Below are 539,731 nucleotides of genomic sequence, written 5' to 3'. Positions count from 1 at the left end.
CAGGCCTCCTGGATGAAACTAAGCAGCCCTTGATGCCTGCAGACAGTCTCCACTGAGCTTTCCGAGTTTATCTTTAGGTCCTATCCGAAGAGGTTTGTCAGTCTCTGTCAAATAAGACACGTTGCTCACATTGAGACCTTGTTCTTATCCAGGCACAAATAAACTATTTTCCATGATGCTTGGACTTCATTCTTGTTAACTTATTAGAGGCCCTAAGGGCCCAGAAGGACAAGTTCTATTGTCATCTGCATTTAGTGAATGCAGTGTGTGGATGTCACATGGCAGAGCCAAGACCCATCACCATCTTCAGGCTACATCACCCTGCTCACCACATGGCTCATGGCAGGTGGCAGGTGAGGGTGACAGTGGAGGCACACTTTCCCTAGGATGCTGTTAACAGAGCTCAGGGGATGTGGAAAGGCATCACTTTGGAAGTGTTCCTCACCCATTAAAGGTACCTATTCCTGAAGATTCTTACAAATGTTCAACCACTTTGGAGGGATGTATGCATTGCCTCTTATAAAGAAGGTTTTTAAATTTATCCCAAATCCCCTTCCTCTCAAAAGTCTTCTCATTAGAGAACTCCGGGATTTGAGCAGACATATCCACATGCTTGTTTTCAAGGTCCCTCATGATATCAGAGACCTGGAGCCATAATCACTGACTGTCACCAGCCACACCCGTCTCACCTGCAGCCTCTCTAGAAGCAAGGAAGCCAAGCTTCACCTGCCTGTGTGCTGAAGCTGCCTTTACCCTTCTTGATTTGTGTTCTAGTGTTTTATTCACAAAGTCTTTCCCTACCAAGGATCTTTTTAAAAATTCATATTTTCTTTTTATAGTTTTAAAGTTTTGCTTCACAGAATGAGAAATGCCCCTGGACATTTTTCTAGATATTGTGAGGTCGGTATGTAATTTTATTGTTTTTCATTTGGAAAGCAAATTGTCCTAGCTCTATTGTTTGGCTACTCCATCTTTTTTCCGACTTCCCTGCTAGTTTTTAATGGTCACTCTTTCATATAATCACTTATTTATTTAATCTATTGGATGCGTCTAGTATACCAGGTGCTGTTCTAAATGCTGCTGTTATGATACAAAGGCAGAAAACAGCCTTGCTTTCATGGAGTGCAGATTTTAGTGGACCTGGAGGATTTTCCAGGCAGAGAAAACACCAAGTACAGGGACAAGAAGCAGAAGTTCTGTGTGTTTGAGACACACTTGAGAAGCCAGTGTGTTGGGAAAATAAGTAAGGTAGGAAAAGGATAGAAGACAAGATCAGAAAGGCAGCACCTAGAGCCCAAGCTAAAAGTTTGAGATGCATTTAAGTGTGATGAAAATCCACTAACAGTAAAATCAGGGAGGCTGATAAGAAAGCTCTTTACACAGTTTAGACAGTAGATAATGGTGGCAGCTTAGATGCATGTGCAATGTATGTAGTGCCCTAGGAAGAGTGATTGGATTTTAGATATAACTAGAAGGTCAAGCTGATGAATTTGTGTATAGTCGGAGGGAAAGGGAGAAGGTTTTTTTTTTTTATTGGAGCAATTATGTAAAATAGTGGTGTCATTTTATTGAAATAGAAATCCTGCAGAAGCAGGCTCAAGGGCAGGAGTAGAAAGTGAAGACAAGAGTTCCATTTCTAAAATGTAAGCTTTACACACTTGTTAGACATGGAGATGTCTTGCAGACAGTTACGAATGCATTCCAGGAGCTCTGGAGTTAGGGTTGTAGATATAAATGTGGTTGTCTTTAGCATATAGGTGAGAACTAAAGCCATAGCATGAGATGAGGTCACCCAGCACATGAGCATAATTAGAGAAGATGGCTTTTTTTTTTTTTGTAGGCTGCAGTGGGAAAGTCATTGGCCTCTTTCTAGACTTAATTCTGTTTCATCAATCTACTGTTTATCCATGTGCTAAAAAACACATTGATTTATTTATTGTAACTTTATCATGCCTTAATTTCCATAGGGTTTGCCCACCTATAATGTTTCTATGCTGATAAGAAAAAGTCAATCAAAAGAGATAATTTGATAATGAAGATAAATAGTTGCAAGATTAAAGTCCATGAGTAGATGAGAGATGATGAGACCCCTTGCCTTTGCCAGTGTAAAGAGTGACTCTAGATAAGGAAGGTATTCATCCCTGTAATAGATAAGAAAGAAGAATGCTTGAGTCTGTATTTCTGTTATATCCCATTGATCTATTTTGACAGAAATTACACTGAATTTATAAATTAATTCAAAACAAATGGACATGACATTATGCTTGTTTTTCCATGAATAAGGTTTACCTTTACTTTCTCTTTTTCTTATCTTATTGCATTGGCTAGAAATGTCAATGTCTTTTTTGGGGCTTTATTGAGGGTATTTGGTGGGGATATGCTCAGTAATTTTAACATTTGTTATAGATTTCAGGTTAGGAAAATTGCTTCTATGCTTGGTTTGATAAGAACTTTTTATAATGTGTTAATGTTGAATTGTAATAAATGCTTTTCTGCATTTAATGACATGGTCATATTTTCCCCTTTACTCTATAATCTTTTCACAAGAATAGATTTTCTTACCCTGAACTGTGCTTGTCTCCTCTACTTACACATTGTAGTATTATTACTTTTAGAAATGGCTAAGTTTATTTTATTAACATTTTATACTTGATTTTTGCATCTATGTTTATAAGTGAGATTGAAATTTTAACCTACAGATTTATTTTGAGTTGAAGATTCTCTCTCTCTCTCTCTGTCTCTCTCTCTCTCTCTGTCTTTTTCCTTCTTTTTCTCTCTCTCCAGCACCCCTCTTTGTGTGGCAATAATACAGTTGCTTCTGCCCAGCTCCCCTCTCTCATATTCTGTAGCCACATTTTCTAATGGTGTTGGGGGGCTTCTATTCATCACTACTACAGGGGAGAGATCAGTTATAGACAATAAGGAGCTTGGCTCAGTTTCCAAGTATGAGGCTGTATATTCACCATTTCACTTCCTTAGACACATACTTTCATAAAAGACATACCTGGGTCAACAGCACTTCTTATTTCCAGCCTCCCTTATTGAGCTGGCTGGCCTCATGCCCTTCCCTGACTCCATGCAGGAGGCTTGGCTGGTGCTCCCAGTCCCCGCTCAGTCCAGCAGGAGGGACACTCTCCTCCAGCCTGTGGGAGGGGGGCTCCTAGCCTTCATTGGCTTCTGCACCTGGATTCAGCAGGCCAGCTCACCACAAGAGTGTCAGTTCCATTGCTGATCCATAAAGATGTCTGTCTTGCTTTTCCGCCAGACTATTTCTTTTTAGCTTCCTCTTCTTTGTGTTTTATATATCATTGCTCCATGTAATGCAGAAAGGATGTATCAAAGTGTAAACTCGTAGCACTCTCTGCCTAAATGGCACAACACACTCTTTAGAGAGAAAACTATGTAAAGCTTTGTTCAAACCAAAGCTTGCCTGAATTCATTAGCCAATGCATTCATTGCCTACTCTATCCACAGTATAACATAGTATGAACAGGAAATGTTTCATCTTTAACTTTCCCAATATCTTCCCAAGAGAAATTTCCTAGTGTCTTACATTTCTATATTGGGTGGAAACTTTTCTGTGAAGTTCTCTCTCATTGGCAACTCATGATTACAGAAATGTGTAGACAGCCCATAATTTCAGATACACATAGAAAATCCCAGAAAGTTAAGTGACTTACCCATGGTGTATCAATGAGTTAATGGCAAAGATCAACCTAGATGTAGGCTCCTTGGCTCTGCTTGAAGCTTCCATGAACTCTGGTTTGTAGACCTTAGCTTGGAGAAGAAAAGGCTGGGGAGGACCAATGAAACTGGGGAGTGAAGGAGCTGTTGCAGAATCCCGCCTGGTTGTCATATCTCCATCATATCAGCCCTCATTACACCCCTGTCCTCCAGATTTGCCCTTGACCCCACTTGACCGTGAAGCTCAGGTCCTTGTTAAGCTCTCCCACCTGGACTGACCCCAGTCTTGACCACATGCACCTCTGGACCCATGTTTCATTGAACTCTCAATCTTGGCTCCTAGGGGACAGTCCTACTTTCTCATCACACAGTTTATATCACAAAATATTGTTTCAACCTTAGAAACAAAGGGAGGGGGATTTTCTTCCTTCTCCCTAGGAGGAAGATTTTCTGTTATGCTCCAGTCTGGTTTCAATAAATATTTATCCAAATTTGATAGCCATTTATCTAGAAAGCTAGAAATAATCACAACAGATTTTCCACCCAGCCCCTCACCGCTGACTTCTTTTCCCTGGGGTTATCCTGCCTTCCAGCTGCTGACTTTTCACTAACTGCTTTTGACTTATCCTCTGATAACTCTATGATAAGCTGTTCAAAGTCAGCGCCCCACTGTCTCTGACCTTAAACCATCCCTGCCCCTACATCTTCCGAAACCCCAATCTAAATAAAATTCTAAAAACAAATGGAAATCCAGCAGTGCAGTGTGACTATGCATAGGAGCTCCCACTCTCTAACACTTTCCTGACAGCTCTAACCTCAGGCCTCATGGTTATTTTTCCCTCCAGAAGACGGTGACACTCACTGCACATGGACCTGATTTTTCCGTCCAGAAGATGGTGAGACTCACTGCACGTGGACCTGTGTTCAGATCTTTTTCCATTCCCCCCAAGAAAGATGAGGGGAAGGAATGACCATTCCTGTGCGTCTATAATATGCCCAGCACTGCTCTCCGAGCATAACGATTATGGTCTGTTTGTTGGCCTCATTGCATAGATCAGGTACATCAATCTTTGAGGAGCTGCCATTCAGCTACTGAGTGACAGACCCACAATCTGGCCAGGTTTGTTGGATGCAAAGGCTAGGCTGTCTCAGAACAGAACAGAATGATCTTCACTCTGTGTGAGAATATGTGTCTTGCTTGGAGACAGCAACAACATGCAAAGAAACTGCAAAGCAATGCTCTGCAGCGGCTCAACTGGGAAATGCAAATGGGAAGGCTGTGGAGGAGTCCACTCGGCTCTCCCACTCCCCATCTGTGGACTCACAGCCACCTCCTGTCTTCTCCAGTCTGAAATCTCCTGGTAAGGGTTTCTGTTGCTCCCAAAGAAAAGGACAGGACCAGAGGGCAGAAATCCCAGCATACCAGGCTCAAAGTGGAAGCTGCTGGCAGCCTAGTGGGCAAACTTTGGATGAGGTGATGCCCAAGTGGAGACAGGATGACTGGGCAGAGGGAGGCCGAGCATCCTTTCAGAGGTGGGACCAGCCCAGGCCTCCCAAAGCCTGGGCTCCACACTGGGGGCAGTTTACAGGGCCTGGGGTCACCATGGAGCCCTGCACAGACCTTGGCTGGCTACCTCAGTCCACCTTCAGTCAGCTCATCCTAGCTCCAGTGCGATGTGCACATCTTGCTTTCTCTGCATGCCATGATGTGAAAGAAACTATGAAGCAGCAGGCCAGACACTGTTTAGACTGTCCCCGATCCTGAGTGTTGATGGTTCTCCCACACTCACAGGATGGGGCTCTTGTGAGACCCAGTGAGATGACTCACTGACAATTCCCCTGAAAAGCCTGGGAGAGACAAATCCATCTCAACTCCCATTCCATCTCCAAGCTATGCCAAGTGCTGTCTGGAGCTCTGCAGAACCTGTGGGTCAGCCAATCTCCACTCCCTTATGCTGACCCCACACACACCCACACTAACTGCTGCCTGTGGCCTCGGGCCACCTCCCTTGCTGCCTAGGGTCCCCTCTTGTCACCACCCATGGAACACCTCGTATCTGTGGGTTTCAGTCTACTTTTCTTGCCCTGGCCCTGCTCCACCACGGCTCCTCTCTCTGCAACCCCTGGCCTGCTGCGATCGCTGGAGCAGAGATGAAGCATCATCTGGCTCTGCCCCTCCCCAACAACACTGGCACTTTGCTGTGGGCATTTCAGGCGCCTCAGCCAGAGAGGGAGACTTTGCCGAGTCTGCCAGTGCCGCTGCAGGCCCTGCAGAGCCCTGACTACCAGGCATTCTTCCTGGGCTTGGGAATCTCTCACCTTAAGCCCAGCAGGCTCTTTACTTCTGTGTCTGCCCCTCTCTTTGCTTCAGGCTGAGTTTATGCCAGGCAGCCTCTCATCCATTATCTGCTGTAGTCCTCCAGTCCTCATGCCACAGCTCTAGATGAAAATATTATGCCCGTTTTACTGATGAGGAAATGGAGGACCACAGCATTCCGTGGCTGGGGGCAGGCAGCCATTTCAGTCCTAGGGCAGGAGTGCTAGGACCACATCCCAGTTCCACAGCTTCTGGATGGAGAGCTGGAGCACTCCTTCCTCACCTGTAACAGGATGGTAACAATAACAGTGTCCTCCTTCCTGAGTAGCTGTGAGGATGAAATGAGTCAATACACGCTGAGTGTTTAGAAAGCACTGCACATGTGGTACTCAAGTGATGATGACAATGTGGGCGACGATGAGGAGCACTCCATAAGTGAGGAAGAGGAGAAGAAGGGGCAGGATGATGATGCTGATGACAACGATGAATGATGATGATGAGCACTCCGTAAGTGAGGAAGAGGAGGAGGAGGAGGGGTACCATGCTGCTGATGATAAGAGCAGTGATGATGAGGAGGAGCACTATGCAAGTCAGCATGATGAGGAGAAGGAGGGAGAGGAGTAGGAGCACTACACAAGCGATGAGGAGGAGGAGGACTATACAGTGATGATGAGGAAGAGGAGGACTACACAGTGATGATGAGGAAGAGGAGGACTACACAGTGATGATGATGAGGAGGAGGACTATACAGTGATGATGAGGAGGAGGACTACACAAGTGATGATGAGGAGGAGGACTACACAGTGATGATGAGGAAGAGGAGGACTACACAGTGATGATGATGATGATGAGAGGGAGGAGGACTACACAGTGATGATGAGGAGGAGGACTACACAGTGATGAGGAAGAGGAGGACTACACAGTGATGATGATGATGAGAGGGAGGAGGACTACACAGTGATGATGAGGAGGAGGAGGACTACACAGTGATGATGAGGAAGAGGAGGACTACATAGTGATGATGATGATGATGAGAGGGAGGAGGACTACACAGTGATGAGGAAGAGGAGGACTACACAGTGATGATGATGATGAGGAGGAGGACTACACAGTGATGATGAGGAGGAGGACTACACAGTGATGATGAGGAAGAGGAGGACTACATAGTGATGATGATGATGATGAGAGGGAGGAGGGCTACACAGTGATGATGAGGAGGAGGAGGACTACACAGTGATGAGGAGGAGGACTACACAGTGATGATGAGGAGGAGGACTACACAGTGATGATGAGGAAGAGGAGGACTGCACAGTGATGATGAGGAGGAGGACTATACAGTGATGATGATGAGGAAGAGGAGGACTGCACAGTGATGATGATGAGGGGGAGGACTACACAGTGATGATGATGAGGGGGAGGACTGCACAGTGATGATGACGAGGAAGAGGAGGACTACACAGTGATGATGATGAGGGGGAGGACTACACAGTGATGATGATGAGGGGGAGGACTACACAGTGATGATGATGAGGAGGACTACACAGTGATGATGATGAGGGGGAGGACTACACAGTGATGATGATGAGGGGGAGGACTACACAGTGATGATGATGAGGAGGACTACACAGTGATGATGATGAGGAGGACTACACAGTGATGGTGAGGAGGTGGCAATGATGATGGTGATAATGATGATGATGATGGTGATGATGGTGATGATGACGATGGCAATTAGCACTACAGCAGTAGTCACAGCAATGATCATCGCCATCATTTGCCCAGGTCAAATAAAGAGGAAATGGCAGTACCAAGAGTTTAGCTCAACCCTTTTGGATTCTCATCCAAGGCATCACAGGAAGAGCCACTGGACATTCTGGTAAAAGGAAACTATCTGGTATTGGCTTGTTGCCTTTTATACTTGGCTGAAAATATTAAGGGTGGTAATTCATAGGCCTTGAACAGATTCTGACATGGGCCACTGATTTGAGTTCAGCTCCTGAAGCCAAATACACTGGATGTGGCAGCCTCGTTTCCAATAAACTCTTCCAAAAAGGAAAGCCCAAAGTCATTGAGCCCAAACGATCTTGAAATCCACATGAAGAAAGGCCCCCTGAATGGAGATCGTGCCCTGCTTTTTCACCCCTGCCCTGACGAGTCACTTTGCCGTGTTGTTGGGAAAGTTCAAACTGGCATTTTCCTGGTATTTTCCAGGAAAGGCCACAGCCCCTGACACCTAAGATGCCTAAGAGAGGACAAGGCCTTCTTCTACACCACCCAGAAGAGGTGAGGCTAAAGTGCAAACTTCAGAGACCCACGTGCACACACATGCACACACATACACACATGCACATACACACAGGCACACATGCACACACATACACATATGCACACATATACACATGCACACATACACACATGCACACACACGTGCACACACATACATGCACACATGCACACACACATACATGCACACACACATGCACACAATACACACATGCAGACACATATGGACATACACACATGCACATATGCAACACATGCACATACATGCACACAATACACACATGCACACACGTACACATATACACACATGCACACACGTACACACATGCACACACATACACATACATGCACAGACATACACACACACACATGCACACAATCACACATGCACACGTGCACACACATACATGCACACACATCCACACACATGCACACACACATACACACATGCACACATACACATACACACATGCACACACATGCACACATACACACATGCACACACATGCACACATACACACATGCATGCCCACACACGTGCATGCCCACACACACACACATTCTTCCTAAAGATTCAATGACTGGCCGGGTGTGGTGGCTCACGCCTGTAATCCCAGCACTTGGGGAGGCCAAGGCAGGCGGATTACCTGAGGTCAGGAGTTTGAGGCCAGCCTGGCCAACATGGTGAAACCCCGTCTCCACTAAAAATACAAAAAATTCGCTGGGTGAGGTGGCAGACGCCTGTAATCCCAGCTACTCGGGAGGCTGAGGCAGGAGAATCACTTGAACCCAGGGGTCAGAGGTTGCAGTGAGCCAAGATCGTGCCATTGCACTCCAGCCTGGGTGACAGAGCAAGAGTCTGTCTCAAAAAATAAAAAAAAAATTAAAAAAGACTCATTGACTCATTGACTGAATCCTCAGGCTTCCTGGGAATAGGGTTTAGAGTGGGGAGCATGCACTGAAGATGGAGGGGTCCCCTCAGGCAGGAGGCATGGAAAGGGGGTGCAGGGATACAACCCCAAAACTGAATGCTTCACAGGCTGACAACAGCTTGCTGTGCTAGTGAAGGACGCAGCACGACACTCACATTTGCTAAGCCTCTGAGGCAGATGGACCCAGGCTGCATTTCCTTCTAAGGGGATGTCTTCATTGTGGCAGGACAGTTGACAGTGCTTCAGCACAGAAGCACCCGGGGACGAAACTCTGGGTCCTACTTTCCCACCTTGATCCTCTGATCCTCTTTGGCTGCCAGATCACAGAGCATCAGGTGATTTTCCAGCTCCACTGATCCCTTTATATGTTCCAGGGCCACAGTCACAGCCATCACATTCTGATCCAGCCCCTCAGACCCCAAAGACAAAAACGAGAGCTGGCAGGGGACTCCTGGCTGTCCTCCAAGGCTGACAGACGGGTCAGACTTCGGAGAAACGTTTCAGGCTGCCATGTGTGCGGCCAGATTCTCCCCAGGATCCGCAACTCGCTTGGGTCAGAAAATGGAGAAGGAAAAGCAGCCAACGTCCAGCCAATGTGCGAGAGAAGGGGAGGCAGAGTCTCGGTGTAGGCTGACCTGTGCTCAGCGGCAGTGTGACTGTGGTTTGTTTGACGACTTCATCTTTCATTGCCCTGATTTACTCCTCTGCAAAATGGGGTTATTAATAGTATCCTCGTCACAGCGTTTTTTATAATGATTAAGTGAAACAATACATGTAAATAAAATGTGTTTCACGGTGGTTTGCATGTAGAAGAAACTCCACAAGTGTCAGCTATTGTTATTATGGACTTCACTAATATTAAATAATTAATTTTAATCATTTTAACAAACCCTGCCCTTCTGACCATCTAATCTTTTCTGTGTAAGTACCGCATGCTAGCCGATTGTGCCACAGGGGCGCCAGACCATCTAATCTTTTCTGATCTAGGAATGGATTAATCGTAGAGATGGAAGAATTCCAGAGATGACCACAGTTAAGTTTTAACAGGGGTACAGCAAAGAAACAGCACGAGGTGAGCCGGAAGGACGCTGGGCTCAGGAGTGCACGTGAGACACGGATGGGGAAGATGAGGGGAAAGAGATGGTCAGTGAAAGTGCCAATATTTGCTGGAGCCAGCTGGCCTGGGAGGCAGGTCTTCATGGCTGGTGAGCAGGACCACAGGATCCTCAGCTGTAAAGAGAGGAGCAGAGTGGTTCCCACTTCATAGAGCCCCTGTGAGCATGGAAGGATCTCTCGTGTGCATGGCATGTTGAGAAGAGTGAGGGACACATGGAAGCTGTCCATCCAAGGCTGGCTCTCATTCCAACAGGGCTGACATGCCTGACGGACAGTTCTAGTCAGTTCTCAAAAGCACTCTGCATTTTTCTTTCAAATAAATCTTTCCTGTGACTACAGTAACCAGATAAAATTCAAGATGCCAGGTAATTTCAGAGAAACAACGAATGTTTTTTAGTATAAGTATGTCCCATGCAATATTTAGGAGGTGCTTATACCAAAAAAAAATTATTGTATATCTGAAATTTGAATTTAACTGGGCATCTTGTATTTTTCATTTATTATTTTTGCTAAATAAGGCAATCTTATCTATGATGGGAATTGGCGTGTGCTGTCAACAGTAGAAATGTGCCACAGGAAATGGAGCCTGATGGAAACCGACAGCCAGCAGCAAGGACCTTTAATGGAAATGGTGACTGTGACTTGTTCTGGTCCTCAGAAACTTCAGCTGTGTGAGGCAGATGTGAGATCCTCCTTCCTGAATGTGATTGCATGAAACACACAAACCTGCCGGCACCGTGGCTGGGAGGTGCATCAGCTTTCAGAGACAGAACCTAAGGAAATGATCGTGAGTATATACAAAGAGTTTGCCAAAATGTTAGTCCTGGTAATATTTTTACAACAATGAAGAAGCATAAACAATTTAATTATCCAATAATAGGAGACAGGTTCAATTCACTGCTGAGCTTTCTACAAAGGAATGAGAGATAGTCATTGACACCCACGGCAATGCTACTTAGTGGTAGAGAAAGATGCTCCTGATTAAAAAAAAAAAAAAAGGTAATAAAACAGAATGTCTTGTGTGGTTCAAGTTGTTGGCAGATTAGAAGCGTCTGGAAAGATTAAACCAAATGTTAGTGGTGATTTCTTAGGCAGGTAAAATTATGAGTGTTTTTGCTTTCTTTTTTTGTCACTCTGGATTTTCTGATGTTTTTACATCAGGAAGGTTGAAAAAGCATCTATGCTTAGTGTAATAAGAGGAAAGTGGATTGACAAATAAAGTCATCCGCTCGGCTCTGCCTTCCCGGGTTGGAGCCCCGAGGCTGCTCCTTGCTGTGTGGAGCTCGCCTTCCCCTCCCTCCCTCCCTCCTCATCCAGTGTTGTTGACATCAACAGCCTTCTGCAGCTAAACCCACTCCTGCTTTTCCAGGCTGCGTTTCTCATAGTTCCCAGCATGGCACTTCACAAAAGGAAAAAATCATGATAATATGTAAGTTCTCAAATTATTTTGCAGAAAAAAAAGGGTGAATGCATATATGCCAGGCACTGAGCTCAGTGCTTTCATGTGCAATGTCTTGCTCTTTAGCCATGGAAAAAGAGTACTAGCACAGAGCTTGTTGTCAGCTTTCAGGGATGGATATTCATAAGTTTCACATGAAGCTTCTTGAAGATGGAGACCAAATCTCATTTTGCCCAATGATGTATTTAGTCACTCCCTGGTTCAACAAGTGGTCACTGGGCACGTCCTTCATGCCAAAGCCCACACTGTGTCTTGGAGATCCAAGAAGCAGGGAATAGGAGCAAATGCTCCTGTTCTCACTGAGGGTATCACTCCGCTGGAGAGACAGGCAAGTCAGGAATGTCGCAGTGCCAGAATTGTGGATGTGCAGACTCCCGGCACCTCTGAGCACACAGGAGGCAGCCTTGGATGCCTTGCCTCTGTGCCTTCATTGAGTCCTTATGTAGTAAGAATTGCCTGAAGCTGGGCTCCTCTCCAGGTCCAAGGCAAGCAAAAGCAACTTTGCATGAGATGGCTGAGTGACAGCTGGGCTGAGAGGGGACAATTGAGCTGAGGCAATGACACCTGAGCTAAGACTTGGATGATGAATAGAGTCTGTCCAGGCAAGAGCTGGAGGATGACTGTGGACAAAGGTAAGCGCATGTGCAAAGGCCCCCGGGTGGGACTTGGGCGTGGCTTGCTTGTGGAACAGAAGGAAGATCAACAGAGCAGGGGCAGGGCAAGGCAAGAGCAGTGCAAGACGCAGAAACTGGATCTCCTGGAGCTCAGCAGAGCCAGGTCATGAACTCGCCTTGTAGCCTAAGTGCGAGGAAATGCCAGAGGAAGACTTGGCCAAGTGGGTGGCATGACTCCATTCGTATTTTCATCGGGTCACTCTCTCTGCTGGTGAGAAAAACATATCACGTGGGAAGAGGGACAAGAATAAAAAGACCAATCAGGAAGTATTAGGATAACCCAGGAAGGGAAAGCAGAGAATGTGGACTAGAGTAGTAGTGGTTGAGGGAGGGAGAGGTGTGACCAGCTTCAAGGTGTCATTTAGAGGTAGCCAGGAAGAGTGACAGCTCCCGTGACATGGAGCTCCCAGGGATCCCAACACTTCATGCATGCTAACCCCATGGAAGCCGCATGACCCTGTGAGTCAGGCGTACTTGCATCTCCATTCTACAGAGGACATGGAAGTCTGAGATTATGTTTGTGGTGCTCACTAACACATTTGCTGTGAGAATTAAGAAAAACATTGGACAGGGAAGGGGGAGATGTTGGCTAAAGGGTGTAAAGTTTTAGTTATACAGGAGAAATAAGTTCTGGGGATCTATTGCACAGAATAATGACCGTAGTTAATAATAATGTATCATATACTTGATAATTGCTAAGATAGTAGGTTTTAAATCTTCTCACCACAAAAAATAAGGACATGAGGCAATAGATATGCTAATTAGCTTAATGTAATCATTCCACAATAAACACATATATCAAAATGTCACATTGCACAACATAAATATATATGCTTTTCCACTTTTCAATTTTAAAACAAATACATTATAAAATAAAATGATAAAAATAAATAAACATTTTAAAAAAAGAAAAAGGCTTGACGTTGCAGGTTGACCTTTGTGTCAGTCAGGATGATCCAGATTGTGCTGCATAAGAAACAGCCCCCACATCTCACTGACTTAAGACATTTCATTTCCTCCTTGCACTACATCTGTCACAGGTCCGTGTGGCCACAGGGTGCAGGAGTAGGAGTCAGCCAGGTCTTCAGGCTGCCCAGACAGTCGCCACCTTGAATGTCAAAGGGTCTGGACCAGAGGGAGAGAGAACTCTCGATTTTCCTAAACTCACAAGTAAGTGATTTGACCCCCAAATGACACCAGTGATATCCACTTATGACTCATCAGCCAGAGCTAATTTCATGAGAATGGGGTCTGGAAAGCATAACCTAGCAACCAATATGGCACTCATTGCTGCATGAGTTAAAGTTCCTTGGTTGCAAGCAACTGAAATTAGCTCTTCTTGATGTAAACATTAAAGGCGGGGAGAGTTCAGAGGAACACAAGCCAAACATCTGTGCCTCAGGGAGGACAAGAATCCAGGAGGCTCCCAGGGTCCCTGCAGGAGGAACCAATGGACAGCTCAGGACAAGTACCACCAGGAGAAACAGCTCCACGGCCTTCATCCTTGAGTAGCTCTTCCCATGGAGAGAAAGCATAGTCAGCTCAGCTCAGATCACACACCAGCTCTGTGGCCAGGGAAGGCATGACACCTTGATGAACCCACCGATGGCAGCACTAAAGGAAATGCACGAAAACGGGAGTGTAGTGCTGAGATGCAAAAACAACAAATGTGCACCTGGTGGCCTGAATGTCCTCGTCCATCACATCCATGTGGTCTGTGATCTTCATCAGGGCCTCCTTTGTTTATCAGTGGGTTTGATCAGCAAGCATTTAGTGTGTGCCTCCAAAGCCACACGCACCCACAGCCACTCCGTGCACCCGCGGATCTTCCCACACATCACGTGTCCTTCAGGGAGCAGCTGTGCCCACCTTCATGATGCTCGGCGTTACTGTCGAGCACAGATGCCCCACGTAAGATGCCACCTTTCTTACCTGTGTCCCCAGAAGCCACATGCTTCCATGTGGAGGAGGCTGTTTTGGGAGGGAGTCCTGTCTGCATGCTTGAGCGAGAGGGTCCTCAGGTCAGAAGCTATTCAGCCAGGACTGCCCACGACTGACTCCCAGACACAGAGGACTTGCCAGTGGGTGACTGAGGGCCCCACAGGATCACCTGGGCCAGGGGTTCCCAAACAGTCATCTTTGGACCAGGTCAAGATTTCATGGAGGAAATGAGCACAGTAAGTACAGTAGAGGTGAATGTTTCCATAAACCCAAATTATTAAATTTAAAGGACTGTCTTCATTCTGAAGGTTTCCTTTTTGATACTAAAATGTTCTATTGTTTATAAAGCAATTAAACTAGCCGGCCATGGTGCCTCATAACCGTAATCCCAGGACTTTGGGAGGCCGAGGCAGGTGGATCACCTGAGGTCAGAATTTCAAGACTACCCTGGCCAACATGGTGAAACCCTGTCTCTACTAAAAATACAATAATTATCTGGGTGTGGTGGCAGGCGCCTGTAATCCCAGCTACTCAGGAGGGTGAGGCAGGAGAATCGCTTGAACCCGGGAAGCAGAGGTTGCAGTAACCCGAGATCCCACCATTGCACTCCGATGTGGGTAACAAGAGTGAAACTCCGTCTCAAAAAAACAGACAACAAATAAACAAACAACAAAAACAATTAAGCTAAAAAAACAATGACAACAACAACAAAAAAACAGATCTTTCTAATGTCCTTGGCAATAAAAGAGAAAGAAGAGGCCAGCTTGTTAGTCAGCAAATTTATTTGTTCATTTGTTTTGAATGTCCCAGTAGATGGTATCCAAGCCTGGGAATCACTAACAGAATCTAACTGCTTACTGATCCGACGAGGAAGTCAAAGCCTAGTAGGTGGAGATGCCCAGGCTCACATGCTCCCAACAGGCCTGGCTCTTCCACTCAGCGAGTGTGACGCCCTCTCCCAGCTCTCCTCCTGCCTGGGTCCTTGCCACCTCCTGTGGGTCCTTCTTTGACCTGAGACTCACAGGAGCAGCACTCCCAGCTGGCCGCTGCATGTTCCTGTCCCCAGACAGAAGAGAACAGACCACCTGCCACCTTGTCCAGTCATCTCAGTGCAGGGAGCCGCTCTGCTCTGACCACATGCCTCCTTCCAAGCCAACATGGTTTTCAGTGGAAGGTTAAATTATAGGTGCTGCCTTCTTAATGTTATCAAAAGTAACTATAGTCATTTAAAAAGCCAAGAAGTCAAACTTCCACCAATTAGTTAGGTAATTTGTTTCTTTAAGAGCCCCCACCATGAATTACCCATTAAATAAATATCTGGTGCATTTACTGTTTCCTGCACCATCAAGCTGAAAAGGCAAATGAATGATAATTACACATAAATACACTCCAGTTCCATAGTACTCATTCCCAGGGTCAGATATAATTCACAAACCCCACTGAGATTAACTCAGTAACACAAGGCTCTCACCCATTTTCATGACAGGAAAGCTGAATAGAATCAACAAGGAAATATTTAGGTAGAAAACATGCTTTTTGGACTGCTAAGAATCCCCAGATATCTCATTTATTTATTTTGAATCATTAATGCATGCTTACCATGCACCAGGGTTTCAGTTCACAGCCCAGGGTTTTGACTTTCAATTACCATTTGTCTTGGGCTATCGGGTTTATAGAGGATGAGGCTGTTCAGGAAAATAACTTGGGAAATAAATGCTTGGTTAGATGCCAACAGCCCTCCTGAACTTCTATGACATGAGTGTTCATCAAGAGCCATTTTAGGATGTTGTATTAGGCCACTCTTGCATTGCTATAAAACAACACCTGGGCCGGGCGCGGTGGCTCACACCTGTAATCCCAGCACTTTGGGAGGCCGAGGCGGGTGGATCACGAGGTCAAGAGATCGAGACCATCCTGGACAACATGGTGAAACCGCATCTCTACTAAGAATACAAATATTAGCTGGGCGTGGTGGCATGCCTGTAGTCCCAGCTAATTGGGAGGCTGAGGCAGGAGAATTGCTTGAACCCGGGAAGCGGAGGTTGCAGTGAGCTGAGATTGTGCCACTGCACAATCTTGACAACAGAGTGAGATTCCAGAAAAAAAAAAAAAAAAAGCCTGAGACTGAGTGATTTATAAGAAAAGAGGTTTAATTGGCTCACAGTTCTGCAGGTGGTACGGGAACCATGGGGGCTTCTGCTTCTAGAGCGGCCTCAAGGAGCTCTTATTCATGGCAGAGGGGAAGGGGGAGCAGGCATCTTACATGGCAAATGCAGGAGCGAGAGAGAAGAGGGGAGAGTGCTACACACTCTTAAACAAACAGATCTCACGAGAACTCACTATCACAAGAACCGCACCAAGAAGGAAATCCACCCCCATGACCCACTCACCCCCACTAGGCCCACCTCCAACACTGGAGATTACAATTTGACATGACACTTGGGGCAGGAACACAGATTCAAACCACATCAGATGTGGACAGTTGACCGTGTATGTCTGTGGTCCCTGCCACTCAGGAGGTTGAGGCAGGAGGATTGCTTGAGCCCAGGAGGTCAAGGCTGTAGTGAACCGTGATCATGCAGCTACACTCCAGCCTGGGCAACAAAGCGAAAAAAAACAAAAAACAAAACAAAGTGGAAGAAATTCAAGAATATTCGCAAGAACAAAGACCCTAGTAATTTTTTTAACTAAGCTGGAATGTTTCATGAAAATGAAAACCTTTATTCTGCCTAATGTCCTGTCTTATTAACTTGACAGAAAATGTTTCACTTTTTCAGAAGACAAAGCTCTTCTCTAAATGAGTTGATGTTTGCATGTTTTCTAATTAATTTAAACCTCAGAGCCCTTCTCTTCTTAGAAGCTGCCTGGGACTTGGGGTCCACCAGACAAGCACGCCCTCATCGTTCCACTGCCTGCCTCGTGTTTCCAGCCTGTGCTGTCTGATCTGTAGAATGGGGAGCATTGCAGCTGCCCCACGGGGTTTGTTATGAGGAGTGAAGATGGTGAGTATGAACACACAAACCCTCAAGAAATGAGGCCTAAACGCTCCCAGTGACACTCATCTCCAGGAGGAGCTCAGGGATTGGTCTGGATATCTGTGAGCACCAGCCTGCCCGGGCATTGCAGCCGCCATCCACAAACACGAGCACAGCACAGACGCACAGCAAATGTGCTTGTGAGTGATCCAAGCCCACACTGCCCATCTGCCACCACTGGATTAGGACATTTAAAGAATTGCTTCTCTTTGGAACTACAGTTTTCTCTTAGAACTCAAATGCAAAGAAAAACCTCTCAGCATGGGGGTGGCACAGAAAATCTGCAGTCCCGATTATTCTACGATGTACAATTTTATTTCTACTGATGTTCATGTGAGCTTGGGAAACAAGATTTTAGCTTCAGTTCTCGAATAATTAGAAGATGTCAGCCAGGCACGGTGGCTCACGCCTATAATCCCAACACTTTAGGAGCCCAAGGTGGGCGGATTGCCTGAGGTCAGGAGTTTGAGACCAGCCTGGCCAACATGGTGAAACCCCATCTCTACTAAAAGTACAAAGATTAGCTGGGTGTGGTGGTGCCTGCCTGTAATCCCAGCTACTCAGGAGGCTGAGGCAGGAGAATCACTTGAACCCCCACTAGGCAGAGGTTGTAGTGAGCTGAGATTGAGCCACCACACTCTAGGCTGGGGGACAAGAGTGAGACTCCATCTCAAAAAAAAAAAAGGAAAAAAGAAGATGTCCTCTCCAGGTGGAAATGGCAAAGAACTTGCCTTCTTGCCTTTGCAGCATAGTGAAGAACGGGATGTTCAACTTGTCCCTTAATCACTTCAGGTTGGGGCTTTTAATCTATTAAATAGGGATATTCACAGAACTGTTGCAAAGGATTAATGACATAATATTTGTAAAGCGATTGGAGATAATATGATGAAAAGCACATATAAATACACAGTATTACTATTAAGTCTCTAAGGAATAATAAGATGCGTAATGACACGTCTGTGGTAATCTATACTTAATTATGTAATTTTCTAATACCCAGAAGGTATGCACAACCCTAGATGAGTAAATGGCATTGCATGGCATTCATTTCATGAGGTCACTGGCCATTAAAGTTTAATCATGTCCCATTAAAAAATAAAGACTTGTTTTTACTCTTTCCCAATACTTACTAATACGTGAATGTGGTGAGGTATGAAGTCATATCGATTTTTTAAAGAGAGAGAAGTTTCATATCAGGCTTAGTCAACTCTCTCCACCCATTCCCCATAAGCACATGCCAGGCCATCACAAATGCCAGAGGCGTGGTCCCGGTCTTCTCTGGCTGGTGCTCTAGCTGAGCAGCGAAGACCGGCCTATGTGAAGGATGGTGACAGACAGGCACTGCACAACGCCCTGCTGGGCTGCAGAGCGCATCTTTCAGAGGTGGGATCGGGAAGCAGCAGAAGCAGCCTCGTGAGGTCGGAGACTTGATTCCTGTCCTGTGCCCAGAGCCTCAACGCTGGTATGGAGGGAGCACCCCACAGGCATTTTTGGACACACAGCTGAGTGACTGGATGAATGAGGCCCCACTGAACCCAGGAATGCTGCCGGAGGAAAGGGCCTGGGAGCCCCTGCAGGAGGGCTGAGCTGGCCAGGGAGGGCCCCCTCACCAGGAGCAAGGCCCAGAGGGAGTCAGCGTGGTGCGGCCAGGGAAGAAAACCGGTTTGGCTGCTTCACACAGGGCCAGGAAGACGCTGGTGAATCACAGAGGGAGGCCCACCTAGCGGCCTTGCAAGCCTGGCTGTTCTTAGCTCGAACGCCTCTAAGAGTCCTTTTGCCCAAATTTCAGACCCAAGAAAGAACAAAACTGCATAGATCCCCCATCTCACCATATCTTCTGCTTCCACGGCTTCTGGCCACTGCAGTGCACACAGATACAAGGTGTCGGGCCTAGAAAATACCAAGTGCTTCCAAATGGAGCCCATGGGGCCTGCAGGACCCCTAGATGGCAGCCGCAGCGACGACAGGCAGACTCACCGTGAGACAAACAGCCCTAGCCAGCAAAACAACCGGAGGGGGCCTACCTGGGCACTGCAATGATCACAGGCTTTCCGGGTTTCTCCGGAGGACCTCTGGGTCCAGCTGAGGGTACCCGACATCCTGTAGCTAGCTGGTGAATTCAACAGGTGGTGAGCCCGACCATCTGGAGTCAGACCCTGAGTCTGACCCTCACCCACCAGGGACCTGAGACAAATCGTGAAATGGACGAGGCCTCTAAACACCAGCTTCATCTACTCAATGGCCTCTCACAATGCCCAGGCCGTGTATGTGGAAACTCAAAGCTGCCCCAAGTGGCACTGGCCACAAGGATTAAGGGGCGGTGGACAGAGCACACACAGGGCAGGCAGTATTTGGGTGCACAGCTTTGGACAAATCACTCAACTGCACCAAGCCCCAGCTTTTCCCCGCATGAGATGAGATTGTTGGATGAGTTTAGTGGCTCCCCAAGTCCCAGTCCGTGAACCAACTGCATCACGATCGCCCAGGACTCCCGTTTCTAATGCTGATGGCCAGGCCCCACTTCAGACGGGCAGGGCCCAGAATCAGCAGCTGGAACGCTGTTCCCAGTTCCTGGTGACAGATGCACAGGCAGCTGGGTTTGGAAGCCAATGAGCCAGGTCCCTCCCTGCTCTGAACCCAAGGTCTCACTCACCATAACAGGTGCGGCTGAGGTGTAGAGCTCAGTGGGGTGGGGGGGTGGGGGGGGTGGGGGGCGGTGGGGGCAGGGGGGGCTACAGGCAGCTATCCACCACCCTAAAAGCCGCAGCTGGCTCAGTGGGTCCCCACCACCCTAAAAGCTGCCCCTTGCAGGGCTATCTGTTAGCTTCTGCCTTGACACAATTGGCTGTTGGTACCATCCATGCTGTTCATGCCACGCTGCACACAGGGTCCTTCAGGGGCCCCAGGTCCGAGCTGTGCTGGGGCCACTGCAGCCTCAGATCCCGGGAAGAGGTGTGGGGTCTGCCCCTACCCAGCATCAGCTCCTTCTGTGTGCCACTATCAGCTTGGGTCTGTGCTCTGGAAGGAAGTCCAGCAACTGGAGCGAGGCCTGGTCTTTTCTCTGAGGACAGGTGCCCCACCTCCCAGCCCCTTCAGCTTCCACCTACCCCCGCCCCGCCAAAGCTCTGCTCACCCTTCTTTCCAGACCTCATTGTTGATGCCCCACTCTATACAAGGCCCGGGCAGGCATGGGGGCAGACACCAAAGCTCCATGAAGCTGAGTGAGCTGCATCTCCACATATCCTGGTTTCTAAAAAGCTGATGTGATTGAAGCAGGCAAACTTACACGCTTAGCTCTCCTAAAGAATGCAGTAGAGCTCCTGGAGCTTCCCAGGTGGAGGGGGCACCTGCTGATATGGCCAGGGCATCTTTCGACCATGAGGGCATTCTACGTGATATGACCTGGTGATGGGGCGCACCTGGTGATATGACCCAGGCATCTTTTGACCATGAAGTCATCCTATGTGGACAATGCCCCTGGGGAGGGCGGCTTCTCCACACGCACTGCGGCAGGACCACACTGGGCCATCAGGGCACTGGGTCCCCCCCAGCAGCCCTGGCCCACACCGCGGCTCCCCCGGCTGAACCCCGACGGCCACACATCTCTGTGGCCCCTCAGTCCTGAACAAGCAAAGCATCCCCCAGCCCCGCCTGGGCGTTTGTCTTCTCTCAGGCAGGTGGAGCAAGCCGCGGACAGCACAGTGCAGCCTTCACAAGATGAAGCGCAATTTTGAAGAGAAAGGGAAACTAGGTCTGGACGACACCCCACCAGGAAATTTTTCTCTCAAGGGTCTCAGATCCTCAGACAAAAATAAGCAGCGTGAGATCAAAGTTAGGGGAGTTCTTCCACCCCCACCTCAGGCCTGGATTCAGGATGTTTTGTTACATTCTGGTTCATTTTTATTGCAATGCATCCCTGAAAAGTCACCACCAAATAAAGAATGACACAGACCCCACACCCATGGACGGAGCAGGACGGCGGGGGAGGCCTGAGCAACGCTTCTGGGACCGTCTCGGTTTCTAGGAATCCTTTTCAAGGGGGTTTTAGCCAAAGCCCTGATGCCCACCCGTGCGGCCGCCTCCTGGCTGGGAGCTGCTGCCCCCTCTAAGGTGATACCCCAGTCTGCAAGGGAGAGGCCTGCTCTCCAGCCTCGCTTGCCCCGAGCCTGCACCCAGGCCCTCCAGCTGCTGTGTGGGGCTGGCCACTGGGGACACAGGCAGGACCCTGAGGGTGGAGAGGCCACGATCACAGCGGCCCTGTGGCGGTGGCTGCAGCCCTCAGCAGCACAGCCCCACATCCATCACTGCCCTCGCCAAGCCCTGTGACCCCGTCCTTGCCAGGCCCTATGACCCTGATAACCCTGTCCAGACTTGGCTCCTGCACTCCATCCTGCCGCTCCCGCATCCCACAGGGGCTTGGAGGGTCCCATGCTGGCCTCTGCAGGGACCCCCTCCCTAAACTCTTAGCACTGAGTGACACTCCATCTCCCGCGGGACCCTGCCCAAGGCAGTCAGTGGTCACTGGCACCTTTGACTCCCTCCCACAAAGCTTTCCTGGAACATGCCAAGCCGTGGCGACCTTTCTCCTCTAAAGCCTCGTGTGTTTATCTTGGAACTCAGAGCCACTGCGTGCTGCTGTCTGGTGCATGACTGCACACCCCGGGGCCCAGTGATCTCACCAGCTCCTCTGAGATCACGTTTGCATCCTCAATGCATAGTTTAGTATCTGGCGTGGCCGGTGCTACACACACACACACACACATGCACACACACACACACCAAAAAAAACACAATGCATACACAAACACACACACCACACACACAATGCATACACAAACACACACACCACACACACAATGCACACACACACCACACACCGTGCACACACACAAACACACCACAAACACACATGCAAAATACACACACAAACACACCACACACAGACACACACAAAATGCACACACAAACACACACAAAATGTACACACAAACACACAAAATCACACACAAAATGCACACACAAACACACCACACACACAAAATGCACACAAAAATACACCACACATATATCCACACACCACTCACAGAAATGTACAAACACACCACACACACATACACACATGCACACAAAATACACACACACAAACACACCACCCAAAAACATACCACACACATATATTCACACACATCACACATACATATACACACACAAACCACACACATATACATACAACACATAGGTGCACAGAATGTGCACACAACACACCACACACACATATACAAACACAGATATAAGCTCCACACACACAGTTACACGCACAACACAAAAGCACGTGCTGGTCATATTTATTTAGTTCTGCAGTGGTTCTAAAAGATGTCCACGAACAATTCTCCATTGAGGAGGGGAAGCTTAGACCCTCCCATTGAGTGTAAGCACGACTTAATGACTCCCTTCTAACAGACAGATGTGATGGAAGTCATCCTGGGCCACTTCCAAAACCAGGTCACAAAGGCACTGCAGCTTTCTCCTCACCCTCTCCAATCCCTCGCTCTGGAGAAGCCAGCTGCCTTATCAAAGGCACCAGGCAGCCTGTCATGGGTGCCTGCGGGGAGGAGCTGAGGCTTCCCCCCAGTAGTCCTGAGAGTGAGACTCAGAAGTGGGTCTTCTGGCCTCGGTCAAGCCTTCGGGTGAGCATGGCCCTGGTCAACGTTCTTGACTGCGGTCTCCTGAGACCCAGAACAAAACTACCAGCCAGGCTGGGCGTGGTGGCTCATGCTTGTAATCTCAGCACTTTGGGAGGCCGAGGCGGGCGGATCACGAGGTCAGGAGATCGAGACCATGGTGAAACCCCATCTCTACTAAAAATCCAAAAAATTAGCCGGGCGTGGTGGCGGGCGCCTGTAGTCCCAGCTACTTGGAGAGGCTGAGGCAGGAGAATGGCGTGAACCCGGGAGGCGGAGCTTGCAGTGAGCCGAGATCGTGCCACTGCACTCCAGCCTGGGCGACAGAACGAGACTCCATCTCAAAAAAAAAAAAAAAAAAAACTACCAGCTAAGCTGTTTCCAAATTCCTGACTCACAGAAATAGTGTGAGGTGTTAAACGTTTGTTGTTTTAAGCTGCTAGGTTTTGAGTTAATCTGCTACACAGAAACTGATCACAATTACAGGCTCTGACACATCAAAGCTATATAGCAAATCCATATTTTTTCTGATAACTGGAAATAGAAAAAAAGAAATAATCTCTGGTTGCAAAATCAGTTGCCTCCTGCAGCACCTCTCCCTACTGGTGCCGTTGTTGTGTATGAGGGACGCTTTTCAGAGCAAAAGTTGAGATCTGCTTGCCTACCTGCCACTACCCACGTGCTGGCAGGGGCCAGGAGAAAGTGATGTGGCCCAAAGTAGGAAAACTGGGGATATGAACAGAGAGGAAGAGAAAAGTGGAAGAGGCTGTCTGCCTGGGGCCGTGGAGAGTGGCCCCACTGCACCTCCTGCTTCTACCTCTCTAGTACACAGAGATCTGCCCTCAAATAAGTGAGGAATCTGTGTCTTTGCCAAAGGTTGCAGCCACAAGCACCTTCCACCAAGCCCTTACCAAACACACAATCGAGATAAGTGTTCATGATGGATCACTGAAGGCTCATCACTTGGTCACCTTCTAGATCAGGGTGAGCAAATGCTTTCTGTAAACAATCAGAGAATAAATACTTCCAGCTTTGCAGGCTATGTGGCCTGGGCCTCAAACTACTCAACACTTGGAGATATTGCAAAGTGATATTTAGGTGGCAAGTGGTATCACTGGTAAAGAAAGAAGAAAAGGCACAGAAGACCATGGAGACAGAAGTGTCTCCCCTGAGCTGAGCCTCAAAGGCTGCAAGGAACCAGGCAGATGGAGGGGACAGTGAGAGAGGGGAAAGGACACTAGGAAGGTGGAGGTAAGAGCAGTGGCGCCAATAGAGGATGGCGTTGAGGGTCCCCCAGAGTGGTGAGATGGGCCCAGTTGGAACCGGAGGTCCCACAGAGGAGCAGTGGACACCAGGGTTCTGGAGCTGGGAGGATATCAGCTGCTGTGGGCCAGAGAGGGCAGCAGGAAGTGTGGAGTTAGCTCTTGAGAAAATGAGGGACCTACTGAAGGTTTAAATGGAGGGGCGCAATGTTCAAATCTGCATTGGATTGAGAAAAGAGATGAAAGGGACCTTGGCGGTCAGCAGAGGATACTGCTGAAGACTTTCCATGAGCCCTAATAAAATGGAGTAGATGACCACGGGTCAGAACTTCCCGTGGAGCTCCCGGGCAAGCTTTGCAGATATTAATATCCAGAAGGCCACCTATCTCTGCCAGAAATGCCACAGCCTTGCATTCAAGGTCCCCAACCTCCATCTTCCAGGTGAAGGTGGCATGCTTACAAGAAGACTGGCGATGTTGGTGTGCCATCCCACTTAATCTTCACAACCACTAGGCTAAGTGAGCTTCACCCTCCCCACCAGATCTGTGGGTAATGGTGGGAGGACACGGCCAGGATCACACACCTCCCGTTGGACAGCGTCATCTTTCCATCTTTTGTTGGACGAACATTTGCTAAGCGTCTTAGGCCAGCCACGCAGTGGGCTGGGCACCAGGCACTCCTCAATAAGCACAGTCCCTCCCCAAGGTCAGCCCCATTCTTGTGGGAGAAATCAATTGAATAAATAAGCAGATGGTGGTGGCCGCCATGGAGGAAGAGCAAGGAGAGAAGACGCGATGGAGTGGGGGCTCTGAGAAAAGACCGCAGGTAAGTGAAGAAACAGCCACAGAAAGGTGTCTGGGAAAGAACATTCCAAGCAGATAAGCCAGTCAGCCAACCCTACCTACATGTTCAAGGGAGAGAAAGAACGTCTGTATGGCTGCAGAAGGGTGGGACGGTGGGGAGAGGGTAGTGAAAAGTGGTGTCAGGGCAACGAGCCAATGGGACCCTGTGTCGGTCAGCTCAGGCCACCATGACAAGCCTTGAGGATGGGAGGGATGGGGAGTGGGACTTAAACAACAGAAGCTTATGTCTCCCAGATCTGGAAGCTGGATCTCTAAGACCAAGGTACCAGCAGGGCTCCCTCTTCCTGAGCCCTCTCTCCGAGGGTCCTCACATGGTCATCCCTCTGTGTGTCTGTGTCCTCATCTCTTCTTCTTATGAGGATACCAAGCAGGTTGAATTAGAACCAATCCTACTGACTTCAGTATGACTTAATGACCTCGTTAAAGACCCCATCTCTAAATACAGTCACATTCTAAGGCACTGGGGGTGTAAGACTTCAATTTATGAATGTGGAAGAGACACAGTTCAGCCCATCATTGATTTATAAGCCATCGCAAGCCTCTTTCCAGAAATGAGGCACCCACAGATCACTTTCCCTCATCGAGCTTCACATCATGCCCCTCGCACTTCCATAGGGGGAATGATGTCTGCTTGACAGAGCCATTATCCCAGAAACCAGCTGCTACCAGGAGCAGCCAAGAGTGGGACCAGGGCAGTGCTGGGAACACAAAGCCCTTTACCAGGTAAGATGCCTCACGCGAACCATTTCAGTGGGTCCGTGCTGGAGGCTGAGACACGCAGAATCCTCCGCACCATGGGGCAGGTGCATCTCTCCTTCATTGCTATCTCCTGGTGTGTGACACAGTTGGGGCTCCAACATCTGCTGCATAAATTGTGCCTCTTACACACACACACACACACACACACTCACACACACACAGAGGGCTTCGCCTTAGGAGCCAGAGGCAGACCCCTTCACAGCCCTTCCTTTTGAACAATGAGATCTACAGCATCAGTGAATACGCTAGTGATGCTCATTATAGCAAGTGCTAGTCATCAGCCAATTCCTTAATAACTGACCTACAATGGGTGGCAACTCGTTGGGGTCTTTCATACTGTTTAGAAACTCCAGCCTGTTGAGGCAGTCAGTAAGTTCAGAAGCCCCAGGGCTTCTGGCTGATGATGGCAGCCTCCTCACACTTCACTTTCACGTGTAGAAATTGATGCATGCTTCCTCCGGCATAACCTGCTCCAAGATCCTACTTGGTAAGATTCCAGAAGCAGATGTGGTTCCCCATTTAAACTACTAGTTATTAATATATACCATGAGGCACAACTGACCAAAATATTGGACGAATCTCTGTTTGGGGAAACTAGATGTTTTGGTTACTTGGAAGAGCCAGCAAAAATAATCTACTTCCATCAGCACAGTGGGTTTACGGATTACAGTCAGCTGCATGCAGTCACAAAGACCTCTCAATGCATATGGGGCCAAACACACCAGAAGCTCACTTCTTGCTCAAGCAGGAGTGCAAGGAGTGCAGTTCCTGCTGCAGGAGGTGGCGACTCTGGGACCTGGGTGAATCCCATTGTCTGCCCCATGCGGTGGACTCACTCGTGTGCTTCCAGGGCAAGAAAGGGGGAAGAGTGTGGTGAGGCCCAGTGCTTCTTAAGGACTTAGTTCCCAAAGCAAAACATGTCCACTCTGCCAATTTTCCATGATGCAGCCACGTCTAACCATAAAGGAGCTGGGACATGTGGCCCAGCAGTGTGCCGGGAACAGGGGTCCATGCATGAGTGACTGGCTCCATGTGACCCAGCAGTGTGCTGGGGAGAGGGGTCCATGGATGAGTGACCAGCTCCATGTGACCCAGCAGTGTGCCGGGGAGAGGGGTCAATGTGTGAGTGACCAGCTCCGTGTGGCCCAGCAGTGTGCTGGGGAGAGGGGGTCAATGCATGAGTGCCAGCTCACGCCCCTGCACACAAAGCTCCCTTGGCATTGTGGCTTCTCTCCGGCCTTCACCTGAAGGGCCCAGAAGGGAAGCGGTTTGTTGAACCCGAGTCATTATTGTCAACGTTCCCCCAGCTCAGGACAGGAGGCAGATGCAAAGGTGGAGGGATCGAACCTGCCTTTGTGCTGGCTCTGGGGAAGCCCCTCTCACTCACGTCATTCTGGACTGGATGGGAAACCCCATGCCCGCAGAGCCCCCGCTCCAGGCCCTGCCCATGCATGACCGAGGCAGAGGCATCCCTCAAACCGCGGCCTTCCCATCGTGGACCAGCCCTGCCTTCACAGGCGCCTGCCCCAGTCAGACAGTGCAGACCCCGCATGTGGGCTGCAGGGCGCCCTGCAGGTGTTGGGGCTCCCACCCTTTCAAGCATCACATGGGGAGGGAACCTACTCATCTCTGAAAAACAAACTTCTGAAAGACTTTGGTGCCCTTTTTGTAAGACGTCCTTCTCTTGCCATTCCCATGGAGCTAAGTACCCCCCAAATGTAAAAGCCCTGCTCAGGTGCCCCAGAGCCCTGTGAACATGGGTACCGTGGAAATAGGCCACTTTCTCTACCCTCTCTCCCAGACTCCTCTGCCCTCTTCCAATCCCCTTTCAAAGACGACAGTTACATAAGTGGATTCCTTCTAGCAAATAACAGCTGGTGATGTGCTGGCAAGGAACGTCCAGAAATAAAATTTCAGCCGAAAAGAATGCTGAGAAGTTCCAGCCGATGAGCTGGGAAAGGAAATGTTTGGGGTAAGAGAGACTGCCGATGTTGCTGGCCCGGCTTCTTCTCCCCGTGAGGGCACCTCAGTGACTCTCCTCTGTCTTGGGCTGGGACCTGGCATCTGCTGCTCCTCCCCATCCCTCCCCATCAGATGCTAAGAGCTGGGGCTTGTTGAGCCTTGTCCCTGTGCCAGGCATAATGTTCAGTATTTTGTACTCATGAGCTCATTTAATTCCTCACAATGACTGTGTAAGCAAAGTGTGCCCATCTACAACTAAGGAGAGTGAAGCACAAATAAATTTAGGAGGCTCCCCAAGGGGAACAGGAAGTGCCACCCTGGTGCTTGAACCGAGGCAACCTGGCTGCAGGGCTCACAGCCAGTGAGCCCAATCCTGTACTGCTAGTCTGTGTCCTGTCAGTTCCCCAAATAGAAACTCACAGCTGAGCCTTCCTTTCTAGCCTCCGCTCTCCACTCATGGACTGTCACGAAGATCTCATGACTGAGGGTTCTCTCTCCAGCCTCTACCCACTGTCATCCATAGACCATGTCCTTGAGAATTGTCCAGCCCCTGGAAAGATTCGAATAAGCACTCATGTAATTATCAGTGCAGAATGTGGAAAGTCATAAAGAAAGCTGGTCCAAACCAAGCCTGGTCCAAACCGAGCCCAGTCCACATGTTCATCATACAGAGTAGTTATGCCATAAACAGAAAATCAGCAGCTGAACCTCAGTTCCTAGGAGAAATACAAGGCTAGGTTCCTACAGGCCTCTGGTCACGTTCTCATCAGCAATCAGTACATGACCTTGTTTCATCTGTGTTTCTTTTTAGAGATGCCTTGTTTAATATATACTATTATTTATATTATGTATACTATTGATAACACTCATAGCCAGTAGCACCAGAACACAGCCTGCTTAAAGCTTCTCTGAGACACATATTTTCTCTTAAGGCACATCATGGCCTTCCTGCACTTGGGAACACAGCACATCAGCACTGAGCTTGTGGGCCATTCTAAACAGCAAAAGCACCAACAAAAAGCATTAAAATGTGGAAAAAGTAGCACTAAATAGACCTTAAAACAACACATTTGTTTACAGCATGGGCTGGCGTGAGAAGGCAGGCAGAGCTTTGTTCCACCTGAGCTGGGAGCTCAAATCTCTCACCCCTCTGCAAGTCTGTAGATGACTGTGAGAGTGCTGCCAGGGTTGATTTGGGGGTTAGAGGTGGATTTTCAAGAGTAGGTGAATTCACAACTGTGGAATCCATGAATGATAGGGATCGACAGTGCTTCATTCTAAGCAGGAGAGTGGGGGAAAGTAAGGACTCACAATGGGAGTTAAAGGTAGAAGGAGGACGTGGTACTGGAGCAGGAGGATGTGGTGCTGGTGCAGGAGGGCATGGTGCTGGTGCAGGATGGCATGGTGCTGGAGCAGGAGGGCATGGTGCTGCAGCAGGAAGATGTGGTTCTGGAGCAGGAGGATGTGGTGCTGGTGCAGGAAGACATGGTGCTTGTGGAGGAGGAAGTGGAGATGGTGCAGGAGGGTGTGGTGCTGGTGTAGAAGGACATAGTGCTGGTGCAGGATGGCATGGTGCTGGAGCAGGAGGGCATGGTGCTGGAGCAGGAAGATGTGGTTCTGGAGCAGGAGGATGTGGTGCTGGTGCAGGAAGACATGGTGCTTGTGGAGGAGGAAGTGGAGATGGTGCAGGAGGGTGTGGTGCTGGTGTAGAAGGACGTGGTGCTGGTGCAGGAAGACGTGGTGCTGGAGCAGGAAGATGTGGTTCTGGAGCAGAAGGATGTGGTGCTTGTGCAGTAGGACGTGGTGCTTGTGCAGGAGGGCATGGTGCTTGTGCAGGAGGGTGTGGTGCTGGTGCAGGAGGAAGTGGTGCTGGAGCAGGAGGACGTGGTGCTATAGCAGGAGGGCATGGTGCTGGTGGCAGGTTAAGCACACTCAGAGCTTCTGCTGGGAGAGCGTATGGAGCACATGGAGACACAATGAAGTCAAACCACGCACCTTCCAAAGCCTGCACTCCCGTGGCTTAGCCTGAGTATTCCCAGTGTGGTCCACACCTGCCACTCCTGCCTCCACGCTTGTTCTTGGCTCCTCCACTCCGATCCCAGGTTCCTCTGCCTCCCTCCCACGCTTTACTGCCCATCGCAGAGCTTAGCCCCGGCCTCCCTGTGGTGATCTAGGCCCTGCTCACAGCTGGGTGGGAGGCTTCACAGGTCATCGCCCCCGCCCTCCTGCCAGGCCACACCCAAACTACCCCTGACTTATAGGGCTGCGGCATGTCAGGTGGCAGACACATGAGAAATTAGCCACTGCCCCCCTCCCTTGAAGCACAACTCCCTTCCACCACACACGTCACCCTGTACTGGAAAGCTCCATGGTGGAGAATTAACTACTTCATAAGACACCCCTTCTACTTCCATGTCTTTTAGGATTGCCTTAGTCAGTCCAGGCTATCACAAAATGCCTTAGACTGAGTGGCTCATAAACAACAGGAACTCATTTCTCACAGTTCTGCAGCCTGGGAAGTCCAAGATCAAGGTGCTGGCAGTTCAGTGTGGTGAGGGCCACGTCCTTCTCCCTATAACCCTATGCCCTGGAAGAGAGGCAAAGCTTCTCTGAAGTGTCTTTCATTAGGGCACTGACAAGGTTTGGCTGTGTCCCCACCCAAGTCTCATCTTGAATTGTAGCTCCCATAATACCCAGATGTCATGGGAGGGACTGGTGGGGGTTAACTGAATCATGGGGGTGGTCTTTCCTGTGCAGTTCTCCTGGTAGTGAATAAGTCTCACAAGATCTGATGGTTTTATAAAGGGCAGTTCCCCTGCACATGCTCTCTTGCCTGCTGCCATGGAAGAAGTGCCTTTGCTTCTCCTTTGCCTTCCACCATGATTGTGAGGCCTCCCCAGCCATGTGGAACTGTGAGTCCATTAAACCTCTTTCCTTTAGCAATTACCCAGTCTTGGGTATGTATTTATTAGCAGCCTAAGACAGACTAATACAGGCACTAACCCTATTCATGAAGCTTCTCCCTCATGACCTAATCACCTCCCAGGGACTGCGCCTCCTAACACCATCCCATCAGGTGTTAGGATTTTAACACAGAACTATGGGTGGGGATGCAACATTTGGTTACCCCCCCCCATAATAGCGTTGATATTTAAGGAAGAGAGAGAATCAAATTCCCTCTAACTTCCACCCATCGATCCTAATGGCTCTCTCAATGGACACCAAGAAATGGGATTTGGGAACAGCCACCATGTTCCTTCATGGCTCTCACACCTCCCACCACACAGAGCACTTCTGCATCCTCCCTACCTCACTGATCTGGTTTTGAGTCCAGACCTTTAACCATTCTTGTCACGTTTCTCTGCTAGACCCAGAACAGAATCACAACAAATCGAGTGTGGTCAGCACAAAACAAAAACATGGCCTCTGCAGGTCTGGGTCCAAGTCTTCCTGCTTTCCCAGCATGTGCTTAGGAAGCTGAAGTCGGCACCCATGCTCAGCACCTTACATTCATTCCCTTAAAATTTGGTCCTCATCATGGAGTGAAGTACCAGAGGAAGCATCATCTGAATAATCAGCTGGACCCAGGCAGGCAGAGGAGGAGGAGCAGGGACTCAGGCTGGGGCAGATGGACGGGCAAAAACTCAGCAGTGGCAAGATTCAGGAATTGCAGAGTCCGAATGGAACATTAGGAACATTCTCTAATGTTCCTTGTGGCACATTAGGAAACTCCTAAAGAGCTTTTCTCCATAAAGAAAAGATGGGAGAGAAATATATAAGTAGCAAGCCTTGAGCATGAGCCTAGCGACCTGGGATCATAAGCATCATCAATGTCTCTTGGCAGATGGTCCAGAACTCCTAATCTCCACAGCCAATAACGTCCTTACTTTGGGTTTACTCCATAAAAACGAGTGGGATCTCAGCAGCACGGCTAATTCTTGGAGCAGCTCCTGGACAGAATGACTTGAGTGAGCCACTTCAGGTGTCAGCCCCAAGTGCTAACAGAACAGGCTCAGTGTCCCTGCACCCACCAAAAGGCAATGCACCATCTGACCCCGAAGGTCCATAGGATGGCCTTCTGTGAGAAGCCCAGAGAGGAACACAGCAGATGCGAGGCCTCAGGACAGGGAGCACTGCTGCGACACCTGTGCTCCAGCCCCACACGCACCGAGCTCAAGAGATGTTGTGCTCTGTTAATGCCCTCCCCTTCTGAATGTGCTCCCGTTCATTCCACATTCCACCCCATAATCTGGAAAGAGATCTTGGGCTAATTTGATTGTTAAACTGAGGCCCAGAGAGCTGGAGCAGCTGCCCGATATCACCCAGTTAATGAGTGATGCTTGGGGCTGCAATACTTGGGATGTGGCTTGCTCGTCCCACCCCAGTGTGGGGTGTTGAGACGTGGGCCAGTAGGAGAGGTTTAGTTGTGGAGGCAGATTCCTCCCCAATGGCTTAGTGCAGTTCTCCCATAGTGCCTGAGTTCCCCCCTCTAGAGACTGGATTCGTTCTGGCCGACTTAGATTCATTTGTTCAAAAGCCAGGACACCCCTTGAGTTTCGCTTGCTGAAGGCATCTGCTTCCCCTTTGTCCTTCCCCACCATGTTATGAGGAAGCACAAGAGGTCTCCCCAGAAACCTGGGCCATGCCCTTGAACTTCTCAGACTGGAGAACCGTGAGCAAAATATACCTTTTTTCTTTATAAATTACCCAGTCTGAGGTATTATTTTATAGCAACACAGAGTGGACTGAGACAGGGGCTACAGCATAAGGCCCCCAGAGCCTGGCCTGGCCCCCTGTGTGCAATGCCAGCTGACCAAGTGGCCCCATTGGCCAAGCTAACAGCATAGAGCCCAGTGCTTTCTCCCACTCAAACTGTGATCCTGTTTGGCATCTTTGAGCCTCATGCACACCCTGAAAAGCAGCCTGGGCAGGAGTGTTTTTCTCATTGGACAACTGAGGAAACTGAGGTCAAGGGAAGGTGAATGACATTCCCAAGATCACACAGCAAGTCGTGGCAGAACCAAGAGTAGTCCCAGATCCCTCTGTGGCAGCCCAAGGAGCCAGCGTGGCCTCCTGTTCCAACGCCAGAGCCCCCTTATCCTCCCACCCTCTGCATTCGGCCTCTGCTGTCACACGGGATTGGGGGCCCAATCACTCAGCTGTGGCCAGGTAAACCGTGATGCAGCTGAGAGGGTGGCCAGGCTGACAAGCACAGTTACAAAAAGGCCCCTTCGCCATCAGTCCTCCCCGCTGACTCACCACACTGCCCTCCTACTCAGGGACCCTGCCTCGGGCCTGGAGAAATCTGGGGCTCCTGGATTCATCTTGAACAAGGCAGTCTAGGCTGGAAACAAAAGCCAGGCCAATGCCAGATTCCCGAACGTGGGAGGGAGAGAGAAGCAGAGGAGGTTAGAAAAGCGGGGAAGGAAATGAGGAGAGGAGAACTGAGGGCAGGGAGGAGAGGGGGATTCATGAGGGTGTGGTGGGAAGGATGCCTGCACTCACTGCCAGGGTCAGAGGCTCCAGAGGGCCGGGCAGAGCACACACATGAAGCTGGGCTCAGAGAAGGGGCTTCACCAGGTACCCGGCAGGCCATTGAAGACCTGGAGACGAAGCAGGAAGTCTGAATAAAAAGCTTTATCTCTTTTCCCCACCTCTCCCCGCTCCCCCTTCTCCCTACCTCTCCCTCCTCTTCCTTCCCACCTTCCTTCCTCTCCCCCTACCTCTCCATCTCCCCTCTCCCTTTCTCTCTAAAACACTTTAGCTCAAGGTAAACAGAACAAGTGAACACCTTAGGTGAACTGTTCAGATGAGAGCAAGGAGTTAATTTTTCAAAATCCAGGAGCTGCAAAGCAGAGGGGAGGAAATGTGCTCTCAGAATACACCACACACTTCAAGGTCAAAGTCAGCAATGGTCATTAAAGAAAGTATTAATCTTGGTGCTGCTGCTTGACATCTTGTGGCACATTAGGAAACTTCTAAAGAGCTATAATTGTACAATCCAATACTGCAAGAACAGGGCAAGAGCAAGCTTCGGTTCCTGAATACGCCCCATGCCAATTCTGGATATTTTTATAACTGACCAAATCCTGGGGCGGGTGGGAGGGCTCATGATTCATGTCTCCAGACCTGAGGGCACTGAGTGATGCCCCCCGCACTCCCCTGCCCCAGGACGGACCCTACAGAAACAGGTGCCAGCAGAGCCCAGCACACGCACGTCAGGACACTCCAGACCAAAGCATGGACAGTGACCTGTGGGTGGCAGGAATAGGGCTGGGATATCACCCTTCCTGCAGAGAGCCACATCCCAACACGGCTCTTCAAGACCTGGAGCAGAAAGTGCGTGAGGTTGGTTCCCTGGCAGGAGGTGAAGAACCTGCAATCTGCCCACAGACAGACCTGGCTCCCGCCCAGCTTTGTCATTGTTTTTATTTCATTGTTATTCCTGTTACCTTAGCCTTAGTTTCCCCCCCTCTGTAGAACAGAAGTAAACACACCTACTCCCAGTGTTATGAGAAAGAAGCAACCCACACGTGTCCAGCCTGCTGTCTGGCACTGGCCACATGCTCGGTGGATAAGAGCTCCTATGGATAATCCTCCTGGGATCATTTGCCCTACAGGGCCGCTCACCTGGACCCATCCTCAACACTCATTGTCACTGGCATTTTGGATCTCCAGGCAGCACGACGGCTTGCCCCCCACTTCTTACCACATCTTCGGCCATTCACTGTCCCTGGGTCCACCCACACAGGGTGCCCATTGCTCCGACAGTGCATCCCACAGCCTGTGCTCCACGGGTCCTCGGGCCCTAGACACACAAAACATCTTACCTAAGCACAAAACATCTTCTAATTCAAGCCCCAGGCCACACTCTCTTCCCCTAGTCTTGCCCATGGTCTTCCTTTCTTGGACTGATGACTTCTTTCTTCCTTGGACTCGGAGAATGACTCAGCCTTGCCTCTCCCTTGAAGCCTTTCCCAGGCCCCACTGCTCCATCCTTCCCTGGGATCCCAGGGAGAACCAGAATCCAGGGTGCAAGGAGCAACTGCTTCCCTTAAGACGTGCACCATTGCTGCCTGGATCGCCGTGCCATCTGCCACCAGCAGGCCCACACTCCAGGCTTCATCCACAACCACTCCTCCACCCACCTGCTAAAGCTGTCTCTAAAACACACCCGTATCTTGTCCCTTCCCCCATCGCCAGCCCCAGGACAATGTCCAAAGCCTCAGTGTGGCATCTGGGGCTGACCCAGGAGGACCATCACCCATCGCCCATGGGCTCAGTGTCCCGCTGTTCCAGACCACACAACACATCTTCACGCACTGTTTTTGTGCCTCCACCTCCTGGCTCAGGCAAACCCCTTTTCTGCTTCCTGTTTCCTGCCTGGCTGCCCCTTAGGGTCGCTTGCCTGGACCCACCCTCAACACCCATCCCCTTTGCCTGCCTGTACTGAAGATGTCTTGATGTAACTGCTTACTCTTTCACCTGCCAGGGCAGCTAAAGGTGGCCCTGTGGCACCATTCCAGCAATGAGACTGAACTAGAAGTCTGCGGGTGTGCTCCCTCCCCTTCCTCTCTTTAATATAAGTTGATCCTGGAACTGTGGCAGCCATCCTGTGACAATGAGGAGATGAAGAAGGGAAAGTCCAAGCAAACCCCAGAGACATGGGTCCCAGTATCCTGAAACCTCTGAGCCAACATCAGAAGTCAGCGCCTCCAAGCTTCTTAAGGGAAGAGAAACCTCCATTTCTACCTGGCACACCTGGTAGGCTTAGGTCAAATGCTCTTCTTTCTAAGCACTTTCTGAGTCTTCCAGCCCTAACTGTAACACAGCATATTGTTCCATCCTCAGCAGTCCTATACACGTGGCATTTTGCTGTTCACTGCCTGACACTGGGCTATTTGACCTGACTGTCCTCCAATCAGGTTCCAAGCACTGCTGTGTACCTAGAACCAGGGTGGGTGCTGGGTCAACAGTGAGGAACCAAACCTATGTTGTCCCTTTTCTCAAGAAGCTGAATTCCAGAGGGGGGCTGCTGACATGTTGCAAGCACAAGGATGGCAGAATAAGAGGCCCTCCAGTGACGTCTGCATCTTGAAACCTGTGAATATTCGGGGTGACGGGGCAAAGGAGGCCAAGGTTTCAGATGGAATTAGGGTTGTAATCAGACAATCTTGAGACGGGAGATTGTTCTAGTTTATCTGGGTGGACCCAATGTCCAATGTCACAGGAGTGGTATTATAAGCCAGAGGGGGATGCAGAAGAGCGAGTCGGTGTCAGAAAGACATTGCAAGAGGCCAAGCTGCTGTCTTTGAAGAGGAGGAAGAGCTACAAGATGCAGAATGCAGGCGGTCTCAAGGAGTGAGGGCAGGAAGGCCATGAAACAGATCATCTCCCAGGAGCTCCTGGAGGAGTGAGGCCTTTGCAATGCCCACATTTTAGTCCATGCAGGATTTATAATTATGGAATGGTGAGATCACATAGTTGCATTGTTTTAGGCCACTAAGTTTGTGGGAATTTATTATAGCAGCAATAAGACACCAATGCACCCAGAGATCATGTGTAATGATAAGTGGACTTGGTGCAGGTGGGCCTGTTGGGTCTCAGTGTCACCTTCTCTACTGCACTTAGCTTCTTTGTCAAATAGGGAGATGATATGGTTTGGCTGTGTCCCCACCCAAAACTCGTCTTGAATTTTAATCCCCATAATCTCCACCTTGGATGGAGGGTCCTGGTGGGAGGTGATTGGATCATGGAGGTGGTTTCTCCCATGCTGTTCTCCTGATAGCGAGTGAGTTCTCACAAGACCAAGATGGTTTTATAAGTGTTTGAAAGTTCCTCCTTCACATGCTAACACTCTCCTGCCGCCTTGTGAAGAAGGACGTTTGCTTCCACTTCCACCATGATTGTAAGTTCCCTGAGGCCTCTCTAGCCATGAGGAACTGTGAGTCAATTAAATCTCTTTCCTTTGTAAATCACCCAGTCTTCGGTATTTCTTTATAGCAGAGCGAGAACAGACTAATACGAGGTAATAATAACAGACTTGCAAGATTGCTGTGAGGACTAAATTATATCTCCGAATCGTAATGCTCTTATGATAGTATGTAAAACACAACTCCAAAAAAGGGTGTATAACACTTCTGGTATTAGTAGCATTCGTGTAGTTTTTATTAATGTATGTAAATAATGTCTCCCTATCTTTATTGATTGGAGTACTGTCCAAGCTTCTATAGCAAAATTATCCCAAATACCATGGTTTAAACAAGATTGGACTTTGTTTTTTCTTATGTAACAGTTCAGACATAGGTGACTGGGGACCCTAAGGACAGCTGTGCCAACCTCAACACAGACCTTCCATTCTTGGCCAATGGTGGCTAATTCAGCCTAAAACCCAGTGGCGGCAGGTAAAAGCAAGGAAAGTGCACAGCCATTCCTTGTAAGAACGCAACCCAGAACAGACACACACCATACCCCATGGGCCAGGACGTGGCGGCAGAGCTGTGCCCAGCTGCAAGGGGAGCTACAGACGCTGCAGTGACAGCAAAGCAGCAGAGGAAGCAGGGAGCAGGTGTGTTCATGGGCCACCGGCCAAGCCTGCCGCATGGTACCCACTGCTGGTCTCTAAACGTCCCGTGACTGCTGGGCTCCAGGAGGCCCAGTGCTGGCGGTGGGGGAGACACTGGAGCCCTGCTCTGCTCTGTCCCTTCTCAGCCTCCATGGGGCGTGGGGTCCTGCCCATCCCTCTGTGGCATCCTCTGGTGTTCCCCATCCCTCCCCTGGTGTCCCTGCAGACCTCAGCACACATCATGGCCGGAGTTCTGTCTCCCTCTTTACGTCGCTGGTGAGAGAGAACCCTGGGTTTCTGAGGACTGTCAAACCCATGACACCTGGCACTGGACAGATGTGATCAGTTTCTCAGCCACATAGACGGGCAGCCGGGAGGCCACATGAGGCTCTGTTGGGGAGCAGAGTGCACAGGGCTGTGGGAGGTAGGCTTGGTAGTGACATAGTGAAGGCGGGGGGAGGGGGGCTGGTTCCCGCGGGAGATGGTGAATGGCTTCAGTGAGTGGTTCCAGGGGCAGACAGGAAGGTAGAACCAGGCTGTGGGCCTGGTGGGATGTAACCCGTGCAGCTGACAGGCAGGAGCCTTTCCCACTTGGTCGCAGGGAGGGGATGGTAGGGGGCATGTCTGGGGAGAGCAGGGGAGCTCAAAGGTTAGAGTTTGGGGACCTGGAGGCTCCAAGATGTCAAGGCAGTGCTGGACATTGTGTGCCCTCTGATGCAGCATGCACACAGCAGTCTACACAAGGCCCATCCCTGTGTAAAGCCAGCCCCCTCCAGGATTGGGCAGCCTGGCTGAGAGACGGCTGGCCTGGGGCTCCTGCACTCAGAACCACTGTGTTCTCTTCAGAGCTACACTCCCTGTTCCACTCTTTGGGCACACTCAGGCTCTCCTTGCTGTCTGTCTTTGTGCTCAGCTTTCCGACCAATGCAGATGGTTTAAATGGCAGCTTTCACTCCACTCCAGCATCCTTCATCCCCAGCCTGCTTTTTATTTCCACAGTAGCATCACCTTCAACATGACATGTTTTTATTTACATCTGTTTACCATTTCTCTCCCTTCACCACACATAAGCTCCTTGAGGGAAATACTTTTTGTCTCCTTTACCTGAGTCCTGATCCCCCCACCTGGAACCGTGCCTGGAACATGGAAGGTGCTCATGAACACCACACGAATGAATGAGCAGATCCATCAACCATCAAAGAGACCAGCCAAAGTCCACTTCCCCGTCCCTCTATCTGAAACAAGAGGCTTCTGACCATCCTAGCTGCCAGGCTAACACCCAGTAACCTACTCACCCCTTCTTGCCACCCGATACCAGCCTCAGCTCCGTCCACTCTGCAGAGGGCTCAAGTCTAGTGCTGGTCAGGCCCAGGTGTGGGTCCTCAGCCAGCCCTCCCCAGCTACTACGGGTCACCATACCCTTGTGGCTGCTCTGCTCCTGCCTCCCTGTGGGCCAGCCCTCCTGCCACCTTCCCAAGGTACCCAGTCCTCCCTTCCCTCCCTAGAACCTGGGCTCAGAACTGAGCTCACAGCAGAAGCCCTGCTCAGACTTAGGACAGCCGGGACCTCACCTCCACTCTGCCACTAACAAGCTGTGTGGAAAGTCACGTTTTCTCCATTTCTTTCTCAGGAAAATGGGATGCCAACACCTGCCGTGACTCACAGAGTGGTACCGGGAGCAAGTGGAATCATGACCATCTGTCCAAGAGGGTCTCCAGCTTGTCATGGTCATCACCCCCGTTGCTTCTCTCCCTAGAGTCATGGACAGGTCACACGAGAGTTTAATCAATGCAAATGCCTGGAAAGGGGGCCTCTTGATGCCACCCTTTCCAGGGAATTCTGAACTTGATCCAAGCTCAAACCTCTTGGGAGGAAGCAGCAATTTTGCAGGGGTGGCCTGGGGACTGCTGAGCACTGAGAGGGAAACAACGACAGCCACCTTGATGGAGCCCACGGCTCTGTGAGGTTGGCTGTGTGCACCCCACTCTGCAGACAAGGAAACACAAGCTCAGGAGCTGAAATAACAGCCCCTGAAATCATGGCGGTGCTGGAATTTAAATCCAAGTGTCCACGTGCTGTTTTGTCCCAGAACCCTGGAAATGACAGCAGGTGCTTCGGTAACCCATGAGCGGAGGCCCTGCTCGGAGCCGTCACCTGCCTGGTGGTCACTGAGGACACAGGTGCAGGTGCCTCGGTAACCCATGAGTGGAGGCCCTGCTAGGAGCCATCACCTTCCTGGTGGTCACTGAGGACAAAGGTGGGAAGTGCTTGCTTTGGCGACAAGGAGGCAGAGCATTTTATTACTTCTTTATAGGGGAGTGGAGCCCTTGTTATCACCCGGTGCAGTCCCACTGTCCCTCGGAGGGGCCCGTCCTGTGGTCTGCGGCCTCCGTGCTTCTGGTCCGTGTGTGTGGGGAATCTGCCACATTCTCCCCAACCTTGTGACATTCCACCAGCCTCAGCACTGTGGCATTGCACCAGCCTCAGCACTGTCCTCAGCACCGTGGCATTGCACAGGGGTGACGTTTTACTCACCCTCCTGCCACTGACTTAGGGACTTCCGCAAACAGCAGCAGGAGCCGCCACAGCCAGGAAAGGTCAGACACTGACATCTTCCAGGGCTCCCAGAAACTCTGCCGCAAGCTGCTGGGGCACTGTCATCCGGGGGCAGGAGTGGGATTAGGCCCAGCCGCCACCCCTCCCCAAGTCCCCACGCCCTCACCCTCTCCCTTCTTGACACATCAGTGAGAAAGCTGGGCTGGGGCCTGGCGGGGTCGCAGAGCCAGCCTGGCCAGTGGCCCGAGCCGCTGCCATTAGCTGTGGGCTGGGGCCATTCACTGCTTTATGTGCTATCTCATCACAACACAGGCGTTTTCAGTAGCGGTTTAAAGGCCCACTTGTTACCATACATTGTATTTCAGACTCCTACAGGTTTTGAACGAGACAGATAGCAAAGCCGGGTATTGAGAAAAGCTGGCACTTGGGGTTTTCATTGTCCTGGATAAAAGTAGGCTTTCGTGCCCAGACCTTCCAAACAGTCCCCAGCCTGAAGGTCACAAAGCAATGGACCGAGCCAAGGCAAGCATGGGGTGAGCAGTAAGTCTCTGGGAAATCAAAATCCTTTTGTTGTCCAGCTGGAAGGTCAAAAATTGCCATTTGAGATTGCCTAGACAAGCAGGGAGTCCGCCCCCGTGAAGGTGACTGCATCTGGGACAGAAGTCAGCATCGCCACCATTGGCCAATAATGTCACATTGAGCAAAGGCCCCATGATCCACTCGCAAACAAATGCCATTGTCATCTAGAAATTTTCCAAAATAAAGAGGTACTTGTTCAAAAGGCCACCAACTCAGCGAAGCCTGGAAGGAGAGGTGGCCCCCGGGCAGCACCAGGCACCCAACTTCAGGACAGCTGCCCACCCCACCCAGACTCAGGAGTAGCTAAGATGCTGTCAGCACCTGTGCATAGCAGTCATGTTCTGTAACGTCTCCATGAACATGGAATTAGCGGGTACTGAATGGTGGTTCCTAGGGGAAACTCGGGGTTAGGTTCCTGTGAGCTTCTGGTCACTTCAGTTTCATCTGTCAAGAAATACATGAACTTATCTGATGCGTCTTTCTGTTTAAAGGCACCTTATTTAATGTGTATTGTCAGCTTATTAACACTGAACTCAAGGCCAGCAGCGCCGTCACTCAGCCTGAACAAAGCTTCTCTGACATGCATATTTTCTCCATAAGGTGCATCACAGTCTTCCTGTGCTCAGGAACACAGACGCCACCTCGGCACTGTACTTGGGGCCATTTCAAACATGAAAATGACCAAGAAAGAACAAAATTGCAACATGTCTGGAACTAAATGGAGCACATGGAGGGGAGGTCACACTGCTGCCCGAGCTGGGGCAAGAAGGCAGTGCACCCAGTTCCACCTCCCCAGGAGCCTGTGCGATGGGGTTTGCCCTTTCCACCATTCAGAATATGTCCAAAAATGACCACCAATGTTCTGCAAGTACTGAGTTTGAGGCTGCAAACATACTTTCGCAAGCAGACAAACTCACAATACAGAATCTGTGAGCAATGAGGATTATGGTCTAAAGGCCATTTCTCGGCAGAAGCACCCAGGTCTCCTCAGGACACATCACCTCAAGTCATCACTACCCAACAATCACCAAGGGCTTAAACACAGCCTCTCCCATCTAGCACCACCTTGAGAGGGTCCTCTCCACCTGAGCCACACCCTGAGCCCACTGCCAAGCCTGGCACCCTACTGGGACCCCCAGTGCTGGGGTCACTGAGGTTGGACAAGGAAGACCAGGTCTCTGCAGAAGACAGCCAGCTCCCTCAGCCTCAGAAACAGCTGGCCGCTCTTGAGAAACTCTATTTTTTTCTTATAAACATTTTCAGCTACATGGTTGATAGTATTTCCCTCTTACAGGGAAGCATGAAAACCTCAGAGCGAAATTGGTGGTCCACCCCTTGCAAGCTGGCAGGACCCCACTGAGTGGTTTGTGAGAAAATCTCCCATCGGGTTTTGCCCCTTTGTCTCCATTCTTGCTTTCCTTTTATTTCTTCTTCTCTTGGTTGTTATATTAATTTTAGCCTCAAGTCTTTTCTGAAAAAACATGGGGAGAGAGAGTATACAAATGACCACAGCATGAGAATTCTCTGCTAGGCCTCCCGTGGAGAGCCTGGGGCTGAGACTCCTGCAGGGAAGGCTGGGGCTGAACTTCCAGAGGCTGGACACCAGAGAAAAGGCTGGAACACAGGGCTCCACCTTCTAACTCATCTTCATCATTTGTTGACATCTTTGCAAGCGACAGCAGAAATGAGACAGAGACAAGGTCCCTGGACATGAGGAGCGAGAGTCAGAAGTGGGGTTGGGTACCAGAAAGGAGAAGTGGAGCATAGATTGGGAAGGTAGAAATAGGCCAGAAGCAAGTTTTACCAGCATCACATTGTTCCTAGGACAGACCACAGTGCACAAGCATCTCAGCAGCACCTTGTGGACCATGCCATTCAAAATCATGTCACAGGCTCACTGAGAAAGGAACCAGGAGTTCTAAAACCCCAGACCTCGGGCACCATGTCTGAAATCATCACAATTGGGCAGAAGCTTTGCCAAGGATCCCTTGAGAGTGATTATGTCTACCAACCCCAAATATGATTAAAATTTTTGCCATTCTAGGCTGGGCATGGTGGCTCATGCCTGTAATCCCAGCACTTTGGGAGGCTGAGGCAGGCCGATCACCTGAGGTTGGGAGTTTGAGACCAGCCTGGCCAACATGGCAAAACCCTGTCTCTACTAAAAATACAAAAATTAGCTGGGCTGTGGTAGCACGCACCTGTAATCCCAGCTACTCAGGAGGCTGAGGAGAGAGAATCACTTGAACCTGGGAAGTGGAGGTTACAGTGAGCCCAGATCACACCACTGCACTGCAGCATGGGTGACAGAAGGAGACCTGTCTCAAAAACAAACAAACAAACAAAACCTTGCCATTCTGGACGAAAATGTGATGGCCATTCCAGCAAAAGTTTGATTCAGTTCAACATTTCTTGAGTGGCTACTATGTGCCTGGAATCATGATAGTCACTGGTGCTACACAGGAGGTAGTTTCTATGCTTGAATCTACTAGAAGATAAAAACTTCACTAACACTTTTCAGAAGGAAAGCAGGTATCATATTTGACACTGAGAATTTTCTGGCATTTTGAAAAAAATTTAATTGCCCAGATTGAAATTCTCTTAAGAACCAAAATACTGAAATAATTGTGGGTGTGAAACTGTCAAGGGTTGGTGAGAGAAGAACCGGGCACGGTGACCCATAAACAAGTCATCTGAATCTCAGGGTTTTTTAACCCACAGATCACAACCCAAAGGTTAAAAGCCACTTCAAATGCTCGATATCTGGCCTCATCTCTCCCCGCTAATCCCTCACCAGGAAGGTTCACGAATTCATCTCCTACTTCAAATGCTGACCTGTTTCTGCCTGGGAGATCAGGCTTCGCCCTCTGTGATTTTCCCCAGGAGCAGCTGAAAGCACAGCAAGGGCTCCTGTTTGCAGCACAGGATCCCAGAGGCTCCCTGCGGCTGGCCCCCGGCCCTCTGTCCGGTGTCCACCAATCCCTGGCCCCACAGCACTGACTTTGCCCTGCATGTTTCCTGGGGCTCAGCGTGCCTGCCTGGCTCTGGGAAGCAGCCTTCTCTGGCCTCCAGCAACCCGGCAGTCCCGAGCTCTGCTGCCCTCAGCTCTCCCCCTACCTGGGTCCCAGTCCATGGTGTGGCAGGTGGCTATGTTTCATCAGCCTTACAGCTTTTCCTTCAGGAACAGCCTCTTTCCAGCCTCATGAGACTCTAAGGAGGCTGTCACCCAAGGGCCTTGCTTCCCCTCCTTCAGGGATGTATCAGTGTTGACCCAGTCTGGGGCAACACAAGTCCTTCTCTGCAGGGTTTCAGATGTGGAAGGCAGAGCCTCCCTGACCCCCTGGAATTGCAAGCTTTGAGCACCATGGAAGTCTGCAGCTGCTATGGCCATCTTTGCTGAAAGGTGGTGAAGCCACAGCTTAGAATGAAGCCGAATACTTCTGGGAGGCCTGGAGAGGGACAGTCTTCGGGTCTGCATCCCTGGATTCAGCAATATCAAAAACACCAGCCCCCAAACTTCCCACCTACCTGAACCAATAAACTTCTTCTTGTGTTTAAACTAATTTCAGTTGGGTTTCTACCGCTTGGAAGCAAGACTCCTATTAATCCACATAGCCTCGGCACAGGAACGGCCATTCTGTTCATAGACAAAGTTAATTTATTCACTGCGTTGCGGAAACTAACAGACTGACACCCACAATACAGAGGACATGGGCAGAGTAGCTGTTCAGGAAATATTAACTAAATGAACAAAGCCACCTTGGGAGCACCTGCCCCTGCCTGACCAGCTGAGGTGAAGGTTCCTTCCTCCCTGGAGTGAGGTCAGCAAACCTCGTCTCTAAAGGGCCAAAGAGCTCAAAGCTGAGACTTTGAGGGTCACCCAATCCCATGTGAAACACACAAGGGAAAGTCAGGCAAATCTGCAAGAAGAAAAGCCCATTCTGGAGCCAAATGCAAACTCTTCTCTTCATCGTCATAGCTAACACTTTGCATCCGCTCCTTAGCAAGAGACGTTTATGTTGTAAACACACAGGCAGACCTCAGAGATATTGCAGGTTGAACTGAACCTGCACTATCAGAGATCAACCTGCAATATCATCTCCGAGGTCTGCCTGTATATTTATAACATAAACTTCTGCCCGCTCTACTGCACCGCAATAAAGCAAACATCACGATAAAATGAGTCACACAAACTTTCTGGTTTCCCAGTGCATATAAAAAAGTTATGTTTTCACTGTATTGTAGTCCATTAAGTGGTCAACAGCATTGTGTCTGAAAAACCAGTGTTCATACCTTAAGCATCTCAGCCTTCAGTGAGTCATCATCTTTTTGCTGGACAAGGGTCGTGCCTCAATGTTGACAGCTGCTGACCGACCATGGTGGTGGTTGCTGAAGGTTGGGGGGCCTGTGGCAATTTCTTCAAATAAGACAATGAAGTTTGCCACATCAGTGGACTCTTCCTTCCACGAAAGATTTCTCCGTAGCATATGATGCTGTCTGATAGCATTTCACCCCCAGCAGAACTTCTTTCACAATTGGAGTCAGTCCTCTCAAACCCTGCCACTGCTTTATCAACTAAGATTTTGTAATATTCTAAATCCTTGCTGACGTTTCAACAGTGTTCACAGCATCTTTGCCAGGAATAGACCTGATCTCAAGAAACTACTTTCTTTGCCCATCCTTAAGAAGCCACTCCTCATCCGTTCAAGTGTTATCCTGAGATTGTAGCAACTCAGTCCCATCTTCAGGCTCCACCTCTAGTTCTAGTTCTCTTGCTATTTCCACCACATCTGTAGTAACTTTTTCTGCTGAAGTCCTGAACCCCTCAAAGTCATCCACGAGAGTTGGAATCCACATTGTCCAAACTCCTGTGAATGTTGAGATTTTTACCTCCTCCAGTAAATCTCAAATGTTCTTCGTGGCACCTAGGATGGTGAATATTTTCTAGAGGGTTTTCGGTTGAGTTTGCCTAGATCCATCAGAGGAATCACTGTCTATGGCAGCTATAACCTTATGAAATGTATTTCCAAAATATAAGACTTGAAGGTCAGAATTACTCCTTGATCCATGGGCTGCGGAATGGATGTGGTGTTAGCAGGCATGAAAACATTAACTTCCTTGCACATTGATGTCAGAGCTCTTCGATGACCCGGTGCATTGTCAATGAGCAGTCATATTTTGAAAGGAATCTTCTTCTCTGAATACTAGGTCTCAGTCATGAACTTAAAATATCCAGTAAACTAGGCTGTTAACAGATGTGCTGTCATCCAGGCTTTGTAGGTCCATTTATAGGGCACAGGTAGAATAGATTTAGCATAATTTTTAAGGTCCCTAGGACTTTGGGAATGCTAAAGGAGCACTGGATACAACTTAAAGTCACTTAAATTGCATTCACCCCTCACAAGAGAGTCAGCCTGTCCCTTGAGGCTTTGAAGCCAGGCACTGACTTCTCCTCTCCAGCTTTGAAAGTCCTAAGTGGCATCTTCTTCCAATAGAAGGCTGTTTCATCTACACTGAAAAACTGTTGTTTAGTGTAGACATCCTCATCCCTGATCTCAGCTGGACCTTCTGGAGAACTGGTTTCTTCACCTGGCACTTTCATGTTATGGAGATGGCTTCTTTCCCTACGGCTCACGAAGCAACCTCTGCCAGCTTCAAGCTTTTCTTCTGCAGCTTCCTCACCTTTCTCAGCCTTCATAGAATTGAAGAGGCTTAGGGCCTTCTCTGTGGCTGTGGCTTCAGGGAATGTTGCGGCTGGTTTGATCTTCTATCCAGATCACTCAAACTTTTTTCATATCAGCAATAAGTCCGTGCCACTTTTTTATCTTTCAGAAAAGGCCCAGCTTTTGGACTACCTTGGCTTTTGAAATGGCGGCCCCACTAAGCTTAATCATTTCTAGATTTTGATTAAAAATGACAGGTATAGCTGGGCGCAGTGGCTTATGCCTGTAATCCCAGCACTTTAGGATGCCGAGGCAGAAGGATCTCTTGGGCCCAGGAGTTGAAGGCTGCAGTGAGCTACAATCGCACCACTGCATTTTATCCTCAGTGACAGTGTACGACCTCCATCTCTTAAAAAGAAATGAAAGTGAGAGATGTGAGACTCTTCCTTTCACTTGAACACTTACAGGCCATTGTAGAGTGATTAACCGGCCTAATTTCAATATTGTTGTATCTCATGGACTAGCAAGGCCTAAGGAGATGGAGAGGGACAAGGAGTGGCCAGTTGGAGGAGAAGTCAGAACACATACAACATTTATCGATTAAGTTTGCTGTCTTCGAATGGGTGCAGTCATGGCACCCCAAAACAATTACAATAGGGACGTCAAGAATCACTGACCACAGAGCACCATAACAGATACAATAATGAAAACATTTGAAATATTGTGAGAATTACCAAAACGTGACGTGGAGACACAAAGAGAGCACATGCAGTTGTGGAAATGGTGCCAGTAGCCTGGCTCGATGCAGGGTTGCCACAAACCTTCAGTTTCTAGAAAACATAGTATCTGCAGAGCCCGTAAAGCAAAGTGCAATAAAGCCAGGTATGCCTGTATTTTGTGTCTTTTGCACTCATATATATTCACACTCACATTAAGAAAGGGGAAAACATAGTTCTTTAAAAACAAAATGTCTTCCAGTTGACATTTGGGAATGTCTAATGAAGTTCTTTTCCACAGAGAATTAAATATTGAATTCCTTCATCAACAGATAGGATCTCTTAGTGGGCAGTAACAGTTTTCTCAGCATACTGGTGTTTTAACTACCAAATAAGAAAGAAGACCCGGCAGCTAACAATGGTGATAATGATGGTTACCAAGGCTCCTGAACCCCTGCCATGATCCAGCCACTGGAGAACCATTTGCCAGCATCATCTCACATGGACAGTATTTGGTAAGCAGTAGTTCCATTTTATTAGAAAACAAGACAAGGACCTCACTTTAATGACTCCATCTCTGTAATTTCTCATTAAGTAGCATGGCTGGGATTGTATCTGGCCCTGGGAGGGTGGCATGGCCAGATGCAGAGGGGAGGAGGCAGCAGCAGGAGCCGGGCCAGGCATGGACGGTGGATCCCGCAGGACACTGGGCTCAGGGTCACGAGGCCTTCAGACCCGGCTCAGCCACAAACCACCTATGTGGCTTCCAACAAGTCTTCAAGCCTCAATGATTAGATTTGTTCCTCTCTAAATTGGAGAGGTCAAGGGTTGCTAGACTGTGAGAATTTTACAGCCTCTGCCAATTCTGTGAATAAGTTGACAAATTGAAAAAATGCCTCTCAGTGGCAGCAGACAGGGTTTCAGACAACTGACTGCTCCCTTTTAACACCCTGGTGACAGCTTGACCCTGGAGCAGAGATTCTCCTGCAGAAACAGAGAAGCCCCACAGCCACACAGTGCTGCCTCCCCACCGGCACACGGAGTGTCTGCCCTGTCTGCAGCCTTCCCAGGTGATGGCCAGGGCACAGCCTGACAGCAACTCATGGCAACGTCGCCTCCCCACACCAGGGAAGAGCCGCTGCCTGCTGAGCACGCCTGCCAGATTCCCCTCCTGTTCCCTCTCCTTGCCCAGCCTTATTCTCTGATGAACCTCCCTGCACCTGGGTGGGGAAGGACCGTGAGTGTTGAGGGAGCCAGGCCAGCAGTTCCGCACTTCCGTCTGCAGTCCCGAAGAGAAGCAGCTGCGGGGCTCATTCAGGGGTTCATTCAGGGGCTCATGTTCCTGCAAAATGCCATGGGGGACTCAGGTGCTCTGGAATCCAGCGTGGATTTTCTCTCTCATTATTCATGGAGCCCTAGGCAGGCTGCTTAATGTCACCAGGTGGGGTGGGATAAGGGATCCCTGAGGTTCCTTCAAGCTCTCCTGGCTGCTCACCTCCCTTGCCCTCTCCATCACCACTACATCCACCATCTCCAGCACCTCCATCACCCCCACCACCACAACAGCCACCACCTCCACCTCCACCACCTTCACCACCTCCATCACCACAACCACCTCTATCATCCCATCAACTCCACCGCAACAGCCACCATCTCCACCTCCACCACCACCACCTCCACACCACAACCACAACAGCCACCACCTCCACCACCACCACCTTCACCACCTCCATCACCACCACCTTCACCACCTCCATCACCACAACCACCTCTAGCATCCCATCAACTCCACCACAACAGCCACCATCTCCACCTCCACCACCTCCATCACCACCACCTCCACCACCACCTTCACCACCATCTCTACCTCCACTTCCACCACCATCTTCACCACTTCCACACCACAACCACCTCTATCACCTATAACCGCCTCTATCACCTCCATCACCTCCACCACCATAACCACCTCTATCACCTCCACCACCACCCAGTACCTCCACCTTCATCACCTCCCCCATCTCTGCCCCCATACCCCCATCCCCTTCACCATCACCTCTATCATCACCAACAACATCATCACATCCACCACCAACCCACCTCCATCACCTCCACTGCCTCCATCATCTCCACCACTTCCACCACCATCACCACCTCCACCACCACCATCTTTACGACTTTCACCACCATCACCACCTCACCACCACAACCACCACAACCACCGCCACCACCACCTCCACACCTCCACCACTTCCACCACCATTACCACCTCTATCACCACCTCTACCGCTATCACCACTACTTCCACCACTTCCATCACCTCCACCAACATCATCACCTCCATGACCTTTATCACCTGCGGTGCCTCTACTATATTTATCTCCAACACCACCCACACCACCTCCACACCTCCAATACCTCCACCACCACCAACACCACCAGGTGCGTTACCTTTCTCATTCCCACCACAACCACCATCACCACCACCATTACCTCTACCACCATCACCACCTCCATCACCTCCATCAAATCCACCACCTCCACCAGTGTCACCACTTTAACCACCATCACCACCTCCACCACACCCACCAACACCAGCTCCACCACCTTCCTAATCCCCAGCAAAATTACCTCCACCATCTGCACTGCAGCACCCACAGCACCACCACTTCCATCACCTCCATGACTTCCCCACCATTACCACCTCCAGCACTTCCACCACCCACAGCTCCATCACCTCCCACATCACCACCAAAACCGTGACTTTCATCACCTCCAGTCATGACCTCCATCACCTCCACCACCTGCACCACCTCACCTCCACCAACATCAACACCTCCTCCACCACTCCCTCTACCAACTCCACAGCCTCCATCTCCTCCACCACCATCACCACTTCCACCATCTTCACACTGTCACCACCTTCACCACCTCCATGACCTCTAGCACCTCCACCACCACCAACTTCATCACCTCCTCCATCTCCACCACAACCACCTCCACAACCTCCACTTCCACCAACATCACTGCCTCCATCACCAACAATACCTCCAGCACCACCACCTCCACCACCTCCACCACCATTTCTACCATCTCACCACATTCACCACCTCCACCACCACCATCACCTCCATCACCCCTACCATCTCCCTAACAGCTATGCCCCTTCCGGTGAAGCAGGGCTAAATGCCACTGTCTTCTGGTCTCTCTAGAGAAAGCTCTATGGGAGAGGAAAGGCTTCCGCAATCCAAAACGCTCTATTTAGAGGCCACAGATCGTTTTCAGACCTCTTTGCTTATGATCCCATTTTGGGGGGCCCAACAAAGCCAGCTGGAGGAGAATCCATGGCCAGCACCCCTCTCTTGGGGAAATCATTTAGAAGAGCCCAGCCATGTCCCAGGCCACAGGATGCCACTCAGGTCTCGGGGCCCTGGGCAACTCTCGTCTAGAGAGGCTGCTCTTGGAATGCATCAACAGCTCCGTCTTGGAATCTGTCCTTTCCGAGGGGTGTCCTCATGGCCAGCACCCCTCTCAGCCCAGCTGGAGTCTCATGGGTCTTGCCTTGTGCACTCTGCAGTGTCTGCCTTGGCATCAAGGCCCTCCTCACCCCTTGGCTGTGTCTTAAGGGTGTGTAGAAGTTTAGGCTTCCCAAGTCTGCTCCTTCTCCACCACCTCTCAGAAGGTAGTGGAAGGTAGAAAGAAAACCTTCCATTTACTGAGCAGTAGGAGCTGGTAAACTCCCTTCTGTGCTAGAACAGCTGCAAGGGCAAATAACGGAGGGCGTTGTCCCCCAAACACAGCTGCTGCGAGTGAGCAGACCTGCGGAAGGGTGCGCCGAGGCCAGTGACCTTGGCTTCCCTTGCAGTTGCTTAGGGAGAAGTTGAGATGGAGTTGAGTGAGGCCCAGGCTGGGGCCTGCACTCTTTGCACCACATAGAGCTCCTCTGTGTCCGGCTGCCAGGCCCTGGGACATCCCCTGTATTGAAGGTGGGGCTGGGAAAAATGTCCTTCGGCCAAAAAGTAAACCACTAGTGTGTGCCCAGGCTTTGGCGATTTTATAAGAAGTAGATTTATTTCCTTCTTACCTCCAAAGAGGGCAGGGCAGAGCGTATGTGGATGCAGCAGGCAGGTGCTGAGCACCTGACTCCACGGAGAAGGCCTTGCCAGGCAAATTTGCAGGAGCCGAATGCAGACCAAGAATTAAGGAGCAAGTCAAGTGAGAAGAGGCATCTGTCCCCGAGCCTAGTGCATTCAGCTGCACAACATCCTGGTGAGGAGTGTGACCTGGATGCCAGGGGGCTGGAGCTGGGGTGCTGGGGGCTGTTGAGTCCCCCAGAGGTCATGGCCAGCCCTGGGCAGCCTGTTTCATGCCTCTGAGGAGAGACTTGAGCACTGGAATTGACGAGGGTGTTCAGGTTCATTCAGAGCCACTCCTAGGACGGGGGCCAATGCAGGACACGTGACTTGGGGACGTGGTGACAACGGCAGGCACTGGCTTTCCACTCACTTCCCCATTGCCCTGGATTGGTTCGGGGCAGGAGCAGCCCTGAGCTGCCATCATCTGCCTCCCACCTGTAATTGGAGCAGTGAAGGCCACGTGCGTTCAAGCCAGAGCTTTGGAGTCAGGGCGGAGCTCAAACCTTGCCTCTCCTGGCTGCGTGAGTGAGCTATCCATCATTACAAGCCTCAGGCCCTCTCCCATTAAATGGAAATGGCAAGACTTCCTTCTCCTAGGGACGTGGTAAGGGTTGAAAATGTAATTACAAACAAAGAAAAACAGGGGGTTAGCACCAAAAGCGACTCCCAGGCAGCCCTCAGTGAACAGTTCCGAGTACAGAGGCGGAGGTGCTATAGTGAAAACGTCTGAAGTCCAAGGCCCAGCCTATCACTAAGTAGTCTGTGACCCGTGAGCCGGGACTCAGAGGCTTCCCAGTATGCGAGACACTCCTTGCTAAAACTCAGAAAGTCCAGGCAAACTGGGGTGAGCTGGTCACTCTAGTTGGGAAAGTCATTTCACCCTTATAAAGTCGCGATGATGCCATACAGTTCGGAGGGCCCTCAGCAAGACGTGTGTGAAAGTCCTTCCTGTTCACCAAGTGCTGCACTAAGGAGGGGCAGGCTGTCTTCATCACTGTTGTCACTGACACTCCCCTGATCAAGTCCCCTTGCCTGTACAGCCCACACACCCCAGGGCCTTCAGCAATGACACCCTGGGGCAGCAAGCATGCCATCAACTGTGCGTTCCCCTCACCACCATCAAATGTGGCCACACTTCAGCCTGAAAGGACCTGACAAGGAAAATCCCTCCACCACTTGCATTGTCTGGGTCCCAAACAGAAGAGCAACAAGATCAGAGTTGCTGGGTGACAATCAATAAATAACAATGACCAGTAATGTGATATGGGTTTATTATGTGCATGGAAATTCAGTTTCACATAGTTAAAAAGTTGTCCTCAAAGAAAGAAGCAAAACCTAGGCTCTTCATGGTAGTCTCTGGCAAAGCGAGTTTCCTAAGCTTCCAGCTTAACTAAGTTAGCTGAATGGCAGGCCTGGTTTTATAAAACAAAGAAAGCAAAAGCTCCATGTACTTCTAAGGTTTAGGGGGCTGGGGTTAGTATAGAAAGCTAGATTTATAGGGTGACTAGGCATTGACTGATGGGACCCACAAGAGACAGAGATGACCCCAAGGGAGGGGACGAGGCCATTGTGTGGATGGGGCCACCAGCTGACACGCTGGACACTGCCAGGCTGGCATGGTTTGAGATACAGTAAGGGTGAGGTTTCCCAGGCTCACACCTGTAATCCCAGCACTTTGGGAGGCCAAGGCGGGCAGATCACCTGAGGTTGGGAGTTCGAGACCAGCCTGACCAATATGGAGAAACCCTGTCTCTACTAAAAATACAAAATTAGCCGGGGGTGGTGGCGCATGCCTGTAATTCCAACTGCTCTGGAGGCTGAGGCAGGAGAACTGCTTGAACCCGGGAGGCAGAGGTTGCGGTGAGCCAAGATAGTGCCACTGCACTCCAGCCTGGGCAACAAGAGCGAAACTCTGTCTCAAAAAATAAAATAATTAACCATAACGTTAATTATGACCCAGCAATTCCACTCCCAGCAATGCACCCAGGAGACAAGAAACTGACATTCATACGAACAACCTGCACATGAACGTTCACAGCAGCATTACTCACAACCCCCAAAACAAGGATGCAACCCACATGTCCACCCACAGATAAGTGCATCAATAAAATAGAGATAAGTGCATCAATAAAATAGGGTCTATTCACGCACTGGACTATTACTCCACCATGGGAAGGAATGAAGGTCCAATGCACGCTGCCACATGGATGAACCGTGAGAACATGCTAAGTCAAACAGGCTGGTCATGTTGTGTGATCCCACCTGAAAATATGAAGTGTTCAGAATAGGGACCCCTCAGAGACAGAAGTTGGATTTGCGGGTGCCACGGCCTGGGGAAAGGAGGATAGAGGAGTGACGGCTACTGCACACAAGGTTTCTTTCGTGGTGATAAAAGTGTTTGGGAATTACTAAAATGATGATGACTGCACAACTCTGAAATATGCTAAAACACACAAATTGCACACTTCTAAATGGTGAATTTTATAATAAGTGAATCATAGCTCAATTTTTAAAATTAAATTAAAAAATAATAAAACAGCAAGGGCCAAAGCAGCCCAGCCCTGGAAGGGCGGTTGGTAGGTTGGCCTGGCCCCCAGTCCTCACACCCCACCACGGTCGCCTCTGCCCAGCCCCCTCAAGACCGAGGGCCCAGGCCGACACTCCTCCACACCGGGGAGCCACAGCCAAGCGCAGAAGCTCCATCCCCGGCCCCGCACAGCCTCCTGTCCGATCTGGCCATGCAGCTCTCTCCTGCACAGTCGGAATTCCTTCCACCCCCAGCCCACAGTGCAGCCGTGGCTGGACAGGGGAAGACTGGGGTGAACCATCTGGGCTGCCCTTGAGGGAGAAGAGACCCAGAGAGAAGAGGTCAAAAGAACGCTCTCAGGTAGAAACCAAGCGGCTTCCTGGGCCTGGGGACTCCAGTCCCTGGAGGAGACACCAGGCCAGGGACGAGGACCACGTGCTTAACTGCGAGCTGCCTGAGTGATTGTGCAGTCCCTGAGCGGGTCTGGCAGCTTCAAAGTGCTTCTCAAAATCAGGACGGCCGGGGTACTGGAGTCACACTCAGCGCTCTCTGCCAAGCTGGGTCAAGCCCTTTCCAATCCCTGCAGGGGCACAGCCAGTCGGCAGGTCTCAGCTCCCATGTCTCACCGGGAAGAAACAGACGCAGAGATGATTCCAGGGAGGCTCCCTGCGGCCACCCTCGGCTGTACGTGGCGGCAGGGCACCCATACCAGGCGCACACCCTCAGCGGAGCTGCACGGGTCTGCCCATGGTGCGGAGCCTGGAAGAAGCCGACGTGCTGCAAGTCTTGGATGGGAAAATCATGAAGGATGCAGGCGTCCCTCTGAGCCCCCTCTCACCCCCAGCCCCACCCCAGGCTCCCAGCCTGCCATCCGAGTCTGCCTTGTCAGGGAAAGGAGCCAGCAGACTCCCTCTCGCTCAGGTGAACAGGACCACCTCCAGGCCTAGCCTTCCACTGCAGTCTGTCCTCCCTGTGATCGCACCCGTAAAACCACATTCTGCTCCCCCACACCCTCTCCACGGCTGCGCACGCTTACCCATGTCACCCACGGGGGTGCGCTTCCCTCACCAGGCTGCACGCTCTGTGACACAGGGAAGTGTTGCCCACTCTACATCCGGTGCCCAGCACAGGGCCTGATAAATATCGAGAGTGAATGAATGAGTGAATGAATGAATGCAGACTCATGGATTTCTGCTACTCACCTCCCTGAGAGGATCTTCACCATGAAATGAGCAAAGCGGCACAACTCCCCAGGACCCTCAGTGGCTGAGGAAGGGAAGGAAGCTTCAAGGCCACCCAACCCAACCTCCTTCCCAGAACTGAAACCCCCAAGCCTGCTTCCCAGGACGTCTGTCCCTTCTGCCCGGCGTGCACTCACAGGCCCCACTCTGACTCTGTAGGATCGGGGGGCTGTTTTCAGGTGCCTTGCTCACTTCCCTAACACCTCATCCCCCCGCCCCCGGCCCCCACCCATGCCAAAGGAAGAAGGAAAACGACGGGGGAGGAGGAGAGAAGAGAAAAGAAGAGAATCAAAAGAGAAACACAAGTCTAATCATCGAATAGCCCAGGGTGTGCAGAGAGGAAAGGGGAGGCGGGATGAGCTCACAGCCCTGGGAAGGGAAGGGCAGGAGGCCGGCCAGGCAGTGGTGACTCAGGGCTGTGCTTTTGTGACTTGTCCACAATGGTGGGGCGGTGCACGGGCTCCATGCAGAACAAAGCAGTTCTATGGAGCAGCTACCAAACCCAGGGCAGAGCCGGGAGCAAACACTCGGGGAAGAAAGGCAGCTCCTGGGTGTGGGCTGGGGGCTGCAGGAAGTGCAGGATCATTCATGGGTCTTCCAGGAAGCAGCGTGCTCACAGGGCACCCAGGACGGAGGAGGGGGCACAGAGGCCCACGCTGAGAAGACTCAGCCACAGGATGAACTGCTAGACTAGGCTGGAAAATATTTGAGGCCAAAGAGCGACCTCACCCTACCTCCTTTCCAGGACTCCAGGCAGCATCCACAGGCTCTGTGTCCGACCCAGCTCCTCAGGCTCTGGCCAAAGCCTGTGGCATCGGCCTGGCCCTGCTAGGCGTCCCTAGGCCTGCCTGGCCCCTCTGGTTTGTACCAACTTTAAGCACAGGATGGCTGCTGCCTCCATCCGCATCCTTCCTAGGACACCCCCTCCTTGCACAAGCTTTGAGGCACCTGAAGGTCCACAGCATCTCCCCATCACTGCAATCCCCGTGACACTTCTGCCACCGCAGGCGCACCCAGCAACAAGGCGTTTGCAGGAACCAAGGGCGAACACAGGCACAGCAGGTGCCCAACAGCTGTGTGGCCTCTGAAGCCCCAAGCAGTCCAGAGCTGAAGTCAACACAAGAGAATGCCACCAGCCTCTATGACAGGCTCCAGGGGCCCTACAAGGGGCCTGCCCCTTCCCGACCCACGGCCGCCCTCTGGGGCTCAGCCCAGGCTCCTGTTGCTCTAGCTGTGTGGTATGACCTCTGCATCTCACCTCCTGTACCATACAGTGCCACTACATCAGGGGTCTTCACACCGGTGCATAAAGGGCACAACCCCATTTAGAAACCCTCTCCCAGCAAGTGTGCTTTTTGCTACTGGGCTCCCGGCTCCGGGGAACAGGCCTGAAGGGGCCAGGCCTTAGGACAGCTGCTCTTGATAGAGACAGTTTTATTTGTTCCTTGTCGAAAGTGTCTCTGGCACCTGTTCATCCACGAGGGCTGAGAAGGTGGTGAATGGGTGCAGGCACAGGTGCCTGGGAAGGGCTGTCCCCCACACTCTCCCGCAAACCAACATCACAGCAAGGGTAGAACCAGGAGCTACCCTGTGGGTGGCCGAGAGCCCCGTGTGCTGAGCAAGCTGACATTTCCCTGTCTGTCCTTGCTGTCAGCCACTTGCTGCCCTGCTGAATGCCAGCTCTGCCTCCGGACGCCCGGAGTGGATGGCCAGGCCTCTGCTCCAGCAGCAGAGGAGCACAGCGCAGGGCTGGGGGGCTGGAAAGCAGTCTTCCTTAACAAATACAAAACCCCCTGAGTAAGCTTCCCAGACCAGTCAAACCAAACCCACCCACCCCCGGAAAACCCCTCTCCCTCATAGCACCTTCAGGGCTACCCAACCTCTAAGAACCTGCTGTTGAGATCCAATTCTTTAGACGTTTTCCTAATCGGATAGGATTTCCAGCAGGAACAGAAATGAATGGGGCACCTCATGAAGTCAGGTGAGCCCTGCGGGGACTGAGGGGCTGTCCTCCTCCAGGCCCAGCAGAAGGCTCTTTGACTCCCTTTCTTGAAAGCACCTCCCTTACACCCTCCAGCCTATGTCTCGGATCACGCCAGTCATTCCTCGGACGGACGGGCCACCCATGGCATCACCTGGAATACAGCACAGGGCACCACCATTAGGATTCCGGGGCCTGATGCAATCACAGGGCAGGAAAGTGAAAGGCAAATAGGAAAGGAAGCAAGAAGGAAGGAGAAACACCAACAGGACACCCCAGCCTACTGTCTGGGGGGCAGCTCATACCAAGAACAGGAAGAGGAGCTGCAGAGGCCATACAGGAGCCTGGAAACCACGTGGGAAGTAGCACCGAGGGAACACCCCAGCCCTGGCCTAGGCGTGCGGGTGGGTTGGGGCAGGACTGGTCCAGCAGCCCCTTCTGTCCCGGCTCACTCTGCCTGGCCACCATGGCAGATGGGAGCTCTGCTCAGGGACCCAGGGCGGGAGCCTGCCCATCTCTGCATATGCTTTCAGGATCACGGGGGCGAGGAAAAGAGTGTGTGATGTACTGGCTCTTGGAGCTTCTGCCCCAAAGTGACACAGGCCACTGCCGCACATATTTCATTGACTCAGGCAAGTCACACAGCTACTCTCGGGTCCAACAAGGTGGATATGTGTAATCCTTTCGCAGGAGGGGCACCAGGTATTTTTAAACCATAATGCAGACCATAGCAGAGGGAAAATTGGCACAAGCATCTTAGAGAACAGTTGATTGTCTAGGGGAGCTGAGGAAATACACGTCCTAGGGTCCAGCAATTCCACTGCTGAGAACACAGCCTAAAGACACTTAGGCCCATACGCAGGCCACGCAGACCAGTGATGCTCCTAAGAGCTGGAAACGACTCAAATAGCCATCAGACGCAGAATGAGTACAAGATTATGGCACATTTAGAAAGACAGACCCATATACAGCAATCGAATGAACAAGTTAGAACTGCAGGCAGCAACATGGACGAATCTTAAAAACATCATGTTTAGCAAAATCAATGACTCAAAAGAACATCAACAGTGGAATTCCACTTTACAATCTTTTAAAAACAGCAACACTAAATCCTATTAAGACACACGCGTAGTTCAAAACTACAGGGCGGTCAAGGAAGGGCTCCACATAGAAGTCAGCACTGGGGCTCCTCTCAAGGAGGGAGGAGAACTTCCGGGGACACAGCAAGGTCCTGCTTCGTGAGTCAACCAGAGAATCACACTGTTGTTTACAATTACTCACTACGCCGTCTGTGAATTTTATGCATTTTTTGTATGCTTTCTATTTCACAATTAAAGGTTTTCATAAGTTGAAGCACGATGAATAATGCATTTGGTATTATTACACACGCAGTGAAGTCAGCGTGGGCCAGAGGGCGGGAGCCAGGAGACCCGCTGTGTTCCCTACATCCCCAAGAGGCCCCGGGGGGAGATGCTCAGCCTCCTGGGCCCTGAGTTTCCTGGGTGGCTACAGAAGTGTGCCAGAACAATTGGGTTTGAAGTCTCTCCCCTGTCTTTTTTATTTTTTTGGTGGGGGGGTGTCAGGGTCTTTCTCTGTCACCCAGGCTGGAGTGCAGTGGTGCTATAGCAGCTCACTGCAGCCTTGACCTCTTGGGCTCAGGCGACCCTCCCGCCTCAGCCTCCTGAGTAGCTGGGACCACAGGCACACTCCCCAAGCCAGGCTGTCTCCCGCCGTTCTATTATAGATCCTGATTCATAATAGGATAGCAAATCCTCTCACTGTGATCCTGTGAAGAGTCTTTCATCCGAGACACCATGGACCTTCCAACCAGAAACACCTCCATTCCGTCCCAGAGGCGAGAGGACGTGAAGAAAGCCCTTCCTTCAGGGCCTGCGTGGCTGCCGTGGGCTCCGCCTCTGCCCCGCCTCGGGAGGGAGTGCTGTCATGGGAGAGCTTTCTGTTTCAGGTCAGCTGACTGCGTCCAGGAGACTGGAGGGAGCCCATCACCACTTGCCCTGGAATCACCGATTGGGAAGAATCCTCGGAGGGAGCCCATCACCACCTGCCCTGGAATCACCGATTGGGAAGAATCCTCGGAGGGAGCCTCATCTGACACCTCCATTTTTGACTGACAGTAGTGTAGCCACCATTGCGGTCATGTTTGCTGTATTTCTCCTTGCCTCGTCTACCTTAGTGACAACGAGGTGAGGCAGGTACTGTCACAACCTTCATTTCACAGACGATGAAAAGGAGGCTTTGGGACGTTCACGGTCATGTGGCCGGTCAGTGGTGCGTATAGAGCGACATTAGCCCTAGAGAGGGTTGGTGGTGACCTGCTCAGGGCACATCTTGTGCTGGTGAAAATTAAGACTGAACTGAACTTTCAGTTAAAATTAAGGCTGACCCTAGGGTACAGGTGTCCAGGACTTTCAGGCTCAGGAGCACCGTAAACTACTTCGCGTCCCCCTCCAGGATGCCCTGCCTAACCCAGCTCCCCTCAGCCGAGCTCCCAGCTCCCCAGCACCTGGTACCAACCATGACAGCTCTGGGTGGTCACCTTCTCATGTGTCAGCCCCCCACAAAGAAACACGAAAGGAGACCACCACACCAGGCCTGGACTGCAGCTACAGCAGAGTAGCTTCTCTGTAAGGACTGTGGATAGCCTGAGTCAGCTTCCAAACGAAAGGCCGGAGGACTCTTTCTCTGGTGTGTGGCCAGCACCAATGACACAGCCAGAAATGGTCTGTGGCCTTTCTGCAGGGTTCTGGGGAGAAAACACTGTGATAATGACAAGGCTGATTTTTTTTAATGTATTTGGATCTGATTCTGAATGAATTTGTAATTCCCGCAATGATGCTTTCCCTAAGGAGAGACAGAAATGTTGTTTCGTTGAAGAGGGTTTGGCAAAAGCCAGTGTGCGACATTGGTGGGGTGTTCGGGGGCCGAGGGACAACTGGAGTGTCCCTCCTGAAATTGTAGGTGCTGGGGGCCACTCATGCAGTGCTCAGCATGGGTGGACATCTTAAGTAACTGTGAAGGATTTCTCTTTTTACAATACTTCCTTACTTTGGAATTGAGAGGGTAATGGCGGATGTAAGATGAGAGAGAGAGCCACCTGTTTTCTGGATGCCTTGGCAGTGGGATGTGGCTAGGACCCTCCCAGGTGCACACCTCTCAGAAAACTGTACAGCGTCTTAAGTGCTTTAGCCAGGGTGACCTGTGTGCGGAGCTTGGACCACACTGACTCCCCCAGTGGCCTGACAGTACCAGAAGCCCATCATCAGCACTCCCAGACACAGTACACGGCGGCGGCTCCTTCCTGCCTGTCTTCATATCCCGGATGGTGGCATTGTTTCCAAGGAATGAAAGTCAAATACACTTTCAGAGTCAGAGCGGACAGCAAGGGTTCGAGCTAGCCAAGACCAGTGCAATTCCCACTCTCACATTTATCTGCCCAGGCTGTCCACCCCATGAGTGTCGCTGGCATCTCTGCTTTCCACTATGCTATGACACAATTGGGACCCACCTTCCTGGGTCCGGAGACCTCTGAGAAGTTGCGGTTAAGTGGGGGCTTGGGAAGAACAATGTGAATGTGAAGTTAAATTCTAAGGCAACCTGGTTCCTAAAAAGTTCAAATTTTAGATTTTCCAGCTGCCCTGCTTTGAGTTTCTAGAACTGAGCTTCTAGAGATTGGGAAGACAGAGGGCCACTAATGGACCCCATCATTTTACTGAGTACTTAAAATGCAATCTTTTTTAAATTTTATCTTTCAGTTGCTCTTTAGAAGTTATCCCAATATATAATTTTTGACACAGGATAAACTTAAATACATAGGACACCTCACTGTAAAATTATGGAGACGGGTTTTGCATGTGGCTCATGGAACCCATCTTACTGCCTTCTGCCTTACGGTCAAGCCACAGGCATATTACTGCAAGATGCTTAATTTGCACTTGAAGTATGTGGGTCTGTTGGTGTGAAGAACAAAGTGGAATCCAAGCCGTGTCTGCAAAGCGACACGGTCTACTTAGAGACTGGATATTATCCTTATCATACATCAGATGTCTGTGGTGAGCCTGCAGGGGACAGAAAGCACCAACAGAATGGTAAGCAAATTGAGAAAGCCACGGGAACTCCCAGAGTGGTGAGGGTGGTGGCCTTGAGCATCCACTAAGTAGACCTTTGGTCCAGGAGGAAGTGTAACAGTTCAAATTGCTACTGCCACAAAACTCACTAACCAAAGGCTTAGGTGATACCCTGTCTTCATCCTACTCTGATGAGAAGTTGAGAAACATCATTTAAACAGACTCGCATGGTGGACTGAGCTACAACAGCGCCACTTCCAGGATAACCACAGACACAGCCCCAGTCTTGGGACATTTCAGAAGACAGAATGAGGACACGTGCAGGAGAGGAAAGGGCCGCAGGATGGAACCGGGTGCTGGTCATGGACTCGTGTCCCTTGGAGGAGGCCTTGGTGTGGCTGGTCCCATCCTCCAAGCATCACTCCTCAATATCTTACCAATGTCAAAGATGTCAACCCATTCCTAAAATGTAAGGTTGATCAAAGGCTTAAGATACAGCTCATATTCAAATGACCAGATCAAAAATGTTAAGGAAGCATGCAAATAGATGAGATCTACAGAAGAACTTAAAAGATGGAATTTATCTAGCACAAATACAACATCCTGAACTCAACTGTAAGCTGGAGAAGAGCCGAGATGATTTAGGACATGTGAAGAAGACCCAGGGAACCTGATGGCAGGTGTGAGAGGTCTGCAAAATAGAATGCAATGTTTAAAACACAAGTTTGGGCTACATCAATAGAATTTAACATTCAGACTACAGCTGGTCAAACCAAATTCCGCATACTGGGTTCAGCCCCGGACCCTTTGAAGACTAACTCTTAAGAACACTAGGTGACCCCCAAAGAGAATGCCTAGGCTAAACAAAAACGCTCATCTCAGTGAAGGATGTACTGAGGCATGTGGTCAGCAGGTGGGGTTTGCAGCCCATTCTCCAATCTGCCATTTAACCTTGTGACTTTAAACAGCTACTGAACCTCTCTGAACCTCTGCTTTCTCATCTGTACAATATAAACTTTCTCTAAATGAGGTAATTATGTAAATCACAATGCCTGTCCCTAAGTAAGCACTCAACAAATCTGCTAAATTATTGTTATTAGTATCATTGTGCTAAAAAAAAAAAAGACTTCCTGCTGCGCTGAGGCTAGCAGGGGGGAGCTGTGGGCCAGGTGTCCTGGGATAAGGTGAAAAGCCTCCAGAGAGGTACATGCCCCCAGCTCCAGAGAGTTGGGCTGCAATGCAGAATTTCTGGATACTAAGCTTGAGAAGCACTCCTCTCAAAGTGCTACACTACTACTCGAAGTGTGCAGTCAGCTCAAGGTGTCCCGGAACAAATGCCGGCTCTGAATGGGAACGGAGTGAGCTGGGTAATTCCCACTCCTCTCCCAGCTCTAAGATGCTGCAGCTCTTTCTCTTACACCTTCTTCAACTTTAGTATTAAATAACATAAATACGTATTGGACCTTCCCAATACCCAAGATAATAAAAATATTCCCCAAGGAAGCCTTTTGCTCTCTGGAGGAACTAGCTCACCTAAGCTCAAACCTGTCCACAGCCACGTCCCAGGGCTAAGAACAGAAAATAGAGGGAGCGGGAGTCCCCTCCCAACCTCCCACACACTCAGAGCCCCTCTTCCACCGAGAGGCTGACTCCACCCCCACCCCGCACCTCCTGGTGAGAGGCGAGGAGTGATGCTCAGCCGGTTCCAGTCTTCTGGGGTGCTGCTGGTCCCCGCGCCAAGGGCTCCCCACAGCAGGGTGAGAACACATTTGAACAGTTCTTCTCCAGCCTGGGCGTGCGTCATGTAGGCCTAAAGAACGAAGGCGTCTCGCATGTCCTGCTGTCCTCTTAGACAATTCACTGTCTCCACTGCAGTCCACAGAGTTCCTCGGTGACTCTCATGATGCTCCTTTCTCCCCACTGATTATAAAAGTAATACAAGCTCACTAGACAAAGTTTGGAAGACACAGAGGTCACTTTTTTTTTTTTTTTTTTGAGACGGAGTCTTGCTCTGTCGCCCAGGCTGGAGTGCAGTGGCACAATCTCGGCTCACTGCAACCTCCACCTCCCGGGTTCAAGCGATTATCCTGCCTCAGCCTCCCGAGTAGCTGGGATTATAGGCACCTGCCACCACGCTCAGCTAATTTTTGTATTTTTAGTAGAGACGGGGTTTCACTATATTGGCCAGGATGGTCTCGATCTCTTGACCTTGTGATCCACCCACCTTGGCCTCCCAAGGTGCTGAGATTACAGGCATGAGCCACCGTGCCTAGCCAGAAAGGTCACTTTTAATCACCCTTTACCTCATCATCTAGAGCTAACTAATGACTATGTTATGGATTTGACATATATATGAAAGATTTATCTTACAACATGGGGTTTGCACAATTTCTTATGAGCTGCATCCTTCTTTCCCGTATCAACACATTATGCAAATTTTCCAACTCATCTTCAAAATTATGGCTGTGGCATTCCACCCACGAATAGGGCTTTCCTTACTGGACAGTTTCCTATTTTAGCTGTTTGTGTTGTCTCCATCTTTTGGTATTATATAGAGCGTTGCGGTTAAAAAAAAAAATTCTACTATGTAACTTTTTATTATTTCTTTAGGATAAATTCCTAGGACAAGTTTATTGCCGGGTCAAATGGTTTAAACATTAAGAATCTTGATAAAAAGTCATAAAATTACTTCCAGAAAATTATACCAATTTACTCATAGCTGTATAGGAGAATGTTTGTATTATTCAACCTTTGTCAAACCTGACTGACTGCTATCTCATTGTTCTATCTCTGCCAATTTGAGCATTGAAAAATTTCTTTTAATTTTACTGTAAATTATTTAATCACTAGTGGGGTTCAACATTTCACTTATTTTTATTGGCCATTTGTCTTACTTTTGGTAATTGTCTGTTGACACTGTTTGCTAATTTTTCTCCCTGGATGTTCAACACTTTTTTATTGATCCTTAAGCGCACTTTTATATTTAAGGTTTTTAACTCTTAGTCTGCCATACTGGAATATTCTTCCAGTACATTTTGTTTGCATTTTAACTTGAAATCTTATTTTTAATGTGCAAATATTTAATTTTAATACAGTCAAACCTAATAATCTGTGCATTGGTAGGTTTTCTTTGTTATGTTTTGAAAGGTCTTTCCCATTCTAAGATCAGATAAAAATTGCTCTGGTTTTTTCGCTGTGATTTGTGTATGGTTTTTTAAACATGGTGGTGTCTGATGGGAAGTAGACTATAATTCTTCTTTTCCAAATACTAACCTAGTGTCCAGCACCCTTCACTCAATAGCCCATGTGAAATGTATGTTCTATCATATACTAAAATAGTATAAAACATTTTAACATTATAAATTAATCAACGTGAAATCAATTTTTTCTAAAATATTTTGTTTGTCCATTTTTCGTTATGTTGATCTACCTTTCTTGCACTGTTTGATTTAATATTTATTTATACTACCTGTGGTTTGGTAGAGCAAATACAACAACCAAATTTTATTTTACAAAAATTTTCATCTATTTTCACTCATTTGTTGTTTCTCCAATTTAGAATCACCTGGTCAAGTTCCAAAATTGTCCTGAAATGATTTTGGTTGGAATTACATTATATTTTAAATTAACTATAGGAAAAGTATCGCCTTGATAATACTGAGCCTTCACATTTGAGAATATGGCAAATCTTTTCATTTAATTAAATTTTAAAACACTGTTTTGTTATACAAGTTCTTCACATTTCTAAAATTGATTCCAAGATATTTTATGTACTATAATAAATACAGTCTTTTCTCCCCTATGTTTTCAAATCTTTTATTGCCAACGTATAGAACATCAATTGGCTAATATTTTTGGGCTATGACTAGCCAATTTAGTACAAACTCTTTCAATGGTAGCACTAGTGTTTTCAATTTATTCTCTTGAATTTTTTAGGTAGAAAAGAAAAAGGTCTACAAATTAAAATAAATTTTATCTTCTTTGTGGCAGTATATCTATTACTTCTTATGTTTTTCTTATCTTACTGCATTGTTTAAAACTTATAGATCAGGGTTAAGATGGCGAAATGGGCTCTGCTGCCTTATTCTTCAGTTTAATAGGCTTCTTCTGATTGTTTTATCCTAATGTCTGATGTTAGGTTTTAGTTTAAAAGACAGAATATTTACCAAGCTAAAAAGTAATCATTTTATTCCTAATCCACTAAAAAGATTTTATCAGCATCTCCTAGAAGTTTGTCAAGATGAATATTTTTTCCTGTTCCTGAACCTATTGATGTGACAAATTATATTAACAGTATCCTATATTAAGCCAGGATCTCATTTCTGACATAAATCTTTATTAAAATTAAGATGTAATAGTCTTTCAATATTCTGCACGATTTGATTAGGTAGTATTTTATTTACAATGTAATGCATTGATAGGTATAAATGAGGATGGTTTATAATTTTTTATACTATTTCAGCCAGGATTTATATAAGAATTTTGCTATATTTGAAAAATGAATTCAGGATGCTTTTCATTTCACGGCTGGATATTTATATAGCACAAAAAAACTTGCCAATAAAATGGTCTGTGTCATGGAGCTATGTATTCTTGTTTTTGCAATAATTCTTTGACAACATTTAAAATGTATTCCAATGTCATCAATCTATCCATGTTTTAAACCTCTTATTAACCCAGTTTTGCCCATCTTTATTTTCCCAATAATCAAATTTATCAAAACCTAAAAATTTATAAGCAGAATTTTATAATCATGTTTATTCTCATATTTACTCTCTAAAGCTTCATATTATGTTCATATCTCCTTTTCCATTTCTAATTTTATGCGTTTATATTTTCTCTTTATTATTTTACTTTTGGATGTCTTTTTCCGGCAAATAACCAATTGATAGATTTATAACCCATATGGATTTTCTTCTGTTTTCTAACATAATAATTTTCACATATATCATTTTATTTTCTCTGCTTTTCTTCTTTTGTGTTTCTGCTTATTTTTTGTCTTTTTTTCCACTTCTTGAATACCTAGCATATCTATCTATATTTTTTTGTTTATGGTAATAAGGAATAATATGGTAATAATATGAATGAATAATATGGTAATGAATGAATAATAAATGTTAACTTCATATATTTTCACGAATACTGTTTTGACCACTCCTGTAAGAGCTCATAAGCAGGAGTCCATCAATACTAACTAAACGGCGAGTGCCATTTTGATTCTCTCTTTAATGCCACTTATTTTGTTGAATGATTCTTAATTTCTAAAAAGTTTAGGGTTGGGGCTAAAACTTTTGGTCAAGGCTGACATAGCATATGAGCAGATCCGGATCTCAATACATGGAGGTAGATGGGAAGGCAGAGGGAATGTGAACAGAGACACAGACATGCACAGCCAGAGTGGCCAGTCACCAGAGTCCTGTAGTCCCAGCTCAGGAGGGTGACACAGCCAGGACCATGAAGCCAACGAACCTTTCAGGGTCTGGGCCTCCAGACCAGTCCTAGGACACTGACTTGCACCAGGGAGGGGTGCACTCCTTCACTTTCTCTCTCTCTCCCTCCTTTCTCTTTCTTTTTCTCTTCCTCTTTCTCTCTCTCTCCATCCCCATCTCTATCTCTCTCTATTTCTACATCAACCTCTTCTGAAAAAAATAAAAACTTTCTTTCAAAAAGGCGCTATTTTAAAATCTTGGTAATGCTCTCAAACCATGAAGTCTCCAATAGAAATCTCATCACCATCGCCATAAACAAACATACTTGAGTGTGTCAGAGCCGTTTTCTCTGCCCACATGCTGGCAGAAAGCACAGGCTCCATGGTTGAGGGCTGAAACTCACGAACAGCTCTTGCCATCAGAAAATGGGGGCCTCTAAGCAAGTATCTGTCTCACTGGTCTGCCACCGCCGCTGCCTGCTTGCCACGATTCACCGCTGACAAGCAGGCACTGTGCACGAAAGTCACCCTAGGGACTAAGACCTGTTTGAAAACAAAGTGCGTCTCCATGTGCCTTTTTGGACTAATTTCAAGCCCCATAGACTTGTCCTTACCAAATCCAAAGTAACTTTTACTTTTGAATGTGGGTTTGTGTTGTTCTTTCTACCTTTCACCATCTCCAACATGATCAACGATGGCCACGCACGTCCATGATCTAAGAAGAGAGAGAAGTGGAATAAGAGGCATCACTCACAGCCAGGCACAGTAGCATGTACCTGTGGTCCCAGATACTAGAGAGGCTGAGGCAGGAGGATTACTTGAGCTCAGGAGTTCAAGGCTGCAGTGAGCTGTGATCACACCACTGCACTCCAGCCAAGGCAACAGGGCAAGACTCTGTCTCAGAAAGACAGAAAGGAAAGAGGAAGGAAGGAAGGAAGGAAGGAAGGAAGGAAGGAAGGAAGGAAGGAAGGAAGGAGAAAGAAAGAAAGAAAGAAAGAAAGAAAGAAAGAAAGAAAGAAAGAAAGAAGAAGAAGAAAAAGAAAGAAAGAAAGAAAAAGAAAGAAAGAAGAAAGAAGAAAAAGAAAAAAAGAAAGAAAGAAAGAAAGAAAGAAAGAAAGAAAGAAAGAAAGAAAGAAAGAAAGAAAGAAAGGGAAGGAAGCAAGGAAGGAAGGAAGGAAGGAAGGAAGGAAGGAAGGGAGGGAGGGAGGGAGGGAGGGGAGCATCACCCATGCATGAAGCCAGTGCCACCCTCATGGCTGAGCAGGAAGAAGCTCCTTTGAGGCCTGACTCCCACCAGCATGGTAGCTGGGACCCCAAGGTTAGCGCCAGCATCGTAGCTGGGACCCCAAGGTTAGCGCCAGCATCGTAGCTGGGACCCCATGGAGTTTTCACATGGCATTATGCACTCCTCATCATGCTATCCACCAAGGCCCCACCCGAGTCAGTGTAATCATTTCTTAAAAACAATGCAAATGGAAGACAAAGTTATTTTGACGAGCTTAGAGGCCGAAAGGCCTTGGCTGCCTCATGGCAGACAATAGAAGAAAAGACTGCAAACAGATAGGAAAGAAAACATGATTACATCACAGAGGTGACATTAAATCAATAGAAGCAGCGCGAGATCGATGCGCCTTTGCTCATGGTAGCAGCAGTGGGCTCGTGCATATTTTCAGATTGTGCCAAGATTGTTTCCTACTGGAGTTGTACAAAGGAAGACCTTGGGGGACGACATGGGCGGGGCTGCTGTTTTCTTAAACGTCTCATTTGATTCTTCAAGTATGGCTCTATTTTTCTTCCTTAATTCCTCAATACAGTCAATCAGTTCCAGCCCCGCGCACATATGAGACGCCAATACCAATACTAGCACAGGCAGCCGGGTAATTACCAAAGAGAAGTTACTCGGAGTTAACCAGTGGAAATTGAGGCGCTGTGATTCGCCACTGCAATGACCAGACTGAAGGAAATCAGGTCATGCAAACAATTCGCTTTCAAGGTCCTGCCTTTGCATCACTTAGCCTTGGACCACGGGCCAGGGCCACAGAACAGCCCTCAAAGTGAGAGAGCAGCAAACCCGGTGAGTCCATGTTTTAGCTGAGGCAGTGTCAGCAAAGAGGAAATTTCATACTGAGAAAGCGTCCTTGGGTTCTAGCACTGATTCTGCTGCTAACTAGCAGGTGAACTTAAGCTCTTTAAGCTCTCTGGGCCTCAGTTCTTTTTATCTCTACGATGAGGCTGTGGGAGCAGATGATCTTAACGTCTTTTTTTTTATTATTATACTTTGAGTTTTAGGGTACATGTGCACAACGTGCAGGTTTGTTACATATGTATCCATGTGCCATGTTGGTGTGCTGCACCCGTTAACTCTTCGTTTAACATTAGGTGTATCTCCTCATGCTATCCCTTCCCCCTCCCCCCACCCCACAACAAGATCTTTTTTAACCTCCAAAATTTTTATTCTATAAAAATTGGACTAAAATTCCCCTGGATCATGTTTGCACAGTGGTAACCAAGCAAAGAGGCTAAAAAATATTGGGACATTTTTTGGCCACTCTGGACACATCACAACTAAACAATATTAAACATCCCTAAATGGAATGTTTCATCAGTAAAGAAAATACACATATAGCTCAAGCTATATCCTGCCATCGATCTGAGCACGGAACAGAGGCAGGATATGGCCATGGGTTTGCATTTGTTATTAATAGGAAGGCTGAATTTTTCAGGACAAAAATAACATTATCCTCTGAACTAAGAAAAAGTGAAGCTGTAAATAAAAATATTAGGTTGGTGCAAAAGTAATCGCAGTTTTTGCTGTTACTTTTAATGGCAAAAACGGCACTTACTTTTGCACTAAGCTAATAGGTGTGCTTGCCAGCTGAGAGGACAGTATACCTGGTATTGCTCTTCAGAATCTCATCCTTGGGACTCAGTGACTGTTCTGGGCAAAAATGTTCTTGGATTCCAGTCCGAGGAATTATAATTCAGCAACATGAACCCTGGGCCAATTATCTAGAAATGGTGAAGACAGATGAACAGCGACCGGCGGCTCTGAGGGCTGGAAGCAATGCATAACCTGGTGCCGTGCCTGTGTCTTCCCTGGTAGCAACAGACAGGTCCCAAGGAGGCCTCAAGGACAAAGCAGTCAGGCCTCTCCTGCCTGAGAAATCTACCACATTTGGAGAAGAAGGAGAAACAGGATTCCAAATCTCATCAATACTGCAGCTGCCATCGTCCAAGCAAAAGGATGCGATGGTTTGAGAAGAATGATAGGCCTGTGTTCTGCAGCCGGAGCCAGAATTCCTGTTATCCATGCCCATCTCTGGACCTGCCTCCTCCCTTGTGAAACAGGAGTGACCCCCTTCCTGCCGCTGAGCTCAGAGAGCCCAGACGGGGACCTGGGAGGCTCACTCACCCGAGACCTGTTGGCCTCACACAGTTTTTCCATCTATTCTGAAAAGCTTCCGGTCCTTTTTCTTATTTTCCAGAATGTTTCTTTACATAACAGTTTCAATATGGTTCTTCTTTTTTTTTTTTTTTTTTTTTTTTGAGACAGAGTCCGGCTCTGTCGCCCAGGCTGGGTATAGTGGCACCATCTCAGCTCACTGCAAGCTCCACCTCTCAGGTTCACGCCATTCTCCTGCCTCAGCCTCCCAAGTAGCTGGGACTACAGGCACCCGCCACCACACCCTGCTAATTTTTTTGTATTTTTAGTAGAGACAGTGTTTCACCATGTTGGCCAGGATGCTCTCAAACTCCTGACCTCGTGATCCGCCCACCTCAGCCTCCCAAAGTGCTAGGATTACAGGCTTGAGCCACCGCGCCCGGCAATATGGTTCTTCTTTTTAGGGTGTTTTGTCCTGTACTATGTTCCCCCAAAGTTTATATCTTGAACTCCTTATCCCAAGGACTTCGGAATGTGACCATATTTGAGAAAGGGCCCTTGAAGAGGGAATCAAGTTAAAATGAGACAGTTGGCTGGACCTTAATTCAATCCGACTAGCATCCTCATAAGAAGACACAGACACACACACAGAGACGGCCATGTGAGGACGCAGGGAGAAGACGGCCATCTGCAAGCCAAGGAGAGAGGCCTCAGGAGCAACCAACCCTGCTCACATCTTGATCTTGGACTTCTAGCCTCCAGGACTGTAAGACAATACATTTCTGTTGCTGAAGCCTCCTGTCTGCAGTGCTTTCTTATGGCAGCCCTAGCAAATTAACACAGGGCAAGTGAACACAGTAAAGAAAAATTCCTGCAAGGCAAATGGTTGTTAAGAGAAATAGTCCATTGGGTGAAGTGGTGGCAGGCAAGAGCTCAGATTTAGTACAGGAGTTTGGGGGCCCTGTCCTGCCCCGCCCCACCGGCAGACAGCCTCAACTGCCCACAGCAAAGGGGAAGAGACCAGGGGAGGCAGGTTCTGGCCACACTTGGGTCTGGGGAGCTCGTCCTCAGGTGCTATGTGGTGTTTCAGGAGCTCCCAGGAGGGGACAGCAGGCCGGCTGCGAACAGTGGCTAAAGGTGGGGCATTTGTGCCTGGCTTGGAGGATCAGAGGGAGGAGGAGAGGAGACGGCATTCCAGGCCTGAGACAGGATGAGCTCAACCCGAGTGGCAAAGAAGACGCACGTTTGGGGTGTTTGAGGCAAAGGGAGTGCCCAGAACAGCCACCGGGAGCAGTGGGTGGAGTTAGAAAGGGTAAGCAGAGATACCACGGGGAACTCAGGGCTGGGGCTCCTATGGAGGGCTCTGAACGCCTTGCTCAGGGGTCAACTTTGGACAAAATGAAGCTGTCTACATCTGAAAAACACTCCTCTCCCCTTCACCACCACCCCCTAAGAGAAGACAAGCTGAATCAATGCACATTTTTTATTAATTTTAAAAATATGTTTTATTGATCTTCAAAACTCTTTTAAGGAAAGGGGAGAAGTTGGAAATGTTCCAGTTTGGGAAGGTTGGTGCCCACACACGGCGACCCTGGCCCATGCAGTTTGGGAAGGTTGGTGCCCACACACAGCGACCCTGGCCCATGCAGTTTGGGAAGGTGTGTGCCCACGCACGGCGACCCTGGCCCATGAGGAGGATCACCAACGGGGTGGACGAGGAGATTGTGAAATCCCCTCCCCAGAGGAGTGAGGCAGGTCTGAGCCCCCAAGAAGACCCGTGTGTGGCAGCCGGATGCCTCTGTTCCCCGTTCCCTCCATCCCTGCCACGAGCATGTGAGCTCACCCAATCCCGATAAGATCACAGCCCTCAGGGTGCGCGGTTGCAGGTCCATTCCCTGCAAAATCAGAGTTAATTAATACAAGGCCATGGACAGAGCCCGACAATGGGGGCCTATTCTCCCCGAGCTGTGCGTGAACACCTCCATGTAATATTTATAAACCAAGTTATGCCTGTGCATTGAAGAGAGGCTGGGCCCTCAGGACTATGTTGCTGGACGTATTTCATGAGTTCAGGAGCTCCATAGGGAGGTGACAGGCAGACCAGGACCCTTGAGGCATACTCCACACAGCAAACTCTGGGCTCCTTAGACCTTTAGAGGAAACTTCTATCCCACTCCACCCTAGGGCTGATGCCTGCCTTTGAGAAAGGCCTAATATCAAACTGAATTTACTCTACAGATCCAAACGGACAGCTACAGGACCCTCTTGCAGTGGGGAAGAGCCCCTGACTTTCGTCTGCAGAGTGGGACTTGAATGTGACTTGTACTTACTGTCCTTGAGGATGGGAAACACACCTTTCTGACCTTCATATCCTCAGCAGCCCTCGGGGACATATTCTCTCGCTAGGTAAGTGCTAATCGAACATTTGCTAAGTGCATGAATGAATGAATGAGTGACTCCAGATGTGAATGGAACCACAGAGCAGATCCTAACTTCTAAAACGCATCTAGGTCAAGGATGGGTGAACTTTTTCTGTAAAGAGACAGACAGGAATATTTTAGGCTTTCTGGGCCACGTGGTTCCTGTTGTGGCCATTCACCTTTGCCACAGACAACGTGGAAAGGGGTGAGCTTAGCTATGTTCCAATCAAACTTTATTTGTGAACACTGACATTTGATTTTCACATACTTTTCACATGTCATGAAATATCCTTCCTCATCTGATTTTTTTCAACCACTTAAAAATGCAAAAACCATTCTTAGGCCATATTTGTCCCTCCAGCCAGAGTTTGCAGAGCCACCTCCATTGGTGGCCAGGGTATGGCTGGCCAAGATGCCAAAGAATCCAAGGAGTCATGTAGAAGAAGGGAGACCAAGTCATACCCTCTGTTCCTGGATTTCTGCCAAGGCCCCAAACCTCCTACTTGAGCAGCTGGGATCCTAAATGCAGCTGAAGCTGCTTCCTGCGGCTCTCTTGAAGCCAGAAACCACTGCCAGGGCCAGCACCACCACCCACCCCCACCCCCAGGCCTGGGGTCACTGTCCCACCATTAACAGGAGCTAGAAATATGCTTCATTGTATTGCTAGTCTTCCCCCTAGTTGCTTAGTCTTGCTCTGTGGCTAAGACTTTGGAGGCTGTTTGTTACACAGCAGAAGCTTGTCTGTCCTGTTCAGTACAAGCCCTATGTCTCCGCTTTAGAAACTCTCTGTTGACTGCAGGTTAGGAAGCTGAAGCTTTCCTCACTTACACACTTCTCACTACCCCTTGAACAACAGGTGCCAGCTGTGTTTTTTGTTGTTGTTGTTTTTCTATTGCTTACCTTTGCAAGTTTAGATGATATTTTTCATTTCTTCCACCGACATTGAAGGTATTTCTTGGCTTTCCACCATGTACACAGGGTGGCAGTAAAGCAGTCTTCCTCTGCCCTCCTGGCTCTCCTTCTCCCACCCTACTTCCATCAGTTATCACTTCACCTTTTCATTGTGGGGAATTGTAACAACAGCATTCTATCTTGAAGCCAGAACCAAGTCTTCCTGGCTTTATTCCTAGGTTGATTCTAAAAGAAAAATAATTTTTTTTAAAGAATGAATGCATTTATGTGATTATGACTGTATAAAACTGTTCCTTCCAGGGCCAAGTAGTACAGTAAAATTTTATTCTCTATAGGTCCAATGTTAAGATCTCCTGCCACTCGAGGGAGAAGGTTCCCAGCATCAGCGTTGAACGGATTCCCCCTTCTTGTGCTCCACCAATTTCTCAGTATCGTCTTCCTACCTGGAACATGGCTTTTTTGTACTATTTTTGGGCTTTTCGTAGACATTATTATTAGTCCTGCCTAGCTGGTATGCCCTCCCTCTTCCTTCTGGCTAAACAGAACTTGACTTGTTCAGGTGACAATATGCCAGCCTCAGGAGTCACAAATAGTCCAGTCAGTGGGTCTCAAATCTACCGATTAGCATCACCCAGGAAACTTTTTACAACCACACATGCCCAAGTGCCACTCCATGCCAGCTGGACAAGATGTCCTGGGGTGGGGCCTCATCACCCATTCATTTTAAGTTGAAGCCAGTCATAACCATTCTGCTTCATTTTGCCAGATACGCACCTTCCCATCCCATCTGGCAGCCGGAGGTGCACATAGGACTCTCCTGTGGCCAAACAGACATAAGAAAGGGTCTGCTGGAAAGTTCTGGAAGTTTTTCCTTTGTGACAAGAGGAAAGACCTTCTCCACCCACCCTCATTGCTCCTTTCTTGCCTTTGAATGCAGTGTAGGTGCACTGTGCCTGAAAATATGAGAGCCACCTCCTCATCATGAGCTGACAAGCTGGAGAACAAAAGGTCCTCATGCTGAGAATGGCCAAACAGTGCAGTGGAAATAGCCAGGTCCTTGATGATGTCTTTGAGCTTCTGAGCCAACTCAGAGATGACCCGTCTCTGGAGTTCTGTTAAGTGAATAATAAATGTGCTCATGTATTAAGCCACTCTCAGGCAGATGATGTGTTACTTGCAGCCAAAAGCTCCCCAGCTGACAGACCTTACTATGTTAGAGAAGAAGCATTTCTTCTTCCACATGCCACTACTATCTCCCAGCTCCTTTTTCAATCTATGACATCATCCAGTTTTGTTTTATGGGGTCTTGTTAATGCCCACTGACTTCTTGTGCTGACTGGGCTCTGTTGCTCTCTGAGGCTACAGTATAACATTATTCTTGAAGACATTTTCACCGGACTCCCAGGGTAGTGCCTCTGTTTCTTGTTTGCCTTACCTTATTTTTATTGACTTTCTGGAATAGATCCTCAGGTAGCATTTTCAGCAAAGGCCTATCAGAAACAAAATGCATTCACCTTGCCCTTGTGCTGAATCATACTTGACCTTGATGCAGCTGCTTATGAAAACACTGGCTCTAATCTGAATTTCATCCCTTTGTGGATGGCCTGATTCCCCCTCCCTGCAAGGTCCTCCATGCTTTTCTTTATCTTTAGTTTTCTAAAATTTCATCAAGACATGCAGGTCTTTTTTCACTTATCATGCTGGTCACTCACTTAGTTCCTGTTATTTTGAAAATTTGTGTCCCTGTTCAGGTCTTGAAATTTTCATGTATTACTTCTTTGATAATTTTCTTGTCCATTTTTTCTCTGTACTTTTCAAGAAATATTGCAGTCCGATATTTTTCTTTAGTGAATTGATCTTTTATGTTTTTTGTCATTTTTCTCATAGTTCCTATTTTACTCTGTGTTCTGGAAATTTCCTCAACTTACCTCCCAACTCCTCTTTGATTTGTTTTACAATCCTTTTGTTTTTATTTCTGAATATTCTTTCTCAAGATTTCATAATATCTGTTCTTGTTTTTAAATGCAGTATGTGCTTGAAGAATACTTCAAAAGGTTTCATTTTGAAATTAATTTATGATCCCAGAATTGTTTCTTTTCTATCTGGGGTAATTATCCTTATTTATTCTGATCTTCCTCTTTCGTGCTGCTAGTAGGTCTTCTTTATGCATTAAAGATTCTATGATTCTATGTCATTAATACTTAAGACAGATAACTAGGTGGACTTCCAGGAAGGCAAATGGGGGTTTTATCTGGACACAGACCTGTTTTCCTGCCGTTTGTCCCCTGAACGGGATGGTTGGTTAACCAGGTACTTTGTGTGCAAGCGTGGTGCTTAATGACTGGCCCACAGGACCTCACCATGAAACTGGGGTCCCAAAAATGCCAGGCTGGGAAAGGCATCCTGAAGTTCCGCAGGAAGTCTGTCCAGGTCTATGGTAAAAATCCTGTTCCTGCCAACCTGCCACCTGCATTCCACATGGGGCTGGCAGTGGGCTGGGGATGGAAGGCAGACCCACAGGCCAGGGGAAGAGCCATGAGCATCCCCAAGACAGACTGGCGATTCCTCCATTTCCACCCGCCGCTCCTGCCACACCTGGGACCACACCTGTGGCAGCTCAGATCTGCTCCACCTGGGAAGCAGCCATGCCCAGTCTCCCATTCCATCCAAGGCTGTGCTTCCCCTACTCTACCACCTGGACCAGCTTCCATCCATGTCAGCTCCTGCAGAAATCTGTTGAACCATCTCGCCCCCTGCCACCCGCTGTGACCTGCACTGTTACGGGTGTGTTTCTGCATTCCCCTTCGCTGGGCTCTCAGCAGGATCTGATGCTGCAGGGGACGAGCAAACAGGGGTTGGCAACTTCTAAACATCAACTTCTCTCATTAAAAGAATCATATTCAGCTCAATTACTACAATAAGTCACGCTGGGCACCTCTGATTCCACGAGGCTGTGCTGGATGGCACCAGGCCGCTCACCCTCCACCAGGTCTGCTGGGCCCTCTCTGCTCTTTTGCCTGAAGCAAGCCACACACGAAAACAAGACGAAACTAACACGCAGAGGTTCCCCTCTACCTAAAGAAGAGGGTAGCTGTGGGTCAGTGCCCCTGCCTCCCTTCCTTCTGGAGGCAGTTCTGGGAATCATTCCTGGCTTCTCCAAGCAAAGCCTCGACTGCCTTCAGCAGGAATCCTAGTGACCTCCCCAGCTCTTCCTCCCAAGTCTCATGCTCCTCCACCCTCGCTCCTGATTTCTGGGGTCACCTCCCCCATAAATATGTTCCCCAAACCCTCATCTTGGGCTCTGCTCTCAGTGGGGCTGGACCTAAGGCAGGCGTAGCATCCTCCCCAGGGGACGTGAAGAGTTTCTGTTTATTGAAACATGCTGACATTCTTAGAATGGTGATGGCTGGAGGCAGACGGCCCAGGGAGCTGGACAGATGAACAGGTGCAACCAGGGGCTCTCGGGACATTTGCTCACAGGGCCATGACAGGTCCCAGAGGGAGAATAGGGAAGGGAACAATGATGAGGAGGGCCTCATGGGGGGGACTCTAAAGCAGAAGTCAGCCAAGGCCTGGGTGGCGTCCAGCTCAGGACGCTTGCTAGATCTAGCCACAGTCAGCAGCTTCCAAGCATCTGCAGCAAGGTCCAAGAGAGCACCAGCTGCACCTCCTCTGGGCCATGGGCAACCAGGGAGCCGTGCTACAGACAGGGCCACCCAAGGGGAGCTCCCACCCACCCCAGCAGAAGCAGATCTAACCGCTAGCCGGTTAGCCTGTCCAGGAGAAAGGACGGTGGAGCCAGTTTTTCTTTTGGAGAGAGAGGAAAGCCTCATGGTGCATCCTGAAACCCCAGGACACGTTCTCATGCTCTCACCCTCTGTGCAATAGTGTACTGAGCAGGAACCACTCAGGGTCGTGGAGCAGGGGCTGTGTATGGTCCTCAATATCCACCTGCCTTTCCTTTTAATAATAGCATTTCCCTCATGATCTCCAGTCTTAGCTGAGGACATGGCTGCCTAACCAGAGACTGCATTCCCAGCCTGCTGGGTAGCTAGGTTTGGCCATGCAACTTGCACCAATGGGCTATGAGAGGAAGGAAAATGGCAACCTTTGTATCACTAACTTAATAGGCCACTGTTTGTTTTCGGGGTTCCTTTGTGTGTCCCCTTCTTCTCTTGCCCCCTTTCCTGTGGCCGGGAAATTGTTAGGAATAAGCATGCTGGAGCCGGGACAGAAGCCACATGTTGGAGATCCCAGGGCCCTGCCGGTCCTGAAGGAGCAGAGCCTCCGTAGTGTGATGTGGAAGAGAGATGACGGCACTTTCACTTGCGCAGCCACATGTGAAGGTTTCTGTGGCAGCATCTTAGTCTCCATCCCAATAAATAAAAGGCTAGCGTTACTGGGGGATCATTCAGGTAGGCCTTCCTGAAGAGGTGGTGCTGAAGCTGGAACTGAACAGAAGAGAAAGGAGAGAGAATGGCAGCACGGTGAGGGCAGGGCTGCACCCAGAGAATGATGCTTACCAAGGACAAGCTGTTGCCTCAGGATCGGGAACGAAGAAGGAAGAAGACGCAGTGAAGGGATTTGGAGCTACACAACCAAGAGAGCTCCCTTCCTTAGAGTGGACCCCACAGGAGACAGCTTTTGAAGAAAGTAGACACAACTCTAAATATGTCAACTTGTAGGTTCATATTCTTGCCTGCTTGTGTGAAATGTGCGCTTCTGCCACACACACAAAAAACCACAGCCACAAGTATGAGGGGGGCATGGGCCTGGACTAGAAGGTCCACACCGACTCTGCGAGGAGACAGAGTGGCCACTATGCATGCAGCAGACTGGGGAAGTGTCAGGGAATTCACAGCACAGAATTGCTCTTAGAAAGGAGCTGTACTGTCTACGGCCATACCACCCTGAACGCGCCCGATCTCGTCTGATCTCGGAAGCTAAGCAGGGTCGGGCCTGGTTAGTACTTGGATGGGAGAAAGGAGCTGTACTTGCTTCCCCAAAAATCCTTGGCGAGTGCCTGGGGTCGAGGATGCAGTCAGCGCCGCACTGTGGAGAGCACGATGGAAGGAGATCACAGGTGAAGCTAATGAGCCCCGGAAGCCTCCTCCGCTGTGTCTTTCTGAAGTCTGCAAGCTCCTGGGGTAACCTGTGTGCATGGTTTTCCCAGGGGCCTGTGAACAGGGCCGGATCCTGTCTCAGGATGGCAGGCAGCTCTGGACACCCAAGGGTGCAGAGTGCAGAGAGCAGAGGAGGCCACCACTGAGATGTGTACGTGGGCAGAAGGTGCAGCTCAGGCCAGACGGGGCCACCAGCTGCCCTCACAGGGCGGCGCTGCCGGGAGTTTGTGCCAGGCAGGTCCCCTCCAAGCTGAAGGAGTCCAGGGACCATGGCAGTCCTAGATAAGGATAAAAAGCTAAGGATGGGCCAGGTGCGGTGGCTCACACCTGTAATAGCAGCACTTTGGGAGGCCGAGGCAGGCAGATCATGAGGTCAAGAGATCAAGACCATTCTGGCCAACATGATGAAACCCCATCTCTACCAACAATACAAAAATTAGCCAGGCGTGGTGGCACGTGCCTGTAGTCCCAGCTATTCGGGAGGCTGAGGCAGGAGAATCACTTGATCCTGGGAGGCGGAGGTTGCAGGGAGCCAAGATCACGCCACTGCACTCCAGCCTGGGTGACAGAGCGAGACTCTGTCAAAAAAAAGAAAAAAAAAAAAAGCTAAGGATGGACCTTGATCTATTTTGAGTTGTTTACTCTGAAAAGCTTTGGGAAATTGCATCCTCTCCTCACAAAGCCCCAGGGTACAAAAGTCAAGGCAGTGATGAAGGTATTGGAAGGAGTGACAACCTCAGAAAAGGAAAGTGACTCTGAGCATGAGGGAGGCAGCACTCAGAAGGTGGGCCTGGCCCCCTTGCCCAGAGGCCGGCAAACTCCCCGAGGGACAGGCCTCTGTGGGTGGAGCAGGTGAGGGGTGGCGGGGAGGTCCGAGGTTCCGAGGGGGATGGAGGACAATCTACCAGCAGCCCCCACACACTGGGAGCACCTCTTGTCTGCTGGGCAGCCCTGACCACGGGTGTTCCTGCCTGGTGTCATGCACATGTCGGAGTGACCCTGCAAGGTCCTTGCTGGGAATCCCATTTTACAGATGTGGAAATGGATGTATCTGAGCTGGAATTCAAGCAGGTTGGTCTGGGGCCATAGCTCATTTCCCTGTGGGTTTTCTTGTGTCATTCTGAGTGCAAGGACTTGTGCAGCGCCATCAGAGGACAGAAGGCCATAACATGAAGAGCCTCTGTTAGCTGAATGGGGAAAAACCATGTCCCCACGGCTTACCAGGGCTGGCCTCCCAGGTGCAGCCACCAGAGGCCCCAGCGAGCTGCACCAGGCAGCTTGTTCAGGAAGGATCACCTGTGAGCGCTGAGGATGGCACCGTCCAGACAACAGATAAGGGTCAGCCCTGGGGAGCAGAGACAACAATCCCCGTCTGCCAGGAAGCCTTGCAGGTCTCTGATAGCCTCTGGAAGGGCAGGCAGCACCGTTTGCACTTTATCATCATGCTAAACCTAAGTAAGAGTCATTTCCAAGTTGAAGTTTGCATTTAACTTTTTTTAAATTGCAAACAGAAGTTTATGGTCCAACAACATGTAACCCTGTAAATCATCATTAAAATGCCTCCTGTTGTGAAATAATGACAAGAATAATAATCGATGGGCATATATTAAGAGTGAGAGGTTTATGCAGGGCTGAGACAATAGCACAACAAAGCAAATGTTTGCATTCTTTAAGAATAGCATTCTCATTTATAAAGTATGAGTAATAAAATCAATACTGCTGAAATTGAGCCACAGCAGGCTGGAGCATGTTTTCTTAATCTTATGACAGGTGACTGGATAAGAATATTCTATATTCTTTTCGCTAAATAAAAATATGACCCAAAGCTTTCAACATTCTACATATGGTCATGGTGAATTTTTTTTCCCAAACAGATTCTAAATGAAGATGAGACATACAATTGCAAATATGTGAGAATAAGGCACCCTTATTAATTAGCCACTATCTTAGCTATTCAACACTCAGTAAATACGTGCTGATGTCTGCAAGCTCCTGGGGTTACTTGATCGTTGTCTTTGAGAACACCTCCTCTTCAACGTGTCGACTGAAGTGGGCGATGATGCCCATCTTAGGTGGAGTAAGGAAGAGATGTGGTGAAGTGTCCCTTGTCTGGAATGGGAAGGACAGTGCCTCCAATAAAAAGAAAGATGACTGTGACGACGTCATTGCTGTGGTGACAGTGATAGAGAAAACTGGAGAGTGAATTCTGACACCGGGCAGCTCCAGGAAGGTGTGTGGCTGACCCTTCTTCACTGCATGCCTGTGTCAGCAGCAGGGACCTGTGCGACAGAGCAGAGTGACATGCTTAACAACTCACTATTTATAGGGCATGCAGAGGGAGCCAGCCTGCAGGAGAAATGCACTTACAAAATTGGAACTATTACTCAGAATGTGAATTCCACTGTAATTCCTGTCAGCAGCCACACGCGACTATCGTTACGACCTTGCAAAGCTGCCTGGCTCCTGTGCGATGCCACCATTTCGGTGTGCATCTCTACCTCACCCCTCCTGGACAGAGGACCCAGACCTCTGCAGTCTCCTGAGGATCAGAGCTCTGCCATGCCACCCTGGTGCCAGCCCTGGGGCCTTTCCTGTTCCCGTCCCTGCCCTGCCTCCCTCCCCATTTCGTGCCAGGGCATATCTGCTCAGTGGGCATGACCGTGATTTTCACTTATCTACAGAGACAAGCCTGGTAGTGATCTCCCTGAGAGCCCTTTTCATGACTGGACAGGGGCCAGCTCTTTGCTGCTTCTGCAGTGTTTGCAGAGCTGCACCAGGTGCCCTCGTCTCTGACATCGTCTCCTCACCCAGGACTGGAGGAGGCACCTCAAGAGGCACCTAGTGTACTGGAATTACCCCCAGGGAGGCACTCATGAGGAGCCACTCCCTCGCTGCCCCCTCGCTGGGCACTGAGAAATACTCTCAATGATGAAACTGTGCCTTGGCAAGCCCGCAGCGGGCTGCCTGCCAAATGCTCTCCCAGCAGAAGGGGCCGTTTTGCAAGAAAGAGGAAAAATGATTGCAAATATGAGCAGACGTCAGCTTTCTCTTTGGAGGCTAAAGGTTGGTAGCAGGATGAGGTCATTCAGAATACACTCTCTCCTTCATCCCCATTCATTTGGACCAAAGGAGCCCTAACTCCCAGGTACAGCTGTGTTCAGATCTCCCATGCAGAAATCACTGCCCAGGCCACTTGGGGTCTCAGATGGCCAGGAGCTCAGCGCTGATGGTTTTAGACCTCACAGGCAGTAGCTGCCTAAAAATAGAAGCCTTCAAAGCATCAGTGCTCCTGGAGCCAGACACTGTCCCAATACACAGAGAAGACACCTGAAAGCCTGATGACATTCTTCATCATGGGCTCAGCACTATTCATCTTACATTGCTTTGTTGTTGATGCCCGGTTACCATTTGATGACCCAGGGACCAGTCCCTGTGATTCTGCCCCAGTTAACCCCCAAGGAAACGGAGGCAGGTACAGAAGAAGAGACCCACTCTTGGGATCAGCAACAAAGACGTCATCCCTGGGGACAGCCAAGGGTAGCCAAGTTTCGGGGAGATAGGGACAAGGAGAAGCAGATGATTCTGCTGTTGGGCGCTTAGGAAGAGAAGCTGGGATACAGATGCAGATACAGTGATAGATACGGATATAGAGATAGATGCAAATGCAGATGCAGATACAGATACAGATAGATATAGATACAGAGACAGACGCAAATACAGATGATGCACATGCAGATACAGAGACAGATACAGATACAAAGATAGATGCAGATGCAGATACAGAGATAGATGCAAGTACAGATGCAGATGCAAATATAGATACAGATGCAGACATAGATACAGAGAAAGATACAGATACAGATTCAGATGCAGATACAGAGATAGATGCAAATACAGATGCAGATACAGATACAGATGCAAACATAGATACAGAGATAGATGCAAATACAGATGCAGATACAGATACAGATGCAAACATAGATACAGAGATAGATGCAAATACAGATGCAGATGCAGACACAGATACAGATACAGATGCAGACAGAGATACAGAGATAGATATGGATACAGATACAGATGCAGATGCAGAGATAGATGCAAATACAGATGCAGATACAGATACAGATGCAAACATAGATACAGAGATAGATGCAAATACAGATGCAGATGCAGACACAGATACAAATACAGATGCAGACATAGATACACAGATAGATACAGATACAGATGCAGATGCAGATACAGAGATAGATGCAAATACAGATGCAGATACAGATACAGATGCATATACAGATACAGAGATAGATACAGATATAGAGATAGATGCAAATACAGATGCAGATACAGAGACAGATACAGATGCAGACATAGATACAGATACAGACACAAAGATAGATACAGCTACATATGCAGATACAGATACAGAGATAGATACAGATACATATGCAGATGCAGATACAATTACAGAGACAGAGATATATACAGATGCAGATACAGATGTATACAGTAGAGACGCAGCTACAGACAGATACAGATACAGTTACAGATACAGTTACAGACATAGATACAGATACAGAGATTACAGATACAGATGAAGATACAGATGCAGAGATAGACCTCCACAGAGAAGTATGGAAGGACTATAGCTTTACAGTCACATGGACTGAGTTCAAATCCCCACTCCTCCTCATCCTAGCTGTGTGGCTTTGGGTAAAGTTACTTAGTCTCTATAAGCCTCCTTTTCCTCAACTATGAAATAAAGATAACAATAACCACTTCAGGGTTTCTTTAGGAATTGAAAAATTATAGCACCTATTGGAGACTTAAAATGTGAGGCTCTTAGCTAAGGGGTTTTTATGGATTAATTCATTTAATCCTCACAAGAACCCTCTGCTACTGGTATGGGAAAAATTTGGGCAGTGTGGCTAAGTGATTGCCCCAAGGCAAAGTCCAGCACTGTCCACTAACTCACACAGTCACTCCACTGACCGGGAAAAAGGAATAAGACAGCGACTCATGCTAAGTGCTTGGCTTGGTGGCTGGCTGGCAGTGATTCTCAACACATGGTAACTACTCATTATTACTAGTTCCATTGCCCCACCCTTATGCCCCTGCCACTCACACACACACTCACACATGCACACTCATATGCACACACACATTTGCACAAGTCACACATGCACACTCACATATTCACATGCATACACACATGCACACAAATGCACACATCCTCACACATATATACACATGCACGCTCACACTCACACACATGCACACACATTCACATGGACATGCACATTCACATACACATGCACACTTCCACATTCACATTCACACTCACATGCACACAAGCTCACATATGCACACCCCCACACACGTACACACACATACATTCACACATGAACTTATGCACACACAATCTCACACTAACACACACAGCTATACCACACAAATTCCCACACATATTAGCACACATATACACTCACAGTCACATGCCCATACACTCACACATATACATGCTTACATTCACATGTGCACACACTCATGGCATACACTTACATATTTACACTCACACAGTGTACACTCACATGCTTGCACTCACAAGTACACACACATGCTCTTACACACTCAGACATACAATCATGTTCACACATGTATGTTCACATGGTCACACTCATAACACATATGCATGTGTTCCTACACACACGTATGCACTCACATGAACATATGCTCATGCTCATACATGCACACCCTCACATACACATGGTCAGATACATTCACATATACACTCATACATGCACATAACACATACTCAGACACACTCGCACAAGTGTACCATCACACATCCATATGCAGACTCACACACACACTCATACACACTGGCGATCGCACAGTGTTTGTTGGGACATCTTACTCCATTTCCTTCTCCCTTAGACTGCCCTCCACAATCCCTTCTCCCCTGACTTCCCGTGAATGAACACCTGCAAGGGAAGGAGCACAGTCACTTTCTCCTTCATGTAGGCTGAAGCTCCAGCTTTGGGCTCAAACCACAGTAACAGCGGCAGCAAAGATCGAAGATGTACAGACAAGTGATAGAAAAATAAAGTTCTCATCTGTGACCTTCCTTGGGGGTTAGTGTGCACACAAACCACCTGGGGTGTGGTTTAACTGCAGATTCTGATGCAGGAGGTCCGGGTGGGACCAAGATTCTGCATTTCCGAGAAGTTCCCAATGATGCTGCTGCTTCTCAGACCACACTTTGAGGAGCAGGTTATAGAATATTTCGGGGTTTGATCCAGATCCAAAAGAGTGGAAATTTTTAGAGCACTTTGGGGTGTTGGAGCACTATGTACAGCTTTCAAGACTAAAGTGCTTTCAATGCTCACATGATTACTTGCCAAAATCCTAAGCAACAGCAATCACAAACATTATAGCAAAAAGGGACCTTGAAGGTCCTCAAATCTTTTACCCTCACTTAACAGATGGGGGGACTGAGGCCAAGAAAGGCTACAGGAGTTCCTCAAGGTCACACAGACACTCAGCAGCCACGCCAGTCTCTAGTGCCCATTCCACTGTTGCCCACTGAGGCAGGAGCACCCTCACCCTGCTGTGGATTATCCAGGCATACGTACTGTGGGCAACCCAACGGCACTCCTGGGCATAAAGCCTTGTGAGCAATGGAAATTCACACCATTTCTTCTAGCCAATATCCCCTGTTCTTACTTTTCATCAAGATTACCCTCCTGTATTGTGTGACTCTTGACCAGAAGATGACCCAGCACTAAGCAATATGTGCACTCCTCTTATAAGTGGAACTTTCCAGACCGAACTAGAAAATGCTGCCAAGAATCAATAACACAAGGAGCCTCAGACATTTCTGTGCCTCCCAGTGTTTGTACAGTATCTGGAGCACATGCATGTTGAACTCCTTGTCAAGAATGCAAGATAAGTAAGTAAGACCTCTAAGAGCTTTGGTCAGGTGGGGGCGCAGCCAGAGGCATGTTTAGAGAGCCCTGCAACATACAGGAGGGACTTTGGCCCAGCAGGAAGGCAAGGGGCAGTTCGCAGAGGGAGCCAGGAGGTGGAGATGGCCTTGGAGGATGACCAGAAGCCCTCCAGACATGATAGCAGGGACACCAAGAACAAAGACCAGAAAGCCTGATGTCACATGGTGAAGGCAGTCATGCAGCACCCTGCAGCTGGCTCAGAGTGGGAAGGAATGACTGGCCAGGGACACCATTTCAAGATAGGCTTGGGCCAGCTTGCCAGAGATCTTGATGCCCTACAAGGCTCTAGGTTTGTTCTGATGGGGGCTCCCACAATTCCCAGTTCTCCCAGGTTATCACTCAGCAAAGTCACGGACTTCTGTGAGAAGATCCAGGTCTAAAGCAAGCAAAAAGTGGCTATTCCTCCTTGGCAGTTTTTTAACTCCCTCTCCAAGAAAAGTAGATGATCTTTACCTTGGAACTGAATGCTCCTAGGAAATATGTTCCTTTTCCTTTTGTTTTCCCAATTCACTCCGTACTAGGGAAGCCCATAATTAGAAGCATGGCACAAGTCTTAGCCTAGGCATAAGCCATGCTGGATTTCAGTCCTGGCTGTGCTGAGCCATGCTGATGGGACAGGGACATAGCCAATGACATAGTTGGCTACCTTCAGGCATCAGGTGCCCTGAGTGGTTTTTGAGTGCCCCTCACTCTAGTGATACACAAATGCCTTGCACAGATCGTACAGAAAATCGAGTAAAAGAGTGTGGAAGGATGGTGAGGATCCAGCTTCAACCGGAAAAGGATACACAAACTATGTTCTTTCCTAAGAAGATTCAATGGTGTCATTTATATGAGCAACACGGTTAATACATAAATTTAAATAAGCCCTATATTTGAATTTACACAAAGTATAAATCTGGGGATGATTTTCTTTTTTCAGCCTTATTGAGGTATAATTGACTAATAAAAATTGTATATATTTAAGGCATATAACACAATGTTTGATATACATATACATTGTAAAATGACACCACAATTAACATATCCATCACCTCATATAGTTTCTATTGTATGTATGTGTGTGATAACACACACATATATGAAACCCACAGCTAACATCATACTCAACAATGAAAAGTTGAAAGCTTTTTCTATAAAGGAACAAGATAAGGAGGCCTACACTTACCACCTCCATTTAACATAGCACTGGAGGTCCTCGCCAGAGCAATTAGGTAATAAAAAGAAATAATCTAAATCAGAAAGGAAGAAGTTAAGTTGTCTCTGTTTGCAGATGACATAATCTTGTATAATGAAAACCCTAAAGACTCTGCCAAAAACAAAACCTGTTACAACTAGAAAACTAATTCAGTAAAGTTGCAGAATACAAACTAGCATATGAAACTTAGTAGGTTGGATGAAATCTTCTGAATAGGTGTGTCAGGTCCATTTGGTCTATGGTGTTGTTCAGATCAACTGTTTCCTGATTTATGTTCTGTCTGGATGATTTAGCCATTGTTGAAAGTGTATTAAAGTCCCACTACTGTAATTATAGTGCTGTTTATTTCTCCTTCCAGTTCTGTTGACATTTACTCTATATATTTAGGTGTTCCAAAATTTGGTGCATAAATATTTACTGTTGTTATAGCTCCTTGATGAAGTGACTTTTTCATCATTATATAATGACCTTCTTTGTCCCTCCTTTGGTTGCCATTTGCATGGGATTTTTTTCCCATCCCTTCACTGCCAGCCAATGCATATTCTTAAAGCTAACATGAGTTTCTTGTAGGCGACATACAGTTAGATCTTATATTTTTATTTATTCAGCCACTGAATGTCTTTTGATGAGAAAATTTAACCCATTTACATTTAAAGTAATTATTAATAGGTAAGAACTCCGGGGAGGGGGGAGGGGTAGCGTTTGGAGATATACCTAATGTTAAATGACAAGTTGCTGGGTGCAGCACACCAACATGGCACATGTATACATATGTAACTAACCTGCATGTTGTGCACATGTACCCTAAAACTTAAAGTATAATAAATAAATAAATAAATAAATAAATAAATAAATAAATAAATAAAAAGAAAAAAAAGAACTCACTATTGCCACTTTGTTAATTGTTCTCTGTTTGGTACTTCCTTTTTCCTTTGTTCTTCTCTCGCTTCTTCCTTTGTGATTTAATAAATTTTTGTAGTGGTTTGCTGTTACTTTTCTCTGTCTGTTGAGTATCTACTATAGGTTTTTGCTTTGTGGTTACTGTGAGTCTTACAGAAAACCTAATTATGCAAATCTATATGGAACTGATAATAGCTTATCTTCAGTCACATACAAAAACTACACTTTCTTTTTTGTTTGTTTGTTTGTTTGAGATGGAGTCTTGCTGTCTCCCAAGCTGGAGTGCAGTGGCGCGATCTCAGCTCACTGCAAGCTCTGCCTCTTGGGTTCACACCATTCTCCTGCCTCAGCCTCCCGAGTAGCTGGGACTACAGGCGCCCGCCACCACGCCTGGCTCATTTTTTGTGTTTTTAGTAGAGACGGGGTTTCACCATGTTAGCCAGGATGGTCTCGATCTCCCGACCTCGTGATCTGCCCGCCTCGGCCTCCCAAAGGGCTGAGATTACAGGCGTGAGCCACCGCGCCCGGCCAGCAATTATTTTTTAAAATAAGCTTTCTGTTTCTTTCTCTCCATCTTCTTTTTCTGAGAGTCCAATAATGCACATATTAGGTCATTTAATGGTGTCCCATAAGTCCCATAGGCTTTCTTTATTCTTTTTTTTTTTTTTTTTGACAGAGTCTCGCTCTGTTGCCCAAGCTGGAGCACAGTGGCACAATCGAGGCTCACTGCAACCTCCTCCTCCCTGGTTCAAGCAATTCTACCACCTCAGCCTCTGGAGTAGCTGAGACCACAGGCATGCAGCATCATACCCAGCTAATTTTTGTATTTTTTGGTAGAGATGGATTTTCACCATGTTGGCCAGGCTGATCTTGAGTATTCCCCCCACCTCAGCCTCCCAAAGTGCTGGGATTACAGGCGTGTGCCACTGCACCCGGCCAGTTTTCTTTACTATTTTTTATTCATTTTTTCTTTCACCTCCAACTGGACATTTCCAAAGACACTTCTTCATGTTCACAGATTCTTTCTTCCACTCTGTTGGGAAGGTTGAAACTCCATTGCATTTTTCATTTTATTCATTATATTTTTCAGCCCCAGAATTTGTTTGGTTCTTTTTTATGATTTTTATCTCTTTGTTGAATTTCTTGTTTTATTCATATGTTGTTTCCTGATTTCATTGAGTGTTTATCTATGTTCTCCTGTATCTTACTAAGCTTCCTTAAAATAATAATTTTGAATTTCTTTCCAGATAATTCCTAGATCTCCATTTCTTTGTAATCAGTTACTGGAGAATTATTTCTTCTTTTGGTGATGTCCTGTTTTCCTTAATTTTCCATGTTTTTTGCAGCCTTGTGTTGATGTCTGAGCACTTGAAGAAGCAGTCACCTCTTCCAGACTTTACAGAATAGCTTTGATGAGGAAAGACTTGCACCAGCAGGTAAGCATAAGGTGCCCAGTCGGGTGGGGTGTGGCAGCTCTAGCTCCAAGGAATGCAGTGTGCAGTCTCTAGTTACCTCCATCAGCCTCAAGGCTAGAGGAGGTAAAGACTGTGGGGATCCTTGGTGACCAAGGCTGCAAGTGTTTGAAGTGGTGGTGGTGACAGCAAGGGCTGTTGGGATCTTTGGTGACAAAAGCTGCTAGTGTCCTCTTGGGGCACAATATCTTGGGCCTGGGGAGATGGGGTGTGGCAGTGGCTCAGGCCCCAAGGGGTAGGGTAAGCAGCAGCTGGGGATGAAGGTGCATCTCGGTCAGTGGCATCTCAATGTCATGTCAGTGGACCCAGCCCCAGGAAGAGGGGCACCACAGTGACTTGTGTCTTAAGGATGTCAAGGCACAGTGGGCAACTGAGGCCCCTGGGGTGGTGCAGCACTGTTATGGCTCAGGCCCTAGGAGGGCCTTTCCCCTGCAGGAGATTCATCTTGGTTCTGGGCCTGGCATAGTCCGTGGGCAGCCATAGCAGTGCCAGATTTCAGGATACAGATGCTCAGAACAGCTACAGAGCCAAGTATGGGACTCAGGGGATTACAGAACTGCTGTGCATCCATGGGTCCTATGGCTCTGGTGCACCTGCTAAGGCATGGTCATGTGCAGACTGCTCACAGAGCTGGGGTCGATGATTCTAGGATGCACCTCAATAGCTTGGGCCTGGGGAGATGAGGCATGGCAGTGGCTCAGGCCCCAGGGAGTAGGGTAAGCAGCAGCTCAGCCCTGGGGATGAAGGTGTCAGTGGATGTTAGTGGCATGCCAGTGGCTGCAACCCCAAGAGGAGGGGTGTCACAGCGACTTGGATCCTAAGGCTGTCAGGGCACAGTGGCAATGGAAGCCCCTGGGGTAGCGCAGTGCTGTTGTGGCTCAGGCCTAGGAGGGAGAGGGCTGCTGCCACTCATGTCCAGGCATGTCAGAACACCATGGCGGTAAGGCTCCAGGGACAGCAGGGTGCAGCCATGACTAGGGCCCCAGGGGCAGGGTACAGCACTGGTGACTTCAGTTCCTGGGACGGCTGGGCCTGCAGCAGCCTAGAGCTCAGAGCTCTTTACATGATTTCAGAGGGTCCTAGCGACTCTGATGTGGTTCCTCAAGAACACAGATCTCATCAGCTCCATTCCAGGATCTGTCTGAAAAGATGATAATGTTTCAGCCTGTGTTCTGCCCTCCTGTTCTTTGCTGAGCTGTGCTGCATAGGAGGAATAATGATTTTTAGTAGGAAAAGTTTGCCCCTTCATTGAAGATTCACACTTTGGGATTTTCTGCCTCAAACTGTTAATACATTTTCCCTGCTGCAGCAGCTTAGCATTTAATCTCGTCATTTTATGATGATATCGTCCATACCTCCATCAGACCCGGAGCCCCAGAAGGACGCTCCCAGTTCTGCAAGCCGAGAAGACCCTTTCCAGGTAGCCCCGTGACCTGTTCATGCCAAGGAGGATGCATCTCCCTGCTGCCCTTTGGCGTGGAAGTCGGGGCAGGTGTGTTCCCCACGTTTACCATGGGGGAGCATAGGCACGGTGGGGTGCTTGGTTCCCTATGATGCTTTTCCTTTACAGAGAACCTTGTAGAAGTGATTGGATTTCATGTGTAGACAGAGAGGAGTTTACAGGAAGTAATGATGGAAGCAGGATTCCAGTGAGGTTTCTAAAAACCTGGTGGCACTCTCCCAGACATCGGTCTGGCACTTCCAAGCACCGCAGTGAGAGGCTGGACACAGTCCAGATGCCCAGGAAGGCTCTGCCTTGTGTGAGCATGAGCCCTGTCCTGAATCCCAGAGCCTAATTCTGGACTGTCTTACTTCAGGGACCCTTTCTGAGGTGCCCGCACTCTGTATAGCTCACCGTATAGCCATACGAGTGACTTACCGTTTCTCACAGCAGCTATGTGGAGCCAGTCTCTGTAGTTTCTGCCTCCGGCCCGTCATTCTCTCCTCCCGTCTCCGTGGGACTTCGCTCACAATTCCATGCTGGACAGAGCATATGTTCCTGTTTCCTACCAGGCTGCAGGCTACTCGAGGCCAGGGACTTTGCTTTAAACACCTGCCTGTTATTCTAGTGCTTTGGAGCCTTGATAAAGCAGATGCTAAATCCAGGCGTGTTCTATCGGCTTCCTGAGAACATCGTAGAGGCCGGGGTGAGACCCTCAAAGTAACAAGTGATACAGGCACCCTTACTCAACTGCACACTTACTCAACTGGGGCCTGTGGAAGACACATCAGAGGTATAGTAATACACTTTGGAAGCAAGTACTAAAGGGGGAACCCCACAGCTACAATATGCCTCCCTTAGCAAGGTATCAGCTTCCTGCAAAGTCATACACAAGGCACTCTGAAATCAATCAAGCGTTAGTTTGAATACAAGTTGGGGCCCTTGTTATTAAAATCCACCCTGTGGACTGTCCCTTGGTAAAGTATAAAACCATTCCTGAGGCGACATCAGCAAGACGGTGGACTAGGAAATCTCAGTGCTTTTACCCCCACGAAACAACAAAACAACACAAAGACACTACACACCATGAAAACCATGCCGGGAGAGCTCCAAGACAGCAGAGAAGCCGCAGAAACCTTGTGGAGAGCAGAAACCAGAGATGCCACTCGGCTCTGCCACCCCATACCCCGTGAAGAGCAGCTTGGAGCCGAGGAGGGTCCTCTCAGAGAGATTTCTCCCTGCAAGGAAAAGGGGAGCAGGATCCTGGTGGTCCCCATCACCCCTGCAGAACCCACAGCCTGCACCACAGGCACCTCTGCACTCGTCAGCGAGGCTCTGCACAATGAAGAGGGCTGCTCAGAGTCCACACCGCTGCGCTTCCCTGAAAGAAGGGGCTGCCGTCATGCCCCACGCCTGGGGCCTGAGTAGCTGCTGCACCTGCCCCACCATTCCCCAGAGCCTGGGCTGCTGTGACACCCCCAGCCCTGGGCCTAAGTTACCTCTACCCCCAACTCTTGGGTCAAAGTTACCTCCACCCCCCACCCCTGGGTCCAAGTTACCTCCACCCCCCACCCCTGGGTCCAAGTTACCTCCACCTCCCGCCCCTGGGTCCAAGTTACCTCCACCCCCCCCCCCTGGGTCCAAGTTACCTCCACCTCCCGCCCCTGGGTCCAAGTTACCTCCACCCCCCGCCCCTGGGTCCAAGTTACCTCCACCCCCCACCCCTGGGTCCAAGTTACCTCCACCCCCCACCACTGAGCCTAAGTTACCTCCACCCCCCACCCCCAGTTCCAAGTTATCTCCGCCCCCCACCCCCGGTTCCAAGTTACCTCCACCCCCACCCTGGTCCTAGGTTTCCTTGCCCCCTGCCCCTGGGGCCAAGCTGCTACAGGGCTATGTGCACCCCAGGGCTAAGTCACGCTGTGCACCGCCATCCCCAGGGTCTCACTGCTGCTGGACCCACCCCAGAGTGACCTAAGACGGGAGCTGTGGAGACACCAAGGTGCCCAACAGATTAGACAAAAGGCAGATGAGGAAACAGACAGCACCAACTCCCTCTTGAGGGAGGATAGAAAGCAAGCATTGCTGCTACACCCAATCCCTGGAGCTGGGTGTGTGGACACAGTGCTCAGGCTGGCTTTCGGTAAGCAGCAGGTGGCTCCCTGTCAGCGTGTGAGAGCCACCATCTTCTCCCCACCTGTCTTTAAGTCTTGAGAGCAGTAACCCCACAGGTGTTCTTCACGGTCCACTGGCAGACTCCAGGCGACAGCTGGAGTTAAGATTCTGGGGCCAGAGGAGTGGGGCCTGTTACAGACACACTTTTCTGAATGTGCAAAACCGCACGAGCAGAATCACTCCTGCGGAGGAAGCCACCTGGAAAATCCCTTCTCAGAGTAGGAGGGAGGCCAGTGGGACAGCCCCACACCTCCAAGAGGGTCTTTAGGCGGATAACTGCCTTTTTTTACCAGATTGATGAGGCACAGTGGGCATTAAGAGTGAACTACGTACCTGTTAAAGGAAGCATATGCCCTCCCAGCCCCTGGGAACAGCTGTGGGACTTGCGACATATCTCCTCCCCTTTAGCTACATCCATGTCACACTCTGTCCCTTCACCCCTACACCCATAAATCCTTCTGACGGACAGCAAAGAGCCCTGGGCTCGGAGTGATGGTGGGAGAGCCAGGACCCCAGGACCGTGGTTGACACGCGAGCGCTGTCACATGGGCAGAGGAAGAGAAGACGGGGACTGGACACTGAGGGACGTGGCAGGAACTTCTGGGGCAACCCTGGTCTTCTGAGCCAAGCAGAAGAGGGGTGGGTCAATGAAAGCGGAGACCCAGGCTGGGCGCAGTGGCTCACACCTGTAATCCCAGCACTTTGGGAGGCCAAGGCAGGCGGATCACCTAAAGTCAGGAGTTTGAGACCAGCCTGGCCAACATGGCAAAACCCCATCTCTACTAAAAACACAAAAATAAGCCGGGCATGGTGGCGGGTGCCTGTAATCCCAGCTACTTGGGAGGCTGAGACAGGAGAATCACTTGAACCCAGGAGGCGGAGGTTGCAGTGAGCCGAGATCACATCACTGAACTCCAGCCTGGGCAACAGAGCAAGACTCTCAAAAAGAGAAAGAAAGGGAAGGGGAGGGGAGGGGAGTGGAGGGGAGGGGAGGGGAGGGGAGGGACACCCTGAGAGCCCCAGGCCTGGGGGCACCAGAGAATAGGAGACAGGAGACTAGAGAGCGGGCAGGGAAGGAGGGAGGTGCAGGTCCCCTGCACCCCCAATGTTGAGGGAGGGACTTGTGCCTGTGCAGGCAGCAGGAAAGCTCCAGGCACCTCCTGTTCTTCCCTGAGGCCTCAGGGCCTCCTGCCAGGGCCTTCTTCCCGCAGGCCCTTGCGGAGACTCCCTGCAGGACTGCAGAAGCTTGTCCCACACACCTGCCTCCTACCTGAGAAACACCCTCTGTTCCTGAATGCAGAGCCTCACCAGCGGGTAATCTATCCACGCTTCCCTGAACACTCTCCGTTTTTCCATTCCTGTGGCTTTAAAGCCTTTCCAGTGCTCCGAGCAGCAGCATCCTCAGCAGCCGAGGCAGGGAAACAACCCAGGTGTCCATCCAGGGACCCATGGGCGAAGAATGTGGCCACACACAGAGGAATGTCATTCTGCCTTCAACAGGAAGGAAATCCTGACATCCTGCCACAACACCCCCAACACGGGTGAGTCTTGAGGACCTTATGCTCCGTGAAGAAAGCCACTCACCAAAGAACAAACGCTGCACAATCACACTCAGATGAAATATCGAAAATCCAGAGACGGAAGGCGGGCTCGAGGTTCTCACGGCTGCGGGGAGGAAGGTGTGGGGAGGTCTTCCCTAATAGGTACAGAGCTGCTGTTTGGGGTGATGAAAAAGGTTTGGAAGTTAAATAGTGGGTTCCACAACGTTGTGACTGCAATTAATGCCACGGATTTGTACACTTAAAAATGGTCTTAAAGGGCAAATTTTTTATCCATATTTTGCTAAACGTTTCGTAAGTTAGTAAAATGATGTAACAAAAACCATTGAATTGTACACATTAAATGGGGGAATTGTATAGTATTGTGAATTACATCTCCATAAAGCTGTTTAAAGGTGAGCACTCCTTCCCAGCCTGCAAAGATCCACGTGGTCCCGATTCCCACCCTCGCCCTCAGCCCCGCAGTCACGGCTCTCCCCGCAGTCACGGCTGTCCCCGGGACCTGGGCTCCGTCTCACAGTCTCTTCAGCATATCTCTGATTGCTCTGCTACATTATGATCGACTCCTTGACATTCGAGACAGTGTTTCCTTCCCCTTTGAGCCCCCACATCACCCCCCATAATGTGTCCTTCTTCCCAAGTAAAGATGCATCAGCCCCTGTGTCAGCAGATGGTGCCCTGACAGCCAATGGCCAGCCTTGTGTTCTTGTGAAGAGCAAATCCCCCGGTCTCCCGCCTCACAACGTCTCCACCTCACAACGTCTCCACCTCACAACGTCTCCACCTCACAACCTCTCCACCTCACAACCTCTTCACCTCACAACATCTCTACCTCACAACCTCTCCACCTCACAACCTCTCCACCTCACAACCTCTCCACCTTACAACCTCTCCACCTCACAACCTCTCCACCTCACAACCTCTCCACCTCACAACCTCTTCACCTCACAACGTCTCCACCTCACAACCTCTCCACCTTACAACATCTCTACCTCACAACCTCTCCACCTCACAACCTCTCCACCTCACAACCTCTCCACCTCACAACCTCTTCACCTCACAACGTCTCCACCTCACAACCTCTCCACCTTACAACGTCTCTACCTCACAACCTCTCCACCTCACAACCTCTCCACCTTACAACGTCTCTACCTCACAACCTCTCCACCTCACAACGTCTCCACCTCACAACCTCTTCACCTCACAACGTCTCCACCTCACAACGTCTCCACCTCACAACCTCTCCACCTCACAACCTCTTCACCTCACAACCTCTCCACCTCACAACCTCTTCACCTCACAACGTCTCCACCTCACAACCTCTCCACCTCATAACCTCTTCACCTCACAACGTCTCCACCTCACAACCTCTCCACCTCACAAAGTCTCTACCTCACAACGTCTCCACCTCACAACATCTCCACCTCACAACGTCTCCATCTCACGTCTCCACCTCACAACGTCTCCACCTCACAACGTCTCCACCTCACAACGTCTCCATCTCACAATGTCTCCATTTCACAACGTCTCCACGACCAGACACTCTGATCTTCTCTATCCCATCTCACAATGTCTCCATCTCACAACATCTCCACCTCACAACATCTCCACTTCACAACGTCTCCACCTCACAACATCTCCACTTCACAACATCTCCACATCACATCTCCCACCTCACAAGGTCTCCACTTCACAACATCCCCCATCTCACGACGTCTCCCACCTCAGAAGGTCTCCCACCTCACAATGTCTCCACCTTACAACATCTCCATTTCACAACGTCTCCACCTCACAACATCTCCACCTCACAATGTCTCCATTTCACAACGTCTCCATGACCAGACACTCTGATCTTCTCCATCCCATCCACCTAGTCCACCCAGGTCCAAGACATCTTTCCATGCTTTACTGGTCTCCCTGCTTTCATCCAAGCTCCTGGAATCTGTTCTCAACACAGCTCCAGACTGATCCTGTTAAAGCATAAGTCAGATCATTCTTCTGCCAAAGCCTCCAAGGACCCCACTTCTCTTAGCATCAGAGCAGAAGTCCCAGAGTGGACTCCAGGGTCCCATCACTTCTCCAACCTCATCTCCCACAGCCCACCCCCACCAAGCCCATGCTGCCACAGGCCTTTGCATGAACCACCCCTCCTCCCAGAATGCTCCCCCCGAATTCTGCCAGGCTCACTATACACACCCTGACTTCCCCTTCTGCTCAGTCAGCGTCTTCTCAAAGGTCCCATCCGGATGCCCCACGTAGCTTGCATTGTCTCACTACCCCAAACGTACCCAGGTCCTTACCTGGCTCTACTTTTTCTAAAAATACATATTACCTTTGTTGATTAAAGAAAAAACATAAGTTTTTAAAGATTTAAAGTTAGGTTTTTTTGTTTTTGTTTTTTTGTTTCTTTTTTTTACAGAGTCTCACTGTCGCCCAGGCTGGAGTGCAGTGGCGCGATCTCGGCTCACTGCAAGCTCTGCCTTCTGGGTTCTCGCCATCCTCCTGCCTCAGCCTCCTGAGTAGCTGGGACTACAGGCGCCCGCCACCATGCCCGGCTAATTTTTTGTATTTTTAGTAGAGACGGGGTTTCACCACGTTAGCCAGGATGGTCTCGATCTCCTGACCTTGTGATCCGCCCACCTCGGCCTCCCAAAGTGCTGGGATTACAGGCAGGAGCCACCGCACCTGGCCAAAGATTTAAAGTTCGTTTTATTAGAAGTCTTATTGAGAACTACAGCCTGAGGCCTCCAGCCTGGGAGTCCGGGAGTGGTCTTTTAGATGGGTTTTAGGGGACTACTTGAATCTAGTCTTTCAGTTTATGGTTCATATGCAGGTGGTAAAGATTGAATATAGGTAAAATTATGTTGAAGTTCAGGTGTGAGAGCATATCTGGTTGTAGTTACAGAAGGAAAGTTATTAATTTTGTTGGACATTTTTATCTATTGAGGGACAGGGCTACAGTCCCTGGACAAATGGAGGGTATCAGGGAAAAGAATAGAGAATGTCCGACGAGCCCCACACTGCATGTGAGGGCGACTGTTCTGAAATGCGGGAAAATCAGGGGTGCCGGGGAGCTGTGCCCCTAGTTGAGAGTTGGGAGCCTTCGTCCCCAGGGGGCTGGGCTGCCAGGCCCGATAAGAGATGCTGCAGGGCCCATCGGGCGCCATCACCCTCCTGGGAAAGAGCCAGTCCTGCTGAGCAGGAAGGCCGGGTCTACCCCCGGGAGCTCACGGTGAGGGACCTGGGCAAGTGCGGGGACCCCTGAGCCCCAGATTCCCGCTCACAGAAGAAATCTACTAGTAACGACCAAATAGGGGCGTGGTGAAGACAACTAACCCACGCAAAGCCACGTGGAATGGCCTTTCCCTTCCCAGACCTGTGGACTATCGACAGCCTGCATTTGCTTCCAGGTTTCTAGCGGGGAAAACCCAAAAACTGGAAAACCTGGACCCCTCTCTCTCTCCGTGACCACAGATAGAAATCGGGAGGTGAGGAGGGGAAGCAGGTGTCTGGACCCGGGACCCTCACCTGGCTTAGATGCAGGTGTGCATCTGCCTTACCCAGGAGGGGCTTCCTCTGAGACACGGGCTCCAGACGCTGCCTTGGGGACAGGCAGGTCCCCACCAGAAAGAAAGGCCTCCAAGTCCAGGGAGAGAAATTCCTGCGCAGAGAGCCCCAAAGGTAACCTGACCATTCTATCCAGGGTTCAGGAGACTTGCATTACCCAAGGGTCTGTCCCAGGCCGTGGGCGGAGAGGGGCAAGGAGGGGACGGGGAGTGATGTGCTTGGGCCAGGGTATGGGGAGGACGGGCTGCTAGGAGGAGAAGAATGGCGACCTCAGAGGGGAAACATTCCCAGTGCCCATAGAGAGATAGGAAAAGGCCCAAACAGGTTCCATGAGTCGTGGAGCTCAGGGGCGCTGGAGTCCCAGCTGCCCGGGATCTTCCGTAGAAACATGTCTGGAGGTTTGCCCGAACTCTTGGTGCATGTTCTGAGTCTCCACCGCTGTCAGGTCCCTGGATCTTAGACACAGACCCATGTAAGTGCAGCTTTGGTTTAGTAACTTCCTCCACAGATTCTCAGAGTCAGAAAGTGGAGAAACTGGAATTGGGCCCCATTCATGTTCTTCCAAGCCATGCCGCCTCCCAACGCCCTTCTGGCTCCAGTTCAAGAGCGGGGGAGGGGGACCCGGGAGGGAACACCCAGGAACGCTGTGGTTAATCATTGCTGGGCTCCTGGGGCCGTCCAGAGCTCTTAAGGAAGTGGCCTGAGGACGCCGCCAGCTCGAGGGAGGCCCCTAGCTGGACATCAGAGACATTTTTCATCCCTCCCCATGCAAACAGCCACAGGTGGGCGGCGGGGGTGCAGTCCTCATGCCGGCCAGGGATCAGGCCGCAGGGTAAGGAGGGCAAGGCCTGTGGGGTGAGGGGGCGATGGCCTGCCCAGGACCCCAGCTACACAGGGCCTGCCTGCCAGAAGCCAGGGCCAGCCACTCTTCATGGAGTCCCCCACCCAGCACCCCAAAAGTCACCTGAGAGTCCCCATAAGGTGGCCAGCACCACTCAGCAGGGCTAAGCCCACCACATGAGTGCTGGGCTCATGTCCCCCAGGCTTTCCGAGTTGAGGAGTAAGCACTGGCCACATGCAGGGGCAGCCCGTCCCCCACGTCCTTCTGTGGACCCGACCCCTTGCCAGCTGGCCTGGGTGCGGTGTGGGTTGGCCGGGGCCACTCGTCCACACTCTGACCCCAGGGGATGCTTGCCCCATTCTGGACGCTTTCTCTCGTCCCTTCCCGGTCTCCTTTCTTGGGAGAATGTCCAGCAGGTGCTGAGGGAGCACATAGGTTGAGTTTGTCCTACTCACGTCCCCACCAGGAACCCCATAGCCCTGGCCTAGGCCAGCAGGCCCCGCAGACAGCAGGCCCCACGGACACCAGGCCCTGCAGATACCAGGCCCCGCGGACACCCGGCCCTGCCAGGTGACAGCCTCTCCATGCCCCCACACCACAGGCCTCAGGTCCACAGACAGTTACCGAGAAGTGAAACTTCCCTAACCTGAAAATCTGAAATCTGAAATGCTCAAAAATCTGAAATTTTTTGAGCACAGACACAATGCCACGAGCAGAAAATTCCATGCACAGCTCAAAACTCAGGCGCACAACACACAGTTGCTGCAGCGTCCCTGAGGGGCAACAGTGTTACTTTCAGGCTGTGTATAGACAGCGCATATGAAACATAAATGAATTTTGTGTTTAGATTTGGGTGCCATCCCCAAGATATCCCTTATGCAAATATGCCAAAATCCAAAACAGTCGGAAATCCAAATCACTGCAGCCCCAAGCATTTGGATAAGGGAGACTCAACCTGTGCTAAGTGGCTGAGTTCCAAGCATGACGGCCTTGCCAGGGGGCAGGCCTGGCCCCTGCCCGTAAGAACAGGGGCGTCTCGCGGGCTTTCAGTCCGTTAGCGTGAAACACAGCCTATGCAAAACAAAACAAAACAACTCACAGATGCACCCCTGAACGCTGACGACACCAATGCAGCTCCTACCCTGCCCTGACCTGCTGTGTCTGCAGCTCTCAGACCTGAGACGTGGATGAGGGTAACCTGGGCCCAGCCCCTTCTTGGGGTCTCTGTGAAGATTTCCTCTGGGGAATCTTGAACAGTTTCACTTCAAGGACATCTCATGTGTGTCACTGTTGTCTCCTGTATACATTTGTAGGCAATGGCTCCATAAGGGACAGAGGGTCCTGGCCTGGCATCCTCGGTCCTCCCTGGTCAGTGAGTCTGGGACGTGTTTGTTTGGCCCGCTCTGCATGGAAAGGAGCCATCACCTGAGGCCCTAAACTCCCTCCTCACTCCCTGCTTCTGGCATCTCCTTCGTCCTGGCCTCCTCCCATCTCAGTGCTGACCACCCTTCCATGAAGTTCCTGTCCCAGCCACCGCAGGATGTCACTCCTCCCGCCCTGGGCCCCGATAGACCTTGCACCTGTTGTTGATGTTACACAAATCAGCATTTGGTGCACGCAGTCTTTACTCTTGAAGGAGGAGCTAAGCTCTGTGTGGGCCAAAACAAAGAAATAACTTTTTTTTTTTCTTTTTGAGGTAGGGTCTCACTCTGTCAACCAGGCTGGAGTGCAGTGGCACCTCCCAGGTTCAAGCAATTATCCAGCCTCAGCCTCCTGAGTAGCTGGGATTACAGGCACACGCCACCACGCCAGGCTAATTTTTATATTTTTAATAGAGATGGGTTTCACGATGTTGGTCAGGCTGGTCTCAAATTCCTGACCTCGTAATCTGCCCACCTCAGCCTCCCAAAGTGCTAGGATTACAGGTGTGAGCCACCACGCCCAGCCCTACTATTTGTTTTTTATATATCCTCCACTTCCATCACCAACACAATGTAGACAGTTGGTAAACACCTGTGGTTGGGGAAGAAGGAAATAGCTCTAAGGGGAAAGGTGCTGGTTTCCTGCTACCCTGACATGTCATCGGGGAGAAGAAGGACATCATTCCAAGATATCTGTAACACAGGAGGATGAGGGAGAAAGGAAAGGTCCGCCCACCGTAGCTTCTCTCATCTTACTGCAGATGATTTAATATCAAACGAGGTAGAAACGATGCTAGCAACTTACTTCTGGCCCACATCCTCACACCCAGGACAGAGCATGGTACTGAGGACACAGGTAGGATCTGTGGGCTATGATCAGAATTCACTCTTCCACTTCCAAGGTGAAGTTCTTCCGAGAATAAAAATGAATTATTTTTCTCAAAAATAGAAGGGGCTGCTGGGCACAGTAGCTCACGCTTGTAATCCCAGCACTTTGGGGGTCCGAGGCAGGAGGATCATCTGAGGTCAGGAGTTCGAGACCAGCCTGGCCAAGATGGCAAAACTCTGTCTCTACTAAAAATACAAAATTTAGCCAGGCATGATGGCATGCACCTGTAGTCCCAGCTACTTGGGAGGCTGAGACAGAAGAATTGCTTGAACCCAGAAGGTGGAGGTTATGGTGAGCTGAGATCATGCCACTACACTCCAGCCTGGGCGACAGAGGGAGACTGTCTCAAGAAAAAAAAAAATTGAAGGGACTGAGGAAAGTACAGGTGAAGACACATCAGAGGGTGAGCACCTGCCAAGCTAACATCCCAGGGATATGACCTCCACCCTCCTGTTTCTCAGCCGCTACAGCCCTGGGGGCTGCCACTGAACCAAAGGGGTAGCAAAACATTAGCAGTCGGCCTTAAGAGACAAAACCGTAAAAACCAGGACAGTTTAACTGCCAGCCCATGCAAACCAAACGGAATGCTGTTTAGTGACAAACTGGTTGCTACTGAAGATGGGCAACAGCACCCAGGGTGCACAGAAACACAGGCACACCGTGGGTGAGGAATAAAAGCATCAACACAGGCGCAGGCTATTATCTGCACATATTGGTCAGCACGTGGACCTTCACCCTGACACACATGTGCCCATGGGATTGCATCGTCCTCCCTTTGGGGCAGGCAAGGAAGGAAAGAATGGGATGTCACTCACCTTGCAGGGAGGAATAGGGCCTGGCCCACAAAGCCAAGAACTGGTCTTCGATGAAACCAGGCCAAGCAGGCAGCACTCCAGTGCCATGTAACCCAGAAGCCAGCTTGCCAGCGATGACATAAGAAAACCTAAAAGTGAGATAATTTTTCAAGGGTCACTTGTCAAGAAGGGCAGAAAAATCCACGCAAGGGCGGTCCAGAAGGCACCGAGGTACCTGGAGACGACTGAGCAGCTAAGTGACTGTGTGAGTTACGTTCCATCTCTGAGGCTCCGGCCCTTCGTATCAATGGGGACAGGTGCCCACGTGGAACAAACACTCAGTTCTGACAACAGTACAGACTTGGACTTTCTCTACACAGGCAGGGCCACTCCTCCTGAAGAGGTTTGTCCCTCCACACAGGCTCCCGTTCCAGTCATGCAGCCGACAACACCTGGGTTCAGAATCTGAAGGACACTTTTCAGATATCCTCAGAAGGGACCGAGAGTTGTCCTTTAAGGATGAATTTCATCTTCTGAAGCAACCAGAGCTATCAGAAGCCAAATGCAGTGACTGCAATGGGCTGTCCAGCACAGTCAAACTACAGAAGAGCTCGGCTTCCCGAGGTGAGGACTTTGAAGGAAAAAGCACTCATGGGGATGTGTGTGGTCAAGTGTATTGGATAAAGAAAAACCGGTGTTCTTTCCTTGCTAGGGGTGTGTGTGTGTGTGTGTGTGTGTGTGTGTATGTGTCCGCTCACTGGCACATCTCACACTTTGTTTTGAAGCCTCGGAGAGCTAACAGACTCACAAGTAAATGCACTGGGGAACCTACTATTAAAAGGTGCCTACTAGCCCATCCCTTTTGAAAGCAAATATACCTTCGAATAGATATGTTTTGTTTTGATTATATCTCAGATCTGTTTAAAATAGGACCTAGCTGAATTTGGCTGAAATGCACATGCATACAAAATACACTTTGAGAGTCTGTGAACTCTACGTGGAAAACTGCTCACAAATTCCAATAAACTCTTCCGGTTTTCTATGACATGAAGGGAAACAGGTACTGGAAGCTTCCAGGACAGGGAACCGGTGGTGGTGCTGACTTCTGGAAGGAACATCTACCCAAGACTCCTTGGTCATTTCCACCACAGACCTCTGATTCTCCTCACCAAATTCTCTACACGACAAACGTCCTCCCGGCTGAGAGCAGAGCTTAGTATACCAGCATTAAATCACGCTGGGAGTTAGAAGTTTGGTCTGTCTCTGCACATAGCTGCAAATGAACTTTATCAGAGTTCAGGGGAAAACAGTCTTCAGGTAAACAGGAACATGCGCCAAGTGGAAATCCCAGCCCTTTGTATTCTGAGTAACGAGAGAAGATAAGATTTCTTCTTTGACAGCATGACGGATACCATCATAAAACAGTCCTGCGATCGCAGCAGGGAATCTGTCTGAAGAGCAAACCCAGTGCTGCACCTGCACATCGAACAGGTCCTGCCCTCCTGAGATGCGTGGTACCTGAAAGCCAGCCTCCCTCGCCAGGAACTGGGTAATAGTTCCCAGAGGTAATGGTTCTGAGATGGCCACAGCCCTCCAGAGCGCCAAAATTAATGACTTAGCTTAGCATATTTGCATAGCTTCATCCAGATTACCATCATCAAGATACAGTAAGTAAAGAACTGCTGACTTCAGAGAAGTCTGATTCACACTCTTCATTTCCCATATCTCTGCTGTAACTTTATAATAAGCCATCTGCACTATGACTTGGAGCTTGGCTTCCAGCATCCCAGTGAAACGAGCTCATGTGTCGGACCCTAAATCCTTAACCACCGAAGAACAGGAGAGCTACTGGGCTTCGTGGTGACCCTGGAATTCAGTGCCGAGTCCTCCCACTTTCATGCCCTCCCCACAAAAGAGCTGTCATAGACGAAGCAGTTTTTAAGACTACCATGACAAATGTACTGATCTAATGCAGTTATAGGAGTTAAAATGGTTTTCTCATTGAAAGGTTCGCTTTATAAGTTTGTATACAATCAGTCATAGCCACAAGGACATGTGTCCACCAAAAATAAGTCACCTAACTTAGGTTAAAAACCTAACATAATTGTTTCTGGAAAGATTCTCACCTAGTACTTAGCACACTTCATGTGTTCCCTTATTTTTGTCATCTGATAACACTTGATAAGAGATGCCACAGTTTAAGAAAATTCCATGGGTCATAAGCTTAGCATGGAGGGAATTACATCCATTAACTTATATTTCTAATTCAGTTCATTGAGCTTTAAACCTTTATTATCACAACTGATTCCAGAAAACAACCAAAGCCACTCTATTTTCTCTAGGAATCTCTCAGTTCAGTCACAGAGCTACAGTGCTTTCCAGAACCATCATTTTAAGACATCCTGAACCACAACTTTCTGTCTCACCTCCCAAAAATCTGAAGCACTTAATACTGCTTTGAAAGAAGATCCACACAATCATGAACAACATAAGAAAGGCCGGGCGCGGTGGCTCACGCCTGTAATTCCAGCACTTTGGGAGGCCGAGGAGGGCAGATCACCTGAGGTCAGGAGTTCAACACCGGCCTGACCAACATGGTAAAACCCCATCTCTACTAAAAAAAATACAAAATTAGCCGGGCGTGGAGGTGCATGCCTGTAATCCCAGCTACTCAGGAGGCTGAGGCAGGAAAATCGCTTGAACCTGGGAAGCAGAAGTTGCAGTGAGCGGATATCGTGCCATTGCACTCCAGCCTGGGCAACAAGATTGAAACTCCATCAAAAAAAAAAAAAGAAAAAGAAAACAGAAAAGAGCAAATTCCGACTGTATTTGTTTGTGCTCCAAGACAACCTGCATCAAAAAACAAGTAAGCAGGTCCCACAGCCATCCACAGTAATCATGAGCATGGCATTAGTTCTATTTCTCTGTACTGGTCACTTCTCTTCTATACTGATTATCTCACTCTTACACCCAGTGTATGCATTCCTTGAGCCACATGCAAACCTGTGGGATAGTAAAGGGACACTCTCCCCCTTTACAATTAGAGCATGTAGCTGAGAAGTGGCTTTCCCAAGGTCACTGATATCAGGGGAGAACACACCGGATCTCCCTCCTGAGCCCCATCCCAGCATCACAGGGAAAGAAATGGGATGGCAATGCAGGGGCCCCAGTGCCCGAAAGGTCAGCATGTTTGAAGAGTCTTGGCCTCTGTCACCCTTTATGAAAAGCAAAGTCAGCCAGGCGCGGTGGCTCAAGCCTATAATCCCAGCACTTTGGGAGGTCGAGGCAGGTGGATCACTTGAGGCCAGGAGTTCGAGAACAGCCAGGCCAACACGGTGAAACCTTGTCTCTACCAAAAATACAAAATTAGCCTGGTGTGATGGCAGGCACCTGTAATCCCAGCTACTCAGGAGGCTGAGGCAGGAGAATCACTTGAACCCTGAAGGTGGAGGTTGCAGTGAGCCAAGATCACACCACTGCACTCCAGCCTGGGCAACAGAGTGAGACTCCATCTCAAAAATATAAAAAATAAGTAAAAATAAAATTTTTAAAAAAGAAAAACAAAGTTGAGAAGAGTCATTATCTGAACAATTAGCTGACAAAGACTCCAGCAAAAAGCTGGCTCTGTGATTGGGTTTCTCTTAGTTGAAATGGGCATTGTCACGTACACACTGTGACTCAAAGCCCATCTCTGCCAGCAAGGCCCAGGTGGCCAACGTGAAGAAGAAAATGTGTTCTCCCAGGCTAAACAGTCAATGCAACCCCAGTGTCCCGGACCGCCCTGCTAAAAACACGTAGAGACAGATGAATCACTCACATTGTGTTCCAGCGATGTATTCATTGGTGAGGTTTGGGGACATCACTTAAAATTCGTCAAGCACTTGACAAGCATTTATTACATCCCCTTTGTATGCCTACACCAGGGCTAGGAGCTGGGCTGAGGGGACAAGGTGGGATCTGGGAGGCATGTTAAACAGAGGCTCCTCCCCATTCCACAGCAGCCTCCACAGGCCCCTCCAGCCCGCTGTGCTGCAGCGTCCCCTCCCTAGACGGAGGAGAGACAGCCCAGGAGACCACAGCCTCACACCAGCCCTAAGCTGCACAGCCAGAGGCCCGTGTCCAGCTACCAAGGGCCAGAGCCTGCTGGCATCCCCTGGCCGCTGCCGGCCCCTCAGCAGACACCAGCCCTGTTGCGCCCTCTACAGCCCGGGCCATGCACCAGTGGGCATCAAGGCTGGCAGGGGGTTTTGCTGGCCAGTCCCACACGCAGGGCCTTCACCCTGCCCTGTGTAGCTGAGAGACGTCTGATCCAAGCTGAGCCTCCAACTGGATGATAAAGTGCAAGGACTGTTCTTCATAGGAGGAAACTCAAACCCACCAGAGACGTCAGGTGCCCACCTGAGGTCAGGACCCCGGGCTCGCAGCTCAGGGCCGCCCTGCCCAAGTCACTTCCTGCCGTCTGGGGATGGAGAGGGGCACGTGTGAGTTCTGCCCTGACAGATTTCCTCCCTGTCCAAGTTCATCTTGTGCAGCTGCCCTGTGTTTCCGTGTGAGTCCGTGGGGCTCAAGGAGGACAGCTTGCTCCACCCCAGGTGACAGTCACCGACAGAGCGGCGCTCACACCTTGTCTCCACCCATTGATGTTTGTGCCGAGCGCTGTGTGTGTTCATGGATAAACAGGCCTCCCTTACCTGACTCAACCACAAAGGGCAAGAAGAATCGGTCTCCACAACAACAGATCAGAGAGGCCCGGGGCCGGGGCAGGAACAGCCAAGGGAAGTTTATTCAGCTGCAATCACCCCAAACCCCTGCTGTCCAGGAGCAACAAAAGGCAAGGAGGGATTTTTAAAGGAATCCTTGTCTCAACTCAGTCTCCTAAGACAGGGATTTCAGAGCAAGCAGTTGTGGGGAGGTGACCCCAGGAGTCGATGCAGGGTGACTGACAGGCAGGTCCCTGGCACAGACAGCGGGTCTCTGTCCCGCCAGGAGCTCTGGCGGTCAGCACAGGACACAGCTGGGTCAGCCCACCAGGGACTGGGGGCAACTGAGGGGCTTATCCTCCAGCATCTGTCTGCCCTGGGCCAAGGGCTGCTCCCAGAAACTGAGCCAGTGACCTGCCTATCCATAGGTGGAGTCACAGGTGCCTGGGGAAGGTGCCCTGGGCATGGCTGGAACTAGGGATGTTGAGGAGGTATGGGCAGGTGCTGGCAGTGAGGACCTGAGAGATGTGAAGATACACACTCGTCAAATGGCAATGGGTGTGCTGTTTCAAGCCTAGGGAAACTGAGGCCTACAGACACAAGGAGCACTGGCAGGTTTCCTAGGAGCCCAGACCAGGAGCCTGGACTGGAAGTCACTGGGCCCAGGGTGGCCTGAGCTCAGGGAGCGAGGGCAGCCGCCCAGGTCGGGCCCCATGCCATCCCCCTTGGGCCTCGCCTGTGTCATCACCATCTGCAGGCACCAAGGCCTTCCCGGTGGCTCAGAAGTCTGTCCTCAGAGTGTGTTTTTGTCCATCATTTCAGAAGATAAACTAAAGGAGTTATGAGAATTCCAAGAAATTATATATAGGAGTCATTTCCTACGTATAATCTCTAAACATATCACTTTGTAAATAATTTTTATTATATATAGGAATTGTAAGAATTATAGGAAGGAGCCAGGTACAGTGGCTCATGCCCATAATCCCATTTCTTTAGGAGGCCAAGGCAGGAGGATCGCTTGAGCTCAGGAGTGCAAGACCACCCTAGGTAACATAGTGAAACCCCATCTCTGCAAAACATAAAATTAAAAAAAAAAAAATTAACCAGGCCTAGTGTGTGCACCTGTGGTCCCAGTACTTTGGGAGGCTGAGGTGGGAGGATCACTTGAGCCCAGGAGGTTAAGGCTGCAGTGAGCCAGGACTGCACCACTGCATTCCAGCCTGGGCAACAGAGCAAGACCTGACTGCTCCTTCCCACCAAAAAAAATTATAGGAATGAACTCAGAGACCCTTACTAAGGCAGGGGCTCAGAGACAGTCACTGTCTTCACAGAACCACATGGTAAAGGGCTGGCTCTGCGGAGGGAAACTCTGAGAACGGCCACTGGCCCAGGTCCTTCCCCTCTCGCCACCTAGCCCCTGAGGGAGGCCTCACCCCTCACTCTGCCTCCGCTGCTGACCTGGCTCCTGCAAAGCGAATGCAGATTCCAGTGGAGGAATACACACCTAGACACACACCCAGGAGAGCTGCACACATCACAGCCACAGTAGCACGGCTCACAACGGCCAAAAGTGGAGAAAACACAAATGTCCATTGTGGACAAACGGACACACAAAACGCACCTCCGTACCCTGTGGTGTCGCTCAGCCACAAAGTGACAAGGAGCCCCATCATACACCACAACACAGGCGAGCCTGGAAGCATCGTGCTGTGTGACTATTCTAAAGAAGCTGCCACAGGGACCTCACATTGTGCCATTTCATTCATGCCAAATGTCCAGACGAGGGAAACCTGCAGAGTTGGAGAGTGCATCTGCAGGGAGAGGCCGGGGGAAGGAAGGGTTAGAGCTCAAGGTTACTTCTGAGGTCATGAATAGCTCCGAACTGTGGTGATGGCTGCGTGTATCTGTGAATATGCTAAAAACCACTGGATTATACAATTCAAATGGGTCAATGTATGATGAGCAAATTACATCTTGAAAAATCTTTTTTTCTTTTAGGTGACAGCTCATGGACCCAGAAAACCACCAACCAGTTCCCGCCATGGGCTTAAGGAGTGGCCTAGCAGGCTATCAATGGGGCTTGGCCCACTGGGCAGCCCCTGCCCTCCCATCCCCCCAGGTCCCTCCAGAGCACTCCCCACTGAACCACAGTGAGCCTCATCTAGCAAATGGCACTTTTTTGAGAACCAAGCTCTCCTTAAAGAACAGAGCAGGAAACTCACAGTGTACTTGCAAACCTCTGGCCTTTAGGATGCCAGCTGCCAGAGAGCTCTGTCACCCCAGATGTGTCAGCTGGCCCCCAGCTGCGTGCTCCCCACTCGGCCCCAAAGAGGACAGGGTGGAGGTGTGGCTGGACTTCCCAGGCAGCAGAACCAAAGACCGTTTGGTTTTTTCAGGAGGAAGCGGGTGTCCCCAGGCTTTGGCACCCTCTATCAGAAATGATACTGCATGTCTGAAGCCGCAGGCTGTCTTAGGAGCAGCTTTCCGTGATGGGAGGGACAACCCACCAGCTGTCACCACTCAGCGCAGGGCAGGCAGGTTCCCAGGGAACTGCCTGGGAATTCCGATGGGGGTGGTGCAGACTCGGCCTCAGGTTCCCAGCAGGTGCGGCTGGACAACCAAAGAGCCCCCAAAGAGCAGCCTCGCTGCGGCCGTGCCCACAAAGGGTCCCCAGCACGCCGAAATGCCATGACACATCATTGTACAACTAGCCAAGATTTCAAATGTCTCCAGAGCTTAAGCCAAGTCCCATTTTGCTGTTAGTTTCTGCTGAGATGCACAGAAGTTTGTATAATGTTTTCAGGATTCACTGAAGAAATTGGGGTACCCTAAATGCCTGCAAGATCCAGAATTGCTATTTTTGAAAATTACTTTATAGCCTAAACCCGCAGCCTCTGAGGAGCAAGCCGTGGCGGGCAAGGGCGTGAGGCCATCAGAGGCCTGCGCTGCAGCCCCCTCCTCCAACTCACTTCCCCACTCTGAGCCACACAGCTTTGGGATCCGTGAAACTCAACCCTGGCTACACATCAGAATCACCTGGAAGATAATTCCTGGGCTTCATCCCAAACAAATTAAACCATGGCTTCTGGCAGTGAGGCTAGACAGAGGCATTTTTCTAGAACTTTCCAGATGATTCTAATGTGCAGCTGAAGTTGAAAACCTGGTGACGCTGGCTGGGGCCTCGGTTCCTTCCAGCTCCAACATCCTTTGGCCCTTCTCTGTCACTCTGGAAGATTCTCCTCCCCCGGAAACTGAAGCGAACGCAGGGTCAGAGCAGCATTTGACCCAAGGATATGCCAAGCCCATCTCAGCAAAGTCACAGAGCAGGACTGACCTGCTGGGCTGAAGACAGCAGCATGGGTCACACCGGGGCAGCAACTGCTCTCACTCCTTGTCAGGACCACCGGGGCTACTCATCCAACTGCAGGGAGCACCGAGGCAGGAGATCCATGTGGGAAGGTCTCAGGGCCAGGGCCAGGGTGGGGACTGGAAGGTGAGTAGATGCACAGAAAATGTCTGGGCCCACAGACCAGCAGATCCCAGCTCTCCAGGGTCACTCGAGACTGGCTGAGCCTTGACCCAGTCCCGTTTCTCCTTGACATCTAGAAGCTTTGCCTCACCTGCCCCCTCCCTGCCCCCTCACAGGCACCCTCCCTGCCCCCAGCTCTCCTCCCAGCCCAGCTCCTGCGGGGAAGCAAGGGGGCAGGGAACTTCTGGCTCCAACTCACTCCTTCTGCAACCTCGGGGTTGGGAAAGGGGCTGGTCGTCACCTCGTGTTCCTGAAGAGCTCTGAGATGTGAGCTCCCGCCGTTCTTAGGAGGATACTGGAAACTTGGAACTAACCTTCCTCTAAATGTTAAAATGTCTTGTATGTCAACCATTTTGCATGCAAATGTTTCTCAAGAAGGATTACAACATTTCTCTGCATCACTGAAGCCCGCGTTGGACAAAGCTGCCTTCCTCGCGTGCCTGTTCCTTGCTTTACACAACCGCAAAGCCTCGCGGGACTGAAGGCAGGAGCGAGCTGAGCACCCTGAATGGTCGGGTGTCCCCAGCCTGCTAGCCGGGAGTCCCTTCACTCAGCTTGTATCATTTTTCCATCTCTTCCCTTCATGAAGCCAACCTCTAACAATCCCTCCCCTTTCTGTCATTTTATTTCTGAAACTGCTGGTGGTTTGCAGCCAGATAACCAAGTTAGAAATCTTTCTAGAGCAAGCAGCATCCAAGTGGGGGTTACTGGTGCGTTCTGAGTACATGACGCCCCTGCAGAGATGGGGTCTGTGGGGCTAAACAGTTTGTGTGTTTGCAGAAGGCCTGGTGGAATTTTCCCACCAGAATGGTATGGATTGCACCAGCTGATTCCAGCCAACAGAGGAGGAAAGTCCACGCAGAACCAGCGCTGAAATGGCCGGCTCACCGCTTTCGGAACAGTCTGCCCTGGTGTCCTTATCTACTCGTCTCTGTGTGTCACTGGCCAGGGGCTTGAAGAGCTGCCCTGGTTTTACATTTGGAAAAACTGAGGCCCCAAGAGGCAAAGAGGCCCCCAGGCGCACTCTGGGAAGCAGAGCATCCCGACCCCCGCGCTCCTCCCACTGGACTCCGGCTCTCTCCCGGATGAGCACAGGCCTCCTGCACAGCCCCCGAGCCGCGCAGGATCTGAAGAAAGGAGAGGCGTGCTCGATCAGCCCATCCTCTTCCTCGAGCGTCTCCTCCAGGCTCCAGGCTGAGGAGTGGGGACCACCGTCTGACCTCTCTGTGGCTCAAGGGTTTCAGGCTGGTGACCACACCGGTATCTATGGCAATAGCCCCACCACGTTCGCATTCCAGAATCAGACCTCCTGGCCCAGGCCGGGGTCTTCTGAGGACTCAGCCAGAAGATGCAGAAGACATTGCTGCTGGGAAACCCGCCGGCCTCTACCCAGCTCCACAGGCTTCTGCCCGGCTCCACCGCCTTCCCTCTCCCTCCCTGAGGCTTGGTGTCTTCCTCTATAAAATGGTAAGAGCCCTGGCTGCCCAGCCTCCCTCACTAAATTGCCAGGACGAAGGAGGTGCTTTGAGAAGTGACAGGCCCCGTGCACTGCCCTCTCACTCACAGGGCACCCGGTCCGCAGAGCCTCACCTCCTCGGGTGCATCCGGGGGTGCTGTTCGGGCAACGACTCAGCAGAACTAGCAGCCAAAGCGGCTGAAGGCAGAGTCCCTGGCCCCCCGACAACCCGGCCAGAACTCACTCGCCCTTGGTGCCCGGAACGCAGAGGCGCTTCGGAAACAAGATTTCTCATCTGGGTAATTTCGGGATGACTCCTTCGCCTCGGAACCTGGCTTCACTGCGGGGATCCGCCTCTCACCCCATCCCTGTCTGCCCCCTGAACGCTCAGCCCATTCCTCCCTCCCAAATGTCCCCAACTCTCTCAGGTCCTCCAGCTTGACTCAGAATTCCAGATTTACAGCCTGGGCAACGTGGCAAAACCTCATCTCTACAAAAAATACAAAAATTAGCCTGCCACCTAATTAACCAGGCATGTGCCTGTAATCCCAGCTACCTGGGAGGCTGAGGTGGGAGGACGGCTGGAGCCCAGGTGGTCAGGGTTGCGGTGAGTCAAGATCATACCCTGCCCTCCAGTCTGGATGACAGACTACGACCCTATCTCAAAAAAAAAAAAAAGAGAATTCCAGATTTCGGTCCCACTCATGTAATTCCCAATTTCACTTGGCAAACGTGGCCTCCCCCTGACTATCCTCCAACTTAGCATCAGTGAGGCCCAGAAACGGCAGCACAGGGCAGCCAGCAGGGCCTGGTCATGGAGCTGTTGCTTTAAGGCACGTGGATACGTTAATGCCAGAGGTCACGTCCCCCCCGCCCACCCCTCCCAAGGAGGACGTGCAGGGCTGGACTGGGTGAGAGCCTCACTGATCCAGGGCCTTGGACTCCTCCCCTGGCATGCACAGTGGGTGGTGTTTTACCCATCCTCCTACGAGTTGTTCCTTTCCAAGTGCCACATCCCCAGAGGATGTGCCAGGTGCGGCTGCTGACTGTGCTGGGGCCCCATTAAGGCATCTGTCTGCCTGACTGCCCAGCTTAGGTCATCGTTGGACGGGGTAGGGCCCCGTGGACCCGGCTTCCTTTACATCTCTCAGCTCTTCTGGGAAAGAGCCCACCTCCAGCACTAGCCCAGGAGACGAGTCAGTTAGTGGCGTCAGAAGGGAAGGCCCACCAGAGAGAAAGAGAGAGCAGGCCCCTTCTCACTGGAAGGAGGGGACAGCCATTGGGCAGCACTGGGGTGTGCACCTGCTGGCACCTGGCCTGGCATGTGCTTCAGGCGCGGGAGTGACTTGGGGTGCAAGGCAAGGCTCTATGCTGAAGGCTTCATGTGAGCACTCTGTGTTCCAGCTTTATGGAAGAAAGACTGAAATATAAAAATCGGAGGTATTTAGTGTGTGCAACATAGTCTTTTGTATAAGTACACACTGTGAAATGGCCATGACAATCACGCTGACTAGCACATCCAATAGCTCACATGCTTTCCATTTTCTTGTCTTAAGAACACTTGAGATCTACCATCTTTGCGAATTTCAGATATACGTTATTACTGACGATAGTCACCCTGCTGCCCGTTGACCCTCCAGTAATAACTGAAGTTTTGTACCTTCTGAGCAACAGTGCCCCATTCCCCCAGCTCCCAGCCCCCGTAACCACCATTCTACAGCCCCCAGTAACCACCATTCTACAGCCCCCAGTCCCCAGTAACCACCATTCCACAGCCCCCAGCCCCCAGTAACCACCATTCTACTCTCTGATACTATGAACTCCATGTTTTCTTGGACTCCACATAGAGGTGAAATCATGTATATTTGACTTTCTGTGTCTGACTTATTTATTTCACTTAGTATAAGGTTCACTAGTTCCATCCACATTGCTGCAAATGAGAGGATTTCACTGATTTTTATGGCTGAATAGTACTCCATTGTGTACATACACTGCATTTTCTTTATCCATTCATCTGCCAATGGACACTTAGGGTGATTCCAAACGTTGGCTATTGTGGACAGTGTTGCAATGGACATGGGTGTGGACAGCCCTTGAGGGCATTGATGGCATTTCCTTTGGGTACATGCCCAGGAGTGGAATCACTGGTGATATGATTTTGATTTGTGTCCCTGCCCCAATCTCACGTCTACTTGTAATTCCTAATGTTGGAAGAGGGGCCTGGCGGGAGCTGATTGGATCATGGGGGTGGAGCTCCCCCTTGCTGTTCTCGTGATAGTGAATGAGTGCTCACAAGGTCTGGTTGTTTAAACGTGCATAGCACCTCCCCATTTGCTCTCTTCCTCCTTCTCCAGCCATGGAAGAAGTGCCTCCTTCCCCTTTGCCTTCCACCATGATTTTAAGTTTCCTGAGGCCTCCCCAGCTAGGCTTCCTATACAGCCTGTGGAACCATGAGCCAAGTAAAGCTCTTTTCTGTATACATTCCCCAGTCTCAGGTAGTAGTTTTTTTGTTTTTTGTTTTTTTGTTTTTGTTTTTTTTTGAGACAGAATCTCACTCTGTTGCCAGGCTGGAGTGCAGTGGCGCGATCTCGGCTCACTGCAACCTTCCAACTCCCTGGTTCAAGTGATTCTGTTGCCTCAGCCTCCCGAGTAGCTGGGATTACAGGCACACACCACCACACCCAGCTAATTTTTTGCATTTTTTTTAGTAGAGATGGGGTTTCACCATGTTCGCCAGGATGGTCTCGATCTCCTGACCTTGTCATCCACCTGCCTTAGCCTCCCAAAGTGCTGGGATTACAGGTGTAAGCCACCACACCTGGCTCAGGTAGTCCTTTATAGCAATGTTGAGAACAGACTAGTACCACTGGATCATATGGTAGATCTATTTTTGGATTTTCAAGAAACCCTATACTGTTCTCCACAGTGGTTATACAGTCTTGATAAGTCAAAATAACTACAATGTTGAATAAATGAAGCAAAGCGTGGCAGCCTGTCCACATTGTCACCTCCTTCTTCTGGTTACAAAGTCTCTCTTTGGACTTTGCGCCCACCTGGCAGGGCTTTCCACCGGAAGTCTCCTCCTGGAGAAGCACTCTGCCCCAGCCGGAAGAGTGAGAACCCCACACTGTGCACACAGTAACCTGCCCAAAGGAAGCACGTGAACCAAGAAGGCCAAATCCAAGCCTCTTAGGGAAATTACTATGGATGCTAAGGACCCCAGAGCCAGGCGCTGCCAAGAGCCATCTCTGCCACTAAATGGAGAGCTGCCTGAAAATGAAATCAACAGAGACCCAGGTGCAACAATATGGCAGACTGAGCTAAGCCAGGACCACATCCCTCCTGCACAAACAAGAGATGATGGGTAACATGTCATTAATATGTACCTGGAGAGGAAATAAAGAGATATCCTATGGTGACTACAAATTAAAAAAAAAAAAAAACTTAAAGCCAAATCCTTAAGCTTGTGAACTGTCATTGCAACAACTCAAGGGGTCATCGGACCAGCCATGGTTTCTTGGGTGCCGGGATTTTATGACAGCAGCAGTGGCGGACTTGGCCTTTGCTCATTTGAGGCAGGGACGTCACTCTCACCCTGAACATGGAGGGGCTTCTGTCACAGGGAAGGGACTGACAAGGGAATGGAAAAATGCTAACCTTTCACTCAAAAAAGCAAAAAAGAAACATGACTCTGCCCAGGACTCTTCATCAGAAACAAACAGAAGCCAAAACAGAAAGTCCTCTGCCAGGAGGACCTGGAGATCCCAACAGTGCCACAGAAGGACGTGGTCTCCAGGTTTGTGCCCACTGCACGGTGCACGGCACCCCAGCCAAGAAAAGCACACGACCCCTGAGGCACAGAAGCAAGCGTGAAAACTCCATGCTTTCCTCTCCAGGGACTCAGAGCCCGTTTGGTGTGGTTCGTTACAGGACTCGCCGCCTTGAGTTACTTCAACCACAGGGCTGGGTCTTACATTTGGACCAAAAGACAGTCTTGGTATGGTCTTAGCACAATAGGAGCTGAATAAATGCTTGTGAAATAAACGGAAGTAGGAATAAATGATGGTACATGAACCAGAAAACACGCTTCTTCCGGATGTCTCCGGCCTCTGGAAAATACCGGGTTGCACAGTCCCTTGAATTTTAGGGCTGGTTCACGGGCGGGACTTTGAACCCACCAGAGAAGCCCAAGTGGAGAGAGACCTCACACTGTGATCTGAGGGTCAGGATCTGTTTTCTAGTTCTGCCCACGCAACCCCCTCAACCCTTGACATGAGCAAGGCACCTGCGTTAGACAAGCTTCGGTTTCCTCATCTAGAACACTAGAGGGTTGGATCTGATTCCTTGCTTGCATTTTACTTCTAAATTTTGATGACGGCCTCCTGAGATGATACCACACTTGCTTTTCCTTTCCCTTTTCCTTTTCTGGTTGTTTTTGGGGTTTTTTTTTTTTTGTTTGGTTGGGTTTTTTTTTTTTTTTTTTTTTTTTTGATGAGTCAGAAACTCAAAGGTTTCCTGGGATGTCTGTGGACTGTGCCCTGCTCAGAGGCAAGGAGCATTTTCTAGACCACATTCTGTTCCCTGTTTCATGGTCGGCTTCTGAGCACTTTGTATTTGTTTTGATTTTCCTCTTTGCTCTCTGAATGATGATTTATCTGGCTTTTGGAATAGAGGCTGAAAGGCCTAATTGTGTGTGTGGCTTCTGAGGTTGTTTCAATTTATAAATATTTTAATAAGACTTTTATTCCTTCATAACAAATATCTTAAAAACCTTTGTACTCAGAGAAAATGCCTTGGTTTTTCCTATTAAAAAAAAAAAAGAAAAATTTTTTTCTTCCCCTACCTTAAAAGAGAGAAAAAAGGAAAAAGTCAGGAAAACTGTCACAGTGTGAGGCATCCCTAAGGAGCCTGTGGTAGTCATACCTGATTTAAAGCAGCTCTCCAAAGCCCCGATGGCATTAATTTTCCATTATTCCTTATAGAGATCCCAAACCTAAGACAACAGTCAAGAACAGATATCCCTCATTTTAATTAAACTTCTTAAGGACTGTATTATTGAGTAAATAAGACATACAAGATATTTCAAACTCCAATTTGAGAAATCATAAAACCAAATGAGACCACAGAAAGCTCTGTAGTTCAGGAACACAGCAGCCCAGACCTATCCGGATAACACACTGAGATGAGAGAAGGACAGAGCAGCCCAGTTCTTTTTTTTGTTTTGTTTTGTGGTTTTTTGAGACGAAGTCTTGCTCTGTCACCAGACTGGAGTGCAGTGGCGCGATCTCAGCTCACTGCAACCTCCGCCTCCCAGGTTCAAGCCATTCTTCTGCCTCAGCCTCCTGAGTAGCTGGGACTGCAGACGTGTGCTACCACACCCAGCCAATTTTTGTATTTTTAGTAGAGACGGGGTTTCACCATGTTGGCCAGGATGGTCTTGATCTCTTGACCTTGTGATCCTCCCGCCTCGACCTCCCAAAGTGCTGGGATTACAGGTATGAGCCAGCGTGCCCGGCCCCAGAACAGCCCAGTTCTAAGAGAGGGCAAAAGCCGAGTAAAGGCAGGGAAAGGAAGGGAGGGACCACGTCCTTGCAAAGATTGTCCCTCGCGTCCACGCCTATTTGCGCTGGCCTTTTCCCTTCCAATGTGCTGCTTAGCCATGTAGACACGGGTTTAGGTTTGAAAACTCTGCATAAGATTCTTGGTTCACCTCTGACCTAATGCTTTTTTTTTCTCAATCAATCCTTCCTCTTGTGCTGAATGCAAGACCTTACAGAATATTCCCAAAAACAATCACTTCAATAATCTCAGGTTGTGTCTACCTGCCACCAAACATGTCTCTGAAAACTCAGAAAGACGACTCATTTCAGGGACTCAGATGTCTGACATTCTGAAGACACAGACTCCCACGCACACTTCCTCCCTGTACTGGGGGATTGAGAATAAAGTGTGGAAACATGCACTATGTATTAACCTAATGGTTAAGCCCAGGAACAAATACTGTCTGGGCTTGGATATCGTCACAGTAAAATGTATTATTGCCCTTAGAGCTACTCAGATGATGTGATGATGCTGGAAGCCAAAAGATGACAGCAGGATTGAACTATTGCCCAAAAGCAATTACTGATTGGAATTGATTATTTCTACAAAGAAAGGTGACCGATGGATTAGTTGTCACGTCACAGCAGGTTTGGGAAAAACTGTCATAACTGAAAGGGACTGAGCTACCAAAAGACCATAATGCTTCAAGGATTCCTCTGGACGCAGCTCTATAAACCTGAAGTTAAGAGAACGCTGATGCAACCCCTGGATTTTCCAGGGCTGCCCTTGAAAGATCCCATCCTTGTTCTTCCCCTTCCGCCAGATGAAATGATCCCATCACTGTCATAACACCTTGCAGCGTGAGGAAGTCGTGTTTAAAAGCACACCACGCTTCTGCCATGCCTCTGAGTTTTACAGGGGATTATAAAAATGCAGACCTCATTTAAGCCCACAGTAAATTAATGGGAAATGATATGTGACTAAATATTTGAAAGCTGTTGCCGTGCCTTATTTGATTTGCCTAATTACATGTTTTACTGCCTCCTTTATGGAACTGTTGCCTAAGGTATCTGAAGTCTTTACACTTACTTCTTCCTTAATAGCTGAATCAAAATGCCACATGATCACGTTGGCATGCAGCTTTGAAATTGCGTCCAAGCCCATTGACGCGTGTGTCCTGGAGGGAGATGGCTCTCCTAGCCCTTGGTGGTAGAATGTTAGGAACCATAGGTCGGCCTTCTTAACCAATCTGATACAAAGGCTCTCCCAGCCACTCCATCACCCCCTAACCCCATGGCTCCTCCACTGAGCAAAATAAAACAAAACAAAACTAAACTAGGGTATAAATATGTCAGGATAAGAAAGAAAACATGTACACAACATTCAAACACCGTCTGCCACTGGAAGAGATTCCGGGACAATCATGCACATACTTGGCCTGCTACCATGGCCCGGCGAATTCAGCGGTTACCATGGCGGGGTGGAGCCTGGAGGAGGACTCCAGAGGGCAGGCTTTGTGTGGGCACTGCTCAAACAGAGAGCTGCGATTCAGTCTGTTGGTTTGTGTACTTTGGTGTGAGCCATCCTCACGCTGAAAAGGCCAAGAGGAGAAGTGTTGAGTTTGACTTGATCTCATGCCTTTAGGTTGCTCTTGACATCCCGCCCGCTGCCCCCCTACCCCAGCCCGACCTCCTTCAGGACCCTCCAACTCCCCATCTGGGGAAACAGATGACACTGAGCACTGTCCAGGGAAGATGACACTTAGGGGTCTTCCCTCTCTGTGGACAAACTGCTCTAAAAACAGCCCAGACCCCACCAACAAGTCTGTGCAGAAACCACAGGAACCATCTTCACGAGGACAAAGAAACGTCTTGAGAGTGCACTTCGAGGCCCGCGCCCTGAGACACCACGGCAGCTCGAGCGTTAGGCTTAGGAGAGGTGAGTTCTGGGTAACCCCACAGCAGCACACTCAGCTCCTGAGTTGAAAGACAGAGAAGTGGAAAGAAGCGTGGAGCACGGGTGGAAGACGCTGCTCAGTGACTGTAGGCAAAGTCATTTAGTCTCTCTTCAGACCTAATTTCCTCATCTGTCAAATTGAGTTCATAATACGTGGTCTGTCTCTCCCCCACAGCATCATGGCGAGGACTAGGCGCCCCCTGAAAACACATCATTATTAGTTGCGCCTCACCCTCGGGCTGCCTTGCACTGCTGCAGAGAATCCTTACGTGTAAAGAGCCAGAAAGCCGTGGAGAGTTTCCACCCTAAATAAAAGAATTCACGAGGTGATTTTTAAGAGTGTAGACGCTCCGTGAGTGACATGCACACACTAATGGGACAGGTCCCATCAGGATTCCCACGTGACGCCTTCACGGTCGCTCATCCCATTCGCTGCTCAGGAGGGGCACGGGGAATACGGCCCCGGCAGAAAGAAACATTATTTAAATTAACTCAGTCTGATTGAACGTCCTCTTTTGTCAAACGAAAGAAGTGATCCCTGTTATGTGCCCTGCTCTGTTTGAAAACAGTTGAATATTTTGCGTTGAATTACCTTTGGCCTTAAGTGTATTTGTGCCAACTTAAGTGGCAAGTCCCAGAAAGAGAATTTGCAAGCGACGTCACTTGGTCTAGGTGTGAAGCCACTTGCAGAGCACACCCTGGGCTCCAGGCTCTAGCTGTGCACCACACACTCACTGCCACACCTCAGTGGATCGTATGACACCCACGAAGCAAACATTTGTCCCCATTTTGCTGATAGGGAACTATGTTCAGAGAGGTGAAAAGATTTGTCCAAAGTCATGCAGATAGTGGACTTCAATGAGGGTTCCGAGACAGTTCAAACCCACTGGCTCCAGAGAAATGACCCTGATTCCAGCCCCAGCACACAGTCATGTCCTGAAGCCCTGTGGTTCCTCCGAGTAGTGCTGTGGGCCCGTTGGCCAAAGGCGCAACACATTGAAATAGGAAGAAAACACCGACCTTCCCTCCAGGCCCTCTCTGATCAACGCTATCATCGAAACAACTGAAAACCAAGTTTGCAGCTTCTGCTTAGGAAGAAAAGAAGCTACGTGGATTCTGAATTTGATATTTCAGTTACCATGGTTTGTTGTTGTTATTTGTTGTTGTTGTTGTTTGCTTGTTTTGGTGTGTTAGTTTACTTTTTAAATAGCAACCACTGAAACTCGTTTCACAACATGCCTCTAGCTTAACTGGCTAATTAGTAAGAAACTTCTGGTAACTGACAAATATTTGTTGAGCATCTTCTGAGCTGGGAGCTGTGTGATCTACAGAGATGAGTAAGACGGATACTCTGAAGGCTTTTTACTGGAAAGTAGCAAATATGTTGAGGATACTAATAACTACTCCTAAGTCAAAGGTCAAACAACAACCCCCAAAGTGAAATATGAATATAAGCAATGATCCAGAGGTCACATCAGCCAAACGCCTACAACATGATAAGCCAGAAGTCCCCAAGCCACAGGTAGAGAAAGTGGGAAAGGCACAGAGGAGGGGGAGAGGCTGCCGCTGGACCAGGGGGCAGAAGTGAGACAGAGTCGAAAGGCATGGTGTGGACTGAGTCATTGGTTCAGAGACATGGGGATCTGCAGGCTTGAAATGGGAGATCCGAGTTCAAGGGACAGAAATGCAGGGAGAGGAACACATCTGAGCTCTCCCCTCTCTGGATTCATGAAGAGTTTATGAATAAAGATCCCGGAACCATGGGCTGCAGTTACACCTCTGCTCCCCACCCTCCAACAGGGCGTCCCGTGGGAGAACACTTAACCCTCTGAGCCTCCATCTTCCGGTCTGTGAATGTAGGGGTGCCCCCACCACCTCAATGACCGCACAGGGATGCTGGGGGTCCCGTGAGATCATGGGTGGAAACAAGCTTTGACAACTTTCAAGTCCTGCCCGATTATAAAGCTTCCTCCTACACCTCAGACTCAGAGTCACACACCCTCTCAGCCACCCTGGAAGACACAAAAGAAATCAGGCACCCAGCCTTCACCCTTCAAACAAACAACAACAATAACAAAAGACGGACTTCTAAGCTCCTGAAATGGTGAGAGAAGAACTTTGTTGTTTTCAGCCTCTGTCTGTGGCAGGTTGTCACGGCAGACCTAGAGAACACACACACGCCCAGCAGTGAGACGCCCAAGGCAGGAGGGACGCTGGTACTAACCTCCCCACACTCCAGGCTAAAGGCTGCAAGACAATCAGCCAGACTTCGTGGTGGTCACTCCCATCTGAAATGATGAAAAAGGGGTTTCCTGATAGCCAGGCATGGTGGCTCATGCCTATAATCCCAGCACTTTGGGAGGCCAAGGTGGGCGGATCACCTGATGTCAGGAGTTCAAGACCTCCCTGGCTAACACAGTGAAACCCCATCTCTACTATAAAAACAAAAATTAGCCAGGGACAGCGCTGGAAACCTGTAGTCCCAGCTACTTGGGAGGCTGAGGCAGGAGAACTGTTTGAACCTGGGAGGCGGAGGCTGCAGTGAGCCGAGATTGCGCCACTGCACTCCAGCCTGGGCAACAGAGTGAGACTCTATCTCAATTAAAAAAAAAAAAAGAAAGAAAGAAGGAAGGAAGGAAGGAAAGAAGGAAGGAAGGAAGGAAGGAAGGAAGGAAGGAAGGAAGGAAGGAAGGAAGGAAAGAGGAAGGAAGGAAGGAAAGAAGGAAAGAAGAAGGAAGGAAGGAAGGAAGGAAGGAAGGAAGGAAGGAAAGAAAGAAAGAAAGGAAAAGAGAAAAGAAAGGAAAAGAGAAAAGAAAAGAGAAAAGAGAAAGAAAGAAAGAGAGAGAGAAAGTGAAAAAGAAAAAGGGCCTCCTGGGAGATAGAGGCAAATGGAAGAGCCAAGGCTGGAGTGAGCCCTGGAATCACATCGTCTGCTTAGATTCTTGTATCACAGCCACTGCTTGCACCAGTCGTCTGTCAGGAAAATAAAATCAAAACCAGCAAAACAGCCATCTGCCCAGAGGAGAGAACAGGCATCTCAGCCTCTGTGAGCACTAGCTAGTGTGCCCGCCACCTCTGTTCTCCCATGAGAACACGTGCTCTTCACGTGACACATGAAGGCTTGAGACGCGCTAATCGCGGGCATGGTGCTGTGCACAGAGATTGCTGAGTGACGGCAGCAGAGGACCTGAGGGTGAGGCAGCTGTGTCGCACAATCTCCATCCTTTCTGGAGCTGCAGTGCCCCGTGTAGGCCTCCACTGTGGGAGTGTCCGAAGCTGCAAAACAGAGCCTCTCGCTGAGGATGGCCGGGGAAAGGCTGTTCTGCATAAAAGTGCTTCCCCGCTGGGCCTTGTTCCTTCCCACGGTGGCCTGAAGAACCCAAAGAGCTAGAAGCCCATGACCTTGACCATGACTAACCGTGAGGCCTGAATTTGTGTCCACCGCCTGGTGACACCACAGCTTGCCTGGAAACATGGCCCTGCTGGGCTGGAGTGTGGTGCTTGCCGCTTGGAGCCTGCGGTCAGCCCTGGCCCCACACTGACCACTCACGGCTGAGTGGTCCTGGGCGAAGGCACCTGAGCGTCCCGTGTGCAGGCACCAGCTCCGCCCTGACACTGCACACGCCTCCATGGCCAGCACCTTCTCTGACACGCTCCTGGGACGTCTTCCACAGGCACCCAGTGGAGCCGTGGACTGCAGAGGAGCATCCGTGGAACTAGATGGCTCCTCGCGTGTGTGCAGTGCTTCTCCTGACCTGGCTTTTCTAGGCCTGTTCCCTCCCAGTGGCCCTGTGAGTAGACAGTGAGGTCTCGGCGGGAGCCTCAGCCTCCTCCTCCAGAAAGTGGGGAAAAGGGGGAGGTCGGCCGCTCTGCAGCAAGGGAGCATGGGCGCTAAAGGCCCTGCACAAATTCAGCCCCGCTCGGCAGTGCAGGCTGCTGCTGTCCAGGGGACGGGGCCTCTAAACTGTGCAAGGAGTCGTGGGGCAGGGCAGGGCGGGAACACTACTCTCAGGCACCCCTGATCCTCGCTCTTCCCAGAACCTCGGGACTACTTCCTGCCTGGCCCAAAATGCATGGCCCCGGGTACTGTGGTGTCTCTTCCAGGTCATCTCCTATTTCCGTATGTCCAAGTGGGGCTCCCTACTCTGTATTCCTGGTGGAGGGGGCCCTCCTTCTACCTTCCTCCCTCCCCTCACCCAATGACACACCGAAACAGAAAAGTGCTGAGCGCCACATGGAAGCTTCCGGAAGCATCACTGCCCACAGAGAGAGTCAGAGGGCAAGCTGTCAGCCAGGTCATCTGAATTTGATTTAAGGCCCTGCCACAAATCCAGCATGTGATCCCAGAGGAGATATTTAACCTCCCTGTGCCTCAGCTTTCCCATCTGTGCAATGGTCCCCCCTTGAAAGGGTTGCTTGTATTAACACATTAAAATTTAATCCAAGAGCAATTCCAAGACATGACCAACACTGAATAAGTATTACTATTACTATTACCCAAAGTCACGAGTTCAACTTCCCTTCTCGCTGAGCGCAGCTGCCTGGTGAGATGGTCGATGCGTAAAGCCCACCCGTCCGCCTGCCAGAGAAAGCTGGGATCTCTTTGCTGTGTTCCTTGACTGCAAGTCAGTGGTGTGGCTGGGAGAGGAGCCGCAGAGCCGCCCCGATAGAAGCATCACCCCTTTGTCTGAGCACACATCTCACAGCGCTGTGCCGCTGCCAGGCCAGGCCCCGGGAGCCCAGAGCCCCGCACGGTCTGTGGACTCCGCTCCCACTGGGGTTCTGTGTGTGATCCCAGAAGTGCCCTGCACAGCCTCCCTCTGGAATGCTGCTTCTGTCCTCGTACAGGGAATTCCTCCACAGGAAACACAGGTCCTTCTCTATGCACCCCACAGCCCCAGAGAAAGAAACAAGCCACCAGCAACACAGTCAGGAGTGTCTGTCAAAAATTCCCTAAACATGAGAATAACATCAAAATTACAAGCACAAAACCTGGCAAATTATTCCGGTTCTAGCAGCTTTTTTCAAAGCCCAAATGTGTGTTCGGCCCTCAGTTTCTCTTTCTGTGCCCTTCTCCCACCTCTGGATGGACCCAGCCCCTGCCCCACACATTCTCCCTGCACCTGCAGTGCCCGGACCTCAGCCCCTAAAGCTGCCTCTGTGCATCTGCTACCAAAACAGCCTTGGCCACTGATGCCCCCGGCTCTTCATTTTGCACATTAAGAGGGAAGTGGGCTGGATCCCCTCTCAAGAAAGCAGAGAAGGGAAATACTCCTTGGAGAGATGAGGTTGGGGGGCCTTCCGTGCCCCTCAAGCCCCTGGGGCAGCATTGCCCTGTCCCCCCGGGAAGCCGACCCAGCAGGTCCCTGTGGTGATACCTGGGTCCCCCCAGGGAGCACGCTGGCTGGCACTCACTCGAGTGAAGGACAGATCCAAGGCCCTAGGGCAGGAACGGCTGCTGGAACCAGGCTGACCTCCAGTGTGGGCGGGGCCATGACTCAATGGATGCCACCGGAAGGGGCAAGAAGGGGGTCACTCTTGGGTCCCGTCTTGTAGACACAACAAGAACTGGGGTGCGATGAGGGTTGATTCTTAGTTTTCTTCACTCTGAAGAGGGACTGTTGCATGAGTTCTCCTGAGGCTAAGACCAGGGGCTTATAGAACCCAGGGCTGGAAGGGCTTCTGGCGTTGGCACTGTTGATTTTGGCATCGTCGACTTCAGACTCCCACATTGCAGATAAAGAAACAGACGTCTCGAGGGGCTGCGTGGCTTGCCCGGGAGCTTGTGGGTGGAGCCCTGAGGATCTCCTTAGTCCACACAGCCCACAACCCTCCTTCAGCACAGCCCAGTGCATGGGGGCATCTCCAGACAGTCTCTGACCCTACAGGGATGTTCAAGTCTCTAGAAAATACAGCCCTGAAGGGCCTCGGGGACCAGGCGCTCTGACTGTGGAGATCCCAGGCGACATGGGAGCCCACTGCTCTCAGGCTGAGTCATGACAGTTCTGTGGCCCAAGGCAGCGTGGAAGTGGGTAGAGCAGAAGCGGGACGGGTTCGGGGCACAGGGCACAGGAGCGGCCTCGATGACGCTGGTTCTCTCAGTGGAACTTGTGGCATCAGCTGCCGGCCCTGCGTGGAGGATCTCAGCTTAACTCTGCTCCTGTCAGGAAACAGCCTTCGTGCAGGAAGTGGGTAAGAACAGGCTCCGTGGCTTCACTCGTCGAAGAAGAGCAGGTATGGAGCCAACCAGGGAGCCCCCCTCCAATGGGAGTGGCTGAGCTGGCTCCGGGCGGTTCTGGGAAAACGCTGCTCGCAGCAGTACTACCCCAGCACGCCCCAACACACAGCTTCATCCTCACTCCTCCGAGGCACCCCAGCCTCCAGGCACTGCATGTGTCCCAGTCACATTCACCCCTCACCGTACCCCCTCCACGCGCTCTCCAGAAAGAATCTAAAGCTCACACACGCACACCCCACAGGCCTCTGACCACTGCTGTCTGAAGCTCTGCGTGCAGCTCCGTGCCAGGCCCAGCTGGGCAGACGGGGCCCAAGGCACACAGGCATCAAGCAGGACTGGGGAGCATCCGGGGGCTGGGGGGCCAAGCAGATGGAGCATCCGGAGGCTGGGGAGTGTCCAGGGGCTGGGGGAGCAGCAGGGGGCTTGGAGCTGGCAGTTGCACCCACATCTCCCCCTCCCACGCTTGCTCCTGGGTTCTGGGGATTGCCATCAGGGAAGTCAGCAAAGGAGAAATTCTGATTTGAGTGCTCGGGACTGAGGCCTCAGCACTGCCTGTTGGCTTTTGTTCAGCCCCCAGGTGATTCTCATGTGCGCAAGGGTTTGATGCATTAACTATCTGGGGCACCTGTGTCTTAACTAGGCTCCAAGATGGAAGGAATGATGGTCTCGTGGAAGGATCTCTAGGTAGCTGGGGTGCAAGGAGCAGCATGCAGACTCAGGGTCCCCTTCCTCCCTGGGCACGAGGCCACCTGCCCACACTGTGCCTCCCTTTCCAACTCCTAAACGTAGCTTCAGGCTCCCCTGACAACGGTGCTAGACCACTTTGAAACTGTACAGAGGCACACACCTGAGGCATTATTTAGACCTAAGAAGAAGTGCCCATTACTTCAAATGAAGACGAAGTGACTCAACAAAGGCAGGAAATGGTCTAAAGAGAGAAAATCAGCTCAAAGTCACACAGCAACATAGTTCAGGCTGCACGTTCACATCTCAGCTGATTGCCTGCCTTAGGAGGTCTACTTCGACAGAACTGGCTGTGTGATCTTTCCAGTGTCCCCAGAAACTGCAGGGTCCTCATCTCTCAGAGCCTGCAGCCTTCATGCATGTGAGCCGGGTCTCCACGGGGCTCCACGGGGCTCCACGGAGCTCCATGGGGCTCCACGGGTCTTGGTGTGCAGGCGGACAGGCATGAGGGCGGGAATCCCAGTCACCAAAGTGTCTCCTGCACCCTGCTTCACAGAGTAGCCCAGGCCGGGAAGAAGCCAGGCTGCACCCACAGTCATGGGGCCTGTGGGCGGCTTGGGGGTGGCCTGGTGCCTGCTGCACAGCACTGCTGAGAAGCGCTGCACAGTGGGCACCCAGCACAGCTGCCTCCACAAGCCGGCCATGGCCCCCCGAGGCCTTGTGTGTCTTGGCAGCTGCCTCCCAGCTGGCCTGCCCTCAGCGCTGCTGTCATGAGGATGTGGCTGCAGGAGTCCAGAGAGCCCTGCAGCCACCCCAAAGCTCCTGGGCTTTGGCACGGAGAGGACAGCGTCTCCTCAATCCACCTGCAGCCAGGCCACAGTCAGGGTGCTGTGCAGAGTGTGGCTGGGTTTCCTGGACTATCCAGAGCCTGAGCCCTCCAGGAAGCTGGAGACTCACATCCCCAGGGCCCGGGGATGGGGAGGACCATGGAGTTAGGGAAAGGGGGCTAAGGTGCAGCATCCCTCCCAAATTCAAAAGGCCCTGGATGCAATCACAAGAGAACTGGAGTGCAGAAGTTCCATTGGCCAAAACCGGGAAAATCCAGAAAGAAGTGGAGACTGGATGGCTGGATGGAAAGAGATTGCGTGGAATTACTATAAGGAAGAAAAGTCAAAGGGGAAGAGGACATGAAAGATTAGGGCCAACCCCAGAGACTAGAAACAGAGGCAGCATCTGGAGACGCTCGGCAGGCGGCCTCCAGAACTGCAGGGCCCAGCGGGTACAAATCTGGAAAGGAAAGGGGAGATGAGGGGGGCGCAGCAACTGCTGACGGGGCCAGGGGAGGATGCAGCAAGGAGGCTGCCTGGCTTCCGGGCCTCCCGACCTGGGACTGCGGGGATTTCCCAAACCGGCCAAGCCCGAGCCGAAGGCAGAGTGAGGAGGCCATCTAGCGGCAGGGGCCGGAAGGAGGGGCAGGGGCAGTGCCCAGGAGGGAGCCTGGGGGCTGGGGCAGAAGAGGAGGCAGCTTCTGTCCTCAGCAGGGATGCTGGGCAAGGGGTGGAGGTGGGGGAGTGTGGGGGAGGGAAAACTGGAGGAAGGAGCGAGGGAGGGATGCGCATGACCCCAAGGAAGAGAGGCAGAGCCCAGGTAGGTGAATAATGGAGCCCCAGCAGGTCCGGATGTCTGGCCTTGTCCGGCAGGCTGGGGTTTGGAGCCTCTGCTGGTGCGGGGAGGGGGCCAAATGGTCTAGGGGCAGGGAAAGGCAAAGAGATAGAGCCACCTGGCTTCTGGAGGGGAAGGCAGTGCTGGGCGGTGGGGAGCGGGTGGGATGGAAGGACAGGGAGTAAGGGGCGGGAGGGCAGAGCAGCAGCTTCTCTGGGGGGCTCAGTCAGCAGCCTGGTTCTAAGACAATACACATAACTGGGATTGCTTTCTGTGCCAAGCTCCCCTCAACCCATGCAGGGGGCAGGCCCTCTGAACTTAGGCGTGGGGGCAGGCTTTCTGCCCCATCATTATTTCACTCTGGAGGATCGGCCAGTCCACAAGGGGGGCGGCCCCTGACGTGCTCTCCAGGGTGTCCAGGGCTGTCTGGAGATGGAGGAGGAGGAGGGGGCCTCACGCCATCCCTTAGGGCAGGGAGGTTTCAGGAAATGCCCTGAGTCACCCAAGCTCAATGCCAAGCCACGTCTTCTCCCTGCGCTCTGCCACGAGGGAGCTGACCACACCTGGGGGCACCCCACGTCCAGCTGTGCCCACGTGGAACTCTGTGCAGCTCAGGCTTTTGCTTCCAAAGCACACCCCACCCACCCTGCCCCTCGTGGAGGTGAGCTGTGTGCACAGGCCACCTCCCGGCGGGGCTGCACACCCAATCTCTCAGGCCCCAGGGTGGCAACCCCTGTGGGGGACCTTCTGCCTGCATTTGTAAGGGAGTAAGTAGCAGGGAAAGACAGGGGGAGGAGGAGGGACTGGGGCAAGAGGAGATGCCAAGGGTGGAGGGCAGGGCAGTCAAAAGGTTTGCAAGTGTCCCACTGGGCCAGGTCGCTGGTCCAGCCCAGGCACCACCCAGTGATGTGACATCCACATGCTGGGCAGGTAGAGGCATCAAACAGGCTGGCCTCCTCTGGAGAAGACACGGGTCCTGTTTTGTGTCTGTTTTTACTGGGAACAGGACAGGCAGCGCAGACACACTGCCTGGAGAATCCCTGGGCTCAGCTGATCTCCGGCTCCGCTCAGTGGAGACTGCCGGGGCCTGGTCAAGTGGACACTACCCCTGCCCCCCGCCGCCCCCCGGCGCTCTCCTCCGGGGATCATGATTCTTCACAAACCGTGGAAAGGAACAAGAAAGAGAGGTGGGATGGGGAGCCTGAGTCAACCTCCCCGAAGGGACCCAGACCACCGAGTCTTGTTAACGCTCAGCCTTTTATGCCCAAGACAGATGTGTCTTAAGATGCTCCTGTCCTTCTCTCCCCCACCACACACACAAAAAGTTGATCTGCAAAGGGAACTTCTGGAAACTTCCATTGTTTGAGGGCTGAGCTTCACACGGGGCCTCTCCCCCTCCACTCCAAGGGCCCGGGGTCAAGGGAGAGTGTTTAAGTTCACAGGGCCACATCTGAAGCATCTGATGACTCCTGGGGTCGACATTTCCCCTCCACGTAAATAACCCTCACTCTCTCATCCTATGCTAGAGGAATCACTGTACATGAGTGGGATGGGGGTTGAGGAAGGGAAGGCCATGATCTGTTAAAAAAAAAAAAAAGCAGGGTTGGCGGGGAGCTTCGAATTTTATTTTCCTGGTTTACTTAGGACTTTTGAGATTTTTTCCTTTTTCTGCGAAAAGGGAGGTGATTATAGACTCAAAGATTGCCAACTCCTGGGCACCATGCCCTCTTTCTAGGAAGCCCCTCATTAACCAGAACACTGTTCCCCCAGGGCCCCTGACCCCTTGGGCTGCAGCCCCTAGCACCTGGTGGCTCCTGTGCCTGGAGACTGGTGGCCTGCTGAGCCCCCACACAAGGCCAGCTTTGCAAGGAGCCTGCATTCCACATTCAGCTCATCCCTGGCTCTGCACTTTGCTCTGATCGATCGTGGGGGTTGTGTGAGCACAGCTTCACCCACTCGCCTGCCCCCCCACACCCTGCAATGGCCTCCACACACCCAGCGCACACACTGGCCCCCACTCTCTGCCCTGTGCTGGGGTGCAGCCCCCAGACCTACTTTGCCCATCCACTCTGACGCCTGCAGTTCACTCTGTACCTGCCCTCGAGCACGCCTCCATCCCATTTGCAGAGCTCTACAAAAAAAAAATGTATTAATTGAAGCACAATAAAAGAGCAGTATTTTTACATTTTCCTAAGGCGCTTAAAGCATTTCAAATACCAGTGTTTTAAGTTATGGTCACTCATAATTATCCTGGGTCCACAGAGGCTCAGTCTTCAGGAGGGCTCAGTCCTCTTTCTTCAAAATGCAGGGAGACCCAGCCTGCACTATCAAGTCCCTGGGGAAGAAAAATTAAATAACAGCTGGGCAGCTGTGCCCCTCAAATGTGTGAGCGACTCTGTGCTTGACGACTGAAGCTTGGGGGGGTTAAACTGTCCTTTAAAAACTTAAGTTGGTTTTAACTGAAGCACCTACCATTCCAGGGAAAGTCAGGGGGAAACACAGGGATGTACACAAAGCCGGGAGTGACTGCTGTTACCACAAGACATGTGCTCCTCCCTCCCGCCCACCTTTATCTTAGGAAAGATTTTTTTTTTTTTTTTAACTCGAAGCCTTCAGGTGAAAATAAAGCAACGGCAGCAACAGAAAAAAAAATGTAGTCTTCTTCAGGGTTAACATCAGAAGACAAGCTTGTGCGGCTTTGGCCAATCAGATGCGCCCCTGGCAGCTATAATATAGTGCTAAAGGCAGCCTCTCTCACAAGCTCTCCAGGCTTGCTACCATTTAAAATCAGACTCTTTTTGTCTTTTGATTGCTGTCTCGCCACCCAACTCCGATGTGTTCCGTTATCAGCGGCCGGCAGCCTGCCATTCCAGCCCCTGTCTGGGTGGGGAGCGGTGGAGAGTCCCCCGCAGCCGCGGCGGGCAAGGTTATATAGGAAGAGAAAGAGCGAGGCAGCCAGCGAGGGAGCGAGCGAGCGGGCGAGCCGGAGCGAGGAAGGGAGAGCGCAAGAGAGAGCGCACACGCACACACCCGCCGCGCGCACTCGCGCACGGACCCGCACGGGGACAGCTCGGAAGTCATCAGTTCCATGGGCGAGATGCTGCTGCTGGCGAGATGTCTGCTGCTAGTCCTCGTCTCCTCGCTGCTGGTGTGCTCGGGACTGGCGTGCGGACCGGGCAGGGGGTTCGGGAAGAGGAGGCACCCCAAAAAGCTGACCCCTTTAGCCTACAAGCAGTTTATCCCCAATGTGGCCGAGAAGACCCTAGGCGCCAGCGGAAGGTATGAAGGGAAGATCTCCAGAAACTCCGAGCGATTTAAGGAACTCACCCCCAATTACAACCCCGACATCATATTTAAGGATGAAGAAAACACCGGAGCGGACAGGCTGATGACTCAGGTAGGAACCCAGCGCCGGGGCGTGGAATGTGTGGCTTTCCAGGGGGTTACGAGAAGCCGAACACTTCCAGACTTAACTCTGTTTGCTGTTCGGGCAGATAGGAAGGTGATTTCACCGGCTCCTTCCCCACCCACCTGCCCGCCTCCCATCTCTTCCTCTTCCTGGAAGAGAATGGAGGTCAAGGGTCCAGCTGGAGAAGTTTAGGGTGTGGTGGGGGTGAGGACGGTAACAGACGTGGTTCATTATGGCCCTGATTTGATGAGTCTTGCTACAATGGCCTTCCCCATCCTACCTCTGCCCTGGCTTGTAACTTGGGGAGACCTTCACTTTGGGGGCGTCGGCCCTTTCCAAGTCAGGAGTGGAAATGGAAGAAGAGGGTGGGAATCCCCCTCCCACAAACATGAAGTGGCCTCCGGGCACTGTACGAACGAACGAACGTAGCCTTGGGCATTGGAGCTCAGAGCCCCCACTTCTCCCGTTGCCTCTGTGGTTTGCTTTCCCACTACTACCCCCACCCTACACCTCCCCACCAAAGAATTCTCAACTGGAAAAGCCAGGAGGCGGTTCTGACAAAAGGCAGGGGCTCCAGAGCAGACTCCGCCCGTCCCCGGGTGCCTGGCTGTATCGCAGAGCTGGCTTTGCGATTGCATGTCCGCAATTGTGCCCATCAGAGTGTGAATGTATTGATATTTCTTTAAGGATGCTCTTTCGTTCTTCCAAGCCCGAGGTACCTTAGGGGAGGGACTTAGAACTTATTGGCATTGCATCACTTTAGTTTTCAACCTGCTTGCATAAGAATTAAGAGCGAATAAATATTAGTGTGGGGGGAGGGGAAGCTAAGCAAAATATGAATTCCTCTCTCTCTCCCCAACTCCTTTGAGATTTCTGAGCTGCCAATCTCCCAGCCAATTCTAGACTTTCTGAAACTCCATGCACGTATAACTGAAGCCAGAAATGGGTTTCCTTGCAAATATAGGTCAACATCCTTTTTATTGCCCTATTAAAATATTCAAGTCCTACCTTTAGGGCTAGGTGCGCACAGCGGCTGATGGAGTGGCGCTGGTGGGGCGCAAGTGCAGGGGGAGGGTACTGACGGCAGGGAGACAGGAGCTACCTCCGGGCCGCCCTGCTTCCCGACCCGATTCCCAGGCTTGCTTGAGGCCGAGAAAGGCGAGGGGCAGGCAGGGTAGCCTGCTCCAGCTGTTGGAAAGGAGAGGAATGGGAAATGCTCCTGATTTCCTTGCTCTCCCGCATCTGCTCCCGACCACCTTAAATCTGGACCGCGAGTGTGGACGCGCGCGCCAGTGCCAGAAAGCAGCGCGATCCACAATTAACTCTGCACGGGCCACGGGGTGCCCGGTGCGTGCAGCTGGCTGGAGGGAGTTCTCCGGCTAGCCCGGGGCGCCCATCCTCTCGTCACCCTCGCTCCCCGCGGAGGAGGGACCTTGCCAGGGTCCCTCGGAACCCGAGAGGAGGCAGGCGCTGCGGAGAGAGCGGCGGGGGCGTGGACACCCGAGGTCCCAGAGCCAGACTGGGTCAGCTTCTGCCCTGCTCTGCGGGAGGCCAATACCGCAGAAGGGGTCCTGGACTCGCACGCCTTCCCAGGGCTTGGGCCTTGCAGCCCTGCTGCAAAGCTGCAAGCGCACAGAGCCGCGCAGCGAGGCAGACGCATGCAGCCCCACTTACTCCCGGGTTATCGATCCCCCGCGGCTAGGGTTTCAGTGCGCGCGGGGCTGGGCTGGAGCCGCCGGGCTCTGCCGCTCCACGCGCGGGAGCGCAGGCACCGCAGGAGCTAACAGCAGCGCCGGGCTCGCTGTAGTGACCCCGGCGGCGGGGGCGCGGAGATGGGGGCGCCCGCGCAGGGGCCGGGGCGCAGCGCGGGCTCCGCCGGCCTGCCCTGGGACGCGCCCCCCTCCCCAGTCCGCCGCCTGCCCGGCCTCTGGGCCTCCGTGTCCCAGCCGGAGCCCCCAGCCTGGGGGCCTCCCTCCGACCCCCGTCCGCCCTGCCCGGGGACGCAGAGCCCAGCGGCCCCGCGCCCGGCCACTCTCGCCGCCGCGCGCACAGGCAGCATTTGAACTTCTGACCTTCTGTCAACTTCCCTCAGACGAACGAAACGAAAACAAATACTTTTTTCCTTGGGCAGTGGCTATTCCCGTTCCCAACACAAAAGGAGGGGGAAGGACGGCCCAAGTGGGGGTTGGGTGAGGAGAGCCAGGCCGGGATTATCAGGCGGTCGACCCCACAAAGGTCCCCTAAAACCGAGGGGGGTAGGGGCTGGCAGTCTGTGAGGTATCCCCGGTTGATCCCTCCCCTACCTTCCTTCTCCCGATTCCAGGAGTTAAGGGTGGGGGAGGAAGGGATGGGGAAGGCGGAGGCTCGGGTGCTGAGGGCAGGGGTGGGGTGAAGGAGGCGGCAGGGGAGCCCCAGGCCCGCGGGAGGTTTGGGGAGCCTGCTCGGCCGCCCTCATTTTAAATAACCACCTAGGCTCTGCCCCAGGTGCGTGACCCTCTTCTGTCTCCCTCCCTGTCTCTGGGTCTCTAATGTGACTGCCGTCCAAGTCCCTCAACCATGGCGAGATCGTCCCCAGTGGAACTTTCAGAGCAGTTCTGGAACGCAGGAGCTGCCAGTTAATATTAACCCGGGAGAGGAAAGCGCAGACAGACACGCTCTCCCCGCGCGGGCCTAGGGTGCCAGGCGAAGGTGCTGGCGGCCAGGGGGCTCTTAAGGGGCAGGAGGCCAGAGGGCCGGATCTGAAGCCTGGAGTGGGGTCCCGAGCTGCTACACTGAATAGATTTAATGTGCGCTCTGGGTCCGCCAGGAAAGACGCTCAGGTGTGGGTTTGGGGAGGGGCTGCTCCACCAAGCGTGGGGGAAAGGACAGTGGAGAGAGGTGCGTTTAGGGGCTGGGGCTGTCTCGAAGTTGGGACGCCCCCGCCCCCGCGCTGAGGGAAGCCCACCGGCTGCTGGCGGTGACAGTCGCCGGCGCTGCTCGCAGATCAGGGAGGTAGGCAGGAGCTCAGGCGTGGGGAACAACTTGGCCTCCGCCGACACAAAGCCCGGCCCCGGCGGCCCTGCTGGGCTTCACGGTGGCTGCACAGAGTCGGGCTTGATTCGCGGCACACGACCCAATGAATTAATAACCGGCCTGGGCTTCCCGGCTTTGCCTGCGACAATCCCGCCCAGAGTGGGCGGAGGAGAGGCCGCCAGCCGAGGCCGCGCGGAGCCCGGGCCGGGGAAGGGCGCGAGGGATGGGGGCGCCAACTCCGGCAACCCTGGGCCTCCGCCCCTCACTCGCGCAGCCACCTCCCGTCGCAGCCCGGCTCGGCCCGGGTCTCCCTGCCCGGGGTCCTCCATGCCTGCCCAAGTGGCGCAGCTCACAGAGCTGGGGGCCCGGTCCTCCTCACCCTGCCGCCCTCTCCCTGGCTGCCCTCCTGGGGAGCTGTTTAAAGCTTCTTCGGCGCAGCCCCAGGGGAGGGAGCTGCGGTGGGGTGGGGGTCTTGCATGGGGGTCCGTGTGCGTGTTGGTGGTGTGCGCCTGCGCGCAACAGGCCTCACATCATAGCTCTACACTGACCCTGGTTTACTGATTGATTTTCATGTAAAACGCGTTCAATCCTCAAGATGACCTCACTCAAACTCTGCCCTTCCGACTTTTTTTTTTTTAACTGCTGGCAGGCCCACAAACATGCAGGCACTGACCTGTTACCAGGGCGGCCCCCAGCCCTACCCCACCCCCAGTTGTTGCACGTTTAACTCTACAACCATATTACTGGTTTTTATTGCTGCCAGATACACAGGACTTTTCCTGTTGCGCAATTTGTCACGTCCCCTTAAAGCGCGGCAGCAGTGGGGCCAGCGTCCTCGCCCCACCCTCTCGAAAGAGTCTCCCCACCTACGCTACAGTTAGGGCCCTGGATAGAAGCTGTCCTTCCATCGCGACAACCAGACTCCAAGCAGAGCATCCTTCCAGACTAGAGGAGGTTAGAGGTCAGCCCCGCCCTCTGCAGAAGTCACCTTGAAATTGCCCCTCGGCCTCCACTTAGCGCAGCTTCTTGGGGGATGCCACCATCGTCATCTGTGTCAGTTCCCCCTCTTTAAATCCCGTGTCCCACCAGCAGCAGCAGGGTAAACATCCAGGAAGCAAGTCAGTGCCCCCCCCCACACACACAGTGGATTCAACTGCTTTCTGTCGCATCCTTATCTGAGAGTGACCCAAGAATTCCAGGGGAACCCCCACAATCCGAATCCCAGGTAACCCCGTCTGCATCTGCCTAGTCAGTGTTTCCTGCCTCCTACCAGGCAACTTCCTGGGAGACTCCGCAGGCGGAGGACCCGGAGACCTCAGGCCTTCCTGTCTCCCCTCCCCCTCCTCTCAAACCCCTCCCCCTCCTCCACCTCTTCAGTTTGCTCTTCAAACTTGCTGGACACCATTCTAAGCTGGGGCCAAGAAAACAAGAGGGGAGGAAGAGAACAGGTTAAAGAAAACAAGAAACGCAATCAGACCACAGAAAAGCCAGGCAGAAAAGAGTTCGACGGGCAAAAAGAATGTGGCTGTCCAGATAAAGAATGTCTGTCCCGGCCCCGGCCTGTGCTGCAAGTGGTAACTCACCTAGCCGCCTGCCACCCAGGCTCCCGCCCACCCCGCAGCCCCGCCAGCGGCTTCTCGCCTCCCCTCTGCCTCGGATAGGGTTAGGGCCTGAGGCAAATAAATGCAAGGCCTTCAATTCTGGAGGAAGTGCGCAGTGCATTTTTCTTTATTTCTGGGAACTTGCACCCAGGTCTCTGCCAGGCCTGCTGTGAGGGATTCTACGCGGGGAGAAGGTGGAGGCTGCGCAGGTGGAGAAAGGGGCCCCAGAAGGGGGGCTAGAAGTGGAGGGCAACGTGCGGGCGGGGCGGGTATCCCAGAGGGTGCCCCTGGAGGGTCCCGTAGTTGATGTCTTAAACATGCAGGTCACTTGTTTCAGAGAAACTTTATTTGCTTCTTAGGCCTCGCTAGGAGCATCGGCTGTTTCAGGACCTGGAGAAAGGCCCCCAGCTCTACCCTGAGAGGACGTGCTCCTCCACGCTCCTCCGCAAATGCTGCCCCTCTTCCCCAGCCCAGGGCCCGGCTCTTCGGTGTGTCTGGGCCATTCCAACCCCCGTCTCCCCACCTCTCCGCATGGCCCTCGCGCCTTGAGACTGGGCAGGGCAGGCTGATGGAGGGGCCGGGAGGGGTGGCGGCCACCCAGGCTAACGTGTCCGTCGGTGGGGGGTCCCCTTGTCTTCGCAGAGGTGTAAGGACAAGTTGAACGCTTTGGCCATCTCGGTGATGAACCAGTGGCCAGGAGTGAAACTGCGGGTGACCGAGGGCTGGGACGAAGATGGCCACCACTCAGAGGAGTCTCTGCACTACGAGGGCCGCGCAGTGGACATCACCACGTCCGACCGCGACCGCAGCAAGTACGGCATGCTGGCCCGCCTGGCCGTGGAGGCCGGCTTCGACTGGGTGTACTACGAGTCCAAGGCGCACATCCACTGCTCGGTGAAAGCAGGTAAGCTGGCCCTGGCCCCCCGGATCCGCCTCACGGAAGGCCATTGGTGGACCGCCGGCTTGATTCAAGGGAAAAAGAAACCTGGCGGGAGGCTGAGGGCCAGGATCAGGGGCGCTGGGCGATGACTGCGTTTCCGCGGTGGGAACCTGCCCTGTGAGGTGCCGGCCCCTCGAAATCACCCCTACCTTTGAGGCCACAGAGCCCAAGGTTCTCCATGCCCCGAGGTGGGGTCCTGTGGCTTCCTGCCCGCTTCTGAAGCCCCCACTGCAGGGGGTGGGAAAGCGTGACTGGGGGAGGGGCGCCAGGCCCTTCCAGGCGAGGGAAGGCAGCCCTGCGCGGTTAGCCAGTCTGGGCGAGCTCCTTCCTCTCGTTTAGGGCCTAAGAACCAACCGCCCCCACCCGCTATCCCAAGCGCAGGGGCGTCTGTCCTGCCCCGGAGCCCGTGTCCTGGCTCCTCCCCGCCGGGCGCCCGTGGATCCTAAGCTGCCTTCGCTCACTCGCTCAGCCTTTGGGGAGAGGCCCGGTGGGCGGCAGTAAACCCAGGGGTAACCACCTCCAGCAGCTGGAGGCCGCGCGCCCGGAGCCTGCGTTCCTACTGGGAGCCGGGCTGGGACGCCCTGGGCGGCGGACAGGCCCCGAAAAGCCGGCCCGAGTCGGCGCGAGGCTGCCTTCCCTGGGCCTGCAACGCCACACGCTGTTGCTAGCGAGGAACAGCCGTGGAGGAGGCGCCATGGCGCGCACGCAAACCTCCGGCCTGAGGCTGTGTGCACAGCGCTCTTCTCGGCCCGCATAAATTGGCGCGTTTAGCAAAGCCGCTCACGGTGAATTTCGGGGAAACTCTGCCTTCCTCAACCCCCTTCCAAGTTTCCCTACTTGTCTCCTAAATTCCATGTTAATGGCAATATGATAGTAGGAAAACACTTTTAAGCTGTCAAGGCACACTTGTAGGTAAAGGCTAGAGTGGCTTCTATATTCTCTATCTATAAAGTCCCCACAGAAAGCAAAGGCGTGGAGCGGGGGGCGGCAGGGGCGGGTGTGCGGCCCGGAGAGCTCCCGGCTGCAGGGAGGCAGGAGGCGGCGCCCCCACCTCGCGGGCTCGGCGGCGGCCCCTGGGCCCAGGGCGCGCCCTGCGCAAAACCTCCTCCCCGGCTCCCTGCCCGCGGGGTCCCCCTAGCGGGGGTCCCCGGAGGCCTCCTCCCAAGTGAGCAGCGCTAATCCATCCCCCCGGATCGCGCCGGGAGAGCAGAGCCCCGGCGCGGGAGCCGCTCATTGGCATTCTGCGCACACGGGCGGGGGCGCGGGGCGCAGCGTGTCAAGCCGGGCCGTGCGACTCGACGACTCGGGCTCGCCAGCGCCCGGGGTCGCATTCCGGGGGGCTACGGAGGGCCTCCAACGGCCAGCCCCGCACTTCATGCCAGAGAAACCGATGAGAAGATTAAAAGCCCCCTGTAATTCCAGCAGGAAGATTCTTTCTGGCAATCTCTATTTGCAAAAAGCATGATCCCGGAGATTGGAATGCAAAGAAGACGGCCCTCCCCGCCCTCCTCCCCGGCCCCCTGCGCTCCGCCCCAACTTCAATTATTGTCCTCGGGACAGTGAGCCTCAGAGAGCGACAGAGGGCTCGAGAAAGCGGGTAGTCAAGGGGCCTTGAGACGCGGCGCTTCCAGCGCTCCGAACAGGCCCCGCCATTTAAAATTCAAATACACATCTTGAGTGCTTGGAAGAGAGGCCTGGCTGTGCAAATAGTGCTTGCGAATTGCACACGGGGGGGGAGGGGTTTGCACCTGAGCAAATAGGGAGGGGGAGGCCCGCGAGCTGGGGACAGAGTGAGCTGAGAAAAGGGAGGGGAGAAAATGGAAGTGTCCCCTTCCAAGAGTGTCTCCTGTTTATCCCAGAAATCACAATGACAATGCTGGGCCCTTTATTGGATTTTAATTAGAAAATCCACACAAGCCTCGGATTTTCACACCTCGGCCAATCTCTGGAATGTTTGTCCAGTTGCTACAACTACTGCAGCTATTTTGCACTCCCCGCCCCCGCCCCTCCGCAGGCCCACGCCGAGGCGCCGCAGGGTGCTGCGGGCAGGCGGGCAGGCGGGCAGGCGAGCCAGGGGTTTCCGCCGCGCAGCCCGGGTGCTGAGCGCGAAAGCAGGCGCCGCGCCCCGCGCCGGGGCAGGAGGGAAGGAGGGTGCGCCCGGCGCCCGCGGGAGCTCAAGGAGGCTTCCTGAGGAATCCAAGTGCAGAGCAAACACCCTCTGGATGGATTCGCGGCGAGGCCGGGTGTGTGCGGAGCTGGGGGTGGGGTTGGAGGAAGGCAGAAGGAAGGAGTGTCATCGGCCTCTGCAGGAAACGCCAGCCAACCTCTGTCACCGCCAGCCCAGACTTAGAGAGTCGTTAAGGAATGTGCCTGCGTCGGAATCCTGTCCCTGCGGCGGTGGAGTTGGGGGAGGGAGGTCTGTGCGGGACCCGCCTGGAATCAATCGCCCCGCCCCGCGCCTTGGGCACCCCTGGCCTAGGCGCGCGGGCACCAAGCGTGCGCCCTCCTCCCCGAGACGCGCCTCCCTCTCGGAACTCAATGCCCTGTCCTCTCTTCTTTCCCTTCTCCTCACCCGCAGAGAACTCGGTGGCGGCCAAATCCGGAGGCTGCTTCCCGGGCTCGGCCACGGTGCACCTGGAGCAGGGCGGCACCAAGCTGGTGAAGGACCTGCGCCCCGGGGACCGCGTGCTGGCGGCGGACGACCAGGGCCGGCTGCTCTACAGCGACTTCCTCACTTTCCTGGACCGCGACGACGGCGCCAAGAAGGTCTTCTACGTGATCGAGACGCGGGAGCCGCGCGAGCGCCTGCTGCTCACCGCCGCGCACCTGCTGTTTGTGGCGCCGCACAACGACTCGGCCGCCGGGGAGCCCGAGGCGTCCTCAGGCTCTGGGCCGCCCTCCGGGGGCGCACTGGGGCCTCGAGCGCTGTTCGCCAGCCGCGTGCGCCCGGGCCAGCGCGTGTACGTGGTGGCCGAGCGCGACGGGGACCGCCGGCTCCTGCCCGCCGCTGTGCACAGCGTGACCCTACGCGAGGAGGCCGCGGGCGCCTACGCGCCGCTCACGGCCCAGGGCACCATCCTCATCAACCGGGTGCTGGCCTCGTGCTACGCCGTCATCGAGGAGCACAGCTGGGCGCACCGCGCCTTCGCGCCCTTCCGCCTGGCGCACGCGCTCCTGGCTGCACTGGCGCCCGCGCGCACGGACCGCGGCGGGGACAGCGGCGGCGGGGACCGCGGGGGCGGCGGCGGCAGAGTACCCCTGCCCGCGCCTGGTGCGGCCGACGCTCCGGGTGCGGGGGCCACCGCGGGCATCCACTGGTACTCGCAGCTGCTCTACCAAATAGGCACCTGGCTCCTGGACAGCGAGGCCCTGCACCCGCTGGGCATGGCGGTCAAGTCCAGCTGAAGCCGGGGGGCCGGGGGAGGGGCGCGGGAGGGGGCGGGGCGGGGCAGCAACAGCAACGCAAAGCAAAAAGACACTCGGAAAAGGCGCACGAACCAGACTGAGTTATAATAAGAATAAGAATAAGAATAATAAAGTAGGACAGTCCAAAGTAGACTCTAAGGAAACAAGGACCCCGGGAAGTTTTGTTGTTGTGTTTAGTTGATATATATTTTTTGAATTTTTTTGGTTGTTGTTTTATTTTGGTTATTTTTTCCTCCTCTCCTGGCTATTTATTTGTTTGGTATGAATAGATGTTTTAAATAATATGAACCGGACCTTCAAGAGCCTTAAATAGTTTGTTTCTTGGATAATTTATTATGATCATGTGAACTGTACTCACGGGGGAAAGATTATTTTGTGAGGCCAAGCAACCTGCTCAGAGTCTATTTTTCTACATGTCCCTCGCCCCGGCTGTCAGAAAGCAAACTTCTGTCCCCGCCATCCCTCCCTTCCATCTCCTGCTTCTCAGCAAGTGCAAACTCAAACGTGCTTCATGGGGGTCCACAAATTATATTTTTATACACAGAATTGTAAATTAGATTTTTTGAGAGATCAATACTTAACTGAATTACATTTCATTTTTGAAATAGTGTAAAATATGAAAATATATTATTTTAATTTAACTAGTTTCCGATGTAACAGCCATCTCCTCTCTTTATGGTTTCATATTCCCTTTGTATTCACCATTTTGCCACATTCTTGGAAGCCAAGACTGTTACACACACAACATACACACACACTTTTTCTTTTTCTTTTTTTTTTTTTTTTTTTTTTTTTGGACAAACTGGAAGAACTCTGTTATTTTTAACTTCAAAGAATTTATTAGAAAATAATATTTTTTAAAAGCGCACATAGTGACGAGCCCACGAGGATGGAGCCTGCAGTTTGTACAGAGAAAACAAAGGATGTTTTTGCATTAATAAATTGAGAAATAACTGCTGTAAATTTACTAAAATGTATTTTTGAATATTTTGTAATAGTTTTATAGAAATAAAATGTGCCATGCACAGACCGCTTAGTATCTAATAACGAAGAATTCCTGTTGCAGCCCTTTTTCGTTTAGTTTTTGGCTTCTTTGTTTGGGAAACCTAGCGCTGACAGGAGCTCTCAATATTCTATTTAGATGTGTTGCTTATACTGTGAACTCAGACTGACTGACTTAGGTAACCAAAGTAGGCACACAAACCAACTTGTTTCTTCTCATGGCTGGAGAAACCTCAGCTCTGTTTGTGCTTCTCTGATCTGTAGGGAGGAGGCTCATTGCTGCTTTCTGAGGTCCTGTTGTGTCCCTTCCAGAAAGCATCCTTAGAAGAGGGGACGTGGTTTGGTCTTCTCTTAAGCTCCTATCCTCTTTTCTTGAGTGTCCCCTTAAATCCGAGTGGCAAGCCCACAGTGGCGAGGGCCAGTCGCTGGAATGTCGGGGCTGCTGTTGAGGTCCTCAGGCTACGCTGGTTGTCTGTGTCACATGGCGGTCAGGCGTGGACTTTGATCCCTGTTGAGTGAGCATGCTGCTGTGGGCACTGGGCTGGGGAAGGTCCTGCCATGCTTCATGCTGCCTTGGAGGTTTGGCCAAGAGGGTCTCTGCCCTTGGCAGTTGTCAGGGTCCCAGGTGGAAGACTACTCCCAGTTCTTCGGCTTACGGAAGGTGTCTGCCATGCTTTGTGCTTTGGGCCGAATCATCTGAGCAGGCTGGGCCTTGGAAGGGTTGCGCTGCGTGAGCTCGGGGCCTCCTAGCAGCTGGAGCCTGTGTGGCAGTCCAGGCTTAGGGAACAGGAGTGAACAGGAGTGAACAGACTTCAGCCCCACCTGGCAGGGGCTGGCTCCCGAGGCTGGGCCCAGTCCCTGAGGGTCTGCTCTGCTGAGGGTCTGCCCTTGAGTGGCCTTTCGCAGAGGGTGTGTGACCAGATGGGTGGCCCAGGGCCTCTGGAGCCTCCACGGGGCCGGGCCCTCTGCTCAGGAGCATCCTCAGCCTTTTTCTGCAAAAGACTTTTCTTTGGTGTTCTAGGTGGTCAGCAGGTTCCAGGCTGGTGTTTACAATCTTGGAGGAAGTGCGATGGTTTCTGTTCTTTTGACAGTTCAGTCTGATTTCAAGTCAGTCAAAAGTGAACCAGAAGCACTGGGCACAGCAGCTCCTCTGGCTGTGTTGACAGACCCGGCAATGTGGCCGTGCAGCCCAGACGATCAGAGAGAAGCCGGGCGTTGACCAAGCCCCAAGGTGCCTGAGGCCATGATGCAACTCTGCTGGTGACCGGGGCACCTTGGAGCAGAGCTTCACCCACATGGGAAATCCTGACTCTTGGGTGGCACTCCCTCCTGGACAGGCCCGGTGGCAGAGTGTCTGTGCTGCTGGGTGCTGTCCCCAGCCCTCCTGGTCCATCTTCTTAAGATCCGTCCACTGCTTTATATTTAAAATTCTCTTTTTCACAGGCAAGGAAAGGAAACCACTGCTTAGAGAAACTAGGTACAGGGCATCGAGAGGGTGCAGCCCAGCCCCGCCAGGACGAGGCGCCGACTTCTCATTCAGGGTTGACGGAGCCAAGAGTTTGTGCAAAATGTACGCATGGTGGTTGCTGCCAGCCTCCCTCATGACTAAATGCATATCTATTCCTGTCAAAACGTGTATCAGAATGTACTTGAAACTGTTATCTTTGTGCTCTATTGTTTGAATAATTAAAGAAATTACAGAGACTCTCTTCAGTGTCTGTTATGTGGCAGAACCCCGCTCCTGAACTGTCATCTGTGTTTCTCATCGTCTTCCACGAGGTAGTGCTGGGACCGTGAAGGAAATTCTCATTGAGAGTGCAGACTCCATTCTCTCAATGGGTGGGTTTGGTCAGGCTTTGGGAATTTTTACTGGTGCCAGGAGGCAGGCACCTGACTCCCCTGTCTGAGGGAGTTGACAGAGCTGTCAGCATCACACCCGCATGGGAAATATGGGGCAGACACGCAGGGAATGCCGGTCAGTTACAAGATTTGGCAAGAAAGCAGCAGAGTGCCTGCCCGGGAGGCGGGCGGGCCTGCGGGGAGCCAGCTCATCCTCGGCGCAGGTGCTCCATCCTTCCAGAGGGTGATCCACTCTAGGAGGCCGAGAAGCCCAGGAAGTGGCTTCCGTATAACTTCCCACAAATGAGGCACAAAACCCTTCGTGAGCCCTGCCGTTTCCGGGCACTCCCTGGGATTTATGTTCCAGGACAGAGCTGGGCAAATTTTGGCCTCCAGGACAAATCTGGTCCAAGGCCTGTTTTCACACAGCCCCTGAGCTGAGACTGTTTCTACATTCTTAAAATGTTTAAAAACAAAAAATCTAAAGAAGACTGCTATTCCCTGACATGGGACAATTCTGTGAAACTCAAATTTCAGTGTCCATCCATAAAGTTTTATTGAAACACACCCACACTCACTCACGTGTTGTCTGGAGCAGCCTCTCCGCCAGCCCAGAGGAAAGCCACAGAAACCACCCGGCCCGCACAGCCTGGTATTTACTCTCTGGCTCTCTGCCCAAGTTTGCCAACCCTCTTTCTAGGATTTTGGATTGAAATCAAGCTTGGTGTTAGGGGCTGGGGGCTGAGGGCAGGAGCTGGAACACAGTGCCCTGTCTACCATCGCAGCGTATTTCTCAATTAGAATTGCCCACTCACTCCTGCTTCTTCCTGAGAGCCATAGGGGCCTCAGGAGGTTAACAAGTCCAGGAAGACCCCGGAGGCAGCCACGTCTGCCTGGTAGGGCAACAGCACCCTTCGATGCTGATCAGGTGTGAGCTAAACTGCGAGACACACCCTTCACAGGCACACCTTGTGCAGGAGAGGCGGGGCCCAGACACAGCCCTTGGAGTCCCCAGAGCAGTTAGCAGAAGCCGCACCGTGTTACTCTTCTCATCTGTGCAGTTCACCCCACAGTGAGAAAACAGGAAGTCTGGATTTGGAGATGACTTTCTTTTCTTTTTTTGGCTGAGCTTAATTTTCTCAAATTAAGACCAAAAAATTTGTAATTCACATTTCACTCTATAAACAAGCGCTGGGTCCTCCTGCAGGGAGGCATGAGGGTGGGTATGGAGGGTTGCATTTTAACGGCTGTCTCTGGTTTTCAAGATGAAGGCAGCTGTGTTTTCAGATGGGGCAAAGAGGTTGAAACAAGAGGGTTGAAACATCAGAAAACTGAAGATATAGTAGAAGAGAGATTATGCCAGGAATCAAACGAAAAAACTCTCCCCCACACAGAATTGATTCCTGGATGGAATCCTCCACCCCAGGTGAGGGCCCAAGCGTTTGCTTCCAGGGGAAGTGGACAGCAACGCCCGTTCCACTTGCGAAAGTTCCTGCCTCCAGATCTGAGGTTAGCGTGAGGATGTGCCTCAGAACCCCGCAACCTAAAGCCAGCAAAACAAACCCACTGCCTCTGCGAGGAGCGTCAAGGCCCCCACCCTTGAGAGTCTGTTCAGCCCATGGCTTAGGTCTCAGAATCCCAGCTGAAGGCCTCTGGCCAGAACTCTGCAGCTCTCATGGCCCAGGCGGCCCACCTAGCAGGCAGGCCCCACCGGCCAGGAGCCTCCGCAGAGGAATGGGGCTGTGGAGAGGACAATGTGGTCCCTGCCATTTCAGAAAGAGGGTGGGAGCCTCCGGGCAGCCCGGGAAGCCAAGGCACGCTTGAGCCTGCCCGTGTTTACTCCACTCCACGGCGCGCCATTCTAACGGCTGCTGTTCTTCTTACTGCTCTGTGAGTGGCAGGGGACAGCACAATCTTCCCTCCCGTGCCTGGGGCCTCGGAGGGTGGAGTGAGCCTCGGCCCAGTGTCCAGGTTCCTACCTCCCAAAGATTCCGGCTGGGGCACTATCCTGGGCCTGGTTCCCCCAGCGCCAAGCTGCAGAGCGCCGGGCACCACCCGTGAGAGAAGCAGCCTCGCGTGCCCTGGAGCCCATCCACAGTTTGGATCCGCACCGAACACCAGCAGACTGCAGCAGGAGGCTCCTTCTGCGGTTCCAACTCGGCTTCCGAGGGATGCAGGCCAGTGCTCTCCTCCTCTCCAGCCCTGGTCAAGCCAGGGCTCCCGGTGGTCTTTCAGCCCCCACAGCCTCCGCGTGTAAAAGGCACTGGCAGCACAGGGTGGGCGTTTGGCTACTTTACCTACCCACGTCCGGGCTCTCTCCTCTCCCTGCACCTCCATGCTCTCCCCAGAATTGCAGGGTGCTGGGTGCAGGTGACACCTGCCATTGTACCAGCTCCCGGCGTCTTCTCCAGAAGTGTCCAGGGACCGGGGGAAGCTGGGGTCCCAGTGCTGTGAGGAGCTGCCGACTTGGGGCCCGGGGCTGTGAGGAGCCATGGGTCCCGGAGCTGTGGGGAGCCGAGGACTTGGGGCCTGGGACTGGGGGGAGCTGTGGACCCGGGGCTGGAGGGAGCCGGGGTCCTGGGGCTGGAAGGAGCCGAGACTTGGGGCCCAGGGCTGGAGAGAGCCATGGACTTGGGGCCTGGGGCTAGGGGGAGCCGCAGGTCGGGGGTGGGGGGAGCTGGGGTCCGGGGGCTGGAAGGAGCCATGGACTTGGGGCCTGGGGCTGAGGGGAGCCGAGGGTCAGGGGTTGGGGGGAGCCGGGGTCCGGGGACTGAGGGGAGCTGGGGTCCCAGGGCTGGGGGGAGCCGGGGTCCCGGGGCTGGTAGGAGCCATGGACTTGGGGCCCGGGGCTGGAGGAAGCCATGGACCCGGGGCTGGGGGGAACCGGGGTCCCGGGGCTGGAGGGAGCCATGCACTTGGGGCCTGGGGCTGGGGGGAGCCGGGTCGGGGGCTGGGGGGAGCCGGGATCCCGGGGCTGGAGGGAGCCTTGCAGTTGGGGCCCGGGGCTGGAGGGAGCGGTGGCTGGAGGGAGCCGTCCCCGCGCTGCCCTGGTGGAGTCCGCGCGCCCTCTGGTGGTCGCCTCGGGGAAACGCCGCGGGGCCGCAGCCGGCGGTCCGACAGCCCAGGTGAGCCCCTAAGGATTCAAGCGTCAGAGTCCCTTCAAACCGAGGGCAGATGACTACAGGCCACCTCCATCCCCGGGAGCGTCAAGGAGGGGCAGCGATATGAGAGCCTTCCTCTCCAGAGGGGTCAGTTCAGCCTCGTGGTGCTGGGGCCGGCCCGGAGAGGCCGCCCTGAGTCCGGGACCCGCAGGAGGCCTCAGCCAAAAACACAGAGGAAGGGGCGTGGGAGAGTGAGGGGATGGTGCCGGCCGTCAGCACAAGAGAGGAAAGAAATAGAAAAATCTGGAAATCAGGAAAAGTATTGGCTGAGGGCAGAGGGCAAAGGCCACCTCTGACATCTGACCCTGATAGCGACCGAGTCCCGAGCGTCCAGAGCTGTCCTGAGGGTTCCACGGGAAACCTCGTCCTGTCACCACGACTCCCTCTGTGCAGATGGAAGAGCGGGTCTCAGAGGGGGCGCAAGGTCTCGCGGGGAGCAGGGAGCGGCACAGACTTGGCCGGGGCCACCCACCCACTGCAGCAGCCCCTTCCCTCCAGCCCATCTTCTCTAGCTCCAGAAGCAGGTCTCAGGATGAACTAACAGATGTGCCAGGCGGGGAAGGCCAGGGCTCTGGGAGTGCGGAGGAGGGGATGGGGACAGCCAGGCCCAGGGTCGCCGAGCCCTGGACAGAGGTGCATGGGCAGAAACAGTGTTCGCTCTGAAACAGGGACAGGTGGTGTCCTCTCGTAGTCAAAGCCTGAGTGGAAAGCGTTCTAGGACATATGAGAACCCAGGTGAAGAGATGGAGCGTTTCTGCTAACCCTAAGGAACACTCCTCTGGAATCCAGGTTGGTGAAACACAAAGGCTGCCCCACCACTAGCAAGTGCTTAGAGCCTGGGTCCCAGCCAGGCAGGCGGCAACGCAAGGCCAGCATCAGAAGGACCCAGGGGCCGGACCGAGGCTGGCCGTCCTGGGATAGGAGACCCTCCCCAGCGCCACAGAAGGCCCCACTCTCTGGGTGGTGACCAGCTGCCCCAGGGATGCCCTGCCTTGAGGTTGGATCTAAAAAACCACCTCTTTCAGCTTTTTCTCCTTTGTCACAAAAAAAGTTTCAGAAATAAAACTCGCTGGAAGATTGTTATGACATGCACAGAAGCCGTGTCAGGCTGAGTGTGCAGCAACCATGTGGGATGACGGGCCACACACACCCGGGAGCACACCCTCACCGCAGCACCTGCACACGTGGGTCACACCAAAGCCAGAGTTTGCTAAGAATATCTACCCTACACCGCAGTATCGTCTCTTTATTCAAGCCGGCAACTAATTGATTTCAGGACCCACTAGTGGGTTGTGGGAGCAATTTTAAAGTCCCTGCTCTGTGTCCAGGGCCACATCAAGAATGAAAGAAGGGAGTAGTGAGGGAGCCCCAGCCCTGGATGCCCCTCCCTGGGGAATGCCTGCCCTGAACACCCGACCAGCCAGGCAGAGTGGGGCAGAGGCGCAGCCCACCCTTCCACGGCAGGCGAGCCATAGGCACCTCTCCCAAGACCCCTCAGCGAATGTGCCAACCCTGCCAACCTCTCCTCTGGTCACAGCTCACCCTCTGTTCCAGACACTGGAAGTTTCCTTGCTCCATTGGGAGGGCTGTGAGCATACATGAGGGAAAGACCCCAGGAGAAGAGAAAAGAGAAGGAAAGAGAAGTGGCTGAGATGTGCCCAGGACTTCCACGAGGTGTATTGGAAGAATTCTGCCCAGAGAATTGACCTCAGCCAAAAAAAAAAAAAAAAGCTTAGAATCATCAAGCAATTATTACAACTGTGGAAAAAGATAAATGAATGTACAAAGCTCCCAGGCAATGCATCAAATCGTCCAAGGCAGAGACAGATCGTATGCAGCCCGTAGAGATTTCAGCTGTTGCTAAGATGAAGCATTGGCTGGAATTAGGCAGCACACCAACACGTGGTGGAGTTTCAGTAACTTTATTTATTTATTTATTTATTTTTATTTTTATTTTTTTGTTTGAGTTGGAGTCTCGCTCTGTTGCCCAGGCTGGAGTGCAGTGGCATGATCTCAGCTCACTGCAACCTCTGCCTCCCAGGTTCAAACAATTCTCCTGCTTCAGCCTCCCAAATAAGTGAGATGACAGTCATGTGCCACCATGCCCAGCTAATTTTTGTATTTTTAGTAGAGACAGGGTTTCGCCATGTTGGCCAGGCTGGTCTCGAACTCCTGACCTCAGATGATCCACCCGCCTCGGCCTCCCAAAGTGCTGGGATTACAGGTGTGAGCCACCGTGCCCAGCCGGATTTCAGTAACTTGAAAAAATACAGGCAGATTTGTTCTATTTGCTATACTTTCCTAGTTCAATGCAAGGAACGCACTTCCAGAACACAAGACGATGAACTAATTTTAAAATGCACAGACCGAGGATCCCATCCAAGGCATCATAGGCCACTGTGGGCCTCTGGTCCTGCCCACACCCCCCCTCCTGAGCCCCTCTCTCTCCCACAGCCCATCACATCCCGGGCTGAGGTGCCCAGGCAGCCTTGGTGAACACCAACCAGGGCGAGGGCAAGGAGGCAGCTGTGAGATGGGGGGGTCTCAGCCACCTGCCTGGGCATGGTCGACAGAATGCCAGCTGACATGCCCCAACCCTGGCACCTCTTCCCAGTTCTGTAATTTAAAATAACTCCATGTGATCCCCCACGCTGGGGCCACAGGCAGGGCAGGAGGTGGCCCTAGGTCCCCAGACACCTGCAGAGGCCCAAGCTGTCCCTGAACACCACAGCAGCCACAGCGACCCTCCCAGCAGGCGAGCGAAGCTATTTATAGGCAGAGTGCTGGTGTCAGTCCTCAAAGACTAGGTGTTCAGTCAAAAAAGACCCTTTTTAGGTCAGGGAAATAAGTTTAAAAATACTTCTGTCTGCAAGTGTGCCAGACGGAGGGTGGAGGCTTTCACCGTCTTGAGCAGCCCAGGGGAGCTTCCTCCAGTGGGACCTGCTAGACCAGGGCAGGCCTACCTACCTCCCACACCTGCCCCGGGCCCTGGCTGGGCACACCCAGCAGCTCTCCCTGTCACGTCGTGTCCCACTGCCCAGCCCTACCAGCCTCTGGGGTGGGATTTCACCGCTGCTCCTCCCACCCCTCCTGCAGCCTGTGACCTTGGCCTCCACCAAGGAGCATGTGGGGCCCTGGGGCCTGCAGGAGATACTGGGCTCTGGCCCCTCTGTGTCCGTGCCACAGAGACACAGATCTGCTGGCTGCCACCGGAGCCACTGGGGTGTCCAAGGGGATGGCTGTGTATGAGTGTGTATTTGTCCATGTATGAGTATGAGTTTGTGTCTCTGTCTGCATATGTGTGTCTGCGTGTGCATGCATGCATGTGTGTGTGAATGTGCATATGTGTGTGGGCATGTGAAGTGCGTGTGTGTGTGTCTGAGTGTGCATGTGAATGGTGTATATGAGTGTGTGAATGTGTATATGTCAGTGTATGAGTGTGTGTGAATGGTGTATGTGTGTATCTGTGTATGTGTGTGAATGTGCATGTGTCTGTGTGTGTGTCTGTATGAATGTGTGAATGTGCATGTGTGAATGTATGAGTGTGTGTTAATGTGCACGTGTGTGTGAATGTGCATGTGTGTGTGAATGTGCACATGTGTGAATGTGCATGTGTGTCTATATGTGAATGTGCATGTGTGTGTGTGAATGTGCATATGTGAGTGTGAATGTGCGTGTGTGAATGTGAATTTGTGTGTGTGTATGAGTGTGTGTGAATGTGCATGTGCGAGTGTGAGTGTGCATATGTCTGAGTGTGAGTGTGCATCCTGTGCACGAGTGCGTGAGAAAGAGGCACAGAGGGGCAGGGGATGAGGCATGAGGGGAGAAGGGCTGGGTACTGTTTTCAGGGCCAGCCTCACACTGGGTTGGAATTAGCATTCCCGACCACACCTCAATTCAGGGGCATCTAAACCACTGAGCAGGAGAGCGACAGCTTGGAATAGAATCCTCTAGCCTAGGGGAGGAGAACATCTAAGGCACAGCTTAAACACCAAATCCCTCTCCGAGAAGAGGGGAGGGCCCCTGGGACAGGGCCCGTGAGGCAAGTAGGGCACAGGAACTTGTGGGCTGGGTGTGGACACTCCTTCCCCAGGGCAAGAGGCAGAGCCGGGGAGCTTGGGTGAACGGTGTCTCATCAGCTCCAGCGGGAGTGTCGGAGGACACAGGCCATGAAGAGAAGGGGGATCACGGAGAGAATGAGAGTGGGGCCACAGAGGGAGACAGAGAGAGAGGCCAATGAAGAGAGAGAGAGTGGGGCCATGGGGGGAGGGGGAGGGGAGGGAGAGAGAGAGAGAGCAAGGCCTTGGAGAGAGGGAGAGAGAGCAGGGCCAAGAGGGCCACTGAGAGAGAGAGAGAGAGGGAGAGAGAGAGTGGGGCCACGAAGAGAGGGAAGGACTATGGAGAGAGGGAGGGATTATGGAGAGGGGGGGGGATTATGGAGAGGGGGAGGGATTATGGAGGGGGGATTATGGAGAGAGGGAGGGATTATGGAGAGAGGGAGGGATTATGGAGAGAGGGGGGATTATGGAGAGAGGGGGGATTATGGAGAGAGGGAGGGATTATGGAGGGAGGGAGGGATTATGGAGAGAGGGGGGATTATGGAGGGAGGGATTATGGAGAGAGGGAGGGATTATGGAGAGAGGGAGGGATTATGGAGAGAGGGGGGATTATGGAGAGAGGGGGGATTATGGAGAGAGGGAGGGATTATGGAGGGAGGGATTATGGAGGGGGGATTATGGAGAGAGGGAGGGATTATGGAGAGGGGGAGGGATTATGGAGAGAGGGAGGGATTATGGAGAGGGGGAGGGATTATGGAGAGGGGGAGGGATTATGGAGGGGGGATTATGGAGAGAGGGAGGGATTATGGAGAGAGGGAGGGATTATGGAGAGAGGGGGGATTATGGAGAGAGGGAGGGATTATGGAGGGAGGGATTATGGAGAGAGGGAGGGATTATGGAGAGAGGGAGGGATTATGGAGAGAGGGGGGATTATGGAGAGAGGGTGGGATTATGGAGAGAGGGAGGGATTATGGAGAGAGGGAGGGATTATGGAGGGAGGGATTATGGAGAGAGGGAGGGATTATGGAGAGAGGGGGGATTATGGAGAGAGGGAGGGATTATGGAGAGAGGGAGGGATTATGGAGAGAGGGAGGGATTATGGAGAGGGGGAATGGATTATGGAGAGGGGGATGGATTATGGAGAGAGGGAGGGATTATGGAGGGGGGAGGGATTATGGAGAGGGAGGGATTATGGAGAGAGGGAGGGATTATGGAGGGGGGATTATGGAGAGGGGGAGGGATTATGGAGAGAGGGAGGGATTATGGAGAGAGGGAGGGATTATGGAGAGGGGGAGGGATTATGGAGAGGGGGAGGGATTATGGAGGGGGGATTATGGAGAGGGGGAGGGATTATGGAGAGGGGGAGGGATTATGGAGGGGGGAGGGATTATGGAGAGGGGATTATGGAGGGGGGATTATGGAGAGGGGGATGGATTATGGAGAGGGGGAGGGATTATGGAGAGAGGGAGGGACTATGGGGGGGGAGGGATTATGGAGGGGGGATTATGGAGAGGGGGAGGGATTATGGAGAGAGGGATGGATTATGGAGAGAGGGAGGGATTATGGAGAGGGGGAGGGATTATGGAGGGGGATTATGGAGAGGGGGAAAGATTATGGAGAGGGGATTATGGAGAGGGAAAGGGATTATGGAGGGGGGATTATGGAGAGGGGGAGGGATTATGGAGGGGGGATTATGGATGGGGGGATGGATTATGGAGAGGGGGATGGATTATGGAGAGAGGGAGGGATTATGGAGAGAGGGAGGGATTATGGAGAGAGGGAGGGATTATGGAGAGGGGGAGGGATTATGGAGAGAGGGAGGGATTATGGAGAGAGGGAGGGATTATGGAGAGAGGGAGGGATTATGGAGAGGGGGATGGATTATGGAGAGAGGGAGGGATTATGGAGAGGGGGAGGGAGAGCCGCCCATCTTCTTCAGTGGCTCAGTCATGGTAGAGCCTATCTGTGAAGAAACTTTTGATTCAAGCTGGCCCTATTCTGGGGCTAAAGAAGATCTGAAAGAATTCCTCCACTCTTCCCTGAAATGTCGTAGGATCTCGTGTGTGGGCGGGGGAAGACACATTCTTCACATGCAACCCTTAGCGGGTGGGTTCTATCTTTCGTTCGAGTTGTTCTGTTCTCCGCCCATCCTATCACTGATGAAAGTAACAGTGGTTCTGAGGCCGCCTTCGCCTTTGACTTCCGGATGGTGCTGGCGGGTCTCCTCAGATCACAGACAAGGAAGCTTAACTTGGAGAAGGTAAATGGTTTTCCACACTGCGCAGCTAAGGGTGGGAACCAGGAAATGTTCTTCTTTGGCGCTCACGGTCTGCGTGGTTCCTTGCACCGTCCAGACGAAGCCAGAGCAGGGGAAGCTGTCCAGAGCAAGCCCAGACCCCGCACCGCTGTCATTCTTCCCAAACACCCTCCCTTTTGCGGGGCCCATTCCAGCTTCCACCTTTGCGCTTAGTCTTTCTCGCAAACGGCAATGCCCACCTCTTCTTTCCAGGTCTTTACATTCTACGTGACAGACATAGAGTTCAGGGCCAGCCCCGGAGTTCCGAGGGGGATGAATGCTGGGAGGAAGAAGACGGGGAGGGAGTTCTCAGGACACGACCGTATTTAGAGTTGCCATGCCTCGGGAGATGCTCGTTCTCCTAACCTGGGGTTCCGATGGAGGCGGAAGTCAATGCATCTTTTTAAAAATTTGGCCATAAGTTACCAAAGCCTTTGCATTTGTATGTATTCACTGACTCAGTAATTTTAATCAATTAGAATTTATACCAAGGAAATGATTATGGATTTGCACATGACATAGCCACTAGTATGTTTTCGACAGTAGTATTTATAGTAGAACAAATTTGGGCAGCAGCCTAAATTACCATCACTAGGGAATTGATTAAGGAAATTAAGACACATCCACATAATGGGATTGCTACTCAGTTATGTAAGGTGACTGGGGAAGAATATTTAACCTCCTCAGCAAATATTTACCATACATTGCGTGGTGACAAGAGCTGCTTCCGTAACTCAGTGTTCACCCTGGTCCACTTGGGTGTGTGTGTATGTGCGTGTGTGCAGGGACCTACTCTCTGGGCGATGCAATTACAAGTGACTTTGTTTTCGCCCTTTCCTCCTCTGTATTTTCCAAATTTGTCTCAATGACAACTTAGCTCTTTGTAAGAAAAAATAAAACATTTTAATTTAAAAATGTTTAAGAAATGATTTGTTTTGTTTCTACTTTCCTCTCTAAATCCATGCTGGTTTTTACCTGATCAGGAGAACATCCTGGAACAGCCGCCAGGGAGCTGGCTGGGTGCACATTTGAGAGATTTGGGGCCTCGGCTTTTGCTATTGCTTCCAAAGCCAATGGTGTAGTTTTTTTTTGTTTTGTTTTGTTTTTAAGGAATATCTGAAACGATCGTCTTCAACCTTTGATGGTGATGTTCACTTTTTAAGTAATCAGAGCCATTCAGAGAAGGATCTTGTGGACTGTGGGGTGAAAAAGAACTAGGTGGGCTGGCCATGAAGCCATGAGGTTTGCCTTCACGCCAGGCTAAACACTGGTGCCCCAAAAGGCCTTTCTCAAATATTCTCACCCATGGAAAAAGTGTACATTTTCCCGATGGCTCCATGGGGCTGGAGCCCCGGGTCCCAGGTCTGCTGCAAGACCCGCGATGTCCCGGGCAAGCCAGGGCAGCTCTGCCGGCTCGGGACACACAAAGGCCAGGTGCTGGTGTCCTCAGGCGTTTTTTAGCCCTGCCGTGGAGCCACCTCTTTGCCACCAGAACTGCATGCTTCACGCGGACAAGGCTGGACTGTGCCGTCCGCTGCCGCGCCGCACTGTGTCCATCACCGCAGGAGACCCACTGTGTCCATCACCGCAGAAACGCCACACGGTGGCATTCAGTAAATATCAAGCTCATGAATGAGTGAACGAATAAGAAATCGATGGGAGGCCGGGCGCGGTGGCTCACGCCTATAATCCCAGCACTTTGGGAGGCCGAGGCGGGCGGATCACGAGGTCAGGAGATTGAGACCATCCCAGCTAACACAGTGAAACTCCGTCTCTACTAAAAATACAAAAAAAATTAGCCGGTCGTGGTGGCGGGCCCCTGTAGTCCCAGCTACTCGGGAGGCTGAGGCAGGAGAATGGCGTGAACCCGGGAGGCTGAGCTGGCAGTGAGCTGAGATTACGCCACTGCACTCCAGCCTGGGCGACAGAGCGAGACTCCGTCTCAAAAAAAAAAAGAAACCGATGAACAAATGCGACAGCACCAGTGTCTCTGGGTGGGTTAGACACGCACAAGCCCAGGCGTCTGGGAACAGCCAGCACCGGGAAGCAAAGGCCGCCCAGCGGGTGTGAGAGCCCTGACCTGGAACAAGTCCTGCAGGCTCCTGCACAGCTTCTCCTCATGGGGTCTGGCCCAGCCGGTGGCATCTCTGGACCCCGCATCCACTTACACAGGGATTCTGCCAGGAGCAGGCTCAGGGAGGGGCTGGAAGGACTTCCTCCGGGTCATGGGAGGGGAGGCTGGCCGGCACCTATTATATCCCTTGGCTGCCACAAAGCAAGCAGGACAGACCCCAGAAAGGCCTGTTGGAACAGGAGAGGCTGCGTTTAGGCCTGCGCGGCTGCGTGAAACAGGGAAACACTTGCTTTTCCCTCCCCCAGGGATGCCGTGGAGCAAGAAGCCACATGGGGAGGCACCTGGCACAGCCGAACGGGGGCCGATGAATGCGGCAGGTGGAAGCCCTGGTCGTGCTCAGTTTTCTCTTGTCCCGAAAGGACGCTGGTGACCATGTGGGGACCCACACAGCCTGGGTGGGATGCTGGGCAGGGTTACGGACATGGCCAGTGTGGCAGGCAGGGAGCAGGACGGGCTCCTGCCCAGGGCTGGGCTGCTCGTGGGGGATGTGGGGCGTGTTGGTGCTCAGGGGGTTCACTGTTCTCTTCCCGGCGCAAGCGTGGCCTCAGGAAGACGGGGTTCACCCAGCGTTGCTCTGCGTCAGCCCCTTCCCTGGCTGTGACTCAGCCCCAACGGAATCAGGGCAAGAGCCAGTCGTGGACCAGAGGACACCGGTGCTGGAGAGGGAGACGGCCCCCAGGCTGCGCGGGCGGCTGCGATTGATCATTGTCCAAGCGTGGATGGGGCTCGTCCTGGCCAACCGCGTCACTCAAAGCCCGCGGGGCCCGGTCCCTGTGCTGGAGCCCCATGGCAGTCCTTGCACATCCGGCTGAGCAGCGGACCCTGCCCTCCCCGCCCTCGCAGGCCCAAGGCCGATTGTCGCTTTGTTACTTCGCTGGCTGTGGTTTTGGTTGGATTTTTTTGTTTGTTTGTTTTTTGAGACGGAGTCTCACTCTGTCGCCCAGGCTGGAGTGCAGTGGCGCAATCTCGGCTCACTGCAAGCTCCGCCTCCCGGGTTCACGCCATTCTCCTGCCTCAGCCTCTCTGAGTAGCTGGGACTACAGGCGCCCGCCACCACGCCCGGCTAATTTTTTGTATTTTTAGTAGAGACGGGGTTTCACCGTGTTAGCCAGGATGGTCTCGATCTCCTGACCTTGTGATCCGCCCTCCTCAGCCTCCCAAAGTGCTGGGATTACAGGCGTGAGCCACCGCGCCTGGCCTTGGTTGGATTTTTAGCTGTCGATGTGCTAAGGGCTCCGCCTGGGGAAACCTGAATACATTGCGAGGTTAAGAACAGAAGTGCGGGCCAGACACTCGATGTTCCCACAGCCCGACCCTCTGGGTGGACACAGATGGTGTGAGCGGAGCCGGCATTGACCGTCCAGGCCCGAGGGTGGGGGGAACAGAGGAGACCCAGGTGGCTTCAATGTCCTGGCTATCAGGAGCCTAAGGCAAACTTTTCATACGAAACTGGAATGTGTGAAAACACACTGTTTAAAAACACTAGTTGCTAACTTGTTCTTTCTTAACAAATTGTAATCCTCAAAGGGCCAGAAAGGAGAGGGCAGGCCCAGGGGACAGCTCTCCGTGGGTTTCTGGGCGTGTCCGGGAATAGGTGGGGCTGCTGTGGGGGAGCGAAGTGGGGAGAAGAGGGAAGAGAGAGAGGAGGGTCAGAGAGAAAGAGGGAGGGACAGAGAGAGAAGGGGACGCGAGGTCCCCTCCGGCCGTCAGGAAAGCCTCCCGCGGCGCACCCCTCACCCGTCCCTGGTGCTCGCTCCCACTAGGGACGGGCATCCCAGCCCCTTCGGACGTCGAGGCAGCACTGAGGAAAGGTCCCCAGCGTCTGTGCCAGGCGGGGGCCGTGGGCAGACAGAGCGCAGTCCTGGCGTGCAGCGGGCGGGCGGCGCGGCAGGGCCCGAGACAGGGGCGGCCCGGAGGTCCCCAGGGCTGGGCCGTGGTCGGGAGCGCCCGGCAGAGATGCGCGCGCGGAGCCTCGCGGTCCGGGGAAGGGGTGCGGGGGTGCGCGGCGGCCCGGCCTCCTTTAGCCGCGGGTTCAGGCGGGGGCTGTCCCTGCGCTGCCTTCTGGGACCCTCGGGGCAGCCAGGCGGGCCTGGAGCCCTTGCTCGGACGCGGCCAGCGGGAGGCCGTGCGGGGCTGGTGCGGGGACGCTGGGGACGCAGGCCCGGGGCGCCTCGGGGCTTACCTTGGGGCAGGGACAGAAGGACCGCCTGACCAGATAAGTTCCGCAAAACGACAACAACAACAACAACAACAACAACAACAAAACCTTAACTGGAGAATCGCCCACGTCCTGAAATGCCTGATGCAGCCCCAAAGCGTGGCCGTCTGGGAGGCTGTCTGGGGTCCTCGGGCAATGTACTATCCCTCCATAAATGGGGGCTTCGAGACAAGGAATTCACTGCGAATTGCTTTTGTGTCTTCATAAAACTTTTTTTCCTTTTTTTGAGGCAGGGACTCACCGTTGCCCAGGCTGGAGTTACGTGACAGGATCTCTGCTCACTGCAACCTCCGCCTCCCCAGCTCAAGCGGTCCTCCCACCGCAGCTTTCCCAGTAGCTGGGATTACAGGTGCCTGCCACCACATCCAGCTAATTTTTTTTTTAATTTTTCTTATTATTTTTTTTTTAGTACAGACAGGGTTTCTCCACATTGGACAAGCTGGTCTCAAACTCCTGACCTCAAGTGATCCGCCTGCCTCAGCCTCTCAAAGTGTTGGGATTACAGACGTGAACCACCACGCGCAAACTTGTGTTTCTTAATGCAGTATTTGGCTCACCAGTATTTTATTCAGGATTTTTTTGCATCAATATTCATAAACATTATTGGTTAGTCATCTTTTTTGTGCTATCTCTTCCAGGTTTAGATATAAATGATATATTTGCTTCATTAAAAGGATGTGGAAATTTTCTCATTTTAAATGCTTTGGAACAATTTATGCAGCATAAGTTATATGATCTCCAAACATTTAGTAGGATTCCTCCGTAACATGTTGGGCCTTTCTGTGTGTGTGCCTAGTTTTTTGATCATTTTCTTTATTTTTTTCTGTAGAGATTGACTGGTATGAGCTTTAGATCTCCACAGCAGTTGATACTGATACACTGTTTATCCTAAGAAATTATCCATATCATATAGGTTTTTAAATTATCTGCAAAAAGATATACAAAGTAGTCTTTTATTGCTTACAAAATCCCTTTTACGGGCAAAGAACTTGAATAGGTGTTTCTCCACAGAAGATACATAAATGACCCACAAGCATATGAGAAGACGCTCAACCTCACTAACCATTAGGGAAACGCAACTCCAAATCACAATGAGACACCCCCTCACAGCCATTAGGGTGGCTATGACACACACACACAAAGAAACATAAAATAGCACGTTGGTGAAGATGTGGCGACATGGAAGGAACCCTTGAGCACTGTTGGTGGGGATGTCAAATGTTGCGGCCGCGGTAGAAAAGAGGATGACAGTTTCTCAAAAATTAAACATAGAACTGCCATGCGACCCAGCATTTCCATGCCCCCATACAGACACAGAAGAATTGGAAGCAGGGTCTTAAAAAGACGTGTGCACACTCATGTTCATAACAGCATTCGTCATTGTCAAGCATCCCAAGCGTCCACTGATGGGTGAATGGGTAACAAGTGCACTGTGTGTTTATAATGGAATATGACTCAGCCTCGAAAAGGAAGGGAACCTTGACGCAGGCTGTCACATAATGGACCTTGAGGACATCATGCAAAGTGAAATAGGCCAGTCACAAAAGGATAAGCACCATAGGATCCCAACCACATGAGGCACTTAGAGTTGTCAAATTTAGAGGCAGAAAGTGGAGTGGGTGGGGGGGGGCGGTGCTGGGGGCTCGGGAAGGGGATGGGAGTTTGTGTTTCATGGGGACAGAGTGTCAGTTCTGTAAGATGAAAAGGTTCTGGAGATGGATGGTGGGGACAGCTGTACAGCAATGTGAACATATGTAATAAAACAGACAGAACTGGACACTGACAGTTAAAATCATACATATTAATGTATAATTTTGATGTTACATGTTTTACATAATTTGATGTTATGTTTTACAATTTAAAAAAAGTCTTATCCATAGTAATTCTTTCCTTGTGTTTCTTTTTATTTGTACATTCTTTTTTCTTATTTAGCTAGCGGCTTGTCTATTTCATTGAGTTTTTTTTTCTAAGGACTGGGATTTTAATCTATTAATTTTGTTAAATAAGCGTTTTCCCTTGATTACTCCGAAGACTAACGGGAGAGAGAATTTCAGGAAGCTTCACATGACATCATCTGAAAGGCTGTCATCAGTGGCTCCCTGGCAAGGCTGGTGCCGTCATCTTGGGGACACATCCATCCTGGGAAGCTGGGGCGCAGCCCGCCTTTGGTGACTGAGGTGCACATTGGCAATGTAAGGGCCAGGGAAGAAGCCGAAGCCAGGAGCAGCACTGCAAGGCACACGCCTGTCATCCCAGCACTTTGGGAGGCCAAGGCAGGTGGATCGCTTGAGCTCAGGAGTTCAAGACCAGCCTGGGCAATGTGGTGAAACCCCATCTCTACAAAAAATACAAAAATTAGCCAGGTGTGGTGGTGCACGCCTGTAATCCTAGCTACTCGGGAGGCTGAGAGGGGAGGTTCTCTTGAGCCCAGGAGGTCAAGGCTGCAGTGAGTCGAGAATGCACCACTGCACTCCAGCCTGGGTGACTGAGAAAGAAAGACCCTGTCTCCAAAAAAATGAGAACAAAACATGGTATCATTCTTCAGACACCATCCACAGGTGCTCTCCCTTGATGGCGAGAAAAAAATTCTCTCCATTGTCAATTTTAGGGAAAAAACATGACTGGCCTCTGAGATTGAAAACATCCAGGCTTACTTTCGAAGCTGGGTGAAGAGCTTAGGTGCGGGTTTTCATTACGCCTCCTCTTCTCAACAGCAGCTGTTACTTGGAATCAGAGAAGCGCTCCTCTCCGTCTGGTCTGAAGGGCATCTGCCCTGTCCTCTAGTCGCCTGCGGTGGGCCGGGAGGTAGGCCTTTCTTTCTGGAGGGGTTTCCTCAGTGTCCAGCTCTGCAGCCTGGTGCGACACGTCCAGAATGCCCCACTGACTTTCCTGTCTGGATCGACGTCGGACCCTAGAGAACAGCCACAAGGACCTCTGCCCTCTCGCTGCAGCCTACAGGCAACACCAAAGGTCAGCAAGAAAGCTTCATTTCTGAGCGTGAAGCTTCAAAACTGCTGTGCTTCTCATTTCTTTTAAGCGCACAGCAATGAGCTGCACCTCAAGGTGTACAACACATGGCTCTGTGCCTCTGTTCCTAGAGCCACCAATTGTCGGTACTGTGTGTTTCCTACAGAACTCTTTGATCACTTACTTTTCCCATCAGACGTAAGTCACGCTTTCAAAACATGCAAATACATGTTTGAATAAGAAAAGGACCTGGCCACACATGGTGGCTCACACCTGTAATCCAAGTACTTTGGGTGGCGAAGACAGGCAGATCATTTGGGGCCAGGAGTTCAAGACCAAACTGGACAACATGGCGAAACCCCGTCTCTACTAAAAATATTAAAAATTAGCTGAGCGGCCGGGCGCGGTGGCTCACACTTGTAATCCCAGCACTTTGGGAGGCCGAGGCGGGCGGATCATGAGGTCAGGAGATCGAGACCACGGTGAAACCCTGTCTCTACTAAAAATACAAAAAAAAAAAAAAAAATAAGCCAGGCGTGGTGGCGGGCGCCTGTAGTCCCAGCTACTCGGAGAGGCTGAGGCAGGAGAATGGCGTGAACCCGGGACGCGGAGCTTGCAGTGAGCCGAGACTGCGCCACTGCACTCCAGCCTGGGCAACAGAGCAAGACTCCGTCTCAAAAAAAAAAAAAAAAATTAGCTGAGCACGGTGGTGCACGCCTGTGGTCCCAGCCACTGGGAAAGCTGAGGTGGGAGGATCAGCTGAGCCCAGGAAGTCACGGCCACATTGAGCGGTGATTGCACCACTGCACTCCAGGTGAGACAGGCAGAAACCGCCAAGGTGAGATTTCAGGACTCAGCTGCCATGTTTCAACAGGAGTGCTCAGTGCCTCACACCTGAACCACTCCCAAACCTCCTGTGTCTGGGACGGGGACACCCCTGGGCCTGCCACAAATAGACTGCCTCACGTAATTGGTTGCACTAAATAAATACACACCAAGACCTCCAGCATGCCAGGCACTGCTCAGGGGGCAACTATGGGAAATAACAATACCTTCTTCAAAGGATCTACCACTCTTGAGTGTCCCCTTAATTCAAAGAAAGCCCCATCTTCTCCCTGAAATGTCAAGGCGTTTTTTGCCCATGTTCTGTAGAGATCCCATTACCCAAAGTCCAGGTTTTAAAAACAAGGAATGGCTTATTCTTGAACTATGGATTAAAGAGGAAGAAAACTGCCTTGGCCTCTAATCACATGGCATTTTCAGATTATGACTTGGGCTTAAAAATTCAATTAAATCGGATTTGAGAAATTCACCCAACACATTTCGCTTTTGTTCCCTATCGCCTCCTCCTCCATTTCAATTTCCCAAATTTGCCTCTTCTCTTGCTTTCTTTCTTCCTTACTTAGATCCAAACTAAGGCACTTTCTTTTTCATCCTTATGAGAACAGGGAAAACAGGGTGATAAAATATATCTTTGAAAGCAGCCACCGTCTGTGCACTGCAGGCCACCCTGCTTGTGGAAGGCCCCCCATTTGCCTTACGGAACCAGAGTGGAAACTGCAAGGTTTTATTAACATGGCTTCCAAATTACATACAATGTAGTTCAAACAGTTTTTGGTATGAAATCACACAAATGAAACACACAACAGTACATTTTCAACTACGTCACTACAATTCACATGTGCATTACGCAGAGTTGAAGAGCATGAAGAATGGCTGTGTGGCCCTCCCGCACCTGCCTAGACGGCCTGCTTCCGGCCCTGGGCAGGGACAGCCACCGTGAGGCAGCAAGCCCATGAAACCCACTCTCGGGATGAACACAGACGGAACCTCACATGTGCCCTCTTCCTGCATACCCAACAGTGCTTCCACGGCCATTGTGCTCTTCCCCAGGGTCCTGCCGGGTGGCTCTGTCAAGCCCTGCACACCGGCCTGGACCAGGGGGATGACAGAAAGGGTGCCACCGTGTCCCAATCTGCTTCGGCTTTTACAGCCGCTGAGCCACAGGCTGTCCCACGAAGAATGGGAGAGGCCTGTCAGGGGAGGCACATGTCTTCCATCAAACTCAAGGGACCAAAGGAAATGGCACTAACTGAGAACAGTGGTCCTGTTTCTACATAAGGAGAGGGTGCTGCAGGTGGAGAGTGGGCTGCAGCTGGTCACCAGCGCCCCCCGAACCCCAGCACAGACACCAACACCAGCATCCGGGTGAGAGGGGAAGCCGGCCCATCACAGGGCAGAGCAGGGGGTGTGATGGGGGTATATCTTCTTGAATGTTTCTTTTAACGGCAGTTTCTGGAAACAGAGCTGCCTTCTTTTTAAAGATTTCGTTTTCAAAATAGACCATAAATTATAAGCAATTTCTAACAACATGAAAAACGCGTGGGATACGTGAAATGGAAAATATACATGATGGTATATGCACTGTGATCACAACCTCCAGCGAGGCCTGCACACGGCAAGAACACGCCACCTTGGAAGAACAGCATCACGGGAGACTGAGCTTCCCCATCTTCAGTCTCTTATCGTCATGCTGGAATACAAGTCTCTTCTGAAGAAAACTTGTAAAAATTATCTATAATGCTTTAAAAAATTAAAAAGACTAACTCCCCCACCCCCAACCAAAAGGAGCATACTTTGATGCCATCTGCCTGGTCAGTTCGGAGTCATGCAGCACCCAGAATGCAGGCAAGGAGGCAGCGGCTGCCCTTGACCTTCGTGGCCCACTAATGAGAGCTGCGTGAAAGCCACGGGCTGCAACCCAGCGGCCAGTCTGGGGAGTGTGAGGGCAGCCCCCGACCCCAGCCCCTTACGGAAGTGCAGAAGCACCGTCCCGGACACACGGGTAAGATGAGCTGTGGCCCGACCTGAGCGCCGAGAGAAAATGAAGGCTACGGACCCAGAGTGGAAACTGCAGGGTTTTATTAACACGACTTCCAAATTACATACAATATAGTTCAAACACATTTTTTTGGTATGAAATCACACAAATGAAACACACAACAGTACATTTTCCTTTCAACTACGTCATTACCATTCTTCACACAGATCCTGAAAAAGTTACCACAGCAGTTAACGCGAAGTGAACAAAGGAGTGGAACAGGCAACGGCATTCCCCCAAGGTAGGTGCAGTGTGTCTGCGAGAAAACGGGATGGAGATCAAACCCAGAGAAACGCACTCCCGTCATCTCTCCATGTTTCAATTTTCCAACGCTCTCCCAGTCAACACAGCTTCGCCCCCAACCAGAGCCACCCGGTGCAGCCCGCAGAGTGTACACGCATCAGGGCTGGGAGGCCCCGTCGGCAAAGCAGTAACACACGGTCAGACGGCCGCCACCTCCAAGTGGAGTGAGCCACACTACCACTAACACTGAACTCAAGCACAAGAGCTCCTGCGAAAGCAGAGGGGCGGGAAACAAAGAAGCGGGTGGTTAAGGGCACGAACCGCACACTGCGGGACGCTGGCATCTTTGAATCGCCACTCACTCCTACAGAGCCAAACTGCAAAACAACAGAATTAAAAAGTTACTCTCTCCAATCAAAGACCTGGAGGAATAAATCGTGAGTCAAGACCTGTCAAAGCAAAGGTTGAGAGGTGATGGAGTGGTAAACACAGTGTGAAAATCGTCAGCACCTTCCCACCCAGCCCACGTGGAGTTCTCAAGGCTGAGGCGGAGCAGAGTGGCAGGAATACAGCCCTCACCCAGGGTGGAGCCAGGACGTGGAGGGAGAGGAGCATGGAAAGCGAAGGAGATGGGAAAGTCTGAGAGAGTGAGTCTTGGAATGGGACAGGAGCTACCAGTGTTAAGAATGGTAGATGGGTTTAGCCAGGAAAGCAAAACAGAAATGGACAGAGAGGGAGAGCCCAGAGCATGGCAGGGTGAGGTGATCTCATTACTAAATGAACAGTAGCAAGAAGCAGGCACGTCCAGCAAAAAGAATCAGCTCAGACATGAAAAGGTCATACTCTGTGCTTTGTTGCTGTGGTACCTGAAAATTAAACAGTGGAATTAAAGCCCAAGAGTTCAAGTCCTCAGAGGACACCATCCTGGATCCCACGCCTGTGAAAAGCAAAGCTGGATTATAGAAACGGGCGATGGCTTTTTTTGCTCCTTCGATTCAGGGCACCACCGTGTGCTGTGCGTGCATGTTATTAAAAATGTTACACACCTAAGAAAATACTACAGAACACATACAACTTAAATAGTCCTTGAAAAATCAGCTTCCGCTACGGGTGCCCTTAAAATGAAAAGCAGTTTAAAAGAAAATCATGCTAAAAGAATGCATGAGGTCTACTTTCTAGAGTATATTAAATTATTAAATACAGAATACATGACAATAGTACCTGTCTGCCTATCCACTCTATGGAACATATTAAAATAAAAAACTATATGCTGTTTCTTTTTAAAGGCCTACATTTTTCTATATACCTTTTAAAATCAGTAAAATAAAACCAAGCAAAATATCAACATGAAGACCTCCTTATCTTTTAGTTGGTTAGAAGTCAAAGGAAAAAGCAAGTACTCAGAAGTGTCTCACTAAAATACCTGTTCCGTCCGCCAATCTTAAAGATTTCCTACCAAAACATGACACAGAAAAGAGAGAGTTGAGACATTTAAAGCATTTTCTAGCCAAGGCAGGTTACAATGTGTGAGGCAAACGGCCTTTTCCAGCCATATGCTACCAGCAGGAGGTATACCTGGGGATCCAATATGAATCAGTGAGTTCCGCTTTGGTTCCAGTACACAAACCACGGGCTTATGCACCTCAGAAGTTAGGCATTTAAAAAAAATTAAATAGGTTACAAAAAAACCTTACATAAAATCCTTAGGATTTAATATTAAGTCAAGGCTAAATGCCTTTGGAGAATTCATATTTAAGAATGTCCAAAATAACACTCCATTCACAAACTTTAAAAATAGTTGAAAAAGTTAACTGAAATGCTCTTGAAATACACTAAAGTATCTAGGGCTTTCCCTAGTCGATCTGGACTCGGGGCTTTCCGAGTGGTGGTAGTGGGGTGCCTCTGAACCTTTCCTGTCCTGCACCCACTCTATCAGTCAATTCCCTGGTAGAATCGTCACCTATAATTTTTTGAAGAACCAATAATACCTTTCGAGTATTCTCTCACCCACCCCCTTCCCTCCCACCCCAAATTAAAAAAAAAAATGGGGTGGAGGGTCATAGCTTAATGAAAGGAAGCCAAACTGGGTCTAAAAGCGATTACGTGAAGCCATAGCTGAGGCCTACAAGTAGGGAGGGAGGGCAATAAAAAAACGAATCCCAGGAAGAGCAACATGAAAGCGGGAAGCCTGAAGTCGCCCACAAAGGGTACTGCAGACACCGCACCAGGAATGTTTCTTAAGAGCTGGCAGTCCTCTCCAGGGAGAGAGCAGAGGAGGGGAACAGCCGCAGGGACTAAAGAGTTTCTAGGACTCCACGATGTGCCGGCACAGCACGCTGCCATCACACACGCTGACCTCCTTGTCCTGTGCAATTACGTGACTAGGACCTGCCTTCGACAAGCGTCAGTCTGATGGTCTATGAGCACATTCCGCTTACCTTCCCAGTAAAATAACAAAGAAATACAAAACAAAACAAACAGAACAAAACAAAAACAACAAAAGCCAAAAGAAAACAAGTGATGAGTTCTTCAAACCCATCCCAGGACAAGGCTCCAGGGCCTCGGGGGTCCCTTACCTGCCCTACCTGATCTGTCCCAGCTGGTCACCACCCAGTGAAGACGCTCCCCTCCCCCACTCCTCCAGGCCATCCAGTAGATGCCCCTGTGCCACCAAACACCCTGGCCCAAGGGCTCTCAACTCGACCGACCGGACTGGATGACCTCCCCTGATAAGCCAGTGTGTTAGAAGCAAGTTGATTATTAACACTGAGATGACAGCTTCCCCAATCCCCAGGCCTCTCCTCACCTGGGTCTGTCCATCCCTTCCTCCTCTTCACCCTAAATTCCTCTTCCACCTCCTTCAGTAACAAAGCCTTCTGTTCACAGAACTGAGCAAGATGCTGTTTGAAAAAAAGACCCCTGGGTGCAGGATCTAAGCTCTGCCACAATTCAGAAATGCCATAGAAGCAAGCTTCAACAACTGTTTGCCTGAGACCTTTACAAATCATGCTAAGAATGACCCATATTAAAAATAGTTACGGTGAAGCCACCTCCCGCCCCATCCCATCTCCTCCAGCAAGGCAGGGTGTGGGCGCCTGAGGAGGCTGCTGCCTGTCCACAAAACAGAGAAACCCCTCAAAATCTGTCTGGAAAAATGATGAGATTTACTCTTTAGAAGAATATCAGCATAAGGATTTAACAAACGTGGCCAGACCAGTGGTAATGCAAGGTTATCTTAAAGTAGCTAAGTGAACTTCTATTACAGCACAAAATCAAAACGAGATAACGCAAAAAGAAAAGAAGTAACTTGGCTCCACATAATCAGCTATTGATTTACCTTATGAGATAGATACTGATATTTACGACCTTTAAGCTTCTTGAACTTGTGAACAAATAATACACAGATCAGGATAAATGTATTGACTTACTACCATCTTTATAAAAATCGAATATACACACAAACACATCAACAACTGTGGAACTGTATCCATTAAACTTTGATAAGACAACACAAAGAATAGCTAAGATGTGGCTGAGTTGAAAGCACTTCCAATGATATTTTAATTTTAAAAGGTCCATATTTACATTGTATGCTAAATGCTCTTGCATCTCATTTTAAATGCATGATGAAATCAAGAACAAAGATAATGGTTGCAGCAGATCTTCCACGAGGGTTTGGCTGGTGTGGGCTGACTTCACGTGAGCAGCACACCAAACATGTAAGTACCGTTCCTTTCTAATTCTGCTTCTTTCCTTTTCTGTAGTTTCCTTCGAGGAAACTAAACCTTCATTACTGGGATTGTCTGGTACTAAGAATCCATTGTCGATGGTTGTGGGTATTGAGTGAGGTCGGACTGTGTTGGGCTGTTCTAATCAGCGCTTTAAGGCGGGCCTGCATGACTTTGCCAATCACCTTTCAAGAACATTCTAGGAGAAAGTCTGCCTATGTGCATGTGTAGACAGTTAGAGAAACACGCACACCCCAGTGCCTGTGTCACACTCAGGTAACACCAAAACAGACCTTCCAGTGGCCATGAAGTCTATCTTAACAAGGAAGGCCCAAACGGGATCCATTTTATTAACACTGACTACAAAAAAGTCTGTTTCAATGCCTACTTTTCAGAGACAACATGCATATTTTTGGTTTTAAACACAGGACACTCTATTTCAAAAAGTGTTTAAAAAAAAAAGTCATGAAACTCATTTCATTCCATCAGTAAGCCCTCAATGATAAAGTTAAGTCGGTAGGCCTTCCCACTGCCCAGTGGGTACTGAGTGGTTTGGATCTCTCTTAATTAGAGCTCAAGGGCTACCAAAGTCACCACTCCAACGCAGCTGTGGACTGAGCCAAATAAACTAGACCAAATACATCAACACATCCGTATCTAACTGTGGAAATGAGTGGGCAGTGACAGCCATGGGAACCTGCTGATGGGCACACAGACCTGCTGCCTGGACAGCCTCCTGCAGGCATGGTGAGGCAGGACTGACTGACAATCCCATCTTCCGAGGGTTGGCTGGGACACTCTGGAGCAGAGGTGGCGGCGGCACAGCTGCAGGGTCCTAGCCAATCCTACAAGCGCTGTGGCTTCCTGGGACTGACCGCCTCAACAGCCCCTGCAGCGTGCAGTGTTACTCTCAAGCACACAGCAAACGCCACTTTAGAATCACTGCTACAGAAAGGATCGCAGGGTCTGGAAGACCTGCTTCAGCTCTTCAGTTTGTTTTGGTAACTTAATTTGAGAAAGTAATATAAAACGTCAACTGTGGAAACGAGATGACGCAAGTCTGTGCCCGTCTCCTTAGTCCCTTCCTTCTAGGAGGCTGACAGCCCTAGCGCCATGCTCCCTCCAGGGGCAGTAAGAAAGAACGGGCTTCTATTTCCCTTAATTCTATTAGTAAATGTGACATGAAATCGTAGGTATAAAAGGTAGCTAAAATGTCTGAGTATGCCCTATCATTATCTGCTCAAATAGCTCAGGTCCACTTTAGAATATATCCAAAATAGTGAAACTCTTTCATGAGCAGAAATACAGTAAGGCACTTTTTTCGGTGTTTGCCCAGAATGAATTCTACTACAGTACCTTTATGGAGAGTATGTCTCACCTACAGGAACCTACCCGCAATTACGAAAAGCAGTTTCAATGATGACACAGACTCGTCTCATTTGGGGCTGGATGAAAGCCACCCTCACCCGGCATCCCACGGGGAACGGCAGGCCAGAGCGAACATCCACTGATAGACAGGGCAGCCCTGCTGGAACAGCCTTCAGAAAAACAGAGGTGACCGAAGCAGTGGCCACCAAATTCCCAAGGAATGTCATGTATCACAGAGCCAGTGATAAACAGGCCACCTTACTGCATTTAATAAGGAAAAAAACAGGTCTGTTCCACCTTCAGGCCGTTCCATCACCTCATGCGGTGGGAACTAGGCCAGAGGGCTGCCAGGTGAGGCCATCACAGACCCTGCTCTAGCCGAGGGCCATGCCGTGTGCCTGTCCAGCATGTTGCCTTATCTGGGAAGTGTGTTAAAAACGAATGGGGAGTTCATCGAAACTAGGAACACAGAGTTGACACTTTTGAAATAGTGACAAGAAGCAGAATCTGCTGTTCAATTGGCACCATTCCCAACCACCCCACTCACACCCTGGCTTTCCAGGGTATGCAAAGGTCAATCAACAATCACCCAAATTTTAATCTACATTTTGTACAAGAGCCTTTTGAGGGCTGAGAAGACAACTCGAGTGAAGCTTGGTTGAGAAGACTCTTCTAACCTGCACTGAAGATAAGTGCAACCATTATCAAATATTCTTTGCTGTGAAAACTACTTAGAACTTGTGACGTTAATGTTCTTTCCTGAATCTAAGTCACTGTGATCCATCATAGAGTCAGATCACAAAGAACAATGTCTACATGCATTGTAAGCAATTTGAAAACAAAACAAAATGAAAAACTTGGAGTTCTTGGTGGTGACAACAGAATGTGAAGCAATCTAACACCAACTCCAGCCTGCTGTGTCCTGTCAGTTCAGCTCCTCTGGAATCAGGCCCGTGGCTGGCTGGCGCTCTGGACAACAGTTACGCAGGACTGTGGCCCGGAGACCTGTGCTCTGGGGGTTCTGCGCCGGCCGGCAGCTCCCTTGAAGAAATTCCACAGTGTGTGTACAGCCTAAGGTCAGGCTCTCTTGTTAGGAATCACTCCACGATCAGGGCCACATTTATGTGGGACAAATCTATCATATGCCTGTGAAAATTTAAAGAAACGATCGACATTAACTCTGCACATCGGAAATCAATCTACCAAGGTGGGAGGTAACTAAAGGAGCCTGGTGGGTCCTGTTTAATAAAAACCCATCATATAAAAAGGCAGATTCCCCGGGAAGATCTATTAAAACACAAGGGGCAATTCTCCACCAGACAAAAGGACGTGCGCCTCATGACAGGATCATCGTCTGCGCTTTGTGCCCTAGTGTCCTTCTACAGGAACAGGTGGGGACACACGCTTGCTGCCATGATGGATGGGAGGGCACAGGAAGGAGGCCCTTGCTCCCGCCCCCTTATCACCACAAGCACAGAACACACTGGTCACCTGTGGAATTTCTGCTGAAATGCTAATGCGTGGGCTGGCTCCTTGAACTTAGCTATGGCTTTCCGTTGCTGAGGAAGCATCTGTAAACTCTAGAGGAAGAAAAACAAACACTTTAATGTCAGTTGTAAATGACAATAAAAAATATGAATATATATATTTAAACGTTATTAGCTTTAACACAAAATGAGTCCAGGCGGACACTTGGAACAAACTAATTGATTTTCCTTTCTATCTCCCTGGCAATTTTTCTTACTTATCTAGATAATCTATTCCAAAACAGTGCTTTACTAAATCATTGCCAACAGCAACAGTTACACCCTCCAATCCTAGTGTTGAGACCTCCCATCATCTGGCCCCATCAGCTGCCCCAACCTGCTCTAGGAGACCTGGTAGCAGGTACCCTTGGATAGAGACATCTCCTCTTCTCACGCCTCATCAGGTGATTTTTCATAGCGGCCCCCATGAATTTTTTAAGAACAGGACTCATCACACCAGAGGAAACTGTTTAGTATGGGGGCCCCACAGCCCACAGTAGGCAATGGCCCCTAGTCTACCATCTCTGTGCATCTGGCTGGGCCACGGTGAGGGCAGTGGTGCCTGGGGCAGCCATCAGCATAACGTGGTCACATTTTGTACTTTAAGAACAGCAGTCTTAAACGGTGGTATCTGAAATGAAGTCGCCACCCACTGGCCTAAAACAATGCCAGTGAAAAAGAAATGAATTTGTGAAGATTGGCCGAAAGAAATGATGAATCCAGTAAAGATTTACAAAGGAAGTGTTTGCAAAGCGAAACTCAAATCGAGTCCTCAAATCTGCTGCCTGAGGAAGAGGGGGAGCTGCTTTCTGCTTTCTTAAGCCTTTAGGATCTAGGGCTGGGAGGGGTAGGCAGGAGGAGAGCACAGCGATCTGCGGATCTGTTCGGTGGCGCTCTGTGAACTCTCAAGCAACTCAGAGCTCCAGAGTCTGGTTCTTCTCAATTACTTCAAGACACAGTCAACTTAGTGCCTGCTGTCTGGAGCACACACAGGAGCCCCTGACTCTTCTTGTTTTTTGAGACGGAGTCTCGCACTGTTGCCCAGGCTGGTGTGCAGTGACGATCTCGGCTCACTGCAACCTCCACCTCCTGGGTTCAAGCGATTCTCCTACCTCAGCCTCCCGAGTAGCTGGGATTACAGGCACCCGCCACCACGCCTAGCTAATTTTTTGTATTTTTAGTAGCTAATTTTTTGTATTTTTAGTAGCTAATTTTTTGTATTTTTAGTAGAGACTAGGTTTCACCATGTTGGCCAGGCTGGTCTCAAAACTTCTGACCTCATGATCCGCCTCTGCCTTGGCCTCCCAAAGTGCTGGGATTACAGGCATGAGCCACCGCGCCTGGTGCCCGATTCTTCTAAGAACAGGTGTCCCTGGGCAGCTCCTGGCATGGGCACCAGCAAACACTGTCCTGAAGGACTGCATTCAGCAGGCACTTTTGGTGGCCAGAAACTATTTGCTGTGTCTGAGTTTCTGTTCAGTGAAACAGAATAGCTAGAGAAAATAACCAACTACCAGCCCAGCACATGATCCCTTGAAAATACTGAGGCACATGTGGCCATTTCATTTTAAAGCATGTCAAAGAGCTACAATGGAAGCAAACAGCTAAAAAACATCAGTGACTTGGAAAGTGTTTTAAAAAGTTACACTGTATATGAAATAACTGCTCTCCATTTTAATAACTATAGAATGTCTATCAGTAAACAAGACTAGCAGAGCTCTAAAAGAATACTCAAACACTCCCGAAAAAGGTGTCTTCCAGTGCTTCTACAACAGCGTTTACACAGAAATACAAAGGTTCAAGTCTCCAAATTCAAGGGCATCAAGAAGGCCTGCAAACAGGCTACCCCAGAAGCATCGGCCCTGGTCTGGGGACATCACTGAGACAGGCCAGCAATGAGGCAGCCTGTGAGGCAGTAACGGAATTGGTTTTTTTCTGAAACAAGTTCAGTAAAATATCAGACTTTCTCCCTTCTTTCTGAAATAAAAAATGAATACAAAAGAAATTTCTTGATAGTTTCACTTCTCATTAACAGGAAAAGTAAAGCCCCACAACGTGGTCTCCTGGATACATTCTCAGCAATATGGCTTGCAATATGGCTTTCTGGACTTTGAAATTCCGCCTGTATTTCTTGACAGAGACCTGTTTTCTCTCCCAATCTGCCAGACTCATATTTCAGCACGCACCCCTTTTGTGTATTAGCCTGTGAATGATATTCAGTCACTGAAACAATAGAGCAACTTCCAAAGAGAAAATGCTATCTGTTCTGTTCCCAGGTAAGGGGCTGTGTGGAGTGAGTGTCACTTGTCCATCCCAGCCTAACCCTAACCCTAACCTAGGTTAGAGCTGCAGCAGCCGTGCCTCCGGGGTTCTCTCCGTTCTTCTGGCCACTGCGTTAGCATGCTCAGTGCTCCAGGATCCTGGGGGGTTTAAACAATGCCCAAAGTGACTGAAACAGTTTCACACAACAGCTGCCAATACGGTAGCAGAGCTTACTGTGAGAACTATAATAACGGACCTTCTCTAAACTTACCTTGTCTAAAAATATAAAAATTCCTTCATTAGGAATGGATAAGGAAAATTAATTTCATATATCGTAAAACAATGAACAACATTCTGCAATTCACAGATAGAATCTGGATTTTGGAAGTACTATACTCAAGCGAGAGCCTGTCTCCACAAAAAAATTCAAAAATTAGCCAGGTGCAGTGGTGTGCACCTCTAGTCCTAGGTACTCAGGAGGCTGAGGCAGAAGGATCCTTTGAGCCCAGGAGGTGGAGGTTGCAGTGAATCATGATCACAGGATCACACCACTGCACTCCAGCCTGGGTGATAGAGTGAGACTCTGTCTCCAAAAAAAAAATTAAAAAAAAATAAAAAAGAAAATATCAACAGTTCTTTTGGGAAATAACATTTCTAGATATATGTGGTGACTTTATTTCCTTTGGGCAATTTCACAATGTGAAATGAGGGCATCAGGCTGCCAATCGTACAACATTTGGTATCGGGTTTTACTTGTAATCCATGTAGCTTAAAAACCTCGATTTGATTGAGGAGCTATCCGTGAAGAAAGCATTAACTTCCAGTGAGATTCTTCAATCAGAGGAATGACATGGTTTTCAGACACTCAACATAATGAACAAGTCTGCTGCCCTAACATTTGCTTCCTGTCTAGCCTCTCTACTTACATTTTTGTACCTTCTTTCAGAAATAAACCCTGTTTTCTAGATACAAAATTAAATTGTAGAAATTGCCAATATTCAACCATTTCTGACCTACCAAAATGACAAGTATTCGTGATTTATCAGGAGCAGAAGAAAAGAAACTTTCCAGTGAAAGCTTAAACACATGGTCGCCAGCTTCCACTGTGAAAATATACACATCTACACAACTCAGCAACACGCTATCATAGAGTTAAAACTTTTCTTCACCCACAACAAACCAAAAGTTAGAATTTGTCTCCAGTCTACATACTGACCTATGTAAGGACCTCCTTCTTCACCCCCAGCCCCACATAACATACTGGCGGGGAGAGGGGAAAGGCTGGCACACCAGCTCTCACCCTGACTGGCTTTTCATTTTCAGAGACATCTTCAGACAACTTCTGAGGAAATCTCACTGGGCTACTATAAATAAGTAGCAAATGCAAGTTAAAAGAATACACTTCAGCTGGCAGCTTCCCACATCTGTACCCAGCAATCCCATCCAGAACCATAAGATTGAATCAACAACCACGCCACCTGGCAGCAAAAAGCTTCCATGTTGTTCAGAACCCTAGCCTCTTTTCCCCATGAAAAGTTCTTCCTCTTCTGAGGAAGAGTCTGTGCATGTGTATACATGTCTGTGCATGGCTGTGGTTGTGTGTGTGCCTGCATGTATAAAGATAACTAAAATGTTACAGGATTACAATGGATTCTGCAATCCTAAACACCAAGCTCTGTTTCTCCCTCTGGCCAACAATTCTAGCACCTTAAGGAATCACTTAAAGGAAAAAAAAAAAAAAAAAGATATCAGCTGCTTTTAAACACAAGTCAAACTGCTTAAAATAAGCCTAATTTATAAATCGTGAGAGATGTAAATTCTTGAGCGCCACCCTAGAACACAGTACGACACTAGAGGGGGTGGGGAGGCACTCCCTGGCAGGAAGGGCCGAGTCCCTGCAGAGCCTCAGTGAGCCTGCTAAGCATTTCTGTATGGAACGGTGTGCAGGACTGGCCCGTGGGGCTCCCCTCTACACACAGGTCATTGTGCGACCAACCTCCTGTTGGAAATAGAGCGCCTGAAGCCTGCACACGATTCCAGTGGTGGGCTGAGCGGTAAAGAAAGGTTCACAACAGTGCTCTGGGCAACTCCAGCCCACACTGAGTTTTCTGCCCCATTTCATGTTTCCGTCTGTTATCGTAACATGCTGGGTCTTCCTGGACACCAATTCTGGTACTTCCCCTGAATTTCAATGTTTGGGCTCTCCTGCACATCCATGTGATCACTACGGGCACGCTGCTCCTTTTGCTCTGGTATAATTTTAAAACGTCTCCTCATCTCTCCTTTTCCCTTTTCATTCCTGGTTGTCCCGTCTTCCCTGTCTTACACATGCTTCTCCTCTAAAGCACAGACAAGCTCTGTGTTCTCACACAGGTCTCTTCAATCTTCCTCCTCCTTTTGGAATGATTAACAACCGTGTTCTCAGAACCCTGTGGGAGAGCCTCCAGTTAACCAGCTTTTCCGTTGTGGCTTCCCATCCTGTGCCCACACACATCTGTTCTTTACGCCTGTGATGTGGGCTTTTCTGGAATCCATGTCTGACACTGCTTAGTGTTTTCTTTCTCAATTGTCCAAACTTCAAAACCACTCAGCTGCTTACTCAAGATTCCAAGATTTTCTACTTCACCAACCAGGCCTTCCTGCAGTCAGAACCAGACATAAAGGGGCTGTCTTCTCGGCGATCCACTTTATCTTAGAAGCAGAAGCAGAATCGGTCAGTCAGACGCCGAGATGATCCCACCTTCCACCGAGTTCACAGGGCCTCCATGGTGGGCTGAGATCCGCTCTGCAAAGGGCAGATTCTTCTCTGAGCGGTGCTTTCTACGTTTCTATGCCTACCCCCAAATCAGCAGTGTCAGGGAGAGCATCCTGCGCTGCATCTCCGAGGGCTCTCCTCAGCAGCCTCTGGGGGACGGCAGCCCCCCCGGCCTTGGGAGCACAGCTGACTCGGGAGAAGTCAGTCACTGCGGCCCAGCCAGGGAGGCTGTGCGCCCACTCCCCTTCTTCCCACTGCTTTAATGTGCTTTCCTGCAAGAAACACAGATGATGGTTTCTTGCTTCTTTCACTTCCTTCCAGATGACACCCAGGAAGAACGAAAGAGTTCATATGTGGTTTATGAGTAGACAGAAAAAAAAAAAATAGTCTTCGAGGAATCAAGTTCTTGTCAAGTTACAATTTCTGAAACATGGGTACAGTTCGAAACTTTTTGGAAGACCATCTTCCGGTTATGACATTTCTACGAAATCTTCTCATTCTTCCTCACTCTTTGAGTCTATAGATAAATGTCTTTGAAATGGACTTTCTGGAGAGGCTTATTAATGTAGTTTAAGGAAGTAAAACACTAATCTGAGAACAAAACTGGCTACCACATCACTGGTATACTGAGAAAAGTTCTCAAATTCCATGGGTTTAAAAAGTATAGTTAACATGCAGTTACAGCCGGGTGCGGTGGCTCACGCCTGTAATCCCAGCACTTTGGGCGGATCACGAGGTCAGGAGATCAAGACCATCCTGGCTAACATGTTCAGTGAAACCTCGTCTCTACTAAAAATACAAAAAATTAGCCAGGCGTGGTGGCATGCGTCTGTAGTCCCAGCTACTCGGGAGGCTGAGGCAGGAGAATCACTTGAACCCGGGAGGCGATGGTTGCGGTGAGCCCAGATCGCACCACTGCAATCCAGCCTGGGCAACAGAGGGAGACTCCATCTCCAAAAACAAAAACAAAAAATAACGTGCAGTTACTAGAATTTTCTACAATTAAAAGTCCCAAAGGAATGAATACAGGTCCTCCTGGTGTAGACACCACCTGGCATTACACCAGTGAACACTAGGTGGTGCCATATCCCAAAGAGACAGAGACTCGACACTATTCCAAAACATTTAGGATAAAAAATATTTGTGGCTCACGCCTGTAATCCCAGCACTCAAAGGAAATGGAAGCAAACGGAAGAAAAAAGAGACCATATAAGAGGTCTATACAAACCCACAGTACAAAACGCAAAATTCAATTTAAAAGACAAGACAGAAGTTAGCTGGTTTGGCAATGACTCCAAGCATCTTCTCACAATGTAGGCTCTGAGCCTCACTCAATGCTGTGAGAAGCAAACAGTACTTGCTGTTCAGGTATGGATCTTGACAACTCGATCACACTCAAAAATATTCAAGAAAATGATCAAGGCTACACATGATGAAGCAAAGTTCACAAAAGTAGCAGGTGACATATGAAAACAACAGTGCAACCCTTCCACCCACAGGGAAGTGCAGATCACCCCAAAGACAGGAGGACCGGCAGGACACTGGGCCACACACGTGAGGCCTCGCCAAGTGCACCCGTCTGTGGCTCCCAACAGACTAGGCTCAGGGTTTTTTCACCTGGACTCACTGCTACACAGTTACTGGACCAGAATTCTCCATCGCCATTTATTTTGAGAATCTCAGATTAGGATAACCACATTTTAAACCATCTAAAATGCTCTAGTGTCTACTGTGTTCCTGCAAATTAATCCAGATTATGATCAATTGTTTTGAAATATCCTTAAACATAAACTGTACACTTCTAATAGCTGATAAAGTATTCCTAACTGCACCACTAGGGAGCCCGCTCTATCACAAACAGAAGCCAAGGCTTTGGGTTAACTTTCCATTACTACACACCAATAAAAATGAAACCTATCTCCCCAGGAAGCCAATAATGAAGATGGCAGCAATTAAACCCAAGTAACATGTATGTTTCTGGAAGGGTTTTCATCTATTCATTTTTAGGAACTGTCAACAGCAGATGGAGATCTAAAACATGTACATTAATTACTTGTATCAACCCTAGTGTTAACATGTTTCCAAATTCACCCATGAAGCTAGAGGCTGTAAGAGATTCTTGAAAGAAAGCACTTTGCACTCCTCAGAACTCTGACATGTACTCTGTGCATCCAAAAATGTCTTATTTCCAAAGTGCTCTGCCCTCAGACACACCAGATTCCGCCACGGGATGCAGGGTGCATGGCAATGGCAACAATGGGCACCACAGGTGGCACCTGACAGGGAGGCCAGAAATTGGACTGAACAAGCAGGTGGCTTCTTCGCTGGGTCGGCTACAGGGCTCTGGGCCTACAGAGACCAGGAGTTTCCATGGAAAACCTGTTTCCAATGGACCTGGAACTGTGTTCCTTTTCATGCATCTCATTTGCAGCCAGCTCAGCAGGCATGTTTCAGCATTAGAGTTAGCCAGCTTTAAATTAAGAGACGAAGATACAGTCCAAGATACTGTCATATTTGTAAAATCTAAACCAAGTCACAGTTATTTAGCACATGAAACTATTTCTGGAAAGCAAGGAAAAGAAGGCTAAATACTTTAAAATGTAATGTTATTACAAATAAAACAAGTCATTTGATAGAACAAAAAATTCTGTATGTATGTGTGCAAATGTGAACCTTCTATGACAATATGAGGATCTCAAAGGATAATCTGTTCAGTTGGAGTATTTATTTTTTAAGATTTATAACTAAGAATCTGAAAATTTCAAAATAAACATTTGAGGCAAATGTTCTGTTATTAAGTATGCACAACAGGTTATTTGTCTTATTTCCCAAGTATTATTTTAATATGAAGTAGCCAAAACAATGGGCACTGTGTTTTACGTCAAGAAATGACTTTGTCTTAGGACACAACCACCCATGGCACAGATGCCACCCCCAGGCGGCTACCTGAATGGGTCCCACTGACATCAGCAGGCTCTTCAGCTGGGCATCCGTGGTGGACGAGGACAGCCCCTCCACAGACACCACGCAGGGCTGGGGCTTGCACTCCACCACCCGCAGGTTCTGCTTGTTTGGCATCAGGCGCCCCCGGCCCATGGGACCGGCCACTCCTCTGCCTCGTCCGTGCATGATGGCCTGGTGACAACAAAGGAAATACATTCAGAGTTTCAAGCCTGAGCTTCTTCCATAGTAACTAAGACATAAAAGTGAACAAATAACTTAGAATCCATTAAAATATACCATGAGCTACAGGATTTTCTGTAGTTTTCTATCCACTATCAGAGAATGTTTTAATAACTAATGAGACAACCATATCCAGCAAGTTTAAGTGTAGGCAGAGGAAGAGGAGGAGCTGACGAAGCCTGCACCTCTCCAGGGGCCACACACTTGTGCTCGGTGGGTACTGTGTCATCATCATTCTGTGTAGATCAGGCACCCATCGGGGCTGAGAAACTTGCTGCAAATGACAGTTAAGAATTTGGATCCAGTCCTGAGAGTTCCAGAGCCCCCATTTCTCCTAGCGCAGTATAGGCTGGTTTAAGCAGGACCTGTTGTGCACAGTGCTAAGTCCACCTTACAGTCACAACAAGCCACAGCATCATGTACCTGACTCCGCTGGCAGAGACTACATTTGCTACCCTGTAACCCTCCCAGGCAGATTCTGCAACCAGAAATTCAGCCGTGGCTGCACATTTCCATCGTCTGCAGGCTTTTCAAAAGAAACAAAACACAATTGTGACTGAGGACCCAGGCACCCCCAAGTATGAGTCTGCTGGTCTAAGACGGGCCCAAGCATTATCATTTTTAAAAGCTGCCTAGGGTTCAAAACTACTGCTCAAGGAACTTTTAAAAAAAGAGGAAACTGCTGAACTTTCCCACACTTTCTCCAGATTAGAAAGTCAGAGAGAACATATGTGCCCAATGTAGCCTAGGACAGCGGTGAAGCGCAGAAGGCAGGGTGGAGATGGACGGCACTGGGTTTCCAGATGGTCTACCCGAATTCTGTCGGGGAGTCTGGGCAGAATGCAAAAGTGGCCTCCCAGTCCATCACAGAAAAAGGCAGAAAGTTAGGCGGAAACTGGAATAGAACCTCAGGACATGAGTGTGCACACACACAAGACGAAACGAAGAGAAAACCTCCACATTTCTTAGTACTCTGAAGAAGGCAGCAAAACTATGTCTGTGAAGTAAGTTTTAAAACAGTTGCAAGGCGTTATTTCAAGAGAAACCACACTGGAAAATGCACATGAAAAGTTGCAAGTTACAGTTACCCTGGCTGGAAATCAGTAGTAACTGACCAGTCTTCTGTTCTAACTAGAGTAAGTTATGATATTAACAATAATATCTCTAACAAATGCCTACTTACATGCACCAAGCACCAGGTTTTTTTTAAATGCATCTTCTTATAAGATGCTGAGAATTGCTTAAATAAAAAAGGAAACATCATGATCCTCATTCACAGGAGCGTTTACGTTTAAGTTGAAGAAACTCAAGTGTGCTGTGTGTGTGCGTGTATGCAGGGTGTGTTTCTAAGACCTTTCTCATCATATATTCAGGGATGGCACCTAAAGGAAGAAAATTCAGACCGCAGCAATCTTTAAAGAATCCATCACTTTAACACTGGCATTATCACTGAATCTGTCTATACATCTGTTTTCTAGTACAAAATGGAATTTTGTTTGCTCTCATATCATGCAGTGTTTATGAGATAAGACAAAGTAACTTAAATACTTCAAAAGGAGCCAGAATAGTCTTAATAGTAACACTACTTCTAAAGTGACGAGATGACGAGGGAGGATGAGCGGGCAGAACTGCCATCCTCCAGAGCGCAAAGCAGGGCTGCGCCCAGGTCTCCCTCTGCATAGCTCCACCCAACAGGTGCTACTGGCTTCTGCACCAAGAGGGCACTTCACTCTCAAGACTTTAGGGAGCCAGAAAGATGCCTCACTAGAAGCTGAGGGGAAGGGCACTCTGTCACTTGTGTACAATATGACAGGATGTGCTCCTAGCACACAGACGGTCACTCCAACAGAAAGGGGGATGGTGAGCACCCTTGCTTCCTGCCTGACAGCCTGAGCTCAGAGAAGCTCCTTCCAATCCCCAGGGTTAAGGGAAGGATTAAGGAGCTGGGAACTGTGGCCTAGAGCGAGTTACGTCATCTCCAAAGACCTCAGTTTGCCCTGTCTGAACTGGGGCCATGAGCATGCACTTGATTTTGCATTTGTAAAATTTCTGGCGAGTCAGTGAACAGAGGAAGGAAAGCATGCTGACACGCAGCAGCAGGCACTGTCCCGAGAGCACAGCAGATGCTGCTGGGTAGACAGTTCAGAGCGGCGGGAAGCAATCGCACTCCTGGCTGGCTGTGGGTGCTCTTCTGGGTTTGTTCTGTGAAATAAGTCAGGAGAGGAAAAGGCTTTGGTGAAAATGTTAATGTGTTTTCAAAGCCAGAACAAAGGAAATGATGGTTCACTTATGAATGTGAGTACTACTGTGTGCCATGCGCTACAAATCAGAGTGCGTCTGAACACTGCCTCACACCGGCCTTCGCGTTTCCAGGGCTGTGCACAAGGCAACAAGCAGTACCTTCTTCGCCGGGTGAATTCCTTGGATGCTTTTGATCCCTGGAGGGACAGGCGAGTGTGCGTGGGGCCCCACTGGCAGATGTGGGGGCTGCTGGAGGCCCCCCCTGGTCAGCGTCACCTTGCGGGCAGGCTGTGGTCCCACTTCTGGAGGCTGGGGAAGCCGCTGGGGCTGGCCTTCTGGGTGAAAAAAGCCATCGCTCTCTCCTCCCTGCTGAAACCAAGAAGGCAGCACGTTGTTCAGTGTCTGCTCCACCAAACGCTCCTGCCCAGCATTAGGAAGCCCACCTCAGCCAGTGTTCACCCACAAAGCAAAACCATTTCAAACAAGTGTGACTCGAAACTTGTCATTTCACTAGAGCCAGTAAGGACATTTCTCATTGGAGAGTGGTCAGGTTCTAACAGTATGTTTGAAATTTCAAACACTAAGATGCCCTTTAATTACTGTATTCATATAACAGGTCTGCGATTAAAATAAATGCTGTTGAATTCCGTGAAATACTGGTTATCTTCAAAATACTTCATATGCAACACGCATTTTCACTTTCAGCATGCATTATTCACTTTCAAGAGCATTCTTGTTAAAATGTACAGTTTGCATGAGCAGTGGTTTTAAACTCTTAACTCCCATTCCAACCTACCCTAAGAAGGCAACGAGCCCAACTCCTGCTGGTTGCGACTGTAAGTCTTCCAAACCCATCATGGCGCCTTGCACCCCCTCTGGATACAGGAACTTCAAATACTCTGACCTCTCCAATACAGCGCTCTGAAGCGCCGAAGAGCATCGCGAAACACTGGCTAGAAACTTCCCTTCCTTCTGCCAAGAGTTAAAAGTGCCATTAGCAACTACAGAGTATGTGGATTTCCAAGAAGCGCACTTACTCTACGAAGCACCTTAGAAATACCAGGAATCTTAACTTTTGTGTTTTATTAACAGTCTGTTCATCGATCAGGAGGCAAGTACACCTTGGAACTGCGCCACCGATGTTGTTCATACATCCAGGCAGCATAAAAATGTCTTAGGGTGGTGCCTATCAGCTGCTTTCAGTACTGAGTAGTGTTTCTCCCAAAGAACAGCTGGAGGCTGGGAAAGAACCGCAAGGACAGCAGACACCACCCTGATGAATTATGTCAGGATGGATGCTTGGACTTGAAAAGGAAGATGGAGGCTTTTATTAGCACCAGGCCCACTCTCAACATCGACAGGGAGGGAGTGTCAGTCATGGGATAGTAAACGCCCCCCACGGGGTGCTTAGCTGTGCCAGTGTCTCCAGGGGCAACCTGGTCAACCAGCTCAGAAGCAGCCCACATAGCCTTGTCCCGCTCTTCCTACCAAACGTACCTTGTGGAGACCAAACGGAACAAAGGGCTCTGCAAAAAGAAGGAACACGGATTGGGGCAAGATGCATGTAGCTAAGATTTCTGCTAAGACTGTACAAAGTAACAGGGACTCAAGAAAAGATGAGATGAAAAATGTCACACAGGAACAGGTGGCATGAAAAAGTCTGCAAATCTTCTCTCTCCAAAACAAGTACAAGCTGGACAAAATTTCCCAAAACAACATTTGAGGACTCTGGAAATCAAAGAAAATGAAACAAATGGAGAAGCATTTATTCCTGAGCTGTGAGGACAGTGCAGTGTGTGGCAGCTCCATGAGCACAGGGCCGAAACTCAGTAAGGCCTGAAGTCCCCCAGCAGCACTGGCCATACAAGGAGCACCCTCGGAGGGAAAGGTGCAGGGAAGCCCATGGGTCTGTAGGCCAGAGGGTCATGGTTCAGTGTGGAACAAGCAGCACACCAGCTAGAAATCTGAGAAACCTAATGAGGAAATTCCAGAACAGAAAGTGCTAGAGAAGGCCTAGATGGGCTCTCCCCACATGGCTGCGTGGGAAGCCCCAACCCACACACAGATAACTGGCCACGGGGGGCCGTGCAGGGTCCAGAGACCTGAGCACAAGCTCGTCCCAGGCGCTGCCTGGCCACTAAGCTGCGCTGCCTGGCCACTAAGCTACGCAGCAGTAGAGTCAACCCCTAGGAAGCTAGGCTGAGAAATAAAAATAATACAAACACTGAACAAAAAAATATTTAAACAGAATGAAAACAAAAACACAACACATCAAAATTCAGGGGGTGCAACTTAAGCAATCACATCAAAAAGGAAAAACATCTAAAATCAGTAATTTGAGTTTCTACCTCAAGAAGCTAGTCCCCCTTCCTCAAAAAAGGAAATCAAACCCAAGTAGAAGGAAGGAAAATGATAAAAGATGACAGTGAAAAGCAATGGCATGGTAAAAAGAAAAAAGAAAATCTGTGAAACCAAAAGTTGGTATTTTGAGATCAGCAAAAAATTGATGCTCCTTTAAGGATACTGACCAAGAAAAGAGGAAAGAAGATAAATTACCAAAAGAAGGCAACAAAGAGGGATCACCGCAATGGACCCTAAGAAATTAAAAAGACATTACAAGCAACTTTACATCAACACACTAGACAATTTACATGAAATGTGCAAATTCCATGAGACACAAGTACCAAAACTGGCCGAAAGAGAAAATACAAATAGAACTCTAAGAAGTAAAGACAATGAATTAAAAACCATTCACAAAGAAAAACAAAGACCCAAATAGCTTCACCAGTAAGTTTTACCAAATATTTAAGGAAGAAAGACTACCAAGCTTACGCAATCTCTTTCAGAAAACAGAAAAGGCAGAAGCACTTCCCCATTCATTCCTGGGCCTGGTATTACCCTAATACAAGGCCAAAGGCATCAAAAGAAAAGACAACTGCAAAAGAATATTCCTCATAAACATACATGAAAAAAAATCCCCAACAGAATATTAGCAGACTAAATCTAGCAACACGGAAAAGGGATCACACCTCATGACCTGGTAAGGTTCATCCCAGAAGTGCAGAGCTGGTTTAACACCCCCCAGTTAATCAAGGGAACATACTACACAGAGGAAAAGGACCATGGGTACATCTGCTATTGTCCAGCCAGGGCTGCGGGTGACTGAGCCAGATGGGTTCTCCCCCACCTAACGCTCTATGACTCTATCATGTGAATTATCATCGCCTGAAATGTGCTGATCTTACTGGGAGTCACTCCTGTCTTACAGGGGCTACCCCCAACCCCCACATGAAAATGGAGGCACTGTGAAAAGGCAGACCGCTTGCACAATCCAAAGTCAGGCTGGTAGTTTGTGCCTCTTAAACCTTCTCCACAAGGTCTTCCTACCCAATGTGTGAGCAGGTATCCCACCACAGGCAGGGAGGGCCTATCCTGAGTACACAATTTTTCAGTCTGTATCTTAAAAAGCTATGTGAATTCTCTCTAGTTTTATATATGCTTGAAATTTTCTATACTAGAAAGTTTTAAAATTTAAAAATATATACCACATACCCTCATCTTTCATGAGAACCAGTGACCATTAATTTATCCAAAATCCTATTGCAATGGTGTTGCCTGACAGTACAATCTTAGTGTGAGATTCATAAATTCACTATGCACATGTTCAGCTGTACTGCCAATGAAAACATTCCTCCTCTTTACAAGCACGAACACTTCACACCAGACTCCAGGGCCCATGAGGGCCCATGTTAGGTGGAGGGGACATCAGACCACTCAGTTCTCCACACAACTCAGCAACCCAACAGTCTTACTGACTGTGATTCTCCAACTTCTACCCTTTCCACTAAGGTGGGAAAATGCATGGATTGTGGAAGGTTTGCTCTCTAAGAAGGACTTCCATCGTATGAACTTAAGCAATCTAAATCAGCTCCCTGGTAGCTTAACCAACTAGGTCTCCAAGGATGCCAACCACATTTGCTATTTTGTAAGTGCTTGAGAGAAGCCAATGGTTTAGACCCCAGTGAATCTCTTTTGTTCACCATACCACAATGTCTCATGCACATAGAAGGCACTGAAATATTTAGTGAATAGATCAGTAAATACTAGATTGTACTTTTTAAAGCTAAGTAGTTCTGAATGTGCTAAAAGAGATTATAGTATCAGAATACTAGGTTATAGCCACTGTCAATCAGTACACACATATTTACTACATGTCACTAAGATAATAAAAGGCCAACTTTCAGCCCAGCAACATGAAGTGTCACGTGGCAGAAAGAGAGGAGACAGTACCTTTGGCCTAAAGGGAACGATGTTCACAGAACATGACGGACGGCGAGACGAATGCTCTGGCCGCTGTTTCCCTGGCAATCCAGAGCTAGAAACAAGATGGTCTAGAGAGGAAAGTTTAACAATAGCTGGCACCAAAAGGAGGATGTTGTTATTCGTGTGTTGTAAGGTATACAATGTGCATGTGTATTTGGGTGATACACATAACACTGTAGTAATTTGATAATTTTTAACTGTGCTTTGGGAGGCCGAGGCGGGCGGATCACGAGGTCAGGAGATCGAGACCATCCTGGCTAACACAGTGAAACCCCGTCTCTACTAAAAATACAAAAAATTAGCCGGGCGTGGTGGCGGGCACCTGTAGTCCCAGCTACTCGGGAGGCTGAGGCAGGAGAATGGCGTGAACCCAGGAGGCGGAGCTTGCAGTGAGCCAAGATCACACCACTGCACTCCAGCCTGGGCGACAAAGCGAGACTCCATCTCAAAAAAAAAAAAAAGAGCATAAACATTGAGTCAATAAATACCCCAAATAACAGAAAGTTCTCTTCATTGTTATTTTGGGTAAGAGACTGGTGAAAATTTATGTCTGGTGATATTAATGTCAGATAAGAACTCTGAAAAATAAAGTTGTAAACTTTTATTTTCCATTGAAGGAAAGTTTATTTTTTAAGTAGGCTTGATCTCTATTTGAAGTTCAGAAATACAGATATTACAAAAAGCCTTTCCCTTCCTCATCTGTTTCAAAAAACCTAAAATTTCCTTATGTAGATCTTGTAACATAAAGAAAGGGTCCTGATGTGATGGTGTCATACCTCGTTGATGACTTTCTAAGAAATGGCCTGAAAAGACAGGAATAAGGCCTGCGATGAGACAGTCCCTGCAGACAGAGACCTCACCTCCTAGTGCCACCTCTGCTCATTCCGTGGGGCCGGGTGGGCCTCCCTGGGCCTGCCGTTGCACCCCTGCCTGCTTGGGAAGCTCTTGGGCCCTGACTGACAGACTCTTCGGTCCCCATGGCAGGTTGGGATGCAGCTACTTGGTCTTTCTTCCCAGTGGGTCTGGTTCTCGGTGGTCTCTTGCTTCCTGGAGGTATATGCACCACAGTGTCCTCAGGGCAGGCAGACACCACAAGACACAGAAAGTGGGGTGCTTCAGAGTCTTGTGATGCCAACTACCCAACTTTCAAGGAAAGACTCTTTCTACAAAACTGCTCAGCAGAAAGAAGCCCTGCCTGGGTAAGCTCTGGAACTGCTTATATCCAAGACAAGTTTTTGTACCTTATACAGCAGGGGTCCCCAACCCTCACTACCAGTCTGTGGCCTGTTAGGAACTGGGCTGCATGCACCGCAGGAGGTGAGCAGCAGGCAGGCAAGCATTACTGCCTAAGCTCCGCCTCCTGTCAGATCAGCAGCGGCATTCGATCCTCATGAGAGCATGAATCCTACTGTGAACTGCGCATGCGAGGGATCTAGGTTGCCAGCTCCTTATAAGACTCTAATGTCTGATGATCTGAGGTGCAACAATTTCATCCTGAAACCATTCCCCACCGCCGACCCCAGTCCGCGGAAAAACTGTCTTCCAAGAAACCAGTCCCTGGTGCCAGTAAGGTTGGGGACCCTGTTATATAGCAACAAATGGTATCATAAAACTTTATAATGGAAACTTTCAAGGCACTCCTGGGATTCTTAATCATCAAGAGTTTTGGTATTATTCAATATATTCACTTAGTACTGGCAGTGAAATAATCCATAGCTCATATCTGTTCAATGTCTACAATAGGACAAGAAATGTATTAGGGTCTGTACAGACATTGTTTTCCTTCAGTCCTCCTGATGTAGTTTTGGTATTTTGTCCCTCCCCAAATCTTCTGTTGAAATGTATCCCCAGTGCTGGAGATGGGGCTTAGTGGGAGGTGTTTGGATCATGGGGCGGATGACGGTGAATGGCTTAGGCCATCCCCTTGGTGATAAGCAAGCTCTGAGTTCACAAAAGATCTGGCCATTCACAGTGGGTGGTGCATGCCCCGCCCTCCGCCCCACACCACCACGCTCCTGCTTTTGCCATGAAATGCGCCTGCTCCCCACTCTGCATTCCACCATGATTGGAAGCTTCCTGAGGCCTCCCTAGAAGCCAAGCAGATGCTGGCACCATGCTTCCTGTAAAGCCTGCAGAACCCTGGGCCAATTAAACCTCTTCTCTTTATAAATTATCCAGTCTCAGATATTTCTTTATAGCAGTGCAAGAACTGCCTAATACACCTCCCTGAGAGGTAAGTAGTATTGTCCTCATTGTGCCCATTAAACAAACTTCAGTCACACAATAAGCGCTGGAACATCTTTGCGGCTCCAAAACCAGGGGAGGAGTTTACACTAACATATTTTGAAACTATTTTCAGAGAGAGCTGAAACAGGATCAACAATGAAATCACTTTAATTAAATGAAGGGCTACTATAATGCTGTGCTTCTGAGTTTTTCTGAAGATCATGCTAAGCACTGAAGGTTTGAATATAAGTAAAAGGTTGTTTCATTTTGAAAGAAAAAAATGAATTTTTTTTTTCTAATTAAAAGAACAATTATTCCCTTTTGACTTAGCATGAGGAAAAGCTAATTCTACAGAACAGTTTCAAGTTCCTGGGTTTTACTCCAGTTCACACTAGAATGTGAACTAGCATACACATCCCTAGGTTGTGGCCAGGAGCGTAGTTTGGATCAGGTGAACAACTTCTACCCACGGGTCAAATTCTCCCATTGACTCTTCGATTCAACAACTTGTCCCTTTGGATTCTGTGGATCACATTCAAATTTTACTTTATTAGTGGTTTTGTTTTTGAGGAAATTTTCATTTCACCTTTCCCAATGGACAGACGTTAATTTCAAGGTACACTTCAGCCCATACTGTGTTGATACTACAACCTCCGTCAAGAAGTAGGCAAGCATTACTCTGAATGGCATCCAATACAGCTTGGTGGTCCTAATCATTACTTGTAAACTGACAAGTCCTATTTTAGCCACAAAATCAGGTATTACAACAGCCATGCTAGGGAAAGGAAAATATGGGTTTTGATACCACCCGGATACCGTAGATGCTACCCACCACCAAGCTACCCGGCTATCTGGAAATTGCTGGTGACGTTTCTGCCCAAACTTTGCTGCCTACTTTGCAACTTGTGCTTTCGCCTGAGGTTTTACCATTCACTCCAACTCACGGGCAGCACACAGTGACATTCGGCCTCTCCTGGGTTTCCAATATGCTTCGATTAAACATCACAATCCCAGCTTCCATTTCATGTCATCTCTTAGAACAAACAGCAAGCAGAGTGCACCACGAGAGGAGTGAACTGCAACGCGCTAGACTCACACTTGGCCCGATTTACATGGCAAGATCAATGTGGGAACAACGCTTTCGATTCCCTTTTACTGCATATACCAAAACAACTTCCTGATTTTGACTTTTGATTTTAGTGTGTTGTAGTACAAATATCCAGGAACAAATTCTTCAACTGATTACATCTGAGAAACAAATGTATTACATATTTTTATACCTATACTCACACACATAGACAAGATTTGAACAAGAACCAAGCCAAATTAAATCTACCCATTTATAAGTCTTCTGTAAGGTTACAGTTATGCATATAATTACAGCATTGAAAGAGATCCTAAAATTACTAGTACTTAGTTAAGTAAATTTTAACTAAGTTGATTCAAATTGAATTTTAGAAGGCTATCTTAACATCCACATATAAGTGTTGTATGTGGGTGACAGACTACATTCTATTCATAAAAAGTATGTTTGCTTTGAAACTGAATTTTTCCAGGGTGGTGTTCGCTTTTTAACTCTTTAAACAACACTAGGTTCAGGCAACATTTTAAATATCTTCTACTTCCTCCAAAGCACATGAGACAGAAAAGAAGTTTTGTCATCTCTGGTCAAACCAGAAACATTTTTTTCCCACAAATGATTATCTTTTAATGCTATAAAAATCGCTTTTTAGACTAGTATATATATATATATATATATATATAGTTAATTCAATATATATATATGGCACTATTTGAATTAAGTAAGCTTAGGGAATACTTTTTATCAGCTTAATCATTACAAAAAAAAGAGGTCTGTAGCCCCCAACATTAGCAGGACAAATTTATTTATAACAAATGGTTTAAATGCATAGATAAAAACACCTATTGATATTGTCAGGGCTTCCTGCAATTTGACAGATCAAATCTTATTTTCATTCTTAAACCCCATGAAGAAGTGCTATCACTGACTTGCATTCACTAGCGAGCAAATTGATTAACCCCCCTCTATAGAAATCTCAACTCTTGATTATACCTATCAGACGCTAAGCAGCATTATTCTAGAGTGACAACACTTGACAAATTCCCCAACCATTTTTCTCAGCCTTTGTGGCCCTGCTAACTTGTATTAACCCTGATGAAAAATTAATTTTCCTTATCTTCTTCTAAACCCCAAAATCCAAATCCGCCAAACTGGCAACTCTTTCTGTAAAGGTATTATGAAAACCTCTAAAAGATTAATTGCATGTCTTCAGGTGACATTAAATTAATTTCTGTACTCATGACAGACATTTGATACTCCGTACTGAGAGGACAGATAACATTGTCAGGACACACAGAAGGACAGGGGTGTAGTGTCCCAGGGCAGCCTCTTATGAATTCTCCTTTCGATAAGGCCATACTTCACTGTCACCGCCAATGTTGCTGATCTTACAGTCCAGAGACCTCACTGAACAGGTTTCTATTAACTACGACAATGCTGGGCCTATCCCTGTAATCTTTATAAAGCTCACTCAAAATGTGGACAATAAATGATATGCATGCTATACGAAGTTTAAAAATATAAATACATTTAGGGCTCCTCTATTGTTTTCTCTGAAGACTACTGGATTAAAGAAGAGAGGGTAAAAGAAAGTATTAATAAACAGGCTCATATTCTCTTCCTTCTCTGCGATAAATTATCCTCATGAAATAGGAAGCATGCAAAACATGGGGAGCACTTCCATCTGAAATACTGCCTATCTGGAACTGGGTCTACACAGGCAGAATTAAAACCAAATCCATAAGGTTAGAGAGACCAGGGTGGACAGACCTCCTAACCACCAAGCTTCATGAAAGAAAAGGATTCTCTTAGCACATGCATTTGACTTTCTAGTACTGTATGGTGAGAACATGGCACAGTTATTCAAGTGCTTTCTCTCCCTCTTAACAGTCTACCTTTCTGACATCAGTTAGGCCTGGGGAGATCATTCAAAAGCAAAATTAGCTGGCCTTTGAAGGAACAAACAAAAGCCCTGAGCCTCTGAGGGGATCTCATACCCCAGGATTCTCCGATTTTGACAGCACAAATCTACCAGTCTAAAAAGAAAAGGATTACTAAAGTAAGCCAGGCACCTCCAGATGCTGTGGCTTATGAGGCAGGGTGTGAAGTCTAGCTCTTCCAGCCACACAGTCCCTCACACAGGGGTGCAGCCCCAGGCTCTGAAAAGTGGCCCTTCCACCCTGCCCTGGAAGAGTGGCCCCAAAGGATCTGCTCTGTAGCACTGAGCAAGTTCTGCAGAACAGGTGACCAGGACCCTATGTGGGTAGGCTGCTGAAAGTTAGGGGAGGGAAGTTACCTAAGACACTGAAGAAAGCAGATTCCCCTTCTGGCTGGGGCGGGTGAGCTAATCCTGATTCCTAACTGAAGGTGAATTATTTCTGATTCACCTGCTAATTTTACTCCCTAACATCATACCCCTAAAAAAATCATAAATTAATGAGTGTGGAAATTCTTGTATGTTCAAAATGATTTATGTCCTCTAATGACCAATGGTCTATCCTGCCATGTTTAGAGGCCACATGATTAAGAATGCTTAAAAAGTAGTCTCTTTGGAAATTATCAATTCTGCCCACACTAAGACATTTCAAAGCTCTTAAAAACAAGTATTCATGTACAACTGTTTCTCCTCCAAAAGGAAGATGCTAGACTGTACGTCTTATCAAATAAGTGATTAATCAGGATTCTATAGGCCCTATTTTTCTTCCACTCTTCTGCTATTTGCCTGTTGGCCATTTTACCACTCATTAGCACCTTTAAACAAATGAGGTCAAACTCCACCCAGCCAACTTGGCAGGCATAAGGTGCCTCCCCCCGCGCCTCCACGCTCCTCCCCAGCCCCAAGCACCTGAATATGCATCCCTCGTGGCCCCCACCTCTGTGTCAAAAGCCATTTACACTCAGTCTCCCTTCCTGCCTGGTCTTCCCAGAAGTGTCCTGTTGGAAATCCACCTGCAGCTCTGCCCTTCTCATGGGCAGGTTCAGACTGGGAACCTTACTTCTGACTCGCTTCTATCTGGCCCCTCTCAGCTCCTCCTTAGCTCTGCTACTCATCCACTCCCAGGCGCTGCCAGAGATCATCCTAGGAAGTCACCTTCTGCCAGAAATCAAGTGACCAGAACAGCGGCATCCTCCTGTCTGGGACCTTAGAGGCTAAAAACGTGGGTTTCCCTGAATGACACTCATAAGGTGGAGGCTCTGCCTTTGCATGGGTCTTCACCACAAACAAGTTACCACTGCAGATTTACCACTTAACACAATTCAAACAGCAGCAAAACAGGATGTGAAATATCCCATTTTGCAAATGAATAGAGGAGGACTTTCAGGAGGCAATAATAAATTTTTGCATGAAATAATGCCCAGAAGAATTAGTAACGATTCATTTTTTTTGTCTTTTTCCAAATTTTGCTTACTTGTATCATCTAAATGTCAACAGAAACTACTACTTTTATCATCAGAAGTACTTGGGAAAGGGGTAGAACACTGCTAACTCCTCCTTTGCTATTTCAGTAAGAGAGTGCAAGCCATGTTGCCATTTTTAACGTAGTATTTAAATATCTTAAACATTTATAATGTACCTGAAACTGCCTTACATCCTGGACACACAAAAAAAGACCAAACTCCCACTCACGTAAGTAGCAGTAACATCAGGAGCCGGCTCTGAAAACACACGGTCAGATGAGAAGACCAGGCTGCAGAAGAGGAACAAAGAAAGGAGGAACCAGTGTGCGTGGGAGCGGCCATCCAGGGAGGCGTCCCAGAAGACGACCCACTTGAGCTGGATCCAAAGTAATAAGTGGGCCAGAGGCATGAAACATGGCACATCCAGAGAAGGAGCAGGAGTGACAGTAGCAAATTCTAAGCCCGACCAAAGTGCTGAGGAATTTCCACGGCTTCTTAGACCAGTGGTTCTCACAGGGCGATGGGCGGCCTCAGAAGCATGTCATGCACGTTTCTGCCCAGCTCTCAACTCAGTGCTCAGCTGCGTCTCATGCCTTTCCATGTAACAATACTTAGGTTAGAACCTCAACAAAATTTGCAAATAATGACTGTCAATCTTTTGTTTGGGTTTACAGAGGATAAGGGACTCACTTTAAATATCTAAATAGTAACGTTTAATTCTTAGAACTATCAACTACAATAATTCAAAAGATAAAATCAAAATAGCAAAAATTACTTCCTAATTCCCACCAATGACCTATTTCAAAAAATACAGTATAAAAGCAGTATCCGTATGAGCCATTTTCCTTTCTTTGCAACTCACTGTAGAAGAATAAAAAATGTGCTGAGCGGGCCCAGACAGGACAGCCAAAGCAGTGGGCACAATTGGCTCCCAGATCTCCACTCTGAGGACCTGGAGCTTCCAAGAAGCAGGACCGATTCCAGAGCCCACGCAAAGAAGGAACAAGGTGAGCCTGAGCATCTTCTTGCACCAGAAAGTGAGGACATGTTCCAAGAGTAATGGCAACAAATCAAAGGACACAGAAGCCAGTTTAAAGGGGCTCTCACTGGTCAATCTGGGACAATTCTAACATCAACATAAATAATGACAGTGACAGTTCATTGCATAAAGTAAGAGTTCATACACCCATACTGACATAAATAAATGAACAAATAAATGAAGGAGAAGTGTAAATTATCACAGCAGGAGTATGACAGCTAACAAATACAGGAGTGTTGGCATTAGAAAAACTTCAGTGCCTGCTAACAGTAGTGAAAATTTGATCAAAAATGGGATACTTACATAGTCCCAATAGTCTCAAAATCTTCGTATAAATTACTTACTAGTTACAAAGGGTAAAACTGTAACCTTACAGAGGAGAGACTTGGCAAACACCAATTTTACCCACCCATCACCCCATCAAAGTTAATCTTGCCAATATTGGACAAACCTCCCAACTGAATGCACTGAGAAGGACCCAATATCCCCTCTGGGGTGTTCCTGCCAAATATGGGTAACCTGAAACCGATCAGGGCAAATCACAAGATAACCCAAATTAAAGGGCATTCCCTCTGCTCTTTAAAAAGGTCAAGGGCAAGAAACAGCAGATTTAGGGGACACTATGAATATAATGCATGATCCTGGCTGGACCCTGGAAGGTGGGGGTAGCTACAGAGGACATAATTGGTCCAGTGAATAAAATCTTAATATGTACTATGGATAAGATGATAGTATCAGTGCACAATATTTTTATTTTTGATAATGTACAAATGTGGTTTTGTAAGAGAGTATCTGTGTTCTGAATCATAACACATCATGTCTCCAACCTACTCTCAAAGGTTTGGGAAAGAAGGTTTTTGTGCATGCAAATGAACAAAAAGACCAGGATAAAACAAACTTGACAAAATGTAAACAACTGGTGAATCTGATAAAGAACATATGAGAGTTTCTCCTACTGTTCTTAAAACTAAAATTATATTAAAACATTCCCTTTCCCACCTCCCCAAGCTCCACAAAAGGGCTCAGGTATATACATATCATTCCAAAAGTGGGAGTAACTTTTGAGAAGGTAGGAAGGGAAGAAATTTACAAATGCAGTCCAACCCCACAAAAGCATGATCCCACAAATAAACTGGAACCTTCGGGATGCAGCATTTTGACAGCCTTTTAAAAATAAAAGCATCACAACTGGACAGCTGGCTTTCCTGCGGGGGCATTCTGTGCTTCTCCCATTTCTCTGTGTGGCCAACAGAATAAAGGACTGTTTACTTAATTTGCCGCCAAATTCTTAAAATTTTATTATCTTGATTAGAATAAAGCAGCTGAATTGGTATTTGCTTTCACTTTCTTAAAGATCAATATAAACAGCCACTCCAAAAACAAAAACCATTTTCTTTTTCCTTCAACTAAAAGGGTAGTAACATTTACTGAGCTATTATCACATACTCAAGCACTGTACCACTAACTTTACATGATTACGACATTTAATCCTTGCAAGGATCCTGGGAGAAGAGTTGGTTCTCATCGTACTGATGAGGAAACTGAGATTCATTGAGGCCAGGTAACCAAGGTTACAGAGATGCAAAATGAAAACCAAGATGCAAACACTTCAAAGACCATATACCATTCCCCCTAAATAGGAAGACAGACACTGACCACCTAAGGCAAAGAATTTCCCCTGGCACTTGTTTGTTCTAATTCCTTTTTCCTGTGTTTAATCACGCAGAATGGTTTTAGATGACTATAGTAAGTTTACACTAAGTAAATATTTTATACTTTTTACATTTGCTGTTATTACTTGAATTGTTTTTCTGGGAATTATGTATTGGTTATGAACAAAATTATAATGTAACAAGGTTGATCTTTTGGTTTCTTAAATACTGAAAAATAGCTTTCTGAGAAAATGGGCAAATGGAGAATATTTCTATATTCTAAGTAATTAAAAGAGAACCATTCCATGAAATACAATTCTACAGATGAACTATCTACTTAATAGTCATGATGGCACATGAAATTTTAGAAGCAGTATTTGCTGCTAATACTACTTATAAGCAGCATTAATTTGTTCCTTTTGTAATCTCACCTAGCAAATCCAGACAATAAAATGAGTGGAAAAAAAATGGAAATTCACATACACAGAAATTGATTAGCCTCATAACAAAAGATTTCTTTCCATTTCAAATTCCCCTAATATTTCCCTTCGAAGTTTTAAATGTAAAATGTGACTTAATTTGATTCACACAGAAATGTTCAAGGATAGATTCACAGCACGTAGCAAGTGATGGCTATTCTTAACTAGGACACAATATGCACTCCCTTTCCTGGGCCAGCGGCCCAGGTTCTGGAACCGGGATGATGGAACCCCAGCCACTCGCCAGGCCTATATTCAAGGTGAGGCTACTTACCAACCAGGCTGCTTTTTCATGTATCAAATCCTTCTCAGCCTATTGTTCCAGGCAGTCACTATCAGTCAGTTGCATGGGCAACCAAAATGAAACCTAATCCTCATCATCATCATCATCATTATCCTAGGAGCCCCCATTAAGCATTTTCCAAATCAATCTGGACTGCTAACAGTAGAATATTATCCCTAATCAAGAAATAAATAACACCATGACAAACACAGCAGATAAAATAGACAACTATCATAAACAAGGGTAAAGAGCATAAGATTCAGCATTAAACCACATTTGGAAGCCCAGCTCTATACCACTTAGTAGTTGTGCAGCCCTAGGCTGGTTACATAACCTCCGTGAGATTCAATGCACTCGCCTCAGAAGGATGTTGTGAGTACGTGCTAAATACTTAATAAACGATAGCCACTGCCATTATCTGGCATAAAATCACATACTTTATTTCTTTTTTTTTTTTTTATTATACTTTAGGTTTTAGGGTACATGTGCACAATGTGCAGGTTTGTTACATATGTATCTATGTGCCATGTTGGTTTGCTGCACCCATTAACTCGTCATTTAGCATTAGGTATATCTCCTAATGCTGTCCCTCCCCCCTCCCCCCACCCCACAACAGTCCCCAGAGTGTGATGGTCCCCTTCCTATGTCCATGTGTTCTCATTGTTCAATTCCCACCTATGAGTGAGAACATGCGGTGTTTGGTTTTTTGTCCTTGCGATAGTTTACTGAAAATGATGTTTTGGGGACTTAGAAGCATTCTACAAAGAAAATGGGAAGTTATGAAGTGCCTTCTGTGTACCAGAAGCTTTCGTTTACTGATGCCTCACAGCAGACTTACTATAACCCCACTTGCAGATTGGAAATTAAAGTTCAGAAAAATGAAATGACTGTTCAGGGTCCCAAAGAACAGACAACTATTCAAACAGGAGTCTTTCTGCACCCAAAGCCACACTGTTTTACCCCATCACATGACTGCGTGCACAGGTGAGCTCTCAGTCCTGGAGAAAGGCTCCAATCTCTACACAGCAAGAAATTCCAGAGCAGCCAACGGCAAAACGCGATGCCAACAATGAGCCCTTGAATCTGCACAGTCACTTTTCAAGCTTTAAACCAAGACGTTGACCCTAGTCAACACAATCGCTTAAGAAACAACCCCAGGAATCATGCTGCTCATTTCTTTTCCAAAACGTTCCCTATGCGCACGCATACTGCAGCAGCAGCCACAAAGGGGACCACCATGAAAGGACTAGACATTCTCTTACAATGAAAAGGACCAAGGAAAATCACCTGAAAGGCGATATAATTAACCACAGGGCAGACTACAAAAACCTATGGTCTTAAGACTCAGCCTCTCTCACCTTTCAAAAAACCCAGTTTAATAAAACCCAACGATAAATTATTTCATTGTAAGTAATGACATATGGAAAATACAGAAGAAAACTCCATTTGATTCACAATTGCCTCACAGACATGAGTACACTCACAGAAACCTAATTAAGTTGTATATCATAGTAAGAATGGCAAGAAAACTGTGCTTTCATAAACATGTGAACAATCCTGTGGACATATATTTTAACTGCAATCACCCACCAGAGCACAAGTTCTTGAATGGCACTATGCAAAGACAGTTTGCTATCCTGTCTAGAGACGTGAAGAATTAGGAGGCTACTGAATGCAAAGAATAATTTAATTAAATGCATTAGATTTAGTTACACTAGTTAAATTAGAAAAAAGGGAAGGAGGTAATTTAGGTTAGGATATAGTTTAGGTTAGAAAAAATGGGAAACACGAACCAACAATAAAATGTTTTTATTAAATAAGTAATCATAAAACTAAAATGTATACAATAATATTCTGTATAGGTACTATGTACAAGTTAATCCTCCCCAAATGCTAAGCTCCTGTCAGCCAAGAAGGCCTGCTCAGCTCTCGGCTCCTTAAGATTTTCGCAGGCAGAAAACATCCCTGGGCATTAAGATCACAGCCCCCAGATGCAGAGAATGCCTCACCAGCAGCCAGAAACAGAAACACAAGCCAAAATAAATGCTTCCTTTTTGCATTGTCTGAAATAAACACAATTTGCAATTAACCACCATTAGTAATATGTTCTCTTAAAAATAGTCCTCACCCACAAAAAAAACAAAAAACAATGCCATTAGACAAATACTATTTGTTCTGGTTCAGAGAAATACGAACAAGAGATCTTCCCTGCTAGGTCAAAAGTGCCAATGTGCTATTGGAGGGGACTGAGTAAACCCTAAGATACGAACATGTGGGCTAGCTAACACTTAAGAAGTAAAAGACAAAGAGCTGTTCCAAAGCATTGGTTTGACAGCTATTTTCATGAAAAATTCCTTTGTTTTGCCTGTTTATTGTAAAATTAGCATGATTTTGGAATTAGGTCTGATATAAATTTTTTCTCCAAGTAAAAATTCATGTAGATAAAATTCTTTTAAAGGAAAGCTGTTTATGAGTGTAAAAGCTGCTCTTTGATGGTAGAAACTGGACCCTTCACTTCCCAGCCTGCCAGTGCAGAGTACATGCAGCCCTCTACATCGGCCATTGTAACAAACAGCACCAGTTCTGGTTGCTATGGGAAAAGGCCTAATTCCCAACAATGGCCAGCATCTCATCTTAAAAAGTCTGTAACACAAGTAAAAGAATGAGACACTGATTAACACAGTACACTTAAAAACAAGGTCAAAAGCAAAAGGGCCATAAACACTGAAGAAACTAATGAGTGCTTGAGTTCTCACCTAAAGGTAACAAATTCATATAATATAAAAACAATTTTATGTAACACAATTCTTCTCAACATTTCTAATTACAATGAATAGATGTGAGAAAATAGATTCAGATAAAACAAAATTATGCATCCTACTGGATAGTCTACATATGGAAATTCTAATCATAGTATTTGATAAAAATTTTCTTATAGCACATGAAAAAGTCATAGTTTTGTTCTACAAACCTAGAAATAAAAGCACTAAATCTCAGCTAATTAACCAACTAACAAAATGAGTTGTTCTTAAGCACAAGCAAGGAGAAGAAATAACGTTCTCCTTCACATGATCACGTCCTACCATCCTGAAATGGACTAAAAGAGAGAAGTTATTTTCTTTTTTTACTGTATAGATTTTTTGTATCTTTTAAAGCAATCATTGCTAGCTGGTTTACTCTAGAAGCCTATGTTTACAACTTTCCTACTTTCTTCCTCAGTTTATAATATAAATTGCATACAATGAATAGCACTGTTGTAGAGCACAGCAATTACAGAGACCACAGTATTTCTTATAGAATTCATTTTCATGAAAACAACAGATGAGAGCTACTTACCACAACTAGTAAGACTACATGGTGGGATAAAGAAGCAAGTGTTCTACAGATCACTTCTTTATGGAAAATCTTCTGCAATGGAAATCTATCTGCAGTGACTGGTTTTATTTTAGAGTACTGAACTTATCCAAACTATAGTGGAAAACTGCACTTCCTGTGCCTGACTGAAAATGACCTGATATGGGCAATGATGAAAAGCAAGAGAAAGAAATGAGGCATGCTCCACTTCTGAAAGCATGTGGGAAGAGCATACAGGACTTCGATTCTCAATTCTATGACGCTTTTTTTTTTTTTTAATGGGGCAAACTGAAAACAGAAAACAAGCAGTAGTCCAGCAGTCTGGGACAAAGCTGATTAAAATTAGACACACACCTGCGCTGCCCACCACTCCCACTGTTCCACAGCTGCTCACTGAATCTAAAGCTATACACCACAAACGATTTGTGTAAAGGAAAATTTACTTCCAAAACAAACATAATGATTTTATCACAAATTATCTACAATAAGAAGCTAAAACTGAGTAATATCGAATTTAGGGATTGTCACACTGGCCTTTCATTAAGACTCAAAAGAGAAAACTGAAGCATGTGCCGCATAACGACATTCTGCTCAGACGGGCAACACCTGCAAAGGCGGTCCCGTGAGGTTATGACGCTGTATTTTTACTGTACGTTCACTAAGATACATTTCGACACACAACTACTCACCATTGTGTGACAACTGCCTACACTATTCATCACAGTAACATGCTGCACAGGTTTGTGGCCAGCGAGCAACAGGCTGTACCATATAGCCTAGGTGTGCAGCAGGCTGTACTGTCTGTGTATGTAAGTACATTCTAGGATGTTTAGACAATGACAAAATCGCCTAACAACACATTTCTCAGAACGTATGCCTGTCGTCAAGCGCCAATTCTTATACCAACTTCAAGTAGGTAGAGATTGGTTACAAGACTATAACAGAGATAACTTTTAATTCTCTCTTCAAAAATATTCTCTGCAAATGAGGACATTCTATGTGAAACACAGACTCAAAGAGGCTCTCATAAAAGTTGTCAACTTACCCCACCAGACAGCTTAATCACCCTGACCTTGGAGCTGATGTGGGGCCCGTCTCCACCACCACTGTTTGTCCTGTGTGTGACAGTCCTTTTCACGCCAGGCTTTGTGTCCTGGGGCCGGCCCTGGATGGACGCCACTCGAGGAGTCTGGGGGACAGCTGGCTCCTCCACATCTGTAGGTTTGATCTGGAGGACTTTATGCAGCGGCTGAGTATGACTTTGAGGAACTGTTCTGGTCTGTCTCAAATGTTTCAGTGGTTTCATCTGTTGTCCTTGATACTGCACGTTGGCACTGGATGGTACAAAATTTGACGTTTTGGGCTGAACGTTTGAAATACTGACATCCTGGTTTTTAACAAGAAGTCTGTTTTTCACATTTTGTCTGACCTGTGCACCTGGAAAGGGCAACAGTGGGTTACCGTTGGTGGGTGATGGTGACAGTGCCTGCTCTTCCTGCTCTGCTGCGGGTGGGGGAGCATACAGCTGCTGCTGTTGCTGTGCGAGTCTCTCCAGCAGCTCCTTCTTCCTGGCACCAGCCTGCTGCTGCCGTCGTAATTCTTTCTGTTTCAGGATTTCTTCTCTTAGGCGTTTCTGTTCTTCTATCTTTAAGCGATATAACCTTGTTTCCTCATCTTCATCAGGAAACTAAAATGGAAAACATACATGGTTTACTTTGCTATACAGGCAAGGTGCCCATAGTCTATTTCGACAAATTACAAGAACACATTTACCACAAGTCCTTTAATTCAGTATGTGAAAGAAGTCATTCAAAATCTGTGTGAAGACTTTAAGTATAACTCCTTCCTCTGGGGAGGTGAAAAAAAAAAAACCACACAGCTAAAGCTAATTTGGAAAATCTTATCAGAATATTAAAAATGAAATAATGTAAATTTCCACTCATTTACAAGTTTGAAACCAATTAAACTATTCATTTAAGATATCAAAATATGTTTCAAACAGGAATGGCAGCAGTAGGGAGGCCTGCTGTCACACAAGTTTTATCTGGCTCTTCCCTGACAAACCAACAAAAGGTGGGGTGTAAATGACCTGAAAGGCTCTGATTAGAACTATTGATTTTTCGTACAGAATTTTCAGCCTGATCTCAAACTCATTTGTCACAGGATAATTGGTTATAATGAACAGCACAAGTCAATCTCTCTGACCTTGAACTCATGTACTCTCCTCAGAATCAAAATGTTGCCAATTGCAGTATTGGAATATTAATGGTATATAAGGAACGCCTTTAATATTCCAAATTCCAAACCATTCTTCAAGTCAGTACAAAACAAATCTTTGAAAAACTCCAGTAACTTTCAATAAAAAGCATCCAATAGGGAAAATGTATAAAAAGTTAAGCATTTTTAAAGAACTGTAATAATATTCTTTAAAAATCATCCATATCCACAGACCCCGTATAAAAGAACGTAACAGGATTTAATCTATCTAGAATTCAGCTATTTCACCATCTTACTTTCCCTAAATAAACCTTAAGAATTAGGAACTCAAGGCAAAGCACAGCTGAGGAGTCGGCTGGTGCCCTGGAGCTTGAGTGCCTGGTGCCAGCCCTCACTCAGGGATTACTTGTCGACCTGGAAGCAATTCTGACCAACTCTGTTCTCTAATTTCACATCTAGGGCAGATTTCAAACTGCAAAAATAAAGGTGGGTGAGAGGCTGTTTACACGGGTAGGCATACAGAGCAAGACATGACATCTGGGGGGATAGTGGACACAAGGGACATGGGCATCAGGGAAGCAGACGGCCGGGGACATATTCACAGGACCCAAGGGGCCACTGCCTCAAAATACAGGAATAACTACTAGTCATCGTAATTTCTTCCCATGCAGTCAAGAAAGAGTTAAAGCATGTTCAGAACAGCAACTGAAATACTTGGAAAGACTTCCAACTAAGCAGATTCACCCTTTATTATATCATCATCAAGAGGGGTGAACATAAGAAAATAAGTCACATTTAGCTAAGCAAAACAAATAGAAGATCTTTCTTTTAAAAAGTAAAAAAATATATATAATCCTGGTCCCCTTTATATACAGAGAGAAAATTAAAAGAAAATAAATCAAGACATTCCATTTATACTACGGTGACCTACAGGTTCCATTTCACTCAAGGCATCTTTTTGAAATAACTCCATGGAAGAATCCTTTAGAAGTTTGCCTAAATCAACTATCATGGAAGGAACTGATCGCCAGATGTGCCAGCAGGATGCCTGAAAGGCAACTTCACCTATTAGGTAGCCCTGTTATTATGTAAGTAACGAGTGTGTGACTTCATTTTTCTGAACCAAATCAGTTACACATACTGAGTAAGGAGCTGGCTATACACACTAGAAGTATGATAGAACTTTTACCAAAGACTTCTTTCTAAACTATTCCGATCCAGTTTGTAAATCTACATTATTTTTTCACATATTGATTTTAAAACCAAAAGTCACTCGTGTTCTAATAAGAGTTCACTGTATGTTAATATTTCAACTTTGTACTTCCAATTTGGTAAACAATACATTACAACTGCTACAATAATGTATGAGAAGAAAATCTGACTGAAAAAAAATGAACTGATTAAAAGGTAAAACCAGTGTTAACTGGTTTTTATGAAACTAAGAAAGCATGACTTGCCTAAATTCTTATCTAAAGCCATTCTTCATGACATTGATATTGGACAAGTTAACCCACTGCACTGCTTCAGAGCACTCCACACACATTTCACTAAGGCTGACACGCTCTCCAGGTGCCAGCCCTCTGCACAGGCCGCCCTGGGCGACCCTCCTTTACCAGATGAGGAGACTGAGGCTTGTGAGAGAAGACGGCCTCAACTAAAGCCAGGTAAAGACTGAGCTGCATTGATTATTCACACTACTACATTCTATGCCTACTGAAAAATTAGAAACAACAGCAACAACATATATAATCATAATTCAACACAAAGCAAACCCCCAGAAATCTTAAAGACCAACAAGAAAATTGGTCCTATCTTCTAGGAGTTAATAGTGTAAATTAAGAAAAGTCACAGAAACCTATGGGATTCACCAAGTGTCAGCACATGACACCCCACGGGCTGAATCTGGTCCACCACCTGGTTTTATAAAGTTTTACTGGAACGCAGCCACATCTATTCATGGAAGAACTATATTTAAATTGTCTTTGTGCTAAAATGGTGGAGAAGGGTAATTACGACAGTCTGGACTATAAAGCCTAAAATATTTATACAATATTGGGGCCCTTTACAGAAAAAGTTTGTTAAGCCCCGGTATATATCAATTCTATATAACACAACAGTAACTGTACAAATATATAAATAAAATCTAATCTTGTAAACTAGTGAGAATACAAGTTTTTTTAAATAAACATGGCTGTTAGGTTAAAAAAAAAAAAAAAAAAAAAAGACCCAGTTGAAAAACGTGGGAAGATTTTGTGAATAACTTACTGAGAGTGAACTAAGACATCCAAGTTGATTCTAAGGCTTCTTGTTTGAGACCAACATTTGTTAGTAAGAGAAGTGTCCTACCTCTGGTTCTGTTTTTGCCTCTTCTTTAGGTTGAGCCACAGGGCTAGCTGGCTTGACTTTCACTTCCGTCTTTCCCTGTGAGCTCCTGGAACCCGCCACGGCCCGCGAGGGTGGTGATGCGCTGACGATAGGTTTCACCTGCGCTGAGGGCGTAGTAGAGCAGCGGCTGCTGCTCATTTCTATCACGTGTGACGGCGCTATGGGTAATTCACGCAAATTGCTGTTCCTTGGCGCAGTGGGCTGCATTTGCTGCATGGGCCGCTTGCTTACATTCTGAGAAGTTGTATTCTTTTCACAAAAAGAAAGAGATTCTAAGTAAGTGGAAATTTGGCAGAAGGAACATTAAAAGGCACATTATTAAATAAAAACACAATAAATCATTCTAATTAGTAAATGACTTCTTTTGGGGAGCGGATACTTTTCTCATACTTTTTTTCTCATACATAAATGTCACCTGATCCATGTGGCAGCATGCCTCATCCTAACGTTAACAACTTCCATTGGTAAAGTTGTCATACTTGCCTATAGAGAGGCTCCTCTTTACAGAAATTACACCAGGCTGATCTTTAGCAGGTGCTTCAGTAAAGGGACTGACAGTTTTAAAAGAATTGAGACAGCCAAAAAACCACTCTATCTGCCACCAGAGATCAACAGGATTCACATGCTACTATTTTACCTAGTCACTTAAATTTGAGCTGGAACAAGGAAAGAATCAAGCATCAGGTCAATGTCCTAAGAAACATGACCCCCGGGAGAAGAAAGGTGCCAGAACGTTTTACTCGAGAGGAAATGCTTAGTCATATTCATCCTGGGGATTCTTAAGAGAGAACCAACACCTGGAGGAGGCAAAGAGAACACGAGAGAGCTGGAAGGGGGGAGAGGGGGAAGCAGGGGGATCTCCGAGGTCACGCAGGTCAAATATCCCAGTGCACAAGGGTCATGAGAATAGCCTACCATTATTCTAACAAATGAAACCCACGTTACAAAGCACCCTCTTCACAGATTTAGAAATCCTTTCTTACTGTTCATATCACTTTAGTTGCAATGTTTAAGAAAGAAAGAGGCAAATATCAGGAAAACTGAGATTCCAAGCAGCTAAGTGACATCATGCCTGGAGCTCAAGGGTGAAAAGGAGACAATACTAAAAGAAAACTGACAGGCGAGAACCCTGACCACTGACCACTAGCCACATTGTGTCTCTCTTTCCTAAAAGCCAAATTACAAAAGCCTCTTATATGTGTATTTAATGGAGGCAAAAACCCTGACCACTAGCCACACTGTGTCTCTCTTTCCTAAAAACCAAATTACAAAAGCTTCTTATATGTATTTAATGGAAGACAAGGGCAGTGACTGTGGCCTTTTATTTTCAGAGCGATACACTGTTTCCCAGTTTCTTTTAATGCATGACAAGTCACACATTTGCTGATGGTGCTTGAGAACACAACCCCACAAACACACATATGCTAATCTCCCTCGACTGAGTATAAGCTCCTTGAAGGAAAAGAATTTGTCTCTTCTGTTCACTGCTGTATTTCCAGGACTAGAGTAGTACCTGGCAACAGAACAGTCAACGTATTTTTCCTGAATTCATTTATGTATTTATTCAGAGACCAAAAAGACAGAGATAATCTATACATCAAAAGAGAAGCCACTGGTAAAGGGAAAGTGACTACCACCCAGAAGTATTTTCTGAAGTTACGTGTCTATTAATTCCTGTCGATTGCTATAGAAATATCTAGATATAAGAAAGATGCTTAAGTAAATATTAACACAGTCTTTGAGACACAAAAGTAGTATCTTATCAATTCTTGTAGTCGAGAAAACAAATCACCTGATTGCTTTTTAAAACATGGATTCACTTCAGAACTATGTACTACACGTTTTATAAACAGAAATCAGAATTGGAAAATATTCTAACCTACAAATTATGCCCCTCAAGTCCTGTAAGTTAAAAGGCCTCCCAGGAAGACACAGGGAAGACACCCCTTGACACTTACATGCCGGAGCCCCTGGCGCTGGGGGCACTGCATCCGGCTGCTGCTGGCCTGAGGCTGAGCGGTCTGTACGTGAGGCCGGAACTGTGGCTGAGACATCGGCATCAAAGGAGGGGGTGGGACGGACAGGTGGTGGTGGTGGTGGTGCTGGTGCTGCGGAGGGTGCTGCGGTGGGTGCTGGGGTGGGGGCTGGTGCTGGGGAGGGGGCTGGTGCGGGGGCTGGTGCTGGGGCGGGGGCTGTTGCTGAGGTTGCTGAGGCTGAGGCTGATGCGGAGGGGGCAACGGAGGATGCAACGGCCCCTTCCATTTCCAAAGAAAGAGAAACAACAGTTCATAAATGGTTACACCGGGCATAATCACTTCAATCATTTCCTAAAAAACCTCAACACAAGAAAGGAACTTTCAGCAGTACCAAAACTTCATTTTAGACTTGCTGATGAAGGTAATACTATCTTAAATGCAGTAATAAGCCAGAAGCTATTACCTTAAATTTTATATTTAATCCAGTAATGCTAGGATTGAATTGTCCTAAGGAAAACTAGGTATGCAGACAAACTCGTAACTCTGAAGTATGTTCCCTATAGCACTATGATACTAAAGTACTGAAACCAGTATACACACATGCAACCACACAGACAGCATGAAAGGGAACCACATACAGCACTCTTAAATGATGGCATCAAAACCAACTCACTGACATGAAAAGATCAAATGATATGTTACATGGAGGGAAAAAAGCAGGTGGCGAGAAGATGTGCATTTAAAAAAAGACAAAAAAAGCTCCTGAATTGTTTCTAGGTAACGAGAGTATTTAATTTCCTTTCTTTTATATACTTGAAAATTTCTGCAATGGGGATGTATTAATTGCATTTTTTTAATAAAAAGAAAAATTCTTAAAAACATTTCATCTTCCTTTAACACCCTAGATAATATTCATTTTCCGTTTTTGGCTTAGATACGTATTCCATGTATTATTAAATAGTCGATTCAAGTTTACCATCGCTATGTATTTTAACAGTAACTCTACAATACAAGAAGAAATATATACTTGGTAAGAAAGATGTTACAGACACATGTCAACCCATGAAGCAGAAGCCAACAGGCAGAGGGCACTCAAGGCCTTCAAATAACCAGTGAAAACCCATGAAGCAGAAGCCGGTCGGCAGAGGGCACTCAAGGCCTTCAAATAACCAGTGAACAGCAACATCCTCTTCCCTCCATGCAAAGACTCTTTTCAAAACTGTCTACTGCAGGGATATAATTTGACAAAGTATTTCCACTGGTAAACCCCTCATGAAATTTTATACAGATGAGCAAATGGATTATCAAAACATGTCCTAATTTTATTAGTAGTATACCCTTCAAAAAATTCTAATAACTAGCATTTTTCAATTCCCAAAAAATGACATTTTCCCATTTTTTTCTTGTATTGAGATAAGCAACATTGTCGAAAAAAGTTGTCTTTAACAAACAGTACATTTAAGACTAATACTCTATTCTTTAAATAACCACAAATTAGTAGGCTCAAATAAAAATCTGAAACTTTATGAAACACAAAGCCTCGAAGCTACACATTTTTTCCCTGGAGGTTCACTCGGGATGCGTACCTGCAGGTTGGGCTGTGCGTGTGTGGGCAGAAACGGCTGTCCTGGGCCTGGCAGGAACGGCTGTCTAGGAGGAATGAAGGGCCGTGTGGTTGCCGACCCAGGCTGGCTAAAGTGCAGAATCCCCACCGGACCTGGAGGCTGCAGGGCTGGTCGTACGGGACGCTCTCTCGGGAACACTGGCTGCTGTCCTTGCTGATTAAATGCTGGTCCTGGCTGAGTGAATGGTAGAGGACTCTGAGTAGGAACAGGATGGCTACTGTTAAAAAGGGTAGGAGGCGGTGGTGGTGGAGGGGGACTTCGCTGTTCCAGAAAAAGATGGCTCGGGAATCTTGGTTCACCTGAAACTGAAAGGTAACACAACATCATTAACTTCAGGTTAAAAAGACCATGTGCTTCTCAGAAAAGAGTCTGAAGCACTATCTTACTGTGGACAAAAATCACAAGTGTTGACAGGTTATGAATGTTTGGAAACAATTCCAGATTTTGCCTCTTATTTCTAGATTGCTTCATTTGTTATTTTCTATACATAAATTCCTCTTTTATATGAGATGTTCCCATTTCAGATAACAACAATGTCCAATTTCAGCACCTGAAATGATAGGCAGAACTGCTATGGTACAAAAACCTGGCATTCCTAACATCTCCAACTGGGAGTTCAATTAAGTTTACGAAATAAATGCGTTTGGGCACATCACCCAATGCAGCTTCTGTTGTTACTCCACACCACTCACTCTTTCTGTACCTCCTAAGAAGAAAGGGTCTCGATCCTGAGGCGGGGGTGGGGCTCTCCACTGGTCCTGGAGAGGGAGTCGTGGGGGCTGGCTGAAACTGCTGGGAACAGGTCCAGGTGTGTGCTGTGGAAATTCTGGAGGGCCCTAAAGAACAACAACAGAGAAACAGGGTGAAGGACAGAAAAATAGTATGTAATTTTTAGAAACATAGACCTGGTTCCAAGTTTTCCTCACAAATGTCAAGTAACGAGTCTCCTAACAGTCATTGTCTTTCTCTTTCTACACACACACACACACACACACACACACACACACACACACAGAGTCATGCATCCTTAATGACAGGATACATTCTGACATGCATCCTTAGGTGATTCCATCATGTGAACACCACAGAGTGTATTGTAATCTCTCTCTCACACAGACACACACACACACACACACACACACACACACACAGTCATGCATCCTTAATGACAGGATACACTGACACGCATCCTTAGGTGATTCCATTATGCGAACACCACAGAGTGTATTGTAATCTTTCTCTCTCACAAACACACACACACACACACACACACGCGCACGCAGAGTCATGCATCCTTAATGACAGGATACATTCTGACACACATCCTTAGGTGATTCCATCATGTGAACACCACAGAGTGTATTGTCATCTCTCTCTCTCTCACACACACACACGCGCACGCAGAGTCATAAATCCTTAATGACAGGATACATTCTGACACGCATTCTTAGGTGATTCCATCATGCGAACACCAGAGTGTATTGTAATCATACACATACACACACACACACACACACACACACCCCTAGCTGGTAGCACTTTCTACACGCCTAGCCTGTATAGTACACACTAGTAGCTCCAAGGCTACATACCAGGGCAGCATGTTACTGTACTGAATACTGTAGGCAACTGTCACACAATGCTAAGTATCTGTGGATGTAAACATATCCAACCCTAGAAAAGGTTACAATAAAATACACTATTATAATCTCATGGTAACACTGCTGTCTATGCAGTCCACCATTAACCAAAACATCCTTACACAGGACATGACCACACATATTAACAATAAAAACTAAGTGTTACACAACAGGTGATTCTGCCATATTAAATGATCAAAAATCAAAACGCAGCAACTAGAAATTAAGTCTATGTTTTAATGTCATCATAACCCAAGAATATTATTTTTAAGCTTATTGAAATCCATGCAATTATTGGCCTATTTCCCATTAATCCAAAACACTAAATGTCATGACATTTATCTTTTTAAAGATGCTCATCTTTACTATTTAACAGGACTGTAAGCTGCAGCTATGAAGCTGCTTCACTTTAAAAGAAAAAGAAATTCAATCAGCAATTTCTGACTTAACAGAAATGTGAAATGTTTAAGAAACCAAATTACTACAGAAAAAGTAGTACACAGAGTCCTTTGGATAAAAAAATTTTAAGCAAATTCTTACAGATTAACATTTTTCAAAAACTACATGTTACTAGAACTCTTTAGAGACAAATTAAAATTACTTCATTTTTCAGTTGGCCTTTCAGGTATTCATGGAGATTTTTTTAAACCACTGTATTGACCTAAGCAGCAGCATAAAGGTAAAGAAATGTTCACCACTTTTTCACTGCTCCAAAAAGAAGTAATTAACTATTAACTATCATCAAAATAATTTTCATTTAATAGCACCTTGTTCTTTGAAACTGAGTCAATATTTCACAACTTTTAAGTATCACTCTTCTTTCTCACAAACTTGCAATCCCAATGCCTTGGCCTATCATTTTATTACTAATTCACTGTTCCCTCTAAACGCAACAACATTTTCTAACACTGAAAATGCTCTTCCACAGTGCATTTCCCTTCCTTCTCCCTGCAAAAGTCTGTTCTACCCATGGCATTGAGAGAACAGACAAAATGAACACTAGTATAAACACCACAAACCCTTAAGATTGTTGGCTACAAAATAATAAAGAAATGTTTAACACACAAATATTATATCTTTATAAAAACATAAACTTTAGGCACTTATTGAAACATGTACAACAGAAAGTCCAAAGCTGAAAATCTCGTAGCTTTTGACTTTAGGTGAAACAAGGAAATCCACAGCATACTATTGCCTGACATTAGGGAGTGTCACTTCTCTAGATAAAGACATCAATTAAGACACAATGAACCCAATAAATGTCAGTAACTGAGGAATATATTTGTAAGTAAGAATACATATCATATACGTGGCCTTTTACCCCTAATAAATGTGTATACTTTATCATAATAATAATTTGAAAATTAACTGATATAACGCTTTGATATGGATCTCTTTTTCTGAGAGGGAGAGAGAGAGAGAGAGAGAGAGAGTCTTGCTCTGTTACCCAGGCTGGAGTGCAGTGGTGCAATCAGCTCATCGTAGCCTCAAACTCCTTGGCAAAAGAGATCCTTCCACCTCAGCCTCCTGAGTAGCTAGGACTTACAGAGCATACCACCACATTCAGCTAGTTTTTTTGTAGAGGCAGGGTCCTGCTATGTTGCCCAGGTTGGTCTCGAATGCCTGGGCTCAAATGATTCTTCCACCTCAGCCTCCTAAAGTACTTGGATTACAGACATGAGCCACAACACCTGGCCAATATTCTTGACTATTTAATCTCTTTACTTTGCTAATAATATGCTAGAAAAATTACTTCTAATAGCACAGGCCATTACAGAACTGTTACTTACTACATCTGCATGGGGAATTTCAATGAGCTTGCCTGCTTTCTCCTACTGCCAAAGTTTTTTCCTCTTATTTTAAAAATATTTTCATTATCGTTTCAAGTCAATGAAACACATGGTGTGAGCATGAATGTATCTCCTCCAAAATAATATTGTATTTCTCCTGGTAACTTAAATGTTCTATTTATAAAGTATAGCATTAGTATGCCATCTTTAGTTTTGTACATCAACATGATTCTGACATATACAGACAGTTCCTGACTTACAATGGTCCAGCTTACTATGTTTGCAACTTACAGCGGCCTCATCCTAATGTAACCCCATCGTAAGTTGCAGAGTAGCTGTGCAAGCATTTCAAAACATGTTTTAAAATAATTTTCAAAACTTTCTGAATGACAATAAATTAGCAATCAAGGTTCTGCATTATTTCAAAAAAATGTTTAAATGATGCTTCTCAGAGTGATACGGAATAAAAGAAACAACTGCCTGCCTCTGCTTGCAGAGGTTTGACTGACCACACTGCTTCCACCCACGCAAACTGGCAATGGTGGTTCTGCATAAAAATCCTTTTCCAATTAGTCAGCCTGTTTCCTTAAGCTGTTTCAATGCACACTTGACCACACTTCTTTCGGGGGAGGAGGCACACGGGAGGGGTTTCAAACAGGTAAATACAAAAGGAACCAGTAAGATTCATTAGAAGAATTTGCATTGAGAAATGTAAAACATATGGATCAAAATGATGTCACTGAGACACCAAAAAGAGACAATATCACAGCCCGAAACAAGATAACAGTTGTGAAAAGTAAAAATCACTCAAATGTAAACTCTTCAAATGAAAAACGGGTATGACATTTTAGCTTACAAATAGGAAATGAAAAACACCTCTGGAAACTATGAAAAACCATTTCCAAGGTTAAGTGTGGTTATGATAGCTCTCTTCATGTAACTGAGTCAAGATCAACTACAAGCAGGTTTGATGTTGGTTTGCCCAACCACCTACGTAAGAGTTTGGATGGGGCTGATTTCAATTCAACAGAGGGAGGAGGTTTCTAACACTCTCGCAGCAATGAACACATCCTCAACCCACAGAAGCACGCACTCGGGAGGAGGAGCACCACCTGCCGGGGATGATCTCAAAAGTGAACTGGACCAGAGCACCCTCAAAGTCCAAACCAACTCACAAAGAGTGGGTCTGTCGATGTTCTTGAAATTACAGACCAGCTGAAAGACAAACTGGTAAATCTGGCTGGCACTAGTGCAGCCAGGCACGCACTGGGCGTGAGGTGACAGCAGGACTGGGTCAGGGAGAAGGAGCCCCGAGGAACAGCTGGGATGAGGTATGGGCCTCTGTCTGCCAAGTCTGGAACCTGGGAGGTGCTCACAAAGAGAATGACTGAATTAAATGTTCATTTTCTTACTTTTCTGGTAGGTCTTGATGCCTAGTGGGAGCCAGATTAGGAGACTTAAGAACAAAGTCTCAGCATGGGTTACAGTTGGGGAAGTGGGTTCTAAATCAAGGCTCAGGGGCTAGATGACAAAACAGGAAGGTACTAGCAATGCGAATGGCCATTCTTTCCATTCTGTCTACTTGCCAGGACTCACAGCCTTTTATAGCTGAGCAAACGTTCCTTCACACTCCCTACCGTACAGTGACTGACAACTGCAGGGATTCTTGCAGAACTTAAGGGCCAGTCAAGAACCAATGCTTTATAAGCAGCCACTTTAAAATGAGGACCAAAGGGAACTCAGGCCCCTGGTCCACTGGCAGAGTCCAGGAATTCCTGGGTATGACACTGTCACCACTGTCGATACCAGGGCCCCACGAACTCATCGACACACAGTGAGGAAGCTAAAACTTATGACATTAAATCACTGGTCCAAGGTCACAACCCTATTTTAGTATTTTTATTTTTTTGTAAGTTCACTCAACCACATCAGGGATTTCAATATTCAAGAAAACCAAGTTAAAGCTTCTGCAAAGGTTCATTTTATTCATGACAGTGGGGGGAGTTTCAACCCACATAATGAGAAATCTCATCAAAATCACTAAATTTGGGTTACAACTTTTCCCTGGCTTAGACATAAAAATGGTAGTGTACCCCAACTCAGAATGTGGAACCTGGACACTCGTCACATTACACACTTTCCCTTTCCATCTCTGGTATTTCCTTGAAAAATTTTCACTCTTACATTTCTGTCTCAGCCAAAATGCAAAATCACTACAGAAAACGGCTTCTCTTGTAACCCTTGGTACAGAACCTTTACCTCCTCCTGACCCTGCTTCACTCTCTGGCCACCTCCCTGTATCAGGAGACGCCTGACACAGGGCCCAGACATACCCAAACGTCTGACTCCTCTACCCCTGACACGAAGAATCCCATGAATTGGAATCACTAAAAGCTTTTGTTTTACTTTAACTGGCTCATCAGTGTCCATCAGCAGTTTTTCACCCGGCCCTGGGCAGCTAGCTCCTTCTCTCACTGCCCAGGATAATTCCACACCTCTCAACACCTTCTAGTGATGCCACCACACAGCTGTCCCCTCTGCCTGCAAGGCCCTCGGCATCCTTGCCACTCTTCCTTCCCACCCTTCTCTGCTTCCACCTGCATCTAAACATCACTTTCTACCATGAGTAATGGACTTGCTGCTAATTTTTAGCAACAGTCTATTTGTTAAAAATACATATAAATTCTCACTCTTATACATTTGGTCAGATTTTTCATGTAAATAGAGGAACAGTATGCTGAAGTAGAACAGAAGGTGAAAGTCGGCTACTGATGTGCTGACAAGCCGTCAGCCCTAACTACAGTCAGCACACTTCAGGGCTCGTAACTCATTAGCTCTATCAGTCACTACTATGCTAATGAGCTGGCAAAAAAGCAGACATTGGGAGGTGCCAGAAAGAACAGGAAGCGTACAATATACTTTCAGAGAAAGGGGGAGAGTCCTTTGAGGCTATTTCCACTTAACCCTTAAACTTTCTTATTGTATTAACAGCTGGAAATCAGCATCACTGGGCGTGAAAATTTTTTATCAATTTACAATTATCTTACCAATTTTAACAAAGAGTAAAGCAAAGCTTAATGTATCAGTTATTCAGAATGACAGGTAATTACACACTGCCACTCTCTCCTATCTCGGCTCAGTTTCCCCTTCACCCCTTTCCAGCGTGCCAGTTGCAAGCGTGCAGTTGCAGGGTACACTGTTCCCACAAACCCAACCAGCAGCAGGCAGGGCTCCTCCCCAGGTGCAGAAAGAAGGGCTGCTTCTGTAGCTGGCCTTTTGTCACTCAGTTCTCATGCCAGGGAAGTGCCAGTTCTCTTTAAATTTTGCCTATAATTAGAACAAGCTAAAAGAGGTCCTGATCTTTCCATTTTCATTCTTTAATAGGTGAAGCCCTAATATTTATTACTGCTTTTCTTACTGGGTTCAGAACTGAAAAACTCCATTTCTTAGAAAATTCTGTAGTTCTTCTAAGTTCCATGATTGTATCTTAGTGCCACGAATCTCATCCTCAACAGTACAGAGGTCCTCATTTATCCACAGTTTCACTTTCTGGGGTTGAGTTACCCACCATCAATTGAAATCTGAAAATATTAAATGGAAAATTCCAGAAATAAACAATTCATAAGTTTTACACCATACACCTTTCTGAGTAGCATGATGAAATCTCTTGCCATCCTGCTCCGTCCAGCCCGGGGAATGAAATCATACCTCTGTCCAGAGGATCCACGCTGAAGACACTCCCTGCCTGCTAGCTCATTAGTCACTTGGTGAACGTCTTGGTTATTAGATTGACTGTCACAGTACTGCAGAGCTTGCATTCAAGTAACTCATATTTTACTTAATAATGGCCCCAAAATGCAAGAGTAATAACTGTTTTATTGTATGATTAGCTATTGCTGTTCATCTCTTATTGTGCCTTATTTGTAAATTAAACTTTATCCTAGGTATGTATGTACAGGAAAAACCACGGTCTCTACTGGGGGTCTTGCAGTACACGCCCCTCGGATAAGGTGGGCACTACAGCACTCTGGCCATGTGGCTGCTGCAGCAGGGCTCTTTATAAACCTTCCTTCCCACCTTCCATCAGGCAGTTAATTTCGAGTCCTCAAAAAGATTTTTCTCGGCTGGGCGCGGTGGCTCACACTTGTAATCCCAGCACTTTGGGAGGCTGAGGTGGGTGGATCACGAGGTCAGGAGATCAAGACCACGGTGAAACCCCGTCTCTACTAAAAATACAAAAAAATTAGCCGGGTGTGGTGGCGGGCACCTGTAGTCCCAGCTACTGGGAGAGGCTGACGCAGGAGAATGGCGTGAACCCGGGAAGCGGAGCTTGCAGTGAGCCGAGATCACGCCACTGCACTCCAGCCTGGGTGACAGAGCGAGACTCCGTCTCAAAAAAAAAAAAAAAAGATTTTTCTCATTATAGATAGGGCAAAATGTAACTGGGAAAGTAGACTGGCCTCCACTCCACTCTGAGCCAACAGTCAACCAAGGTTCGATGTTTTACTTTGCCACAGGTTGTGATCAGGGAAAAGGACTGTCTTTAGCCCTTTCATCCTTTTCTAAAAGGAAAGAGTTACTGAATCAGAAGAATAAACTCAAAGAGTTGAGTCCACAAACTTAGTTTTCCATAAAAATTCCAAGCTACCTGAGAACTAGGTACATTACTTCTTAGGTCTCTAAGCACTATCAGATTCCCTGGAAGATTTCCTTGGAACTTTAATATCGTGATTTTCATCTCTTCCCAAAACTTTCTTTCCTTTAACTGACTATTTACATGCTGTCTAAATGCACAGTCACTGGCATTTGAATGTTACTGGTACATAACAAAGCCCCCAAAATTCTCTCTCATGATAGTTTTTCCACACTCAATGGAAAATAAAAGCCTTTAAAATCCATCACTAATGTTTAAGCAGAACTTTATTCTAACTTACAGTGATCCTGTAGGTGCTCAGGCTGAGAAGCAGCACTCATCATCTAACCTGACAGCTCTCCCAGCCCTGTCTGCATCCCAGCCACTTACCAGCTACAGCCTTGAGCTCATGACTGAATCTGTCTGGGCCTCAGCTTGCTCATCTATAAAACAGCAATTAGTACCCACCTCACAGGGGCAGGAAAGCCCTTAGGACAGTACCTAGCAAATAACAAAAGTTCACCATACATGTCGTTATCATTTTTATACCTTTTTGTAGGCAGCAGCCCAGACTGTAAATATGATATACAGCTTCTGACATATTTCCACGTCTTCTGTCATATTTCCATGTTTCCACATATGGTAAAAACCAAATCAGTACAGATTCCCTGCTTGCATTCTTATTTCTGAGTTCAAATCAGAAATCCCTCAGGAAGTACCAGCAAGTCCTAGAAACTTTGTCTCTTGAATCTCTCCAATCCACTTCCACTTCTCTCTGCCCTTCAACTGCCGGGTCCGTGAGAGCTGAGACCAGGCCTGTCTTATACATCAATGTGTTTCCATGCTTGGCCCAGTGCCTGGCACACAGGCGGTCATAAATATTTAATGGATGAATGAAATGTCTGTTTGTAATAGCAAGGTATTCCCCGAGCCTCACATTCTCAACCTGGAAGTACTGTAGCATGCTGTAAAACCAGCTGCCCACAAAGCACAGGGAGAGGTGCTGAATGGCTGAATTAAGTAACAAAGGTTAGGATGTACTGACCTAGACCTCGGGCAGTGAACTGCCTAAGGCTCTTAAGCTGAGCAGATATGAAACACATACAGTGCACTAGGACCAAACAGAAGCCAAGATCTGGGGTGATCGCTAGTTTAGAGACAGAAAAATTAACAGAGCTGAGTTCTTACATGTATGACAGAATTTTTTTTTTTTTTTTTTTTTTTTTTAAGAGACAGGGTCTTGCTCTGCCACACAGACTGGAGTGTAGCGGCGCAATCACAGCTCACTGCATCCTCAAACTCCTGGGCTCAGGTGATGCTCTTGCCTCAGCCTCCAGAGAATCCGGGACTACAGGCATGAGCCACCGTATCTGGCTAATTTTTAAATTTTTTGTAGAGATGGGGTCTCACTATGTTACCCAGGCTAGTCTGAAACTCCTGGCCTCAAGGGATCCTCCCACCTTGGCCTCCCAAAGCACTGGGTTTACAGGTGTGAGTCACTGCATCTGGCCAATAGAAATCATTTTAACTCGTATTCTAACTATGTAATATCATTAGAGAAGACGAGTGAGAGGACCATGCTGACTGGCTTCTTCACCCTGCACCTGGGAGAAGAGTGAGGATCACTGGTGGGAGGCCAGAACTTCCATGCTGATAGGGTTTGGCTCTGCATCCCCACCCAAATCTCATCTTGAACTGTAATCCCCACGAGTGGAGGGAGGGACCTGGTGGGTGGTGGCTGGATCATGGGGCGGTTTCCCCCATGCTGTTCTCATGATGGTATGTGAGTTTTCACAAGATCTGATGGTTTAAAAGCGGCACTTCCCCCACTTTGCTCTCTCTCCTGCCACCACGTGAAGAAGGTGCTTGCTTCCCCTTCACCTCCTGTCATGATTGTAAGTTTCCTGAGGCCTCTCCAGCCATGCAGAACTGTGAGTCAATTAAACCTTTTTTTTTTTTATAAATTATCCAGTCTTGGGTATTCTTTATAGCAGTATGAAAACAGACTAATACACACGCTGTCTCATTTAATGCTTATCACAACCCTACAAGGTAGGTATTCTGCTCACAGAAATCTTCTGACCATTTAAATAACCTTCACTTAGTACACGGTTAGAAAGTGGCAGAACTTGAATTCAAACCCAGGCTGCGTACCTGCAGAGCACACTGTGAATTCCTTGGTATGAACAGCAAATGGGGAGCGATTTTTCTCACATTCCCTAATCAGTCCCTGTTTATCATATGTTTTATCATCACATATGTAAGTGTAATTGTGCAAGTCTATGTGTGTTTCACAGTCAAGAAAACAAGTACTACATCAAGTCAAAAGTCGGATAGCCATGGAAATGTCATGGCAGGCTTTAATAAGTAAAAGAAATTATCAGTACTCACTTGATCAATCTACAAGAACTGCATTAAAGAAATAAGACCAAAGACGTTATCTAAGATTTAGAAAGAAACCGTTTACTCAGGGTGAGTAAACAAGGCAATTTCTGACCTTGGAAGTTAGTTAAATAGAGTAAGAATGGGAAAAGAAGGATTTGTAAGTGTTGCCTGGAGTATGTACATGCTATAAGCAAGGTGCTGTCTCCTCCAGCAGCTGGGTGAAGGGCAGTGAGGAGGGAGGTAACATTATGTCATCAAGTGCACAGGACCCAAAGAACCTGAAGTACCCACTGACCTTTATAGGTGAAGAGGCTGGCCCAGGGAAAGAGGGCACCTGAATGGTAGATAAATCCAGTCCAATCAGGAAGAAGTCATGATGGCCCATTTTCCAAGATGACAAATGCCCGCATATCAGCCAAGTGGTAGCAGGATAAGAAAAGAGGGCAGATAATCCAAGACACCTCTCAGAAAAAAGCATTCAATGACTGATCCGTGAAATACACCAGAGTGAAAAGGGTTGCCTCAGCTGGGGACAGTGCCTCACGCCTGTAATCCTAGCACTCTGGGACCCCAAGGTGGGCTGACTGCTTGAGCCCAGGAGTTCAAGACCAGCCTAGTAGCCGGGCGCGGTGGCTCACGCCTGTAATCCCAGCACTTTGGGAGGCCGAGGCGGGCGGATCACGAGGTCAGGAGATCGAGACCATCCTGGCTAACACGGTGAAACCCCGTCTCTACTAAAAATACAAAAAATTGGCCGGGCGAGGTGGCAGGCGCCTGTAGTCCCAGCTACAAGGGAGGCTGAGGCAGGAGAACGGCGTGAACCCCGGGGGGGCGGAGCCTGCAGTGAGCCGAGATCGCGCCACTGCACTCCAGCCTGGGTGAAAGAGCGAGACTCCGTCTCAAAAAAAAAAAAAAAAAAAAAAAAAAAGGCCAGCCTAGGCAACATGGTGAAACCCTATCTCTATAAAAAAAGGTACAAAAAAAAAAATTAGCCAGACATGGTGGGACACACCTGTAGTCCCAGCTACTTGAGGCTGCGGAGAGAGGATCACCTGAGCCCGGGAAGCCGAGGCTGCGGCGAGCTGCGATCACACCACTGCACTCCAGCCTCGGCTACAGAGTGAACCCTGTCTCAGAAAAAAAAGTGGGGATGGGCGGTTACCTTTTTGGCAATGTCAGATATGTGGCTTGCCACTGCTCTAACAGAACTTGAGAGTTTAAATATTTAAATAAATTTTTTAACTTTTAAGCTTTAAGATCCCAAAAGCTGCTCATTGACTGTTAGCAATATTGCTTTTTTGAAACAGAAGTCTGACAAATAGCAGGTCTCATGAAGCGCAGTGTCACTTTTCCTGTTTTGTTTGTTTTGAACACAAGTGGCACTTTTCTCTTTCCCTCTAATTACACAACTTAAATTCTGACAAACATGTCAGCCACATGGAAAAGACTGCTAATTGCTTACCTAGCACAAATTCTCACTTATTCCTTAGTAACAGAGCCCTAATTTTATTCAGGACAACACTGTCCAGCTAAAAACTACCTATTCCAACTTATAAGGAGGGTGACGTTTGGCTAGACTCTGGCCAACAGGGGCAGTCGTCAGCTGGAGGATGGGTGGGGGGAGCTCCCTGGGGGATATCTCAGCTGGCCTGCACCTTCTGCCCTTGCCCCTCCTCTTCTTTCAGCCTGGAATACACACAAATGTATTAGGTGATGGGTAGATGGAAAAAATATGAGTCCCTATCAGAGCTGATATACATTAAAAAAAAGCTTTTTCATTTTTATGCAAAAAATAAAACATTCACTGTTAACTAAGTTTTCTTTTAAATGCAGCCTCATTCACAGCCTGACTCAGTCAAATATTACAGCTGATATTATATTGTAGCTGATATAAATACTGCTCCAATAAACTGGCAGACAAGTCACTTTTCCTCCATGAGATAAAAAAACTCAGGTTTTACAGAGTTAAAAGTGAAGTAACTAAGGTTACATCACCAATGAATGACAACTAAGATGACAAGAACCCACATTTTCACACTCTTGGTTTATTAAGTGCTTTATCCATCAGCACTGCTTCTGCTAAGACAAATTTATCTCCAAGCAATGCCATATAAATCATGGTTCCAAAATCTGACATTCATAAGAGGTTCTGTTGATGTGATCATTTCTTTATTAACTTCTATCATTTCATGGGAATAAGAGTACTACATTACCAATTCCCTCTACCAAATACAGAATTATTTTAAAACTGTTATTTGTGAATACCTCACTTAACAGAACTTTTAGTACTAACGTAATTCTACCTTTTGAAAGAAAAGACTCCTTTAATCCTCTCAAATAACTGCTCTGTTTTGCTTTTCTTTATATCCCTTTAAAAATCCAAGGTAAGAAATTATTATTCTCTCATATAATTCTCATACAAATTATACTTTCACTTTTCTGCATCTCTTGTTAATTACATGATTTTTATCTATATTAATCCTATTCAAGAAGAACTGATAACTCAGGTTACAAAAAAAAAAAAAGATGAAAAACTTTGCATAAATTGCTTAGCACAAAGTTAATCGTATAAAGCCAAGAATAAAAAGGCACTAACAGCTATTATGTGACTTATCAGCTTCCCTAAAAGGGTCAGTCCGTATATTTTAATAAGACTAATTAAATGCCTTAACAATGTCATTGAAACTTCATGAATCTTTCAATAAATTACAACCAATCTCTACAACATGTTGTCCTTTATTAATCTCACTTAAAATACAAAGAACGATATAAGCAACCAATTGACACTTAAGAACACCTCTCAGTTCATTCTGATTAAATGGGTTGAATGCAAAGAATAAAGGCCACTAGTGACCCCTGACATAATTAAAATTACGCCCTCTATCACAATATGTTAATCCTCTTATTTCAGTATTCTCCATAGATTTTTTTTTCTTTCAGGTTATGCCTTGTTTAAATACCTATATTCACCTTCCTAGAGGGTACTTTGATATTTATAGATGCATTCTAAACATTTTGAAGAAGGATATACCTAGTGCCAAGTACTAGGTTTCATTTAGGGGTAAAAAAACACCACGTGAATTTAAATACATTAAGATAATGTTAATGGTTCAAGCAGTGAAACAAGAGCACCCACAAAAACTTTTCTTTGGTACAAAATGGTGTTTTGATGAACCTCCTAAAGACTACTTACATTATTTCCTGAAATGAAAAACTCTTTATTTCTGCACCTTCACCCCTCCCATGCCCCTCCTGAAACAACTCCTCCCAATGACTGCTACAGTAAACTTACTTTAGTACTTAATGAGGGTCACGATTCTATGTAGTTACAATTCAACTTACCGGATTCTATGTTTTTTTTCTCGGTTTACGGAAGTTCAATTTCATATTTAAGGAGAAAGCACAGCATAAAAACTAAGAGAATCGGCCTCCAGTCCTCCCTCCCGCGCCCAGTTGTGTGAACTTAAGCAATTTGATCTTTCCAAAAGTCAGCTTGCCAATCTCTAAAACAAAAAGTAATAATTTTTTACTTTTGCTCCACAGGCTGCTGAACACAAACTGTGGAATATAGTGATCACTCAATTTTTTTTTTATTCATTACTGATTTTCAACCATATATGTTCTATGAAGACTATTTCCTTTCAAAAAACTAAAAAAGGAAAGAACCAACTAAAAAAGGAAAGCAGCAGTATCAGCAGCTACGTCAACTGAAAAGCATACAGTCTGTCTTAAATCTCGTCTGTGAATACACTGTCATCCACAATCCACTCCTAGGCATTTACTGACAACTTATGTTCACAAAAAAAATCTGTACACACACACACACACACAAAACCTGTACACGAATGTTTACAGCAACTCTAATCACAACATCCGAAGACTGGAAATAACCCAACTGCCTATCAGGTGAATGGATACACGAACTGTGCTATATCCATATACTGGAATACTACTCAGCAATAGAAAAGACAAACTACTGACTGGTGCAGCAAAGGGATGAATCTCAAATACTTTATACTACAGGAAAGCAGCCAGGCTCCAGATGAAACAAGCTCTATGATTCCATTTACATAACACAATTATAGGAACAGACATTCAGTGGCTGGCAGGGGCCGGCAGGGAGAAGGGCTAACCACAAGGGGCAGGAGAGTCCCTGGATGATTATATAATGGTAGGCACGAGGCAAAACTCACACACCTGTATGCTCAAAGGACTCAATTTTTAAAGTGAAAAATTCTCATCTTTTGGAAGAATTGCCTTTTGGTTTTTGGTTTTGTTTTGTTTCGTTCTTACTTGACATGGAGTCTCGCTCTGTCACTCAGGCTGGAGAGCAGTGGCACAATCTCAGCTCACTGCAACCTCCGCCTCCTGGGTTCAAGCGATTCTCCTGCCTCAGCTTCCCAAATAGCTGGGACTACAGGCACCCGCCACCATGCCCAACTAATTTTGTATTTTTAGTAGAGATGAAGTTTCACCACGTTGCCCAGGCTGGTCTCCAACTCCTGACTTCAAGTGATCCACCCACCTCAGCCTCCCAAAGTGCTGGGAGCACTGGCCAGAAGAATTGCTTTTGATACTTTATAATAAAACAGGACTTCTCTCCAAGTGTGCCTTAAAAATGTACCTAAACAGAACCACAGGTCTTCAACAACTCCTGGGAAATTAAACATTAAAACAACAAAAAAAAAGCAGTGTGTTTTGTAGGACACATCACTAAAAATAGATAACTAAGATTTCCTTGGCACAGAGGAGTTCCAAGACTTTAAACTTTGTGTCCAACATTTCATAGGCTAAATTATTAAGTTGCAGATGGGCAAACTACACTGAGGTTTAAGTCTATATATATGGCACTCTATATCTGAAGAGAATTTAACAGGTGTCCCAGTCAATGTAACAGATTTACTTAGCCAATAAACAAAAAACAGCCCTCCCTTGGTATGCATAGGAGATTGCTTCCAGGCCCCCGCATATACACATGCTGTACAAGGGACAACTGTGGTTTATCACATACTTTATAAAGCAGTTTTACAAAGTAGCTCAACAACTCCAACAGAAGAAACAAGAAACCAATTTTATGTGATTTCAAGGAGTACCCCTGGCCTTTGAGTGATTAGCATGGACTTTAACCCAGCCTTATCTCTATCCAACACATGCAACGCATGCTGACCAAGCAGCAAGTTAAAGGGTTACTGAATTTGATAAACCACCTTCTTTAATAGCTGTTACCATAGTGTTTAGCTGCTCCTGTTACTGCTGCAGATGGGAATTCATTGATATGATTAAATTTGATGGTATGATAATGTATGGTAATCACGATTAATCAGAAACCCACTAGCAAGTGGAGGATGTTGGGTATTATGTCACCTGCATTTTAAACTGCATTCTCTCCTTGCAAGCCTGACAATGTTTGACAGCTGGAAGGGTCTCCTACTATATTCGCCTGCTACTACTTATAGATCTGATCAGAGAAAATGCCCATCATTCCTTCCATAGCTTAAGTGCTGGTAATTACAAGGCATTTCAGGCATGTTGTAAAAACAGTAGGTGTTCAAAAGCAAGACTTTCTTTCCTGGATGGAATAAAGTCTGGATTATCATCTGCAAGGGCTGTAATCAGAAAGAAATGTGATTTGATGCAGCAGTCTCATCAAACATGATTTGCATGAAATGGCCTTTAAGACACATCCAGGAAACATCATTCACTGCCACCTGATACCATGTGCCCAAATGCGGCCCAAACTATAAGACATACGATGTTCTGTAACTACAGAGTAAACACAAACGTGAACCTCATCTGCTAGGTCTAAGTGAGTAATAACACAATTGTTAAGAAGATGCATTTAAACTTAAAAGTATAGTTTATTTTAAATTTAAACAAAAGGCACTAAGAAATTATTCAGCAGCCAAACTACCTGGTATTTAACGGCTAACTGAAATATAAACATTTGCCTGACACACCAATGTAAAAATCAAAGGACTGAATAGTTTAAAAAATTTTTAAACTTATTTTAAAATACTCTAGGTCAGGAATCTTTAAAATGATTTTTTCATAAGCTTAAAATTTAGCTCAGCACTTTTTCATAAGCTTAAAAACAGCAATTGCACAGAAAAACAAACTAGATTCACAAAAATCTCAAAACAACACTTTAAAATATTCCAACAGTTGACATTTTATGTTACTTCTTTTAAATGGGCAAACTTTAAAATCAAAAAACTCTCTGAGGACAAATACATGACTAGAAAATGTACTTTATGGATAAGATAAGGACTTATAGCTTTATATTAATGACAAAAACACCAGGTATAGCCTTTGCAGAAAGAGAAACCAATTAGATTAATTTAATTGTAAAACAGAGAACATCTGAAATGGAAAACAGAATTTAAAGTGTAGAAACTTACTTTCAGAAAGGTAACTAGCCTTCCATCCCACTACTTCCTTATTTAAAAGACAAAACACAACACAGTGTTTCGTGAAATAGCATTCAACATTCCTGACATGAACAAAAATGTGTTCATTAAATGGACTAGTGGATGGTAAGAGGCCAGACCAGAAGACTGGACAGAGCAAAGTGCCCGAATGAAACAGGGTCATCAGTCACACAGGACGTGTTAAGCTCTGAGGGTATGTTACTTCCTGTGCTCATCAGCCCATGTAAGTATTCATAACTTATGTAATGGAAATATGTTTTACAATCAGAAGAAAAAAAGTTTCAGAGTTCAGAACTAACGTGTGTATCTGTAACTAAAATTAAGTACATAAATCTAATTTTTAAATGGAAGCCTAAATTACAAAGCACTTTACAGAATTCCTTAAATGAGGGACTAGGGAAGGACATGCATCCTAGTGCAAAGACTAACATAACCAAGAGCTAAAGCAATTTTCTCCAAAATGATCAAAGACGAGGATCCTTTTCTAAAGACACTTATTCTGACATTCAGTTATTTGTTTAAAAAACCATTTCTTAAATTCTCCAAATAATGCTAATTAACATGAAATAAAAATATTAGTCTAACTACAAGCAAAGCCTAGAATACCAAATTTTGGCCTCAGATTTGTATTTTTAAGAATAATTTTAAAGAATAATTTTAAATAATTTTACACACTATGAAAAATAGTATTTCATATTTGGGTGCCTCAATTTCCGTAATGTTTAATTAAAAAAACTAGAGGTATTAGAACTCAGCAAAATTTCTAGACATACTAGTTCAAAACTAAGCATAAATACCAAACGTATCACGGAGCCTTTAAAATTTGGAAATCTAGTCGTATTTTTGTGTATTGTCTGCCTTTTTTTTTTTTTTTTAACTCTTTTAGTCAATTGGGTATGAAGCTGCATTCTTGTATAGTTACATGCATGTGATATAATTCTACTATACAAATTTACATACGTTCTTGAAAACAACAAAAAGTAAAAAATATAAAAATTCAAATGCACACTCCCCTTTACATTACTTATTCTATGTAGGGTTCCTAATAAGCAGTAAGATCACTCTGTATTACGTTTCTGGGTATGTCTATTTGACAACTATGTGCTCCCTCCCGCCTCTCTGCACAGGGCCTGTGGCGAAGTGCACCACCGAGCACAGGATGACTGGGACTCTGGCACGGGTGTTTAGCCACAGACATTCACCAGATATCACACAAACAGGAGTCAACACACAACTATGACTGATGTGAGGAAGCTACATATGCACTACGAGCACAGCTTTGGATAGAATGTTACCTATCCTAGGAGCAATGAGAATTCCTTTAAAGGTACTTAAGCTGGGGAAAGGAGAGATTACAATGAACCTTGATTTGCTCAATTGCAAATTTCATAACAACTGGCACACAGATTTCTGAATTCAAATCTATTTTTGCGTACTAAGAAGCACACTGACTCAAACAGACCACCTGCTAAATCTGAAGTTGAATGTTCCATCGCTTTGTGTGTGCGTGTGTGTAGTCAGTTTTTAAAGCAAAATTCAGTTTGACAAATATTGATTGAACCCCAAATACAGAAAACCACCAGGATAGAAACTGAGGGGCACACGGCCATCCATAAGAACCAAGACAGAGCCTGCAGCACATCCAGCCATCAATAAGAAATCTCCAGAGGGCTTTGCTAAGCCCCAACAATGTTGTCTTCACTATCTTTAAATTTTACTCAAATGAAAATTAGCTTAAAGGACCTAAGTTAGGTTTCATTTAATGTTGCTTGGTTCATTTTATAGCTTAGAGACAGCACTATGCAGAGCACTTGGCATAAAGTAGATCCTCATTAAATGTTCACAAAATTACATTTACATTCACAGGAACCAAGTTTAATCTAGTAGTAGAAAAAAGAAAAAATAACTTTACTCAACAAAGATCTGGCTTACAAGTAAAACAACCAGAGATAGCCTAGAGTTTATTTTCCTTCCCAACAAGACTGGTGGGCTTTTTAAAAACACAATACTGCTACTGTATTTTAAAAAATACACATTTCATGATTTTCTCTAAGGGAAAATGATTAGAGAAATATGTAGTGCACTGCACGCGCTATACCACAAGTTCACTGTAACGTCAGCACTTAGGACTTAAAGGAAGATACGTGTTAAATCGTGGTAAATACCTGGGCTGAAGAGAACACTTCTTAAGCTATATTCACATACACAGCTCATTCCTAGCCCAACTATTTCCCATCACCCACACATACTTCCCATCTCAAGCACAAAAATTGAACATTACACCTCACAGAAACTGTTCAAAACTGCCTTGAAACATATTTACCATGCTTAGAGTACTATATAACTGAAACACAAGTTCAATTTCTCACAAAAATGTTCTTTCATTATCCTCTTCTAATAGCAGAAAAGTATTCTAAGGTTTTATTCCTAGCATCAGATACAATTATATTTGCACAACTGAAAAATGAAATAAAAATTGCAATTGACTATTCTAAGTTTATATTAGTAAACATTTTTACAAAAATGTAAATTACATTGCTTTAGGTTTATATCTTAACTGCAAATGCTTTTCACATCAAATTTTATCCTTGTAGTACAAAACATGAAAACACATCCAAAAATGATTTTAACACAGATATAACCATAGTCCTGAAAAAGCAAAAAGTATTTAATATGTCAGTGTTTACAATAACTAGGAGATAAACTACTCCACAGAAGAAATGTATTCAATGACTAAAATCATACATGTCAGTCTTGGGTAATGGAGCTAATAAAACTTGACTTTTTAGACAACTGCTTCAAATAGATACCCAATAAATATCACCTAATGTTTTAAAAACAACTAATTTTTAGAACTTGGTAAATAATTTATAGAAACACATTAGCTAAACATAAAGAAATCAGGAAGAACCAGCTTTAGAAACCATGGCATAATTCATAACCACAAGTCAAAGAAATTTCTATAAAATACTCTGAACCTTAAATCCAATAATGTTATTTTTGAATAATCACCTGATTATACATTCACATCCTTCATTTAACCTTTTTGCTAAATGCCATATATAAATGTTATCTACTGAAGTACCAAAGATAAACAGTTAAATAAGCCATTTAGATACTTCCTGAAAATCAGACTATTTAACCTAAATAAGACTACCTCTGTTTTACATACAAATGACATTAAAATTTTATGGTCAGTATATTTTTTCCCCCACACTGTTTAAAAAAAAAATGTACTCTCTAGTTTAGTAAAACCATGAACAAACTACACACTGAACCAAAAATTCAAATAAAATAAAATGTATATATTTAAACAAATATAACTAGTTAATGGGCTTGTTTCTTCTATGTAAAACATGTTAGAAGAATGGATAAAATTACTGAAGATACAGCAAAGTGTGCATTTGTGTGTGTATAAGTGAATGAGAGTGTCTGTGAAAGAGAGAGAGAGAGAGAATATACGCTTTCTTGTAAAGGTATTTTCAAGTGAAAACCTTCATTTTAAAATATAAAATGAGTGGCTCATTAAGACCCTAGAGGTTCTTTTAAAAAACAAGAGATCTCTCATTTTCATTTCCTAGACTTTCACACACAATACACATGCACAACCACACATGTGCCTGTGCGTGCATGCACACATACACCCCCCACCTCTCTAATAAAGCAAGGCCCTTTCTCACTCAACATAAGGCAATAATAAAATCAATATTCATATTCTTTAAGACGAACGGCATTCCACTGATGATCCTGATTCAACAATTTTACAGTTAAACAAAATTAATTCTACTCTCAAAAATCCATTGACCTTAAGCTTTTAACAAACATTTTCTATTGCAGAGATTATTGTCAATATTTGCAAATCTTTAAAATTATATTTGGCTGGAACCTCTTGCACTTGCTATATTAATATTTCTTAGTAAATGTATGCTCATCCCTATCAAAGGAGAAGGAGCAGCTGCTACTCACTGGAAATCTCTGGGGTCCCACGGCAGGTCTCGGCTGGCTCGGAACTGGTAGCAAGGGCACTGCAAGAAAAACCCCTTGCGTCAGAGACACAGTTTACTCAACACCCAAACCCCTGTAAGACAAGATATAAAGTTTAATATAAAATATATACTACGTGTACCAGACATATAATACATTGTGCTTACACTTAAGCTAAGCATTTAGTATTTTTAACAATTCCATAAAAGAAAAGGGGAAAGCAGAAGTTTCCTTTTCAGTACATAGCAGTGCAAGCAGAAGTTTAAATCTCAGTAGTTGACTATTATTTGGAATTAAAATATTTTGCAACAAAAGAAGATAGTATTCCTCTAAAATAAAAAACCTAGTTTGTTTCTCCTATCCCTATACAGATAATCCAGGTTATCGAATCCCAGTTATATTTTCCTACACCAGTCATATACACATTTAAATCTCAATCCTCATGAATCATGAAAGAGAGAAGGGAGGAAGGGAAGTGAGGCAGGCGGAGGAAGGGAAGTGAGGCAGGCGGAGGAAGGGAAGTGAGGCAGGCAGAGAAAGGAAAACAGCACATCCCGGGAACTGGAGAAAATGCTCACAGACTGTTAAAAATTTTCCACTAAACAATCTCCTATGCCAAGGCTTTTAGTTTACTTTAGTTTATAAACAAGCAGGACTTCCATCAATCCACCAGAACAAGGAATCAAATCATTTTTAAAAAGACATCTCATAATAGAGAAGAAACTAGATGTAAGTTTCATACCTTGAGGCTAAATCAGATGTGTTTAAGCTCTTTAAAACTCACCATGCGCTATACTGATCTTGATTTTCAAAGAAACTCACAATCTAAGTGCAGGCTACGTCTTAAATCAAAATGTGCTGGCAGATACACACCTAGGAAGCTCTCAGATTGTCAGGTACTGTGGGGCTGAACTGTTTGCAACTCCCTCCTCCCCCCGCCCCCACACCCAACCCCAAATGTATACGTTGAAGCCCCAACCCCCAGTACCTCAGAATGTAACTGGATTCCACTGATTAGGTCTTTAAAAGAGGTAATTGAGGTCAAATGAGGTCTAGGCCCTAATCCAACCTGACTGGTGTCCTTATAAGAAAGGGAAATTTAGACACAGACAGTACACACAGAGGGAGGGCCATGTGAGGACACAGGAAGAAGGCGGCCAACAACAAGGCAAGGAGAGAGGCCTCAGAAGGAAGCTGCCCTGCTCACACCTCGAACTTGACTTCCAGCCTCTAGAACTGTGAGAAAATAAGTTTCTGTTGTTTAACTCACCCTATTTGCGGTGCTTGTTATAGCAGCCCCAGCAAACTCATACACATCAGGGAGAATCGACAACGCAGCGTATTTTTTAATTTAAGAAATTTCTGCTAAATGTGAAATACAGGTGATACCTCTTAAAAGTCCATCAGAATCACTTTAAAAACAGGGTGCTATGATCAACTTTTTTTTTTTTTACTATGATTACTCAAGGAATTCCATACATTAAGCCTTATAATTGGCATCGCACTTCCCACACTTCAATTTCAAGTGATAGCATTCGTGGCCTGTGTCACCGCTTGATCAAATGCAAAGTGTGACTGAAACAAAACTTACTTTTATAAAATGTAAAAATGGCAGAAGTTCATCCCTTCCTTGACAGACTAATCTAATGAGTCCAAATTTCAAAATTAGAGTGGGTCAGTTTGCTAGACTTTATATAAAATAGAATCCAACTTTCCCCTCAATTCTATACAGCTGATGTTACATCAATTCCATATCTAAAGTGAAACACTAGACTGGAGAAAGTGGAGAAAGAAAAATACAAGAATATCTGTGACCTCAGAAGATTATAATGAAGGTGACAAAGAAAAAAACTACATATTAAATGTAAAGACGCAATTTTTAAAATCAAGTTAACAAATATAAGACACCCAGATCTTCACTAACTCGATCATAGGTACCACTTAGAAACTTGGAATGTAAATGCCAATATCTACCAAAACATTCCAACACGATAAAAGGATAAAACATTAAGCCTCTTTAACCAGGAGAATGAGAGCAAGAAGGCGACGTGGGATTTCTAGAAAGCAATCTGATTATACTAAATGGATTTCTTACACAGAAGCCTCTGATGAGCTGGTAATTTGCACAAAGTACCAGCCTTTTCCCAATTTAAAAAAAAAAAAAACCAGCAGAAAAGGAAAAACAGCTGACAAAAAGGGTTGCTGTGTGCGGACAGTCCCGGTGGGAACAGTGCAGACACCTGGCCCACCCAAGAGACGCCACCTCGGTGGGAATGCCCAGGCATGTGTCTGCAGGCTCTCCCTGCCAGGCCCTGGCTGCCCGACTGCCGCCCTGACCACTGTGAGCAGCGAAGGATTTAAAAGGTGTGATGTTAGAGACCAGTCTAGCTGAAGCTTCAACTTGAATATTTGAAGTTTAATATTTATAACTTGTCCCATGTATTTAATGGACTAAGTTTTCAATTCATTGTAATAGTAAAAACCTGGAAACAAGTTAAATTTCCATCAAAATTGTTTTTAAATAAATTATAATGGAACACTTCACATCCTCAGAAAGTTTGTGCCATCAGAAGAAGATGTGTATATATTGTTAGCTTTTTTAAAAAGCACCTTTCATCTGTGTAAGGCTCTGAGAATCAAAGGTTTAATCTGTGTATCTTTTACCTACAGGAGACATCTCTCTCAAGAGGAACTGTGCATTTCTATTTAAGCTCATTCATCTACTACAGAATAAACAACTGCTTCAAAAGTGTTGCCTATCTACCTAGCAAGGACACTTTGTCCTACTCTCCTGTGTCAGTGTACCTCTGAAGGTCAAAGGTAAATTACAGATAAGGGACATGCGGCACTAAAGCTCCTGGTTTCATGGTGAGAAAAAGCTAGCTGGTTCTGAGTTTAAGAACTTTTGTCAGAAAGCTGACCTTGGAGTAGCTGCCAAATCACACGTGCGCTGTGGGGTGCAAGGCCTGCATTCTACACTTGCCAGGCCACTGACTTTTGCAGGGGACACCATCTTCATACACAGAGGATATCTTGGGGCTTCCTGATAGCTTTACCACCCTATATTTCTAAGAATATTTTAGTTAAGCTAAAGAAAATCTGTACATATTACCAACTGCCAGTTTTCCACTGCATTTTACAAGGAAATGCACAAGAATAACAGATGCTAGCATAAGCAAAATTATTCCAACAAATTAGACTGACAGCAGTTCCAAGTTTAGGACAACCACTATGGGGAAGATGCAAAGGATTACTTGAAGGAAAGCCACCCTTCCCCATTCAAGTATGCATGTGTTGATGTCTCCGTTCATTCAACGGCTACTGCAGGAGACACAGGCACCACACCAATCAGCGACGCTCAGGGCCACCTAAGAGGATGTGTGGATGAGCGATGCTAACCAGGGTAGGAAGAACTTTGGGGGAACACAGGGACATGCGATGGGGTCAGGAAGGGTTAGGAGTTAATTATACTTTAAAACCTTATGCTTCTCTGCCATGCGCAGTGGCCTGGTGGTGACCCGCTGACACTGTCAAGAGGACAACTTCATAATACTTCTGACCCACGTATGGGAGGGTCCCAGGCTCTAGGCCACTGGCCAATCCCCTGCACTTGAACTATTACCTTAGTAGGCTACTCTCCACTTCTGAAACTTCTCTCCCACATCCTTGGGAATCCCAAATTCCCCACCCACCAGGAGCATCCACAACACCCCTGAGTTCCTTCACCTTCTTGCTCTAATGGCCCCTCTGAGTGGCAGCTGTTCTCCCACAGCTTCTTGCCAAAGGTCTGGAGGTAGAAGGGCTCCTTCTTGATCTAACTGCTGCTTCCAGACCCAGCTTTCATCTCATGCCACCAGCTGACATGCCCCAGCACCACACTGCCCCTCTCATTTCTCAGGGAGTTCAGCTCCAGTCTGAATAAACACAAAGATGGCCCTTGCCGTGCCCTGCCTCAGATCCATGCCACCTCTGCCTCCAGTCCTGGTGACCATTCCACCCTTCCATCTCACTCCCTCTAGGATCCTGATTCAAACAATCGTTCAACTCTACGAAGATCTCCAATGACCTCCTTTTCACTGTCTCAGCCTCCTCCCTGGTGTCCTCTCTCCCCTGGCATCTACCTTATGATCCACAGCCCATCGTTATCAGCACTGCCTTCCTTTCACGACTTTGTGAAAACCATGACCCTCACAAACGCAACTGCCTGCCTATTCCACACCTAGTGTGCGCAGATGAGCGCAGCTGGACAGACACACACAACCATGCTGACTGCCCTCACCTCAAATCCACACCCCTCAAGGGCTCAGCAGCCCCACCCATCCTTGCGCACATCCACTCTTCCAAAGCACGAGCAGATGCTCCATAGCTCCTCTCCTCAGACCTTCAACACGCCCTCCTACATCCCCACTGTAGCTCCCTGCTACCCACTGAGGAAATTGAAGCCACCAAGGAAGAACTGACACAAGACTCCTCCACCTGCCCATCCATCTGAGCTCAGGCCTCACCATCTGCCCCAGCTGTGGAGGACTCCCTGCTCCTCCATCTCAGCAAGCCCACCTCTGGCACATGGTCCTGGACAAGACAAGTTTTTCCTCTCATCTGCATCAATGATGTTTTTCCTTCTTAACTAGCTCTTTTCTGTAAGTGCAATGAATAAAAAACTTAGAATAAAAAACTTTCTCTCAAGCCCACTTGGCTCCCATCAATTACCATTCAACTTCTGTTTTAGCAAAACACAGTCAAAGTCTGTCAATACAGTGGCCTCAAGTCCCTGCCCCCATCTCAGCCAGGCTTGTGCCTCCTTCTCACCAGCCCCACCCCCAAGTGGCAGGCCACACCCAGTGACCCATTGGCAGCAGCCCTGCCAGCCCACGGCCACCTGCTTCCTTCCCCATCGACTGTCATCCTCCTTCCTCCTTCCCAGCTCCTCTGCCGGGCTCTCCTCCTGCCCCACCTCCCGTGTCGAGTGCCAGGGTCCCAGTCCTTGGTCTCCCTGATGGGCTCTCCTCCTGCCCCACCCCCTCCTGTGTCAAGTGCCCTAGGTCCCAGTCCTTTGTCTCCCCACACACAGACTCCCTCCTCCAGGGCTCTCATTCGAGGGCAGGGTCTAAATCCACCTATTCACCAACAACCTCCTGACCTGTACTTTGAGCCCAAACCCCTATACTGAATTCTCATCCAACTGCCTACTAGACCCCTCCACTCTCATGGCTAGTTGGCATCTCAAATTTAATGCACCCAAAACAAAACTTTTGATCTCCCCACCTCAGGTGATGGCAACCAGACCAGCCCTCTAAATGCTCTGGTCCCCTGGGCATCACTCTTACCTCCTCTCTTCCTCTCACAATCATCCAATCCATCAGCAAATCCCATCAGCCCCATCTTCCTACTTCATCCAGCCCTGAGCTCTCTGCACTCTCCCTGCTACCACACTGGTTTGCGCCAGGATCATCTGTCACCTCCTAGCTAGACACCAGCTTCCACCCTTGCCACCCGACAGTCTCCTCTCAATACAGCAGCAAGAGGAACCTTCTAAAACATACACAAGGTCACGTCATTCCTCTGCTCAAACCCCTCTAATCCCTGCCCATTTCACTCCCTGCCAAAGTCCTGAGAATGGCCAGATGGCCCCACGGCCCCACAGTACCCAGGTTCTGCATTTCTTCTCTGCTTTGATCACTCCACAAAAGTCAGGCTGGTCTCCTTTTGGCTACTCAAACACATGAGGCAGGGTCTCTCCTGGAGGAAGCCCCCTTATACTTGCTGATCACTCTGCCTGCAATCTTCTTCCCTGAACAGCCACATTACTAACTTACAGATATCCCTCAACTCTTTCCTGCTCAGTGAAGTTCACCCTGATCACCCTATTTAAGATACAACCCATCCCTTCTCCCTATCCTGCTCAATTTCTCACCACATTTTCATCTTCTAACATGCCACATAAAATACTTATGTTTACTGCTAATCAACAGTAATAAGACTGTCTGATAGAAAGCAAGATCATGGTTGAAGAAAGCTTTGTCTGGTTTGTTCGTCAATATAACTCAAATGCCAGAAATAGAGTAGTAGCTCAATAAATGTGTGTGTTCACAGGTACATGAAGTTAAAGCTTCGTATAAACTGCTCGAAAACCATTTCCTAGCTTAAGGAACATGTTTCAGTAATAATCAGATCTGTATTTATTTGATTACAACAACTAAAAGATGGATGTGTCCCCTCTCCACCAGCTGACACTGGAATTGAAGGGGGGCATGCTGCCTGGAACCAAAGAGGGACACTCACCACTGCAAACATCCTCACCGGGAGACTTACAAAGTGTCACAGTTCAGGCATTCCAATAGCTATCTCTAGTGTATTCTTTGCATTCAGACTGTACTCTCAGTACTTTCCACTCAATTATACAATAAGAGATACACATTTTTAAAGAAACATACTTGACCCATCAAGCTAAAATCTAAATGAATGGGGAAGAGCCAAGGAAAACTCAACCTTACAAATTTGAATGTGAAAACTATTTTGCCGCAGAGACAGCTTCAGTGCAATAATCTAATAAATGCCTTCAGATGCACAGTAATCTATAACATAATAGACGCTCCTCAATATAGGATGGGGTTACATCCCAATAAGGCTATCGTTAGTGGAAAAGACCCTTAATCAAAATGCATTTAATATGCCCAACCAATGAAACATCATAGCTTAGCCTCACCTACCTTAAGCTCAGAACACTCACATCATTGCACAGTTGGCAAAATCATCAGGGCTGGGAACTGCAGCCCCCACTGCCCAGCTTCGAGGGAGTTTTGGGATGCATGTTGTTACCCCAGGAGAGATCGAATCTCAACATCGAACTATTTCTTCTGAATGCATACTGCTTTCACACACTCACGAAGTCGAAAACGCATCAGTGGAAAAATCCTAAGTCAAACCATTGGAAGCTGGGGCCATCTACGCTTTACAACAGTAAAAGGAAACACAGACCTTGAACAGGCGTGACCACCGTCCCTTTGAAGTGCGGGTTGATGTGTATGTTCTTGGGCTGCTGTGGAGTCACGGGTGGCGGGGTCATCATCATCCTTGGGGTCTCTAGCTGGGGAGGCATGTGCATTCCCTGAGGCGGGGATGGGTGGTGCGGGTGCTGCACCGGAAGCAGCGGCTGCAGCTGCTGAGGCTGGAACAGGCTTCTGATCGGCTGCTGCTGAGGCGGCGGTGGCGGTGGAGGGGGAGCCTGGGGCTGTGGAGGAGGAATTAACCTTGGAGAATGAGTCTACAAATCACAAAAAAAAACAAAAGTTCACCGAAATCAACATTTAAAAGAATGCTGATGTGTTACAAATTTACAGTGATTGCATTTTTTAAGTTACAATGTAAGAAGTCTGTAGTAACAACTTGTATCAAAATAGCAGGATAAGGAAGCTTCTCTACTTCTTCACAATGAGGGCTACAGTCTCACAATTGAGTCAATCTCAAGGCAGGAGGGAAAACAGCCCCAAAGCACCCAATGTGAATTTTGAAAAAACAAAAAATTCAGTTCAGGGAATTGAACTGCCCACACTGAGCAAAGCCCTGTGCCAGGGACAGAAGAGCAGCTGCCATAGCCCTCCCTGTAGCAGCCCTGCATCCCCCTCCAGGAACTCTGGTAAGCAAGGCAGGAGATGCGCACCAGTTACCCTGCTCTGGAACTGAGGCCTGAGAACAAGACAGGGCTACAAAGAGCCTCCAGGAGAGGCTGGGAGGGAGCTTCTCTGAGAGGGTGACACCTGAACTCAGTGATAAGAAGAGAGAGGCGCAAGGCAGAGTGAGGGACAGATACCCAGAAAGAAGCAGAAGCAGCACTGACCCACCTGCTTAGTAAAACCAGGAGACCAGGAAAGAAGGTAAGAAAATTACACACTCAAAGTGATCAGAGATCTCAATTCGAGAGTGGTTATTTTATCAAACAGTCACTAGAGAGGAAGAAATCAACAACTGCAACAGCTGCTGTCGACTAAATCTTCCCCACATTTTAAGTTCCTACTATAAGGTCAGCAGAGAAAGTTAGCTGAGCTAGCTCCCCACAATCCTATAAAGTAGGTCCTATTTATTCACCTCCTTTTAAAGACCAAGTAGCTGGAAAGCAGAAAAGCTGGAACGCAGAAAAGCTGGAACTGGAATTCAGGCCATCTGATTCCACAGGTTTTGAATCACTAACCAAACTGATGACACAGCTAATTAGCAGTAGACCACTACTAATTCAGTTGTCTAATTTTACAAGCATTTTCCCTGAGATGATGCCAAATTATGGAGGGCTTCTGAATTCCAAGTAAATGATCCATTACTATGCCATAGACAACATGTATAATAAGGGATCACAAATGATCTCTTTGGTAGGAAAACGATCATTCACAGCTGTGTGAGATGAACGAGGGTAAAGAAGACGGAAGGAGACCATCTAATAGGCAATGGCGAGAGATGAATCAAAGGAACAGCCATAGTCTGACAAAGAGCAAGAAGACATCTCAGAGGAACAATGAGTAGAATTCTAAAACTAATCTGTGAATGGCTTTGGCCCACCTATCCTTCCTCAGGGAAGATGTTTCAAAAGATTCTGGTACCAGCTCACATCCACTAGCACACATGCTCCCAGAATGCAGTATGTTCCCCCTCCTTAACTCATCACATCTGTGCACATTTGCCCGTGAGAGTGGGGATCTTGTCTATCTTATTCACCATTGTATCCCACAGATAGCACACTAACAGACACAGGGACACCCAAGTTAAATTTTAATTGAACTGAGAGTGACCACAGTGCATGGTCATTAATTCAAGACCACAGAGTTCTGAGGGAAAGATCATGTTTGTTTGATTAAACAAGTGACATTCAGGGCCTGTGAAACACATGTCTGGAGAGGTACAGGAACAGTTGGGAGATGGAGAAAATGGAGCTGGAAAGAGGTTAGGCTAGAGACTAAGACTCACGGAGAAACAGTAGGTGACAGCAAGAGGAACAGTGCTGGGGAGACCATTGAGGAAAAGGAGGACTAGAACAAAACCTGAAGAAAAATGCAATTAAAGAAAAGGGCATTTCAAAACTGTTCAAAGAGATTTTCAATGCTCAATACCAAAAAACCAGGAAGTATTTAAGGGGATGCCAATGTTAATTAGCTTTTTATAATCCATCCACAACATATACATACTGTAACAGTGCACTGTACCTCATAAATATATGCAATTAAAAATAAAAGTTTAATTTGAAAACAAAAAGGAAGGTCAAAAGGGAGAAAGAAACCGTTCTAGAAGATAAGAGAATACATCCAAAATCTCATATGCCCAAAAAAGAGCTGCTCAAGACAAAGAGACCATGTGTGATGCCCAAGGCCCCAGAGTGCGGTCCAACTGGACAAGGGGTCAGGTGGCATCTCAGAGGGCACCATTCAGGACAAGGAACAGAACGGAATCCAGGCAGCAAAGAGCCAACCAAGGAGAAAATGGGTACAAGCAGAGACATGAGCCAAAAATATTCTTTCCAAAACTTTGGGGGTCAAGACTCAAAGAGACAAAATAGCTCTGGAATGGGGAGTGAATAGGATGGAGAAAGCTTGCGATGTAACAGAACGCAGTTGGAGCGGAGGATACAACAGTCCTGATCTCATCACTGATCAGCAAAGATGAGACTATCGCTTACGAAGCTGTGTCAGTCTTAGGGCGGCTGTCTAGTTTACTCCTAGTACACAGTAGGCTCTAACAGTCCAAATCAGTCACATTACAATCCAGAGATACAATGTCACCATCAGGATTGAGGACAACTGAATATCCGTGACATTTTTAAAAGCATTCACACCAACTCAGTTCAGCCTCTCTAAGGAGGCAGGTGAGAGATACATGCATGCTCTTCCCTTCTTTGTAAGCAAGAAAAGAGAGTTCAGCAACTTTTCCAGGATCAGAGACACAATTACGTAAACACTGGCCTCATATGAGAGTTGTCTGGCCCCTAAAGAGGCCAAAATAATGAAAATGGTTATTCAACATACAGTAAGTGGAGGTTTGCGGCGGAGACAGAGCAACGAAGGAAAAAAAGACAAACTGTAAATCCAGCCTTTCTGCTGTTAGAGATGCTCAAAAACAAAACAGTTGTGTAAGCAAACAGCAGTTCCTAGTACCATCAAATTGTGTATGCCCACCTACTCCTCTCCCTTTACCCATCAGAGGTGGAATTCTCATGCTAAAACAAAAATTACCTCTTCTACTTTATTATTTTACAAATGAATGGCTCCTGAAATATAACATTTCAACAGAAGTGAAACGTTGTTTTCTCTAAATTCAGATAAAAATGTAAAAAGGGCATGTGGTAGACACAGTGGACATATATTTGTATTAAGAAAATTTTTCCTTGAAGATTGACCTAAGTAAAAAGCCATACAATCCCTAAAGCTTAAATGAAAGAATAAGTTGGGCCCAGTGGCTCACGCCCGTAATCCCAGCACTCTGGGAGGCCGAGGCAGATGGATCACTTGAGGTCAGGAGTTCGAGACCACCCTGGCCAACATGGTGAAACCCAGTCTCTACTAAAAATATTTTTAAAATTAACTGGGTGTGGTAAGCGCCTGTAATCCCAGCTACTAAAGAGGCTGAGGCAGGAGAATCGCTTGAACCCAGGAGGTGTAGGTTGCAGTAAGCCAAGATCATGCCACTGCACTCCAGCCTGGGCAACAGAGGGAGACTGTATCAAAAACAAAAAAAGAACAAAAAAATCAATAATTTCTGTTTCTGAGATGTGCCATCTCTGAAATACAAAGGAAATTCTAATTGAAATTACAGGTACATGATTTATTCCTAAACTATAGACTATGAAAGCTTTGTATGGAGGACATGGTAATAATTCTGAGAAACTGCTATTTAATGAACAAATCTATGGTAAACAGTATAAAGATATTTTTTTTTTTTTTTTTTTTTTTTTTTGAGACAGAGTCTCGCTCTGTCGCCCGGGCTGGAGTGCAGTGGCGCAATCTCGGCTCACTGCAAGCTCCGCCTCCCGGGTTCACGCCATTCTCCTGCCTCAGCCTCCGAGTAGCTGGGACTACAGGCGCCCGCCACCGCGCCCGGCTAATTTTTTGTATATTTTTTAGTAGAGACGGGGTTTCACCGTGGTCTCGATCTCCTGACCTCGTGATCCGTCCGCCTCGGCCTCCCAAAGTGCTGGGATTACAAGCGTGAGCCACCGCGCCCGGCCAACAGTATAAAGATATTTTTATAAAATAAACAACTTCTGTCTAAATTCTATCTGTAATAACATCTTTCAAATGTAATGCACTCAGAAATACCTCTCTAGAGGCTTTAGGTAGCAAGGTCCCACAGCTTATGTCATCTTAGGGCATCAGGTCACTTATTAATTCCTCCTCTGGAAGTATCTGTGGTACAGGATGATTTCTTACTACCAGATGACTGGAGTGCTGAATTTCTAAGACTATATGCAACATCACATGAGACTATAAAGCAGAAACTTCAGCCCTTACCCCTGCTACTAACCTTTCATTTCAGACTAAGAAGAGAGAAATGTATACTAGCATACCCACAAAAGCTTACTGCCATTTGTTCTAAAGTTCTAGGGCTACTACAAGAAAATCTGAAGTTACCACGACAGGAGGCTGTGTAGGAAGCAGCGCAGGTCTGTGGTCCTTCATCCTGCCCCTCTCGGTGCTCTCTCTTCTCTGGTCCCCCACACCACGACACATCAGTGGACCTCCTCGCCGTCCTCCCCGCCTGGAGCTGTAGCGTCCTTGTTTATGCTGTCGCTCCCTTTCTTCAAATTCAAGCAATGCTGCCTTGGCCTCTGCTGAAAGCTCTACGTGAAAAAATGTGTATGTGTTAGTTACTTTCTGAGAGCCCAAACTGGAGGTCTAGGGAGAGAACACGAAAGAATGATGTGACAATGAAACTCTGCCACAGCATGTGCTTCACCCGCAGTAAACACTCAACTAGCAGCGGCAAGTATGATACAACCAGCAACACACACAACCCACTAGTGAGATCTGATAAAAAAGAACAGGCTTTCCTTTATGATACAATGCAAGTGTTAACAATAAATTTTAAATTATTTTCATTTGAGACCACTGATATGTGCTGACTGAGGCTAAAAAGAAGCTGAAGTGAAATTTAACCACTGCCCTCACACTACAAGGCATTTTGCAGTCCCATCTTTTTTTTTTCCCCCGAGACACAGTCTCACTTTGTTGCCCTGGCTACAGCACAGTGGTGTGATCTCTGCTCCCTGCAACCTCCACCTCCCAGGTTCAAGCAATTCTCCTGCCTCAGCCTCCCAAGTAGCTGGGACTACAGGTGCACACCGCCACACCGGCTAATTTTTTTGCATTTTAGTAGAGACGGGGTTTCACCACATTGCCCAGGCTGGTCTCGAACTCCCAAGTTCAGGCAATCCATCCGCCTCAGCCTCCCAAAGTGCTAGGATTACAGGCGTGAGCCACCGTTCCCGGCCTGCAGTCACACCTTTTACTGATGGTGCATGACATCAGTCAGAAGCTGTCTCTACCAGTCCTACAGCAGTATGATTTTCTTACTGAAGCCGGTAGAAGTATTAATAGCATACGATGGCACATAGACGCAAGACCACAAATTCCTGATCATTCTCACTTAAAAACAAAACTATTAATGAACTCACTCCGAAGTCAAGTTGATTTAATAAAGAATAAAAAACTCAATTTACTACATATCATTTCAATTTTTCGTATTTATTTTCTTAAAACTTTACTGTGAAGCCTTCTCATATGCATGCAGACTGATAGAGAAGCCAAATCAAACGAGAGCAAAGTCACATGAGAAAACACTCATGCAAACACGTGTGGAGTGTCCAGCAGCTGCTCGCTGCTCTGCCCAGTGCTTTAGGGATACAGAAAACATGGGCACTGGCCCTAAGAAACTTCAGATGGCACATTCTTCTAGGTTCCTAAAGGGAAACGAAAATGATTTAGCCATATATGGTCCTTTTACAACACTAGCTAAATTGGGACAACAGATCTTATGCCACATTTTCTGAAAATGTCACTGAGTATACCAAGACACCTTCTCCTGCCTTCTTCCCCAGCCAAGGGTAAGCTTTCAGTATTACCAGAGTCTACCTTCTACCTTGGATCCCATCATCATCTCCAAACTCCTCCAAAATCTCTATGCCACATTTTTCTTGAAATTGTTTCTGTGGTACTCCTCTCCCCTTCAAATAAAACTAGACCCCATTTGAAAGAAAATTTAATCTCTTCTTAACCAGCATAGACTTTTATTCTAATCTTGACTACATGATTAGTTCACACACACATTTTACGCAGTGAATCAGCAATTATTTTTCTAGTGGTTCTGAGTGTCAAGATTAATTTCACTATCCTCAGTAATAAAATGGTTTCAAATGACATCTTTAATCAGCAAGTAAAAATGCTTTCCTCCAATTGAGACAAGCTGTCACAAAAGGTCACCAAAATATGACAGGATGGAAATTACATTTGTAACTTCAACTGAAATGTTAATTTCCCTTTAAGTGTTTTCTGAACTATGTCCAGATTCTAAAGAGATACATACCTCAGTGTAACAAAGTTTTACACTGCACTGTCCCTTTCTAAAATGTTAAGAAAAATATATTTGCATGCAAATAATTTTATAATAGTTGAAACACATACAGAACACACAATTTGGCAAAATAAAAATAACAAATGATAGTCTGAGATTTTTTTAAAAGACAACTGAATCAAGAAAATTTTAAAGGCCCTGCAAATACAAGGACCATTAAGTATAAACCCTCGAACAGTGAGCTACTGCTGGCATTAGCAATTCTGAATTGTTTGTTACTACCGAGAAAGATCTCTTTCCCACAGATCCTCTGAAATTAATGATATTATTTCAAGAGAATATTTTGTGGGTGTACAAGCAGGTTCTTCAGGCTACAGCAATAAAAAACAACTTAACATGTAACATGTGCCAGTGAAACTTAAAATAATCTGGAAGCCTACTCACAGATAATGAATTAAAAATAAATGCAGTCTTTCTAACTAAAATAAATGCAGTCTTTCATTTATGACTTACAACTGCTTTCTAAGGCAATCCAAGGGCTACCTCCTAGATGAAAAGAGAGCTCTCAGCTTGCAGGACTGGCAACTGGGGGACACTGGTCAGTGACACCATCTTCAGAAATGGCGACTGGCATTTTCACAGCGAACCATTCCTTACACGTGCCTGCTCTGTTGCCTGGCTCAACTGAGCTCCAGGAGGGAGTTCAGCACTTACACCCTATGACATCCTCTGTATGTAATGAATTAATTTATTTCCTAAGTATGTAGTTCTGTACCATCCTTGGGAAAACTGAGAACACTGTCACTCAAATCTTTTTCTGTAAGGTTTAATTTCCACAATCCTGATAGAGCAAAAAAAGCTAGTCAATTAAGATCTTAACCTAGATGAAAGCCCAGAATTCTACTTCTAATCCAATCTGCATTCAAAATACCAATCAACAACTGTGCATAAAACTGTTCCTTAACTGCTGAGGCTGTCATATGTATGAATGTTTTTCACAGAGATGTGAATGTGCAAAAAGACTAAAAGTAACCAAAACTCCCTCCTAGCTTGGAAGAGAAGTCGTTTCACATGTAAACTTTTAGAGTCAGAAATTGGGGATACCAGTGCATCACTTGATTCTCCCTTTTAAAGAATGAAGTGTTCTCAACACTAACGATGATATCAGCGAAAACAAAAAAAAAAGTACACCTCATATAAGACAACAGGTACTCTGGTGGCAAAATATTTTAATCCCATTACAGAGTAGGCAAACAGCTTTACACAATCAAATAAATGCAATTATTTCTACAGAGAACCTGAGACTGTTCAGGTTTTTTTATTTTGATCTCTAAGAGCACACAAATAAACTGATGTGTAAAAATGTATTCAAATGTCTAGTTTACCAAATACTGAGGCATTATCTCTTTTTCAATACGTATTTCCTCAGATATAAAATTCATCTTTTGTTTGGGGGGAGGTGCTGAAGGTAACAAGAGAATTCACTCTTTTTAGGAAACCAATCTTTTGATGGACAGAAAAATCCTCCTTTGTGTTGGGAAAAATCCTAACTTTACAGTTATCTGAAACTCACGTTTCCAAGCACCAAGCTTTCTTAAGTAATAAAGAACAGAAAAAGGTACTTTTAACTATGGTTTCACCTGCCCTATCATCTTGCCAAACAACCACATTCTACACAAATGCAGTTAAGTGCTTTTTTATTGTTTCCGAGAATGGTCACTAGTCAAGCTGCATATGTTTATAGCTACTCTGCCTCTAAGGGTCTCATACTCTTCCCCCATAATTCAAAGGAGAGGACTTGCCCACCACAAACCAACCTTTCCAGCTTCTTGTCCCAGAATTACATGAACATAAAGTTGCCAGATGCCTTAAAAAGCAAAACAGATTTAATACAAGTTATTTAAATACACGAAATTGTCAATGACCTTGGAAAGAACAAAATGAGGGAAAGTCCTGAGAAGAAAGAGATGCAGGACTGAAATAGACACTAAGCACACATGCAAGCTGACCATCACTGCAGAACAAGGATGTTACTAGTGGCTGGGTGGAAGCACAATGAACAGGGATGAGATGACACAGCTGGAAACCAGGGAGGTGGGAAAGGCAGAGAGGCACCACAAATCAGGGCAGGGTGGTACAGAAGAGGGAAGACGAGCCACGAAATCCACAGCCGGCCGACAGGGAGCAGACTACAGAGTCGGGGAAAGGCCCCCATTTGTAATGCTGTCTAGCAAGTGAATTAATAGTCTTAGAACTTGTAGCTACCTGGGGAGTTCTCAGTGACTATGCTTTTATACATCATGTTTTAAATGTATGTAACCAAAGCCACAGCCCAGATAACAAGACCCAACAAAAGAAGCAGTAGTGATGACTACTCCTTCTCTTCCTCCATCCCTCCCCAGTTCAGGAAGCTTTATACCTTCCAGGTAGTGGCTGTGGGTTGCCCTTAGAATTCCTTAGTATTCTGCCAGGTATGGAGAGCTTTCCTTTGTTCATCTCATCCCAAGCCAAGACTGACATGTCTCTGCTCAAGTAGACTGTTTTGTGATATTACCAATTCCTCCTGTTGACGTATTTTGTTTATTCCCATCCTTCTGTTTTAAGACCTTTGCTCCATCTTTCACCTAAGGCCAATGCCAGACTCTATTTCTTAGAAATTAAAGATGCTTCTAAGAAATCTGCTTCAGCTCAACTGGCAACTTCATATCATAACTTGAAAAAAGTCTAGGGAAATCTTGGGCCACAAGATGGAGTGGTAGTAAACTAGACCACAAAGAAAGAGAGAACAAAGATTCTAGAAGAATCTCTCTGAACAATCTTGCCTAGTAAATTAAGATAATATTGGTTGACTACTGCTAACTCGTGCATCTTTGGAGCTTAGTGTCCTCCCACAGAATTCGTATCAGGCTCATGTTCTGGACAAAAAAACGACTATGAATAATGGTTTTAAAAAGTAATAAAAGTAATCATGAAAGGTAAGTCTTGATTCTTATCTAGACCAAGACCAGACGGCAGGCAGAGCCCGTGTCCTCCCGCCCTCCTGCCTGCCCTCCTCCTTAGAAGGACAATATCCCAGTGGTTCTGGAAGCACCAGTGCAGGAGCAGCACTGCTTGGGAACTCATTAGAAACACAACTTTCTAGGCCAGGCGCAGTGGCTCACGCCTGTAATCCCAGCACTTACGGAGGCCGAGGAGGGTGGATCACGAGGTCAGGAGTTCAAGACCAGCCTGGACAATATGGTGAAACCCCGTCTCTACTAAAAATACAAAAACTAGCGGGGCATGGTGGCACACACCTGTAGACCCAGCTACTCGGGAGGCTGAGGCAGAAGACTCAGTTGAACCTGGGAGGCAGTGGTTGCCATGAGCCAAGATTGTGCCACTGCACTCCAGCTTGGGCAACAAAGCGAGACTCTGTCTCAAAAACAAAACAAAAAAAATACAACTATTTTGGGCTCTACCCTATATCTAATCAATCAGAGAAGCTGCGAGTAGGTCCTAAAATCTGTGTTTTAACAAGTCCTCTGAGATTCTGACGCTCACTCAAATTTGGAATCACTGCTTTATTCTTTGCAGTGGACATTGAAAAACACTGTATAATGAGGGGTAGGGTCACTATTAAAAGTCTCTGTGAATCAGCAGCAGTCTGTAGTAGACCTTTCACACAGCAAGCTTTGCTCAGAGTGATTATTTCTATAAACGAGTCAACCTGTCTCATTAAAGTCAGAGGAACTGCAGAAAACACACAAAAAAAGACAGCTATGAAGACACTAAAAGGTACAAAATATAAACCAGTCTTGTCCAGAATTCGTCCTGACAACCTCAGGGTCTTGGGAAGGGTCAACATGGCCCCATAGCTACCATCCCCATGCCACCTTTTCAAGACCAGCCAGAACCTCATAGTATGTACAAGAGCAGCAAAAAAAAAAAAAAAAAAAATTTTTAAATTATCTTAAACATTTTATTCAAGCATTTTAAATCCATAAACAGCAATGATTTTAAAGAATGAGTTTTACAGTACCATAACAGCACTCACTCCAAAGTCCAGCCACTCTCCGGATGGCAGCCACAATTACCTAGTCAACCTTCTTTGCCTACTTTGATTAATTACAACAATACTATGGAGGAAGTTGAAATGAGAGTGAAGGAGGATGGGAGACAGGCAAAAAAGTTACCCAAAGTTTCTGGAATGTTCCTTCTCTCTCTAGTTACATCTGAGAGCCTAATAATTGTTCCTTCTTTCCTTTCAGTTTTGAAACGTAATCGTCCAGATTCTTCATCATCTTCTTCTTCTTCATCTGATTCTTCTTTGATGTCCTTTTGAAGTTCCAATGTTTCCATACCTCCCTACATTGCAGACACACAAGGCAAAAAAAGGACAGTGAGTTCATATTCTTTTGAATTAAATATTAAAGAATGCTAAAATATTTAATTGTTTATATTTAAGTTGTAAAAAATACTGCAAAACGTCCTGTTAAAAGGCCACATGAAACCCTAAACTGACTCCAGGAGAAAATAACCTTAAACATTAACAGTTAATGTTAAAAAAAAAAAAAGGTCAAATTCTTGCTTGCAATTAATAGACAAAGTCCTACACATCATTGCTGCTTACACGTCTGAGAATAAACGAATTACAAAAATTCCTGCTGGACTTATTGCTTTGAGTTTAATACAGATCACAGTGAAGTTAAATGTATTAATTAAACTCACACTAAAGTTCTATGAGTTTACTGTAACTTAAAGGCTCAACATTTTATAACTCCTGACCCCATCTACCTTCCCCTTCATTGCCAGACAAGCAGTCCAAATGTGCTGTTGTACTGATGCAGCCTCCAAAATTCTTTCATCATTTCTCACTCCTTTTTACTTCAATCTCACTGTCTAGAGTTAATTTATCACCATCTTTGACTGAGACTATTGAAAAGGAGAAACTTTTTTTCTTCAGTCATGTCTTCACACTAAAACCAGCTTTTATCTGAAATTTTATTATATCAGTATTCCCTACAAAAATTTTCCCTAACCCCAGCCCAAATTAAAAGTAATTTCTTTGTGGACAATTCTTACTGCCAAGTGTCACTCATGTTCCTAGTGAAAGAATCACCTCTCACCTCAGATCAGTCTCTGTGACCCACTCTTAGACATAAAATAAGTACCTACAAAGAGCAAGGTTAATTTAGATACTTTTTACCAATGTAAGAAGAATATATTTGCTCCTTTAGTCTCATGATTTGTAATATGCAAATGTTATTTACTCTTAATAGAAGTAACAGTGAACTTTATTAGAAAATGCACAAGAAAAAAATGAAAACAAACCAACGACACAATCATTTTATATTCTTGCTGTTTTCAGTATTTTCTATGTAAAAAGACCAACTACAAATGCACACACTCTACTATAAATCCTCCCAGTGGAGAAAGATCTTCCAGAGCGCAAATGCCTGAAGAGCAGATGACAACCGTAAACTACAACTTTCACCTTAAGCCTGACAGTTACAACACCCCCACTCAGTATGCTGACGTCCAGCATACTGCAGAATTTTAAAGTACCAAAATCTCAGGATTTTTGCTGGTTTGATACCATTTTTTCTGTACTACTGAGTGTTTGAAATCAGAATGGATGCCTGCAAGGTACGTGCTGCACCATACTTTCCAACAGAACCAAAGCCAGCTTCCTCAGGACGCCTCTTCTCCACTCCCATGATGCTCTAGAGCAGCACTTCTCCAATTCAATGCCCAGTCATCAGTGGGAATCATGTTGAAAAGCAGATTCTGACTCAGCCGATGCAGGGTGGGGCCTGGGGTTCTGCCTTTCTAACAAGCTCCCAGGTGACACCAACATTTCAGGTACACAGACTACACTGAGTAGGGTAGCAAGGCCAAAAGGGAGTAAAAGAAATCACTACCAACAAAGCAAAGATTCTACAAAGTCATCTTCAATTCAACTACTAGCAACTGTAAGCACAGTTTAAAGACTTTCCAAATAAGTTTAATGTAAAACAAGACAGCACTGAAATTAATATAGCTTATTCTGCATCCAAATCTCCATCTAAGGAATCTAAAGAGGATAAAGATGAGTTGAAAATTGTTTCTTCCTAGATATTTACCCTAGAGAAATGATACCTTATGTTCAAATAGACCTATAGGAAAATGTTTATTCTACTCAGGATCACTAAAACTGGAAACCCTTAAATGTCCTTCAATGAATGAATGGATAAACTGTTGTACATCCAAACCACAGAATGCCACTTCGCAATAAAATGGAATGACCTATTGATGTAACAGGGATAAAATCATAAAGGCATCATCATACTGAGTAAAAGAAGTCAATCTCAAAAGGTTATACACTGCAATGATTCCATTTATATGATATTCTCCAAGGAACAAAATTACACTGGTAACCAGTAGTTAGGAAAGAAGGAAAGGTATGGCCACAAAAGGATAGCACGAGGAGTATTTTTGAGTGATGGAACCTTCCTAGAATGCAAACTTCTGGTCCAAATCTTGGGGCTCAGTTAATCCTTGAACTACATCAAAGATTAGGGAAACTAAACTGACAGACACCAAACACAGCTGATACGACTTGCTGAACTGCAGACCATTTGACAACATTCACTGAGCTAGACTTAATTCTTCAGTCTCTTATTCTAAATACGGGGCTTAAAAAATCCATCTCCCTTGACCATATGGTTTAGAAAATTAACCTGTCTGCCAAAATGCTGACCTTCTGTATAATTTCTTTTTTCCCTGAGACAGAGTCTTGCTCTGTTGCCCAGGCTAGAGTGCAGTGGCGCAATCTTAGCTCACGACAACTTCTGCCTCCCGGGTTCAAGCAATTCTCCTGCTTCAACCTCCCGAGTAGCTGAGATTACAGGCACCCACCACCACGCCAGTCTAATTTTTGTATTTTTAGTAGAGATGGGGTATCACCATGTTGGTCAGGCTGGTCTCGAAATCCTGACCTCGTGATCTACCCGCCTCGGCCTCCCAAAGTGCTGGGATTACAGGCGTGAGCCACCATGCCTGGCCTTCTGTATAATTTTTAACAAATATTACCTAGCATGCCATTGACAAGCTACATTCCACTGGTGGGTAGTGTGCTGCTACAACACAAAAATCAAACTATCCTAAGACTATGTTGTGTAAACATTTAAATGTGCATGTAAATTTTTCATTTCACTATAGACATTACCAAAAATAGTCAAAGGTTTGATTTTTAGTTACTGACTTATTGTGAAAACCTGAAAGATTTATTTTTAATTCTTAATACATAGTGCATATGAAAATCACCATCAAAGTACTTAAAAAAACAGAGAGGTCCACTTAGGCTTTATTTCGTAAATGTAGAAAGAACTGGAAAAGCAAAGAGGGAACGATACTCAGACTTGTATATATTTTGAAGTTCTCCAGCTAATTCTGAAATGAAACTATGATCTCAGTGTTCTGAAAGAAAATTCAATATTCTATCCCAAAATCTAAACAGAAACAATGGGTAGTTCTCTAAAACACACACACACACACACACACACACACACACACACACACACACAAACACACAGTCTATATATATATATGTAGAGAGACAGAGCGCGAGAGAAAGAGAAAACATTCCTTACAAAAAGTTCACTAAGTTTTTAATGCTTATTGATAGAATAATTGATACATCATCAAATAAAAATGAAAGTCATTCTACCAACAGTGAAAATTTATGGGTTGGAAAGACTAAGCAAACTGTGCAAAAATTAGAAGAAAAAGAATTACAGACCAGTGTCCTTCATTAATACAGAAACAAAATCCTTTTTAAAAGTAAAAGTACACGGAATCTCACCAAATATAAAAAGGTTAATACATCACAACCAAGTGGGGTTTATCCAGAAACATGAGGTTGATTTAACACTCAAAAATCAGTCAAATCTTACCTGAAGAATTCCAAATCTACGGAGATACTCCTCCTCCTCCTCCTCCTCCTCCTCCTCCTCCTCCTCCTCCTCCTCCACGAGGTGGGGCTTAAGTTCCTTTCCTCCCCTCTCCCCAGAACCCCATCCCCTTAAGGTAGCCTAGACTTAGTGACTTGTTTCCAAAGAACTGAATAAGGAAAGAGAAACTGGCAGACACTGCCTGACCCAAATGACCAGGGTGGGCGCTGCCGGGGCGTTGTGGATGTCATGTGCCCAGTGGCACAAGGTTTCCATAGGGTTCTTTACAAAATCCACAACCTCAAGCTAATCATGAAAAAAGCGTCAAACAAACCGAGATTGGGAGACATCGTACAGGATACTCAGCCAGCACTTCCTAAAGCTGTCAAGGTCATGAAATACAGGGAAACACTAAGAAACTGTCACACAACAAAGGGGAATGGAGAGACAACAAATGGGGTACGTGGCTTGGGTCCCAGACCAATGAGAGGCCATGAAGAGAAAAACCAGTCAAATGGAAATAAAATCTGAAACATAGTTCATCATTTTTTTAAGTTAATTTAATTCACAATAAGGAATAAAAGCCATATAATTATCTCAGTAGATGCAAAAAAGCAGCATCAACAAAATTCAATACCCATTTCTGATTTTTAAGAAAATCCCAGCAAACTCAAAATAGAAAAGAACTTCTTCAATCTGATATAAAAACATACAGCTAGCATACTTAATGATGAAATAAACATTTTCCCCCTAACATCAGGAACAGGCAAGAACGTCTGTCCTGAATGTTTCTAGTCACGGAGTACCGGAGGTCAATGAGAAAGAAAGAAAGAACGAAAGAACGAAAGAACGAAAGAACGAAAGAAAGAAAGAAAGAAAGAAAGAAATGGATATAGACTGAAAAGGAAGATTTTTTAAACTGTCATTATTAACAGGCAATATGATTATTAAGATGTTAGTTTCTCCCAATGTGATTTAAAAACACTATCCATTCTCTATTAAAATCCTAACCAGACTTTTAAGTAGTTATTCACAACTCCATTCCACAATTTATACAGAAATTCAAAGGACCATGAATAGACAAAATAATTAAAGGAAGAATAAAATTAGTGGATTTACACAACATGCTTTCATGTTACACTAATCGAGACTGTATAGTACTGATATAAGGATACAAAAACAACGCGAGAACCAGAAAGAGACTAAAACCTAATTTTACTGTCAGGACAAGCACTGTGGCACTCCAAAGGGAAAGGAAAGTCATTACAACAAATAGTGGTGAACAATTAGAAAAACGTATGGAAAAAATGGAAGCTCATACCACACAGAGACACACACACACACGCACATATTGAGACAGATCATAATCTTAACTAAAATTAATACTGTAAAGTGTCCAGAAGAAAACAAGATAATAACTTTGGAGTAAACAAAGATTTCTAAGGTCACAAAATTCTTCATACTTCAACAAAATTAAAATTTTCTGCTCATGAAAAGACATATTTAAGAAAATGAGGCCGGGCATGGTAGCTCACACCTGTAATCCCAGCACTTTGGGAGGCCAAGGTGGGCACATCACTTGAGGTCAGGAGTTCAACACCAGCTTGGCCAACGTGGTGAAGCCCTGTCTCTACCAAAAATATAAAAAATTAGCCAGGTGTGGTGGTACGTGCCTGTAATCCCAGCTACTCAGGAGACTGAGGCAGGAGAATCACGTGAACCTGGGAGGCAGAGGGTGCAGTGAGCCGAGATCATGCCACTGCACTCCAGCCTGGGCGACAGAGTGAGACTCCGTCTCAAAGAAAAAAAGAAAATGAAAACACAAGCCACAAGCTCAGAGAAAATATTTACAATACGAATACGTAATATGAAATTATCTCCCAATGGAATGATACCCAGAATATACAGACAACTATCTATCTCTATCTAGAATATATGCAGTATGTATGCATACATATTCTCCAGAGAAGACACATGTAGAAAATACATGTACAGACAGCATATCTTCTATATGAAAAATATATAGGATATATATAGCATATATAGAAACAAAAAGACAACCCACTTTTTTTTGAGAGACTAAAACTAGAAGCAAAGAAGATATACGAAAGTCCAATCGCACATGGAATGGTGCTTAACATCATTAGAGGTCAGATAAATGGAAACTAAAACCACGATGACACACCCACTAGAAGGATTAAATCAGGAGATTGGCAACATAAAATGATGAGGAACAATGGAGACTCCCCCACAGTACCGGTGGAAGTACCAAATGGTGCAGCCACTTTGGAAAACCAATGGCGGTTTGTTATAAAAGTAAACATACCTCCAGACCGTCTCAGCAATTCCACTACTTGTTAATAACCAAGAGAAACAAAAACATACGTCCACAAAAAGATGGATAATATGATCCTTTTAGTAGCTTTATTTACAATAACAAAAAAACTGGAAACAACCCAAATGTCTATCATTGGGAGAATGAACAAATGGGGTACATCCATAAAATGGAATAAATTTTTAATACACACAACTACTTGGATGAATCTCAAAAACATGCTGAGCAACAGAAGCAAGACACAGGAGCACACACACTATATGACTACATTTAGGTGATGTTGCAGACTAGGAAATGCCAATCTAGGTATAGAAATAAGAACAGCTTTACTCTGAGGAGTCAGGACTGAATAGACAAAAACGTTCTGCGTAATGGAACTGTTCCTTATCAACCAAGGGATGGTAACTTGGATGTACACGTGGATCAAAACTTACTGTACACTTTACATCTATGCTTATCTCTAAATGTAAACATTATCACCATTTCACAAGTATTTTAAATGGTGCAAATATGTTTTTAAAGCTTCTCTCATTTCTTCCTCTACACATGCCAAAACTATCTGAAAATGGCAAGTCTTTTTAAATAACTATGTTAGAAGACAATGGCATAACCAGCACTAATGTGGCTGCATAACTATAAAGGATTGATATTTAGTCTTTATAATTAGATCTAACTTGTTTCAAATATAGTGATTTCTCTATATGAACCAAGGAAGAACATTAGTTAAATAAAAGGAGTCACCTAAAATAGGCTGTTCAATTAAAATTAATTAATTGCTTTTAAGTTCTATAATTAAGATTCTAATATAGACCTTAACAGAGCTCCTAGAATGAAGTCATCTGGAAAACGGCAACACCCTTTCTGCCAGTCCTAAGCAATGCAGAGCAAGGCGTGCGGCAACACGGATGGAGCACAACGGGATGCTCAGCAACAACGCAGATATTTAGGAAAAGGAGTCCAGGAACTAGGAAGACACCAAAACAGAGGGATATGTGGCACATTAAAAATGGTACTCCTCCCTGAGGACTACACAGTTTATTTAGACTTCTAAAAAAGATGGATCACAAGCCCTTCAAAACCAAATCCTACAAAAGTTGAAATACTAGCAACTTCTACCTCTCAGCACTTAAAACAGTATTATGCACACGAGTTCCCAATAATTATCTCATTGACTAATATTCTACAATGCAGCCGGGGAAAAAAAAAAAAGCCCAAAATATTTATTGCTAGTGGAAAAGACCAGCACATCACCAGCCTCCAGGAAGGACAACTGAAAGTCCTAAGATCAAGAGCATCACAAAAAACCTGCCGTCATCACAAAAGCAAGCAACATAAACAAAGTAAACTAAAACCATCAAGGAAAGGATAAAAAAAAACAAAAAATCACAAGAGTGAAACAAATGCAACTTCTAGCTCTTTGCCTTCCAAATTCAAGGGTCGGCATTTTAACTACCCTATGTTTCCCTGTCTCTTCATATTTAAAAAAGGAAAAGAATATTTACTTATAAAAGTTATTTTGCTTATAGTAAAAAAAAATTTTAAATCAGAAAATATTGGAATACAAAGACTAAATAACTGCAGCATTTAGCAGTAATCATTATTACCATTTCCATCTGCAACTACATAGACTTTTTCTTGAGAATTACACACACACATTTAGATTTGCAGTTACAGGGGGCGCTGAAGGGGAGAAGAATTCTATCATCTTGCTCTTTACACTTAATGCATCACGAGCACCTTTCCAAGCCAAATAGAGCTAAGACGACACTTGGTATACACTGCACTACACTTTACGGCTAGGCCATGATTTAGTCTTCCATACACTGCTTCCATTTACTTTCAGTGCTGCAAACAAATACTTGATACATATACCTTTGAACACACATTCTTTAGGATACATTTTTTAAAGTGGAATTGTTGAGTCCAAGGACAAGAGCTTTAAAGCTTTTAATACCGTCAAGAACAGTGAAGAGTATAAGATTTTACTCTACTTGCAAGCTAACAAGTTAGTTGGCCACCATTTCACGGAAGCTGTAAGAAGGCCAAGACTCTTCGTCAGAAATATGGAGACTAGGAGAATGTTATTTGTATCACTAGCAGTAGCATTCTGAACCAGCTCCAAGAGGCCCCACTCCCAACTGGGCTTTGTGAAGAGAGCCAGGTGACCCTGCCCACATAGGAGGTTGTGTTATAGGAGGGATCTCTCTGCACAGGAAACCCTGAATGTGTCACAATGGGCAGTCAGCAAGCCTGTCCTTGACTCCAGAGGAAGACACTGCATCTGTAGCTGTCTGCTACACCAGAATCCTCGAAAAGGTATTCCAGAACAAAGGATAGGCAGTGATTTGTTTGCTTTGCTCACAAAACCTGCAGCTAAATGAAGGACCCTCAGAAAACTGTCTCCTGACAATGTTTCCAAAATGCTCCCTCAAGTCAATCAGACTACATCTGATCAATAATTCTGAGGTCTGTCAATATTAAAGTAGGTTAAAATTCTCCATTTTCTTTTAATTTTTACTGAATATATTTTCATACACTTATTGTTCATTTGCTTAATCAAGTCCTGAATTACTGTCACATTATTTGTCGTTCTTTTTCTCCCTCCTCCCCCACACAAGAGACACTGAAAATCAAAATTTAAAAAAAATCACTCTTTTTTTTTTTTTTGGACAGAGGGTCTCACCCTGTCACCCAAACTGGAAGGCAGTGGCGCAATCACAGCTCACTGCAACCTCCACCTCCTGGGCTCAAGTGATCCTCCAACCTCAGCCTCCTGAGTAGCTGGGACGACAGGTGTGTGCCACCACACCTAGCTAATTTTTTGTATTTTTGCTAGAGATGGGGCTTCGCCATGTTGCCCATGTTGGTCTCCTGAGCTCAAGTGACCCATCCACCTAGGCCTCCCAAAGTGCTGGGATTACAGGCGTAAGACACAGCACCCAGCCAGGTCACCATTTTTTATAGTAGCCCTCTTTTGTTTTAATATATTAATGAGGACTGTCCAGGAACTGAAGTTAAAAACATCTAGAACTAGAAGGCACTTCCAGAAGGCACCCAGGCAATGATAATACTTGTTAACATTCTTATTCTTTAACTGCCTTGCAATAAAAGTTTATGTAACCATCATTTGAAAACTGAAATCTACAAAACCTTTCCCTATTTTAAGATACGCTATAAATATTATGGAGTATCAGGGAAGAATAAAGAAAATATTGTTACCTAAAAACTGAAATAAATTACAAGGAAAAACGAACAATAAAATTAGTTTTCCAACTTCAAAATACCACAAACATCCAAGCTAAAAGAGGAAGTTCAAACCCATCGCAAAGAAGCTAAAAACCTTGAAAAACGATTAGACGAATGGCTAACTAGAATAACCAGTGTAGAAAAGTCCTTAAATGACCCGATGGAGCTGAAAACCACGGCACAAGAACTACGTGATGACTGCACAAGCTTCAGTAGCTGATTCGATCAACTGGAAGAAAGGGTATCAGTGACTGAAGATCAAATGAATGAAATGAAGCGAGAAGAGAAGTTTAGAGAAAAAAGAGTAAAAAGAAACGAACAAAGCCTCCAAGAAATATGGGACTATGTGAAAAGACCAAATCTACATCTGATTGGTGTACCTGAAAGTGACTGGGAGAATGGAACCAAGTTGGAAAACACTCTGCAGGATATTATCCAGGAGAACTTCCCCAACCTAGCAAGGCAGGCCAACATTCAAATTCAGGAAATACAGAGAATGCCACAAAGATACACCTCGAGAAGAGCAACTCCAAGACACATAATTGTCAGATTCACCAAAGTTGAAATGAAGGAAAAAATGTTAAGGGTTAACAGAGAGAAAGGTCGGGTTACCCACAAAGGGAAGCCCATCAGACTAACAGCGGATCTCTCAGCAGAAACTCTACAAGCCAGAAGAGAGTGGGGGCCAATATTCAACATTCTTAAAAAAAAGAATTTTCAACTCAGAATTTCATATCCAGCCAAACTAAGCTTCATAAGTGAAGGAGAAATAAAATTCTTTACAGACAAGCAAATGCTGAGAGATTTTGTCACCACCAGGCCTGCCCTACAAGAGCTCCTGAAGGAAGCACTAAACATGGAAAGGAACAACCGGTACCAGCCACTGCAAAAACATGCCAAATTGAAAAGACCATCGAGGCTAGGAAGAAACTGCATCAAATAACGAGGAAAATAACCAGCTAACATCATAATGACAGGATCAAATTCACACATAACAACATTAACCTTAAATGTAAATGGGCTAAATGCTCCAGTTAAAAGACACGGACTGGCAAATTGGATAGAGTCAAGACCCATCAGTGTGCTGTATTCAGGAAACCCATCTCACGTGCAAAGACACACACAGGCTCAAAATAAAGGGATGGAGGAAGATCTACCAAGCAAATGGAAAAGAAAAAAAGGCAGGGGATGCAATCCTAGCCTCTGATAAAACAGATTTTAAAACAAAAAAGATCAAAAGAGACAAAGAAGGCCATTACATAATGGTAAAGGGATCAATTCAACAAGAAGAGCTAATTATCCTACACATATATGCACCCAATACAGGAGCACTCAGATTCATAAAGTCCTTAGAGACCTACAAAGAGACTTAGACTCCCACACAATAATAATGGGAGACTTTAACACACCACTGTCAACATCAGACAGATCAACGAGACAGAAAGTTAACAAGGATATCCAGGAATTGAACTCAGCTCTGCACCAAGCGGACCTAATAGACATCTACAGAACTCTCCACCCTAAATCAACAGAATATACATTCTTCTCAGCACATCACACTTATTCCAAAATTGACCACACAGTTGGAAGTAAAGCACTCCTCAGCAAATGTAAAAGAACAGAAATTATAACAAACTGTCTCTCAGACCACAGTGCAATCAAACTAGAACTTAGGATTAAGAAACTCACTCAAAACCGCTCAACTACATGGAAACTGAACAACCTGCTCCTGAATGACTACTAGGTACATAACAAAATGAAGGCAGAAATAAAGATGTTCTTTGAAACCTATGAGAACAAAGACACAACATACTAGAATCTCTGGGACACATTTAAAGCAGTCTGTAGAGGGAAATTTATAGCATTGAATGCCCACAAGAGAAAGCACAAAAGATCTAAAATTGACACTCTAACATCACAATTAAAAGAACTTGAGAAGCAAGAGCAAACACATTCAAAAGCTAGCAGAGGGCAAGAAATAACTAAGATCAGAGCAGAACTGAAGGAGACGGAGACACAAAAAACGCTTCAAAAAAATCAATGAATCCAGGAGCTGGTTTTTTGAAAAAATTAACAAAATTGATAGACCACCAGCAAGACTAATAAAGAAGAAAAGAGAGAAGAATCAAATAGATGCAATAAAAAATGATAAAGGGGATATGACCACCGATCCCACAGAAATACAAACTACCATCAGAAAATACTATAAACACCTCTACGCAAATAAACTAGAAAATCCAGAAGATATGGATAAATTCCTGGACACATACACACTCCCAAGACTAAACCAGGAAGAAGAAGAATCTCTGAATAGACCAATAACAGACTCTGAAATTGAGGCAATAATTAATAGCTTACCAACCAAAAAAAGTCCAGGACCAGACGGATTCGCAGCCCAATTCTACCAGAAGTACAAGGAGGAGCTGGTACCATTTCTTCTGAAACTATTCCAATCAACAGAAAAAGAAGAAATCCTCCCTAACTCATTTTATGAGGCCAGCATCATCCTGATACCAAAGCCTGGCAGAGACACAACAAAAAAAAGAGAATTTTAGACCAATATCCCTGATGAACGTTGATGCAAAAATCCTCAATAAAATACTGGCAAACCAAATCCAGCAGCACATCAAAAAGCTTATCCACCATGATCAAGTGGGCTTCATCCCTGGGATGCAAGGCTGATTCAACATATACAAATCAACAAATGTAATCCAGCATATAAACAGAACCAAAGACAAAAACCACATGATTATCTCAACAGATGCAGAAAAGGCCTTTGACAAAATCCAACAGCCCTTCATACTAAAGCCTCTCAATAAATTAGGTATTGATTAGGACGTATCTCAAAATAATAAGAGCTATTTACGACAAACCCAAGGCCAATATCATACTGAATGGACAAAACCTGGAAGCATTCCCTTTGAAAAATGGCACAAGACAGGGATGCCCTCTCTCACCACTCCTATTCAACACAGTGTTTGAGATTCTGGCCAGGGCAATCAGGCAGGAGAAAGAAATAAAGGATATTCAATTAGGAAAAGAGGAAGTCAAATTGTCCCTGTTTGCAGATGACATGATTGTATATTTAGAAAACCCCATCGTCTCAGCCCAAAATCTCCTTAAGCTGATAAGCAACTTCAGCAAAGTCTCAGGATACAAAATCTATGTGCAAAAATCACAAGCATTCTTATACACGAATAACAGACAGACAGACAGCCAAATCATGAGTGAACTCCCATTCACAACTGCTTCAAAGAGAATAAAATACCTAGGAATCCAACTTACAAGGGATGTGAAAGACCTCTTCAAGGAGAACTACAAACCACTGCTCAACAAAATAAAAGAGGACACAAACAAACGGAAGAACATTCCATGCTCATGGGTTGGAAGAATCAATATCGTGAAAATGGCCATACTGCCCAAGGTAATTTATAGATTCAATGCCATCCCCATCAAGCTACCAATGACTTTCTTCACAGAATTGGAAAAAACTACTTTAAAGTTCACATGGAACCAAAAAGGGTCCCACATTGCCAAGACAATCCTAAGCCAAAAGAACAAAGCTGGAGACATCAGGCTACCTGACTTCAAACTATACTACAAGGCTATAGTAACCAAAACAGCATGGTACTGGTACAAAAACAGAGATACAGACCAGTGGAACAGAACAGAGCCCTCAAAATAATACCACACATCTACAACCATCTGATCTTTGACAAACCTGACAAAAACAAGAAATGGGGAAAGGATTCCCTATTTAATAAATGGTGCTGGGAAAACTGGCTAGCCATATGTAGAAAACTGAAACTGGATCCCTTCCTTACACCTTATACAAAAATTAATTCAAGATGGACTAGACTTACATGTTAGACCTAAAACCATAAAAACCCTAGAAGAAAACCTAGGCAATACCATTCAGGACATAGGCGTGGCCAAGGACTTCATGTCTAAAACACCAAAAGCAATGGCAACAAATGCCAAAATTGACAAATGGGATCTAATTAAACTAAAGAGCTTCTGCACAGCAAAGGAAACTACCATCAGAGTGAATAGGCAACCTATAGAATGGGAGAAAATTTTTGCAATCTACTCATCTGACAAAGGGCTAATATCCAGAATCTACAATGAACTCAAATTTACAAGCAAAAAACAACCCCATCAAAAAGTGGGCGAAGGATATAAACAAACACTTCTCAAAAGAAGACATTTATGCAGCCAAAAAACACATGAAAAAATGCTCATTATCACTGGCCATCAGAGAAATGCAAATGAAAACCACAATGAGATACCATCTCATGCCAGTTAGAATGACAATCATTAAAAAGTCAAGAAACAACAGGAGATGGAGAGTATGTGGAGAAATAGGAACACTTTTACACTATTGGTGGGACTGTAAACTAGTTCAACCATTGTGGAAGTCAGTGTGGCAACTCCTCAAGGAGCTAGAACCAGAAATACCATTTGACCCAGCCATCCCATTATTGGGTATATACCCAAAGGATTATAAATCATGCTGCTATAAAGACATGCACACATATGTTTATTGTGGAATTATTCACAACAGCAAAGACTTGGAACCAACCCAAATGTCCATCAGTGATAGACTGGATTAAGAAAATGTGGCACATATACACCATGGAATACTATGCATCCATAAAAAAGGATAAGTTCATGTCCTTTGTAGGGACATGGATGAAGCTGGAAACCATCATTCTCAGCAAACTATCGCAAGGACAAAAAACCAAACACTGCATGTTCTCACTCACAGGTGGGAACTGAACAATGAGAACAGTTGGACACAGGAAGGGGAACATCACACACCAGGGCCTGTCATGGGGAGGGGGGAGCGGGGAGAGACAGCATTAGGAGATATACCTAAACGACGAGTTAATGGGTGTAGCACACCAACATGGCACATGTATACATATGTAACAAACCTGCACGTTGTGCGCATGTACCCTAGAACTTAAAGTATAATAAAAAAAAAAAAAAGAAGAAAAAAAACAAAAAAACAAAATACCACAAACAAAAAGGACAAGGAATTAACAGGCATCGAATTCCTTGGTTTCTCTCTCAACTATTTACCACCTGGAATGATCTCCACACAGTCTTCTGTCTACTTCTCTCTCCTTTAGTGGCTACTTAGATTTTTCTCAGATGTCTTCTGCCTAAATTACCCCTTTTCAGGTTTAACCTAGACTGGTGCTAGCTTTGTAATAAAGAGAGTGCTACAGAATACAGTGATGAACAAGACACACCTAACCTCTACTCTCTGCACGCTTTTAATATCTTCTTTAGCTTTATCTTAGTTCTTGGACATTCTTCTACAACTGGCGAATCTGGGTAAGAGTTCTTTGTATTATTCTGTCCTTTCTCTAAGTTTCAAATTATTTCAAATAGCGAGCGAGAAAGAGAGAGAGAAGAAAGCACACACACACAAAATCAAATTTAGTTTGGTGGAGGGGGAGAAAGGGTATGTGCAAGAAGTGCTTCTGTTTTGTAATGTGCACAGCATACACATTCATAGACTGTCATAGTATTATTCATATTGGGGGAAAAGGGTAAAGTAAATGTTTTCTGGACTGAGCATCTAAATCTCTGAAATAACACCTAAAGTAAATGGCCTAAGCCAGTAAATATCAGTTTTCATGGCCTCTTGACAAAAGATGAAAACTGTATTAAAAACTCTTGTGAAGTTCTCAGGCTGAAGACTGATTTGTGGCTTGCATGTCTGGCCCACAGCAGCTAGTTCTGGGGTAAGAGAACAGCAACTATTTAACTCTACACCTCACCCCACCTTTCTCAGTACAAATGGCATCTATCTTTCAAGACCTGCCTCAGAGTTCAGAGGTCCACCTCCTTCCATAAAGCCTCGTCAACCATGAACCTCTCTCCCCATGAGGTTTCCTCAGTGAGCTCCTAGCACTATCTCTGAGCCTCTCTTGGGAGGTTTTACTTTTTTTGTTTTCCCGTCACAGGTATTTACACGTCTTTTTTCTCTCCTATATTAGACTCCAATTTCCTTGAAAGCAGGAATCAAGCTTCATCATCCTTACTTCTTCAACACTAAAAATGCACCTAATTACAGAAACCTTGCAGTATTTGTTGAATAATGGTCCAAATTAACTGTTACTGACTAATTAAAAAGAATTACAGCACTGCTTTCAAAGCACTAACATATACATCACATTTCTGAACGATTTCCACCCACATCCCCGCAAAACATTTACAACACTCTAACACTTAAAGGGCACACGCTATGCAGAAATCACAGCACACCAGAACTCACTTCCCAAGGAGCCTAGAAAGTTCAAGTTTTTCACTATACACTCACAGTTCAAAGATACGTATCGACTTTCGCTAATGCTAAAAAGATGCTCATTTTAAGTCCAGGGGAGAAAACAGCAAACTTTTTACTCTTTTTAAAAGATGAACAAATACCTCTTCAGTTGCAGGAGCAACCTGGGCATCAGTAATCTCATCTAATTCATCTTCAGCCACACAGTCTTCCTGCTCTCGCAGCCCTTGTTGCCCACCATAAGCCTGCAAGTATTCTTCATCCTAACAGCCATTAAAGAGAAAACAAGTTTTTCTCATACAGCTTTGGGGTGGTTTTTTACGCACTTTTCGTCTTTGTGATTCATGCTTAATAATTGTAGAAAGTCTTACTACGGTGATTAGCTGACTGAGCACAAAGCACCAGGCCCAGAAACAGAGGGGAACCTCCTCTGCGTGTTAATGCAAACAAAGCATATCATGCTGGCCCAGCCACCAGAGCGAGTGCCGTGGGCTCTCCTTCAAACTCCAAGTGCCCTGTCACACAGCTCCTCTGCAAATCAACAGCACAGAAGAGCCACCTTCAAAAGACATGGTTTCTGTGCTCTCAAAGAGGCGCTCAGCAGCAGGAGGGGGCTGAAATCATGCCCAACTCTATTTTTGTGGCAATGTAAGACAACAAAAGTGTCAGCAATTAAACAGAGGAGCTTTTTAAAAATCATGTTTAGTATGTTTCTCCATTAGGTCCCCTTCTCAAATGAGAGAAAGATTCCAGGTTTTGTATGAAACTTAAGGGGCGTATTAGCAAGCAAGCATCCCTTCTGGGGAGATGGAAGAAAGCAGGCAGGCTGGCTGGAGACAACCACAACTGCAGAGAAGACAGAAGGGCTTCTGGTATTGCTAACAAGTGACGACATCTGATCCTACGCAGTAGAGGTAGACTTCCCAGGGTCCCAGCCTACTTGCTAAAACATGAACAGTAAAATGGTTCCAAAGCAGACAACCTCAAAGAGTGAACAACCTACAGAAATTTAACAACCTACTGTATGGTACATGACAGTCTCATCTAGAACCCCCAAATAAAGCAGCCGTATTTAAGGTGACAAACAACCTTAGCTCCCACAATTCTCTCAAGACAATTTGAACACAATGCATTTTATTTTCCAGAAAAAACTGTTAGCGTCCTATCAAAATAACAACTATCACTACCCATGAATCACTGGCAGCAGGACATTCAGATTTCAAATAAAGTCAAATAAATGATGCTAATCCAAATCTTCAGCCAGTGTACAATGCAGTACAGTCCACACCCCTGGATTCTCGCTGGGAAACAAACATCTGCTACCCATGACATAAAATGTCAACCTGAACTTGTTTTCACAGAACAATAAAATCTCAATCTATGTTAATTTTAAAGGCCTTAAATAAACTGATTGCACTTAAAGGTAGAAGTCACTCAACAATTTTCTAATATTTTGTTGACTAAACCAATATACACTCCTTACTAATACAATGAGCACACATTTTCAAATGAAATCACAATTCACTCTCAAGAACAGCACCAGCAACATTCACAGGAAAGAACAGCAGAGCTGTGCGTCCAGCTTTATTGATGTCTCTGGACCTCCCTTTCTTCGTAGGGAACAGCAAACCCTCCCACTGTACGTTCTGGGGTTTCATGATTCTACTCCCAGTTATGCACCAAAGCCCCTCCACGTGGCTTTGCAGGTAGGTTCCAACAGATCCACATTTCAGAGTTCAAGTCTGGCTTTAGAGTGGGGGTTAACAACCCAAGGAAGAACAAAAATCACAGTTATACAAGCCATTTAGTAAACTAAAATGCCATTGGGGTACACAGAGACAATCTGCTCATGTGTTCATTAGTCTAATGGTGAACAAATCATCTGGGCTTCAGTGACAGCCTCCAAAGAGAGAGAGAGAGAGGCTCCCACTGCCGATCAAGATTAAGAGTACCTTACAATTTAATTTTCTGTGTATCTCCTCCTGTCCAAGGAAGCGGCCATTTCAGACCATTCAGATGTTACCATTGTGATCATCATAAAACAAGAAAAGAAAGACCATGGCTAGAACACATGTATTAAGATGAACTTATAGTGCTCAGAGAGACATTTAACTACTACTGCTCAAGTTTAAACTTTACAACTCTCTGTGAAAACATTAGAACACTTTCAGAATTTCTAAGTTTTTTTTTTTTTACTTTAAGACTTTAATTCTGAAAAAAATTTCATTTTAATGTGGAAGAGTACTATGAGTATTATTAAACTGCCACATTTTCTTCTTTTCAACACCTGAATCTTAGACCACAAGATGTTGGATAATTAAGTTGGATTTTATTACAACTGGGGCCCATGTGTAATCTCATGTTTGACAATGGAATACAAGAGAGGGAAATTCCTCACCTGGAAATTCTCTTTACAACAAACTCTGCAAGAACACCAAAGTGAAAGAGACCTCCTGTGTGGCTGTGCACACGCATTCTATCAGGCACCTTCCACGCTATGATCTGTGCCACCTAGTGCTAAGTTCACAGGCAGGGCCAATGTTCATGACACGGTTTAGCAATATTTGTGTCTGCAGTGCTCAGACATCAGTAAAGACTTGTTGGACTGCCGAACTTACAGGAAGAAGGAACCCAGACCAATCGTCTTATTTTACTGATGAGTAACAGAAATAATAAAATACTCTAACTAGGCAATAACTAGGCACAATTCTAAAAGATCTTGGTTTAATTTTCAAACAGCATTTTAAATTACAGTGTCTCACTTTAAGAGCATACAAACACATCAGTAAAGCAGAAGGCACGTGCCTACATTAGCGAAGGATTACTAGAACAAATTACTACAGTGTTATGGAAATAACAAGTTTCCCATGATGCCTTTTACATGATTCTATTTACCAAAACTACAAACATTTCTCATTACTGTATCTACCAAAGAGCAAACATTAACCAAAAAAAATTATATCTTAAAACTATTGAGGGCCAGGCACCATGGCTCATGCCTGTAATCCCAGCACTTTCGGAGGACGAGGCGGGCGGATAACTTGAGGTCAAGAGTTCGAGATCAGCCTGGGCAACATAGTGAAACCCCATCTCTACTATAAACACAAAAATCAGCCAGGCATGGTGGTGGGCGCCTGTAATCTCAGCTACTCAGGAGGCTGAGGCAGGAGAACTGTTTGAACCCAGGAGGTGGAGGCTGCAGTGAGTGGAGATCGGGCCACTGCACTCCAGCCTGGGCGACAAACCAAGACTCCGTCTCGAAAAGAAAAAAAAAAACTATTGAGACACCTAAATACAATCATGACTGGAACTAAATATTCAAAGGTTCCACATAACAATTAATCCTTTTCAAAATTACTCATACACATGACCACAATTCAGCAACTTCTAAACTATTTTTTCGGAACGAAAGCTTACTCCGAATGAAGATGTAAATACAGAAAAGCGGAGCTACTCCCATTGCAAATAGGCTCCTTAAGGCCCCAATTTTGCATACTTCTGTCACCATTCCAACAGCCCCATTCACTCGGCCCCCACAGTGTTCTCAAAAACCCTAAGATTCTACTACAGCTACTGAGATCACATCCTTCCCTCATAAATTTCATTACATGCTTATTTTAAAAAACAAATCTCTTTTGATAATGAGCCATTAAAAGATGAGAATCTTACACTAGTACATTTTTTCTTTCGTGTTGGTTCAACTTTGAAAAAAAAACTACCAAAATCATCTTTCTGAAATAAAAAATCAGCACAATCTTGCCTCCTGATTATAGATAACGAATTATATGTGACATTTCCTAAACTAACCTCCAATCTCTTTATTCAGGTTTAGACAGTTCTCAGCTACAAAAAGGATGAATGAACAGGACATCAATCACTTTGGAATATTAGCACCTTAAAGATGTCTTTAGCAGGTCAATAGTCTTTTCACCTTAGAAGGACTTTATCAGATCTTGTCTAAAGCCTGGATAAAAACTCTGCATTAAGTACTCCTAACAATTGACAGTGTATCCCCACCACACAAAGCTGTTTTCTTCCTTAGGGTACAATCCTCAAGGTCACGATTCTTTGCAGCCTTCCAGAATGACAAAGGAGCATTACCTCTGGCCAAACAAGCTGTCAACACAAACTTTGTCATAGCTCAGATAAAGAAACTGGCAGACAGTGATAATAAGGTCTAATTTCCTCTCCCTCCCAGGGGAGGTAAATAGATTTCAAATCAGTCTAGAAGCCTATGCATGGGAAGCCAGGTTATCTTTGCCCATACAAAGGAGAAAAGACTCACTGTAAATTCATCTAAAGGTTCATTGATTTCGATGTCTAACACTTCATCAGTGTAAAGCTGCTCCTCCTCTGGCTCTTCCACATATTCTATTTGCTCTTCTGTCAACTCAGCTTCGTGGCCTTCATACTGTCCTTCTTCTGGGTACTCTTGAGTATACAATTCCGATCCATCAGATTTGTGATAAACCAGTTCATCCTCTCCTTGTTCTTGTTCATACTCAGATTCCTGTTCTCCAGATTGGTCGTTAGTGTTGTCAGAGAGTTCAAATGATGTAACCATGCCAGATGTAGCATTCAGACTAATTGTAACACCCTGAGAACTAGAGAGGACGAAAATACAAAAAAGCACCCAATGAAGAGAGGAGCTCAAACTAAAACATTATATAATAGCTGTTACAAAGATTTAAACCATGACTGATAAAAAGTTATTCCAGTTACTGACAAATGCACATTAACTCCAGCAGTATTCAAAATGCTATACAGAGCCAGTGCCCTAAACCCTTAATGCATATAGCAGACCTAACTGTGCTATGTGGAGCCGGCCACAGACTGGCAATGCACATAGCCCCTCTACTTAACATCAGCTGCAGTTATTTGGCCAAAAGAATTAAATCAACCACAGATGAAACACATCTGACTGGCAAAAGTCCAAGACTGAAATCAAATAGCCTATATTTCATTCTAATTTACAAAATGAAATAGAAACTAAGATTTCAAAGTAAAAACAGGAGTATTATTCTATAAGCAGAAAATCAGAGTTGGAATTTTAAGAACAATTTTTCTTTCTTACATCTATGATAGAAATTATAAACTCCTGTTTAAGAAAATCAAAATATTAAAAATTTGTGTGAAAATACATTTCAGTGTTCAAATAAATAAATTTATATTAGTCACAAATATCTTTAAAAATTGTTCATAATTTCTAAGTAAAATAACAAAGGTTTTGAAACTGCAAAAAAAAAGTCATGTTCCACCTATCAAATCACAACAGTTAAATACCAAACAATAAGGTACAAGATAACATTTCCCATGCAAGATCGTGCAGATAAATCTATGTTCACACACAGCACTCAATCCTAACAAAAAATTAATACACCTCTTAGACTTCAAGATACTGTGGCTAAAAAACTTCAATGATGTATTTCTAAAAGGCAATCTAACTCAAAAGATTACAATATAACAATGATGTCAAAGAATGGAATTGGGAAATTTATCTGACTGGTAGAATAATTTAAAACTTATTTTTACCTGTAAAAATTACTTTATGTTAGAAAATCTGTTACAAATCCATGGCTCAATAATAAATGGCATATATTTGTTAATTACATTTATAACAAGAGCTTGTCTACATTTTCCCGATGTTTCCTCATAAAATTAAAAAAATTATTCCACCTACCAGAGTGTCTCTCTCCTCTTTTAATATAGTTTACTGTACGTCAACAGAAAGACATTCATCGTATCAGTCAACTAGAGTCTAAAGTACCACCTCCCAAAGTGTCCAAAATGGTAATTCAGTAAATGATGTAAATAAACTGGCTAAAATGAAAACAAATGCAGCAACATCAAACTGCAATAGTGTTAAGGGTCCCAGGCCACTGCCCTCCATCCAAATAAAGTAATTCTTTAAAAAAGCAGTATATATCCATATTAAATTTTCATAACCTGCACTGAACAGAACTCACAGAGATCATTAAATGAAAAACCTACTGATTTTTTTTTTTTTTTTTTTTTTTTTGAGATGGAGTTTCACTCTGTCTCCCAGGCTGTAGTGCAGTGGCACGATCTCAGCTCACTGCAACCTCCACCTCTGTGGATCAAGCAGTTCTGCTTCAGTCCCCCAGGTAGCTGGGGCTACAGGTGTGCGCCATCATGCTTGGCTAATTTTTGTATTTTTAGTAGAGACAGGGTTTCACCATGTTAACCAGGCTGGTCTTGAACTCCTGACCTCAAGTGATCCACCTGCCTCAGCCTCCCAAAGTGCTGGGTTTATAGGCATGAGCTACAACGCCTGGCCAAGAACTACTGATTTTAAACAGCTGCTCTGTTTACAGAACATCCATATGGCTTCTACAGTTATTACTAGTATTCCATTTAGAACGTAATCATGTGTTAAAGATATAAGGCTACATTATTCAATTACATTCCATTATAATTATAAATAACAGTTCCTATCAATTTAGTTAAATAAAGAATATTTATAATGAGGTAATATTGAGTACCTGAAATTTTCTTCATCTTCATTATCACTCTGCAAAAGATCATCATTTAGCTCTTCATCTGACAAATCCGACTGATTCTAATTAAAATAAGAAATATAATTAATGTGTGTCACTTCCATAAAAAGGCTTGTTACAAAGTACAAAATTACACTGACTGAATTGTTTCTAGCCTTACATTAAAACGTTTGCCACCCAGAAGGCTTTCTGGTCACCAGTGGACAATCAAGAAATCCCACACAAGGCACGTGGATCCCTCCTGGGCTCAGCTTCAGGTGCCCAGGCAAGTTAAATGTAAAAACAGCAAGTGTAATGATCACATTTATTCTCACACAAAAGAGAAAAGGTAAGAAGTCCATTGGTGGAAGCTTACAAACAAATAATATTTCCTTATAATACACAAAAAAGAAAGATATCCTTAAGGTACTACTAAATTCAACATGCTAATATCCAAAACCTACAGATTTTTTAAACAACATAAAAAGTGTAATTTTAGAAATAAGATTTTAAATAACTGAATCACTAAATTGAAATAAGAGACTATAATAAAACTTTGGTTTTTCCAATACAGATCACATATGAAAATAAATGTTAGCAGCTCAGTTCCCCACTCCTGTTCTTGATGGTACTCCTACCTATAAGCAGAGAGGGCCTAGCTATTCTGTCAAGAGTTCCAGGTTTTCTTAGGTTATATATATTTGAGCATCTTAGATTAGGTTGGGGGGGGTGTTACTCACACTGTCTCACTACTTATTCACACTACTTCACACTTTCCTCCCTTTTTAAAATTACTTATATGTATAAATGGTATATATAAATTACTACTCCCTTCACGAAAGACAGTCAAAGCCACATACACACTGTCATTCGCACACATTCATTCTTAAAAAGTAAAGACAGAAAAATCAACTTGGTTTTCTTTTTAAAGGTGAACAAACAAGCAGTCTTCTCCTGGTAGTTACACCTTATAAAAACTTATCTGTATACTTTATTACAGTATTTCTGATAGCCAAAAATAATCAATCTTACTAGTACTTCTTAGTCACACAGGACTCAACCTAATCACTGACACCACAATAAGATAAAAATAAAATAACACAGGACACATACTCTATTTGCAGAAAGGAGAATAGATAGTGTGATAACAAAACAGACTGCTTAACTGACAGAAAATGAAGTTTCTGGCTGGGCGCAGTGGCTCATGCCTGTAATCCCAACACTTTGGGAGGCCAAGGCAGGTGGATCACTTGAGGTCAGGAGTTCAAGACCAACCTGGCCAACATGGTGAAACCCTGGCTCTACTAAAAGTACAAAAAATTAGCCGGGCATGGTGAGGGGTGCCTGTAGTCCCAGCTACTCGGGAGACTAAGGCAGGAGAACCGCTTGAAACCAGAAAGAGGAGGTTGCAGTGAAGCACTGCACTCCAGCCTGGGCAACAACAACGAAACTCCATCTCAAAAAAAAAAAAAAAAAAGAAAATGAAGTTTCCGTTAGGTGACCATATAACCTGTCATCCATACAGGGCCAGTTCTGAGACTGAAAGGAGATGCCATTATGAAAGTGAGAGCTATGAGCCAGGCCTACCACAGACAAACCTCAATTTGGCTATCCAACTCAGTAAATAAAACTTCAGGAAAGCTTTAAAAATTAATAATTCAATGAGAGACAAATTTCATTCAAGAGGCTGCTTCTCTGAGCTTTTTAGTTAAACTCTTAGTATTTGTCAAAAATCAATGAGCCAAGAATGCATCAAGCAAATAGAAAGGGAATGTGTACTGTGGTGGGTGGGTCCTCGTGGGAGTTGAATCTCCTTTGAGGATTATTCAACTTTCCTCTCAGGCTTTTAAACCTAACAGACACAGGAGGTGATAAGCACAATATCCGCTTCACTGAGAAAGCAGGAATGGAGAGCTAGGCTACATCCTCAAGGCCAAAGCTGATTTCAACACATCCTAAAGAACTAGAGTGAACAGTTTTCTCGGGCTCCAGAGGGTTCTGCTCAGGATGGTCTGCAGGAAATCAGGGCCACAGATCCCAAGAGATGAAGATAAAGTGGCCCAGATGCTAGTGAAATCCTTTCTCTCCATCTTTCCAAACAGGTCATTTCTCCCATGGGGAGAGAAACAAGTATGAAAGAAAAAGAATGGTTCTCTCCAATACTCCCAAGAACACAAAACCTTCATGGACTAGCCAGAGTCTAAAAATGAAATGGTTCCCAAAACATTCTCCAACACAGGCATCTGTGAAACAGAGCCACCTCAATGTAACAGGAGAATGTCTGTCCAACACGAGTTGATGAAGTTAAATACAAAAACTAAAGAAGGAACTGCAAGCTGGCAGCCAACTTCCACCTCACTCTTACCCACTTTCTAAAAGCTCTAGCCTGGTCACATCAGCCTGCTTTATCCTCAATTTGAAACCTTAATTATTTAAAACTGAGCCCTAACAACCTTCTTGACACAAATGAACTTGTCCCTGACAGTCTGACCGTGTGCCTTCCTCAGTACTATGCGCCTCCCTCGGGCTATCTGCGCCTTAGGAGTCTCTCCAAGCAAAGGCTCATCATTATGCATTTCATGGGGACCCCAGTGGCAGAAAAAAATTGTTCAGGCAGCCAGTGTGCTCATCATGTGAACTCCATCATAGACCCTGTAGTAATTAACTCGCTAATAAATACGTGAAAAAAAACTCCATTCTCACTAGAAATCAAATAAATAGAAATTAAACTAACCAGAAATCATTTTTCATCTATCACACTGACAAAGATTCTTTTTAAAAAGTAGTATCGAACAGGGAATGGAAAAGCGAGGGCAATGCTTATTCCCTGCTGCTAGGAACGTAAGTGGATCAAACATTTCTGGAAAGCAAATTGGCAATACAAGACAAGAACCATGAAATGTTTCCACCCTTAAGCCAGAATTCCTCTTTCTAGAAACTTCCTAAGAAAAAAATCCCAAAAGCATAGTAAGATTTGTCCATTAAAATATCATCATAATGCTTGAGATTTACATCAAAATAATTCAGGAGGTAGGGAGTGAGTACGTAAACAGGAAGCAAAACAGCCTTTAACTAAAAATTGCTGAGGCTGGGCGACTGACACCTGAGTGTAAACGATACTGTTCTCTCCTCTTCTGTATATGCTTGAGATTTTCCACAAAAAGGTTTAAAAAAAAGTCATAAGCAATAAGCTGGAAACAACCTCAATGTACACAGGAGTGACTAGGTATACTGTAGCATATACAAACATTGAATATTACGTTGCCATTATAAAATATTTTAAAATAACCCTAATGACAAGGGAGAAATGCCAATGATACAATGTTAAATTTTTAAAAAGTAACGTTTTATATCTATATTTCATTTTTTTTTTTTTTTTTGAGACGGAGTCTCACTCGGTCGCCCAGGCTGGAGTACAGTGGCTTGATCTCGGCTCACTGCAACCTCCGCCTCCCAGGTTCAAGTAAACCTCCCGAGTAACTGGGATTTCAGGCTCGTGCCACCATGCTTGGCTAATTTTTGTATTTTTAGCAGAGATGGGGTTTCACCATGTTGGCCAGGCTCGTCTCCAACTCCTGACCTCAAGTGGTCCACCTGCCTCGGCCTCCCAAAGTGCTGGGATTATAGGCGTGAGCCACCACGCCCAGCCTATATTTCGGTCATATTTAAAAACACATGGGAAAAGAATAAAAGACAGATGGCAAAATGTTAGTCACGACTGTTTACATCTTTTTCAGGCTTTTTAAATATATTTTCAATTCCTTGATTCCTATAAGGTACAATGCATTCATTTTATGTTAGGAAAGAATACAGAAGAGGAAATGAGAGACACATCTCCTGTTCCAAAGTAAACACACTTCCAAAATGTCCAAAGCAGATGCAGCCCCTCCACTGAGACGTCGGAATGCACTGTCACTGGGCATGCTCTGGTTCCAGCCCAACATGAGCAACTTACAACAATCGGCTCAACTGAGAAAAGTAAGATGACTTCCCCCAGAACAGTCAGCATTACTGTCCAAATAGTATTTCTCCATCTTTATTGATAACAGTCCTGACCCCAAAGCTTTTATGAGAGGAGGTCACGTGTAAATCAAAAGGGAATTATTACAGCTTTCTGGAAAGAAACACAGGGCAAACCATGACATGAGGCTTGCCTAGAGATAGAAATCCAACTTCATGTCAAAGTATTTTACTACATTTAAACCTTTTAATATCTAACTGCTATTATCCATTAAAGAATCTTAAATACAAAGAAAAAAGTAGCCACTTTAGGTACAAAAATACAAGTGAGAGCACCTCGAAGAGTGTGCAAAATAATTCCCCAATACAGGATAAAAACAGGAGCCTTTTCCCCCAGTGACCATGACAAAGAAGGACTGAGCATCCCACTCACACTCCAGATATCACACTACAAGATGGACCAGCTACGAGGCTCTCTCACTAGGCTTTCGTGTTCAACTTACATGGATGTATTTCAGTTTACTCCTATTAAGTCAGGTGGATTTACAACTAACCACACTAACTCTTAGTGTTAGAAGTGATGACAGAGCCATCTAAAGGAGGGAAAGCAGGGTTAGGCCAAAGCCAGGCCACCTGCAGGCTAATGATGCAGTAATCACTTCTAGAAGCTTGCAGTGAGCCAAGATGGTGCTACTGTACTCCAGCCTGGGCGACAGAGTGAGACTGTGTCTCAAAAAAAAAAAAAAAAAACTAAGCCTAAACTATCTTGATAATGAGAACAGAAAGTGTTTTTAAACTGTTAATAAAATTTAAAAAATGTAGTATTTCACTTTCTTGCTTTACATTCTACTTTTATGTGTTTTATAATGTCCGAAATATACTGGTAGGATTCTGTGTGTGTGTGTGTGTGTGTGTGTACATACGTATGTGTGTGTATATATATGTGTATATATATATGCACACACATATATATGTGTGTATATATACACACACACACATACCCACAATATATATAAATAGATATACAAATTTTTTACTTCATCAAAAAGATTTAGGAAAAACCTACATTAGGTTTTAGACTTTTATTTATTTTAATGTTTATTATATTTGAGTATGTTTACCTTTAACCTTATCTCTGAATGCCTCCAAAAAGTGAAATCCAGAACAAGCATGCAAAATATTAACCTCCAAATGTTACCTTCTGTTATGGCAAGGAACAACTTTATGTTAATGCTGTCACAATCCAGTAACTGCTAGAGTGCCTTGGACAAAGTAGGAACTAATCTTCAAGGATTTATTTCTTGAGTTATAATTACCAGAGAATTTACTAATAAACAGTCAAGTCCTTGTGCACTTAAACAATAATTCAGTTTACAAAATTTTAATCTATACCTAACTTTCCAGTAATGAAACCCATGTGTAAGTAATTACTGCTATATGTTAAGTACAATTAAATGACTATTATTTCATCTCAGAAGGACATAAACTTCTTACCTTTTTGCCAGATAGCAAATCTTCTCCAAGTAAATCATCTTCAAGTTCACTTGGGAGAAAAAAAGAGACATGTCAATGATTATTCCCATAAGACTTGCAAGTTTGTAGATCACTTGGAAATTTACCAAGAACTCTACAGCTCAGTCACCTTTTTTTTTTTTTTTTTTTTTTTTTTCTGAGACAAAGCCTCACCCTGTTGCCCAGGATGGAGTACAATGGCGCAATCTCAGCTGACTGCGATCTCTGCCTCCCAGTTTCAAGCAATTCTCCTGCCTCGGCCTCCCAAGTAGCTGGGATTACAGGCATGCACCAACACGCCCAGCTAATTTTTTGTATCTTTAGTAGAGACGGGGTTTCACCATGTTGGCCAGGCTGGTCTCGAACTCCTGACCTCATGATCCGCCTGCCTTGGCCTCCCAAAGTGTTGAGATTACAGGCATGAGCCACCACGCCTGGCCAGCTTGGATACTTTTACATTGTTTGCTATACTTTCCTTTTTCTTTATTAATAATAAAAATGTATTTTCAAATGCACAGAGAACATTTTATCTTTTTAAGTACGGAGACGGAGACGCTTTGCTATAGGTAGTGTGTCACTATACTTCTAATCTTAGTTTTGCACCTTAATATGGGATCTTAATCTCTTTGGGTCTGGTTGAATAATCAGTAAAAGCAGAAACTGTAATATAGTAAGTCACATCTAAGCTTTCTACTATCTTTAAAAACCTTAATGAAGAAGGAAAAGATGCACAATATAATTAATTTGGAAGATAAAAACCAAAACCACTAGAGACCGTTTGACACTCATCAAACCAAAAGAAACTGAAAAAAATAAATAAAATTTAAAAACGAATGAGAACATAAAATCAAATCGCAGTAACTAAGGGAATTAGCTTTGTATAACATGTATGTCGTATCAGTGATTTGCAATTTTTTCCAGCATATTTGTTTTAAATGATTAGAAGCAGGCTTTCTCCCTATTTTTACAACTAAAACAGAAACCCTTAGCAAATAAAAAAGCTGAAGACATTTTCCACTGCATTTATTAGAAACAAGATTTTTTTAGTTGATAAAAATGGCTACCACTAGATTACGTTTTTAATTCTGGGGAAATCAATCTCTTGGAAGCAAATATCATTAAAAGTCAACATACAGAAATATACAAAGAGAAAATACAATTAGACGGACTGTAATTCTAGGTGCAAATACTCATGGAGATTTCACTGCATCAATATTCTTATTAGAATTGCTACTTTATTTTTAATAGGGGCTCTGGTTACAAAATTCTACAGGTTTTGAGAAATCAGCAAAACCACTACTTTACCAAAAAATCGTGTTTATTTTTAGCATGCCACTTTGCAGAATACTATAATCTCTGAGAATGCATATATGGAGTTATAATGAAATGCACGTTTCTATATAATGCCTTTTAGAACTAAAAACAACCTGACAAATCATTTAATTCATGCACTAAAGACTTCATTCGTTATTTTAAGTTATCTTCCAATAAGTCCTATATTACATTTTACAGATAAAGAAAATAAGGTCAGGACATGAAATAACTCGCCTAAAGTCACACAGCAGTGACAGACGCAGGACAAGAACTTAATAGCCCTTGAAAAACAATCTTTCACAGACTCCTATACGATACTTCTAAGAGAATAACATATAGCTTCTTCCAACATTTTAAAACCACTACCATCTTCAAATACAATCTTTGTATCTTCAGTATTCCAACTACCCTCCAGAGGCAGGGAGAAAACAATGCTGTCTAGTCAACAACATTTACAATAACCCCGTTTGAAAATTTGATTCCAGGTCAGGCGCGGTGGCTCACGCTTGTAATCCCAGCACTTTGGGAGACCGAGGCGGGCGGATCACGAGAGGTCAGGAGATCGAGACCACGGTGAAACCCCGTCTCTACTAAAAATACAAAAAATTAGCCGGGCGTGGTGGCAGGCGCCTGTAGTCCCAGCTACTTGGAGAGGCTGAGACAGCAGAATGGCGTGAACCCGGGAGGCGGAGCTTGCAGTGAGCCGAGATTGCGCCACTGCACTCCAGCCTGGGCGATGGAGCGAGACTCCGTCTCAAAAAAAAAAAAAAAAAAAAAAAAAGAAAGAAAGAAAATTTGATTCCACATAAACAAAAACACACAAGCACCTCTTTTAAAGACAGGCACTCATCTATACCATCACCTTAAGTAACTAAAAATGGAATGTGATGCCAGTTTCCGGGCAAACTGACAAAGTTTAAAAACAGGCGTTAGTAATTATACAAGCAAAAATCTAGAAAGTATCTGTGCCTTTTGCTGACAAGTACATGGAAATAAATCAACCTTTAATAACTACTTATTTTTTCTCAACAAAAACATTTTTAAAAGGATAAGTAAGTGTATCAACTATAAAATAAGTAGAGAAAATGAAGACTAGTACTTGTTTCATGACTAATAAGAAACAGGATGGGGGACAGTGGGATTCAGTACAGAACAACAGCAACTATAAACAGCAGCCCCAGCGATCCACAGCATCCGCTCAGCACACTTCTGTGCCAGGCACCACTTGACATGTTCCACACACACGAGCTTTTCACTGACATAATAACCCTCTCAGGTAGACACTTACACCGTTGCCATTTTTAAAATGTGAAAACAGAGACACTAAGATGCTAATTTGCCCAAGGTCACCCAGCTAGGAAGTAGTGACACCAGTGAGAGAATCCAAGTCCTAACTACTACGCACACACCCCACAGAAACTATATGTACTTTTCTTCTTGTCATCGTAAAGTTGGACCCTCACAAAGAATGTACACATAACGAATAAATTTATTACATACGTAAAACTACATCCACTCTTGCCAAAAACAACAATGAACTAATGGAAATGACTGGTCTCCATCTGGCAGTTTCAAAGGGGTGAGCAGTCACTCTGGCTGGCAGTAGCAGCAAGTGTTCTAGGAAAGCAAACAAGCACTGGGCTGATGAAGAGGCTTCCTGTGTTCAATTCTAGAGCTCCCTAAAGATTCCACCAGTAATCACTACTTGAGTACGAACAATCTTTCCGGCAGGCACTTCTTATTAAAGCTTATAGACAATGAGCTCTTTGAAAGCAAGTATATTTTTACTTAGAAACAGAAGTTATCCTCAAAGACGTTTTTCAGGAAACAAGTATTTGCTGTCAGCCACTTGGCTACAGCCTTTCAAAACCAGAAGTGAACTTGACCACTGTATGTGGGGCTGTAGTCTCTGGGTCCTCCCCACTCTAGTCCACTCTCCGTCTTACCTGCCCGCTCTGTGGCTGTATTGTGTCCTCCAGGAGCAGCTGGCACAGCCTGTCCTAACCTCTGGCTTCCAGATGGATTCACCCATTGGGAGGCACCAACATAACGTCACCAAGTAGGAGGAGAAAGACCGGCCCCTCCCTTCTCACCTGAAGAAATAGAGACTACAGTATCCCTCCCCCAACAGCCTTCACTGGGCCCTAGGACACCACTTCCCACAAGGCCGAGGCAGGAACTGGTACTCCCTGGATGGGAATGAACTCATTAGTTCTTTAACCCTGCCCTGTAAATAGACCCTTCATTACATTTCTTCAGTTAAAACTTTTTGGGCCGGGCGTGGTGATTCACACCTGTAATCTCAACACTTTGGGAGGCTGAGGTGGTTGGATCACCTGAGACCAGGAGTTCAAGAGCAGCCTGGCCAACACGGCGAAACCCCTTCTCTACTAAAAATATAAAAATTAGCCAGGCACAGTGGCACATGCCTGTAATCCCGGCTACTCGGGAGACTGAGGCACGAGAATTGCTTGAACCTGGGAGGTAGAGGTTGCAGTGAGCTGATATCGCACCACTGCACTCCAGAGCAGACTCTGTCTCAAAAAAAACAAAAACAAACCAACAAAAACAACTTTTTGAGTGTGCATCTCTTTCTTGCCTGGACACATGCAACATTCATATCTTTAAAAAAAAAAAAAAACACAATTTCAGGTGTTGGTTCAGCAATGATATCATATTCTTCCAAACACCACTACCAGTACAGCTTGGCAGAAGAACTTACCATAGTAATTCCTGACCCAGTCTTCTCACCTTCCAAGTGTCTCTCTCTGTGTCATGCAGCACACAGAGAGGCTGTCTTATGCTTAAAACATCAAAAAAGAAATACATGTGGCAAAATCTTCATAGATGCAAACACATCACTGAAGACAGTAAAAAAAAGAGCTTGTTCACAAACAACACTGAGACAACTGCAATTCATAATACAGTAAACAATAAAAACTAGAACCGTCTCACACTATGACCAAAACAAGTTCCATCACAGCAGAAAGCAAGACAGCTGCCAAAGACGTCTAAAGTCATGTCAAGTGGACACAGGAGCCAACCTGAAGAAATTCCAGTTGAACAAATATCAGGCAATGTAACCACCAATAAAGATACTAAATGGCAATGGATTCAACACAACCAACATTTAAATCTATGATTTCAAAATGATTCAAAAACAAAACTCATCCCTGCAAGTGCTAGGGCTGACTTCTTAGTTTGCAACTTGGTAAACGACAGGAAAGACTCAATCACTTACCCTGTCTTTTCTATGTAATCTCTACCTCAGAAGAACGAACTAGTTTACAGTACTATCAGGTACTATATTAGTGTACCAGTACTACAGGTAACACGAAAAGCGGAGGTATCACCACACGAAGTTCACCAGCCCCCAAGTAGCTTCCGATGAGGAACACAGCAATACTTACTACACTGCCACACCGCGGCCCCTCCCCCAAGTTCAAACCTGAATCCCATCCACTTCTATTAACTCACGTAAAATACCAGCAGTTAAGAGGCACACTAAAAACACCTCAGGGAGTGCAATCAGCAAAAGGAAAAACTCTAGAAGACACGTTACCTTGCTTCTTCAACAAAAACTGCATGGAACTAAAATAAGATGGGGGAGAACCTGTATATGAAACAACACTTGAAAGACACACCCATCAATGACCATGTGCGTCCAATTCAAACCATCAGAAAGCACACACATATCCACACTGTGACAGTATACTAATACATATATTTAAAATGTGTGTATACATATGTATGTAGATATATATGCGTCTACATACGTATACATAGACACACACACAAATATAAGAGGCAATCGGAAATGTAAACACTAAGGTATTTACATAATAAGGAATTTGTTTAGATACAGTATCGATTGTGGCTGTATTTGTAAACCTTTATTTTTTAGAAAAATATATTCCGAAATTTTTTCAGAACAAATTTTGTGATTTGAGGGGGTTGCAGAGAGTATGGATAAGAGATTGGCTATATGCTGATAACTGGTGAAACTGGAGGATGGTACATTGGGTTCACTGTACTAGTCTATTTTCATATATGCTTGAACTTGTAACTAAAAATCAATCAATTTAATCAATTTCAGGCAGACTGTATAGCTATTTAAAAAATTACAACTTTCATAGACACATGCAGGAGATATCCAGAATACAAGGAAGGGAAGAATTTCTTAAGGACAAAAAGCACAAACCAATTTCCTGTGCCTCCTGAAGTGGGCACTCAGGAGGCCGCACATCATCTACCCTGACCACAACGCACAGCCCGCATTTAGTCACGATGGAACACCAGCAAACCCAAAATAAATGGCCTGTCAACATCATAAAAGACAGACTACAGAATTCTTCCACATTAGGAAACAATGAAAGAAAAATGCAATGTATGATCCTGAACTGAATCTTGAACCAGAACAAAAAATTCTTTTGGGGGGTATAAAGGCAAATTATTGAGACAACTGAAAACAATCTGAATAACCACTATAGAATAAAAATACAACTGGGCAGGGCACACTAGCTCACTCCAATCCCAGCGCTCTGGGAGGCCAAGGCAGGAGCATTACTGACAAACATCTGAATAACCACTGTAGAATAAAACATAGAACTAGGCAGGGCATGCTAGCTCTTGCCTGTAACCCCAGCATTCTGGGAGGCCAAGGGAGGAGCATCACTTGGGCCCAGGAGTTCCTGCTTGCTATGATCACGCCACTACACTCCACCTGCATGACAGAGAAACGCCCTGTCTCCAAAACAACAACGATAAACCTCACATATATAGAATTGGATGATTGATAAACTTCCTGACTTTAAATATTATACAATATTTATATAAGTGAAAGTTCCTGTTTTGGGGGCAATACATGCTAAACAATATTGAAGCATTCGGAAGTGGCATGATGCCTGCAACCTACTGTCAAATAGTACAGGAAAGAAAATTTTACATATACAGTATATCCATGTATGTAAACAATTAGAATGACAAGCAGTTCATGAGTGTAAGAGAAGGTCAAGTGGGAGTTTGTGTATTATTCTTGCAACTTTCTTGGAAGTCTGAAAAGGGTTTCCAAATACATTTTTTTCATGTTTTAATAAAAAAAGAATAAAAAACTATACAGGAAAAAGATGATACATTTGACTGTATTCTTTTCAAAAATCTAGTTAAAGACTATTTTTTAAGGAAACACATGCCACAGACTGGGAGGAGATATCTATAAACAATAAAAATAAATTTCCAGTAAGTATAATATAAACAGTCCCTAAAATCAATAAGCAAAACACAAACAACCCAAAAGAAAAACAGATATGAACAGACCATTCAAAGAGGAACTCCAAATAATGAGTAAGCTACTAAAAGACCCACTTAATATTTTATTCAGCTCACCATCAGTCTTTTAGTCAAAACTAGCTTTAGTACTTACTAGTAAGACCATTTCTTTTCTAGGAAAGGCTTCGTTTTTAAGCACTATTTAACTTTTAGAATGCATACTGGCTGATTGTGTGCGACAGCTTGACTGGGATAAGAGGTGCCCAGCTACCTAACAAAACATTATGTCTGTGAAAGTCCATGAGGGTGCTTCCAGAGCTGATTAGCAATGAATCCACAGACTGAGTAAAGAAATCCATCCTCACCAATGTGGGCAGACATTACCCAAAAAGTTGGAGTTGGGCAAATTCACCCTCTTCTTGAGCTGAGCTATCTTCTGCCCTCAGACATGGGTGCTCCTGGTTCTCAGGCCTCCAGACTCAGATAGGGACTCCCATCACTGGCTCCCCTGGTTCACAGGCCACTGGGCTCAGACTGGAACGACACCATTCTACAGACCGTGTAACTTCTCAGTCTCCACAATCACGTGAGCCAGTCCTTCATAATGAATCTTTCTACATATACTCTTTTGGTTCTGCTCCTCTGGAGAATCCTAATACACTGCATGAATCACTGAAGAGCAATCAGCTTTACGTGGACTGTAAGGGCCTCAGAGTTCTCAAGTTAGATTATTCTATAAAACTTCTAGATGTGACACTGCCGTTTTCAAATGGACTGCAGCTTCAAAGTAATTGTTACATTTTCTCAACACAGTATTTAAGGTGTTAAAAAAGTTATAAAGAATAACCATCATTTCTCAGCCCCACAACCCAGATTAAGCCCCACTGTGTATTTCTCCCAGAACACATCTCTAACCTCTATTATAACTCCTTGCCAGAGGTAACCACTCTATCAAACTACCATCTATCATTACTGTGGATTTTTAAATTGTTTGTGTGTATTCCTAAACAGGTCATTTTCATCCATTCCTAAACGGGGATTTTCATCTTCACTGGTAACCAGGAAAATGAAAGTTAAAATTAGTGAAATACCATCTACACACATTAGAATGGAAAAAACGTTAAAGTGTAGCCAGATACTCAGTACAAAGTAGAGGTTAAAGAACTCTGGCACAAGGCCACTCCAGTAATGGTTCTGGGTGTCCACAAAGTCTGTATCATTACTGTACAAAAACAAAGAAAAAGGACAGAAGACCTATGATCTGTTGGCCGCCCTCCGCACAACACAGGCGCGGAAGAGGAGCCCACCTCAGCCTTCTGCATGGAGAAGCTTCACTTTAGCCCAGGAGGGACAGCCCCACTCGAGAGAGAGCACCAGGTAGTCATGGTGCTGTGTTCAGTAAAGATCCCTCAGGAACCAAGTGTCAGAATGAGAGAGATCGGCACGGGCGGTCAGGTGAAGCACAGGGTGCACGTACCTGTCCCAGTCCTCATCAGCAGCTCTTCTTCTCCACGACCGTTCCGCGCCAGGTTTATCAAACTGGTCAAAGTCATCATCTATGAGAACAGTCCATTGAAGTCAGTTTTACTAAGTTACAATAGACACAATGCAAATAATTCAAACACTAAAACAACTTTTTTAAGGATTCCTGACTTGACATTTTAAATTACGGAAGTTTCATATATAACTATCATTTTACACTTTAGCCATTTTTAATAATGAAACATCTTAAAAAACACCAAGCTATCCAAGAAAACCAACTTATTGAACATTATTGGGCATGAAAAATCACTAACAGGTTTTCAAAACAAAAAAAAACCCACAAATGTTATTAAAGTGTTTTCTTTATAAAACGGGTTTTGAGTGTTTGTTTTACTGCGTGAAAGAAAAAAAATGTGATGTGCTAAAAAGTTAGAGACTTTCATAATACTTTTTGTAATCGTCACTTTTCCAAATCAGGGAAAGCTAAGATTCCATTTAAGCAAAATAGAGATAACGCAGAGACGTGCTGAGCAACGGAAATATAAGCACATACCTAATTCTAGGTTTTCTAGTAGCCACATTTATAAAAGGTAAAGAGAAATAGGTGAAACTTTAACAGGCGATATTTTAACAATATATTTTATTTAACATAGTATATCCAAAATATTATCACAGTATGTATGGCTAGGCGCGCTGGCTCATGCCTGTAATCTCAGCACTTCGGGAGGCCGAAGCGGATGGATCACTTGAGGTCAGGCGTTTGAGACCAGCCTGGCCAACATAGCAAAACCCCACCGCTACTAAAAAAAATACAAAAAAAAAAAAAAAATTAGCCAGGCATGGAGGTGCACATCCGTAGTCCCAGCTATCCCAACTACTTGGGGGGCTGAGGCACTAGAATCGCTTGAACCGGGAGGCAAAACTGCAGTGAGCTGAGATCGCGCCACTGCACTCCAGCCTGGGTGACAGAGACTCTGTCTCAAAAAAAAAAAAAAAAAAAAAAAGTATATATATACACACACACATATATATAAATCACAGTGTGTAATCAATACAGAAAATATTAACAGCATATTTTACATTTTTTCCATACTAACTGCTTATTGTGCACACACAGCACATCTCACATCTCAATGTGAACAAGCCACATTCCAAGTGCTTGGTGCCATGTGTGGCAAGTGGCTACTGAAATGGACAGTGAAGAAAGGGCAATTAAGAGCAGAGCCCTTTAGAGGCCTGTTTCTTTTTCTGTAAAAATGAAGCTATTATCTACTTCATAAATTTGCTGGAACATTAAATTTGACAATGTATTTTAAAATACAAGAACTGACAAATGGGTGGCACCTGACAAAGTTATTTTTATTCCTAGTAAACAAAGAATTGAAATTAAAGGTCTTCATCTCAGACATACATACAAGCAAAGAAATTTGAGAGACAGCAGAACATAAATCTCTCTCCCCAGAAAGAGTCTACCTAGGGGTAGGTGGTGGGGTAGGTAGGGCCAGATGATATAAACACCTATAAAGCCTCAGGAATTTTCCGAGCCTGGAGCTGGAAATCAATCAAGTTCTACCGAAGTAATACATATACTCTTACCAAACACTACTGATACAGTTTGAATATACATCCCTGCCAAATCTCATGTTGAATTGTAATCCCCAGTGTTGGAGGTGGGGCCTGGTGGGAGGCGTTTGGGTCCCAGGGGCAGATCCGGCATGGCTTGGTACTGCCCTCACCATAGCCAGTGAGCTCTCTGGAGATTTGGTTGTTGTAAAGTGTGGCACCCCTCCCCGCCTCTGCTCACTCTCTTGCTCCTTCTTTTGCCATGTAAGGTAAGTGCCTGCTCCTGCTTGGCCTTCCACCATGAGTAAAAGCTCCCTGAGGCCTCCCCAGAAACTGAGCAGGCGCTGACGCCACAGTTGTACAGCCTACAGAACCATGAGCCAATTAAGCCTCTCTTCTTTATGAATTACCCAGTCTCCAGTATTTCTTTATAGCCCTGTGAGAACGGCCTAATACAATTACCAAACAGAACAAGTGCTTTAAAAAAAAAAAAGAGAAAGAAAGAAAATACAATAATTAAAGACATTAAAGAATTAATAGCCTCAAGAAGTTCCACTTCCAATATGACAGAATGAGGAGCTCCAAGGGTCCTCTTCCTGTGAAGCTGGTGAAAACTGTTTTATAAAATAACTACTTAAAGTCTCTAAGAATAATTCTAAGGACATACAACAAATGAAGACACTTATTCCAGAAATCTACCAAAAATTTGGCAAGAATGGCAGCAAGAATTAATGAGTTTTAAACCAGGACCCACCCCTCTTCATCCTCGAAACTCAGTAATGCTAAGACTCCACTCCAGACCAGTGCAGCCAAGAACACAGGACGCCCTCCCCACTCGGCTCCCAGCTGGAGGACAAGGACCTCCACATTTCCCATCCCACCCCCACCTACCCGTTGTTGAGGCTGAATTCTGGGTGAGTGTGAGTGAGACGTGTGGGCTCCTTTCTTCCACTCAGGTCCCATTCATGGGACAGACACTGCTGGGCCCAGAGAACCCCTGCCCTGGGTCAAGGGCTGGGGGTCCCACACCAAGAAAGCCAAACTGAGGAGACCTGGGGCTGCTGCTTTCCCCCAGTTCCCAGGCACTCAGCTCCTAAGGCAAGGGTATCACCCAGAGACTGGTACACCACTGTCCACAGCCACAGCACAAATGCTGTGGCTCAGAGAGGTGGGGGGTGAGGAAGCAGACATTTAGAACAAGAGTGCTCCACAACTCTCCAAAGAAACTGACTTCAAGCCAAAGAGTGCTCCCAAAAACAGTGAGGGAGAGCTCTGGTGAGAGCTAACTGGGAAGAGAATGGCAAAAGCAGCTGGAAATATGGCCAGAATGTAGATGAGCTGCTGTGCTGGAGAGAAATGGGGACACAGACAGGTGAGGAGGGCCTCTGCTTGGGTCAGAACAAATCTCAAACATGAACCATGGACAGTATCCATTCAAAGGAGCCTGAATGTGATGGGCTCAATTTATAAAGCAATTTACACCCCAGAGCATTACAGAAGGTGTGCTCAGAGAGAGACAATCAAACCCATGACAACCATCCCAGGGTAACTGGGCATGCCCAAGGCTGTGGTCACTGCAGAGCAACATCAGAAGCTTCGGGGGAGGGGTGAGCACTTCATTAAAATAACCCAGGCAGTCAACAAAGGAGTAAAGAAGCAAATAACAGTAATAAGCCCAGGGGTGGGAGAACAGGGAGACCAGCACCCAGAGTTGCTACAACGTATTATCTAAAATGTCCAGACTTCAACAAAAAATTACAAGATATGGAAGAAACAAGAAGGTATAACCTATAATCCAACGACAACAAAAAGCAAGCAACATAAACTGCATGTGAGAGGACCAGGCATCAGATTTCATAGAAAAAGATCTGTAAGTAGTCATTATAAATAAGTTCAAAGAATTAAATGAAACCATGATCAAAAAACCAAAAGAAAATATGATGACAGTATCAGGTCAAATGAAGAATATGAATAAAGAGGACAGGTGCAGTGGCTCACACCTGTAATCCCAGCACTTTGGGAGGCCAAGGCAGGTGGATCACTTGAGGTCAGGAGTTCGAGACCAGCCTGGCCAACATGGTAAAACTCCATCTCTACTAAAACTACAAAAGATGTGATGGCACACATCTGTAATCCCAGCTACTCGGGAGGCTGAGGCAAGAGAATTGCTTGAACCCAGGAGGCAAAGGTTGCAGGGAGCCGAGACTACACCACTGCACTCCAGCCTGGGCCACAGAGCAAGACTCTGTCTGGGGGGAAAAAAAAAAAAAAAACACTTTGGGAGGCCAAGGCAGGGGGATCATGAGACCATGCTGACCAACATGGTGAAACCTGTCTCTACTGAAAGTACAAAAATTAGCTGAGTGTGGTAATGCATGCCTGTAATCCCAGCTACTCGGGAGGCTGAGGCAGGAGAATGGCTTGAACTGGGGAGGCGGAGATTGCAGTGAGCAGACATTGCACCACTGCATTCCACCCTGGTGACAGAGTGGGACTCTGTCCCTCCCCCCCAAAAAAAAAAAATATATGTGTGTGTGTGTGTATATATATATATACACACACATATATATATACACACATATATATGTATACACACACAGACAGAAATTATTTTTTAAAAACCAAATAGAAATTCTGAAATTGAAAAATAACTAAAATGAGTTCATTAGAGGGGCTCAGTAGTAGACGTGAACTAGCAGAAGAATTAGTAAACTTGAAAACAGATAACAGAGATGACATAATCCAAAGAATAGAAATCAGAAAATGAAAACTGAACACAGCCTCAAAGAAATGTGGGGCCATCAGGAGGCACAACAATATACGTGTAATGGGAGCACCAGAAGGAGAGGACAGACAGGAGTAGGAAAAAATACTCAAAGAAATAATGGCTGACAACTTCCAAAATGTACTGGAAAATATTTATCTATACATCCAGGAGGCTCAACAAACTCAAATGATAATAAACTCAACGATTTACAAACACACACAACGTAGTCAAAATGTTTCAAAGCCAAAGACACAGAAAAAACCTTGAAAGCACCAAGACAAAAATGACTCATCACCTACAATGGAACTGCAATAGTTGATTCTCATCAAAACAGAAGTAGCCAGAGGCAGTAAGATGACCTATTCAAAGTGCTCAAAGAAAGAGTCCTAAATCCACCAACATGATCTTTCATAAAGACATTCACAGATGAACAAAACAGGAAGAAATTTGTTGCTAGCAGAACTGCTTATAACTGGTTGAATTGCATCCCCCAAAACTATATGCTTAAGTCTTACCCCTCCTTCTGCCACCTGTGAATGTGATTTTTTTAGAAACGAGGCCACGCATAGTGACTCATGCCTGTAATCCCAACACTTTGGGAGGCCAAGGTAGTCGCTTGAGGCCAGGAGTTCGAGACCAGCCTGGGCAATATATCCAGATCCTACCTCTACAAAAAACTTTAAAACTTAGCTGGGTGTGGTGGTGCACACCTGTAGTCTCAGCCATTCAGGAGGTTGCAGCGGGAGGACTGCTTGAGCCCAGGAAGCAGAGGGTATAGTCAGCTATGACTGACTCACTGTAGTCTAGCCTGGGCAAAAGAGCAAGCCCCTGTCTCTAAAACTGAAAAAGCTATTTACCGATGTAATCAAGTTCGGATGAGATCACACTGGATATTAAAGAGGGCACTAAATTCAATGATGACTGTTGTCTACATAAGGAGAGGGAGATTTGGGGACAAATAGACACACACAGAGGAGAAAGGTCATGTGAAGCCAAAGACTTGAGTTATGCTGCCATAAGCCAAGGAATGCAGGAAGCCAACAAAAGCTGGAAGAGGCAAAGGATTCTCCCCTAGAGGCTTCACAGGGAGTGTGGCCCTGCTGGCACATTAATACGGACTTCCAGTCTCCTGACCTATGAATAAATTTCTGTTGTTTTAATATATCCAGTGTGTGGTGTACTTGAATGTACAGATTCCTGTCTTTTAGCTATATATTTGTATATGAATTGGGCAATTTTCAGCCATTATTTCCTCAAATTTTTTTTCTGTCAATTTCTTGCTCTCGTGGGTCTCCTAAGTGTATACAAGTACACTTGGTGGTGTCCCATAGGTCCTTTAGACTGTTCATTTTATGCATTGTTTTGTCGTTCTGCTCTTCCAACGGATCATCTCAATTGACCTTCATGTTTGCTGATTCTTCTGCTTGCTCAAATCTGCTACTGATCCCCTCTAAAGAGTTTACTTTAGCTACTGTACTTTAAAGTTCCAGAAGTTGTTTCCTTCTAATAATTTCTTTATTAATATTCTCTACTTCTTCATGTATCATTCTCCAGATTTCCTTTAGTTTTTTTGGTTCACAGTTTCCTAAAGCACGTTAAGCATATTTAAGAAGGTTAAAGCATCTGTCTAGTAAATCCAACGTCTAGGTATCCTTGTGGTTTCTATTTCTTTTTCTCCTATGAATGGGCCATACTTTCAGGCTTCTTTCTATACAATATAGTATTTTATTTACTATTTAAAACTGGATATTCTGTACATTGCAATGTAGTAACTCTAGAAACCAGATTCTCCTTCCCCAGAGTTGCTGCTGTTACACAATGAAGGTTGCTGTCTATTTGTTTAATGGCTTTTTAAAACTACTATTTATTGTATTCCTTAAGTGTGGTCACTGAAGTCTCTCTTCTGTTATCTCCCTAATCAACCAGTGACCTGGTAGATTTCCTTAAATGCCTGCATCCAATAAAAAGGAAAAATGAACAAAGCTGAAGGAGAAACTGCTTCAGCGGAGGGGGATGAAAGGGGATGAAACTAACAGAGAAAGCCTCTGTACCAGCCCATCAGTGATGAAAACCAATGTTAGGTTCTAAAGTTCCAAAACGGCTGCTTCCAACAGTTCTTGCCAAGTCAATAGTTGTTCCACTGGAAGGACCAGCATCTGGCATTTCCCACTTGACTACCTTCTGTCACATCACAGACTGGCAGAGAGGATTAAAAACAAACAAGTGGCCGGGCGCAGTGGCTCACACCTATAATCCCAGCACTTTGGGAGGCCAAGGCAGGTGGATCACAAGGTCAGGAGTTTGAGACCAACCTGACCAAGATAGTGAAACCCCGTCTCTACTATAAATACAAAAATTAGCCGGGCTTGGTGGTGAGCGCCTGTTATCCCAGGTACTCACGAGACTGGGGCAGGAGAATCACTTGAACCCGGGAGGCGGAGGTTGCAGTGGGCCCAGATCACGCCACTGCACTCCAGCCTGGGCAACAGTGCGAGACTCTGTCTCAAAAAAAAAAAAAAAATCCAACTATATGCTGCCTATTAGAGACTCACTTTAGACCCAAAGACACTAATAAATTGAAAGTGAAAGGATGGAAAAAGATATTTCATGCAAATACTAACCAAAAGACAGCTGGCAAAGTTACACTAATATCAGACAAAATATTTTTAAATCCAAAATTGTTTCAAAAAGAAAGAATACTGTATACCGATCAAAGGGTCAATTCCTCAAGATATAACAATTATAAACATATATGCACTGAAAGAGAACACCAAAATTGACGTAGCAAATGTTGACAAAAATGAAGGGAGAAAGAGACTGCTCTACATTAATACTTAGAAAATTCAACACCCCACTCTCAACAAATATGAAATCCAGGTAAAAGATTAATAAGGATATAGAGGACTCAAATACTATAAATCAACTAGACCTAACAGACAATACAGGGTACTTGGACCAACAAGTGCAAAATATACATTATTTTTAAATGTACAGGATGCCCTGTCCCTGATATATGTTAGGCCAAAAAATGGTTTTAATGAATTTAAAAATATCAAAATTCATGCTTCATGAAAACAAGGAGCATTCCCTATCTATGAAAACAGAAGCAAAGTCCCAATATTTTATAAGCTAAAAATTTAGCTTGTGGCTTTTTTCTCATTAAGACACAGCGAAGGAATTAGTACTTAATCACAATCATCCATGGCAGACATTGCTAATTAATTAGAGCATCCACTGGGTGCAGTGGCTGGAGCCTGTTGCCCTAGCTACTTGGGAGCCTGAGAAGGGAGGATTGCTTGAGGTCAGAAATTTGAAGCTGTAGTGTGCCATGATCATGCCTGTGCATGGCCACTGCACTCCAGCCTGGACAAAACAGTGAGACCACAATAAGAAAAAATGAAAAAAAAGAGCATCTAATTCTGCCAGGCTAGCTAATAACAATCACCTAGAAACCTTGTTAACAAGTATATAATCCTTGGCCTCCTCACTGATTTTTGATTCAGTGGGCTCTTTTTGCTTTTTAAAGCTCCCACTAATTCTGATGGACAGCTAGGGTTAAGAATCCCTGTGTTCATCTCACACTGTGCATCAGCGCAGGCACTCCAGAAGGAAATTTAACTGCCATCGTGCTACATAGCACTTTCTGGAAATTTCAGAGTTAAATCCACAAAAGCCAAAATTAGAGGCCAGGATCATCAAAAATAATTAAAGTATTTTCCCAAAGGAGAGATACCATAAAATAGCTAAGGAAAGCGGCTGTTGAAATCATTCCAAAATCAGAGAATGCAAGATAAGCAAAAAATATGAATACAACTGAAGAGTCATGAAACCTGTATCCTTCACTTGACAATTATTTCTTGACCACATATATGCCAGGCACTGTTCTAGACAACCGACATACAAGACAAAAAAAAAACCCTTCACCCTGTGTAGGTTACATTCTAGTAAGAAAAGACAAACAGTAATCCCAACAAACTAATATATGGTATATAACTTAACGCCTTTATTGGAAAAGACTAGAGCAGAAGGGTAAAGACGGGAAATGAGGTAAGGGTCAGCTGGTACAAACTGGGCTGACTATAATTTTAAAAAGAATAGTCAGAGTAAAACTTAAGAAACAAACCAGTATTACATGTTAATGCAACATATTTTAATGACAAAAAGTCTATAAAACAAATATTTTTTAGTTTTCCAAAACTCTTTAATGTTTGACTTTGTAGAAAACAGCTGAATTCTTCTATCTGCTTCTGCATTCAATCTCTTGTGAGAGATATATATATATATTTTTTTCTTTTGACAGAGTCTCGCTCAATATGTTTTTTGACTGAAATACATGAAAGAAATCTGACTCCAAATAAATACGTAGTTGTAAAAAGAAGTACTTTGTCTTTTCAAACAATTTTAGATATTCTTCGATACTACATTAATAATCAAAAAGTGGCCATTTCTTAAAGATTGGCTGCAATGCAGAATCTGAAGCCACAGCAATGAATATTTTATACCCTGTTATGTTAAAGTCCAAGCGTGTCTTGCACTGTTATTGGATCTTTAACCATGATTTTGTGCCACCATGCAGTGGTCATTTTGAAAATATTGGTTCCCTGATTTATGTAGTACTCCAAATGCTAACACATTTCATTATCCAATATACAAAATCACACTGGTTAACAACATCACCAATCTCATCAGGAAAGTCTTCAAGTGCTGGGAAGTTTTCAAGCTCACAATATCAAATATAAGTATTCCAAAATTCTCATTTTTGTCTGAAAGCTTACATATTATCATTGGCAACAAATAATGTCCACTGTTTTACTTGAAGTGACAGGCTCACTTCATTTTCAAGAATGTATCTGCCAAGCACTAAAATCTGAATAACCACAGTCTATCAATTGTCCTTTCAAGTAAAAATGATATTCTACAGAAGAAGTAAGGAAAGCTAGCTCAGCTCACAATTAAATTGAACAAGTACCTTTTTTATTTTTTAAAGAAACGGGGTCTTGCAATGTTACCCAGACTGGACTGAACTCCTGGGTTCAAGTGAGCTTCCTGCCTCAGCCTCCAAGTAGCTGAGAATACAGGTGCACACTACCGTGCCAGCTGGACAAGTACTTTTCCTGAAGACAACTGTTTCACTTCAGTATGAAACAGAAGTCCTTTATGCATATGCTCCCTACTTGTCACAAAGATTTTTTAAATGCACTCTAGGATCAAGATTTAATAAAATAAATAATTGCCACTGCCTTAATTCATGTTAAAACACCAGAGAATGTACCCACCATTACTTTTGCAACATTGATGCAATTGTCAGCACAGTAAAAAAAGGCAAACAGCCTTCAATACCGTCAAGAAAATAGTCTGACTTCACAGACACTCTGACAAAGTCTCGGGGACTCCCAAGACTTTGAGAAATACTGTTCATCATTTAGTGAACAAAGGTAATATGTACAAGGATGTTCATCAAGAAGTGTTTTATTAATAGGAAAAAGTAGAAATAAACCAAATGCCCAACAAAAAAAAGCCAGAGCAGAGAGGTCAAATAAAAGTACAGTCATGTAGTTACACATTAGGCAGCAATAAGAATTTTAAAGTCAAACTATGTTTCCTGACATGAAAAAATATCCCCAATAATATAATGGGGGGAATTCTCCAATATCATACAATATGGTATGGCCACTATGTATGTAAAACATACGTGTACACGTGTGCCCAGGATATAAGCCAAACTGTTATCATGGTAGTTATCTGTTCACACAGAATTAATTATGGATTTATGGTCTTCTTTATTCTTCCTTAAACTTTTAAAAAACTAATTAGAGTAATAGCTTGATTATCTATACCAGACTAATACATGATCATTATGAAATATTACTGCAATACCTAAAAGCACAAAGATATTAAAATCATCCCAAATTTCTCTGATAAAAACAATTGTAAAACTAGCAGAACATCACCACCAATGTTTATCTGTGCACACATGTCAACATATAATGTGTGGACAAATAAAATTATTAAAATAGGACAATATATAATATTTTTAATGAAGTATTAAATTTCATATTATGTGAATTTATCAGCAAAAAAGCAAATGAATTTAAATTAATGGAATGACTGAAATTTGAGTAAAGATTCCAAAAAATATATACAATGCAATGAGAGCTGGGGAAAATCAAGTTTGGTTTGACACACTAGGTAACAACTGAGATGAAGGCTGAGAATGACTACATTTTTGTCAAGTAGATGGGCATTCCAGGGAAATAACAGCACAGAGGCTGAGTTCCACAAGCCTAGAGCACAGCAAGGAGTTCAGGTAAGTTGAAAGCACACTCACAGAGAGAAGTAGTCAGAAAGAAAAGGCGGTAAAGATTGGCGGCATGACTAGAAAAGCAACATAAGAAATCTATACTTCATATGCAACACAACCTCAGTTTAGAAAGGGTAATCTAGTAGCAAGAAGCAAGAACTAATTAATCGATAAAACATAAACAATGGTAAAACAAAATAACTACAAACCAACCATTAGGAAAAAAAAATGTGGTTAGCTCACAGTGAAGAAACGGAAGGGAGAATAAGACAAATGCATGAACTAGAAACTGTCAATTTAGAAATTCCAAGGCATGTTGACTAACTGAATATAACAAGGAAGGAGAAGTCAATGAAAACATCAGTATTTTGAATCTGGATTAGCTGTGGATTGATAGATAGATGTGCTGGTTTGTTTGAGGGTGGGGTAGAAGTTCATGAGTTTGGTTTTTAAAATGCTGCATGTGTATTATTACACTTCACTCACGCATCTTTTGCAATATTTTTTAAAAGTTTGACTTGCTGACTGTACTAAATTGCACAATCATACTGCAATACCAACAATTCCATTCAATCCTAATACTAATCATCTGGAGTTAGGGCAGGCCCCACAGGTTAAGGGCTCAGTTTCACAAGGCTGCCCCACTTCAGATGCCAACTGCAATGAGGTGCCCAGGCTACTCACACTTCTCCCTGGCTGAAGTCTACAAATTCTGGGGTTATCACACCTCCCCCCAACTGCTATAACAATTCACAGGACTCAGGAAAACACTGTACTTACTGTTACAGTTTATTATAAAGGATACAAATGAAGAGCCAGATGAAGAGGTACACAGGGCTAGTCTGAAGAGTCAGGGTGCACCACCCTCCTAGCACGAAGAGGTGCTCACCAACTCAGACGCTCCCTAAACCTGACGATTAAATCACTGACTAATGGTGATTACAGCCAATCTCCAGCCCCTCTCCCCTCAAGGGAGGCTGGGGGTTGAGCCTGAACGTTCTAACCCTCTTAACATGGGGTTAGTTTTTCTGACAAGTTCCCACCCCAAAGCTATCCAGGGCCCCCACCCCCGCTATAAGCCATCTCATTAGCATAGAAAAGACAGCAAATTCAAAGGGTTTCCAAAGTTCTGCCGAGGTAACCAGGGCAGAAAAAAATAGTCATTTTTTATCATATGACAGCATCCCCCAAAAGGGCATGTCCACCAGAACCTCTGAATGTGGCCTTATTTAGAAACAGAACCTATGCAGATGTAATTAGTTAAAATGAGTCACTCTGGATTAAGACTGGCCTCTAAATCCAAGGACTGGTGTGGCAATTCCATTTCTGGGTATACGCTCAAAAGAACTGAAAGCAGGCACTTGAAGATGTATTAATATACTCAAGTTCCTATTAGTATTATTTACAATAACCAAAAGGTGGAAGCAACTCAAGCATCTACTGAAGGATATATGGTTTTAAAAAAAATAGTATAGATATATAATGGAATATTATTTAGCCTTAAAAAGGAAGTTCTGACACATGCTACAACACTGATGAATCTTGAAGACATTACGCTAAGTGAAATAATGACTCAAAATCTTACAGGGCAAGCTAACACAAGAACCCTGTACAGCCTGTTTGTATTCTTAACATATTCTGAGTCATTTCCCTCTGTTTTCCTTTAGAATACAAATAGTTTAATTTAAAGTTCCAGTTCATAACAGTCATATTAAACAGAACCAAGAAGAAAAAATGTGTCCACATTAGTTAAGAACTTTAAAGGAAGAACAGCACATCCATGAAAGCCAAGGGGTAAAATATTAACTGAGCAAAACGAAAGAGGTCAATGCCCTCCTTACCTGGAAAATCTCCTTCTAAGGCCTAAACATTGTACAAGACATTCCATTTTAATAGGAGAATCAATTTTCCTTCAAGACTGAAGATATCTACTAGATTTCTACAATTCTCTATCATGCAGCAATCAGACATCTACAGTTAACACAAACTTTTACTTACCATTCTATTTCTTCTTCTTTTCCAGAATCCTGGACTTGGATGAGATACCACATAGACTACTAGCTTGGGATAGGGTTCTAGCAATTATCTAATCTAAGGGTCAGCAAACCAAAACCCATGGGCCAAGTAGGGCCTGCCACCTGTTTCTGCCCAAATTTAGCTACTACTCATCTATGTAAATAAGCTTTTAATGGAACACAGCTACTCCAATTCAGGCATATATTGTCTATGGCTGCTTTCAAGGTAAACGGCAGAGTTCAGCGCTTGCAACAAAACTCATCTGCCCTGCAAAGCCTAAAATATTTACTGTCTGACCCTTCACAGAAAAAGTTTGCTGACCTTTGTATTCCAAAGGTTCTCAACCTTCTTTGTCCTCAATATCACACTCATGTATAATATGTTCCTAGTCCAAATCACTAATAGTCAAAATTCCTTATTTTACAAATGAGGAAATCCAGATCCTTTATTTAAATATTAACTAGAAATCAGGTAATGTCCAATAACTTTCGAAGTGAACATATGAGCCTTACAGCATAACTACTAAGTTCTGAATAGCCAAGCCAAATTTTCAGAGAGCGTTCCTATACCATGTTGCTTTAGAAATAATTTGTAGTCACTGTTTTAAAAATCTCCTATGTTACATGGGCCCCAGGACAGGTTCTCCCTAAAATGAACTTTTTATTTTGTTTATGAAGTGTAGTGCTCACTGGTCATTTGTTTGTCTTTCAACGAACTTTCTTCATTCAGGGTTTAAAAATCAATCATGGCTGGGCGCGGTGGCTCACGCTTGTAATCCCAGCACCTTGGGAGGCCGAGGCGGGCAGATCACCAGGTCAGGAGATCCGAGACACGGTGAAACCCCGTCTCTACTAAAAATACAAAAAAAAATTAGCCGGGCGTGGTGGCGGGCGCCTGTAGTCCCAGCTACTCTGAGAGGCTGAGGCAGGAGAATGGTGTGAACCCGGGAGGCGGAGCTTGCAGTGAGCTGAGATTGCGCCACTGCACTCCAGCCTGGACGACAGAGCAAGACTCTGTCTCAAAAAAAAAAAAAAAAAAAAAAAAAAAATCAATCATAATAGAAGTCCTGCTTGATATGAGATAGGACCCCTCCTATTACGGAAGTTATAAAGGCTCGCTCTATCAACTTGGGTAGCCAAGAAGAGACAAGTGAACTGAGCTCAGCCTACTGGATGTTCCCACCATGACTTAAAATCTACAGGAACTGACATTCATTTCTTTTCCCAGGAACCTAGACCCTTTTTTTTTTTTTTTTTTTTTTTTTTCTGGTGAGACAGAGTTTCCCTCTGTTGCCCAGGCTGGAGTGCAGTGGCGCGATCTCAGCTCACTATAACCTCCACCTCCTGGCCTAGCCATGAAGCCTTCTAAATGGCTGAGTTTAAGGGATGAAATGTCAAACAAAGAGGAGAAAATGTTGTTAAAAACTTCTAGAATGAAAAAAGGTCACATAAAAATGATTAGGAATCAGAATGTCCTCAAACTTCTCAAGAGCAGATCTGGATGCCAGAAAACACAGCAATACCGCCGAAAATCTTACAAAAATAAAATCAAATCTAAAATTCTGGACCCAACCAAACCACCAATCAAGTTGTGAAAATTAAAAATTCCTTCAGACTCAGGAGTCTCAGTCTCAAAAAATTTACCTTCAACACACACACTTAAGAAACTGTCGGCCAGGTGCAGTGGCTCATGCCTGTAATCCTGGCACTTTGGGAGGCCGAGGCGGGCAGATCACCTGAGGTCAGGAGTTCCAGACCAGCCTGGCCAACATGGCGAAACCCTGTCTCTACTAAAAATACAAAAATCAGCTGGGTGTGGTAGCATGTGCCTGTAATCCCAGCTACTCGAGAAGCTGAGGCAGAAGAATCACTTAACCCAAGAGGTGGAGGTGGCAGTGAGCCGAGATCACACCACTACAACACTCCAGCCTGGGCAACAGAGCGAGACTCTGTCTCAAAACAAAACAACAACAAAAAAAGAAGCTGTGGCATTGCTTAACTCTATATCAATGTGGAAATCTGAACATAAAGAATAATTTTTCTAGGAAAATTTAAATGATCGTGATTGACTTTTCATCTTATAAAACTAAATAAATCAATAATAATACAGGAAATTGAAAAGATAACTTTTTTAAAGGGAACCAGACCCAAATGGCTCTGGAGAAGAGTTCTTCCGCAGTCAGTAACAGATTTTTACACCGTCCCAGAAAATTTCACAACTCATTCTAAAAACAAACATATCATAAATAAAAGGATAGCACAAATGTACACACAAATACCAAGGAAGAAAACAGTAGGTCAGTCTCCCTTATGATCACAGATAAATCCTAAAATGAAATCCAACAATATAATAAAAAGAACAAAATATGCAGATCAAGATTTTGAACCCCAGAATGCATGCTTAGTTCGGCACTGGAAATCTATCAATACATTACATTAAGAGATTAAAGAACAGGGGAAGAACACATAATCACAACAGACGCAGAGAAAGCATTTCACAGCTCAGAGGCAGCAGTGGGGATGGCAGTCAGTGCTCTTGGTGCAGTGATGCTAAAGGGGTCAATAAGAACCTGTCCTCAAAAAACTGTGATTGTGCATTGTGACCTGTTCTCTGAGGAATCAGCTCAGAGATCACCCCCTCAGAACTTTCTCAGGGCTAGAGCAGCATCCCAGGCAGTGCTTGTCAAAAGCATTTAAAAACATCCACTAACCAGGGTCACCTGGGGCAAGGGATGATGGACAGGGTAAGCAACACACAAACTGAAAAGCCTGAGAAAGAAGAGGCTGAGGAGGAAAATGTATGAAGGAATGAGAGTGTTGAGGGCTTCCATGTATACTGGGAAATCTGGAAGACCATGCACATGCTGAAGGCTGGGCACATGCTCAGAAAACAACTTGAAAGAACCCTAGATTTATACCTCTGGCTGATCTTTGAGCTACGCATATGCAGAAGGTGAGGCTAAGGCTGGGGTTATAGGTGGCCTGGATGAGCAATGAAGTCACCTCAGCCATCTGTAAGCACAGGAGTTTCTGTCTGTTTTCTGGTTTTGGTTTTGTTTTATTTGCAGCTCCAGCCGTTTGAGGACATCTCCACCAGATCACTGGCTGGGCAATCATACAACACGACGGAGACATCAGTGACCACAGGAGACAAGGAGTAGAGTCTATTTTCATTCGGCAAGTCATTAAAAAACCAGACAACTGAAGCCCACAACAAGAAACAGCAAACCCAGAAAAGGGGGGACATTCTGACTTCCAAAATTTCCACATCACAATATTTAAAATGTCCAATTTTCAGTCCCAAAACTGAGGGACCGAAAAAATCAAGTTAACATGATTTAATCAGTCACACAGGTAAATCATGTGAAATTGACTAACATAAATTATGATGCAATTATAGATATTTTTTAGATTCATACAGAAAACATGTCATTCTTTAATTCATTCACCAAATATTTAACACATGCTATGTGCCAGGAACATTTGGAATGCATGGTAAAACAGACAGCATTTTTTGTCCTCATGAGGCTTACAGGCTTATGTGGGAGGCAGATTTAAAAACCAAGTAAATAACTAAAGAAAATTACAAACTGAGATAAACGTTCTGAAGAAAACAAGGGTGCTATAGGTGAAGAAACAGGAAAATATTGAAATTATCCAGTCTAAGGAGCAGGGGAAAAACAAGCAGAGCCTTAAAAAACAGGGGGACATCATTAGAAGTACCAATCCATGCATTATGGGAGTCCCAAAAGGAGAAAACAAAGTAGCAGGAAAAAGAATTGGAGAAAAAAATAAAAGGCTTCCAAATTTGGTGAAAGACATGAACCTACGTATTCAAGAAGCTCACTACTCCAAGCAGGATAAATCTGGAGGCCCACACAGAGACACATTATGATCACACTATCAAAAGCCAAAGACAACGAGAATCTTGAATACACCAAGAGAGAAGTGACATGTCATGTACAAAGGATCCTGCATAAGATTAACAGTCAATTTCTCATCAGAAACTATGGAAGCCAGAAGGTGATAGGATGAAATATTTCAAACTGCCATTCAAAAATTATATCCCCAGATATGACCTAAGGGACTTTGTCATTAGTACACCTGCCCTACACAAAATGCTAAAAGTACTCATGGCTGAAATGAGAAAGGCTATTCTTTCCCCATTCCTCAAACTCTCTTGATTGAAGCTAAGAAATTAAGCATGAAAGATTTTCTTGAAGGAAAAGTAAAGAATTAAATGGCTATACACACATAATTATCAGTATGAAAACATCTCATTTATCAGCACTACTAGTGATTAAAATGCTCCAAAAATTTCCTACCAGGTAAATTTTACCTGTTGAAGTACTAAAACTTGTTTCACTTACACAATTTCGAATGAAAACCTTCTGCACCATGCTTCTTACTTTCCTGTCTTACTACACACTGACACAGTGGAAGGAACATTGAACTAGAAGTCAAAAGACCTAAATTCGAGTCTACTTCCCTTTCTTAACAGTTAGGTGGCTGAACTTTTCTGGGCTAGTTTACTCTCAAATGTAAATTAAGATAACTGGTTTAGTATCTAAAGTCTTAACTCATCCCAGCAGTGTATCTTGCTCTAAAATTTTACCAGCCTGGGATTTGTTTGAAATATACAAAAGTGGAGGTGGCGGGATGAAAATAGATTGCCAAAATGTTGATGCTAGGTGATGGGTATGTGGGTTCATTATTCTACTCCTGGGTGTGTTTGAAATTTTCCATTAAAACCTTTTATTTCTACGAATTGACTAGAAAACAAAAAATTTACAAGCACCCATTTTTTCACCTCACCTATAAAATCAGATTAGCTCAGGCCCAAGAATGCAGTTGTAAATCTTTAAGTGAGATAATGCACTCACTAGGTTGGAGGCTTTTTACGATTTGTGTACTGATTTTTTATTTTATATTTTACAAGGAAGCACCAGAACTAAAAGATCTTGAAACTCATTAAACTATTTGTTCCTTCCCCAAAATGCCATGTTTTTGCCTTTATGTTTTTGTTTTCAGTCTCCAATAAGTAACAATTGTCATTCTCTCTGCTATTAGTAAGGATAGCAATTCCATTTCTTTATCCTTACTACTTGGCTGCAATACCAAATGACTCCTTTGAAATGTATCATGGCAGGGCATGGTGGCTCACGTAATCCTCGCACTCTGAGAGGCTGAGGCGGGCAGATCACTTGAGCCCGAGTTCCTGCCTGGACACCTTGGCAAAACCCTGTCTCTACAAAAAGTACAAAAATTAGCCAGGCGTGGTGGTGCACACCTGCAGTCCCAGATACTAAGGAGGCTGAAGTGGGAGAATCAACTGAGCCCAGGAGGCCAAGGCTGCAATTAGCCATGATCACACGACTGCACTCCAGTCTGGGCAACACAGCAAGACTCTGTCTCAAAAAAAAAAGTAAAAAGTAAGCAAACACTCCTATAGACATTTTGTTGTACCCATTTTGGCTATCCAGATTATGGATAGCCAATATCTATTTTATTAAATAAATATTAACCACTTACTATACAGGAGACCAGTATTTTCAAACTGACAATCTTGAACATTTTGTAGATTGTGAAATTAATCTAGGTCACAACCAGCATTTTACTGTAATGAAATAGAAAACATTAGAGTGCATGGCATAGTATGGACCAGTATTGTTCATGAAATTTTTTTTAACTTTTATGTACGTACTAAATCACAACGTCAATCACATTTCTGTGGCTGCCATTTTAAAAAGTTTGAAAGCCACTGTGCTAGACAATATGCTAAACTGAGCTGCCAAATAAGCTATCTATAGCTCAATAAGGTATTACCAATGTAAATATTTCTCCAAGCTAACATGATTTAATCAGTTACACAGGTGGAAATGACTAACATAACTTAGGATACAATTATATTATTTCCTATTCGTAAAGAATACATTTCATCCTTTAATTCATTCACCAAATGTTTGTTGAACACATGCTATTTGCCAGGAACACGTGGAATGCACGGTAAAACAGGCAGCATTTCTGTCCTCATGAAGTTTACAGGCTACTGTGGGAGGCGGATTTAAAAAACAAGTAAAAACTGAAGAAAATTACAAATTAAGATAAACATTCTGAAGAAAACAAACAACGGTGCTAGAGAATGAAGAGAAGTGAGGCACAAGAGCAAGGGACAGACATTCCTCAGATAGAATGAATTCTCAAGGAAAGCCTCCCTTAAGAGCGTGAGAGCCACTGGATCAGGAGGCAGCCCTGGCAAGAGCAGGGACAGGAGCAGTCCATGCGATGAACTTCCAGGATAAAGGAAACAATCACACAACATGCTGGTGGGGTAGGCAGGGACCAAGTCACACAGAACTCACAAACCTTGGCAAGGAGTTTGGTTTGAATTGAAGAGCAAAGGAAACTCTGGCACTTGTGACAAAATGGAAGGAAAAACCCCAAGGCATCATGAATAAAGCCTACTTATTCTTCTAAAATAGCAATTCTCAAAACTTCTGACCTCAAAATTATTGAAGACCCAAAAAAGCCTGTTTATCTGCATTACATTCAGTGATATTACTATTTTAGAAATTTAAAAGGAGAAACGTAAAAGAATACACAAGCATATATTCCATTAGCCATCAGCATAACGTCTTCACATGTTATTCAGCCTCTAGAAAACTCCACTGTACACTACTGAAAGAAAAGAGAAAAAATACAAATAACACCTTAGTCTTTCCAATGAAAAAAGTGTTGATCCAAGAGTTCCCAGATTACACTGGGAATGCTATAAAACAAGTAATTCTGACCCCCAGAAAGATAGGTGAACTATATATTTTAAAATTTTAATTAGTGTCAGATGTAACACGCAAATATCACGTATTTAAACTGAAAGAAAAGTGGCATATAACAAACCAAATTGCCAGAAGCGACATTCCTACACTTAGTCTTTGTAGTTTTGTTTTTCCATTTTGTCAGGCAAACGTTTTGACAGTTGGGCCAAAATTCCTAAACAGGATGATTGCAATGTAACCATCTGCTAGCATTTACTAAAAAATACTTCTCGGGTATACACTAGACTGGCTTTTCAACGTTTCAATGGTAAGAACTAATCCCAAATGCTTTTGTTATCTATATTTTACCATCTTTTCAAAGTTTTCAAAATAATCATTTAAAAAGCCACTTTCAAGTATCTATCTATACGTTTTTAAAACCCCCAGTGATATGTAATTTTACCTGAAAGTAGTTCACCTACAATTTCTTAGAGATAGGTGTTTCATCAATATTGTTTATGCTTGCAAACAAGAGAAACTATCCAAAGGAACTGAAACCTTTTGTGTCACGTTTTCACTTTTCAAAGACGCAAATAAAACACTAACAGGTTATGAGACAACAAACAATTTAAAACAGGCATTTATTGAGACTTTCTCAAGAAATCTCACTTTCCAAAATGGCCTACTGTCGCACATTCCTTAACACAGGTAAATCTTTTCGTTATGTTTTTGTAATGGACTTGAAATCAATATAAATCTCTCAGGATGGCCCCACAATCTTAACCACCCACCCTACAGCGACCTGCCCCGCTCTCCCTAAGTGACACTGTAGCGGGGAGTGGGGGGGGGGGCGCTCTCCTAGCCATAGGACACCAGGCCGGCTTCCGCACTTAATGCCCGCCAACGCCAGAGATGGGCCTGACACTTAGCCTTGCAAAGTAGAGGACGCACAGAAGTTCACAGGTAAGTACGATTTGCACAGCGGAGAGGAGGAGCGAAAGGGAGAATGACAATAGCGAGGGAAGGCAAGAGAGAAAACTGAATAGGCCGAACACAAAGAAAGTCGGAGCCGGGGAGAGCCTCGTCCTCTCCTAAGCGGGGAGGCCCCCGGCCGACACCCCCGCCCACCGCAGCGCGGCCCTGGCCCCCAGAGTCCGGCTGCCTCACGTACCTCCGGCGCCAGCTCCTCCGCTCGCTCCCAGGGCGGCCGCCATGGCACTCTCAGGGCCCGGCCTTCAGCCTCGCCCACCAAGCCAGCTGGTGGGCCGACGTGCGTGGTCCGGGCCTGGGTAAGGGTGGCGGAGGACAGGGAAGGGAGGGGGCTGCAGGAGGCAGAAGCGAAGCCGGGCGCTTCGCGGTCCACAGCTGCCCCTTCGCCTCCGCAGGAAGAAAACAACAAACTACAGCAACATGGCCGCGGGCCCGCGCCCGCCGCGGTGCACCCTGGGATGATGGAGGCCGGGAGGCGGGCGGGAGCCGGGGCCTGCCCCTGCTGAGGCCGCAGCAGCCCTGAGACCGCCGCCGTGTTTCGGGCGGTGGGCGTGCAACGCAAACACGCGGCGGCCACCTCCGCCCGGCTCCTGAAACCCAAATGTTTGAAGCAGGGCGGGGACGACTGCTGGCCGTAGGTCGATTCCGGGTTCAGTCGTAAGGCGCTTTGCAGCAGTCGGCAAAGCGAAGCTTTACGGCAGCCGGTGTCCCCGTTAGGAGTCGGGAAGGGAAGGCCCAGCGTACGGTTCGGGGGACCTTAACTATCGTTTCTGTGCCTGGACAGTGGGTTGGAGAGTGAGGTCTGAATGAGCTGCAGTAGTGAACGCCGACGGCTTGTATTGAGGGCACGAAAGAGTGCGCACAACTCAGGCAGGTGTTTCCGCGAGCTGGGATGAGCGCCGCCCGCGCCGGACTAACGTGCACGCGCAGTCGTGCGGCGCCCACGATCCCCCACTTCCTACAACCCGAGACCCTGCGGACCCGCGACCCCGGACCCCCGACCCCTTCTCCGCGCCTGGCTGGGCAGCGGGCAGCGCCAGACCCTGGTGGGCTCTCGGCCCTTACTGCCCCTGCGCCTTGCGGCCCTGAGAACAAGACGTGAGCAGGACGAACGGCGCCCGGCACTCATGTCTGAGTTTGCATTTTTGAGCATAAGAAAGGTTAAGAAATGAAGTCCTCATACTTGACATAAAGGAAAGGGTGCTGGGTGGTCAGACAGCTGAGGACGTAAGGGCTCAGGGGTGTTGGAGTGTGGGGCCCGGGAAGGCGCGTCTGAGTGGTCGCAGTTGGGGAAGGGGGTTGACTAAGTAAGTACACACCAGCTGCAAACATTGATTCCATATCGATGAATGTGGGGCTTAGGTGAGGCGTTCTAACCCAGCAATGAGACTGGAAAGGTAGGCAGGGGCCAGGATTCCGGACTTCGGGACGTTTTTCTGACTCTGTGGGATCTATTGAAAGATTTTAGAAACAATTTACATGGTAAGATTTGTATTTTAGAAAGGTGACTAATACAACAATGTAGAGGACCCTGCAAACTGGAGGTCCAATGCCGTGAGTTAACAACCAAGACGTCCGTACAGGAGATGCATTGGTGAATGGGTGAAGAGATGATAAAACGGTACGAATAATAAAATGCTGGCCGGGCAAAGTGGCTCACGCCTGTAATCCCGCCACTTTGGGAGGCCGAGGCAGGCAGATCACGAGGTCAGGAGACCTAGATCATCCTGGCCAACCTGGTGAAACCTCCTCTCTACCAAAAATACAAAAATTAGCTGGGCGTGGTGGCGCACTCCTGTAGTCCCAGCTACTCAGGAGGCTGAGGCAGGAGAATTGCTTGAATCCAGGAGGCAGAGGTTGCAGTGAGCCGAGATTGCGCCACGGCACTCCAGCCTGGGCGACAGAGCGAGACTCCGTCTCAAAAAAAAAAAAAAAAAAAAAACTTCTCAACTGTGAGAACTCTCTCCCCAAAAAAAATGTTTTGCAAGCAACCCATTGAAAAATGGTCTGTATTAAAAAAAAAAAAGAAAAATGGTCTCTATTAAAAAACACGTTAATACATCCATGTTTAAATGGCTTGAACTCTTTATCACCTTTCATTATTTTTTGAACTATGGAGGATGGCATGCCTAACTCAGAAAATATTTTTCAGGATAATTCAGTGGTGATCTTCAGAAGAATTCCACAAAAAAACAAATTAACAGATGAAACAATCTCATAAGCCACTTGAAACTGAATTTCTCTAGAACAAGAGTCTATAATAATTTTTTGATCAAACACCCACTGGAAAAATTTTTGAGCATGGACACCCAGTATTTGAAGTTCTTGGTAAATTACTGTGAGTAAAGATTTAACCAACCCCTTTTCCTTATCTATGAACAAATTTTACTTTGTGTTAACTTTAACTTGCCATAGAAACCTTATGAAGACAGAATGTTCATTGTGGTATAAAACAACATTGGTTGTAGGCCAGGCGTGGTGGTTCATGCCTGTAATCCCAACACTTTGGGAGGCTGAGACAGGTGGATCACCAGAGGTCAGGAGTTCAAGACCAGCCTGGCCCACATGGCAAAACCCCATCTCTACTAAAAATACAAAATTAGCTGGGCGTGGTGGCACATGCCTGAATCCCAGCTACTCGGGAGGCTGAGGCAGGAGAATCACTTGCTCAGGAGGCGGAGGTTGCAGTGAGCCGAGATCACACCACTACACTCCAGCCTAGGTGACGAGTGAAACTCCATCTCTAAATAAATAAATAAAACGTTGCTCTTGGTAAAAATGACCTCTGACTTGTACACTGCCTCTGGCTTGAAAGTACTAAATAATCTTAAAACACCTGGTGGGAAGCCATTTAGCCTCTGTTACTGTCTTAACTGAGTGTGGGAATCTAAAAGATAAACTCAGGTAACTGGTTCCCGCCAGTCAAGGACTTCCAAGCCAAGCCCCCATCCATATTGGTTTGCACCTGAATTGCATTTGGGGAGCCAAAGAGTAGAGCTCTTCCATGCCTGTACCACAGTGAAGTGTGTTTCTTCTCAATCCTCCAAAGTGGAGCTGCTGCCAGGCGTGGCATTATATGAGTGTCAGGGGTTAAACCTAAGAAGACTACCTGGTGAGCGCTGCAGTTTCATACATATCCTACTTAAAATCGTAAAAGCAAGCTTCGCATTTTTGTGAATAAAGTGAGTATAGAAGTCTTTCTCGTCTCTCAGTAATGATGAACTGGAAATTCTGTTCCCCTCCTCCTACAAAACAGATTCTGTAGAAAACATTTTTTGTTGTATTGCTAGGTTTTAGGAATAATGTTTCCAAAGGATCAAGAAGGAAGCAAAACGCTGGGCACAGTTGCTCACACCTGTAATCCCAATGCATTGGGAGGCTAAGGCAGGTGGTTATCACTTGAGCCAAGGATTTCAAGACCAGTGTGGGCAACATGGCAAAACCCCATCTCTACGAAAAATAAAAAAAATAGCCAAGCATGGTGGTGCATACCTTTAACTGCTTTGCATAACTACTCTGGAGGCTGAGGCAGAAGGATCATCTGAGTCCAGGAGTTTGAGATTATAATGAGTTGTAATTGCACCACTGCACTCCAGTCTGGGTGACCGAACAGAACCCCATCTCTTAAGCAAAAAACAAACAAAAAAAAAACAGAGCCAAAGCCTGAGCAGTAAGTAGTGTACAGGAAGTTCAGGGTTTCACTGGGGAAGTCATCCCCGTTTGCACTGCCAATAGGAAGCAAATTCCTGGACAGCTTTTGAGGAGGGAATCTAAACCTCAGGCTCCCAAATTAGGCCAGAGATCCTGGAAGGGCTTTCCCAAATTATCCACTTAACGTTCCTCACAGTTTAAGGTCAACCAATTATGGACTTAAAATCAAAGATCACAAAATGCACGAGGGAAGAAACCACTGTAAGTGAAAAATACAAACTAGATTGACCTCCTAGGGACTTTAGTTATTAAAATTACCATAAAGGACAATATTTGAAAGGTTTAAGGAAATAAAAGATGAAAGAAATCAAGAAGAGACTGTCTAGAGTAGCCAGAGAGTGCTTCCTTTTTCTTGTATCTGAACAATGTCCTAAAGCCATTAGGCAGCACTAGTGGTATAGCAGGGCTGGGAGAGGTGGGGAGGGATGTGCTGGCCAGGCTAGAGGATCAGAGCCCAAGAATGTCTCCAGCCCACACCCTGTGAGAGGGCTGCCCAGCAAGGCATGTGAGAGCACCACAGGGTGCAAAGTATGTCCTGTGGATTGGCAAAGTGAGGAGGGCATCCACCCATGGGGGCAGTTCAACATGGGGAGTCACACATGACCAGGTTACTAGGACATAATCCTGAGGTATGGGCCCAACGTGGAATTCAGGGCCCTACTGGGATGAGTTAGGAGTTGCCAAAGATAAGTAGACTAGAACGGCAGAACACAAGCATTGTGAGAGTTTTCACACAGATGGGAGGTAGAGCACAGGGAATCAGAACTCCGGTATATAAGGGGACCTGCATGGAAGAAGGTGACAACAGAGATGGCGTATTGGTTATGAACAGGGAAATTGATCGGATATATAAATATATTAAGGGTGATGGAGCTAAGTTTCTCACTGTGCAAATAGGGAGTTACTTACATGAAGAAAAAGCTAAAATTAACCCTATGGTGTGTTGTTAGAATAAGGAATCAAGAGTGATTGCACTAATGGTTTTTGATAATTGTATTTCATTGTAGGAGTAAGTGTATATGCAAATATGTGTGTGCCTATTTTTGTATAACTCTGTGTGTGTGTATGTGTGTGTGTTTCCTAACTGTCCACCAAGAGTGTCCTGGAGACAGCAGCCCATCTTGAGCACACCCAGCACCTAGACCTTGGTTTCTAAATACCACTTTTCAAGAGGAATCAGTATTACTTGGAAAAACAACTGATTTCAGGGCTAGGGCATGGAATTCACACGATCAGCCTGGAACATCTTGTTCCCTCCAAAAATCAAGGGAGTGCTTGAATAGTGATAAAGATATGTCAGAAGGACACAGAAGTGAGATTTAATGGGCCAAAGCAGAGATGAGATGAGCATCAAATTAAATAATGAGAGTAATAGACTAAAAACAGGAAAGCTCATGTCTATACAAATATTGATAAATAATAAATTGAACTTTATATGGAAACAGTGTATCAAAATAGTTAAGGTGTTCCTTCCTAGAAAATATGTATTAATTACATAGTAGAAAAGAATAATTTTCAGTGGAAAAGCCTCTAAAACCACCCTAACTGATCAAAGTAAACATTTTCAATAATGGAATAAATAAAAGTTGCCACCTGATATAATACAATAAGAAGAGTACAGCATCACTTCTGTGATAATCCTGTCAAAGATACCTAACCAAATTTAATTCTGAAGAAAAAAGGACAAACTCAAATTGAGAGACATTCCAGAAAATAATTGGCTTGTAATCTTCAAAGATCTAATTATGAAAGTCAAGGAAAGACTAAGAAAACATTTCAGACTGAAGAAGAAAAAGACATGACAACTAAATGCAATAAATGATCTTTTCAATCAATTATTGGGACAATTTGCAAAAATTGATAGGGTCTGTAAGTTAGATGGCAGTAACACAAAGTTAATTTCCTGATTTCAGTGATTAATAAGTGGCATATAGGAAGAAAGCGTTTGTAGTAAATACATACTACATACAGTACTTGTGGCTGATGGGGCATCAAGTCAGCAACTTAGTCACAAATGATTCACAAAAAAAGTTTAATTTTACTCTTAAACTTTCTATGGGTTTGTATTGCTTCAAAAAAATTAAAGAGGAAAAAAATCAAATCAAACACTGTTCAAAATACAGTTGTTAAAAAACTCAAAGGGAAAACTACACAGATGTGACACAATTGAGAGAATTTGGGAATTAAGGGTAGATAAAAAAATTTTGCAGAATATAACACAAAGAGAAAAGGAGATGAAGGATGTGAATGAGAGGTTTAGCAGTTGAGAGACTGGAATGAGGATGTCAAACACGTGATATAGCTTGAACGTTTGTATTCCTCCACCCCAAATTCGTATGTTGAAACCTAATTCCTAAATGTGACAGTATTTGGAGGTGAGGCCCTTTGGAGGTGAATAGATGAATGAGTGTCCTCATAAAGAGACCCCCAAGAGCTGCCTTGCCCCTCCCACCGTGTGAGGTTAGAGTGAGAAGATGGCCACGTATGAGGAATGGGCCTTCACTAGACACTGAATCTGCTGGCCCCTTGATCGTGGACTTCCCCACCTCCAGAACTGTGAGAAAGAAATTCTGTTTATAAGCCACACAGAGTGTGTTGTTTCATTACAGCAGCCTGCAGGACTAAAACACTATGTTAAAATGAGGTTCCAGAAGGAGAGAATAAAAAGAATAGAGGAGAGGCAATATTCGAAAAGATGATTTCACATGATTTTTAAGAATCAGTGAAAGACATAAATCCAAAGATTCAGGAAGCATAACAAGCATGGAGTAAAAAAAAAATTTAAAAATCCACATCTAGACATGTGGTGAAACTAAAAATTTTAATAACCAAAAAAGAGAAGACAGAAAAAGCAGCGAAAGAGAAACTTCCGCCTCTGGCCATGATGGAATACTGAGACAGGCTTCTCACTTCACAAACAGCTTGAAAACTGGACAGATTTGGAAACGCTCTTTTCAGACATTGGAAGACAGGCAATCGAGGACCATGAGCCCTGAGAGAATGGCAACAAACGAGGTGGGTCTTATGATAGCCCAGCTTTCTGGATTGTGAGGCAGGAAGGGGAAACTCAGGTAGAACACAGTGGTCTTAATGATTTGGGGCCACAGGGATGACAATTTGTAGATGCTGGTGTGGGACATTTGTGGGTTGCAATACTGGAGATGAGGGAGCCAGGCAGAAAAAGAGTTCTGGAAATCTGCATGGAGTCACCTTGAATATGCTGCTGTAGGGTGAAACTCCGTGAGGATAGACAAAGTACATCGGGAACAACCAGAAAGCTAGAGTAAAGGTTACTCCAGAATCTCCTAACAGAGCTTTAGAACAATCCTGGAAGGGAGTATGCTGATCAGCAGGTAATTTAATGGCCTGCCAGAACAAAGTCCAATATTTTTTAAGAGAAGACAACCAAATTCGGCACTCAATAAAGTAAAATTCACAAAAGTCCAGCATCCAATCAAAAATCGCTACTGAAGTGAGGGAGCAGGAATATATGACCAATACCAGGGGAAAAATTGGCCAATAGAAACAATATGACAGAAATGATGGAATTACCAGGCAAAGAATTTCAAAAAATTACTATACATATGCTCAATAATTTAAGGAAAAACAAGGCCATAATGAAGAAAGAAATAGATAGGAAGTGAATATTTTAGAGCTGAAAAATACAGTATTCAAAATAAAATGTTCAATGGGTAGAAATAAAAGTAGTTAGAAATTTCCAGTTTTATCTCATAGACGTAGAACACTGGATAAAGTATCACTGCCAAGGTTACAGCAAAAAGAACTGTAGGTTTCTTGAGCCCATCAGAAAATCAACATTGCAGGGCAACCAAATAACTGGAAATCGAGGGAAAGACACCTCGGAAGAAAAACAGGACCTGAGCATTTGCTTACCTGGGACAGAAACAAATGATGCCATATGTGCGGGAAATAAGAGTCAGCTAAAACGTTTAAAATGAATTTCTAAATACCATGTGTGAGAGTATGAAGTCCCTTGGGGCTGCAGAGTAGAGAGGTTTGCCTCCTCTTGCAGGCTTCTTGTTCATGAACTCCACCAGGCACTCACAGGAGAGATGGCAGAATCCTGAGAAAGTTCCTCATTATGTTGTTTGAGGGAGGGAAGAGTGTCCACTAGAGAAACTCCATCGGTACACAGCTCCCTTATCTCACTTATGGAAAAAGGCCTTCAGGGAGAAAGGCCACAAAAACCGTGGCCCTAGGGCAATGGGGAAGCCCATTTCCATTGTGCAAAGGGGACAGAAAAATAACAAGCTCTACCCTAGGAGAGGATCAGGGATACCTGCCAAGCCCAACACTGCAGCTGGTAGGAGGAGTATTTTGAAGTCCACATCCCTGAGATCCAGACACTCGCTGTGTAAGAGGATGCTTAAACAGAACATCAGAGGGTTCTGATCCTCTCCTATCTCTTGTCACCAGAATAACAGATGTCAAGTAAAAATGACAAAATACAGTTGGGAGGCCCACAAGAGACTGCTTCTTTCAGGACCGCAGTGCAAAGAGAAGACCCAAAGCTCAGAGGAGGCGCAGACACTGAGAAAACAATCTCACAAATGAGCCCATGTTCTAAGTACAAGGTGTCACTGGAGGAATTTGGAGCCTTTTGTGCACAGAGGATAGCTGTGGCAACAACAAATATCTTGCTAAGCCCAACTCCTGAATAAGATAGCAAACTCATACTAACAACCTGCTACACAGCAAGATGTGCTCATCTCCAATCATAGAAAATATTTATCATAGTATACACTACCACTAAAAAAAACGAGGTTTCAAACAAAAATTCAGTGTTCAAAAAGGAAATGCTAGAAATGGAAATGCTAGAAATCAAAAGCACAACGATAGAGGTGAAGAATGTCTTCAACGGGTTCATTGATACCCTTGACATGGAAAGAATAAGTTACCTTGAAGAAAGATAAATAAAAATTATCCAAACTGAAGCGAAGAGAAGAAGGAGTGCAAGAAACAGAACACAGCATCTATGAACTGTTGAACAACATTGAATGGTCTAACATACGTATACTTAGAAGAAGAAGAAAGAAAGGAATGGAACAAGTGTCTGAAGAACTAATTTTTTCAAGATTTATGACAGGCACCAAAACATAGACCCAAGAAGCTCAGATAACACCAAGCGAGATAAATACCAAGACACAAGCAAACAAGCAGAAGCCCCCATGTCCAAATATATCATATTCTAATTGCTGAAAAAGAAAGTTTTCTCTTTTCCTAGAGAGGAAAAGAACAGTAAGAATTAAAGCAGCTATCTCATCAAAAAGCATACAAGCCGGAAGACGTTGCATGACCAATGTTTTATGTACTGATGGAAAAACCTGTTGTCAGAAACAGTTACCCAGCAGAAATACCTAAGGAGCAAAAATGGAGGGAATTCATTGCAAGCAGACAAGCTCTACAGGAAATGTTAAAAGAAGCTTTTTAGGTACAAGGACTATGACAACAATCAGAAATCTGGTTCAACACAAAGAAATGATGAACACGGTTGATGATGAGTGCGGTTGAAATTGAATATATGACGGTAACATTTTTTTCCTATTTTTAATGCTCTGAAAGATTGATTGGAGCAAAAATAGGGAAAATGTATTGTGTGCTTAGAGCATATGAACAAGTAAAATGCATGACAATAATACAAAGGATGAAAGGGAGGAAGTGGTCATATGTTGCTATAAGGTTCTTATACTACATGTGAAGAAGTACAGTATAATATTTCAAAATAAATGCATAGTAATTAAAAATATAAACTGTAAGCCCTAAGGGGACCACCAAAATTTTTTTTAAAGAAATGTGTATATATATGTTTAGGAAAGATAAAAGGGAATCATTTTAAAAAGCTAACTTAGCCCAAGAAAAAAAGAAATAACAAATTAAATAAAAAACAGCTAACAAGATGGTAGGTTGGAATCCAACCATGTCAACTCAGTTTCCATTGAATGTGAATGATCCATACACACACAATGTTCATAACACCAAAGAAGTGTCAGATTGCATTAAGATGTAAGAATGAAATATAGGTTCTGTATTACTTTGGGAGGCTGAAGCAGGTGGATCACTGGAGGTCAGGAGTTCAAGACCAGCTTATCCAACATGGTGAAACCCCATCTCTACTAAAAATACAAAATAATAATAATAATAATCATAGCCGGGCGTGGTGGCGGGCACCTGTAATCCCAGCTACTCGGGAGGCTGAGGCTGGAGAATCTCTTGAATCCGGGAGGCGGAAGTTGCAGTGAGCTGAGATGGTGCCATGGCACTCCATCCTGGGCAACAGAGTGAGACTCCATCTCTAGAAACAAACTTTAAATATTAAAGATGTAGATAGGCTAAGTGAAAGGAAAGATATGCCATGCAAACACTAACCAAAAGAAACATTGTCTTCCATGTAATCTGTTAGAATAGTTATTATCAAACAGATAAAAGATAACAAGTGTTGGAGAGGACATGGAGAAAAGGGAAGCTTTGCACACGTGGTGGGTATGTGAATTAGTACAGCCATGGTGATCCAGCAAACCCACTATTGGGTGTATGCCAAATGAAATGAAATCACTATGCCAAAGAAGTATCTGCACTCCCATGTCCGTCGCAACATCATATGGCTGTATATACTATAGCCAAGATATGAAAGTAACCTAAGCATCCATCAGTGGATGAATGGATTTTTTTAAATGTGGTACATGGCCAGGCGCAGTGGCTTATGCCCGTAATCCCAGCACTCTGTGAGGCCAAGGCAGGCAGATCATGAAGTCAAGAGATTGAGACCATCCTGGCCAACATGGTGAGACCCCGTCTCTACTAAAAATACAAAACTTAGCTGGGCATGGTGATGCATACCTGTAGTCCCAGCTACTCGGGAGGCTGAGGCAGGAGGATTGCTGGAACCCAGGAGGCAGAGGTTGCAGTGAGCTGAGATCGTATCACTGCACTCCAGCCTGGCAACAGATCGAGACTCCGTTGCAAAAAAAAAAAAAAAAAAAAAAAAAAAAAGTGGTACATATACGCAAAGGAAAACTATGTAGCCATTAAAAAAAAAGGAACTCCTATCATTTGTAACAACATAAATTAATCTGGAGGAGATTAAGCTAAAGTGAAATAAGCCAGGCACAAAAAGACAACTACCGTATGATCTTACTTACATGTGTGTGGAATCTAAAAAGGTGTAATTTACAGAAGCAGAGAGTAGAATGGTGATTACCAGAGGCTGGGGAATGAGGGCAGGAGGTTGGAGAAATGTTGGTCAAAGGATACAAAGTTTCAGTTATACAGGATGAATAAGTTCAAGAGATCTATTGTACAACGTGGTGACTATAGTTAAAAGCAATGTATTGTGTTCTTGAAAAATGCTGAGAGAGTAGATTTTAAGTGTTCTCACCACAAAACATAAGTATGTGAGGTAATGCATATGTTAATTAGCTTAATTTAGACATTTCATAATGTACTGTACATATTTCGAAACAACACGTTGTACATGAGAAAGATATACAATTTTTGTCAGTTAAAAGTAAGTTAATTTTTTTTTAAATGTTCCAGTAAAAGAATTCGCCACTTGCAGTGGCTCATGCCTGTAATCCCAGCACTTTGAGAGGCCAAGGCAGGATCACTTGAGCCCAAGAGTTCGAGACCAACCTGGGTAAAATAGTGAGACCTCATCCCTACAAAAAAAAAAATTTTAAATAGCTAGGAATGGTGGTGTGCACCTGTAGTTCCAGCTACTCAGGAGGCTGAGGTGGGAGAATCACTTGAGCCCAGGAGGTCAAGGCTGCAGTGAGCTGTGATTATGCCACTGCACTCCATCATGGGCAATAGAGAGATGTCCTGCCTCCAGGGGAAAAAAAAAAAAAAGAATCATGTTAAAGTGACACTAACTTCAGCCAGATCATATTGCAGTTTTACATTCCTGTGATTCATTTTGTGTTGATTTCCTAGTATGCTTCTCACTTCAGGTGTTCCAAAGCCTAAATACTCTTAATGCAAAAAAGAAAAGAAAGAGAGAGAAAGAAAGAAGAAAGGAAAAGAAAGAAAGAAAACAAACTAGAGTGCCTACAATATGGGACAAAGTAGACTTCAAAACAAGTAATATTATCAGGAATAAACACAGACATTACAAGATAAACGGGCTGATTATCCAAGAAGACATAAAAATCCGTAAATATGTATGCACCTAACGGAGCTTTGAAATACATGAGACAAACTGATAGAACTAAAAGAAGAAATGGAAAAATCCATAATTATATTCAGAACTTTAACCCTACTCTCTCAGTAATTGACAGAACAAAATTCAAACCTTTTGCTCTGTGAAAGACACCGTTCAGACAAAGAAAAGGCAAACCACAGATTTGAAGAAAATGTTTGCAAATGAATCTGATCAAGGACTTGCATTTAGAATATATAAAGAACCCTTACAACTCAACAAATAAGAAAACAATCTTCTAAAAGGAGTAAAACGTCTAAACAGAAACTTCACCAAAGAAGATGTGCAGATAGCAAATAAGCATATGAAAGACTTGAACATCATTAGTCATTGTGGAAATGCAAAATAAAACCATATTGAGATACTACACACCTGTTAAAGGGCTAAAGTTTTAAAAACTGATGCTATCAAAGTTTTAGGAAGGACACAAAGTAACTAGAACTCTTAAACATTGCTACTGAGAGTGCAGCATTTGTACAGTCACTTTGGAAAAGTGTGGCGCTGTCTTATACAGTTAAAATTGTATTTACCCCAGCCTGGGTGACAGAATTTACACCAGCCTGGGTAACCCTGTCTCAAAAAAATAAAAATTAAAAAAGCACATTTACCAGCCAGATGTGGTAGCTCACACCTGTAATTCTAGCACTTTGGGAGGCCAAGGCAGAAGGATGGCTTGAGGCCAGGAGTTCAAAACTAGCCTGGGCAATATAGTGAGACGTCATCTCTACAAAAAAAAAAAGCAAAATGCACAGGATATCCATACATGGAATGTAACTCAGGAGTAACAATGTGTGATCTGCTGATTCACACAATGTGAATGAATCTTGAATGCCTTTTGCTGCAGATCCAGAAGGCTACGTATTACATGATTTTATTTGTGTTCTGGAAAAGGCAAAACTGTGGGGATAGAAAACAGATCACTGGTTGCTAGGTACTGAGAGTGGAGAGAAACTGACTACAAAGCATCAGCTCAGAGAACTTGGGGGCTGATGAAAATATCCTATGTGGTACTGTGGCAGCAGATACATGACTGTATGCATTTTTCAAAGCTCAAAGAACTGTGCACCACCAAGAATGAATTTTACCATATGCAAAGCTTAAAAACATCAACCAGGATGTTGGGGGAGTTGAAGATGGAGCGCAGACTGTGAGTTGTGGACGGACTGTGTTCCTCGTGTACCGTAACCACATGGAACACAGTGGAGAAGAAGGGAGCTGAGCCACACACCTTTGGAGACAGCGTGTTGAATCAACACGGCAAGTCTGATGGTGGAAGGAAATGTGCATGAACAGTGTATTCTAGTTGATAATGTCTTTCCTCACAGGGGTATGGATTAGCAATCCTGAAAGCACTTTACACATATACTGCGCTTGAACAAATAAGTAATTATAGTTTAAGTAATGGGAAGAAGATTTCATACTGTCAGAGAAAATGATTACAAATAACCAAAAGGAGAATGCTGGAATAAGCCTTGCAGTGCCGGGTTTGAGTCTGAGATAGGAGTATGGGACTCAGGGTTACATAAATATGTATACAGATACACACATACAGAAATAAATGTGGATGTGTATTCATATATATACATGGGTTAGTATACATGCATACATTTCATAGCTCTGGTTATGACAGGGCCCAGGAGCAGCGACCATACCTAGATCTGGGTTTCTAAGTAAACAGAACCAAGGCTCTTTGGAAAAATGGCTGATTCTGATTCTAGGACTGGGGCAGAAGAAATGCAAAATGAGCCTGCAACATTTTGTGGTGCCATCAGGTATAGTGTTAAAAAAAGAAAATAGTAGGAGCATGTCAAAAAGACACAGAAACCAAACCACAGGTCTCCTGGTGGCCAAAGCTGGAATAATTTGAGCAAGAAAAGAAATCACAGTAGTATTGGAATGTTACACAAAGACTAAGATAAATATTTGTGAATCGATTTGTGAAACGATTGAATAAATCATAAATGGAGAAGAAGGACAGCTCTTCCTTAGAAAAGGATTCCAATTAATGAATGTGAAATGAATGAGGGAAATAGAGAATTACAACATACCACAGGAATAGATGCTGTAAGATCTGCAGATGAGCACAGAGATTAGTGCAGGAAATTTTAAAGAGATGAATGTTTTCATAGCCTAAGTAGCTCTCCAAAAAATACTTGACTGTGGAGGTTTTAACTTATGTCCAACAATTTATGATATTTCTCCCTCCAGAAGAGCTTAATTCCCCTCCCCCCTTGAGTATGGGCTACACTTACTAATTCACTTTAGTAGAGTAGATAAAGGGGAAATTACTGTAGACTAGAAAAACTTTGAAAACTGTACTTCATTGTGAAGACATATTGATATCATATATGCCCCCCAACCCATGTGATAACAAGCACATACTTGCCCTTCCATATCCTCTCTCCCAAACCCGTAATCTTAGTTAAATCACAAGAAAACATGAAACAAACCCAAATTGAGGAACAGTGTACAAAATCCCTGACCAATACTCTCCAAAATTGTCAAGGTTATGAGAAACCAAAAACAAAGAGATGAAGGAACTGTCACAGATTGGAAGAGACATAACAGATAAAATATCCTGAATTGGGTCTTGGAATGGAAAACAGACATTAGTGGAAAAACAGTAATTCCCAATCAAGTCTGTAATATAACTAATAGTATTACATCAATTTATGATAGTTTCCTAGTTTTTACAATTATACCACAATTATGTAAGATGTTCACCTCTGAGAGATAGGTCAGAGAGCATACTGGAAGCCAACTATCTTTGAAACTCTTCAGTAAGTCTAAAATTATCTCAAAATAAACAGTTAAAAGCACATTAGACAATGCAGAAGAAAACGTGTGGGCACAATAGAAACTTCTCAAGAAAAACACAGAAAGAAAAGACTTAAAAAATGAACAGAGCATGAATGACCTGTAGGACAATGTCAAGCAGTCTCACATGTGCATAATTGGAGCCCAAGGGAAGCGTAGGAGATGGAGACAAATCCCAACACAGATAATGGCCAAAGCTTTTCCAAATGTGATAAAAATCATAAAACTATAATTGAAGAAACTCAACAAACTCCTAATAGAATAACCACACAGGAAGCCATAGAGCACATCATAATCAAATTGCTAAAAATCAGGGTTAAAGCAAAAATCTTTTAAAAAGTGAGAAAAAAGGCATTATATACAGAAGAATAAACATAAGGATGACTGCAAACTGTCAGAAAGAGTGCAAATTTCATGCCAAATGTCTTTACTAGTTAATTCTATCAAACATACAAGGAAGTAAGAATATACAAACTCTTCCAGAAATGCAGAGGAGAAGAAAATACTTCCTAAATCATTTAATAATGTCAGAATTACCTTAATATCAAACCCAGAAGAAGACATCACATAAAAGAAAACGATAGACCAATATCCCTCATTAACAGAGATGCAAATATCTTTTTTTTTTTCTTTGAGAGACAGGGTCTTCCTCTGTCGCCTGGGCTGGAGTGCAATGGTGCGATCATTAGCTTACTGCAACCTCGACCTGCCAGGCTCAAGTGATCCTCCCACCTCAGGCTCCAGATTAGCTGGGACTAGAGGTGCATGCCACTATTCCTGGCTAATATTTTATTTTTTTGTAGAGATGGAATCTCCCTATATTGCCCAAGCTAATTTTGAACTCCTGGGCTCTAGAAATCCTCCCATCACAGCCTCCCAAAGTGCTGTGATTACAGGCCTGAGCCACCTTGCCTGGCTGATGCAAATATTTTTAATAAAGTACTAGTAAATTAAATACTGCAACATATAAAAACAATAATACACTATGACTAAGTGAGTTTATCCCAGGAATTCAAGGTTGGCTTAATATTCACTGTTAATTCATCATAATAACAGAAAAAAGAGAAAAACCATATGACCATCTCAATGGATGCAGAAAAATTATTAAGAAAAATTCAAAGTATATTCATGATAAAAGAAACTCTTACAGAGCCAAGAATGAAAGGATACTTTCTCAACCTAATTCAAACACACAGTAAAGGCCACACAAGGGTGGAAGCAATGCTTTCCATCTAAGAAAGCAAACAACGCAAGGATATCTGCTCTCACCACTTCTGTTTACCATTGTATGATGCAAGAAAAAAAAACCACATATCGTTTGGAAAGGAAAGGAAAGCTGTTGGTATTCACATGTGACATGATTGTGTACATAAGAAATCCCAAGTAATCCTCAAAAGGGAGGTCTATGAGAACAAATAAGTGAATTTAGCAAAGTTGAAGGATACAAGGTTATTTTCAAAAGTTAGTTGTATTGCTATGTACTAGCAACAAACATAGAAACAATTTAAAAATGTAATTTAGAATAGCATCTAAAACATGAAATATTTAGGATAATTTAATAAATAATATTTAGGAAATTTAATAAAATATATGCAAGGCCGATATACTATAAACCTCAAAGAATTGCTGACAAAAACTAAAGGAGATCTAAAGAGATAGAGAGTCTATGTTGTTTGGAAGACTCAATGATGTTTAGGTGTCAGTTTCCTCCAGTTAACTAATCAATTAATCAACAGTGCAGTCCAAACTCTCTGCAAGCATTTATGAAGAAATTAGAAGCTGATTCTGAAATGTATGGAAATGCAAAGACCTAGAATAATCAAAACATTTCTTTTCTGTGTGTCAATTGCATTTTTCTTTTTCTTTCTTTTTTTTTTTTAATTATACTTTAAGTTCTAGGGTACATGTGCACAACGTGAAGGTTTGATACATAGGTATAGATGTGCCATGTTGGTTTGCTGCACCCATCAACTCGTCATTTACATTAGGTATTTCTCCTAATGCTATCCCTCCCCCAGCCCCCCACCCACTGACAGGCCCCAGTGTGTGATGTTCCCCACCCTGTGTGCAAGTGATCTCATTGTTCAATTCCCACCTATGAGTGAGAACATGCAGTGTTTGGTTTTCTGTCCTTGTGGTAGTTTGCTGAGAATGATGGTTTCCAGTTTCATCCATGTCCCTGCAAAGGACATGAACTCATCATTTTTTATGGCTGCATAGTATTCCATGGTGTATATGTGCCACATTTTCTTAATCCAGTCTATCATTGATGGACATTTGAGTTGGTTCCAAGTCTTTGCTATTGTGAATAGTGCCGCAATAAACATATGTGTGCATGTGTCTTTATAGTAGCATGATTTTTAATCCTTTGGGTATATACCCAGTAATGGGATTGCTGGGTCAAATGGTATTTCTGGTTCTAGATCCTTGAGGGATTGCCACACTGTCTTCCACAATGGTTGAACTAATTTACACTCCCACCAACGGTGTAAAAGCATTTTCTATTTCTGCACATCCTCTCCAGCATCTGTTGTTTCCTGACTTTTTAATGATCGCCATTCTAACTGGCATGAGATGGTATCTCATTGTGGTTTTGATTTGCATTTCTCTGATGGCCAGTGATGTTGAGCATTTTTTCATGTGTCTGTTGGCTGCATAGATGTCTTCTTTTGAGAAGTGTCTGTTCGTATTTTTTGTCTCCTTTTTGATGGGGTTGTTTGTTTTTTGCTTGTAAATTTGTTTGAGTTCTTTGTAGATTCTGGATATTAGTTAGCCCTTTGTCAGATGGGTAGATTGCAAAAATTTTCTCCCATTCTATAGGTTGCCTGTTCACTCTGATGGTAGTTTCTTTTGCCGTGCAGAAGCTCTTTAGTTTAATTAGATCCCATTTGTCTATTTTGGCTTCTGTTGCCATTGCTTTTGGTGTTTTAGTCATGAAGTCCAACCAAAACAATTTTTAAAACTAAGGTCAATGTTGAGGCACATATAGTATGTTTTTCCAATAATTATTATAAAGGTACAGTAATCCAGACAGTGTGGTATTGATAAAAGCAAACACTTAAATCAGTGTAAAAAAATAGTATACATTCCTGGAGTAGACAGACACATGGATGGCCAGTCGGTTTTCAACAAAGTTATACATGTAATTCAATGGAGAAAGGAAAGTCTTTTCTGTAAATGGTCTGAAACAACAAACCTTAACCATTACTGCACCCCACACACACAAAAGTCAATATGAGATGTATCGTAGACCTATGTTTAAAAACGAATACTATAAAATTCTAGAGGAAATCCCAGGGGAGAAATTATTTGTAACATTTGGGTTGGCAAAGATTTTTTAAAACAGGATATAAAATATACAAACTATAAAAGAAAAATGGAAAAGTTGGGCTTTCTAAAAATTAAAAACTTCTGCTCTTAGCTGCCATTAAGAAAAGGAGGAAGCAAGTCACACAATGGAGAATATATTTGTAACACATATACCTGATTAATGGCTTGTATCCAGAACACATTGATAAGAACTCACATTATAAGACAATCTACTTTTTTAAATGGGCAAAAGATTGGAACAGACACCTTACAAAAGAAGATACATCTGTGACCAATAAGCACATGAGAGATGTTCAACATCATTAATCATTAGGGTAATGCAAATTAAAATCACATTTAGATTCCAATAGACATCTACGAGAGTGGCTAAAATTAAAGTCTTAAAATACCAAGTTTTTCTGAGGGTGTAGAGCAACTGTAACTCACATACATTATTAGTGGAAATTTAAAATCATACAGCCACTTTGGAAAACAGTTTGATTTTTTAATAAAGATATACTTATATGTGACCCAGCAATTTCACTTCTGTGCGTTTATCGAAGAGAAGTGAAAACATATGGCCACAACAAAGACTCTTTAAAACCGAGTATTCATAACACCTTCATTTATAATGGCCTCAGAGTAGAAACAGCCGAAACATTTGCCAATATGAGAATCAATAAACTGTAATGTATTTATACAATGGAATATTATTTAGTAATACAGAACATGCTACTAATATACACACAACATAGATGAATCTCAGAAATATCAGGCGTAGGCAAAGAAGCAGCCAGACTCAAAAAACTGCATAGAGCAACTAACAAGTAATTCTAAAAAGGCAAAATTAATTTCTGCTGACAGATAGCAGATTACTGGTTGCCTGGGAAAGGGCGCAGTTTTTGTTGTGATACAAACGTTCTGTACCTTGCTTGTTGTAGCCTCACAAGCGTATATAAAGTTGCCAAGGCTTACTAAATCATGTAATTAAAATGTGAGCTATTCATTGCATATGAATTATTCGTCAGTGAATTTAAGTACTGTATTTTTACATTTTTAATAGGGAGAACTATCTGATCACCTACCACACTATGACAATTAGACTCATAAAATACTTTTTAGTAGCAAAAATAGAAGCTAGAGATAGAGGAATAATATCTTCAAAGTACTGAGAGAAAGGAATTCCCCACCAAATATTAGGCATCGCCAAGCACTACCTTTCAGTAGTGAGACAAACTAAGGACACGTTCAGTTGAACAAACAATAGAGTGGGAGTGGCCTGAGATGCCCTTGTGGCTAGTGTCTGAGCAAGCACAGGCTTGTGGGGGACTGGGCTTTAACTTGCAAAGTCTGCACCTGCTTTGGGTAGCTAGTGGCATAAGTTGTTGCAGCTAGTCACCAGAAGATTTTGTAGTAAATGCAAATACAGATTTAGAAGTTGTGGGGTAGGGCCTAGGATTCTGCCTTTCAAACAACCTCCAAGGTGATTGTCATATCCTGTTAATAGCAAGAATATGTGCTACTTTCAGTCCTGACCTCCTGTGTTGCCTTTACCCTTTTTATATTTCCTTGGCTTCATTAGATGCAAAATTCTGGAGAAGGGCTCCAAAGTCCTGGGGATGGCAGAGATTTGGGATGGAAGGAGACTGGGCGCCTGAATGACTGTGTGGAGCAGAAATCCCTGTGTGTCCTTTCTCTCCCCCCAAGTCTGCACTGGACTCAACATGTGTAAAAAATAAACCTTTTTAATGTTACATCACAGATATTTGGAAATGTTTACAGCATTTTTGCATACACAGATTAAATCAGAAGGAAATATTTTTGTGTTTATTGAAGAACTTGTTTTAAAAAGATACAAAAATGCTAGTAATAAAACATTTTAAAAATCCATTATATTAAAAATAAGAGATCTTGCATTTATCAAAAGACATGAAAAAAGTTGAAAGACAAGGAACAAATTCAAAGAAGATATTTACAACATATATTTCCAATGAAGGATTAGTTTACAGAATACAAGGAAGTCCAACACATCAATAATAAACAGCGAACAAAAAAATAGAAAAATAGTACAAAATACAGATAGATATTTCACAGAAAAGGAAACAAAAGGACTCCAACATATTCTGAAAGATTTTCAACCTCAGTAGTAACTAGAGAAATGCAAATTAACCCACTAAATTGACAAAATCTAATAGTAACAGTTAATTGCGACATGGACCAATGAGAACACTACTACACTATGGTTGAGAATGTGTATGGATACAGCCACTGTAGAAAACAGCCTGACGCCACCTTCTACTGCGGATTCATGACCCAGAGTCTAGTCCTAAGTGCATACCCTAGAGAAACTTTAGAACTGAGGCTCCAGGGGATATTTATAATTATATACGTAGCAACTGTAAGAACAAGGAATTGTAAATAACCTAAATGTCCATTCACAGGAGATTGTATACAATTGAATACATAAATTCTGGCATACTCATACAATAGACTAGTACACAGCAGTGAAAAGGGGTGAACCAGAGATACTCCCAACAAACTGGATGAGTGTCAGAAACATAGTTCTTTATTAAGTGAGAAAGTCTCAGAAGACCAGGAGTGAACCCTAATGTGAACACGGACTTCTGGCTATAATGATGTGTCAAGGGCTCAGCAGTTGGAACAAATGAGCTGCCCTGGTGGGGGACGCTGATAATGGGGAGACTTTGCCAGTGTCGGGAAAGGCAGGGATATGGGAGATCTCCACACCTTTCTCTGAATTTTTCTGTGAGTCTAAAACTGCTCTAACAATACTAAGTTGTTTTTTTTTTTTAAATCTCAGAAACCTATATATTGTATTTCATTTTTGTGCTCAAAACCAAGTAAAACTAAGCAACATATTGTTTAGGTATGCAGTCCGTGCTATTTTTTCCTCATCATGGCATCTCCTCTGCTGGGTAAGTATCACATGTTATTTTTTTAAAGTAATTTTATTTTCAGACAGGGTTCACTCTGTTGCCCAGGCTAGAATGCAGTGTCCTTGACCTCCAGAATTCAAGCAACCCTCCCACCTCAGCCTCCTGAATAGCTGGGACCACAGGTGTGTACCGCCATGCTGGGACCACAGGTGTGTACCGCCATGCTTGGCTAATTTTTTGTTTTTGTTTTGTAGAGACGGGGTCTCCCTGTGTTACCCAGCCTGGCCTTGAACTGTGGAGCTCAAGTGATCCTCCTGCCTCAGCCCCCTCAAAGTGTTGGGATTATAGGCGTGAGCCGCCGTGCCTGGCCGAAACTAATATTTCTAAAAGCAAGAGCATAGTAAACACAAATTAAGGAAAGTGTCTGCAAAGGAGTCTGGGGAAGGGGATAGAGAAAAGAGCCCCGCGGGAGACGCCACACACTAGGTCATGTTCTAGTTTTCAAATAGGGTGCAGCATTCACAGGGTTCATCCTATCATGTTGGTGTTTTGTTTTGGTTTGTTTTAGAGAGACAGGATCTTGCTCTGTCACTCAGGCTGGAATTATAGGCGTGAGCCGCGCCTGGCCTGTCATGCTTCTTAATTTCCCTGCATGTTCATATAATCTGTTGAAATATTCTATTATGTATTATATATTTTATATCTGCACTCCACTTTGGATATTACGGCTCTATGGGACTTATTTCATACATCAGCATTTCCCAAAATGTGGTCCATTTTAGAAATTTCCATCAAAATTACTTTTGAGATCTTGTCAGAATGCAGATTCCTGGGTTCCGTGCTAGTTTACTACATCTTAATTTCCAGAGATTGGCTCAGGAAATCACTTCCCAGGTGCTTTGTATGTTGTTTAACATGTGAAAACCACTTCCCTGGGTGTTTCAGGTTGGGAAACGGGGCTGTTTGATCTGCTTCCTCTCACTGTTCACACCGTGCACCTCTATTATGGACTCAAATATTGCTGTTTAGGAGCTATTTCCCTAATTTTATTTCACATTTCCAAAGCTATCTATTTCCCCAATTTTATCATTTCACATTTCCGGAGTCTAGCTGGACGAGGTATTGAGGAAACTTTTCTGATCTGCTGAAACCTCAGGATGGACATTCATGTTAATGGCAAAGTGGAGTTGAGGCAGAAAGTGAGGAAAGGAGTGGGCAATATAGCCAGCCCCGTCTATACAAAAATACAAAAATTAGCCAGGTGTGGCAGTGTGCACCTGCGGTCCTAGCTACTCGGGACGTTGAGGCAAGAGGATCACTTGAGCCCAGGGAGGTCAAGGCTGCAGTGAGCTGAGATTGCACCACTCAAATGATCCTCCTGCCTCAGTCTCCCAAGTAGCTGGGACTACAGGCACACTCCATCATGCCCAGGTAATTTTTTTTTGGAGACAGAGTTGCTCTTATAACCCAGGCTGGAGTGCAGTGGCACTATCTCTACCTCCCGGGTTCAAGCAATTCTCATGCCTCAGCCTCCTGAGTAGCTAGGATTACAGGCACCTGCCACCACACCCGGCTAATTTTTTATATGTTTAGTATCTAGGGTTTTGCCATGTTGGCCAGGCTGGTCTTGAACTCCTGACCTCAACTGATCTGTCCACCTCAGCTTCCCAAAGTGCTGGGATTATGGGCATGAGCCACTGCACCCAGCCCATACCCAGGTAATTTTTAAAATTATTTTTGATAGAGATGGAATCTCACTATGTTGCCCACACAGATTTCAAACTCCTGGCCTCAAGCGATCCTCCCACCTCAGCCTCCCAAAGTGCTGGAATAACAGGTATGAGCCCCCTGCCCGGCCTCAAATGTCTTAAAGGCAGAAAGAGACATTCAACTGCAGCTCTGAGACTTTGGGTCTGTGTGGAGTGAGTTCAGGTCATGCAGGTAAACTCCTGGGGTGAGCAAAGGACAGACAGCACAGATCAGAGTCCTGGGAGAGGGTGCTGGTGCATAGACCTCGCCTGGCCAAGGCAGAAATGCTGAAGAAGCTGCGACTTGCACTTAAATAGCATCCGTTCCCGAGGAGCTCATTCATCTTATTTTGTTGACAAATCCTCATTTATTCACACACAACATCTACAGGATAGGGGGCAATTGGCCTCACCTCACAAGTGAGAAGGCCAGGAGGACACAGAGAGGCTAATTGCTAGTCTGAGTTGCAAAAGAGTGAATGGTCCTGAGCCATTTGTCCTGACCCAGTCCCGAGATCTGCATGTGGCACTGTATCTGGGCCACAGGCCCTGTGCCTCTCCTAGGACCTCAAAACAAGAAGACAAATCTTTCTTTTCTCAGAGTGCACCTGTGCATCTCTCTCTACTTTGGCCTGAAGCCTCACAAGCAGTTTTCACAGTCACATTCCTCTGCACACGTAGGCGTCTGCCATGTGGGATCTGTTACTATCTTTTGAGGGATCTGTTACTATCACTTACCATGAAAGAAATGTCAGAGTCATCCTTTGTCCCAATTTTTACTTCTTGGTTATTAATTTCAGTCATAACGATTTCTCTTTTTATGGTGCTTTTTTCCTTAGCCTATCTTTTTTCATTATTAACAACGCTTTATAAAGTCATTAACAGGATGACATCCTAATGCATAGTAAGAGTAAGATACATCATACAAATTGGGTGATTTTTGATCTAAAGATGTCGATTAAATACTGCGTTTAGTAATGGAAACCATAGAGAAATGGTCATGCGGATTCTCACTTTTAGGATCTGAGCTGCTCCTCTAAGAGGGTCCCATTTAAGTACGAATATGCACCATGCTGGCTTATGAAACAAGAAGCTTTTCCCTTTGCTAATGACTTGTCATGTGACACATACATTATTTGGTGTTACTCTGGTGAGACAGTTTTTGGTCATGCTCCAGAAGCATATTTAAAGTCTTACTCTAGAGACAGGGCTTACTCTTGGGGAGCTGCCTGCTCCCGCAAGTGTCTCACATTCTTCCTTTGTTGTTTTACAAATGGAAAGAGGGAGACAAAATGTCCTAGGGTGGTACTGAGGACGGTGGAGGAAACCCATCTCAGACACCTTCTTCACGCCTCATGCCGCTCACATATGAGATAACTTCAGTAGAAGTGTTTTGCATGTTGCAGAGAGCTGTATAAAATTACTGCACAATATTAATAATAGCATCGAGATTGTGCAAAAGCAAATAAAGTATTGCTTCTGAACATGGGAATGTTAAATCTCGAAGTTAAATTTATCTGCTTTTGAATATAACTCATCTTTTACCATTTGTCCATATTACACCTTTGCTTCTAACATTATTCAAACTTCCATCTTTTTCTTTCTAACATTGTTTTATTTTTCTGAGTCCAAATTGTGTATATTGCCTGAACATTCATTATTCTTACATCCATGTTCCCCCTATGCCAACTCACCACTGGTTACTAGCATGTGTCCCTTCTGCCTTTGGGCTACCTTCCAGGGGGCGACTGTATTTGCTTCTCGTTAACATTGGCTGTTCACCTAGCAAACACGCGCTGAGATATTCCAGGCCTGGGGCTGGGCAGTGGGGGCACAGAAATGAGTATGAGACTGTTCCCCACTGCAGGGAGTCTCAGTTGAGCATCAACCAACAGCCCTGGGCAGCTGATGTTAGAGCAGCCCAGTCCTGGAGCGAATCTGCAGGATCGAGTTATTAAAACGTGTTCTTATTGAAAGAAGTTAAATTCCCCTCCCAGCGAAGGACAGGTACAAAAGCTGGTGCTGCCATTCTAATAACCATGAGTTTAATTCCTCAAGTATTAACTGTTGGTTGAATAAATAAATCTGGCCATTTTAAAAGTTAATTGTAATTTATCATTTTGGCTAATGACAAACCTCATGAAGCCATGTTGCCATGAGTGTCCTGAGCATTTCCTGGGTGATTTTATGATGTGAAGCGACCTCACAGTGGTCACCTAACATGCCTGGAGCTTAAAGTGGAGAGACTAGCCACTTCCTAAGGCACACAGCAACATCCCCACTCCGCAATTAGCATACTATACAGTTCTTTCTGTAGAGACAAGATCTCGCTCTGTTGCCCAGGCTGGAGTGCAGTGACACAATGACGGCTCGTCGCAGCCTTGAACTCCTGGGCTCAAGCAATACTCCCACCTCAGCCTCCTGAGTAGCTGGGATTATAGGCATGTGCCACCTCACTCAGCGGATTTTTAAATTTTTTGTACAGACAAGGTTGCACTGTGTTACCCAGGCTGGTCTCCAACTCCTGGGATCAAGCAATCCTTCCACCTCAGTCTCCCAAAGTGCTGGGATTACAAGCATGCGCCACTGTGCCTGGCCAGAATGACAGGATTTTAGAATTCAGCTGGCCTGTAGCCCAGGTAATCCAGATGCTGAGGCAGGAGGATTCCTTGAGCCCAGAAGTTTGAGGCCATACTGAGCCATGATCACACGACTGCACTCTAGGCTGGGCAACAGAGCAAGATACTGTTTCTTAAAACACAAAACAAAACTGGAAGGCCACCTTATAAAGTGTAGGGCAACTGGGGGTCATTTGGGAATAAAGGACTTGGCTGGGGTCACACCACCTAGAAGGGTCTGAGCCAGGACTGATCTCCTGGGTGGGGAACATTTATTGTTCTGAAATCTAGTAAAGGAAAACCACTCTCCTTCTTTGGGGGAGTTGCTCCCTCCCCTGCCCCCACAGCCCCACATGTAGCCAGCGGGAACTGCTGGGCTGCTGACCCCTGGCCCCTGCGGCTGGCCAGGCATGGCATGACTCAAGCAACTGAGCCCATGATGGAATCTCATCACCTGCCTGCTCTCCCCACCTTGTCTTCGGAGACTAGCCATGGGGTGGGCATTTAGCCCCAGCTGGAGGCCCTGCTTAAGACACAGTCTGCTGCAGCTGGGGGGTGTCCCCAGCCTTTTAGGCAGTGAGATCGGGGGACAATGTGGCCTGAGAGGAGCCAGCGGCCATGCACGTCCTTTCCCCAGGGGATCCCAGGCTCAGAAGAAGGGAATGAAGAGCAAGAAAGGAGAGACAAGGGTCCAAAAAACTCCTTGCGACTTCAAAATCAGGTTAATTGATTGTGCAACCCAAAAGATGGAATTTTCACCAGCAGGAAATGAAGGGAAGGTGGACTGCTGGCTTCCGAGCAGTAGATAAATATTAGCCAGCGGTACAAAGTCTGAATAGTTCCGTCCAAAAGGCATTTGCCTAGTGTTTGTTTCTCACCTGCCAGCTACCACGTAGCACGCCCTGCAGAGCACAGGGAGTGGAGAGAGCAGTGTAAGCTACCTTTGCCCAGAAGGAGATTTTAATTGGCTAAAGAGGTGATGGGGCAGTGAACATAAAAACAGCCAGCGACGGGAGTGGCGGAAGAGAGGGGAAAACTCTGAAGATAGCAGCGTAGACGGCCGAGGGCAGTGGGGTCCAGGGCCACAGTGTGATCCATATCAAAAAGCACACAGCAAAGCCGTCGTTAATTTCTAAGCCCTCAGTATTGAGCTCTCTGCCAGAGTAGTTCCAAGATCTGGCCGTCAGCACCATCTTCTTTTAAAAGACATTTCTATATCAAATATCTTGTTTGAACTTAAATCTACTTACAAAAATGTTTTGCTGCTAGAAAAAGTGTGTTAACATTTTAGACAAAGTGGTGAGACTGAGATAATCAATGCTAGTACGTTGGGAAAGCCAGGAGTGAATCTCACGTTGACCTACACTGGTACTGAGAACATATTGATGTTCTGATAAACATTTGCCCAGTAGTACAGTTATGTTAATTTAGTAGATAAGGAAGGATTTTTTAAAAGAGATACATAAAACAACATAAAGGCAGAGATAGACAAATTTGAACTCAGTAAAATCTGAAACCGCTCTGTATCTAAACATATCACTTAAATACAAAAAAGCAAGTTGTAAACTGGGAAAAGATATTTGCAACACATATGACTAACGAATAATTAGTGCCCAGAAAATGTATATACATATTTTTTAATTGATATGTCATAATTGTATATGTTCTTGGGGTCTATGTGATACTTTGATACATGTGTACGATATGTAATGTTCAAATCAGATATCTATTACTAAGGAATTTTTTTTTTTTTTTTTGAGATGGAGTTTCACTCTTGTCACCCAGGCTGGAGTGCAATGGCGCGATCTTGGCTCACTGCAGCCTCCACCTCCTGGGTTCACGCGATTCTCCTGCCTCAACCTCCTGAGGAGCTGGGATTACAGGTGACTGCCACTACACCGGGCTAATTTTTCATATTTCTAACAGACGGGGTTTCACTATGTTGGCCAGACTGGTCTCGAACTCCTGGCTTTGTGATCCACCTGCCTTGGCCTCCCAAAGTGCTGGGATTACAGGAGTGAGCCACCATGCCTGGCCACTAATGAATTTTTAAAAGCCCAAATAGTGCAATACAAAAATTGGCAAAGAATATGAATATACAAATTACAGATGAGAAAACTCAAATGCTTAATGACAACATGGGAAACTACATGGGAAGCTGCTAAACCTCACTTGGTATAAGTGGTACACAAATTAAAACACAGAAATACCATTTCACACCCATCAGGATACACACATTAAAACACAGAAATACCACTTCACACCCATCAGGGTACACACATTAAAACACAGAAATATCACTTCACACCCATCAGGGTACACACATTAAAACACAGAAATACCACTTCACACCCATCAGGGTACACACATTAAAACACAGAAATACCACTTCACGCCCATCAGTTTGGTAGAAACGTAAAAGCTGGACAATGCTGAGTGCCAGTGAGAGCGTGGATGCTGGTAGAAGCATACCCTAGACCGAGGGCTCCCAACCTCCAGTTAGGAACTGGTCCACACAGCAGGAGGTGAGTGGCGGGCAAGGCAGCATGACCACCCGAGCTCCGCCTCTTGTCAGATCAGCGGCAGCATTGGATTGTCATAGGAGTGAGAACCCTTTTGCAAACTGTACATGTGAGGGATCTAGGTTGTGTGCTCCTTATGATAATCTAATGCCTCATGATCTAAGGTGGAACAGTTTCATCTCAAAACCATCCCTCCAATGCCCCATACATGGAAAAATTGTCTTCCACAAAACTGACCCCTGGTGCTAAAAAGGTTGGGGACTGCTGCACTAGAGCAATCATTTTGAAGAGTAACTTGGCAATACCTAATACAGTTGAACTGGAACATTCTCTTCTACCCAGCAATTTCACTCTGAGTTACAGCCCCTAAAGACTTTCTTGCATACACAGGAGAGGATGTGAAACAGAGGCCCTTGCGGTGTTGTTGACAGGAGAAAATACAAGCAAAGAACCCAAACAAATAAAAACATAAAAGACAATATCTAAATCCTGATTTTTTAAAAGCCTGGTTAAACAGATTGTGATAAAATCACAAAATAATGAGGGAGAGCTTTGCACACCAACATGGAAAGAGCTCAGAAACAAAGTATCAAACATCAGGTTAAAAATATATAAAGTAACCTTTCACATAAAGCCAAAGTATAAAGGCGTGTACAAGCATGACAGACATTCTGCACAGTGGTGACATCATGGGGAGGCGCTGGATGGTGGTTCATGGTGAATTCAACGTGTTTTAGACTGGGTTTGTTATATTAACCTCTGAGACTTGTTGGATGTCTGTAGGACTGCATCATCATAAAAGAAAGCAGGCTTTCCTTCCCTATCCCTGTGATGGTAGCATCTCTGGAGTCTGCGAATTCCTTTCTGTTACAGTACCTTGTTTTCCATGGATTAGTTTTATTTGTAAACATTTATCATTATAAATATTAGAAAACATCAGCTCTATTAGTCTGGAATCTTTAACATTTGAAAAATCAAAAAGCATTTTTTTCTTTTCTTTTTTTTTGAGACAAGCTCTTGCTCCATCACCCAGGCTGCAGTGAAGTGGTACGATCTCAGCTCACTCCTACCTCCTCCTCCTGGGCTTAAGCGATCCTCCCACCTCAGCCTCCCAAGTAGCTGGGATTACAGGCACACATCGCCAAGCCCAACTAATTTTTTCTAGAGACAGATTTTCACCATCTAGCCTGGGCTGGCCTTGGATTCCTGGTCTCAAGCAATCTGTCCACCTTGGCCTCCCAAAGAGCTGGGATTACAAGCGTGAGCCACCACACCCTGCCAAGAGCAATGTTTTATTCAAAGTTGTTTTTGAGTTAATATGGAGATGGGATGGAGGCCACCCATCACACTATTCATTTATCAGCTGGACATTGATTTTTAGAGCTAATTTGAGATGTTTCAATGAATTAAAACTGCCGAAGAACTTTTTTTTAGGTTGAGTTGAGCTTTGTAGGAAGATCCGTCCTACCTTATTTTTTACACAAAGATCTCTGAAATCTCCTTTGGAATCAAAAGTAATCCAAAACCGCCAGGCACGGTGGCTCACGCCTGTAATCCCAGCACTTTGGGAGGCCGAGGTGGGCGGATCACGAGGTCAGGAGATCGAGACCATCCTGGCTAACACGGTGAAACCCCGTCTCTACTAAAAATACAAAAAATTAGCCAGGCATGGTGGCGGGCACCTGTAGTCCCAGCTACTCAGGAGGCTGAGGCAGGAGAATGGCGTGAACCGGGGAGGCGGAGCTTGTAGTGAGCCGAGATGGCGCCACTGCACTCCAGCCTGGGCGACAGAGCAAGACTCCGTCTCAAAAAAAAAAAAAAAACGTAACCCAAAACAAGTCATTAAGGTTTTTCTCGGGAAAACTGATATTTTAGAAATGAGGTCTGAGATTTTCCAACAACAGAAAGCAAATGTGCACCTGCACATCCATCGAGCATGTGCTGATGTGCTGAGCACATGGCCAGGGGTGAAAATAGTCAAATAAGAGCTTGTTCCTGCCATCCAGAATCTTCAGGATCCCAGGGGAAGTAGACGAACAGGAGACAACTGAAGAAGCGGGGTCAGAGGTGTGAGAGGCTGCGCAGAGGCAGTGCCGGACCAGTGGCTGTAGGGAGCTGCCCAAAGGGGATAACTGAGTTTGGGAAGAAAATAGTAAGGAAAATGGGTGGAGGGAAGGCATTTGCCACAGTGCTATAAGTGCTGTGACTTTATTCTTATCTCTGACCCAGGCTGGAGTGCAGTGGTGTGATCATAGCTCACTGCAGCCTTAACTCCTGGGCTCAAGTGATTCTCCTGCCTCAGCCTTCTGAATAGCTGGGACTATAGGCACGTATCACTACACCTGGCTAATTTTTTATTTTTATTTTCAGGAGAGGTGAGATCTCGCTATGTTGCCCAGGCTAAAAATAATTTATCTAAAGAAGAAACTGAGTTTTGCATGATAGAGATGTGAAGAAGGAGACCCTCAGCCCCCCCTTCACTGTGTCGAGTGCCCACAAATGCGCAGGCCTCATGGCAGGACCTCGGGAGCTTGCAGGAGCCAAGCCCACCGTCTTCAGAAGGCAGCCTCAAGGCCTTCCTGTTTGTCCTTTAGGTGGGGAGGGAGTGGCGTAAAGTACTTTAGTTCTAGTCAAAAATAGTACTCCTCTTGAGTGGAATTCTAGTAACAGAATTTTTGCCATCTCTTTACATTTCCAGAGGGTTTTTTAAAAAGTGCCCTGTGGAAATTGAGCCTTAGGAAACCAACTGACTGCTTCACCCCTAAAGGCTGCCAGGTTGGTCATTGAGGCAGGAAGGAACTCAAATGGCAAGGAGCTTGGGAAGTGGAACAAAGGTTTGGATGGGGGCTGGGCACAGTGGCTTAAGCCTGTAATCCCAGCACATATTGGGGGGCTGAGGTGGGTGGATCACCTGAGGGCAGGAGTTCAAGACCAGCCTGGCCAACATGGTGAAACTCCACCTCTACTAAAAATACAAAAAATTAGCCAAGTGTGGTGGTGGGCGCCTGTAATCCCAGCTACTCGGGAGGCTGAGGCAGGAGAATTGCTTGAACCCGGGAGGTGGAGGTAGGGGTGAGCTGAGATGGAGCCACTGCCCTCCAGACTGGGCAACAGAGACTCTGTGTCAAAAAAAAAAAAAAAAGGTGTGGATGGGAAGGATGGACAAGTAGCATCGTGCATAGTCTGGGCTACGTGGGAAGCTGTGAGGAGCTGTGAAAGGATTCTAAGCAAAGAAACAACAAAATGGACTTTTATGAAAGATCAAGGAAGTCCATGAGGCAAGAAGCTGGGTGCAGCAAGGGAAGACTGGGGCTGGGGAGGCCAAGGAGAGGCTGTAGTGAGTAGTGGTCGGTGTGGGTCACCTCTTCTTTGGGGACAGTGCTTCAGTTTCCTTTTTGGACAATCCCTTCTCCCCTAGGTCGGAGGCTTCACATCAGGGGTCTCCCATCAGCTGCCTCCTGCAGCGGAGAGGTGGGCATGTGACAGCTCCTCTCATGCCAGGGCTTGGAATCTTGAGCAGACTGGCTCAGGAATGAAGAACAAGTGGGGTCCTGTGCTTCTCCCACCTGGAGCTGCCACGCCCTGTGCTTCCCAAGCATGGGTCTCCATCCTACCTGGCGTCCCTGTCCTTCTGTGAGCTCCTCACCTGTGTGCCTTCCCTTCAACCCCTTATCTGCTACAAAAACCAACAAAAACTCCTAAGTGATACTAAAACTATGTGGTTATTCAGGAGCAAAGTAAACAAAGACACTTGGCAGTGGTAACGGGGGAGGAAGATCTGAGAGGCAGAGTCCACACCGCTTAGGAACCAACTGGGTAGGAAGTAGCAGGAGAGTGGGAGGAAAGAGGCTGGGATGGCTTCCAGGACCCAAGGAGAAAATACAAAAGGGGAAGCAGCAGGGAGTGAGGGGGAGAGGAACATCCCGTCCCTGTGAACTGCCAAATGCTGTGTCACATTCTGGTCTGCAGGTGTCCATGGCCAGTCTGGCATTTAGCAAAACATCTGAGTGGGAGACGTAGATTTGCCAGCGTCAGGTGTGAGGCGCTATGGTTTTGAAGGTGATGGCCTCGGGAGAGCAAGTGTGAGAAGGGCAGAGGCTGCACGTGGAGACCCAGGGAATGTGAAAGTCTAGGGGAAGTGGACAGGAGGAGAGCAGAGCAGCAGGAAACAGGCAGGAGGGGGTCACAGAAGCCAAGTCGGCGTGGGTTTCCAGGGGAAAGTGGTCCGCAGTGTGGAAGGCCATAGAGAAGTGAGGTACAGACTGGAAAGGTGACCAGACTTGGCAACTAGGGGGTGATTGGCAGCTTCTACACAAATTGTTCTCATGAAGTGCTGCAGATGAGTTTGAGGCATGTCATTACTCACACTCTCAGCAGCCAAACAAAAATAGCCTGGGTGGCCCCCAGCGTGGGTGCCCATGCTTGTTGCTTTGCCTTGGTGGAAGACCAACCCTGCGTCGTATCTGGACGCCTCCTGTTATGGACTTCGTGTTTGCGTCCTCCTCCCAGACTCATACCCGAAACCACAACCCCCGATGGCACAGTATTTGGAAGCAAGGTCGGCGGCAGATGATTAGGTCATGAGGGTGGAGCCTTCGTGAATGGGATTGGTGCCCTTCTAAAAGAGACCCCAGAAAGATGACCTCTCTCTGCTATGTGAGGATACAAAGAAAAGCCAGCCGTCTGTAAACCAGGAAGCAAGCCCTCCCCAGAACCCGGCCATGGCAGCACCTGGATCCCAGTTTCCAGCCTCCAGAACTGTGAGAGGTAAATTTCTGTTGTCTGAGCCATCAGACTATGGTGTTGGGCTATTGCAGCCTGAACAGACAGAGATGCCTCATTTAGGCCGAGCTCCTGGGTGGGCCACACAGGTGTGGACTGGACACTCTGCATTTGGCCGCCAGATTTGGCCCCCTGAAGGTCTTTAGTCCATTGTCAGGGCTGGTCCCTGGACTTCTCGGGACTCTGGATCCAGTCCCCGAAGACTTCTACATCCTCCACTCATGACCTATAGGGGCTGAAGCGGAGCTGGCCAGGTTGCAGACCGTTGCGGAGTGGATGGAGTAGCAAGCCCTGGCTAGTCTCTTTTGATATTTGACTGGTTAAGGGAGGGTGTTCTTATGGGAGAATTTATACTGCTATTAATTAAAAAAAAACTATAATAATATTTTATAAGTAATTTTGTATATTTTTTCATTTAACATGATAATATCTTTTATATGACTTTATAAACCACTCCTTATAACATGGTTTCAGTGAGTGCATACAATTCCATTGTAATCTCTCTCTCAAAGCTTCCGAGGGCCACGGGAGCGACGTGAACCCGAGGGGCCGAGGGTGCAGGGCAGGGCTCTGGGGAGCAAATGTGGGTTCAGGCTGGACAGGGCTGCTGCTGGGGATGGGGGACAGCATGGTGTCGGCAGCCACATGGGATTAGGGCGACTTGATGGGTGTCAAACACTCGGTCTGCTGCCTGCTGAAGACATTTGCTGAATGTTGAGGCTGTGCCGGGCGGGAAGAGAAAAAAAACTAATTGTGTCTGAATCTCATCATGGAATTTTCTGCAGTTTCTCAGTGTGAAGACCAGGCCTTGAGCTCAAGGGCCAGGAAGCCCGCCAGGTGCTTGTGAAACTCCTCGAGAGCCACACTTGTCACCTTCATGAGCTGAGTAAGGCGGGGTTGCAATTTTGGTATCCTCGGTTAACATCAATTCCTCCAAATCTCCACGTCCCCTTCATTTTTAGGATTTCTCCATCAGCGATTCTCTCCATCTTGGCCGCTCTTCCCCCTCTCTGTGTCTCCTCAACCCGTCTGTTTCCCAGGTCTCATTTCAGAAGCCACTTCCTCAGGGAGACTTTCCCCAAGCCTTCCCCTGTCCCCGTCTGATCCCATCTGTGTTTTGTGGTCTGAGGTCATCGTTCCCTCCACCTTTCCCTCACAGCACTTTTCTCCATTTGTAAATGTCCTGGATATGTTTGCTGGATTGTTTGAGCCATGCCTGTCGTGTGAATAAGATCACAGCCATATCGTTCTCAACTTTAGTGTGCTGAAGAGTCACATGGTGCCAATTAGAATTCAGATTCCTGGCGCTTAACATGAGATGTTCTGATTCAGGACGACTTGGGTCAGGGCCAGGAATCTGCATTTTTCTGGTCCAGGATCGAATTCAGGATCACATGTTGCATTTAGTTGTCATCATGTTTTTTTTTTTTTTTCTTTTCTTTTCTTTTTTTTTTTTTTTTGAGACGGAGGCCCAGGCTGGAGTTCAGTGGCGCAACCTTGGCTCACTGCAAGCTCCGCCTCCTGGGTTCACGCCATTCTCCTGCCTCAGCCTCCCAAGTAGCTGGAATTACAGGCACCCACCACAATGCCCAGCTAATTTTTTGTATTTTTAGTAGAGATGGGGTTTCAACATGTTGGCCAGGCTAGTCTCGAACTCCTGACCTCAGGTGATCCACCTGCCTCAGACTCCCAAAGTGCTGGAATTATAGGCATGAGCCACTGCGCCCAGCCAGATTATTTTTTATTTTAAAGAAACAGCAGTTTGAATCTCATTGAAGGCCATGAACAGAATGATGTGAAGCAGCAGTGCGGCTAGGAGAACCGCCGGCTACCACTGGCTGCCGGAAGCCGGTGGCCTCAGCGAGCCACAGTTGGTAATGAGGCTGTGAAGCGTTGTGTGGCCAGGCTCACCGGGTTGTGTTTTTGACATCATCGGTCACTCTACTCCTTCGTGAGAGATGGAGTTTTTAGAGGGTCTCGACCAGCGTTTTAATAAATGAAACGTGCCGTATAGAACAGAATGAAAACTAGCAGAAGACACTGCACCCAGCTCAAGTGTTTTCTCATGAAACTTTGTCCCCTGTGTGTATAGCATGCATGTTCCATGTCACCAGGCAAAGTGTGAAAGTCCTTGGAAGTCACAGTTTGAAGAAAAAGAAGGCGGCTGTGTTAGAGTTGCTTGGAAGTTTGTTGGGAGGGCGATTTGTACTTCAGCTCATCATTACTGGGCACAGTAAAAAGGGAAACCCAGAGTTTAGGGAAACAGAGGCTTTCTGAGAATGCGAAATTGAGCAGCATTTTTTAAAAAATGCAATTCCTTTCTGTCTTTCCACAGAGCTCTGTATATTCTGTTGTCTGTACACAGAAAGGGCCATTGCTTGTACCAAATCACTTCAGATGGAAAGTAATTTCCAATATTGCTGTCATTCTACTTCCCGGTTCCTTCCTGGGACACTGGGGATAAAGGAGAAGGAGAATCCCTTTTCTTCCTTAAGGCAGCAACAAAGCCTTAAAAAGATCCTCAAATAACAGGTTAAAGGCATGCTTTTCTTCTCCATATGGGAGACCTGAAATGAAAATTAATGGAGCAGAGATATGTGTTAAAAGTAAGTTTTAAATCTGATTGACCGTAACCTCTGCTTGGGCTACTGAATGAAATTAGTTAGTGACCTAGTTGGCCTTGTTTCCAAAAATCCACACCTAGATTCAGGCAACAGCCCTGCGTTGCTCAAGCTCGAGAATCGCTTGAACCTGAGAGGCAAATTTTGCAGTGAGCCGAGATCGCGCCACTTCACTCCATCCTGGGTGACAGAGGGAGACTCGGTCTCAAAATAAAGAAAGAAATAAGTGCTATAAACCTTTGTATATGGGTTTTGTATGGACCTAAGTTTTCATTTCTCTTGGGTGAATAGGAGCAGTGAAATTTGTGGGTAATAAGGAAGCTTATGTTTACCTATAAAAAGCTGCCAGTCAGTTTCCAAGGTGCCTGTGCCATTTTGCACTTGCACCGGCAGAACGTGGCAGAAGCTGCTCTAAATCCCTGTCAGTACTTGGTATTGCCAGGTTTAAAAAAAAATTTAGCCCGGGCGCGGTGGCTCACATCTGTAATCCCAGCACTTTGGGAGGCCAAGGCGGGCGGATTGCCTGATCTCAGGAGTTCGAGACCAGCCTGGGCAACACGGTGAAACCCTGTCTCTACTAAAATACAAAAAAAAAAAAAAAAAGCCTGGCGTGGCGGCATGTGCCTGTAGTCCCAGCTACTCGGGAGGCTGAGGCAGAAGAACTGCTTGAACCCAGGAGGCGGAGATTGCCGTGAGCCGAGATCGTGCCACTGCATTCCAGCCTGGGCAACAGAGTGAGAGTCCAAAACAAACAAACAAACAAAAGCCATTTTAATAGATGGGTTGTAGTATTTCATTATGGCTCGACTTGCTTTTCTCGCATGGTGACTGTGGTGTTGAGTTCCTCCATGTGCACCATTGCCCTCCATATAATATACCCTCTTTGGTGACATGTCTGTTTGAACCTTCTGCCCATTTTTTAAATTGGGTTTTCTTATGATCAAGTTTTGACGATTCTTTTTATAAAGTGGATACAAGTCCTTATCAGATCTGTGCTTTGCAAATTATTTCCTTCCAGACCCTGGCTTGTCTGTTCATATTCCTAAGTGTCTTTCAAAAAAGCAGAAGTTTTAAATTCTGATGAAGTCCAGTTTTTCAGTTTCTTGTGTGGGTTGTATTTTTAGTGTCCTGAGTAATCTTTGTCTAACTCAAGGTTGCCAAGACTTTCTTCTATGTTTCCTTCAAGAAGTTTTATGATTTTAGGTTTTACATTTAAGTATGAATGATCTATTTTGAGTTAATTTTTATTATGGATCACAGTTCAAATTTTGATTAAAATTATTATTTTCTGATATAAAATGTAATGTAGGCTCATTGTAGAAAACATAAAATGGAGAAAGTAATAAAATTACCCATAGCCCAGCCATAAGTGAGAACCTCTTTCAGTTTATCTCCCTCTTTTATGTACAGTATATGGTTTCACATAGTTCAGACCATACTGTACATAGAATTGTATCTCCCTCTTGTCCACTTAATACTTTATTATAAATACTTGCTCATACACTATCAGTAAATTGATTTTTTAAATGAAGTCTCTTTTAATGGTTTTCTTCCTCCTAAAACAGGTTCGTTGCATAAAACTTAAAAACATAGATGAGCAAAAGCATAGCATAAAACTGTCATTAATCCTACTATTTAGAGACAGCCTGCCTATATCCTTTCAGGTGCTTAGCTCTGGAAGTATGTATGGGCATTATTTTATTGACCAAATATAAACAGTCATATAAATACTTTATAATTGACTTACTATTCTGTTGCAATATTTAGAATGTGTCCTGTGTTTTACTGTTACACGTACTGTTGGAGTGAAAAATCTTGACTCCATATTTTGGATTTTAGATTTTTTCTTGGGTTAGAGTCCCAAGATGGTTGCTAATAAGTCAAAGACTATGAATATTTTTAAAGTTCCTGAGTCTCTGGCTCCAATTCCCTCCAGAAAGTTTTGATCAATTTATTTTCTCTCATGTAGGACTCATTATTAATACATTTTGATGTGCAATAATTTGATAGTGAATCATGACATCTCGGTGGGTTTTTTTTTTTTTGGATTTGATTGCTATTGAGGTTAAACATTTTTTCCAATGTTTACTATCCTTTGTGATGACTTATTTTGCGATTTCTCTGCTCTTCCTTTTACTTATAAGTGAGCATCTCTATCGGGGCACACTCAGGCGTATTCACCTTTAGAGAGAAAACATCAGAAAGTCCTGGCAGTTTGACATTACCACTTAGTATAATGTGCGGAAGAGACAAGAAAAATGTATTTCCATCAATCTTGGCGTTGTTGGCTTCTTGATTTTCTGAAAAATAAGAGAGACAAAGTAGATTTTTTGACCTTTGAATTCTTCAATTACCATGCCAAGCTTTCAAGACAATTAAGACATAAATATTCTTTATATAGGATCTTAGCCTTCTTAATCCCTGATTGAGACCTTGCGCTGCAGGAGCATGGTGGTGTGCAAAAGCATTGTCTCAGAGGATGCAGACGTGTTAATAAAAGGTAGGTTGTCAAATGTGTTTAGAAAGAAAATAACGAAGAGAGAACATAATTTGCCTTTCTTAGGTGTCCTGACGATATCACGGTGGGCATTGAACGCTCCTTGAGCTTCCGCTTGGCTTCTGCTCTTTCTGAGCCTTGGTGCTGCCATCTGCTGGCCGTCCTCGGCACTGCGTGTGAACGGCTCCTGAGAAAGGACCAGTTTTAGAATATGGGGCTGAAATGATGATTGAGGGTTTAGGCCTGTTTTATATTTCTGGATAATATGTAATATGAGCATATGTTGTTAAATATGGCCTGTTAATTCATTCGAAATTGAACAAATGCTCCGAAACAATCCAGATTTACAGTTTGATGCTTCCATACTGGCTCTGCAACTTTGATGGTGATGGAGATGGTGATGGTGACAAGGAAAAGCTAGAGATCTTGTTGATGTTGTATAAAGGGTCCTTGAACAGCAGAGTTGGTATAGGATTTTAGAGAATGCTTGAGTAACTGGAACTCCTTCGGGAAGCCATCACATTGAAGGTTGCAGACTTTCTTTGTTTCATCTGTTCAAAGGGAAATCGGGGTGGGGGATAGGAAATCCAAACCAGACTGGGTAGGTATATTCTGCTTTGGAAAAATGAGATTTTCAAAACTTGAATTCATAAGGTGAATAATTTAAAAGTAGCACTTGATTAATTGCATTACAAAGGAATTCTTCTGTTTGGGAAACTATGCTTCCTATTTCTTTCAAATATCTTTTATTCACTTAAAATAATTGGGTTAACACATTATTCATAACATCATTCATTTTGGGGGGTGCAGAAACACCAGTATCTTAAAACTACTTTGAAATGCAAGATCTTATTAATCTTTATTATTCTTAGATGCAAATTTTGCATGGGTTAAATGGTGAGAGTAAAAGGAGATGCATCTGCAAGTCAGTCTCAAACTGAAATATGACTCATCAAATACCTTTTAGTATTTGATGAAAGATGCACAATTTTCTTTTCCTTTCTAGTCAGAAAATTTTCTTTCACAATCAATTTCCTGCTGGGAGAGCATGAGGACTGATCTATGGGAGCAGAACAAACCCATTTAGGCCACTTCAAAAATGCAGTACACTTGGCAAGGCCAGTCTGAGACCCAGTTAATGATTCACAGTTTAGAAAGATATGCCCACTTGTAGATCCAAGTTCTCAACTTAGTAGTTTATTTAGTCTAAGTTTGTGTTCTCATTAGGAGCTCTCAGTCCATCAAATGGCTATTAGGAAAGAAAACAAAACAAAATCAAAATGAGCTTTGGGAACCAAACCTCAACGTAGGCCTGGGCTGTCACTCTCCACCCCACATTGCCATGTTTATGTGTTTTTAATGAGTGAGGAGCCCTTCTCATAGGGGCCAACCCCAGACAGCTTGGACGGGACACTGAGACACAGGATGTTCAGCACAGACACCCTCCAGCTGCTCAGTGCTGAGGAGGCATTCGTGAGCTTGCTGCTGTGGTTTGGAAGAACTCCAAAGCTAGACACTCTGTTGGTAGATGGTTGTGTGATGTGTCCAGTTGGGCGAGGCTTGGGACTACGGTGATCCAGGTGTCCTTTAAGAGATTTGCAGTTGAGGAATATTTTTGGCTGATGAGTAAGTCTCAGGAATCCTGCCTGCTTTGGGCAGCAAAAAGAACATTCCTCACCTTCCAGGTCAGGCGGATGGCTCATGCCTGTAATCCCAGCACTCTGGGAGGCCAAAGCGGGAGGCCAATCATGAGGTCAGGAGATGGAGACCATCCTGGCTAAAACAGTGAAACCCCGTCTGTACTAAAAATACAACATATTAGCCGGGCATGGTGACACGTGCCTGCAGTCCCAGCTACTCGGGAGGTTGAGGTGGGAGAATCACTTGAACCTGGGAGGCAGAGGTTGCAGTGAGCCGAGATTGTGCCACTGCACTCCAGCCTGGGTGACAGAGTGAGACTCCATCTAAAAAAACCAAAACCAAACCAAACCAAAACATTCCGCACCTTCTGGAGATGAGGCATCAACACTGCAAACAAAAGGGAAAACTGTGGCAACTTCAGAAGGCATCATTTTAGGAATTTGAAGGTGAATGAATATGCACATATTTCTAGATGCAAAATGTGTCTGGATAATTTTAGAACCGTTTTGCATCTCCATTGCTTTTTGAAGCTCCCACAGGTACAAAATGCAGCCATTTTCCTAAACACCTGCTTAGTTTCTTGATCTAGTTGGATGAAAGAGCAGAACTATGAAAAATTACTCTGACAAGCATTCCTTTCATCTTCAGGCAGTAAACCATCTTTAAAATCTGATGAAAATGCTTTGAAACAAATAAAATAGCTGGATGTGGGATTCCCTGGAGAGAGACTAGGCATTTTCCCATGTTCCTCAGTTGCAAAACCAGATGTTCTGGAGTCAGAAAACTGTGGTTTTAAAATGTAAAGCCTAAATTCTTGACTTCTCTGCTCTCCTGTAACCATCGTTTTAATGTATGCAATTTATTTCTAATAATTAATCGTTTCTCTTGTTCCCCCTCCTGGGTTCTGTGGTTTTTGGGGTCCAGGCACAGGTTGCTCTGGGGCTCCCAGGCATCTCTGCAATCAAGGAAATTAGGGCCAATTGTGAGTGGCCAGGGTGGAGCGGGACAGGGACCAGGTGAAAGGGAAGGAGGGCTGGGGATGTTGATACAGGAGCTGGAAAGAAATTATTTTAGGTAGATAGTGAGGGTAAAGGAGTCCTCGGCAAGGTTTCCCTTTTAACAAGAAGCAGTCCCCAAATCATTTCTTTTCTAACAAACAAAGAGCAGCCTGAAAAATCGAGCTGCAAACGTAGATAAGCAAGCTGGAAGTTTGCATGGGTGGATGCCGGCAGCTGGGCCAACAGAAAAGGGCTACCTGAGGGCTGGGCGTGTTTGGCATGGAGGCGCCATCTTCCCTTTCCTTTGTTATCACTTGTACAGTAACAAGGCAGGCAACATGGCGCCAGCCAGGTAGCAAACCCACCTGCATAATAAAAGATTAGGGTGGCAGGCCAGGCGCAGTGGCTTATGCCTGTAATCCCAGCACTTTGGGAGGACAAGGCAGGTGGATCACTTGAGGTCAGGAGTTCAAGACCAGCCTGGCCGACATGGTGAAACCCATCTCTCCTAAAAGTGCAAAAATTAGTCAGGTGTGGTGGTGGGCACCTGTAATCCCAGCTACTTGGGAGGCTGAGGAAGGAGAATCGCTCGACCCCGGGAGGTGGAGGCTGCAGTGAGCTGAGATGGTACCCGCTGCACTCCAGCCTGGGTGACAGTGTGAGACTCTGTCTCAAAATAAAATAGAATAAAAAATAAGACTGGGGCGGCCAGCTTCTTCATGAGCTATGCACATGGCACACCCAGTCCTCGCCAGTTCTTTGCATGCTATGCACATGGCACACCTGATGCGACCAATCTTTTGTGCTTTATGTATAGCAGACAGTGCTGCCTCGAGCTCATTTATAAAACCTCCTGCACTTCACCTCGGACCAGAAGACCCGCTTGGGACCCTCCGTCTCTTCAGGAGAGTGCTTTTCTTTCTTTTGCCTATTAAACTTCCACTCTTAACTTCACTCCTTGTGTGTGCACGTCCTTGATTTCCTTGGCATGAGACAATGAACCTCAGATATTACCCCAGACGAACAACACTGCTTTCATGTCTCAGTTTGTTTGGGTTGCTGGAAGAACGTATCAGGCTGGGTGGCTGATAAACAACAGGCATTTATTGAGGCTGCAAGTCTGAGGCCAGGGTGCCAGCGCAGTGTGGCCAGGTTCTGGGGAGGGCCCTATTCCAAGTTGCAGAGGGCCATCTTCCTGCCCTGACCTCAGTGGTGGAAAGGCTCCGAGGGTTCCACCCTCATGATCTCATCACCTCCCAAAGGCCCCACCTCCAAATACTTTCATCTTGGGGGTTAGGGTTTCAACATAGGAAATCTGGGGTTACAACATTCAGTCAAGTAAAGGGAACTGGGAGTGGATGGAAACAACACCCTCTCCCTTGGGTGGGGAGCATGTCCACTGTTCTCTGTGCCTTCCCCCTTCCCTCCTGCCTCTGTGATTTCCCTTCCCTTTCAGCCATCCCAGATGTTAATTTAAACCTGATCTCTCCCATTTAGTGTAGTCTTTGAGCACGCTATTCTCCACCTGTTTGCTGTATTACAGCTTTTGTGGGAAGAGGGATTCATGGTGAAACATGAAGGGAGGTGGTCTCCATTTTAATCTAAACAGTTGTGAGCATTGTGGCCTGACTGTGGAACAACAAAGGTGAGGGCACTAGCTGAAGAAGGAGCGGGTGTCCTAAGCCTGGCACAATCAGGATGTCTTGGGTTGAGGGTCTCAACCTGGCTCACAGCAGAGTCTCCTGGGAGCTTTGAAAATGCTTGTGCAGGGGCCCAGCCCCAGGGATGCTCCGGCAGTTGGTATGGGCACAGCTGGTCTGGGCAAAGCTGGTCTGGGTGTAGCTGGTCTGGGTGCAGCAGCTGATCTGGGCACAGCTGGTCTGGGTATAGCAGCTGGTCTGGGTATAGCAGCTGGTCTGGATACGGCAGCTGGTCTAGGTGCAGCAGCTGGTCTGGGCACTGCTGGTCTGGGCACTGTTGGTCTGGGTGGTGCTGGTCTCGGCACTGTTGGTCTGGGTGGCACTGGTCTGGGTGCTGCTGGTCTGGGTGCAGCTGGAATGTTTAAGCTTTGCAGGTGGTTCTCATGTACAGTGAGTCTGAGAGCCTGGCCTCACCACAGCGTCTGTCCTTGGGGCTGGCTCTTGGCTCTGCCTTGGGTGGGCTCCCATGAGTCCTGTGGAGAGCCGGGGTCTTGGGAGGTGGAGGCAGTAGGTAGACACAGTACCACCAGAGAGCCTCGAGGAGCTGCATTGTCTGGGGAGCCATTTGATCCCTACCCTGTGCTAGGTACTGGGTGAGGTGTGAGAACACAGCAGTCAGTGAGATGCAGGCCCCAGTGCCCTGCAGAAGGACACATTAAGCTGACCAGCTGCCCTTGGCCTTGGCGGAAGCTCTGGCTCTCCTGGCCACTGGTTGGTGCAGGAGTGGCCACACAAGTCGGGGAGCTGGGTGCACCCCAGAGCTGGAAGAGCAGTGGCAGCACCAGCCAGAGGGCCGAGGAGCCCAGCTTTGTGGGGACACTTTCCTTTAAGGGCAGGGCATAGGAAGAAGTGGCTGAATGGTGTAACACCAAGTTAGACTATGAAATATCCTGTGATTTGATGCTTTTTGTGGGGACGCAGGTATTAGAAACACCTCTGCACTTTCCTGCCTCATCAGTTCTCCTGGGGGCAAGCTCCCGGGGCTTAGGGGGGCAGGGGGACTTATAAGGTATTGGTTGGGGCTTGGCTGTGGTGAAGGGCACTAGGAGCTGATGCAAACAATGACGCCCTCCCACAGGCAAGTCCCCCGGCTACAGGGCCCTGTTCCCTCTTCTCTAGTGCTGCCTCACTTGCTTTCCTATTCAGCAGTCTCAGACGTTAATTTTAACCTGATGTCATGGATTTGGTGTGTCTTAAGGAGACTTTTTTTTTTTTAAGACAGAGTTTCGCTCTTATTCCCCAGGCTGGGGTGAAATGGCACCATCTCAGCCCACTGCAACCTCCGCCTCCCGGGTTCAAGTGATTCTCCTGCCTCAGCCTCCTGAGTAGCTGGGATCATAGGCGCCGACCACCACACCCAGTTATTCTTTTTTGTATTTTTAGTAGAGATGGGGTTTCACCATGTTGGCCAGGCTGGTCTTGAACTCCTGACCTCAAGTGATCCACCTGCCTCAGACTCCCAAAGTGCTGGGATTACAGGCATGAGCCACTGCGCTCGGCCAAGGACACGTTTTATCCAGGGCACCCACGTGATTTGTTCCCGTGCTTTGACAGTAGAGAAACAGCCAGTGTGTCTGTCCACGGTTCCTGGGTATTTTTGCAGAGTTCTGGACTTGAGATTGCCTGGTCTGCCCTCCCTTGAAGAGGGACCAGAGACCCAAGCTTCTGGGTTTTGCACAGGCTCCAATATTGAATCTACTCCCCCATCCCCCGGGCCTCACTTGAGAGCCAGTGATGTCGTTCTTAATAAACCTGAGCGCGAGCGTGTGCCTGGTAGCTTCTCTTGTAGTGTGGGTTGCAGGGTGGCAGGAAGGGAGCTATCAGTTTGGAAAACCAGGGCTCGCAGAGAGGAAGGCCAGTGTCATGGGTGGGATGGAATTCCAAATGAGCTGGAGAAAAGCACTCCACATTCCCAGGAGTACAACTGAGCCCAGCCGGGCAACTGAGCTAGAAAAGGTCATTCACGGGGGTAGGTGATTGGTCAGGATCAAAGTCAATCATCCTGTGCCCTCCTTCCCGTGTTTCGGCTTTGCGGGGCGGCAGCAGAGAACCCCCAAGTCCCTCGGATCATGGGAACTTTCTCTCACAAATCACAATCATTTGTGTCCTTCACCTCGTTAGATGCTTGGGTTTTGTACTTTTTTTTTTCCTCTGAGATTCGTTCCCTGAAATATTTGGTTTTAGGAGGAGTTTGGGTTTAGGATTGTAAACTGCATTATGTCTTTAAACCTTTTTTTCAATGGACCACATTGTAAACCTGGGGGAATTTTAATATTAAAATGATGCGAAGGGTTTCTGCACCCATCTGACTTAGTTGAGTCAGTTGTGTTTTTGACTGTCACGCTGCACAGTGACTGAAAAAATATTCAAACTAGGCACGGCCTCTCAGGGAAATTAACGAGCGCTCATGCCTGGGGACGCGCAGCTGGAGTGCAGAAACGCGCTTGAGACGTCTCAGCCTCCATGAGAGAACTGGGAGGTCAAACCCAGGCTGTGCAGAGGTGGGGGGAGTGGGGCCCATTTTAGAGAGGAATTGTAAAGTAAAATCTGTGTGACAGCAAGTAAGAGATTTGACCCCAAAATAGGGGCGGGTGACTATGGGTTCATGCAGCCAGCTAGTGCCACGTTAGGGAAAACAATTCTCGAAGTCTAGTGGTCAACGGATTGTCTGGGCCTTAGAATGCATGTCACCAAAGGAACATCGCGAGAACTGCTGGCGGCCTCCCAGCGGCCCTCAGAGGCCCAGTCGCTAGCAAACAGCAGCCATGACTTACTTGTCAGAACTACCCATATTTTCCTTCTGGGCAGTGTGGCTATCAAGAGAGCTTGGGGAAGGACCCGGAGGCCTGGCATCTAATCCCTGCTTCACTGCTGGGAACAACTGAAGACCAGGCAAGGGACAGTGAGCAGAGGGAAGGGACAGTGAGCAGAGGGAAGGGACAGTGAGCAGAGGGAAGGGACAGTGAGCACTGGGTTCATTGGAGAAGTACAGGAAGTGAGGCCACTGTCTCTAGCAGCCACTCAGGAAGCCAGACCATAACCCCTGTAACCATTGGCCCCAAATGGCCCAGGCTTGGTTCATAACTGCTGCTTCCCTAATTGTTGTCCCCATTTGCAACTCAGGAGCTTCTCCAGCAAGGGGGCCGCTCTCTCACCTGTGTTTGGCAGGGACCCCAATGTGGGCAGGGGATGGTGGGCCTCACCGTGAGAACAGAAGGCTCCTGCCTGACCAGCAGGCTGGTTCCCTGGCTGGAGGCCGCCGTCGTGGGAACGTGGAGGTGCCTCAGAAGCAGCATGTCCCAGTGATACGGAAGAGCTGGGCTCCTGGCTAACCCCCACCCTTAAGCCTGGAAGTGCGGCCCTAAGTGAAAACAGCTGACTCTTTTTCCACCTGAACGTTGCCTTTTTTGGCCTGCCCCGCCCCATCCTCTGCCCATAAAAGACGTCAGCTGGCAGAGCAACACAAGCAGCTGAGCATCGGGGAAGAGACTGTGGCCAGACGTGCCTAACTTCAGACGGTGTGGCTTCAGAGAGGACCGGGCTTCTGGGAGAGATCACCTTCCCATCCCCTTTCCAGCCCCCCTTTCTGCTGAGAGCCACCCACCACTTAGTGAAGTCTTGTGCATTCATCACCTTTCAAACAGCTCACGTGACCTGATTCTTCCTGGGCACTGGACGAGAACCCGGGTGCCGAGAGGGCAGGGGCTGCCACCCTGACCCTCCACTGAGCTGACTGGTACTTGGCTGTCCCTGGACGGCAGAGCTGAAAGATCATTGGTTATTAACGTGCTTGGACGCTGCTGCGGGGCCCTCACGGAGCCTGCTCCCGCCAGAGAGGAGCCACGGGCAGCTTCCAGCCACTCCAGTTGCTGTCCTCAAAGGGGTCAAGGGATCGTGTCCTGTCTCACCAGGAGATTGGCTGGGGGCACATTTGGCTTTCTCTGGTTGGTCCTGAGTTGCAAGTGGGGACAACAAATAGGGAAGTGGCAGTTATGAACCAAGCCCGGGCCATTTGGGGCCGATGGTTACAGGGGTTATGGTCCGGCTTCCTGAGTGGCTGCTTGAGACAGTGGCCTCACTTCCTGTACCTCTCCAATGAGGCCAGGAGCCGGCCTGTAAATAGTGGGGCTGGTTGCTGTGGAGACAGTGTCCTCACTTCTCACAAGCCTGGCTTGTAGACAGTGGGCCAGCTCCCGGGCTGGTGGCTACAGATTGTATCTCCTGGCTCTGTGTCCACAGCTGGTCTGGCTGTTGTCCGTTTAGATATCCAGGCTCTCACCACTGCCAATGGCTTCTCTGGCCTCTTATGAGCCACATAACTGATGTGGCCCTCTGTTCTTTCATGTGTAAAAGTCAAGGGTACAATGTGCATGATCTCTGAGATATCTGCCAGTTCTAAAATTCTATAAAATAATTAAGTTGCAAGAAATTACGACTTTATGTCCACTTAGGTCCCGGGTGGGCCCCTGCACAGAAGCAAATGTTTGCAGGCTCTCCTTGCTCTGTTCAGAGCCTCCTTCAGTTAATTGCAGACCGTTAGGGTCCTGGGAAAACAGCTTGGACAGATTCTCACCTCCCACAGAAGGATGCTGAGGTCCAGAGAGGGGAGGGGAGTTGCAGGTCCACCGTGTACCATACGACTCCCAGCCCAGGACGAGTGGGGCCAGCACCTCCCAGACTGGAAGCTGTGTGCGAAGTCCCGGCCAGGCTCCTGTCTGTGTAGAACCTCCTATAGCGGGGCCTGTGAATCTGCATTTCTCAGTGCCCAGTCAATGCTGGTGCTGCAGGAATGGATATGAACACGCAGAAACAGATGTGAACACACAGAGGAATGGGTATGAACACATGCAGACAGGAACATATAAAACATACAGACAGGAACGGATATGAACACACAGAAAAGTGAACACGTATAGACAGGAACGTATAAAACATAAACAGATAAAACAAAATAAAGCAAACAACTCCAGCAGGGGCCATAAAAAGGAAACCGACAAGGAGTAGGGATGGCTGAAGCCTGCACCCGGTGGAGGCGGGAGTGGGGCTAGGCCCGAAACGAGCTTGGGATGGTGCCCCGTCAGTGACGGCACAGGACGGCAGAGTGTTGACATTTCAATTGCTCCAAACATGCTGAAGACATTTCCCAGCCAGCACAGTGCTGAGTGCCCTGTAATCCCAGCTACTTGGGAGGCCAAGGCTGGAGGATCGCTTGAGTCTAGGAGTTTGAGACCCTCACCTCTAAAAACAACAACAACAAGATATTTCCCAGGAAAAAAAGGACAAAACATTTAAAATACATGAAAAAGACGAGAAATCAGAAGCTCACTGTGGCAGCCCAACATCCAACAAGTGGGAACTCCCAAAAGTGAGGCTGGAGCACGTGGCGGGTGGAAGGACCTGAGTTTCCAAATCGAAAGGCCCCTGGTATGTGTTGAACTGTGTCCCCTGCTCCCCATTCAGATGCTGAAATCCTAACCCCAGGGTGACCTTATTTGGAAACCGGGTTTTGCAGATGTGATTAGTCAGGTTTAGATGAAGTCCTGCTGGAATAGGGCAGGCCCCCAGTCTAATATGACTGGTATCCTTGTAAGGGGACATTTGGACAGAGACGGTTGCAGAGGGATAGCGCCGTGTGAAGATAGAAGTGAAGCAGCCACAAGCCAGGGAGTGCCACAGCTGGACAGCCACCCCAGAGGCAGGAGGAGGCCTGGACAGATCCTCCCCAGGGACCTCCAAGAGGAGCCAACCCCGCTGGCACCTTGATCTGGGACTCCCAGCCCCAGAGCTGGGAGGCAATACATTTCGGATGTTTATGAGCCCCAGCCTGCGGTGCTTCATTTCAGCAGCCATGGGAAATAAACACAGGCCCGTTGAATGCCCAGACCTGCAAGGGAGGAAAAACTCGCACAAAAGCATATTGTCACAACGTTTCAGGACACCAGTGATGAAGAGAAGCTTCTAAAAGCTTCCAGAGAAAAAGCAGGTCAAACAAATAATCAAAGGAAAATGACATTTGACTTTTGGGTCCGCCTGGTTCCTGTGAGAAGCGGATGAGAAGACATAATTGTGTGTGCAGGGATCCTGCAGGGCAACACGGCTGCGGGACAAGAATTAGACGGGGTGGGAAAGGGTCTTGGGCCTCAAAGGAGGACACCCCAGTGATGGAGATGGGAGGAAGGGTGGGGGAGAGCCATGGCCTGCGGCAGCCCAAGGTCGTGGGGGTCCTCATGCCATCACGGCCAGCAGAGGAGACGACGGTCCTCCAAGAACAGCGCTGCCTTGGAACCCCGTCATGCACCGCCCTGGCTGCACAGATGTGGCCACAGATTTCAGAGCGGTGCAGCTGGGACACTGAGCCAACCTTGCTCCTGGTAGCTGGAAATGCGAGGTGCAGATGGAAGTGTGGGGACAGAAGGAGGCATGTGTGGGAGGATGAAGGCGCAGGTGTGGGGGGTGGAGGCATTGGGGGGCATTCTCATGGCTCCACACCTTTTCAAGCACAAGCTAGAAGGTCACATTCCATGATAAGCCTTTGGAATTCAGAAGGAACATGACTTCCCACCAGGAATCCCATACCCAGTAAATCATCAATCAGGTATGAGAGCAGAATAAAGATATTTATAATTTTATAAGGTCTCAAAAAGTATCTTCACTGTGGTGTGGTGGTGCGTGCCTGTAGACCCAGCTACTCGGGAGGCTGGGGCAGGAGGACTGCTTGAGCCCAGGAATTCGAGTCCAGCCTGGGCAACATAGTGAAACCTGCCTCAAAAAAAAAATCTTCACCATTTTTTTGAAGCTCCGGGAGATTTTGTTCCATTTAAAGAGGGGAGTAAACAAGAAGGGAGGCATGGAATCCAGGACATGGGGGAGCTGATGGGGAAGTGCCTGGTTCAGCTAATCAAGGGGTGCTTTACCACCCTGAGAGGGAGGTTGAGCTCTGCCCGAAAAGCTGGGTATGAATTTAAGGTGGGTATAGAAAATTAAGCGAATGAGGAAAAAAGTCAGTTAACTCCAGGATGTACAAAATTTGTACAAGAAAGGGAATGTAACCAAGTGCAGGGGCTCAGTGGTGAGAAGTAGCTCCACAATCATAATGTCAGTGCTGGGCATGGATTTAACAAAAACAAGCACATGCCCAGGCTGGGGGGAACGAACAGGGGGCATGTGAATATGTGTGTGCAACAGCGCATGCGTGTGCACCTTTGAGTATGTGCAGCTCTGTGTATGTGTGTGCAGCTCTGTGTGTGTGTGCAGCTCTGTGTGCGTGTGCAGCTCTGTGTGTGTATGTGTGTGTGCAGCTCTGTGTGTGTGTCGGGGGCGGTTACTGAGGTAATTCCTCATCCTAGATAGGAAGTTCAGTGAGTGCAACACTGAAAGCTAAGCGATGGCAGGACATGGCTGTTTATTGAGAAATGTGGAGCTCGGTAGGAAACAGTCTGCAAGCTGGAAGTGTGGCTTCCGGGGAGTGAGCGCTGCAGGTGCAGTGGGGGCCAGGTTTACATGTGCTGCTTCGAGAAACATTAAAAGGATACCTGATATCCCCAAAAAGCACTGCAGTATGAACACACACATACAAACACACACATAAACATACATGCATAAACACACACATAAATACATGTAAACACACATATGTAAACGCACACATACACACAAACACATAAACATAACGCATAAACACATACACAAACACACATAAGCACATAAACACACATATACACATACACACATACAAACACACACACATACACACATACACACACATACACACACACACAAACACACATACAAACACATACACATACACACATACAAACACACATACACACACACATACAAACACACATACACACACAAACACACATATACACACATACACATACACACACATACACATACACACATACAAACACACATATACACATACACACATACAAACACACATACACACACATACACACACACACATACACACATACAAACACACATATACACATACACACATACAAACACACATACACACACATACACACACAAACACATACACATACACACATACAAACACACACACATACACACATACAAACACACATACACAAACACACATATACACACACATACACACAAACACATACACACACATACACACATACAAACACACATACACAAACACACATATACACACGCAAACACACATAAACACACATACACATACACACATACAAACACACATACACACAAACACATATACACACACAAACACACATACACACATACACATACACACATAAACACATACATATACACATATACACACATGAACACATACATATACACATGAACACACACACACTCTGTCTCCCCTGCGTGTAGCCTGAAACGTCAAAGAATCGGCCGAGAGAAAAGCCCCTGGACTGGAGGGTTGACGGGCCGTGTTGCAGGAGGAGCCTGGCTGATCTGCAGTTCCTCATTCCCGCCCTGGTCTGGGTGTGCTTGCAGTCATTTCTGAGGCGTGTGCTTTTGGCTGGAGCCCCAGGTACAGCTCAGCTGTGCTCAGATTAACAGGGTCCATCAGACGGAAGTAGATTTTCCTCCCCGTGTGCTTCTGATAACACAGGCCGGATGTGTTTTGGGGAAGGATGAACCAAATGCATACAGCTTTTCTTATGATGAGAGGAAACAGGGAAAAACATGCACGATGCAAATGCAATATTGTTTATGATCTGTTGGAACGTTATTTCCCTAGCGTGAGCCCTGTTAAACACAGCCTTACTGTGCCTCAGGCAACGAGGCACATATGGCTCTAAACTCCTATTACAACTGAGAGCAGAATTGAGGTCTGATGCGATCATTGCCCCGCTGCTGGGGAAGTTTAATGATAGCTAGAGATGCTTAGTGTCTAATTTGTTTTGTCAGAATTGTGGTTCCCAAGGTCACAAATGCTGCAGCATTGCAGCCTGCAGAATATGGCATGTCACGTGGCATGACAGATCATGACAGCAGCTATGTTCCATCTGAGAAAGACCCTCTTATGCCAGACTTTGTTTTCAGTGGCTTTAGTTCAAGGACAGTTGGTGCAATAGCAGGGCTGGGAGTGGTCTTGTAGCTCACTGAGTAATATCCCCTCACTTGGTGGAAATGTGGAGTCCTGGGGTCATTGTGACTTGCTTCACATCAGTCTGTTATTGATGTGTCAGAAACACTTTCTACTGGGTGTCCACTGTGTCCCACACTGGAAGTTATGTCCAGTGCCAAGTCCAGGGAGAGTGGTGCCCAGCCCAGCCCAGGGAGCCCCTCTCTGGAGGATTGGTGGGTGGGGGGTTCTGATGGAGGCTGGAGGTGCTGGAACCAGGCTCAGACTCACACGGAGGGGCAGGACAGTGCACTGGGAAGTCTTCCTGGAGGAGCTAACCTTGACTAAGTCTTGAAGGACTAGGAACCGCTGGGAGGGTGGCTCAACCTTTCAGACTGAGGGGCAGCCTGTGCACAGAGGTGCAGTGCATGTACGGAACTCTGAGCAAGGTGCCCAGAGGATGGTGCTGCCGTGTCACAGCCAGGGGCCCCTCGTGCAGGGCTTTTATGCCAATGCAGAGGATAACCCTTGGGGTCACTCTTCCACTGGCTTCATGGGTAGCATCCGGCTTCCTTCTCTCCATACGAATATCCCTTATCCTCAGGGTAATGTGGGAACCCTTGGTCTGGCTTCCTTCTCTCCATAAGAATCTCCCTTATCCTCAAGGTAATGTGGGAACCCTTGGTGGAACTTGGTAGAACTTGGGCATTTGGGTCTTTGGGTCACAGTTGGGTTGGTTTTTAGCAGCAGGACTGTGGAGAATGTTGTGGAGAGCCTGGAGTGGGGAGAGGAGCCTGGAAAACAGGCCTGTGGTCATCCAGAAGAGGGAGGAGGATGGGGGTGAAGAGGACGTGAGTTGGAAGAGGACACGAGTTGAGAGATTCAGTGGTTGAATGGAGGGGTCGGGGAGGGTGGTGGTCTATGGTAACTCCTGAAGCTCTCCCTGGTTGGAGCTCCATGCCCTCCCAGGCTGGGGCTGCACACTGCTGCTGGCTCTACTCTACCGGAGTCTTGTGGGCACTCCTGCCCTCAGAACTCCACTGGACATTGTCCTGGTGGGAACTCTCTGAGGTGGCCCCACCTCTGTGTCAGCTCTCTCCCTGGGTGCTGGGGCTCTCCAGGCCATCCTGTGAAATCTGGATGGAGGGAGCCATGTCACCACAGCTCCTATGGAGAGGGCACTGCATGGATACTGCCAGAGTTTACTGCTTGTGACTTCCAGAGGGGTGGGCTGAGCTGCACCTGGGCCTGCTTAAGCCTAGGTGGGCTTGAGCCCGGGTGGGGTGGCCAAGTAGCACTGCATTGGAACATGGGCAGCAGAGCCTTGAAATCATTCTATCGCCAAGGCCCTAGCACTCTGGACCTGTGCCAGGCAGAGCAGCCCTGAGGAGCTCAGAAGTTCTTGGGGTCACTCTTCCACTGTCCTGATGAGCAGCATCCAGCTTCCTTTTCTCCACACCAATCTCCTCATCAGCAGCCGCTTGGCTACACCCTTGATTTTTCTCCTAAACATGCTTTTTTGCTCTGTATGTGGCCAGGCCGAGAATTTTCCAAATCTTTAGGTTCTCTTCCCTTTTGATTATAAATTTCATCTTTAATTCGTTTCTCTCTTCTTTCATTTTGCTATAAGCAGTCAAGAGAAGCCAGGCTGTGCCCTCAACAATTTGCTTAGTTATTTCTTCTGCTGATACCTTATTTCATTGTTCACAAATCCATCCTTCCACAAAGCACTAGGAATGAACACAATTCTGCCAAGTTCTTTGCCACTTCATAGCAAAGATGGCCTGTCCTCCAGTTTCCAATAACATGTTCCTCACCTCCTTCTGAAACTGCAGCAAAATGGCCTTTACTGGCCGTATTTCTACCAACATTCTCTTTCTGACCTCTTATCAATCTTGAGGAAGATTGAGGTTTTCTCAGAGGCTCTCTTCTTCTTCTGTGCCCATACCTGAATTGTGCTTGCTGTTCTGTTCACAGCAATGTAGGCTTTTCCTAGCATGCACCTCCAAACTCTTCCAGCCTCTACCCATTACCTAGCTCCAAAGAAGCTTCCACATATTTAGGTATTTGTTATAGCAACATCCCCACTCCTGGTACCAATTTCTTTCTTAGTCTCTTCAGGCTGCTATAACAACATACCTTAGATTGGGTAACTTAAAAACAATAGATACTTAATCTCACCGTTCTAGAGACTGGGAAGTCCAAGATCAAGATCCACGAAGCTTCAGCATCTGATGAGGGTCTGTTTCTCATAAAGAGCATCTTTGATGTGCTCTCACATGGTGGAAGGGGTGAATATATTCTCTTGGGCCTCTTTTATAAGGGCACTAATTCCATTAGTGCTTTGACCTCACGAGTAACCACCTCCCAAAGGCCCCACTTCGTAATACCATCACATTTGGGCTTAAGTTTCACCATGTGGATTTTGGGGGGATACAAACATTCAGACCCTCATAGAAACCTTCCCTGCAGTGTAGCCTTTTCTACACCTGTCCTCTGCAGGTGCCCCTTTCCTGCCCTGTCCCTCCTTATGCCAAAAGGGGAAGATCACTCCTTCACCTTCTCAGCTGAATTCATTCTCCAGGGCTTTGCTATTCCATGGGCCCCCTCCAAGCCTGGCAGTCACCTGTGCAAATAGGGGGTGGTGAGACCTCCCCACACTCTTCTTGGCTGGCCCTGGCACCCAAGGACCCCCTCAGGAAAAGGGGCTCACTTCTTGTCTGCACAGGGAAAGCAACACGGAACAGAGGGGAGGCCGCAGTGTTTCTCTGCACTTGCACAGACGTTGGCGTAGCTACTAGACATACAGGCCTTCACTCTTACACGCATTTATTTAAAGCGAGTGATTATTGTTGGTTACGCTCGGGGGCAAAAGGGCCACGTGATCCCTGCCCACGAGGTTTTCAATCTAAGTAAAAGAGACAAAACAATTCAATGAAAGAAAAATATATATCCCAGTAAACGAGCCGGTGCTTTAAACCTCAGAGGGGTGAGGTTATTGGCTTTTTCTCTTCTTATTCATTCTTTTTTGCCTGGAGGGTAAACTTTCAACACTACCTTGCCTCAAAAACTCCTTAAATGTGAGATGCCATGTTAATACAAATTTATGGTATCCATTATAAGATGGGATCTAGCAATTTCACATGGAAAAGGCTGCCCAGCATTGAGACTGGTTTGGCCTGAGAATCTGAGGCTCTGGCTGCACTGTCTTGATGGCTTTCAGGGGCCAGCTCTGAGGTTGCAAGTGGTTGTGGACTCTGGCCAGGTGCCGCTGGCGTGTCCATCACCCACCGCTGCTCTTGCTTCTTGTTGCTGCCGGAAAGCTGTGACTCCTGCCCTGGGAAGCTGAGGCATTAGATTCTTTGCTTTGGAATTTCTGACCCTCCCTCTGTGTGGCCTCCTCCCACCCACAGGTTGCATCAGGATGTCAGGCTCTGCAGGTGCCAGCACGCTGGAACTCACTCTCGGGTTGGCGGGTGATTGGAGGAGTGTGAGCTGTGCTTTTTCATCCCCACATCCCCAGCACCCAGCATGGAGAAGGGGTGTGATCAATATCTGTCGGAAATGCAACAAGCCTCGGGATAAACAGCCTCATCCTGGGATGTGCCAGACAGTGGTCATTGTTCTAAAGTCTCGGTGAGTGCAGTCAGGTTATCCTGACCTTGAAAGTTACTTACGCAGTACAGAAAAGCAGACTTTCCTTCCTGAGCCCCCTCCCAGAACAATAGGCGGGTGCCCGGGGGTGCAGTTAGCAGAAGGCAGCTCTGCGGTTCCCCAGGAGGGACCCATCTCTCTCCCCAACTTAGCATTTTTATCCTCACCAGCTCCTGGACGTCTGGCCAGAATGACGCCCAGGGATTTTCATATTGCCCAGTATTCAGGCCAACTGTTTGGGGTCATGGGCTCTAATATGCCTCCAGACAAGCTTGCTGGAGTCTTTCCTTGGGTTGAATGACAACTCAGGTTGAATGAAAGAGGCTTTCATTTAGCCTGTTCCCTGTGACTACATGCACAGCAGAATGTGAGCAGGTACAACCCCAGGAAAATGACTGCAGAGGGCAGGTGTGGTCCTGGGCTGTCAACTGGTGGAGAGAGGACCCTGGCTTGTGTCTGTGTGTGGGTCTCTGTGTTACACAGTGGTTTTGGAACAGGATCCTAAGTACCCCTTGCACCACCCTGCAGAGGGAAAGCGTTGTTAATCCACTGACAGGTGAGCAAATGGAGGACAGTAGAGACCTGGTGACTTATCCTTGGCCACACAGCCTCCACACGGGTGGAAATGAGTCTTGAATCTTAGTCTTCTAATGCCAGATATTCCACCCCATGAAACCACATGCATAGAATAACCATGATGATGACTGTAAATGTCATCGCCATGTGCCTGGGCCTCTTTGGAAGGGCTAGAGACTGGCTTTATATTCAGGAACTTGAGTACGTGAGCAGTGCACTTGTTTGACACATTTATTAAACTTTCTCCGTGCCTGCGTTCCTGTTCTCGACCCTGGAAGGCAGCTGGTCCCAGTGACTCTTTCCAAGCAGGTGCAGGAGCCCCAGGTCTGCCTGGAGGAGTCATCTCCATGGGAGTTTGGGTGTCTGAGGCTTTGCTGGGATGGGAGCACAGACTGCAGGCCCCTCACCATCCTGGGAATCAGCCTTCCAGTCTCTTCCTCTCCGTGCTGCAGAGGCTCAGGGCTTCCCCAGAGTCCCCAGCCTGCCACATAACCTGATTGACACAGGAGTCCCCTTGGGCTGCATCCCAAGCATCCCTGGGAGGAAGGTGCACTGGGCCTGGCTCTCTACTTGGAACTTGGGAAAGGGAAAATGCAGAGAGCACAGGGTCCCTTCGCACTCTACCACCTGCTCTGCTGCAGAGGCTGAAGCTCCATGTCATGGAGCTTGGCAAAGTCATCACGCGCCACCCAGCTCCACAAGCATAGTCGAGAATGGCAGTGGATGGGGGCTCTCCACAGAGCCCCCTACACCAGGCCTTGTCATGGGACTGACGGGCGCCTCTTGGCCACCACCTTACTTCCTGGCCCTGTTCTGCCCTGGCCTCCTCGGTCTCTCTCCTCTTCAAATCGCCTTTCAGAGGCTACTGCTCTTTCCTCCGCCCACTTTTGCCATTCAGCAGAGGCCCCACCATCCCCAGGCAAGCTCGGGGTCCCGTGTAGTCTGCTGCATGAACAGTCACCACACCGTGCATCGAACCATCGCTGTAAGCATCATGAGATTCACAGAACATTTATGCTGGGCCAAGGACTGTACCAAGGATGCTACTACCTGCAACACGTGAGAACCCCTACAGCAGCCCCAGAAGACAGAACCTATTTTTTTTTTTTTTTTTTTTTTTTGAGAAAGAATCTCGCTCTGTCGCCCAAGTTGGAGTACAGTGGCATGATCTCAGCTCACTGCAACCCCAGGTTCAAGCAATTCTTCTGTCTCAGCCTTCCAAGTAGCTGGGATTACAGGTGTGCACCACGACACCCAGTTAATTTTTGTACTTTTAGTAGAAACAGGGTTTCCCCATGTTAGCCAGGCTGGTCTCAAACTCCCAGCATCAGGTGATTCACCTGCCTGGGCCTCCCCAAGTGCTGAGATGACAGGCGTGAGCCACTGTGCATGGCCAGACAGAGGCTATTCTCATCCTTGTATATTAGTCATGGTTCTCCAGAGACAGAACCAACAGGATGGATGGATGGAGACAGAGATGTAGACATATGGATACATAGATAGCTACACAGATAGACAGGGGTTTCATTCCATGTATATATAGATATCTATGTAGATAGACAGGGGTTTCATTCCATGCATACATCGATATCTATGTAGATAGACAGGGGTTTCATTCCATGGATGCATAGATATTTATGTAGATAGACAGGGGTTTCATTCCATGGATACATAGATATCTACGTAGATAGACAGAGATTTCGTTCCGTGGATACATAGATAGCTACGTAGATAGACAGGGATTTCATTCTGTGGATACATAGATATTTATGTAGATAGACAGGGATTTCATTCCATGGATATATAGATATCTATGTGGATAGATAGGGATTTTTTTCCACGGATACATAGATATCTATGTAGATAGACAGGGATGTCATTCTGTGGATACGTAGATATCTATTTAGATAGACGGATTTAGATATCTATGTAGATAGACAGGGGTTTAGCTATCTATGTAGATAGACAGGGATTTCGTTCTGTGGATACATAGATATCTATTTAGATAGACAGGGATTTGGATATCTATTTAGATAGACAGGGATTTAGGTATCTATGTAGATAGACAGGGGTTTAGTTATGTGACTCCACAGATAGCTCTGTAGATAGATGGAGATATATGAGGGGGTTCCTAGGGGAATTGTGAGGCTGAGGAGTCCCCAGACCAGCCATCTGCATGCTGGAGACCCAGGGAAGCCCATGGCACAGTTCAGGCCATGTCTGAAGGCTTCAGACCCAGGGAAGCTGACGGTATGATTCTCAGTCCAAGGCCGAAGGCCTGAGAACCCGGAGGGCTGCTGGTGGGGATCCCAGAGCCCAAGAGCCAGAGAGCCTGGAGTGTGAAAGCCCAGGAGAGCGAACGGGAGCAATATGCCTGCGCTTGGCCTTGTGTGCAGTGGGCCCGCAGTGGCTGGGTGGCACTGGCCCAGGCTGGGGGCTGAGCATCCTTCCTCAGTCGCTGATTCCAATGCCAGTCTTTCCCGGAAACGCCCTCCAGACACACCCAGACCTGAGGCCTCACCAGCTACCCAGGCCTGCCTTCCCCAGTCATCACCGAAAGTTCACCTTCACATCCTGTTTTACAGATTGGGGAAACTGAGTCTCAGAGGGGCTAAGTCACGGACCCAGTTGGTCCCTAACAGGAGTAGGCAGGCCTGTGTGGCCAGGCGGTCGGAGCCAGGTGCTGCTCCTCCCTCCATCCTCACTGCAGCCCGGGAACAGGTCAGAGCCACGTGCTGCTCCTCCCTCCGTCCTCACTGCAGGCCGGGAACAGGTCAGAGGCATCGGACCAGCCTCGTCGGGGACTGGGGCTTATGCTTGTCTTGCTGGCAGGTGGGGTTGAGAGGAGGGATGTCAAGGGGACAGGCCAGCGTTTTCCTCAGAGCTGGGTGCCCTGCCCGGCCCCACCAGGCCCTGGAGTCACTATCGGCAGACAGAAGGGACCATGGCTATTTAAACTCGACGCTCATCCCGGCCAAACAATGCTGCGCTAATGCTCAGGTAAAGGATTGGCTAAGAAGGGGGACAGGCCACCCACAGTGCCGCATGGTGTGGCTTGGGTGCACCTGTCATTCTGAGGACCCCGCCCCTCCTCAGCCCTGCAGAGCCTTGTCATGCTGCCCCAAGCAGAGGAAGCAGCAGCCAGAGTCTCTAAGGAACCGTTCAGGGGCCTCAGTGGATGCTGGGATGGGGTCTGTCTGGTGCTGGGATGGGGTCTGTCCGGGCAGTACAGAGGTTCCCCTGGCCTTCCTGTGGTGTCTCAGCCTGGACCTGCCCAGGGGGCTGAAGCTTGGAACGGCCACCAGGGTGGGCACTCCACAGCGCTGGGCAGGACTGAGCCTGTCTCTGGGGAGGACCACAGACAACCAGGGGACAGCGCAGGCCTAAAAGTCTGGGCCAGCAGATGGGGAAGAGTGACACCAATGCTACACCCAAGGTGACACCAGTGCCTCCAGGTAGCGTCAACTGTGCAACTCACTTGACACAGGCCATGGACTTGGAGTGCCCGCCCAGGCTGACCCCAGTGAACTGGGGAGTTTTTTGTAGAATGCAAGCGCAGCGCAGCAGTCCACGCCTTGTTGCTAAGCTGCTCTGTACACCGAATGAGCGGGCTGGAGTCGCTCAGCTCCTTCCACTTAGTCCTCTCTGATTTCCTTTGGCCACAGAATAAAACAATCTGCCAAAGTGTTTTTCTTCTCTTTCTTTTCTGTTTTGTGCAACAGAAAAGCCCAGAGGAGAAATGAGGATGCAAAGAGAAAGAAAAAAACCCCAACCACATTGCTGCAAGGATATCAGGAAGAGGGAGTGTCCAGGGACAGAGCAGAGCGCGCTTGTCCGAACGCCTTACTCTGGACTGGGGCTGCTTTCTGCAAGCCCGTGCGGTGCACGTGAGGAGGCTTTTCTTGCGGTGGTGAAATCAAATGCACCTAAGGCGTGAGTCCTCCAGAATTTCCTCACCTGGGCAGCTTGGCCCCGGCCACCTGTGCCTTGTCCGGAGAAACTCCAAGTAAGTGTTCCTGACTTCAAGGGTCGGAGGTCTGTTTGCTCAGGGCTGATTGGTAAAATCGAACGGAGAATGAAAGCTAGAGCTTCTGAAGCACATGAAGCAGGCGGGAAGCTTTAGACTCCCCTCTTGAAGGAGAGGGCTCCCTGTCCGCGGGAAGAAAGTCTTTTTTCTTAGCTCCGTCGGTAGCTCAAAATCAGGCCACATTTTAGTCGGCTTCATGTTTGCACCGTGGCTTTCATCTAAAACTGTTTGTTTTTCCTAGAGTTAAAATATCTTTCTTTTTATTTTATATTCGTTTGTAAATAGGAAATATACTCAAAAAAAGGTACAAAATGTCTATAGCAAAAATTCATTTCCCTTTTTTTTGTTTCCACTTTGAAACTGCCACCCAGTTAGCATCAGACCCCACAGGTTTCACCCACTTATGCCTAGTGTTCCATTAGTGGAACACTAAGCTTGTGGGACTTACTTATACCCTACTGCTCAAGGTCATTGCCAAGATCTGATTTTTCACACAAAAAAATTTGCGACCTCTGGCATAAATCGGTTAAGGGTAGGGTCCCAACAAGATGGCCCTCGCTTCAGATGCCACCCCCAAGTGAAGTCCCCGGGCCACCCGCACCTCTGACCAACTTGCTACAAATCCAGGGCCTCCCCTGATGACCTCAGGTTTTATAATTTACTGGAACACTCCCAGAGCCTACGAAAGTGTTACACTTGGATCTCGCTTTGTTGCCCAGGCTAGAGTGCAGTGGCATGATCTTGGCTCACTGCAACCTCTGCCTCCTGGGTTCAAGCGATTCTCCCACCTCAGCCTCCTGAGGAGCTGGGATTACAGGTACCCGCTGTCATGCCCAGCTAATTTTTGTATTTTTGTAGAGATAGGGTTTCACTATGTTGGCCAGGCCGCTCTTGAACTCCTGACCTCAGGTGATCCACATGCCTCGGCCTCCCAAAGTGCTGGGATTACAGGCATGAGCCGCCGTGCCTGGCCACAATCCCATTTTCTTAATAAAGAACACACATCAGCCCAGCCAAATGAAGAGACACGTGGGGTGAGGGCTGGTTGGGTCCTGAATGCAGAGCTTCCATGTCCTGCCCTGTGCATCAGCACATGTCACCTTCCAGGCACATCTGGACCCTCCACGGAGCCTCAGCGTCAGAGCTTTTACTGGCACCTCATTCCATAAACACGACTGGTTGAGTGATCGGCCAAGCTGGGGAAAACTCAGTCTGCAGCTCCTCCACCGCCTCCCAGAGGTCAGCAGTTTGGGCCGATAGCCCTGGGCCCAAAGTCCTAGCCCTCTAATCACATGATTGGGTTTGCTAGTGGCCACCTCCCATTCGGCAGGTATCCAGGGGCCATGCTGGCTCACCTCATTAGTATAAGCTACCAGGGCCCACCCTGAGTAATGTGAATAATGAGGACAGTTTAACCACTTGGGAGGTTCCCAGGACTTACAGTCTGCCACCCAGGAACCAGGGACACAGGCCAGATTTTGTATTATCCAAGGGTCCTCAGCCACTCAGTTTTTCTACCCAGAGGAGACTGATCTTGGTATCCTTCCAGAAATATTTTATTTTACTCAAAGAGTAGCATATTACATTACAGTTGCTCCTTAACTTAGGGTGACATCACATCCCAATAAACCCATCATAAGTTGGAAGTATTTTAAGTCAAAATGCATTTAATACACCCAACCAAGGGAACATCGCAGCTGAGCCTCGCCCACCTTAACCCTGCTCAGAACACTCACATCAGCCCATAGCTGGCAGCATCACTGGGCAGCGCAGCCCACTGCAGAGGGCAGGTTGCTCACCCTTGTGGTCTCAGAGCTGACTGGGGGCTGCGGCTCCCCCTGCCCAGGTTTGAGAGAGTTCGTGATGCATATACTAGCCTGGGAAAGATCAAATCTCAAAATTTGAAGTATGGTTTTTATAGACTGCCTGTCACTTTCACACCCTCATAAAGTCAAAAAATTACAAGTCAAACCATCACAAGTCAAGGACCTGCTATATACACACTGTTTGGAATCTTTTTGTTTTTTTTTTTAACTTAAAAATACGTTTTGGAGATTATCCCATAGCATTCCATAAAGAAATTTCCCGGCCGGGCACGGTGGCTCACGCCTGTAATCCCAGCACTTTGGGAGGCTGAGGCGGGCGGATCACGAGGTCAGGAGATCGAGACCATCCTGGCTAACACGGTGAAACCCTGTCTCTACTAAAAATACAAAGAAAAATTAGCTGGGCAAGGTGGCAGGTGGCTGTAGTCCCAGCTACTCAGGAGGCTGAGGCAGGAGAATGGTGTGAACCCGGGAGGCGGAGCTTGCAGTGAGCTGAGATTGCGCCACTGCATTCCAGCCTGGGTGACAGAACAAGACTCTGTCTCAAAAAACAAAAAGAAATTTCTCTTTCTTTTCCCTGACGCAGTAGTTCATTGCACCACACTTTAACACGTTTCCTACTGAGGGCAGATTGTTTTTTATCTCTGGCTATTTCAAACAATGCTGCAATGAATAACTTCAGACATGAACCATTGTGCACCTGTGTGAGTGTATGTGTGGACTCAATTCCTGCAGGAGTGCGCGAGTGTATGTGTGGAGTGAATTCCTGCAGGAGTGTGTGAGTGTATGTGTGGGGTGAATTCCTGCAGGAGTGTGTGAGTGTATGTGTGGGGTGAATTCCTGCAGGAGTGTGTGAGTGTATGTGTGGGGTGAATTCCTGCAGGAGTGTGTGAGTGTATGTGGGGTGAATTCCTGCAGGAGTGTGTGAGTGTATGTGTGGGGTGAATTCCTGCAGGAGTGTGTGAGTGTATGTGTGGGGTGAATTCCTGCAGGAGTGTGTGAGTGTATGTGTGGGGTGAATTCCTGCAGGAGTGTGTGAGTGTATGTGTGGGGTGAATTCCTGCAGGAGTGTGCGAGTGTATGTGTGGGGTGAATTCCTGCAGGAGTGTGTGAGTGTATGTGTGGGGTGAATTCCTGCAGGAGTGTGTGAGTGTATGTGTGGGGTGAATTCCTGCAGGAGTGTGTGAGTGTATGTGTGGGGTGAATTCCTGCAGGAGTGTGTGAGTGTATGTGTGGGGTGAATTCCTGCAGGAGTGTGTGAGTGTATGTGTGGGGTGAATTCCTGCAGGAGTGTGTGAGTGTATGTGTGGGGTGAATTCCTGCAGGAGTGTGTGAGTGTATGTGTGGGGTGAATTCCTGCAGGAGTGTGTGAGTGTATGTTTGGGGTGAATTCCTGCAGGAGTGTGTGAGTGTATGTGTGGGGTGAATTCCTGCAGGAGTGTGTGAGTGTATGTGTGGGGTGAATTCCTGCAGGAGTGTGTGAGTGTATGTGTATGGTGAATTCCTGCAGGAGTGTGTGAGTGTATGTGTGGGGTGAATTCCTGCAGGAGTGTGCGAGTGTATGTTTGGGGTGAATTCCTGCAGGAGTGTGTGAGTGTATGTGTGGGGTGAAGTCCTGCAGGAGTGTGTGAGTGTATGTGTGGGGTGAATTCCTGCAGGAGTGTGTGAGTGTATGTGTGGGGTGAATTCCTGCAGGAGTGTGTGAGTGTATGTGTGGGGTGAATTCCTGCAGGAGTGTGCGAGTGTATGTTTGGGGTGAATTCCTGCAGGAGTGTGTGAGTGTATGTGGAGTGAATTCCTGCAGGAGTGTGTGAGTGTATGTGTGGACTGAATTCCTGCAGGAGTGTGTGAGTGTATGTGTGGGGTGAATTCCTGCAGGAGTGTGTGAGTGTATGTGTGGGGTGAATTCCTGCAGGAGTGTGTGAATGTATGTGTGGGGTGAATTCCTGCAGCAGTGTGTGAGTGTATGTGTGGGGTGAATTCCTGCAGGAGTGTGTGAGTGTATGTGTGGGGTGAATTCCTGCAGGAGTGTGTGAGTGTATGTGTGGGGTGAATTCCTGCAGGAGTGTGTGAGTGTATGTGTGGGGTGAATTCCTGCAGGAGTGTGTGAGTGTATGTGTGGACTGAATTCCTGCAGGAGTGTGTGAGTGTATGTGTGGACTCAATTCCTGCAGGAGTGTGTGAGTGTATGTGTGGACTCAATTCCTGCAGGAGTGTGTGAGTGTATGTGTGGGGTGAATTCCTGCAGGAGTGTGTGAATGTATGTGTGGGGTGAATTCCTGCAGGAGTGTGTGAATGTATGTGTGGGGTGAATTCCTGCAGGAGTGTGTGAGTGTATGTGTGGGGTGAATTCCTGCAGGAGTGTGTGAGTGTATGTGTGGGGTGAATTCCTGCAGGAGTGTGTGAGTGTATGTGTGGACTGAATTCCTGCAGGAGTGTGTGAGTGTATGTGTGGGGTGAATTCCTGCAGGAGTGTGTGAATGTATGTGTGGAGTGAATTCCTGCAGGAGTGTGTGAATGTATGTGTGGGGTGAATTCCTGCAGGAGTGTGTGAGTGTATGTGTGGGGTGAATTCCTGCAGGAGTGTGTGAATGTATGTGTGGACTGAATTCCTGCAGGAGTGTGTGAGTGTATGTGTGGACTCAATTCCTGCAGGAGTGTGTGAGTGTATGTGTGGGGTGAATTCCTGCAGGAGTGTGTGAATGTATGTGTGGGGTGAATTCCTGCAGGAGTGTGTGAGTGTATGTGTGGGGTGAATTCCTGCAGGAGTGTGTGAATGTATGTGTGGGGTGAATTCCTGCAGGAGTGTGTGAGTGTATGTGTGGGGTGAATTCCTGCAGGAGTGTGTGAGTGTATGTGTGGGGTGAATTCCTGCAGGAGTGTGTGAGTGTATGTGTGGGGTGAATTCCTGCAGGAGTGTGTGAGTGTATGTGTGGACTGAATTCCTGCAGGAGTGTGTGAGTGTATGTGTGGGGTGAATTCCTGCAGGAGTGTGTGAGTGTATGTGTGGGGTGAATTCCTGCAGGAGTGTGTGAGTGTATGTGTGGACTGAATTCCTGCAGGAGTGTGTGAGTGTATGTGTGGACTGAATTCCTGCAGGAGTGTGTGAGTGTATGTGTGGGGTGAATTCCTGCAGGAGTGTGTGAGTGTATGTGTGGGGTGAATTCCTGCAGGAGTGTGTGAGTGTATGTGTGGGGTGAATTCCTGCAGGAGTGTGTGAGTGTATGTGTGGGGTGAATTCCTGCAGGAGTGTGTGAGTGTATGTGTGGGGTGAATTCCTGCAGGAGTGTGTGAGTGTATGTGTGGACTGAATTCCTGCAGGAGTGTGTGAGTGTATGTGTGGGGTGAATTCCTGCAGGAGTGTGTGAGTGTATGTGTGGACTGAATTCCTGCAGGAGTGTGTGAGTGTATGTGTGGACTGAATTCCTGCAGGAGTGTGTGAGTGTATGTGTGGGGTGAATTCCTGCAGGAGTGCGTGAGTGTATGTGTGGGGTGAATTCCTGCAGGAGTGTGTGAGTGTATGTGTGGACTAAATTCCTGCAGGAGGAATCTCTGGGTCACTCAGGACGTGTGCTTAGAACTGAAATGATTATTTGACTATTATCAGGTTACCCTCGCTGCAGGCAGTACCCAGTTACACTCCCACAAATGATATGAGACTGATGTTTCAGCAGCCCACTACCACTCCTTGTGTTATCAAATTCTTAATTTTGCTATTCTTTTTGCTCACATCCTTACTCAGTTTTCTTTATTTTTGAGATGGAGTTTTGCTCTTGCTGCCCAGGCTGGAGTGCAATGGCTCAATCTCGACTCATTGCAACCTCCTGGGTTCAAGCGATTCTCCCACCTCAGCCTCCTGAGTAGCTGGGATTACAGGCACCTGCCACCATACCCGGTTAATTGTTGTATTTTTAGTAGAGACAGGGTTTCACCATGTTAGCCAGCTGGTCTTGAACTCCTGACCTCAGGTGATCCGCCTGCCTCGGCCTCCCTCAAGTGTTGGGATTACAGGTGTGAGCCACCACTCCTGGCCAGTCTTCCCACTTTTAACAAACTTTTCAGAGGCCCCACCAACAACCTCTGCTTACATCTCACTGGCTGGAGCTTCATCTCCTAGCCACACCTAGGAGCAAGGTGACCAGGAACTGAGCACACTGCTGCCCTGGCTAAGAATAAAATGATGTCGCTAACCACACGAGCGAGCATACTTGAGCGAATGACTACATCTTCCTTAGGCTCAGCTTCCTACCTACAGGTTGGGGATATTGAGTGAATTAAGGATGAATCCCTGCATAAGGCACAGATCCTGGCACACAGCAAGCTGTTCATAAAGACCTCACAAGGCTGTTATTTATGGAGCCCATTCTTTGGGCCCTGGTAAATGACATAACTTGGGGAGGGGAGCAAGTGATATGAAGAAGTGGCGGGCGCTGGGGAGATATGCAGAGAATGGAGCAAATAAACCTTTCCAGGAAGACAGGAGCCCGGTTTCTTGCTGTCAGAGAAGGGCCTACTAATGTGGGAAAGGGAGAAAATGAGAAAGAACTGGAGGTGGCAAGACTGGGACTGGGGTCTCAGTGTCAACTGACAGGTTCATTAAAATGTACACATGGACCCAGCAACAGTCAGCGAGACATGCACATTTGTGTAGGGGCGAGCATGTCTGTCTACATGGATATATACAGATATTTCCTCCTTCTGTCCCCTGAGAGCCTGGGAGCCATGACACCCCCGCAGCAATGAACGCAGTGAGCACCCCGAGCTTGGTTCCCAGATGCTGTTCTGCACTAAAAGGTGCCAGGGTCCTCAGAGGGATGCAGAGTCCATGATGGGACAGTGGTTACCAGGAGATCCTGGGGCGTCTTCCCTCCCTTGCCTTCCCTCTCTTCCTCCCTCCTTCCTTCCTCCTTCCCTCCTTCCTCTCTTTTTCCCTCCTTCCTCCCTTCTAGCTTTCCTCCTCCCATCCTCTCTCCCCATGCCCCTCTCCTTCCTCACCTCCCATTTTCTTCTAAATGTCGCTCCCTGTTGTCATCTTCGATGGAGCCAGCATTATTTTAGGGACCGAGTGCTCAGAAGCAAACAGAGCACCATGGACAATGCAGACGAGGTGAATGTGGAGACGATCACTCAGAACAGCGTTTTCCTCCCTGCACTAAACACTTAGCCTTCCCTCTCCACCCACCTGTGCCCCGCAGGGCCCTCTGGGTCCACAGTGGGGTGCTCTAGGGAGGTCACCAGTGCAGGCTCCGTGTTAACCCCGGTGGAGGCTTCCTCCAGGGGAGGTGGCCGGGGGGCGCCTGGTGCTCAGCTGCTTTTTGTGCCCGGCTCCTCTGAGAAGGGGCCGCTGCTTTCAGGGCGGGGTCCTGTCAGAGTGCACACGCATCAGCTCCTCCCACTTAGAGGCTTATGGGGTGTGCGGGGATGAAGTGGGGAAAGGGGGGCCATGGGAGGGTACAGAGGAGAAGGAGAGTGGGATGGGGGTGGGAAGGTCCCCAGGAAGATAAAGCAGGAGCTTCTCAGAACCCCGGATGATGTCCCCCCAGCCAGAGTGGCCCAGGGACCTCACACCTTTACCTGCAGGGGGAGGGTTTGCCCTCTGGGCTTTGAGTTCCAGGGCTGAGCTCCATGGCTCATACTGTGGTGCACAGGGGCGGTAAAATGGCCCTGGCAGATGAGGGCTGCAGGGGGTGGGGCCAGGACAGGGGCGGGGTTGGAGACAGGGACATGAGTGTGGGGACCTCAGTTGGTAGTAGAGATCATAGGACAGGGCTGGGGACCAAGGTGTGGGGACCTGGCCATGGAGTGCGGACCAGGGATGGGGTGGAATTGGGAAGGGGTGAAGGAGGAGGGCCGGGATGGAGGACTAGGGGTGAGGGTAGGCCCAGGGCGCTGACCAGCTGGGCTGAGGCTGCTGGGCACCTGGAAGTGGGCCCAGGTGCAGCACCAGCCGCTGCAGGGCAGGGTGGGGGTGGGGAGGGAGGTGAGGGTGGTGGGATGGGGATGAGGGTGTGGGAACTTGAGACAAGTGTGAGAACCTTAGACAGATGTGGGGACGTGGGGTGGGGTGATTGGGTACCGAGGGAAGGGCAGACAGGGCAGGTTTAGGGGTGGGGGTGGGGGCGGGGGCGGGGACCAGGCAGGGACCAACCGGGTGGTGCAGGTGCAGCTGGCTCACTGGGAAGGGGCCCAGGTGCAGCACCGCAGGGCAGGGCGGGTATCTAGGGCGGCGCGGCCCGAGGACCTTTGTATGCCATTTCTCTGCTGCACGCCCAGCACTCACGGAGGGGCCTGTGAGGGGCCTGGGAGGAGGCTGGTGTGCGGCGGCACAGTCAGTCAGCTGGCATGGGGCCCATGCTGCTGCCCCTGGCTCTGCTGGCCCTGCTGCTGGGGCCTGCACTGGCCCGGAGTGCCTGGGACCCAGAGGTGTTCTGCGGAGGTGAGTGTGTATGAAGGGGAGTGCCACAGGGGTCCAGGGGCTTCCAGAGAGCCCAGCAAACCCTTCCCCAAGGGGGCCAGGCCGCTGGGCCACCGCCTTTCCCTGTTACCCGGCTCCTGGGTACTCAAAGAGAATCCGTTTGGGGGGTCCTTCTCAGCACCTGCAGTCCAGGCCCTGCATCCAGCCTTGAGGGCAGCTGCTTTGGGCTCCCCTGGATTCCAGCCTTGTCCCTGCTGTGCCCTGGTTCCATGAACTTGGACAGGCATTTCACCTCTCTGAGCTCACTTGGGGTGGGTTGGGGTCATGGCTCAGGCTGGCAGCCGGGGAAGGCATGCCCCTGTCCCTGACCCTTGGACAACATCTCTCACGCGCTGCTGATTACAAGACACCAGTTAGTTACAATTGGTTTAAAAAAACACTCTCAGTTCTCCTGGCTGAAGCTTGCCCTCTCGATGCAGGAATTCGTGGGTGGCTTTTAGCTGATCAGAGAACAGAGGCAGAGCAGGCGGCCTCCGTCACGTCGGTTACGGTGGGCAACGTAAGAGCCTTGAGAGAATCGGTGGTGCCAGTGAGGAGGACAGGGCCCGCTGTGTCAGGGACTGGGCACATGGGAAGAAGAGGCTCTGAAGGCTGGGACAGAGCCCCCAGTGCCTCCGCTGTTCCTGGCCTCAGCTGGGTCTGGGTGGGGCCTCTGCTCTTAGCCTCTGCACATGCTGTGCTTCTCCTGGACGGCTGCTGGCTCCTTGGGTTGCAGGCAGGACTGAACAAGCTCTGCCTGGGCAGTTCGAGGCTGGCTCTCTTACTGGTGCTGGCTTTTCCCGCCTGGTTTTGGGACCAAGAGGGGGACAGGACAGGGGTGGTGGCTTCAGGTGTCCTGTGTGGGCGCCAGGGGCTGGGGACAGGATGTGGAGGGGAAGGCAGGGCTGGGAGCCCACAGAGACTGTATGAACAAAGGGCCCATCCCATGGGAGCTGCTAGAGGGGGATGGGCTGGGGCTGAGGCGTGAGAGTGGAGGGGCTGGTGACAGAGGAGGTGTGAGTCAGGGGTCTCCACACAGGGGCCGTCGTGTCACTGGTAGGTGTCAGTTGAGCCTTTTCCAAGAACCTTCTCAGAGTCAGTCCCCATGTCCACTCCACACATCATCAGCAGGCACCCCCTGGGGTTTGGGTGATTGGAGATGAAGCAAAAGATACCCATCACCCAAAATACATTCTCTTTGTCCAGACCCAGGGCCTGCTTTTCACCCTAAAGCATTGTTTCCAGGAAGCTGCTGCTCAAATGCAAATGCATAACCCAGGCTGCGGGCCCTAGCAGTGCCTCTGGAAGAGACCAAGATGAGCTTGTCAGTGCTCTGGGACAGACCAAGGCGAGCGTGCTGGGTGCTCTTGGGGGGGATAAGCTTTGGGGACGATGCTTTAGAAAGGCCTAAAAGATTTTCGAAATCATCTTGGCAACGGATCCCTCCCCATACATGAAAGTGGTGTGAAGAGCGGGTGTGGGCAGGGCCGCTTGCTGGCCTCAGGTTTCCAGAGTGGGGTGTGCGCGTTGCAGGGTGCAGGCCAGGAGGAGGCCAGGAGCCCCTGAGGGCTGAGGAGGAAATATTAGAACTCCTGGGCATGTTTATCTCAAAACTGGACATAGTCCCTAATAGTGTTTTGCAGCATGTGCATATAATTGCAAATAGACACGTATTCGGGCATTCAGACATTTTGACTTGCTGATGAGTTTTGAACACACCAGGTGCAGGGCTGGGGCACGCCAGGTGGGTGCAAAGGTGGAGCTTAGAGAGATGGGGTGGGGAGTCAGGAAGTCGGCAAGCCCCAGGGCCAGGGCATGGGAGGTGGACAGAGAAATGGAGACCCCCGGGAAAGAGGGGGCAGTGGCACAGGCCCCTCTTGGATCTCATTGTTTCACCTGGTCCAGCTCCAACTCCACGACGAGATCTACTGTCTTAGGGGTTTCTTTTTCTATTCTTTCTATCTCATTCTGCATTGCTCTTTTAAAACCTCTTTCAGCATTTTCCTCCATTTGAAGCCAACCCATTTAGGGAAACCTGGGAAGAGACATCTTGTCTCCTTCAATTTGGTTGAATTCTGTCTCTCTGGCACGAACAGCCCTGAGCACTCACAGTGAATGCAGAGGTGGCAGCACCGCTGCCCTGTGTCCTGAAGCGATTCTCCTAATCCTGCCTCACAAAACAGGATACAGAAACCCTAACCTACTCAGGGGGAAGTGAGCATCATGCCTGCCCTCCTTCCAGGAGTCACATTAGCAATAAAATGCATGAAACCAGCATTCTTAGCTACCTTATCGCTAATCACTGCTATTTTCTGAGAGAGAGGCCCTTGGCAAAGCACACAGCCCTGGACTCGGTTTTCCTTCCTGGAGTATTTGCGTGGTGATATCGCAGCTGAGCCCCTTCCATGGAGTTCTATGCTGTTGGGCTGTTCTTCATAAGTCTTATGGGAAGAGGCTAACGTGGTTGAGAACTGAAATCATGCCTAACATTGGCACCTGCCATCTCTGAGCAGTGAGGAAGGGTTTTGTGTGGATTGCCTCTCTCCGAGGTAAAGGGGTCACCAGCCTGTTGGTATCCTACTGACACCTCCTAGCACCTACTTGCTGCCTGATGTGGGCACTGAGAGCTTCCTCTGGCCTCCAGCAGATTCCTAGCCTCCTCTGCTGAGTGCAAAGAAGACTGGAAGTGCCAGGGAGTTAGCGACCCCAGGAACAGCCTGCAACAACCATGGGTCAAAGTCCAAGTCGGTCGCTAAAGCCCTGGCTCTCTCCCTGCCATGCCTGGTACGACTCTGAACATGGCTCTGTGGCCGCCTGTTTTTGTGAAGGGTCAGCTGGTAAGTATTTCCGTCTCTGCGGGCCATGCCATCTCTGTTGTAACTATTTAACTTTGTCGTTGGAGCACAAAAGCAGCCATAGAAAATCCGTAAACAACTAGGCATGTGTGGGTTCACCCTCCGCCATGATTGAAAGCTTCCTGAGGCCTCCCTAGCCATGCTTCCTGTACAGCCTGCAGAACCACGAGCCAATGACACCTCTTTTCTTTATAAATTACCCAGTCTCAGGTAGTTCTTTATAGCAATGTGAAAATGGACCAATACAAGGTCCAATGGGCCATCTGACTTAGCTGGGGCTGGCAGAGCCAACACTTCTTTTCAATTTTTTTATTGTTAATTGACTCCTAATCCTTGTGCCTATCTATGGGTGCACTGTGACTTTTCAGTGTGTCTCTTTGACATAGGGACTTCATTCCCTTGGGGTCTGTACTCGGTAGTGGGGTTGCTAGATCATAGGGAAGTTCTATTCTTAATTTTTTGAGGAACTTCCCTGCTGTTTTCCGTAATGGCTGTGCCAGTTAGCATCCCCACCAGTGGCGTATAGGGTTTGCTTTCCTCCTCATCCTCGCCAACACTTGCCATCTTTTTTTTGTTTGGTTCGAGCCATTCTCACAGGTGTGCAGTGCTGTCTCACTCTGGCTTGATTTGCACTTCCCTGGTGATTAGTGATGTTGGCCATTTTTAAATAGGATCATTTGATTTTTGCTGTTGAGTTGAGTTCCTTATTGATTTTGGTTATTAGTCCCTTATCAGATGTATGGCTTGCAAATACTTTCTTCCATTCCATAGGTTTTCCCTTCACTGTGTTGACTGCTTCCTTTCTGTGCAGAAGTTTTTTAGTTTGGTGGAATCCCATTTGTCTATGTTTGCTTTTATTACCTGTGCTTTTGAGGTCTTACCCCCCGAATTCTTGCCCAGACCAATGTGATAAAGTGTTTCTCCTATGTTTTCTCCTTGTAGTTTTATAGTTTCCAATCTCACATTTAAGTCTTTAATCTGTTTTGAGTTGACCTTTGTATGTGGTGAGAGCTGGGGGCCCAGCCTCACGGCCCTCGCCCCTCCTGGCTTCTGCGAGCGCCCCTGCGTCGGGGCTGCCATGCGCCTCTTGCTTTCATGGCCAATCCTCGGGTCCTCCTTTCCAGCCTCCCCTGCTGGCTGCTCCACCTCTGCCCACCCCTGCATGTTGGGCACCACCAACCCCTGCCCATCCTCCACCAGGGCACCCCTGAGGGTGACCAGGGTCTCAGTTCAAGGCCCCTACTTAGACCACCCCCTTTGTGGTACCTGGCCCTGGAAGGAGAAGACCCTTTGGACCTTGTTCCTTTTGTTTTCCCGACACCAGCTATTGTGGTTTTACTGCCGTCCCACAGTCTGGAGGGTTAAGGTGGGCTCCGACTGGGGAGCGTCCCCTATGCTGCAGGATTCTCTGCCTGTCAACCCTGGGGCCGGCACCTCCAGGGGCCCTCACTGACCTCCAGTGATCTGCTGGTGGCCTCTGAAATGGGCGGGACCCGAGGCCATTGTCAGTTTCCCGTTTGGCAGGGTGTGGCAGGAATGGGCTAGGAAGGGGCATGAAGGCCTTCGGGAACAAGCGGCCTCCTTCACAACCTCGCCTCGGCTGCTCATCAACCGGCCTCTGTCCAGTGGGCCATGTGTGTCTCTAGGCCACTCGTCCCCTTAAAGGATCCACGTGGGACTGCTGAGGTGGTGCCGTCTCCCTGCTGTCTCTCAGTGTCATCTCTGTGCCTGGTCCAGGACTGGCACACCGCAGGGGCCCACACCCTATTGATGGAATAAGTGTGATGATGCTGGGAAGAGAACATGGGTGCTACTCTTGGCCTCAAGCTCAGGAGATGCAGGCTCTGGCTCCCCAGGTCTGTGGGAGGGAATGTCTGCCCTTAGGAGGAAAGCGCTGCCCAGGAGGCTGCAGGGAGCAGGTGTGGGCAGGGGGCTGCTGGAGCCTGCCCCAAGAGGGCCCTGCCCAGTGGTGGGGTCTCCACTGAGTGTCACGCCTTGGCTGTAGGCTCTTTCTGGCTGCCGTTCCTCTCGCAGATGTCAGATCATTTTCTTCCTCCTTTTAAATTACGAAGTCTGTGCTGGGTGTGGTGGCTCACACATGTAATCCCAGCACTTTGGGAGGCCAAGGCAGGCAGATCATCTGAAGTCAGGAGTTTGTGACCAGCCTGGCCAACATGGCAAAACCTCATTCCTACTAAAACTACAAAAATTAGTCGGGTGTGGTGGCATGCACCTGTAATCCCAGCTACTTGGGAGGCGGAGGCAGGAGAATCGCTAGAACCCAGGAGGCGGAGGTGGCAGTGAGCTGAGATTGCGCCATTGCACTCCAGCCTGGGTGACAGAGCAAGACTCCATCTCAATAATAATTAATAATAATAATAATGACAAAATGTGTACATGCTTGCTGTGGAAAACGTAGGTGCCACTCCTCTCCACCCCTACTTGCCCACTCCTGGGCTTGAACCAAAGCTGCAGCCAGTTACACTTGCCCAGCCAGGGTGGGTGTCCCTTGACAGTGTCTCTGATGCAACTGTGTGAATACTACACGGATCCGTGAGGCTCGGGTCTCATTTCTAATTGCAGTGACATGCACATAACCTACAATTCGCCATCTTAACCATCTAAACGTACAGTTCCATGGCATTATGCACAGCCACATTGCTGAGCATCCATCACTCGCCCCCATCATCTCCAGAACTTTCCATCTTCCCAAACTGGAGCTCTGTCCCCATGAAGCACGAACTCCCCGCTCTGTCACCCCCCAGCCCCTGGCACCCACGGTTCTACTTTCTGTCTCTGTGGGTTTGACCACTCGAGGGGTCTCAGGTAAGCGGAATCTGCCGTATTTGTCCTTTGGCGACTGGCTTATTTCACTCAGCAAAATATCCTTGAGGTCCATCAGGTTGTGGCATACGTCGGGATTCCCTTCCTTTCTAAGGCTGAGTGATACTCCATCACATGAACAGACCGCATTGTGTTTATCCATTCATTTGTTGATGGGTGTTTGGTTTGCATCCATGTTTTAGCTGCTGTGAATGCTGCTGCTATGAACACGAGAGTGCAAATATCTCCTTGAGATCCTGCTTTCAATTCTCTGTCTATATGCAGAGGGGAAGTTGCTGGGCCCTATGGGAGTTTTTATTTTAACTTGCTGGGAAACTGCCGCACTGTTTTTCACTGCAGCTGCCCGGTTTTACACTCCCAGCAGCAGCGTCCAGGTGTCCAGGTTCTGCACTTCCTCCCCAACACGTGGTGTTTTCAGGTTTTTTGATAGCAGCTATCCTCTTACTAGTAAGGTCTGAGGTGCTGGGTTTTTGTTTTTTAAACACAAATTACATGCTATCACGGAATTATTTAATGGCATTTTTTACTAACAGGGTTTGGAGCTCTTTTCTTGACAGTTTTTGTGGACCTCCCATCGTTTCTGCCAGTTCACTATCTAACACTTAGTATGTGATGATTTGTGCACCTTCTTCAATCAACTCTGCATATTTTCAATTTTTGCCAATCTGATACAAAGAAAGTCATCACTTAATTTTATTAGCATTTCTTTTTTTCTTGTCTTTTCTTTCTTTCTTTCTTTCTTTCTTTCTTTCTTTCTTTCTTTCTTTCTTTCTTTCTTTCTTTTTTTAGACAGAGTTTTCCTCTTGTTGCCCAGGCTGGAGTGCAATGGCACAATCTTGGCTCACTGCAACCTCTGCCTCCCGGGTTCAAGGCAGGATTTTCCAGCCTCAGCCTCCCATGTAGCTGGGATTACAGGCACCCACAATCAAGCCCGGCTAATTTTTGTATTTTTAGTAGAGACAGGGTTTCACCGTGTTGGCCAGGCTGGCCTCAAACTCCTGACCTCCAGTGATCTGGAGGTCTCTGCCTTGGCCTCCCCAAAGTGCTGGGATTACGGGAGTGAGCCACCACACCTGGCCCTAGCATTTCTTAAATTATGTGTAAGATTGATGTATTTTCACCTGACCGTTCTTCTTAGAATTTTAAAAAATTAGGCTTTTTTTCCTTAATAATTTATAAGAGCCTTTTAAGCAAAATTAAAATAGTTTTTCTCATAGGTATTGCACCCTTTTGGGTTTTTATTTATCTTTTGAATTTGCTCATGCTGCTTTTTCTCTACAAATTTTTAATGTAGTATAATTTATTAATATTTTTCCTTATGACTTCTTGGTTTCATCTCATGTTTATAAAAACAAGGCACATTTTTTTTTGTTACTTTGTTTTCTTTTTGAGATGGAGTTTCGCTCTTGTTGCCCAGGCTGGAGTGCAATGGCATGATCTCTGCTCACTGCAACCTCTGCCTCTTGTGTTCAAGCAATTCTTCTGCTTCAGCCTCCTGAGTAGCTGGAATTACAGGCATGCACGACCACACCCAGCTAATTTTTGTATTTTTAGTAGAGACGGGGTTTCTCCATATTGGTGAGGCTGATCTCAAACTCCCGACCTCAGGTGATCCGCCCGCCTCGGCCTCCCAAAGTGCTGGGATTACAGGCGTGAGCTGCCATGCCTGGCCTGTTTCTTTATTTTTAAGAGGTGGGGATCTTGCTCTGTTGCCCAGGCTGGAGTGTAGTGGAACTCCTGGACTCAAGCCATCTTCCCACCTCAACTTCCCAAGTAGCTGGGACCACAGGCATGCACGATCCCACCTGGCAAAACTAAGCACACTTGAAGATTACCTCAAAAAATCATACTGAATCCACCTGGAATTAATTTTGGTGTAAAGGGTTGTGGTAGAAATTGAGGCTAATGAGTTGAACTTTGGAGTACAATATACACTCATTAAGTCTTTGCTTAGTACCTTACAGTTATTTTAAATAATATCTTGTAATCAATTCCCATGCGTGTTAGAGTCTGGACTCCATGGAAGTTTCTAGAATCTTTGCTGTTTTTAACTGTCTATTTCTACACCACTATTATAGATATTTCTTATTATACCTTTATATTTTAATATTACATATTACTCTTATATTTTCTATTAACTTTCAGGTTATTTTATAAAGGTCAAAAAGGTTATTTGATCCTTATCTCATTAGATGTATATAGATGGATGTTTATATCTTTACCATGCTTAGCCTTCCTATCTAAGAACAATCTCCTTTGCTTGAATCTTTTTACTATTTCCCAGTAGAGTTCAAGGTTTTCTTCAAATGCATCCTATAAATTTTCCCCCTTTAAATAGACTTTATTTTTTAGAGCGGTTTTAGGTACACAGGAGAATTGAGTGGAAAGTGCAGAGATTTTCCATGGGCCTCTTGTTCCCCACACCCTCCCCCACTATCAGCATTCCCCACCACAGTGGCACAGTGGTCAGGATCGCTGACCCCACGTGGACGTCGCCTCCTGCCCTGAAGTCCAGCTCCACCCAGGTGCCCGGCTCCCGGCGCTGTGCACTCTGCGGGTTATCTAACTAACTGCTCTCCTCGCTGTAGAGGTGCACAGAGTCATTTCAATGCCCTAAAGCACCATTGCTTCATTTATTTCTGGCTACCCTGTCTTGTTGATGTTAATAAAAGGTTTTCTTCTTTCATTTTCTTTTCTTTTTTCTTTTTTTTTTGTGTGTGTGTGATCTTGGCTCACTGCAACCTCTGCCTCCCAGGTTCAAGTGATTCTCCTGCCTCAGCCTCCCGAGTAGCTGGGATTACAGGCACCCGCCACCACGCCCAGCTAATTTTTGTATTTTTAGTAGAGATGGGTTTTTGCCATGTTGGCCAGGCTGGTCTTGACTCCTGACCTCAGGTGATCCGCCTGCCTCGGCTTCCCAAAGTGCTAGGATTACAGGCGTGAGCCACCATACCCGGCCTCTTCTTTCATTTTCTAACTGGCTGTTGTTTGTACACTTCATCATCGCTTGGCTGACTTCTTGAAGTGCTCTGCTGTCTTTTCCGTGGATTTGTCTACATTCTCCAGGACCGTCTGCAGAAACCCACCAGTAGGCTCACACCTTGCCAGTGGCTTTCCCTCTCTAGTGTGTTCTGCTTCCCCAGATGGATCTTTTCCCATGCTGACGGGGACCCCAGACTTTCACCCCCTCATCTGCCAGTTTCTGCAGGGCCCACAGCTGCTGGGCCCCCCAGGCTCACCCACAGATGCCACCCTACTGAGCTCCGCCCCTTGTCCTCCGTGCTTCTGTCTAAGGTCTGGTGGTGAACTCGAGTCCATCCCAGATGCTGCCCACATGGCATGTGTGTGCATGTGCTTGTGTGTATGCGTGTGTGCCTGTGTGTACACACATGTATATGCATATATTGGAGAGTTGTGGTTATAATGCTCCTGGGTGCACACATTGGTGTGCTGAACAGCTGTTCTCATCATCCCATCCCCGTTCCCCTTTCTCTTAGTAAGATCCCTTCTTAGAAAGCCGAAAACATGAGGCCATGAGGCTTTCAGACCCAGTGTACGCATTCTCGAAACCCACACTTCCCAGGGGACGTGTTTAGCCGCTGCCTGCGGAGGCCTGTCCTGAGTGGCCGGGCCCCACGTTCCCTTTCCTGGCTTCCCATCAAGGTTACTCCCAGCGCTCACCTTGGGCTTCTTTTATAGGATTTACTTGTGCCCCTACTCTCCCCGTCCATCTCTTTGGTCTGTGGGACTCATTTGGAGCGACGATGAAGGAGTGTGTGGTGGGAATCCTAGTGATGCATGCGCTGCAGACACTGTAAGAACCTGTTCTGTTCCTGCTGAAACAGCCACCCATGCAGGTGCGGCTCTCGGTGAACCGCTGCCATGGTCACCCTGCTCTTCTCCAGGGCGCCCGCAACCTTGATACAATCCTATCCATCCTCTCTTTTCAAGGTGCTTCAGACGGAGCAGATTTTTATCTCTCCCGGCCCCCCTCCCTCACTCCAGTCGCTGTGGAGGGCACTGTGTGACTCTCATTGTGAGCCGACCTTCCTGCGCGCGTCAGCTGTCAGCGTGATGGACCACCCGGGCTATCGATTTAATGACAACGGTCCCTGCTAGGGATTGATCTCATGTTTTCATTACACTAAAAATGCGTTAACAAGTTCATTGGGAATTAGGCGATGGTAAAGGGCCTCTCGGTTCTGATGGCGTTCTCTACAGGAGAGAGCCCTTCTCGGGGAGAGCTGGCCTACATCTCTGGGACATACAGCCTGACACTGTGGAGCCGCCTCCCGAAAGAAGCTCTGCTTCCAGCCCCTTGCCTCATCTGCCAGGGCTTTGGGGTCAGAAGCCCTGGGTGGCTGCTGTGACAAAGGGCTCCCCTGCTTCCGGGGCCCTGCTTCCTCTTCACCACTCCTCCAGCACATGGCCCGCGGCCACACTGCGCAGAGTCTCAGCTTCCTCATCTGTCCTTCTATTTGTCTGTCCACTGGGGGCTCAGCCATTTTCTACCCAGTTTCCCTCCATTTTATAGAACTTTAACAAGTTCATTGGGAATGAGGCGACAGTAAAGATCCTCTTGGTTCTGATGGTGTTCCCTACAGGAGGGTGACCACCTGAGCCCCGGCTGCTTCCTGGCCGTGGGTCCCTGGGCAAATGACTGACACTGTCTGTGCCCCATGTTTACAGTACAGGTGATGCCGCTTATTCATGGGGAGCTGTGGATAATACACATGAAGCAGTGTGACTGGCACAGGGGAAGCACCCAGGCACTGTGTGGGAGGCCCTGCACCTGCCGGCTGTGGGGTTGTGGGTTGCCCGCTGCTGCTCTGATGGAGCCAGGCTGCTCTGACTGAGCTGGGTCACCTGCACCTCAGCCTTGGCACCCCCTTTCCCCAGGTCCGGGTTCCCCGCATGCCTGGCCCGGTGCAGGGAGCTGACTGCTATGGTCCAAATGTTCATGTACCTTCATATTCAGATGTTGAAGCCCTAGGAGACGGTGTTGGGAGGCGGGGCCTTTGGGAGGTGACTAGGCCAGGAGGGTGGAGCCTCATGAATGGGGCTAGCGCCCTTAGAAAAGAGCCTCAGAGAGGCCCCTCCCCTCTCCCAGCACAGGAGGACACAGACTTCTGTGAGCCAGGAAGTGGGCCCTCCCCAGACACGGAATCTGCCAGCACCCGGATCTTGGGCTTCCAGCCCCTGGAACAGTGAGAAACACATTTCTGTTGTTTCTGACCCACCCAGTCTATGGTATTTTGTTATAGTGGCCAGAATGGACTCAGACACTGCCGTGTTCTGAGCCGCTGGTCAGCTCTTATTTACTTAGTCCCCCGTGACCAGACTGGCTGTATAATTTTTTGGGCCCAGTGCAAAATGAAAATGGTGTGAAACCTCAGTAAGAATTTCACGATGGCGACAGCAGAGTGCTGCCCTGGGCGCGGGGCCCTTCTGAGAGTGGGCTCTGGGCACAGGCCACTGGTCATGAAGCTGCCCCTCGCAAGTCTCTCCCAGCAGCCTGGTCGTGGACGCAGACAGTCTGTGTGCCTGGACGGTGCTTCACAGGACCCTGACATGTGCCGTTTGCCCAGCCACACCTGGAGCCCCTGGTTCTGGGGACTCTCTCTGCCTCCCGTGGATGGGTCCCTTCAATTGGCCAAGCTGAAAATCAGACCCAAAGGCCGCCTGCCAGCTCCACATCACAGTGAACTCCGAGTCACATGATTGCCAGTTTGTTTTGTTTCTTCCTCTTGGGTTGATGGTTCTCACCATGATTTTTTCATGCAACAGGTGAAGTTATGTACCTCATTGTCCCTTCTACCATGTTCCCCTGGCAGGCCACATGGCCGAGCCCAACGTCAGTGACAAGTTAGGAAGAACTGCAAAGTTACACAGCAAAGGGCTTGAGATGGAGGGGTAAAAAAAATTGGGGACAATTGGATAATAACCCAATAGGCCACGTGACTCGCCCCTTTTCTTTAGCCTTCATAATTGGAGTTGAAATCTCTTCTCTGAGCCTACCCTTCAGCCCTCTCTGCCTCTGATAGTTAAGCCAGGCTCTGCAAGCAAGGGCGGCATCTTCCCCATGGTCTCTTCCTCAGGGATGGCCTCTCTCCTTGGAACCCTGGCTCAGTCCCTCTCTAAGTAAAACAAGATCCTGGTTTACGTGTACCTTCTGCACCCTTTGGTAACGGTGAGGGCTGGCTCTGTGTTCTGGGAATCGTCACTGCAGGTCCCCACTCCAACAGTGCCGTGGATGGTGATGACCATGGTTCGGGTGAGCCTTTCCCGGAGTCTTCTGCACTTGATTTAAAAATGTAAACCATGCACAAATTGCCTGCTTTTCAAGTATTTTTTTCTCTGAGACTCAAATCTATACTCAGATGCAGGAAGATGGCATTTAAAGCATGGAGACAGGATAATGGTTATTTACCCTGCTTAAGAAGAACGCCATGGCTCAGCTTCGGGTTCTTTTGTCCTCCGAGACGGGGGTTGCTGGGGGACTGGGCTGTTCCCCAGGCTCCTGTGTAAGGGGATGTCCTGCGAGGGGCTGGCTTGGTCGGTGCTTGGCTCTCGGCCTGTGTGTCCCTGTCGTCTTTCACTCCCTGAATCCCTCTTTCAGCTCCAAGTTCCCAAGATTGACCAGTTTGTCCACAGTGGATGAGGGAGGCTTTGGACTGTCTTGGAGTACATGGTGGCCTTTGACCTGGAGCTGACCTGGAAATTAGTGATTTGCCTGAACAGGCAGCAGACACCATGTGCCTCTCTGGCCTCGCCTGGGTTCTGCACCAGGATGTTGTCAGAGGCACAGTGCTTGTTAGAGCTGGCGGTGCCACAGAGCAGTGAGGGGCACGGGGGCTGGGAGGGGGCTTCTCCCATCATCCTTCTACGGGTGGGGCCCTTTCCACGGAGGAAACCAAGCTGCCCCTTTTAAGAGGAGTTTATGCCACAGCTTTCAAAATGTGGTTTCCTAATGAAGCGACAGTAACTGTGTGACCTTATCCCGAGTGGGACTGGCTGTCTACACACCTGCCCCCCTGCTTCCTCAGCCAGAGCCGGCCGCCCTCCCTCAGGCCAGACAGCTGTGAGTTTAGCTGGAACTCACTCTGTTGTCTTTAGATGCTTTCTTGGGAAACTATTTTCTTCCTAGGCGAGCAAGTACCTGAGTCTGCTGGGAAAGGTAGGATTCCTTTAGACGGGGCTGAAGGGGCCGCGAGGTGGCAGAGGTGGCCGGGTTCGCCGTATGAGAGATGAGGTCAGCCTCGTCATTCTTTATCAGTGTATCAGAACTCACGCAAGTCGTACGTGTAAGGTTCTTTCTATAACAAAACTTTCCTGGTTGGTAATGAGGGGCCCTGTGATGTGCACGGAGCCTGGTGCGGGGCGCTCCGGCTTTAGAAACACGTCTCCACACTGCTCTCCGACCACGCTCTCCCGCCAGCTCTCTCCCCATCAGCGCTTGCCTGAGGCCCTCTCTATTGCACAGATGGCACCTGGGTGATAGGTGGCTGAGTTCTGGAGACAGACTTGCTTTTGAATCTTGGCTCTGCAGCCAGGGACAACCTGAAGCACTGTGCTTGTCTGCCGTAAGCCTCAGTTTCCCCTGTCCATTAAATGGGCTTGATAAGAACAGTATCTGCCCCAGAGAGTCTGTCCCTGACTTCACGATGGCGCCCGTGGCATTCTCAGCGGGTGTCTGCTGTGTGTGCGGGAAGCGCTGTGCCCAGGAAAGCTGTGGTCATTGCTTCAGGGCCCCTGCTGCCCCGGCTCACTGTAGACAGGACTGCCCCTGAGCCTCTTTAATCAGATAATAGGTAACTTTCACTGGCAAGAACCCAGGGGAAAGGAGCCAACACAAAAATAGCTTGGCTGGGTGCCTTGGGAAAATAGGTAACAATAAGCAACCTGGTTTGCATTTTTTCTGGACTTTTCTTGACATTATCAGATATTGTACAGAAGATAAATTTAGTACTCAAGAAACTTGGCATAAAAACTTTAAAAGAGTAATCAGGCCAGGCACGGTGGCTCACACCTGTTAATCCCAGCACTTTGGGAGGCTGGGGCAGGTGGATCAGTTGAGGTCAGGAGTTCGAGACCAGCCTGGCCAAAATGGCAAAACTCCGTCTCTACTAAAAATACAAAAATTTAGCCCGGCATGGTGGCTCATGCCTATAGTCCCAGCTACTCGGGAGGGTGAGGCAGGAGAGTCATTTGCACTCCAGAGGTGGAGATTGCAGTGAGTGGAGATTGTGCCACTGAACTCCAGCCAGGGCGACAGAGTGAGACTCCGTCTCAAAAACAATAACACCAACAACAAAACAGGTGCTGGAGAGGATGTGGAGAAATAGGAACACTTTTACACTGTTGGTGGGACTGTAAACTAGTTCAACCATTGTGGAAGTCAGTGTGGGGATTCCTCAGGGATCTAGAACTAGAAATACCATTTGACCCAGCCATCCCATTATTGGGTATATACCCAAAGGATTATAAATCATGCTGCTGTAAAGACACATGCACACATATGTTTACTGCGGCACTATTCACAATAGCAAAGATTTGGAACCAACCCAAATGTCCAACAATGATAGACTGGATTAAGAAAATGTGGCACATATACACCATGGAATACTATACAGCCATAAAATATGATGAGTTCATGTCCTTTGTAGGGACATGGATGAAGCGGGAAACTATCATTCTCAGCAAACTATCGCAAGGACAAAAAACCAAACACCGCATGTTCTCACTCATAGGTGGGAATTGAACAATGAGAACACATGGACACAGGAAGGGGAACATCACACTCCGGGGACTGTTGTGGGGTGGGGGGAGTGGGGAGGGATAGCATTAGGAGATATACCTAATGCTAAATGACCAGTTAATGGGTGCAGCACACCAACATGGCACATGTATACATATGTAACAGACCTGCATGTTGTGCACATGTACCCTAAAACTTAAAGTATAATAATAATAAAATTTAAAAAACAAAATCTTAAAGAAAAAAAAGATTTATTGGAATAAAAGAAAGATAAAAAGTGAGATTTAAACAATGTGGATTCGGCCACGTGCGATGGCTCATGTCTGTAATCCCAGCACTTTGGGAAGCTGAGGCGGGTGGATCACCTGAGGTCAGGAGTTCGAGACCAGCCTGGCCAACATGGTGAAACCCCGTCTCTACTAAAAATACACACACACACACACACACACACACGCACACACAAATTAGCTGGGTGTGGTGGCACGTGCCTGTAGTCCCAGCTACTCGGGAGGCTGAGACAGGTGAATTGCTTGAACCCAAGAGGCAGAGGTTGCAGTGAGCCAAGATTGCACCACTGCATTCCAGCCTGGGTGACAGAGCAAGACTCTGTCTCAGTCAATCAATCGATCAATAAGATGTGGATTGGATTTCTGTTTGACAGAGCAAGACTCTCAATAAATAAATAAATAAGACATGGATTGGATTTCTGGTTACCTGGAGGCTAACCAAAGACCCTTTTCTGTTAGGATAAAAAATCTCTCAACTGTGGATTTGTCTGCATTTCCCCCAGAGGAAATAGCGTTTGCTGATCATATGATTAAAGGCCATTCTCCTGCACATCAAAGGTAACTGAGTAAGACAGGAGGTAAATAGAATTATATTGAAACTAGAATATTCCCTGAAAACAAACACCAACACCGCAACCTCCTACGTTGCGTTTTTTTTTTTTCTAAAGGAACATAGCAGCGCACTGCAGTTCGGGCCCTGAGCGGCCGGGGCTTGCTGCTCCATTTAAAATTCTGTTTCCGAGCTCTTGCTTCCCCGCCAGTCCTCACATGCAGAGCATCTCGAAGCTGTTAACATGAGCACTTCCTTCCACAGTGGCTCTGATTTTAGACCTGGAAAATATAATTTGGGTTAAAACTCAATGGGGAGTCCCTCCTGCAGACGGGTTGCCGTGGAGATTGTGTTGGGGCGCGCGGCCCGAGGAGCCTCGGGGCTCGATCTGCCTCCGTGCCAGCTGGCCGCGCGCCCCTGCCCAGCACCCTCCTGCCGGCTGCCGCCCTGAATCGCTGCCCGGCGCTCTGAGCATCGTGGCATGTCCTGGGGTCTCTGGGCCAGGAGTAGCTTTGCTGAGAGAACCCTGATTTTGTTCAGCTTTGCCAAGAGCTGCAGAGGACTGGCTGGCCCTTCCCAGCCCCGGAGGGTGCGGCTCCATTGGCCTCAGCCAAACACCATCATTGCGTCTCCATGCCAGGGCGGGGACTGGGCCAGGCTGCGGGACAGCTTTGGCCAGTGGGAGCAGGAAGGGGCTTGCAGGGGTGTCAGGCAACGTTTTCCTTACAAATGGAAGTTGACTGGTGAGGAGTGAGCCTCCACACCTCCAGATGTAGGGCTCTGAGGGTTTGAAGCTTAGAACCGCGGAAACCATCTGACATCCCTGTGGGAAGACCAAGAACGTTGCAGAGAGGTGGAGCCAGAGTCAGGAGGTCCCTGAGGGGCTGAGGCCACCAACACTGACAGGCCAACCTGTGGACGTCTTGCCCCGTGGTCATGAGATTTCCCCTTATTGCTGGTTATGGCTTAATTGTATCCCCCAAAATTCATGTGAAAGTCCTAACCCCTAATGTGACTGTATGTGAAGATGGGCCCAGTGACCTTTAAAGAGGTCATTAAGGTAACATGAGATCTTGGGGTGGGCCCTTTAGACAAGGCCCATATTAAACTTATGACTGGTGTCCTTATAAGAAGAGAAGATTAGGACACAGACACACACAGAGGGACGGCCATGTGAGGACACAGGGAGAAGACAGCCGTCTGCAAGTCAAGGAGGGACCTCAGAAGGAACCAACCCTCCCGACACCTTGATCTTGGACTTCCAGCTGCAGAACAGTGAGTAATAAGTCTCTGTGGTTTAAGCCCCCCAACTCTGGTACTTCGTTATGGTGACCTGAGCAGGCCAATACCATGCTGAAGCCAACGTAGGCTTAGGGAGTAAGGAACATAGTCCCTAACTCAAAATGGCTTCGACAATTAGGAGAAAATGGACGAAAGTACATGTATGAAGCCAGGAGGTCAAGCAGCCCATGGAGGCTCAGCAGTGTCACCAGAGCCCAAGTGTCGTCTGCATTTCTACCCTGCCCCACTCAGCCTGTTGCTGTGAACCTCAGGCCGACTCCCTCATGGTGCCCGAATGGCTGCCACATTTCCAGCAATCACCTGCACATGATGTCATCCAGAGGCAGGAACGAGGTGTGAGGATGTTCCTACATGTCTCTGCTTTGTAAAAGAGAAAAATAATGCCTGTCTAGAAGCCTGCCAACCACCCCTTCTCACATCCCATCTCCACAATTATGACACACACCCATCCTAAACCAGCACTTGGCAAGATGTATGGAATTTCTGTGGTTGAATTGAACTTGGAATGAACCTGTTTCTCTGACACATATGGATGACAATGACTGGATAGGGAGGACACTTTATTGAGAAGAGCATGGGAAGGGGATGTTGGTTAGGAAGCAACCAGCAGTGTCCACCCAAACCTTCACATCCAACCCATCACTAGTCTTATTGCTTTTACATCCCCAAAAGCTTTGAATTCATCCACATCTCTGCATCTCCTCCAATGTGCAGTAATCTCTTGCCTGGATCATTGCAGTAGCTCAACAACTGGCTTATCAGCATGCGCCCTGGTCCTCTCTAGCCTGCTGTCCTGGCTTGCAGCCTAAATGATCTTGGAAAAATGCACATCTCAGGGCTGGGTGAGGTGGCTTATGCCTATAATTCGAGCACTTTGGGAGGCCAAGGTGGGCAGATTGCTTGAGCCTAGGAGTTGAGACCAGCCTGGGCAATATGGCAAAATCATGTCTCTACAAAAAATATAAAAATTAGCTAGGCTTGGTGGTGCATGCTGGGATTCCCAGCTACTTGGGAAGCTGAGGTGGGAGGATCACTTGAGCCCAGGAAGTTGAGGCTGCAGTAAGGTGACATCACACCACTGCACTCCAGCCTGGAAGACAGAGCAAGAACCTCTCAAAAAGAAAAGACAGAAAAAAAGAAAAATGCAATCTCATCAAATCTCACCTTACTCAAAATACTGCAGTAGTTCCATTTGGCTGAGAATAGATACACAATTCCCTACCCGTATCTGCAGGGCTCTGCCTGGCCTGGCCCCCAACCTCTGTAGCCTCAGCACAGAGCACACTTCTCCCTCTCCTTTCTCCCCAGGTATCTGAGCTACTGGTTTTTTGTTTGTTTGTTTGTTTTTGTTTTGAGATGGAGTCTTGCTCTGTCATCCAGGTTGGAGTGCAGTGGCATGATCTTGACTCACTGCAACTTCCACCTCCTAGGTTCAAGCGGGTCTCCTGCTTTAGCCTCCCGAGCAGTTGGGATTACAAGCGCCCACCACCATGCCCGGCTCATTTTTGTATTTTTAGTAGAAACAGAGTTTCACCATGTTGGCCAGGCTGGTCTCCAACTCCTGACCTCTAGTGATCTGCCCCCCTCGACCTCCCAAAGTTCTGGGATTACAGGAGTGAGCCACTGTGGGCTACTGTTTTTTCTTGTGCATCAAACTCACCTTGCACTTTTCCACCAGTGTGTTTTTGCAAATACAGCTTCATCTGCTCTTCACCTGGTAAATGCCTGATCATCTTTCAGGTCTTACTTGTCATGCTCTTAGGGAAGCCTCCCGTATTCTTTGACAAGGTCCAGCCCACTTGTGCTGGGTAACTCACCCCAAGCTAGAGGCTGAAGACATCAGCTGACTGTTTCTCCCAAGCTGAGAGTGGGCTGGGAGGTTCACGGGCTAGTGATGCCTCTGGAGGCTGGCATGTCACTTCTGCCACAGGTACTGGCCAAAGCAGGTCTCAGGTCCAGCCCAGACCTGGGTGGGGCGATACATACCAACTCTTCATGGAAGATGGCTAAACGCTGCAGTCTTCTTTCGGTCTTCTTTTTCTAACCTGCCACCCTATCCATGTGGATTTGCTTAGCACATTGCATTTCTCCTTTCTGGAACTTGTAGATGCTACTCTTTCATCTGCACACTCCATGAGTGATGGTGGCTCCTCCCACTCATCGTGACATCTCCAGCACCCTGGGACACAGTACTCGGAAGAAAAGTGCTTAAAGTTTGTTGAATGACCAAATGAAATGCAACCATGCTCTAGGTTAACTTGAAAAGACAGCTATGTTTCAAACTAGGATCCTTTACAAGCCTAAATTATCTATCTTTTAAGCCTTTGAAACAACCTAACATGCACAGATAGAAAAGTTAAGGAAATGATGGTGCATCTGCTTGATTGGATATTACATAAGTTTTAAAATGGCAACAACCACATTCAAGTTGGGAAAATCCTTATGATAGAAAAATGAATAAAAAGCAATGAGGAAGACGGAGCATAAGAATGCCTTCCCCTGGCTCAGACACCCTGTGCTCCGGCTGGGCCCTCCCAGGAGTGCACACTCTTTGTCCTGGGAGCCGCGCTCTCTGGTTTTCTTCCTGGCAACTCTTGCTTGTCCTTGGAGGCCTTCTCCGGGACCTGACTGACTGTGCATTCCTGTAACTTTCTCTTTCTCTGCAGCAACATTCAGCTTGCCGAGCTTGTTCATGGGGTCTTTGCGGCTGGGTTGGGACCCTCGAGGATGGGGCTGCGGCCTCCCTCGCTGCTGCACTTCCCACACCTGACCCGGAGCAGCACAAGGTTCAGAGACTTCGTGAGTGTCCTGAGACTGCTGCGCTGTCCCCACACACAACCCCCATTGTTATTGGCTTCAATAGCAGAAGTGGAGCCTCCCTGTTCTGGGGGCCCAAAGTCTATCATCAAGGCATGGGCAGGGCTGCGTCCCCTCTGAAACCTGAAGGGGTGGATCTGTGCCTGACTCTTCCAGCTCTAGTGTTGCTGGTGGTCCTGGGCCTTCCTTGGCTTGTAGACACCAATGCAGTCTCCGCCTCTGTCATCATGTGGCCTTCCCCGTGTTGTGAGGTCACCTCCCTGCATCTCTCCTCTTTTAGAAGGTCCTGTCCTGGGATCAAGGCCCTCTGTACTCCAGTATCTGAATCAATCCCATCTGCAAAGACCCTATTTCCAAATAAGGCCACATTCACAGGTACTGGGGGTTGGGATGTCAGCATATCTATTTGGGGGACAGAAGCAGCCAACAGGGCAGGTAAGGAGAGGAGGAAGGAAGGAAGCAAGGAAGCTACTTTTGGGTGTGGTGAAGCTGAGATTGGATTCCAAAGCCCTGCTCCTTCCCGCACCTGCCTGAGCCACGGGCACTGCGGCGGGCCTGGTGGATGCTGTGAGTCCATCATGGGCCCTGATATCCTGTGGGCAGTGGGAGATGCTCCTGAGTTAGCCAGGCCTGAGGCGCCCAGGAGGCCGTGCACAGCAGCATCCAGCTCGCCCCGGCCTCTGCGCAGGCGCAGCTCGTCATTGGGTTTCAGCCTCTTCTTACTGCCTCCTCGTAGCACAGGGCCCCCTCCTCGTGGGGCCCGCCACGCTTTGGGATGTCTAGAGACCAGGCTTGAAGAAAGACTGTGGCATCAGCCGTTTCCACTTTGGGGAGCAGGAGTGTTGGTTGGGGGGAGCCACCCCTCCAGCACATTTGCCTTTCTGGCCTCCTGCAGCCGTGGGAGTCGGGGCTTCGTCTTAGAGGAGCATGGAGGGGGGCACGGCCATGCAGGAGATGCAATGTGGGTGGTGGGAGTTGCGTGGGCACTTTAATCACCGCCATCGTAATACCAGGGCTCTTGCCTTGCTTGTAGAAACTACTAGAAAATAGTTTGTTCTAGAAATGAGCCATGTTCTCTGAGGTACCAGAGAAAGTGGCCCCTGCACCCCTCTTTACTGGTCAGCAGCACCTGCTCTGGAGAGGCGCAGGGTGCAGGAGAGCTGCCACTAGCCAGTGCACCTTGGGACAGGGAGGGCCCCCGTTGCAGAGCACGATGACCTCTTGCATGCCAAAGATGTTTGCAGATCTCAGGCCCAACCCAGACCCAACTCAGAATCTCCAAGGCTGGGACCTGGGTCTGTACTTCTAGCAACTCCCCACGTGATTCTGATGTCACCTCTGCTTGTGGCCTAAAGGCCACTGGAGGAAAATCCACATTGCCTGCAGCTTTGGATGGCTTGGTTCCCATAGCCACTCCTGCTGGTGGGGAGAGTGGCCCAGACACCCCTGGAGGAATGGCATCCATCACATGCGAGCTCCTTGGAGGGCACGGGCTGGGACTCAGACCTCGGTGGCTTCCTTGCGCCTTGCTCATAACCTGGAAAATGGCAAATGCTCAGACATTCATTGATCCCTTCACCTCTAGGGAGATGCAGCCTCCTGTGGGCATGTGCAGAGTGTGCGCAGGAGGGTTGTGGTCGCGGGGCCCTGCTTTGTAGCATCTGCCTATTCCTGTTGTGTAAATACTTCCACCCCTGTTGATCTGGGCTACCTGTGTGATGTCACTAACTGTGGAGTTGGGAGGCAGCGTGCACACCATCTGCTCTTGCAAGCCCCTTGAGATGGCTCCGGCACCTGAGCCACCGGCGGCTCATCTACATCTGTCGTGACATCTACCTCCATCTCTTTCCCATTTCCAAATCTTCCTCTAAGAGAGAAAGGGAGGGAGAGGGAAGGAGGCAGCCAGAATGGCAGGGGCTGGTGGGCCCAGCGGGAGGGGGCTTGCCCTCTGGCAGGCAATGTGACCCGCCAATCCCCCCATGAGGCCCCACTCCCGCCGCCTGCTCTAATAAACTCTAAACTCCTGTGATTTAAGTGAAGGTTTCAGATTAACATTTAAATTAATGCCGGACTAGAAATCTGGAGCCCAGGTCGCTGATGTGACTCTGTTAACTTGTTCTGTGACCTGGGGCGGAAATTTAAAATGATCTTTTCTCGTGGAGCAGCCCCTTCGAGGGGAGGTCAGGGATGGCAAGCCTGGGGGCCCTCCTGTCCTGTTGGAAGCCTGGCACCTTTCCTTGCTGACAGGGCCACCCTGACCCCAAGAAGCCCTGCGTGGCCTGGGTCGGGGGGGGGCGGGCCGTGCCCTGGTCCTGCTGCTGCCATCCCGATGCTCAGGGCATTTGGGGATGCTCGATGACAGGCGTGCACTCCAAGGGGCTCTGCCTTTACACGGCCTGTCTTGGTGCTTGTGAAATGTGGGCCTGAAATTAAGGGAGCAGAACATGAAAATATGGACGCAGAGAGCCCTGTGAGCTGAGCCCACTCGCTGGCCCCTTTCCACTTCTGCCAGCAAGTCCAGCCTTGAGGGGCTCCAGGGAGCCAAGGACACCCACAGTGACCACAGCACAGGGAGCGTCCGGGCTCAGGGTGGGGCGGCTGGGCAGGAGCCTGGGCACGGGTCTGCAGGCGCAGAAAGCAGAGAGATGCCGAGTAGAGATGGGGTCCCGAGCTTGTCACTGGGCCCAAGTCAGGGATTCCAGGCAGTCAGTGGGGCCAGGAAGGGGACAGCAGGCATGGAGTGGCCACGTGTGGCAGGTACTTAACAGACTCGTGCAACCCCCTCCCTACAATGGGACAGACTCTGGGTGAGCCGGGTGGTGCTCACCCACGGCCCAGCAGGCAAGGCCACATTCTTTCTGTTTGCCAGCACTGTCGTCTGCCAGCCGGGAGGTAAGGACGCACCATCTCCAGCTCCTGGGTCCACCAGGAAGGGCTGGAGGAGGCTGTCAGGGCAGAGGCCACCTGGGCCCCTGGAGATGCCGGGCTGGGCCCACCCTGGTTCTCAGGGAACCTTCACGCCCGGCTGGCGGCCACCCTCTCGGGCTCTGCATGGCTCCTCTGAAGTTGGCCTGGAGGCCAGAGGCCACCCCTCCTTTGTGCTGACTGCTTTAGCCTCTGCTTCCAAGACGCCATTTCCCACCATCTGCCCTCTCCCAGGAGCCAGGGTAAAGGACATCAGACAGTCCCATCCCTCCTCCTCCTACTGTCTTCTGGGAGCTGGGCTCCTGCTGTCCTCAGGGGTCCCAGGCAGCCCCATTCTCAGCAGTAACATGGTCACCACCGGCTCTTCCTAGAGGACTCCTCATCTGAGCCTACTGGGCTGTTCACCACCTGTGGGCCCGGGATTCTGCGCCCACGCTCCCCTGGCAGCCCTGGCCCTGCACTGGCCGAGATCCCCCATGGGGGAGCACTGGCCATGGAGGGTCCTTTCTTATTCCATCCAAGAGGTGGAAGGTGAGTGAATGCAGTGAACTCAAAATAGCAGTGGCTTAGACAACCTGGACACATCTCCCTCTCGTAAAGGTGGAGGGTGCTGTCCCAGTCAGCACAGAGGTCTCCCCTTGCAGGCCCCAGGACCTGCCTTTGAGTTCCTCACCCTGACATCTCCCAGGGCACCCTGGTCCTGGGGCCTGAGCTGAGCTCCAACCTATAGTGGGTCAGAGAGGGCAGAGGGTGAGCACTGGCTCTTCAGGAAGATTCCAGAACACATGGTTGTAGAACCAAGTTACAGGCCCTGGCCTAGCTGCAAGGGAGCCAGAAAGGAAGTGTTTGTTCTTGGAGCTGTAAGTCCTGCTCCTAGAGAAGAGGGGCTTGGCTGTGGTCAGTAGCTTTGAGCCCCTGTGCACTGTGTCAAGTACAAACAGTAAGTGCTGATGGGGACACCTGAGACACAGGTTTTCATGCCTCTGCCATGAAAACTTCCTTCTCCTCCTGGAAGCCTCAGAGAGACAGGCTACTCTATCAGAGACCTCCAGGCCCCAGAGGAGCCCAGTGACACTCGTTAGATGTACTGCTCAGTAACAGGTAATCATAGTGATCAATTATCTTGCACATCAATTGAAGGTCACTGACCCCTAAGAGCAGGGTCGGGAGGGAGCGTGGGCTGTGTGCCTCTGAGGACTGAGTGCCATCTGTGTCCTCAAACAGTGGCTCGGCTGCTGATTTCTGTAGCACCTTGGGTAAGGGAGATACCTGAGAAAGTCTCTCCATCTCTCCAAGCCATGTCCGTGAAATGGGGATAGTGCTGGAATCACCACCACAGGGTCCTGGAGTCTACAAGGCCACGACACATGGGATGCAACACCCAGCAACACCTAAAGGCAGCGAACATGCTGGTGTTCCAGCTTCATGCCCACAACTGGTCTTCATCCTCATCCACACAGCCTGTGCCCTCAGTGCCCGCACTCGGACACAGGATGAGAAGGGAGCACTAAACGCAGTGTCACCTGTGCCAAAGTCATGTCCTGGGCAGAGAAAGGCTGTGCTGTTCTAACAGGGACCAAAACAAAGACAGAGGGAGAGTGACTCAGACGGAAGTTTTGGGTCTCGTTTCACAGCCAGGGGAGCGGTCCATGTGGGCAGGCAGCCTCTGCTCCGTGGCCGTTCAGGACACTAACATCGCTGTCTCTTTTCTCCCACATTCCTTTGGGCTGGCCCTGACATGCTGACTTCCATCCACAGACAGGAAAGCCAGAATCAGTTTTCAGTTCAGCAAATGAGGCCGATATTGGAGGCATCACCTCATTTATCTTTTATTTGTGAGAGTTCAGACCCCAAGGCACAGCCCAGCCACCTCCACTTGGCAGCCACAGCCTGGGGAGAAGGGATTTTAGGGGACAAAACCAGCTACATTTCCCATAAAAATAAATTTCAGAGAGTCCCCTTTGACTTCCAATCCAGCAAAAATGTATCTTTTGGAGGAGGGCCCAGTTTTGACCAACTTTTCCCACAGTGCAGAAGCTACTTGGGTGTAACGATTGCAACCCAGAGGGGCTTCCAGAGTCCTGTGGACTCAGAGGATGAGCATCTGCAGTATTTAAGGAAAGCACCTGTAGTCCCAGCAACTCAGGAGGCTGAGGCAGGAGAATTGCCTGAACCTGGGAGGCGGAGGTTGCAGTGAGCCAAGATCACACCACTGCACTCCAGCCTGGGTGACAGAGTGAGACTCTGTCTCAAAAAATAAATAAATGAATAAATAGGAAAGCACATTTTAAGGCTGGACATGGTGGCTCATACTTGTAATCCCAGTACTTCAGGAGGCTGAGGTAGGAGGATGGCTTGAGTTCAAGACCTACCTGGGCAACATAGTGAGACCCCATCTCTAAAAAAAAAAAAAAAAGTGCGGTGACGTGTGCCTGTAGTCCAAGCTACTCGGAGGTGGAAATGGGAGGATGGCTTGAGTGTGGGAGGTTGAGGCTGCAGTGAGCTGAGATAGCGCCACTGCACTCCAGCCTGGGCAACAGAGTGAGACCCTGTCTCAAAAAAAAAGCACGTTTTAAATGTAAAAGTAAATTGTATATGGTTTTGAAAACACAAAGTACAAAAGGGAACAAAAAAAAAGTAGTCTCTGTCTCACTGTCTTTGAAAACTCTGCAGAGGACAAGAGTCCTCCCCAGGTCCTGGGCACATCGGCACTGTCCCTGTTCTAGCTAGAGGGTGGCACAGAGGAAGCCACTCTGCCCCTCCCAGAGAGGCCACCTCCACAGGCCTGGCTCCGGCTCTCCGCCGCCTCTGATCACAGCTGTTTTGTGTCTTGTTTAGCGTGCAGGGCGCTGATGGACGAGATAGAGCATGACATCATCAAGGCTCGGCAGAAGAAGACCAAGGTGGGCTCCTTCCGAATCAATCCTGATGGGATGCAGGAGAGGAGAAAGGTAGTGGAAAAGATATTATGTGCCAGTGTATAATTGCGGATATGGGCAATTACCAACCATTTATCCAAACAGCAGTTGGTCTTAATCTTCTAACCTTTCTCTTGTTCAGGGTATCAGCTCTAAATTGCTTCTGAGTCCTGGGGGACCCGAAGTAATCTTTAAGCTTGAAATTGAAGTATCTCTCTCAGCACCTAAATTTTGTGTCTTGTCAAGTCGAAAGACATTTCGGCACTGTTCTTCATCAGAATAAATATAACGCATCCGTGGTTCTTGGTGAGGCCAGCAGGGGGCCCATAAGAGGCTAAAGGGTGGCCTAGAGACACTCAAAGCAGAATAGTCCTCTCCTGGGTACCACACGCCCTCCCCACTGCAAGATCTGCAGATTGCTAGTTTGGGGTGCAGGTTGTAAGACGCACTTTCTGGAACAGACCGGACAGGTGGCTGTGGAGAAAGAGGAAATATTCTTCCACAGCCCAGAGAGGGGCTCCCCTGAGGAGCAGAGGCGGCGGGTGGGGCGCTGGAAGGATGGCGTCTGAGACACCAGGAGGGACCCATTAGGGGACACCTTCCCCTCTGAGCCCTCAGGTGCTAGGTGCCCAGAACACATAAGCCAATTTCAGCATCCTTCTAAGAGAACTATTATTAGAAAGGTGTTCCCCAATATCATCCAGCTCACTCAAAGCTAAACAGAAGTGGGTCTGGATTTCTTGCAGCTTTCTTTTGTTCTGATGCACTGCACCTGTCTTAAACAATGCAAGCTAGGCTGTCTGTGTGGGGTCCGTGTCTTCCTGCAGCTGTGTGCCCATCTGAAGAGGACAGGGCAGGAAAAGAGAGTCATGGACGAGTGCCGTGGTTGAACTGTGGGGCTGTGACAGGCAGCCCTTACAGAAAGTACCTCAGGCTTCTAATGCGCCTCAGTTATGAATGACAGAGGAATTTCCATCCACAGGTCAGTACCTCCACCAGGAGAGGGCTGGGCTCTCAGGGGTCCCTTTTGGGTTCGTTGCCTCCCCAAAGGCACACTCAAGGATGGATCCTTCAAGAGGCGTGTCTGGCAAGTCCACCGGAGGGACCCCGTGCAGGCCCACTGGCTGCTCTGTTGCAGGTCTGACACCTGCACCCAGGAATCTCAAGGTCCTTTGTGGTCACCTGAATGCAGGATATGTGCCTCCACAAAATCCAGAATAGTCCTGGTCCCTGACACCCGGCCGGGAGCTGATTCCCACTGTCACGCAGGGCCAGGGAAGATGTGAGTGCGTGTCTGTGTGTGCATTGTGTCCAAGTGTATAAGTGTGGGGGTGTGTGCCAGCCAGCATAGCTTTGAAGATAAGTTGAGTCTTAATATTTTGATAACTTCAATCTGGGCTCTCAGACCCATGATTAGTGCTCCTGGGCCAGCAGAAAGGAAGTCTTTCTCTACAGGGCCAACAAAGAAGAGCCAAGGAAATGACCGCAGAGCTCTGAGGAAGGGGCTGGAAGGGGAGGAGCCGGGTGGCCCTTCTTTATTGACAGCTGCTGGGCGACAGCCTTTAAGTGATTTGCTAGTCCTGACAATGACCCTGCAGACAGAATAGCATCTCTGCATTACTGATGAGAGCAGGGGGAGTCAGGCCGAGTGGCCGCAGCTCCCACAGTGGATGGAGGGCCGTGCGGGGATTCGGATGGCACCACCTTGTACCTTCCACCCTCCTCGAATTCACACTGCATCCTTGAGTGATGTGACCCAGGAGTCCACGTTTGGGAGTGCTGAGCGTTTCCAGTGTGTCTAATCCCAGAACGGAATTAAATTTGCCTGGAGAAAATGGGCCACACCCTCCCCTGCTTTCTGTTGTCTTGGAGGATGTTCCACTTCAAGGCGATCAAGTTGGAATAACTTTTCCGATTTTGCCAGGAACACTTAGTCTGCAAAGCAAATGAAAGCAGCTAGATGGCTACATTCACCAGTGTGCCTAGGGCAATCTCAGAGTCGCAGCTACAAGGAGCTGGTGCTGATCTCAGGTGATCTTTCTGCCCAGGGCTCCTGCTCAGCCAGAAGTAGCCCAGGCCAGCATCACACGGAGACTTCTCTCTGCAAACATGGTGCACGCTGTAGGCATGTGGGTAGGTTCCTCGTGTTGGAGAACTCGTCTTTAAAGCCGTCGTGTTGGAGAACAGCATGGCCTGGCGGTGGGGGTGTGGCTCAGCAGTTCCTGCCTCTGGCTAACTCACAGTAGAGTGACCCCCTCACGTCCCACCACTCCCATGTTTCAAAGAGCTCCACTATCTTCCCCAGGAAACTTCTAGAAGGTCTCTCATCCTTCCCACTTAGAAAACTCTTCCTTGCTATGATTCACATTCCTGTGGCATTGTTTTCTTCCGTCAGCAGGCTATTTGGCCAAACTCAAAAGTAGGGGATCTGGCAGTGTGAAGTCAGCTCTGCCCTTGCCTCGCTTGGACTTGGATGGGGGCCAGGCTGGTGTTACTGCGGGGGCCACTCTCTTCCTTCCACCCAGCAGCTCACAGAGCACGTGCTCAGCTTGGCCTTCAGTGAAGAACAAAAGAAGGCACACAGCTGCCAAACGAGAGGGGTCTCGGGCCCCCATTGTCCTGCCTGGAGGAGCCTCGAAGCCAGAGGTGTTCCCAGCCCGGCCCGGCTGGCCACAGGGCAGCAGGACACCCTGCCTGCTTATTTCTCCTTTGTGGACCTCAGTCAGGATGGAAAGAAACACAGGCCATGTCCTCAGAGCTGAGGGTGCTGATGCCACAGGGTCCTTGGAGAGGCTGTTCCTCCGTGGGAGGGGTGAGGCGCGTTCCTCCGATAATCCGAGTTCCTAAGGGGAGCCAGGGGAAGAAGCAAAGCGAGTGAGTGGCCTCTCGGCACTGTGCGAACCCTATGTGTGCAAAGCGGCCTGTGTCCATACCGGGCTATTCTCTCCGTCTAGCCTCGGGCTGGGGTGGGTCTGGGGAGAGCAGTGTGGACAGGGGAGATGTGCAAACCAGCTTCTCTTGAGCCAGGCCTCCCTTGCTTAGAAGAGGAGTCAAAGGAGGCCCCCAGAGAGTGGCCAGTGAGAGGGCTGTGGCCGCAGGCAGCCTCTGCCCACACTGGCTCAGTCTCCGGCGTGGATGTGGGGCTTGGACAGACACAGCTGAGGGCCAGGTGCCCACGACGGCCTGCATGTCCTCTCAGCAGCGGGAGGGTCTTGGGGTCTGGCTGTGCTTCAGCAGCCCCAGGATGTGTGGGGACCCCGCTTTTTTTTCTACTCTGTGTACTTTGCCAGTAGCAGCATTGTGGCTCAGACAGAAATCCCCCAGCCCCAGGGATGTGCAGTGGCTCTTTCCACGTGAGGCCCAGCAGTGAGGCCCCAGCATCGGTCAGGAAGCTCAGGTGAGCCCCAAGGGGCAAGCAGAGGTCTCCATGAAGAGCGTTTTCACGCCATGCACAGGACCTTCCTCCCTTGGCTCCCTACGCCCACCCATGAGCAAGGGGTGCTCTCACCATGGTTGGGGGGTCACTCCCTGGAGCCTGGTGACTCCCAGACCCCTAGGTCCGGGGAGCAGCTGGCAGGACCAAACAGGACTTGCTTTCCCTCTGGCTCCCCTGACTCCCCTGCCCAGCTCCGCCTTCCCTGCCTGACAGCACTCAGCCTGGCAGGGAGGGAATCAGCTCTCAGGCCCTAGGGCAGGGGTTGTGAATACTCCACAGTGAGCGTCCCACTGCAAGTGTTCTGCACCGGCTTCTAGGATTTTCCCAGCAGACTTCTGCCCACCCCCCGCCGCCCCGACCCTGCCCCCGTCATGGCAGCCGGCTTGCAAACACAGCATTCATTGGCTGCCTTCCGGTAGAACTTCCCCTCCACTCCAGTGTTTCCAGAACCTTCCAGATAAACTGCCCTGGGAGAATCCCAGCAAAGACAGCACTAAAAGGCCCCTTCAAGCAAAGCATCCCCTCTGTAGGGCTGCTGTGGTTTCTGAGTACCAGGGCTGCTTACTCGCCTTTGAGTGATGGTTATAGAGGCTGGTGTGAGGCTGGAAGACTTCCCTTCCTGGGAAGGACCTCAGGGTGTGTGGCTCCATCCACACTGTCCTCCTGGCCAGCCAGGCAGCAAGACCCTCGAGGAAGGGTGCCCCAGCTTCCCTTGAGTTAGAGCAAGACCCATGGACAGGCCCCACACTCAGCAGACTGCGGGGGCTCTGGGGATCCTCAAAGCCAGGCCCGGTTGGCCTCCCTCCCCATCATCTGAGGCTGACCCGCCAAGCAGGCTAGAAGGGAGGAAGGTGTGGGTCGTGTGGTATGGGGAATGATTAGAAAATAAGGCTCATTATTCTAATCAACGTCGTTCTCAAGCTAGCTCAGAAGCCTCCAATGTTATCAACTTTATGGGACAGCCTGTAGAAGCAGAGAGGACGGAAGGGGCAGCTGTTTAGTAATACACGATGTACACAGACCTCAGCTCCCGGGGACTGACTGCCTTGCTCTGTTGGAAACATTCTCACTCGCCAAGGATTTTAGTGCCGTTCTCCTTGAGAAATGAAATTCACGTGCCATGTCTTGCTCGATGTTCATGATACGCAGGGAGCTCGTGCTCTGCTCACAGAGGTCTCTGTCTTCAGAACAGCGGGAACGGGAGGCTCTGCGGGGGAGCGCTCACTAAAGTCCAGAGTTCAGAGAGCTGCCTCCTCGGCCTGGGGCTGTTGGTGACAGGTGGGAGGCCACCCCCGCTGCCACAGTAGGTGGGATGTCTTCACTTGATAGCTCCTCAGCACTGGCACAAAGCCTCGTCTGTTCAGCAAAATGCAGCCAGCATCTCAGCACTGCGGTTATTTCCCTATTATTTATTTATTTTTTAAACAAATTGGATTAATGGCATTTTTCCTAAAACAGAGCAACACAGCACAAGACAATTTGGAGGCAGTTACTTCACATTTGCTTGCTCGTCTCCTCTCCCAGTGATGAAAGGCTGGCCTCCCGAATGAGGGAATGAGGGTGCGCACGCACTGCTGCTCTCAGCGGGGCACCCAGGGTCAGGGAGCTGGAGTCGAGGGGCTCACATTTGCTTTTAGATTTTGAACCTCCAAACTCCAGTCAGTGGATACAGGATCACCAGGGCAAGGCGTGTGTTACCCACAGGGACCCAGGAAATGTGTGTTCACCGAGGGAATCGTCAATGATGCTCAGGGGTGTCCTCTGCCTCGGCTGAGTGTGAGAGCAAGGCCTCGCTCTCTACGAAACTCGGAAAGTTCAAACAGAAATCACCAACAGCAACAGTGAGGACGGGGCCAATATCTGGTTTGCACCAACACCTCATGCTTCTTTAAGTTTTAAAAAACAACTCTGAGAGGTAAACAGGGCCACTGTAATTAGCTTCATTTTAGAAATGCAGATGAGGCCCAGAAAGCTTTAGTGACTCACTTAATTTTGACAAATTAGTATTAATTTAATTTGCTGATAAGTTAATTTAGACAAATTCCAATACCATTTGCTAGCGCTAAGATGAGGAGAATGAGACCCCAGTGCACGGTGCTTTGGCAAAGCCGAGCACTTGAATTGAAGGACGTTGGAAGTCCTTCGAAGCTGTCTCAGAATCCTGGACTTTCTAACCTTGTTTCCTCCTCCAGCCCCCAAGTGCAGACAGCCTCTGGAATTTCCTTATCCAACTTAGGAAACTTCTTTCCAAAAGAAATACAATTGTCTTGAGATCTCTTCCCGAGGAATCTGATCAAATAACCAGGAAAGATTTAGCCGCCAGAGGAAAGAAAAGCCTAAAGGTCGCCGCCACCCCCAGACTTTTCATCTGTTCTTCTGAGGGCAGCTCAAAGTGATGACCTGGGAGGCTTTGTCACATAAGAAGAAAATCTTTGTTCACGGTGCAGTTCTACCCCTCACCTTCCCATAACTTGCTGGTCCTATTCAGTTTCCTAAGAGAATCATTGACAAGATAATTCTGCCTCCTGTGTCCATTCATTTCTCCTAAGAATCACTGACTATCCCTCTAAAATGGCCCATGGCTCCCCACTTCCCTCTCCCCAGTGAAAAGGGTATTTAAGTCTCAACCACCTTGCCCTTGTTGGAGTCTCATATTTCATATGGCTGCCATGCTAACACACATTAATCTTTGTCTGCTTTTTTCCCCCATTAATCTTTTTTTCAGTCATTTCAGCAAGCCTTCACAGGGAGCAGAAGGTAAGCTTTCCCTCTGCCCCCGGACTATTGACAGAGCTACCCCATCCCGTTATGTACTACGAAACAACAGGGCACTATAACATCCTGGAGCTGTGCAGTGTGCAACCTGCACAACTGTACATGGACAAAATGAGAGGGCGGGCTATTCTAACAGGCCAGCCAGGAGGTGCAGGGGGATTCAGTCCATCAGCAATTTTCCTGCTCACTAGAGGGCCATGAAATCTGTGTAGTGGCGTACAATAATGTAGAAATATATATTAAATATCAGAGTACATCTTAAGGAAAGTGTTTTGTGACACTTTATATAATGGGTTTTGGTGTAAGAAGTGGGTCATGTCCAAAAAATTGGAAGCCACTATAGCAGATGGCTGTCCTCAGCATGATACAGTAGCCTAAAGATATTTCATTTGGGAAGATTATTAACACCCAAACAATGCCACAACCATTCCTGACTCCTTCTGCAGAAAGAAAATCAGAACATCCCCTCTGAATCCTTATATTACAGCAGTGACAGCTTTGGCTTAGCAGCCTACGCTTTCTATGGACCAAGGGACCACAGCTGGGCAGGGTGGGGTGTGGAGCCAGACAAAGAAAGGGGCCCAAAGCTGGCTCCTGGCCCCTGGTGGCAGCAGCCTTGGGGCTCAGATTCCTGCTGATGTGCCCTGGCACTGGTCGTCGTCTTTGGATCAGCACTCCGGGTCTACATGAGGTGTGGACTAGGGGAGGAATTCTTCCCCGATAGGAGCTCACACTCTGACCCAGAGACCTCAGCAGCCACCAGTGTGAACGCCACATCTCAGAGAGTGAAGGGTGAGTTGTGTGGGGTGGGCAGGAAGTGAATAGGAGGGGGCGCAAGTCAGCCCATGGCGGTGCTCAGAGCAGAAAAGTGAACAGCTTTGCCTGGGGTCTCTTTTTTAACGAGGACATTTGTCCAGGATTTCCCGCCCCCAGCCCCCAGAACTCCCCCTCATATCTCATGGGTCAGGAGGGCCTCTAACGCCTGTGGCTAGACCAACTGCGGGGCAAGTGGGGCATTCGCAGATGTCCCTCAGATCAATCCAGACCCAAGCTCAGGGCCTTGTGGGGGCGGGGCCTGTCCTGGGCACGTGAGGAGGGGCAGAGTCTGGGGTTAGCAGGAGGGGGGTGGGAGGGCTCTTTGGTGGATGGTCCCCAGATCTGCCGCAGTTCAGGGTCACATGTGGGCGAAGGCGGAGAGCCCAGGAGACAGTGAAACCAGCCTGCAGGGTCCCCAGTGTCTGAAAATGAGGTTGGTGGCAACAGTCCCTAGTACTTACTTGCATTTTCTTGCAAGCACAAGAGAAAAGGGATGGTGTGCAGACGGACTGCAGGGCTGGAGGCCACACTTAGCAACCAGGAGTTTCAGGGACCACCCCTAAATTGTTTTGCAAGGGTTGTTGGCCCATGGATGCCACCTTAATAAGTAAATTACTTCAGCAACAATTGAGAAAGATGATGGTGCAAGAAAATGATGTTCACAGGAAACTGTAAATTGCCATGTGAAAAAATCAGAAGGGTATTTTCCTATTATTAAGTGCAAAAAAGAGGTTATTAACCTGCACATACAGATGCCCTCTTATGTGTCTGTATCTGTTCGCTGCAGGAGGGAGCCTCAGGAAATACACTGAGACAATAGTCACAGTTCTTGTATCTGGGTATTACTGCTGAGCTCCTTTCTTTTTTTATCTGTTAAAATTTTTTTTATAATAAACATATTGTTAAATTTTAAAACATAAGGTTTTGAAGTTTTTTTTAGAAATCAAAAGAATTCCATGATGATGTAGAAATTCCTATTCTAAAAAGTAGCATCGTTCTTAATAAGATGGAACACTACGCACAGACACGTGATTTTGTTTCATATAAAATATTCAACAGAGGCTGGATGTGGTGGCTCACGCTTGTAATCCTGGCACTTTGGGAGGCCAAGGCGGGTGGATCACCTGAGGTCAGGAGTTTGAGACCAGCCTGGGCAACACGGTGAAACCCCATCACTACTAAAAATAGAAAAAATTAGCCGGGCGTGATGGCGCATTCCCGTAGCCCCAGCTACTCAGGAGGCTGAGGCAGAAGAATCACTTGAATCTGGGAGGCGGAGGTTGCAGTGAGCCGAGATCGCGCCATTGCACCCCAGCCTGGACAACAAAAGCGAAACTCCATCTCAAAAAAAAAAAAGAAAAAAGAAAAAAAATTCCACAGAAAGCTGTGATGTGGCCCTACCTTGAACTGTCCAGCTTCATTCCTGGTGGTGTCACTGGCCCTGGAGCAGCCTCAGGGACCAATGCAATCCTCTATTTTTGCTCTGTGCATGTGTCCTTTGGTGCTTTAAGAGTCCTCGGAAGGAGGGGCTGGAGGGGAGATAGCTTCCCCCTTTATCTCTGCTGCTACTCTCTCTTCTTTCCATAACTCTCATTGGCCGAGGACCTGCTCTTCTGAGACACGTGGGTCTCATCTCTCAGCCATGTAGAGGACATGAGCAGATGTTAGCATGCTGAGTAACAAATAGCCCCGGCTCCTTTACTTACACTCCTCATGTTCCTTTCTTCTCAAAGAAGAGCAAGAAGCATCAACAGATGGATGCTCTGGTCCTTGAGTCCCTAGGACTTGGGGTTGTATACATTTTTAATTTGTTTGGTGGCTTTTATTGTGTACCATCTTCTATTTTATTTTTTTAAAATCTTATTTAAAAAGAGAAACACCATCACTTATTTTTATTTAAATTGCTGGCATGATTCTTTACTGATGGTGTTTGTCAGAATAGTTTAAGTATCATACACCGCCTGGTGTCAGTGTGGATCACCACGAGCATTGAGAGTTGACTTCTTGCTCATGTCGTAGTCTAGTGTGGATTGGCACAGGGCTCTGCTCCACTTGGTCATTCAGGGACCCAGGCTCTTCTGTCTTGTGGCTCCTCCTCCCCCAAGCCCCAGAGTCCCCTTCATCCAGCAGGTGGATGGGGAGACAGAGCATGGAGGATTCTGTGGGAAATGTTTACAGGCAGGGCTAACAGTGAGGGGCCTTGCTTCTGCCTACGTTCCACGGCTGGGACTCCAGCACACGTCCTCACCTAGTTGGAAGAGGGGCTGGAAACAGTTGAGCTGTGTGTCCAGGAGGAGGAAGAAGTGGAGTGTGGTGACCATATAGCAGATCACTGGTCACTGGAGAGAAGCCTGGTAGCATGGGACAAAGAAAGGCACCTCAGTATGGCCCTGGATGCATTTGGTGACCTGAGGAGTTTCCTGAAACCTATGACTATAGGTCTCAAGCACAGAGCAGCCCGTAGGCTTGCTAACCTCCCGGTACTGCAGAAATAACCAGCCCCGCCCAGGACCTGTCTGCTGCAGTGGGTGATCAGTCGTCCACAGCCTCCCCTTCCCTGGGGACTTCACTCCAGGTAACCACAAGTAATGCTGCAAGTCCCTGTTTGGCCACTGCATGCCATGGGTTTACAGCATCCCATTTCAAATGGCACCTGGATCCCCACTGCCTCTGACCCCGCCAGGTGAGGACAGCCCAGCCCAGAATATCGTCCTGGAGGGTTTACTACCTACAGCCAAATCTTGCACCAAATAAAATACCTGCCAGCCTCCAGTTGCAAATCTCAGAAACACTTGAGCTCTTTTAAATGGAAAGGAATTTACCTGCCTCTTCATACCACAGTACCCTCCCCATACCTGACTCCCATGAGAAGACGTTGTAGTCTTCTCCAGAAAATCCCGATGACCGCAGACGGTGCTTACCAGAGAACAGCAGAATCGGTGAGAAGTCGGGCTCTCCATCCACCGCCTTCCAAATCACAGATGAATGCATCCAACGACACTACCCTGATCCCATAGAGCCCTCCAGCTACAAATGAGTCTTGGAAGTGTAGGGCTTTGCTTTCCAGCCTCTGCAGCCCCGTGGAAGGTAGGATGGGCCCTGAGTGCCACCTCCCTATTTGAAGCCTTCTAGGATTAAATCAGGCCCCGTTTGTAGGCAAGGAAGGGAGAAGGGGTTTTGGGGAGGCAGTTGGTTGGACCTGTCTCATGGTATGTGCTCTGTTCATTCCCAGCTTCCTTCATGTCCTTTGGTAAAGCTTTTCTGTCTTACTCCTGTGGATTCTGTACATTTCTTGAGTGTGTCCTTATGCCTTGTGTGTGTTTGGCTGCCATTGTGCCTAGTGTGTGCACCTGTAAGCTCTTGGCTTCTCCCATCTCCGGATCATGATTCGTCTGCAGTTGAAATGCTCCCTTCCTCCTCTCCCAAGTGTTCAAACATTAGCAGAGAGAAGGCTCTCCCCTGAAGCTTCTGCTGTTGGTCCAGCACAGCTCACCTTCCTGGAGGCAGGGCACATGGGAACAGCTGGCATTAATACTCCATGATGATTGCAGCCCTGGCACCAGTGCTGGGTCCATCCCACAAGTGCTTGCATGCTGACCAGGCACAAAGGCAGGAGCCCCACCAATGTTGGATTTGGCATTAGGGAATTGGGGATGCAGGAGTGTTTTGCCACTTGTTTGTTTTTGAGCGGCGCCTTCTCCGTGCCCTTTGCAATGTGCTGCGCATCCAGCCGCCTTTTCTGCTGAATGCAGCCCCGCTCTCGCATCAGCCAGGTCACCGCTGGGCTGTCTCAACCTCCCTTTCCCCAAGCTGAGGTCCTGTGCCCACCAGAGCCAGAGAACCGCTGACCTCCTCAGTCACATCCTCCCAGGAAGAAGGTGATGCCCTCCAGCATCTCTTGTCCACAGACACCGAGCAGAGGCTGAGCTCTGACTCCCCAGCCTGGTCTTTCCTGCCCAGGAGCCGCCCAGCGCCCGCTCCCTCAGTGCCCAGAAAACCCTGTGCTCTGCATGTTAGTTGTGGCCTGACTGTGGCCTTCACCAGAAACTGGAGTCCCATCACGTTCCAGTCTCCACACCAGCCCCTTGCTGCTGTGGGGGCAGTAGGGGAGGTTTAGGACCCGGTTCTATGAATTGCCCAGACCTGCCACCAGGGCTGCCTCGCTCAGTGCAGTGGGCCACCCCCCTCCCGCGACGCTGTGAGCGGAGCAGGCTGAGACATCGGCCCCTGCAGCTGATCCGCCTTCCCGATCAGCCCCACATGCTAAGGCCTGACGTCATCAGAAAGGCCAGGGTGGAAACTCAAACCTGGGGGAACAGGAGCAAGTGTTTGCATTGAGTGTGTGTGTGTCTGTGTGCACACATGCAAGTGCACATGTGCATTTGTGTCTGTGCACGTGTGTACACGTGCATGTGTCCATGCATGTGTGTGCCTGTGTGCACATGTGTGTGCATGTGTGCCTCTGTGCACGTGTGTGTGTGTGCATGCACGTGTGCGTGTGTGTGTGTGTTTGAGCTCAAAGTCACGTATCTCAGAGCAGAGACAGGGAAGGCGTGGAGCAGCTGTGTGAGCTGGCAGCCTATCTGGGCACCAGAGGAGGCACCTGAGGCCATCAGGAGACTGTGCCTGGGTCAGGGGAAAGGAAAGGCAGCTTCTCCTGCTTACCTGTTTTGGCGCCCCTAACCCGCTGAGTGCACATACAAGGCAGGCATGTCGGTGTCCTGGGGGGACGCAGTGCTCTTCCCGGCGGGGCCAGCAGGGGGACCTTTCCCCCAGGGCTTCCAGTCCTTCGGGCGCCACCTCAACAAGGGGTTAACACCCCCTCCCCCTCCCAAACCTCAGGGATTAAAAATTCATGCTGTCCGCAGGGGATGTGGGGAGGAGGAGGCCATGTGGGCGACACAAAATTAAAAGGGAAAGAGATTATTTTTAATCCTCTTGGTGGGTGCTGAAACAATGCCGGGAGAGCAAAGCCCCTGAGAGTTTGTCCCGTTAGATCCAGGCATGAAGGACGGACTGTACCACAGGGAGCAGGTAATTACAAACTGCACATCTTCCTCGTCTCCATAAGAAATTCGCCTTAATCCCATAGCTATTGCTTCTCCGGTCAAAGGTGCTCAGATTTTCATAATGCCCGGCGCTGTGGACGAGTGGAATTCACATTTGATACCCACTCTTCCCCTCGGGGGTTTCACGCCGGGCCAGGATGGAGCGAAGCGACGGACCCCGCTGGTGCTGCGGGACTTCCCACGCGCTGGGTGGCGGAGCTGGCTCCGCTCTGCGCGGGCCGGAGCGTGCACCTCGCTGTCATTCTGAGGCGCGCCCTGCACCCGCGGTGAGGTGGCTGTGCAGGCCTCACTTGGGCGTATGCTTAGAGTAAACAAACATTAACTTTGCGTGGAGAGCCATCGGGAAGGAGGCACAAGCTCGTTTTGTTTCCCCTCCCTCTTTGACGGACGGGCATGTTCCGAGCCGGAATATCCGAGCAGACTCACTTATCTGCCAAGTGAAAATGTCAGACCCTGAATGAGAGGTGCCTGGCTCTTTCCTCCCTCCAGCCGTTCCCGTCGGGCGCGGAGTGGGTTCTGAGGGTGAGCAAGGCCGTGCCGTTTGGGAGGCGCTGTTTCTGCGGCTGCCGGTGTGGTATGAGCCACACAGACGTTGTCACTCTTCGGCTTATGCTTGGTTACTATAACTGCAGTAGAAGATTCTCTAGTGATGTGCAGAGCTTGTACCTGTTAGAAGGACATTGAGTGGGTATCAATTTGTGATTCTTTTGGTGGTTAATAGCGGTAAAGGAGAAATGAGCATGTTTTGTTTTCTGACTGTAGACTGAGACAGGTGGTGTGTGAGGGCATGAATTTTCCTGATTGATGAGATGAACTTTATCCGTCATGTTTCCCAGGGACTCCCAACACGCAGAGCCAGGAGACAGCGAGGCACAAGCACGTGTGTGTTGCAGACCGAACTCCATGAGCGAGGCAGTTTTTCCATTGTAATAATACGGGAAGATATTGTAGAGGTATTATAGGATTTTAAAATTCAAATTCTTTTCAGTTGGATTTGATTGAAAAAAAAAATTCCCAGCAACCTATTTTAGGAGGAGGTGGTAGGAACCATAAAATATAGCAGTGGATCATCTGGGGTACTCCTTCTGTTTTTGAGGCGGAGTTTCGCTCTGTCGCCCTGGCTGGAATGCGGTGGTGCCATCTCGGCTCACTGCAGGCTCCGCCTCCCAGGTTCATGCCTTCCTCCTGCCTCAGCCTCCCGAGTAGCTGGGACTACAGGCACCCACCACCACGCCCGGCTAATTTTTTGTATTTTTAGTAGAGACGGGGTTTCACCATGTTAGCCAGGATGGTCTTGATCTCCTGACCTTGTGATCCGCCTGCCTCGGCCTCCCGAAGTGCTGGGAGTACAGGCGTGAGCCACCGTGCCCGGCCCATCTGGGGTCCTCCTTCTAAAGAGCCGGAGAAGGCTGTGTAAGAACAGTTGAGAAAGGCAGTGACCTACAGGAAGACACAGAGCCTGCAGGGACACAAAGAGACACAGCTCTCTTCTGTGAGCAGAACCCACACAGCTAGCTTTGTCATCAATCAGCTATAAAACCAATCACGCTGAATTTTCAGAACCAATTTTTCCTCTCTAAATGTTAGCATCATTTTAACTTATGAAGTATCCTCCTAGACATCAATCTCTGCAAAACCTTATGTATTCGTTTGAGCAGATGTTGATGCATATCTTGCTTCATTTGCTCAAGCTGTCAGTCTGGAATCCAGGTTGATCTGGTTCTCACACTTTAACCCGATCCACACAGGGGGAGGGACAGTACGCACGGCGAGGGCCGCTCATCTTGCTCGGGGCTTCTTGCCATTGCTTCCGGGCTGACAGTGGCCAGAGGCCCAGGGCTTAGGTGGCTCTAGGGAACTGGTGAAGCAAAACAAGCCTTTTCTCCACTTCTGAGGCACGGCCCTGAAGCTCTGCCCAGGCTCTCTCTTAGGCCAGCACCCATTGGGCCTGACATTCATGCTGGGATTCCCTGTTTGCTGTCTGCCTGGTGTGATTGTGTAAAGCTGAATGCAGAGAAAGCTCCCAAAGGGTCAACAGGGCTGCTCTTAGGAAACAGAAGTACAAATAAGGAATTATCCCCTCTCTGAACGCTGGCCGTGTCTCTGTGGGCACAACCCCATCTGACAGGGAAGTGCCGATATCCTAAGCTGCAGAGAGAGGAAGAGAAGGACACACTTTGAGCAGCCTAGAAGTCAGGACCGGCCAGTTGAAGGCTTGGCGGTGTCCAACACCAGACTGCGCTGTCCAGACACTGTTTTAAAACTTCTGAATTGGTTATCGAAGCCTCTCGGACTTATATGTCATGGCTAGCCTAATTGCCTACATGCTATTTAGATTCTATTTCTTGAATCTCTGTTTCTAAAAACATCAACATTTAGCATGGAAGGCAATTACTTGTCAAGAATTTTGGCATAGTATAAGCCCAAATTTTCCTTTTAAAAAAAGCCTATCTGGAAGGAGAAGCCTGTTAATACCTAGAGGAAGGAGTGAGTGGTCACGCAGTTTGCAGCATCGGATCTCAGTTGAGGCCTGAGGACGCAGGGCATGCATGCCTGTGAGAACTAGGCGGGTTGTGTCTGGGGACAGTCAGATTGGTTCTGGCCTCAGTTTATAGCCAAGGATGTCAAGACAAATTGCACAAAGGGTTCCACCTGAACAAAACTATGTGGAAGGCCAAGGCAGGGAGACCATCAGACTGGAGAGCAGAGAGCCTTTGTCCCAGTAGAATGACTGAGCCCAAGTTTCTACTTTTGGAGCTAGGTTCTATGCCAGTGGTTCTCAACTGGGGATGGTTTTGTTCCGCAAGGGACATTTGGCAGTGGCTGGAGACATTCCTGGTTTTCACAACTGGAGGGGAGGAGAGGCTCCTGGTATGCAGTGGGTGGAGGACAGGGACGCTGCTCAGCACCATAGTACACAGGGCGGCCCCACAACACAGGATCACTGGGTCCCCCATGACAGTAGTGCTGAGGGTGGAGAAACCCTGTTCTATAAAAGTCAGGAATTTTCTTCACTCAAACCCAGCATGCCAATGTTTAGAGGAAGTTGTGGCTGTAACCGTACAAAGAATGATCTAAGGCTGCCTGGCCTTAGGCAGTGGGTCATACCTATAATCCCAGCACTTTGGGAGGCTAAGGTAGGAGGATCATCTCAGGCCAAGAGTTCAAGACCTGTGGGCAACATGGCAAGATCCCACCTGTAAAAAACTTTCTTAAAAAAATATAGCTGGGCATGGTGGTACACATCTGTAGTCCTAGCTACTTGGGCGGGTGCAGGGGTCGTGGAGGGGAGACGGGCTGAGGGAGGAAGATTGCTTAAGCCCAGGAGTTTAAGGCTATAGTGAGCTGTAATTGCACCACTATACTCCAGCCTGGGTAACAGAGTGAGACTCTGTCAAAAAAAAAAAAACAAAAAAAAAAACCAAAAAAAAACCCTGCAGGTGATGTGTGTTTATTTCCATTTAAAAACTTTGCTGCCAGTTGTGGACCTCTGACTATAGTTAGGGCCAATGTGGACAGAGACACATCGGCAGGACAGGAAGAGGCTCAGGTGGTTGTGGAACCATGCCCCAAATCCGGTGAAGCAGTGCACTGGATTGAACAGTGCCCCCCAGATTTGCATCCACTCAGAAACTTGAAGTGTGGCCTGGGCGCAGTGGCTCATGCCTATAATACCATAATTTGGGAGGCTGAGGTGGGTGGATCACTTGAGGTTGGGAGTTTGAGACCAGCCTGGCCAACATGGTAAAACCCGAGTCTACTAAAAATACAATAAATTAGCTGGGCGTGGTAGCGGGCGCCCATAATCCCAGCTACTCGGGAGGCTGAGGCATGAGAATCACTTGAGCCAGGGAGGCAGAGGTTGCAGTGAGCTGAGATCATGCCACTGCACTCCAGCCTGCGTGACAGAGTGAGACTCTGTCTCAAAAAATAAAATTAAAGAAAAAGAAAAGAAATTTGAAGGGTGACCTTATTTGGAAATAGAACCTTTGTGGATGTCGTCAGTTAAGATGAGGTCATACTGGAGCAGGGTGGGGTGGGACGGGGCCTACTCCAGTGGCCAGCATCCTTATAAGAAGATAAGATGGAGACACAAAGACACACACCGGGGAGAATGCCAAGGGCCCTGGGAGGCAGAGGTGCAGTGATGCATCCACAAGCCAAGGAATGCCGAGGGTTGCCAGCAGCCACCAGAACCATGAAGAGGGAAGGAAGGACACTTGCCTGAGCCTGCAGAGAGATCACGGCCCTGCTTGTGCCTCAGTGTTGGCTGCCTGGTCTCCAGAGCTGTGAGAGAGTGCATTTTTGTTGTTTCAAGGCCCTAGCTTGGGACACTTTGTTACAGCAGGTTAGGAAACAAACACAGGCCAGAGGCATCTGAAGCTGTGATGGGTGAGGGTGATGGCCGAAGGACCCAGCCACGTGGATGGTTGGAGGCTCGGGGTCCAAATCCAGCCCACATAATGTGGATCAAGATTTCACGTAGAACGTTGGACTTCTGGTTTCTCATGAAAGACTGGGAAACAGCCTCTCCCAGCCTCTGGCTACTCGCTGGGAGCCGATCGTCCAGTTCCCCCTCCTGGGGTCTTCGGAACCTCCGGGTTCTGAAGCCCAGAATACTCCTGGCTGGGACAAAGTTTTTTTTTCTTTTTTTTTTTTTTTGAGACGGAGTCTCGCTCTGTCGCCCAGGCTGGAGTGCAGTGGCGCTATCTCTGCTCACTGCAAGCTCCGCCTCCTGGGTTCACGCCATTCTCCTGCCTCAGCCTCCTGAGTAGCTGGGACCACAGGCGCCCGCCACCATGCCCGGCTAATTTGTTTTGTATTTTTAGTAGAGACAGGGTTTCACCATGTTAGCCAGGATGGTCTTGATCTCCTGACCTCGTGATCTGCCCACCTCGGCCTCCCAAAGTGCTGGGATTACAGGCGTGAGCCACCGCGCCCAGCCCAAAGTTGTTTTTTCTTAGGTGGAGAAGGCTTGTCTATAACCAGGTGTCTAACAGAACAGGGAAGTGCAGAAAGACCAAGACGGCCGTGCTGTGCTTCAAAGAAGATGGGAGTCTCTGACGCTTTGTGGCAGTGGAGACAGTGTCCTGTTCTTCAGCTGGCCCTGGAGAGCTACAGCCTTGCTGTCCTGCCTATGCAGGGCCAGGGGTCCGGCTGACATTTCTGAGTGCCACCGTCTACCCACCCACCCTCTGCTGGACTTGAACTTCCCTTCTCTCCAGTTAGAATGAAGAAGTGATTGCAGCTTGGCCTCCACATTGGCAGCAGCTGATCCCCCCCACAGAGTAGCTTAACCTGGGACAGAGAAGGAAGAGTGACGATGACCGAAAGCCGGCATTGTCAGAGCTGTGTGAACACACTTGCCCAAGAATGGGCAAGTCTGGGCTCCTGGGCCCGCCCACCACAGTCCTACACGGCCAAGAAGACCAATTTAAAGCAATGAAAGAAAGCGCTGGCGAGGATGAGGCTCCAGTGGAGAGATTTTAATTTATATTAAAAGGGGTCTTATTCTCCTGCCCATTGTTGAAGTCAAGTCAAAGTTAATTAGGCTCTTTGGGCCCTTCTCATGTCCTTTTTCCTGAACTTTCTGAAAACATCAGAGGAAAGGAGCCCTCTCCAGCCACAGGGAGACTGGGCGTGCATGTTCTGGAGAGCTCTGCTGTCCCTTCTCTACGAAAATGCAGGATTAATGGTCATTTCTAATATTTGAGGGGGTTCCTGAGGCCCACTAATAAGCTCATCTATTTAGCAAAGGAGCTCTCAAGCTGCCTGAAGGTTTGGGGAAGGAGCCTGAACTCCTTCGGGGCCACCAGGGCCACACCTCAGGAGAGGCTCCTGGAGATCCCTGCACAGGCCCAGCAGTGGCCGGGACCCCTGTGTGTGGCTTTCCATGCCCTGTGCAAATCAGGTAGGCCGAATACTCACATGTCTCATGACTCTATGTGGGTTTTCAAATATTTCTTTGTTAAAAATTTTAAGGCCAGCTGCCGTGGCTCACCCCTGTAATCCTAGCACTTTGGGAGGCCAAGGTAGGAAGACAGCTTGAACTCAGGATTTTGAGACCAGCCTGGGCAACACAGGGAGATCCTGTCTCTACAAAAAATACAAAAAAAAAATTAGCAGGGTGTGGTGGCGTGTACCTGTGGTCCCAGTTACTCAGCAGGCTGAGGAGGGAGGAGCATCTAAGCCGAAGAGGACGAGGCTGCAATGAGCTGTGTGATCGCACCACTGCACTCCAGCCTGGGTGACAGTGAGACCTTGCCTCAAAAAAAAAAAAAATTAATTATCAAAGTAACACATGATGATTTCAGCAAGAGATAAAAGAAAAGACGCATGTCTACCTCCCGACCCCGCTCCATTACCATCGACGTCAAGAGCCTCGCCATTGCCAACGCTGCACTTGCTCAGACACCAGGCAGCAGCTGTGCAGGTTTTTGGCTTCGACATTTTAAAATAATAATGAAACCCCGTCCCTACTAAAAATACAAAAATTAGCTGGGCATGGTGACAGGCGCCTGTAGCCCCAGCTACTTGGGAGGCTGAGGCAGGAGCATCGCTTGAACCTGTGAGATAGAGGTTGCAGTGAGCTGAGATCACGCCAATGCACTCCAGCCTGGGCAACAGAGCAAGACTCCGTCTCAAAAAAAAAAAAAAAGAAAGAAAAAAGAAAAGAAAAGAAAAGCATGGCTGCCTAGGATTTGGACATTTTCCAGTTAAGAAGACCATTCTACAGGTGGACACATATTGTTTCTGGTGTTTTGCCACCACACAGCGACGCTGCAGCCTCCATGGTGATGCATCCTTAGGTATTGTTGATTGGATTTCTCCAGGACAGATTCCTGAAAGGTAGGGGTCACAAGGTAGGAGCATTTTAACCTGAACCCATGTTGTTGGACTGCTTCTCTGAAGGCTGCAGCATGGATATTCCAGCCAGCAGTGGATGACAGAGGCTGCTTTCTTGATTTTGCCAGCGCTGGATAATAGCATTCTTTTAATTTTGGTAATCTAACCAGTGAAAGATGATGTTTGGCTATTGCCTTCATTCCTCTTTCATTGACTACCGGTGCAGTTAAGCATCTTTCCACCAGCGTGCTATTTGGATTTCTTATTTCAAGGTGTGTATTTGTAGCCTTTGCCCAGTATTCTACTGGGTGGTTTGTCTTTTATGCCATTGTGAATGTGGGGATAGTAACTCTCCCTGGCCTGCCTGATGCGTGCCTCCTCTGGCTGTGATCCGTGTGTGGTGGCTCCTCTCCCCCATGGACACCTCCCCGTCCACGAAGGCATTGGGCACCCCGTCTTGTTTAAGAATGTCCCCTGCCAACCCTTTGTTACACAAATTGCTTTCTGAATTTTCTTCCGTTACTGCACGCTCTTCTTTTCCGTCTACACGCGGAGTCAATATGGAGGGTGTTTTCTGGGTGAACATCACGGCGTGTACCAGCGCCATTTATCAAATAAGACTTGCTCCCCCCACACTGAGTTGGAATGACACTTTGTCACTTTTTTACAAAGATGAATTTGTGGAAAATTAAGATATCAGATATTCTCTCACACCTTCTGAACATCAAAACTATTTTTATAGCATTTTTAGGATATTTGTTAAATTCTGCATTTTATTCTAGCTGTGTATGTACTGTAACACATTTCTATCCTTAATTACATTTTTAATCTTGTACCCCCATTCCCTAGCACAAGATTTTGCTCATAATAGGTTCTCAATGTCTGGAAAATGAAAGAATAAGTAGTTGATAATAGCTATGTCATGTTAATTCTATGAGGAGTTGGGGACTATTTCTGATATTTTGTGAAGACTCTAGGAAAGTGATATAATGGCAAGAAAAACAGAGGAGTTAGGCACCTGCTCACATACTGGCTGTTTAATTTAATGATGTTGTGTCTGGGATGTCAGGTTTTAGCTGATCAAGACTAGCATGATATAAAAAGAGTCCACAAGATCAGAATTGGTGTTTCATAGATAAGACACAAATAATGTGGCTTTGGGGTCTAGGAAGCCCTGTTTATCCAGACAGTAGCTTTGCAGTACACTAAGCCCTGTTGGGTGTGGGCCTGAGATGGATTATGTGATCTTGCCGGTATTGGCTGGGACAAATTTGAAAATCTATACGAGAATATATTACATGAGCAGAAGCACAATGTTCTGATCAACCAAATATTCTGTTTAAGAGGGGGAAACACATTGCATTTAGAATTTGGGAATAAAGAAGGATGAGCCGGGTGTGGTGGCTCACGCCTGTAATCCCAGCACTTTGGGAGGCCGAGGCAGGTGGATCACCTGAAGTTGGGAGTTTGAGACCAGCCTGACCAAATGGAGAAACTAAAAATACAAAATTAGCCGGGCGTGATGGCGCATGCCTGTAATCCCAGCTACTTGGGAGGCTGAGGCAGGAGAATCGCTTGAACCCGGGAGGCTGAGGTTGCAGTGAGCCAAGATTGCACCATTGCACTCCAGTCTGGGCAACAAAGAGTGAAACTCTGTTTCAAAAAAAAAGAAAGAAAGATGAAATGCTATACTATCCTCAGGGAGAAGAAATAAACAGGTGATTCAATATTCCTGAACAGACAAAAATAACCATCATCTGAGGGTGTGAAGTGCTGAGAGAGAGAGAAAGATGATAGTAACATAGTGCGGAGTTAGGGGTAATTCACCAGGGGCTGATGGCGTGTGTGTTCCATTTCATAAATACAAACAACAGGTGCAGCTGTGCTGCCAGGTGCTGAGGGTTGTGCTAGCCACCACCTAAGAGACCTGAATCTTCCCTCGGGCCCCTTAGAGTAGCGGTCCCCCACCTTTATGAGTCTTCCCTCAGGCCCCTTAGAGCAGCGGTTCCCAACCTTTATGGCACCAGGGATCAGTTTTGTGGATGACAATTTTTCCAATGACCAGGGAGAGGGGGATGGTTTGGGGATGATTCAAGTGCATTATATTTCTTGTGCATTTGATTTCTATTATTACATTGTAATATATAAAGAAATAATTATACAACTCACCATAATGAAGAATCAGTGGGAACCCTGAGCTTGTTTTCCTACAACTAGATGGTCCCATCTCAGGGGTGACTGGAGACAGTGGCAGATCATCAGGCATTAGATTCTCATAGGGAACCCACAGCCTAGATCCCTTGCATATGCCGTTCACGATAGGACTCACGCTCCTATGAGAATCTAATGCTGCTGCTGATCTGACAGCAGGTGGAGCTCAGGGGGTAATGTGAATAATGGGCAGCAGCTATAAATACAGATGAAGCTTCGCTCACCGGCCTGCTGTTCACCTCCTGCTGTGTGGCCTGGTTCCTGACAGCCCGCAGACTGGTACTGGTCCAAGGCCTGGGGGTTGAGGACCCCTGCCTTAGAGGAAAGTTCTTCTTTTGTCATTTGTGTCTTGGAGGGAGAATGAATCTACCCTTTGGCAGGTGTGGCTTGCGCAGTGCCTGAGTTTACCTCCCCACCTCTAGCCTTGAGGCAGAAGCAGGGGCCATTGGACTCCATTATTAATTCTTCACTTCTGAAATCAGACTTCCATTAGTGACCTCAGGCTTCCATAACTAAGCACTACAATCCAGGTGCCTTAAGCAGAAATGATTCCCTCACAGATCAAAGGCCAGAAGTCCAAGACCGTGGGGTGGGCAGGCTCATATTTTTCTTGGGGGCTCAGAAGGACAATCTAGTCTGTGACTCTTTCTAGCTTCTGGTGGTCGTGGCAACCCTCGGTGTTCCTGGGATTAGAGACCTATCCCCCCAGCCTCTGCCGCTGTAGTCCCACGGCCTTTCTCCCCCGTGTGGTCTGGGTTTCTTCTTGTAAGGAATCAGTCACATGGGATTAGAACCCATCCTATCCTAATGTGATCTCATCCTAACTGAGTATATCTGCGAAGACCCTTTTTCTGAATAAGGTCACATTCACAGGTACTGGGGTTAGGACTTGAGTGTCTCTTTGGGGGACACAGCCCAACCCACTGAGGTTTTATGACTGGGGGACCCTGGGGCCCTCCCCACTATCCAAGTCCATGAGGCTGATGGCCTTTGTCCCCGCCCACCTTCTGTGGGTTGTTCTTGGGTGGCGGGGGTGTTGGGGGCACCGACCCAGCCCCCGTGTTGCTCTGGTCCCTCTGCGGCCTCTTCATGTTCGGTCACTGCTGAGCAGCTGCAGGGTGAGCATCAGCTCCCGGAAGCTGGAGCTTCCCACCCTCCCACACAGCCCTGGTGGCCGGCAGTGTGCCCTTCCCTCCAGATAATAATGAAGATGTTACGGGAAACAAACCCTAACATTGACCTTTGCAGCCCCTCGTGAAACACCACTCCCTGCCCCTGCCACGCCGACCCCCATCTGGGTGCATGGCTGAATGTCATTTATCCTTTGTCTCTGATCTTTGAGTCGGTTTCCGGTACATGAGACTGTTCTCATCCAGGCGGGTTCAGACCATTTGGCAAGAATAATTTCACAAGCCTGGTATTAGATGCTGCACAAAAGTCTAAATACATAATGCATCTAGCCTCGGATTTTGTAATTCTGTCACACTCAAAACAAGCTGTCAAAACTGTCTGGCATGACTTATCCTTAATAAATCCCTAGTCCTGTTAATTGCTCCTTATTCCACTGAATAAGAATTGTTTGATTCCACAAATCGGGTAAAGAATGGAGGATAATGGGATGTGTTTAGAGGATTGCAGTGTTTTTCCCCCAGGACAAAAGGAGCCAGAAGACACGGTGGGCACCGTGCGGCTCCCATAGAGGGAGGCTGGATTTAATGTGCTTCGGCTTTGAGTCTGGCTGTTTTCAAATGGTTCTTTCCATAGAATGTTCGGCAGGAAAGTGATGCATTGGTTGTCTTGGAAAAAGAGAGGGGAGGCTGAGTTCTGTGACACTGATTGTTCTAGAACCCATTTGGGGGCACCTGCCTGGTGCTATGCGTGACTGGTGTGCTGTAAGAAGCAACCAGGGGAGTGTGCATGGTGGTGTAGACAGGTACAGTGGCTCTTATGAGGACTGCGGAGGTATCCCAGCACCTCCATGAAGACGAGGTGCTCACCCCCTCTGGCCCTGACACTCAGAGAAAGGCTTTGGCTCCAGATAGACCTGGTTTATCTTCTGGCTTCAGCATCTAACCTGGGTTTGTGACCTTGAGCAAGAGACTCACCCTCTCGAAGGCTGCATTTCCCCCTCTGTGAAGTGGGGTGGGCCGCCAACCTCAGGGTAGGAACTGGAGCAGGGATGGAAGCCCTCAGCAGGGACACCCTGACATGGCTACCACCCACCCACCTGGGGCCAGGAGGAAACCAGGTCAACAGCACTTACAGAGTGTGCACCACATGGTGGCATGGGCAGAGACATGGCCTGGTGTGTCACTCACACCCTGGGCCTCCCCCACTTTGAAGTGTGGCTCAGGGCCTCGGTTTCTTGGCCTGCAACGTGCAGTAGCGATACCCACCCCGCCAGGCTGTCACAGAGGACTGCACCTCTACATGCGCAAAGCCCCCATTCATGGCTCCTGGCCCAGAGGGCATCCTCAGTCAATGCCAACAGGTAGAAGATGCAGCGCCTGGGTGAACGCAGCCCGACTCTCCACTTGGTGCTGCAGCTGTGTGTGGATGCATGTGGGCACGTGTGTGCATGTGTGTGTTCAACACATCTAGAGGAACCTTGGTTGTTCCCACTAGGAGGAAAGTGCTGTTGGCCTCCAGAGAAAGGAAGACGATTTGGCAAGGGTATGAGCAGTTGGGGACCTGCCCTTGTGGAGGTAGGATGATGTCAGCCGTGGGGCAGGGCGCAGGTTGCAAACTGCAGGTGCAAGGCCCCTGACGTGAGGCTGGCATGCTGGAACCTGGCAAGTATCTTCTGTCAACACAGTCCATAGCTCAGGGTGCCGGGTGCCAGGCCCCTGACACCACTCTGCTCAGCGGGGGCAGTATGCAAATGTGGGCGCAGCTGTGTCCCGCGAAACTTTATGTATGGACACTGAAATTTGAATTTCATATCATTTTCATGTGTCATTAAATATTATTCTTTTGACCTTTTTTCAATCCTTTATAAATGTAAAAACCAATCTCAGCTCACGGGCTGTACGTAAACAAGGCGGCGGCCCAGGGACTCTGTATAAGAGGGAGGCTGCCACCTGGCGATTTCAGGCCCAGACCACAAGTGCTGGGAGGACAGGGACGCCTTCGCTTTGTCCACTGCTGTCTCTTCATGTCCAGCAGGACCCTTGTACAGAGGGTATGCTCAGGGGCCATGAGCAAGCAAGGGGATCTCAGCGTTTGGCTTCATGGCGTTCACTAGACTTTCTACTCCAGAGAGGTTCTTTGTCTGTCATTCTTGGGTCCCCTGCATGTAAAGAAACCTGGTCCTGCCCATTAGAAATACCACTTGTTTTTGTTCATGTGAGTCCTTCGCACAGACCTCCTGGGTGGAGTTTACGGAATGCATGTGATCTCTACAATCACAGACCTTCGCACAGACCTCCTGGGTGGAGTTTACGGAATGCATGTGATCTCTACAATCACAGATCCCCATCGGCGACTTTCCTGGAAGGCTCGCTCCACCCACAGCCAAGGATTCTTGGGTCTGGAAGAATACGGAACTAAGATTTCTTCCCTTCAGGAGCTTCCGAGGGGAGGGGAGCCTGCCTGCCTCCTTCCTTCTTTCCTTCCTTCCTTCCTTCCTTCCTTCCTTCCTTCCTTCCTTCCTTCCCTCCTTCTTTCCTTCTTTTGTTTTTTCATTCTCATGCCTCAGCCTTGCGAGTAGCTGGGATTACAGACATGTGCCACCACGCCGGGCTAATTTTTATATTTTTAATGGAGATGGGATTTTGCCATGTTGGCCAGGCTCATATTGAACTCCTGACCTCAAGTGATCCACCTGCCTCGGCCTCCCAAAGTGCTGGGATTATAGGCATGAGCCCCCGCGCCTGGTCAAAGGGGAATGTTTCATACCCCTAATTTAGAAACATAACCCTCTTTCAAGATCTGGGTATTAATGAACATAAAGATAAACTTTAGCCAAATGCACAGTGTCAAGAGGGAAGAGATTTAATGTAATATCAAGATTATTAATTTTTAAATAGTGAAAAAGTTTTGTTTAAATGGAACAAAATTATCTCACATCTATCTACTTTTAAAAAAATAAGCAGGGGCCAAAATGGAAACAAATGACATGAAGGACTTAAAAAAGACAACTGCTGTAATCCCAGCTACTCGGGAGGCTGAGGCATGAGAATCACTTGAACTGGGGAGGTGGAGGTTGCAGTGAGCCAAGATCGTGCCATTACACTCCAGCCTGGGTGACAAGGGTGAAACTCTGTCTCAAAAAAAAAAAAAAAAGAGAAAGAAAAAGAGAACTGGTGGCCTCTCCCAGCAGGCGCTAAGAAATGCTCTGGGACTGCATGTGAGTCCTCTCGGCCGGCACAATGAAGCTCACACTATCTGCCCTTCTACAATGGGCTCTTGCCTCCAAGTGAGCAGGATAAACAAGAGGCAGAGGTTTCAGAGGAATCCCAAGCAATGAGCTGCCTGTTCCTCTTTCGAGAGGGGAGACCATTACAGAAATTCACAGTATGATTTGGCTTGCAGCTTATTTTATAGATGTCTCTGTCTCAGCTGAGCACTCTTCCGTTCCTCGACCAGAAATACGAGCATATGGGAATGTATACCTACGGCAACCTAGTTACCCCAAACTTAGCAATATGTTCCGAAAAAGTAATTCTACAGGAAAAAGTGATAGAGAAATCCTCACAGCAGAGGTATTGATCATTTTAAAAGTGCCGTCAATACTCCAAATGTCCCAAAGTCAAGGAGCTATGAGAAGAGCTATGAATTCTCATTGAGCACTCTGTCACCACTAGCTATGGATATGGAGGCTGTGTAATACCATGGAAATGTCTGAATTCAGTGTGAATATGTGGGGTGGAGGATAGAGAATTAGAGCTACATGTGGGTGAAGGCCGGAAAGAGACACTTTGATTTGTCAGGATGCTAAGACTGTGAGTTCATTGTTTCCCTTCAGGTTTGAATTTCATTACTTGAGTAAATAGGCAAACAAGATGAAAGATTTTCTTTAACCAGAACAATATTAACTTATTACTAGTCTTTTTTTTTTTGCCACTGATAACAGGTCAGGTTTGGATTCAATCTGTTCTTTATACTTTGCACCCATTTTTCTTCTTTCTTTCTTTCTTTCTTTCTTATTTATTTATTTATTTATTTTTGAGACAGGGTCTTGCTCCATCACCCAGGCTGGAGTGCAGTGGTGCAATGTCAGTCCACTACAGCCTCGATCTCCCGGGTTCAGGTGATTCTCCCACTTCAGCCTCCCAAGTAGCTGGGACCACAGGTGCTCCTCACCATGCCCAGATAATTTTGTTTATTTTTTGTAGAGACGAGCTCTCACTATGTTGCTCAGGCTGGTCTCAATCAAGAGATCAAGGGATCCTCCTGTCTTGGCCTCTTTAGTGTGGGATTACAGGCACGAGCCACCACCCCCAGCCTGCATCCATTCTTTCCAGTCTGGCAAAGATGGTATGAACCTGGGATCCAGGAAGCACTAGGCAAGCAGAAAGACACAGGTCACCCCTTTCCTGGCCCCTGGGGTGTAGTGGCCTCTTCAAACACTCCAGGTGTTCGCTGATGACCTGCCCTCTCTCCACCTGAAGTGATGACATGTCTGGTCATAGCCTATTCAAAACTGGGTATTTCTTAGACAAAAAATTTGGGAGCCAGGAGAAGATGCAGTGTGTTAAGTGTTGAAACCCACTTCTAAACTGGAATTGGATTTGGCTCTAGAATGACCTGAATTTGGTGGATCAGAGAAAACACGACCCCTTTTTCTTCCCGGCATTTCTTCCTGGATAGTCCAGCTGGCATGTGCCTGCGCGAGGGAGCCTTCCACCACACAGGCTGTCCGTCCCTGAGTACTGGAACCCAGTCCTGCAGGGTGAGACCCCAGACACCACTCACCCACCTGGGGAGTGTGCTGCAGAAGACCAGAAATGCAGGAGAGAAAATAATGACACAAAGGATCTAAACCATTTTGAGAAAATGTCCAGCCCTGTAATACAGTAAAAGATCTTACTCTTAAGACAGGTGCCAGGAACCACTAAGATGCCATTTATCATCCTTCTCTGCTTCCTTGGTTCTCTTTGAGTGCCAGTGAAAGGTCCATTCTAGAGCTCTAATTGCTTTCAAATGCACAATATTGTGTCTTACTAAATTCAGCACTCAAGACACTGGTAGTGCCTGGCTCTCCCAAAGGTGCCATCTTTGTGCCTTTTGGGTCTGAGAACGGAGGCATCTTCTTCAACTCATTCCCAACATTGTGTAACAGGACAAGCCTGTGAATCAGGGTGTCTCTGGACCAAATGGCCCTTCCTCTGATCTCTGCTGCACGCTTTCTAGATAAAGCACAAAAGCAGAATATAAAACAGTCAGCAGGTAGCCACCATCTTCCTCTTCCTCCTCCTCATCTTCCTAAACCAGCACTGCCCACACTTGGCTGTGCACACAAATCACCTGGGACTCTGCATGACTGATGAGCTCCCATGGAAGCTATGCCGCTGGTCCAAGGACCACACTTTGAACACTGTGGATCTGGCCACCCCTCCTGGCAGCTCCCAGATCCTGAGAGGATGGGAGGAGAAGAGTTTCGGCAGAGAGAGCTTCACGGGAAAGCTCTTCAATGCCCACTGGCGTGAAGGGACCAGTGGGCCTTGGTTCTGGGTCATATGCAGGACGGTGTCCCTCCTCCTGCTCCTCACCTGAAGGGAGAGGACAGAAATCACTGTGCTGCTTGAATGCGTGCCACTTTAAAGGTGTTTAAGATCTAAGACAATGATGACTATCAGAGATAAAATAAAAACACTGCACCTTTCTGTATTGCATCAAATGCTTTGAAGGATTTTCCAACCAATTACTTGATTAAGGCGGATATCATCGCCCTGGTTCTACAGAGGAGGATGCTAGAAGACAAGAAGATGTGTGGCTGTCCCCGCCCATGGCCAGTGGATAAAAGTGAAGCCAGGCTAGCATTCAGGTGTTTGGGTGGACCTCGAGCCCAGTGCCCCCACTTTGCCGTGTTGCAGGAGAAATTCAGATGATGAACCATTTTTTGCACGTGCAGGTGCAGCCCTGCAGGGACCTTTGTGTTGCTCGGCGTGTGGGATGGACCCGCTGGCTGCCTCTGAATGGTGTCCAGGCTTCCTGGAGGTGGAGTCACCTGTTCTTGGTGAATGTTCAGATCCATGGGCTTGGGCTGCACCTAGCAGAGCTTGAGGCAGGAGGACGTCACGCTGTGACTGTGGATACAGCTGCGGCTGCGTAACAAGTCCCACAGACAGGAGCCACTAACAATGGAAATTCATTCTTGCACGGCTCTGGAGGCTGGAAGCCCAGGATCAAGGTGTCTCAGGGCTGGTTTCTCCTGAGGCCTCTCCTTGGCTTGTAGATGGAGTCCTCCCTCTGCGTCCTCACATGGCCGTCCCGCTGTGCCTGTCGGTTTCCTATGTCCTCTTCCTACAAGGACACTGACCAGATTTGAAAAGGGACCACCCCAATGACCCGATCTGATCTTAATCCCCTCTTCAAAGATCCTATCTCCAGATACAGTCTCCTTGACCACCCCAGTGACCTCATCTGATCTTAATCCCCTCTTCAAAGGACCTATCTCCAGATACAGTCTCATTCTGAGGTCCCGGGGTTTAGGGCTTCAACATACGGATTTTGGGGACATGATTCAGCCCACAGCTATGGCCCTACTTGGTCGTTTGTGGAGGGCATGGCACATGCAGCAGTTGCTGCAGAAGTTGATTAGGAAATAGAATGCCTCAAGGACCAGCGGCCATGTCTCAGCTAAAGGCCAGAGTGGTGGAGAGCCCAATCACAGCAGCTTCAGCCCATCTGCTAGGCCAGCAGAGGCAACGCTCGCGACAGCTCAGCCCAACCTAAGGGCTTCCAGGAGGGCTGCTGAGGTTCTAGGAGGCCAAGAAGTCACCAGGAGGGAACAGAAGGTGGCCAGGTGGGACCAAGGGAATGGCCCGAGTGTCACCCTGGGCCCAGGACGTTCCTGGGGATGGCACACTGGGTCTGAGGCATTGTGACTCTAAGAAGTAGACTCCTGCTGGGCCATCACCAGCTTCCCAGTCAGCTGAGGTAACCCTTGCTCCTACTGGGTGACCGAGCGTTCTGGAGGCACTGGGTGTGCCCCAGGCTGAGGTCGGACTCTTCTGTGTGTGTTTCCATCCAGCTTAGCCTATGACTCCTTGGGGACAGCGTGTCTCCTGTTCATACCTCAGTCTCCTCATCTGAGAGTTTCTATTGAGGTCCCCGCGGTTCCGCTCTGGCTGTCATCCTGTGCTAGCCCACTCCTCGCTGGCCAGCCCTGAAATGCTGGGGTCCTCACTTGGGAAGTCGGGTTAAAAACTCTCATCCTCTCTCACTGAGACTGTTGTTTTGGCATAGGTTAAGGTAAATTTTATCCAAAAACTTCTCGAACACTGTTACTGAAACAACATAACTGATTTTTCATAAATGTTCTAGCCATGTTCTGCCATCGTTCAGAACTCTTGGGAGCACCCCTCCTGAAACTGCCCTCTGGGTGGACGGCATTCTTTAACTCTTGTCTCCCATGGGGGTGGATTTGACTTTTGAGTCGCTTGTTTCAGGGAATGGTCAGTGGACCATTCCCTTCGAATCCTGGACACAGAATGAGTCCTCTTAGCTCTGAGGTCTGTCAAGGGACAAAGACAGAGTAATAGCTGAACGCGGCACATGTCGTGCTTTAATCTGTGTAAAAGAGGAGGGGGGACACACACGCGTGCACGTTCATTTGCTCACACATGTAGACACGTACCTGGAATGTTTCTCGCGGGAGGAGATCTGGGGGCCTGAGGGGTCTGGGGGACGGATGAGCCTTAGGTTTTACTCTACCCTTCTGTTTTTGTTTTTGTTTTAAAGAAATCAAATTGATGTATTACTTTTTTCCATTAATAAATGTTTTTAAAGAAAGAGCTGTCTTTCTAGCCCCTGGGAACCAGAAAATGAATGCTCATTGAAAAGAGGCTCTGCCCTCCCTGCTGCAGAGAAGCCTCACTTCATCCCAGTTCCAGACGACTTCTCCCTTTCCCCAGCACTCCTAGTCAGCAGCACAAACCTGCCGAGAGACGCACCTCCGAGAAATCCCCGAATCCCCTCGTTTCCCCCAGTCTACTCCCCAGGCAGCCTGGTCTCTCCCTCCACCCTCCACACCTCTCGATTTGTGACTGGACATCAGGGGGTCACGTCGGGCATCTGGGATGCACAGACACCCTGCGGTCACCGGGTCCCTCGGGTGGGGGAGGTGAACCATGTCTATTTCAGTGGGTGAGGCGTCTCTCGTGGGGAGAGCCCGGCACCCTGCAACAGCTCCCCAGGTGTGGCTTCAGACATGGCCTGGTGGTCTGGGAGGTGGAACAGCCTCTTGTTTGAATCACCGAGGCCTGTTCTTAGGATGTGAAAGAGTTCCTGGGGGGTGGGGCTTGAGACCAGGACCAGGGTGTGGAGGCCAGATGAGCAGGGACTCTCCTGAGGTGTGGCCCTGTGCACCGACCACAGGTCAGGAAGAGCAGACGGTCAGGAGACCTTGAAGCCCCTCTGCTTGCAGCGGTCTCTGCTTCCCTGGAAGCCACACAGTGTTTTGTGGTTTGCTTGCCAGAAGCCAGCTGGCCCCTTCTGCATAATCCATGTGTGTGCATGCATCTGTGTACCTGTATGCATGGCGTGGTGTGTGCGTGCGTGCAGTATGTGTGTGCTTTCACATCTGTGAGATGAAGCACGCCGAATTTCCTGACTCATCATCCAGTTCATTTGTCCCTTTTCCTCTTAGATATCTAACATTTTTATTTTATTTTACTTTATTTTTTGAGACAGAGTTTTGCTCTTGTTGCCCAGGCTGGAGTGCAATGGCGTGATCTCGGCTCACCACAACCCCCACCTCCTGGGTTCAAGCGATTCTCCCGCCTTAGCCTTCTGAGTAGCTGGAATGACAGGTATGCGCCACCACACCTGGCTAATTTTGTATTTTTAGTAGAGACGGGGGTCTCTCCATGTTGGTCAGGCTGGTCTCGAACTCCCAACCTCAGGTGATCCACCCGTCTTGGCCTTCCAAAGTGCTGGATTACAGGTGTGAGCCACTGCACCCAGCCAGATGTCTAACATTTTATAAGGAAGTCTTGCCATATGCCCGCAAGTATCAGAAGACTAAGTTGGGAAATCCCCCAACAGATTCCAAAAATAGGACTTTTCCCCTTTTCTGGGTTGGGGAACCGTTTTGCAGAGGTGATTCCAAACAGATCATCACTCATCAACCACTATGTTCTCAGTAACAAGACGGTGAAACATGCAGATCTTTGTTGGGCAGAAAACTGTAAAATAAGGAAACAGATATTGCATGTAAGTGTTTAGCTCAATTGATGACAAAGGGTTATATTATCATTAATTCATGTTTACTGGACTTCCACTGGGCACATGTTCTTTTCCAAAAATTTTATTTTAATTTTTATGCAGAATCACGGAAGAGTCCTCTTTTTAAACGTCGGAATTAGAGAAGTGTATTTGTCTGACATTAGATGGAGTTCAGTAAATATTTGTTGAACGAATGAACAAATTCGCATCATGCTCTGTTTATGCTGCAATATTGTTGCCTCTGCCCTTTTAGGTACTCTCACTTTCTCCTCTTAGTTTTTTGAAACCAGTAGGAGCCCTCGGAGCGGTGCCCACTGGAGGGCACAGCTGAGAGGTGCAGTATGAATTGGGTGCCCAAAGTCCTTGCTTAGATTTTTTAACAGAGGTTAAGCTTATGGTATTTTTCATGTGACAGATTGTATTTCTTTTCATTCTACCTAAAATGTTCAAAAATTAAAGGGTTTATTTTTCAAACTGGCAGAATACATTTTAAAATAGGAAAGCAAATGCTAGTACCAATTTTGCATTTAATAATAAAAGGAAAGTGTGTTTTTCAACTTCATAAAGAATCAAATTGTTAGATGACCCCCATTTGGAAAGATCATTAATGTTGATCCATTAGGCCTTTTTTTTTTTCTGTTTGATCACTGTTAAGTTGAAAATAAGCTCCAGAAATTTAAAAAAAATGAATTCTGGAAAAATATCCCCCCCAAATCACATTGTTCTTACTTTATTACCTTTTTTTTTTGAACAACCTAAGCATATATGTTATTGATAAATGTCTGTGAGTAACAAGAACAGGAACACTTACTTACAAACTATTTTGTTTTAAATAAGAATGACTTATTTCACTTTAATTACAGCAGGCAACATTTAGGTATTATTTTCATTAAGTATACTATTATTTGTGGTAAATTGTACTGCAACATTTGTGTTTTCCCCCCAAGGTCTTATGGACACCACAAACTCACCTGTTTAAATATGGAATTTACGGTGGCTGGAAGCACTCCTATTAATTCTGTTATATGTGGTTTGGGCTCCCTAAATAATGTCTAGCTAAAACCTCTCTTATTATGTCCAGATGCAATTCATTTTTTTTCTGATATGCAGAATACTGGAAATGTATCAGCCTTTATTATTCCTCATCGAAATGAGCGCCTTTAGATTTCTAATTATATTGTCTAATAAAACTAAACAGTCAATGCTATTTGCATATTATATGAAGAAGTGTCATACAACAAACTCATAGCAGTCAATTAACATAAAAGCTAATTATATATCTCATCAGCTTACAAGAGTTTCTGAATTCATGCTTCCCCTGTTGTAGCCTAGAGCAAAGGAGCTTTGAATTTTCACTTCTAAATATTGACTTTTAACTAATATCAGCAGTGATTTCAATTTTTATGGATGAAAAGTTAGTGATTAAACTAGATGCAATATTGCTACAATGCAATTAAAATTTTACATTAACTAAACCTCTAGAAAGAAAATATTTGCTACAATGTGAAATTAATTATCAGTCATTAAACAGGTTAAGTACTGGTTTCATATCTGAAGGACACTCCAAAATAATGATAAAGATGAGTGAAATTTATTAGAGGTTGTCAGACTGTAATGGGAGAGACAGATATACCACAACGACAGTTTCCACTGTAACATAATTGTATTCCTGCTGATTGTGACAGCTATCAAGCAAGAAATTTACTACAAGATTAACAGAGACACAGTAATGAACAAACATGGAGGCATGCTGTAATTGGCCGTTATTAAAGCGTTATCATAGCGGTCTGTAAGAAACTCCCTAGCTCCGGTTTTCTAGAGAAGCCAAAGCCAGAACTTTCAAGTACTTCTTTCCATTCTAAAGTAGGGCTATGGGTATCCCCCCACCCCCATTCCATTGCTCACACAACAAGCACAAGGTCAGAAGAAACGTAAAGGGGGAGAAATAGGCACATTTAGGAAGTATGATTAAGAGTTACAGGTGGGGTTAAAATCTGGGAAAAGTTAGGATTTACTTAGAGTGCTTGGGTACTCTGAGATAGCAATGAAATTATCATGGATCATTTTTCTAACTTGTACCAAACAAGTCCATATGTAAAAGCAATGGCAGATAAGAAGACTGTGCCTGTGCGTGGGTTTTCTCTGGATACACAGGCCTTCTCATTCATATTTTAATGAGGTTAGTATCTCTGCGACAGTCCTTGGAGGGCAGAGGCAAGGCTCCCAAAGATTACAATAGGAGGTGCTTTATTGACAAGTACTATTCAAAATCTTCACAGTATAGAAAGACTTCGTTTTATTCCACTTGTCCCAATACTTATTGGCCTCTTATAATCAAAATACTTTGAGGGGGAAAAAAAAAGCCCAGTTATTCTGTGAACAGTCTTTAAATGTACTGAACGTAGTTTAGCTACTTAGAATCATTTTAAACTCTAATCATGTACATTTGAATAAATGTATAAAGAGCTGTAATGCATAAGTATCTTTTTCTTAAATATTTTCTTAAAAAAATTGATGCTTTGGGATTTCAGGATCAAAATTTTTCTTAATCTTCTGCAAAAATAAACTCCACTTGTCTCATGCTGGCTGTTTTCCCTTTCCTGTTTTTAACGAACATCGTAAGGTAGTGTCTCCGAGCTAGCTGCCAGCAAACATTTTCTACTTTTAAAGAATGTTTACTCTAAAGGGCTAGCGAATCACATCAAAAAGCCAGTCAGCCTTCATAGACTGACAAAATTGTAGAAATTCACACGTTTGTACCTTGCCATAACATATTTGTGTTAAAACAGGCAAAACAGTAGCATATTCAAACATGTCAAATTACACTTTCAAAATAAAAACAATCCACTGGTAGGTAGAAAGTTTTAACAAGGGGAACTGTTTCCAAAAGGTGCAACCTAGGAAATAAATCAAATGGCCTGCAGAAGTAAGTTGTGGAAGGCCTTCCACACACAAACATCACAATTTTGCTCAAAACTTAAATGCTCAGCAACTTTTGCAAATAGCTCACAATGTTCTGTGAATTGAAAAATTAGTTTTCAGTGTGGCCTCTACTCAACATGAATCAAGTGGTGTATTAGGATGGAATTTGGTGTTCTAATGGAAGGAAGGCCTAAGTTTCTGAAAGCCCCCAGCGATCAGACCCCTGGTTCCTCCTGGCTCTGTCCCCATCCCCCCAAGTATCAAGTATGTTTACTTTTCAGATGGGAAACGAGAGTGGGGGAGGGAGGAAGGGAAAGAGAGAGAGAATGAATTTCTTGATTACAGTTAGATATTTTTAAATGAAAGCGTCTACTCTTCACTTTCAAGTAAAATGCTACTCTGTTGACATCCAGAAACTACTATGAATATATTGTATATGTATCAGCTAAGGAAATAATACCTAAAATACATGCATCACAGAAAAAACCTCCGTAATCTTTCCGCTAATGATCTGTCTTGATTAAATTACATTTTAAAATCTGCCTCTGCATTTTATAGTTTTTCCAGTGATTAATACGTGTTTAATTATTTGTTTCTGTAAATTAATAAAACAGATTTTCAGTTTTGTTTGTTAATCTACGTATTGTGTGCATGTTTTACAACTTAATCAATGAAAATTAATGAACGGCATAATTAAAGCGTTAAGTAGAACGCTACTTGTGTTTGAAATGTGCACTTTGAGCCACTTAGGCTGCAGTTTTTGACTGTAGACATTTTTAGAGATTAAAACATTCATGAGTTTTAAAAGCGTGGTATTTGAGTGATTAGATACATGTGGTGGTATATTCTATTAAATAGTCCATAAGCTATTTAACTTCCGATTCGGGTGTCTGGGCCTTGAGAGCAGCTCAAAATCAAGCTCCCGTCGAGTCGTGGGAGAGAAGGAGGGATGTTACCTGTGCTCAGGGGAGGCGCAGCTGATAGTTAATCGGCGGCGGTATTTCTCTGACGCGTCCTCTTCCCAAGTTTCTTTTAGAATGTTTTCACAAAGTGGCTTCCTGATTGAAAAGGGGGGCGCCGGTGGCGATGCTGGGTGGTTTGTAATGGAACCTGGGTCTAAAGAACACAGGCGCACCCTCCGCCCGCGCTTTCAAGCGGACGCCGCCGCGCCGCTGATGAGATTTGTGGCCAGATGGCGGTGAAGCGCGGAGACCCTTTGTGCGCCCCGAGCGCGCCTGTGAATGTAGCGCGGTCGCTGGCACCGGAAGGGTTCATACTGCGCCTGAAAGGGGACAATGGAGGCTGGATATATCAACACTGCAGAAATCGAGTTCATTTGTGATTCAGCCCCTTTCACTGCGGTTGTCATGCAAACTTCCTACTTTGATCAGCAGAGGGTGGAGAGGGAAAAAGCCCGCAAAGGCCGCGGGCTGCGGCGCGGTCCGGCGCCCTTGGCGGCTCCACGCCCCCTTCCGGAAGGAGCCGCGGGGACGCCGCATCCTGCACCTTGACCTGTCTAGACGGCCCCGAACGTTTTGTCTCCGTTACCAAGGGCGAGGGGGTGCTCTTTGACCCGCGCCCGGGGCGGAGGTGGTGGCCAAAGGGTCCAGCTGAATCCTCGCCGAATTCCGGAGGGAGAGGGGCGCGTGGGGACGTGCACCAGCTGTTCCCAAAGAAAGCAGCCGAGGAGCCCGCCTGGGAGATGGGGCGCCCGTCCTTGAGCCCCTTCCTCTCCCAGCCCCGCGTCCACCCCAGCCCGGGCCGTCGCGCGGCTGCAGCGCGGGGGACGCGCCGCCAAGGGCAGCCCTGGGGAGGGCCAGACTTTGGGCCTCCCCAACTTCTCCCCGACTAAGGGGGTCTGAAGCCAGCTGAGCGCGCGCTCTCTCTCCCTCTCTCTCCCTCTCTCTCCCTCCCTCTCTCTGTCTCTCCCTCCTTCTCTCTCTCCCTCTCTCTGTCTCTCTCCCCCTCCTCTCTCTCTCCTCTCAGTCTGACAAGTAGATGGATAATAACTGCCATTTTCTATGCGTCATGCTTTTTGCTACATGCTCAGTGATTTCTAAACATGATTCTATGGAGACGTATAGTTTCTAGTTTGAATGTATTTTTTTTCTGTCCACTTTGAAATATATGCACTTTTAAAAAACTAGAATTTACGCTAGCCCCGTAATGATGTAAAGCAGGTCGTTGTTACATTGTAATAACGATCTCCGGTACCGTCTACTGTGCCTGTGCCAGGGAAGTGGCACACGTTTGCATTCATGGAGAGTGTGGCGTTTCCATGTGGACTCGCCGGAAGGTCTTTGAAGTAACATTAACATTAAGACAAGTTTCCTCGCCCTGTCTTTCTTCTTAGATCCCCCTAGCCCAGTCGGAGGCGTTCCTAACGGACCTTTTGGAGAAAGTCTGTGAGCGAATGAACGACTACAAGCTTGAGGAAGACCCTGTGACGAAGGAGAGAACTTTCAAGAGATTTGCTCCTAGGAAAGGAGACAAAATATACCAAGAATTTAAAAAAATATATTTTTATTCTGATGCTTACAGACCTTTGAAATTTGCGGTAAGCTCTCTTCCTTGCAGATGAATCGTATGATCCAGAAACGTGTTTTTGGAACTCTTTTTTGTTGTTTTCTGCTCTTGTGGTTGAGTTTCAAGACATGGAACACCAGAATGCACATTAAAATGTCATCTGCTGCCTTTGTTGTCTTGCTGCTTAAGTGCTTACCATGCATTTAGTAACTTGACTTTTGAGACACCTAAGGGGTTGTGGCAATTTGTGGTGATCAGTGGACACGTTTCAGTGATACTTTACGGAAGGTGCTGTTCACGAGTCCCGGGGACTTTAAGACAGTTTTGCACAATGTTTTGCTTAAACCATTTCGCTCGTGTGGGGACTCCAGAGTGGTCTCAGTCAGTGCTGGTGCAAGGAAGGTCTCTCACAGGTTTCCACGTAAGGAATCAGGGGCTGTGGTTTCTAGGTTAAAAGCCAAATTAAAACGAATGTCGCTTTCAAATATCTACAGCCAAATGACAGAGGGAGAGTGATGCAACCATCTCTTTTTTCCTAAGGCTTCACAGAGGAGGAAGAATTGTATCCTGGGTTGATTCAAGTATTCTAGCCCAAACTAAGTTAAACAAAGGCTTAGGTATGATAGTTGGCCTGATTCCAAATTTCCTTCCAGTATAATGTTGATTTTTCGTGAATGCTAGTCTCTGGCTTGCTAGAATATGCTTGGCAAAATACGTTGCAATATATTTCACTTTAGTCAATGCTGTTGAATCAGACAAAGTGATGGGCAGTCCTGTTTTAAAAAATGTAGTAAGTTCACACATTGGCCAAAATATCAGGCCTGCTGAAACCTTGAAATAAGGGCTTTAGCCGATTTTTAAAGATTTTATTTTAATTAGAAAGTAAAGGCAATAATCAGGGTTAAAAGTACCACAGAATAAGAATGACAATGAATAAGTGTGTTTGTAGTTCACAGGTTTTAAATAGGCACATTACAGTCGAATTTAAATCTTTTAAAATGCCATTAAAAATTTTTAGAGTCTTGCTTAATGAACTCAGAAAATGATTTACAAGTCTCTAGTGAATACCACTGGGTAACTTCACAGCTCCTAAAAGTATAACCTGGTAGTTCTTTAACAAAGAAACATAATTCAGTTAGAATTTAAGATTTTCAAATGCAGGGGCATATTTGAGCACCCTCTTCTCTGAAAGGTCAGGTATTTTTTTTTTAAGTGAAGTGAAATTTTGGATGGATCTCTAAATAGTATGAAAAGACACTTCCCGAAGTAACTGTCAAGTGTGTTCTCCACAGTGAAATTGAAGATGCGTTTGTTTTGATTGCTGAGAAGGCTTAATTGTTTTCACACTTTCAAGCCACAAAATGGATTATTATGTTACATCAGAAGGAAACTGGTTTAACCATTTTGAGGAGCTGTGGTCTTTTTTTTTTTTTTTTTTTTTAATTTAAAAACGGTTAGACTTTTCAGCTTCTTAAATAGGAGGCCCATTTCTTCCTATACTTCCATTCCAATTTAAGGAAGCGAAACATGCGAAGAGATGTTCCTTCTTCAGCCTCCCACATCTTCCAACACAACTCATCATTTACTTAAGCCCCAGGAAAATGATGCAATTAACATTCTGGGAAGAGGGTTAATCCAATGCAATGATGTATTAAACCAAAAGGGCTAATAAAAATGGACCACCTTGGTTACATGATTTCCTATGTTTAGCTAATAAATTGTTGCAAAGTCCTTCCTAACAAAGTGCCCCGCCAGTGTGCGTCTATCCACATATGTTGTTATTATGTTTCTACAGTGTGAAACTATAATAGAAGAGTATGAAGATGAAATATTCTCACTTATCGCCCAGGAGGCACACTATCTAGCTGACAAGCTGTGCAGTGAAAAATCAGGTACTGTGTCTGATGTAACATGTGCTCGCTGCTCGCACACCCTCTCTCTCTCACTCAGCCTTGCAGCGTCTTGTTTGCAGACTGAGCCTCGCTGCCTCTCTGCAATCCACGGCTCTGACACAGGATCCCTCGTCTCCGCTGAATCAGAAACGACAGCATGTGAGAGAAAACAGATAAACAGAAACCACAGGCCTGTGTGGCCTTCCTCTTTGTACTTTCTTTCCTCTACATGTTAAGTGAATTCAAACATTCTTGATTTCCAGTTGTTAAGGAGAAAATTCTTGTTCAGAATTAGAAGCCTCCAAAGCACTTTCTTTTTAAAAACTTTGAGAGATAGGATTTTTCCATCCTGGACCAGGGAAGGAGACCCTCACTTCATGGCTTGAGTATTTGCTACACCAGCAGAAGGTGCGATTTTTATTTTGTAAGAACTTTCTAAATTTTTGTTTGTTTGTTTGTTTGGGGGGATGCTGGATTTTTTTTCCAGGTTCCATTCCTGTATCTACTTAAAAATTTTTTTTTCTGGCTCAGAGAGTGGAAAATAATAGTTAATTCTCAAGCATATACATACACTCAGAAGCTGGAAAAAATGAGCAGAATTTTATTTATAATATACAAAGTTGAAAGCGGTGATCACTGACTCTCCGTTCTGTTGGCTGTATGTAGACCTTCTAGTCCCCTAACTTGGATGCTTGTTTAATACATTTATAACAATGGAGTACACAGTTGTGCATCTTTTTGGATATCTTTGGGAAGAAATGAGTGAGTAGATATGAAGACAATGATTTAAAGCCAGTGGGGTACTTTTAAACAATGTGAAAGTTTGAGACAATTAGCATTCAGCAGTTGTTTACAATAAACTATATAATACACCTACATCCATTATATCAAATGTAGTGCCAAAGTCCTTAAAATAACAGCTACTGCACATTTGTAGATAAATATTCATGTCATCAAAAGTTATTAAACAAGAAGTACACAAATCTTCCATTAACAGAACAGGTAAAGTTTTTTGTTTTTTTTTGTTTTTTTGTTTTTTTTTGTTTTGCTTATACTCTAAGTAGATAATTGGGTTGTTTCTGTTTAAAATCCAGTCTTAATGAAGCTTGCAAAAGAATACAGTGAGATGATGTAGTCAGGATTATTCAGGCATTTGGGGTATTTTTCTTCAATGTTGGCGATATACTATAGAAATGTGTGATGTCCATAGCCACAACTTCCCACAGAAAATGTTTTTAAAGTGTTTCAAACAATTCAAAGATGTATGTATGCATTCAGATATAAGCAAAAATGTGATGAACAATATTTGAAATATTAATTTTCCTATTTTTTCCTCATAAAGGACCTGGTCTATGACAAACACAGATCCATTGCTACGTGGGCCCTCTCTCAGATACTCCAGGAGGACTAGAGAGGGTTCCAGTAACTAGTCCCAGAAGTAGTTGCCCCGAATAATAAGATCCTGGGGAAAGACTGCTCCCAAGTTTGTCAATTTGACTTAATTTCAATAAACTTAACTACCTTTCTTCATTCCTTCTGCATATTTATAATTGGAATAAAAATTAACACTAACCTTGAGAAAATGCAAGCTGAAAGAATAAACCTAAGGTGCAATTTTGCAAGTATAAAATGAAACCTGATTAGATAATTCTTAATTGGCATTTGATTTTTAAAACACTGATTAAGTCCTTACCACTATGAACAGCAGTATTGGAAGTAAAAGCTGTAAAAGATACTCAAAGGTGCACGCCACCATTGAGCCGCTACGTAGTGAAGTGGGATGAGTCCTTTCACGTAATGTTTCTTCATGAAACATATTTGTGGATGTTCTAAACCACTCATAAGTTAAAAACCAAGAATAAATTAATCCTAGAGAGAGACTAGACTTCTCCCACCCACTCAGAAAGCCCTACTGTTAAAAGTGAGTTAATACCACAACAAGGAAGAGAGTTTCTTCAAACTGAACAATTTTTGCTAGAAAAAGCTCAACAACACATCAGTGATAAAAACTCTGATAAGTGACTAAAGCAACAGAGAATTCATGCATCTTAACACATTGGGATGGTTTCAGACAACTGAAGGGTGAGATGTTCGTACTGTAGAAGACTCCAGATGCGCTGGTACCTAATCTAAAATACAAGGACAGCCAGTTGACAACCAGATCATGACAGTCACACTCTGCTTTGTGAAGACAATACTTTACCTTGTGATACTGCACAACAGCTTTGCTGCGATAGACTCTCCAGAGTTTAAACAGTGTCTTAAAGATGTGACTCTGTGTGTGTGTGTGTGTGTGTGTGCACGTGCGTGTGTGTTGGGGGGGTATGAAACTGCACATTAAGCAATAACTTTACTGAGTGTATACTACGTGCAAGACACTATGCTGTTACAATATTCACACACTGCTTTTAGGAAGATAAATATTTAGAAAATAGACATTGGTAGAATTAGAGGTTTTATTGAAAGTTTAGTTCCTTTCTACACTTTACATACACCTTGTTTATATATGAGTTTTGCTTTTCTTCTTAATGTAGATTATTTCTCTTTATTTATAATAATCACATGCTGGCAAGTAAGGGCACATTCACAGACTCTTCAAAATATTGAAGTTCTAACATTCACCCATACACAAAAATAAATGGGGAAGAATGGAGAAAATACTTATGTCAGATTTAAGATGATTGTGTTTGGATGAAAATAAAACACATCACTGAGATTTTCATAAACACTATGTGTCATTTTTTTGATGAGTGAAAAAAATATCCATGAAAGGTTATAGGATTACAAATGAATCTGTGGCTGCCACTGCAGTTTATATACTGGATAGAATAAAAGTCATCAAATGTACTCTGTTTTTGGAGTGTGAGACAGAGTAATAGGGTGTTATTCCTCAGATAATCTCTTTTTTTCCTAGGCAAGAAATAAAGGCAAGTTCATTAGATGTGCCTTGTGGAATATCTTGGGGCATATAGCCCAGACTCTCCAGAATGTCATTTTGATGTCTTGGAGTCAAAATGATTAAAATCTTAATGTGCTATAGGGTCGTGATGAAAAGTGCAGCTCTATGCCACTCAAGGTATGGAACAGAGCACTGTAACTTAGAAATGAATGGATCCTCTAATACTCATGGAAGTATTTGTTAAACAGAATATGTGAGGGCATAAATAAACACACAAATGTATTCTGTATGTATCACTTCTGCTTCCATATCAAACCTTAGCATTTAAAAGCATCATCACTGATGAATTTTCCACATAACAATTTTGAATGCAGTGTATGAAGATGAGATCAAGTATCTAGAAATGTTTAGCCTACATTTAAAGTAAAAGATTTTTCTCTTTTTATGTAGACTTCTCAACACTAATGGGAATGTTAAATTCTAATATGTAAAATAATTGCTTTCAAAGGCTAGCATATTTTTTAAAAGTTATATAGCTAAAGTAATCCATAGCCTTTTTCGATAGAGTTTGCATTAATTGCTTCCGACTGGAAAAGTAGTATTATCAAAGTATCTAGTTGCTTCTGTGATCCTTGGGTTAAACGCCAGATGTCCTGTGCCCATTACAGGCTGTGAAATATCTCTGAGTGGAGCCATGGGTGAAATGACACAATACCTTGGCCTTGCTTTAAATTCTAAAGCCAAAAAAGACTGGAATATGAGGCAAGAACAGCAGTGTTCATCTTTGTTGAAGTTGGGTTTGGGGTGCAGGGGAATAGATTACACCCTTCTTTCTGCTTTTGGGTAATTTCTATAATAACATTTTGGGAAAATTTCCATAATAAAAGTTTTAAAAATATGCTTCCACCAGAACATAGTTTTTGCGTAATGTAAATGACTTAATGGGCTGGTGTCTAAAGTGATAATGATGCTATCTAATTGTTTTTTTCCAGATCTGTGTGAAACTTCTGCTAATCATACTGAGCTCTAGGAGTGCCGTGCCGCTGGTGGTAGAGAGGAGTAAAGTCACACCCAAAGGTCAATGTCTGCATTTTATGTTTGCGTGTTGTCTTTCATGATAAGAAAAATTTTGTCTCTTGTTTATACCGTGTTTGTCTCCATTTATGATTTATTTTGAAAATCTGTTGTTTGACATCATGACAAACCCTGCGTTTTTTTTTATAGGTGAAGCTGAGGAGTACATGAAACTTAAATTAACCTTTGCAGATTTTGATAAATCGAGCTTGACAATAAAGGATTTAATTCCGTATTGAGGAAAAAAGTGAACAAAATAGGGATTTCATAATGTATGCTGTTTATTTTATAACAGTGCATGTGCACATATACAAGTGCAGTAGCTATCTGATAAGAACTGGATTTGAATTCTCAAATACTTGATTGCCTATAAATTTAAGGAAATACATGGCAACAAATTCAAAATGTGGTCTTCTGGGTGAGATATGGCTATTGGTGAAAGAAACAAACCCATTTTTTATCAGGAATGAAATTTAAATTTTTAGAAACCACAAGTTTAAAAGCCCATCTCTAAAATTTAGTGGAATGTGTAAAAACTAATGAATGCTTTAATTTGTAGTAAACAATAATTACATTGGCCTCTCAAACACCAGTCTGAGTTTAAGTGGTTTAGAAAGTTGATTTATTATTGCATCATGTGTTAAAAGATGACATTAGTGATTGCATTTTGTTTTGCTCCAAACTCTTCTGGTTTGTTTGTTTTTCTTCTAAAGGTTTTTTTGGCTCACATTTAGTGTGTTGAGTTTACTACTAAATAATCTACCATTCTTCTACAGGAATGGAAAGAGAGTTGGGACCTGGTGGGAAATTATCTTTTGACCACACTTAATACACAAAGTCTAGTAACAGTTACTCCCGGAAATTTCTTTATCTCTGTTACATTTGCATTCAGTGGAATCTGACTTTAATGATTAAGAATGTCAGGGTATAGTCTACACCAGTTTCTAAAAAGAGATTCTCATTGTCTTTGGTGACAATCAAGTGGGTAGTATGCTACAAATTCCACCCGGAAGACCCAAAACTCTTTGCCATATTGTTACTTAGTTGCTTAAAAAGCACATTATGTGTTTAAATCATTCTCCTGACTCTTCAGCAGGAAACAATTCTTAAATTTAGGAAAATTTACCAAAGATAAGGGGAAGGGCTTTCCATGCCCCCTCCCCACCTCAACTCTGATTAAAAGTTAGTGAGTTAATGTCACTTAATTACTTGGGTGCTTTTTTTTTGTCTTGTCTGTGGCTGCTTAAGTCTGATGGCTCCTACATAACCCAACGAACTTGCACTCAAGCTGACACACGATGGAAATAGAACTGAATAATAATTAACACTACTTTCCAGTAGGGTAGGACAATTGTTATTTAACACATAGTCCCTATAGCTTTATTTAAACTTATCTAGTTAAGGTTAATTTGGCATTTAAAGTAGTAAATCAGGAACATTCTCCTAACTTGGATTTTCTTGGGAAATGCACTAAACAGGAAAATTATTCCTGAAAACCTAGTGACCTTCACAGGAACATGGTGGGACCTGTGACACCAAGTAAGCTTCAGTGAAAAATGTTAACAGTTGTGATTGTAGAAGTGTTGCCAAATTTGTTTTCATACTCTCATTGATCATCATTAAAAATTCTGAAATGTAGGCAATGCTAACACTAATTATAGAAATTAAGAAAATGTGGCCTCCTGTTTGTAACTAAACGGACGTGGGGAGGTGCACCTCCTGTCACTGAGGGGTGCCTTTCATTGACAGTGACGCTTTGCTTTGAATGGAGAGGACGAGGAACTTTGACTTACAGCGACTATCTAAGGTTTTGCTAAATATGGCATTTCAGTTTTTCTTCTTGGATTTCCCATTAAAAATAGTCTTGTATCTTGCAAATTTTTAATATCTCATGACTTGTATATTTTTTCTTTCCAGAATTTTTTCCAGCTCAAACTTGCTAAACTCATGTAAATATTTGTAGCTTACGAAGTTACTGATTCAACCCGTATTTGAATGGTAATGCACAAACCACTGGATTTCTTCTGGCTGCAGGAAGTCAGGTTTCCCTGTGGGCCACTGTTAGGTTGCGCTGCTTTTGCTAATGAACAATGAGATAGAGTAGCTTCTCACTTTAGCATCCTTCTAGCCACCTTGGTGCGTTGTAAGTCCCATTTATTGACCAAAACCTAATCAAAAACAACAAGTGGGGGGACGAAACAAAAACAACAGAAATAAAAGAAACAAGGCAACATTATAGTGTGAGAGAAAGTTTCTCAGAGTTGATGAAAAGCTACCTAATTCTATGTCCAAAAAAATCCCTGGGAAAACACGGGGTAGGGTGTGTAATGCTTATTAAAATAATGAGGAGAGAAGACTCGTTTGAGGCTTCATGGTTTCAAATTGTTCTTTTATGAGATGGTTGGTTTGGGTCTCCATGAAGACATGTGAGCCTGTTCTCATAAAAAAAAAAAAAAAAAAAAAGACCAGATTGGCTGAGATGCCCACTTTATTTTTTGTGATGTGGATTACTATTTGCTAAGAACAAGCCAAGGACAATGAATCCATTTACTGAGGAGTGGAGAGTGGGATTGTGCCGAAGTCCCAAACAGGAAAGATCAATACTTTATTTACTAAGATAACCCTAAAAAAATAGAGGCAATACCTGGCTGTGCTTTTATATCTGTTTCTCGGCTTAGATTGATATTTACTCACGTACGTAATCACTATATCTAAATAAAAAATGATAAACTATATATCAAGCTTAAAATTCAGATTGTCATGGAATATGAGAAAAGTCATTCTCTGATGTGATTTTGTGGTCTGTTTTAAAACTTGGTACAAATTTCTGAGCTAATCTTAAATGTGCTGAAGCTCACGCAATAGGATATTGTATAGTTTGACACCAAGATGCAATTAACAATGATACTAAACCATCAAAATATGAATGCACCTGTGAGATACAAATGTGTTTTTATTATGATTCCCTAGCTATAATTTAATTCCCCTTTATATGTTTCTTAAATTCCTCAGATTAGTTGCTTTTAGAGCAAGAAACCAAGTGGATAAAAAGATCAAATACAATAAATGAAATAGAATTATGGAAGTTGTAAAATTGTATTGCCCTTAAATGACCTAGGGAAAGATAACAGTAAATGATACGGCTCTCACGCGAAGTTTAACTTCTTGCCCCTTCCCCTAAATGTGTGTTTGCTGAGGAGAGAGGCTCTGCTTTTTGTAGTCCACTTTTCATAATCTGCCCCATGGGCGAGAGGTGGTGATGATATTTAACATAATATTGGCTCATTCATTTGTGGGGTCATCACCAGAAACATGGGGCTTTGCTTCAGAAGGACAGTTTGTGGAAGAGGAGTCTTAGATGTCACATACAGTTTTCTACCCTTCTGGGTTCTTCGGGAAAGTCCAAAAATAGATGGATGGATACATAGATAAACAGATAGATAGAAACATGGAAATGTAGCTACATGCATACAAATACACAGACACGGACATACATAATAGAGAGAGGACACAGGGAGATCAGCTAGAGCTTCGAATTTCCAGTGTGGAGATCTCAGGGAAAAAATAGGGTCTTTATTTTTTTTAATTCCTTAATTAAAGAATCATTCCTATGCTCCTTATCTTGGAGAATTATCTCAAGATTTTCATGAAAGAAAAAAAATTACAGTGGACGTAAAGATTCTACCCTGCCACAGTAAGATATTCATAAAACATATTTAATCTATTATGAAGTTGCTGGAAAACAGAAATGCCATGAGGCTGCACTGGAACTGGCTTAGAATCTTATAGTATGTGTCACTATATGGAACATGGATTTCAGTAAACCACGGATTAAATAATTTCCCTCTAAAGCATAATAGCACAGAGTAAAAGCCCAGTACAGTAAGGTGAGCAGTTTGATAGATAGTCCTGTTCCCTCAAAGCCACAGGGCAGGGGGAAGTTCACAAATCACAAGCTTAGTGAATCCAAGATGTGACCCAGAGGGACATGGCCTTCCCGTGGAGCTGATACGGGCGCCAGTAACTTCCTTCTCCTTTTGGGATTGTTAACACACCGGCATCTAGGGAAGGCAAGTGATGTACTGAAGCATTGGATACCCAATGTCAGCTGATCAAGCATGGCCAGGACTCAGAAAGATCTGATATACTGTAAGTACAAATATGAATAGCTATCTCAAACTTTATCAATAGCAAGGTTGGCACCTGAAAAGTTAGACTGTGCTCCTGACGTTTGATATTAAGGGTTTGCCTCATAGCAGCTTTCTGAACAAATGGGAATTTCTCTATAGCGTATTCTCTGATATTGGCCGATAAAAGGTGACTGTAATCCACGAGGTGACACCATTGTCAGCAGAGACAGAGGAGATTTCAATCAGGAGATTTTCATTGTCTGATAGAAGTAAATCTTCATGGCTCTGTTGTTCTTCATCAAAGGGTGCTGATGAAGCACCTTCATGCCCTGTGGTTTACAGAAGAAAGCGGAGAACCAAAAAATAGACTGTTTGGTCCCTATTAAAAATGGACCCTATGTAAAGCAATGTGGTATTAAAACAGAGTGAAATCTAATACAAATGTGGCTTCAACAAGTGTTATTAAATTATTAGACCTTTAGGTAAAAACAGACCCTTGAATTGCTTTTATATGCAATCAAAGCCAAGATGAAATATTAATGCCCTAAGATTAAAGGGTCTTGGGTGCATGCGTGTTTTGAAGCAGTGCCCCTACATGATAAACAGGAAATGTTGCAGGTTAGCTCACTTTTGCATATGCTGTGGATGCTGACACCTTGACCAATTTCGAGAGTGGAAGCCCCACTGGGAATCCCCACTCAGTTCCAGGGATCTGGGTCAGCTGTGCCTGGTGGAGCTGGTGTGTGCCCGTGGGTGTGCTGTGGCTCTCTCTTTCCAAACCGCAAAAATCCCAGCCGTTTTTGTGAGCATGCACTGGCCCTATGGCAAGATCCCACTGTAGAAAGATGGCTGTGTCAAGGTTAGAAGAGAGGGCTGATTGCAACAAATCCCCTTCTGAAACAAAGCCCAGTAAAAAGATGCTGTTCCGCTTACTAACGGGTGGATGCATGGGGGCTTCAGAAAGAAACACGTTTGAGTTTTTTGTTGTTATTAAGAAATGCTTTCTTTTGTACCTGATAACTGAGTCTCAAGTCCAGGAAAACGATAGCATCTCTAGTTCTTGTGCTTCCCTTCTAGTAACTAGTGATTTATTAACAGACCAGGGGCGTTTTCTCCTGTGCACTGACAGTGTTAAGTAAGGTATCTTTAGCCTCATACCTCAGCCCAGGCGGCAGCAGGCGCAGAGGCCCCAGCCTGAGCCCTGCATAGGCCGGCCGGGTGACCTAGCCCACGGCTGGCTGGCCCAGGTGGAGCCCCTGGGCACAGGCAGTGAGGGCAGAAAGCCCAGGCTGGCCGCCGCGGCATCTGTGCCTCGAGGTCTCCTGGCTGTCCTGCATCCCTGCTCGGGGCAGCCCATGCCTTTGAGCGTAGGCTATCCTCACCCCGCCAAGGTGGATCCCAAAGGAACAGACGCCACGGCATAGGCTCAAACAAAGCCTTATCTCAGGGAGGAAGTGAGCCCACTGCTTCCTTCCCATTCATTCCCACATTGATTTGTACCTGGGAAAGGCCCTAGCACAGCTCAGGGCCCTTCTCGCGGCTGGCAGAATGCGTCCGCGCTTCCTGTTAGTTATGAGTTACCACCGTCCCCACTGGAGAAGCGCTTCTCCCTGGGCAATGGAATGGAACCTGTGGTGCAGAATCCTGAGAAAGGGCTGGGGGAGCCTCCCGGTGATCCAGTCCCGCACCCCTGGCTTGGGGGCAGTGCACCTCAGCCCCTCCAGGACTGTGGAACAGTTGGGTGGGGTCTTGCGGCTGAGCTTGGTAGCCGATGATGGTTTCCAAGTAACCACCGCCCCTCTTTGAGATTCCTCTTGGTTTAATCTTCCGCGCAGAACTCAGATGCCTGGCGGGCGCTTCTGAGCGCCTGGCCCCCAAAGACCTGCCGTGCTCACTGTTCTGAACACACGCACCCTTGCCCTTGGCCTTTTTGGGTTTGTGCTCAAATAAGCAAATACTCAGGAAGCCCTAGTGCACCTCAGGCCCCGTGCTGGGCGCCGAGAAGGATACGGGAGTGGTGCAGGCGGGGCACAGAGGTCCTCGTGGGGGAGAGGAGCCCCCGAGGTCAGACCAGCATGGCGGGAGGGCGGCCTGCGGTGCGGCCTGGTGAGGACGTTTAGTGTGGAGGGTGGTGCTGTGCTTAGCTGGACAGGGCCTCCACCCTGAGCTGCGGGGAGAGCAGGGACCACGAAAGACCAGGGCACTGGCTGTCTGCAATCGCTGGCACAAAACACCAAAATGGGAGAACTTTAAGGCAAAAAAATGTGTTCTTTGGTTGGGTGGCCTGTGGTAGCCATGAGGGAAGGAGGCCAGGCCAAGAGCTCCAGTGATGTCAGGGGATAAGGGAGCCCCTTGGAGTGTCCCGCCTGAGAACGAAGGAGTAAGATCAGTACCCGCTGGGAGGACGCAGAAGGGGCTTCCCCCACACCCTCGATGGCAGCCCTGAACGCCTCATCCAGCTGGAAGGACCCAGGAGGGGACTTCCCCCCACCCCACCCCGATGTGGCCTGGAATGCCTCACCCAGCTGGGAAGATCCAGAAGGGGACTTCCTCTCCTCCCCTCACCCCATGGCGGCCCAGAATGCCTCACCCAGCCAGGCTTTGTCCTAGGCCAAAACCCAAGGCAAGTGTTCCCAGGCTGTGTGATAGAGAACTTTTGCGGATCTCAGGTGGGGTCTTGGTTTTGCAAGAGGACTAAGAGTGTTGGGAATCTCTAGGCACCGCCCCCTACCCACGCCACTGCGTAGACCCCAGGGGCCGTGCCTGGAACGGGATGTCCACAGGAAGTGCCCTCGGATAACCCGGAGGCCTTGGAGGACAGGTGCTGTGAAACTTCAAGCTAAACACAGACTCTGACTGTAAGGTCGCTGCACCTGTCTCAGCGCGCATGGACTTGGTGGTGGGCCTGAAGCCAATTTGCATCCTGATAGCTTCCTTTTGAAAGCCCGGCCTAGGGAGTGTGTCTCCAACACAGGCTGGTACCTGAGGGTCCTGGGTCAGGGGATTCTCTCCTTTCAAGATGTCACTGCCACTGCGTGGAGCTCCTCACTGAGGCCTGCTTCATCAGCCGGCTCAGCCTCCTGCCTCGTGCCCACCGAGGGGACGTTTCTGATTCTTTCTACTGCATCCACTTCAGAGACCAATGTGGTCATCTGAGCCTCCTCCCCTGCTGCAGACGCACCTGGACTGTCCCAGTTGCCCTCCCCAACCCTTCAGAGGAGCAGGGTGGGCCTGTGTGGGCCTTGCTCTGGGGAGCCTTGGGACTCTGCTCCTCTGGAGGGATATTTAGACCAGAGCACGCCCAGCCTGGATGGGGCAGGCGGCCTCTACCACTTCAGGCTGCTCGGGCAGGAAAACTGCAGAGGAAAAGGGCTGCCACCCTCTTTAGCTTGGGTTTCTTATTTAAAACCAGATGAAACAAAATGAAAATTGGAAAAAAAAATATTTTTTTTTCTTATAAGAGAAATACAAATATTTAGAAAACACAGATTTTAAAAATATGAAAATAAAGTCTCCAAATTTCATCACCCAGATAATTGTTTACATCATATAATACACATGCATATCTGTGAATACACGTGTGTGTATATACACACATCTGTAAATTAGATTATATCTTATCTACCATGTTATGACCTGTGGCCTTTCCACTTGGTGTATTGTGAATCTGTCTTCATGTCACTCAGATTCTTCTACAGCATAAAATTTAATGGCTGCAAAGTGTTTATTTCACGTGCAAGCCACATTTATTTAACAAGTCTCCTGTATTAGGTCATTTCAATTGTTTTCATGTGTTTATTATTGAGAACAATGCAGAGATTAATTTTTGTAAGTGAATATTTAGCAAATTCAAGAACATTTCCGTCAGCTAAAATTGCAGAGGTGGAAGGCTCCCAGGGGAAGTCAGTGCTGGGAAGGTGGTGACGGTGGGAGAGGCTGGCTCAGGGCAGGCCAGGCTTCCACCCGTGGTGCCAGGTTTCTTGCTGCTCTAGGAAGGTCTAGGGAGACTTGGAGCCACATTTCCAGTGACGCTGAGTCCTCCAGGGAGACCTGGCACCGCGCAGGTGAGGAGGCAGAAGAGTCCTGCCCGTGGGAAAGTCCCATCTTCTGTTCCAGGACAGGGAACCGGGACGGACCCGAACCGCGCCCCGAACCCGCCGCCCGGGCTCCACAGCAGGCCTGTTTGCTGAGCCTCGGCTGGGTGAGCCCAGCAGCCACGGCTCCTGCTAGCATGGCCACGGTGGTGAGCTCAGCACTGCCCTTTACAGTTTATACGTCCCTCCCGAGGGCACTATTTTATGTCATCCTTGCAACAATTTTGTAGAGAAATGCCATTGTCATCTCCAACTTGAGAAGAACAGACTAGGGTCTGGAGACTGACAAATGGCGCGGGTCAAAGGCCAGGTTCCCAGCTCTGCAGCACGTGCGTGCCTCCCTTGAGGGACCGCTCAGGCGGAGAAAGACCCCAGACCTGGGCTTCCTGCCCTCCCTGCTGTCATGGGCCAGACCCTGTAAATGCAGTGGTTGGACCAGACAGTGCCTGCGGCCCTCAGCTCTGACGCGGGAGCAGGGTGTCAGGAGGTCCAGGCTGCAGGGCTCTGCACTGGGATGTGGTGGGGTCACACATCAGCACTGCAGCATTTCCTTTGAGAAGACCATGATTTTCTGGGCAGCCCGGTGGCTGCTTATTAGGACAGGCTGGACATGGGCTTGTCCATAGTGACATCTCTCTTAAATATCGTGGTGTGAACATGTATGCAAACAAGAGGCAGGAGTGCACCCTGAGAAACACATACCGGACCGGTGTGCTGGGGGCGCAGCGTCGTGGCTTCAGCAGAGCAGACCATGGAACCAGCACTCGCTCCAAGGCCTCCGCGGCAGCACAAGGCATTCGGGGTCCCTGAGGCCCCACATGGCCTGGTGGTGGGGAAGAGAAACAGCGCCCACATGTTACCGGTGACCCAGGGAGGAACGTAGGGCCAAGTGCGTCAGAAATGCTCCCGGGGGGACTGACTCCTTTGAATACAAATAATTTTGGGGTGTGGCCACAGGATCAAGCCCTTTACCTGGCACAGCTATTGATTGTGTGGATTCTTCAGCGTGGTAGCGGTGATTTGTTGACCTTACCTTTCCTCTGTTTTTTTTTTTTTTTTCTCTAGAGAGCTGACATCCTTTTAGCAAATACTCATTTTGCCTTTCCATATTCCTGTAAACCAGAGCTTCTTCACCTTTCTTAATGCCATGGATCTTTTTGGCAGCTGTGGGATGCCTACTGACGTACCCTTCTGAGATGAATATATTTAAATGTATACAATAAGATACACAGGATTTCAAAGGAACCAGTCAGATTTAAATAGTTACAAAATGTATTTTCATTGTGATGCATCTTTCTTTACTCATATCTTTAATAACAAGATCTAGCAGCAGGTCTATGGGAAATTTTAAAGTAGTGACGAGCAGAAATGATATTTGGAGATATCTGTAGGTATAACATGACATGAAAATATCTGGTTTAAATCAGCCGCAATGTCACAGGCGCTGCTAAGTTAAACGGTGCAAGGGTTTGATGTCTACTTCATAATAAAAAGAATCAGTGGATTCCAGTTAGAGATGCACTACCAAAAACAAGGATGAACTTTTCCCATCCAAGTTTACAGGATCCAGATTTAAAACTCCTGCTTTAAAGTAAACAGAAATAAGTAATCCTGTTTAGAGGAACCCAAAGCACAGAGAGGCTGAGTGTTTGGCCCAAGACAACACAGCAAATTAGAGCTTCTGTTGAATACATTGCCTGGCCGGTGCCGTCCTCATTTTTCCTCATTAACTTTTTTGTAAGTGAATATTTAGCAAATTCAAGAACATTTCCGTCAGCTAAAATTCCAGAGGTGGAACGCTTTTTTTCCTCATTAACTCTTGGTCTTAAAATGAACACTAATCCGGAAGTTTCATCCTAAAATGCTTCCAAAAAGATTAATTGACTACATTTACTACTTAAATGATGAAGACTACTGGTGAATTTACAAGACTTTTAAAAGAGCATTTTAGAAAATAGGAAAAGGGTTATAATTTACAATTCAAACGCAAATCACATGCAGAATTGTTCAATTAGGGGAGGATTAGAAGATTCATTTTTATCAGGGAAAATCTTGAAAATCCAATGTCCAGTGATCATTTTGGTCACATGATAAAATTAGTGACAAGACTGAAGAAATCCTTCAGACCAACATCCACACTTAAAAGAAATGGACATTTATACATAAGTTAGCTGTAAGCTCCACTTATTGTATTTTGATGGCAAAGGGGACCATGACCATTGGATCCTTGGGTGCCGAAATAGTTCACAAAATAAAGTGCTCTGGAGGAAGTGGTCTCCCCAAATACAGATTGATGTCATAGACTTCTAGAAATGGATACCAAATAGAATGGAACAGTCTGTGGTTATTTCCTCATTTAACTAACAATCTAAATGAAAGGATGGGCAATGTGACTCTTCACTCTGTCATAAATCAAAAGTATAATTTCCCATACAGATTTCTTTTCCATGACTGCCAAGCTTATCGCATGATACCACGGAGTCATCTTTCCATAATAAAGACGTCCTAACCCATTCACAGGGAACCTTCCCAGGAGGAAGCAAACTCTTCCTCTCTGCCATTTCCGGACTGGCTTCCTCTCTCCGTCCCCTAACTTTCATCTCGGCTGCGTTTCTTTTTGCCTCCCCCTTGTCCCCTGAGTCTCAGCCATGGATAACCCTGCTGCGTGGAGACGGTTGAGAGAGGCCGGTGTGAGCTTGAGTGTGGAAATTTGTCACGTACAGAGATGGCACCCAGAATGCCTAGGGTGGTCCCCGCGCCTTCAGCCCCCACTTCACTAGGTCCCTCTCCTCTCTGCCCCCAGCCATCTCCTCCTTCCTGCTTCCTGCCCTGCTTGTTTCTTCCCTCTTGGATTAACCCTTCCCCTCTCTCAGCATTTTCCTTTCTCCTTCCAGGTGTTTTTATCCCGGTATTCAAGCACATCTGGGTATTTCCAAAGCAAGCCGGGTGGGGCCAGGGAAGGAGCTGCCCACGGAGAGCTGGTGAGGTGAAGACACTGCTTCAGGCCGAAGGGATGGCCCTGGGCTGTGTGCTGGACTCCTTGGCTTCAGTTTCTGTAAAAGCCCGGTAAAATCTAGGGTCGATAGGGCGGTTTCTGAGTCCCTTTGATTACTCCACGATCCCGTGAACTCCCAGTGCCCACTCCCACGTGTTGGGGCGGTGGCCATCTCTTGCCCTCCCCTCTCCGGCCTAGGTCTTGTTTCTCCGCCTCAGGCCTGGAAGTCTATCTGTCCACCTGTTTCCCACCCCGTGTCTCCCTCCGTCGGGTTCCTGCACCATGGTCCCAGGAGCCCCTCTGCCGCCCCGCCCTGGCCCTTCTGCGGTCTCGACACCCGCTGCGGCCGCACCCTTCCTCCGCCTGGTCGCCTGGTAGCTGCGTCTTGTCACTGATGCTCTTTGCTCTAATGGCCTTTGTTGCATCGTCTCCTGCTTTTTCCCTTTTGTTTCTGTGGGGTTCTCTAAACTGTTTGCTCATTTCAAAAAAAAAAATCCGTCTTCCGCGTTACCCCATTCTCTCCTGCCCTAGCAAGTCCTACAAGCGTGTCTCCTGCAGGCCCAGCCGGATGCCTGAGGCCAACCATGGCAACAGCCAGGGCGCGGGGGGGTGGAGCCCGGAGCTGGCCAGGGCAGCTCATCCAAGCCTCGGCTTCCCCTTCTCACGGAGGGAGGGCCGGACAGAGCAGCCCAGGACTCCCAGGGGATGAAAGAACATTCCAGAAACCCAGCCCCTTGTGGCAGGCCTTTAGGAAGCTCCAGCTTGCCGGGTGCTGTGGGGGGCGGGGCAGGGGGGAGTTTCCGATTCCTGGAGAAATCGCTCCTTGCTCCTTAGTGACACTTGCTGCTAATATTAATTGTAAGTGTGTGAAGACAGCACCGGCAGAGAAACCAAACAACCTCCAGTAGCAGTCCTGGTGCAGAGGAAGAATTTCAGCCTCGCCTGAGGCCTGGTCTATTCCTGTGAGGACTTCTTCCCTGGTCCTTTTCCTTCTGAAGCCGTAGCCTTCTCGGATTTGCCTGCAAGGGCTACCCTGGAACAGTTGAGGAGCCTCACTGTCCCCCATCCCTGCGGGCACGGGGGCAGGACACTCTCTAGCCCAGGCTCCTGATTAGAAATGTAAAAGAGTTCTCCTGCGGGAGCAGATGCCCCGCCACTTCCTGAGAGGTCCCTCCTTTTCTCTTCCCACTCTTAAAGACGCAGGGCACACAGAAGACGCAGCCATGCGTGCAGCTGGGCGGGCCATTCAGCGCCCTGCCCTTCCTGGGCTCTGCAGTGGCTGGGGTGGCTGAGTTCAGCCTCTGCTTCTGGTGGCTTCTGAAGCATGAAGGCCCGGGCAGCGGTGTTCAGGACAATCCTCCCTGGCAGGGCGAGGCCGGGAGCTGGGCCCCTGTCCCCCTCCCCCTCCCCGCCGGCTCTGCATCCCGGGTTCCCTCCTGTGATGGGAGGCTGTGACTGAGGGAGCCTCCCCTCGGCGGTGTGAAAGTGACCACACTCTGCTGTCCTGCCAGGGAAGCTTGGTGGTCCCAGCCCGTGCCGCTCCCCCGGTGTATGGGACAGGGTGTCTGGATGCTGCCTCTCTCTCACTGCCTGGCAAGCTGGACACAGCCTGGGCCCAAAGAGAACAGACACAGAGCCCCAGGAGGAGCCAGCCTGCCCGCCGGCTCTGGGCACAGATCTGTTCCACAGCGCTGGCTTCCATGGCTCTGTGTGTGTCTGTGGTCGCCTTCATGCCCAGTGCAGGTCCTCACCCTTCTGTCCCAGCCTCAAAGTGGCGGCCTCCCTCCCACCTGCCCTTCCACCTGCTGCCAGAGAAGTCTCTAGAAGCAGGCCTGCGATCACATCGCCTTGCACGCCTCCACTGGCTCTCAGTGCACCTGAATGAGTCTGGGCCTCCACACTGTCCCTCCAGCTTTGCCTTTGTGTACCTGGCATCACTGGGCAACAGCATGATTCTGCCCCTCCCCGGGCAGTGCCTACAGTTGCCCCTTCCTGGCCTTACCAGCCCCGGTCTCAATCCACACAAGCCTTGTCTACCGATGGAGTCCAGGCCCCTGCTCATGGGGGCCTGCCCTGGAGGGGCAGGACGGGGCAGCATCCCGAGGGTCGGCCTCAACAGCAGCCCCGGGAGGCTGAGACCTGGCTGAAGCGGGGAGGCGAGCACTCAGGTTCCCTGAGGGCTTCCCAGCAGGAGAGTGTGTGCTCCTGACTCTGGGAGGTCAGTTGTACCTGCCCCGCCCAGCACAGCGCCTTGCCTATCACGAGGGAAACTCAGCACTGAAGTCCCCGTGGAGGCTGGAGCCTCGGCATTTCCCCTCTTAAGAAGGATGGAAGTCACAGCTGCCTCGCAGAGCTGTGGTGAGGGGTTGCTGTACCTTCAAGCACACAGCACAACACCTGGTACATGGGACGCAGCCGTGGCCGTTCTGAGACACACATGGAGCTTATCACCCAAAGCGAGCTGCTTGAGAAATTGCAGAGGGGTGGGCGGGGCAACAGACATGAGACCAGCCAGCCGGATTTGGGGGTTTCCAGCTCCTATTGTTATAGAAAATGCTCAGCAAAGAGTATTTATAGACTGAGTAAAATTTTAAGCAGCCAGGTTTCTTACGAGACTAAATGGGAAGTGGCAGGGAGGGGCCGAGTAACAAATGTGACATGCAAGGAACTGTGGGTGGTGAGAGGGTCCCAGACAGGGCTGGGGCTGGAAGATGGCTGTGGAGGCAGCAAAGGCAGAACCCCTGCAGAGAGAAGAGCTCGCTGTGCAGGACATTTCCAAAGGGCATGGCTGGGCATGGCTTGGGCAGTCCCCTCACCCTGCCAGTGTCCCCCACAGGGAGGTGGTGACAGCCCTTTTGTCCCTCTCAGGGTTGCAGGAGGAATGAGACGAAGGGCTCACCTTCAGAGTGCTCAGAGAATAAAATGGGAGGATGCGGCATTGCCCAGCTGAGTCCGGGCCTGGGGTGGGGTGTCCCTCCCGCTGCAGGGATGGATGTAAACAGCAGCTGAGCACCAAGGCTGGGAGGGCATGGGCTAAGAGGGTGAGGAGCTGGCCCACGCTGTGCTGAAGGATGCAGCCGGGGTGCTGGACAGAAGGGTGACGGTCGAGGGTGGGCCAGGGGATCTCTGTTGCCTTCCTGCACACCTGGAGGGATGACTCCTGGGCAAGGGCCACCAGGATATCTGTCTTGGGCAAAAAGCTAATTTTCAGGGAAAACGAGACCATTTTAGCTTGGTGACCAGTTTGCCCTGCCCAAGACCAATGCACACCCACCCTCACCCTCAGCTGGGAGCCTTCAGGGGCACAGACCTTTAAGCAGAGTGCAGTCTGACGGCTCGGTTCCCCATTAACATGCGAGTGACCACAGCCAGCTGCTGCCTGAGTTGTTCCTTCCACCGGGCGCTGAGCACGATTGGACTGTCAGCCCCCTTGTGAGTACAGAGGCTCGGGCCAGGGTCACCCCACCCAGGTGATAGAGTTAGGAGGAAAGCCCAGTGTGAGTCTAGATGGCAACGCAGTGGGCTGGAGAGAGGGCAGGGGTGAAGAAGGGGTGAGGGTCCTCCTGCAGCCCCCCAGGCCAGATCAGGGAGCAGAAGGAGGAGAAGCTGCTGATGAGCAGCCCCCAGAATGCCCTTGGGTTTCCCACGCTGGCTGGAGGGCCTGGAGAGGTGTGGGGACAATAGCAGACAATGGCTTTGTAAGCAGAGATGCAGACTTGTGCAATGGTAATAACGACGGCTCGTGTTTCCCCAGCCCTTCACATGCCAGGGCTGTCCTAAGCTTTTCGTAACGTGATTTCCTTTCATCTTCACAATAGCCAAAGTAGGGACATCACCTCTCCTTTACAGAGGAGGAAACTGAGGCCCAGGGGCTGATGGCTGGACTCAGCCGGGGCTGGCTGTAAGCCTGTGTCCCTCCACCGCCTGTCCTGGGCAGAGGGCCCCACATCTGCCCCTTCCTCAGAGAAGCCACTGTTCCAGCATGATCGGAGGGAGGGGCGGGACCGCTCGCAGCTCCTCGCCGTCCATGGTCACTGGGCACCAATGGGCACCTGCCGGAGACAGCACGCTGGGTGCCCAGGTGCTGAGGGAGAGAGGGAATGACGCGGGGTCTCCCGCTGCGGGGAGGACACCGTGCCCTGTCTGCAGGCCCAGACCATGAGTATGAAAACCAGCAAATGACAAGCACTGGTGAGGATGGGGAGGAACTGGGGCCCTTGTGCCCTGTGGTGGGAGTGAAAAATGGCTCAGCCACCGTGGAATGCCAGATGATGTCTCCCCAAAAACCAAAACCTAGGATTACCATATGGTCCACATTTCCATGGCTGGGTGTATATACCCCAAATAACGAAAACGTGATTTTTAAAAAGAGGGCCACACCACAGACAATGTCTTAGTGCCAGAGGCTGAAGGAGGTCAGAGGAGGGCCAGCAGTGGGGGCCACACCGTCTCCTGGGAGCTCCCCAGGGCTTCCTGTACCCCAAGTGTAGCTCACGCTCGCCTGTGGCGTTGAATGAATAAGGACTTGAGCAGGCGGCTGAGCTAAGTAAGTGTTCCCCACCCTCTCACCACAGACCCCTGGAGGCGTAGAGTCCTGATGAATGTCCTTCAGATCCGGAAGAAACAGCAGGCTTTGCGTTTAGATGGCCTGGCTCAGATCCCTGAGTGCCAGGATTCCTTCCCTCCTCTCTGAGTCCCGCACTTGGAGCCAGCACGTGCTGCCTGGTCGGAGCACATTCCCAGCCTCCTCATGCTTGAGCGTGACCATGTGGTGACATTTTCTCAAAGAAGGTCAGGCCTGGCCTCCAGACGCCGGCCTTGCCACCTCTCCACACTTCCAGCCGCGGAGTCTGGACAGTGAGGCCACTCACAGCTTCGTCCGGGCAGATGGCAGTGAGGCCCTGGGGACGAGGAGAGCTGTGCTCTCCGGCACAGTAGCCACGAGCCCCATGTGCCACTTTATTAAAACCAATTCAAATTAAATAAAATTTAAAATTCGTTTCCTCAGTTGCACTAGCTCAATTCAAATGCCCAGTAGCCACAGGGACTGTTGCCACAGGATGGGACAGCACCTGCTCAGGTAACTCCCGTCATCACAGAAATTCTATCAGGCAGCACCCAGGAGGAGACTGGATTTCTTTTCTTTTCTTTTCTTTTTTTTTTTTTTTGAGACAGAGTCTCGCTCTGTCACCCAGGCTGGAGTGCAGTGGCACAATCTCAGCTCACTGCAAGCTCCACCTCCTGGGTTCACGCCATTCTCCTGCCTCAGCCTCCCGAGTAGCTGGGACTACAGGCGCCTGCTACCACGCCCGGCTACTTTTTTGTATTTTCAGTACAGATGGGGTTTCACCGTGTTAGCCAGGATGGTCTCGATTTCCTGACCTCGTGATCTGGCCTCCTTGGCCTCCCAAAGTGCTGGGATTACAGTTGTGAGCCACCACACCCGGCTGAGCCTGGGTTTCTAAATGACCCCTAGGAACACAGCTGCCCCACAGTTTGGGGCCCATTAACAGCAGGAGGATGTCTTGACAGAAGTAAACTCCTGCGTTCCCTAGGTCACTGTATTTTGGGGACACTCTGTTATGGCACCCGAGCTTTACATATATGTATTTGTGGATGTATGTATTTATACATGTGTATCGTGGATGTATGTATTTCTGAATGCATACGTGTTTGTGTGTAGGCTTATTCATGTGTATATAAATCAGGTGTCAAATATATAGGTGGGTGCCATTGTGACGACAAAATGCAGAGCCTTTTAAAAGCCCCTTGGAGCCCAGAGTTGTTTGTTTGACTTTGTATGTTTTCTCAGAAAGTACTAAGAATATAACTACCATCTGGTTATAGACCTCAAAGTCTGTGGATATTAAAAAAATAGATTTTTTTTTTTTTGAAATGGAGTCTCACTCTGTCACCCAGGCTGGAGTGCAGTGGCGCGATCTCAGCTCACTGCAACCTCTGCCTCCTGGGTTCAAGCGATTCTCCTGCCTCAGCTTCCCGAGTGGCTGGAATTACAGGCACCCACCACTACATGCAGCTAATTTTTGTATTTTTAGTAGAGATGGGGTTTCACCATGTTGGCCAGGCTGGACTTTAACTCCTGACCTCAAGTGATCCGCGCACCTCAGCCTTCAAAAGGGCTGGGATTACAGTCTTGAGCCACCGCGCCCAGCCAAAAAGAGATCTTTTTACCTGCAAAGGTTGGGAATCATGGAACCAGATGAGAGTGACAAGTAGGGTCTGTGGACGAGACAGAGGCCTCCTGGGTTGGCTTCTTGCACCCTGCTGTGCCTGGAGCTGCCATGGGCAATGCTGGATTTTGCCCACTGGCCTGGGTACAAAGCAATAGGTGGAGCAGATGATTGAAAGCAGGCAAGGCACACAAGAGTCCCCAGGTGAAGAAAGGACTCAATTTCCCATCCCTGTTTTACAGATGCCAAACCTGAGGCACAGAGAGGTTGAGTCCCATTCCCAGGGGCACACAGCTAGGAGAGGCACAGTCAAGCTTCAGAGCCAGGTGCCCTGGCCCCAGCCCCGCTCTGGATACCTTGGCGGTGGCTGGAGTGGCGTGTGGAGCTGCAGCAATGGAGGCATGTCTTGCTTCTTTGAGGCCTCACCGCTGAACTAGGAAAAATCTCCCTTTACCCCGGTCTCCCTAGCCTGCCAGGTACCTGCTGGCCTTTGTTCAGGCTGTCAGATAACAGGCAATCGTGCGCTTAGTTCTCTCTGATGTGAACACCTCTGCTGGGAATTCTCAGCGACAGTCAAGAAATTAATTTTGTGTAGGTCAACAAGCACCTTGTGTTAAGTAAGAATGATTCTCTGTCCTTCCTGGGCCTCCGCGATGGAGCCATGGTGAACAGAGTCATGTCTGTCCAGTGGGAGCTCGGCTTTGCTGTATCCCTGTGTCGCCTCCCGGAGCCGTGGACCCCTGTAGGCAGTGAGGGCTGAAGGACCAAGCGAACAGCTTCTGACCCTAGACTCCTCCCCCGTGAAGAACGCCCTTTTCTGACCCCCTCTTTGGGGTTCCACTGGGCCTGACTATAGACACAGCACGGGGACCCATGGAGAGGCAGGGTTCAGGTCAGACATGCCTTTGGGGTTCCATCTGGCCTGACTGCAGACACAGCACAGGGACCCATGGAGGGACTGGGGTTTGGGTCAGACATGCCTTTGGGGTTCCATCTGGCCTGACTGCAGACACAGCACAGGGACCCATGGAGGGACTGGGGTTCAGGTCAGACATGCCTTTGGGGTTCCATCCGGCCTGACTGCAGACACAGCACAGGGACCCATGGAGGGGCAGGGGTTCGGGTCAGACATGCCCTGAAGTTCCCTAAGAGCTCTGCTGGCCTTGATGATCACCAGCCCCCTTCCTGGTCTTAGAGACTGGGAGTCCCCACAATATCCTTTAAACGGCAGGGGATCGAAACTCAGAGGCTCTGAGTGGCTGCCCAGTTAGTCCCCCAATGCCTGTGGGAAGCTATTTTGTCCTGTTTTTCACTGCCTCACGGGTTGGTTTCTGGTCCTCAAAGCAATTAACATTTGGCATCAAACAGGGAACAGACAGAGCCTCGCCCCCGCAAAGGCCTCACTCACATGCATGCGTGGACATGCACATACCCACACGCGTGCACACTGCTGCTCGCCCATGTGTCTGTCATGACAGGGAGCTGTCTTTCCTACTCCCGTGGTCATCCTGCTGGCAGATGACCAGGTCCCAGGCAATAGCAATGCGGCACAGCTGCAGGAGACCTGAAGCTGCCTGGGCTGTCCACAGTAGCGTGGGCCTCAGCTGCAGCTTCCAGCGCAGCCACTTAGATAGGGCCAGACTTCTTTTTTTTTTTTTTAAACAAACTTGAAGCTCATTGTGTGGTCAAAGATGTGGTTTGCGAGTGCCCATGGCAGGATTCCCACTGCGGAGACTCCTGTACATCAGGTATGAAGCAGCACATTGCGTGCAATGCATTCTGGTCTTTTTTCCTCCCTCCAGAAGAGGCTCCATTTATGTGTCAGGCTTCAAGAGGCTGGGCGTACCAAAAGGAAGTCTCTGAAATGCAGTCCTGTCGAACACCTCTTGAGTTGATTCTTCTGATATCACAGGAGTTCTTCCTATCACTGTATATTATTGGGTGCGAGCCCCCGGTCCTTCCTCTATGGGGAAGCAGTGGAGGGAAGAATTGAACCTCTTCTCACACACACACCTGAGACTCCCTGGCTCTCTCTGTGGCCACAGGATGGGCTTCAGTTATGGCGAGTAATAATTTTGTTTTTGCGGTTTTTACATTGATTTGGAACATGGTGTTACACAAAATGCTGAAATTGAAAAAGACAGGATGAGTCACCTTTGCCCCATCTCCTCTTCAAGTCTGATCCTAATTGAACGGAGAGTGCAAACTGCACGCTAAGATTTGCAGAACAAAGGCCTTCCCGCCCACGAGTGCCTCATGGCCTTGCCTCAGTCCCCGAAATCCCGCTGTTAGCCTCCCTCACTGGAATAAGGCATTAGCACAGAAGCCAGCGTTGGGGGAGAAGAAAATCAATACAGCGTGGAAGAGAAAGCAGGAAGCCATGGAGGGAGGGAGAGACTGAGGCTCCGGCTGGAAGGACTTTGTTTGTGATAAGAGCAGAGAGGAAAAGCAGCAAGAAAGAAAAGTCACTGTCCACTTTGGGTCTGGACATCAAAGAAACAAAGGCAGTGCTTAGATTCAGAGTGGCATGTGTGTAGGAAAAGTCCTGCTTTCCTGTCTTGGGGGACACCACTATCACCCCATGTAACTGACCAGTGCTCCCCAAGTGGCCCTCTCCTGGCATTTCACTGAGACACAAGCTCCCTGAAAGCTGGGGCTTACCTGACCATGTGCCCCCTGCATTCCCAGGGCTGAGACCTGCGTCTGGTCCCTGCTGGACACCCAGCGAGGGTTGACGGCATGAGCGAATGAGCTTCTCCGTCTGCCCGTAAATGTGACGGACACCTTCTCCTACAGCCACCCGTTTCACACATCAGGCAAATGTCTGTCAAGTCCACTCCTGGAAATCCTGGTATTTTCTCTACTTCTCTATGATATTTTTAATGTTTCCTTGAGGCAGTATTCTTGCACCAGAAAGCAGCATGATGAGGACTTGGAAAGCCCCCGCTTGCCTATGAAAGCGTCACGGGTAGGGCTACTCAGGAAGCTGACACAGAGCAGAGCTGAGCGTGTTCTGAGCATGCTCTGAGCATGTTCTGAGCGTGTTCTGTGTTCTGAGCCTGTTCTGAGCATGTTCTGAGTGTGTTCCAAATGTGTTCTGAGCATGTTCTGAGCATGTTCTGAGCCTGTTCTGAGCATGTTCCGAGCATGTTCTGAGTGTGTTCTGAGTGTGTTCTGAGCATGTTCCGAGCAAGTGCTGAGTGTGTTCTGAGCCTGTTATGAGCGTGTTATAAACATGTTCTGAGTGTGTTCTGAGCATGTTCCAAACATGTTCCGAGCAAGTTCTGTGTTCTAAGCATGAAAGCATGTTCTGAGCATGTTCCAAGCATATTCTGAGTATGTTCTGAGTGTATTCTGAGTCTGTTCTGAGCGTGTTATAAACATGTTCTGAGTGTGTTCTGAGCATGTTCTGTGCTCTGAGCCTATTCTGAGCGTGTTCTGAGTATGTTCTGAGTGTATTCTGTGTCTGTTCTGAGCGTGTTCCGAGCATGTTCTGAGCATGGTCTGAGCGTGTTCTAAGTGTGTTCTGAGTGTGTTCTGAGCATGTCCCAAGTGTGCTCTGAGCATGTTCTGAGCATATTCTGATCATGTTCTGGCTTTCATGGACCATGTGCATGAGGAAGAAGGATGTGGCATTGGACAGGTGATGCAGTCACAGCCTCGCCCTAGGCCACTCCTGGTCTCTGCTGCCAGGCTACGGGGAGCAGAGAAACACAGGTCCTCTAGCATAGGTGAGGAACATTGGGAAATTATTTGATCTTGTCTTAGGGAATACCATGAGCAAAGCTTATTACACGGCTTGGGACAAATACATGGGTCAAAAAATCACCCCAAAACATGAAAGAACTTTATACAAAGGGGATCCACTTGGGAGGGCTTAGACCCAGCACCACGAGGTTCCCAGTTGTGTTCAGCCTCATTTCACATCTAATGACTGTTCTGAGACTGCATGTTGGCTTTACCATTGGAAGAGAACAATGGGAGTCAGCACTTAATCATTTTGTAGTGGTGAACGGAATTGGGGAGATTTACAGGTAACTCTCAATGAGCAGTGAGTAGACACCACTGAGAGCCAAGAATTTAAATAGAAATCAGAAACTTTGAAATGTCAAGCTTAAACTTTACATGGAATTTAAAATTAAAGCTGGGTCAGGATGATTCTTTTAAACCCTCCAAAAATCAGTTCCCAAGTTCTATACGTGGACAAGGAGTTAATTTTGATAGAGGCCATTTGAGTCAGCTATCACCATTATCATCTTGCATCACCAAATCAGGACAGGATTCAGTGGCTGCTAAGAGCAGACATTTCCCCCTATGCTCGTGGGTCTGTGGGTCCACTGCAGTTTGGCTGACCTAAGAATGGGCTCAGTGGGGTGGTTTTGCTGCAGGGGTGAAGGGTGGGTTCAGGTCTGCATTACATGTGTTCATCCTGGAGTCCAGGATACCTGGAGCATGCTCTCTTCATAGCCAATCACCACAGCTTGAAAGTAAAGCCAAAGACATCTGCAAATATTTCATTGACCAAAGCAAGTCACGTAGCCAAGCTCAACATCAAAGAGCATGGGAAAGTGTACTTCATCACAAAGAAGGGGTCAAGGGGAGGAGAGAAGTGATTACTGGCTGAGAAATAGATACCCTATATACAAAGATATATATAGGTATATCTCAGAGATATTGTGAGTTCAGTTCCAGATCACTACAATAAAATGAATATTGCAGTAAATCGAGTCACTTGAATTTTTTAGTTTCTTATACTATGTTTACACTATATTGCAGTCTATTAGGTATGCAATAACATTATTCTTTTTTTTTTTTTTGAGACAAGATCTTACCCTGTCGCCCAGGCTGGAGTGCAGTGGTATACTCTCAGCTCACTGCAACCTCCACCTCCCAGGTTCAAGCAATTCTCATGCCTCCACCTCCCGAGTTCAAGCAATTCTCATGCCCTCAGCTGGGACTACAGGCATGCACCACCAAGCCTGGCTAATTTTTGTATTGTTTTTGGTAGAAATGGGGTTTCACCATGTTGGCCAGGCTGGTCTCAAATGCCTGACCTCAAGTGATCCACCTTCTGGGGCCTCCCAAATTGCTGGGATTATAGGCATGAGCCACCACGTTCAGCCTGCAATAACATTATTTTAAAAAAATACAATAATGTTATTGTATACTCAATAGACTACAGTGTAGTGTAAACAACTCTAAAAAACTTAATTAAAATATGTTATTGCTAAAAAATGCTAACAATCATAGGCATCTTCAACAAATCATAATCTTTTTGCTGGTCGAGGGTCTTGTTCATGTTGATGGCTACTGACCAGGGTGCTGAAGGTTGGGGTGGTGGTGGCAATTTCTTAAAATAAGACAATGAATTTTGCCATGTCAATTGACTTTTCCTTTCATGAAAGACTTCTCTAGCATGTGATGCTGTTTGATAGCATTTTACCCACAGTAGAACTTCTTCCAATGTTAGAGACAATTCTCTCAAACCCTGCTGCTTTATCAACTAAGTTGATGTGATATTCTAAGTCCTTTGCTCTCATTCCAACAATGTTCACAGCCTCTTCACCAGGAATAGTAGATTCCATCTCAAGAAACCAGTTTTGTTTTGTTTTGTTTTGTTTTTTTTTTTGAGATGAAGCCTCACTCTGTCACCCAGGCTGGAGTGCAGTGGCGCGATCTCGGCTCACTGCAGCCTCCGCCTCCTGGGTTGAAGCAATTCTCCCACCTCAGCTTCCCAAGTAGCTGTGACTACAGGTGTGTGCCACCGCAAATGGCTAATTTTTGTATTTTTAGTAGAGATGGGGTTTCGCCACATTGGCCAGACTGCTCTCAAACTCCTGACCTCAAGTGATCCACCTGTCTCGACCTCCCAAAGTGCTGGGATTACAGGCATGAACCACTATGCCTGGCTTTTTTTTTTTTTTTTTTTTAAAGACAGGGTTTCACTGTATTGCCCAGGCTGGAGTGCAGCAGCATGATCTTAGTTTACTGCAATCCTGACTTCCCAGACTCAAGTGATCCTCCCGCCTCAGCCTCCCAAGTAGCTACAGGTGTGCACCACCAAGCCCGACTAATTTTTTTATGTTTTGTAGAGATGGGGTCTCGCCATGTTGCCTAGGCAGGTCTCAAAGTCCTAGGCTCAAGTTATCTGCCTGCCTCAGCCTCCCAAAGTGCTGGGATTTCAGGGGTGAGCCTGTAATCTGTGCCTGGCCAAGAAACCACTTTCTTTGTTCATCCACGAGAAGCAACTCCTTATCTGTTCAAGTCTGATTATGAGATTGAGGCAATTCAGTCCCATCTTCAGCCTTCACTTCTAATCCCATGTCTCTTGTTTCCACCACATCTACAGATACTTGCTCCATGCAAGTCTTGAACTTCTGAAAGTCATCCATGAGGGTTAAAATAAACTTCTTCCAAACTCCTGTGAATATTGATAATTGATCTTCTCTTATGAATTATAAATGTTCTTAATGGCATCTCAAATGGTAAATCCTTTCCAAAAGGCTTTCAATTTACCTTGCCCAGCTCCATCAGAGGACTCACTGTGTATGGCAGCTATGGCCTTATGAAATCTATTTCTTGAATAACAAGACTTGAAAGTAGAAATGACTCCATGATCCACGGGCTGCAGAATAGATGTTGTGTCAGCAGGCGTGAAAACAACATTCAGGCCAGGCGTGGTGGCTCATGCCCGTAATCCCAGTACTTTGGGAGGCCGAGGAGGGCAAATCACTTGAGGTCAGGAGTTCGAGACCAGCCTGGCCAACATGGTGAAACCCTGTTCTACCAAAAATACAAAAAATTAGCCAGGCGTGGTGACGCACGCCTGTAATCCCAGCTACTTGGGAGGCTGAGGCAGGAGAATTGCTTGAACCTGGGAGGCAGAGGTTGCAGTGAGCCAAGATCACTTCACACCACTGCACTCCAGCCTGGGGGAGAGAACGAGACTCCATCTCAAACAAACAAACAAACAACAACATTAATCTCCTTGTACATCTCCAATAGAGATCTTGGGTGACCAGGTGCATTGTCAATAAGTAGCAATATTTTGGAAGGAATCATTTTCCTAAGAAGTAAGTCTTAACAGTGGGCTTAAAGTATTCAGCAAACCATACTGTACACAGATGTGCTGTCATCCAGGCTTTGTTGGTCCATTTATAGAGCACAGACAGAGTAGGTTTAACATAATCCTTAAGAGCCCTAGGATGTTTCGATTGGTAAAACTGGCTTCAACTTAAAGTCACCAGCTACATTATCTCCCCACAAGAGAGTGAGCCTGACCTTTGAAGATTTGAAGCCAGATATTGACTTCTCTCCAGCCATGAAAGTCCTAGAAGGCATCTTCTTCCAATAGAAAGCTGCTTGGTCTACATTGAAAGTCTGTTGTTTAGTGGAGCCATCTTCATTGATGGTCTCACCTAGATCTTCTGAAGAACTTGCTGCAGCTTCTCCATCAGCACTTGTTATTTCACCTTGCACTTTTATGTTGTGGAGGCGGCTTCCTTCCTTAAACCTCATGAACCAACCTCTGCCAGCTTCACCCTTTTCTTTTGCAGCTTCCTTACCTCCCTTGGCCTTCACAGAATTGAAGAGGGTTAGGGCCTTGCTCTGGATAGGCTGTGGCTGCAGGGAATGTTGTGACTGGCTTGATCTTCTATCCAAAGCACTAAACCTCTCTCCATATCAGCAAGGAGCTTGTGTCACTTTCTTAGCAGTCGTGTGTTCACTGGCATAGCACTTTTAATTTCCTTCAGAAACTTTTCCTTTTTATTCACAACTTGGCTAACTGGCACAAGAGGCCCAGCTTTCAGCCTATCTCAGCTTTCACCATGGCTTCCTCACTAAGCTTAATCATTTCTAGCTTTTGATTGAAACTGAAAGAAAATATGACCCTTCTTTTACTTGAACATTTACAGGCTGTGGCTGGGTTTCAATGTTGTTGAAACCCAACAATGTTGTTGTGTCTCAGGGAATGGGGAGGCCCCAGGAGAGGGAGGGAGACCAGAAACGGCCAATCAGTGGAGCAATCAGAACACACACAACATTTATCGATTAAGTTTGTCATCTTATATGGTGCCGTTCATGGCACCCCACAACAATTCCAAGAATAACATCAAAGATCACTGATCACAGATCACCATGAGAGGTATCATAATAATGACAAAGTTTGAAATATTGTGAAAATTACCAGAGCATGGCACAGGACAAAAGTGAGCACGCGCTGCTGGGAAAATGGTGCCGATAGACTTGCTTGACACAGGGTTGCCACAAACCTTCAATTTGCAAAAACGCACTCTCTGTGAAGCATGATAAAGTGGGATACAAGAAAATGAGGTCTGCCTGCCTCTGTGCGCTGTACGTGAAAACAAGCCTAATTCTCCAGAGACCTTGGCAGCGGCTGTTTGTTTCTGCGGTTGTTGAGTTTTTTTTGTTTTTGAGTTTCATCTTGTTTTTAAATAAAAATAAGGTGCTGGCACTCCTGTCTTGAGAGTGTAGTCACTGCCTCTTCTCCACCTCCTTTCTCTGTACGCCCTTGGCCCCTCTCTACCAGGCTACTGGAACCCACTCATGTCTTTGTACAAATTAGAGGAATTCTCCCTCTTTGGGCAGTCACACCTTGGTGAGTGGGTGGTGCCTTTGTGCTTCCTGAAGTGGATGCCGCCCTATGCCAGTACACAAAGCTCAGCAAACAGAATCTAAGCTGGGTTTTAACTCAACCACCTCAGCAGGCTGCTCTGTGCAGTGAACAACCTGCTCAACTGTGCAGGGCAGCCTGTTTCTCCACCACCTTCTATCTCTATACTAGCAAATATGAAACTCCAAATGTAGGTCAATGAACACTGAAAAACAAGGAAAAAAACATCTCACTGCTTATGGTATTCCGTAGTGTGTGCACACTTTATATTTTTGAGTGGAGGGGTCATACAAGTCTGCACAAATATAGGACTTTCTCCTACTAAGTGAGTAGAGATGAAAATATAAATGTATTTGAGTTAGGCAAGTGTCACCCAGAATCACCACCTTCCACCGGCAGCGGAGGGAGTCACTGGAAGAGCACTGAACTGCATTAGTGTTTGCTTTTTATGATATCAAGGAGACTGCAAGAATGGTGCTAAAGTCAACATGTTCAAACAGTGTCACATCAGAACCCTGGGTGAGGGAAGAGTGTGTGGAATCACTCAAACGGCTTTAACACAGCAGCAGATGTAACACATACCAGGAAGACACCATGTATCATTTAACTCATTCTCAGCTTTACATTCTCAGTCCTCAAGAAAAATTTTCAGATGAGCCGTCTTGCCATTTACTAATTGAATATTGAGTAGTTATAACAATGGGAACCAGTCATTATCATAAAAGGAACAATTTGGGCATGATGTCCAAAACATAATCTTCCCCCTCTAGTCTAGGTTTAGGCACATAGAGCAAGAAGTGGGAAAGAATAAGAATATAAATATAAAGAGTCAGGACAAGGAGGCCATCTCTCTTCTCTCAGGACAGGGGCTGGCCCTAGTGTCAGGAGGGCCAGGCTGTTGTCACCTTGTCGTGTTGTGCAGGGGTCCAGGTAGGTCATGTATGGCCAGAGTGAGCTGGCCTTTGGTGCTCTAAGTTAACTGAAACCTCTCATTGACCTAGCTCTATGTGTCCAAAGTGAGCTGGAGGCACTCTGCTCCACACAGTCGTGCAAGGATCAAGGGGATGTGCACTTCAGTGTCCTGACCGCATCATCTAACTTGAGGCATCCAGAGTTGTAAAGGCAGGGAAAAAAAGGACACGGAGAACCACATCCACTCTTAAGAGCCTTGGACCAAAGGGTGCTATAGGGTCACTTTTGCTTCCAGACCATTGGTCAGTACTAAGCTGATGTCCTCAACGTAACGACAAAGGAGGCTGGGAAACAGGCAGGTGCAGATGGAATGTCTGGGGATCACACTCCATGCCACGGTCCTCTTCACCAAATACTTGTCCTTGTGTGCCGATGCCCGTGTTTCCATCGTGGACTAGCTATTCCTTGGGATTAGTGTCACCCCTGCCCGCTCAGTGACTCTCTCTAAAATGCAGTGACTTGGGGAGGGATAGATCTCAGCTCCGTGGCTTTGGGCGGCTGGCTCACCCTCTCAATGCCTCCCTAGGACTGTCCCGTACTAGTCCCAGGACTCACCTCACTGGATTGTGTGAGCGGAAAGTGAGGTGACCTGTGAAGTGCCTGGCACAGCGCGTCCTGCTCCTGAGCACTTGGCAGATGCTCGCGATTGCTGTCATTGGTGACCCTTTGGTGGAGGCAAGCATATCGCATCCCTGGTCTCTCAGCACCCTGAGGCCAAGGCTTGGTGGAGCCCAGAAAGAGCTGAAGACGGAGGCCAGGCAAAGCCCCAGACAAGGGAGGGCCCTGCAGCTTGTCACCACTGCAGATGTGCTCGGGGGGCCACTGAAGAAGCCGGGAAAGGGAGGGCTCCATCCTTAGCTTTTCCCCAAATATTATCATCGAACACCTTCCTTCGCTCTCTGCTGAAAACAGCATGGTGCTTAATTTGGTGCAAAATTATGTGTTCAGTCATTTTCAGTTTTATGTACCTGTATTTCACAGCCTCATAAAAAGTTCTTTAGCTTCCACTTTGAGAAGTTCAGCTCTAGACCTTATGGGTCTGCTCTATGGGAACCAGATTCCCTCTCATGGGAAGTCAGCCAAGCAGTAATACTAGCAGCAACACTAACAGCTCCGTGCTAATAAGTGCGTGAGTGCTCTCCATGTGCTCAGCACCTTACTGGGCACGTGCAACGCAGAGCACCCAAGGGGACCCTGAGACGGCATGACCTGCAGTGGGCAGGGAGGATCTCAGTTGGCTCCTGCCTCCGTAAGAACAGTCACTGCCTTTGACTGAGCATTTATTCTGTGCCGGGCTTGTTACGTGTCTAAGTTCAACAGTCCTCTGAGGCAGATTAATTCCCCCATCTAGCATAGAGGAAACCAAGGCACAGCAGATAAGGAGTGGGGGCAGGCTGCGTGGTGTCTCCCTCCGGCCTGCTGGATCCAGAGTCCTGAGGGTGGCATCAGGCTGCTGCAGAGCCTCAGATCTCCAGGAGGGAGGAGGAGGGGAGCCTGGACTTACAGGGAACTGAAACAACCAAAGGATAGCACATACGAGTTCATTATTTGCTATGTCTGCAGTTAGAAAATCACAGCCAGCCCTGGCAGACGCTTACTGAGTGCTCAGTGTACACCAGGCGGGATCCCAGTGCCCATGGGCACTCTCTCATGTGATTGTCACTGCAGGCTTTCAAGTTAATTCTATTATCTGCAGGTTTCAGATGAGGAAACCAAGGCCCAGAGAGGAAAAGGCACAGCAGGCATGACACCAGTGCCATCGGCATTTGCTTCACCCTTGCAGATTACGAGGCCAGTTCATGTGCATGTCGTTGGTGCTGGGGGACAGCGTCTCCCTGGGGACACACACATGCAATCTGGCCAGGCCTAAACCAAGTCAGGATTATGCTGCTGATGATGTAAACCAGCCAAGGTCGCAGAGAGCAATGCCACACAGCAAATAAGAGCTCACACAGCCCCACACACCCTGGCCAGCCCAGATAGCCTCCCTTCCCTGACCTCAGTCCTCTCCCCCATGAAATGGTGTCAAGACCAGTAGCCACCCGGTGGGGTGCATTATGAGAGTGACTGAAGAGAACCCACATACAATGCTGAGTACTGGCTGTCCTGGGTTGAACAGTGTACCCCCAAATTCATGTCCTGGGAATATGTGAACGGGACCTTATTTGGAAATAGGGCCATACAGATGTGATCAGAGGAGGTCACACAGAATTAAGGGGGGCCCAAATCTAATATAACTGGTGTCCTTACAAGCAAAGGGAAATTTGGGTACAGACACAGGGCAGAAGGCCGTGTGACAGCAAAGACAGAGATTGGAGTGAGGGATTGCCAGCCTTCATGAAAAGCCAGGAAGAGGCGAGAAGGGTCTCCCCTGCAGCCTTCAGAGAGAGCCCAGCTGACACCTTGATTTTGGCCTTCTAGCCTCCAGGACTCAGAGAATAGACTTCTGTCATGTGAACCCCTCAGTGTGTGCTACTGTTACAGCCGCCCTCAGAAACTCCTACACTGAGACCTAGTAGGAACTCAGTCAATATTGGGTGTTATAATTATTTGAGACAGGAAGAGACATTACACCAATGCCTGGGAAATGTGACTTCCAGAACAAGAACCACAACGGAAGTGCTAGAGTGTGCACTAAGCTGGCTACAGCTAAAGGGCAGAACACTGAAGGGATTAGGAGAAACGGGAATATGGGAGACACTTCCCTTCTAGGGTCTTTGTCCAGCCTTTCTTCCCGGGAATGTGGAAACCCACTGTTTATCAATTGTGTGCTTTACAGCAGTGACAGTGCGACTGCTTCCTACACAGACAAAAATATGGCAGGGATGGACATTCTCAAGTCCTGGAAACCAGGGACAGTCGGGGGTGGGTGGATTCCTCCCAACCTTCCAAGCTCTCTGTGGGGGAGGGGGATACTGCTGCCAGCTGCCCCTCCCCTCGGGCTGCCAGTTGCCTGGCCTGCCTGGGGGACTGTGTGTGTGCGTGTAGCCTCCTGCACCCGCCCCCCCTGCTGAGGCCAGGGAGCCGGAAGGGCACAGACGGGCTTTGGAATGCAGGGCTGTGCAGCACACTTTAGTAGGAGTCAGGTTTTCTGCCTGAGGCAGAGGGAATTCTAACACACACTAGAGCAGAAAGACAGAAATTGCCTTTTAGACGGCTGCCATCAGCAATATTTAGCAGGCAGGCTCTGCAGGGCAGTTTAACCTTCTGTAACCTTACAGTTAAGTGCTGGCTCGCTGGCTGGCTCTCTCTCTCACACACACACACACACACACACACACACACACACACACACACACATTCCTCTGTGCAGATATATCCGTGGTTCTGCTTAATATTTTACCACCGTGGTTTTACTTCAAGGGGAGCTCTGCAGGCTGACGTTTCTTCTTCTATGTGTGCCCAATATTTTACATGTACGCACATGCACAAACTTGCATATTCATATCTTCCAGGAATTGACACTTAAAGAGGCAGGAACCTGAGAGCTTCTTGCTCATCAGAGCAATGCCAAATGTACAGTTGGAGCTTGGCAAATAATTAATAGTAATGAAAATTGACATTGCAAAAATTAAAGTGAGAGGGCTGATAGAAAGGAATTGGTTTGGTTGTCAAACCTCAAGCCTAAAGGGAAACAGATTGCTTTGGAGAATCTTTTAATTAATTTCTGAGTTTCCCTGTTTCTTCTCTGCTGCGTGAGCTGAGGTCCTCCCTGGGCCATCAGGATGCTCTAGGAAGGGGACTGGTCGGAGAGGGATGGATGGTGTTAGGGATGCTCCCATCTTGGGAACCTCTGGAATTCCTCAGTCTCCAGTAAGGAGAGCTCAAGGTGGGGGTGACGCAGCCCAAAGTGGGGTTCGTTTTGTAAATTCACTTTTATTACCGATGAATAAACCAAGAGGTCTAGCTCATTCATAGCTAAAATAAAAATGGATCTCTACAGTCTGACCAAGTTCAGCCACTGAGCTGCAGCATTAACTTGTATTCTAACAAGATTAAAATATATTTGTCCTGGGGATTAGCATACTTAAGTCCCCTTTTGCCTTTTTAGCGGTGGCAGGGCACTTTGATCTGCCTTGCGTGGCAAGAGCGCGGCTTGGGCCCAGCGATCCGACTGCCGAGTGTGAAATCAGCCTGATGTCATCCCATTCTTCAGCTTTTACATCTTTCCCCAGTTTAATTATATTTCCGCCACAAAGCTCCCGCGTCTCATTGCATATTCAAGTTTGACTAGGAAGCATTTAAAAAACAGTGTGGATGAAATACCCCTGTGGGGGGAAGGGACGGGGTGGGTTGGCGGGGCGGGGGGCGAGGGCTGCAAATCTTCATGGAGCCAAGGCAGCGAGCCCCAACACCCGCATCGCCCCATAGATGGTCTCACCTGCGTGGAAATGTGTCCAACTTCCGCCTGCCCCGCCCGCGAGGCGCCCAGTTCCCCCCCGACAGCGCCAGGCACAAAGGCCATTGTCACGCCGGGCATTAAGTGTGGGGGCTGTTTTGCCTTGCGACTCCAGCGGGTTTGTATGACATTCTTCCTCTGACGTGCTGTTTTTGTTTCCTTGGGGCTCTGAATCCACAGGGCGCGTTCCCGTCTCTACATATAAAAGATGTTTTTCTCCCTGCGAGTGATGAGTCACCGGTGAAATCGCCTACTCTGAGGCAGTATGCAGTCACTAAAATAAATTCTAAGGCTCACTGAGTTCCCAGGGGCAATGGGCCCAGCTGGTATTTGATCACCTTTAAAAGAATCAGAACATTTAACTCTCCATCCAGACCTGATGTTCTGGCCTTCATTCAGAAAGGCAGGCCCATCATGGGAATAGGCCTAGAGTGGACCCGGAGTAGCACCTGCTAAAGCTACCTCACCTGAGGGGGACACCAGAAGCCTCTTCCTTTATAGCTTAGTAGGTGGGGGCGGGGGGACAATACGACAGAGAGTTACAGGTACAAATTGATGACCAGTCCTGGTCCTGCTAGCTGTAGTGGCCACTCCCATCCAAGGGCACTAGTATTGGGGACAGGAAGTGAGCCACCTGTAGAAGTGGTTGAGGCTTTGACCTTCACCCCAGCTCCTGGCCACAGACTCCATTCATACCTGATGAGAGATCAGAGCATCCTGCCTGGGGCTCCTGGAGTCAGGGACCCTAGGACATTACTTCCACATACAAGCTGGGCAGCACAGAAATGCAGATTGGCTACTCCAGCGGATGAGGGCAGGTTGATGCTGGGAAATGCTCTCTGCAGACAGCCCCTCTTGTCTGGGAGTTTCCAGTGTTTGCACTTTTTCGGAGGGAGGACTTGCAGGTAGGGGACAGACGATGGATGGCTGAGTGATGCGCGTTCTCTGCCGCTTGAGGGAAAGGAGAAGGTGGCTCTGCTGGCTCCTTCAAAAGGTTCAGATTTGTGACTGTTTTTATTTTGAATAATCACTCCTGTTAAAGTTGGAGGTTAGCAACACATTGGTTCTTAAATTGAATGATATAATTATAAAATTATCTCCACGTAATTAACTCAGGATTATGTTTCATTCTATTTAGCATGTAATCAAAGCCTGTTATGCTTTTAGCTATAGGAACAGCAATTAATTTAAAAGGGTTACTGAGACTGTTCGCTATTTAGACAAAATAGATCATCCCACCATTAGGACACCCACTCGTTCTTGGAGGAAGAGCTGGGATGGGGTGGCACGGTGCGTGGGGCGTGCACTGACCGACACACAGGCGAGGCTGGCTTTGCCTGTTTCCCTCTTGCCTAGTTTGGTGCCTGGAGATGGGAAGCACTCCTGTCTGTGCTTTGAGCCAAATCCTTCTCATCGTGATGGGGTTCTGCTTAGCGTGGCCGTTATCACTTGCAATGGAAAACAGAGTGATGTGTAAAGTGCTGGGTGTCTATAGAAACCCACGGCAGAACACCTTGCTTATTTGGGGGTCAAGACAAGCGTGGAGAAAAAAATCTTGAAATGAAGATTTTGCATGTTTGAGCCCTGCAACAAACAAGCACTCACACAGCAGTTTCCAAAGAGCAGGAAGGTTCTGTTCCCAGAAGTGCTGGCCAGCATCCTCCAGCATCTTCCAGCATCCTGGGCTCCATGGGCAGAATCCTGTCCCACTCTCCCGCACCTCCTGCCACCGTCCCACTTTTTCTCACTGTGTGGACACTGCCCCTCGCGTGCATTACATCCTTTCCCCTACTCCTAAGCAGCAGCGTAGATGCCTCATTGGCTGAGAGAAGCAAGGAGGTGTAAGGGCCCTACTGAAAGCTGCACCTGGGCTGTGGAGGGTGCCACTGCTGGGGGGTGCAGAGGCTCACCTGGGAGAGCTTCGCCTCCCCAGCCCCTCTCTGTTCTATGCCAGGTGCTGTGTGTTCATCATCTCCCAAAACAATCTCACCAGAGACTCATTACGTAAATGAACTTTCTGAGTAAGAGGAGAATGGCTGGACTCTGGGGGAGTTAGTGAACAGTCAAGCTGTGATTTGAACACAGGGCTGTGTCATTTCAAAATTCTATGCTTTCCACCGAACCACACTTCTTTCAGTGCTAAGTGATGCTATAGAAGTATTTGCATGAAAAACACAGAACCCAAACTGTCCTAAGCCCGTGTGCAACAGCAAACCCCTGGGCATCTGAAGAGCTCAACCTAAAGCTTTCTTTTTCCTGTCTTTCCACCATTCATTTGGGTGACTGGGAGTTTCTCAACTTTCACAAGCATTAGAAGTCATGGGGAGGTGGCAGCCTCTGTGTTATAATGGGTATGACTTACTGGGGAACCTTACTTGCAGTCACATGGTAAGAGCTTTGTATGAGGCACTTAGAACAGTCACAGTTATAGAGAAGGAATGTGGAATGGTGGGTGGCAGGGGCTGGATGGGGGGATGGGGACGTAGTGTTCATGGGTACAGAGCTTCAGTTTTACAATATAAAACGAGTTCTGGAAATGCGTGGTGGCGATGTTGCACAGCACTGTGGGTTTATTTAATGCCACTGAAGGGTACACTTAAAATGGTTAAGATGGCAAATTTTATCATGTGTATTTTACAACAAAAAATTTGGGAGAAAATATACTAATAGCACTTGCCTTGGCGAGCGTAGAATTCTGCAAACGGCTGGTGATCCTGCCATTTCCCTGACTGCCTGAATCTAGATAAATACTAGTTTTCAGAATTCGCATGTTGTTGTTGGTGTTGGAGAATAAAACCCTCTCAGAAAACCACAGGACAAAGTTTTGGCCTAAAGGAAAAACTCAGATGCAACATCCCATGGCCACTGAATGAAACCGAGCGCGGGGGCCAGGGACGTCCTGGGCAGGCTGGGCGGACTCGGCCAGGCTGCCGCCGGGAGGGGCACCGACGGGAACGGGCAGCAGCTCCTCGCAGCGCGCTTGGCAGCGGAGCCTGTGATTACCCATCCAGAGAGGGAAGAAAAGAGAAGGGAAGAAAGGAAAGTTAGTGGAGGGGGTAGAGGCTGGGGAAAGGAGGGGGGCACACGGCGACGACAGAGCCTGCCAGTCCCCTTCCAGACAAAGGACTTGGCGGGAGGGGGGAACCCCGAATGCGTTTGCTGAAAGGAGGGAGGCGGCTCCTTCCGTGCAGGCAGCGCGCGCCCGGACCGCGCGGCCAAGTTTCACATCTCGACAGATGGGGTCGAGCGGCTGGCCGCCCGGTTTCTTCCAGACGGTTGGTGCAAACAGTGATCCTCACCATTCCTCGGCCCCACAGAGGACTCTCGGCTGGGACAGGGTGCTTCTCGCCTGCGTCTCCCACCCAACCCCTCTGCAGCGGAGAAAGCGCCGCAGGCCGGGCAGCCCCTCAGGGCTACGGGGTCCCGGCTCTGCGTCGCTCCTGGGTCTCCGTGGAGGCTGGGGGTGGGGCCTCTCTGGGACGCCTTCCAGGCTGAGGGGGTGAAAAGGCGGCCCGGGAGGCAGATCTCGGCGACTCTTTGTTTCTGCTTCGGGCATTGCGCGGGGCTCAGCCCCGGAGGGGGCGGAACAGCCAACAGGGCGGGGCCCGGGCTCAGGACCCGGAGCTCCCCCTCCTAGAAAGCCGGGTCGGGCGTCCCCAGGGGACACAGAGGGCCCCCAGGGGTCTGGAGAAAGCCCTGCCCTCGGCCTGGAAGAGTTGCTCAGGCCTTGCACGGGCCTGGGGCTGGAGCTGGGGCTGGAGAAGGGCAGCGGGCCTGGGCCGCGCCTGGTCTCCGGGACTTCGGAGTCGTTCCGGGGAACCCCACCCCTCAAAGTAGGGCTCCCCGAGTCTCTCTGAGGAAACTGGGCCTGGACTGAAGAGCTGGCCGGCTGCTAGCACGAGGCCACTAACAACAGCAGTAATAATAACCGTCATCGCCAGCCTTTCCAGCGAGAGCCGAGAGCGCGGGCGCACCATGCTTGATTAAATCACATAATTAGGAGCCGCTTTAATGAATATTATTACATTTCAGGCGATTTCAAGAATGGCCTTTTATTTTCTCTGGGCAGGCAGCATAAATATAATGAAGTGTTTGAGATTATTAATAAAAACATGAATGGTCTACTTGGGGTTCGCGCCGCGCGGCAGTGAGGCCACCGGCATCGCTCACAAATCTGTGCAACAGAGCTGCCCGCGCGCCGGGCCTGCCCGCCTCAGGGGCCGGGGGACCCCACTCTCTGTCCCGCCGGCGGCTTCCCTTCCCCACCACCCACGTCCGCTCCCTACTTGGAGGCCTGGAGAGGGCCTAGCTCTCCGCCGAATGGGGCCGCGATGCCTGGAAGAGGGGTCCCCGCCCGGAGGCCCGGCGCCGCCGGGGCTGCAGTGTGTGCAGGGGCGCGTCGGGAAGGGGGGACCTGTCTCCCCGGAGGCTGATTTCTGCCTCACCCGGCGAATCCCCACTTTAGGAATTGCACCTTGGCCCTTTGTCGTCAGTCGCTATTAACCTCCCAGCGCGCGGCGGCTCAGCCTGGCAGGCTGCAGTTTTCGGCGGAGCCGGGACCCTCCCGGGGGCGCTTGGGGAGCCGCCGAGGCGAGCGGAGACCGCAGAGGGCGGATATTAAACCAGCGGGAGACAGAATGACTTCTAGCAGAGCCCCAGCGAACAACGCTGCCTCCCGGCCGGCTCCGCGGCGGCAAGCATATTTGCATATAGAGTGTCTGGGCGTGTGTTGCGCGCACTGGACGCCCGGGCACACCTGTGTCCAGCGGTGTAGGAGCCCCCATCGATTTGACCTTTTCACTCTAGGAAAACAGAAATGCTGGCGCCCTCTTGGTGGTCAGGCTGGGTCACTCGCATGGCTCCTTCCCTCTGCTCCTTAGGAGAAAGGCAGGGCGGGTCGGCATTGCTGCTGTCGGCGGGTGTCGACCCTGGGATTCTGACTCCAGCCCCCCACTCATCCAGCCCCGTTGGCAGAGCTGGGTGCAGCGGAGAAGGAAGGCTCTGAACGCCAAGGAGCCCCGCCAGGCCCTCTCTGTCCCGCACTCTCGCGGGGGCGCCTGCTTGGGCAGGCCTGCAGGGCGGCAGGTCCTCCGAGGCCAGGACTCCCAGAGCCTCGCGGAGTCTCTGCACGGCTGTGGAGCAGTGTGGAGTAAGCTCAGCCTGGGCCCGGCGGGGACACAGCTAGGCCTCGGGCGCCGGGGTCGTTCAGCTCGAAGGAGCAAGGACTTTCTTTATAAATGAGCTTTCCTCTTCTGCACACTTAGGGAACCCTCCTCCTGTGGGGCAACAGTCTGGCCGGGGGCCCAGTCGTGGGGCGGTGTCTGCAGTCGGGGTCCAGATCCGCGGCACGCAGAGCCCGGGAGGCCCGGGAGGAACCAGCGGGCAGAGGACTTGGGAAAGGCGCACCGTCTTCCCTGCAGGCCTGACTCCGGTCTCCATGGCGAAAGCAGGCAGATGGAGCAGCCGCGGCTCTCCATGAGGGAGCAGCTTAGATTATATGCTGTTGGATTAAAATGTAATAAACATAGGAGTAAAAAGAAAAATCTCAGCGTTTCAAGGGTCTGAGGACTCATCCAGTTCCAAAGAGAAAGAACACTCTCCATGCCACTGTAAGCCTAGTGTCTGCTTGAACACCTCTGAGGACGGGGAACTCATGACCTTACAAAGCTGTGCCTTGCCCCTTTTCAGTGTTATAATTTGAAAACAGATTTTTAAAAAATGATCGCTTCATGTTACCGTATTTTTATTAAAATGAGAGAGGCCAATATGGCAATAGAAGTTGTGCCAGTATTTTTGGTTTGGTTTTTAATCTACGAACTTTCTAAACTGTTCAGAAGTCGGGGTTCGTGGAGAATGCGTGGTCTCGCCCCATCAGCGATGACTCTGGGGCACAGTTCGGGCCCAGGCAACGAGAACTCGGGAGTCTCTGCGGTGAGACCCCAGCTCTCTCCTTCCAGGGGCCTGAAAATCCCGAGGGGCAGCCCCCAGACCGCTTCCTGGCAGGGCAGAGGCCCAGCCCAGAGGCCCGCTTCCACCTGGGAAAGCCAACGGCCCAGCTGCCTGGGGAAACAAAAAACGCCTAAAAAGTTGCCTTCGGTAACAGATCGCCAGTCTCTGAGTTTCTTTTACAGGGAGAAGAAAAAAAATTTTTTTAAGCCATGAAAGTTTGGAAAAACAGCAATTCAACGCGTAGATCACTTGCTCAAAGACCCCAAACACTTCCTGATGAGCGGACTCCAGAGGCGCCGTCAGCAAAGGCGAAGCTGGTCCCTCCCCCAATCCTGCTTAGGAAGTTGTACAAAGTCTTTTGTTTTGGGGGGGAAACAACAAAAGGTAAACAAAAATGACACTTTGAAAGGGACAGTCTCTTTGTCTCAGTGGAGTAAAAAGTTCCTGTCCCCAGGGGGAAGCGCCTCGGTCGGTCCAGCACGGGTGGCAGGGCCAGTGGGCACCCAGCCGGTGGGAGACCTGTTGAACTTCGCAAAATTTAAAAAAATGTAGTCACTGGAATAGCACCGTAGTTTTGAACACTTCCTCCTGGTAACAAAATGTGTACTTAAATTATTTTGGTTTTTCTGTGCTCACATGTGACATATCCAAACTGTCTTATTAAAAAAAAAAAAAAAAATCACGTCTCGCTACAAAGGCACCTGGCACCTGCTCCGAGGCGGGGCGAAGGCCGTGAGCACCTGAGTACTGGGGAGGATGCCTAGGCAGTTCCTCTGGACTCAGACATGCTTAGAAAACTCGTCATTCCACCTGGGACCTTCAGTATTTTATAATAAAGAGGTTTTGTTTTATTTAATGTAACCTTCAAGAATTTAAACACACAAAAATGCAGGGTAGGGGGGTGTTCACAATTTTGATAACCACAGTTGTAAATAGAAACATTCATTCATTTCTCATAAGATTATAAATATTTGACACTGGAACTGTAAAATGCACGTTTTATAAACTAAAACAACAAAGAAAACAAAAAACAGAAACAAACTTTGCTTCCTGCTAAAAAGGCATGTCATTTCATTGAGTTTCCTAAGCAGCAGATGGTTATTCACAGACTTTTAAATTACAGCTTTTGTTTTTATACTTTCCTTTTTAAAAAGGTTTACACTATTATGTACAACATAAAAACTATTACTGCAGTGAAATAAAGAGGTTTAAGGCAAAAGAGAAGTTCACCCTCAGTCCTCAGGGAGACCACTGGGACTCCCAGCTCAGCCGTGGGCACACCCCCTGGGTCAGCCGTGGGCACACCCCCTGGGCTGTCCCAGCCACAGATGGACAGTTGGATTGGTCTTTCCCCATACACTAAACAGAAGACAGTGTGGAGTTATATATAGATAATGTGTTTGTTTATATATATATATATAGGTACTTGGTGGGAAATATATTGAATATATTTAATTTACACTGTACCACACCTTCAAAAATAAAATGTATATTTTTAAAAACAAGAAAAGACAAAAAGTGATAAGAAATGATTATTTACACATTTTCTTCCTTCTTCTAGATCCTGGAGGATTCTGAGTTCTTTTGAAAGACAAAGTAGCCACATGTTCCAGAACTGTGGACTCAAACACACCTGGTGTGTGTGTGTGTGCACGCGTGTGCGTGTGCATGTATGTGCGTGTGTGCATGTGTGTGCGCGTGTGTGCGTGCGTGTGTGCATGTGTGTGTTCACATGCTACAGACATATGTGTAAGCACACATATTTATCTTGGAAGAATGTTCTGTATAGCAGAAGCAGCCACTCCAAGAAAATAAAAAAATAAAGGAAAAAAAGAAAAAAATAGGGAAGAGAAGAAAAAGGAAAGGAAGATGATGCCATCTCCCTCTACAGAGCCTTCTGCCCGCCCAGAAACAGTGAACCATGGCCTCATTTCTGGGACCCTGGCTGGCACCCAGGGTGGCTGGTGGAGTCACAGGAAATTCCTGGGGCCAAGCCAAAAGGAGGGTCGCCCCACCGCTCTTGGGCTTTAGGCCACACACCCCAGGCCTTTGGCCCCAGAACCTCGAAGCGCTTCTGCATGGAGGCAGTGCTCAGGGCAGGAGGGTTAGGCCTGCGGCAGGGCTGCGGCGGGACTGGGGACAGCGACACGGACCACAGACGCAGACGATGTATGCACACGGTTGGGCCTTGGTGAGGAGGAGGAGGAGAGAAGAGGAGGAGGAGAAGGAAGGAAGGAGGAGGAGAAGAAAAAGAAGAAGGAGGAGCAGGAGGAAGGAGGAGGAGGAGGAGAAAGGAGAAGGAGGAGGGAGTTAGGCGCAGGAGGGTGAGGAGAGGGAGCTGGGTGAGGCTGCGGGCCTGGGCGACTGCTGGTGAGCATGGAGCCGACTTCCCAGGGCAGGCCTGGGATACGCTGGGCTGCTTCCAGGGCCAAATCCCAGAACTGGCCCAAGGACCCTGGAAGTCCCCTCTCCCCCACCAGGTCCCCTAAGCTCCCCAAGGCCTTGAGGTGGCTGGCCCAGGCTTGAGGTGCGGGCCCCTACTGCTGTCCTCACCAAGCCAACACAAACAAAGTGGCAGAAGTCATAGACCAAATAGGAGCTATTTATTCGGTTCACAGTTGTGTGAGATGCAGCAATAAAAAATCTTTGGACTTCAGCAAGTTGTTTTAATTTTTTCTTCTTTTGAAATAATAAAAAAGTGTCCAATGTCATATAATGGAGCTTAGGGGATTAAAAAAAGGTGAAACCCTAAGCAGCCCCCTTCGCAAAAAAGAAAAAAACCATAAAATTACCATAATCTCATAAACACAAAAAACTCAAAAAAATATTTTATAGTCAGATATTTTGGATTTTATACCACCTGTAAATTATATATACATAGAATATTTCAGAACCTTAGCTAATACACGATATTTTCACTATGAATGCTGGTATAATCTTTATACACTGGCCCTTTATGATTTTAAATTATTGCATTGTTTAGCGCGGACTGAGACCTGGCCTCCATGCCCCCGCCCTACTCGCTGTCCGACTTGCCCTCCTTGGCGGTGGTGGAGTGGTTGTACAAGCCCTGTGCCATGAGGTGCACGGCCAGCGTGTTCTTGTTGCCCGTGGCCTTCTTGATCTTGGCGCGCTTGTTCTGGAACCAAATCTTGATCTGTGACTCGTTGAGGCTGAGCTCCTGCGCCAGGCTCTGGCGCCGCTGCTCTGTCAGGTACCTGTTGGTCTGGAACTCGGCCTTGAGCCTCTGCAGCTGCTCGGCGGTAAAGGCCGTGCGCGGCCGCTTGTCCTCTTTGTTCGGGTTCTTCTTCTTTGGTTTTCGAGACCTGGGACCTGGGTAGATGTGGCGGACAGAGAGAAGTCAGGTTACTCAGAGGTGTGCCACCCAATAGGCACCGGGTAAGGATTCTGGGGCCCCAAGAGGGGAAGTGACTCGTCCAAGGCCACTCGAGGCTGAACGGCCAGATGTGGGGTTGGACTTCGGACTGGGCATGGGCTCAACGCGGACCTCCACCACTTGGTGAAGGAGGACTGGGTGTGATGTCAATGGGACTATGGGGCACGCCTAGTTGACAGGCTGACCACAAACGAGGGGTCTCTACATAAAAGTAAAACTCCTGGCTGTAAGCAAAACTCCCCACACTTTCTGGCCTGGTTTTTCCCAGTCCTTTCTGAGGCTCTGTTCAGGAACAGGGATGGTGGTAGGTGCTGGGAGAGAGGGGAGGAGAGAAGACCGGGAAAGACTGCAGGGCGGTCACAGAGGCAGGAGGCGCCCTGAGGGCTGTGATGGGGACCCTCATGGGGATACCCCACAGGGTGTCAAGGGCTGTGGGAGTCAGGGGCAGGTGGGCCCCAAGGACAGGAGAGGCCCAGAGTATCTGCCTCCACCCAAGCTCCTCTATGACTTCCAGCCAACGGCTCTGTGGACCCAAGTTCATTCCTTCAAGGAAGAGTCAGTGCATGTACTTCCCTCCTGGGTGGGGAGGGGCACTGAGCTCCTCACAGTGGGTGAGTCCTTCACCCACTGGGAATCTCCCAGGTTTCCTGTCCAGGAGAGGGGACCTGGCTCTGCAAGGGTGTTGACTGCACCACCCTTTCCCCAGACATGGGACTGCTTCACTGAGGGCAGCAGGGTAGCCCAGCTGACCTTGTCCAGGTCCACTTCTGACCCTCCCCACTGTGCCTCCCAACTGGGATTCAGACTTCTGAACCTGCCCTGGCCTCCTCCCTATGGACCTGCCCCAGGTTTTGGGCAGGGTCGCTGTAAGGCTCCTAGGACCTGCTATCCATGGGGAAAGGGCAGAGGGAGGAGAGCAGGAGGGAAGTGTCATCAGTTTCCTTTTGGTGTTAAGAGGCTCAACCCCCTGGCGTTCCCTGTGGGGGAAGAAGGGGGCAAGGCCATTGGCAGGGAGTGGTGACCTCACCCCTGGGTTTCAATTTGTGCAGTATATGAATCAGCTTTAGGGAGCATCTGGCCCCAGCTTCATCACAGGTCCCTGCAGCTGGAGAAGGCCTGGGCCCCCTACCCTTCAGGGCCGGAGAGCTGCCGGGCACCCTGAGAAGAGGAATGTGGATCACATTGGAGGCCCTGGGACTGCACCCTGCCCAGGTCAGGAGAGTCAACTAGGGTGCTGGGGCTGTGCCCAGCAAGAGGTGGGGGACCAACCGGAGGCCCAGGGTGAACGCCAAGTACTCCCTCATGGCCAACTGAGCCTTGTGCTCTCTCCAGGAGAGGGGCCTGGAGAAAGAGGATCTGTGGGCACCACCACAGGAGCACCAAGGGCAGCTTTTAAAGCAACCCATAGGCAGGCTCACCACCCATGACAGCACACACCCTATACTTGGGCACCCACCCCATGCACACGTACACACTCAGTGACTGTCTTGCTCACGCCCAGGGCTCCAGGCCAGTGGGCCTCGCTTTGGTGGGGGTAGGTGCAGATTTGGGGATGGGGTTGGCCCTCCGGAATGGTGGTGGGGGATGGGGCACAAGGCTCCAGGAGAGGCCCCAGCCTCCTGCTCCCAGAGCCCATCTCTGTCTGGGTCTCCAACCACTCCCTTCCCCAGAACTCTACCCCCAAACTCTTCTGGTCCTGGGGCTCTTGTTAATGCACCCATGAAGCAGCCCTCAAAAGGACACCATTTTATAGCAATAAATTTCCCTAGAATAATAATTTTTAGTTGTTTTTTTTCTTGATTTTCTTTCAAAAGACAAATACTTAGGAGTCTCAGAAACAGAATCAAACCTCCCCAAGAAAACTCTCTGCCCTTTCTTTCGGAGACACCAAAGAGCAGAAACATTATCTTGCAGGGATATTTCAAAGCCCATGAAGATAGGCGACTTGGGCTGGGCTGGGCCGGGCCGGGCCGGCCGGGCGGTGCTGCCCAGCTCCCGGGCCATTGGGGGCTGGCTCAGCGAACTCCCGGCGCCGCCGCACAAAGCCCGGCCGAGTCTCCGCGCCCGGCATTGTGAGCCTGTATGTTAATTAAATATTAACAAAGGAGGAAGACGAGAACAATGGAGCAAATTTCAGATCTAGCTGAGAAATCTGAATTTCATCAGAAATATGCACGCATATTTCTGCGGGATGGCGGCCGAAGGGTTGGCTCACTCCTGCTGTGATCTGGGCAAATGACACCCGCAAAATAGTTGAGGGTTTGCGGACAGCGGGGATCCGCTGCCAGCTCGGGGTCAAACAGCCCACTCCTAATGGCGGTTCCCAGCCGCAGACCCGCATGGAATGCAGTTGAGGATTTCTACAAAGACATGGACTTAGTTTTTTAAAATCGCAGATCTATGAAAAAATACACCCAGCATCTCTGCAGGGCCTCTTCGAATGCTGCCTCTTTCCCATCAGCAGCCCCCAGGAAACCCTGAGAACGTCCTTCCTATTTGGGGATGGCAGATGCCGGAGGGACGGCTGCCTCCCTTGTCCTCGCTGTGTGCGGGAAGGAGGCTGAGCCCCACCACTGCGGGCTGGCGCTGGCAAACAAAGTGGAGCCAAGGGAAAAGGGCGCCTTTATTTTCCTCCTTCCCTGTGTGCATCCTCCTGAGCCCCACCGGTCAGCGCAGGCCCGAGGGGCAGAAGGCAGAGCGGCAAAAGGCCTCGCCTTGTCTTCCCCGAGCACAGCTGGGATAACTGGATGGTAGGACGAGTCTGGGGTGGGCTGGGGCTTGCGTCCCCGGCCTGGCCTGAGTTGGAAGATCGTAGGGAAAGGGTTGAGAGTGTGCACTTCCGGGCCCATCTTCCAGCCACCCCGTTCCCACCAAAAAAACCTACGGTGGGGGAGACATGGGCTAGGGGCTGGGAAGAGATGCCCCAAGGGGGTGGAAGAGAGAGGGGGAACACAGAGAGAGAGAAAGGAGAGAGAGAGACAGAGAAAGAAAGGAGGTCCCTTCTGCGGTCCTAAGAAGTCTGTATCCCCTAGCGAATCAGTCCTGCCGCTGGACTCCTGGCCGCTGCCCGGGCCGGCGTCAGCTTCACACAATGTCGCGTGAGTCTTTGTGCGTATGTGCGGGGGAGGTTCGAGATGTTTTCCTCCCGGTAAGTTCCCGCGCCAGCACCGCCCCCCAGCTCCGCGGACCTCCCCGCGGCGAGCCGGGACGCGTGGTCCCCGCGGGCTCACCTGAAGAAGGCCGGTCCGAGTAGCGCGTACAGTAGACCCACGCCGGCCAGAGCATGGGCTGCGCGCCCAGGTTGGCGCCGGCTTGTGAGCTATCCGAGTCCGAGCTCACCGACAGGTCGCCGCCGCCCAAGCCGCGGGCCTTGAGCGCCCCGTCCACGGGGCCGCCGGTGTCGCCGCCTTTCTTGGCGCCACCGTGCAGCGAGAGCGTCTTGGAGCCGCCTTCCCCGTCACCCGGAGGGTCGCTGCCGGCTGCTGGGAGCTGCCCGCCCGCGCCGGGCGCACACGGCGGGTTCTGCTGGGGCTCTCGGGAGCCCGACCCCAAGAGCTGCTCCGAGCCGCCCGCGCCGCCGCCTCCCTCCGCACCGCTCGCGCCGCCTTCGCCGCCGGCTCCGCCGCCCCTTCCTCCTCCCGCGCCCGCACAGCAGGTCCCCGCGTCCTTTCGCCGGCCGAACTCGGGCCGCAGGATGTTGTCGATGAAGAAGTTGGTGATGCGGTGCGGGTGCTGGTGGTTGCCGGGCGCCTGCAGGACCGCGGGCAGCATCAGAGCCCGCCGACGCCCGGTGTCCGCTTCGCCTGGGCTGCTGCCGCCGCCGCCCGAGCCGCCGCCGGGGCTGGATTCCGGCTGCCGCTGTCCCTCTACCGCCGCCGCCGCTTCGCCAGGCTTGGGGTCATTCTCCTCCATGCTGTTCACAGTAAATCCCAGACTGGTTCTCCGGGGACGCCCTTCCGAATCAGCCTTTGGCCCTCCCGCGGCGCACACTGAGACCCCCGCGCCCCCACCCCGCCGAGTCTTCCGAGGGCGTGCGCGGCGGCCGCGGCCAGGGCTGGGGTCCTACAAGTCGCTGGCCGCGCTCGGCGCGGAGCCACGTTTGAATCCACGAACTGGGTTAGAAACACCACGAGCCGCCCCGCTCGCCCAGACGATGGGAGATTCAACAGAGCCAAGTCGTCGACTTCGCCGCGTGGCCGGGGTTTAGACAGTCGCAGTGGTCCGGCGGGGACGCGGGCCGCCTCCCGGGCTCCCCGCTCCTCTCCGCGTCCGGCCGCCTCGGGCTCCGGCGCCGCCGCCTGGGCCGCCCGGGACGAGAGCTGCGCGCATGCAGGCAGCGCGCTCCCCGGCGCTCACGCCCGCCCGGGCCGGCTCTGGCCACCGCCGCCGCCCGGCCGTCCCCGCCCGCGCGCCCTAGCCGGCCCTCGAGGGTGCCGGGCGCCCGCGGTCAGCGCGCCCGCCACCGCCCGCACGCACATGGAGGCCCCCTCCTCGCGGCCGCCGCCCCGCTGCCGGCCGGGGCGCCCCACCGGCGTGCGGCCGCGCCCCCGCCGAGCCCCGCGGAGCTCCGCGGCCCGAGTCGCATGGGTGAGAGACGCGAGGCCAGGGCCCGGCCGGGTCGGGCTGGGCCGCCCGCGTTCCCCGGCCGTCCGCCGCCCTCGCCGCCTCGGCCTCCGCGCGGACTCGGAAATTTCCAGGCCACTCGGCGCAACCTGAGACACTTTCACTCTGGATTTTTGTTCTTATTTTTAACAGAGCCCCCTCAAGTGACGTCGCAGGCCGGTCTCCTGGACACGTGCCTCGGGCCAATGGCCGCGGCGCCGCGCGCCCACGTGACGCTCCGGCCGCCGCTGGGTGACAGGAGCAGCCCGCCGCCCCTCCTCCCCTTAAAGCGGCCGCGTCCCCCGCTTCGGGTGCGGGAGCCGGGGAACCCAGAGAGACCCCCGACCGCGTCTCCTGCGCTCGCACGCGCTTTCCCTGTCGCTTCGTGGTTCAGGGATCTGAGTCACCCCGGGACAGCCCCGCCAGGTCACCCCGGGGCACGTAGGTGGACACGCACAGGAAGATCGCTATTTTTAGCATTTCCATATTGTTTACCGTGGGGCGAAATCCCACAATTCCTTGCACAAAATGCATAAATAATATTAAATGAGCTGCCGAGATACAAAGGGACTTTTGTGGTCCGCTTTCCTTGCTGATGGAGAGGAATAGTGTCACTCCCATTTGACTCGGTAACCCGGCAGCTTCCTGTCTTAAACGCAGAGCTGGCGCGCAGGACACTCCTCCTGCAGACACTTATTGTAAGTGTGCGTGTGTGTGCGTGTGCAGGGAGGCGCGTGCATACGGCCGCATTCCACCCGGGGACAGCGACCCTCATGAAACATGCATAGCGATCCGAAAGAGCGGGGGAATGCAGTATGCGGCTCCGTTTGCGAAGGGAGAAATCCAGGAGCCTCGGAGGTTCTAAGGGAATCCTTTTTGCCAAGGAGAGGAGGGGTGACGGTTCAGCTAAGACTTCAAGTCGCCCGCCCCCCTCTAACTTCTCTACTCTGATTGCGGAGCTCCCAGACCGGTCATCTCGTTTTCTTTGTTTTAAAATCCTTTAAACTAATTTTGCAGGAGAGCAGGACCCATTTGAAAGGAGAATTAGGAATCCAATGGCAAGGGTGGGAGCCCCAGTTGGTTTCTCCCCTCCTCTCTCTTCATCTTTTCTAGACTTTCCTTCCAGCTGTTGTCAGAATGTTCAACTGGAAGTTCTGTTTCCTCTTCTCTTCCCCCTCCTCCCTCGGGCTCCTTCCCATTTGCTCTTGTCTACCCACCAAACACCCGTTGTTACCCCAGGCTCGCCTGTCCATCATTTAAAATGCATTTTTATGGAAATGTGTGAATTCCTGGAAACGTCCGATAGGGCAGCTCTGGGGGTGCAGGAGCATTTGCACGCCATGAGTACCCTCAGTGCGGGGGAGGCGGGGAGGCCGCAGCCTGGCACGGGCACCCTAGGGCTGATTGGCCCTGGGCAGCTGCAGCGTGCTCAGCAGCCCAGACCCCCGCAGAGGCAGCCAGGAGGGAGCTGCCAGGCCCTGAGTGAACTTGGGGAGTCTGGGCAAGCATCTCCGAAGCAGGGTGGCCTCCCAGGCCACCTGGGGCCTGAAGGTTGCACCCTGGCCTTGCGAAGCTCCCTTCCCAGTGTCCATCCCAGGTGCTGTCCTTACTCTGCAGGCTTCAGAGTGATGGCTGGGCTGGGATGAGAAACGACAGTTCCCACAGCGCTGCTCCCAGGAAAATTACACCCCCTCCCCCAGGAGGGGAGTGATGGGGGAGGAGGTGCTGGGCTGGCCTCCTGGCCACTGGAGGTGGCTCTGGTCAGAGTGTGCCCTCTGTCCTGTGTGTCTAGGGCAGGGTGGGGAAGCCTCATCTCGCTGGGGCTGGATTCCTCCACTTTTTCTTCATTGGAGGAGTCCTTACCAAATGTTCTGGCTAGGCACACACCTGCCAGGGGTCCTCCCCGAGTCTCAAAAAATCAGACCCCACAGTCTACCTGCCCCCAGGAAAACAGGGCTGGTGAGAGTTTGTGGGAAGTCTTATTGACGCTTACTTGGTTTTTTGGGGGGAGAATTTTCTGCAACTCTGGAAACCCTGATGATCACCAGTCAGGAAAGGGAGGGTGCAGTGACTCTGGGTCTCCTGAACATAGTATGGGGGGAGGAGGGGCCCTGAGCTCTTTGGTTCCTGCAAAACCATCCCAGGTTAATGGCTCCACCTGTCCCATGAAAGCCAGTTAGGCGGCTTCCTGAGAAGTATTTTCTGAATTCTTAGGACTCTTTGCCGCTGACTGCCTCAGTATAAATGTCCCCAAGACGCTGGGCTTCAGCCCTGTGCCTTCCTGCGACCCAGACCCCAATTCGTGGCTGCAACAGAGACTCTGGGAAGCAGAGCCTCACCTCCAGGGCGCCTGGCGGGCCGGTGGGTGGAGACCTGCCCGCGCAGGGTCTGAGGGCTGGGCCGGGGGGTTGGCTGGAGGAAGAGAAATTCGTGAGTCGCTGTCCTGGAAAGGAGGAAGGTGAGAGGTGGAGGGAGGAATAGGAGAAAGAGAAATAAATGAAGAGAGAGATAACTAGAGGGTACCGGGCCCCTCAAAGTGGACCCAAACACGAAACAACTCTGGGAAAGCGTTGAGAGGGGTCACCGTTCAAAGGGCGGGGGAAGCTGGGATGGGGCTGCAGAAAGTTGAGCTGCCCAAGGGCTGGGCGGTGCTAAGTTCCATACACTCGGAACTCTCCGCAAGGTGTTTCAGGAAGCTTCGAGAAGCGCGCGTGAGGACCGGGCTCGGCCGCCTGCCCCAGCTGGGACGGCGCCTCGCGCTTTCTGGGGATGCGGGGCAGTGGCGTGCCTGCCTCTCTTCTGCTATGCCAGCCCCGGCTGCCGCGCGCCCGCGAGCCCAGCGGCTCCGCTTTCTCCCCGGAAAGACCGCCGCCCTCAAGGTCGGCCTTTCTGTGCGGATCAGACGAGCCCTCACCGGACATTTGTTTCTCCCGGGATGGAAAGTGAGGCTCTGACCCGGGAACCCCGTTTTCCTTCTAGCTTCACCCAGGAATCGGAGAGCGCCCGCGACCACCCGCTTGCGGAGGACGGTCCTCCATATTTCTCAGGCTCGCTGCACAAAGAGGGGCCTCGGAGAGGGCGAGCAGGAAAGCAGCTTCCAGACGCCGTGCGCTTCAGGACACGGACGCTAGTTTTGCAAACAAAACCTCAGTGAAGCGCCCCGGAGACACCGGGCGCCCGGCTGCCGAGCCAGGCTCCCGTTTTTATCAGAAAACGAGGCCAGAGAAGGGTGACTTTTCCGGCCCCTCTGCGTCCCCTCACTCGCCTCGCTCCTCTAGGTTGACGTGGTGACACTTGGAAAAATGGACTCAATGAAAGCCGTTCGTTCGCGGCGGTCTCGTTACTCGCGGGGCAGAGACGCCCAACAGTCCCTGAGAGCGAGATCTCCACCTCAGCCAAAGCAGCCCGGGCCGGCCCTGCGCCCTCGGATGGGAGCCGAGCCCCTGCAGGGCCAAGCCCCAGGCGCTGGGCCGGGAATTGAGGCCGATAGGAGAGAAACACCTTCCCCGGGGCGAGCAGAGAGACACCCTCGGCTCCTGTGCTGACGCTCCGACCCGGCCTGTAGACAAAGGCCGAAACGAAGGGGCGCGGGGAGCAGGGGTGGGGCGGGCAGGGCCAACGGGCGAAGACGTTGCGTGTCTGCGCTGTCCTCGGAGCGAAGGAGGACCGGCCTACAGGCCCACCGGGGGAGCTCGGGGACGGGGTCTGGGAGACTGGGTCTAGGGTCTGGGACTTCTTCGGAATAACCCCCGGAAGGAAGGGGTTAAATGCGGCAGCGGCGGCCTGAAAGGGGCCAGGAGCGTCGTAGGAACTGGGGTGCACGGGCCCTCGCGTGCCCAGCGCTTGGCCTTTCCCCGCCCCAGGCCCGCCAGAGGCGCGCGTGGCGCGGGCAGAGCCTGGTGGGTGGGTTGGCGCCGACAGAAGCTCTGCCGGGGAGGGGGGCGGGCAGTCGCATTGCACGTCCTGGTTCTGCCCGGATCGCTGGAGAAGCGCCTGTGCTGAGCCAAAGCTCCCTAGGTGCTGGGGAAGCAGAGTGGGCCAGGCACCCACTGGGGACCGCCCTTCTGTCCTGACTTGATACTTAGCCCAGGCTCGCCCGGGGAGGGGGGCGGCTGGGGGCAGGTGGGCAGATCTCCAGAGCTGGCGTGTAAAGATGCAGAAACTGTACCTCACCTGGTTTCTCTGGAAAGCAGTCGCTTCTGAAGGAGAATCTGAAGGATGGCTCCACTTGTGCTAGCAACCCCCACACCTAAACCAGGTCCTCTGTGCCCGCTCCCCCTTCCGGCTCCCCAGCGCCAGGGGAGCCTTATTCTGGGTGACCTGCCTCCCCAGGAATCACCTTTCCTTGGCAGCTCCCTGCCTGCTCTCTTATCCTGTTTTACTGCTGTTCTTACTCCTATAAAATTTGGACTCCTGTGGAAGATGGGCCCACTTCCACTCAAGGCCCACCCCTGAGACTCCCCAGACAGACCCGCACTCTGCAGTCTCCCGGGAGCCCTGGGAGGGGCAGGTTTGGGAGCACAGACTGCCTCACCACCTAATGCCTGGACTCTTATGAAAATGCCCCGTCAAAATCACAGCAACCCAGAAGAAAGTGGCACCTCTCAAATAATCCAGTCAAATAAGTAAAATTAGTTTGGCCAAGGAATTTGAAGAATGGCACCCAAGGCTTGAGCTGGCTAAGCATACCAACACAGGAAGGAAAACACAGAAAAGGATATGAGCCTTGAAATACATTAGCCACCTTCTCCAGCCTTGCAACCACTCACAGATGGAAGAAATTCTAGTATGTATCCACTGCCTTCCTTTTGACCTTTGGAAAGAAAACAAGATGTTCAAAAGGAACCCCTGAAACACCAGCCCCACCTCACAGAGCCTGACGTTTTCTTTTCTTCTATTCTTTCCCCAAAGGCTACAAGTAATCACAGAGAGGCTGGTGTAGCTTAAACTTTTATACAGTGACTTCCCGGCATTTTTGGAAATAGGATTTGCATAGTTAGAGGTTTACAGAATTTTAGGCAAGTACAATCTAGATTTAACTGAAACCATATGGATCCAGCCCAGCCGTGTTAGATGATAACTCATTAGTCTAGGTTTCACGTGAGGAAGAAAATATCTAAACAACCACCCCACTCTTAAATATCACAACTGAATGGTGCTTAACCGGGAGAACTCAATTAATTTATATATTGGCTAAGTTGGGGGAAATATATTTTTTAAAACATATGTTTAAGTCATGAACTGATTTCTTTTTTCATTCATCAAATGTAAAGATATATAGTTTTATATAAAAAGGCAACTAAATTGAGAATTAAATTCAAACATTTCCTCTACTTAGTTAAATGATTGATCAGTTCCTCTGAGTTCAACAAAGTTGGCCATTTCTTTAGCACGAGCATCTTTAATTGACATACGTGCTTACGTGTATGGTATGGGGGGGATCCCTGTACCCAATCAATCCCTGTGTTGAGTACAGAAGCTTGTGTGAAGCGTGGCGACCTTTTACAAGCACAAAGCCTCAGTAGTGACCTTCGTGGACTCACACACGGAGGGGCACTGTGTCATCCCTGCATCATGGACTCCTGCCTCTAGCCTTGTCCAAGGCCCAAACCACATTTCCGGGGGATGCCATCCGGTCTCACTCCCACCAGGGATGGGGACCTGCTGTCCACCTTTGGACGCACTCCCATCCTTTCCCTCTCATCCCAGCACTTCTGGTTCCACTTAAAGAAAAGCTCAGTAGAAGAAGATTTCTCAGTGAAGGCACATGATAGAAGTGCTCTGTTTCTCCTCCAAGAAAACTCCTCTTTTCCTCTCGGAAACTCACTCGAGTATTCCAGTCCTCTCCAAAAAGGCTGTGTTATAGTTTATGTTATGGAGTTGCAGGGTTTTTTGTGTCTCACATCAGTTAATCCCCTGAGACACAACAGCCCCTGTGATGACGGCAAAGTTGAGCAACTCGACACCATTTGGAGCATTAACACAGGCTGGGAGAAAGAAACGGGATACGCGCGAAGATTTCCCACGTATGGAGCGAATGCCCTAGAATTCCTCGGGATTTACACCTCCCCATCTACCAGGAAGGAGAAATGCGAGCTGTTCTCATTCACTGCCTGCTTTTAGTTCTCTGTTCTCACTGCCAGGGCTAATTTTGGCCGCGGCGCAACATTTGGGTTACAGATGTTAGCGGGCCGCGCCTAGGGGGAAGCGGGACTCTGAGCTCTGCCAGCCCCGGCCAGAAAGTTTGGTACTAAGGCGCTGGGCGCGCTCCCAGGACAAAGTGCGGGTTCCCCAAAAGAGGAAGGTCGGGCGGCACTTAGGGTTTTCTGTCTCGTTTGCAGACACAAGTTCAGCTGCACGTCGTGCAAAGCAGCCCTGAAAGCTCAGGCTTGAAGACGAAATGTGGAGCCCAGGCTCCTTCGATTGAAAACCTCGCTACGAGGACACCCTCCGCAGTGGGCAGCCAGAAAGGATTTCGGATCAGGATCCGCAGAGTGGTGAGCATCTCCCGGGGTCCGAGGCTGAGTTGACTGCAGGCCGGCAGCCCTTCTGCCCGGAGGAGAATCTCCTTTCTGCAGAAAGTACCCCTGGAAAACAAAACCGAGGGAAAAGAAGGGCAATGCGGGTCTGCGCGGAGGGGAGCTCCCTTCCCGGGGAAGGAGGCGCCTCTCGGTGGCAGACTCGCCGGCGGGGTGCAGGTAGGGGCAGACCAGGGTGAGAAGGGGGGCTCGCGGAACACGGATCTCCCGTGGGTCCGAGGGACAGCGTGCAGGCGCATTCCAGGCACCCACCGCAGTCCAGTCTGCTCTGCGGAGCGGGAGCCGGCCCCAGGCTCTCCACATCTCCCGGGAATCCAGAAGCTGGACTGCGGGGCAGTTGTGTCGATGGGGGACCCAGCTGGATTTTCCCTCCACTTGCTCCCTTGATCGAGTGCCCATGCCCGGCAGGAGCTGGCTGTGCGCTGCCCCGGGTGGGTGGAGGTGCGTGGGGCTCGGGCCTTGGCTCACTTGGGTGTGTCCCAGTCTTTTTCCTCCAGAATTAGAGGCCTCTGCAGGGGGCAGAGCCCCTCTCCCCCTCTCCTAACTCTCCTCCCCACCTCGCTGCGGCCTAAGCTAAGATGAGGTGAGCTTCCAGGGCTGCATCCCTAGGAGGCCCCGAGCACTTTTCCTCCGAAGGTCGAAGAAATCAGGTCCCTTCTCTTTCCCCAGCGGCCTCTGAGGAAGCCGCGAATGTCTGGGCGAGCACGGTTTTACTGGGGATTCCTAGCGACCGGCCCTGTGCCCAGCGACGCCCCAAGGGGAGAGGAGCTCTGTGGAGGGGCGGAGTGGGGGTGGGTGTCTACACTGCGTCCTCTGGCTCGGAGCAGGACCAGGTGATGCGCCCTGGCCGAGCTCCTGTCTCCTAGGGATGCGGGTGCCTCGGGCCCTGTCGGGATCCTTGGTTCGACCGGAGGGCCCGGGAGTGAGAACCTGGATCCAACAGGCACCCGGATCCAGGAGTCAGCCTCCTCGGTTCCGAACGTTTCTTCCGGAGCGAAAGCTTGCTCCCCCTTCCCCCAAGTCCCTCGCGGGCTGGGAGGTGAAGGGAGCGACAGAAGCCGGGCCTCCTCCGCAGCGCCCAACACCCCGGGCTCTCCAGGTCCCGGGACTTGGCTCGGGTGCGTGGAGGGACGGCTCGGGGCGCAGATTTGTGAATGAACCTCGGAGCTCTTTGCAGCTCACAGATCAGAGGCTGCAATCGCCCCACCGACGTGGTCCAATGAGCCGCCGCCATAAGCGCTTAGCGACGAAACGGGGGCACGGCCTGGACTCTGCGGCACCGCGCTGCGCGGGGCCGGACGGGGGAGGGGCCGAGCCACTGCAGCAACTTCAAAGCCTGTATCGGGACTCAGCGATGGGTGGGCTCTCCCCGGGCCGCACGGTTCTCAAGGGCCTCCCCCACCCCAACCGCCACCCCGCCGGAACGCCCAGAGGCGTTCCCAGCCAAAAGGATGGTGACTCTGACTCCCAGTTGTCTCTGCGCCCTCCGCTTGCGCGTCCTTGGCGTCTCCCCCGGGACCAGGGGGGCGATCACATCCTAAGACCTAATCCGGTTACTTCCGGGCGTGGGTCTCCACCGCCTCCCGGGCTGGCTGGACTCGCTTCCTAAGTAGCTGTCTCATTCACAGCTCCTGCGCCGCCAGCTCCCCTTTCAAAATTCAAGTCTTCGGCTGCCTCCCTGTCGCTCTCCGTGCGAGGGGAGGGGAGGGGAAGGAAGGAGCGGACACCCATGTGTGCCCGGGAGGGGCCCGCACAGCCTCCCCGCTCCCGCAGCAGAGGCCCTGGGCCCCCTCTTCAGAGGGAAATCGGTGAGCAGACACTAAGTGACGCGAGCCCGGGCCCCTTCCCCCCGGGGGGTCTCCGTGCGTTCCAGAAGCGCACCTGCAAGCAATTCTCCTCGCGTAACCGTCGCCTCCTAAGCATCTCCAGCATCTTCACATCTCCTAAACATCTGCACGATTCTGCGCTGTTTTCTGGAGGACCTCGGAGAGGGGGAGGGGACGATGGGGTGCGGTGGGGGCAGGGAAGAAGAGAGGTCAGGGGTTACGCAGGATTACGGATCGGCTCGGTGACCCCTCTCATCCTCCGTGGCCCAGGGAGGGGATCTGCAGCGAGGGGTCCAGACCTCTTTTGCAAAACCGAACTCTGGGGGAGGGCTTGCGTCCCATGAATCACGGGGAAGGTCTAAATGACGAACACCCACGAGCGGCCGCGAGCGGAAGATGACAGGATCTAGGGGCCCGGGAGGGAAGATGGGCGTGCGTCTCCAGTGACCATGGCACGAGGCGGCGTCTCTGCTCCGCACCCCGCTACAACCAACCAGGCCTCCGCCCCTCCGCGCTTGAACAGGGCGGGTCCACCCGGGCGGCGAGCTGGAGCTCCGCGGGCGCAGCGCAGCCTCAGCCCGGCGCCTCCCTCCCGCTTGCTGGGGAAGAGGTGGGAAACCCTCTCCGCCGTGCCCTGGCTCCCACCGCAGGCCTCCGAGAATAAACTCTCTCAGGGGGACTGAACTGTCCCCACCCTCTGTCCCAGCCTTAAGAGGGACTTCCTGAAAATATGGCAGCCAAGAATAGAGTGAAAATGTGAGCCTGAGGTTTCCTTCTCCACCTCCCCCTGCTCCCTGCCCCTTCACCTCCACACTTCCCACCAGCCCAGAGGGGTCCGGCTGTAACCACCACCGCCACCTCTACCGTGCTGACGACTGTCACCATTTCCTTCCAGTTCCGCCTACCTCCTGGATGCCTCCACTGGAAGGCTGACAAGCACCTTCAATTTCACGTGTTCACTTCAGAGCACCCCTGATCGTGCTACCCCTGCTCCCCTGATCTGCGCCTTCCCAGTTTTGCCCAGTCACCAAGCTGGCCACCCCCGAGGAGACATCCCTGATCCCTCATTTTCTCTCTAGAGCCACCTCCTGTCCATTAGCAAGGCCTGTTGGCTCTGCCTCCACATCTCTTCCACAGCTCCCCCATACTCCTCCGTCCTCCACCAGCCCCCAAGCCCTTTCTCCCCCAACACCTGCAGGGTTGCATGGCCTCCTAACCAGCTCTCCACCTCACACGTGTGCCCTGTGGTCCATCGCTCTCCCTACAACAGAGTAGGCTTCAGCTCAGACCTACCCTTGTCAAAACCAGTGGTTTCCACGTGCATGAGAATTAGACACATCCTTACAACGTCCTTCAACGCACCATGAACTCCACCGGCCACCTCCCTCACCTGAGGTTCTAAGTCTAGTTTTGCCAGTTCTTGAGCCTCCAAGCCATGGCCACCTCAGGGGAGCTCTTTTCCTTTGGTCCTGACTCTTTGTTCATCTGGTACATTCTTTCTCCACATCTTTGGGCACAGACTGTTCCCCAGAGAAGGGTCACATGATCTAAAATGACTCCCTAATCCAGTTGTGTTCCCCACAGCACTCTTGGCTACTTGCAGTTGTAAAGGTGTTGGTGCGTTTATTATTGGCCTCTCATCTTGAACATACCTTCTGGAGGGCAGGGCCTTGTTGTCTTCCTGGCTGCACCCCGAGTCCTGCTAAAGGGACTGGCACACAGTAATATGAAGCCAGTGCTCCCAGACTTTTTGGTCACAGGACTGCTTAATGCTCTTAGAAATTTACTGAGCCCCCCAAAGAGCTTTTGTATACAGCAACAGATAGATTTAGACATCTATCCGGTGATTTGCGCAGTATTAGAAATTGAAATGGTAATGTTTTAAATATATTGATTAATTGATTCATTTACAATGACAATAAAAACCCACTTCATGTTTACTTAACATATTTTAATGAACATTTATTCTATTCCCCCAAACAAAAAGGATTAGTCTGAAGAGTGGTGTACATTTTTGCACCCTTCTTTAATATCTGGCTTAATAGAAGATAGTTGGATTCTCATTTTCGCTTGTGCAATCCATTATTTTGGTTCAAATAGATGAAGAAAATGCAACCTGTCACAGATATGTAGTTGAAAACTGGAGGAGTATTTTATTAGCCTGGGCAGATAATTGTGAACATTTTTCCTTGATATTACCCCCAAATTCAACAAATGGTGGTTTCTTAAAGGTTGGTTGCAATGTGGAATCTGAAACCATGTCAATGAACATTTCATACTCTATTACATTAAAATCCATTGATCTATCTTGCACTTTGAATGGCTCTTTTGCCCACAAAATATTTCCTTCCTTCCTTCCTTCCTTCCTTCCTTCCTTCCTTCCTTCCTTCCTTCCTTTTTTCCCTCCCTCCCTCCCCCTTTCCTTCCCCTTCCCCTTCTCTTCCCTTCCCTTTCTTTTCGACAGAGTCTCTCTCTGTCGCCCAGGCTAGAGTGCAGTGGTACAATCTCGGCTCACTGCAACCTTGCTTCCTGGGTTCAAGTGATTCTCCTGCCTCAGCCTCCCCAGAAGCTGGGATTACAGGTGCATGCCACCACACCCAGTTAATTTTTCATATTTTTAGTAAAGATGGGTTTTCACCATGTTGGCCAGACTCGTTTCAAACTCCTGACCTCAAGTAACCCACCTGCCTCAGCCTGCAAAATATTTCATGCCACTGTATATTGGTCATTTGGAAAATATTGGTTCACTGAGTTATGCAGGTCTTCCAAATGTCATATTTCCTTAAACAGTATCACAAAATCACATTTGTTAATATCACCACTAATCTTATTGGAAAACTCTTTCAATTTGGGAGGTTGTCTGGCTCATGTGGATACAAGTTTTCAAGAATTTTAATTTTCACTTGAAAACTCACATTTTACCTTTAGTGGCAAATACTACTTTCCTCAACACAACAGGCTAATTTCATTTATTTTTGAGAAGATGTCTGCCAAAGACCTAAGTCTCAATAACCGTGATTTGTCTGTTGGGTGCTGTTCCATGTAAAATGGGGCTCCATGAAAACGCGAGCTCAGTCAGTTCATGGCTGTAGTCCACCCGTCCTTTTCCTCGATGGCTGCTGTTCTTCTGTATGACAGCTCCCCCTTTCTTCACCCAGAATATTGAAAAGACGTGCTCCAGAGCTGAGCTTTAATGAAACTATTTTTTTTTTTTTTACTGCTTTTTCAAGAACATTCTTAAGTAAAACCTGCATTTGAAAAAAAAAAGAAACAAACAAAACAAAACAAAACCTGTGACTGTGTGGCTGTGAAGAGCACAACGTCTGCTACCAATGGCCAATAACAATCTTTAACGGCCTTCATCCATGTGGAGTTAGACTCACTGTTGTTTTTGTTGTTGTTGTTGTTGTTTTTTTGCACATCAGTGCTGATGTCTACATGCAACAAAGCTACATAATGACTCACAGTGTAACTGTAAAAAAAGTTTGGAGGTCATCTTAGGGACCCCCAGGATCTGCACTAAATGAAATTTCATAAATGAATGAATGACTTTTCCTACACAATCATGTATGGTGGATCCTAGACGTCCACACTTTCTCATCCAAAGCTCTTGGCCACAGACACGTTTCAGAATTTCTTTGATTTTGGACGGGTCAGGTGGTGCACATATCATGTGCTGCCTAACCCTGCGGGGTGTGAGCAGGGCCCTGTCGAACACATTCATAGTTCTGTGGTGAATACAGGAAAAGGTGAACCAGCAGGTAACAGCCACAAGGGGCCTATGTCTGTTCAAGTCAGGTTCTGCCGTCCAAGGAGGTAGGAAGATACCCTTCCATTTTGAAAGCATTTGGATTTTGGAGTTGTAGACCAGGGGTTGTGGGCCTATCTCCTGATCTCCACTCCACAAGGGTACCTTGGGGAACAGATGGCCAAGGTCTCCTGGTGGGTGAAGGAGCTGGGAATGGAGCGCCCAGGGCCTGTTGAGCTTCCACTCTGTCATCTCGCCTCCCCTCCCCGTCCCGTGACCTCAACCACATGGCCCTCCCGGGCCTTTCCCGCCCGGCCCTGGGATTCCTTCCCTCTTCTCCAGCCCTGTGTCCTCCACACACTCTGAACTGTGGCCATGCAGGACCACTCTGCGTGGTCCTCTGATATTCCACCAGAAGCTCTCTGATCATTCTGGACTCTGGGCCTTGTCTCTCTAGGGCTATAGCACCTATTGGTGCCTCTCAGCTTACTGGACCTCCCTGGGATACACTTCTTTTTTAATTTAGTTTTTAATATTTATGGGTACATAGTAGGTGTATATATTTGTGGGGTATGAGATGTTTTGGTACAGGAACATGTGCAGTAATCACATCGTGGAAGATAAGAGTATCTATTCCCTCAAGCACTTATCCTCTATGTTACCAACAATCCAATTATACCCTTTTAGTTATTCTTAAATATACAATGAAATTATTATTGACTATAGTCACTCATTTGTGCTATCAAATAGTAGATCTTATTCATTCTTTCTAATGACTTTTTTGTACCCATTAGCCATCCCCACTTCCCCATTCCTGAAGGACCACTGTGGATTCCTGAACTCCCAAAGAACATTCCAGCTTTTGGACTTTTGTTTTTCCGATATCACTTATGAGGACCCAAGTTCTACCAGGGCTTCTCCTACACTGAAAATGATTATATCTAAGATTCAAACAGAAATTTTGTGTCTTGGCAAATTTGATATCTGGAGGGTGAATATTATTTAGAAAACAACCACCTTCTGCCTTCTGCTTCTATGAATTTGATGATTCTAGGAGCCTCATGCGAGTGGCATCTTGTATTGCAGTATTTGTCTTTGTATCTGGCTTGTTTCACTCGGCATAATATGCTCAAGGTTCAGCTGCGCTGTAGCCTCTGTCGGGCTTTCCTTCCTTTCTAAGGCTACTATTCCACTGGGTGTATATAGGCAACACTTGCACACCACATTTTCTGTACCCATCCACCCCTCTGTGAACACTTGGGAGGGATTGAGGACTGCATGACCCCCAGCCACAGGTGTGCTGAGCACGTAAGATGTGCCCAGCGTGGCTGAAGAGTGGAATTTTTAATTTTAATTAATGTAAATGTAAATTTACAAATAGATTTTCAATTCAGCTCCTGGGAAACCCCAAAGATGTCTGAAATAACTGGGCGTGTGAATCTACTTTTTTACCTGCAAGCTTAATAAACCCTAAATGCAGGTCAAGTGTTTGCCATGGAAATGCAATGCCCAAGCTGAGATATGCTAGAGGTGTAAAATGCATGCTGGAATTGGAAGACTTAGTACCAAAAAAAAAAAATTGGATGTAAAATGTCTTGTTAATTTGTATATTGATTACTTTTGAAATAATAATATTTTGGATATATCAGGTCAACTAAAATATTACTTAAGTTAATTGCACCTATCTCTGGTGTTCATGTGGCTGCTAAAAAGATGAGAATTGCATTGTGGCTCATGTTTTCTTTCTGTTGGTTGTGCTAGCCTAGAATGGGTCTGAGCTCATCAGGGAAGGGAATGAGGGGAAGAAGAATTTTGCAGGGAACAGGGCATTCGGGTGCACTGTCAGGAGTCAGCATAGGATGTGGCTGCCTTGCTTTGTGAGGTGAGGGTATGATGGGTGGCTTCAGGGAGTGAATGGCTGCCATAACAAAGTACCATACACTGGGCAGCTGAAACAACAGGAATTTATTCTCTTGCAGTCTGGAGGCTGGGAGGCCAAGATCAAGGGCTCAGCAGGGTTCTACTCCCTCTGAAGGCTATGGGGGAGGGTCCTCCCTTGTCCCTTCCAGCTTTTGGTGGCTCCGTCAGTCCTGGGCGGTCCTGGGCTCCCAGCTGCATCACTCCAGTCTCCGCCATGTCATCACTGGGTGGCCTCCTCTGTGTGTTTGTGCCTTCTTATGAGGTCATAAGTCGCATCGGATTAGAGCCCACCCTAATAAGCTCATCTAACCTTGATTACATCTGGAAAGATCCTATTTCTAAATAAGGTCACATTCACAGGTATTGGGGATTAGGACTTTAACTTATCTCTTTGGTCGGCCCCTAACAGGGAGGTAGGCAGTGTCTGGATTCCAGCAGGCTTGTAAGTCCTGCTAAGGCCTTTTTGTGGCATGTTCCTGAAACTCTCTATTCCTGCTTCCTCACATGTGAATTGAGAGAGCATGGCACTTCCCTCACAGGGCTGTAGGGGAGTTAAATGTGCTGTATGCAGAAGGCACATAGACAGTGTCTAGCACACAGGAAGTGCTATAGGACCCTCGCTTTTTTTTTTTTTCTTTTTCCGAGACGGAGTCTCAGTCTTGTCGCCCAGGCTGGAGTGCAATGGCATGATCTTGGCTCACTGCAACCTCCGCCTCCTGGGTTCAAGCAATTCTCCTGCCTCAGCCTCCTAAGTAGCTGACATTACAGGCGCCCACCACCCAGCAAATTTTTTTTTTTTTTTTTGTATTTTTAGTGGAGACGGAGTTTCACCATATTGGTCAGGCTGGTCTCAAACTCCTCACCTCAGGCGATCCACCCACCTCAGCCTCCCTAAGTGCTGGGATTACAGGCATGAGCCACTGCGCCCGGCCTGCTTTGCTATTTGTATTGCTATTTCTCCTAAAGGCAGAAGAAAGCCACCCAGAGTTTTCCAATGGCAGAGAGGTAAGTAGCATGGAGGAAAGATCCGTCTTAGAACTGCCCTGTCCGATGTTATTGCCATTAGCTCCATGCAACTGTTTACATTTTAACTTACTAAACTTAGTAAAATGGTCAGATCAGCTCCGCATTCTCATGAGCCATGTTCTGTGGCCAGAGAGTGTGGCCCTGGGCAGCACAGATGGAGAACATCCCATTGTGGTAGAAGGAAGAGCCTGTGGGCAACTGAGAAGGAGACCAGGGGGCGTGCATAGAGGCATGGGACCCAGGGGAGGGGTCTCAGCTGACAGGGAGGGTGGGGAGAGGGCACAGTGGTGAGCCTCGGCAGTGGCAGAGCCCTGGGAAGGGGAAGGGAGGTGTCCTGGCTGAGCAGTCAGTGGTGAGATGGGGACCCCCGAATGAGAACAATGACACTGCAGGTGGTGGCGATGGTGACGTTAATTTCCAACATTTACTGATGGTAGAACAGGCATCACGGGCCAGATGCAGTCCCAAACCCCTTACAGACAGTATTCCTTGCACACTTACTCCTTCCACACCCCACGAGAGATGGATTATTTATATGTCTGTGTCTCAGCTAACCAGGCTGAGAAACAACAGGCCGTGTAGCTTGTCCAGTTCGCAGGGCGAGGAAGTGGTAGGACGTGGATTTCAGCCCAGGTTATGAGCCTAGCAGTTGAACTCACGGAGCATCTTCACATCCTGCAGGGAACTTCTTATAGCCACGATGGTAGAGGGCATGCCACTGGCGTTTAGTGGGTAGGGGCCCCTTCCCAGACATGTGTGGGACAGCCGTGCAGTGAGGCCTGTCTGTGCCTCGACGAATGTCTCACTGGACTCTGGATGAAGGGGGCTGATGGTGATGCTCTGAGCTGGTGTGTCACAGTTACAAAGCACTGTTTGCGTGGTTTTGATCTAGGCTATGAATGCAAGCAATGGGGAATCATAGAACTACTGTGCTGGGCTTTCCTAGAACTTCACCAAAGGCTTCCTCTCCTTTTGGACAACCCATCTCCACCAACAGGACCACTGGGAATTGAGGGGCTAGGAAAGCCCAGATGCCCCTTTCTCTGGTGATTACATCGTCTGGTGCAGATGTGCCTGGGCAATTACATGTGGAAGTGTGTGTTACTTTGTTACACATTTATTTTTATGTGTTATTTTATGACAAATCACTTTGATTTATTTGTGTATTACAATTAAGGCAGTCTATTGGTTTTGTACGAGCATCAGTGCACAGATGTCCATGTTTTTTTATGAGCCACACATTTGGGGAGTGAAGGCTGTGGTTCCAGTGGTTCCATGCTGCAGACACCTCCTGTGCAGGAAGGGGCCTCATGGGGCTGGGTCTTCTGCTCGGGTCCTGCCCTGTCGGTTCCCAGGTGCAGCAGGAGTTGGGGACGGGAGGGGACTTCCCCGCTGATGTGCTAGACGGAGGGAGGGGAGCCTGGAAAGCAGAGCAGGGAGGGCGGTGGAGGACTGAGGAGAGGTCTGGGGAGGGGGAAGGAGCGGGGTCAGCATTGCAGGAGTCCCACGTGCTACCGGGTTAGGCACTGGAAACCAAAAGGAGGTGGGGTAATGTATTGGTCCATTTTTACATGGCTATAAATAACTACCTGAGACTGGGTAGTTTATAAAGGAAAGAACTTTAATTGACTCACAGTTCTGCATGTCTGGGAAGGCCTAAGGCCACTTACAATCATGGTGGAAGGCAAAGGGGAAGCAAGGCACGTCATACGTGGCGGCAAGAGAGACAGAGAAAGGGTGAAGCCCCATACACTTATCAAACAGCCAGATCTCATGAGAATTCACGATCACAAGCACACCATGGTGGAAATCACTGTGATCCAATCACCTTCCACCAGGTCCCTCCCTGACGTGGGGATTACAATTCGAGGAGATTTGAGTGGGAACACAGAGCCAAACCCTACGAGGTAAGAAGGTGAGGAGAGGGCAGCCTCCTCCCCTCCCAAAGAGCCGCATGGAGGAAGGAAGGAAGGGAGAAGGCTGAGGGCACAAGGTCAAGGGGTGCACTTGAAGACAAGGGAGGCCAGTGGGGAAGAAGGCTGAGGGAGGGAGGACAGAGGCTGGGCTGGGGCCGATGGCCTGAGGCTCAGTCCTCTGAGACACTAAGAATGGACAGCCAGGAGCATGGTTCTCTGGGACAGCAGCAACTCCTGCCACATTCGGGACCGGGGCAGGGCTAGGAGGATGGAGAGGTAGTGCTGGTGGGAGGCGGTGGGGAGGAGTCTCAGGAGAGTGAGGCTGGGGCATGCACAGGACTCCAAGGTGGGGGACCGGGGCAGGGAGGGGGCTGCGTGCTGTGCTCCCCAGCAAGCCTGGCCTGGTCTGGCTGTCTCTCGAGCCTCCTCACTGCCCCGGGTTTCCTCTTACTCTTCCTGTTCACTCATCCACCCCTCAGGATTCAAAGTCTGTGGGCGCCTCTGGAGGGAGATTGTCGTCCTGGGCATTTGCAGGGGTCCTGCAGACTCCCAGGCGGTTCCTGGAGTGTACGGCATCTGAGGGTGAAGCCTCCCAGGATGAGGAGCACGACTTGTCACTGGTCATCTCCCACACCCAGCAGTAACCACTGGGCACATCTGTGGGTGATTGCTCTGGCCTGGAGTAACCACCAGGCACATCTGTGGGTGATTGCTCTGGCCTGGAGTAACCACTGGGCACATCTGTGGGTCATTGCTCTGGCCTGGAGTAACCACCGGGCACATCTGTGGGTGATCGCTGTGGCCTGGAGCAACCACCAGGCACATCTGTGGGTGATCGCTGTGGCCTGGGGTAGCCACCGGGGACATTTGTGGTTGATCGCTGCACCGGGCACATCTGTGGGTGATCACTGTGGCCTGGAGTAACCACTGGGCATATCTGTGGGTGATCGCTGTGGCCTGGGCCCAGCTTAGCACTGTCTGCGTGGAGCCATTCACTCAACCTCATGACAGCCCCAAGGGGTGCTTATCCGTAGGAGCTCTCCAGAGAAACGGCGGATGGAAGAGCTACACAGGTATATGGAGAGGTGTATTTGAAAGGATTGGCTCATGTGGTTATGGGGCTGGTTAATCCAAAATGCCTGCAGCAGGCCAGCATGGGGAGCTGAGCTGCCACCTTGAGGCTGACTTTCTTCTTCTCTGGGAACCCTCAGTTTCTGCTCCTCAGGCTGTCAGCTGACTGGACAAGGCCACCGCATCACAGAGGGGATCTCTGTTACTTAAAGTCAGCTGAGTGTGGATGGAATCACATCTACAATGTACCCTCCCAGCGATACCTAGATGAGTGTTGGATGAATCACTGGGTACTGGAGTCCTGCCAAGTCGGCACAGAAAACTCATCGTTTAGGCTCAAATCAGATCTAAAGTAAGGATATTAAAATGCAGGTTCCCGGGCCCTACCCCAGAATGACTGGGCCTGACTCCCTGGGCATGAGACTTGGAAACCTTCATTTTAACAGATTCCCCAGATGATGGGACACCAGTAAGGTCTGGAAACGTCTGGTGCTGTGCTTTAGAAGGGTGGTGCAGTTCCCTGCAAACTGGTCACTTCAAATGCACCTGCCATTGTCAAGTGAGGGCACTGTTGGCGGGGACAGCACAGGGGCTGGGTGGTGCTGGCCCTGTGTGGGGAGAGGTCAGAACAAGTACTCAGCAGGGGTGGAAGGAAGTGACCCCAGGCTCTCTGTGTGGTTACAAAGCCTCAAATGTGATGACCTGGCCTCTCCACGGAGCCAAGGTCACCCGAGGAATAAGTCACCTGACATGGCTGCTGCTCCTACCACTGGGTCCCATCACTGCAGCCCTCCTGGAGCAGACTGCAGCTGGGCGCCACTTGCTGAGAATCTTCGTGCCTACAGGGCCCTGAAAGGGTTTGCTTTGGGGAGAGAGGTGGGAGTAGAGATTGAGGGAGGCATCTGCCGTTTGTTTCTTGCAGAGATTTCCTCAATCCTAGAGCAATCCACGCCCCAGGTGGGGACCTTCGGACTGCTGGGCTCCTCCAGGAGGGAGCAGTCACTTGGAGCCCAAGTTTCACCTGAACTGAGTGGCCCTTTATGACCAGGAACACTGTCCATCAGACAGACACTGCTGCTCCTGCCAGGTCACAAGGGCCGGAGAAAAAACCCACGGTGCCAGCTGCAGGCCCATGGGTCCCGCGGGCGTTTGGCAGAGTTGCTGTTTGTTTTGAGCATTTGGGGCCCGAGCTTCAGAGAAGGGTTCATCGGGAACAGGATTTGCTGTTCTCCTGCCCACCTAAGGGGGGGTAGCTTTTCTCGGGGTTTACGTTGGCAGTGAGGTGCTCCGGATTTTTTTTTTTTTTTTTTTTTTTTTTGTGGAGTGGGGGATGGAGTCTTGCTCTGTTCCCCAGGCTGGAGTGCAGTGGTGGGATCTCAGCTCACTGCAACCTCTGCCTCCCGGGTTCATGCCTTTCTCCTGCCTCAGCCTCCCGAGTAGCTGGGACTACAGGTGCCCGTCACCACGCCCGGCTAATTTTTTTTGTATTTTTAGTAGAGACGGGGTTTCACCGTGTTAGCCAGGATGGTCTCGATCTCCTGACCTCGTGATCTGCTTGCCTTGGCCTCCCAAAGTGCTGGGATTACAGGCGTGAGCCACCGTGTCCGGCCTCCAGATTGTTCTTTAACATCAGAGGAGATTTATTTACAGAAATTGAGGGTGCCCGTGATGGGGACATGCCAAGTCCTGGGCACCATCCCTCCTCACGCCCTGACTCCTGGTGCCGGGTGCAGTTGACAGATGGTGCTGGGTCCCCTGGACTCCCACAGCTGGAGTGCCCAGGCAGGGCCACCCAAGGGACTCCCTGCATGAGGCACCTCGCCAAAGAGTGACCTGACACCTCCCCTTCCCCTGGGAGAGATCACTGGGCATGGGTAGTGTTTTGTGTGTTTGTTATTTTTCAATTGTGTTTTCTGCAAACAAACTGGCAGTTCCTCCTAACTGACTGTGGATGTGTGATGGGAAAAAAAAGTCCCCGCTTTGGCCTGGAGGGCAGAGACAGGACAGCACATTCTCTTTTATCTCCTGGCGAGCCTGTCCTGTGGCCACAGCTGGTCATGCTGCTCCAGACAAAATGAGAAGGTGTCAAGTCCATATTTAGGGCCATTCTTTGCCCCTCCAGTACCTGGCCCTCCTGGGGCACCACCACAGCACCCTCACCCCCCTCCACGGTCTCCTTATCTGGCTCACTTGCCTTGTGGCCTAGGCTGACCTTCCTCATCTGATCTAAGAAATGAATCTCAGCCAAGATCAGATCGCTTGATAAACTCACCTCCCCCATGCCTCGGTCACATCCTCACAAAGAGAAGTTAATAGCTTAGCCCAGAGGACTGACGCCGTAATCAGGCTGATCTTGAAAAGGAGACAGCCAAGGGCTTGTGAATTTAGGGAGCTTGGAAAACCCCTCCAGTGCTGCCCTTGACTGGCAGGGAGTGTCCTTCTTTCCTAGGGGGACAGAGAGGCCCTGAGGTGGGAAAGGCCCTGGGGGGATGGCCCTGGGAGTTGGGGGCTAACTTGGAGTGGCCTAGCCTTCCTGTCTCCAACTCTCTGCCCCTATGCTGCATAAACCCGGCTTCTCCTGGTTCTCCTTTGTCAGAGAAAGACACAGGCACCTGCATGGAGGAGACTGATGTTCAGCTCAGAGGGTGAGAGGAATAAAAAAGGAAGGATTTAATTTGCAAACTTTAGACGCCTCCACCCCGCCGTCAGTCCTCTGGGGCATTACAGGAACGTCAGCCCTTCCTGAAGCCTGGATCCCCCATGGGAGGCAGAAAAGAGAAGACTGGGGCTGTGGGTGGGGGGCAAAGCCAATCTGATCACCGGAGAGGAAGGGTGGCCCCTGAGGGAAGGTCCAGTCTGTCTGATGCCCCCTGCAGTGATCCCAATAGGGAACCTGAGGCCTGGACCTTTAATTGCAGATCTTTCATTGTGTTTGCCTCACCATAGGCAAGTCTCAGGCTTACACTTACTAATGTATCTGAGGAATAGATGGGAACCCCGCCCCCGGCCCATTGGAAGGATAAATGATTCCCAGATCTCACTTGCTGCGGGAATCTAAGCCCCCATGGATGTGGCTGTCACAGCTGACCCAGCGCCTTGTTAGCCTCTTCCTCACCCTTCTCCTGTCTCCAGCCTTCCTCACCTGGCCTCAGGTGTCACCACACAGCCCTGGGTTGTGGGGATGCATTTCCTGTTTGCCTAGAGCAGTTACTTAACTTGAAAAAGGTGCAGGCAGGTGGGGGCCAGCACTGGTTTTGGGCTCCTTGGAAGGTGCAGTCCCCACAGTCCCCTGGAGTCTGCTGTCCTCACCTCTGGACTCCAGGTCTGAATGCTCACCTGTTACTGTGTACCCCTCTTTTCCTTCTTTAAGGCTTAACTACTCAGGACCCCTGGAGTCATTTCAGGTCCTGCTTTCCTCAGAGCGGAGCCCACAGTAAGATGCTCTAAAATTTCCTGCTCCCCTTCTGAAATGATTTCCCATCTTTTGAGAATCCATGAAAGCTTTAGCGCTCTGGAAATGTATGGGTGCCCTGAGTCACCTCTGTTAGTGAGGCAAGAAGCTGGACTCAACTCCAGAGGTGGGGCTCATACACTGGACCCAACTGAGGACTAGCTAAAAGGGATAGGGCAGAAGCAGCTTTCCATAAGCCATGCCCACCAGTGTGCCATGCCAGTTTACCATTGCCGTGGTAACACCTGGAAGTTACTACCCCTTTCCATGGTGATAATGCAATGACCTGGAAGTTACCATCATTTTCCTAGAAATTTCTGCATAAATTGCCCCTCAATTTGCATATAAGTAAAAATGGGTATAAAGGTGAGTGCAGCCCTGCCTCTGAGCTGCTGTTCTGGGCACACTGCCTATGACGTAGCCCTGCTCTGCAAGGAGCGGCCCCGCTGCCTCTGCTGTGCGCTGCTGCACCCAAAAAAGCTGCAGCCCAACACCATTGGCTCGTCCTTGAATTCTTACCTGTGTGAAGCTAAGAACCCTCCTGGGCCAAGCCCTAATTTTGGGACTCACCTGCCCTGCATCATTAGGAACTGTGTCCACTTGGTCCCCCCCAAGTGGTCCTCCCAGTTAATTAAGAGTTCTCCCCTGATCAGAAGGAAGCCAGCACAGGGTTGGCATATGCAGGCTCTGGGATTGCACCAGGGAGCTGGGCTCTTTCTAGCCCCCCACAGTCCAGCCATCAGTCAAACAGACAAACACATTGACAAGACAGCTTCATGCTGCCAAAAGCTTTAAAAAAAGGCAAACAGGGCTGTGTGTCATGGTCAAGAGTGCTGGGTGGGGGCCCTGTAGGTTGGGTGGTCAGGAAAACCCTCCCTAGGAGGAGACATTTGGGGACGGCCCAGAGGATGGGAAAGACTGAGACTTGGAGGAACACTGAAAGGCTTCATTCCAGCCAGAGAAGGGCAGGTACAGAGGGCTCGGAGGGAACCAGCCTGGGCTGTTGTGGAAAATAAAAAGGCCGAAGGGAGTGGAGTGGAGTGAGGGGGACGGCGTGCCAGGAGGCACGATGGGAGGTATTCTGGGAGCAGGGAAGGGGGGTCCCTGCAGGCCCTGGGGTAGAGCTTGAAGTCCAGGGTGGTGGATGGAAGTGCCTGGAGGATTTATCCAAGGGAGCTGATCTGCTTACAGGAAGATGATGATTTTGGCTGCTGTACTGAACATAGGTGGACAGGAGCGGAAGGAGGGAGTCAGTGATGATTCCTGGTGAGAGAGGATGGTGGGATGGCAGAAGCAGTGAGAAGGGGTGCAGGCAGGGACCAGGAGCAGAAGTTCTGTCCGATGAGAATGATGGAGGAGAGAAGCTAGCCAGGGAAGCTTGTTTCCAAGATCCCAGTGATGGTGGGAGAGTCTGTGTCGGGGAGGCCCCAAGGGGGCACATGAATGGACTAGAGCCTCCCAGAGGGTGAGGGAGGGGGTTGCCCAGCCACAGCTTTGAGCCTAAGAGGGAGCTCTGAAGGATCAGGAGTGGAGCTGAGGTTTTGGAGGTGGTTGCTTTACAGAGTGGCTGTGGGAGCAGGTGGCCAAGTGGAATAGATGAACAGTTATTATTGGAGAAGGGGATGTCAAAGAACAAGGTGGCCAGGTGAGTCCTCCATGATCTTCTTTCTTGGCCCATTTCTGCATTTTCATCCTGCCTCTGGCCAATGATGGGAGGTCTACCAAGGTCCCAGGCAGCCCTTGTTCAGGTCCAGGCCAGACTAAAGCCCAGCACGACCCTGGGGCGTCCAGTGCCACGGGAGAGGCTGGGACATGGGGAGGGGGACAGAGGTAGCTCAGGTGGGCAGGAAGTTGGTAGAATTCAGAGAGGACAAAGACAATAAGGAAATCAGTGCTTGGACCATGGAGGTGATGTTTTCATGTCCACTGCTCATGACCACGTCTGAACAGGAAGCTGTACATGCTCTGAGCCTCTCGTGTTAAGGGGGTACAGGGAGGGAGGGACCCTGACAGCCTGGAGGATGTCCAGAAGGCAGCAAGCAGGAGAGGACAGGGGCCTTGAAATTGGGGCAGAGAAGCCGGGGGAAGGGCAGGGAAAATACAGTCTGGAGAAATACGGACAGCGCTGAGAAGCTAACCTGGGTGGGAGCTGCCTTGTATGACTGATGGCAGCAGGGCCTGCGTTGATCATGTAAACAGCTTCCTCAGAAACACCCTTCGAGTTCATCTTGAATGCCTCTGAATGACTTCTCTGTGTTTGGCCTGGGATGGGTGGGTCTAACTTGGTTGCTGGGGGTCCATGATTCCTGCCTCCCGACAGCCCCTCTAAGACCTTGGAGAAAATATAGCTCTCTAAGTCAATAATGATTTTTCTGAGGGCCAGGCTGGGGTTTGGGGAGGTTGTTGAGAGAGACAGAGGGGCAGAATCTATGGATTTACAGAATTGATGCTGTCCTTGAACATAGGAGCACCTGTGTTATAGTTCATCATCATCAGTAGTAGCAGTATTTTAGTCTTGCTCTGTTGCCCAAGCTGGAGTGCAGTGGTGCCGTCCTAGCTCACTGCAGCCTCGACCTCCCGGGCTCAAGCGATCCTCCCACCTCAGCCTCCTGAGTAGCTGGGACTACAGGCATGTGCTACAGCTACACTCATTATTATTTACACCTGGATGGGGGATAGATGAGGATGCTTCAATCAGTGCAGAGATTGCTTCTCATATAGGAGATCATGTTTAAGCTCCTTTCAAAAATACCAAGATACTTTTTAAATTAGAAAGGTTGCCGTTGACTTTCTTGTGGAAAATAAACATCCAAAAACTGCCAGAAAACACTTGCAAATGGAGAATACTGAGGGAAGAGTAGCCCCAGATATTAAACATAGTATAAAGCTCCTGTAGTTGACTTTGAATAGACACAAAGGTCGATGGAATAAAATATTGAGTCCAGACATTGACACAGATATATATAGGATTTTGGTTTAAGATAGAAGGGACAATTTGAATCAGCAGGGGAAAAGATGAGTTATTCAATAAATAGTGTTTAAATAACTACCTTTGGTCACTACCTGAAAAAAAAAAGCTGGATCTTTTACCTTACTTCTTACAAGTAAATTCCAGATGGATTGCAGATTTAAATGTAAAAAGAAAACACAAAATGTCTAGAAATAAGCATGGGGAAAATAGACAAAACACTAAAATCGATATAGGGAAATTTTCTATTTCCTATTTCTCTACAAGACACAAGACCTGAACACCATAAAAGAAAAAAGAAGGTAAATCTGCAACAAAACAGTCATGATTCCCACGTAGCAAAATAAAGCCAGAACACTAACAACAAACCAGGAGAAACCCTTGCCGCCCGAAGAGACCTGCTGGGCCGCTGCTTGGTGCCAGCCCGGCCTGCACCGTATTGTCTGGGAGCCCTCTGCAGGTGCTTCTTTTTGACAGTGATTCTAAATATTTGAAATGCCAGGTCATTTGGAGTCTAATCTGCTGAATAACTTGGGGGCTCTAGTTGTTGATACTATGTGTGTGAAAACAAAACAAAATGAAGCAAGGAACCGTCATATAGAAGAAAACACCACTTGCAGGGGTGGAGTTCGTGTTCTGCACCAGAAGACGTCCCAGAACATACTCATTGCACACACATTCACGCATTTGTTTAAGGGCACTTCACTATTTAGGTCTTGCATCATTTACTGAAGGCTTCATCAAGCGAATGCATGCAACTCTGTATATACTGTGTGTGTTAGACCATTGTTGCACTGCTATAAAGAAATACCTGAGGCCGGGCGCGGTGGCTCACGCCTGTAATCCCAGCACTTTGGGAGGCTGAGATGGGCAGATCACGATGTCCAGAGTTTGAGACCAGCCTGGTGAACATGGTGAAACCCCGTCTCTACTAAAGATACAAGAAATTAACTGGGCATGGTGGCACATGCCTGCAATCCCAGCTACTTGGGAGGCTGAGGCAGGAGAATCACTTGAACCTGGGAGGTGGAGGTTGCAGTGAACTGAGATTGCACCACTGCACTCCAGCCCAGGCAACAGAGCGAGACTCTGTCAAAAAAAAAAAAAAAAAAAAAAAAAGAGAGAGAGAAATACCTGAGATTGGGTAACTTATAAGAAAAGAGGTTTAATTGGCTCAGGGATCTGCAGGCTGTACAGGAAGCATAGTGGCATCTGATCCTGGGAAGGCCTCAGGGAGCTTCCAGTCATGGTGGAAGGTGGAGGGGGTGCAGGCACATCTTACATGGCCAGAGGAGGAGCAGGAGAGAGTGCAGGGAGGTGCCACACACACAGCCAGATCCCCTCTGAACTCAGAGCAAACTCACTTAACACCAAGGGGACAGCCCAAGCCATTCATAAGGGATCCATCCCCATAATCCAAACACTTCCTACCAGGCCCCACCTCCAACACTGGGGGTTACAATTCAACATGAGACTTGGGTGGGGACACAGATCCAAACTATGTCGCTGTGTGTGTATATATATAGTACATGATATGATTTATGCATAGTGTCATTGATGGCACCGTTAATAATACTCCTAAAGTATATTCATTTCTGGAAGCATAATACCATATTACTTGGCTAAGTTCCTTGTAGTGGCCTATCTGGCGCATCACATTTTCCCACTGCAACACTAGAGAAAGGCTCATGGATAGAAGAACTTATTTAGATGCAGCTTCTCTTCACCCACAAAGAAAAAGGTTCCTATGCCCAATTGAAGTCTCCTCTCTCACCTCTCAATCTTCTCCCTTTGATTAAAAAAAAAAAAAACTTTTAATTTTGTAATAGTTTTAAATAAGCAGAAAAGTTGTGAAGACAGTGCAGAGTGCTGCTGGACCCCTGTGTCTAGTTTCTCCACATTACCACCTTACCTCGCGTAGTGCAGGTACCACAGCAAATGAGCCACTGCGTGACTTAAAACACCCAACGTGCAACATGGACGAGACTCATAAATGCGAAGAAGCAGCATCAGGCACAATGTGGTGCAGAATGCATGACTCTATGTATATAAAGATAAAAAACAGACAAAACTAGACCATGACGTTGGAAGCCACCTTGGTTATCTTTGGAGGCCGTGCTGGCTACACGGGTGTGCTTAGTTTGTGAAAACTCACCACGCTGCACACTCAGATTCTGCACTTTTCTGTAGGATTGTTCTACTTCAATAAAAAGCAAGTCTTCCTACCCAAAACATATGGGGGAAAGCAAGTTCCCAAGGTGATCTGACGTGCAACTAGGTCTAGGAACCACCAGACACCAGACTGAGTACCTTACCCAGTCCCTCAGAGCCCAGGAGCCTCAGACAGCCATGCAGTGCTGTGGTCTCATCAGGAGACCAGGTGACGGCAGAACTATAGTCAAACTGCCTCTTCCTCAGCTCTGTGACTCATCCACTAATGTAGCTGGCTCAGATCATCTGGGCTGTTAAGGATCTCCTGAACAGATGTCAGGAAAATGGGGCCATTTATGTGTTCGTAGATGCTTGGCCCTGGCATAGATTTTACCCAGATAGATCCCTTGTGAAATTTTCACTCCCCCCTTCATTCTCTCCTTCTTTCTCCCTCCCTTCCCCTCTCCCTTGCTCTTCCCCTCCTTCCTTCCCTCCTTTGCTTCCTTCTTTCTTTCTTTCTTTCATGGTGCCTATGCATTCAATGTCTCTTTGACCCTTTTGGCCAGGACTAGGTGGGCTCTGAGTGCTGAGGCAGGGCTGGGAGCCTGCCTTTGAGAGTAATCCCTGGAGAATGCCATGGACAGAGGCTCCACCACATGTAGACAAAGGCCCTGTATGGTCCCTGTATGACCAACATGGTCACAGAGTGTCGTCGGGTCCACCTTCTCACTGCGGCTCCTCTTCCTTCCTGCTCTCCAGTCTCTGCTGGTCTTGCTCCTCCTTGGGTGCTGCTGCTTCTTGGGACACCAGACTGGAGAGATGCCTCAGAAAGGAGGTTCCTGACCCAGCTCACACCCTCTCACGTGCCCTTCCACGTGGTGGGAGCTCCTTTGACCTATATATTTATTCTATACAAGATGCTCCCAAACCCGTGATTGTCATCCACCTAGGATGACTCCCAAATAACAGAACCTGAAAGCTCCTCTAACGTGGCCCTCACACTGGCTGGCACCCAGCGGCTGCATGCTGGGGAGACTTTAGAATGCCTCTGGGATGCCTGGGTCCCACACACAGGACTTTCCATGTAAGTGAGAAAACCACTGGCCTCATCAGTGCCCCCCTTCCATTAGCTTCTCCCTCAATGAACCTCCAAGGATGGTGCACTGACCCACACGGAGTGTCTGCGGGTGGCGGGGCTGGGCGGGAACACACTCCTGTTGCCTTCCGCCCCTCCAGGGAGATCCCTGAGTGCTCAGGACAAGACTTGGTGGCAACGTCTCCCTCTCCACAAAGCCTCTGTGAGCAGTCTCTACTAATCCAAGCGGCCTGGGTCCCCTGCACGGTCCCTTTTCTGTTTCCTCCTCTGGTTGCCCTGGTCTGTGAGTCCTACCAGGAAAGGACCTTGTCTTATTTATGATGGCTCTGTGCAAGCATTTCCTGTGTGCCTCTCAAAGCAGGACCAAGCTGAGAGTCTGTATCCTGGCCCGGCATCTCAGCTCCCGGACCCCACAGGCGCAGCATGAGCGAGGATGAGCGGGTGAGTCCAGATGGGAAAAGGTGTGGGGTGACGTGTGAGCCGCCTCTCCACCCTGGGCCTCAGTGCTTCATCCTGCAGACAAGGACCAGGTCTCCTTCTGGTGCCACACGGGTTCCTGCTCCTGTGGAGGAAGGTGCCTGCCAGAGAGTGCTGAATTTCCTGCAGCTGCTGCGGATTAGGAAGTCACCTTCTTACCCGCTAGCTCTTCTCTCCTCCCGTGTCTAATGGGGCCAATTGAAGTGACTAGGCCCCCCTCAAGTGCAGGAAACAGCATAGCTCTGAGGGGCCGTGCTGTGGCGAGCCCCTCAGTGCATGGGGAAGTGAAGGAACAGACAACGGAGGAGCCACATGCAGTCCCCAGAGAGTGGGGGGAGTCAGCGAACTCCTTCCACACAGTTCATTCCATAAATACCTTCACCCCGTGTGCACACGGTCCTGTGACAGGTGTGGGGCTATATGATCCGGCAGGATTTGGGGTCAAGGTTGGCCCTGACCTTACCTAAGAACCTGGCCTGCCACGTGGGATTAGGCCGTGGGGGGTGTGGCTGGCGAGGCAAAGTTGGCACTGACCTTACCTAAGTCAAGAACCTGGCCCGTCGTGTGGGATTAGACTGTAGGGCGTGTGGCTGGGGGGAAAACGTGCTCAGCCTTGGCGCTGCTGTAACTGAGGCTGCAGCTCAGCAGGCCTGACGTCGTCTTGGAGAAGGCCCAGTGCCCCCACCCCACCATGCTGGAGCCCCTGCTCCCCACGCTGTAGCAGCAACCACACAAAGGACTTGGAAGGATAGCTGGGGAGCTGCTGGGGGGAGGGCTGTCTTACGGGCTTTAACTTCTTGATCCAAGAAGAACTTCACGTTTTCCTGGGCATGGATTCATTAAGACAAGGGAGCAGCCTGGCCTCCAAGCTGGTCCCCATCCCGTGGTGCTCCTGGGCGGAGCTCTGTGTGGACCGAGGAGTCCCCGTCCCTGAGGCGTTCGTCCCGCAGGATGACAGGACTTGCTGGAAGGCCACGGGCAGCAGTGGCCACACCCCAGTCTCCACAGCACCAAGACTGACACGCTGAGCCCTCTCTTGGTTGTTGGTCAAATGAAGTAAAGCCAGGAAGCTCCTTGGAGGCAGAGTGGAGCACGGTGAGGCCCGGTCAGCAGCGGGTGGGGAAGGAGCCGTTCTGAATGTGCTCACCGGGAGATGTTCGGGATTCCTGTGGCTGCTGGAACAAACCACTGTAAAAAAAAAAAAATCACCACAAAGCCAGGACTTGAAACCACACACATCATCCTTCCAGGTCCCATAGGTCAGAAGCCTCTTGGGTAAGTTTTACAGACACTAAGATTTGATCACCTCTATTCTAGACAGAATGAGTTGTTGATAAGCAAAACTGGAACCAGCGATTTGAGGCCTTCTCTAACCCCTCACCCTGTATCAGTGAGCATGCTCCTGTTTTCTTTACTCACTACTGTGTTTTCTGGGACCACGAGACACAGGAGAGGAAGGGCCTTCCCGACGTTGCCCATGGTTTCGGCGCCTGGAGCCTGGCGGTGCCAGTGAGGAACACCTCGACCTCCTGGCTGTGCTGGAGGCTGTAGCCGGCATGGAAAGGGGGGCTCTCAGCTGGAGACCAGCACCACGCCGAGCTGTTTGGCCAGCCCAGCCCACCCACGACCCCTCCGTCCCGGCCCGAAGGGACCCGGAGACCAACACTGTGGTTCCCATTTGGAGCCTCCTCCAGATTGCAACGCGGGGTGGAAGCCTGCTCTCCTCCAGCTGCACTTACTGATATGGAGCGTTACTTCCCACGAACCTTCAAATCTGGGCTTCCCCAGGGACAGGAGGTGTGGAGAGAGGTGCACTGGGCTTGGGACAAGGAGGGATTCTGGTTTCAACTCTGTCATTCAGTATTTGAGTAGCCTGGGCAAATCCCACTACCTCTGTGGGCTTCCAAAATGCAGGGCTTGGATGAATTCCCTCTGCTGCAGATTCCGCCGGGGATCGCTCTCACCAGTGGTCAGGCAGAGGGGATGTTTTCTAGGCTAACTGAGCTTTGACCCCAATTCCACCCTCTCTGAGAAAGAGACTCCCAATTAGTCACTTATTAGACATCGCTTTAAATAGCACCTCAATTTGCTTCCTCACCCAGCAAGCCAGGGTCTCCATGGAGAGGCAGCTGCCCACGGGGGACCTTCTCCAGTCGACATCCAAGAAGAGTCTGTTAGTAGCGGGAGCCCCTGTCTCCCCCACCAGGGATGGAACCTGCTTTCATTTCATTTCCATGTGGGGTGATTCTCAGACTATGACAATTAACCAGGAGAAAAAACCATTTGCATTTTTCCTGGGTGTTAATGACCTTCCAAACCAACGCTCAATTGTCTCATTTAAAGCAGCGGAGCACACATTGGCATGAATAATTCAAGGACCAGAGTCTCCCACATGCGGGGTGAAAACCTTATTTTTGACCTAGTTCCTAAAGTTGATGAGGTTGTGTCATCACTCTATACACACAGTTTCTGCTTTTTAAGGTTTGTGTTATTTGACTCAACAATATCACAGCCTAAGTAAACTTAGTGGCAAGGTTTGGGGACTTAAATTGATGAAGCAGAGACCTAATTTGTTTTACATAACCTGAAGCCTTAAACTTAATTAATTTTTCATTTTGGGCACAGAGGCACCTGCTGGTTAGGTGTGATATGGCTCAAGCAGGCATCGTAAATACACAGACGGACAGAAAAGCACGGACATGCGGATGTTCAGGACCATCTCAGAGGAGTTCGGGGTGTTTGTGGCTCTGGGCTGAGGCGGGGGCTTGGGTTGTAACCAGAGGTGACCAGTGGTCAGAATCGAGAGAGAACTGTGGGCTGACAGGCAGGGATAAGGGTCTGAAGCCCACAGACAAATAGGATGATCTTTGCGCAGCACAGGGCGGGAATGCTTCCATTCCATAGAACGGGCTCTCACCACGATCACCTGCAGCTGGGGCTCTCACCACGATCACCTGCAGCCTGCAGCTTAAATCAGGGTTTCTGGCGGGGCCTCAGGAGCCGCAGTTTACAGTGATTGCCCGGGCGTTTCTTATTCCAAGCTCCACCCCTTTCCCAGGTGATTCTTATCCAAGCTGCACTCCTTGCCCAGGTTTGCAGCTTGGTAGCTTCAGACAACAGAAATGTACCGGGAAGCAGGACTGGTGCAGAGGTAATTCGTTAAGGTGAGGTCCTGCAGCAGAAGGGCGGGCACTGTCTCCAGGTCCAGGGCCACTAGGCTGACCCACCTGTAACGGTACAGCACGTGCCGTGCTGCAGCTGTATGAGGCAGGCCGGAGGGGACCCATTAGTGTCTGCTAGGTGGATGGACTCGGTGTTTAGGCGGGATTGGTTCCGAAGGAGCAGTATTGAAGAGATTCATTTGCTCTTAGATTCATCAGGTGTCTGTGCACTTCTACACGCTGACTCTCTTCTCCTGCCGAGGAGTGCGGTAGGGGGCCCGCGGGCAGCTCTTCCCTCCTGTGCCCGTGGCCCCTCATCTGCAGCCTCAGCTGGGTAAGGACACCCTCAAGGTCTGCTAATGGATAGCAAGTCTGTCCAGTCAACAGTCTCACGGTTTTGTGTTTTTGGTCAATTTAACATAATTGGTGGGATCTCACCATCCCAGACAGGGGTCGCAGTGGACCCCAAAGATGGCTGAAACAGCCAGACCCAGACAGAATCATTGACTGGTGACTCCTGGCCCTAAGTCCAAAGGCCACCTCCATCCACACACACTGTCCACCTGCAGACCAGGCATGGCTATTGAGGTGGGCGGCCTCAGACACCCCACGTCACGGTGCCTACCCTGCAGCCTCCCCAGAGCGTGCATGGCGGCCAGCTTGTCCTGGAGCTACAATCACAGTCACAACCAAGCCAAGGGGCGAGAGGCCTTGTTCGGGTTTCCCCTGAGTGCAGCTCAGGAGAGAGGGAGCCAGGACTGTTCGCCCTGGAGGACCACACGGTGAATTGGTGGCTGTGGTCCCCATGGGACTGGCACAGGCCTCAGGCCTCCTGTCCATGAAGACCAAACCTTGGCTGGAAGTCTCATCTGAGGCTGGTCAGCTTAAGACTCATCTTCAGTGGCACCTGTAATGGACAGGGGGGCAAACAGGGGGGTTGGTCAGATGACTTGCAGAATTAAAATTGTGTTGTGAGCTGTTAAGCCCAGGCCCACCCCATGCCCGACCCTGCTGATGTAGACGAGGCCAGACTGTGATGAACGAGGGTGTCCTGGAGGGGAATGGAGTTCCCGGGGCTGGGGCATCCTGTGTGCTGGCCTTCAGCTAGAAGCGGGCAGCTTCCTGGGCCCTCCCCACGGTCCTGGCAATAGGCGGGCTGGTCCCAGTGGTGGGGGATGGCCGCACTTCTGCAGATTGACCCCTTGCCTTCTTGCTGCTCTCTAAACCCTACCCTTCTGTGAACTTTCCTTTCTCAAGCCCAGCACCTGGGCAGCTCTCTGGAGACCTCATCTCAGGCCAGTGGAGCCAGGCACCACTGGACACGGGAAGCTGGGAAGGCCTGACAGGCCACTTTCCACCCCCATCCTCGGGGCCCTGCATGGCCAGTGCCGGCTGTGGCTGACCGTCTCCTTTGCTTCTGCCGAGGGTGACTCTGGGCAGTTTTCCCCAGGACTCCCCGTGGCTGAAGGCGCCCTTGGTGGTGCCCCCCTGCCTGGCCCCCTCTGCTTCCCTGTTCTGCTTCTCCCACACTCTGACCAGTCTCCTGGGGTCACTTCCTGAATACGTCCTTGCACACAACTCCTGGCTTCAGAATCTACGGCTCCATTTTACAGATGAGGAAACTGAGGCTCACAGTGATGAAGTCGGCAGTGCAAGGTCACTTGGCCGTGGAAAGCCATGCTGGGAGGCAAGCTCGAGTCTGGGTAAGATTCCTCCCACTCCCTCGCCTCCACCTGCCAGAGCTGGAGTGGGGACCTGGGTCTCAGCGCCTTTCCGAGGCCTGACAGCAATATGTTCTCCAGCCATTCACCTCCACAGGGCTCTGTTGGAGCACAGAGGGGTGGGGGTGGTGGAGATAAGGCCGCAGTGCAGGTACAGTTTGGGAAGCATTCTGCGATGGGGTTGGAATGCCTGGGGCTGCTCTGGGGAGGGCGGGCCGGGGCTTTCTGGCAGGGCTGCTCCGGGGAGGGCAGGCCAGGGCTCTCTGGCAGGTGGTTGGGCCAATGCTTTCCCAGGCTCACAGAAGTAGCGGGGATGCAGCCCACCCTTTAGCACCAGGCAGGGCTGTGGATGGTCGCCAATGTGGAGGAGTGTCCAGTATGACATCTCAGTTTCCAAATGTAGAGGTTGCTTCAAGGTTGAGGGTGCGTAGGGCGGGAGGGCCCTCTGCCAGGGGGCACTGGACAGCACCCAAACTGAGTGCACTGCCCGGGATATCACAGGCCACCAACTGCACGTACACAAAATACAGCAAACGCCCAGAGAGAAAAAATGCAGTGACTGAGCCTGAAAAGGCCCCACGGAAGAGCACGCTCATTTTTAGAACATGTTCCCTTGCGGGCCCTGCCGTCTCCTAGTGAAGGAAAGGCCCTGAGAAGTCCTGCAGGCTCCTGCTGCACCCTGCGGGGTCCACACATACCTCATCTGGGAGCCCAGCTGCCTCTGACGTGTTTCCTGGCACATCCTGCCCACTTCCTCTCTTTTATATTTTCCTTCTCCCGACAGGAGCCCCGGAATTTTATTTCACGCAGTATTCCCCGTGCTTGTTCTGGGAGTGTTAATTCATGTTCCCTCAAAATAAGAGTTTCGTGTTCAGGTGAGGAGGTCATGGAGCTCCAAGGGCAGTACGGTGTTCCCTCACATCATCTCCTCATTTTCTGAGGGTCCCCGGGGGGGCGATATGCAAAGTGCTCCAGGGTTTGCGTGGCACAGGCTGCCCCAGTAGACACTGGCCTCAGGCAGGCTGCACCCCCAACGCTGCTGGGATGGGGGTAGAGAGTGGGGACAGCCGCCAAGCAGTGCGGGAGGGGGTGCTCGGGGGCTGGGCTGGTGGCAGTTTGCCAACAGTGCTAACCAGCACTAACCAGCACTAACCAGCACGGCAGCATTGGGTGTCAGCCTCTGATCCCAGCTCCTCAAGACAGCTTGGGCAGCACTGCCGGTGGCTCCATACTGAGTCATGAAGCCTGAAGAAAATGTGGCCCCTTCTCTCCCTGTGCTGTCTGCAGACGTCAGCACCCATCTTTCACACGGAGATGATCATGGCTCAGGTTACCTATAGCCCTTCCATTTTAGGAAGCTACACTACAAATCTATAAATGCACTCACAGCTCTGTCCAGGGTATGCGGGTGAACTCCACCCCACAAAGCCCACAATGGAACACTAGTGACAGGTTCAACCTTATGAATAGGTGAATTCAAGTATAGTTTGATAATACAGGCAAGTAGTCATGATAGGAAAAATCTTGATTTAATTTTTGTTAGTCACTCAAGCCCTTTGTAGACGCATGATGGTGACAGCAATAACAGTTGACATGCATTGAGCATTTCCTGTGTGCTGAAGAACAATCACATTCTACATTAAATATTTAAACTTCACAACTACTCTACTATTATTCTCAATTTATAGACAAGGACATGTGTAGTTTTAAGAGTTTCAATTACTTGACTACATTTATACAGCTAGTGAGTCTAGATCCTTCTCGTCCCACAGGTGAGAATCCTAATGGCCAAGTATCTTCCATTCTTGTGGTTATGTCCCACAAAGCTGCTGGAAGCCAAAACTAACTTCCCTGTACAAAAAAAAATATTAGCCAGAGAGTCAGAAAATACATGAGCTGCACATAGTAGGTGCTCGCTGTACACGTGTTGCTGTGATTATTCACGAGCACGGCGAGAAGGACAGGTTTAATGGCTTAGTTTGCATCCTCCCCTTTCTAGGTCTGATGCCAACCGGCAGTCCTGCCAGCAGTGACCTGCAATTCCACTGGATGTGGCAGGCAGGATCTGTTTCCCTGGCCATTTTTTGGAGAAGGTCCAGCTGAGAGGCTCAGACAGCCATAATGGATGGGATCTTTTTAGAGAATGCCATGGTTTCAACCCAAGAAGACAGCAGGGCCATCAGCAGAAGTGAGACAAGGAGCTGGCTGGAAAGTGAAGATCACGGGCAGAAGGCAGAGGCGTGGCAGGTGCCCTGAGTGGCAGAGGACTACGGAGGGCAAGAACCCATATGAGAGATGTGGACTCGGCCAGCAATGGCGCAGGTGAGTCCGTGAATGCTCTCAGAGACTGGTTCTGAAATGCACACCTGTATTTTTCAGGGTTCTTCAGAGACACAGAAACAATAGAATGTGTGTGTGTGTGTGTGTGTGTGTGTATGTGTGTGTATGTGTGTGGTTTATTATAAGGAATTGGCTCATATATTTCAGGGCCCTAGAAGGTCCATATTCTGCCATCTGCACACCGGAGGCCCAGGAAGCCGTGGTGTGGGTCAGTCCAAGCCTGAAGGCAGAGAACCAGGAGCGCTGATGGTATACGTCCCCACCTGAAGGCAGGAGAAGATAGATGTCCCAGCTCAAGCAGTCAGACAGAGAGTGAAGTCTCTGTTGCCCAGTCTTTTGTTCTATTCAGGCCCAAATGGATTGGATGCGGCCCACCCACACTGCGGAAGCCATCTGCTTTTCTGAGTCCATAGATTCAAATACTAATCTCATCTGAAACACCCTCATAGAAATACCCAGACCATGTTTAGCCAAATATCTGGGTACCCTGTGGCCCAGTCAAGGTGACACATACAATTACTCATCATGAGACTCGTGGGAAAGCTGTGTAAATCATGAGACATCACTTTTGTTGGCCAGAGAGCCAGAAGAGCCACTGGGGAGGGAGGCTGAGGACCCTCATGTGCCCCAGGAACATGCAGAAGACCAGGGGGAGGGCAGCCCTCCGCCTGGGAGGAGTCTGATCACGAAATCAGGGCAAGGGCCCTCGGCAATTTGCTCAGAAATTTGCACTGTGGGCAGGGAGGCAGCCTTGCCAGAAGCCTTTGCCACGGCCACCTGGCCTCATGGGAAGCCTGTCCATGTAGCTACTCATCCCTGAGCTGACCGTGACTGAGCCTGCTCAGTTGTGCTGGGGCCCAAGAGGCTGCTTCGGTGAAAACAGAGAACCAAGCTTTGCACATCTTTGCTTTGTAACTAGAGGGACTGTGTATCCTCAGAGATTTATGTTTGAAGCCCTTCTCTTGGCGCGTTTTCCTGCTGTGTGGCTGCCGTCTCCTCAGCTAATTCTCCCAAACCCTCCTCATCTCTCTTGCCGGCTTCTCCGTGCTCCTCTCTTGCTTGGGAGCGGACGAGTGAGCTTTGATATCCACTCTCACAGCTGGGATTCAGGCCACTTCGCAGACGAGGGGCAAACCTGTCATGAAGTCCTTAGCTCTGAGCCTTGGAGAGTTTAAGGGTAAGCCCTAGGTATTTATTAAACCACAGGCCTGACAGGAAAAAGGTATCTTTAAAAACATAATAAAATTCCTTTAAATATATCCCCTGTCCCGGTTTGCTGAGTTCTTAGAGGCCCGGCTAAGGTACCCAGCGGCAGTAAGTCCTTCCTCCTGGCTCATCGCCTCCCTGGTGGCTCTGGAGACTTAAGTGGGGAGGAGAATTCTGAGCTCTCCGCAGTGTGCCCCATGCTTTTAGGGCTTTGCTTACTTGGAGCTTGGAGCTGTTGGGTGTGTGTATGTGTATGTGTGCACGTGTGTGTTCATGTGTAAATGCATGTCTATGGATGTGTGAGTATTGTGCATGTGTGAGCACACGTGCATGTGTGTACATGGCTGCATTGCGTGTGGGTGTGCATGTGCAAGTGTGTGTGCATGTCTATTTGAGCATGGTGCGTACGTAAACACAAATGCCTATGTATGCATGCATGTGGCATGTGTGCATATGTTTTGGTCATGCGTCCACGTGGAACGGGAACACGGCTGCCCTCCTATGTTTCTCTCCCCAGGCAGAGGGAGACGCTTTCAAGCAGATTTGATCTGGGATAATGGGATCAGAAGGCCTTGCTCCATGGGTCCATATGGGAGTAGCTGCCCGCCTGCCCCCACTCTCCCTGCACACAGAGCTGTGGCCCAGCCTTCCACCGACATGGGGATGAGCCAGTTGGCAGTGTTTGAGGACAGATTTCATATCCAGCACTGGGAGCCCTGCCTCAGGCTCGGTTCCGCCTGCATTGCCACAGAGCAGGACTTGGCTGCTGGCGGCGGGAAGCCCTTATCACATGGTTCTGGGGCCTTGGAGAAAACCCTCCACAGCCCTCCTGCTGCCTCTTCAGCAGCCAGGTGCACGGACCAGAGACTGTCCCATGGGTGACTCCCTGCGTTGGAAGAGAAGCGCTCCTTCCTCCACCGTAAATGACTCCCTGGGGCCGCTCAGTTCACAGAGGAGGAGACTGAAACCACGATAAACCAAGGGAGGTGCCCAGCTCCACAGGGACCCACCGGTGGAGGATGGAGAAGAACAAAGCCTCAAGTCATTAGTTATGAAATTTTTAACATAACCACATGTTAAACATAAAATGTAGAGCAATTTTTAAGCCTTTTTGAGGACTAGGAGTTCACTCTGCATCTCCGTGGGCAGGATGCTAACAGTTCCCTGCAGGGGAAGAGCCCAGGGGCTCCAGGTGCCTGTGTGGAGCCCAAAGGTCAAGGGGACTTCACCCCCAGGCCCACTGCCTGGAAAACTCATCAAATAGAGGAGGAAAGAGCTGAGCACAAATAATGCACCAAAATGGCCTGGTCACAGCAGGGAGAGAAAGCAGCCGGGCAGGGAGGGAGAGCAGCCGGGCAGGATTGCGCATGTGCCGGTCTGCGGTGCGGTCTGTGGTGCGGTCTGTCGTGCCGGTCTGCGATGCGGTCTGTAGTGCGGTCTGCGGTGCCGTCTGTAGTGTGGTCTGTGGTGCGGTCTGCGGTGCGGTCTGCGGTGCGGTCTGCGGTGCGGTCTGCGGTGCCGTCTGCGGTGCGGTCTGTCGTGCGGTCTGCGGTGCGGTCTGCGGTGAGGTCTGCGGTGCGGTCTGCGGTGCGGTCTGCGGTGAGGTCTGTAGTGCTTTCCAGATGCGAGGCTCCAATAAGCTTCCTGTATGAGCTGGGCATGGAAATGCCCCTTCAGACCCCTCCAGGGAAGGCCCTGCCCTCCAGCATTGGGAGAGCAGCCTCAGATACCTCCAGCTGTCCCTCCTTCAGGCTGCCTCAGCTGCAGATGGTCACCTTACTCAAAGTGGCCACACCTAGGACCAGCTGTGGGGGGTATGAATGCCCAGCCCTTCCCGCCCACCTGCAGCAACTCTAACAGGCCCCACAGCCCAGGGCTCCTGGGGGGTGCCGAGGCTGGGCCAGGGTGCATCTTGCTGGGCTTCTCTCTCTGCCCCTTTCCCAGGCATGGGTCTCTGATCAATATCCTGTGCCCTAAACTCCATCTTAGCATCTGCAAGCAAGCGGGGGACAAGACTGTGTCTCAGCTTCAAAGAAGACAGAGAACTGGTAAGGGTGAATGCCAAGACTGGGCCAGGGAGGGTGCAGCAAAGAGCCATGACAGGTGGGAGGAGTGGGGGTGCTGCCCCTGAACAGTGGGGAGCAGGGCTAGGGAGGGCGGGGCCCTACAAGCCTGGGCTACACCCAGGCACCAATTCCTAAGCAGAAAAACCACAAGCAGTGAGCCCGGAGCGCTTGGCCTTGGGGTTAAGGGGAGAAGGAGAGGCGGTGAGAGCAGTCAGACATCCCACTCCCTGGCAGGGCAAGGAGGGCTTGGCTGGGCGCCGCCTCCCAGATCCAGGAGGAGCAGGAGGAGGCCAGAGGTGGCTGCGCCATTTTTCCTCCACCTGGCCCAGGGCTTCCTGACTCTGAGAAACACAGCCCTGTAACTGGCCAAACAAGGTGTAGGTGATGAAAACATGTCCCTTTGCCACTGGGGCAGCTGTCAACGGCATTAAGGTGTGTGCTATTTTTGAGCTCCATGTTCCCTGTGGTGAAGAAGGCTGGTTGCCTCCAAGCAGGGCAGAGAGAGATGGGAGCAGAGGCTGGAGAAGGAACTCGCCTGAAGCCTTCTCTTCTGAATCTGCATGTAACTTCATATAGAAAGAGAACATACGTATTGATAAGAGGAAAATGATTCAATAGAAAAAAAAAAGGGAAGGATCTGCACAGCTAATTTCACATCAGAGGAAATCCAGATGAAAGCGATTGCAGGACAGGCAAGTACCAAAATCCGGGATTGCCCAGGAGGGAAGAACTCCGGGGCGAGCCGGGGGTGTCAGGCAGCAGCTTTTGTGGAAGCGCCATGCACAGCGGCGGCAACGGAGGGGCTGCTCTTGGTAAAGCAGGGCTCCCCCATTAGCAGTGCGCCCAGGGTAGCAGCTTAGCGGCAGGTCTGCAGTCATGTTTAGACCCACTTCTAATTATATGCAAATTAAGGGGTGGTTTATGCAGAATTTTTAGGAAAAGGGTGGTAACTTCCGGGTTGTAGGGTTATTGGAGGGGTGGTACTCCGGGTATTGCCGTGACAATGGTAAACTGACATGGCATACTGGCTTTCTGCCCCTCCCTGTTTCAGCTAGTCTTCAATTTGGTCCTGTGTCCAAGAGCCCCGCCTCTGGACTCAGGTCCCACCTCCTACCTCAAAAGCAAAGGTCTGAAGGTGGCCCCACCACACTAGCAAAGAGGGAGATGGAATCGAGGCCTACTGAAGCGCTCCACAGCCTAAACCTCAGTAGCGGAAGCCTTGCGGCCTTTGCTGATATTGAGGAATTAACGGGACAGCGCCTAAGTTGCTAAAAACTCTTGGTGCCTTGGAAACGTGCATGGGTGTCTGTTGGTGAAATACCATAATGTTTGGCAGGGATTTGTTCTAAATATATTCCAAAAAATGGCCAGGGAAGCAGATGCAATACAATTAGTAAAAGCTGATGGTGGTCGCAGCTGGGTGGTGAGTATGGTTCGTTGTTCTGTTCTCTGGACTTTTGTGTATGTTTGAGATTTTCCTTAGAGTTGAGAAAAGAGCAAAGAACCATATGCCTGTCTGGTGAGAATGTGGGCAACAGTTCTCTCACACAGTCTGCTACAATGAGGTCATGAGGGGGGGCCCTGGTCCAATCTGACTGTCCTTACGAGAAGAGGCGAGTGCATGGACACACAGAGGGGTGGCCACAGGAGGACACCGGGAGGAGACAGTGTCCACAAGCCACACAGGGAGGCCCCAGGAGAAACCAGCCCTGCCCACACCTTGATCTCAGATCTCCAGCTTCTGGGGCAGGGAGACAACGAACCTCTGCTGTCTATACCACCTGGTCAGTGATATTTTGTTAGGTAGCCCTCGGAAGCTGATATATTGACCTCACGTTTATAAGAACAAATAATAGCAAAAGTCAGTCTACATGAGCGTGGATACACTTGGATGTGCGTTTTTGTGGGGGTGGTAAAGGTGGGGGGTCTGGGGAGGGTCTCCACTCATCTTCAGGTTTTGTGCGTTGCTTCCCGCCAGCATGCATTACCTTTGTCACTTAAATAACAAATGGCAATTGTCTGAGAATCAAAAAGAAAAAGAGAAATGAAAAGAAAACGATTCTGGACGATGTGCCAGGACAGTGGAATAAACTGAGGCTGCAAATTTCTGGAACTTTCCAAAAATTCCATATAGAACTACCTTTAAAAACATTTGGTTGAGTATATGAAGTGGAAATTTATAGAAAAAGGGAAATGTTCCCGTTTCTTTTGCTAATGCTTCTTGCAGGTACAGAGTGAGCCTATGATGTTACCATAGAGCCGTGACACTGTGTTATATATATGATTATATATGTCGGTTTGCTCATCATAGTACCACATTTTGTCTTTCAATAAGGAGGACATTTTCTTGTAGTTCTGTAGAGAATCTGAGAATCACAGTCTTAAGAGGATTCCAGTTCCAAACCTCAAACCTTCCTACAGGTTCTTTCTCCCTCTTGGCCTTGAAGCCTTTTGCCCCTGGCGAGTCAGCGAGTCTCTCATTTCACCTCTCATGGGGAATGAGTCTGACGCTGCCCATGCTCCCAGCCTGGTCCTCTAAGGCCTGGTCGGGAGGGTGGGGGTGCGGGACACACTTGTCCACTCACCTCTGGATCAAAACTCAGCAACATGCTGGGCTTTAAGTCCAGTGATTCGGAAGGATGACAGTAACCCGCATGGGAAGCCCCGGGGCCTGGCACGGCCACGCACTGGTTCTTTGACGTTCTGTCTGCTGCCTCTGCTTTGCCTCTTTGTGCTTTAATAGGACACCGTGATTTTTCATTATAAAATCCTTCAAGTGCATAATGTTTTGAAATCATTTATGAGAATAAAGAACCACCACATGCTGTGAAAGGAAAATAAATCTTGGGGCTCCAAAATCACTAAGCTAAAGGGAAAAGTCAAGCTGGGAACTACTTAGGGCCAACCTGCCTCCCACTCTATTCAAAGTCACCCCTCTGCTCACTGAGATAGACGCATCTCTGGTTGCCTCCTTTGGAGAGGCTAATCAGAAATTCAAAAAGATGCAACCATTTGTTTCTTATCTACCTGTGACCTGGAAGCCCCTTTCCTGCTTCCTGTCTTGGCTTCAAGTTGTCCCGCCTTTCCAGACCAAGCCAATGTTCATCTTGCATATGTTGATTGATGTCACTGAGGCCCCACCTTTCTGGACCTAGCCAATGTTCATCTTACATATGTTGATTGATGTCACTGAGGCCCCGCCTTTCTGGACCTAGCCAATGTTCATCTTACATATGTTGATTGATGTCACCGAGGTCCCGCCTTTCCAGACCTAGCCAATGTTCATCTTACATATGTTGATTGATGTCACTGAGGCCCCACCTTTCCGGACCTAGCCAATGTTCATCTTGCATATGTTGATTGATGTCTCATGTCTCCCTAAAACGTATAAAACCAAGCTGTGCTCTGACCACCTTTGGCACATGTGGTCAAAATTTCTGAGGCTGTGTCACAGTCACACACCCTTAACTTGGGCAAAATAAACTTCCTAAATTGACTGAGACCTGTCTCAGATTTTGGGGTTCACAGTGCTAAACACTAAAATCGAAGTTTTAGAGTTCAACATGTTTCGGTTTTCTTAGAAACCAACATTTTAGGGGAAAAAGGAGAGATAAAATCATGTATTTTTATTTCTAAGCATTTGTATTAGTTTTAGACTCCGCCCATGAGTGCTGCTTATTCCCTGGAGCTCATGAAGGGGCTCATGGGGTCTGGGTTTCTTCATTGATGAGTCAGACATAGATGAAGACCTTGTGGTTGCGCTGAAAAAAGCGCCAGAAGAACAATCGTTATCGTTACTCATTTTAATCACTGGAATTGAAGCTCCAAGGGCAGAGACTTTTGTCTGTTTTGTTCACTGCAGTGCCCCAAATAGAGGAGGGCTCAGTAAATGTCTGTCCAATGAATGCATGAACAGATGGATGACAAACACTTGACAAGATCGCATTCTTCCCGAACTGGACAAGGCCGGGTCCCCCACGCACTCATTCATTCTATCCATCGGTCCTGCTCCTCCCCTACTCCCAGCTCCTAGCACAGCACTCGGCTCACAGCAGGCACTCACCCAGTATCTGCGGAATGAGTGAACATCACAAAGGAAAGTTAGGGACCCCTCCCCTGGACTTGCTCCCCACCCAGGTGGGCTCCCAGCGTTGGAGAAAGAAGTTGGCGAGGCATCAGTGCCACCCCTACTGCCCCGGGGCTGCTTTCCTTAGAACCTCGCCTAGACGAGAAACTGCTTTGGGAGGTGAGGGCTTCTCTGCCTGCTGAGCTGGTGCTCTGCCTCATCCCTGGAGGACGGCCGGAGCACCCTCACCGCCCTGGCACCCTGCCCTTCCTGTGCTCGTCCACTGGGCCCACCAGCCTCTCTGACCCCAGGGCCCGTCCACTCCCTGACCAGCCACCAGGAACCATCCACAATGAACACCTCCCTTCCCTAGAGACCCTCATCATCATCAGAGTCACGGCCACCATTGATGCCCAGCTACTACGCACCAGGCAGGACACACATGTCCCATCAGCCTCAGAGCCAGGGCCTGGGGCACACGGGTTACCCCTATGTCATGGACGGCAACAGCAACCACTCCCTGCAGTGACCGCATCTCAGGGTGTGGCTCCTCCCCGGTACCTGGTGTGGCTGCTCTGGTTCCTCCCCTGTTGTCACCACAGCAGCCCAGAGCGGGTCTCCTTCAGCCTGTTCCCCTGTCCTTCCTCACCCTGCTGCTGGAGTAAGCCTTCTAAGAAGTGAGCCCGTCCCCATGGCTCACAGAATGGATTGCTAACTCCTCAGAGGGAATGGCAAAGCTGTGGGTGCCATGCTCCTGCCCTCCCAGCCTGGCTCCCATCACCCCTGCACCACACACTGTGCGGCAGGTGCACTGGTCCCTGGCAGCCGCGACTTCCCAGGGGACCACCTCTCCCTTTCACCTTCTCTGCCAGGCAGATGCAAGTCTCCGGACTTGATCAAGTGCCCTCTGGGGGGCTTTCCTGTGCCTGCAGACACAGGGCACAGCAGCACTCCCACGTCCTCCCTGGCAGGGTGTGCACACCCGATGCCGCCTTCCGTCTCAGGATATTGGAATCATTCGGGTCTACATCCAGGTCTGCCACGTGATGCTGAGGTTCTCCAGGGCCGGGGCAGGGCCTGGGTCATTCCAGGTCCCAAGCCCTCCAAGCACCTCCTGCATGGGATGGAGCCAGGCTCTACACACTGTCCCTGTCTGCAGAGGTGATATCTGACTATTGTCACAGGAACAGCGTGCAGCATAGAGAGGCAAGAATTGCTTCCGGCATGTGGAGACCTGGCTCTTCCACATGCAGCTGGGTGGCCTGAGGCATGCAGTCTATGCTGCTGTGCCTCTGTTTCTCCAGGGGTGACAGGATGAGGTGAGAACATTCCTGACTATTCTAAGCATCCAAGGAGGGATGCCCAGGGATGCCCGGGCTGTGAGGCCCTGGGGTGGGATGGCCTGCTCTCGTCTCTAATGCCCTGCCTTGCTCCGGACACCTCTCGCTTCCACGCTATTTGTGTTGCACTTCTGGCTTCTCAGACCTTGTTGCAGGCTTAGTACGTGTGAGTCTCACCCCATCATGTGACATGGGCAGGAATCATCCCCCAACTTGACAGGCAAGGAGGATCTGTAAGGGACAAGTGACACAGTCAGGCCCAAACACTTGCTGGTGGCAGAATCCCACTCAGACCCGGGGCTCCTCTTTCTCATTTAGCTCCTTTGATTTCTGTGTGGCCAGGTCCTGGCAGGGGCCCACCTGCATTCTCATAATAATACCGATCATGATGGCCATGATGACAGCAATGAAAATGATGACGATGATGATGGTGATGATGATGGTGATGAAGATGATGGCAATGAAGATGATGGTGATGATGATGGTGATGATGATGGTGATGAAGAAGATGGCAATGAAGATGATGGTGATGATGATGGCGATGATGATGGTAATGATGATGGCTAACTTTTACTGAGCATGTTGCTATGCCGAATATTCATATTATTTCAGTTAATCTTCGCAGCAGTCTTATGAGGTTGGTACTATTATTATCATCCCCATTTCCCAGATCAGAAAACGGAGGCACAGAGAGACTGAGTAACTCCCCAGATCACGCTGTTGGCTGGAGGGGCAGCCCTTGGTCGCTCTGTGGCTCCAGCAATGTGGTGGATGGGTGGTGGTCATCTTTGGGGCTGACAGTTGGGTTTTAGGGCATATGTTTAAGACTGTCAAATAAGGGGGACGCACTAAGGCACCCCCACATCTACAGTGAGTGTCTGCTCTGGGTGAGCCCTGTGGGGCCTCAGTGGTAGGCGGGGGGTGGCACATTAGGGCTGGGTTTTGCAAGGGGTCTCTGGGAGGCCTTCTGAGGAAGGCTCACCGAGTTCCTCAGAGGGAGGCTGTGGGAAAGCAGGAGGGGAGAGAGACCCCCCCAGATGACCTGGAGGGACCCCCTCTTCCCGGGAAAAGGAGGTAAGAGTGGTGGGGAGGCCTTGGTCGGGGACTGGCAAAGGTCACAGTGAGGAAGAGGCACATTATGCGCCCTGGTGCAAGGTCATGGTGGTTAGTGAGGAGGCAGGGAGCCCCAGGGGACTCTTGGCCCGAGAAGAGGGAGGAAACTTGGGGGTCTCTATTATTAGATGTTGGCAGAACAATGGCTTCCCCACGATGTCCATGATCAAATCCCTAGAACCTGTGGGTCTGTTGCCTTGTGTGGCCTGGTGGACTTTGCAGATGAGACTGAGGCCCTGGAGACAGGAGAGGGTCCTGGGTCTTTCCTAGCTAAGGCCAGGGGCAGGTGTGACTAGGAAAGATGGCCAGACAGAGGCAACTTTGCTGACTGTGAAGATGGAGGAAGGGACCATGTGCCAAGGAATGTGGGCAACCCGAGAAGCTGGAAAAGGCAGGAAACTATTCCCCCCGCTAGAGCTTCCAGAAGGACCCAGCCTGGCCAACACCTTGACGTTAGCCCAGTGAGACCTGGGCCGGCCTCTGGCCTCCAGGACTGTAAGGTAATGCACGCGTGCTGTTTCAAGCCACTAAGCTTGTGATTTGTTACAGCAGCCACAGGAAACTAGGAAACTGTTACAATATGCAACAGGGCTTCCGGCCAGGAGCTATCCCCCAGTTGGCCAGGTCTGGAGAAGCAGGGGCTGCATTCCTATTCATCGTAATTACAAGAGGAAGGGCATCAGGTGAGGAATGTCATCTCCCCTAAGGCAATGCAACTTACAACAAGGACTAGCCTGCTTCTGGGACAGGGGAGCAGAGGTGATGTGTTACCCCTCAGATCTCTCCAGCCCTGCTTCCAAGAGAGATGCTATCTGAACAATTTCCTCTGCATGGTGCGGTGCAGGTAAGTTATCAGCCACGTGATGCGGGGCAGGAAGGGGAGACTTGACTCCATGACTTCAGACGCGGCCATCTGTGCATTCCTGCTGACCCGTGGCTCTCTCCTTAGCATGGGAGTATGGATCCCCGCATCACCAGGCTGCTGGCTGGCCCAGGTGCAGGGTCCTCAGGGAGTCCCGAAGGGTGCATGAAGTGGAGCCTGGGCGTTGGAGCGTGGCCCCTCTCCAGGGATACCTGTGCGCCTGGACCAGGCCGGTCCTGCACCCCCGTCCTGCGCCCCATCCCTGCACGAGCCATGGGCAAGGCAGGGAAGTAGGTGGGGGATCCGAAGGGTAAGCATATGCATACATTCACACAGCACACTCTTCTATACACACAGTCACCTGCACTCTTACATGCGTGTGCACAGACCCTCACGAACACATTCACACAAACACAGACACACACAAGCACACTCACACACAAGCACCGACACACACACACAGATACACTCACACACAAGCACACACAAGTACACTCACACACAAGCACAGGTACACACACAAGCACACACGCACAAGCACAGACACACAAGCACACCCAGACACACGTGCAGACGCACAAGCACACACACCATCCTGAAACCATTTCAAAGTCACTGAACCACCGGGACTGCCGCTCAGAGCGGAACCTGATGGCTCCGAGCAACTGAGTCCGCTTGGGTTTCGTTCTTGATCTTTTCAAATGAAACCCCTGCACCCTGGGAGTCTGTCTGTGCAGCTCCTGGCCCCTGGCTGAGGTGCTGAGCAAACACCAGCCAGGTGAGAGCCAGATGAGCACAGCCTCAGGAGGAGGGGCTCTGCAGATGTGGGGGGCCAGGCTAGGAGGGGGCAGCCCCGTGAGCCCACAGCCCGCCTCGCATGCCACACCCTGCATCCCTCAGGAGACGTGCCAGCACCAGTGTCTTATGGCACAGAAGCTGCGGCAGAGGCTGGGACACGGTGGCCCCCTTGCTGCAGGGCGCTGCCTGTTGGTGGCCACGCAGGGCTTGCGGGGTGTCCTCCGCCCTCCCTCAAGCTCGCATCCCCGTGACTGCCCAGTGCTTCTCTCTGAAGGGCTGCTCTATGCACCTTCCTGTCTGCTGTGGAAGTCCAGCGCAACACGTCAAGTGCAGAACGTCACGAACGTCTGCCTGCGCGCCCACCTACCCATGACCTGGACCTAGATCCAGCTGTTTCCCGCTGTAGGCCGGCATCCCTCCGGCCTCGGCACTCAGCTCCCTTCCCCACTGCAGCCAGGACTCCACAGCTGCGGCACAGACAAGCTTTGACAGCCGTGAGCAGCACTGTGGGTTCAGTGAAGGCAGTGGGGGGTTCCCGCCCCACCCCAAGGAGTTGCCCGCCGTGGGTGCCACTGTGTCTGGAACTTCACTATACACACTCATTCCTTTAGGCGACTTCTCCTTTATTCCCAGGATGTGAGGCAGGTCAAGAACATCTACACTAAGGGGTTCACAACTGTCAGGTCCCGAGGGGGGCTGGGCCAGGCAAGGAGAAGGTGGCTGGGGCGGGAAGAAGCAGAGAGCCCTGGAGGGAGGTGGAGCTGTCGCTGCTCTCTCCAGCCCAGGGTGGCCTGCCACACTCCCACACACCACACTCCCACACCCGACACACCCACACCTCAAACTCCCACACCCCACACCCCACACCCCACACCCCACACCCCACACCTCACACCACTACAACCCACACTCACACCCCTACAACCCACTCTCACACCCCACACTCTCACTCCACACTCACACCCCACACTCCCACACCCCACACTCACACGCCACACCCCACACTCACACCCCACACTCACACCCACACTCACACCCACACTCACACCCACACTCACACCCACACTCACACCCACACCCACACCCACACTCACACCCCACACTCTCACTCCACACTCACACCCCACACTCACACCCACACTCACACCCACACTCACACCCCACACCCACACCCACACTCACACCCACACTCACACCCCACACTCACACCCACACTCACACCCCACACCCACACCCCACACTCACACCCCACACTCCCACACCCCACACTCACACCCCACACCCACACCCACACTCACACCCACACTCACACCCCACACCCACACCCACACTCACACCCCACACCCACACCCACACTCACACCCCACACCCACACCCACACTCACACCCCACACCCACACCCACACTCACACCCCACACCCACACCCACACTCACACCCCACACCCACACCCACACTCTCACTCCACACTCACACCCCACACTCACACCCCACACCCACACCCACACTCTCACTCCACACTCACACCCCACACCCACACCCACACTCTCACCCACACTCACACCCCACACCCACACCCACACTCACACCCCACACCCACACCCACACTCACACCCCACACCCACACCCACACTCACACCCCACACCCACACCCACACTCTCACTCCACACTCACACCCCACACTCACACACCACACCCACACCCCACACTCACACCCCACACTCCCACACCCCACACTCACACCCCACACCCACACCCACACTCACACCCACACTCACACCCCACACCCACACCCACACTCACACCCCACACCCACACCCACACTCACACCCCACACCCACACCCACACTCACACTCCACACTCACACCCCACACTCACACCCCACACCCACACCCACACTCACACCCCACACTCACACCCCACACTCACACCCCACACCCACACCCACACTCTCACTCCACACTCACACCCCACACCCACACCCACACTCTCACTCCACACTCACACCCCACACCCACACCCACACTCACACCCACACTCACACCCCACACCCACACCCACACCCACACTCACACCCCACACCCACACCCACACTCTCACTCCACACTCACACCCCACACTCACACCCCACACTCTCACTCCACACTCACACCCCACACCCACACCCACACTCACACCCCACACTCCCACACCCCACACCCACACCCCACACTCCCACACCCCACACCCACACCCACACTCACACCCCACACCCACACCCACACTCTCACTCCACACTCACACCCCACACCCACACCCACACTCACACCCCACACTCACACCCCACACTCACACCCCACACCCACACCCACACTCACACCCCACACTCACACCCCACACTCACACCCCACACTCACACCCCACACTCACCCCACACTCACACCCCACACTCACACCCCACACTCACACCCCACACCCACACCCCACACTCCCACACCCCACACTCCCACACCCCACACCCACACCCCACACTCACACCCCACACTCACACCCCACACCCACACCCCACACTCCCACACCCCACACTCACCCCACACTCACACCCCCACACCCACACCCCACACTCCCACACCCCACACTCACCCCACACTCACACCCACACTCACACCCCCACACTCCCACCCCACACTCACACCCCACACCCCACACTCTCACACTCACACCCCACACTCTTACACCCCACACTCACACCCACACTCACACCCACACTCTTACACCCCACACTCACACCCCACACTCACACCCCACACTCACACCCCACACTCTCACACTCACACCCCACACTCTTACACCCCACACTCCCACCCCACACTCCCACCCCACACTCCCACCCCACACTCCCACCCCCACACCCTCGCACCGCTGCTGCTCCTCTCAGAAAGCGCCTGGTGCATTGGCTCTGGGTCTGGGGCTGGTCTCTTCATAACCGCAGCACACAGAAGAAATGACGTCATCCCTGGAGCAAATACACCTTAAAGCCATAAACACTGGACCCAGACCTCTTGGATTTGAACCCCAGCTCTACCACGAGTGAGCTGTGTGACCTTGACTGAGCGTCTTAACATCTCCATACCCCGCTTTCCACATTTTTCAAAGGGTGACAACAATAATACCCACCTCATAGGATGGTTTCAAAGATTAAATTAATTTAGTTAATATTTATCAATCACGCAGCAGCATGCCTGGTACAGGGTAAGCGCTCTATCTGCGTTTGTGAAACAATTAAAGGAAATGGCGCTACCATAGCACAGTCAGGCATTTGATTCATTCCTTCTGATCTTTGATTTTCCATGTATACAACCAGCAATTTTTACATGCATAATTGCCTGGCAATTTCAACTGGATATGGTAGCACTTTCTGCTTTCAAACCATTTCTGAGGTGGTCTGTAGGGCCCCAGTTCTGCTAGGTGCTTTCACAAGTAAACACTGAGAAGAATGCCTGATCCCTGCCCTCAGAGAGGTTGCTGGATTTGGGAAGACAAGAAGAATCCACATGGTTCAGGAACAAAACCTGTGGGGAAGCCTGTAATCAGAGGCAAAACTGCAGCCGAGCGGAGGGGCGGGCAGCAGCCATGGTGGGGGTGACAAGAACCACAGCCCCTTCCTGCTGGGGCCTGCTGTGGGAGGGAGATGCTGAGGGTGTTTTGAACCAAGGGGCTCTGGAGGAAGGCAGAGGCCCAGAGCCATTGGCACCTCTGAGCAGGGGTGACCGGGGCGAGGACTGTCTGGGGTCCTGGAACCAGTCGAGTTGTACTGGGCGAGCCGAGGGGACCGCGCCTCAGCATACAGGTGGGGGTTTCGGGGGCAGCCTGTGGCTCTCCCAGGGACCGGCTGAGTCTCCCCTTCTAGCTCTGCCCTCTGCTGCGTGTCTAGCAAACACCAACCCATGGTCTGTGAGAAAAAAGATTTCAGAAACTGGGAGAATTGCTCTCAGGCTTCCAAGCCAGCAGCACAGAAAAGCCAGAAAAACACCAGCACGGTTCTCTCAAATTCAGTTTAAATATTTAGGGATTTTGTCATTTTTTTAAACAAGAAAATCTTGTTTGATATTCTCTTTTTAATTGATTCTTCATATTTTCCTTTAAAAAATAATTCAAGCAGCTGTTTCCTGATAGGAGAGAAGCAGGGAACTGATGCCCACAAATTCCTTCCGGGCGGTAGTGCTGGGGCCGGGGCAGCGGGGCAGGTGACCCCAGGCGCAGGACGCTCACCTCTGCTGCCTCAGCAGGTCGGGTGGGCTTGAATCCCCTTCCAGGGCCACAGCCTGCAGAGCCACCTCCTCACAAAACCACAAGCAGCCCTGGGCAGGCACGAGATGGGGAGACGGCAGTGCTGGCCCTGAGCTCAGCCCTCGACCCGGTGGTGGGGCCAGAGGGACCACGTAACGATCATGGGTACCACGTGGGGATGAAGGCGGGGGGCCTGTGCCGACTGACTTCTGACCCATGGGAGCCCTCTCCACAGCGCGAGTGGGGACAGGACCAGGTGGCAGCACCTCCCGGGATGGGCTCTGGTCCTGGCACCTCCCTGGGCGAGTGCTGGGCCTGCTTCCTCCCCTGCCCAGTGGAGAAGAGAGCAGCCGCCCCGGTGGAGCTGTTCTGGGGAGAGGGCAAAAAAGGGACAGGGAAGGCTTTGAAGGGGATGCTGGTGCAGTCCCTCAGGCGCCCCACCTCTCAGGAAGATGGGCCCCGCTGGGGGGCCTGTGGTGTGGAGGCCACGCTGCTGCCCGGGCTGAGGGACCCGAACCTGCAGGCCCCAGAAAATAAAAGGGTGGAGTCACCCACCTCCAGCCTGGGGCTGCACCAGCCCCATCCCCAGTGCCAGCAGGGGCTGCCCGCCTCCAACTTCCCCACCCCACGGCCCTCCTCCTGCTGTCCTCTCCCCATGATAGTTCCTGCACCACACGTCTCTGGAACCGTATAAAGTTATGCATCGGAGTGGCTGACAGCAGCCTCCAGGCTAAATTTTTGATCTGCTGTATGCTGACATCTTCAAACCAGAGCCGGCCTCTCCCTCTCTGTTCCTGGGTTGGCGGTGGCAGGTCTCCTGCAGGATATGGCATGCAAGTAAGCAGGCCTGCGCTGTCACTCCCTAGTTGCCAGACCCTGCCTGGCACCCGGAGCTGGCTGTCCCTCCAGGCCACCTCCAGCAGCGAGGCCAGAGCCCCAGGCCACTCCCTGCCCCTTTGTTTCCTTCTGGGAGGTGCTGGTGACCGGGGCTCAGGAGGGCACCTGCCCCTAGGAAGGGGCTCCCCCAGGGATCCTCGCAGAAGAGAGGGGGCCACTAAGGGGTGGGTGGGCAGTGGCTGGGGACTGCCTGCATGGACTGAGCTTCCTCCCAGGCTCAACCCCCACCCTCCATCAAATCCACCTGACTCGCAGAGGCTGTTAGAATTGGGGGGCCGTGAATCTGGCCACCTGGCCTGGTCCCACAGCTAAGGTTCAGTGCTCCTGGCACGGGGCAGCTTAGGAAAGGTGCTGGAGCTGACCGGTGTGATGAAGGTGAGGTGGGTGAGGTGGGTTTGGGGCCAAGGGGAGCCTGGGAAACCAGGTGAGAGGTGTGGGAGGCTGCAGTGGGGCCAGGAATCCTGGGTCTCATCCTTATTCCCATGCCAGCAGCACCAGCTGACACTTTGTCACAGATCTACCGGGTCCCCACCACTTAGCCCCTCTGTCCAGCCTCCACAGCCCCTGGGAGTAAAGCCCTTTAATCTGAAGACTTAAAAACCCATCTCTTCCTGGAGCCAGAGGACCACGTGGCTGCCAGCGAGGGCCTGCTGCCGGCCCTCCCTGCGGGGTTTACCCACGGATCCCACCAGGTACACAACAGCATCTGCCGCCTCCTGCCCCGACTCCTGGGTCACTTCTGTCTCTGGGAGAGGCTTTGGGCCTGAACCCTGGCAGCTTCATTGAAGAGTGGTCCCAGCCTGCATGCCAGGCCCTGTCAGTGTCCTGGAGGGTCCTGAACTGGTCCTGGTCTCTAACCCTGTGCGAGGCCATCTGAGCTTACTTTTCTCTCTCCCAGATCTGCTCCTGGGTTGCAGCGTGGTGACCAGCAAAATCTTGCATTTCTCTGCTGTGCCTCCAATCCCTCTAAAGAACATGGCCTCCTAGGATGCTCTCAGCCCTCCAGGCCCTCTGCCTGGCTCCCTCCTCACCCACCATGCCAGGCGCACGACGCCTCAACACCACAAAGACTTTCAAAGTATCCTGCCCTCCCTGCTCCTAACACCCCCACAACCTTGCTGTCCCTCGGAGGTCCAGAACAAACGCCATTTCTTCTGAGAGGACCTCTTGTTCCCATGGCTACAAAATCCTCACCATTTACTCCCTTCTCTGTGGGCACGACCAGAGACAGCACTGCTCTTGTCTTTCTTATGATGAAGATCAATGGGACGTCCTGGTGGTCTTCTGGGCATCTATGTGATTGCGTCGTGGGTTGTAAGCCCCCAACAGAGAAAGACTGTGCACCTGGACTCGCTCTTCCTTCTGTTATGCACATAACCTGCCATCTTACAGGTTGGGAGAAACATATAAGAAGATGTGTGCTGTGGGCTGAATCCCCTGAATTCATATGCTGGATCCTGATCCCTGGGACCTCAGAATGTGACCGCATGTGAAGCTGGGGTCTTTATAGAGGTCACGAAGGTTAAATGAGGTCACATGGGGGGGCCCTAGTCTAATATAGCTGGTATGCTTATATGAAGGGGAGATTAGGACACAGATACACACACAGAGGGATGCCCTGTGAGGAGACTGCTGACTGCAAGCCAAGGCGGGGGCCGGGGGAGGGGAGGTCAAGAGAAACCAGCCCTGCTGACACCTTGGCCTTGGACTTCCAGCCTCCAGAGCTGTGAGGAAGGAAAGCTCTTGTTTAAGCCACTCGTGGTATTAATATTTGCCAGGGCAGCCCCCCAAAAACTCAGACAGTGCATGTGTGGTAAACCAGAGATGGCTCTCAATTCTTCACCGTCTATTACAGATTGGTGCCTGCCTGACTTGTGCCATGGGGTTCTGCAGGGTCCCCGCTGTGGTGGACGGAGTACACATTCCTGCCCTGGGACTTGGCCTTGGCCAGGTGACTGCTGCCAAAGGAACATGAACAGAAGTGACAATATCACATCTAAGCAGAGACACTAAGTGTGATCCACGGTCTGGTTTGCTCTCTGGCATCTCTGCCATCCACTCAGGAGAGCATTCCCAGACCCCACGGATCCCAGAATCAGAAACATGTGGAACAGACTTGACCAACGGCCTGATGCAGGGCTGCTCACTGACCAGAGATCCGAAAGCAAGACAAACGCACATTTGCTGCGGGAAGCCATTTCCATGTCGGGGCCATTTGTTATGCAGCCTTGTCACAGCGGTGGCTGACTGATACCTTAGCAACCTCGCTTCCTGTCCCACACCTGCCTCATTCCTTCTGCTCTCTACACAGGTGGCCACTGTTATTAGTTTAAAAAGGCGTTTGCTTGATGAGGAAGAAGAGGAAGAATCAAGCAAAGGCATTTGGACTTTATTCCACAGGCAACACAGATCAACGGAAGGTTGATGAAAGGGAGGTTCCATGATGAAATGAGCGGGGAATTATTCTATCGGTGCTCCCCAGGCTGCTGGAGAAATGAGGGAGGACAAACAGATGCAGAAAAACCTGGTCATGGTTTTTATTATTTCTCTTAAATTCAGCTCCACCCCATCTCTTCAAATAATTTTCCTCTTTGGTTTTAATAATGTGCTTAGGGCATAAGTTGAACAGTCTTCCATCCTCAGAGCTGTCTTCTGGCTGAGGGAGGCTGCTGCGGGCTTGGTGGGCGGTGAAGGAACGGGTAGGGGTTGGGGACTGTGTCGCGGCTGGCCCAGCCACTCCCCCTTTCTCGGGGTGTACTAATCTGACTCCCAGAATGGTGCCGACTCTTTCCAAGGCTTCACACTCCTCCTCCTCTAGCTCGGGGGAAAGTGAGTCCTGATTTAGACTTCTGTAGTCAGGCAAAGAATTTCTGAATGCAGGGGGCTACTCCAGGCTGGATTAAAAACCCACTTTCATGCCAGCTGGGTTTCTGACAGAAATGCCACAAGCTGGCACCTGGCAGTGTTACTGGGCTGGCAAAGTCAGAAAACTTTGAATTTGTGCAGCTCACACAGTGCAGCCTTCAGCATTTTACAGACGTGCCCATGTGACTTGCATCTGTGAAAGGGGATGCTGTGGGAAGTCATGTTAGATCACCTCTGATATGATTAGGAGCTAATGGTGTTATTTGAAGTTCCAGCTCAAGTCCAGTCAGGTCACGGTCACTGCCGCAGATCAGGAAATCGTGCTGACCTGGATTCCTCGGTTCCCCCATGTCTGTTTAATTGACGGCCACTTTCTCATCAAGGCCATCAGCAGCCAGCACGCAGGGTTTGTAAAAATTAGGCCTCAAGAAACAACAATAACAAAGTGAAATCTGCCCTGATTTTTAGGCTTAACCATTGAAAAGGTTCTTTCTCTAAAGAGAAGAGGTGCCTTCAGTCCAGTGAAGAGCACTGGGCTGCTACCCGAAGCATCTGCATGGGAAGGAAACGAGATGAGTCAGTGACTCGTTACCGCAAAGGCACGCACAGTACACGCAGCACAGCGCCGGCAGCCGGAGCAGCCTGCATAGGGCGAAAGTCAACATGCACACAGTGGGCTTGAGGGGCTTCTGCAGAGGGAGTGAGGGGGCAGGAGTGACGCCTGGGTGCCAGTCCTGAAGGCACCTCTTCTCTTACATGCTTAGACTGTGGGATTGTGACAAATCCCTCTCCCACTGTGAGGCTCATCCAGAAAATGGGGTGACCTCACAGCCTCCCCGGGGTTCTGTGAGCATCAAGTGGACACCATGTGGAAACCCCTGGCACCATGGCTGTTTGTGGGTGCAGAATCGTGTGCACGAAGCGAACAGAGGCTTCCACCTGGCCTTCATCTCTGCTTCATTCGCAAAGCAAACCTTACTTCCAAGATGACAGCCGCTTTGTGTTTTACACTCTGGGGCTGAGTCTGCTAACTGTCCCCTGGGATCCAGACTCCCCTAACTCCTTTCAGCAATGGAACCTGGCCAACGAGTGTCAGCGGGGCTGCAGCTGGGGTGTCCAGGGGGGTAAGCAGAGACGCCCTCCCCTCAGGACTTGTCCTCAAGGAGGAAGCTGCTTGCTATCCGCTTTCATTTCCCACTCCCTCCACCTGGGGCACGGATGTGGTGCTGTTGCCCCTCAATCACCCAGGTGAGGGTGACGCCCCAGGATGGCAGGGCAACGGGATGGGGGAGCCCAGCCCCGGGCACCCTGGGAGTGCTGTGGCCTCTGGGCTGCTGGTGGGAGGGAGTTTTCTAGGGCTGCCTCCAGAGTGCTGGCCACATCCCAGCATCGCACAGGGTTGGTCCTTTTCCCCTCATCCTCATAACACCCGACCCAGGTAAGCACTATCACCTCTGTGAGCGAGGAGATGGAGGCGCACAGAGGTTCACCAGCTGCCTGGAAGCACCAGAGCTCGGGTTGGAGCCAGGCTGACTGCCCCAGAGTGTGAGCTTGTGGCCGTGATCAAGCCTGGCTGGCATCTATTGGAGTCAGACACTGTGTGCGGCTCTAGGCATACAAAGGCCAGGTCTGCAGGGGGACCCCAGTCAGAGGGGAAGGGAGACAGGCTGCCCTGAGGACAGCAACGTGGTCAGTGCGTCAGTGCTAGGGCAGGCGGGCGGTGCTCTCGGTGGGAGGGACGGGCATCTCCGAGGCAGGGGACGGGTCTGCCAGTGGTCCCAGGTGCTGTGGTGCCTTCCACATTCCTGCCTTGAGGTTTGTGGCCCCACCTGTCACCTGTCCTTCCTCAGCCTTTTCTCGTTGCCAGAACTCCTCCTTGAGTAGTAGTAGTTACAACTACTGAACCCTAATAGTTACAACTACTGAACCCTAATAGTTACAGGAAAATTGTCAGGTGTTAAGTAGAAGTGTAAAATTGAGACTGTTTCCCTGGCATAAAAAGAATTGAACACTCAGAGTTGTGGAGAGAAAGATAACTTGGTCATGGAGAAAAAGTTCTGTTTATCTCTTCCTGGAAAACTGGGGAACTCTCGGATGCCACCTTGGAGAAGCCACACAGCTCAAGAGATATGCTGGGTCTCCACGCAGCAGGGGAAGCAGGAGCAGAGGCAGGGCTGGAGAACAGGAGGAACGTGGCAAGTGTGTGGCTGGCAGCTGGTGAGGCCGCAGCCCATGATGTGGGGGGATTCGGCGGCAGGGGCAGCCCACAGGGGGCGGCAGTGAGCAGAGCGTGCCCTGGGTGGTGAGTGGAGGCCTCAGCTCCAGCCTGGCTCCGGCTTCCCACGTGAACGTGGAGGGCTGGCCCCTCGCCTCCCACCACTTTCCCTCCTGGCGTCTTTGGATGGTTCAGGGCTTCCTAACTTCTCGAAGACTCAGTGTCTTCCCCTGTGGGGGCAGCCTTCACAAAATGCCACAGACCGGGGAGCTGAAAACAGCGGAAGTGTATTCTCCCACAGCTCTGCAGGCTGGACAGCAGAGATCCAGGGGTCAGCAGGGCCGGCTGCTTCTGGAAATTTCTAGGCAGGGTCTGTCCCTGGCCCCTCTCTTAGCTGCTGGTGCCACTGGTAACTCTTGGCGTCACCTGGCTTACGGATAAATCACTCCCGTCTCCACCTCCTTCTCCACTTGCTCTCCCCCAGGTGTCTCTGTGTCTCCTCTGGTCTTAGAAGTGAGAGGTGACAGCGTGCTGGCAGCCCTCACAGCCCTCACTTGCTCTCAGTGCCTCCTCTGCCTGGGCTCCCACTTTGGCGGCACTTGAGGAGCCCTTCAGTCCACTGCTGCGCTGTGGGAGCCCCTTTCTGGGCTGGCCAAGGCCGAGCTGGCCCCCTCAGCTTGTGGGGAGGTGTGGAGGGAGAGGCGCGGGTGGAACCGGGGCTGCTCGAGGTGCTTGCGGGCCAGCAGCAAGTTCCGGGTGGGCGTGGGCTCGGCGGACCCCCCACTTGGAGCGGCCTGCTGGCCCCACTGCCCCCGGTCAGTGAGGGGCTTAGCACCTGGGCCAGCAGCTGCTATGCTCAATTTCTCGCCCGGCCTTAGCTGCCTTCCCGTGGGGCAGGGCTCGGAACCTGCAGCCCGCCATGCCTGAGCCTCCCCCTACTCCTGCCCGCCTCCGTGGGCTACTGTGCAGCCCCAGCCTCCCCGACGAGCACCGCCCCCTGCTCCACGGTGCCCAGTCCCATCGACCATCCAAGGGCTGAGGAGTGCGGGCACACGGCGTGGGACTGGCAGGCGGCTCCACCTGCAGCCACAGTGCGAGATCCGCTGGGTGAAGCCAGCTGGGCTCCTGAGTCTAGCGGGAACTTGGAGAACCTTTGTGTCTAGCTCAGGGATTGTAAACGCACCAATCAGTGCCCTGTCAAAACAGACCACTCAGCTCTACCAATCAGCAGGACAT

At 48.0% G+C, this 539,731-nt stretch overlaps 5 protein-coding genes and 3 long non-coding RNA genes across 21 annotated transcripts; 4 read left to right on the top strand and 4 right to left on the bottom strand.

The window, feature by feature from the left end:
- The first annotated feature begins 110,647 nt into the window (after positions 1-110,647).
- On the top strand, positions 110,648-114,377 carry LOC129476871 (uncharacterized). Its single transcript, XM_055269701.1, has 4 exons — positions 110,648-110,973; positions 111,071-111,239; positions 111,339-111,527; positions 114,289-114,377. The coding sequence occupies exons 1-4, from the start codon at positions 110,648-110,650 to the stop codon at positions 114,343-114,345; spliced, it is 741 nt and encodes a 246-aa protein (XP_055125676.1). The 3' UTR covers positions 114,346-114,377.
- Positions 114,378-130,111: 15,734 nt separating this feature from the next.
- On the top strand, positions 130,112-142,408 carry SHH (sonic hedgehog signaling molecule). 2 transcript variants are annotated; one of them, XM_055269747.1, is made up of 4 exons: positions 133,366-133,537; positions 135,691-135,819; positions 135,974-136,235; positions 142,143-142,408. In XM_055269747.1, exons 2-4 carry the CDS (start codon positions 135,781-135,783, stop codon positions 142,379-142,381), a joined length of 540 nt encoding a protein of 179 aa, XP_055125722.1. In that variant the 5' UTR covers positions 133,366-133,537; positions 135,691-135,780; the 3' UTR covers positions 142,382-142,408. The 2 variants fall into 2 exon arrangements, with proteins under 2 accessions (XP_055125721.1, XP_055125722.1); XM_055269746.2 differs by lacking the exons at positions 133,366-133,537; positions 135,691-135,819 and adding an exon at positions 130,112-130,706 and having other exon boundaries at positions 138,850-142,219.
- Positions 138,153-138,983, bottom strand: LOC134737060 (uncharacterized). The gene is made up of 2 exons (XR_010121631.1): positions 138,844-138,983; positions 138,153-138,660 (listed from the first exon to the last, which is right to left on the bottom strand). It is a non-coding gene; the product is annotated as an uncharacterized lncRNA (long non-coding RNA).
- A 19,869-nt stretch (positions 142,409-162,277) lies between the features above and the next one.
- Positions 162,278-302,277, bottom strand: RBM33 (RNA binding motif protein 33). 11 transcript variants are annotated; one of them, XM_055269800.2, is made up of 19 exons: positions 300,404-302,277; positions 279,827-279,905; positions 271,750-271,798; positions 266,302-266,378; positions 264,084-264,402; positions 259,942-260,061; positions 244,182-244,353; positions 238,068-238,276; positions 233,437-233,722; positions 226,441-226,499; positions 206,302-206,434; positions 205,560-205,903; positions 203,956-204,252; positions 201,959-202,246; positions 198,441-199,082; positions 179,719-179,928; positions 177,082-177,270; positions 169,084-169,172; positions 162,278-168,738 (listed from the first exon to the last, which is right to left on the bottom strand). In XM_055269800.2, exons 1-19 carry the CDS (start codon positions 300,444-300,446, stop codon positions 168,690-168,692), a joined length of 3,654 nt encoding a protein of 1,217 aa, XP_055125775.1. In that variant the 5' UTR covers positions 300,447-302,277; the 3' UTR covers positions 162,278-168,689. The 11 variants fall into 11 exon arrangements, with proteins under 11 accessions (XP_055125775.1, XP_055125776.1, XP_055125777.1 ...); XM_055269801.2 differs by having other exon boundaries at positions 179,719-179,925; XM_055269802.2 differs by having other exon boundaries at positions 233,437-233,689.
- Positions 300,137-446,652, top strand: CNPY1 (canopy FGF signaling regulator 1). Of its 3 annotated transcripts, XM_063642381.1 has the most exons (8): positions 300,137-300,195; positions 354,785-355,007; positions 359,324-359,607; positions 393,085-393,197; positions 429,985-430,188; positions 431,953-432,049; positions 435,941-436,025; positions 436,173-446,652. In XM_063642381.1, exons 4-7 carry the CDS (start codon positions 393,099-393,101, stop codon positions 435,976-435,978), a joined length of 438 nt encoding a protein of 145 aa, XP_063498451.1. In that variant the 5' UTR covers positions 300,137-300,195; positions 354,785-355,007; positions 359,324-359,607; positions 393,085-393,098; the 3' UTR covers positions 435,979-436,025; positions 436,173-446,652. The 3 variants fall into 3 exon arrangements, with proteins under 3 accessions (XP_063498451.1, XP_055125784.1, XP_055125783.1); XM_055269809.2 differs by lacking the exons at positions 300,137-300,195; positions 354,785-355,007; positions 359,324-359,607; positions 393,085-393,197 and adding an exon at positions 404,865-405,225; XM_055269808.2 differs by lacking the exons at positions 300,137-300,195; positions 354,785-355,007; positions 359,324-359,607; positions 393,085-393,197 and adding an exon at positions 428,905-428,992.
- On the bottom strand, positions 424,120-428,779 carry LOC129476923 (uncharacterized). Its single transcript, XR_008655168.2, has 2 exons — positions 428,588-428,779; positions 424,120-424,669 (listed from the first exon to the last, which is right to left on the bottom strand). It is a non-coding gene; the product is annotated as an uncharacterized lncRNA (long non-coding RNA).
- A 27,558-nt stretch (positions 446,653-474,210) lies between the features above and the next one.
- Positions 474,211-481,315, bottom strand: EN2 (engrailed homeobox 2). Its single transcript, XM_055269805.2, has 2 exons — positions 480,015-481,315; positions 474,211-476,720 (listed from the first exon to the last, which is right to left on the bottom strand). Exons 1-2 carry the CDS (start codon positions 480,694-480,696, stop codon positions 476,404-476,406), a joined length of 999 nt encoding a protein of 332 aa, XP_055125780.1. The 5' UTR covers positions 480,697-481,315; the 3' UTR covers positions 474,211-476,403.
- Positions 481,316-514,064: 32,749 nt separating this feature from the next.
- On the top strand, positions 514,065-517,979 carry LOC129476922 (uncharacterized). Its single transcript, XR_008655167.2, has 4 exons — positions 514,065-514,439; positions 515,242-515,332; positions 516,457-516,779; positions 516,945-517,979. It is a non-coding gene; the product is annotated as an uncharacterized lncRNA (long non-coding RNA).
- The last annotated feature ends 21,752 nt before the right edge of the window (positions 517,980-539,731 follow it).

This window comes from Symphalangus syndactylus, chromosome 6 (genome assembly GCF_028878055.3).
Source record: "Symphalangus syndactylus isolate Jambi chromosome 6, NHGRI_mSymSyn1-v2.1_pri, whole genome shotgun sequence".
Classification (NCBI taxonomy): Eukaryota; Metazoa; Chordata; class Mammalia; order Primates; family Hylobatidae; genus Symphalangus; species Symphalangus syndactylus.
The sequence above is the reverse complement of the archived record's forward strand: the minus strand, read 5'-3'. Positions and strand labels throughout refer to the sequence as shown.

Excerpts from the sequence above, each read along its gene's own strand:
- LOC129476871 (XM_055269701.1), top strand. The coding sequence starts at position 110,648 with ATGGCCGGCTCACCGCTTTCGGAACAGTCTGCCCTGGTGTCCTTATCT. Across the intron at positions 111,240-111,338 it reads GTGTCTTCCTCTATAAAATG|GGCACCCGGTCCGCAGAGCC; the intron begins GTAAGAGCCCTG and ends TCTCACTCACAG. Across the intron at positions 111,528-114,288 it reads AAACAAGATTTCTCATCTGG|GGCTTTCCACCGGAAGTCTC; the intron begins GTAATTTCGGGA and ends CCCACCTGGCAG.
- SHH (XM_055269746.2), top strand. The coding sequence starts at position 130,398 with ATGGGCGAGATGCTGCTGCTGGCGAGATGTCTGCTGCTAGTCCTCGTC. Across the intron at positions 130,707-135,973 it reads CGGACAGGCTGATGACTCAG|AGGTGTAAGGACAAGTTGAA; the intron begins GTAGGAACCCAG and ends TTGTCTTCGCAG. Across the intron at positions 136,236-138,849 it reads CCACTGCTCGGTGAAAGCAG|AGAACTCGGTGGCGGCCAAA; the intron begins GTAAGCTGGCCC and ends CCTCACCCGCAG.
- RBM33 (XM_055269800.2), bottom strand. The coding sequence starts at position 300,446 with ATGGCGGCCGCCCTGGGAGCGAGCGGAGGAGCTGGCGCCGGAG. Across the intron at positions 279,906-300,403 it reads CGGAGGAGCTGGCGCCGGAG|ATGATGACTTTGACCAGTTT; the intron begins GTACGTGAGGCA and ends CTGTTCTCATAG. Across the intron at positions 238,277-244,181 it reads GAACATTCCAGAAACTTTGG|AGCTTTCAGCAGAGGCCAAG; the intron begins GTAACTTTTTTG and ends TTTTTCACGTAG.
- CNPY1 (XM_063642381.1), top strand. The coding sequence starts at position 393,099 with ATGGACGAGATAGAGCATGACATCATCAAGGCTCGGCAGAAGAAGACC. Across the intron at positions 393,198-429,984 it reads GGATGCAGGAGAGGAGAAAG|ATCCCCCTAGCCCAGTCGGA; the intron begins GTAGTGGAAAAG and ends CTTTCTTCTTAG. Across the intron at positions 432,050-435,940 it reads GCTGTGCAGTGAAAAATCAG|ATCTGTGTGAAACTTCTGCT; the intron begins GTACTGTGTCTG and ends GTTTTTTTCCAG.
- EN2 (XM_055269805.2), bottom strand. The coding sequence starts at position 480,696 with ATGGAGGAGAATGACCCCAAGCCTGGCGAAGCGGCGGCGGCGGTAGAG. Across the intron at positions 476,721-480,014 it reads CTCGGACCGGCCTTCTTCAG|GTCCCAGGTCTCGAAAACCA; the intron begins GTGAGCCCGCGG and ends ACATCTACCCAG.